Source organism: Odocoileus virginianus, chromosome 7, assembly GCF_023699985.2.
Source record: "Odocoileus virginianus isolate 20LAN1187 ecotype Illinois chromosome 7, Ovbor_1.2, whole genome shotgun sequence".
Taxonomy (NCBI): Eukaryota; Metazoa; Chordata; class Mammalia; order Artiodactyla; family Cervidae; genus Odocoileus; species Odocoileus virginianus.
Genome location: NC_069680.1, coordinates 67,766,256 through 68,280,373, shown reverse-complemented (window position 1 = coordinate 68,280,373; position 514,118 = coordinate 67,766,256). Strand labels below are relative to the sequence as shown.

General features: G+C 48.8%; 2 long non-coding RNA genes and 1 pseudogene across 8 annotated transcripts; all 3 read left to right on the top strand.

The window, feature by feature from the left end:
* The first annotated feature begins 46,643 nt into the window (after window positions 1–46,643).
* LOC139036074 (uncharacterized) lies at window positions 46,644–392,376 on the top strand. 4 transcript variants are annotated; one of them, XR_011488806.1, is made up of 7 exons: window positions 46,644–47,083; window positions 47,856–48,059; window positions 88,050–88,168; window positions 349,459–349,537; window positions 353,214–353,352; window positions 376,325–376,397; window positions 379,887–392,376. It is a non-coding gene; the product is annotated as an uncharacterized lncRNA (long non-coding RNA). The 4 variants fall into 4 exon arrangements; XR_011488805.1 differs by lacking the exon at window positions 379,887–392,376 and having other exon boundaries at window positions 376,325–376,923; XR_011488807.1 differs by lacking the exons at window positions 349,459–349,537; window positions 353,214–353,352; window positions 376,325–376,397; window positions 379,887–392,376 and adding an exon at window positions 172,781–173,110.
* Window positions 48,287–56,178, top strand: LOC110127753 (uncharacterized). Of its 4 annotated transcripts, none has more exons than XR_011488804.1 (3): window positions 48,287–52,210; window positions 54,595–54,704; window positions 55,480–56,178. It is a non-coding gene; the product is annotated as an uncharacterized lncRNA (long non-coding RNA). The 4 variants fall into 4 exon arrangements; XR_011488803.1 differs by having other exon boundaries at window positions 52,883–54,704; XR_011488802.1 differs by having other exon boundaries at window positions 48,287–53,402.
* Window positions 392,377–468,359: 75,983 nt separating the features above from the next.
* On the top strand, window positions 468,360–469,458 carry LOC110143801 (small ribosomal subunit protein uS2 pseudogene; annotated as a pseudogene).
* Window positions 469,459–514,118: the final 44,660 nt, after the last annotated feature.

The following is a 514,118-nucleotide window of genomic DNA, read 5'->3' as shown; positions in this document are numbered from 1 at the left end:
AGTTTCAGGGTGGTTTGGGGGCAGTAATAGATAACTGACAGTATGCTGTTGATATTGTAAGGATAATGTAATCAATATCCTTGAGGGCGAGCAGTGACTGGAATGGGGGGCTTCTAGGGGATCTGGAATGTTCTGTTTCTTGATCTATACGGTGATCACAGGAGGGTATTCCTTTTGCGAGAATTTGTTGAGCTATGCTTAGCATATACACACTTTTTCAGCATGGATGTAATACTTCAGCTGAAGCTAAAAACAAACAAACCTTCCATGGCTTTCTGCCCTGGCAGCCAAGATCCAGCCCCGCCCTGGCCTGCTGGCCTCACCTCACTCTCCTCTGCACATTCACAGTGCCACCTTACACCTCTGTGCTGGGAAGGCCCCTCCCTTCCTGCCCAGCTTCAAGATTGAGGGCAGGAAGCACCTCCTCCTGGAAGCCTTCCCTGACTGCCCTTGGCCTTGCCCAAGTATCCATATTCACACAACTATCTCTGTGGAGCTGGAATTTCCTGAGCACGGGTTTAAGTCTGTCCCTTCAGTCTCCCCAGCTCTTGGAAATCTCCAAGTCGGAGCCCTGTCAGGGTTAAGGGGTACCCCTCTTCCTCTTCCCCTAGGGTCACAACCTCCACAGTGGAGCTGTCATGGTCAACCAGGCTTTGGGGATGAAGGGGAACAGGGAGAACTGATGATCACAAGAAGGGTCATATGTCACCATCTCCTGGGAACCCGGTTTTTCCCAGGTAGACCAAGGGCAAGGCCAAATTTGGGTGTACAAAGAGGGTTTATAAAGAGGGGGAGGACTTAAGGAGCCACCCATTTTGTAGCCAGATGGTGACACCTGTGAAAGGGTACTGCTCCTTCCCTCTTAATTATATAGTGAAATAAAGTACATAGCAGGGCCAACTGGCAGTGAGCACTGCATCTCTGCTGAAACAATGGAAGAGTTGTAATGTCAGACACAAGGGCATCAGCTCTGCTAAAATCCTTCCATGTACTGACTCCGTGACTGTGACTCAGGTGAGCGCCAGGGCCTCAGTCCTGGATGCCCTTCTCTGGGCCTCCTATTCCATCTCTGAAGTTCCAGCCTTGTCCTCAATGGATGTGTGGCCCTGGGGTAGCCCCCTCCGGCCTCAGCCCCCTCCACTCTTATCCCAGAGATCGGCTTAGTCAACAATCTTTGATGAGTCACATTTTTTCTTTCCTGTGGGAGGGCTGGCCCCTGAAAGGCCTGGGAATCTTTCTGCCTCTCTCAGAATCCCTACAGTGCTAGCGATGGTGCCTGCCACGAGCAGGCTGGTGTGGCTACTGCAGGCCATCGATGGCAGGCCACAGCCCCTTGTCACCTACCTAGCCCTGGGAAGGGGGTGCTCAGGCCTGGAGGGTCTCCCCTCCAGTCCATCTCCACCCTCATGCTTTCCCTGGTACCCAGATTCCTTCACTAAGAAAGGAAGCTCCTTGCCCAACAAGGAGCCAAAGAGAAGCCAGCTTTGGGTTCCAGGAGACCCGGCTATTTGCTGGGCAGCTTCAGTCTGTCCTGTGGCAGGGGTAACTCGGTGTGAGGAGCCTGTGAGGGCAGCCGGCTGGGTCCAGACTGATGACAGAAGGAGCTCTGGACTGGGGTGCATCTTCCCCAAGTGGGTGCGCCGTCTCAGAGTGGTGAGGGCCCTGGCCGAGAGGCGGACGCAGTGGCCTAGTGCTGCTGCGGGCGCACAGGAGGCTCGGAACTGGAGCTGAACTCTGCAGGTCCCAAACCCCTCCGATGATGAGAATCCCCGGGGCTGCTCGTTAAACCCACAGCCTCCCAGGCCTCTCCCCTGAGAATGGAAGTCTGTGGGTCTGGAACGCAGCCCAGAAATTTAAATTTTTAACAAGTCCTCCCAGGTGATCCTGCGCATCTGGAAAGTTTGAGGGGAGCACCGGCAGATGACCTTCCAGGTCCCTCTGGGCCTTGAGATGAGTGATTCTGAGCCCCGCACGCCACACCTCCCCTACCCTATCTGGAAGATGCGGCTGGCAGGAGACTAACTGCATCATTAAAATAAAAATGATTTAACAGCTTTAGGAGGGGGCAGAGATGTCAGGGGGAGGGTGGTTCTAGCCCATGGTGGTACCGGCAGCCACTCCCTCCTAGCACCCCTTGGCCCCCCAGAGTTATCCAGAAAAGCTCAGCATTGGGGAGGGGGTGAGTTGACAGCTGTTCAGCTGCTGCTCAGCGAGACCCGGAAAAGCAATTATCTTGCTCTTAGCAGAAAGGCGCTGGCTTTTACCCGCCCCCTCCCTCCCACCTTCACACACACACACACACACACACACACACCCAGGCCGAGATGCTGCTGGCTGGCTCTGAACCCACCTCCCCCCAGCCCCATCAGCCCCCAGATTCCTCTGACTCTCAAACCTCCATCCTCAGAGAACATTTCCAACACTTAAATCATTTAGCCCGCTAAACCGGAGACGGCGAAATGGGTGCTATTTCTTAAAAACATACAGAGAGCGTATTAAATTATTGATAGCCATTAAACAGGGGGAAAAATTAAACAGCTCTCAGCTCTTATCAATCATTCATGCAGTTTCCACTGGGGTGTTTTCTGGAGAGTGATCACACGGGCAGCCCAGGGAGCTGACTCCTGCTGGTAAGGAAGGCGCTGGCTACGTGGAAGCGGGGAGGGGGCTGCTGCAGCCCCCAGCTACTACCCAGGCAGGCAGAGGCTGCAAAGGGGGTTGGGGGGGTGGGGGGGGCAGTCAGCCTCTCAATTGGCTGCCCCCACCATTTTCACCATGTTATTAACAAAGGGACACTCTGATACCACTTTCAGGAACCCCCTTCATTAAATCCAGCCTGCTTTTATTGAGCGTCTAGTATATACCATGCATGCAAGGTGCACAGGTAAATCAGCCTCAAAGTACTCGCGCAGGCAAAGGTGGGAGGGAGCCCTTCGAAAAAAAATGTGGTTACAGTACATTGTGATAGGAGCTGCCGTAGAGTCAACTCCGAGGGTGGTTCCAAGGGAAAGGGAACCACTTTGGCTACAGTGGGGCTGTTAAGGAAGGCTTTGCCACCGAAGTCATTCCTGGGTAAATTCTCGCCCAGAGCACAAGCCTGGGAAAGGCATCCCAGGAAAGCTGTACAGTCCCGGCAGAGGTCCGCAGCCTCGTCAAGCCTAAGTCAAACATTCCATCCTGTCAACAGCCCTGCAGGTACTGGCCGTGTGGGCTTAGGGGCTTGGCCACAGTGTGTGGAGCAGGGAGCCGGCCGTCACCTCAGCCTCTCTTCCAGGCCCTGGTCAAATCCAGGCCAGGCCAGGGGAGTGATGCATGAGGCCAGGCTCCCACTCAGCGCTGACGGGCAGGAGGTTGGGGTTCACCCCAGCTGCCCGGGGCAGCGGCACCTCCACCCCGGCATGGCAGATCCATTTCCTGGCTCTGACTCAGGATGCCTAAGCCAGCGCGTGACGCAGACCACGGAGGCTGCAGGGCCGGGGCACCGCAGCTCTCCCGACCACAGACAGGCCTGGCAGAGCCGTCCTCGGGCTCCCTCCTGTCGCTGAGCCGTGCCAAGGACCAGGGCACCAGGGCTGTGGGAGCCAGTGGACACCCGATACCGCCCCACCTCTCCGCTCGGGGACCGTCCACAACCAGGGGCCATCTGAGGCTCTGAGGCCAGGCCAGGCTGCTGGCCGCTGCAGGGAACAAAGAGGCCAGGCCCATGCCCGCCAGGACCCTGCGGTTCCAGCCCCCCAGGAGAGCACGGCATTCTTGAACGCCTTTCAGGAGCTCTCCTTGCTCAGGAGCCCAAGCCGGGAGCTGGGAGGAGGCCCTGCCAAGTGTTGATAGCACCCTCTCCAGAGAAAGCTGCTGTCGCGGGGAAACATTCTGGGGAGAGTGGTTGTTTACCACCAACGCCTGGGACTGTCAAGAAATAATCAGAAGAAACTAAATGTGCAAAGTTGAAAAGACATATAACGGAAGCCCCCTCCCCAAGCCTGGGACTTTTCAACCTGGAGGACCAGGCTGCCCTATATTTTGCCTGGTTTGGGGAAATATTCTTAAATTTGCAGCAGGGGTGGAGGAGGATGTGGGGGGTGATATGCGTACAGCCAGCTAAGGACTGGGAGACAGGGGCCCTGAGCGCTTTCAATAGCCTTGGCCTCTCTGGGCCTCGATCTGCACATGTGCAGAGTGACAGATACCCATTTGATCTTCAGGAAGACCATATGGTCTTAGGGGACAGGGTCAACCTCCAGGCTGTCTCTCCAGTCTGCTAGGAACACGCAGTTCCTTAAGACGACCTGAACACACCACCACGCTCACCTGAAGACTTGGGACCACGGGGCTCAGTGAGTCTGAAAACGTCAGCAGCCGTCGCCCAGCCTCTGCACAGACTGGTACATCTGCCAGCGGCACGTGGCTCTGCTGGGTCCCTGCCGCCCCACCTGGAGTGATGCACATGATCTGTTCCCTCTCATCCACCACCACACCTGTGTAGGGCTTGGGCCTGAGTGGGCACAGAGCAGGCTATCAAGCGGGGTCTGCCGACCGGCAGAATCAAGACACATATGGGCAAGTGGCCCCCCCAAATCCCAATCAAACACACCCATCCCTATTCAGGCAGCAGCTCTGACTCCCCACTGCCAGCACCTCCCACTGCCAAACCCCCAAGTCTGCTAAGCCCTTCACCTGGGAGTTGTGTCTGAACTTCCAGATGTTTCTTACAGCCCCTTTGCTCTAGCCAGATAAGAACGACTCAAACTCCCCTGTCCTTTCAGGCCCTGGGGCCTTTGCATATATTATTGCTTTCTCTCCTTCAGCCAAGTCCTACTCCAGGTCAAGGTCTATGTCCCCTTTTTTAACTGTTGTCACACTTTTCACATTACACCAGACTGGATTCTGTTTGCATCGGTTCTGCACTCAATGTGGAGCACCATGAATGCAAACAGGGCTCCTTCCATCAGCACCTTGCCCAGGGGGTCAGAGAGGGGCCTCTAACTTCACTACAGTTCAACAAGCACCGCAGAACCCACCCTGCAGGTTAGAATCAGTTCCTCCTAAGAGCTAACCAGCATCACTACAGCTGTAATTGTAAAAGCCATTCCCTGGATAGTGGGCGAGATGTCCTCCGCCAAGTGTAAATGAGACTGTACTCTTGGAGCTCCCGGAGCCAAGGGAAGGGGCAGGCTTGGGAATTTCCAGGCAAAGGCCAGCAGAAATTGGCCACAAATGAATCATTAACTCTCGAGTCGAGAGCTCCGAGTGGCCGGTGCCAAGGTCTCGGGCTCTGGCCTGTGTGGGCCACTTGGCCTCTCTTGGCTCAGGCCTGAGGGTGGCCCCCCCCTCGCTGGCCATCTGCTTCACCCCATGGCCACTGGTCGCTGACAGGCAAGGCCATCTGGACCAGAGCGGCCCAGATGTCTTATGGGAGAGGGCACGCCTTTCCCCAGGAATGACTCCAAAGCTTTGCCACACACTTCTGTCCTTCTGGACAGAAGTGCTGTCCCTTCAGTGAGCTAAGTCCCTTCGTCCTTCAAGGTCTGGCTCCAGCCTGGCCTGCTTCCTCTCCGCCCTGCCTATCTGGCCCATCTTGGCCTGCCACCTCTGAGTGCCTGTTGCCCTGGCTGTGCCTGCCCGCCCTGGCCTAGGTGCCGGGGCTCATTCCTTCAGCGCGATGGGGACTTGGCCCCTCTCCTGGACCCCGTCAGCCGGTATGAGGCGGAACACAGGTCAGGGAGCCCATATGTGATGGGGTTGCCCATGGGCTCAGTCTGCAGCCAGCAGAGTAAGCACCTGGCTGGCAGTGGGGTCTGAAGTCCTCACCCGGCTCAGGGACAACATCAAGTCCTGCTCCAGGCCTCTTTTCAGGGCTTCTGGCCAGCAAGGGTGCAGTTCAGGCAGGGCTAGACATGTCTGCTGGACTCCCACTGGAGAGCCAGGGAGTTGTGGGGGGCCTGGCACCCTGATTCCCAAGAGGAGCAGAGGTCAGCACTGACCACCTCCCACCTCAGGGCACCATCTTTCAGGTCTAGAGTGGAATTTCATCACAGCCCCTCCAAACTGCCCTGAAGAGGCACCGGAACTCTTCTTGCATAGGGACTGATGGATAAAAAATCTCGAAACACAGATTCCACTGTAATATGATGCCAGTACATCATTCATCAGTGTTTCTGAACTTTGTGTCCACTTGAGTGGCAATAAGGCTGGCAAAAATAAGAACAAATACTGCTGACTCCCAGCATTTACTTTGTGTTAAGCTCTGTGCTGAGCTCAACACACATTTCTCATGAGTCCTTCCATCCTGCCACAAGGTACCTACTATTAATATTAATATGACTGCTTGAAAGAGGAAGAATCCATGGTTCCTAGAGATGTGGATGAAGATGGGGTAATGCGCCCATGTCCCAAGGCTGAAGTGTGGCAGCCGGGGATTCAGATGGAGCATCTTACCTGGATCCCCACACAGCACCTAACCCCAAAGACCCTGAGCCCCTTGTCTTGTGATCAGAGATGGAAGACGCCCTGTGGTCACCACCCCACTCTCTTCACAAAGTTTTCTCATTTGATCCTAAAAGAAGCACTATGAGATGGCCAGTGAGGGTTACTATTACCATTACATATGTGTGTGTGTGTGTGTGTGTGTGTGAGATAGTCGCTCAGTCATGTCCAACTCTTTGCGACCCCATGGATTGGAGCCTGCCAGGCTCCTTGTACTTGGGATTTCCTAGGCAAGAATACTGGAGTGAGTAGCCATTCCTTTCTCCAGGGGACCTTCGCGACCCATGGACTGAACCCAGGCTTCCTGCACTGCAGGCAGATTCTTTACCGTCTGAGCCATCAGAGATGGGAAACTGAGGCTTCATGGGCAAGGCCTTGACTTATTATCAGCTTTTACACCCCGTTAATCCTTACAACAACCCCACTAGGTGGCTGTTGTTAAAACCATTTTGCAGATGGGAAAATGTTGAGGAGGAGAGAGGCAAAGGGAGTGTGTCCCACACACTGGGGATGAAGTCTGGGTTTGTGCCCTGATCTGCTTGACCCACGACATATGGCTGTCCCCAAGGCTTGGGACAGAGTAAGTGTAGGCTTGGAAGCATGGTGGAGAGAGGTGGGTGAGGAGCAGGATGTGAGGGCCTGGGGATGCGGGCTGTGTCCCTCTCTCCCAGCCTCACACTGTGGGGATGGCAGAAGCACAAGCTGCTCTGAGGCACACCCCACCTCCATTTCCCTACAGGACTCCTGGGTGGAGGCACTCTGGACTTGTTTACCATGGTGGTGTCTTACTGATGAGTCTAGTGATCAGGTTGAGACATCTCTGCCAGCCACATTGGTCACCGTGTGCAGGTGTTAAGGGTGGATGGCATCCATCCGAGGAAAACAGGATGAGGTGGTAGCTGCAAGTCCATAGGCATGCCCTATCACACCCTGACACAAGTCACACACGTGCATGTGCACTTCCCTTACTAGTGTCTGCAGGCACTCGGGCACACGTGCTCATCGGTGTACACACTCACATCCAGGACAGCACAGAGCTGCGCTCGGGGCACCTGGGGGGCCTAAGCAGGGACGTGGACAGCTCTGATGCACGGGCAGGGCCCCGGCAGCCCTGGGGCCCAGGAGAGCAGGTGCGGGGAGCAGGTGGGCGGGTGGCCATCTGCAGAACCATGCAGGAACCCGTGGCGGCCACTGCGCTCATGGGATTGGGCCTGTGCAGAGCAGGCCCATAAATCAGGAAGCAGCCTGCCGCCAGCGCTAAATCACTACTTCTAGGACATGGTGCTTAGAACGGAGAAGCAGCTGGCATCAGGCCCAGGCCCACCGTCAGGGTGAGGGCTGGAGGGGACCTGGTATGTGGCACCCCCTCCACCCTGTGCCGCTACCCCCCTTCTGCCCTGTGTCTGCCCGCCTTTGTCCTAAGGGCCGGGGCTCATTCCTCCCGCAGTCAGACCTCCTCTCCCACTAGATTCCTGAGTCCCCCCGGCCTTTCCTCCCATCCTGCCTTTCTCCCCCTGCTCCTGGCCCCAGACTCCTGAGCTCACCCCCTAGGCTGAGTGCTGCCTGCCTGCTCTGAGCACTGAAGGCTCCTCCCAGTGTCTAATGCCTTAGGACTTCGGAGGGCTGGGGCTGAGGGTCGTGGAGGGTCCACTTCTGGGCAGGAATACCGGGGTGCCATCACCACACCTGGGCTGTGAGCCCAGGGCCACTCCCAGTTGTACTCCCCAGAGTCACCTCCCTCCTCCTGGCCTCGTACTCTCCACTCTCCAGTCTGTAAAGTGAGGACCAACTGGAGAGAGACCTCCTGGGGCTGCCTGCCCTGAGGATCTGAAGCCCAGGGAAAAGAGCCTCTGTGGATGCTGATTAATTATGACTATTAATAATACAACCATCTGTATCTAGTGGTGGAGTGAGGATGATTAAAACTGGGCTCCATGTCCCAGCAGCAGAATACATGGGTTTCCAGGTGGGCTAGGGTGTCACCCCCAAGGATTGCAAGCAGATCTTTGGTGGCTGTATGTTGGGGAGGGGCTGTTTATACTACAGTGCACAGATGAATACAAAGAGGAGAGACATACAAGCAGGCAGACAGACAGACAGACGGTGGGGAGCTGGCTCATCAGCTGATAAACAGTAGACAATTACCTTGTGCCAAGGCTCTGGGCAGGACTCTCTCTGCCTACCACTAGGACAGACCATTTAGTCTTTCTATTTCTCTTCAACCTTCACCTTAGCCTGCAGCAGAGCCCAGAGGACTCGACGATTCTTCAGTGTCCAGCACAGCAGGGGAGCCCGTGCACTGCCCAAAGGGGTGAGCTGACCATGCTTGAGAAACTCACCCTGAGCCAGGCACCGCTACCCCATTAATCATCACAACAGCCCCATGTGATACTTATGCCCATTTCCTAGACGAGAAAACTGAGGCACAAAGAAAATGCATGTTAGTCACTCAGTTGTGGCCGACTCTTTGTGACCTGTGAATTGGAGCCCGCCAGGCTCCTCTGTCCATGGAATTCTCCAGGCAAGAATACCAAAGTGAGTTGCCATTTCCTTCTCCAGGGTATCTTCCTGACCCAGGGATCAAACCTGGGTCTCCCACATTGCAGGCAGATTCTTTACCATCTGAGCCACTGTGGAAGCCAAAGAAATAGAGGAATTTGCCAAAGGGCACATGGCCAGGAAGTGGTTGCAATGCAAAGCAGCCCATTTGGCTTCAGAGGTCTTATCTACCAGGCTACAAAGATTCCAAATGAATGAATGAATGGATAAAATTTAAACAGCAGGATACATAAAGGTCTTTGAACTATCTCTGTGAGTGGAAGGCAAAATGGCCAGAAAAAAAGTGTCATGGGTTCAGGCTAGGTCTCTGAATTATAGGCTGTGTGACTGCAAGCAAGTCACTTGCTAACTCTGGGCCTCAATTTCCTCACCTGTAAAATGGTGGATAATGGGGCTGCCTCATCTACCGGCCAGCTATGAAGGCAATGGCAGAGTGAGAGTTCTGAGGGTGATGACAGGACACGACTGTGATGTCTGAATACACAGTAGCCAGGATTTCAAACCAGAAACCTGTATATATGTTCTGTTAGGAACCCCAAGAACAAGGGACAAGGGATCCGAAACCTCGGCAGCACATGGATCTCTGTGTCTGGTCAAGGCACTTCCTGGCACCTACCATGGGCTGGCCTGGGTGGGGGTGTGGGAGGCACCCAGGCACACATCACGGTTGTGTCCCATCATCACCATCAGAACTCTCACTCTACCATTGCCTTCATAGCTGGCCAGTAGATGAGGCAGCCCCATTTACCACCATTTTACAGGTGAGGAAATTGAGGCCCAGAGGTAGCAAGTGACTTGCTGGCAGTCACACAGCCAATAATTCAGAGACCTAGCCTGAACCCATGACACGTATTTTCTGGCCATTTTGCCTTCCACTCACAGAGATAGTTTAAAGCAGATGAACTATCTGATGGAGCACACAACTATCAGACGGAGCACACAACAAGACTTAGAGTAACTCACATCTCTGTGAGGGGAGGGGCCACTATACCTGCTGGGGCTTGTCCGCACCTGGTGGAGGTCAGGCCTGGATCCCAGGAGAGAGGACGGCGACCCCTCCATGCTGTGGAGTTAGTGGTCACCTCCAAACCGTGTGTTGTTGCAAGAGATCTCATTCAAAGTTCTCCCAGCACCCTGCCACTCCTCTATGAGGAGACATAAGGGTAACGGAGATAAAAAGTTCACACAGGTGAACAGGAAAGAAAAGGGACACCCAGGGTGCAGACCCCCCCACCCCCCGCCACCCCGACCACGTTTCCTAATGTCTTTCTGGCTTCTGTCATTTCCTTCTGCCGTCTAGCCTGCCATTCGCTTAATATCTGTCTTGAAATCCACTCACAGTTTTTGAAAAAATACATTTCTTAAAAAAAAAAAAAAAACTTTGTAAGATTACTGTAAGTATGAAATTAGCCTCACTCACCACAAACAGAAGTTAAACAGAAAAACAAATGCAGAGAGAGGAAACACTGGCATTACTTTGCTGCCTGCCTGCTAGAGGCTGCAAACCTCACCAGCTCTCTCGTGGGGGAGAAAGAGAGAGCAGCAAGGGGCCTGGGACTTGGAGGCTGCCCTCCACACGGCCAGGGAGCTGGACAGGGCCGGGGGCTGAGGGGTTTTCTCAAGTTGTGATGAAAGCTGCAGCTGAATCCTGACGGTCACCAGTGGGTACCTCTGAGGAGCACCAGTGCCAGCTCTCAGAGGTGACGGGTGATATGTCTCTGTGACACAGATAAGGGCACAAGAGGCTCAGAGAGGTGAACCCACCAGCCTGAGGCCACACAGCAGTGAGTGGCCGAGCCAGGCCTCCTGGCTGAGCACAAGGTTTTTCCCTTTCTGCCGCCACCGCGGTCTCTGCACATGGAGTCACTTAGGCGGAGCAGAGTCAGCCTGACCCGCGGCTGGTGTGGCAACGGTTTTTACACCTGAGGTTAACAACAGTGACTTAAGAGGTGATTTGTCTTAATTTTCGGGGAATCAGTTTTCGGGGAGGAGATAACTAACACATCGGGCTCGGGAAGCTAGTCTTTTTAGAAAATATTTATAGCATTTCAAGACAGTTTGGTGGCAAATGGATACAGCATCTGCTATTTTCCTCACTTTCTACCACAGCTCTAAAACCCGGAGCAGTTACAACACACACACACACAACACAACAACAGCAACCACATCAATGCTGATAGGAAATCAAAACCCATCTCTTCTTTGAGAAATAAACACAAAACTGGAACAATTTCAGAACTTCTCCCCACCTTGGGTTAAAGCCCCAGCGTGCCTCTACTGACACTGAGAAAGCCATGGCCAGTGGGTTGGTCCCCAAGGCCACGGCGAGGTTCACTGCCTCCACAGTTAGGTTTGGCAGGACTCCCAAGCCCAGGATTGTGGCTCTCATAGGAAGCCCCAACAGCAAAAGTGCCCGCCCCTGAAATTTGGATTCTGGCTGCAAACTGGAGAGGCCAGGGAGAGGGCAGCCGCCAGAAACTGAGGATATTCCATGAGCAAGGGCTGAGCTGAGGTCTCTTCATGGTACCTCAGCAGTTATTCATCCCTCTGAGGTCAGTGATGTTTATCACTCCCATTTGGCAGATGGCAAAACCGAGGCTTTAAAAAGTCTAGAGAGTTTCCTGCAGGCACAACCGCTGGTATGGTAAGCTGGGCCCTTCGACCCTCCACAGACACCCGGGCGTTCTGGCTTCCGGTGGCCTCTGTGCCACACTCATCTACTCCCCAGGTTCTTATAAAGTGTTTCCACGGTGCAGCTGCCAGACCTTTGCTCACACCATGACCCTCAATATCAAACCTCTGCAATCAAAGCTGGAGGCATTGTTGCTATAGGAGCCTGAGGACCTTCTGCTCCATCCTGGTGTCTCAGATGGGAATTTCGAGGCCCAGAGAGGGGAGGGAAGGGGTCATGTTTGAGGTCTCACAGCTGACCGATGACAAAACGAAGGGGAACTGAGTTTGCTGTGAGAAATCCTAAGCATGTTGCTACTTCCACTGTCCTGGACATCCTGATCCAGATACAGGGGGGCCGCTGCTACTTCACAATAAGAAGTCAATCCAGGTGGGCACAAGGCATGGTAGTGACACCCAGGGCTCTGCCAAAGGCAAAGGTATGCCAATGTGCCCCAGAAGGGCGCTTTCTGGTCCGTCCAGCCCAGGCTTTGGGGCCGAGCCTTCAGGCCTGTCTGCACCGAGTGCAGGAGCTGCCCACTCCCACCCAAACCACTCAGCTGGAAGGGCTTTGTCCATGAGGCACAGAGATGAAACCCCAGGCCAGGCCCCAAGGGAGCACCCGCCCACACAGCCTGGCTCATGGCTGGCAGAGAGCTCCTGGGGGGGAGAGCTGTGCTAGCCTGGGGCCTGGGGCGCCCCCTTGCCCAAGTGACCTTCTCCAGTTGAGCTTGAATAGCTATCCCCAGTGCATGGTCTAGAAGAGCTTTCCGCCCCGCCCAGGTCTTCTTCTCCCTCCACTCTCCCTGCACCAGCCCCTTCTGACCAACTGCCCTCTCCTCCCCACAGTCCAGCCGTCAGGTCCCAAAGTCAGGGAGCCATCCTTGATTCTGAGGCTCCCTCTCAGAACCATCTGCCACCTCCACGGCTCACCTTCCCTGTGCTCTAATCCGCCCACCGCTTGCCGGCTCCTTTGCCTGGGCGAGGGCAACAGCCCCTCACTGACTTCCCATTCTCACTTCCTTCCTGCTTTTCCCTATAGCTGTAAAGCAAATCTTTTCCTGTTTTTAGTCCTCTCCAAGGCTTTCCCATGGACCACATACCCTGTTCATCTGGCCCCTGCCCGTTTTACCAAGTACACTGTTTTGCCCTCCAGCCACTTTTCCCTGCCCTAGAGCCTTTGAACCTGTTTTTCCCTCTAACCACCTCCTCTCCCCACTGTGACTGGCTCTGTTTTATTTGTTTCTCAGGAGTTCCTTTCTAATTGCTCTTGTTTAAATACGTGCCCCCTTCCCTCACCCCATGTGTGCATGCATGCTGAAATCACTTCAGTCATGTTCGACTCTTTGCGACCCTATGCCCTGCCAGGCTCCTCTGTCCATGGGATTCTCCAGGCAAGAATACTGGATTGGGTTGCCATGCCCTCCTCCAGGCTATCTTCCTGACCCAGGGATTGAACCCATGTCCTGGACTGGCAGGCATGTTCCTCACCACTAGTGCCACCTGGGAAGCCCACCTCCCTCACCTCCATCACTCCATAATACATCACTCTGTATTATTCATATATTGCACATTGTAAGTAGATTATTGTTTATGCTTATTTATTATCTATCTCTGACCCCCACCCTGATGATGTTAGCTCCAGGAGGGTCAGTAAGCACCATATCACCTTGGCTTCTTGTTTTATATCCAGTAGCCAGAAGAATGTCTGGCACAAAATCAATGCCTAGTGTTTGCTGAATGAATGAATGACCAGCCATGACCTTGTTAAGCTCACGCTCAACACCAGCCAGGCAGGTAGGGAATGATCCCACTTCAAGGATGAGGGCATGGATGAGACGCTGAGAGCTGTCACACCCGTCAGAGCACACCATGGTGAAAGTGGCAGCACATTCTTTTGGGACCAGGCCTCCTGACGCCCAGACTGGGGAAGGGACAAGGATTAGGGACTAAGAGCCCATGGAAAAAAGCATGAAATTGTGTGGCTCCAGTATCTCTCTTGTAACGTGAAATGTCGCCTCTCTGCAAACCACATCCTGCCCCCTTGTGAGCTGGTCTTGGCCTCAGCTCCTGGCTGTGGGCAGCCTCCCTGAGACTCCCCCACTCGGCTCAGTCTCTTGGGGGACCCTAGAATTCACTGGCCCAACCCTAAGGCTGGTGGGAGGGAGGGCAGAGGGGCAAAGAAGGCCCCTTCTGGTGGGTGGGGCAGCAGGAGGGGGCTGAGCCAAATGCAGGTCACGCTGCTGCACCCACAGCCCTCCCAAGGCTAAAAATAACCCTGTTTACACGCGTCCAGAACTGGGATTTCTGCCTCCCTGTCAGGAGGGGTTCAGGACTCTACTAGGTCCACGCTTCCCACTGTATGTCTTACACTCGGGCTGGATAACGCTGGCCCAGCACACGCAAGGATCGGAGCTTTTCTGGGTTTATTTCCCTGGCTTGTTTTAGGTTGGGGGGAATAAAGAAGCTGCACAAGCTGAATCCATCAGGAGAGTGCTTACTGTTGGCAGACAATCCCTCATCCCAGGGCTTAGAGACACGGCTAACGCAGGAGCTAAAGAGAAGGTGGCCAGATCCTGAGCCGTCTGGGGGTCCAATCAGTTCCTCCCAAAGCTTCGGGGCCATGGTGCCATGGTGGAGCCTGGGAGCCAACTGGTGGTCTAACCTGCAGTGTGACCTGCAGCGGGTCACCTCCCCTCTCTGGCCCTCAGTGACCTCTGTACGTTGTGGCAAAACTGGCAGTCAGTAATTGACACCTTCCTGGTTCCTCGTGTCATGTCCTCTGAGTGGGGAGGGCTGATGATGCACCTTCAGAGTGTGTGGGTGTCTTTGGGAGGACGGGAGAGTGTGGGGACAGTGCTGGCCCCTGGGTCCCCTGGTTTGTCTTCACGCAGGACGACAGGGCACACTTGCCAAGAAGGCTATCACTGGCCAGCCTCCCTCCCTGCCCTGGTGCCCTCAGATGGACTTCAGCACTGGAGGGGCAGGGGCCAGTCTCCCGCCTACAGGCGGCCTCTCCCTCTGGACAAACAGGCCCTTCTGACTCCGCAGCTCCCATGAATGTGCTCGTGCCAGAAAGAAACATGCAGGCTGTCAGAGGGCTGGTACATTGCTCTGTCATCTTTCTTGGGCAGGGAGAGCCCAGCAAGCGCTGATGACTCCCCCTCACCCTCAAACACCCACCAGGATAAGGACCTCAGGCCTTCCAAGATCTCACAGCCTCAGGCCTTTCTTCTCTGACTGAGAGGGTCTGGCTGACTTGCTGCCCCTAGATGGGAACTTAGTCTAGACCCACTAGCCTGAACTTAAGGGCTGTGTTCCTCTGACAACATTGCTCTGGTACTCCGAGTCTTTGCAAGTTCTGTTCCCTATGCCTCAGATGTTTTTCCCTCACTTCCTGACCTGGGAATTTCCCACTCATCCCAGATGACTGAGTCAGTTGCCTCCTTCTCCAGTAGTTTGAGCTCAGTATGTAGCTAGTACTGTGTGCCTGCCCTGGTTGGACAGTCAGGAGGGCTGCCCACCCCTGTCACCTGCAGGGCTGGCATAGGAAGGGCACTCTGTGCCTGTTTGCTGAGTTAGCTCTTCTTCTCTCCTCTGCCCAGCCCACTCCACCCCATGCAGCACCTCCCTGTATCCTTTTAGGTCTGCAATCAGCTCCACTCTTTTCCATCAGAGGCTCCTGTCCTATTGGGACCCCTTAGACACCCTGCCTCTGCGCTCCTCATCAGACCTGCAGTTCTCAACCCAGTTTCCAAATGGTGGGGTGAGGCCTGGCACCTGCACAATTAAGCAAGTGCCTGAGGGTTCTGTGTGCAGAAGCCCCAAGGACCAAGGGCACCCTCCCCAATCCCTTGGTGCTTGGAATTCACTCCCCATGAAGACCACCACCAACCACCATCCAGCCTTCATATAGCACTGCTGTAGCCAGGCCCAGCCAGTACTAGGCATCCCCTCCCCTAGGCAGCCAGAGCCCCTTAGGGCCCCTGTGAGGACACCCTCCAGGCAGCCCCCATGGTGATTATTCTATCAATCAGGTCTGGCTCCATCACTCTTCACCCCAAATCTTTTCTCACTGACCCTGCACCAAGGGTAAACTCTAGGGCATGAAGGGCATTTAAAGCCCTCCAGGGTGTGATCAGATCCCCGCTGAGCAACCTAGCCTTGCTTCCCACCCACCAAGCCCTGATGTCTCCACTGCTCCTTTTCTGCTGAACATTCCCTGGCTCATTCTTTGGGGTGCAGCTCAAAGGTCACCTCCTGTGGGAAGCCTTACCTGAATGCCCTTCCCCTGCAGCCTGACCTGAGCCACTCTCCACGGCGGGCCCCTCACGGTGGCCACGGGGCCTTCCTGCTGTAGGAACGCAGGCTGGTCTTGTTCTCTAGTGAGGCTCTGAGCTCCTGGGGTCAGGCCAGGACAGGTCACCCAGAGTCTGGGACAGGGTTGGCACTCAGGCACGAAGAGGTTCTGAGCATCACATGCATGCCCACCACACCTCCAATCAGGTGGGCATGAGGACCCCCATTTTGGTGAGAAAGAAAGTGATGCTCAGAGGAGCTGAGTGGTGCTCAGAGGGGCTGTAAAGGTCATATAAGCAGTAGTGGTGGGACTCGGTCAGGGTGGGACCAGCCAGCATTTGTGCTCTTCTGGGACTAGGCTCCCCAGGTAGTGAAAAGAGGGCTACCTGCTCCCTCTTCTAAAGCACTTATAACTGCTGCACCTTACAGCTTCCTCTCAGCGCCTTCCCCAACCAACCTCCTGCCCAGCTCCCACTCCTACAAGGGGACACTTCCTCTAAACCCAAGCCACAGGCAGGGGGGCGGGGAGAGTTATGGAGAGAGATTTTTCCAGGCAAGTTACCTGGTAAATGCAGAGCCAGCCTTCCTCCCCAACCGGACAAGCACCCGTACCCCAGACTCAGCAACAGGAGGACCCCCAGGGGTCATGGAGGCTCCGGCAGGGGCAGGGGGACCTGGGGCAGGCCTGGGCCCAGTTGCCACCTCCTCGCCTGTAGTGTGGTACAGGCCTCTCGGTCATCTGCACACTCCCATCTAACAAGACTGCTTCCTCTTTCCTGAGGCCCCAGGAGACCTCACCACCTGGCCTTCCTCTCAAAGCAAACAATGCAGAACCAGTGAGTAAGTCCTGGGGTGCCCATGAAGCCACAGGAGGGAGGAACATGATAAAGGCAGACTGGGGGACCCCTGTTCAGTGGAGTGAGGGGTCCTGAACCCAGGGGGCCTCAGGGAGCACCAGCCTCCGGGGAGTACAGGCACACCCAACTCCCAGGCCTTCAGTGTGGGTCCCTAGCAGGTCTGTGGCAGCATCAGAACACCCCCCGAATCCTTCCCACCACTTAGGGGTCCTCTCACTCTGGTTTCTGAGGCTGAGGCTCTGCGGTGGGTGTCAAGGAGTCTGTTGGCTCTCAGGTCCTGACCCCTGGCAGGAGGCACCCAGAAGCATCTAAATCCCAGCCTGCTGCTGGGATTTGTAAACAAAGTGGCTCATCTGGCAGATGCAGCCACCCTTCTCCAGCCAAATCTCGGGAGCCAACTCCAAAGCTCCACCCTCAGGTCCCAGAGGCCACTCGGAATCTCCCCAGGCTCCTGAGGCCACTAGCAAGCGAGACCTGAGCCCACCCACTGCCCACCTGCTAGTTAACCCCAAGGGCTAATGACCTCCCAGGCTCCGCACTCGGGGAGCTGCCGGCCCTGTCCCCACGCCACCACCTCCCCAGCTTCAGCAGCTGCTCTGCTCCCTGCCAGCTCTGTGAGATGGGATGCCCTGCTCTGCCTCTCTGAACCTCCGCTGTCAGGCTCTCAGTTACCCAAGGGTTAACTGATAACTGAGCCCAAGTAATGCCAGTGCTGGTCAGGTGCAAACAAGGTACCAGGCCCTGTTCTAGGCTCTGTCCTGGGATTAACTCATTATGCTTCCAAAATCCCCCCAGGTGGGTGGTTCTGCTACTACATCCCCCACTGTACACCCCTGATGGAGTCTCTTCTCTGCAGTTGCCCCATGGTAAGGGGGAGCTAAGATAAAACCTCAGAAGGCTGGCTCTGGAGAACATGCATTAATCGCCAAGCTACGCTGCCCCCAGGAAGGTTCCAACCTCTCCCTTGCTGCTGGGGCTTAGCCTCATCAAACTCCTCACTACCCCATCAACCCCAGGGTCCTGAGCATGCCGCCTCCCCACTTGTTTACTGGCAGACACTGCCACTGACCTAGGCATTCCCTCCACTTGCCTTCTGCCCCTCGATCTCAAGAAGAAATGACCACTTGACTATTCCCCGCTCCCCAAGCCACAGACTTCCATAGCAGCTCCTGCAGCCCCCCAGGGCAGGGCCCAGTGGTGCCATGGACCCAACAGGACTCAATAAATGCTTGTGGAGTGGCTGAGTGGCCCATGGAGTCAGGCCCAAAGGCCTCTGGCTTTGCCCATCCAGCCTGTCCTCGTCACCTGAGCAGCTCTCAGTAATTTCCGGGCCTGGATGTCAAGGCCCCTCCAGCAGCTGTTCTTCTTCACCCTGGTTGGGGGGCAGTTAGCATCCAGGCAGCTCACACAGAGGTGCCATGAAGACCACATATGTAGTGAGCACAAAAGCCCAAAGTGACAGAAATTGATAAAAACTTCACCACACGGCTGACACCCCATATATCAAAGGCCCCAAATCTCATTCTCTGCTTGCCTCCAATTTCTATCAGAGCTTGCCAGCTGCACATTTATTGAGAAGTTTGTGATCTGACAGGCACTGTATTACCAACATTAATGATGCATCAGCCTCTAGAATTACTGGGGAAACAGTCCAATTGATTTTATTATTATCTCGAGTTCTTCACATTTCATTCCAAGCAGCTTGCTACCAGAGTTCTGGAGCAAAGACCAAAGTAAATAAAGAAAGGTTTGTGGGCCAAGGTTGACCTCAGGTGGGAAAACTCAGCTTGTCTTGGGACCCTTGGTGACGGACCTCCCACCCCTCTGCCTTCTTCCTCTGTGAGAGCAGGGGGTCACTCAAATGACAGGTGACAGAGAGGGCCAAGCGTGGCTTCCTCATGGTGAGGAGAGCTGGGGGACAAGTTCAGGAACTGAAGTCAGGTCTCCCATTCAAAGATGGAGGCAACCGGCAGGAGGCAGAAATAGTCATTGATGTTACTGGTCACCTGCCCTTGGCTGGAGGAGGGAGCTGCCCTAAATGGAACCCACGCAGACACAGGCTCCTGTCCATATCTGGCCTGGCTGCTCTGCTGGCTCTCTGGGGGCAGGAGGGAGACCCAAGATAGGATGGAAGGTGGGAGGTGGTCCCTGCCTCGTCTCAGGCCACCAAGAGACTCCTCCAGCCACATGAGGTTCCTCTCCGTTCTAGAACATGCCACTTCTGGAGTCAGGGTCTGCTTGAGCACAAGCTGCTCCTCTACCCTCAGGTTCCCTCCACCCTACTCCCACCATTGCAGGGCCCTCCCCAGAAAGGTCCTCCCCCCTTGAGGCCTCTTACACCCACCCTTGGTGTCTTCATCCAGCACTTTCCTTGTTTCCGTGTTAGCACCTATCATCGTGTATGAAGGGGACATCTATCGGCTTCTTGACCTGTTTCCCCTCTGGCTCCCCACAGACAGGGATCTTATCTGTTCTGGTCACCAACCCCAGGGCCAGTAAGAAGCTGAGGGCTGGAGGTCCAGCCAGGAGCCAGAGCATGCATCAAATCAGAGCATGCATCAAGTTCTGCCCAATCACCTCCCCGGGACCTCAGGAGATGACAGTGTTTCCAAGTGACCATGAGGACTGAGGTGCAAGGACCCCAGGTGGCCATGAGACGTGGATCCCCCAAAGGCTTGGAACAATGAGGACTGGACTCTGAGGGAGAGAGACCCAGTGTACCGTGTAGAAGAAGTAGGTGCTTCATGGGGTGCAGGAGTCCTGGACAGTATCTCTTGGAGAACAGGTCCCAAGGGCCCTTGTTCACAGGGCAGGATTATTAGGTGCAGTCCAGCCCTGAGGCGACAGACAGGTGAAACACGAAGACAGGGCAGGCAGCACGGCAGGCCTCAGAGCAGTCAGCTAAGAAGCACACAGAGATCCTTATCTGAGCAGAGAGGCGAGCTAGACGTCCGAAGGCCGAAAGGCCAGATCAGAACTGGTTACGTTCAGCTGTGAACGAGGGTGATGGTGAAGGCTCTAGACGCTCACAGGGCCAACGGATGGGCCTTGTAGGGGTGGTCTTCTAAATACTGGTATTATGGTTATTGGCCTTGTTTAGTGTTTTCTGAGATTAAATCACAATGTTTGACTTGTTAGGTAGTGTTCTGTTTTGAAAATAGATTTTCTACTGAGATAAATATTTCAGATATAATTTATTTATGAGCACTTACCATGTGCCCAGCTCTACGCTAAGCACTAACCAGACATTATGTTTCATCCTAATAAGTCCCAGTCTCCCCACCTCATACCCAGCAAAACTGAGGTGCTCAGACCGGACATGGGAATACCTGAGGTTCCACTGGGTGGAAGAGACAGGGTATGAATCCTGGTATATCATAGAGTCAAGCTCCTGGGCCCCGTGTGGAGGGAGCAGCCTCTCTGGACCAAAGGTCCACCCCCTGAGCAGCTTCCAGGCCCCATCTAAAGGCTTGGATGTGCCCCAGATCACGCAGTTATCCCACGCAGGGCAGGGACAAGAGATAAATCCACTGTGAACCTTGTCTCAGTTAATTCTCAAAATAACCTGGGAGGAGAGTACTACCTATTTCGTGGCCGAAGAATTACGTCTCCAGAAAGAGAAAAGATTGCTGGGCAGAGCAAGGGTCTGGACCCAGATGGGAGGCTATCTGGTAACCCCGTGCCACCCAGCCAAATGCCTGGAAACTGGCCCTTGCACCTCCCTCTAGGCCGCCCGGCCCCACGCCCGCAGCCTTCTGGGCCGCCCAGTGTCACCGTCGGCGGGCTCTGCACCTGGCATGTGATGCCAGCAGCCTCGGTAAACAGGCCCGGCTGCAGCCGGCCTCCCCTGGCTGGCCTGTGCCTGGGGAAGCCAGGTCGGGGGACGGACTCCGTGGCGTTTCCAGCAGCGAGCTCTTACTCAATTAGGCCCTTTCTGTCCAAAGGGCAGCTGTGACGTGCGGAATGGTCTGTGGTGTCAATATGAGCCCAGCATTGTGCGACTGGGGACACACAATGCTCTCGGTCGACTGTTTATTTATAAATCCACCCGGCGCTCACCGCGGCCTTTACACTCAGCTCTTTCCCAAAATGCAAATTGGCTTCTTCCTGTAAGTCAAACCGGCTTGCTCAAGCTGATAAAAATCATCCCAAACGGGCTCTTTTATCTGCTCAATACAGAAAGTCCCACACCTCCTAGAAAGAGGAAGATGTCTTCTCTCGGCTTCACGGGGACTGGCCCGGGGACAGGCCGCGCAGAGGCTTTCAGGGTGGGCGAGGGGGGTCAATGAGAGCAGCGGGAGAGAAAGTTCTAGGCTCCGAGACCTGTATTCAAACTCTGCCCCGACACGTCCTAGCTCTGTGGCCTTAATCCCTCTGAGCATCACTCTGTATGCCCACGTGTGTGATGTTGTTCCTGTTCACTTGTGTCTGACTCTTTTGTGACCCCACGGACTATAGCCCAGGAGGCTCCTCTGTCCACAGGACTTCCCAGGAAAGGATACTAGAGTGGGTTGCCATTTTCTTCTCCAGGGGAATCTTCCTGACCCAGGGATTGAACCCACATCTCCCGCATTGGCAGGTAGATTATTTACCACTGATCTACCAGGGAAGCCTGTGTGTATGTTAAGTGGGGATAAAAAATAGTCTCTCCCTTATAGGGTTCTTTGGAGAATTAAATGAGATAACCTATACAAGCTGCTTGGCACAGTGCTGAACACTGGTAAATCTTCTGAATGAGGTGGTGGTGGTGGTGAAGAGGAATACAATTGTTACCATTACCTGAAGCTTGCGAGTACCACCTAGTTACACTGCTAGGTGACTTCAGGATGGTCCCTTTTGCCATCTCATCCTCAGTTTCCCCCACTGTAAAGTGAGCCTCCAGGAGCCTTTCTCCTGTTGGGTGGCTGCTCAGCCCTTTGACTGCCTGCATCATAGTCAAACAGCTTTGGGGTGCTCTTTCCACTACCCTATCTCTTCACTCTCTCAAGGGCTCTTTTATCAGAAAAACAAAATCTGTTCTTAAAAAAAACCTCTCCGTGTTTCATAGAAAAGTGAACTATCTGACCAGCTTGTGTCAGGATGTCCAAAGAGTCGTGAGCATCACTTAAAGGCACACACATTGTGCAAGGCTTGCTGAGGGATAACAGGGAACTGATAAGAACTCGTTACCTGCTAGACTAATAAGGGGCCTCCAGGGGGTGGACAGGAAGTGCAAGTGAACTCAATATGAACCTAGAAGTCACCAGAGATCAAGATGTGAACTGGAAGCTCTTGGTGGAGGTTCCAAGGCTTACAAGGAGGCGGCATGATGCTGTCGTGACAACTGGGCTTGGCAGGCAACGTGGGGCCCTGCCCACAGAGGGACACCTAGGTCTCAGTCTCCTAGCAGAGAACACCAGCAACCGTGCATGTGGCATGCATTCAATGCAACGTTTAGCATCTGGTGAGACAGGGGTTACCAGGACGGACCCTTTTATGGAGGAGAAAGCTGAGGCCTGGAGGAGGGCTGTGTCCGGCCCAAGGTCACACAGCTTGTTGGTAATGAAACCAGCAGCCGTGAAATGGCCATGCCACTGCAGCCACCGATCTTCCCGAATGGGATGAAACCTGATGGATGATGTCAGCTCCCAAAGACCTTCCCCTCCTTGCACCTCATTTACTCCTCATAGCAGCTGGGCAGACAGGCTGGGGTTGTTAAATCTCCCCAGTCTGCCAGCTGAGGACAGAGGCTCGGGGCCATGTTACCCCATGAGGGGACAACTGGGCCGAGCCTGGACTCGGACCCTCAGAAACCCCGCAGCTTTCACCTCCTTCTCAGGTGGAGCGCCTGGCTGAAGGAGGAGCCAGCCCCCTGCGCCCCGCCCCCACCAGCCCTCCCACCCAGCACAGGGGGGATGGCTCTGAGATGCACCTGAGGTACTCCACTCACCTGTGTAACAAACAGACTCCAGTCTCTCCCTCCAATCCAAGCAGTTCTCTGCCTCCCGATTACTCTCCTCAAATACTACCGTTCCCTGACCTCCCTTGCCTCTACAGTAAGGGTCTCTTCCCAACACTGCCTCCTCTCTGAGGTTCCAGCCATCCCTGGAGACCAGGCCTCAGTAACTCCCCTGAAGACACAGGCACTGGCTGGGCTTCCCCGAAACCCCGGACCCCTGGGGCGTGCACACCTGTCTCCCTCTCTTCACACCTTTCTGCCTCCCAGAAGTGCCCTTTCTCCCCCTGTCTTCCTCGCCTTGTTCTAGCTAAAGTCTCTGCATTTTCAACACTGCCTTTAAAAGCCCCTTCCCCGAAGAGCCCCTCCCTGACTGCTTTAGCCCATTCTCATTGCTCGTTTGTTCCAAGGTCTCTTTGCAACTTCTTGGATTTCTCTGGTACTTTGAGTAGGTTATCATTCCTATTCTGTCAAATAGCCAAGGCTTAGTTTTCCAATTAGACCATGAAACTCCCTGAAGTCAGGGTCTCAGAAATTCTGTTTGGCCATCTTTCCACTCAAGAAATACTGCCTTGGCCTGTGCCCCTTTGCCCACGCCATCTCCTTGCCCACTGTGCTAGGCGGACACAGGACATGGGATTCTGGCTTTCTGAAGGAGTTCATGTCTAGAAATGGGAACATAAACAAGCAGTTGCCACCTAGCATGGGGGGGGTGGGGGGCTGCTGTGACAGGGAAGCAGGAAGCTATGGGCCCAGTGCCCGGTTTAGGTCCTTGTTCTCCATCAGGAGCCCTCACTATGCCAAGCATCGGGCCCTACCCCGAGGAGATGCTCCAGCGGGTCTCCTGCTGGACTGAAATTACAGGTGAGTGATTCACCTGTCAGGTTACAAGTAAGACAAAGGAGGTCTGTGTGGGGGCGTGAGGGAAGCAGTGTGGGCGAATGCTGCCCGACAAGGCCGGGGCCTCTACCAGCACAAAGGCAGGAAGAAGAGCCGAACGCAAGTGATAAGAAGGAAGCCCCATGGCCTGGGCCTGGGGGGCGGTGGTGGGGAGGCCCATCCCCCCGGATGGAAAAGGCAGGAGGGGAGAGAGGGCTGAGTCTGACCTGGCAGGGCTCTTTGAGGCACGCACATCCCTCACCCCTCAAAGCCAGTGCCCCTGAAACCTCAGCTCCTGAAATGCATGTCAGCCTTGTGGGTGGGGCCTTTTTGTTTTCTGTTTTTCTGAGCAGGCCTCTCCAGATGGGCCGGTGATGGGAAGTGCACCACCACACACTGCTGGCTCTTGGCCTAGTGGGCCCTGGCCACTGTCTGCAGCTCTGAGCCTCTCAACGAATGGTTTCATTGTTCTTCCACCCTGAAGCCTTCTCTGGAGAAGCGCATGGGTTTCTAGAGAACTACATGGAATGCTACATACCAGTGTGGGGGCCTCAGACCATACCCCCATGTCCAGCTCCTCGTCACCCAAGCTTGTGTCCCTGCACCCCAGAAGGGGATAGAAGCTTCTCTGGCTCCAAGCAGAACCTGCTTCCTTCAAAAACCTGTTCCGAGCTTGTGCTCTCTGTGGGTCTCACAGCCAGGGTGGGGTGAGGGGGCTCCAAGCCCCTCGGGTGATGAGGAAAACCCTCCATTTGCAGTGTCGCAGGTTACCCCCAGCAGCCTCCCTCTCCACTGCTTCAGGGGCAGCAGAAACACCTGAGCATCCTGGACACTGGGCCTGGGAGTCCCTGTTCTTCCCGCTGAGCTTATTTTCCGGTCAGTGAAATGGGATTGCTAAAGTCGGCAATGGGCGAGCTGTCTCCCAGGCTTCCACTGTCGTTCGAACCAACCACGCCTGAAGAAACAGCGGTGGGACCAGTGCCCAGTGCAGCCAGGAGCGTTCAGAAGGCAGGATGGGGAAGGCGGGGGTTTGTCGATGGCTGCAGAAGCCCTAAAAGCTGGTAAAAGGCTTAATCCTGCATAATGATTTACAAAGTGACAAGTAAAATAGATTTACCGTGACAGCTTGAAAGGCGAACCACAGAAATAAAATTACACTCGGGCTCATCCTGTCTCTCTGCCACCTGTCCCCCCTCCCTTCTGAAAACCAGGAAGTCCTGTGTGTGCACACACAGACACAAGCACTTGGGAGAGGGATGAAGAAGGTGGCTGCTCTCGCCCCCGTGCTGGGAAGGGCTGGAGGGTGCACTGTGCCAAGGACAGTCCACAGAGGTGATGCTTACTGCAGGCCCCCAAAGGCAGGGGGTTGTCCCCACTGACAGGTGAAGGCACGCCCAACTGACATGCCCTGGTTCCACCTTCAAGAGCATGCAGCAAGCACCCCAAATGCCCTTGGGGCCCAGCACTGCCAATTTCTATCTAAGCCCCATCTGATCCAATATCGCAGTCCTCTTGGGTTTTCAGGGCTCAGGGAGAACAGTTCACTGCTTCCCCTGGCATGAAGCAGAACTCCAACAGCACTGGGCTGAAGCCAGCCAAGAGGAAATCAAGAAACACCTTCAACAAGTTCAAGAATGAAAGTGAGTGGACGCTCCCGCCTGCAGTGCTGGGTTCACGGGTGGCATCTGGGTTTCTCTGACAATGCTATGGCCCTCAGTCTGTGCTTACAGGAGTACCACAGGGTACATTTTCCTCCACTGGTGCGGGTTCATTCGGCATCCAGCTGTGTGGGGGAGAAGGATCCAGCACGCCAGTGTTCTACCCACAGGCCACAGAGATGCTCTCCTTGGTGGCAAAGAACTCTACCAGTGGCTCCAGGCTCTCTGGCCATCTGTCCACTTCCCCTAGAGAGGTGCCCACCTAGGAACCTTCCCAGGCTCCCTAGTTAGAAGCTGGTAACCATGCCTATCGGTTTACTCAGCAGGGTTACTCACCCCAGCAGGGATGGATTTGACAAGAAATTCTAGAAGTGGCCATCTGTAGGGAAAAAGAGACCAGCATCCCCTTGGTATTAATAGATTCAGACAGTAAAGAATCTAACTGCAATGCAGGAGACTCCAGTTTGATTCCTGGGTCAGGAAGATCCACTGGAGAAGGGATAAGCTACCCACTCCAGTATTCTTGAACTTCCATCGTGGCTCAGCTGGTAAAGAATCTGCCTGCAATGCAGGAGACCTGGGTTCGATCCCTGGGTCAGGAAGATCCCCTGGAGAAGGAAATGGCAATCCACTCCAGTATTTTTGTCTGGATAATTCCATGAACAGAACAGCCTAGTGGGCTAAAGTCCATGGGGTCACAAAGAGTTGGACACGACAGAGACTAACACTTTCACTTTCATATGTAGGGAGAAAGAGACCAGCATTGCCTTGGTATTAATAGCCATGGGGCCTGGAGCAACTTCACCCCTTTGAGCTCCAGCTTCTGCCTGGTTAAAATGGGGAGAACACCACCCACTCTAGAGGGTTGTTGTAACAACTGTGAGGTCCCAAATAACCACGCCTGGTGCACAGTGTTTCCAAGGATATGAGCTTTGCCTCAACTGAGTGCAGATTTAAACATATTGGGATTGCCAAAAAGTTCGTTCGGGTTTTTCTGTAACGTGTTCTCCCGAATGATTTTTTTGGCCAACTCAATATTTGCAATGGGGATAGCTAAAAAGAAATTTTGCTCTCAGTCTTGGCTTAGTGAAATCACCTGCCCGTGGCCCACCCAGCCTCCCTGGGACCCTAGGAGCTGCCCGAGCTGAGGTAGTGCAAATATCATCAGGGAAGGGACAGACAGCAGTCAGATGGGTCTGGGGATTCCAAACCTGCACCCTCCTCGAGTCCCAGGCAAGCTTCCCTCCCTGTCACTCTCTGGCTGACACCTGGTAACTCCCAGCTCAGCATCTCTAACCAATAGAGCACTGGGATGTGCCTCCGCAGGCCCGTGTTTACCCGACAGAGGATGTCCCTCCCTCCTGCCCGCCCCCAGCTCCGTGGCAAGCTGGAGCTCATTCGGCCGCAGACTGGCCTGGTGCGTAGGTTGCATGGATGAGGCTCCAGCCCCTGGCCCTGCCCAGGGAGTCTTGCCCAAGCAGCCCTGAGGCCTGGCCAGGCTGCTGCTGAGCCAATTCTCCCAGGAAGGCAAACCGAGGAGGGCGGCAACCCTGGGCAAAACCACTCAGGCCGGCTACCCCTCTGGCTTTAAGTGGAGTGTGGGGGGAGTGAAGAAGGAAGTGAAGTCACTTAGTCGTGTCCGACTCTTTGTGACCCCATGGATTGTAGCCTACCAGGCTCCTCGGTCCATGGGATTTTCCAGGCAAGAGTACTGGAGTGGGTTGCTGAGTGGGGGGCCCAAAAGAAGTGACTGAGGGGTCAGACCATGTACACAGGGCAGCTGGAACTCTGGGACTGAAGTTACTCAATTCCTTCTCAAGCAAAGCATGCAAGTCTCTTCTAAGGTACCCACCTAAAATGCAAATATATATATGTATATATATTTGTATATTTATGCATTTATATTTGGACTTCCCTGGTGGCTCAGGGGTAAAGAATCTGCTTGCCAATGCAGGAGACGCGGGTTCAATCCCCGGGTCGGGAAGATCCCTTGGAGAAGGAAATGGCAACCCATTCCAGTATTCTTGCCTGGAGAATTCCATGGACAGAGAAGCCTGGTGGGTTATAGTCCACGGGGTCGCAGAAGAGTTGGACATGACCGAGAGGTGAAAATGGCAACAACAATTTATATTTATCTCCAAACCACAAAACCTACCAACTCTGTGTCAAGTATAGCCATCATTTACTTATTTGCCTCTTTAACAAGCATTTTGGAATGTCTGCTAGATGCCAAGCTTGGTGCTGGGTATTAGGGAGTCAGAACCTGTATATGGATAGGGCACCTTGAAGGCAGCTGGGATCCTGCCAGATGAAGGCTGCAACAGTGCTGGGGATACTGGGGCAAAGGCAGGGGACCCACCTCCTTGATCTAGCTGGTGCATGAGGGCAAGCTCCACCCTGAGTAGAGCTTTGCAGGATGCCTAGGAGTTCACCAAGCAGACAGAGCACAGAATATGTAAAGCACACACAAGTGGAAGTTCAGCTGGGGCCAAAGAAGGGTCCTGAGCGCCAGGCTGCAGGTGCTAGAGAGCTACAAAGGAGTTTTCAGTAGAGCAGCAGCGGTGACAGCATCAGAGGGGCCTTATATTAAGGTCATGCTGGTGGCCAAGTGGAGGGAGGACAGGAGGGAAGCTGGAGGTAGACACTGGAGGGAAAGGCTGCTTCCTAAGAGTGGAAAGGAGAGGTGGCTTTGGAAACATTTGTAAGGTGGAGTCTGAGGTGTCAGTTCCCTGACTACATACTCCCACAGGCCAAGTTCTGGGCAGTGCAGCAGGGACATGGAAAACCAGTGTCATAGGCAGCAGTCCTAGGGAGGAGCCAAGGATGACTCCCAAGTTTCAGCTGGGGCAATGGGCCAGTGACAGTCCCTAGCTCCTAGTCCTGACAGTGGTTTTACACGAACTAGAACAAGGCTTCTCTTCTGTAAAACACTTCCCCACTATCCACCAGAACTTAATAAATGTGTAATCTGTGGGGACTACACCGTGAGTGCTCCTAAGTTGTGCAGTGCCCAACATGTATGATCAAACACGACGGTCCCAACAGACACAATGCACTGAGCAAATGCTGGAAAGACGGTGTGTTGGAGACCTGGAGTTCAGAAGGGAGGAACAGATAAAATCCAGTCCATGAAGGTAGGAACATAACAAAGAACAACCAAAGCAGAATGTTTACTAACCCTCCTTGCTTTTTTTGGCATGAGAAATGAGAGATGGGATTATTTATTCTATGTAATTCAAAAAAGAGATGATAGCTGCTCAAACAATGTAAATACATGCAAATATACAAGTCCGAAAGCACCAGTTTTGAAAGACAAGGATTCACCAAAACCCAGCACAGGGATCGAACCCGGGTTTCCTGCATGGCAGGCAGTTTCTTTACTGTCTGAGCCACCAGGAAAGCCCAATTCTGGCCTTGGAGCTTATTAAAAATTTGATTTTTTTTTAAAGGATCCTATATCCTGAGCAAAACTCCAGCAATTGAACATAGCTGAGTGAAACCCATAAGCTGAGAAAACTGGAAATATCTGGATAACTGAGGGTTTCTATTTCTTTATCCTTCTATCAGAGCTTTACTGAACACCTTGGCTGCTCCAGGCCATCTGGGGATACAGGAATGAGACACAGCTGGTACCCCCACAAAGGTGGCAGTCCAGTCAGAGGGAATGCAGAGGGCTAGGGGAGTAAAAGGGGGCACCTGAGAGACCCCCGGGAGGAGGCAATAAAACTGAGATGTGTTAGAAGGAGAAGCTGAGAGACTTATGCCACTCTCCACAACAATGTCCAAAGCCCTGTGGACAGATCCCCATTCTACAAACGTGAGAACTCTGGGAGCAGAGGTGAGATGATCACAGACAGTTTTGGTGGGGGTGGGGGGGCTTGTACAGACAGCCTTGCGTACCCAGGAGGTACAAATACTCAAACAGACTTCTGCAAGAGTCCCAGCTAGAAAAGGCCTCAATGCACACATGGGGAAACTGAGGGCAGAGAGTCAGAGCCACCAAGCGGCTCCCTCGTGGAGATGGGAATTGGGTCTCCTGACCCTGACCACAGCCACTTCCCAGGCCCCTTGCTGCCCCGAGGCTGCTAGTCAGATCCACATCAGAGCAGTGCTGGGCAGGGAATGCACGTCTGGTTGGCTACATGAGTTCCCAACCACTGGAAACCACGTAGACACAGAGGGGGAGGTATTTCCACACAGCACCAGATTCTCAATCTTAAAAAATTTCCGGCTTTCATTTCCTGAAAAAGATGTTTACAGGGGCATCCCTCTGGCTGAAGCCTGTTGGCAATCCAGTGAGTGCTTTTATTGGGTACAAACTACCTTCCTTGGCCTCCCCTCCTGGTGGCCCTGGGAGGCGGGTGCTCTCCACCCATTTTACAGATGAGCAAGCAGACCTGGAGAGCCCCAGAGGCCCTCCCATCCCAGGTTCCTCTTTATGGGCCTGATGGGAAAGACCAACGCCCTGCTAAGTGCCAGGCGGGAGTTGAGGTGGACTGGTACAGGCTGAGTCCTCTGCCTTCATGCAAGCTCAGGCGCTCATTCACGTCTGACTCTTTGCGACCTTCTAGACTGTAGCCCACTAGGCTCCTCTGTCCATGGGATTTCCCTGCAAGAATACTGGAACGGGTTGCCATTTCCTCCTCTAGGGGCTCTTCCCAACCCAGAGATTGAACCCACATCTCCTGCAATGGCAGGCAGGTTCTTTTACCACTAAGCCACCTGGGAAGCCCGAGCCCTCTGCCCACTGAGACCAATGGCAGGTGGGGACCTAGCTCTGGGCCAGGCCCTTATTGGGCATCTCAGATTCTTGGTCTCACTGGTCTGGGCCCTGCCTGATTGTCACCAAGCCCTGGAACCACCCCACTCAGACGCTGCAAGGCCATGAAGGGTGCCAGCAGCCAGGCTGCGGCTTTGTGTCTGGCTAACTCTTGGCTTCTAAGTAATGAAGTGGAGAGAAGACAGTCATAGCAAGAAGGCACTGTCCACCCACTCACCCTGCTGCGGGCAGTCTCTGGGGCCGCCCAGGACCAGCCCTGCTCAGCCCAGTACGCTGAGTGGCAGCCAGCAGAGACAAGGCCCACTCAACAAACACCAGCTGCGGCCACCTTCAAGGTGAGGGAAGAGGACCCAGGGGCCTGCACAGGCTCAGACCAGAGTGACACCCACCCCTTGCTGCCCCTGTTGCCATCAGGAGGCAGGACTTCCCTCCTGCTGCCTCTGTAAGTCACACGGATCCCAGTTTAGTTATCAAGGGCCTCCCGGCCGTGTACACCCTGGGATTCTGGAGGGGCCTGGCTCAGGCAGGTTATCCTCTTGGAGGAAAGAGAGGAACAGAACAGGGAAATGGAGGCCTAAAGAGGGCGAAGGGCCTGCCTGCGGTTACAAGGCAGAACTGGAGGTAGAGGGATAAGGGATATTAGGGTGGAAATGACCTTAGCGAGCCAAGCAGTCCCAGTGCCCCCATGTCACTGACAGGTAAACTGAGACCCGGGGATGGGAAAGGACCTGCTGAAGATGACTCTGAATCAGTAAGAATCCCAGGATGGTCATCATAGCTTGACCCTCGGGGCCAAGACAGAGCTGCCTGCTGTGACCCCAACCTCCAAAGTCAGGGAAGTTGCAACACTTCCTTGTTTCCATAGCGACCAGCTATTGCTCCAGGAATACACTGTAATGTTTGTGTTCCCTCCTCTGTGCCAGCCCTGGGCCAGGCTGTGAGGACACAGAGTGGAAAGAGGGGGCTTAAAGGGGGAGGCACTGACCCAGTACCCATTCTGGTGGATCACAGGCCATAGAGGGCAGAAGAGAGAGGAACAGGAGAATTTTCACTGGAGGAAGAAATCCTAGGGTCTGAAAGTGTCAGGGGAGGGAGGTCAGAGGTGGCAGCTCTGGAGCTGGGCTCTTAGGGACGCAGAGGAGTTCACCAGGTAGAATTGGGTAAGGACTGACATAGGCAAAGGTGCCAGGGATTGAGGGTGATGGCGTTAGAAAGTGACAGTGCAGAGCAGAGGGCATGAAAGTAGAAGGAGAATGTAAGAAAACCAAGATGGGAACAAGATGGTAAGTGACAAGTATAGACTAGGGTGTGAGAAACACCTCCCCATGCCTCTATTTTTCCAACTGCTCAATGGGTACTTTATGACAAATAGTTTATAGTTACATGGGAGGTGACAAGCACAAAAGAAAAAGTGCACATACCCACAGGACTTGGAGATCTGGGCCAGCTTTCCAGTCCCAACCCCTCAGCCTGCTTTGCAGAGGTAGGCAGGCATTCCCAGTGGGCTTCTAGGCATTTAAATATATCCACTAACATCCATCTTGCTAACTCCACTGACTACTCTGGTCAAAGTCACCAGCATTCTCATGTGGGTTACTGTAAAACCTGCCCAGTTGGTCTCCTTGTTTCCACCCTTGGCCCCGAGAATCTATACTCAGCTCACTAGGCAGAGGAATCTTTATAGAAGATATACCAGATAGTCTCAGTCCTTTAATTAAAATCCTCCAATGACTTCCAAATTACTGAGTGTGAGGTCAGAAGCCCTTACTGGGCTCCATAAGGCCCTCTGTGACCTGGTCCCTGACCACCTTGCTAACTTCCTCTCCTATCTTCCTCCTGATCCTACTCCATCCAGTTACACTGGCCTCCCTGCCTTTCTTGGAGAAGGAAATGGCAACCCACTCCAGTACTCTTGCCTGGAAAATCCCATGGACGGAGGAGCCTGTTGGGCTCACATGGGGTCCATGGGGTCACAAAGAGCCGGACACGATAGAGTGACTTCCCTTCCCTTCCCTGCCTTTCTTAGAGCATGACACAGGGTCTTTGCACATTCTGTTCCTTCTGTCTAGAGTGCTTTTCTCCCAAATGTTTATGGGATTCACTCCCTTATCTCCCTGAGATATCTACTCAAATGTAGGCCTCTTCAGAGAAGTCTTTCCTGATCACTCTATCTAAAGAAGCCCAATTCTCTCATCTCCTTGTATCACCTTATCCTCTGTTTTCTTCAAAACACTTACCCTAACTCAGCATGACATTGTACATTAAGTTGTAGACTTGTTGACTATCTCACCTCCAAGAATATAGCGGGCCTCTGTCAAGTTCACCACTATATCTCCAAGGTCTGGAACAGTTCCTGGCACATAGTAGGTGCTCAACAAACGTGACGAATGCATACGTAATCCATCTTTCTTTCTTATTTTTTGCTTTTCATTTAAAAAAAATTAATTTATTTTAATTGGAGGCTAACTGCTTTACAATATTGTAGTGGTTTATTGCCATATATTGACATGAATCAGCCGTGGGTGTACATGTGTCCCCCATCCTGAACCCCCCTCCCATCTCCCTCCCCATCCTATCCTTCAGGGTCGTCCCAGTGCACCAGCCCTGAGCATCCTGTCTCATGTATAAAACCTGGACTGGCGATCTATTTCACATAAGGTAATATACATGTTTCAATGCTATTCTCTCAAACCATCCCACCCTCGCCTTCTCCCACAGAGCCCAAAGTCTGTTCTTTATATCTGTGTCTCTTTTGCTGTCTCACATACAGGGTCATCGAGTAATCCGTCTTTCTTTTCTTTTTTTTTTTAAAGAGTAGGGCAAAGGGAGGCGCAGAAAGATCCCAGGCCCTGTCCCCTCAAGGACAGAACACTGGGGGCTCCCGACCAGTCAGGAAACCTTGTTCCCAGGTTGGCATGAGGATTCTGCTGGCAGCAGCAAACAGGTGCTGCCCTCCCCGTGCACAGGCTCCCAGGCCTGGAAGGGAAGCAGGGCCTGGCCTCAGGGTCTGGATGAGCCCTGAAGGAAAAGCAGCAGCTGCTATTTGTTACATGTCCCTGTTCCACACACATTAGACCTGGGCAGCCCAAGGAATTAGTCTCAGGGAGCAGGCTATGGAAGGAGGTCAGGCTGGCTCACACCGAGGATTTAGTACCTTGCTGGCTTTGTAGCTAGCTTCCTTCCCTCTCTGGGCCTCAGTCTCCTAATCTGGGAAATGGGGATGAGACAGGATAAGATAGGCTGGTTGCCCAGGTCCCAGCTTCCCCAACAGTCTGGGCATCTTTGCATCTTCACAGCCCTGGAAGGGACTGCACCAGGTTGAAACAAGGGTCACAAATTCAACCCATGGCCCCAGGCCTGGGTAACATTCTGCAGCCTGTTAGGCTAGATACCTGTGCAATGGGTCTGGGGTGACATCAGGGCTGCTGATGACAGTTTCCAGCCAAGGTGACAGCTAGCAGAGTGCGGGGCAGCCCTGTCTGAGTCAGGAAGTGAAGGGGAGAGCCTTGTTCTAGGGCAGCAGCCCTGGCAGGGGATGGGGGTGCTGCTCTGCTGGGGGAACCAGCTGGGTCTCTGGGTCATAGAGACACCATGGCCCAGAGGTTCTGGTACAGCCAGAGAGCCAAGGCCCAGGAGCTCTGTGAGATGAGGATGGTAAGTCCCAGGTGAATCAGGTGTCACTATCCATAGCCACAGCGGGGCTTCCCTCTGAGTCTCAATCAGCAAAAGGTTTCTGTCCAGTGACAAGGCGGAGGGTGGGCACTGGCTGATGGTCAGGATGCCTGGGTTTTAGCTCCAGTTCTGCCAAGGACTTGCTCTGTGACCTTGGGGAGGCCTCTGTCTCTTCTGAGGTCAGACTCAGCAGCTAAATGAGAGGGTTGGCCTGGATAATCTCCAAGGCTTTTCTGTGCTGACATTGTCATCACGGCACATGGTAATAAAACATTACCCTCCCCAATGCTGTGACACAGGACAGCATGCAGAGCACTGGCCCTCCCCTCTGACAGCCTAGGGGGACACTGTCAGTGGGAGGCAATGCCAGAAGTTCTGACTAAACCCAGCACTCTCTGTAGACACGCCGTGTCTCTGGGGCCTTGGAACGCTTAGGCAGGAGGTTCCGACAGGGAGACGGGACAGAGCAGGGCAGAGAGAGGCTTGGAAAGAGGCAGATGGAGACAGACAGGGAGGGGGCAGTACTCACAGCCCCTTGGCTATCTTCCTGGAAGGGGACCCCAGATCCATTGATAGGTGAGCATGCTGGGAGAAACTAGGAAGATATCCTTCTCAAAACACCAGGCACTGACACTTAAAGAGCAGGTGCCAGGCCACTTTCTCTCCTTTGGACCCTCATGAGCCACTGTTGGGACATCCCCAGACTGCTTCCATGTCTTAGACCATTTTCAGGTCAGGCCTGAGGTCTCCAAGCTGCCCAGGCTCTTACCAGAAGGCAGAGATAATAAGAAGGCCTGGAGAATTCAGGAAGGCCACCTCATCCAGGAAACCCATTCAGCCCACTCCAGCCTGAACTCAGCTAGAGAGGAGAAGTCTCTGGGGAAACACCCATGATATGGAAGGGAGTTCCCAAGAACGGACTTCACCCTATCTGCACAATCCTGAGAGATAGTGAGAGGCATTCTTCTAGGCACTGCACAAAGTGGAACTTCCTAGGAGGAAGCTTATGGTAGGCAGGGAGCAGCCTGTCCCTGGAGGTATGCAAGTCTATAACAGATGCTGCTCTGTGGGGATGTGGCAGAAGGACCAGAAGTCATCTGTGTGACAAGACATCAAATGAGGTGGCTGCCAAGCTCCCTTCCAGTCTTGAGAATCAAAGGCCCCATGAACACCCAGAATAGTAGTGTTTGGAGCCCCTGGAGGGGGAGATCTGGAGGACCATCTCCCCTGGCTGAACAACCACACCTCTAGGGAGCTGGCTGGGAGGACAGTTGTCCACAAGGCAGAAAACTCTGAGAATCCTGGGGCCCATGTGGATTCCAAGCTCCAAAGCAGCTCCACTCCTGTGCCTATAGAAATCAGCCCTGTACACAAAACACATGCAGAAATGAAGGTGTCAACTTGGACTGGGGTGGGAGGAATCACAAAGCGATCCTTTTGCAGGAAATAAATCAATGCTGAGTTCACAGCTTCAGGGAAGTTCCTTTCACAGTGAGGCCCCATCACCAAACACCAGGCAAGAAATCACACTTGAGGTTTCCTCTCCTTTTCCAGGATCGGAAGCACAAGGGGGTCCGAGAGCTTGGGGTGGGGTTGCGGGGGCGCTGAGCAAACCACGCAGAGGGGCTGAGTGCCCAGGAACTGCCTGACTTGCCCCCTGCCAACCACAACACCCACTCCCCAGAGTCCCACACAGTTAGGGACAGGTGGGGTGTGAGCCAGGGAAGGAAAGTGACACATCCGCAGGCCCAGAGCAGGCTTGCTGGCGTGAAAAACCAGCTGGGGCCCAGGGCTCTCCCCAGGGCCCCAGGCTGCCCCCACCCCCTTCCCCGACAGCACCACGACACCCCGGCTATCAGATCACAACTGACTGATGCCAGCCCAGCATCCAGAAGACACCGCGCACGCCTCTCTAGGTAAATGTGGTCAGGCCCCTCAGCCCGGGAAGAGGAGACATGAACCCAGGCAGGATAAACAGGCCGTGCAGCCAGCAGGGCTGAAACTGGCCTCCTGACCCACAGCAGGTAAGCCCTAAACCAGTCCTGCTCAGCCTTCCTAGAAGAGGGAGTGGGCGGGAACTTCCTCCCTTCACCCTAATCCTATCTCTTTCGGTCAACATTGAATCCCAGTGCTCACAGAAGATGAGGCAAAATGGTTTCAGTGGCAAGGTCAGCTGGCACAAGAGGTCACCCCCTGGGGCCACCCCAGCTGCCCCACTCCGAACCAGGCCTTGTGTCCCAGGGGACCTACTGTTCTTAGTGATCTTGGTCAGGTCCCTTCTCCTCCCTCGGCCTTGGCTTCCTCACCAGGCAAGCTGGTTTGGGAGCGGGGATTTAAATACAATGCCTCTGTGACTAAAGAGGTCACACACAAATGAGTGGGAATCAGAGGGTCTGGACAAGAGGAAGGGAAAGACGAACCATCAGTCACACTAACTCCAGTGTGCGTTCAGCCCCTCAGTCGTGTCCGACTCCCTAGCAGGGACTACGGCCCGCCAGGCTCCTCTGTCCATGGGATTCTCCAGGCAAGAATGCTGGAGTGAGTTGCCATTTCCTTCTCCAGGGGATCTTCCCAACCCAGGGATCGAACCTGTATCTCCTGCATTGGCAAGTAAATGGATTCTTTACTACTGTACCACCTGGGAAGTCCACTAAGTCCAGTTCATTTCAGTCGCTCAGTCATGTCTGACTCTTTGTGACCCCATGGACTGCAGCATGGCAGGCTTCCCTGTCCATCACCAAATCCTGGAGCTTACTCAAACTCACGTCCATTGAGTCGGGGATGCCATCCAACCATCTCATTCTCTGTTGTCCCCTTCTCCTCCCGCCTTCAATCTTTCCCAACATCAGGGTCTTTTCAAATGAGTTGGTTCTTTGCATCAGGTGGCCAAAGTATTGGAGTTTCAGCTTCAGCATCAGTCCTTTCAAGGAATATTCAGGATTGATTTCCTTTAGGATTGACTAGTTGGATCTCCTTGCTGTCCAAGGGACTCTCAAGAGTCCAGAGCCAGTGTAATTTTAGACCCTCGGATGAAGGCTGTGGTTCTTACACTGCTTTCAGCTGTTCAAACTCATTCAAGAATTGGAACAAAGCTGGGGACCACCTCTGCAGAAAAACACATTAATTGCCAAGGAGTGTAGGCAGGCTCACCACCCCTGCAGGTTGGGTACAGGGCCCCTCCTCTCACACAGCCAGCAGGTCTTCAAGGCCTATCTCCAGGGACACGGAAGGGGTCCCACCGCTCTGCCAAGCTGGCCTTGCTTTGGGGGCCTGCCCAACCACAAACGGATTTGTGGTCTGGTAACAATAAAAGAAAAGGGGGCCAGCAAAAGTGACAGACCTGCAGGTTTGAAGGGGGTGGAAATCAGGTAGAACTGCTGAGAAGACAGGCTGGCGGGGTTCTGTCCTCACGCTCCCCACCACGGACACCCCCTGGGGAAGGCAGTTCTTCAACAGGGAAACCATCCACTGGCTGAGATGTTAGATGTCCGAGCTGGAGCCACCTAGCCTCACCAGGTGGTTCCACTGGTGTCTTCACAAGTTATTCTGCATTAAAAAGGGAAGTGAGAGGTGTGTCCTATGGCTTAGAAAAGCCTGGGTGAGGCAAAGGGGCTGGTGGTTTCCCGGGAGAGGCTGTGCTCTGCCACGTCCTTCCTTTTGTGGACTGGTGTCCCTGAGGACCCACTTTGGGAACCTGGATGTGGTCTCAGCTCACAATTTTCAGGTGAGGAAACTGAGGCTCAGCAGAGCCCAGGACTGGCCTAGGGTCCCAGAGTCAGTGACCATCCCGCACAATTCTGCACAGAAGTTGACGGCTGACGAGACTCAGCCCCTCCTGCCTCTCCTTGTCTCCCCACCCCCGCCCCAGGAAGAGTCTGCAGGATATATGATCCAATCACTGGTAACCTCAATTTATAGGGAAGGAAGACGAAGTTCCGAGGCAGGAACCCAGATGTAAATCTCCACCTTCGGAACACCTCTCCCAGGGGAACAGGCTTCCCTGATAGGGTGAATGAGGTCCCATGGTTATCACCGGGGCCTCCCTGAGATGCCCCAGCAGTCCTGCCTGCTCCAGAGGGGAGACAGTAGACCACGGCAGGGGCCTGGTGTCAGGAAACCTGGATCCCAAGCCTGCCTTGGTTGGCCCTGAGGTACCAGGTAACCTTGGGCAACACCCCTGAGTCTCTTCGTAGTTCACTTTGTGGTGATGCACTGCTAACAGCTGGCCAGGTGTCATGGGAGCAACGGTCGTGACAATGACTGAGGCTGCCATGTCTTGGGCATGTACTATGTGCCAGACCCTGCCTGTGCTCCATCTTCTCAACCTAAGGCAAAGGCCACATGTTCTCTTTTTATATTGCTAGTGAGCCTGTTTTGCAGACATGGAGCTGCCCAAAGTCACAGACGTCACAGAGGATGGAGCTGAGAGTTGATCCCAGGCAGTGTAAGAGCCTAAAGCCAATGAGCTGCCCAGGAAATGCTGGGTATTAGGATGTTTATGCAAGACTTGGGTTAATTGTTTTAAAGACGTAAACAGCAGAAGCACCAAAACAATGACATCAATAAGGAAATTTCACCCCTCCCCACTCAGAACACTCAGCCGCACTCAGTTAGACACCTTGGTGCAGGGGATCCACCTCACGGTGTGACATGTGGCCAGCCCCTTCACCTCTCTGGACTTTGGGTTTCCCCACTGCAAAATGCGAAGGTGGGACAGGGACCCTGGGAGGTCCCCACCTGCAAATGCCAAAAGTGGGAGGGCCCTCCCCACCTGCAAATGCCAAAAGTTTCGGGACCCTTCCCCCAGAGGCTGCTATGCCCTAACTGTCCCTCAGTCGGAGTGCTGCTTGGGCCGAGCCGGGTGCCCTGCTTCCCAGCTTTGGCCACGGTCTACCAGGGAGCAGGATGGGAGTTTGGACAGGAACCTGTGCACAGGGTGACTTCCCGGCACCTGGGTCTGCTTCCTTGTCCCGAGGTGACACAGGTGACTCCCAGGGCGGAGTGAGCAGGCTCCCTCCCTGCTTCTCCATCCACAGAGGAAGTGTCAGCAGGAACAGGAGAGCAGACCATTAGTCCTTCAAAGAACAAAAGTCAGCCTGCAGAGGGCCGGGAGGGACTGGGGGACTGGAGGCAGAAGAAGTCACCCATCTCCTTGGCCTAAACAGGCCTGGGCAGACGAGAAGTCTTGTACTCTCCCTAAAGAGTTTCTGTTTTACTCCCTTCAAACCTCCAATGCAACCAACCTATTATTACCTTTCAAGAAATATGCTGCTGGGTTGGGGCTCACTGCCATATCCTTCCCTAGCTGTGTAGGATCTGAGGGTCAAGACAGAAAATGTCCTCCTTGGGTTCATCTGGCCCCTCCCAACTCAAAGATGGAACATCACTCATTTCTGAGCACCAAAGGGTGGCTAGCCGGACTGCACCAGGCCAACAACAGGTGCTCAATAAATGTTTAACGAACTAATGGGCTAGAGAGAGGGTTCCAAGCTTGGGTCTGCCATTAATTCGCTGTTGTCTTTGGATACAGACAATTGTTTCTTTCCATAGTTGGGTTTCCTGGGCCAGAAAAAAAGAACAGACAGACCAAGTAATCCTTACGGCCCCTCAATTCTACAACACATACTTAGGGGTGCAACACATGGGCAGGGAGATTGCAGAGTAGGAAGAGGTTTCAAATACCTCTCCCCACTCCACAGAGAAGAGAACAGGATGTAACTGCTGGGTGGGACCCTCCCAGGCAGGGGTTCTGAAAGCATCACTGCCAGCCACCGCCCCCTCCTCCGCAAGTGCCAACCTCTGTGGGTGAATGACTGGACCTGTCGGGCAAGGAAAATGGGGGCAGGGCAGGAGAAAGGACAGAAAGTGGGTGCAGTGTCCATTTAAGCCAGACATCAAAATAATTCCAAAATAATTTTAGAAGAGCCATTGAAAATACAAAGAGACTATATTTTAAATAACCCCCCTCCCTGACATTCAGATTAACTCTGCCACTTCCTGGCAAAGCTATAATCTGCATTGAGGTGGACCCTCCAAGAGATCAAGAATCCGGAATAGATGGGTGGGAGAAGAAGGAGAAAGGCCCTGTGGTCTGGGAGCCTGGGAAAGGCAGGCCTGAGTCCTCAGCAGAAATCCTGACCAGCGGAGGCAACGGCACTGTGTCTGTGTATAGGGAATGCCAACTAGGGAGTCAGCTTTGAGACAAAAAGTCCCAAATAAAGTAGACTTCTCCAGAGGGTTTACTAGCCCGTGGACAATTCCAGACCTGCCCTGAAGTCTGCAGGTACAAAGATTACACAGTCAGAGCAAAAGTCCCTGCCACCCTGACACTACCAGCCATCCAGGCACTGGGCCAGTCCCTACCCCTCTGTAGGCCTCAGTTTCCCTACTGGCATAGTGAAGACTTTTAGCGAGATGATATCTAAGGCCACAGCTGCTCTGACAGTCCACGATGCTCAGATTCTGTGGAAAAGCACATCACCTACATCACTCAGGCCCCCACCCTGGAGACCTGGGAAGGGAGGCCCCAGTCCCCAGCCGGCTGGCTAAGGCTGGGGGCTGGGGCTAAGTGGAGTCCCCACACCGTCTGTCCTCAACAGCCTGCCACGGCTGAAATCTTCGAGTGGTTACAATTACAGCCGGGCTAACAGGATTAGGGGAGCATTGAAATCTAAGAAATCTAATTAGCTCAGACACCCCGGCCTCCCCCAGCACGATCCACAGTAACCCCAGCAGCTGGGCCTGACAGGCGGGGCCTGGGGCCCTCCTGGGCCACAGTCATTACCTGTGCAGGTGTGCCAGGCTGGGCCAGGCTTCCTGGGGAGCCGCCAGCTCAGCTGCCCGACTGCTCCCTGCTCTGGACCCCTGCCACCTGCAGCCTGGTCCTGGGATGGCACTCAGATGGGCTCCAGAAAACTCAGTGCAGAGGCCTGGTCAGCAGGAGGGCAGTGCGAAGGGGCAGAAGGAATCCAAGGGCCCCCACAGGGCGGTTACCCCACACAGCTTGGGGACTGACTCAGCCAGAGGAGGGGCAGGCTGAGTCAATGTCTGTATCTATAGAAACCATCACAGCCCAGGGAAGAGCCTTGGTCCGCATGGGGATCTGGGGCCTGGAAACATCTCTGCTTCCTGCTCCAGGGCCAGGGATGGGGGTGAAGCCCCATGCACAGACATGTGTGCCCTGGGCAGCCATGGCAGGATCTGGGGCTCAGAGCAAGCTCTGGCTGTAAGACACTGTGCCCTAAGAAAAGGGTGTAGTTGCTCAGGGCGTGGGCCATGTGCTGCGAAAGTGGGGGGCCAGTGAGCCTCCACAACCCCTCCTGGGCACACCTCCTCCTACTTAACCTCAGTCCCCAGTTCCCCATACTGGAGGTCCACATGGATTTCTGCACCCTTGTCCCTGCCTGATTGGTACTCTGGGAAGGCACCAGCCCGCCTGGCATCTGTAAGGCCAGGACATTGAGTCCTGGCTGTGCAGGGGTCATTTCACCACCATGAACCTCGGTTTTCTTCTCTGCTAATGGGGCTGATTCTAAATAGCAGCTAGCTTCCGCCACTGCTCTTGGAGTTAGGCAAAGTTGGACAGCACTTCTTAATCCACCAAGTGCCGTACAAAGGCGAGGGGCTGTGGTTATTACTGTCATCATGCGCCCATGGCAGGCAGCCAGCCGGTGGTGGTTAATTATTTATTTGGACTGATCTTCCTGCCCTTGCTGGACTGGAAGCTCCTAAGGAACAGGAACTGTCTTACTCATTTCAGGGTCTCTCGCAGGCCACGGTCCTCATACTGGGGACTCTCAGGAAGTATCTTCAGCAGCAGTGCTGGGGCCCTGACCTGACCCCACTCCCTGCTACACATCTCCTTTCTTTTACCCGATCCAAGGCAAGTGCCAGGAGGCAGAGCTGGCATGCAGACAAGTGACAGTGAGCCCCTAAGACAGACTCTCCTCTGCTCCCCACAGGTCACTCCCAACAAGGGCTGAGGCAGCCAACTGAAAGGTGTCCTCTTGCCCCAGGGAAGTGTGGCCTACCTGGGCACTGGTATTGAATCTGGGATCATTCAGCAAAGTGTGAGTCTGTGGTCTGGAGAACCCCTAGTTCCTTAAGCCCAGCAAGGGTCAGGAGGGGTTGATTTCCAGCAGGCAAGCAGCTGAGCATGCCAACAGTCAGAGCTATCCATTAAAGGCAGAAGCTGCCCAGAGGTGGTGAACCCCCTGTCATGGGGAGCATGCAAGCCAAAGCTGGACAATAAGCTTCCAGGAGGCTTGGATGGGAGAGTAGTATCTGGCAAATGCGTCTAACACCTCCAATTTAATCCTTTGGTGCTCCATCCATTTTGCACCCGCAGCCTGCCAGGCCTTCAGAGGACACACGTCCAGGGATTTCACACCCATATCTGCCTCATCCTCACAGCAACCATGTGGGATCAGAGTTGGGGGTGGGGTGGTCCTGCCTTTGGACCCATTTTACAGATGTGGAAACTGAGGCCCAGCTGAGTAAGGCTATGAGCCTGAGGCAGCCAGCCAGCCAGCTACAGCGTCCTGACACCTCTCCCCTATCTCCTTAGGTGATAGGAAATGTTTGCATAATCCTGACAGGTTTCTGGACTCTTTCCTCAGAGCCTGTGCTTAGCACTGGTTTTCTCAGACTCTCATCTTCCCTGAGGCCACAGGGTCCAACCTCAGGATCACCCCTGGAGCTTCTAGCCTAGGCAGGCTTTGCCCCCCCCTGTCATCAGGGCAGAGCTCTAGGGATAAAGAGCCGCCCTCCACCTCCGCCCAAGGGCGTGGACAGAGGCCACTGTGTCCTGCTGAGAGGTCAGAGCAGTCACCAGGCAAGGCTGCAGCAGGGTTCAGGGTAATTACAGCAGCCCAGCCTTTGTTGTCCACACAAAACCCAAGGAGCCTCATAAAGATGAGGTGGTGATAGGAGCCAGGCTAGGGCCCTGGGGAGCGAAGTTATGAATGAAAACGTATGGGACTCAGTCAGAACCTGGCAGGCCCTGCTTCCTGGTTCTGTGACAGAGTGCCCAGAGAAGCTTCCGGAAATTAACTTGTTGGTGCCTGAATTCCTTAGAGCAACATCTCACGTGAGACGAGGGTCACGGCTGCCTGTTGGATGCTGGCCAATGCCAGAGAACTCAGAACTTCACACACACGGGGGCTCCGATGAAAAAACTCTCAGGACACAGCAGGCTGCCAAGTGTCTACCTTCTTTACCCACCCCCATCTCTGTCAATCAGGAAAAAAGTGGAGTCTGCTGCTCTTAGTGGGGTCCTCGTCTCTGCAATTTTCCATTGAAGGCGGACACCTGTCCTAGGCTGAGGCACGTCTCTGGGGATCAGGGATGGAGATAGTGCTGTCACTAGAGGAGTGAGGGGGGGTGGCAGGGGGGAGAACAGAGAGAGAGAGACAGATAGAGGAAAAGCCCAAGTCTCTGGACCTTTCTTTGCTCCTGGCTGAGAAGGGAATGAGGCTCCTCCTCCTCTCCCTTTCCTTAGGAGGAAAAAGGGACATTTTGTCCCCCATAAAGAAGCCAGCAATCCTTTTTAGCAGAGAGAGGACTAGTTATTAAAGTTTCCCGTAAGTCCAGCAATTACTTATTCCCAACTCTTCTCTGTGAGCCATACCCTGAATGACTGAAAATCCCAACCCCCAAACCATTTAAAACTCTTGAAAACTCCCTACTGCTCCCGCCCCCCTGCATCATCCCATCCAGGCCACCACTAGCACCAACTCCGAAGTCTAAAGTTCTAGGATTTACAGGTGAAAACAACATTTCATAACCTCCTGACTTGGGACCAAGAGATGTTTCTGTCCTGTTGGGTAAAGCAAAACCCAACCAAAAACATAAAACTCAGAAGAAAACACCCTCGCCCTCCAAATGCTTTCCCTTGGCCCCAAAGTCACACGTGCTCTGCGGCTTTCAATATGTCTTTTGTTTGATGCTGGTGCCTCAGTATCTTCAACCTGAAGACAGAAAGGTCAGCACAAGGCTCGGGGCATTCTTGAACCAGGCCACGAGGGCCAGGCAGCGAGCAAGTGAGAAACCAGGAATTTCCCCCAGTCTGGACTCCCTCAGAAAGCAGCCAGGACAGAGAAAGTTACTGGCTTACTCCCTCATCTAAACTTCCCTGAGAGCAACTTTTAAACTCCCGGGACCATACTACAAATGGCAGCAAAGGCCAGTCAGAATTCATCACTAGCCAGGCTGCCCATTCTCCAGCTATAGCGCCTGCCTCTTTATCTCTACCTTCAAGAAACAATAATAAGCAAACCCAGGCACCTCTGGGAACAGCCTCTGGCCTCCTGCCCTGCCCTGTGTAACCAGCCTGTCCTCACACCCACGAGGGAGGAGGGGACGGCACTGGTTAACCCTCTGGTCTACCAGGCCCTGTTCCCGGGGTTGCGGCAAGGAGACAAACTGTTGCTCAAGAAAATCCTCCAGAAAACCCTTGGCACCAGGAGGCAGCTCCAGGCAGCTCCTGCCCAACGCTAAGCCAGGGGCTTCCAGAAGCCGCTTTCCCCTGCCCTTCTAAATCAGTAAGGGTTGGGCCCTACTCTCTCATGCCCTGGGCTGTCCACCCAGGGGGCTTCAAATGGCCATGGCAGAGCAAGAAGGAAGAAAAAGGCTGGCCGAGCAGTGCCCTCACCCTGCCAGCCCAGCCGCCAGCTTCTTGGAGGACCTCTGAGAGAACATTTGTTTGGGCTGCCAAGTTAAATCTTCCTCCCTCATGTCAGGGCATTGGAAAAGCAGTCGGGGGGGAGGAGAAGGGGGAGAGCGGGGGAAGAAGCAGCGGGAGGGAGGCAGGCGGGCAGGCTTTCAGAGCCCCAGTTACTCCGGCACTGCCTGCCCAGGAAGCTTGCGGCTCTCAGGCAGCCAGCCGGGGCCCTGGACACCCAAGCAGGGGCCCGGCCGCCAGCCCTCCAGGGTCAGGCGCCGGGTGCCAGGCGCCCTGGGTCCTCGCCCGCGGAGAGGCCCTCACTCCGTGCCCTGCTGGAGGAGCGAGGTGGGAAGGGAAGGCAAGGGAGAAAAAAGTTTGTGGTAGGTAGAGGGGTCGGGCTGGGCGGCCCTGCCGTCGGGCTGTCCCCCGGGGAGGGGTGGGGGGCCCCGGCCGGCAGCCCTGGCGCGCCCCCGCCCGCCCGCCCTCGGGCTCGGGTTGTTTACATTCCTGGAGTGTCTTTTAAACCCGGGGCTGAGGCCGGCTCCCGGCCTTCTCCGGCGGCTCCGGGGCAGTCTCCCGTGAAAATCTGCTGGCGCACAATGGCCGGGAAGGCGGCTGCCCCTAGCCCGCGCCCCCGCTGCTCCGGGGCGGGGAGCCTGCCCTCCGCACCGCGCCCTCTCCTCGCCCGGCTGGCTTCCTGGACAGATGTCCCTGGCGAGGGGGCGACGCAAGCCCGCTGCCCGCGCCCTAGACGCCGAGGCTGCGCTCCCCACTGTTTTCCCCCCAGCCTAGACGCCAGGAATGTGAAACAAGCTTCCAGAGCCCGCCCTCCACCCCAGCTCCAGCCCCAGCCCCGGCCCGGCCCCCCAACCTCCGCCCCGGCCGGCCTCCCACTCCCCCGGGGCCGCCGCCGCCGGAGACGGAGAGGAAGAAAGAACACGGGGAAATTACTTTCGTATTTGCAACGCGCGCGCGCACACACACGCTCATCTTCCCCCTGGGCTCCCCTCCTGGTTGGGGCAGCCCCATCCAGGCTTTGGCCTGAAGGGCTCCCCGGGTTTCTAAAGATCTACCGGAAGACCCTTCACACACCCCTTGGTGTTCCCCGCTAGTACGGTGCACCGCGTCTCCCCGGGCAATTCGCACACAAACAACTTAACCGCGCCCCCCACTCCCATTTACAAAAGTGTGTGTTTCCCCTGGAAATTCAGATGCACAACTTAACACCACCACCCCTTGCCGCCCCGAAATCCGGCGCCTTCCCGGGCGGCTCTTCTACACACAGGCGCACAACTTCGCGTCTTTCCAAAGGAAAGGAGGGAGACCGAGGTGATCCTACCCCGGTCCTTCTCTCCCTCCCTTCCCGAATCCTGGTCCTGCCCGGCCCCCGGGTGTACGGAACCAGGGTTGCAGGCGCGCCGGCAGGAGGCGGGCACCAGGTCCGCGCGCGCACAACTGCACTCACGCCCCGCACACCCGAAGAGCCCCGAACCCCGCGCGCAGACCAAGCCGGCTCCGCGCAGCCGGGCATTCCCCGGTCGCTTGGGCCTCGGTCCCCGGTCGCCAAGAAGAGCGCAGCCGAGCTTGGCCGCCGGGCACTCGCCCGGCTCGCCAGGTCCCAGCGGACCCTAAAAGGGAAAAAGCCCCAGCACCAGGAGCTCCACGATCGCACCCCAGGAGTACACGGGGAGCGGGAGGAAGGCCTGGGACCAGCGGACGCCCGGGTCTGGCCCCAAACTTACCCGGTGCTGCGAGCGCCGCTGCTGCCGCTGGAGGACGCGCCTCTGCCACAGCCACCGCTGCCCGGCAGGGCCGGCTCCGGCCGGGAGGAGCTGCGAGGGCGCCGAGATGGGCTCCGCGCCGGCTTCTGCTCCGCGCCGACCGGGGCTGGGGTCACCGCGCTGCGCCGGCGCTGCTCGCTTGCTCGGCCGCCCGGTCGCTGCTCGCCGCCCGCCGCCTGGCCGATCGCTCTCCCGGGCGCCCGCCGCCGCTCGCTTTTTTAATGTCCACAGACAGTGAAAAGGAACTCGGCGTTAGGGGGTGAGTAAGTGAATCAACTCGCCCGGAGCCGAGCAAGTTGAAGTGTCAGATTACATTGGCTATTCTATTTCCAAAGGGCCCCGCGCCGCCGGCCGGCCGCAAAAGCCGGTGCGGAACTGCGGGAGGAGGGAGGAGCGGAGCGCCGAGCAGCCGCCGCCGCCGCCAGCGCTCAGCTCGGCTTGCCTAGCGCTCTCTGCGGTCTTGCCTTTCTCTCGGTCTCTTTTCGCCTTTCTCTTCCTTTCCTTTCCCTCTTTTTTTTCTCCCCTTTTCCCGAGCTTCTCCGTCTGGGCGCTCCCCAAGCTTTTTCCCCTCTAGGGCTCTGATAGGCTTCCTGCGTCACCCACTCCCCACTCCCACTCACCTCCTTCTCTCTCTTCCCTCCACGGCTCCCTGGACGCTCCCACCCACCCCCTCCCTAGCTGCGACCTCTCCCCCAGCTGCCCCAGCAAGTTTGGAGCAGGAGACAAATGCTGAGCCTAAGATGTGTTCACACTGGGAAGGAGGCTGAAATCACCAGTCTCACCGGTGTCCCCCGCTCTGCTCTCACGCCCCCGACAGGAGTGCGCTCGGGGCTGCGAAAGCTGTCAGGTACCAGTATTAGGGCTGAGCGAGTTGCTAACGAGATTGCCAAAGCCTTCCGCTGGAGAAGGCTTTGGGGTTGCTCCTAAAGCCCGAGGGCTGGCGGGTGGGGGGAGCAGAGGCTTCCGCCCCCTCCCACCAAGGGCAATGTTGGAGGAGGCTGGAGCGCTGGGCAGATGCGGCGCGCAAGGTCTGTCCTCCGCACTCTGTGCGGTCCAAAAGCGCTTGGATTCCCCAAGGCCCCGCGGGAAGCATCCCAGGCCCAAAGTGAGCGGGCAGTGGGCGGCGGGGGCTGGGGTGGGCGGGCGAGGAGGGAGAGGTGGCATAGGATTCCGGCTTAGGGCTGTGCACTGTCCCAGGAGTCGGGGAGAATGATGGCACTCACAAGGTGTAGTTGGATACAGCCGCTCGCGGGGTTCCCCGGGCAGACCCACCCTTGAGAGCATCTAAGTGTGCACCCACTTCAGCTCACGTCCGCTGCCTGCCCCTCACACGTAAACTCCTACCCAAACGACACACGTTGGCACCCACACTCAGTATTACTAACACGCTTCCACACGCACACGCACCCACACACACGTACACTTGCCCTCACAAATATGCCCGTGTACATGGCAAGCGCGCACACACCACTGTACAAACCCACATACACTCGAAAAACAAAACATCTCCCTGTGCACTAAATCCTCACATTCAGGTACACATACAAACACATCCTTCCACGTCCTCTTCCATACCCCTTCCCCTCAGCCCCCCTACTCATGATCTGCTGTACCCTCAGTCCCAGATCATAATCAGCGCCCGCGCAGCCGGGGTTGAACACAAACACGCGCGCACGCGCGCACTCCCCTCCCCGCGCCAGCTGGGGAGGCTTCGGCCAGGCGCCGGCTTCGGATTCCAGGTGTGGTGGCGGTTCCGCGCTCCGCGTTTTGCAATCCGCCGCGGTGTCGGAGGCGAGGCGAGGAAGGGAGCTGGAATAACAAAGGCAAGTTGGGGAGAGCGCAAGGGGGCGCAGCCCCGGCCGGGCCGCGGGGGGAGCCTTGCTCGGCCGGGGCTTTAGAGGCTGCTGGGTCTCGGGCGCCAGGAGCCGGAGACGGGGAGCCAGGATGGGGGTCGAGGGGCGGGGCCTCTGCGTGACGTCAGAGAACAATGACACCGCCGCTGGGGGGCGGGAGGGGGGGGGCGGGCACCCGGAGACAGCCGAGGCGGGGGTCTCCCCGGGGGCCTGAGACCAGCGGAAGACGTACTGGCCCGGCCAGGGCCGCTGCCTGATTGACGAGGCCCGCTTGGGAGAGCGGACGTGCCACGCAGATTCGAGGATGGCCCCAGGCCTCCTGAGCAGGGATCGGCACGGACCCTGGGCCAACGAGGGAGCAGGCCGGAGTACCATCCCCCTCAACCCTCTTTTTAGAACATCCTTCAGAGGGCTTCTCTGACCTCGTCTTGAACTCCTTAAGGGCCGGCGAGATCATTCCTTCCACCACCGGAGGGAGAAGAGGCAAAATGAATTTGCCAGCCCTGAATTCATTCTCAAGGCTACGCTATTCTGACAGCCAGCAAACAGCCTGGATTCCTGAGAGCTCTGAGGACGGCAGCTCAGGTCCACAGGGTTGTGGGTGGGAGGAGAAGGGAGAATGCCCGGAGCCTGCTTGATCTTCCCATGGGAAGTTCTGCCTCCCTAAGCCATTAGGTACTCCCTCTGGGCCTTAGTCTTTCCACCTGTCACATGGACTCTTATCAGGCAGTTACTTTGCTTCTGCTGTCACACAGGTGTCAGCAGCGCAGTCCTGGGGATGGTGGATGGTCTGAAAACCTTCCCAACCTCTAGGGACACCAGGGAGCACTTGTCCCAGCACATTCCTGTGGGAGGGCACCCCACCCCCTCATCACCACGGTGGCCTGGGTTCCTTAAGTTGGGAAATGGGCGTAAGGTGAGAAACCCTTGAAGGCCTAGCCCGGTGCTGAAAAGGTGATTAACTTGCTGAAAGGTGGTTGGAGCAACAGCTGCCTTCCCTTCCTCCACCACCCCCACCCTGCCCCCCAAAACCCATAGCATTGCAGCAGCCAGAAGGCCATCCCTACCCCATGTCCAAAACCTTAGGACAGAGTTTCTGGGCGTTTTAAGAACCTGGAGGGCAAGAATCGAGCCCCAGCTGAGTACTAGGCCAGTTCCTGTTGCTTCGATGACCATCTCAGGTTGTTCAGTCAGTTCTCTGAACATTTTGTCCAAATCTCTTAGCAAGTGACAAGGTATAGCTACTTCTAAAAGGTGGGGGATGCAGTTGACCTGGGGGGTGACCACTCATGTTCAAAAGCTCCTATCCAGAAGAACTCCCCCTCCCACCTCCCTTGCCAGTTCCTTTTACATCTGGAAACTAGAGAGTGACTGAAGAGGACAAGAGGAGCCAAGCTCAGCACACAAAGTGGGCCCAACTCTCTATAGTATGGATCCAGGGGTAATCTCAGCTCTTCCCAGCTGGGCAAGCATGGCATTTGATGGCAGCAACTTTAAGAAATCTCACCTCAGCCTTGAGTCTACCCTAGCCTCCTGAGCACCCTGGGCTCCAGTTCTTGAGACACAGACACTTGTTGTCCCTATTCCAATTTTGAGAAATAATAAGGCATGTTGGATCCATGTGGGCTCTTGGAAGATGCTGTGACTTAGTATGTGCCTACTGTGTGCTGGGTAGCATGATGAGGGCCTCTGAGGCATGAGTTCATTGAATTCTCACATTGCCTTGAGTTAGGTGCTGTTAAACTGCACTGTGAGGGTCTTGTCCAAAGTCAGCATGAGTTGAACTCAGGTCCTCATTAACAAAGTTTCCTGCTGGTCTCTCAGTCCCAGCTCTACATCCTCATCCCTAGACTCTCTGTATGACCCTGGGCAAGTAGCTAGCCCTCTCTGGGCCTCCGTAAACCAAGAGCAGGGTTTCCTGATGATAATCAGGCCTCTTTGGGGACTGTGTGTTCTGAACCCCCACCTTCATGGCCTTGGTCTCTGTGGGCCTGGAGGCCTGGGGTGAGGCAGAGAGGATGGTGCTTTCACTTTGCAGCCACTGGGAGCTGGAAGATGGATTCCACTCAGCCCATGCAGGCCTGTAAATCACCTGGCTTCACAGGCAGCTTCAGTGGCCAGCAGGACGGTGCAGGCTGCAGGAGGCTGGCCTGTGGGCGCCAGTGTGGGGCCCAGCCCACACCCACCTTCAGAACAGACTTAAGTGCTATTAATTTCCTCACCCTCCACCCTCCAGGGAGCCCCCAGCAGGAAAAGAAGCTCATTGCTTAGGCCTGAGTAAGGGGAGCCGGGAGCCCGGAGGAAGGCAGTGACTTAGGTCTTATGTAGGGTGTCCTAACTATGGTCCCCTTGGACAGGGGGCCTTCCATGGGCTGGGGGTGGGCAAGGGCCTGGCACCAGTGGGGATGAATTCCTGCCTCTGCAGGATTGCCTCCTTTGTCTCCACTCTTCACACCCCCGTCCCTAGAAGGGAGCCAGAGGGCTGAAGGCGCTGGAGGAAAGTCACAGTTATTGAGTGCTTACTGTTCACGGCACACTCTCATTACATCCTTTCCACAAGCCAGAAGGTGTAATTTGCCTCTGAGGAAAGAGGCTCAGAGAGATTTAAGTGACCCGCTCAGGACCTCACAGCTACTCAGTTGGTGAGGTCTGAGCTGGGCCTCAGGGTTGAGAATGGAGACTTGTCTTCATCTCCTCACCAGGCCCAGGCTATGGTGCAGACAGGTGCTTTGAGGTGTCACCTGCCGGGTGCTTTGAGGTGGAGTAAAGACTTGCTCACCTGGCAGTCGTGGGGCCCTCCGGGGGTGGTGGAGTAATGGGGAGGACCTTTCGTCTTCACACCTTGGTTGGATCCAGGCGGCATTTGGTCCCTACCCAACTCTGTGCCTCTAAGGCTGGGTGGCAATCAGGCCTGGCAGAGAGCAGACATGCACAGAAGGCTCCTCTGGCCTGCCTCCTTTCTGTATTCCAGTCAGATGGCCCGCTTCATTCTCTGAGGCCCTACCTTCCCAGCCTCCAGACCCTGGATCTCCCAGGCCCTTCCAAAAGGCTTGTTATCTTCTCAGTTGCCATCACGGTGTTCTGCCCCGTGGTTCCAATTCCACCACCATCCACTTCTTCCCATCGGGGGCCTCAGAGAATAAGCTGAGAGCCTCCCTCAGGAGCTGGGACATCCAGCCCAGCCCAACCCACGCACCCAACCTGCTGCCCAACTTACTTGGTGGCTTGAGCATGTCATAGACTCCGTGCCTCTGTTTCCCCATCTGTCATCAAGAGAGTGCGCAGCACATGGAGAACATTCAGTGGTACTTGTGCCTTGGAGCATCCTATAGTTCTGTAGGTCTGAGCCTTCCACTTTAGGGTTTGGGGTGGGGGCGGGGGTGGCTGCCTTGGGGAGTGTGCTCAGTGGCCCCCTTTTGGCGGGTGGGGACAGGCAAATTTCTGTATGTGGAGGGAGCTGTCCAGGACTGTGAATAGGTAACAGCCTTAACACCTCTTTTCATGGGATACCTCTCACCGTCTCAGCCTCGCAGCGGCCCTGCTATGGGTGACTAAACTGAGCCTCAGATGGAGGCGGTGGTTTTCCCATAGCCACACAGCTGGAAAGTGTCAGAGCTGGGACAGGAACCAGGGCTCCTAATTCTTCACCTGTACCAGTGCTGCCAGAGTGGGTGATGGAGGAGCTCGTGTGTCCTGCACTGTATGGGAACTCTGGGACAACCTACCGGAGGAAAGTCAAACCTCCTACCTCCTTCCTGACAGCTCCAGTGCCCTGAGGGGGCCCTCCTTTCTGGCACTGGAGGGGGTGGGAAAAGATCTCAGAGCCTCAACCACTGCCCTGCTCACCTGGCTAGCAGTTGCCTGGCATCTCATACCCCTTGCTCTGACCCTGTCTTATAGCCATGCTGGGTGGCTCCCAGAATTGTCTGTATTATACACATACTCTCCTTCTCCTGCTCTGCCTGCCTCCTGGGACGCACCCCTCCCAGCCTTTCAGGCTACATCTACAGCCACCTGCTGGAAAGCCTCTTCAGATAACTCTGGCGGATCTGCTATGTAGCTGGTCTCACCCCCATGTGCTTCTATGCCCACAGCATTGTCATCGTTATAGAAACGACTTGGTAAGTTGTTACTAGGTGTCAGGCACTGTGTATAAACTCTAGTCCTCACGTGGACTGATTATTAGTATTCAAGTCTCCATTCTACAGATGAGGAGACAGGCGCAGCGTTTTATTTGCCTGGTGTGACACTTCACTAGTCAGGGAGGTTATCTGGTGGGAACCCATGTCCCGTCCCTGGGGACTGCAGGCCGTAGGATGACTCACTGGTTTATCCTGGCACCCAACATTGCTGCTGAAAACTGATGGGTTATCAAGTGTCTCAGGAGATGCAGGGGCACACAAGGATGAACTGGACCCAACCCTCTGGGAGCTCACAGGCTATAAGGAAGGACTGCCTATACCAAATGCCTCTCTCATAGTTTGGGAGAAAGAGACTAATCGTCACCGTGTGAGGCCTGGTAAGCAAGCTTTGTTGGAGGCCTTGGGGAGACCATGGACCAAAGTGAAGCGTGGACCTGCCCAAGGTCACACGGCGAGTTTGAGGCAGCAGCCGGGTTGAGACCCGGGGCTGCCAGCCTGACGTGCTTTCTTGCACTTGCAGCCAGCTGTAGGGTCCCCGTGTCTGTGCTTTTTCAAGGACACATGGTCCCAGACGCCTCCACGATGCTGAGCTGTTCAGTGAGTGGCTCTGGTCCTTCTCTCCCCTCTATTAAAAATTTTTTTTAAAAAAAGGAAGGAAGAAAGAAAGAAATCCAGGCATTGTTCCTGACTGCAGCTGGTGCCAACTAGAATCCTGCCGAACAGAATGGAGCCGAGAGCGAGCCTGCCGCCCAGGGGCCAGGCTGCTGACACAGGGCCTTTCTCTTCTGCTTCCCACCGGGGGCCCAGGCTCACACTCTGCGGGCACCCTCTCCACCTGCCTCCCTGGCCCCAGCACTGAGCCTCCCACTGCCCTCATGCTCTTTGTGAAAATCCAATGCCACTTGGGAGGGCCGTAGGGGCACTGCCGCCCCCTGCCTGCTTTCCTCATCCCCGCCAACCGCCGCCCCCCCCCCCCCACCGGCCCCACACAGCTTGGGGTGAGCCGGGCCTCCCTCCCTGCCATCCTGGCCCCCCACCCTACCAGGAGGGGCCTGCGGATGCCTGTATGGGAGAATCACAGAAATCTTGCCTCCGTGGAATCATTTGGAACACTGGTTTGATTTCAGAACATGCCAGGATTTTCCATCCCACCCTCGACCTGATTTGTCAGGTACCAACCCTCAACTCATCCACTGAGGCAGTAAGGAAGGCCTAGGGTACCGGTGAGAAACAGTGCCGCAGTGATACATGTGCTTTTAAACTCACTGATTCTCCTGTTCCCTCTGCTCAAGAGACTAGGTCTTAGGAGAAAAAGCCTTCTCCTTCCCTTAATCTTCATTTCATCCACCCTCACTTTGCCACTTTAGAACTTTGAGCTCCGCTTTGCAACCTCGCACCCCACCCCCACCATGAGCTGGTCTGGCGCAGGTTTCCCCAGATGTCACCTGTGAGAGAGTGACAGCCTGGCCAGCACCCAATGTCCACTGTCCCAGTGCCCCTGGGCTTGACCCAGCCAGCAAAGCTAGCTTCCTGATCTCCCACCTTCCTCGAGCGGGTACGGGACTCCACAGTCTGTAAAGAGCATTTTTCTCTCTTGCCTGAATGCCAGAGCAGCCTCAGGAGGCCAGCAGAGGTTGTGCAACCCACTCAGCAGAGGAACAAACTGAGGCTTCAGGAGGCCCGGTGGTTGGGTCAAGGTCATACAGGAAGGGGCAGAGTTGGTCTGTTGGCTCCATGTCAACAAGAAAGAGTGGGGACCCAAGTGGTGATGGCCTCAGACGATAGTATTCCCAGCTCTCTAAATGCTGCCAGGAGAAAGAATCTCAGACATACTGATGCTTTCAACAAATATTTATTGAATACCTGCTAAGTGCCTGGCACAAAACTAGGCACTGGAAATCCAGCAGTGGCAAAATAGGTGTGATCTGTGCTGTCACAGAGCTTATATTCTGGTGGAGGAGGCAGACCCCAGACAAATTGTGCAAGAAGCTGTGCCTGTCCCCCTTGCCCACTGGCCCAGCCCATGTGCCACCACTGGCCCAGCCCATGTGCCCTGGAGGGAGGTCTGGCCGGGAGGTTGCAGACGTGGGTTCTGGTCCCAGTGTTGCCACTGACTCCCCGTGTGACGTTGGACAGGGCTTTCCGTCTGTGAAATCTGCAAGCTTGTGGCTCCTCATGCCCTACTCCCAGCCTCTGAGTCAAGTGGTTAATAATTTCCTGGCATGAATAATTACCCTGATTAAGTTTTTTTTTCTTAAACCTGACTCTTCATGGGCTCTGGAGCCAAAAAATAAGGTCTTTTGATGTCATCCAATCCGAGTCTCCTCACTAAGGATGAATCCCTTGGCCTCATTTCTCCCCAGGCAGTAACTGTCTCTGCTTGCATCCTTCTGGAAACAGGGAGCTTGCTCCCTTACATAGCAGACAATGCCCCGTGGTGCGCTGGTAAATGTTTAACAGCTGGCTCTCCAAGGTAAGGAAAACCGGATTTGTAGTACTTGCCGATTTCCCAGGGTATAAAATACTCCCACCATGGACAATTTTAAGCTGCCTTAATATCAACCAGGTCAGGCAGTTCCTGAAAATTTAACAATCGGCTCCTGTGAGCCAGTCAGAACCGGCTCCAACACACCACTGCCTCGCCCCACAGAGAAGCCCTGTCCAGCTTTACTTGCTGGGAAGTTCTTCCTGTTATTGAGCAAAACATCTAATTGTCAGGAACTCTAGCCTGGAAATGCTGAGCTACTTCTCTGGGGTTTCATAGAACAAGGGGTCCTTTGGTTCCCGAAAGCCCTTTAGAGAATTGGAGGAATTGACCCCGTCTCCCAGTGAGAGGGGTAGTTCCTGGGCCGAATGGGGTCAGGGTATACCCACCCTCCCCTTGGCCTCCCTCCCTCCCCCCATCCCCTGTTCCTCCATTCTAAATTACCCCCTCCCTTTCCTTTCCTCCTTCCATCCCCTTTCCCTTCCTTCTTCCCCCCTTTCCCTTCCTCAAATATTTATTGGGCCTCAATGACAAGACAGGACCTGCACTAGGTACCCAGTGACCCATGTCTGCTCACACTGCCCACCCACTTTGGAAAGTCTTGCTGCTCAGCCTGTCCACCTTGGAGGCTACACTCAGATGTCACCCACTCTCAGAAGCCTGCCCTGACCTCCACCCCTTCCCTTCCCTCCCAGAGCCCCGCCCTCCCAGAGCCTTTATCAGTCCCTGTTTGGCACTTATCACTTTCTACCTTGGATTACAGCTATTTGTGTACACGGCTTATCTCTCTGCCAGACTGAGAGGCAGCGCGGGCTTGTTGAAAGAGCGTGGACTTTGGAGCCGCACGTCCTGGCCCTGAATCCCAGCCCTGCCGCTTAGGGCTGTGAGCCTTTGGGAGCTTACACCACCTCTTGGAGCCTCAGTTTCCTTATCTGTAAAATGGGGCTGATGATAACTACTAAGGTGGTCTGATCATTAAATGAGCTTAGAAATGTAAACCACCTTTCCTGTTTCTGGACTGTCATCCTCTTTGGGACAAAGATTGTGTCCAGCATCTTTTTGTATTATCCTGGTTATAACGATAACAGTATAGTAGCAACAATGGCAAAAACTTAGTGGCCTTGGAACTATAACTATTATTATTCCTGTTAATAGATCTGAGGCTCAGAGAGGCTAGATAAAAGCCCAAAGTCACACAGCTGGTAAGTGGGAAAGTTGAGATTTGAATCCAGGAAAATCTGCCCCAGAGCCTTAGCTGTTAATGCTATGTCACAGGGCCACAGTTCAAGGACCCAGAGGGGCTTCTAGAGTGATGTGGGAGGGTATGAACCCACAGTCCACCACAGCTTGTGGACATCTTTGTCCTGACCTGTGGGGTGGGAGTGGGTGTGTACGGAAGATGCTCCTGGTCTGCCCTCTAGGACCTCCCAACAGGTAAGTGGTTAGTCCTGCTAAGAGGAATGTCTCTAGGTCCCTGGGGGGAAGAGGACCGAGAGACCACTAATGGACAAGGCAATCAGAAAAGGCTTCATGGAAGAGGTGGCATGTGCCTTGGGCCTTGACGGATTAAGAAGACTTGGACCAGGATGGACAAGATGAACAGCAGGAGCAAAAGTGGAGACGTGGGAGAGGTACAGGAGGATTCATTTAGGTGTCAGGCTAGACCATTTCCTCTCCTTCTTGAGGGTGGGATGGAGAAGACAAGGGGGACATCAGGGAAGCGGGTGTCTTTGCCCAGTCTGTGTTCAGGAATAGTTGAGGGGACTGTTTTAGGGGCATTGAAAGCCAGCACAGACCCTGAAGAGCTGAGAGCTGATTGGGCTGCTCTAGGGGCCAGGCTGGCATTTTATTTTTCTGTAATCTACTTGGAGGCTCCTGAGTCCAGCTCTGCTTCCTGCTGCTATTTCTCTGAGGCTCAGTTTTACCACCTGCTAAATGGGCATGAAGAATGGACCCTTTGAGTCAGTTGAAGGATGAAACCGGGCTGGTGGGAGGGATGTGCCTCACACTCCTGGGGCAGAATGTGGGTGGGAGGTGCAGGAGTCGGGGAGATGAGACGTTAGAAGAGGAGGGGGCAGGAGGAGCTCTGTGTGAACGGCCAGTGAGTGCCAAGCCTGCCAAGTTGGCCGAGGCTGTGCCTCGTGATTCCTCCAACACCGCATGCTCCATTTTCCCAGCACTGCCAGAGGCTGCCTGGCTCTGCTGGCTTAGAAGCAACCTTCCTTCCAGGCTTCAGGGAGGACGACAACTGGCAGACTCTGGGCTGACCCTGTCCCTCCGGCCAGCCTTGTTCAGCCCCACCATGCCCCCTCCAGGTAGCACTAATTGTACTGACACATCCCTGAGGGCATTCATTGTGTGCCCAGGGCCATTTTAACTGCTTCCCTTCTATTAACTAATTGAATTCTCACATGCACACTATGATTACCCACGTTTTAAGTGAGGAAACCAAGGCCCAGAAAGGTTAACCTAGTTTGTCCCACGACAGTTCCCTGGTAGGACAGGTAAAGCTGAGGAATGCAGACAGCCCATGGAACTTAGAGGCAGGGTCTGTGAGATGTCACTGGACACCTTCTAGCTGTTTCCCTGCAAGAAATACTCCAATTCGAGTCCTCTCACTTTTCCTTTCTGTTCATTTCAAAGCTCTGGGGCTCCTCTGTCCACACATGTGCCCATGTGTCCACACCTTTGACACCTTGAACACCCACACATGAGGCTCACCATCTCAGCATTGTAGATTCACACACACACGCGCGCACATGCACACGCACACACACACACACACACACACACTTTTATGTCTCAAATGACACAGGGGTCTGTGAACTCACATGGCACTCCCCTTTCCCCAAGTCCAGCCTCTGAGGATGTCCTTCCAGCCCAGGCATCTGAATTCTTGTCTGTTCAAACCACTGACTCTAGACGTGTGCACAGAGCGTCCCCTTTTTCACTGCAGGTCCCGCCCAAATCATTGCCCCTGCCCTGCTCCTTCTGTGAGAACTGGCCTGGGGGTGTGGTAGGGGCTTGAGGGTGGATGGTTACCCTTCCCCCAACTCCACAGGCTGCTGGAGAAACAGCAGGAAGAGGAGAATGAATTAATCCTGGCCTCCCCTCCCCCGGGCTCTCTGTGATGCTAATTCCCTCCGCCTTTGATCCAGCCCAGGCCCCTAACTCTGAGCGGGAGCTGGCGCTGGGCTGGCCTGAGATTAGGGCTGCCTGGGTGAAGCTCCGGGCATATCCCCCTCGCGGCAGACTGGGGTTTCTCCTCTGGGGAGGGGTCTTGGGGATTAGAGCTCTGGTTACTGACCCTGGTGTTCACAATGCACTCTCCTTTGCCAGAGCTTTCTCATTTTCTCTCCTCTCAGAGGGGGCCCTGGGGTTCCCATTTCACACAGGAGCAGAGTGAGGCCTGGGGTGAATGGCCTCTGGAGGCTTCTGGGCCAGTGAGTGGTGGGGTCCAGACCCAGAGCGCAGGTCTTCCAATCTCCTGTTTCCCCAGAGGGTCTTGGTTTATTCTGGTGATCGAAAAACAAAAGCAAGAAACCCTTGCTTTATGGAATACTGGCTGGTAAAGAATCTGCCTGCAATATAGGAGACCCTGATTCGGTTCCTGGGTTGGGAAGATCCCCTGGAGGAGGGCATGGCAACCCACTCCAGTATTCTTGCCTGGAGAATCCCCATGGACAGAGGACTCTGGAGGGCTACAGTCCATGGGGTCACAGAGAGTCGGACACGTCTGAGTAACTAAGGACAGCACAGTGCATGCCAGGAACTGTGTCTTCAAGCATCATTCTGCCCATTCTTTACGGCATCTTTGTCATGGGCCCACTTTCCAGGCAAGGAAACTGCTGCCTGCCGTTGTGCTGCAGTGCTGATGTCTGGGTTCAAACCTAGGACTGAGCTGTGCTGTTCCCTCACTGTCCAGAGGGGACACTGAGGCTCATAGAGGGGAAGGCTGAAGCCCATAGCTCTAGTTGGCTGGGCATTTATCGCCTTCCTTCCGAGCTGCACCTGGAATGACTGGAATATTCTATGGACTTAGTGGAGCTGGGACAAGAGTCCAGCCCCTACACTGCCCTAAGCTGGGGAGAGGGCATCTGTGAGGATGCCAAGCTCAGGTAATCATGTAGAGGCATCTCAGCCAACCTGGCCTTGGAACAACCTCATAAACGTGAGCATAAACACAATTAAACCTTTTATTACATTATATTTCATACATATAAAAGACTATTTGTAAGTCATGAAGCAGATTAAATGAATGCTCATGACCCCTGCACTTAAGAACTGGAGGATTAGGGACACCTGTGAAAATCCGCCCTGCCCAGTCCCTTGCTTCCCAGAGAGAAGCTGCCTGACGTTCGTTCATTGTTCCCTTCCTCTCTCTAACACAGGGTTTTAGCACACATGAGGGATCCCTGGGCTAACTGTACTTCTGAGACATTGAATTATATGTTGCAGTTCCCTGGGAAGTGACTTCTTTAAAGGGCAAGAGGGGGAGTTTTGAGGGCCAATTCACACCCCATATGTTAAGGTGTGACAGGAGCTGCCTCCTGCACTAGTCCCCTACTCAGGGTCCGTTTGCAGTGTGGTGCCCTGTTTTGCTCTCTCACTCCTGAGAGTGCTCTGAAAAGGACACTTCTTGCTGGTACAGCCAGCAGAAGCAGGGTGGGTACCCAGGCAGCTGGGCATTACCTGAATAAGGGTGTTGCCTAAGCTGTTCCCTCCACCTGGAATGCCCCATCCATCCATTCTGCTGGGGAAGCCCAGCTTCTTCTAGGTCCTGCTCCAAGGTTCTGTTTGCTGGGAGATGTTCCCTCTGACCCCTATCTCTTCACCCTCTGCAGCAGAGTTGAATGAGCTCTCCTTTACCCTGCCAGAGCCCTTGGGCATTCCTCCATCAGCCCTTATCCCAAGGCAGATGTTCTAGTAGCTCCCAACAGCAGCCTCTATTCCCAGACCCCAGGCACAGCTGGTCTCAGACCCAGGCAGATGTTCCCAGAGTGACCAAGATGGAATCTGGGTGAAGGTGACAGCAGATGGATTTCCCCGTTGGATCCCATGGGCCTGGACCTCCAAGGTCTTAGCTTGTTTGCTCCAAGACCCATCTTGATGGGGGATTTGAAGGCAAGGCAGGGAGGAAACTGTCTGAGGCTTGGGGATATTGTTTACCTGTTTATCCATCTGCTGTGTGTACAAGTCACATGTGCAGACCAGTGAGTACATAACTGAGTGTCTCCACTCTGACAGTTGTGTGGTCACAGGGACGCACAAGTTCATGCACATGCTTGCGCACACATGCATGCACGTGCCCTCAAGGCCACAGGTCTGTGGAGCAGGCACAGGCACTTCCTTTTCCTGCTTTCAACTCCCCCTCCTAGACAAGCCGATCTTTTCTCTGAGCATCACACACTGACATTTATGGAGTGCCTGCTATGTGCAAGACCTGAGGGGCTGGGCAGAGCGGAGTAGGGGGCACCTGGCCCTTGAGGGACAGAAATGACAGAGGAGTTGCCCCTGGTCCTGCTCTCCCCCGTGCACTGGCCCTAAAGCCAGGTGCCACTGCCTCCACTTCCTTTCAGCAGACCCTGAGGTTCAGAGATCAGAAAGAGGCACGGATGGAAACGGGGGGACAAGACTGGAAGCTCTGTGCTCAATTCCCCGTCTCGGGAGCTGGATGGTACAGGGGTTCTGGTTTGCCAGAAACCCCTCCTTCCAAGGGAAACCTCGATTGGGAGGGGCCACCCAGAATCTTCCCAATCACTTGGCTTCTCCTCCCGACTCCCAACAGGTGGAGAGCACACTTTTTTGGGCGATATTTCCCTGAGTGTCCTGTAGGAGGGCGCCATAACTGTTAGCAGCAGCAGGGCCTGAGGGCAACTCTGACCTGAGTCAGAACAGACAAAAGTGGAGCAGAGCCAAGCGTCTGAACTGGGGACTGGACACTGTCCCCACTCCAATAGTTACATGCACATGCATATGTGTGCACACATAAATACACGGGTGCACATACACACATGCATGATCAGAGAGGCCATGGGAGTTACCTAAGGTCATACACAGCCAGTGCTGGCCCTCTGCCTCCCAGCCTGGTTTGCTGCTTTAACTCAGGCTGCTCTAAAGGGAACCTCTGGCTGCCAGGGGTCCAGTTTGCCTCCATCTGAGAACTAGGACCCCGTGGCTGAGGAAGAGGATCTTAGGGGTGGTTAGGTGCTGCTTCTGGAGCACTGTTGGCCTGTGTTTCAGTAAGAGGGGGACATGGGTTACCCAGCATGAATGTGGGGGCCGGAGGAAGGAAAGATCCCTGTCTTTCTTCTCCCCAGCGCCCAAATGCAACCCGGAAGGCCATGGACAAAGGCCTCTTTTCTATGATGAGGATGCCCTCTAGCCTGGCAATCAATCAGGAACTGGCTCTGGATTCTGATGGCTTTGTCCACTCTGAGGATTCCTTGTTCTAGTTGCAGGGTGGTGCGCAGGCCACCTCACCTGGCAGGAGCTAAGTCCTGAACCTGTATCGAGAGGAGGAACACAGTCATTTCTTGGTATTCGGAGACTGTGGCCTAGGCCAGTGCGCAGGTTATAGCAGTCAGGTGATCAGCGCTTGTTCTTGTAAGTGGCCCTGCAAGGCCAGGCTGCTCTGTGTCCAGACTGCCCAATCCACAGGACTTGAACTTGCCTCCGGGCCTCTGGAGAACCACGTTTTGTCTCGGTCCCACCTCACAGCTGGGCGACCTCGTATGTGTCCCCTGTCTCCTCGGGGCTCACCATCTGCAGCCCCAAATGAGCATAGCAGTTTGAGGGGCAAGAATGACTAATCGGAAGGGAAGGGCCTTACTAAAGCCTATTTTGGGGATGCTGGGGAGTAGGGAACATGTGCTTGTTGCCCCTTGGAGGGAACCTCTTCTTTCTGGTCCCCGGCTGGGCTGAGAGCTAAACATCCCTTACAGAGGTGAGAGTGTGTTCATCTGGGAACCCTCTCTGAGCTCAGGTTGGAGAGCTGTCCCTTGGGGAGTCCTCAGACTGCCCTTTTGAAGCTGCAAAGGCAGCCTGGATTCAAAGCATCTCTCCTGGCCCTTAATTACCCTTCTTCACCCATAGGTGGAATTTCCACTCAAAGAGCTAAAGAAAGGCACCCGCGCTGCCCCTGGGGACTGGGTTTCCCTGCTGCTTTTGTGTGACAGCCGCCAGCATGGCAGTGGCGCGCAGCTCGGGTTTCTGATTTTAATGATTTCCTGAATTCATTCTGTTTCCTACCTCAGGGAAAGGAGGAGAGGTGATCCTCTTGAAAATTCACATAATTGCTTTTATTTGATTTTTATTAAAATGCATTCAGGAATAATGTGATTGCCCCCTTTATTACGTTGTTCATCAATCTGGCGTGGGGAAGCCGCCTGGAGAAAGAGGTGGGTGCAGGAGCCTGATGCGCAGGGGAGAGCGGACCCAGCCCACCCTGGCCGAGTGGCACTCAGGAAGCCCAGCCCCGGCTGCTCCCAACCTGGAAAGTGGGGTGGTGACCCTGCTGAGCCTACCGCGTGCAAGCTGGCGGCGTGGGAGAAAGCGCCATGCCTGGAGTGCTGTGAGCACACTCCAGCGGCCCTCCCCTCCCCACCCCCTCTGTTCTGGGCCTTCCCCTCCTGACTCTGAGTCCCCAGAGACTGAGAGCCACAGGGGTCTGCCCTCCCTGCATCCCTTGCCCCCACACTCCTCTCGGCTCCCTCAGTTGCCTGCACCTTTATCATAGCCTCCTTGCTGGTCTCACTGGCTCCAGACTCAAGGCCCTCAGGCCGACTTCCCACCACCCACAATCACGCCACTCCTCTGCTCAGGGCTTTTGGTGGCTCCCAAGGGCCCCTTTCCTGCCAAGGCCTTTTGCTTTGGGGACTTCACCTGCAGTGCCAGTGCCCGGATCTCTTGTCGGCCCTGGTTCTGAGAATGGTGTGCTTTACACTGGGCAAGTCCCTGCCTCTCTGAGCCTCAGCCAATGGATCAAGGAAATGGGAGCAGAGAGACATGGGAGCAGAGAGACCTTTGGGCTAGGGTCACTGAGAATAGAGAGAACCAGGGGGCATGTAACTCACACAGTGGGGGGGGGCGGGGCGCAGAATCATGCGACTTGACCTGGTGAGGGGTCAGAGTGTTTAGCAAGTGCTTGGGGAGAGAGGAGGGGTGGATTCAGCCTAGGACCCCACCCATGCCCCAGACCAGCCGAGGTGGCCGGAGGGACGGCGACAGCATTTACTTTTAGCTCTCCTGCCCTCCTGCCCTCATACCCTACGCGGCCCTTCCCCTCCTCCCAGTGGAGGACTGGGCCTAGCTTTCAGCCCAGCAGGTAATCGTGCGCAACCCCGCCCCCACCTGCCTCTCGTTGCCCTTCTTGGGGGTGGAGTTTGTGGTTTCCAGAGGAGGGTCAGAGATGCGTATACTGGCTTCTTAGAAGCCCACTCAGCCCTGAGCTTGGCACATGCACCAAACACCCATCCTCCCCCACACTGTCTTGTTGCCGTCTTTTAGCAGATGATGTAACTGAAGCTCAGAGAGAGCTCAAGTGACTTGTTCAGGGCAGCCTAGCTAGAAAGTATGAGGGCTCTTGGGCATAGGAAACTAGGATGGACTAATGACTCCCCTGCCATCCCTGAAACTGTCGGTGAGACGCTTCGAGGGAGTGGGTTTGACAGGTGGGCAAAGCCAGGTGGAGCCGCCCTGTGCCCTGGGGTATGAGTGGGTCCTTGGATGCTGGAGGCAGGCCTTCTCTGAGCAGCCTTCAGTCTCTCCTGGGGGATCTGCCTCTGCTGGAGTGGGCTGCACAGGGAGTCAGGAAAGCATGGGGATGTGGGCATATGCATTTAGAGCCCCACTGGGTGCTTTTAATTTCTGTGAAAAGCCCATCTTCTCTTAAAAAACAAAAAACAGACGAATCTTTGTTGTCTGTTATGGTTTTTTTTTTTTTAAGTGTTTGTTTTTTCATGCAAATCATTTGGCAGTGGATGCAACAGGGGGATTCAGAGAGTGTAGGCAGTACATTTAGAAATTCAACTGCAGGGCTCTTGAGGGCCAGCTGGGCCTGACCACCTCAACCAGTGCTCATTACAGGGCGTGGCACACTCTGCTGTCTGGCCTCTCAGCCTGGGTGAAGCTGTTCCTTCCCTGCTCCTCTGTGCTTGTAAGACTCCTCCGTGAAGCCCAGGTCACGCCAAGCCTGCCCGGATGTGCTTGCCCTCCGATTCCTGATAACTGCTCCCTCCACCTGTCTATCCTGGGGCCACCTGGGTTCCCTGGAACAGTGTCATATCCCATCTTCTCAAACAAGTGTGTGAGTTTGTCCAAGAGGACAGGCCCAATCCTCAGGCTTCAGGAAGGCCATGCAGGGAGCTGGAAGAGTCCTCTAGTCTCAGCAGAGGAAGTCCCAGCCCAGACGGGCAAAGGGGACCAACATTTTCCCCAGGACCAAAGAGTCCCCTGGGATGCAGAAGTGGGACATCTCAGTGCTGAACTGGGACATCTTCATCATGCCACCTAGGGCTACTTGCTCAGGGCCCCACGGCAAGCCCACGGTCCTGGGCTTGAACCTCCTAAACCTCCTGATTCCCAGGCTGACACCACGTCCTAATGCCGTCCTATAGACAGTCAGCACCTTCTTTGAGGGGAAGGGGACACTGAACCCCTTGGGTCTCCAAGAGACTGGCCCCAGACCAGGGATGCATGCCTATAAAGGGACCACCAACCTTTGCGCCTCTGGCTGGTTCCTGCATCCAGGGTAACGGCCTGCCCTAAGGCAGGCGAGGATGCTTGAGCTTTGTAATCCTGTGGCCCGAGTGCAGGTGGGGCTGAGTGCTACCTCGGGGGATCTCAGACCCCCATCCCCCAGCTCCCTGGTTGCAGGGGCTGAGCCTTCCTCTCCTGCTCCCCTTGAAGAGCAGAGCTCCTTATCAGATCTCTGTTTCTCTCCTCTCTGCTGCCTCGGTCTGTCCTCCGCCCCCGGTAGCTCCTTCCTCTCTGAAGCTCCTTTTCCCGTCACCAACACGCAGCCTACAGAGATGTTGGTTTCTGTTGCTTTTTAAAAAAGCTTTCCTTTTGGCGAGGGCGGTGAGGGGTTGTTTACTGGGCCTACAAAGCCTCCCTGTGGGCTGTGGCTGTAGGTGGGTTTGGGGCTGAAGGCTGCACCCCCAGCCCAGAGCCTCTGAATCCAATGCAGAGGCAGTGAGTGTGGAATAGATACCTGCTGCGCACCCAGCTCCAGGTCGGCTCAGCAGCACCTATGGGGTGTTCATACTACCTCAAGAACCTGTGTCTTGTAGGGAGTTTTATTCTCCATTTCCCACAGGAAGTGGCTGAGGCCCCGCACGGGTGGCTGGGCCCCAGACCCCTGGATTCATGGTCTGGGCTCTGCCCACCACTCTAGTCTGCCTTCAGAGTTCACCATTCAACCTCTTGCTCTTCCTTCCTCACCCGCCTTTCCCCAACCACACAGGGCCCAGGCTCTCCCCAGCTGAGGGACACAGCTTCCTGAAGCTTCCTTTCTGGCATCGTGGCCCCTCTGTAAGTAGGGCATGAACTCTAACTGTCCCTCCAGAGCTGAATTTGAGTTTCAAGTTACTTGACCTCTCTGAGCATCAGATGGCTTAGCCATCAGTTGAGAAATTCAGAGAAATCCCTGAGAGTGCTTCGTGGACCCTGAAGGCTGTTGAGCATGGGACTGGGGCCTCTGTCTGTTTAGCAGGGACCTCAGGAAGTTTCTGCTATCAGGCAGGTCAGGGGGACTGGCAGAGGTGGTGGGGAGCTTCTGAAGGCAGGTGAGGAAGGGCGCCACTATAGTCAAGACGGTGTTCCTGGAGGATCATGTAGGCTTCAGTGTGGGTGAAGACTGCAGGAAAGAAGCGGAGGCTGGGGAGCTGTTGAAGGGCTTTGAGTTCCTTTTCAAAAAAGAAAGGTGATGTTCTCCCCACCCTCCACCCCCACCCACATTCATGCTCCACAACCAGGAGCAAGGATCAGGGAGGCCAGGCCATGATGGTATACCAGGCTCCTGCCCCGGACAGAGTCCCCACCCTTGGCTCCTCCCAGCTTTGGCTGTCAAGTCCTGAGGAAGGAGGAACTGGAGGTTTTGAGGTCCTGAACCCCAGCCCCCACCCTGGTGACCAAGTGTGAGATGGTACGTCCTCTCCCTCACCATCCCAGTGTCCCTTGGGTTGTTGTTGTTCAGTCGCTAAGTCGTGTCTGACTCTTTGTGACCCTGTGAACTGCAGCACACCAGGTTTCTCTGTCCATCACTATCTCCCTGAGTTTGCTCAAGCTCAAGTCCTTTGAGTCAGTGATGCCATCTGACCATCTCATCTTCTCTCACCCTCTTCTCCACTTGCCCTCAATTTTTCCCAGCATCAGGGTCTTTTCCAATGAATCAGCTCTTCGCATCAGATGGCCAAAGTATTGGAGTTTCAGCTTCAGCATCAGTCCTTCCAATGAGTATTCAGGACTGATTTCCTTTGGGATTGACTGGTTTGATCTCCTTGCTCTCCAAGGGACTCTCAAGAGTCTTCTCCAGCACCACAGTTCAAAAGCATCAGTTCTTCGGTGCTCAGCCTTCTTTATGGTCCAACTCTCATATCTATACATGACCACTGGAAAAACCATAGCTTTGACTATCTGGATCTTTGTCAGTAAAGTAATGTCTCTGCTTTTTAATATACTGTCTAGGTTTGTTATAACTATTCTTCCAAGGAGCAAGTGTCTTTTAATTTTATTGTTGCAGTCAGTGTCCGCGTTGATTTTGGAGCCCAAGAAAATGAAATCTGAGACAGATTCCACATTTTCTCCATCTACTTGCCATAAAGTGATAAGACTAAATGCTGTGATCTCATTTTTTTGAATGCTGGGTTTTAAGCCAGCTTTTTTTCTCCTCTTTCACTTTCAATGCGAGGCTCTTTAGTTCTTAAGTCCAGGTCCATCTGAGAACCATGGATTCCATTTCTCACTGACCTCAGTTCACTGGCTTCCTAACCTTCTTGCTCCAAGTCTCCCCACACTAGCTGAGCCCTGGAGGGAACGCCCTCCGACTCCTTACCTTATACGTGAAGAAATCCCCCCAGAGCAAGGCAGCGGCTGTATCTGTGTGCACTTTCCCCACCACACCTCTGCAGCCCGGACAGGGAGGGAAGTTCATGATGCAGGGAAGGGGGGCGAAGGGGCTTCTTTTCTTGTGAATGGAGCGCCTTTTTTGTATTGTGAACCATTCCCCTGGCATGTGTCTCTCTACGACTCACACAGGCATTCTCGAAGATGAACAGTCCTGGGCCACCTGTGTCAGGTTTTCCTGGGGGTAAACCACCGCTTGGAGGAGCTGAGGAGGCTGGGACCCTTAAGGAGACTTTACTGTTTCCCCTTTCCTGAAATTTGTCAGCTGGAGAGGCGGAGCACCTTTCCCGGGGTCCATTCAGGTTGCTACAACAGAATACCATGGAACAGGGAGCTTATAAACCAGACGTTTACTTTACTTTTCACAGTTCTGGAGGGTGGGAAGCCTTCAAGGAGCTGGCAGATTCGCTGTCTGGTGAGAGCCTGTTTCCCGGTCCATAGACAGCTGTCTTCCTGCTGTGTCCTCACATGGTGGAAGGGATGAAGGAACTCTCTGTGGTGTCATTAATTCATGGGGGCTCCACACTCAGGACCTGATCACCTCCCCACAGTCTCACCTCCTAATACCATCACCTTGGGGGGTGGGACTTCAGCCTATAAATTTCCAGAGGAAGCATTCGGAGCATAGCAGTCTTATTCTGGCAGAGGTGCTTTAATGGCAGGAAAGTAGTGTTGGAGTCTCCGGCCTCGCTGTGGCCTTTGTACCCATTTTCAAGACAGGTAAACTAAGATCTGAAGGGAGAGCCCAGGTGTCCTTGGACTTCTGATCAAGAGGGAGATTCTCTCTCTGCTGGTTTCCAAAGCAGGGCTGCCAGTGTCTGGCCAGTACACAGTCTCCTGCACATGAGGAGGAGTGCAGTTCTTGCTGACCCTGTGCCTGTTCTTGTGATGCGGGGCTCTTCTGCTGCCCACATGCTCTTCCCAGTAATAAAAATACTTCTCCAGCTAATTCTAATTTTAACTCTCATCAAGATCTGCACTGCCTACAAGATCGGCAACCAGATACCCCGAGGAATGTACCTGCCTCACCCACCTCCTAGTGATGGAGGGCAGAGGAGGAGTGTTCACCCTGCTTTGCTGTGTGACCTTCCCCAAGGCTCTTACCCTCTCTGGGCCTCTCCTACATCACCTGCAGTGCCTGCCTTGTGGGATTGCAAGGATCAAAAGATATGGGTACAGGGAATTGGAAGCCCTTTCTGTGGGCCAACACTGGGCAGCCACGTTCCATATGTTTAATTTGCCTTTGCAGCAGCCTTAGACATCCAACATAGAGTGGGCTTCATGGACCACTTACTGTCCATCCATCGTCTGAGGGGGTACTGTGCAAGAGGATTTTTACAGATATTTTGTAGGTTGATGGCCAGGCCTTTGTATCCTTTTACCTGGGGGTTTGGTGGCTAAAGCAGAAACTGCTCCAGGACCAGAGCTCTCTCTTATCATTTTAGACAAGATGCTGTAAGATGACCTGGAAGGCCTTCAAGGGACAAGACACTGAGGAGGGTGGGACAGACTGGGAAGAAAGGTGGATAAAAGAGACACAGACCTGAGTGTGTGACAGAGCCTCAGTCTGCCTGGGAGGTCAGTCCTGCACCTGGTCCAGCAGAGCAGACTCCACAGGACATCAGAGGCACACAATCTCGGAGCACGAGAGCCTCCTCAGTGTCCAGGACAGAGTGGCCACGGCTCTTCCTACTTCCTGGGCGCCATGGAGCCTCCCACTTCCTGAGGCCGAGGGTAACAGCCCATTGATGATGGAGGTGAGATTGTCAGAATTTAGTTTCTTGAAAGAAAAATCCAGAATGTGCTATTTCTTGCAGCTGTACTTTTGGTATAGCATTGCATCCTAGTAATAGTTCTATCAGACCCACTGGAGAGATGAGGAAAGTGCAGCTCAAGAGACTTTACGATCGTTCAAAGACATCTTGCTTGGGGCTGGTGGGTCAGACCCCAGAACCTTGGTTTGTTGATGTGAAAGCCTCTGCAGCTTTTGCCTTCTCTCCTCCTTGACTGGCAAGACCACCCCACAGGGACAGATGGAACAATAAGGCCAACTTGGGCAAGTGACATAGCTAGGCAGGGAGTGAGGACTACCCATTCTGTACTTAGACACTAAGCTGCCCACCTCTGAGTCCAAGTTGCCCATGGCCCATCCAGTATCTCTTCTTCTTCAGCTTAGGGCCACCCACACCAGGGCTCCAGACCCTCTGTCCATCATGGAGAAGTTCTAGCCTCCTCACCTGCTTCCCCTTGCCCTTGCTTGCTGCACAGTCTGCCCCGGGCCCACTGAAGCCATGTCTCAATCCCAGAGGTGGCAGCAGGCACAGCCTTGACCCTGCCCAGGCCAGCCATGGGCTCTTCCTCCCCACAGGCGCTGGGCCTGGGGAGTGACATCCACCGGCTCAGTCTGACATTCGGTGGGTGGGGTCACATTTTTATCATCAGATCCAAGGTCAATGTTTTTGATTTCTAGCATTTCTTTGTGATTTTAGAATGTCCATTTGCTTGTATTCCCCATCTGTCCTTCCATGTGGCCTTTTCCCATTAGAGAACTTAGCATATTAATCATAGCTATTTTAAATTCCTGGTCTGGTAATTCCAATCTTTCTGCCATATCTGAATCAGGTTCTAATGCTTGCTCTCTCTTCAAACTATTTTTCCCCTTTTATTATGTTTTGTAATTTTCTTTTTTTCACTGAAAGCCTGACTTGATGTACTAGATAGAAGGAACATGGCATGGTTCCCACAGAGGTTTCTGCTCCATTAAGTTGTGATTCTCTCTATCTGCCTTATCTGCCTGTTTGTCTCTCCAAGTTTTTGAGGCAGTGGTTTGCCCTATGACCTCCGTTCTCTGACTGATGTAAGAAGGATTGCTGACTTCCAGTTAGTTTAGCCTTTTTCTTATTTTGTAGATGGGAATCAGGACTTTCAAGTTCATTACATGCCAGGCTGGAAGCTAGAGCTCTGATATCTCTTTGTCTTAACACATGTTCTTGCAAATAATCTTTGGTCCACTGAGTAACCTTGTCACTTTTGTAAAACAACAAAAAAAAATCAATTGGTCATGAGTATGTGAGACTGTTTTGAAACTTTATTCTGTTCTGTTGATCCACATGTTTTTTCCTACACCAGTACCACACTCTATCGATTACTGTAATTGTATAAATCAGCAGTGTAAGTCCTCCAGATTTGTCCTTTTTCAAATTTGTTTTTGACATTATAGGTTCTTTCCATTTTCATATAAGTTTTAGAATCAGTCTGCTAATTCTTATTTATAAGAAAGTCTGCTCTAATTTTTCATTTGTTGGTCTTTTGGTAATATTTTTGTCTGGTGTTGGTATCAGGATAATCCTGACCTTATGAAAATGTAGGGAAGGATTCCATCTTCATCTGAATTTTGAAAGACTTTATGTTTGATTGGTATTATTTCTTACTCAAATGTTTGATAAGATTCTCTGTGAAGCTATATTGGTCTGGAATTTCCTTTGTGGGAAGGTTTTATGAAATAAAACATCTATCACAGATATGGAACTATTTATGTTTTCTGTTTCTTCTTGTGTCAATTTTGGTGATTTTGCTTTTCAAGGAATTTGATTATTTCACTTAAGTGGCCAAAGTTATTATCTTAAAACTGTTTAAAATGTTTTTTACTGTATTTTTAACATCTGTAAGAGCTGTAGTGACAAATTCACTTTGATTACTAATGTTAATAATTTATGCTTTATTTATTTTTTCTTGATCAGTTGAGCAAGAAGTTTATGATTTTTAATTATCTTTTCAAAAGTATATACTATTGGTTTCATTGGGTTTCTTTAATATATGTCTGTTTCCTAGTTCACTGATTTTTTTTTTTTTTTTTTTTGCTCTTTATTATTTCCTTTTCCTACTTACTTTGGTTTTAGTTTAGTCCTCTATTTTCAAACTTCCTCAGGTGAGTCAATGGTGTGTTAGCAGTCCCCAAGACCACCCTCCAGTTCAGTGATTTTCTCAGAGGGCTTACAGGACTCAGCAAATGGTCATAATCACTGCTAAGACTTATTACAACAGATGATACAAAGCAATATTGTAAAGAGAAAAGGCACATGGTGTGAAGGTCAAAAGACACCAGGCACAAACTTCCAAGAATCTACAGTGGAGCCACACAGGCTGCACTTAATTCCCCCAGCAATGAGTTGTGATGACACAGGTGAAATGCTGTTTATGAGGAAGCTTGTTGGAGACCCAGTGCCTAGGATTTTTATTGGGGCTCATCATTCAGGTGAAACAGGAGAGTAAAAATCTGGCTTAAAACTCAACATTCAAAAAACCATAAGATCATGGCATCTGGCTCCATCACTTCGTGGCAAATAGATGGGTAAACAATGGAAACAGTGACAGACTTTATTTATTTGGGCTCCAAAATCATTGCAGACAGTGACTGCAGCCATGAAATTAAAAGACATTTGTTCCTAGGAAGAAAAACCTAGGAACAAACCTATGACAAACCTAGATAGTATATTAAAAAGCAGAGACATTATTTTTCCAACAAATGTCCTTATAGTCAAAGCTATGGTTTTTCCAGTAGTCATGTGTGGACGTGAGAGTTGGATCATGAAGAAGGCAGAATGCCAAAGAATTGATGTTTTTGAACTGTGGTGTTGGGGAAGACTCTTGAGGGTCCCTTGGACTGCAAGGAAATCAAACCAGTGAATCCTAAAGGAAATCAACCCTGTATATTTATTGGAAAAACTGATGGTGAAGCTGAAGCTACAGTACTTTGGCTACCTAATGCAAAGAGCTGACTCATTAGAAAAGACCCTGATGCTGGAAGAATTGAGGGCAAGAGGAGAAGAGGACGACAGGAGATGGTTGGATGGCATCACTGACTCAGTGGATATGAGTTTGTGCAAACTCAGGGAGATAGTGATGGACAGATAAGTCTGGTGTGCTGCAGTTCATTTTATGATTTTCATTCATGTTTGCTATTTTCTCTTAAATCCTTAAATATTTTTTATAATAATTATTTCAAGTCATCTAATTTCTGGCATCTAGATCTGTTTCCATTGAATAATTCTTCTGGTTGTGGATTGCATTTTTATGCTTTCTTGTGTGTCTATGATTTTTTGTTTGGATGCTGGACACTTTGATATTCTATTGCTGAGTGTTTGGAATTTATTGTCTTCTTTTAAAGAGCATTAAAGATAGTGCTTTGGCAGGCAGCTAGTTTGCTTAAGGATCAAGTTGCTCCTTCTAAGGCTTATTTTTAAGCTTTATTAAGCTGATCAATGAGGCCTTTCTGCTCTGCTCTGGCTGGTTGGAACTCAAAGTCTTTCAGCTTTGTGTGAGCTCTGAAAGTTGTTAAATCCTTCGGTCCCTGGAAGTAATATTTCTCTGATAGTTCTTGCCTGGCCTCATCACATCTCAGCCCAAACGCACACACAGTTTATAATTAATTCTAAGGCTCAGGAGGACTTATGTGCAGATTTCTGGAATTTTCTCTTCCTATCTGCCTTCTCTCTGGTACTCTGCTCATGAGTTCCTACAGCCTCAGCCTCCCTGCTCTCCAACCTTTGTCTATCAGCTCAGTGAGACTGCTGTGCTTTACTTGGATTCTCTCTCTATGTTCAGTGGCCTGGAATGTGTGCCCAATTTGAGAGAATCATAGAGCTTGCCTCAGCTGTTACCCTTCTCTTGGGAATCGCTGACCTGTGCCTCTATATGAAAATAAGTGTTTCTGTATTTCTTCAGTTTCCTTTTAAGTTTCTTTTTCTTTTTCATGTTGCTGGTGCTAGTCTGATTATTGGTTACTCTGTCTTGGTTAGGAGTGGAGAGCATTGACTCCCATCCAATGTTCATGATGAATAGAAACTCAGCAGGAAGAGATATGGAGGGGCATTCTTAGAAGTGGATGCATGCGGGAAAGCTGTGAGTGTGGGGCATGTTCAGGGATGGCATTTGTGGTATGTGTGTGGGGAGGGTTATCGGCAAGCAGAGGGATAGGCAGGAATGCCTTTGTAAAGGACCTGGAATAACATCTAGGAGTTTGCACATTATCCTGGAGGAAGTCTTCGGGAGGCTACAGCAAGTAATAATTATAAACTTAACAAACAATAACATGTAACTGATTTATCTTCATGTGCCAGCGAGGCACTGCTCTAAGCCTTTTCCATGGATCATTTCATTTACCCCTTTGCCAGCTCATGAAAGACTACAATGGTACTTGGAACTGCCCTGTGTTTTTCTTTACACAGTCACCTCATTTAGTCCTCAGAATAACACTATGTGGTAGGGGCTATAACTGTGCCTATTTTACAGATCAGGAAACCAAAGCCCAGAAAGCATAAATGACTAATGGCCATAAAGAGAATAAGTAGCGATTAGAGATGGTTTTCTTTTCTGCCAAAATACTCTCTTAACATTATTATAATAATATTCTTTTAAAAATAAATCTATTTTGTTTATTATTATTGGCTACACCTGTGGCTTGTAGGATCTTAGTTCCCCAGCCAGGAATTGAATCCATGCCCTTGGCAGTGAAAGCAAGGAGTCCTAACTGGACCATCAGAGGAATTTCCAATAATGTTCTTAAAGCTGCCTGTGGGCCATCTAGGTGTCTGTGGTACCCCATTCCCTGCAAAGACTGTGAAGGTTAGGGTGTGTGGCCACTGTGCCTGGTGGACAAGGCATTGCCATGTGGTACCTGTGATAACTTCAAATCACGTCTGCACATTCTTCAGCACCTTCCATGGGAAGGTGGACTCTAATTTCCCTCCACTTCTGGCTTAAGTGACTCACTTCTAATGAACAGAATGTGGCAGAAATGATGCCCAGTGACTTCTGAGGTTGGTTATAAAAAGAAAACTCTGTCTTCCTCACTCGTTCTCTATGACACGTGACTTGGGAGTCCCAATCTATTTTCTGTCCCTGAAGTTTTGCCTTTTCTAGAATGTTATATGAATGGAATCATCCAACATGTTATCTGTTGTCTGGCTTCCTTTATTTAGTATATTGCTTTTGAGGTACATCCATGTTGCTGTATATATTGGTAGTTTGGTCCTTTTTATTTTGGCGATGTTTTGTTAATCCACACATCTGACACTCATTTGTCCATCTCAGGGCTCTGTACCCTATGGTTGCCCAATAGATAGATGTTGAGTAGCCAAGGAGGTGAATGGAGGCCAAAGACAGGGACTTTGAAAATCTGTTAAAGCCAGTCTTTGATGGGGATTGGAGGAGGCAAGGTGGTGATGCTTTCCCAAGACTCATTTATCATTCATTAATTCACAGATGCTTATTGAGTGTCAACTCTGTGCCAACTGTTGTGCTAGGCTGTAATGAACAGTCCCTGCCCACTCCAGAGCTGACTGTTGAGCTGAGAGGACAAATAACTCACCAAGCATTTAATACCGAGGGAGATCAGTGCTGGGAGAAAGGAAGACAGAGAGCGGGTGGGAGATGGGGAGGGCAGAGCAAGGGTGTTGTGAGGTGGACAGCAGGGCAGGGTGGTTAGCAAGGTCTGAAGGAGGTGGTGCTTTCTGGATTGTGGAGGAAGGAAGGGTATGCTGGCAAAAGGACCGAGGCCAGTGTGAATGTGGAGAGTAGTCAGATTTGGAGATGGAGAGGTGGTCCCAGGGCCCATATATTGCATCAGTGCATTTGGTTTCTATTCTAAAGACAAAGGGGATCCATTGAAAGACTTTAAGTTGCAAAGTGGTATTAATTAGAGTCTCTACTTCAGAGTGGAGACTTTGTGCATAAGTGCAGAGGGGAAAACCATTGGAGGTGTTGTAAGTATTCCAGGTAAGTGGTGGTGGTGACCTGCAAGGGTAATGAGAAACAGAGAATTTTAGATAAATCTAGGGGTAGATTTTCCAGAATGTGGTGACTGATTTTATGTGGGGAGGAAGCAGAATGTATTAAGACTAGATCTGGGGCTTGGGCAGCTGGGTCCCTGGAAGCGGAATATGTAAGGAAGCGGCAGGAGGTATAGAGATGATGCCTGAAGGTGGGCACTGTTGAGGTTAAAGAAGTCCAAGTGGAAAGTCCAGGAGGCAGTGGCCTGGAGAGGGAATTGGCTGGACATGCAGAATTGGAAGGCATTGGCATGGACGAGGGAGCAGAGGAGTGTGCCTGTAAGTGCATGAAGAGTGTAGAGGGCCAAGAGCTCAAGACAGAGATCTGAGGAATGCCAGGATTTAAAGAGAAGGAAAAGAGGTGTCCACACGAGACCAAAGGAAACGTGGGAAATAAGAGTACAGACCAAGAAGGGTTGGAGGAGCCAGTGGGTGAGCGTTGAAAGGTGAGTTGGTGGGCACCAGAAGTCATGCTGCTCAAGGCCATCAGATAAAGGGCAGGACTCAAGCGTGGCCAGCCCCTGGTGACCTAAGAGATGACCCCCTTAAAGGAGTGGAAGGAGCAAAAGCCAGAGCACTGGAAATGGTGAGCGTGTGGCAGGGGTGGAAAGGGAGGCAGCTTGGAGCATGGCCTCTCTGTTTTTGCTTGCAGTTTGGTTGCAAAAGTGTAGGGGCCAGTGAGCCAACACTGGAGCTGGTGACAGACGTGGGATCCAGGGAGAATTTTAGATGAGAGCAGCCTGGATTTGTTTAAGCTCTGATGCAGAGCAGCTAGTAGAGGTGTTTCTGGTTGTCTATTGCTGTGTAACAAACCACCAAAGTTGTAATGCCTTAAAACAGCAACTATTTATTTTCTCTCACAGTTCTTGGGATGACTGGGCTCTGCTGACTCACGTGGGGCTGCAGTCACCTGCAGGTTTGACTAGAACATCAAGGTGGCCGATCACCTGGCTGGTGGCTGGTGCTGGTCATTGTTGAGGACTTGGGCTGAGACTGCTGACTGGAACATCATGGTTCTTTTCTGTGTGGTCTTTCCGTCTTGGTTGGGCTTCATATAGCATAACAGCTGCCTTCCAAGAGGAGTATTCCAAGTACTCCAATGAAGCTGTGGATACCTTAAGACCCAGTTGTGGAAGCTACCCCATGTCACTTCCACCATATTCTATAGGTCTAAGCAAGTCACAGGCCAGCCTCAATTCAAGAGGGTGGGGGCAATAGACTCTTCTTGATGGGAGGAGCTGTGAAACATTTGGGCGATCTTTAATGTAACTCAGGAAAGGGTGAAACTTTGAAGGAATAATTGATGGATCCATCAAGAAAATGGCAAAGCTGGAGCCCAGGGCACATGCAGTGAGATTGGCTTTAGAAAGAAGAAGGGGTGTTCCAAGAAAGTAGGGTCATCTTATACTTTATCAAGGTCTGAGCAGGTCAACCAACCACAAAGTTCCAGGTTATATAAACCACTTTGAATTTCTCCTTCCTGTGTAGGATAGCAGAGAGACTCTTATCTTAGTGTCTCAACACTAAGATAGCACAATTATTGAGGGTTAATATGTGGCCTTAATCAATTCTCAGTGGCCCTGTTTGGTTAAATGAGGGCAATATGGTGATGCCCATTTTACAGGTGGAGCAACTGAGGCTCAGCAAATCTCTCTCTGTCTTTGAGTGTGTGTGAATGTGTTGATTGCACATAAAATATATTTTCTCTGTTCTATCTAAGAAGCATGATAACCCCTTAGAAGAGGGACCCCATAATGGATGTGGAGTGAAATTCTCACCCAGCAGAGGGGATCAGGCAGTGGGGGACACCAGCTTAGACCCTGGCAGCCTGAGGGTCTCCTGGGCAGGAATGGAATATGGGGCTGTGAGGTTTGAGCCCCTCAGAACTAGAAGTCGGGGCTAAGGAAGAGAAGGTTGACTGCAGAAACCTGGACTAGTGACCCCCATTCCCGCCACCCTAATCATGCACTCGTGATATTAATAAAAATAATTTATGTCATGTGACTGCTTTTTAACTAGCTGCTTTCAAGACTTAAGACCAGGATTATAAAAGGCATGCATTTATAAATTATTAGCCCAGAGCTCATAAGCACATATACTTTGGGGAACACTTTGGTAGCACTTTAAATTAATTTATTGTCATTCATTCCAGCTGTCTGTGATGTAAACCTTCAGCTATAAATTTGTACCATCGTCTGACACACCATTAACTAAGGTGCTGCCCGAGCCAGAGCACATAATGAAACACTGGAGTACAATTTCTGTAGGGACATACAGCTCCCCTCTCCTTCCTCTCCTCTCTTCTTTTTCCCATCCCCTCTCTTCCCCTCTCCTCCCCTCTCCTTTTAATGACAAGCAACATGGAGAGAAGGCAGGTGCTTGAGAGTCATGTTGACAAGGGAATCAAGGCAGGTAAGACCCACTCTGCCCTGTGGCCAAGCACAGAGCTCATGGGGTTTCATCCCATTGTACAGACAGGACTTCAGAGGTCCCGAGAGAGCATGGGTTTGTCTAAGATCACCCAGCCAGCAGAGACCACAACCTTCATCCTCCCCTAATTCCTCCCTTGGCAGGAAGGCTGAGTCTCTGCTCTGGAGAATTTTGGCCTGAGCCTGAGTGAGCCCTGAGCTCAGAAGAAAGGTGGGAATGGGGAATAAGATTTCTTTGAGAGGAATTTCTGGTGGGGCAATCAGAAAAGCATTCTGGGGATGGGAGGCACAGAGAAGGAAAGAATTGGGGAGGGGGGAATTACTCCCATGAAAACTACTTTTAAGCATCAGAAAGGCAGAGAGTGGCTTGTTTTGAGGGGGCCCAGGAGGACAGAGTTGGCACAGTGGAAAGCAGTCCTGGGGGACATCTTGGGTCCCACGAGGAGGGATTTGGTAATGATGAGAGCTGGCTGAGGCTGCTGGGAGCTCCCTGTCACTGGAGGGATGCAACTGGAGGACTTTGGGGGACATAGACTATGTATTCGTTTCCTATTGCTGCTGTAACAAATGACCACGGAAGTCATGGCTTCAAAGGATACACGTTTATCATCTTATAGTTCTTTTGAGGTCAGAACTCCAAAGTGGAACTCACTGGGCTAAAATCAAGGTATCAGAAGGGCTACATGTCTTCTTGAGACTTCCAGGGGAGACTCCGAGTTTTTGTCTTTTCCAGGTTTTACAGGCTGTCTGTTTCCCTTGACTCATGACCCCTTTCTCCATCTTCAAATCCAATGACTTTAGGCTGTGTCCCTATCAAGCTTCCATCTCATCTCCCTGCTTCTCTCATCTGTCTCCCTCTTTCACTCTATGTACCTTTGTGACTACATCAGACCCACCTGGATGGTCCCGGAACATCTCCCCATCTCAAGGTCAGCTGATCAGCAACCTCAATTCCATCTGCAACCTTATTCCTTTTATCATGTAACCAACATATTCCTAGATTATGGGGACTAGGATGTGGGCATTTTGTTGTTACGTTGCCAAGTCATGTTCAACTTTTTGTGACCCCATAGACTACAGCATGCCAGGCCTCCCTGTCCCTCACCATGGGGGTGTGATCCATCTGTCACAGATGGGGGTAAGACCTCTGAGATTTCCCCTACCCAGAGAAATTTTCTAATCCGGAGCCAAAGGATATTGTGTTGTTTCTCTTGGGTAAGATAAGGTATGAGGTAGAAGAAAAAGGGAGAGGAAAAGGAAAAAGAAGAAAGAGGAGGCAGGGCTTGGAGGCAGGACAGGAGAGGAAAATGGGGCAGGAGAAGTAGCAGAAGAAAGAGGAAGAAGTTGAAAAATTGACTTTCATCCCATGTCACATGAACTCAGTCACTCAATATGTGGTCAGGCTGAGCATCAGGGAACTTGAACTCCAATTCTAGTCCTGCAATGTGACCAGAAGCCAGTCTGCTCCCTGCTCTCACTGGCTTCAGTTTCTCCCTTGGTCCTGGCCTTTGATGGTTCTCCAAATTACCCGTCTGAAGTGAGCCACACTGAGGAGGTGACAGGAAGGCTATACTGGGGCCAGGTCAGTGGGGATGTCTGGTGGGGATGTCCGAGAAGGGCTACCTGGCAGGGTGGAGGCAACATCCACCCCCAGCAGCCAAATGGCCATCACTGCCCCTTGAAGAGAGAACCATGACCCCTAATGGTCCATGAACTCCGTGTCCTAACTGCAGGGGGCTGTGAGTTTGCCCTCCTTCACCCGTCCAGCCCCCTTGCCTCCCCTGTCCCAACCAGGCCTCCTTGCCTTTATCCCGAGAGCCCCAACCTTCCTGAGGATCAGTCCTGGGAGGGTTCTGGGACAGCTTGTGGGGAGCCTGCTAGAAGTTGGGTGTTCCGGGCTGACAATCGTGGCATCATCTCTCTCTGGAGGGCAGGGGCTGGGTCTTTCTAAAACCTCATCTGTCCACCTCCCTCATTTCTCTCAAATACTACCGGTAAGGTCCTTAGCTTGGGTAATAACAGTACTTATCCCCAGGGCTTTGAACAAGGTGGAGTGACCGTCATTCTATTAATAAATGGCTCGGTGGGACAGAGTCTGGCATGTAACAAGAAGTAAGTGGTGGGTGGTGGCCTTCCCATCAGTGCTGCCCCTGGGTGAGCTGTGTCCCTTAATTTCTCCAACATGCCTTTCTGATTTGACGTCTCCCAGGGACCCCAGCTCAATAAACGCAGGTCTCAGCTCTGGGGCTTCTGCTGATGTGACCAGGCCTTTGGGGTTGATGTTTCTGTCTCCTCCCCGTCTTGCTAGTCTGGGGTGGCCATGTGGACTGTGACATCCCTGAGGCAGGGCCTGTCTCCTCGGCCTCCCTGGCCCCAGTCAGGCACTTAGTAGGTGCTGGGTCAGGTGTTGGAAGGTATGAATGGAGGCTGAGCTGAGAGCTGATTCACTCAGCAGCATTGCTCAGCCCGGCTTGGTGCCAGGCCTGGTGAGGGTCCGCCCTGCCCGTCCCCACCCTCCAGGCACCCACTGAGCCCCTTTGCCAGTCGCGTGCTCCTGCCCTGGGTGTGCGGGTCACTGGCCACAGAGAGAGGAGAGCAAAGGCTCCAATGGATGGCGGTGTCTGTGGTCCTTGAACCCTCAGCACCCATTCCGCGCTGGAACTCGCGTCTCCTCTTATCTCTGGTCAGGCCTTGAAGAGCCAAGAACCGATCCTATTCATCAATGATCTGCTCTCTGTGCCGAGAGCAGAGCTGCCTAACCAGATAAAGCCTGAAGGTAAGGGCAGGGGGCCAGGAAGCAGATGACATGCCAGACTGGAGCCCTCTTTAGCTGGTGGACACACACCGTGGTGGGCGTGCATCCTGACACTCTCACACACAATGTCTCTGGCACACCTACACATACATGAAGCCCCACAGTCTTGAAAGGCCCTCCTGCATACATGTCTAATGCACACAAACCCATGACTACGGCTAGATCACTCCCGCAGCTTGTCCCCTACACACCCTGCTTCCAACACCCACAGACGCACGTGCCTACATAGACACACCCTCCCCCAACATCTGCCGGTGGAGCCTGCTCCCACCTGCCCGCCACCTCTGCACACTCATCCCATGCCTTGACAATCACATGCAACTCCACATACCTCTGGCACACACATGTGCCCATACACAGGTTCTTCATGCACACGACTTGCCAGCGCCCATGCTCAGGGCTTCCTCCATGTTCTCTGAGGGGTAGAGCGGTGCCAGCATGGGCTGGCTTTATGGGGTCTCTGAGGACAGACGGATTACTGTCTGGAGCCGGTTGCTTTGGTCTGAAGTATTGGCTGTGGAATCAGGGGACCTGGATTTGAGTCAGAGTTCTAAACTCACTAACCATGCAGGAGCCTGGCAGAGTCCCTTTCTCGGTCCAGACCTCAGTTTCCTCATCTGTGAGATGGCAACAGTCCCAATCCCAGTGGCTGTTTTCAGGATCTAATCAAGTGCTGTCATGGAAGTGAGAATGTGAACACAGAGAGGGTCAGGGTGTATTATTATCGCTATTTGCTGCCATTGTTGTTGGTTAGTCAGGGTCCTTTGGAGGTGCTTGTGACCAGGAAAATGCAATTTGATCTTGATGAGGGTTCAACACCCTCCACCCTAAATCACTGGGTCCAGTGCCTCCCCCAGGCTGCCCTGCAGCAAGTCTGTCCCCGGCCACATCCTCAGCCAGCCCCCATAGTGGCCTCCCAACTACCCCCTCCATTGGCACCCAGGCCATTGGGGGTAGGTATCCACGCAAGACTTTCCCCCACCTGAGTCCCAGTGTCACAGCAGATGGGCGATAACTTTGTCCTTGGAGGCCGGGACTGTCTGAGGAGCCGTGGCTCACGGCAGCTCTGCGGGATGCCCAGATGACCATGCCAAGGTGGGAGACAGTGGTGCGAAAGCGCATGGAGGTGTGACTGTGGCACATGGGGGTCTGCAGGGGTGTGGGTCTGTGTGGTAGGAATGTAGCCTGTGGGGCTGTGAGGATGTTGGGTGTGTGGGCATGGCTGTGTATTCTGGGGGCACGGGAGAGTGTGAGTGAGTGTGCTGTGTGTGTACACATCCATTCTGGTGTCTGAGAGGGCCATGCAATATGTATGTGTGTGTTTGTGTGTGTGCGCACATGCACGTGTGGATGGGTAAGCCTGACCTGGTGGGTAGGTGATGGTACGTGTGCTAATGCTTCTGGAGTGCCGGAAAATGTGAGTGTGGAGATGTGTGAGCGCTATGGAAGTGTGTGTGTGTGTGTGTGTGTGTGTGTGTGTGTGGTGTGAGTCTGTGTGTCTGGGTGTGGGTATGTCTGTCTAGGAGGCTGGCTGCAGTGGGGGTGTTGGTGGGAGTGTGTGTGTGTGGTGTGGTGTGGTGTGGTGTGTGTCTGTCTGGCTGTCTGGCTGTGGGTGTGTCTGTCTGGGAGGATGGCTGCAGTTTGGGTGTGGGTGGAGTATATGTGTGTGTTGTGTTGTGGTGTGTCTGTCTGTCTGTCCGGGAGGGTGGCTGCAGGGCCGGCGGGTGTGGGTTTCTTTGTGCTTGTGTGGTGTGTGAGGTGAGTGTGCGGGGCGGTGTGATAGGGGAGGTGGCGGGTGGGGGGAGCAGCAGGCAGGCAGGCAGCCAGGGCGCGTCCCCGCTTCCCCGCACACAGTGGCTGGGCTGACAGCCGGGCGGAGAAGAAAACTAGACGTCAGGGAAATCAGTCAGAGACAAATCGATTCCCTTTAGAGGTGAGAAAAAGCAGATGCTGCGGCTGCTGGTGGCCTGTTAGGCTCTGAGCCACATCCCTCCCCAGCCCGAGCCCCTCCCCCACAGCTCTTGGCTGCCAACATCCCCCCACCCCTCCGCCTTTGTTAGGGGCCCTGCTGTGGGCCTGCTGTCTGTGCTGCCTGCATCCCTTCCCCGGCAGGCAGGAACTGGTGCTGGGTGTGTGTGTGTGTGTGTGTGTGTGTGTGTGAGTGTGTGACTGAGTGCATGTGTGTGTGAATGTGTATGTGTGTGTGTGCATGAATGTGCATGAGTGTGTGAGAGAGTGTGAGTGTGTGCATGCGTGCGTGTGAGTGTGTGTGTGTGTGTGTGTGTGTGTGTGTGTAGACCGAGTTGTTGGTCTTACCTGACGGCAGAGCCCTCTTAGGGACTTCAGAGATGTTGGGTCAGTGACTTAGCTAAGGACATCCAGGGAGCTGGAGGCGGCACTGGACCCAAACTCAAGCCTCCTGGGTGCCAACCAACAGGGATTTTGCCTGCCTCCTGCCTCCCAACCCTACCCCAGGGACTCTTTGAAGGAAGTCCCCTTTTCTTCCCTCCATCCTGTGTTTGGGGTTAGCCCAAGAGTTGCTGTCCCCAGGTAACACCAGGGCCTCATCCTTATTCCCTGTGTGCCTGTCGGCCCCGGGGGTCTGCGGCTGTGAGCAGGGCTGCAGTGGGGCCCTGACCCCCTGCCTGGGTCTTACTGGCGCCTGGCTGCCGGGTGGTCAGTTCCCCACTCCAGGCCCTCCTCTCTGCCATCCCTTTTTCCACTGGGCCTTAACACCCAGAACAAATCAGGAAACAAGGCTGAAGTCTCTTTGAAACAGAGCCTCCTGAAGTCAGGGCTTTGTTTTTGCCACCCCAGGCTCTCATGGTCAGCCCCTGCAGGTACCCACTCAGCAGACCTGCTGAGCTGCTGTTCTGGGCCAGGCCCTGGATTTGGAAGTAAGCAAGAGGACCCAGTCCTGCAGTCAGGTAGCCTCATGTCAGACTGGAAAGACACGGCTTGACTCCAGCTGGGATGAGAAGTATGGGGAGGGGAGAAAGAAGGGAAGGGTCCTAACCATGGGCAGCCCCCTCCCTGGCCTAGGCTCCGCTCTCCTTTCATGGGGCCTGTAGGCTCCCGGCTTCAGCTCAGCTGGTTCCTTGGCCACAGTACACCCATTCCCTGCAAACCGCCCACCCCCTCCCCAACGAGAGTTCCCCTAGACACCCTGCTTTCCTTCACACTCAACCCCTGGCTAGGATAGGTGGCTCTGCCAGGTCCACACTCCTCTTCATTCCTTTTCAGGACAGTCAGCTATGTCCAGCATGGATGCCCCACTATTTGAGTGTGAAGTCGCTCTGTTGAACAGAGGGTGGGAGACGTGGCGGTTCCAGGGGCTTGATTTCTGGGATGTCTGCACCAGTAGACTCTGCTGCCAGACCCTGTCCTCTGCCCATGAAGACCCTGCCCTCTGTGCACCCCTCTCTCAGGCATGTCCCGACCAGTGTCCATCTGCTTAAGTCCTCCACGCTCATCCCTGGCCACAGTCTGGAATCCAGAGCCTGTACTGAGAAGCCTGTGTTCCCTGGCTCTCCCAGACCTGGCTTTGTGTCCTGAGCCAGGCACTAGCCCTCTCTGGGCCTTGCGTTCTCCCTAGCTAAGGGGATGAGGAATCAGGCTGTTTTTTTTTTTTTTGTTTTTACCCAGAGTGTCCCAGAGTGGGATCTGCTCAAAGTAACAGCTGTGTTTTTGTTACTGGTGGTCGGGGGGATGGCTTAGGGAACCCTTCCCAAACTCCACCCCTGGCCTAGATTTCCAGTGGCCAGCCAGATGGGAGAGGCCACGAGTTGATCTACAAACATTGGTAGAACCAGTCTGGGGCCAAGCCCCATTGTGAGCAGACAACACCTGGCCTAGAGCCTGGCCCATGAGATGTGTCCAAAAATTAACTGTGTAGAGAAGCAAGGGATGGAGTCATGAGTGTAGACATGGCTGGTGTGTCCCTGGCCCCCAGGAGCTTTCTGTCTCACTGGGACACGTTGGGTTTCTGACTCCAGCTCTGCTGCTGACCACTCCTGGCCTTCCTGTTTGTCCCTCAGTAACATGGGGAGCTCTGTGACCTTGAAGCTCATTTCCTGCTGGGATATTAATACCACCACTAATAATAACAGTAGCCATTGAGGCAGGAGCAAGCATACTAATATTAGCTGCACCTGTTGAGGGCCCAGCACCTGCCAGGCCCCCACATGTGTTCTGATGTCAGTCCTCACGAGCCCTCCCCTGCGCCAGGAGCTGGACTCACCATCACCATGTTGACAGCGAGGGGATGGATGCTTTGCACTTGCCCGGGGTTTCAGGTCTAGGCTAGAACTCAAGGCTATTTTGGTTGGGCTCTGAGGATGGCAAAGAACAGAGGTACTCAGCTGACCTCAAGTAAGGGAGGGCTGAATGAAAAGAGGAAACTCATGGGGACCTGGGGTGAGCCAGTTCTCTGGGCTGCAGGCAGGGCTGGACCATGGTGCGGAGCAGCTGGGGCCAGGGGTATCGTGCAACAGTGAATCCCCTGGGGCTGTGGTGCTGGCATCACCCCTCTTAGATATTACTGAGGACACTAAAGAATCCTTGTTTATGGGGTTACATCTATCGATATTTACCGTGTTCTAAATGAAAATTGAGGAAATAAAAAATATTTATTCTTGAAGAACAATAAGAATAAATCATAACCTATTAACCATTAGCATATTTTTCAGGACAAATAACTATTTTTTAAAATGAAAACACTGAAGGGTGGTACCACTGCTTTTGTGGGTCTCTTGAACTGTCCACTTAGGAGAAGATGGTTGGGTTCTCATGTCATCTGTTGAAGCCACTGGAAAATTCTGCAGTATGTTTGCAAAAGGAAGAAAGTAAAAAAGGCAAATAACACCTTCTCACCTTGCAGAGCCTCCAGAAGCATTGGTGTCTTAGGTCATTCATGATATGACCCCTGCACGGACTCCTCAGCCTGACATATGCTGCAGGAACTCAGCAATCAGTGTAAGGCTGGACATCAGATCTGAGAGCTCAGTCACCCTGGGAGCTGGCAGCTGGAGCGGTGGGAACTGGGAGAGTGAATGGGGCTGAGAGCAGCTTCCTGGAGGAAGCAGGAGGTGAATGGAGCCACGGCAGACAGGCGTCTTTGCAGAGGCAGAGGGGAGAGGAGTTTTCAGGGAGAGGAGTCTTCCGGGCCCTGGGGAATGACTGGGCACATCTTCAAAGTGAGATAGAGAGGCATGGGGCCAAGGCTGGCTGAGACCTCAAGGGCCCTGAGCTCCGGGAAGATGCTCGCTCCCACCCAGTGTAACCCGGGATAAAGTTTGCTTTCCACAGTGATGCTAAGCTTCCTTGTATGTTGACATTAAATTAGCCCCTTTCTAGTTTCTGGGTTGCAAACTTGGTTAAGTGCACAGAAACACAACGTGTCTCAATTTTGGGTGCCCTGTTGGGTTTGTGCTGGCGCTGTGGGCTTGCTCTGCATCGTGGATCATGTGGACACTCATGAGTAGATGATGAGCAGGGTGGATGGGGGATGGGGGACTTAGAAGGATCTGCCAGTGCTCCCAGAGCACCCAGTAATCCCGGGCACCTACTGCTAAAGAGGGTCTGAGTGGCCTGGCCTGGAATTTGTGGAAGCAGGGCAGAGGTAGGGAGCCCTGGCTCAGCCTGGAATTCCCAAATCTGGGAACAGTCACCTTCATAGCTACTGATCTTTCCACTTCATTGTGAGGCAGTGGACCCTGCTGGGCAGAGGGAAGGGCAGCCAGGAAGGAAAGATTCCCACCCAGAAGAGAGCGGGAGGAAGTGGGGCTTGGTTAAGGCAGAGGTCTTCAGGCTGTGTGATGGTCTGGGGAACCCCAGCTCTGAACCCCAGCTCTGCCACTTCCTCTGGGCCACAGTTTCTTCATCTGTGAAGCAGGGATGAGGTCGTCCGGCTCCCGTGGTTGGGTGGAGGTGACCTGAGAAGGTGACAGTGAAATGAGATCAATGGGATGAAGCAGCTAGTACAAAGAACTGGGCCAGTTCCATGAGGCGTGAGCTTCCTTTCACTTCTGTTTGTGCTGTAGATCAGATCCTGGTTCATAGGAATTGCTTGGTACATATCTGTTGAATGAAAGAATTTAATAAATGAACACATCAGTGGCTCAGTTAATGCCAGTTCTTTCCTAGGTGAGGCTAGCCAACCTCCTCTGGCAGGGAAACTAAGACCCAGAGAGGGGAAGGGACTTGTCTACTGTGGTGCAGCAAGTTAGCTCCTGAACAGAGTCCTGGATGAAGGCTTTGCTGCCATCAGCCCTGGCCAGGAAGTGTGTCTGGGGTAAGGGGTGGGCCCTTCTCTGTGGCGGATGCTTGGTGAATGTGTGTGCTTGTGCCTGTGCGTATGTCTGGGAAGCCAGGAGACTCAATTCCGTTCTTTCCAGAGTTTTTCCCTCCTGCCGGAAGGCCTGTCATGGGCGGCTATTCTGTGTGGCCCCTGCACACCTTACCTATTTCATGGATTTTTGTGCAGTCTGAACTACCTGCAGGGAGGTATTCTCATTTGGGGTGTAAGCCCTATCTGAAACGAAACTGTCACAGCTTTGAAGAGAGCCCAGGGGAGCCTCTCCAAGCAAGTGGTGGAGATGGGAGCAGAAGATTTGAAGAGGTGGGGGGGTGAGAGTGGTGTCACATTTTCCTTCGCATCTAAGGGCTGAGAGGGAACTTTCCTCCTCCCTCCTGCAGGAGGGCCCCAGGCCAGGGACCCCACCCTGGACACGGGCTTATTAATCAAAGGGTGTTGAAGTCAGTGGCTCTGCTCTGTTCCAGCATTTCTCGAAGCGTGGCCTGAGGAGTAACAGCCACAGCGTCAGCTGGGAACTGGTTAGAAATGCAGACTCCAGACCCCATCCAGACCTACAGCCTCCAAATCAAATCTCTAGAAGTGGCACCCAGGAATCTGCATTTTACAAATCCTCCTCAGATGCTTATGAACATTTAAAAATGACTGCTTTACACTGTTTCTCAACAAAAATATGATATCCGGCAAGTATAGGATTAAAAGAGGATGGGTGTTTCCTGGTTAGACTTAGGAACCTATTGAAACTGTTTGGTTGTCTGTCTGTAGGTCCATCCATCCATCTGTCCTTTTTTATTTTGGTAGACATTTAATTCAGTTGCATCTAGAAGTTGAAATGGGAAAGCTCATCCCCACCCTGCCCTCTCCAGCTTATCATGAGGAGATGAGGAGGTGGGCTTCCACTGTCTTGAGGCTCCAGGTGGTCAAGTGCTTCTGCAGGGCAGTCATTCGTTTGAATCTGAGCCTAATGAAGCTACCCTAAGACAAACTGTACAAGAGGGAAAGGGGAGGAAATGACTTACTTGGTATCTATTGTGTGCTGGGCCTTTTCCCCTTCCAATCTCCCTTCCTACTGGGAAGTATTATTCTCATTTTACATAGAAGGAAACTGAGGCTCAAAGAGGTGAGGGGACATGACTAAAGCTGTAGAACCTGAGATGTGATAGAGTCAGAATGTGAACCCAGTTCCTCTTGCCCCCAGAAGCTGTGCCCTTTCTTCTGTTCCACATTGCCAGAATCTTGGGGGACCTGAGGATCAACAGCTGGAAGCTGCAGGGTAGTCTGATTTGAGACGTGCTTCTAACCATCTGTACTGTCTGGAGGTTAGCAGACTGTCTGTGAGGCAGTGAGCTCCCTGTCCCTGGAAGTGTGCAAGCAGAGACCAGGAAATCCCGGGGCCATGGGTGGGGTCATATGTGTGCACGGGGCAGGACTGAGAACAAGGATCTTTGAGGGCCTTCTGCCCTTCTTGGTGGGCCTGCTCAGGCCTGCTCTGGGGTCAGTGTCCCCGTGGTTGGAGGCTCTGCCGCCAGCTGCTCATTATCTGTGGCTCCTCTAAGAGGATCCTGCCAGCTCCCAAACAGGAAATGTGTCAAGAAAGCTGTAATTAGAGCTGGGAGCCACAGGCCCGAGAGGTGCCTGCTGCAGCTTCAAGTGCAGACATGCTGCCCTGGTGAAGTCCCTGGGCAAGAACCCAGTGAGTCAGGCCCTCAGATCCTCTTGCATGTGGCACCCGTGCCCCACCCCATTCTCCCTGGAAGAAAACCAGCATTCCCTGGGAGCCTACTGGGTTTCACGTATGTCCTCTCTTCTGTTCCTCCCCAGAAACCTGGAAGAGAGGAAGATTTTATCGTAATGCAGTGAGGAGCCCGAGGGCCTGAGAGGTCATATGACTCAATCAAGGTCATCCTGCCATGGCAGAGATGTGATGAAGCCCTGTCCTTGTGAGTACCTGGTCTAACTTTGTCATCATTCTAGGAGAGGCTTTGAGTCAAAGGAGGGGCTCAAGAGGCCAGCAGCACAGGTAGAGGAGGCCTAGGTGGGCCTGACTGGGTCCTGGGTCTGCCCTGACTGAATGTGACTTTCTTCAGCTTCTGTGAATCTTCCATAGAGGCATAGATTCCTCTTCTCTTCCCCTATCAGGCTGCTGGGCCACCCATAGCCATTGTGGTGGTTTAAAAGCATGGCCACAAATTCTTCAGCCCATTTTCTATGGAGAAATAACCTCTAGGGAGAAATAACCCTCTGTATTCTGGGCAGATTTGTGACTGCTCCACCCAACAGAGAGTGGCAGAAGTGATGCTAAATCATACCATATGACTTTCCTTTTGCTCAGCAGAACAATTTTTCCTGGAGCCCTGAGCCACCACGTAGGAAGTAAGAAGAATCGCTAGCCTGAGGTTGCCATCTTGTGAGGAAGCCCAAGCTACATGATTGGTCTGTGTCTGGGCTCCCTGTCTCATCTGAGCCCAGCCATCCTAGCCTCTCCAGCTGTTTGAGTTTTTCCAGCTGAGGCCTCAGATATCATGGAGCAGGGACAAATCACTCCTGGTATGGGCTGTCTGAACCCCTGGCCAGTAAAATCTCAGGATAAATTGTTTTGTGCCACTGTTTTTGGCTGATTTGTTATGCAGCCATAGATAACTGGCACAGCTATGCAGCTGGGATGTACCATATGGTCATCTCAGAGGTCCCATTCAGACCATCTTTCCCTCGTGGCCCCTGGGAAGCTGGCTGGGTTCATACGCTCTATGCAAAACGTTGCTCCAAGGGAAAGGTATGGGACTGCATGTTGGGGGAGGGGGAGACTCTTTATCGCCTAGGGGTTACATCTGCTCAGCTTCCTCTGCTCACTTCTTTCTCAGAAGTAAGCTCCCCAATCCAGATCTGCCTCAGGCCCTCTCATGTGTGATTAAGAGTCCTGATCCCTGCTTCACTGCTTCTTAGCTCTGAGATCTTGGGCAAGCTACTTAACACAGTTTCTTTAGTCTATTAGATGGGGATGATCAACATGTACATCAGAGCAGTGCCGTGCACATAGCAAGCACTCTGATGGGTGTGGCCCCTTATTATCCCTGAAGTTGCCCTCTTCCTGGCCCCTTGTACCATCTCCATGTGCACAGGGCTTTACAGTTTACAAGGTGCCTTCCCGTTCCCCCGGTAACCCTGTGGGCAGGTCAGTATCATCACCATCGAACAGATGAGTTAGATCTCAGATGTGGCTCGTGTTCATGGCCTCAGATGTGAGCGATTTCTCCGACGCTTGCTGAGCTTCTTCCAGAATCTTCCTTTGTGTCTGATCTCCTTTTTTTTTTATCTCCTTCTTACTTCTACTACTCTCTACTGCCTCTGGAATTCTGGAGTCTCAGCCTATGTGACTTTGGATGATTTCTGCTTTCTGAATCTCAATTTTCCCCTCCATGAGATGAGGAAGTTGGGCTAGCTGATGTCCAAGGGTGCTTTCAGCTCTGAGACAGTTGAGTTGGTTTTCACATCTGGGGGTGGCTTTCTCACAGGACTGCCTGCTGCTTCTCTGCAAGCTGTGTTTGGCCTGGCTGTGAACAAACCAAGAGAGCCTCACACCCTGGTTTCTGGGTGGCAGGGCCAAGCTCTGAGAATCAGGAAAGGTGCACCGCCACCCTACCCCAGAAGTTGGAAGGACCCAGAGGATGCTGAGGCATTTGCTCCCAGCTTGATACTTGTACTTCTGTCTGAGACTGATCCTAACAGTGGCCAGGTGAGGGACCCAACCCAACCAGGCTTGGCCTTGGGGCCACTCCTAAGGCCATTCCCAGTGGAATCTTTGGGCAGTTATGGGTTCTTCAGCATCCTGACTTCTTGTGGTCCAGCCACTGCAACTTTACCTTCCAGGTATTTCCCAGGCCCACCTCAGGCCTCACCTCTTCCAGGCAGTCTTCCCTGATGTGAAACATTAGGTCTTTTCTCTGTCCTCCCATAGTGACTTGGGCTTCCCATCAGGACCCTTGTTGAACTTTGATCTGTAGCTACCTATTTACTTACAGATTCTCTTCCAAGACCTTGAGTCACTGGAGGCCAGGGTCCATGTCGGTCCTGCTCTCTTCTTCTTCTCCAGTGCCCCACACAAGGATGGCACTACTTAGGGGCTCAGTAGATATCCTTGCATGAATGAATTTTAGATAAATAAGCAAGTGGCAACAATCTTATTAGCAGTAAATAGCAGTAATTTTCTCTGCTTAAACTATCCCAGCCTCATCTGCCTGTGCCTTAAGCCTGGCCAGGAGAGGATGACTTCCATAGAACATTGTTTTGGTTCCTGTAGGATCATTCCTTCTCTTGAATTGTCTGTTTGTATGATGTCACTCCCCAGAAAACATCTCCATGAAGTTTGTTTTATGTCTATTCTGAGAATTTTATAATGAAGATTGCCAGGAAAAATTCTTGCTTTACAGTCAGATGCAGTTACGATTTTCCTAAATATCAGGCTTTATTTATATACTTATATTTTATTTCATGGATGCTGTGCAATTGATCAGGTTTCCCCTGTTGCACTTGCTACCGGGAAGCCCAGATCAAAAAATCTGGATCCTTTGAAATAACGGTAAGAACTTAGTCATTTTCATTTTTGAACTACTCAGATTCATGTCTCGTCTAATGTCTTTTCCTCTGTATTTCAGGGACTTTGCCTGTGTACTTTCCTATAAGTTTCTAATTTCTGTCTTATTGTAAGACTTTAGTTATAAAGTCTTTACTTATAAATTCCATATGGGTTTGTGTATGCTTTAAATCATTTTTCTTGGGACAAGGCAAGATATAACCAAGTGCATACACATAGTACTTCTGAGCACATTCTTCCCAGGTTGACCCAGGATTTAATTACAGGCTGAAGAATGCTGGTGCTAGGTCTGCTCTTGGCCACACTGGCCTGTCTCCCTCCAGGCTCTGGCCCCAAAGGTAGCCTGGTCCATGTCCTGTGGGTGTGGCCTGCCAGGCCTCGTGCTGGGTGATTTTCCCTGACAAGAACAGGGTTTCTCCCTGAGCTGCTGGCCTCACTGCCCTGCTGCTGCTTCCTGACCAGCCTTATCTCTGTGGTTCCTCACCCCCTGCTTCATGTCCCTTCTGTGATGATGCTTAATGCTGCTCCCAATAAACTGACTTGGCTGCCTTCTCACCTAAGACTCAACCTTGTCCCTTGGTTGCAGCCTGATTCCAGTTGCCATGGGCAATTACACCCACCATCAGTCAGGCCAGGGCAACTGACCTCCAGGCTGTGAGAACACACCCTGGCCAGCTTGAGTCAGCATCAGGGGTGGGGGAGTAATAGGAAAGCAGGCATAAAGTTAAGTGTTATCATTTTATCTCTGGAGATGGACATTTACCCCCAGAGGTAATGAGGGAAGGTAGTATGAACATGTTTGACAAATGGAGACAACTGTTTGACAACTGTGGTTCCAAAAGATGTGATTGATCCAAGGTCACACAGGAAATTAAAGGACCAGAGGGCTTTGCCTTCTAGCCTGGGGTTGGTTCCTCTTTACTTTCTCCCATTGCCGAAGGCCTGACTCTCCAGTCACTCCCTGGCAAGAAGAACACTCTGAGGCACACAGTCCTCTGAGAATCCCATGCCCGACCAGAGTCATCAATTGACAAGAGGGCGTAGGGCCCCTGTTTCCTCTGCAGAGCTACGTGGTTATGGAGGTTCAGCCCATGTGATATGACGATCTGCCTGCTGGACATAGAAAAGAGGAAGAAAGGGAGGTGGGAGGAGGTGTGTGGGGTGTTGAGGCCTCTGCATCAGGAGGCTTCATTCTGGTCTCTGCTAGAGTTCAGAGCCCGGCCCTCTGATCAAGTAAGACCGCCATGTGTTTTCACTAGAGTCCTGCTCCCCATGCATTTTACGAGGCTGTGGTGTTCAGAGTCGGTCATTTTGGAAGTAGAGGAGTGGAGGAACTGTCAGTCTCCCGTTTGGGCATCAAGAACAGCGTGGGCCCTCGTTCTCTAAGGGACAGCAAACATGTCCCTTGACTCTGGGGGTCTGAGTTCTGTTGTCTGTTAAGTGGGACCCTGAGCCTTTGCCCACCTTTCTGGCAGGGGTGTTGTGATATGTTTTAGAATGTTTCCCCACCTCACTTCTGAGATGCTGTGAGAAACAATTCCCCAGGGGACTCTGTGTACCTCCTTGCCGCCTACTCGCGTTGCTGGAGGAAACAAAACCCCTCCAGAAAACAAAAGACATCAGTGCATCAGAATGCACCGAGCGGATGGTGGTGTTTGAATTGGAAATCAGTGAGGTGGTTTGGTTTCTATTCCGTATCAGAGCTTGATTCAGGCAACACGAATTTGTCAAGGTTTTGTTCAGTCTACAAATATTTGTCGAGTGCCTGCTTCGTGCTCAGCCTCCCCCTGCTCCGTGGTGGAGCTGCAGAAGTGATAACCCACTCTGGGGTGGGGGATGCGGGCAGAGTGGGACCCAGTTTGGAGTCCTGGCTCTGGTTCCCACCTCCTTGGTGACCTTGGGCAAGTCACGTCTCCTCTCTGGGCTTGTCCCTTAGCCACCTTCCTCATAGCGTTGTTGCAAGGATCAAGTGAGGAAATGCAATGCTTTTATTAGCAGTGACTGAAACACCAAGTGTGGTTATTGCTTTATCAGGAGTGATGAGAAGTCATGGGCTCTGCTCCCATAGCAGCGTGGTCGGGGAAGCTGTTAGTTATGGCAACGGGAGCTTTGGGCTGCGGGGAGTGGACATATGATGCTACGGATGCACAGGGGAGTCAGGGAGATTTGTGGCGTTCATGATGATTTCCTAGCGAGCAGCTGTGAGCCCTGCCAGGGACGGCGGATGGAAAGCATGCGTGGGATTTAGAACAGAACTTCCTCCATTCCTGGGGAGACAAATCTAGTATATGCCAGCTTTCTTACTCAGATACCACCTTCAAATCTCCTGTGGGCATTTTCAGGAAATTTACAGCCATGTGCATCTTGGGACAGGGTTCAGGGGAGGGGAAGGGCAGTCGTGGGGGTGGAAGTCTTAGTTAGGTTGGCTGCTGTAACAGACAACAGACTGGTGATGTCAACAACAAACACGTATCTCTCATGGTTCTAGAGGTTGGAAGGCCAACATCAAGGGTGGTGGCTGATTCTGTGTCTGGTGAGAGCCCCACTGGCCAGTTGGCAGATGGTGACTTCTTGCTCTGTCTTCATATGGCAGAGAGAAAGATCATTTATCTATTGTCTCTTCTTATCAGGGCACTAATTCTATCAAGAGGTCTCCATCCTCATGACCTAATTATCTTTCAAAGGCCTTACCTCCAAATGCCATCACTTTGGGGGTTAGGCCTTCAGCATATGAAGTTTTGGGGATCTTCCCAGGTGGCTCAGTGGTAAAGTGTCTGCCTGCCAAGTAGGAGATGGAGGTTTGATAAGGAAATGGCTACCCACTCCAGTATTCTTGCCTGGAGAATCCCATGGACAGAAGAGCCTTTTGGGCTACAGTCCATGGGGGTCCCAAAGAATTGGAGACTACTTAGCTACTAAACAAAAACGACAACAACAACAACATATGAAGTTTCAGTTCAGTTCAGTCGCTCAGTCGTGTCTAACTCTTTGCATCCCCATGAATCGCAGCATGCCAGGCCTCCCTGTCCATCACCAACTCCTGGAGTTTGCTCAATTAGAGGGACACAAACGTGCAGTCCATTGCAGAGGGTTACTTCATTGAAGGCGTTGTGTTACTGGTAGTATTGGCGTGGTAAGGAGAGAGATCCAGGTGAGGGGAGGGCAAGGGGTGTGCGGGTACCTGGTGTGTGTAGGGCAGAGTAAGGAGGCCGGTCCCTCCAGGCCCTCCTGCCACCCCCTTCTTTCCCCTCCCAGGCCAGAGCGTGCAGAGCTTCTGCTGGTCCAGAACAGAGTGCCCAGGTAGGAGGGGTGAGCTGGTTCTCTGGTAGTGTGGGAGGGCCAAGCTGGGGTGGGATAGGGAAGACAGGTGGGAGATGCAAAAGGCTATTTAGGTAGCTGGGGCAATAGTGCAGGTTAGTGGAACTGACCTTAGGTGTAAGAATGAGTTGGTAGATTCTATCTGGTTGGATTGGCCCTAAAACCCCTGCCCTGCATGTGCCATCCATGTTGCTGGTTTTTCTCCATTTCCCCTCACATTCTTTTACCCTTCTCCATCCTATTCTGTGTTCTGGGAGCACAACCCCTATGGACTGAAGGCAACAATTTACATAACTATCTACCCCAAACATTATGGCCTACAACACCCACCATTTGATTTTGTTTATTGATTCTATGCTTACCTGGTGGTACTAGTGGTAAAGAACCCACCTGCCAATGCAGGAGACGTAAGAGACGCGAGTTCGATCCCTGAGTCAGAAGATCCCCTGGAGGAGGGTATGGCAATTCACTCCAGTATTCTTGTCTGGAGAATCCCATGAACAGAGAAACCTGGTGGGCTACAGTCTGTAGGGTCATAAAGAGTTGAACACGACAGAAGTGACTTAGCACACACACACACATGCATGCACATATTGATTCTATGAGTTGGGATTTGGGATAATGTGCAGGAGGGACTGCTTGTCTCTGCCCCCACAGTGCCTGGAGCCTCAGTCTGGAAGCCTTGAAGGCTGGGGATGGGATCTTCTGAAATCCAAAGGTTTACTCACTTACCCGTGTGAGACTGATGCTGACCGTGGCCTGATACCTCCGTTGCGGTAGTCCACTGGAACCCCTGTACGTGGCCTCTCCACGCGGCTGCTTGGGCTTGCTCAAGGCAGGGTGGCTCACTTCAAGGCGTGAGCGTCCCAAAGAGAGACAGGTAGAAGCTTCATCGCCTTTTATGACCTAACAGATATCACAGTGTTTCTTCTGCTGTAATCACACCTGTGGCCAGATTCATAGAGTGTTAAGGTCCCACTAAGAAGAGTGTGTGGGAGGCGAGATATTGAAGCAGCCATTTGGAAAATGGGCTCTGCTGTAGGATAAATCAGCAGGAGATCAGATTCATTCATTCACTTATTCTCTGGTTCCATCAACAAACATTCCATGGCTTCCTCCCTGATGGACTGTGGGTCAGTACGGACTTGTGTTCCTGTAGCAAATGCCATAGCTCCTGTTGGTCTGACTTCTCCTTCCTGGCAGCTCCCACCCCCCACAAGGCAATTCTGGAATCACTCTAGAGGTGGCAGCAACTCCCACTGGGGTGCTTCACCAGTCCTTTCTGCTTTCCCTTAACCCTGCTCATGCCTATTAAAAAGTCCCTTCATAAAGATCTCCTCAGTCACCCTCTTGAGTGATCATTTCTGTCAGAACTGTCACTGATACACTGTATGTCATGGGAGGAAGCTGAGGCTCAGGGCACCTCCCACAGTGAATGTCTGGAGTGGGTTGGCTTTGAGCCCTCCACTCTGGTCTCTGGGTCCTGGGCCCTTTCCCGGGCACCACTGGTGATGTGTAGTCAGGGGGAGCTCATCAGAGAAGCAGGGCCAGCCAAGCCTGAAGTTCTGTTCTCCCAGGTCCTCTAGCACCCTGTCACTGCCTGCTGGGCTCAACTTGTGGCCTGTGTGGCCATGTTTGTCACACCCCCAGGCTGGGGAATCCCTAGCCCTCCCTAGGTTAACTAGCAACAGAGTGCCCTGAGGGGTGAGAGACGTGCCCTCCCACCTGCTCACAGGCACTGGGGCATCAGGGCCAGGAAGGATATTGCGTCACAGCCAGACACCTAAGCCCAGGTGTTGAAGGGGCTTGCCAGCAGTCACAGAGCGTGAATTCCCAGCCTAGTGCCAACCCTGCACGCCTACCAGACTAGGTCCCTAGAGTTCTTAAAAGAGCTTTCATTTCTCACTAGATGAGTGAGTGATATCCGCGATGTCAATGATGCTGATGACGATGGTGATGCTGCTGCTGCTGCTGCTGATAATGTTGATGATGATGACAACGGTGATGGTAATGACGATGGTGATGGTGGCAACAAGTTTGCTGAGTATTTTCCATGAACCGGACACTTAACCTACATCATGTCATCTAAAATTCCCCCTTCATAAGGGGACATGACATTTTTGGGGCCCCTTTTCTCAGGACCATGCTAGTTCAGTGCCTCCTTTGGTAATGTCCTGTCTCATGGCTGTCTGTGCCCTTGCCCACAATGTCTCTGCTAAGCAGGTCATGTTTCACAGGATGGCACCACACTGCAGGGTGAAGTGACTTGCTCTAGGCTCCACAATTAGTAGGAAGCAGGGCTGGGATTTGAACCAAGCTTTTTCTGACTCTAAGTCTGTGTTTTCATTGTGTCCTTCCCACCCAGGAATGAATAGATTTGAAAGGATCAGGCCACTTGCTTCTGGCCACAGGTGGTGTGAGGACAGGGAGGACCCTTGAGTCCAGGTCTTTCTCAGCGATGCCTCCGTGTGAACGAGTGTCTGAATTTTCTCTTCGCAGCCCTACCAGTGTCACATCAGGGTGGGGGGCACTCATGGGAAGATGAGGGGCCATTCAGGAAGGTGTCCATTCTTTGAGGACAGGGCTTTTCTGTCTTAATCCACCCCAACTCCCCAGCTCAGAGCCTGGGTACAGCCTAGGGCACTGACCATGGGACAGTGTTTGTTGATTGAGTCAGTTAAAGAAAGAATGAATGAGTGAACGAGTGAGCTCTGAGGATGAGGAGTGACCCAGGTAAGAGGCCAATGACTAAAGATTCCAGACGGCAGAGGACTACCTTTCACCTGGATGGCTACCTGTTTATTTATTCCGGGGGTGGGGTGGGAAATAAGAATATGAATCTGACAATGAAGCAAGGCTGTGTGCTAATTCTATTCCCAGATCAAATCACAGCGCAGGGAACACGTTATCATCAGCATGATTACCTTGGGGGAACAGAGACAGGGAGTTTTATTAAATGAGACAATCTCACTAAAAGGAAGCCTTACATTAGACTTTAGGCCTTAAATAATATTAGTCAAGAGCTGACAAACATTCTGCACATGATATTGGGGGGCAAACTGACTCAGAGTGGGTGATTTAGTAGAGGGCTGCTGGACGGAAGTGACCTGGCAGCGGCAGATGGAACGTCTTCTTGGCCCAAGTGGCTATTAGAAAAAGAGGCTCAGACCCCAGTTTTCTTCAGGCCAGCGGGTGCCTCCCTCCTTGTAACATGGCCGTGCAACCCTCCACAGCCCCACAAGGAGAGGGCTGTGCATTCCTGTGTAGGCACAATGACCCTGAAACTCAACAGACCCCAAGTGGAGGCAAACAACCAATGCTTAGATCAGATTCCCATTCCCCTCCCTGAAAATGCTGCCCTGGAAATTTGGGTCTATTCTTTTTGTTCCGTTTTCCCTACCCTGTCTCTCCTTCCCTGTGTCTCTCTCTTGCCTGGAGACCCAGTTAGTGCCACTCAGAAGCTCAGAGCAGGGTGCCATGAAGATCAGGAAGGTCTGGGTTCAAATCCTCCTTCACCAGCTCTGTGACCTTGGGCACATTATGTCGTTTCTTTGGATGTCAGTTTTCTTGTCTGTAAAATGGGTTAGCCTGTTCTGTCCTCATAGGCTTGTTCTGAGGACAGACTGCATTAGTCTGTGGACAGCTCCTAGGATGGTCCCTGGAATACAGGAAGTGCCCCATTCATGTTCTCTTTATTCTTGTCCCTGCTTCTCCTAATGCCTCACCCACACACCCAACCCCAGAAAAGGACTACAGGCTGCTGGAGAGCAAAAGTCTCCAAACCATGGTGGGAAAAGAACATCTTGTGGAGCCAGAGATCTTCTGTCCAGATGATAGATCCGTGTGTTCCCAGAGGTCACCTAGTCCAGCTCCTCCTGTAACACAAGGGGAAATGGAGGATGGAGCTGGGAGCCTGGGGCAGCAAGCTGGCTGCTGTCCTGAAAGCTGACTTGGTCTGTAGAAGACAGCCCTGGGATCTGCCTGGGACATACAGATTTGCCGATCCCCAGGCCAGTGCACCTGGAGTTCAATGCCTACCTCTCCTTTCCCCCTCAACTCTGGAATAATTTATAGAGTTAGAGTAACAATAGCTCCCATTTTCCAGAGACCGAAGTGTGCTGGGCTCCATGGTGAATTTGACATGATGGACTGTGCCATGTAACCAGTGAGGGCTTATTCCCAATTGCATATGAATAAACTGAGGTTTCTAGTGGCTACTTGACCTGTCCAAACCCTACAGCTAGTGAGAGATGGAGCCAGTCCTAAAAACCCAGATGGTCTGACTCCTGGTCTGGCTCAGGCACAAGTAGCAATTCTCAAGGCCACAGAGCAGAGCACTCCCTGTAGGACGCCTGGTGGCACAATGGCTAACTTGGACTCGGTTTTTCTCTGCTGACCTTGAAGAAGTCAATTACTCATTCTGAGCCTCAGTTCTATCAGCTATAAAGCGGAGGTGATAATTTGTAGGGTCATACCTGCAGTGATCATTGTGAAGCCCAGAATCCTGAAATTTCAGACTGGAGGGGACCTTAGGGACAATCCCATCTGGCCCCTCTTTCATGCCCAGAGAAATTCAGCAACTTGCCAGGTTGTGCAGCTGGAAGGGGCCAGAGCTGGGATCTGATGCTTGACTGCAGAATGTTGTGGCCGTGTGGGGATGCCTGGTTTCCAGTTCTTCCCAGGAGGGCTTATGCCGCCTGCCCCCAGCACTGTCCCTGCCCTATTTCTCTGTGCCCCGTCACTCTCTCTGCACCAGGCATTTCCCCTGTGACACTGCACCCTCTTCACGACCCCTGCCTGCAGCTCATCCCAGCTCAGAGAGGGAATGGGGCAGAGCAGTAGCATCTGAACTGGCATTTAGGGAGCTGTGGGCTCTGGTCTATCTCTGATATTGATGTGGTGTCTGGATTCTGCAAATCCCTTCCTCTTCCTGGTTTCCAGAGTCAAAAACAACCATGGTTTTATATATTCAAAACTAGACAAGTTTATCTTTCCCCAGAGTATATTTTGTGCACATCCCCAGTTCTCGTGGATGCTTCTAGGCGTTATACAAAACAACAATTCATCATCAAAAAAGTTTGGGAAATGCTGGGTTAAACAGCTTTCTTTCCCTAATGCTACTTTATTTAAATAATTGATTTAATTTCAAGAGAAATGCATACTCACTCTGATCAGTGGAGAGTGTAGAGCGATATAAAGCAGTTGCCAACAGCCACCACCCTCAACTCTCACTTTCTAGGGTGTCCGTGCGTGCTAAGTCTCTTTAGTCGTGTCCGACTCTTTGTGACCCCATGGACTGTAGCCTGCCACGCTCCTCTGTCCATGGGATTCTCCAGACAAGAATACTGGAGTGGGCTGCCATGCCCTCCTCCAGAGGCTCTTCCCGACCCAGGGATCGAACCTGTGCCTCTTATGTCTCCAGCATTGGCAGGCAGGTTCTTTACCACTAGCCCCACTTCCCAAAGCAAGCAATGCTCATGACTTGACCTGTGTCTTTCCACACGTCTCTGTGTTCATAAAACACTTGCACACACACTTGCATATACGTAGGGTGTTTAAGATCCTTGTCTCATTTTCTCCTGAAAGCCTTGTCTGTGCCTTTAACATGTGATGGGCTCTTGATCTCCAAGACCAGTGATGCTGCTTTTCTGAGTCCTGGGCCCTTTTCATCCCCGCAGAGCACCTCGGGGCAGGGCTTTGGGCCGGGCTGAACTAGCTGACCTGACGCTCGGACCCCAGTGACTCACAGGCCACCAGGGGAGGCTCAGTGGGGTGGGTGGGTGGGTGCTGGCTGCTGCCCTGGGAGGTGGCTCAGACCACAGAAGCAACGGGCCTGGGTGGGTGAGGGCCGGCCCCGGGGGCCTGGCGTTCACAGCCGCCCTGAGAATGCCCTGGGTAGCTGCTACCTGCCGGGAGGCGGGCAGGCTGGATGAGGAGGGGCAGTTCATGCGCTGGTGTCTGTGTCCAAGGAGGAACAAGAAGCCCACTCAGCCGCAGAACCCTCTCCCGCCCACATCTTCTGGCTTTAGGTTAGAGGGTTGCTTTGGCCTGGCTGCCCTACTCAGGCTTGCCTGTGCACCTCCAGATTTGTACTCTGTTCGTCATCTTCACCTTGAGGTCCAGGGGACTGGGGACATGCCTGGGATGACATAGAAAGTTGGGGTAGAGCCAGCCCACACCCTGCAGCCCAGGATCGTGTCCAGACTTCTCCAGGTGGCTCCCAGTGGGCCACCACACTTCCTGGGGAGCCAAGTCCAGGTGCCCGAAGACCTCGGTTTGAGTGTCAGTCTGTCACTCAAATTGCTGTCAGATGCCAAGGAAGCTCTAACGCCTGGCCCAGGTCTCCAGCTCCCAAGCTGCTGTGCACTGGGCCTTGGCCTCGTCTGGGCTCCAAGTCGATTTTAGGAGTCTGGGCCTGTTCCCCAGAGCCGCGTGCTCATGTCCATAGACACAGAGCATTATGTAGGGGCGAGGAGCGTGTTCTCTTGCAGCTTTAATACTTTGGTGTTATGGCGCATTTTCGAAGACCTGTTGGGTGTATGGTCCAGGGCTAGGTGTGGGGGAGTGGAGGAGCGGAGATTGGGTCGGATCCGTACCCTCTGGGAACATCTGGTTTGTCTGAGTGATCAAGGTGCAGCCACAGGATACATACATCTGGGTGAAGACCAGAGGGGGTGAGAGTCCTGATGGCCTGCAGTGGAGCAGCTCTGTACCAGAGTGGTCAGGGATGGCTTCCTGGAGGTGGTGGTGCCTTGGTGGTATTCTTGGTGAGTGGCACCTCACAGATAAAGGCATAGAGTAGGAATGGTTAGGTGTTAGGAGCCAGCCCTGGGTGGCTTTGTTGAGAAGATGGCTTGGTGAGCCAACACGACCCCCAGTGAGGGGCTGCACAGGTTGGCCTTTACCTCCACTGTTGGCACAGCTCTGATGGCAAGAACCGGGCAACCGCAGCCACCCACCTCCACTCTAGGGAGGGAAGTTGGCCTCTGTCCCCACAGCAGACTCCCACAGGCCAGAGCCAGCTGAGGGATAAACATCGCTAATCGTTAATTACCATGCGCAGTGTGATTTTATGACTTTCCAGATAAATGCTCTCCAAGGGAGTGTCAGCGTTAGAGACCTCCAGTTCAATGATCTGGGGTGATGGTTTAAGGAGTGGGGTGCCGGGGGGCTGGAGGAGGGTGGGGCCCCTCAGGAGTCAGGTCTAGAATTTCTGGCCTGGTGGGGGCAGGGGGCTTGCCCAAGCCTGAGCAACAGACTGGAGTGGAGCTGCCCACTCTTCCTGTTACTTTCCCGAACTGTCCACCTGCTGGCTGCCCCCTGTGACCCACAACCCTGGCTGGGCACTGTGGGACTTTTTGGAGAGGGAGATCCTGACGGTCCTTCCTGTTGTCTGTCTGCTGCCTTGGCCTTGTCTGATAGCCTCTACCCCCAGCTCTCACTCAGGTCCAGTGTCTCACCAGAATTGCGCTGCTCTCCCTTCCTAAGACACAGCTTCACCACCTCTGCTAAGAAGCCCCTGCACATTGGGGCCCTTGACCTGGCTTTAGCTCTGTCTTCTTTGAACCAGAGCCATTTCTTTTTTTTTTTCAGCTATGCTGCACAGCATGCAGGATCTTAGTTTCCTGACCAGGGATGGAACCTGTGCCTCCTGTAGTGGAAAAGCAGACTCTTAACCACTGGCCCACCAGGGAAGTCCCACCAGAGGCATTTCTGAGTCTGTCTAATGCCACACTCAGGCTGGGAGCCCCAGGAGACCTGGAGCTGCTGGGATCTTCTCTGAACCCTTCCAAAGTCTGGCTTGCATTTTGCATAGGGGGAGCATCCCCCAGTATTCACTGCATTTGGTTTCCTTTTTGGGCTTCCCAGATGGCCTAGTGGTAAAGAACCTGCCTGACAATGCAGGAGACATAAGAGACACAGGTTCGATCCCTGGGTCGGGAAAGATCCCTGGAGGAGGGCATGGCAACCCATTCCAGTACTCCTGTCTGGAGAATGCCATGGATGGAGAAACCTGGCGGGCTACAGTCCATAGGGTTGCAAAGAGTCGGAAATGACTGAAGCGACTTACATGCATGCTTGCATGCATAGGAAGGGCTGCTCCAGGGTAGAAAGGCCCCTTCGCTGAGCCTGCTCTGTGCCATGTGCTAGGCACTGGTGAGGCCCTTTCATGCCTTTGCAGAGGGTCAAGATAAGGACCTTTGAGCCAGACTGCCTGGGCTCCACTCCCATCTCTGTCACCCATGAGCCTCCGTTTCTCAGCTTCCTCATCTGTAAATGGAGGTTATACTGGGACCCATTTCATTTAGGGTTATTGTGAGGACTAAAGGAGTTCATCAGTTGGAAGTTCTGTCACTGTTTCAGCCCATAAATCTGTGTTGCTAGTTCACTGTTGTTAGTGTATTTCGTGACAAGAGGAAGAAAAGGGGAGTGGCCAAGGGTTTAGGTACGTGCAGGTGGCCCGCGTTTGAATCTTGGTGTGTAACTCAGAGTGGGACCTGTGAAAAGTCATTTCATCTTATGGGTCTGAGTTTCCTCATCTGTCAAATGCTGATAATAGTAGTAGTAGCTACCTCCTAGGATTATGGCTCTGATAAAATGAATTCATGCCCATAAGATTGGTAGCAAAGTGCCTGGAACATAGCTGGCTCTCTGTTAGTGGGGTTGTCATTTGTGTTTAACAGAAGAGGAAGCAGCCTTGGCGAGGGGAAAGGACTTGCCCCTGAACTTTGTTTAAACTCAGCTTCATCTGAGATGAAAGCCAAGGTGTAGTTTTCTCTAGCTCCATCTTCCTCCCATGGGCAAGGGTCAGGTCTGGTCCCTTAAGGCCCCCAAAGCTTTCTTTTCTCTCTTATAGTTGGAAAACCTCTGCCAGCCTCCTTCCACCCTAGCACAGCTTATTAGTTAATTGAACCTTGGTGAACTGAATCTCTGAGGGCACCCTTCCTCCAGGAAGCAGGGCCAGCCAAGGCCACTCTGCTGACCTCGGCAGGCACAATGGGTCCCAGGACAATCAGTCGCTTTTATGACCGAGGCCACCAACTCTCTTCCTCTTAGATCCCTCTGTGGAAGCCCGGTATGAACACTCAGCGCCAGGTCCACCTCCTTCCTTTCCTTCTGATTTCATTCTGCTGCTGCTAGGCCATGTAGAGAACTTGTCAAGCACAGGGTCTGCCTCTTGCTGGGCACGTGGGGAGCCTCCCCCCTTCACTGCACTCTGCAGAGTGCTGACCGGGTGGGCGAGCAGGATCTGCAGCTGAGCGCTGCAGACAGCACTCTCCCACGATAAGGGCCAGCGAGCACCCTTGAATGGGGAGTGCGCCATTCTTTACCAACCCTGGGCAGCTGGGCGGGAAAGGCCGCCTCTCAGACTCAGGGTGGGGGACAGGCCAGCAGACAGTGGGGGCGGCCCACAGCAGGCCTGGAGGAGGCAGATTTGTTTCCCTGGAGGTCTGGGCACAGCAGTGTTGGATTAACAGAGGCTCCTGCTTCTACCCTTGGAGAGAGAGCGGTGTGATTTCAGCCACATCGCCTGGGTGATTTCAGCCACATCGCCTGGGTGCACCATGAGAGTACTTAAGAGCAATGACTTCAGGCTCACCTCCATGCTTTCCGATGACCTCGAGGGGTGGGATGGGAGGGTGAGTGGGAGGGAGGGGATATACGTATACATATAAGCTGATCGACTTTATTGTACAGCAGAAACTAGCACAACATAGGTAATATGCTCCAATTAAAAATAAAAAGCTTTTTAATTTAAAAAAAAAAGCTAAGTGCATGTGCCACAACTACTGAGCTCACACGCCCGAGAGCACGTGCTCTACAACAAGAGAAGCCACCACAATGAAAAGCCCACACATTTCGAGGAAGAGTAGTCCCCACTCTCTGCACCTGGAGAAAGCTCAAGCGCAGTAACAAAGACCCAGGACAGCCAAAATAAATAAATAAATATCTTTAGAAAGAACTTCAAAAGAGGCCAGCTTGCACCCTCATCTAGCTGCCACCACAGCTAATGACAGCTAAATCAAATTTCATCACATATGGGTGCCAAAGGCACGGCTTTAAAATTATGCCCATTGCTTTTTGACTGTCCTTCCCTCACAAGTTGAGCCTCGTCGCCCTGCCCTTGAATGTGGGCTGGGTTGCCCCTGCCTTTTCCCCTGACCCAGGCCAGGGAGGGACCCCGAGCACCACAAACATTTTAACAGCAGTCCTTGTTGCAATTCCCTGAACACCCGCCGCAGGCCAGGTGCCAGGCTGAGCAGTTTCCTGGAGCCACTCATTTGATCCTAACACCCAACAGTGGGGTAGCAACTACTGCTCACATCCCCCACTCAGGGATGAGGACACTGAGGCACAGAGAGTTAAATCACTCACAGCACCATCCATAAGTCACAAAGCCAGGCTTGAAGTTCCTTCTTAGCCACCATGTTACCCACAAGGATGCAGCTGCAAAGAGAACCCTGGACCAGCTGCCTGGAGACCTGGGGGGTCCCTCTCTGTCTCCACCCCGAGCTGGCCCTCTTCTCTCTGGGTCAGGGAGATGGATGTGGTGTTCCTCGCAGGCGGCTGACCGCACAGCTGAGAGGACCCCTGAATGAGAAGGAACCTGGTTACCTTGGCAGCTCAGAACCCACAGCGGGCTGGGGAAAGGCAGGAGGAGAAGGGAAGTCAGCCTCCATCCTGAAGGATGAGGGAAGCCGGGACCTAGAGTCAGGTGAAATTTGGGGCTGTCATCAGAGGGACCTGGGGGGACAGGGGCTCTGGAAGCTGACTTGGGAATTCCTGGCTCAGCTTTGCAGACAGTGGAAATCTTTAACAAAATTCAAGAAAATACTGTTTGAGCAGGATGGCCTGATTTCCACGCAGTTTTCAGTGCCACCTCAGGGAGTTCTCACCTTGCCCTGCGTGTGCCAGCTTAGCGATGCCCTACTCCAAGTCCCCCAGGTGAGATCCTGTGGGGCCACTTGGACTCTTCCTGGCACCCAGCTACCCTCATCTTGTCAGCCGCTGGGGGGTCCTGCCTCCTCCGCCCTTGCTTCTGCCTGCTTCCCTCCCACGCCACTGTCCCTTCCCTACTGCCATCTGGCCTGCCGGGTCGCTGCCATCATCTCTGGCTGCTTCTCTCTACCTGGGAACTTCTTCCCTCCAGCTGCTTTTCTACCTTTCAGACTGAGGGGTCTTCCTAAGGCACAACTGAGCTAATACTCACTCTTTGCTTACAATTCCTCAGAGGCTTCTATGGCCCTCAAGAGAAGTCCGAATCCCTGAGCTTGTCTAATGGAGCCTTTTGTGCCTGGCCACTGCGGACACAAACTCTGAGTCCTGTCACTGAACTAGAAGTCTTCTCTGACTGGGAGGCAAGGTAGTAATCAGCGAAGACTTCCTGGAAGAAGTGAGTGCTAGGCTGGGGACTAAAGGCTGATTGAGAGTTCATGCCACCGACCACACAGGAGGGGTGCTCCAGGACACCCATGGCCAAAGACTTTTCTGGAGGTGCTCCCACCCTCTCAGTCCCCCCGTGCCTTGGGATTTCTAAGAGGAAGCAGAACTGTGGGGCCATGCCACCGGTCATGCGGTGTGGACATTCTGGGAAATACCGCTGGCCACCGGGTTGGCGTCTACACAGGAAGGGGGATTCAGGACTGGATTTGCTGAGCTCAGATAAGCAGCCCTGAAGTTCCCCAGAGCGGAAGGCCTCATGCAGGGGAGCCTTGTGTGTGTGTGTGATAGGCGTGTTTGGAATGGGCAGGTATTGATTGAAACTGTCATACACAAACAGGAGACAAACAGACTGGTGGAGAGCTGGCCTTGGGGAGCAAGAGAGCAACCTGTGTTGGTGAAGGGACCAAGATTCTTTCTGCAGGGTGTCCGGTGAGATCCCTGGCTGGGTTCACAGCTAGACAGGAGGGGTCACCATCTCCAGAGCAGGGCTAGGCAGGGAAAGTCTGGGCACCTAAGCTTTTCATTTGTTCAGATAATGTAATAATTTGAGATGAATCAGTTCCTCTGCAAAACCATTTGTGTCAAACCCAGCCCTTGACTCAAGGGGTACCAGGAGCCCCAGGAAAGAACCAAACTTGGCATTGAGGAAGACGTCCCTGTTCCAGCCCTCCAGTTGTCAGTGGCTGCTGACATGTGATACTGGGCAGCTGCTTCCCCTTTTGAGGACCTCTGTCTTCCCTTCTGTGAAATGGGCATCTCAATAATAATTTTTCTGCCCCCAAAACAGTTGGAAAATCACATAGGATAATGGAGATAAGGTTACACAGGCATCTGGTGAGTTATGTACAACCATTGTGGGTGTGGGAGATGAGAGGAAGGCTTGACCCTGCCCTCACACAGCTCATGGTCTGGTAGGCAGGCAGATAAATAGTCAGATTAGAAAATCTCATAGGAAAGGTACTGGTATAGGGAGGCATTCTGCAGAAGCATCTCATCCAAGGAAGGCTTCCTGGAGGAAGTGACATCTGAGCTGAGACTGAAGGAAGGAAGGAGGAACAGGCAAGTAGGAAGGGAGAGTGTTCACGGTGGAGGTCAGGGAGAAGGGGGAAGGAAGACACCTGACTGGTTCTTGCTAGTTCAGCATCTTTCAGGCATTGCTCTTCTAAGTCTGGTAGGAGGTAGTGAGAGCTTGTGACAAGTACTATGTATCTATACATGGTGGTGAGGAAAGTGTTCCGGCTTGGAAGGCTTTGCTGTGCTTCAAATCTTTTTTTTTAATTGAAGTATAGTTAATTTACAGTGTCAGTTTCAAGCGTATAGCAAAGTGATTCAGGTATACACACACACACTGTTGTTGTTTAGCCACTAAGTCTTGTCCGACTCTTTGTGACCCAAAGGGCTCAGCATGCTAGTTCTCCCTGTCTCTCACTGTCTCCCAGAGTTTGCCCAAGTTCATGTCTGTTGAGTCGCTGATGCTATCCAATAATCTCATCCCCTGTAATGTGGAAACACACACACACTCTCATACATATATATTCTTTTCAGATGCTTTGCCATTATAGGTTATTATAAGATATTTGGGCTTCCCACGTTGTGTAGTGGTAAAGAATCTTCCTGTCAATTCGGGAGACACAGGAAATGTGTGTTTGATCCCTGGGTCAAGAAGATCCCTGAGAGGAGGAAATGACAACCCACTTCAGTATGTTTTTGCCTGGAGAATCCCAAGGACAGAGGAGCCTGGTGGGCAACAGTCCATGGGGTCATGAAAGAGTTGGACATGATGAAGCACACGCACACTTGACTTGATAAAATATTGAGTATAGCTCCCTGTGCTATACAGTATACAGTGCATATCTGTTAATCCCGAACCCCAAATTATCTCCCCACCCCACTGCCCAAGCCGCCCTGCTCCCATTATCCCCTTTGGTAACCTTGAGCTTGTTTTCTATGTCTGTGAGTCTATTTCTGTTTTGTAAGTAAGTTCAATTGTGTCATTTTTTTTTCAGAATCCACATATAAGTGATATCACGTGGTGTTTGTCTTTCTCTGTCTGGCTTACTTCACTTAATGTGATAATCTCTATATCCATCCATGTTGCTGCAAATGGCATTATTTCATCCTTTTTTATGGCTGAGTAACATTCCATTGTATGTGTGTACTACATCTTCTTTATTCATTTATCAGTTGATGGACATTTAGGTTGCTTCCATGTTTTTACTATTGTAAATAGTGCTGCTATGAACATTGGGGTGCATGTATCTTTTCAAATTAGAGTTTTCTACAGATATTTGCCCAGGAGTGGATTGCTGGATCATATGGTAGCTCTATTTTTAGTTTTTAAAGGAAACTCCATACTGTTTTCCATAGTGGTTGCACCAATATACATTCCCACATTCCCACCAAGAGTGTAGGAGGGTTCCTTTTTCTCCACACCCTCTCTAGCACTTATTACTTGTAGACTTTTTGAGGATCACCATTCTGACTGGTGTGAGGTGATACCTCATTGTAATTTTGATTTGCGTTTCTGTAATAGTGATTTTGTTGTTCTTCAATCGCTCAGTTGCATATGACTCTTTGTGCCCCCATGGACTGCAGCATACCAGGCTTCCCTATGCTTCACCATTTCCCAGGGCTGGCTCAGACTCATGTCCATTGAGTTGGTGATGCCATCCAACTATCTCATCCTCTGTCATCTCCTTCTTCTCCTGCCTTCTATTTTCCCCAGCATCAGGGTCTTTTCTGATGAGTCAGCTCCTCACATCTGATGGCCAAAATATCGGAGCTTCAGCTTTATCATCAGTCCTTCCAATGAATATTCAGCGTTGATTTCCTTTAGGATTGACTTGTTTGATCTCCTTGCAGTCCAAGGGACTCTCAAGAGTCTTCTCCAACACCACAGTTCAAAAGCCTCAGCTCTTCAGTGCTCAACCTTCTTTATGGTCCAACTCTCATATCTATACATGACTACTGGAAAAGCATAGCTTTGATTATACGGGCCTTTGTTGGCAAAGTAATAGCTCTGCTTTTTAATACACTGTCTATGTTTGTCATAGCTTTCCTCCCAAGGAGCAAGCATCCTTTAATTTCATGGCTTCAGTCACTGCCTGCAGTGATTTTGGAGCCCAAGAAAATAAAGTCTGTCATTGTTTCCATTGTTTGCCCATCGATATGCCATAAAGTGCTGGAATTGGATGTCATGATCTTAGTTTTTTGAATGCTGAGTTTTAAGCCAGCTTTTTCACTCTTCTCTTCCACCTTCATCAAGAGGATTTTTAGTTCTTCTTCACTTTCTGCCATAAGGGAGGTGTCATCTGTATATCTGAGGTAACTGATATTTCTCCAGGCAATCTTGATTCCAGCTTGTGATTCATCCAGCCTGGCATTTTACATGATGTACTCTGCACATAAGTTAAATAAGCAGGGTGACAATATACAGCCTTGACAGGCTCCTTTCCCAATTTTGAACCAGTCTCTTGTTCCATGTTCGGTTCTAACTGTTGCTTCTTGACCTGCATACAGGTTTCTGAGGAGGCAGGTAAGGTGGTGTGGTATTCCCATATCTTTAAGAATTTTCCACAGTTTGTTATAATCCGCACAGTCAGTGATATTGTGCCCCAAATCTTAGATCCAATGATAAATCTTGCGAGGAATAAAGTGAAAATCGCTTAGTTGTGTCTGACTGTGACCCCATGGATGATACAGTTCATGGAATTCTCCAGGCCAGAATACTGGAATTGGCAGCCTTTCCCTTCTCCGGGAGATCTTCCCAACACAGGGATTGAACTCAGGTTTCCGCATTGCAGGTGGATTCTTTACCAGCTAAGCCACAAGGGAAGCCCAAGAATACTTGAGTGGGTAGCCTATCCCTTCTCCAGGGGATATTCCTGACCCAGGAATAGAAACAGGATCTCCTGCATTGCAGGCAGATTCTTTACCAACTGAGCTATCAGGGAAGCCCCTCGAGAGGAATACCAGAAATTAATACCACCATCAAAGAATGCAACAAATGAGGCTTCCATCACATCCCTATTCAGTTTACCAATCTTGTTCATACAAATACCAGGTGGAACAAGCATGATGTTGAATTACCACCTCCTCTGAGAAGCCTTCATGGACTTCCCCTGGGCAGAGTGAGTTATAACCTGCTGGGAACACCATAGTACCCAATATGGGCTCCCTTGTGGAGACACTTGTGTCGTCTGCCAGGTTAGCTCAGGGACACTTGGTCCCTCCTGCCTGTCCTTCCATGCCTAGTTGTTATCCTGAGCAACTAGCTGACAGTTGTTTGCCTGTGGTAGCCTGGTGACAAGGTCTAGTGCCTTCCAATCTGTTCTGTGTCTGGAGCCTGGAAAGGCAGGCTCCCGAAGGGGGGCTTTCAGAGACATCAGCCCACTTTGGGAAGATGAGAATTTCCACCTGCAGATATTAGCTAATGGAGACCCTCATTACTTGTCATAGCATTAATTTTAGGAGATAGTCCTGGTGCACATTAGAAGGCTATTTTAGTGCCACACAAATTAGACACCTTTATTAGCCATCGGAGGTCATGGAAGTAATGAAGTACTTGAGCTAGAAGAGAGAAATCACGCTTCACCTTGAGTCTGGTCATTTCCCCTGTGTTTCAACAGCGTCAGCTCATCCATCAGGTGCTGCCCACAGCCTGATAGAGTCTCAAGCATCCCTGAACCAGAGTGGGCAGGCAGAGGTGGGGTGTGCATGAGCGATCTGGGTGCACACTGGGGCCTGACTGGTGTGCACATTGTATGGGGATGTGTTGTTAAATTGTGTGTGTGTTAGGGTTTGCATTTAGTCCTAAGATGTTCACTTCTTTCATGTCTGTTTATACTATATTCCTATTTACTAAGTGGGAAGGGGGCTTCTTTATACAGTGCTTCATCTCTAATAAGTCAGTACCTGTTTTGTTTCTGGAATGATCTTTATGTGCATTAAAAAAAAACTTCAAAGTTTAAAAAAACCTCATCTGTGAGTGTGCCTGTGTGTGTCTGGGAGTAAACATGTATGTGTGTTTTGTGGAGCGTGACTGGATTTCCAGTCATATGTTCGTGTGTAGAGACCTTTCTACCTGAGCAGGAGGAAGGGAGATGGACTGCCTGTGCAGTGGTGAGCACCCCGTCATGTGAGGTGCTTGTTGAGACCTGGGCAGCTGACCTCTCTGGAGGGGCTCTTATCAGGGAGGAGGGGCACTGCGGAGGCCCTCGGGAATCCCAGGGTTCTGGATCTCTCTGGGCCCTGACTCCCACTGCAGGGGGCGTTTAGCCCAGTGACCTCCAGCTGCTTCCCAGGCAACATGGTAGCTTTGTCCAGGCCTTCTCTGTGGGGCTTGTGTGGGGCTAGCAGGCCCTGAGCTAGCTCCGGTTTCTTCCAGGGTGCCCTTTGGTGACACGGAACAAGAGCTCCTTCCAGCCACCCTGGTCTGTGGACCCCATAGTCGCCCTGGTTCTTATGAGCACAACACTGTACAGTCTACCAGAGAACTTCTCCCTCCTTGCCCAGGAACCCGCCGTCCCGGCAGCAGCCACTGCCCAGTGGCCAGCTGAAGAGAGGGTGGTCATCCCCTTAGCGGTACGCACGCAGCGAGCGAGCGGCCGAGCGGATCTGATCTAGAGCCCCCGTGCCTCCCAGGGGGACCACTCCCCCACTCCTCCGTCTCTGCTTTTCCTGCAGCCTCTGGGGACATCCCTGGGCAGAGGGGCAAGGGTCTGTGAGCAGAGCGGGCGTGGAGGGGCAGGGAGACTGCCCCTCGGGAGAGCTGTGGAGTCGCCCCTTCAGACCTGGCCTGGATTGGGAGGTCACTGCATCTTTCAGGGTCTTCCTTTCTTCACCCGTAAAAATCTCGTCAGGAGAAATGAGAAAGGCCCAGGTATGTTCCGGGGGCTTAGGAGGCGTGTCTCGTAGGTGGTTCTTGCCCTTCCCTTCCCCTTATAACTGAGTGGGTAGGTGCAGGATCAGGTCTGTGTAGCCAGGGAAGAAGGTAGGAGCCGGTGTGCCTTTGAGGGTTCTGGGGTGGTCTTCCCCATTGCCCTTCACTCTGTCACTTTGAGGCCAACCGTCCCCTTCCCGTCTGGGCCCCATGCCAGCCCAGGTGGCCCCTATTGTTCAGGGAGAGTTGGAGACTGGAGGCGCACCCCTTGCAGGAGGCTGAGCCTGGAGGAGCCGAGCTCTCTTGCCGCTCCCTGTCTGAATTTCTTAGAGGAGAGGCCCAGAGGAGACACTCAGCACGTTTTGCTCTGGTCCCATGTCCTATCTCCCTTCCCAGACGAGGGGCTGTTTGACTCATCACTTTCTCTCTCTGGACCCTGAGGAGTATCTGACATGTGGTGGCTGTTTACAGAATAAACAAAGCGAAATCACGCACAGTGAGTAAGGGTCTAGGGGCCCTTGTGGAGTCAGGGGGGTCAGTCCTGCCCCAGGACTCATCTGCCCTCCTGCCATCAGGGGACGACGAAATCGAGTCCTAGGAGCAGAAGTCTTAGGGATGGGGTGTGGACCGAGAACTCAGGGGACCAGAGTAAGGCTGCTGGGGAAGGGCTCAGAGCCGGGGGCTCAGGGCTCTGTGGGCGCCTGGCCTGGACTTGAGGACGCTGGAGATGGGAAGCAGCTGGCCCGAGGCGGGGTTGGGGTGGGGCAGGGCAGGTGTCTTCCAGGCTGAGAAGAAAGAGCATATGGCAGTCCTGATGTGACAGTGGGTACCTCTGGGACACGGTGGAGAGTTTAGTAGCGTCTGGAGCTGCCTAGGCCATGGCGTGAACTGTGGGCAGAGCCAGGTCTAGAACCCCACCTAGCCAGGCTCCTTGTTCAGTGCTCATTCAGCGTGCGCCCACCCAAGTCCAAAGGCCTGGACAGCCAGCAGAGGCAGTGACCAGAAACCTTTCTCCTGGCCTTGTCTGCCCACTGCACTCAGGAACGGATGCATAGGCTCCTCCAGCCCTGGGGCCTGCTGATGAGAGACCTGGTCTCCTGGACACAGCACGTGGGGTTGCAGCTGACCTCTGACCCCAGGCCTCCTCGAGCAGACCCTCTGTGTCCCCAGGCTTCGTTTTCTCAGGCGGTAGTGCTGAGGGGAGGAGGGAGGCATGGGCGGCCTCCACACACGGTGGCAAATTTGGGCCATCGATTTGCATTTATTTCCTGCTCAAATGATCCAGGCTGGCTGCTGCTGGGGGTGGGGGTGAGGGGGCTGCTCTTTAGCATTTTAAGTTTGCAGATAATTGGAGGAAAATAACTCCAATAATGAAATCACTGCTGGATCGCATTCTGATACGTGACAAATCAATTCATTTATGATACCTTCTTTGTCACACTGAGCCATTCTGGCGCTCAGTGGAAACCTCTTAAATTAATAAAACTGTTAAATCCATAAAACCCTCCGTTCCGAGTGGCACATCACAGCACAAGTTTGAATCATTAAAGGAATAAAACTGATAAATGTGAGCTGGGGAGTGTCTGTGTCTGCAAAGAGGGGCTGGCTTTTAAGACAGATACAATATAATAGTCATAAGCTCCGGTATTTCCTCCCTCTGTGTATGTAGGGGGGCATCTGCATATTTCAGCGGGTGGAGGTTGGTAGATACAGGTCTAGCCAGCATGGGGCAGGCTGCTTTAGTGGTGATTGGTGGGGCTTTAGCCTTTTAAATAAAATATGATTTAATAGCAAAAAGACAAAATATAAAGACTTTATTGGACCCCATCGAACCTGACTTAGCTCAACAGGGATTTTCCAAAATAGCTACACTTGTCTGCAAGGGGCAGGGTGGCAGGGTTCTCATCACGCACTGACTAGGGAGCAGGAGGCTTGGCATATGGGGGGAGAGAGGGTGGTTTCAGTCCTGTGGGCCTGTGCTCTGAAACGGATGGAGTATTCAGCCCCTATTCTAGAATGTAAGGGGTTCATCCTCTGTGATAGCTTTCAAACTTTATTTACCCAAAATAAGAAAGAATTTTTACATTGTGCCCCAGTACACACATCTACGTTATACATACATTGTTGTTGTTCGTTAGCTAAGTCATGTCTGACTCTTTGCGACCTCATGGATTGTAGCTTATCAGGCCTCTCTGTCCTTCACTATATCCTGGAATTTGGTCAAATTCATGTCCATTGTGTTGATGATGCCATCCAACCCTCTCATTCTCTGTTGCTCCCTTCTCCTGCCCTCAATCTTTTCCAGCATCAGGGTCTTTTCCTTTGAGTCGGCTCTTCATATCAGGTGGCCAAAGTATTGGAGCTTTAAATTCAGCATCAGTCCTACCAATGAATATTCAGGGTTGATTTCCTTTAGGATTCACTGTTTTGATCTCCTTGCTGTCCAAGGGACTCTCAAGAGTCATCTCCAGCACCACAATTGGAAAGCATCAAGTTGGAACAAAATTTCAGGAAACAATACTTACCCTTAATGAGTTTTGGGAATTCTGTTCTATTCTAATTTCATTCACTCTATTCCATCCCATATTCCATTCTAAGTTTTTAAAATGTCTTAATCCCTTAAATTACTTATATGATCCACTCATGGGTGTGATTAGCAGTTTGAATAATTCTGATCGGGTTCACCTTTTCAGTCTCTGACAAGGGACTTGTCACATGGGAATGACTATCCCCAGCCCTAGGCTAGAAGATACCCAAGGCCACAACCTCCCAGGCCGTCTGAACTTCATGGCTGCTCCCTGCTCTGACTCAACCTGAGCTCTGCCAGAACCCTCCTCACCAGTCACCCTGTGCAGGACTTAGGGACTCCAGAGGGGAAAGGGATGGGGGAGCTGTCACTGGTGGCCTTGGCCAACCTTCTTGAAAAGAGAGTGGGAGTGACAAGCCAGCTCACCTGTCCTCTCCACCCCACTGCGATCAAAGGGGTTTTTGAGAGCAGGGGACCCATGCCCCTGACATAATGAGCCACGTGGGCCTAGCAACCTGACAAGACTTCACTGCCTCCAAGCATCAGGAGTTCTTGACAGCCGGCAACTGGAGTGCTAATTGCCAGCCAGGGTGAGGGTGGCAGCCCCTGCAATCCATATCAATTATGGACTTTGGCCGTGGCTGTGAGACAAAAAGCTTCCTCCGAGGCTGTCAGACCCTGGTGTCATTACTTGGGGCTGCCGAAGGCTGGATGGGAACAATGGCCACCCGCTACCCCCCACCACCTTGGCGGCCTGGCCATGGGCACCGGTGGTCTGCCAGGCAGGCCCTGACAGGTGTAGGGCACACATGCAGCCCGCCTGGGCCGCTTTGGTGTTTTGTCATTGTGCTTGTCACCCTGGGACTGAGGGGCTGCCATCACCTGCCATCACCTCTCTTATAGAGGGAAAGCTTCAGGTCCAGTTTTTTTAGAACAATTTTTTTTTCTTTCCTTGTGGGGAAATCAAAATGTCCCCCCAAAGCATCATGATTGGCAGCTTTCAAACTAAGAGCTGCTGAGGGGGCCTGGGAGGCTCAGTGGGTGACATTCAGGACCCTCCATCCCATGCTCAGGTTAAAACTGTTTTTCAAGGCAGGCTTTCTAGGACAACAGTGGTTCTCAGACTTTTGCATGTTTTAACCTGGTGATTATGCTCAGTCACTCAGTCATGTATGACCCTTGGCAGTTTCACGGAATAGCCCACCAGGCTCCTCTGTCCATGGGGATTCTCCAGGCAAGAATACAGGAGTGGGTTGCCATTTCCTCCTCCAGGAGGATCTTCCTGACACAGGAATCAAACTCAGTCTCCTGCTTCTTGGCATTGGCAGGTAGATTCTTTACCCCTGAGCCACTGGAGAAGCATTTTAACCTGGAGATTTGGTTAAAATAGAGTTTGTGGGTCTCAGAGGGTTTGAGGTGGGGCCATTATCTGCGTTTCTTAAAAGTTCCCAGTAATGCTGATGTTGTTGGTACATGGATCACACTGTGAGACCCATTGCCCTAGAAAGTGCTTCTGAGTCTGTGTGTGTGCACTGCATATATCTGGGAACTTTTTCAAAATACATATATTAGAGCATCACCTCAAACCTAGCGTCTTAGTTTACAGACAACTGCTGGAGGCTGAAGAGTCAGATACACCTCAGTGCTCAGACCCCACGTTGCTGGAGGAAATCATAAGAGATGCCTGTCTCCCTCGAGGATAGAAAGTGCTTTTTGAACGTTTGGAGTTGTTTAGAGAGGCAAAGGTTGCCTAGAAAAGTAGTGAGCTCCCCAGGGCTAGAGGAGTCAAAGCCCAATTCGGGCCACCAGCCCTCTAAGCTGTGCTAGAAGAGACTTTGAATGAAATAGAGGTTGGATGGGGGCCTCTGAGTTTGCCTCCCTCACTGAGACATCTGTACACTGGGGAATTGGGAACAGAGTCTGGGCAAGACCTGGGTTTAGAAATCTCTCTCCCATTTTGCAGGATGCCTCGAGGCTCAGTGGTTTAATTTCTCACCATACTTACTCTGAGACCTGCCAGTTCTTCAGGTACTATCTTACCATTCCCCTAAATATAGCCTACTTCCCCACCCCCTACCGCTGAGAGAGGCAGGTGGCTGTACCACATTGGCAGATGAGGAAACTAAGGCCCAGGGAGGTGAAAAGACTTGTCCAGGGGTCTGTCACACATCTTTTTGGGGTCCTGGACACACAGCACTGGCAGTGAAGGTGGGGGACAGCATGTGAGGCCAGAATGACCCTGGCACAGCAGCCTGAACGATGGCACTGTTGACATGAATGGTGAGCCCCTAGGGAAGCTACTAAGAGGTCTCTGAGCTGTCCATGGCCTGGGAGTCTGGGGACCTGGGGCTCAGAGTCTGATCCAGGGTCTTCCTGGGACTCAAGTCGCTCTGTGTTCTGGGGGACTGAGTCTAGAGCACTTTTCCTCTGTATAGTCAGCCTTGCTCCTGCAAGTCTCCCATAGTCTCTTCCAGACTTGTGCCTTGCTACGGCTTTTTAGAAAAACCAGCTTTATTGAGGTATAATTTACATGCCATAAAGTCATCCATTGGAAGTGCACAGTTCAATGAGTTTTAATAAATTTATACAGTGTGCAGCCATTACAACAATCCAGTTTAGAACATTTCTATCACTCCAAAAAGTTCTCTCTTGCCTGCTTTCAGTCACTCCCATCCTCAGCCCTAGGAAGCTACTGATCCACTTTCTTCCTCTAGAGTTTTGCCTTTTCTAGAAATTTCATGTAAATGGAATCACACAACAAGGAATTTTTTGTATCTGGCTTTTTTAACCCAGCATAATGCTTTCTGGGTACATTTCTGTTGTTTCGGGTGTTGGTATTTCCTTCCCTTTTATTGCCAAGTAGTATTCTTGTGTGTGACTATCCGCGGTTTATTAATTCACTCACCAGATTATAGACATTAGGATCCCTTCTAAGTTTGGGAAATTTCAAATAATGCTGTTTTGAACAGTTGCAGATAAGTCTTTATGTCTGTATATATTTTCACTTCTCTTGGGTAGATACCTCAGTTCAGTTCAGTTGCTCAGTTGTGTCTGACTCTCTGCTACCCCATGGACTGCAACAAGCCAGGCCTCCCTGTTCATCACCAACTCCCAGAGTTTACTCAAACTCATGTCCATTGAGTCGGTGATGCCATCCAACCATCTCATCCTCTGTCGTCTCCTTTTCCTCCTGCCCTCAATCTTTCCTAGCATCAGGGTCTTTTCAAATGAGTCAGTTCTTCACATCAGGTGGCCAAAGTATTAGAGTTTCAGCTTCAACATCAGTCCTTCCAATGAACACCCAGGACTGATCTCCTTTAGGATGGGCTGGTTGGATCTCCTTGCAGTCCAAGGGACTCTCAAGAGTCTTCTCCAACACCCAGTCATATGCTAAGTACATGTTTAATATTTAAAGAAACTACTGTTTTCTAAAGTGGCTGCACCATTTCATATCTTCACCAGCAGCTTATAAAGGTTTCAGTTTCTTCTCTTCCTCTCCAACACTTATTCCCTTTCTTTTCATTAGAGCCATTCACCTGGGTCCATAAGAGTATCTGTAATTTGCATTAATATATCCTTAATGATGAGTGATGCTGAGTTTCTTTTATTGGCCTGTTAGTCATTTGTATATCTTTGGTGAAGTGTTTATTCAGATCTTTTTCTTTTAATTGGGTTGTTTTATTATTGAGTTGTAAAAGTTCTTCATATATTTTCCATACACATCCTTTATTAGATATATAATTCATCAGCATTTTCTCCCAGTCTGTTGCTTGTCTTCTCTTTTTCTTAATAGTCTTTTGAAGTGCAAAAGTCTTAAATTTTAATAAAGTCCAATTTTCTCTATCATGAATCATATTTTGGTGCCATATATAAGAAATATTTGCTTAATTCAAGTACTAAAGATGCAGAGTACATCATGAGAAGTGCTGGGCCAGATGAAGCACAAGCTGGAATCAAGATTGCCGGGAGAAATATCAATAACCTCAGATATGCGGATGACACCACCCTTATTGCAGAAAGTGAAGAAGAACTAAAGAGCCTCTTGATGAAAGTGAAAGAGAAGAGTGAAAAAGTGGGCTGAAAACACAGCATTCAGAAAACTAAGATTGTGGCATCCGGTCCCATCACTTCGTGGCAAATAGATGGGGAAACAATGGAAATAGTGAGAGACTATCTTTTGGGCTACAAAATCATTGCAGACAGTGACTGCAGCCATGAAATTAAAAGATGCTTGCTCCTTGGAAGAAAAGCTATGACCAACCTAGACAGCTTATTACAAAGTAGAGATATTACTTTGCCAACAAAGGTCTGTATAGTCAAAGCTATGGTTTTTACAGTAGTCATGTATGGATGTGAGAGTTGGACTATAAAGAGCGCTGAAGAACTGATGCTTTTGAACTGTGGTGTTGGAGAAGACTCTTGAGAGTCCCTTGGACTGCAAGGAGATCCAACCAGTCCATCCTAAAGGAGATCAGTCCTGGGTGTTCATTGGAAGGATTGATGCTGAAGCTGAAACTCCAATACTTGCCATCTGATGTGAAGAACTGACTCATTTGAAAAGACCCTGATGCTGGGAAAGATTGAGGGCAGGAGGAAAAGGAGACGACAGAGGATGAGATGGTTGGATGGCATCACTGACTTAATGGACATGAGTTTGAATAAGCTCTGGGAGTTGGTGACGGACAGGGAAGCCTGGTGTGCTGCAGTCCATGGGGTCGCAAAGAATCAAACCCAACTGAGCGACTGAACTGAACTGAAAGATGTTCTATGGTAAGTTGTGTAATTTTAGCCCTCATATTTAGATCTATCATCTATTAATATTTTGAGCTAATTTTGTGTGTGGTATAAGGTAAGAATCTAAGTTTTTATTTCTTTTGTATACAAATTGAATACAAATATCCAGTATCTCAGCATTATCTGTTGGAAAGACTATCCTTTCCTCATTGAATTGTCTTGGCACTTTGTTGCAAATCAATTGATCATACACACATGGGTTTATTTCAGATATTTTGTGCTGTTGCATTGATCTATTCTTTGGTCTTTTTAATATAATGCTTCATATTAAAATGTAGCTTTATAGTACAAAAGTACTATATAATGTAGCTTTATAGTAAAATTAGAAATCTAGCAGTTTGAGTTCTCCAACTTTGTTCTTGGTTTTAAAAACTGTTTTGGCTATTCTAGGTTATTTTCATTTTCATATACATTTTAGGATCAATTTCTACAAAAAAAGCCTGCTGAGATTTTGATAGAGACTTGATAGGAATTTTAATGGTAATTTGGGAAAACTCACCATTGTAACAATTTCTAGTGTTCCAATTCATGAGTGTTTACTTAGATCTTTTATTTAGGTCTTCTTTGATTTCTCTTGACAGTATTTTATAGTTTTCTGAGTACAATTTTTAAATTTCTTTTGTTAAACTTATTCCTAAATACTTCTTTCTTTTAGTGGTATTGTGAATGAATCGTCTTTCTAATTTTATTTTCAGGTTGTTCATTAGTAGTAGACAGAAAAACAACTGATTTTTGTATATCCATTTTCTATGGTGGTTTTAAAACCAAAGTGTCTTGACACTGCTCCCATTGAGGGATGGGATCTATGCTTCTAACCTTGAGTCTGGCTCTGGAAGTTCTTGACCAATAATACACTGCAGAAGTAACTCTGGGCCAGTTCCCAGGCCTTTAGAAGCTAGCCACCTCTGCTTCCTGTCCCTTGGGGTACTTGCTCTAGGACCCCAGACACCATGCTGTGAGGAAGTCCAAGCAACCTGGAGGGGCCCATGTGGGTGTCTGTGTGGAGAAACTGATGTCTCCAGTCCTTAGCAGCAGCGACTTGCCAGCTCTGGGTGGGAGCCGTCTGGGAAGTAGATCCTCTAGCCTCTGCGTATCCTCTTTTAGCTAGTGTAGTATGGAATAGAGATGAAACTTCCCTGCCTGGTCTTGTCTTACCTGCAGATTTGTGAGCAAGATAAGTGGCCATTGTTGATTTGAGCCACTAAGTTTTGGGGGTGGTTTGTTTCACAGAATTATTGGGTTGGCCAACAAGTCCATTTGGGTTTTCTATAGCATCTTAAGGAAACCCTGAACAAACTAAACCCAAACGAACTTTTCGGCTAACCCAATAGGTGACTGGAACATTTGTTTTCTTATTTTGATTAAGACTCAGGTGGGAAGGAAAGAAATAAGGGGGAAAGGCAGAGAGAAGGGAATGATGAAGAAAGGCAGGCGGTTGGGGGTGGGCAGGGAGAAGAAAGCAAGCAAGAGGTTAAAATGTATGATGATTTGAGTGCCTGCTCTCTGCTAGTCATGTATCTTGGTCATTAGAGTCAGACCAGCTTACAAACACCACAGCCCTGCCACAAGCACACTGTGTGTGCCTGATGTCAGGCAGGCCATTCCGCCCCTCAGGACCTCAGTCTCCCCATCTGTGGAATGGCACAGATGAGGAGAAAGGCTGAGCTGGACAAAGTGAGGGCAGTGTCTAGAACTGCTCAGGATTTGGGGCTGCTCTTAAGAGGCATCTGTGGCTGTGGACCCTTGGTCACTTTAAGGATCTATCTGCATCTTGGAAAACCCATACGTCTTGAGGGAAGGGGAAGAGGAGAGCGAAGACAAGGAAAAAAGCCAAGAAGAGCCATAATAATTACAATAATACTTTCTACGGTTATGCTTCTTTAATAAATTACTTTTGATTAAATCTTTTATTGTGAATTAATAGTAATGTACATGCACTTAAAGAAATAATACAGATGTCCTATGTACCTGTTACCCGAGTTCCTCCCATTGCTAACGTCTTGTAAAACCATAGCATACTGTCACAACCAAAGCTTTGATATTGATGGAGTCAAGACAGAGAACATTTCCATCACCACAAAGTATGCTTCTTTCTTGAGAGGAGGCTTTCACTAGAGTAGGAAGGTTGGCCCAGGGACCTGGGGAGCGGGGAGCAGGACACAGCAGAAGACAAGTGGCCCCCTGTGCTTCCACGCTCCCAGGGACTGGCCGGGAAGGGAGGAGTAACAGAACAGAGGCGAAGCCAGAAGCCAGCGAGACCCTGGCTGAGCCCAGTGGTTCTGTCTTAGGGGAGAGGGCTCTGGCAGGCAGTGGGGTCAGGCTGTTCTGAGCAGAGGGAGGCAGGAGGGGGAGATGGGGCCTCTTTGCCCCAGAGAACAGAACAGGAGGAGCTGATTCCAGGCTCAGGATGAAGCCACTTGAGTGCGTCACTGGAGGTGCGTGGGGGGGGGGGTGCTGCAGGCCCCTGCTGGAACCCCATCATGGAGCGCCTGGGACCCCATGAAGGCTGCACTAGGTGGTTCTCAGAGCTCCCTCCCCACCCTTATAGGCTGATGTGGGGACAGGGAGTCCAGATCAGAATTCCCCAGGCTCTGCCTTCAGGGATGCAGCTAGCCTGTCTGGGCTGCTCCAGGTGCCTCCTGCCCCAATCTCCTCTCTTGACACAGCCCTTCTCTCGCCTGGCGTGTCCCACAGAGCCCAGGGCTCATGTGCTGCCCACCCTGTGCTCCCAGGACCAACGAGTGATCACAAGGTCCAAGGTCAGACCTGCTCATGTGGAGCTGTCTGGAGGGCAAAGACTCGCATGAGAGGGGCAAGGTGGGGGGCAGGTAGGACGGACAGGTGGCAGCAGGGGCTGGCTTGCAGGAGCCATGGGGCAGTCCGGCTCCTTGGCCGCAGCTCCCTTCTTCGTGTGCTGCGCATTGTACACTGTCCCCATGGCCTAGATGCCCTCACCCTTTCGCTCTTTTCATGCCTGGTTCTTCTATGCCCTTCAGTTCTCAGCCAAAATGACACCTCCTCAAAGAAGCCCTCCCTGATTGCCACAAAAATACATCCGCTCTCTCTTCCCCGGCTTGTTGGCTCCCTGGCACCATCACGGTCTGTCGTCATCTGCTGGTTCACGAATTTTGGGTCTGGTCTGTCTGTCCTTCTGCTCTGTCGGTTCTGTGTGGTGGGGTCACTGTGGCCTTATTCTGAGCTGTGTTCCCAGTGCCCAGTGAAGCCCGTGCCTGATGAATGAACTACAGGAATAGCTAACACTTGGTAGTGTTTATAGGTACTCAGCCCTGTTCTAAAGTACCTATGTTAATGGAATAATGCCTCTTAACAACCTATAAAGTAGTGCTCTTATTATCCTCATTGTAAAACAAAAAGCTTGTGTCCTCCAGCTAGTAAGTGGTGAGGCCGGGACTTGAACCCAGGGAGTCTAGTGCCAGAGTCCGTGCTCTCAGCCCCTGAGGAGTGATGGCCCCCTGCCTCTGGCCCCGCCCCTGCTTCATGGGGCTCTGTGGGGCTCCCCAGGTGACGTTATGTGTAAAGCTTCCTCCCTGCCTCTCTTCATTCTCCTCTCCTGGCTGAACGCTTTGACTCCACTAGTCTCCGTGGGTCCTGGCAGGCCTCTCCCCTCACTGAGATCCCAAGAGGGAGGTCTCATCCTCTTAAGACAAAGGGGAAACTGAGGCCCTGCCAGGGAAGACAGTTGCGCCACCTTGCTTTCCAGTCCAGGGCTCCTTTCTCTGCCCTTCAGTTGCTTGAGCTCACAGGTAGGAGTGTTTCTGAAGACTGGGCGGGCCCCCAGATGGGGCTCTTCTTGTTTCCCTACAGCCCTAAGGGAAGGGCAGCAGGCATGCCTTTTATCCTCATTCTACTGATGGAAAAACTAAGGCCTAGGGAGCGGAAGCCTGTTGCCTGTGGTCATCTGTGTGAAGATGGCCCAGACGTCCAGGTTTCCACCCTGGGCTCCATCCAGGATACTCCTGACTCCAGCTCATGAGGAGCCTTTGCAGGTTCACCTGCGCCAGAATCTGGGCCTAGTGCCAGAGCAGGCACCTACAGGGGCTTTGTAAGAACCAGCTGTATACCAAATCCTCCAGAGTCAGCCTGTATGACCTAACAGCTCAGGCTGGAGAAAATGGTTCCTTATCTTAGGGAGAGGCAAGTCCAGATATGGAAGGTCAAGGAAGACTTCTTGGAGGAGGTGACCTTAGCACTTGACATGGGAATGGGAGGGACCCAAGGGATAGGAGACCTAACAGAACCCTAAATTCAGCTGAATTCCAACAGTAGGATGCAGGGGAGGGCAGGATAAAGAAGGGCTCAGGCCCTGGGGGTGGAGTGGGGTTCTGACCATTCTTTGTTCCAGGCCTGGAATAGCCAGGCTCAGGACAAGAGGGCTGTTCCTCTGGTCCCTCCATGTCTCAAAATCTGAGTCCCTGACAGTTTCCTCGAATCTCCCAACACCCTTTTCTGTCTGGAACCCATTACCTCCTTCACAGCGAACCCTGAGGACTCACTGGTTTTAGCTCTAAGCACATGTGGTCCCGCTTCAAATACTTCCAGGCTGAGAAAAATCCAAATTTCTAGGGGAAGGGAAATTTTGTTCCGTCTCAGGGAACTAGGCATTTACATACACTCATTTCTTCTCCCAAGAACCCATAAAGAAGTTACTGTTCTTTTATTTATTTTTTAACAGCTTCATTGTTTACAGTTCACTCATTTAAAGTGTACAGCTCATTGGTTTTCGGTATATTTGCAGAGTTGTGCAAGCATCATCATAATCTAATTTTAGGACATTCCATCATCCCCCAAAGAAACCTGTGCCCATTAGTAGTCATTCTCCATTCCCTTCCTCCCTCCCTCCCTCTCCTCCCCGTGTACCAAAAAAGTAGAGAGGGCACGAACTCCTTCCACCCTGCTCCCCAGCTTCATCATTGTCAGGTTCCATCCTGCTTCTCCCTTTTTTTTGCCCATGTGTTTGCTGCGGAATGTTAAACCTATGTCACTCCATGGACCAGCAGCACAGGGGTCACTTGGGGATTGGTTACAAATGCATAACCTCAGGTCCCACCCCAGACCTACTGAATTAGAATCTTTTAACGAGAGCCCCAGGGAATCTGCATGCAAGGAGCATCTGAGCAGCTGGGGATGAAGCAAACCCCAGACTCCACATGTGGCAACTTACCTTCTTGCAGTTCAACATGCAGCTCTGAAACAGGGACGCTGTCTTCCATAACCACAGGGTCATTCTCACAACTATTCAAAGAAGCAAGAATTCTCACTCCAAAATGTGGAAATGGACCCAGAGAGGTTATGCCCCTTGCTGCATGTCCCAGCTAGAGATGCAGAGCAGGATTTGAACACAGAAACACTTGGCTTCACACCTTTTCCCCCTCCAGCCTCACAATTCTGAGGGGCTTTAACTTTGTAACTTTGTAGATACCTAGACACACAGGCTGCTATTTCTATCTCCGGATGACTGGACTGGTAGCGGCAGTGCCTCGGACGATGACCAGAGGACCATGGCCAGCCTTTGGTCGGAACACTAACGATGTGAGAATGGAGGAAACTGCTGACCGCCAGGGAAGTGGCCTGGCTGCATCTAGACCCAACCGGTCTCTGACCTGCTGTGACCTGGGCCAGCTCCTCCCCATCTCAGAACTTCTGCCTCCTTCTGGGAGAGGCCAGGTAGGGTGACCTCGGCTGTTCCAAGACTGTGGGGGATTCATGTGTGTGCAATCACAATGCCCGGTGGCTGGACCACTCTGGGCGCTAGCACCCTGGTGTCCTCTGGGCAGCTCTCCCTCCTCCCCTGCCTGAACTCTAGTGGGGTGCCATGCAAGTGCATGGGCACTTGCTTGCTAAGAGCAAGAAATGGAGGATGAAATGGAGGATGTGTTCTATGACTTTGCTTTACCAATGCAGAATCAGGCCTAATGTCCCCGAGGCCCTGAAGGAGTCTGGCCCTCTCCTGGGTTCCTTGGAGGCTGGCCAGCTGAAACAGAGGGAGGACTTGGAGAAGGTCCTACACACCTTGGCATTGACTTGAGCTGTCCAGAGTCTTCATTGTACAGATGGGGAAACAGAAAATGATGGGATGCTATGTCCTGTCCAGATGAAAATCTGTGAGTGTGATAATGGGGCCCTTCCCCCAGCCCCTGATTTCAACCTGTCAGTAACAAGGCAGCTGGGTTGCCAGCTCTGGGGTCACGTGGCCTGAGCTGAAACCCCGAGTCTGTCTCTTACCAGGTGTGTGACCTTAGATGGAGTGTAGAGTAGCTTTGAGTCTTGGCTGCCTTTTATGGAAGCAGGGAGTGGTCATCACAGTACCTTTCATGTCAAAGCAAGGTCAAGAGCACTGACTATACAGCAGAAGTCTGACATATAGCACTTGGTCAATATAGGTTAGCTATTATTATTAACTAATATCATTGTCCTCTATGCATGTGAGCATGCTAAGTCACTTCATTTGTGTCCGACTCTTTGTGACCCCATGGACTGTAGCCTGCCACGCTTCTCTGTCCATGGGATTCTCCAGGCAAGAATACTGGAGTGGGTTTCCATGCCCACCTCCAGGTGATCTTCCTGACCCAGGGATGGAACCGGTCTCTCTTATGACTTCTATATTGGCAGGTGGGCTCTTTACTACTAGTGCCACCTGGGAAGCCTCATTGTCCTCTATGTCAGAGCCCAGTGTCTTATGGGATGTGGGAGGCCCTTCATTACTCGGCCTCTGGTTTCCTCTCCTGCCTTAACCCTCTCCCACTCTCTGTTTTATGTTTCAGACAAATATGTCTTTAAGTCATTTCCTGAACTGGTTTCTCACCTTCAGACTTGGGCCCATGCTGTTCCCGAAATCTGGACCACTTTTGCCAATTCCTATTTTCCTTCAGGTCTCCATTTGGATGTAGTTTCCCTGGCAACCTCTCCACACCCAAGTGGGGATAAGGGCTCCCTCCTGGGGGCACCCCTTACATTCACCGTCAGCCTCTGCATTGCCATCTCTTGCTTGCTTGTCTGTCTTTCTTGTCAGACAGTAAATGCCAGACAGCGAGGGAGGGTTCCCAGCACCTAGTGCACGCTGCTTAATGGAGGGTTGAATGATTGAAGGGGTGCTGTCCGTCTGTATAGAGTAAGCGTCCAATGAGGTCAGGCTGACTGCAATGGGAGGTCAGGACTGTATATCCTGCAGCACACATTTGAGGTAAGTAGTGGTTGGGAAAGGTTTTTCTATGGGAAGTGAAGCTTGATCATGGCCTTGGAAAATGCTGAATGGGCAGACAGAAGGGAGAGGCATTTTAATCGCTTTCCATAAATGTTTATGAATGTACTTGTGTTAGTGGTAGCCTGTCTCTAATCTCAGGAAGCCCTTTACCCATGCTGTGTATTTGGGGAGCTAGGACACGGGGAATTTACATTTGGGACCAATATATTTGATTGACATGGAAAAAGCTATGGGAATTGGGGCAGGAAAGCTCGGAAAAGGCTGCAGATAGGAGCAGACACTCAAGGAGGACTGTGAAAGATACAGAGGAGTTTACAAGGTAGGTAAGAGAGGAAAGACAGCTTGTACTGTGTTCCCAAAGGAATAGCCAACAAGAAGTCATGGAGAGGAGAAGTGTTTGCGGAAAGTCAAAAAGTCTTACAGGGCTATGTGTAGGGTGCCAAGCTGAGTGGGGGCATATAACAGAAGCTTAGGAATATCAAGCTTAGGAGTTTGGACGCTATCCTGTATCTCATTTTCTCAGGCATGTCTTTGACTAATGTTTACTGAGCACTAAGTCATGGGAACCCACCCCAGTATTCTTGCCTGGAGAATCCCATGGACAGAGCAGCCTGGTGGGCTACAGTCCATACGGTTGCACGGAGTTGGACACGACTGAAGTGACTTAGTAAGCATGCATGCACGCAAGCACAACTAAGTGTCAGGCTCTGTGCTAGGTGCTGGGCATAGCCTGGTGGAAAAAAATAACTTGGCCCTTACCTTTGCAGAGCTTAGAGTCTTTAACAGACCCACTGAACATTGCTTAAGCCATTAGTGACATAGTAAGAAAAGGACCTTGGAAAAATGAAGCATTGTGGTAGCTGAAATTGAGGATGGATGAGAAGTTAGAGGCAGGGGGAAGACGATCAGAAAGAGTACAGGCAAGAGTTGAGGGCCTGAACCTGGGGCTGTGTGAAGGGGATGGATTCAGCAATTAAACATACAGGATGTCCAGTTAAATATCAGGTAAACAGTAAATAAATGCTTAGTATAAACGTGTCCCAAGTATGCACAGGATATACTGATACCAAACATTAATCATTAATCTGAAACTCAGATCTAACTGATCTTCTGTATTTTCCCCCTGCTCTAAGCAGGGGGAATGGCCAGTGAAAGGATCTGGAGGTGGCGATCCAGAAAGACATCAGCCTGAGAGGTAGTGGCGAAGGGGCCCTGGGGTCAGATGAATGGGGCCTCCTGGGAGCCTGGCCAGGAGCCGGCTGCTGCACTGGGTGTGCGGAGCCTGTGCTGGGTCCCCCTGATGGAACTGGTGTACATTCTCGTGGCAGGTGTCTTGGCTGCAACGGGACATGGGGCCCCCCTGCTGGAGCCCTGGTCTCGTGTGCTGCATTCCTGGCCCCTGGAGGGCCCCTCCTTGCAGCACATGAGGAGTGAGCCTGGTAAGGGCTCCCTGTATGGCTGGGTGCCCAGGCCGCGGGATCAGTGGGCCCTGGGAGGTGCCTCCTCCCTGTCCTGCTGGCTCCTCCCGCAGACTGCTATCTCGGTAAATCCAGATTTCTCCGTGTCTTCAGAAGCGCTGATGCCCCGGCTCAGTCTGGGGTCTGTCTGCCTGCACGGGGGAAGCTTCTCCGAACAAGGCTGGGCCAAGACAGCAGGGACAACTTTTCCTTCCCGCTAGGGGGCTGGCGGGTTGGGGAACTCACAGGACCAGGGAATAGGGGGACCGGCTCCCCAGTCTTTCTCCCTCTCAGGAAGCCAAGTGTTTCCAGCCCTGGGCTGCCAGAAGGCCCTGGGAGGGATCCGTTTATGTCCCTGCTCTGGGGTCTGCCACGACGCCTGGCCTCTTCTCAGGAGCATGGACCCCGGCCCACATGAGGATCCTGGACCCCCCGATAACCATCTCTAAGGTCTCTCATCCTGGGAGGGAGCAGCCCCTCCTAAGATGAGTCCACACATGGGGCAGGTGCTGAGCTGGGGGTGGCGTGGGATCCGGTTTGTTTTGGGGGTCCCTCTTACAGTGATGGCTCTTTCCTACGGGTGCTGACTAGGAGGGCTTCAAAGCAGCCTGTCTCCACATCCCCCAGGGGCCCCCACTGCCTGCACACCTTCGTCAAGGGCCTGGCTGACTTTGCTGGCTACCCTGGTCCACCAGTTGCTCTTTCTCCCACTTGTCCCAGACATTCAGCCCTGGACAGCTTGCCGGGACCCCTTCTCCCAGCTGCCCTGCACCACTAAAATCCATCCCTTTGTCATGAAACCACTGGATCCGCTATGTGCTAAACACTGAGCTCTGTGCTCCAGGGGCCACCGTGAGACCTGAACAAGGTCACACCCTCAAGGAGCCAGGAGATCAACTAAGGAGACAGGGAGGGGTGGGAGAAAGTTGAGCAAACAGAGTCGGAACTGGGAGTCTCTTTTCCAGAATCTAGAATCTACAGCCAGCCTTGCATGGGGTGTTGCCAGTGAGTGACCACATAAATGTGGACAAGTCCCCGGAGGTTTCTGAGTCCCCGGTGCCTGCTTGTTGACTGTGGCCAGTGTTACTCTGTCTCCTCTCACCCCACAGGCCGTGAGAGCCAGCTGACAGGGCCATTGTGAAAGTGGGGTGGCAACACATCTCTTAGCTGGCAGGGATTATTTCCGTCTCTGTCGGAGCATGGCATCGTGTATTTGTTTTGAACCTAAAGTGCTGCTCTGCAGAACTGGAGGACAAATTGTTCGATTTCAGCTAGGAACTTGGAGAAGGCCCACGAGGAAGGGACAGCAGAGGTGGGCCTGAGAGTACAAGAAAGGATTTTCCAGGAAGATGAGAGAGGTGGGGCTGGGGAGGTGCAGGAAGAGTGTCTCAGGCACCAGGAATGGAATGTGCAAAGCCACTGCGGAGTGAGAGAGAACCGGGCACTTTTGTGGACCAGTGAGTGGCAGTCTAGGGGGCTGACACCCAGGATCTGTGATGGAGGGTGCGCGGGACAGGCAGCCCCAGGGAAGCCAGAGCAGAGGGGTCACCCCAGGGTCAGTGTGGGGAGGCCTTTGCATGCCAGCCTGGGGAGTCTGGACTTCATCCACTTGACGGCGAGGAGCCAAGGAAGGCTTTTAGCAGGAGAGAGGCACGATCAAAGACATGCCTTGGCTCTTCTTGACACTGTCTCCTCCTCACCCCATCTTCAAATCCTGCCTCCTCTATGGAGCTTTACCCAAATGTCCCAAGTCCCCCAACTTGGGGGGATTGCCCCTGGCGAGGTGGCTGTCCTCTTCCTCCCAGGTGCCCCATAGCTCCAGTAGGCTGTGCACTGCACATCCCCCACCGAACCTGGCTGAACAAGCGCACAGCATGCCCTGTGGCTCACTCTGTGATGTTGGTGTGAAACCCTCAAATGCCACCACGACAAGGGTTGACCTACATCTCTGGGGTCAGATCAGCTTGGATGGGCCAAGTCATGTCTCTGATTTTCCTGGATTACACTCAAGTTTAGTGACTGCAACCAAAATAGTCCCCACCTCCCTCGCGTTAGGAGAGTTGTCCCAGCTGGATCTGGTGGCTCTAGGTAATTTTTATTTTTAACAACTAGAGGTGTGTTGTGGTCGCAGGTGAGGCACAAGATGTATAACGAGGAGGGCAGAGAGGTGGCCTTTCTTTAAGGTTCCTGTGGATGGGGGCACAGACTTCTCATGAGTCCCTCGGTGACCTGTAGGTCCTAGCTTTATTCACAGCCTCCAGGAATTCTGCATGCAGAGCTGAAATGGGTCCTCTGTTCTATCCTTCACTCTATGAGAGGGAAATTGAGGCCTGAAGTAGGGAGGCACCAGCTAAGATTGCGTTTGGAGTCAGTAGCAGAACCAAGGGTAGAACCTCACTTCCTACTCCCATGGGGTGTTCTTCCAGACCCTGGGCTGGTTCTGGGCATGAGAACTAGACTGAGTTAGGGAGAGCTCGGAGGGGAGCTGCTGGGTCCAAGGACAGAGCTGGAAGAAAAGGAGAGACAGTGAGACACACCGTGGGGACACCAGGACTGAGTGTCAGATGGGAGATCTGGCTCAGATTTTGCCCCAGATTGTACATTGTTGTGGTGGTGCCACTCACACCCACTGTGCCCTGTCTCCCCAGTGCAAAGGATGCTCAATCTAAGAAAGACAATATAAGCCTGGGTGTTGAGGATACACAGGTGTCAAGAAAGACCCATAACTTATAGAAAAGAGGGCCAGTTAAACAAGTATTTCTGAAAGAATAATCCTACACCCAGAGCAGAACATCTAACTTCAAATAAAAGCAGGGTAGTCAGCAAAGGCTTCCTGGAAGAGGAGGCACCTGAGATGAGTCTTGAAAGAAGAAAGAGAACTAAGCAGACTGCAAATGGGCAAGAGGCTGTCAGCAGATCCAACAGCGTGAACAAAACCAGGCAGCCATGAAGCTGTGTAAAGTCATTACTGCTTTACACATGCCCCAGCTCGAGGAGGAAGGTAGGAGACCAGGGAGGGATTGGGGAAAGGACCAGGTCTTTAGCAGTTTGAGTTTATCCTGCAGGTGTTTTAAGTTGGAGGGCAGCTTGTTTGGATTTGTAATTTAAACGATGGCCCTGGCAGGAGCGTGGCAGTTGACTCAGAGGGAGCCAAGGCAAGAGGCAGCAGGGACTGCTGCAATTGCCCAGGAAGAGAGGACGAGGGCTTGACCTTGGGCAGTGGTCGCGGGGACTTGTGGAGAGGGATGAGTTGAGAAACATTTAGGAGGGCAGGTTGTCAGGACCTAATGACTGATTGGCCACGTGGGATGAGGGGGTGGACTCAAGGCTGGCCTTGTCAGGGCTGAGCAGTGATGCAACCCCAGCCACAAGGAATTCAAGGGGTGGAGCAAATTTAGAGACTCAAGGCTGATCTCAGGTTGAGGCTTAGGTGCCCGGGTGTGAAGTGGTAAGGGGGTAACAGAATCCCCGGAGGCAGCTGGAAACCCACGGACTGAAGGTCAGGAGAGAGGCCTGAACTAGCAATGTAGATTTGAAATGATGAGCATATGGCAGTGGTGGGGATCACAGAAGTGGTGAGATGGTGCAGGGAGACTGAGCATGAGAAGCTAGCTCCTCCCTGGGGACCCTGGCCTTTAGGGGGTGGGCAGAGAAAGCAAGGGCCGGCGGGCGACATGAAGCGATGATAGGAGGAAAGCAGAAAAAGTGACCTCATGCAGGCCAAGTGAGGAAGGGGGACATGAGTGAGGGTGGGTAACTGTGTTGATTGCAGCAGTCTCTGGTGAAAGAAGAACCAAAAAAACACCCACTGGGAAGAATGAGGATTGCAGAGGGCCTTGTAGGATGCGAAAGCCCTGAGTACGTTTGGAGGTTTGGTGGAAGAAGGAAGTCTTAAGAGAAGGGTATTCTGGAGGCCCAGGAGAGATGGAATAATTGATGGAGGGTCCAGAGTGGGTGGTCCAGCACACAATTGGAAGGGTGGCCTGTCAGAAACAAGAGGGACTGTCCTTTCCCTCTGAGTCTGGACAGAGGTGGCCATGACGGGTGTGGGGGTTGTGACTGGAGGTGGGGCGGGGCAGCAGGTCTCATTTGAAGGCCTTAATGGTTTTGATGAAGTGAGGCATCTCCAGGAACTGAGGTGGGCAGGGGTCATGAGAAGAGAGGTGAAGGTCAAACAGACAAAGAATCTGTGAGGGAAATGGGAATGGGAAGCTGGCCAACACAGGCCAGGGGACTTCGGGGGGTGACACTGAGGATTCAGCTGAGGCTGGAGACCTTACAACTGACATGGGTCCCAAAATTCCTGCTTTAGGTTCTCACCAGCCTGAGCATGAAGTTCACTGGAATTGGCCCTGGGTGTTAGGCTGGACAGATAAAGGGAAGAGTGGTATACAGAGGAATCCAGGGTGCTGGTGAGAGGATCATTCACATGACCAAAGCACTGGAGCAGCTGGAGAACATGGGCAAAGGGAAAGAGACTTTGAGGCTGAAATGGAAGAAGAGGAGCAGCTGTAGGGGATGGTCTTGGGGTGGGGGTGGGGGGGGGTCATGCAATTGAGGACTGGATTTCAATAGGTGAGACGGTCCCTGTGAAGGTCCCTGGGAAGGGGTGGCTGAGGCGCTGGAGAGTCCAGGTGTTGGATGGCATCCAAACAGATACTAAATACCACTGGGCTGATGGCAGGCCTTGGCAGGAGAGAGAGACCATGATCTGGGGCAGGTACGCAAGGAGGAACATAAAGGTGACTGGGAAGGTGGAGTCGAAAGGGAGGAGGAGAGGTGGTGGGGCTGGATGGCACTCCATCCACCTGAGGTTGATGGGATCTTGGAAATACCCCCCAGGATGTGAAGAGGGTGCAGGGACCTCGGGGGCCACTCAAGGAAGTGAGATGTAAAAACAGGAACAGCCTCCCCCAGGGAGGACTGAGGTTTCAGCATGGGAGTCCTAAGGTTTCCATCACGAGGCCAGAGACAGACAGAAGTGCTCTTGTGAATACTTTTTGTGTTCATAAGAAGAAGTAAACCTACTTTTTAAAGGAAGTGAGTTCCAGAAGGGCCAGTGGGGAGGTTTGGGAAGGAAGGTGAGTGAGGGCTGAGCAGTGAGAGGAAAGGAGATGCACTGTGGGCCATGACTAAGGATACAGGATGAGAGGCATGGTGCAAGGATTCAGAGAGGCAGGGACTTGGAGGATGAGTAGGAGTTTTCCTGGGGAACAGAGGGAGGAGGATAGGGGTGGGAAAGGGGGAAGAGAACTTAATAAGAGAGAATAGCTGGTGGAAAGGCTCATTCATTCATTCCACAAATAAATATTGAGTTTCTATGAGATGGGAATGGCTGGGGTACATCAGTGAACAAAAGGATGTTCCTTGCTCTTAGGGAGCTTACATTCTAGCTGGGATGGAGGGGAGATGGACAGAAAGAAAATGTGGCAAGAAAAATTTTAGAGTATGTGAGGAGGTGATGCAACTATGGGGGGAAAAAATGAAGCGAGGTAGTGTAAAATGGATCAGGAGTCCTGCAGGTGGAGCAGGGCAGGGGGCTGAGCGGAGTGTGTTGAAATGGAAAGTACGGTGGTCCAGGCAGGCCCATGTTAGCCCAGGATTCTCGGTCTGTGGAAAATTCTGCATTGTTTGACATGATGGATGGTAGCGGCTGAGGATATGGGAGAGGCACTCCTATGGTTACCCTGATGGACAGTTTTGGGGGGAGTTTTAGACAAGAAGAATTGGCTAGGTTGGTTGAGATGTGATGGGAAAAGGAAAGAGATGAAAATAAATTCATGGGCATCTGTTAAGGGCCAGGCTTCTCCAATGCCTCCTGAGAAGCCTAGGAGTTAGGAAGGAACTTTACTTATTTGTCCCTACTTTACATAAAAATGATGGCAGTCTTGAAAGGAGTTAGCACTCAATTTGGTCCTGAATTCATTGCCTGAATTTTCTTCATGCATCCTCAACCTGTCATGAGGTCAGGGTCATTATTTCCATTTCCTGATGAGCAGTGTGAGGTTCAAAAGAGTCACACAGTGACCAAGATCATGAACTTGAGAGCCAGTCTGCTCTCCCCCTACCTGCACCCACCTTACCAGCTTTGTGACATCAGGCAGTTCCTAAGTCTTCCTGGATTCAGCTTCCCCTTCTGGAAGTAGAGATAATAAAAGCACCTGCCTTTATATGGATGTGGTGAAGATTAAATGAGATAATATGACAGAAAACACAAAGAACAGAGCCCAGCACATAGTAGGTGTTATGGAGTGTTCCCTGTTACCAGTATTAATGTTCAAAGTGGTTCAGGTAGAAAGGGGGAAAAGCAGGGTTTCGGATAGCCCTTGGTGGGGTTGATCCCCCCTCCTCCCAGCTGACCCTGGCCCTGAGTGGGACTGGCCCTGCTGACCCAGGCTCAGGAAGGACTGTACATCCCCCACCAAGCCCAGTCCTCTGCAGCAGGCATGTGACATATTGTGGTGTGATGTGTTTTTCCCTCATGGTGCAAGATGTGACTCAGAGGGGCATGCTGGGGAAATGAGCTTCTTGGATTTGCCCACCTCATCGCCCCTGCGTTCTTTAGAATTTCTCTGAATCAGACTTTATATCTGGCGCTGCCTCTCTCACCCGCCTTATTTTATGCAGAAAACAGCCCCACGTTTTCCCACTTGCTCAACAGCCATCAAGATTCATCTTGGGTCTGAGGAGGGCAGCAAACGGTGGGGAGGGCCAAAAGGAAAAAGAAAGAAAGAAAAAGGAGGAAAGAAAGAAGGAAAGAGAGAGCCAGCAACAATCAAAACAAGCCTTTTCTCCCAGTATAGTCTGGGCAGCTTCCAGGAGGATAATGTCTTTCCACCGCGCATCGCCCCCCTCCCTCCCAGCCTGTTTTCACAGGAAGCAAATCCTGGAGCACTTTCAATGTGCCCCTCGAGGCAGAACAATGAGGCCCTTGAAGCCTCGGCCCCGCGCTTCCTCCAGTTATCCGGAGCCCCGGCCGAGCCCCTCTTGGAGCGGGGCGGGGAGGCGGCGGGCGCGGAGGGGCGAGGGGACCGGCTCTGGGAACTGGGGGAGGGGGAGCCTGCGGGGTGTTGCGGAGCCGCACGAGGGAAGCCCATTAGCCAAATAATAGGTTTGGATCCGACTGTTTTGCCAAGGTACCCGGCATTTATCCGGCTCCCCGATTGGGGGCGGGGAGCTGGGAGGAGGCGGCGCGGATCCAATTACGGCTGCTCCTGCCCGGTCGCCGGGAGGTGGTGGTGGCTGGCCGGGCTGGCCCGGCCGAGATGGGATGGACCGGGCGGAGCGGGAGGACAGGGGCTTCTGCGTGCAGAGCCTGGGCGGCGGGTCGGGGCGGGGGCGTGGAGTGGGGGCGCCTCTACCCCGGTCTCGGCCCGCGCCGCCTCCCCCGCCCGCCGGCTCAGCAGCCTCATTGTTTATTGTGGAGTCTGGCTCGCCCCCCTTCCCGTCCCCCTCCCTCGTTCCCGCCTCCCTCCCTCCCGCTCCTCTCTCCCCTCCCCCCGAAAGAAAGAAGAGCTAGTCTGTGGAGACGAATGAGTCATGAATAAACAAACAGCGTGGGGGAGCTGTCACTCCGGGCTGACTTCCTGGCCGCGCTCGGCTCCGCGACCTCCTGGCGGGCGCAGAAGTCGGGCTTGCTGGGGCCGCCTGGTCCCCGAGGGGGCGTGGGATGGGATGCCCCGGACCCCCGGTCACCAGGCTGGCCTTGAGTACAGCCCTTGCAAACATCCTGCCCATTAGGGAGAGCGAGTGTGGTCCCATGTCTCCAAACCTCTCTGGACACGTGTGCTGAGGGTTGCGAGTCTTATTTCCTTGGGTTTGACAAAAGCCATACGCCACAGACAGGCATGTGAGCATCTGCTGTGTGCGGTTGATTTGCCTGTGTGGGCTCACCCTCTGGGAATGCCTCCGTGTGTATGTCTGGTGTATGCTACAGACGCCCAGACACTGTGAGGACATCTATAGGGTGTGTGTGTGTGTGTGTGTGTGTGTGTGTGTGTATGGTGTATATCTGGAATGTGGGGTACGCAAGAGTGTGTGTCCACATCAGGGCTGGTGGCCTGTGTATTTGTTGTGTGATTTTTTTCTGACTCTGAATCTGCTTCTGCCACTTTAAGCTTTGAGATTCTTGCTTTGTGCTTAGATTTCTCTACTTGGGCCTTTTTCCTTTCCCTTGTGTGATCCTATGGGTCATTCGGGGCCATCTCTTCCCATTAGTGAGGCCCCAGGGCCCCAGCAGACCTCCAGGGCCTGGCCTGGCTGGCCTCAGCGTCCAGCCAGCTGTGGCCACACGCAGGCTCCCAGCGCTGACTCATGCCTGGCAAGAGCAGAGCAGAGCGGAGTCTGACCAAGGCCGGGGCAGGGTGAGCCCCCACTGTGGGGAGGGCCCTCTGGGCCTGGCCTGTGGGAGCTCTCATGAGCTCTTGAGTTTGGGGAAAGGGGCCTGAGCTAGCCCAGACCTTCTGGGGGCTTCGGTAGAGAGAAGAGCCTGCCCCCTGGGGTCAGAGTCAGGGACAGGAGTGGGGACATTTCTTCTGGCTTCCCTGGCAACCGCACAGCCTCACAGAGGTCCGTCCCAGGGCCAATGCTGATCACTAGGCCTTCGAAAAGAAGGTTGGTGAGATGAAGCATGGATGTGACTCAAGCCCAGGCCCTTGCTGTTTGTCGGGGTCCAGAACCCTGCCAGCCTTGGCCCTGCTCCCTCTCCACAGGCTGCCCCGGCCCCTGAGTTCTTCAGCTCCGGGCTGGAGATGGACTCAGGGCCAGACGCCCCCGAGGCTGAAGCAAGGTGTGGGTTTGCTGCCCTTCCTCCATCATCACCCCCTCCTGCAGCTCCACTGCCTGTGCTGGCTTGCTGGGTTGGGTTTCCTGGCACTGAAATCATGGCGTTGGTTGTGGCCTTGACTGGGGAGGCAGACTCTGGGGGTAGCAGGCCAACCCTGGTCATCTCCCAGCTTCCTCCTTCTCATCCCTTAGCTGGCAGGCAGTGTGAAAGGCTAGATCAGCATGGGTTGGGAAGCAGGTAAATGTGAGTTCATAGCCTGACTCCTTCACATTGTAGCTGGGTGACTTGGGCAAATCACTTAACCTCCCAGAACCTCTTTCTCCTCTTTTTTAAAATTATAGGGACTTCTGGTTGTCCAGTGGCTAAGATTCTGCGCTTCCAATGCAGGGGCTGGGGTTCAATCCCTGGTTGGGGAACTAGATCCCACATGCTGCAACGAAGGGTTTATATGCTGCATCTAAAAATTCCTGCATGCTGCAAGGAAAATCATAGATCCCACATGCTGTGACTCTAACATGGCACAAATTGAAAACAAACAAATAAGATAAAATATACAAACTGCCCCCTACCTTATGGTATAGTTGCAAATATTAATGGAAAAATGGCCATGAGTCTTTAGCGTGGAATAAAGACTCCAAAGAGGTCATGTTCTGTCCTCACCTCTGGCCTGCCCTGGAGCTAGATCGTCTGCGCCTGGCATTTTACCCGCCCAGTCTTGCTTATCCTCTGACCTAGAGAAGTGCTGAGCCCTTGGACCTTGTCTAAGAATGTGAGGCCTCAGAAGCAGCCCCACACAGTAGTTGGGCTTTCTGAGTCCCAGGGTGGTGTGTCCATTCAAGCAGAACAGCTTGGACCCACAGCATCCTTCTGGAGCTTCGTCTGTGGGGAGAAGTCTCCACCCTTCAGATCACACTCTGGTTGTGCCTGGGTTGGCCTCAACTTGTAGGTAAGTTGTTTGGTCTATGCGGGATTAAAAAAAAACCAGCCAATACTTGGAATGAAGTCATTTCCCATGAAAATGTGGATTTTCAACTTCCTTGTATAATTGGGAGATTTGGCCACCCTGGGCTCACATTCCTATGTGGCAACTGTGGTTTGGAGCTGAGAAGTGGGGGGCTGCTTTGGGGAGCACATGTGTTCTGTACTGCAGTCTCTATCATACCCTATTGCCCTGGTTCTCAAACTTGAGTGTGCGTGAGAATCACCTGCTTGTTAAAACACAGACTGCAAGGCTTCACCCCAGTTTCTATTTCAGTGGGTCTGGGGTGAGCCTGCGCTTTGCTTTTCCAACAAGTTCCTGGGTGATGCTGGTCCAGGGACATACTTTGAGTACTCCTGCACTGCACCATCCAGTGTTGCATCTGACTGTCTGTTACCATATATCAGCTCACTTGGCCTCTTGTCTTCCTGTGGGGTAGGACAATATTTCTCTGTACTCAAACTCTAGCAAAAGTAGGAAAATAAACAAGGAAAGCAAGTATCATTGGCTCTTGTAAAATGGAGAAGGATTTATTTCATTGTACAATTTACACGTATATCTAGTAGACACTCCTTAAAGTGCCACGGTGCTGCCTGTCCTGAGCATGACACGGTGGAGGAGCCAGGTAGGTGCTTTGTGTGCTGGAATTTTACACCTGTCCATTTCACTCACTTATGTTATTTACTTGGCCCTGTGGGTGTTTGAGTGTATGACTCTGCCCACAGTGGTTTATACACCAAACGACCCTAATCTGAAACAGTTCTATTGCTGTGCTGTGTTAGGATATGGAGACAGAGCGTCTTGTAGGACTCAGACCATTGGGACAGACAGACAGAATGAAATAAGCAGATATATAAAAGCAGGAATTACACATCGTGATAATTATTGGGGTGCAGAGATGTAGCTAATGGGATATGTTGGACCTCCTGTAGTTTGAGTGGTCCGGGAAGCCTCCTTGAGGTCTCCAGCCTATGTAGGGGAGAAGGAGGTTGGGGAGCAAACAGGATCCTATACCTCGTCAGCCTGAATCTCAGCCCTCAAAGATGGATTGCAGATGGCAGGTCAGGAGACCAGGGCTGTAATCCTCGCCCCAGGGTTTTCTCCGTCTACCCTTGTCATTTTATACCCCTTCAAAGTCCAGCCCTGGGTTCACCAGACCCAGCGAGCATTCCTGACTTTCGTGCATGTGTTTTGCCCTCTCTCTCTCCCCGTCTGTCTCGGTGTCTCCATCCTCTGACCTGTAGCTCTGCCTGCTGCCTCACTCTTTAGAGACTTCATCCCCTACACCTCTTGTTGTAACATAGACGCTTCAGGAAGCTGCCCCCATGTGTTCGGGAGGCTGCACCACCCCGGGGCAGATGACTTGGTCTCTCTGACCTCAGAACGTCCAGATCCACCTTGAGTGCTTCATGAGCCCCCGGTCCAGTACCTTTAGTGCTGTGCCCCCCACTTCTGAGTCCTTCTTCAACAACTTGGGTCAAGGGTAGAACCTTTCCTCCCTCTTGGCCTTCCTCCGAGTCCAGCTCAAGGCTAAGCGCATGTCACACCTGCCAGGGCATGAGACTGGGAGCTGGCACTTCCTTTTTACATCCCCTAAAATGGCTAAGCAACCTTGCCCAGTGTGGCAATCCACTGGCACATTCTGTCTATATTGTGTTCACAGCAGACATCTCTAATCAATCATGATGTGCTTTCCCATTGAGTGCCCTCGTAGTACCAGAATCCTTCTCAACACAGTCCTCCAGGAAGCTGATGATGCTGAGTTTGAGGTGCCTTGTGGGATGATATTTACTGGTCATTCGTGTTTTAGGAACAGCTCTCTTATCATGTAGGTGTCATGTGGCCTCTAGAATAAGTAGAAATGTGGGACATGGACTTAAGATGGAATTTTAAGGCACCTGAGCTGGGTATGAGTTGGGGGCTGGACTGATCTGTTAGCTAATGAAAAGACCTATGGGAAACTGACAGGCCGTGGCAGAGATGCGGTGGGATGCCAATCAACTTAGAGTGCCATCTGAGTGTCCATCTAAAGAAGGGAGCATGGAGTGTGAGGCGATGGGGCAGAAGTGAACACCCAGATAAATCTGGATTCCAGGAGCGAAGAGAGGCTCGTGGGTCCTGCCTGGGATCCGGGAAAACCAGCCAGGGGCTCCTTTGGCTCTCCTGAGAGTGAGGACAAGAGAGAGCAGTCATGACCTGAAACCCCCCTTCCTGCCCACCCAGGTTGAAGTGTCACCCCCTTGAAAGGACTAGAACCCCCTCCCCTCCAAATACAAGCAGTGGCAGCCCGGGGCACTCTGGAGGGTCCCTTTGTAAGCAAAGGAAGCTTTTATGGAAATTAAATGTGGATATCTGTGTTCCGGGAACATCAATATATCTGACAGAGCTGTGGTCATTAAGAGAATGCTCAGGGATGCTGATGTCTGTCAAATCTCCCATCGGCATTCTGAGGAATGATCTGGGTGTCCTGTAGCCTTGCTCTGACCAGATAGCTGGACTGTGGGCTGGGTCTGGCTCCCAGGGCTCTGGCCCACTGAGGTTGGAAGTCAGCAAAGGATGTGGCAAGGGTCTCCCTGCTCCCTCCATTCTTTGCTTATCCTCCTTCTCCTGGCCCCGTTCCCGGGCTCTGGGATGTGGCAGATTGTGGGAGCAATTTTGCAGACTATAAGCTCCATCATCTATTAGTTCACCACCCATGATTGGTGCCCAGCCCTTGGTGAAGGGAGGACTGATCAGTGGCACCTATCATCACTTCTTGAGGGCAGGAGCAAGGCTGGGAGGTCCACGGCGGGATCGGAGCCTAGCGCATTCTCCATGTATAGAGGAGTTAAAACGGGCGGGAGGGAAAACCACTTCTTCCTGCACCCTCAGCCTCTGCTGAGTTCTGGGTCTGGGATGTGAGGGGCTCTGGGCAGTTGTAGGGCTGGGGCCCTGGTGGTCCTGGAGAGCACTGAACACCCTAGTCTCTGGGCATTGCAGGCCATTCCCCTGATGCTGCAGTTACATCCGCTGCCAGGTCTTTGCTTCCATTTTCCCGGTCTGGAGCTCCCGTCTCTACTTCATTTTGCCTGTTTGAAATCCTCTCAGTTCTTAAGGCTCAATTCCAGGGCCAACAGCTCCAAGAAGCCTTGCCTGGAGAAAGCTGTTCTCTACACACCCTGGCCTCTCCTCACTGCTGTTGTAGTCATAGGATCCGTGAGTCTCTTCATGGTGTCTGTGAAGAGCTGAGGCCACCACTGTTGAAGCAGCATGGAAGGGTAGTGATGGGACCCACCCGCGGCTCAGGGATGAGGCCCTGCGGGACCTTGTGAGCAGCTGTAAGGCCATCTGGGGAGACACCTGGCCCTGTCACTGTGCCTGCCCCCATCCCCACTCTGGCAAGAGAGTACATCTGGGTCTTTATTTCTCCTGAAAGAAGAGCCCTCCATGCGTGTGGGCTGCAGGCATGAACAGAACTGGCCTCTCCTTCCACACCTTTGCTTCTTAGCCTCCGGGCTCAGGATCTGGGCTCTGGAAAGGCATGGCATGTGGTGTAGGGTCTGGGTCATGCACCCCAGCTGTATGTGTGGTGTCTGGGCCGGCTCAGCCTCTCAGTATTTCAGTTTCCTCAATTATAAAATGGGACACCCATTCCCATCTCATAAAGCTATTGTGGAAATTAGAGCCATCACTGTGCCTGCTCCCTCCTGCCTCAAGTTCTCTCTGCCTGAAGTGTTTTTCTCTTCTTCTTTGCCTGGCTATTCCTATTCATCCTTCAGAAAGTCTAGGTGCAATGTCACTTCCTCCAGGAAACCCTCCCTGGTCACTGGTTCTTATGTGAGTCTCTCTTTGGGGTTGGTCTTCCCCATTAAATGGTGAGCTCAGTGAGGATAGGGGCTGTGCCCCCCTGATACTCAACCAGGGCCTGACACTTCAAAGGTAGTGACTGTTCGATAAGTAAATAGCAGATTTAAAGTGCAGGCACATAGTAGGGATTCAATCAATTGCAACTTTTCTTATTAAGTGCAGCCCCCAGAGGTCTGTAATTGCTCCTCATTTCAGGCTTCCAGTGGAAAGTTCTACAGGCAGAAGTCTCCCCATCCAGCCTGCACCAGTCTGCCTTTGCTGGAGAAGTGCCCACCCACTGGGGGATTTACCATTGTCCTGACCCCTGATGCAGTGAGGGCAGGGAGGGATGGGTGAGGTGTCCCTGTGGCCTGAGACCTCAGTGTTCGTCTGCCTGAAAGAAAGCCCTGTGTGCCAGGGCCTCCCAAGATCCCTCCCAGGTACAGAGGGCATCTGCATACAGTCTGGTTGGTTTACTCAGCCTGATAACCGGGCCTTGACTGCCTCTAAGCCCACAGCTAAGAGGGAGTTTACTGCCCACCGTGGTTGTTGTGTTCAGCCTGGGATTCTGGGATCATTACCCACACCTCCCCAAAGTGTATCTGGCCCTTGAATCCACTTCTGATCACAAGCCTGGCACTCACATCCCCTTGTCAAGCCACCTGGGTCCTGGATCATCTATTTCATTCCTCTGGGTCTCAGTTTCTGCATCTGTTAAATGGGAATTAGAACCTTGTAAGGAGGGTGGTGTTTTGAGGAGCCAATGGAATAACTAATGGAAGCCCTCACAGCACTTTGTAGTTTGTGATAAATCATGTGTGTTTTCCGGACCACATAGAGACCTTTCTCTGGGGTCTCCAGGGTCTTAATGGGCACTGGGGAGATGAGATACCCACATGTGAAAGTTCAGGATGCCATGGGGTGGGTGCATCTCTGGGGGTGCTATTCATGTGGATACAATGTATATGCCCCTGGCAGTAGAGTGAGGTGGCTGTCCTGTGGTCTGGGACAGACAGGCTGCTGACAGCGAACTCTGCCTGATGCCTGGAGGAGAAGGTATCTGAGACAGCTGGTCTGCCTTGCAGAGCCACAGCTCATAGCTTACTTGAATTTCTCACGTCAGTCACGGGTGGCCAGAGGGGCCCTGAGCACTGAGGACAGTGGCCTTGGAAACCCTTTGCCCTGAGCCTTGCTCTGCCCTGGCCATGGCCTGGATGGCCAGAAGGTGGACACATTCATGGTGGGGACACACCTGCCTGTGCATTCACTTGTTTCACATGTGCACACATGCACGCACATACACAGAGGCACACGACACAGGCACACAGTGCTCTAGACTGATCCCCTTACTTGCACAGACCCAAACAAGTGTCTCGTGTCTTTCTGCACAGGACGCATGGGAAAATGATTGCCCAGCAACTTCCAGGAAGATTGTTCTATTTCCCTCTTGTCTCTTCCCAGAACTACTCTATCAACTGGGAAACTGAGGCCAGAGAGGGTAAGCAGTGTGCCCAGGATCCCACAGCAGGGTGGTGACAGGACCGGTCAGTTTCAGCAGGTCTGGCTCCAGGAGGCCCGCCCTTCCCTGTGAGTGAGACGCCCTTACCTGCGAGGCAGGTGCCAGACAGCTCTCTTCCTCAGTATTCTGCTTGACAGACAGGGAAAGGGACTTGGCCTTGGCCTCTTTCAAAGGGCTCCCACATCCCAGACCGTGCAGAGGGGAGACTCAGAGCCTTTGAGTTGGAGCCCGGGGCTGTGGGTTTGTTTTGCTCTGCACTGCTGGGAAATTCCAGGTCTGCAGTTGCTGCGAGGAGAGCAAGGCTCATTCACACTGTGACTTAAACATAAAGCAGGGAACTTCATACACACGGTATCGTGCCGAGGCAAGGGGAGGGGGCGGCCTCTCCCAGCGACCACCCAGTTGGGAGCACCTTGTCCCACTCTGCGTGGGCCATGTGGCCGAGGCCAGCAGCCCTTGCTGGGCAGCCCTGCATGGCTCTCCCCCACCCCTGTCCTGCTGACACAGGCTCCCTCCTGGCCTCTCACCTCTCCAGCCCTCCCGCTGGCAGGCTGCGGTAACAAGATGCCCTTTGTGTGTGCAGGGCGGGGGAGGGGGCTTCCTTCAGCGTCTTGCTGCTGAGTCACAGCTCCCTGCCAGGCTCTGGGGACAGAGAGTCGCAGGTGACTGGCCAGGAGGCAGGGAGCCCAAGACCTTGGCGGTGACCTCAGGCAATGCTTACCTTGCACTGATGGGGAAACCGAGGCCTGGTGGGGTGGGGTGGCCTCATGCTTTCCTGGGGGCAAATGTTAAGATGAGCCCCCCCCAACCCCTGTGGTCTTATGGGTACCCAGAATTGTCATGTGGTCATCACAGTGTCCTACTTGTCTTTAGAATGATTTGGTGTGTTTGTGTCTACGTGTGTGTGCATACATGCTCATGTCTGTGAGATCAGGTTCATGAGTGTTGGAGGGTGTAATTTTGTGTGTCCTTGTGTTTGCACAAGGGTCCCTTGTGCCTTCTGCCTGAGACACCGTGGCCTGACTTTCACAGCACTGTCCGTTTGATTTACCTCTTCAGGCTCACCTGGGCTTGTCCTGACACCACTGCTGGAGGATCCCTCTGCCTGCCTGGAGAACCCTGCCTGGGGATGTGGTTGGGGTTGGGTGCCTGTGACAGGCAGCTCATTATCTGGCAAGTCATCTCCCCTGAACCTAAGACAGAGGATCCCTCTGCCCCTCTGTGCTGTGTGGTGTAGGAACATGGGCTCCAGAGCTAGACTGCCTGGGTTTGAATCCTGACTTTGCCATTTCCTAGCTGTGTGATTTGGGCAAGTTATGTCTCCTCTTTGAGCCTCTATTTGCTCATCTGTAAAATGGGATCATAATAGCCTTGCCTCTTATAGTTCTTAACATGGTTGAATTTGTACTTGAAAAGCTTTTAGTGTGCAGTACATAGCATTCCCTCAAGTTCAGTTCAGTTTATTATTACTATTAGAATTATTCATTGTGACCCTCAGAGATCCTACTGGAGATGCAAAGGCCTTATGGGGACTCTTCAGCCTCTGGGCAGCATTTGATACCCAGTCTTTTGGTCATAGATAAAGAGGCAGTGAGGGGTGGGGGCCGAACCTGGGAGGAATTGCCTGTTCTGCACTGTGCCTCCTCTGAGCTGTGCCACCCCCAACAGTAGGGCCCAGGTCTACTGTATAGTGGACTTCTCTGGTAGCTCAGTCAGTAAAGAATCTGCTTGCAGTACACAGGACCAGTGTTCTCCCCCTGGGTTGGGAAGATCCCCTGGAGGAGGAAATGGCAACCCACTCCAGTATTCTTGCCTGGAAAAATCCCATGGACAGAGGAACCTGGCAGGCTACAGTCCATGGGGTTGCAAGAGATGGACACAACTGAGCAACTAAACCACCTACTGTACAGTGTGGGGGCCAACACTGCTTCTGTGCTTATGGCCTTTGGGGCCTCCGAGCAGTGCCAGGCCCCAGAAGGCAGGGCAGGGCAAGGCAGCCATGTGGCTGGAACTGGCACACCTCCCTTGACGATGGGCCTCCGGTGGCCTTGGCAGGCGGAGGGCTTCCTGTTGCTGCTGCTGCTGTGACTTCCCGCCTAGTGCCCAGGACCGCCATCTGGGCCCGAGGCCTGGGCCAGGGCCCCGCCAGCCATCTGCTTGCTTGGAGATGGCTGCTTCCGAAAGGCAGCAGGTCACCTGTGAGAGCTGGGGCTGCTGGAGGAGGCTTGGAGGTGGTTCTTGTGACCCCAGGCTGCTCTGGGGAGCCCTGGTCCTCATTGCTTCCTGCCCTACTTCTCCCTGCGCACACCAGCAGAGCCCAGGAGCCAGAAATCCCCACGTCATACCAGCCACTGCAAGGACTGGCCTGTGGTCTCAGGGGAGTTCCTGCCTTCCCTGGCTCCAGGTCTTCCATCTGTAAAGCGGGCAGGCTGGTTTCCAGTGTCCCAGACTTCTGTCCAGTTAGAGCTGCCTCTGGGCTCAGGTTTGACTGGGGGATATGCTCAGGGGTGGGATATCCTCAGGGATAAACTTTTTTCTAGCTTAGAACCTGAGGCCTGGCTTCCTGTTCAACTGTAGAATTACACAAAGCTAGGGTTCTTGCTCAGTCCCAGCCCAGTCCCAGTGCCTTGCAGGTGGACAAGACCCCAAGAAACAACTTTCCAGAGATTTGAAGATTGGCTAAGACCGAGGAGGCCAGTTCTCATTCAGTCACTCACTCACTAATTCATTCACTCATCTTCCTATCCATCCATTCATTCACTCATCCATCTGTCCACCCATCCATTCATCCATTCACTCATCCATCCATCTACTCACTCATCTATCCATTCATTCCCTCACTCATTCATCCATGCATTCACTCATTCATCTACCCATTGATTCATTTATTCATTCACTCTTCCATCCTTCCACCCACCCCTTCATCCGTCTTCTTGCTCATTAATCCATTCATTCATTCAGCAGTTTACTGAGCATCGGTGCTATGCTCAACATTGTGTCAGGCTCTGAGGATGTGATTGTGAACCCAGGAGTCAGAGTAGGAGAAGTGCCTGGGCTTGTTAGCTACCACACAGTGTGACAAACATGAAAATGGGGTGACCTAGCAGAGAACTCACTCCAGTCCAGGGAGCCAGAAAGAGCTTCTGAGATGTCATGAATGAAGGAAAAGTTGAAGTGAGCCAAGAGTGTTTAATCTCCGTAATAACTTTATGAGATAGTCAGTTACTATCCCCACTTCATGGGTGGGAAAAGTGATGCTAAATGAATAAATACACAGGCAACTTTCTTGCTGTCATGCCCCCAAGTAAATGGCAAAGCCAGGCAAGGAGCCCTTGTCCATCTGACTCCACACACCACTGCACCCCTATGTTCTTCAGGCTCCATGGTGTTCCTGCCAGCCGTGTGCTGCTGACGCTCTCTGGTGAGCAGGTCCTGAGCAGGAGGGGAGGGGACCGCAGAGGGCAGCTGTCTCACATGTCCTTTCCTTTCACTCAATGTACAGGGTCAGTGGGTGGCCTACGCTTCAGGCTCTTGCACGAGTTTGGAATGGAACCAGGCAGCCTTTTTCTGGGAACAGCAGTCACGCCTTGGCCACTTGGGGCTGGGGAGCTGCTGGCCTGAGGTGACAGCCAGCTGGGGGTTTCAGTCCTGGTTTCCTATGGACAACCCCCCCACTGGCTCAGCCACGGGCCATTGCTGGCCTAGCCCCTTTGGCTTCTTTTTCTGGGATAAATTCACTGGAAGGCATTGGGCAAGAGCACTTCAGACCCTTCCTCACAGGTTCAGTTCAGTTCAGTTCAATCACTCAGTCGTGTCCGACTCTTCGTGACCCCATGGACTGCAGCACACCAGGCTCCCCTGTCCATCACCAACTCCCGGAGCTTGCTCAAACTCATGTCCATCGAGTCAGTGGTGCCATCCAACCATCTCATCCTCTGTTGTCCCCTTCTCCTCCTGCCTTCAATCTTTCCCAGAATCAAGTTCTTTTCCAATGAGTTGGCCCTTCTCATCAGGTGGCCAAAGTATTGGAGCTTCAGCTTCAGCATCAGTCCTTCCAATGAATATTCAGGACTGATCTCTTTAGGATGGACTGGTTGGATCTCCTTGCTGTCCAAGGGACTCTCAAGAGTCTTTTCCAACACCACATTTCAAAAGCATCCATTCTTCGGTGTTCAGCTTTCTTTATGGTTCAACTCTCACATATATACATGGCTACTGGAAAAACCATAGCTTTGACTACATGGACCTTTGTTGGCAAAGCAATGTCTCTGCTTTTTAATATGCTGTCTAGGTTTGTCATAGCTTTTCTTCCAAGGAAAGTGTCCTTTAATTTCATGGCTGCAGTCACCATCTGCAGTGATTTTGGAGCCCAAGAAAATAAAGTCTGCCACTCCTTCCATTGTTTCCCCATCTATTTGCCATGAAGTGATGGGACCGGATGTCATGTTCTTAGTTATTTGAATGTTGAATTTTAAGTCAGCTTTTTCACTCTTCTCTTTCACCTTCATCAAGAGGCTCTTCATCTAGTTCCTCTTCACTTTCTGCCCTAAGGGTGGTGTCATCTGCATATATGAGGTTATTGATATTTCTCCAAGCAATCTTGATTCCAGCTTGTGCTTCATCCAGTCTGGCATTTTGCATGAGGTACTCTGCATATAAGTTAAATAAGCAAGGTGACTATATACAGCCTTGATGTACTGTAAAGTGGTCTGGTCTCACGGGTGGTCCTGGTCAAACTTGCCTGTTCTGAGTGTGTCAGCACTGGAGGGACTTCCTCTTCTAGATCTCTCCTCTAGAACTGTTGAATGAATGAATGAATGAACTAGGGAATAAATGAATGGGTGGATGGGTGGCTGGACAGATGAATGGATGGATGAGTGAATGAGATCCTTGAGAGGAGCTAGCCTTAAATCCCACACCTCTCCCGGACTTGGGGAGGGCATTTACTAACCCCAGGTGTCTGGGCAGACCCTCATTGGGTACCCTATCTGAAAGGATCATGGCTACACTGGTTCTTGATTTCTCCCCAGGCCAGTCTCTGGAGATGCCCCACATTGCTGTGAATCACTCTTGATTCCTTGCTTTCCTCTCCTTGCTGACAACCAACTCTATCAATTCCACCCAGATGCCAAACATCCTCATGTCTCCCCACCCCCACTGTCACCATCTTCATCCATCTGCCAGATGACCAAACTGGCTTCCGAATTGGTCTTTGAGAGTCTGTTTCTGCGCCCTTATGCTCTTTTCTCCACATAGCTGTCAGAAGGAGAGCATAGCACTGCCTGGTGGGACCTGGATCCTGGGGTGAATGATGATGGCCTCTGTGACCTGGTCCTGCCCTCCTCCCCTGCCCTTCCAGCCTGACTGTGCCTTGGGCCCCTCTCTCCTTTCTCATCCCTGGTCCTACCTCTTGGCCTTTGTGTATTATCCCTGCTGTCTGGAATTCCCTTCCCTTGGGTGTTGGTGTGGCCTGTCCTTTTCACCTGGGTCAAGCATGTTGCTCAAAGAGAACTTCCCTGATGGGATGCCTGGTATTGCCCGCCCCCACCCCCATTCCCCTGCTCTGCTTCTCCCGGGCTCTTGTTTTGTGGTCCTCCCACACCCCAACTAGAATGTAAGCTCCAAGACGAAGGGCACTTCCTGTCTCATCCATCCTGAGTCCAGAGCCTGTGCCAGAGCTGAGAGCATGCTCAAGGAACAGCTGTTGAATGAGTGAATTTCACGGTGCTATAGACACCCAGTGGGAAGGGATCTTGGTTGTTTCTTGGCTGGATCTTGAAAAGTTCTTTTCAGCCCCAGGAGACGGGGAGCTTGTTGGCCCTAAAGCAGCACTTTTCATCTCCTGATTGCTTGGACTGTTAGCCTCTGTGCTTATCCAGACCTCAAATCTGCTTCCAGTGGTTCCACTGGGCCTGGCTCAGTCACTGAACCTGACCCCTTCTCTGCAGGAACGTCTCTCCACTATTTAAGGGCGTGGCATAATAAGGACAGAATGGGGGACACAGCGTCACAGGTCACGAGTTTGTGTTCCCTTTCTTCTACTTCTCCAAGGTCACTTGGCAGTCACTGAGGTCTCTGACCCTTGACTTCTCTCCAGAAACGCTGGGCACCGGTCCCCTCAAGGCTGCACTTGAATCAGAGTAAATGCTTCCAGCATGTTCAGCCTGGTTCCTAGCATAGAGATGGTGCTTAGTAAGCATTTCTTGAGTTTGGAAAAGTCTCCGTGGTTCTTCATCGCTCCAGGGCATTTACCCCCACCCACCTGCTTCCTCTGCCTTGGGGGACATCCTACATATTAAAAAAAATGAGAATCCACAGGCCGGCCCTGCTCAGGTGGGCCCAGACCACAGGAGGGAGGTGGGATGTGGGTGGTGTGCCAAGCTCTCCCACCATGATTTATAGTGTTTTGCCTTTTGGAAAACATTGCAGCACAAGGTTGTCCAAGGTCACTGCCTCTGTTCTGCGGTCGTTTTATGAAAAGGGAGAAGAGAAAGTGGGCAACGTTTCCAATTTTTTAAGGAGTTGGCTCCGAGCCAGTCACTAGGCATCAGAGGAAGGCAGCTGGCTGCACTCGGCCACATCCGGAAAGTATCTGGAAGGGGAGGAAGGAAGCAGATGTTTCTTAAGGAACTACTGTGTGCCAGGGCCCATGCTAGGCAAGCTGTAATAGGGAACAATCACTCTGTGCTTGGGATGGGCCAGACATTCTTATAAGCACTTTATGTGGATTAACTCATTTAATGGATTTAATCCTCACTGCATCTCTACAAATAGGCATTATTGTTCCCATTTTAAAGATGGGTTAGTCGAGGCAATGAAAAGGAAAATAATACACTGAGGATCCTGCAGCCACCATGGGTGTTCTTTAATCCCAGTCTCACAAATACCCGGGAATGAGGATCCTGATTGCTGCTGGTTTTGTAAATGAGAGTTCCAAGGCTTGGGGAGGTAGGGGGTTTGTACGAGATCACACAGCAAGAAATTTGGCTGAGCTGGGGTTTGAACTCCGGGCTGGGTATCTGCAAGCAGTTCACTTGGCTGCTCTCTTCGTCTTTTTTCCCTTCCTCTGTCCCCTGAAATGAATGGGCCAGGGAGGGTGTGGGCTGGATAAGCGGCTGCTGACAGTCTTTGAGGACCAGGAGAGGGGATGGGCGCTGAGCCAGCCCCCAAGCTGCTGTGGGCCCCTCTGGTTTCCCTGCCAGGGGTGCCTTGGGCTCTATGGGAACATCCGTGTTTCCAACACAGACCTAGAGGAAGAAGCTGAAATCCTCCAGTAAACCTTCCGCTCCCTGTTAAGCTGCCTTCTTTGTTATCAGTGGGGTGTCAGGAAAGACTCAGATAACGAGTCCGTGTCTGGGCCCCACCATCCCGGAACAGACCCCCACACATCCCAGGATGAAGTCAGATGGGAGAACTTCCTGGGTTCGAGCCAGGGCCTACTTGGGGCCAAGGCATGAGTTGGCCCAGTGTGCTGGCCTGCATCCAGCCTGCAAAGCGCTCCCTGCCTGCTTCAGGGACTGTCCTTCTCGGGTCTCCCTGCCACCATCAGCACCTCCTCCCAGGAAAGGATGGGATGCCCCCCAGAACCCGGGAGCCCCTGGAAGTCAGGATCCTTGCCTTTGAGACTATCTCCAAGGGCATGCTATAGCTGAGCCGATGTAGGAAGAATCCAACTTTGAGGGTTTGGAGAATGGGCTCTTGTCTCAGCCTTAATAATGACTATTTCAGGAGACATGGCAATATCCAAGGCCTTACTTTTCTCTTCCATACAATGGGTATAATAACGTGGTTCCTCAGGCAACAGATGACAATCAGATGGGGTGATGGGTAAGGAAGCACTTTGAATGTGGTCAGGTCTTGGTAGCCTCCCACAATTACTCTCTTGTCCTGTGGTCCTGTGGCTTTCAAAGTTTGAGTCATGCTGGAACTACCTATGGATCCTAAACACACTGATACCTGATTCCTCCTCCATGCATTCCGGTTTCATTGGGAGTCCTTGCCGAGTCCTAGGAGATGCTAGAGCTTTCAGGGGTTTCTAACAAGTGGCCACGTGAGGGAACTGCTGTGTGGCCCTTCCGTTCTGTGGTTTCACTGACTTGTCAGATGACAGGGGAGCTTGGAGTCAATCTCAGGCCTGGATTTCTCTCTGTTCTTTTTCTATTCCTGTCCTAATGTGGCTTGTTGAGAATCCTACACACCTGCTTTTGGTGGAACTTGCCTCTGGCAAATGTCTGGGGAGCAGCAGCGCCCCGTGATTTTTGCTGACCTCCTTTCATGGGGGATCTCTGCATTGGGGAGCAGGGAGGAGAGGAGCTTCAGGCAGGTGGGTCTGCCCTCTATGTTCCCTGGGGGCATTCATCTTAAAGGTCCAGGGCAGGAAAGGGAAGGTGACGGAGCATCTTTGAGCACCTACCACCTGCTCTGTGCTTTCTTGTGGATTAGCTTAACCAACAGAGGAACGACCTTGCCATCCCCACCTGCAGAGGAGGAAGCCAAGGCTCTGATAGGTCCCAAACTTGCCTGAGGTCTCATGGAGCACAAACTGCAAAATTCAGTTGAGCCCTGACCACCCACTCAGCTCACGCTGCCACAGGGAAGGTACAGGGGCCAATGGAGGGGAGACATCATTCAGAAGAGTCAGGCAGGCTTGGGGCTTGGGGTCAGGATTTTGGGGGCATAATGGATCCCCCAGCAGGGTCCCCTCTGCTCTCTTTCTAGCCCTCCCCCTTCTTCCCCGCCTCTCTGGTTTCCCAGAGCAGAGAGCTCTGGATGTCTGTGGAAAAGGAGGATCATGAACAGCTGTTTCCTGTCTTAGAGTTCAGTACTGGGGATCCATGCATCTCCAGTTATCATCCTGCAGTGCTGACTTAACTTTCTTTGCTTTGGGAGTAATCAGATGGGAGCCAGTGCTCTGTAAGAGAGGGGACGACTTCATGAAGATCAACTTCAGGCTCAGTGGCTGGATCTGAGGAGGACCAGGAGGTCAGGGCAGTGTTAGGACCTGGGAGCGCCACTTGATAAAGTGGCCACAAGGCAGGCTCCCATCACTGTGGATGTCTTCAATGCCAAGCAACAGCGAGCCCACTTGAGGGGGGTAGTCAGGGATGATATTCCAGATCCTGCTTATCCAAATTTCCTCATTGAGTTGGAGATGGAGTCTCTATCTCCCCCAGACTCACTTTTCCCCACCTGTAGAACGGGAAATGCTGAAAACCATCACTTAGGCAAGTGCAGGGTAAAGCCTTGTAATGAAAGCACATGGAAACATCCAGCCAGCCCTACTTCCTTTCCTGCATCTCCCAAATCTTATGAGCTCCTTTGAGGAGTCAGCTCTGAGCAGATATTTGTACCCAGAGATGAATGAAAGTTATACCTGTTTCCTGGGCTCTCAGCCTCAGTGGGAAAGGCAGCACTGGGAGTGAAGGAGGCCATCGTTAGTCCAGTCTGGGCCACTGGGGCAGGTTTCACAGATGAGGCACCCTTTGAACTGGTTTGAGAGAGAGCTGAGTTTGCCAGGGGTGTGGGGAAAAAAGGGCTTCTTAAATATAGAGAATAGCCAAGACCAGTGTGGGGTGGGGTATTTAAGGGCCTCTTGGCTTTCTCCTTTCTGTAGCTAATATTTGGCAGTAGCCACAGATGAAGCTATTGGTGGGGGGGTCTCTGAGTCAAGGTCTAGTATGCTAACGGATTCCAGTTTAGAGAGCAGAATCTGCTTGATGCTGGTGGGCAGGGAGGGGCGCTGGTGTAACAGGGCAGGCTGAGGCAAGGATGGGCTACTGGGGAGGGGATGTGCTAGTCTGGCCTCCTGCTTCTGCCCACCTTCTATCTGTCTTATGCACTGTGTCAGGAGGCCTGTCCTACCCAGATGTGGACAGACAAGAGCTAGGAAGCACCAGCCTGGCCCTCATCATTCCCTGTTCAGCCCCAGTGGAAGGAAGGATGCTGTCATTTGCATTTCAAAACCTGTATCTCCCCACATCTTCCTTTAATAAGAGCCAATTACACCTCTGCCCCAAACCGCAGGTTGCCTGCCTGTCATTGGGACTTTTATCCTGTTTGGGGTGGGGAGAAACTTCTCCCTTAAATGTCATATTTAGCATATGCAAATGAAGATAATTGTCCTTAATGGAAGATGAACTCACCTGCTTGCTGAGCACTCCAGACAAAAGCAGGCATTGATGAAATGGGCACCAGGCTGGGTCCGGGGTCTGCTCATCCATTTCCCCCCTTAGCCAGGGGCTCAACTGGCCTTGCCCACCTCCCTCCACCTATCTGGAAGATGACAGTCCCAGAGTCTCTGCCAGTTAGAGGGAACCCCATGTTGAGCTTATTCTTCCATCTGACAAGTGTGGACACTGGGGCCTGGAGGTGGGGGGGACTTGCTCAAGGTCATAGGCTGAGTCACACCTCTTGGGGGAAATCAGAGTGGAAGTCTGCAGCAGCCCAGGTTTGGGGAAGTGAGGACTCTAGAGATCTGATGGTTCTCCAAGAAGGCAGAATGGAATGGAGAAACAGCCCTGGAATCTAGCACTATTTTCAGAGAGTATATAGTTAATGGTTAGGTCTTTAGGAGGGACTGTTTCCAGTCTGGTAGCTGTGCTGATCTGGAGAGGGCTGGAGAGGAGAGGGGCTCTGGAGACCATATCATCCATTTCCCAGTGGAGCCCAGTGCCGCACCCATCTCTACCATGTCTGCCTCAGACCAAGAATAGAGTCGGGATGCGCGCAGGGGCATGAGCCCTCTGTCACTGCAGTGTGCCAATAATGTGAGAGTGTCCTCCAAGTGTATATTCCCTGAAGGGTTGGGGTTCCCTCTGGGGACGAGCCTTGATTGATTGCCCTTTGTTCCCTGAGCTGACCACAATGTGAGGAATTTAAGGAGCTCCAGACTTGGGTTGGGACGATCCCCTGGAGAAGGGAATGGCAACCCACTCCAGTATTCTTCTCTGGAGAATTCCATGGACAGGAGAGCCTGGTGGGCTACAGTCCATGGGGTCACAAAGAGTCAGACATGACTGAGCGACTGACACTTTCACTTCACTTTCAGACTTGGGTGCAATGTGGAGATATGGCCTCTTGTGCCCCAAGAATCAAAGCTCTGGCCTTGTCTAATTTCATGGTCAAGGTTTGGGATGGTGCCTCATCCTTGGGTCCCATCCTGCTTCCTGTCTGGACTTTGGGTCTTGCCCCTGACCCCTAGGGAACTGTATTGTTGTCAAGTTTGAAAATCTGGATTCTAGCTCCAACGTGTCCACTTAGGCTGTGTGACCTTGAATACTGTCCTGTCCTCTCTGGGCCTTAGTGCCCTCCCTGTGGGGGGATGTGGTGTATCTAGCGCTTTGGAGTACGAGGCGGGAACACCAGGGGGCTCAGAATGATGGCTAGCACATGGGATGTACTCAGTAGAGATTTGCTTGAATCATCACTTGTTCTTTCCCCTTGCCCGTGGAGGGGCCTGAGTCCTGCTATGACTCCCCCGGGTGCCCCATGCTCTGCCCACTAGCCCTACCTGGCTGCCTGGGCTGTCTCCCTCCTGTTGCCTCTTGGTGGGTCTCCCAGATGATCAACTCAGCCCAGCCATCTCTCTGCTGGCTGACCCAGGAATGCTAGTGACCTTAGGGGAAAGGCACAGGGGATCTCCAGGCTCTCTTTTTACCAGGTGTCCCGACAGGTCTCAGAGAGAAACAGGGGTTTGCCCAAGGTCACATGATGAGGTCAGGGGTCAGCCAGCACATCTCCAACTTTGATGGTCTATGAGCTCCTATCACAGTGAGGTGCATCCCCATGGGCTGTGAAGGGCTCAAGTGTTCCAAGAGGAGTCCACAGCCCTTGACACCAAAAGGCAAAGGGAGGATGAGGGGAGACTGGGCTTGGTCTGAGCAGGGTGAGTGGAAGCCCAGCTCCTGGCAAATGTGTGTCTTTATTCCTGCCCCTGCTCCAGGCTCTCTTCTCTCCACCATGGCTTTCTCCAAGGCCCCGTTCCCTGGGGCTGCGTAGGTCACCTCCCACTGCCAAGCCTGCCTTGTGACTCAGATCAGGCCAACGACCACGGCTGACTTGCTCTTCTGTGGGTCTAGGGATGGAGGGCATGGGCCTCCGTACGTGCCCTCCCCACAGAATGATGACTAATTCTAGGCTGTGCACACAGGTAGAGTCGGAGCTCTTGCCTCATTTTGCAGAACCTAAGGTCACACGACCAGCGGATCGCCAAGCAAAGAACCAAGATTCCAACCCTCTGGCCTCAGAGGGTTTCTCTGATGCCTCACTGGGTGGAAGAAGGAAGGCGCGACGGCAGAGGACACACCCACCTTTCTCTCCTGATGTCTGGGCCACAAACAGGACCGGCAGTTCTCAGAGATTCCCAGGGCACTGGAAGGCAAGCCACTAGCTGATGGACTCAATGCTGGGTCGGAGCAGGAGCCCTGGCCTCCCCTGGGAACTTGTGGGGAGCTCCCTCCCAGCTCCGGTCTCCTCGGTCTGTCTTCGAGGCTGCCCGGAAGCCGTCTCCCTATGATTAACGAGCATATCCCCTCCCGTGGGTCCCATGCTGGGGGATGGATGGGATGTGGCTTTGGCTGGTGTGGGTAGTGCTGGTGTTTGGGGAGCCTTGGAGTGTGGGCTGCAGCTGTTTACTTGGCAGGGCCTTACTCACAGATGTGAGGCTGTGGGGGTGAGTGGGGACCTGAGGGGTGGGGTCAAACCCAGAGAGAAGCTGGTGCCATTGCCCCTCCTCAGAACGAGCCCATTCTTGGCCCCTGCACTCCTGGAGAGGACTCACCCCCACTGCTGGAAGTTCAGGACCATTGCTCTCAGAACCCACCCCTGATGGTGGCCCAGCTGTCTCCAGCTGTCCCCAGATGTTGGTCCAGTTTCTTCTGCCCCCGTACCTCCTAGATGCTGACCCCAAGGCTCCTCTTATTCTGGCCAGTGTGGTTTTGGTTTGGGGATTGAAGCAACATTGGACTCAGGCCCCAGTTCCATTATCCTGGGCAGTGGAACTTGGAGCTGGGAGAGGCCAGGCTTGGAAGAGTTCTTAGCTAATGGAAAGATGGGAGTGTGGGCTACTCCCTGCTTAGCTCATCTCAGGGGACAGGGCAGGCCCTGCATCTTCCTAGAGCACAGCCATAGGTTTCCAGGATGTGAGCTCAACACCAAGGGTGGGGGTCGTTTCCCACTCCATCTGGGACACTCTTTTGTTCCTTGCCCAGAGGGCCTGCCAGGTCTTTTTCAACCTGTAACAAGAGGTTGTAAGGGAGGTGAGCAGGGAAGCTTCTCGAGTTATTGGCTACTATTGTTGTTGTTCAGTCACTCAGTTGTGTCCGACTCTTTGGTACTCCATGGACTGCAGCATGGCAGGTTTCCCTGTCCCTCGCCAAATCCCGGAGCTTGCTCAAACTCATGTCCATTGAGTCAGTGATGCCATCCAAATGGAGAGTGGAGAGGGCACTCAGTATACTTCGTCAGTGCTGAATAGTTTTGTGCTTATTGGTATAATTCACCTGCTTCTTCTTCTTCCACCCTTCCATGCTCCACTCATTTCTCCATTAAATTATCTATTTGCCAATCAAGTCATCCATTCACCCATCTGTTACATTATTTCCACACATCTCTCCATCCGAGCATCCATCTATTCTTCCACCCATATACTCTGGTTGAATGCTCCTGTTAGGCCAGGCCTTGTGCAGGTTGCTAGGATACAGAGATAAACAGTTCACCCTCTCTGCTCTGAGAGTATCCCCAGTCTAGTGACCAGATATAAACATCCACGTCTTCTCAGCAATGTCAAGTTGTAATGAAGGTGAAAGTTGTTTCATGAATCCAGAGGATTAACTGACTCCAACTCAAATGACACCTCCTCGAGGAGGTGATCACACCATGTGGTCACACCGTATGACTTGGGAATTTGACAGGCAGAGAAGAGGGCTAAGGGCATTTCTGGCAGATGGACTAGGCTTTACCAAGCCCAGAGCCCTTCAAATACACAGCATGTTCAAGGGAACACAGTACTGTGACTGCAGGTGGCCAAGGAGTAGGGAGATAGGCTAGAGAAGAAGGAGCCACGCTCAGGGCCAGAGGGTGGACAGCCTTGGATATCAGGTTAAGGCTCTTGAATTTCCCTGTGGTGCTTGAGGCACCAGGGAGCAGCGGGAAGCAGAGATATGGCCTGGTCAGACATATATATTAAGAAGATAATCCCAGCTGCATTAAATATTTCTGAGGCATGTGTATCTGGGTTTGGATCCTTCTATTAAGACGTTGGGCAAATAAATGAATTGCTCTGTTTCTGCTCCAAAATGGAGGGGATGCTCTCTACCTCACTGATTTGTGTGTTATAAATGAGAGGTTACTGAGAAGTGCCTGGCATAGTTCCTGATACATAGTAGATGCCCCCTGAAAAGTGAAAAAATGAAAGTGAAAGTCACTCAGTCATGTCCAACTCTGTGACCCCCATGGACTATACAGTCCTTGGAATTATCCAGGCCAGAATGCTGGAGGGGATAGCCTTTCCCATCTCCAGGGCATCTTCCCAACCCAGGGATCGAACCCAGGTCTCCCACATTGCAGGCAGATTCTTTACCAGCTGAGCCACAAGATGCCCCCTAACCACCTTATTCTGGATTCTGCCTAGACCCAGCTGGAATGAGAGCTTGGGTCTTCTGCCAGTCATTTAATCTCCGAGGACCTCAATTTTCTCATCTACAGAATGGGCACAAGAATAACAACCATGTAGGATTGCTGTGAGGAGTGGACCGGGTGATGGAGTGTGTTGGATGTCACCATAGGGGCATAAGACTCAGAGAACCAGTGATGTCCCAGCTTGGGACTTGGGGACTGGACCAGTGACCCTGGGTGCTCTGGCACAGGGCCACCCGAAACTCCTCCTGCCCATGAGTAGCTCCCTCATCCCCGCCCTGCCTCGCCCTGCCCAGCTGCTCCGAGGAGATGGCTCCCTGGCCCCATGACTGGAGCTGCTAATCTCCAGCAGCAGCGGTTGGAGGCGAGACCCGACATGTCCGTGGCACTCAGCAGCCTGGTTTACCCAATGCTGTGGTTTCGTGAAAGAAAGTGTTAGTTGCTCAGTCGTGTCCGACTCTGCTACCCCATGGACTGTAACCCACCAGACTCCTCTGTCCATGGGGATTCTCCAGGCAAGAATACTGGAGGGGGTTGCCATGCCCTCCTCCAGGGGATCTTCCCAACCCAGGGGTTGAACCCAGGTCTTCTGCGCTGCAGGCAGATTCTTTACTGTCTGAGTCACCGGGGAAGCCTGGGACTGCTACCCACCACCCCTGCCAGGTTCTCCACACTGACCGTGGCTCCTGCCTGATGGGCCAGGAAGAAGTCAGAGAGAGATGTGTCCAAGAAAAAATCCATGTCTGTAAAGGGCCCACCCTACCTACCTTCTGCAGTGACTGGAAATGTGGAGAAGGAACATCTCATACCCATGTCCTCTCCCTTGTCACTTGTCCTCTGAGGAAGCCTCAGTTAGCTCATCTGAAAAATGGGAATGATGGTACTAACCTCACAAATTCTATCTTGGAGTCAAGAAAAAATATGGAAGAGAAAGACCTTTGTAAAATGTCATGTGTGTTCCGTGCCTAGTGGCGGGGTCACCTAGTTCCTGGACTTGTTCTCAAGGACAATAATGCCCTTCTATGGGAGCAAACGACAGGCCAGGCTGATGGCTAAAGCGGAACACCTTCCAGAAAGAAAGTGTTCTGGGGAACTAGGAACCAGGAAGTCCTTGAATTCCATCCTTCTTACCTGGCCTTGCTGTGCTGCACATGTACACATTTGCACACACAAATGCACACGCATGCATCCATACCTCATACATACACATATGACACCAATTCACAAATTCGTACATGTCTGCTTACACAAGCACACACAGCACCACACCCCAAGTCCACATGTACCTGCACTTCTCCAGGATATGTGCATGTGTTCACTCACAAATGCACAAACCCTGTTACACACCCTACAACCCCTTCACAAATGATAGCTTTTCAGCAGTAGAAATACCCACACTTAACTGTGCTGACTTTGATGCCCTGGAGCAGAAAGTACCAGAATAAACATCACACTATAAAATGTCAGCTCTGTAGATCTAGAAAATAAGGGAGAGATTATAGTGAGCACCTTGGCCTCTCTCATTTGCTACTTGCTGACTTACATCTAAGGAAAATGAAGCTCAGAGAGGTGGGGAGCAGGCCACAGACAACTCTGTGACCTTGGCAAAAACAGGAGTCTCATTATGGTCATGGGCAGCCTTTCTGACAGCCCACGCCCCTTCTTCTTGTTGCTTTTCTGCTCTGAACATGGCATCTGGCAGCCCCCATGGTCACCTAGCCCCACACTGTTCTCTCGGCTCCTCATTTGGGGCAGGACAGGGATAAAATCCCTGACGGGAACACAAGCAGCCCCTGCCACGGATGACACAGACAGTGGCTCACTTCCCAGTTGGGTCTTCTGAGAGGACAAAAGAGCTTGGCTCTTCACCCCAGAAAGGGTGGTGTCCAGGGGCTGGTTTATCTACGGGTACCCCAAGTCCAAGGCCAACTGATTACTATTTTTCCAGGAATATTTGATACTTGAAAAAAAATGATCGACTTCGAAAAATGACTGCAAAATCAAAATTAATTGATGTTTAATTGAATATGTGCATAATGTAACATCATGTCAACTTGTTAAATTTAAGTCATCTCAGCTCCTATGAAGTTATATGTAAATGATATTTGAAGTGGGATGTAGATGCATTCTGATGTGTTTATTATGATGTGGTCTGACACTCTAGAGTGAAAGGGTTGCAAAGGGGGCTATGAAGATTTAAAAACAGCTCTACTGGGGCGAGGCAGAACGGTGGTGCTGCCCATAATGGTTGAACTCCTTTCTGACAGCTCTGTCAGCACCTGCTGGGGACTCCCTGGAAGAGTCGAGGATTTTCGGTATCTGCCAAGGATAGGCTAAGCTTTGGACAACCATTTGAACTCTGAAATTCTAGAATCCTCCTGGACACTCCAGCAGGTTCATGCAGGAGCTGAATCTGGTCTGTTTGCCCTGGCTGTCTGACTGGGGCAGATGGGGTAAGGCAGGACAACCTGAAGACGCAGAGATTATCCTCAGCTTCGGGGACCAGGGACCGCCAGATTTCAGGTGTCTGAAGAAAGAATGACGGGGCAGCTCTGCTGAAAAGAATGACAACGGGGCTCAGTTCCTCACAGCCTGGGGCTGTTCACACAGCTGCTGTAGGCTCTTGATCTTGCTTTCTCTTTGAGATCACATTGGGTGATCAGGATGAGTTTACGAAGCTGGGCAATGGGGCCAGGGAGCTTCAGGAGGGTTGAAGAAGTCTCTCAGGTTCTCACCGCTGAGAAAGCACAGCTCTGGGAACAGAGCCTTGCCCTCTTGGCTCTGGGCTAGGCAGAGCTCCCCTGCCCTACCTCTTGACTCCCAGATCCCTGCATTTGCCTCCGGCTTCCTCTTGCCTGCAATGTCCAGGCCTCTATCACCCAGCTGCCCGAGCCCAGCACGCTTTTGGAGCAGGTTCCTACTCACCAGGAGCCAGGCGCTCCCTTACACCTCCCAGGCTCCTGTGCTGAGATTGACCTTTGTCCTAGTTCTGGCTACTGGATTGTCAGCAACAGGGGTGTGTCCCCTCCAGCCTGCAGATCTGATTTATCCTGAGGTTAATGGAGTGTGGGGCTCCAGGCTCCTGTCTTGTCCTGGCCACTCTCTCTGGGGGCCTTGGGTATGTTGTTTTATAATTTCTGGGTACAGTGGTGTTGGAGCAGCAGTAAAAAATATAGATATAAAATACATGTAAAAATATTTTACATGTATTATAATTTTATATAAATTGTCTTAGAGCCCCTATATTGTGTAAGTTTCAGGCCCAGGAAACGTGGGTGTGCCCCTGTGATGGAGGCAATTAATGAATGTGTATCTCTACCATCTGCCGTCCTCTCTTCTGCAGTGGCCTTGGAGGCCAAAGCGACAAGATGAAGGAATGATGCTTGCCTGGTGTAGGCCTTTATGTGAGCAAGAGTAAAGCTATATATGAAGTCACGGAAACTTGGGGATTTGTTACACAGCTTAACCTACAATGCTGACCCATGCATACACTTTCATCTCCATTTCACAGAAGCAGAGACTGAGGCTTTGTCTTTGGTGGGTAATGCTGGTGTTCTCAGAGTTGCAGTGGAGGAGCAGGGACTTGGAGCTTGCTTCCCACAGAGACCAGGGCTGTAGGAACCATGGTCTGTGGACTCCAAATCCAGAGCTCTGAATGCGGGAGACTTGGGCTAAGGCCAGGTGTTTTAGAAGCTTCATGGAGACCAGCCCATTTCCCAAGGGACCACAGAGTGAGGGGTAGCTGGTGTAGGGTTAAGCTCTGAGCCTGGAGCAACTCTAGGAGTATTTGAAGGTGTTGGGTGCTCTCTGGGACACCTGGGTCCCTGCAGCTCAGCACCTCGGATGCTGACTTCACAGAAGGAGGTCAAGGTCATGTGCAGTCTGTTTCTACCAGTGTGGATGGAACAAGCAGACCTGACTCCTGGCACAGCTGTTCCCTGATATGACTTTAGAAATAGGCTTGACACCTTCGCTTGGAAGAGAGGAGAGGCCACAGGTTTGAAGATCTGAGGGATTAGGGTATGAGGGGCTGTGAACTGGTGGCCAGCTCTGCCTGCTCTGGGCTGAGGGCAGTGGCTGCTGGAGTGTGGGGGACCCCAAGGGCCCATGAGCCAGAGCTCCAAGAGCATCAGAGATTCATGTTGCCGTCTTAAGGGCAGTTTCCTTAATAAACTGTTCTATGCATAGTGCTGAATTTATTCTTCAATTGCTAATCAAACCAGTGGGTATCATGTGGGGCTGTATATGGTCTGTACATGTATATTTTCCCAACTATATGTGCTACACAAGTAGGCATGTCCACCATTTTATCTGAATGAAGAGTGTAATACTCACCTAGTGTGGTTCAGTTCAGTTCAGTCGCTCACCATGTCTGACTCTTTGTGACCCCATGAACTGCAGCACGCCAGGCCTCCCTGTCCATCACCAACTCCCAGAGCCTACCCAAACCTATGTCCATCGAGTTGGTGATGCCATCCAACCACCTCATCCTCTGTCATCCCCTTCTCCTCCTGCCCCCAATCTTTCCCAGCATCAGGGTCTTTTCAAACGAGTCAGCTCTTCGCATCAGGTACCAAAGTATTGGAGCTTCAGCTTCAACATCAGAACTTCCAATGATCACCCAGGACTGATCTCCTTTAGGATGGACTGGTTGTATCTCCTTGCAGTCCAAGGGACTCTCAAGAGTCTTCTCCAGCACCACAATTCAAAAGCATCAATTCTTCAGCGCTCTACTTTCTTTATAGTCCAACTCTCACATCCATACATGACCACTGGAAAAACCATAGCCTTGACTAGACAGACCTTTGTGGACAAAGTAATATCTCTGCTTTTTAATATGTTGTCTAGGTTGGTCATAACTTTCCTTCCAAGGAGTAAGCATCTTTTAATTTCATGGCTGCAATCACCATCTGCAGTGATTTTGGAGCCCAGAAAAATAAAGTCAGCCACTGTTTCCACTGTTTCCCTATCTATTTGCCATGAAGTGATGGGACCGGATGCCGTGATCTTAGTTTTCTGAATGTTGAACTTTAACCAACTTTTTCATTCTCCTCTTTCACTTTTATCAAGAGGCTCTTTCGTTCTTCACTTTCTGCCATAAGGGTGGTGTCATCTGCACATCTGAGGTTGTTGATATTTCTCCCGGCATTCTTGATTCCAGCTTGTGCTTCCTTCAGCCCAGCGTTTCTCATGATATACTCTGCATATAAGTTAAATAAGTAGGGTCACCTAGTGTGGTAAGAGGATTAAATAAAATAATTGGACGCAGTGGGTTAGCAGGTGCTTGACCCAGAGCAGCACTTAATTCAGTATGCACTCCATCCTAAGTTGCGTCAGTCGTGTCCAACTCTTAAACCCCATGAACTGTAGTCTGCCAGGCTCCTCTGTCCATGGGATTCTCCAGGCAGGAATACTGAAGTAGGTTGCCATGCTCTCCTCCAGGGAATCTTACTGACCCAGGGATCGAATCTGAGTCTCTTATGTCTCCTGTATTGGCAGGTGCATTCTTTACCACTAATTCAGTATATATGTATATTTAATAATCACTATTATTGTTGCTCTTGCCTTGGTTATAAATATTTGCACAGTTCAGGAGCTCTGGTGCCACCAAAGGAAGGGCTCTGTGGTATTGGTATAGTCCTCAGACCTGTCGGAGCCCAGCTTTTTTTGCCTTGTGATGGTCTGGGTGGTCTACAGCCTCCTGTCCTCTGTGTTGGTCTCTAGCTGACTCTTTTAACTGGTCAGCAGAGCTAGAGCCGCAGTGAGTCTGGGCAGCCTTGGGTGGCCTCAGAGGCTTCTGCCAGCTGGGCTGTGCTCCGGTCCTGTCTGCTGCTGCTGCGGCTGAGCGTGTCAGCTCTCCCGGGCACAGAGAGCGGCCCCAGTCGGCTCTGACCCGGCCACATCCCAGCTGGGACGTGCCCTCTGTTCTCTCCGGCCGCCAAGTGAGCAGCTTGACAACTTGCTCTGCTTGAGATAGGAAAGACTCCTCCCTGAGCCGGGTCTTGTCTAGAAAACCATCATGCTAGGCCAGGTTCACTAGAAACAGAGGGTGAAATGGGGATTCCTGGGCAAGTGCCTTGTTGAGGGGTGTTCTCAGGAGAAGCCAGTGAAGCAGTCAGTGAGTGAAGCCGGGGAGGCCTCCTACAAAGCAGAGATGTAACGGTCTCTTACCCTGATCCCACTGGAAATTCTAGAGTATGAATTGCACCAAAGATTTGTCCCAACTTGAAGCAAAGGGGCTGGGATTTATTTATTTTTAAAGCAATTTTTTTTTTAATTGGAAGAGAATTGCTTTACAATGTTGTGTTGGTTTTTGCCACGTGACAACATGAATCAGGAGCTGAGATTTAAACTCTGGCATCTGTAAGTCAAGGATCGAGTGCTCAGTCATTCAGTCCTATCTGACCTTTTTCGACCCCATGGACTGTAGCCCACCAGGCTCCTCTGTCCATGGGATTCTCCATGCAAGAATACTGGAGTGGGTTGCCATTTCCTCTTCCACGGTATCTTCTCAACCTGGGGATTGAACCTGTATCTCTTGCACCTCCTGCATTGGCAGATGGATTTTTTTTTTTTTTTTTTTACCACTAGTGCCACCTGGGAAGCCCAAGAAATTCCTGCATCGTCTGGAGAGATGGCTCCTATCAGCCAAGGGCAGTTCTGTGGGGAAGGGTACAGTGTGTGCTGTTAGTAACCCACCATCACCCCACCCCTTGCCCAACAGCTAGGGGATGGAGCTGTGGGCCGGCAATGGGTCCAGGTGGGGCACGGATCACACCAACCACGCCCTACATTGCCATTTGTTCTCTTCAAGGATGAACTTGTATTCTGCCTGGATTCAGTTCTCCTTGGCTTAAGAAACACCCATTATCTGGACCTACTGTCCACCTGGCCCCAGGGTGGACTGCCTGTCCGGGTCTGTGGTACCTTCTGTTCTACTCCCACCCACTCTGACCCCCTGGGCCTTGCTCGTTCACTCATGACCTGCTCAAGGTCATGTTCACAAGGCCGTGTGAGAGTATTTGCTCCAAAGCAGAGGGGTTTGACCTGGAGAATGTATTTTCTGTTAAGAAAGGCACTAGAAAGGACCCATTTTCTTTGGAATTGGTGCTGGGAGGTGGAGGAAAGGTCTAACGCATGCATGTTTTTTTCCTTTCTGCAAACTTTCCAGCCAAGCAGAGGAGGCTGCACAGAGAAGCGCTCTCTCTCCTGCCCTCCTCCCCACCCTCTCCCTCCTGTTGGGCTGTCTCAACTGCAGCCCAGCCTTGTAGCTACTGCTGGGGAAAACAGAAAACCACAGCTATGTGGCACCAAACAGGGCTGCATCATGTTTACGCAATGACAGAGGCCTGGGCCTGACTCCAAAGAGGCGGGGGCCTCTGCAGAAGTTCAGACAGCCCTTCCACGTCCAAGGCTGTGCTTTGGAGGCCGAGAGGGCTGAAAAGCCTTTGGCGGTCACTGCCTCCAAGTCTCTCATTTCACCAGGAGGCCTAGAGACAGGGAGTCAGTTGGCCAAGGTTGCGCAGAGAACTGAATTCTGGTTTGGGGAACGTGGGAGGGAGGACTAGGCTGAGGTTCCTGGAGGACCGGGTTGGGGGGTGGTGTGGGTGGGACTGGGAGGGACTTGTTCCGGCTCCTGTGTGGCTGCTCTCAGCTCCTGCCCCGTCCTCCCCTCCGTCTTTCACTCTGCGTTGGCAGGTGGATTCTTTACCACTGAGCCACCTGGGAAGCCCACCCTCTACATACAATTCAGCTCAGTCCCTGAGCCTGCCATCTCAACTCTCTCACTGTTTCCACTCTTCCACAAAATGTGTGGCCGCCATACTTTAGACCTCTCAAATCTGACCACTTGTTTCTGCTCCAATGTCTTTGAGGTCACCAATGAGGTGTCAAAACCTAGTCCTACCTTATTTGTTCTGTATTTGGAGGTCTTTGTTCTGTATCTGACACTGTGATCCCCACACCACCCCACCTTATCATATAGCCCACTTCCATTTTGTCTTTTTAAAGTCTTTATTGAATTTCTTGTAACATTGCTTCTGTTTTTTTGGTTTAGTTTTGGTTTGGATTTTTGGCTGCCAGACATGTGGGATCTCAGCTCCCTGACCAGGGATGGAACCCACATCCCCTGCATTGGAAGGCAAGGTCTTAAGCCCTGAGCAAGTCCCCCACTCCCCTTTCTTGAATCAACAGTCTGATCCCTCTGCAGTTCCCAGCAAGGCTTCCTCTTCTGTCTAATGTCCCAAACTGGTTCCTCCCCTGCTTTCTGTTTTTAGTCTCAGCACTTTTTGCCTAGGAAATGAGTGAGGAATAAGAAAACTTCCTTTATTCCTAGGGATACAGCTGTGGCCATGCTGTTGAAGACTTGAAAGTGACACTCTTAGATTACCCATCCTCTGCTCTGAATCTCCATAGATCATTATTACCTATCAGGACGCCCTTCCTGGATATCTACCAAGTTCTAATTAGAACCAGCCCTCCTACATCAAGTTGATCATTTTTTTTTTCATTTTTAAAGATATTTATTTCTTTGGCTGAGCCAGTTCTTAGTTGCAGCTCAAGAGATCTTTGATCTGTAGTTGCAGCATGTGAGATTTAGTTCCCTGACCAGGGGTTGAACCCTAGGCATTGGGAGCTCAGAGTCTTAGCCACTGGACCACAAGGAAGTTCCAAGCTCATCATCTTCTCTAGAACTGTCCTTCATTCTTGGTTAAAAACTCCACTCAGTTGCCAGCATCAGAAATCTGGGTTTCATTCTTGAGGTGGCTTCCTGCCCCAAGATGTTGACATCCTAATTCCTTTGCAGATGTGATTAAGTTGAGGATTTTGAGATGGGAAGATTATTCTGGATTATCTGGGAGAGCCTGGTATAATCACAACAGACCTGACAGGAGGGAAACAGGAGGGAGACAGGAGGCTCAGAATGAGTAGTAGGCAATGTGACAGTGGAAGCAATAGGTTGGAGTGATGTGGCCACAGGCCAAAGATTGCTGACAGTCCCTGGAAGAGGTGAGGAAGCCAGAAACTGGAAGAGGCCAGAAATGATTTTTCCTCTGGAGCCTCTGGAATGACTAGTCCTGCTGATACCTTGAGTTTAGCCCTGTGAGATTCATTTTGGATTTATGGCCTTCAGAACTGTAAGAGAATAAATGTATGTGTTTTCTCAATAAGTTTGTGGCATTCTGTTAGAATAGCCATGGAAAACTGATAGCACTTTCATATTCTCCATCACTGATTATACTCCTTTGGTCTCAAATCCTATCAAATTTCTCTCTATAATATCTTTTTGATTTGCTCCCTCCTCCATTCTATCCTCAAGCCCATGCCATCCTCATTTCTCCCAAGAGCTTTAACTAATCACCCTATGTTTCTAAACCATCCCTTCTGTTGCTTCTAGAGTTAGACTCTGACTTGTGTTTCGTAGAAAAGATGGTGCCCTCATCCACAACCTTGACTTCCAGGCTAGGCCAGAAGATCAATGTGTTTAGACTTTGGGGAGCCATGGGATGTGTGCCGTGATCAGTCCCTAACCTCTCTTTCTTGCCCATATCCCTACCCTGCCATTGAGTTACATGGGATCAGCCACAGGCACCCTGCTGCATCATCCTTATCCAGAAGTACTCCTCTATGACTTCTACTAAATCATAAAGAATCTGGGCCTTCTTTGAGTCTCAGCTTTCTCATCTCTCCCATTAAGGGGCTTGTCCAGATGAGCTCCACAGCTGTATGGAACTCTTTACCCTGAATAACTGAACCAAGTCAACTTTGTTGACCACCCAGTGTTCAAAAGGTCTCTCAGTGGCCACTAACCCACGCTGTCTTGGAAATATATGGTGTGTAATGGGCTGTGTTTCCACTGATGCCCTCTCAGAGTCAGTGGGCTGTGCATACATGTGTAGCATATGTGGGCTTGTACGTGTGTGTTTTGAGGGGGAACAACAGAATTCGAAACAGTTTATTAAAGAGCCACTAAAGGCGCCTTGGCTATGAAATTTCTCCAGGAAGAAAAAAATCTCTATTTTGACGATTTTAAGTGTTAATGATTCAAAACCATATGGATCACATTTCCCTCCCATCCTTATGGTTTTTAAAAAGTATCAGTGAGACTGCTTAGGGCAAAATGCATTTATGATTCTATCGATCCGGCAGCTTTGTGAAGGCCATTCAACAGATCTGAGAGCCTGGCGGGCCAGGATGCAGGTCCTTCCCTGGGCGCTTGCCTCGTAGTCTCCAAGGAAAATTGCTCTTGGCAGCTAGGGAGAGTTTTCGACCTGCAGCTTGGTGGGAAAGGAATGCTGTATCCCGGTGGGGTTTTTTGCAAAACCTCCAGAACTAATTTTAAAATGACTTAGTCTTTGGCAGACTGAAGAGGTGTTAACTCAAACCCGGGTGTATTTCAAGGGAAATGTAATTAGAAAAATGCTCTCCTAGTTAGCTGGGAGACTGTGCCGAGCAATAAAGATTCTTGTTGGGTAGCTGTTTGGTGAGATAAAAACGTGCTGCATCAGGGTCAAAGTGTAGGCATTCATGCGGGCTTCCCACCTCCCTCCCTGCCCAGGTACAGGGGCCATGAAACCCATCTATGCTGCAAGGACACAGCAGAAATCCTGCTTCCACTGTGCAAGGACAAATTCTGGGAGTTTATCTTCCTTTCACTTTGTCCCTTCAGCATAGTGGACACACACTCATGACCACTATCTGCAGCACTATGTACTCTCTCCACATTGGAGAGAGCTGACTCTCCGCCCCAGCTTTGCGATCCTGTGGGAAAGTGACTTGTCAGTATCCTATATCCACCATAGTCAAGGACTAGCATGTGGCTTGATGTGTAGTCAAGTGGAATGAATGAGGAGGGAACAGGGTAAAATTTGAGAAGTTCTAGCAGTGTTTCATTCATCCATTCATTTGATCCAACCACTCATCAATCCCCCCATCCATTTTCCTTTCCAACCACCCACTGGCCACCCATCTATGCATCCTTCCATCCACACAGCCATCCATCCTCCACCATCATCTATTCATTCTTCCCTGACTTATCTACCTACCCATCAGGCACTCATTCAATAGAGTAGATGCTTTTCTTTAATAACACTGCATTTAATATAAAATGATCTTGGAAATTTTTCAAACCCTTTGACTCTACCAGCATATTATAACAACAAGGAATACCCACCTCAATATATCTTAATATTATGCAATATGTACTTAAATTTTTTCTTATTAATCAAAATACTATAGAAATGGTTAAAGGTGTATATGTGAACCTCCACAATTCTGTCTTCTTATCTCCCCAAAGATGGTGTTTCTCATTCTCATGCATGTTTTAATTTTTTTCTTACCATGTATTTATGTATGTGTTCAGAAACAATGCAAAGTTTGGTTTTTCGGGTTTTAAAGCTCTATGGAAATGATGTCCCACTGCAGGTGTCATTTTATAACTTGATTTATTTTTGCTTATGGTCCTTATGATCCTGTTGCACTTTTTATGTCTATATCTATTAAAGCAATTATTAGCTTGTCGTATGCTCATCTTGGTCTCTCTTTTAGATTGCAAGCACAGTCCAGAGGGCAGAGAGCTCATCTTCACATTACCATTTCCCCAGAGCCTGGCAAAGTCCAGCTGACTGACTGCGTTGATAATGGGCAAAGCTCTACTGAGTGCCAACCCTGTACCAAGTGCCAGGCTCTGGGGTGGGTACCCAGATGTGGCTCAGCCTCGAACTCAGCTCCAGGGTTCAAAGACAGTCCAGATCTAGAACCAGGCTACAGGTGGGAGGGAGTCTACAGAAATGCGAAGGAAGACTGAAAAGTCTGATGATGGGGGAGAGGGTCAGGAAAGGCTTGACTTATTGACAAGTGATAGGAGTCAAACATTGAATGATAAGAAGTTTCACAGTCAGGTGAAGAGGGAGCAGGACTTTTATAGTGGAAGAAACTGCACAGCTGAGACTTGGCATCCAATGCCAATGATTCCTGTTTCCTTGCCTAGGAGATGCCTCCATTTAAATAGTTTCTTCACTTAAGGCCTTAGGTCCCTTTGTCTGGTAAACCTTTGCATGCAGCATGGAATTTTTGAGGCTTTATCTCATATACCCATTCATCTCTTCATTCATTCAGTCAGCAAATATTTACTGAGCACCTACTGTGTCAGGCCTATGCTAGGGAGCCAGAAGGGTGTTTCTTGCCCTCAGTCTTGTGGGGAACAACAGAGACAACAAAACAAACAGATAGGAAAAATGTCTATTTTTTGGCAAGAGTCCGATGGGCTATTGAGTCCCAGATGGGGTACTTACTTGGGCGGTGAGGACTCCTCTCTGAGATTTGAATGATAAGAAGGAAGAGCTATTGGAAGACCATGGGAAGAACATGCAGGAAGGAGAGAACTGGCTTGCTCCAGGCAAGGAGAATGTCCTATGTGTCTGGGACAAGACTGAAGAGAGAAGCAAGAGATAAGAGCAGTCATAAGATTGCCTGTGGGGTAGGTAAGAGGTTTGTGCTTTATTTCAACCAGATGAGGAGACTTAAGAGGGTTTTTAAGCAGAGAAATGATGTGATCAGTTACTTCTAAATGAATTAAAGTAGGGGCCTGAGGGCTGGAGTCGGAAAAGAAGTCAGGAGGCTCTTGTACAGTCCCGGTCGAAGTGGCTGCAGCTGACTCTGGTGGTTGGCAGTGGCGATGGAGAGAGGTAGCTCTGGGGTGTGTTTCAAGGCAGAGTTCATAGGCTTTGCTGAAAGGGTGGATGTAGGAGAAGAGTGAAAGGGCAAGTTTGTGACCTTGAACCTCCGGTGGATGGTGGGAGTCATGGTCACTGAGAGGAGCAGATTTGGAGGTTGGAGCAGGAATAGAGAGTTTTGTTTTGGCTCCATTGATCTCGAGATGCCTCTGAGACAGCCAAGTGGAGTTGCCCATCAGGTGACTCAAGTTGGGGTCCTAGGGAGAGGCCATACCTGGAGATGCTGCTCTGGCTGTCTGGAAATGACATCTAGTAACTGGCAGGTGCCTTGTCCTATCCACCTGCCGGAAGGGGCAGCTCACAGCCTCCCTCCCCGTTCACTGTGTCCTTTCTGAGGACTAGGCAGGACAGGGATTAATGTACCCATTTTATAGCTGGGGAAACAGAGGCCCAACAAGGGCAGAGTTGTCTGACCACCCAGGCAGAGTCTAGTCCCCGCTCCCTGCCCCAGGCCTGGGTTATCCCCAGACCTCCCCTACATCGCTGGGTGAGTGAAGGCAGCTTCAGCCTTCCCTGAGGATCTGATCGTCAGACCTTGATCTTCCTCTGTAAACTCTCTTTGTGGTTTTCATGGTGCATCCAAGTTCAAAGATGTCAGAACCAGGGCTTGTATCCAGGATTTCCCTGCATGGGCCTGTGTATGTTCTGGTGACCTGTGCCTGCCAGGGGCTGATGGTCACTCAGTGAGAAGCACTATGATGGGCTACTACACTCCACATTGTAAGGGAAGGGCAACCAGATACAAGGTCGTGATGGGCAGGGAAAGGACTTATAAAAATCAAAACTTGCATCCCTAAGTGCTTACATTCTATAGACATGAGGCATGATTCTAAATACATGCATGGTACTATACACTTGAAAAGTAAGTACAAGAATGATAGCCATTTTATAGAGAAGAAGCCAGGCATGCCTTGATGGTCAGGGTCCCACAATAAGGAGCAGAACTGGGACCAGACCCAGGTGGCTCAGCTCTCAGCCATATCACTCCAAGTGGTGTTAAATCAGTATGTTGCTGTCACCTGTTACATTAGAGGTGGGGAAACTGAGGCCCTGTGTGTGAGCCATTTCCATCAGGACCATATGGAAGTTGCAGGTCCCTGTGGCCCACACCTTGTGCTGGTAGGAGGATCCGGGGACAAGGTTCCCTTGGATACGGGTTTTTGCCTGCCTGTTTGTGATAAGCCCTTGACAACGTAAACAGCCGTGGCCTGGGGAAACAGGAAAGGCAGACAGAGGGGCCTAGCACACAGGCCATGGCCGGATGAGCTAATGGCTGGAAGGAGAAGCTCACATGCTTGGGTTGTGCTTCCCGCCCACGGGAGCTGGTGACCAGGATGGGGATGGTGCTGGGACTCTTTCAGGGACAGGGAGGCCTGGCTTCCTTCTCCTCCACCGACTAAGCGACTGTGTGACCTGGGGCTAGGCCTGGTCCTCCGCTGGGCTACATCAACTTTGTCTGTAAAGTCAGGGCTGGGTTAGAGTCAGAGCTGCCATTCTACTAGTAAATATAGTTAGCCCTCCATATCCACGGGTTCCACACCCACAGACTCTACATCCATAGATGGACAATATTTGGGGAAAAAATTTTCAGAAAATTCCAAAAAACTGAACTTGATTTGCTGCACTCCAGTGACAATTTATGTAGCATTTACATTTGTTTATAATTATTTACAGGGCACTTGCATTGGATTCTCCGGTGGCTCAGTGGTAAAGAATCTTCCTGCAATGCAGGAGATGAGGGAGACAAGGGTTCAATCCCTGGGTTGGGAAGATCCCCTGAAGGAGGGCACGGCAACACACTCCAGTATTCTTGCTGGGAAATTCCATGGACAGAGGAACCTGGCAGGCTACTGTCCATGGGCTCATAAACAGTCAGACACAACTGAGCGACTGAACACACAACATACATTGTATTAGGTCTTATACATAATCTAGAGATGATTTATAGTGTATGAGATGATGCGTGTAGGTTAAATGCAAATATTTCACCCTTTTATATAAGGCACTTAAGCATGCATGGAGTTTGGTATCTGTGCGGGATCCTGGAACCCATCTATTGTGAATACTGGGCTCCAACTAAACTGAGTGCTTGCTGTGTGCCCAGTGAGGGGTGTCTGTGATTGGGAACCACCCCCTTCCCCATATTTTATTGTGGTACCAGCAGGTGGGGCCTGAACATCTGATAGTGTCCCCTCCTGGGGGTAAGGGGAGGACATGGTATTAGGGGACACCTCCTTGAGAGGTCAGCAGAGGAGCCCTGGAGGAAATGATTTCTCATTGGAACCCTGAAATGTGAGTAGGTGCTCAGTGAACAGAGGGAAGCAGCCTCGGACACTGCTAGACATAACACATTTAAGATGAAAAGGAGATCGATTTATTGTTTTGTATTGAGGTAAAATTCACGTAAGATAAAATCAGCCAATTTGTGAGCATTTCATGCATCCAGTCCCTTCCGCCCAGTTCCATCAGCTGTTTTTCACCCTGACCTTGGTGGTTTCCTGCTCTAAACACTATGATTCTGTGATTCAAACAGCAGAGCAGTTTCAAGACAAAACACACATTGGTCACACAGGATGACATCATTTTTACAAAAACCATTTTGCAATAGATATGACATCCCCATTTTCCACTTGGGGACACCGAGAGAAACTGCAGAGCTCGTGGTCCAAGGCCACAGCATTGGGCCAGGGCCAGGATTCTCACGCAGACATCTGAGCTCATGTCTCCGGCCCTGGTGGTTCCCAGGTGTTGGTCTTCAGACCAGCTGGGCACCTGGTTAGGAATTCAGATTTAGGGGCAGGGGCCCAGGCATTTGTATTTCTTATTCTTCTGTCCCTGCAGAATGTGGAAGGACCTGATCCCAGCGCCTCAGGGAAGAGACAGCCGGGACCTGCAGTGGCTCAGGCCTGGGCAAAGGGATCTGATGTCACAGAAGCCTCAAGGTGGGCCCTTTTCAGCGGTGGCAGCTGGTGGGCTGGCAACTCGACAGTGGTGGGCGTCTGGGGGAAGTGGGGAGGGCAGGTGGAGCAAGGAATGGGGCCCGGGCAGCTCTGGGACAAAGCCCTCTTTGCCAGCATCCCCGGGCGTTGGCCCCGCTGACAAATGGGCCACGGCTTCTCTCATTAATTTGCGGAGTGGCATGTAATAATAAAACGCTCCTTAAAGCTGGGATGTGGCATGAGCGACTGCTTTCTCAGGTCCTAATAAGGATCATTAACTGCATATGAAAAGGTTTTATAAACATTTGTTAAACTCCCTGAGCTTACCGTGCCCATGGCTCGGGGCGCCCCGAGACGGCTCAGTCGGTCAGAACCAGCTGGAGAGGGAATGATCCGGGGCCCAGGCCCCTGCTGGCTCCTTGGGCGCCCTCCCCACCAGCACCCTGCTCCAACTCCCAAGCTTCTCCTGCTTGGCTGTGAAGTGACTCGGGGCTTCCCAAGCTCTTGCTTCTGAGCAGGCCAATCCAAGGTGTTGAATGAATGGCTGGCTAAGTGGGTGGAAAGCCAACCCCACCATCTCCTAAATCTAGACCTGTGGGCAACCCCTTTTACCTCTCAGAGCCTCACACTCCTCACCTGTCGAGAGGTTATTTGCTCCCTGGGTTTCTGGGAAAAGATTGGGTGCAGTGGAACGCAGATAATGGCTTCTGATTACCCTCCTTTTCTCTCTCCCTCCCATCCTCTTCCTTTCCTCTCTGTAGTTAGAACTCTCACCCCTGGAAACTGAGGACTGGGGCTGTAGGGATTCCAAGAACAGGGAAGGTGGACGGACCCTCTTCTGAGAGGGGAAGAAGGGCCTGGGAGTCAGTCTCCTGCTACCTGTCAGATTATCCATTTTGTTTCCCGTCATGCTCTGCACTTGGAGAGGGAAAAGGCAGCCCACTCCAGGACTCTTGCCTGGAGACTCCCATGGACGGAGGACCCTGGCAGACTACAGTCCATGAGGTCGCAAAGAGACACAACTGAAGCAACTTAGCACATGCTCTGTGTTATACTCACTTCCCACAACTTCCAAATGTTCAGAAAAATTATGTCATGCATAATCATCTGCTGTTAATGGCCTTTGGGGCCATGGAAGATGTTGGGCCTGACTGGACTGAGCAGGGTGGGAGGACAGCAGGATTTGGCCAGTCTGGACCAGTCCTGGGTGGCTGAGCCGCCTCCCCACAGTGGGTAGGGACCACAACAGCAGGAGTGGCCTCAGGGGGCTTGCTGCTGGGCCTCCAGCGAGGGCAAGAAGGCAGGAGGCCATGGGGCTGGCTGGGCCCCACCTCGCTCTTACCTGCAAGGTGGCCCGGCAGTCCTTGGAAGGACTCTTCCTTGGCTGAGCAATCCTGTACCTCTTCCTGTGTTCCACACGTGGTTTCAGTGGAGGCTTGGGGCACACCCCCGAGCTGGCTGGTGCCCAAGATCCATCTCCCCCACAGCAGTCCCCTCCCTTCCCCTGCTCCCACCCCTTTCTCACCCCTCAGCCCTCCGTTCCCGAGGAAACTTGATTATAAAACCACAAACAACACTGGCCTGCTTATTTAAGCTCATTGCACGTGTGGCCCACTCCCCCCAGGCCGAGCAAGAGTTTCCAACAGGACGGCCAGGGAGGAAGGGTGTGGTGGGGGCCAGGGTGGGGGGAACAGCGCAGAGACAGGTCCATGAACTGGGAACGTTTGCAGAGAAAAATCTTTATCAGGCGTGACCCTGCTGAAGCTGGAGTTGGGGCCTGTGTGCATGTGTGTGCCTGTGTGTATATACGTATATGCACCATGCCCACTTGGTGACTCCTGGATGTAGGAGTTGGGAGTTGGTAAACAAATCTAGATTCACTGGCCATATTCCCAAGACAATTGTATATCAGAAACTGTGCCAGGCACATTTACATCCATTTGACCACAGCTCTTTATCCCAGTCACTCTAAGAGGAGCACATTCTTTTTATTCCCACTTTGTACACAGGGAGATTGAAGCTTCGGAGGTTAGTGTCTTGCTCAACATCACACTGCTGGACACCTCCACTGGAAATCCTCCCTCTGTGCTCCCACCTTGACCTGACTCCACACTGGTTCTTGTCACACTGCATTCGAGGGGCCCAGCTGTGTGCCCAAGTCTGCCTCTTGCTCCTCACACTCAGGGGCGTGTCTTCTTTGTCTTTGTTGTGCTAGTATGTGGCTCAGGCCCTGAAATGTGGGGAGGAGTCAAAACAATCTGATGGATCCATAAGCGATTGTGCTCAGTCATCCCGGAGCAGAGAAGGGTGCTCTGCAGGGAGGGGGACTTGGAGCAATGGCACAGCTGCAGCAAAAGCTGGTCCCAGCATTCTTCATGGTTCTAGACTGGGCAGCACATCAGAACAAGCTGCACAGTTCCACTTGCTCATCTGCCCTGGGGTCCTGGGATGCATTTGTACATGAGCCCTTCCAGGGGATTATGACACCAGGCTGGCTGGGGGACTGTTGTGCATGCTTTGCTCTGCTTTCTCCAGGAGTGCTGAGTATAGGGTGAGAGAAGGCCCTCTATGACTTGGTCTCACAAGAGAGGGAGAAAAATCAACCAGCACCACTCACTATCTGCTGGGAAACTCACAGCCATGACTCATGGACAGATGGGGGAACCTAGGCTCAGAGAGGGAACGAGCTCACACAGTGGGTGGGGCAGAGCCGGGGCTAAGCCTCAATTTCTGGTCACCTGGACTCTCAGCCCAGTCTTGCAGTTTGAACCAAAGCCTGAAGAGTAAGCGTGCGCATGGCATGGAGGAAGGGAAGGGATGGGGCGATGTGGGTGTGAGACTACATAATGCTGTCAGCTTTTGCCATGAAACCCACGAGCTGCCTCACTTAGTTAAATTTATTTCGTGTTTTCCTTTTTCAGTCAGCCAAGCACGTTCAACCTCAGGCATCTCTCATGAAGCCAGAAAGAAGGGCAGGAGAGAGTTATAAGATTTCCCTTTCAAAAGGAAAAGAAAAAAAAATTCCTCCTATCTCTTTAGCTCTCTCTCCTTCCCTTAAGGGAAAAATATGGATCGGAGATGTTTTTAGTTGCAGCACTTCCTTGCAGCTCCTATGAATGTTTGTCTAGCTCCTCGCGGGTACTGCGAATTTATAGCTCGGCATCTCTGAAAGTAGCTTCAGGGAGAAAGATGGTGGAATTTTATTTCTGCTAATTTAAAACAATAATAATTGTTCACGCGTTAGGAAGCATTTCTATTAAATCAATCCAATCTTTCGGAACAACTGGAACAGAATGAAGCCAAATTTCCCGACTGGGCTTCTATTGGCTTTGTGACATTCATTGATTCATCCTGCCTTTTGTTTCAGCAAACAGTGGTTGACAGCTGAAACCGGCCAGCTCTCTGCTTAGGCACCTTGGGTGAGGAAAGGGGAGACAGTGAAGAACAAAGTGGTGATCCTAGACATGGGTGTGATTTTTCTTGTGGGGCATAAGAGGACATGGGTGTCAATCACTACAACATGGCTATGGTTTTGCAGACCATGGCTCCCCTGGGTGGCTGGACACCTAGTGGTGGCTTCTACTAACATCAGCATCCAGGAAGAAGATGAGTTCTGGGGAGAGAGAGGCTGTGGGTTCACTTGGCCAGGTCTGTGTTTGGTGAGCAGTGAATGTGGGGTGAATGTGATGGAATAGAGCCCAGGATGGGGGCTGGCGCTGGTTTAAGTTGAACCAAGTCCTGAGTCAGACAGAGGCTTGGCTCCTCAGAGAAGTCAGGGCAGGGAAACTGAGATCTAAATTCAGAATCAAGTTGAAAGGGGAGAATTAAGTAGGGAATGGGCATCCATCTCCGATTAGAGAACAAATCCCATGAATCTGGCAGAAAGGAGGAGTGCAGCCGGAACTGCTGTGTCAAAGAGTGAGGCTGAGCTCAAGGCTGTGTCTGTGCTGAGAACTGGTCTTTATTATGATTCCTTGTACATGCTGTGGGGTAGATCAGATGCCTGCTTGTAACCAGAACACTCACAAGTCTGCATTTTTGGGCCTGTGAGTCATCCAGGAGGAGGTGTTAGGAGGGTGATTGGGCAGAACAATCTGCATCCTAATGGGAAGGTCTGAGTTACGATGGAGGAACTCTATGGCATCCTTAGAGATGCCACTGTATAATGGGTGTTGCCCAGAGAAGGAAATGGCAACCCACTCCAGTATTCTTGCCTGGAAATTTCCATGGATGGAGGAGCCTGGTAGGCTATAGTCTATGGGGTTGCAGGGAGTCAGACACGACTGAGTGACTTCACTTTTCTTTCTAAAGTTCCTTTTGGAGAAGGAAATGGCCACCCACTCCAGTGTTTTTGCCTGGAGAATCCCATGGACGGAGGGGCCTGGTGGGCTACAGTCTATGGGGTTGCAAAGAGTTGGACACGACTAAGCAACTAACATACACACGCACACAATGGGTGTTGCTGGGCTCTCTGAGGTGAATGTGGTAGAGCAGAAGAGGGTGGCTGGGGGACCTGGAACTGGACACCTCTGTGGTAGGAGGACCATATGCCCTGATTTGCCAGGGAGGGACCTGGTTTGTATTTACGTCTTTGTAAACATGAACTCAGTTCCGTGCCCCCTCACAGTCCCAAAGATTGGGTTTGGATGAGCACTAATAATGTTTGATTATCACAACATCTAAAACAAACCCAGTACTTTGTGGGCCTGCCCATCTGACTGTCAACAAGCCCCTGTCTTGAAGAATGTTTCTGCCTCTTCTTCCAGTGCCAACCTTCATTAGCTTGGTAATCTCTGGCTTGCTGAACCTCAGTTTTGTAAAATGGTCATCACACAAATAAATCAAGTGTCTGTTTCGCGCAGTTGTTGTGACACTAAAATGGATGAAAAAGATGTTTGTAAGCTCTTAAGGGCTTCACAGGAGACTATGCCATCTTTCTGTCTTTCTCCTCCTCCAGAAATCAGGCCACCCCATCCTTGAGGCAGGGAAAGCATGCTGACTACTCTGGGACCAAGAGGATAATGACTTCTTTTTCTCTTCTCTGCCCCCTTTATTCTTTGTCCTGAGGATTCCTGAGGTTCTGCGAAGCCGCAGAATGAAGACTCTTGGGGCTCAGCTTAAGGTGCCTGGGTGGGGAGGACAGGTGACTGAGCTTCAGGGGAGGGAGTAGCAGTGATTATACCTGTGCCCTCTGAGACCTTCTGGAAGAAGGTCCAGAGCCATATCTGCCCAAAAACACCACATAGGCTCCATGCACAGAGAGGAAGTTCTTTCGGAAGGAGGGAGGTGGAAGCTCTGCTTGCTCTGGGTGTTCACACCACAGGGGGAGGTTGCATTTATTTAGGATTATAATGAGACTCAAAGCCATATCAACCTCAGTGTGTTGAAGAAAGAGGAATATTTGTCCTGGAGAAGACTTAGAGGCCAAGGGTTTATTGATCTTATAGAAAATAGCTGTTCTCCTTTCTAGAGTTGATGTTCAATGAGACAGGTGCCCCAATAAGGTAGTGAGTCCCCCATCCCTGGAGGAATGGGAGTAGAAATTGCCTAACTACTTGGAAGGGATGTGGAGAAGCAGCAAAGCATGGGCCTCAAGTTGGACAGTTGATTTTCAACCTCCCTTCTAGGGCTGGGACTATCCCAACACTAGCCTCTGCTTTTGGCAGCCAGCTGCCTTCTGAATGAGTTGCAAGCCCCATCAGCTCTGGCCTCCTCACTGGGGTGGGGCTCCAAGGGAGCGCCCCCAGCCTCCCACTCCCACCATGCAGGGCCACTGCATGCACAGCCTCTGGGGTGCCTCTTGCAGCTACCACCTTCCTGGAGTCAAGAATTGGATACATTGGTTTAACAAGAAAAAGGCAAAAATTATACACACACACACACACACACACACACACACACACAGAGGGAGATTTAGTCTGAAATAAGAAATGCCGTCTTGCTTTGGCCTTTTATCATAAGCCCATGGAGATGAATATTCTGACCTAATAATCAAAACAGGCTGTAATTGCAAACAGACTCTCAAGGCTGCACGGCCAAGGAGAGAGCAGATGAGATACCCGCTGAGCACAGCAGGCCTGGCCCCGCCAGCCCTCCTCCCACCCATGGTGGATCGATGCGGCCAGCCAGCCGCGCACCATTTTGCTGGCCTGGCTTGATGGAGCCCTGCTCACATTCTGCCTTCCTCCGGGGACCCAGGGCTCCCTTTGCAGGAGAACCTGCTCAGAGGAAGCCAGCTCCTGCTCCTGTCCTGAGAAAAACATGACTAACTACCCTGCAGCATCCTGAAAAGCACAAGGAGGAGGGATGGAGGTTGTGCTCCCAGCCCTCCTGACCTCCACCTCCTCCTGGCCCTGGAAGATGTTCTCCCGGGTGTGCTACCAAAGCTGGAAGGTCTTTGTGTCCCCTCCCTGCTCCCACCTCCTTTTTGTTTTGTTTCAGACACACCCTCAGCTCAAATTTTCTTTGAAGGTCAGTAATTTCCACTCCTTTTCAAAACAGCTGCACAGGTCTTTTGGGAACCAAATGTTGATTCTCTGTACTGAGGAATGAGTCTCCCTCAACAACAAGTACATTCCAGAAATATCCATCCAGCATCTTCAATGGGCAAGACATCCAGAGGGACCAAACATGAGCCAGGCATGGGCCTCATCCCCAGGACACTCCCAGTAGCAAGGATTCAACCGCTGGTAGAAGACCAGGAGCCCTCTTAGGAGCTGTGGGAATTCTGAGAGTTGGGTGTTGAGGTAGTAAAGGGTTTTGAGCTAAGTATTCAGGAAGAGGAGGATTGATATAATGAGTTGAATAGGAAGGGGTCTACCAGGTGGGGCTTCCCAGGTAGTGTTAGTGGTAAAGAACCTGCCTACCGGTGCAGGTGATATAAGACACTTGGATTTAATTCGTGGGTTGGGAAGATCCCCTCGTGGAAGGCATGGCAACCCACTCCAGTATTCTTGCCTGGAGAATCCCATGGACAGAGGAGACTGGCAGGCTACGGTTCACAGGGTTGCAAAGAGTCAGACACAACTGAAGTAATTAACACACACACACACACACACACACACACACACACACACACTACCAGGTGGATGAAGCTACCTAAGCAAGGAAGAGGCTGGGCAAATTAGTGGTGAGTTTGAAGATGGTCTGGTGGTCTCTTGAGACTGGTGTCTGGGGTCTGGGGTTTGATGATGGTGGAGCCTGTGTGGGGAGATGAAGCTGGAAAGGTATGTGGATGGAGATCACATTGTAATGGGCTTTAGAGAACTTGCTGAGGAGCTTAACTTCAACCCCAAAGGATTAGGGTTCCCTGAAGGGTGAGAAGTAGAGCTGAGATTCAGAGATGATCTTCTGATAGTGATGTAGGGGATGGATATTAGAGGGGAAGGTGGAGACAGGAGGTAGAGGAAGGGGTCAGGAGGCCAGGTGGAGGAAATGCAAGTCTGGCTCAGAGCAGCGCTGTGGGAAGGAGGAGGGACAGAGTCTGGGCACAGTTTCTTCTTGAAAATGTCCTAACAGGTCAAAGTCTTTGCTTGGATGCTGGGTGGCATTGTCAAAGGATCATCAGGTTGGTGGCATCAGGGGCTGAAGACCAATGTCATGACTCCAAGTTTTGTATCTTTTCATTTTGGAATAATTTTAGTTTCACAGAAAGTTGCAAAGATAGTACAGAGTGGTCTCTTCTCCTGGCTTCCCCTGGTGGTTACATCTTACAGAATTATAGTATGATATCAAATGAGACCACACTTGACACTGGGACTTCGGACCAACCCCATCCTCGACAGCACAGTCATGATGGGACGCCAGCCATGCTCCAACCCAGACTGTCTGTGATCAAGGCAAATCCTTGCTGTGGCTGCCCCTCCTCCTGCATGGCTTGCTTGCTCTTTGTGTACAGTGTTTTTCCTTTTTTCTGGAGACAATGCGAAGACCTAAGAGGACTGCCTCCTGATTCTTCTCCAAACACGCAATGGAGTCCTTGTCTGTACAGTCCTGCTGGAATTCTAGACCTTCAGATGGGGAGGGTCCCGGCTCTCCTGCCTCAAGTGCACCCTCCATCCTGGATGGTCCCAAGGCCTCGAGCTTCTCTACTGCTCTGGTCTTGCCCCTGCTTTTCTGTCTGACCTTGGGTTGGCACTTCCCCTGTTCCAGAGGCTTCCATGATGCCCTCATGCCTGTTGATTTTAGTCAGACTCTTCAGCCAACATCTCAGCTCTCCTCAGGTTACACCCTCTGTATTTCCCACTGCCTCACTCCTCCCTGCTTGCGCTGTGGACCCCCTGTAGGTCTTGTGGGCACTGTGGTTACTCTCTGCTCAGCAGGAGTCTTTTCCCAGGGTCTGAGGTCCAGGCTGGGCTTGATTCCTCCCTCATCTCTGCCTGGACCCGCGTTGGGTTCCTGGATCCATCCTTTCCTGACAGCTGTGCACTCTGCCTGGTGGGAGGTTGCCAAGCTCCTTGGATGGGGGAGAGAAATGAGATTCCCTAGTACTAGAATCCAACCAGGCAGAGCCTTAGGCTGTGGCTACGTTTTACTGATTTCTGTCTCTCTAAAAATGCTATTTTCCTACTGGGAGAAGTGTTTCATAACTAAGGCAGCCACCTCAGCCAGAAGCTTGCTAGAGGGGGTCCCAAGAGGGCAGTGTGACCTGGGGCCCGAGGTGGGGTGGACGGAGAGGTCATGCTCTTAGAACATCACCTGCAGAGCTGAAGGCCCCACTAAGGGCATTCGACTTTTCTTTATCAAGTGCCTCCCGGGGTGCCAGGCTTGGATGTCCCTGAGGGTCTGTGTAGCACTCTGAGAGGCCCGAGAGAAAACAGTGATTGCTTTGTTTCTTCAGGGAGCTCCATTTCCTCCATCTCACTATTTTCAGAAACAAGACTCGAGAGGTTTCTCTTTTAAAGGGAAACCGAGGGAGGCCCCGAAGAAAAGTGCTGCTACTTCAACACATGGGGAGGTGTTGCACAGCCGTCCTTGGTTCACGTGTTTCCTTGCTCGCGGACTCATGAACTCACTCAGTGGTTTGGCAAGTCTGCAGCGAGTGCTCGCCGAATGCCAGGAGCCTCCAGAGCTCTGGGTGAGCAATGTGGGGCCGAGCGGAGGCTCGGCTCTCCGGGAGCTCCACGTCCGCCTCCTTAGGATGCAGTGGACTGGCCTCCCGGCCGCCCCACCGGCAGCTCTGCAGGAGTCCCTCCTGTCTCCCCAGGGTGAGACCCAGCCTGCCTCCTTCAGTGACCCCCAGGAACCCTGGCTCTCCATGTCTCCACCTCCTTGGCCAGCTCCTGACCTGGCTCAGCTTCGGGGCAGGGCTCCATCCTCCCCTGGGCTTTGGCAGCACCAGCAGCCAGACCTGTTGCCCAGGTTGGGGTGACATTTCTCATGGCACCACATGGGATCAGCCTGCAGCTGCATTCACCAGCTCCCAGCAGGAGGGCCTCCCAGCTTCCCTGTGTCCCGGGTGAATTGCTCATCCGTCCCTGGAGCCTCCCTTCTTTCTACCAGCGCTGAGGAATGCCCGCCACATGCTGGAAGCTGCATTGGGGACTTCTGCCCCACTGGGCTGGTAACATTTTCTGGTTTCCAAATGACCTCTCAGTGTCTCTGTGTTGCCCTCACTATTGATTTCTGTATCATTGACACCTGAGCCCAAGGACCCACAACAAATATTTGTGAATGAGTGAATAGGGACATTTGGGAAAGGATCCCTGAAGGATGAACATTTGAGGACACAGTATGTACAGAGGTTTTGGGATGTCAGAGGAAGAACTTGGGTCTCGGGGGCCTGGGAGGAGGGTCCATGTGGTTATAGGTGACAAGAGCACACCTGGGGAGCAGAGTTGCTGGTAAGACTGATGGTAAAGGAGGGCAGGTTGAAGAATCTGAGAAGCCTTGACAGACACTAGGGGTTTGGACTTGAACCTGATAGAGGTCAGTAGTGATTTGTTTTTGACCACAGCATGCAGCATGTGGGATCTTAGTTCCCTGACCCGAAATGAATCCCTGCTGCTTACAGTGGAAGCACAGAGTCTTAACCACTGGACTGCCAGGAAAGTCCCCAGGGATGGTTTTTGAGAAAGGGAATGACGGCAGTTTATTTTTAAGTCACTTACTGTGAGTGTGGATAGAATGTGTGGATAGAATTCCCCGTTTGAGTAAACGGGGAATAATTGAGAAACAGAATATTTAGAATATTTGGGAGACTCTTGTGACAGCCTCTTTAAAATATATGTATTTAATGTAGCTCCAAATAGTGAAAAGGGATAAACTAAACTAAAAAGACAACGTGATGGGGAGAACAATAGGTTTTCCAATTATTCTGTCGTCTACCTAGAATCGAAGAGGCTATTTTCTCGGAAGGGCTCACCTATAATTCGAGTGGTAATACTCGTGAGTCTTTAACTCGACTTTTCTTTTTGCTGTATAAAAATAATCTGATTTTCTCATGGTCTGTCCGTGCAGCCATCAGAATATAATTATTGAGAAAAATGGTTCGTCTCAGCCTTGTTTATCAGGTGGTACATCAGACTTCCTAGGTAAATGAGGCACTAGATTTTTGTTAAGGAAAGCTGGATACAATTTTTGTCACACAATTATGTGGACACATTTAGCATACCTGCCAGGATGAAAAACACCTTCGGGGCTCAGAAGCTTGCCAGGCGTATTTATGCATGTTAGAGGTGTCATGCTTTTCCCAGAACTCTTATCTGTTTCGAAGGTAGCAGCGGCTAGAAATGAAGTCTCTATGGTCTGTGTTTATTGTTAACCTCTGATGTGAGGCATTAATGATCAAGTTCAAGTACACTGAAAACATGCACACATGCACGCTGAGCCTGTATGCATAAGCACGCAGACATGCACACACGCATGCATGCAAACACCACACATATGTGCACACACATGCACACACCACAGTCTGGAACTAAACATCAGGCTAATGATTTACCTCTAGGATGTTATTGCTGGAAAGGGTTTTGAAATCACCTAGGCCAACCCCTCGTCTTACATAGAAGGAGCTCACTGCAGCCTAGAGACGGCAACTCAGCAAAGGGAATCCCATTAGGGGAATTGATGGCTGAATCCAGTCCCAACAAGCCTGCAACCAAGACAGTTGTCTATAGCAAAGTGTTCCTGCCAGGCTCTGCTGATCCTCAAAAGGGCTGTGTTGTCGGCTGCAGTGTCCCAATCTCCATCGAGGATACCCACTTTAGACAATGATGGCTGTACCACAATTCATGTTTAATGAAAGGAGCTGAACATGTCCTCAGAATTGGTCTCTATACAGGCTAAATTCCATTCCGTCCATCTGGTTCCTCCAGGTTGGCAAAACATGTGGATTAAAACTGCCTCAGAGAACGGTGTCCTCATACCCTGAGCTGCTTCTGGTTTAACACCCTTGCCAGGTGGACGATTGATTTCTTGGAGTTTGGTCCTTGGGGGAGTCTGCTTCCATTTTACTCCATAAGCATCCCTTCCTCTTTCTCCGTTTCCCTTCTTAGTTAATTGTGGGGAGGAATTATTGTTCTCTGTAGTGTGTAACCAATAAGACTTCAACCCATACCTGCCAAGTACAAGCTTGTCTGGGTGGACGGTGGCAGGGATGCAGAGGAGGCCACTGTGGGCTCAGCACGGGGCGGGTCCTTGTTAACAAATATCCTAATTTCCTGTGAATCAGGGAATGCCTCTTATCATTTGTTCATCCATTTATTGATTATTTTTTAAACTTTTTATTTTGTATTCGGGTATAGCTGATTTATTTTTTGGGCTCCAAAATCACTGTAGATGGTGACTGTAGCCATGAAATTAAAAGATGCTTGCTCCTTGGAAGAAAAGCTATGACAAATCTAGACAGCATATTAAAGAGGAGAGATATTACTTTGCTGACAAAGGTCCACATGGTCAAAGCTATGGTTTTTCCAGTAGTCATGTATAGATGTGAGAGTTGGACCATAAAGAAAGTTGAAAGCCGAAAAGTTGATACTTTTGAACTGTGGTGTTGGAGAAGACTCTTGAGAGTCCTTGGGACTGCAAGGAGATCAAAACAGTCAATCCTCAAGGAAATCAGTCCTGAATATTCATTGGAAGGACTGATGCTGAAACTGAAACTCCAATACTTTGGTCGCCTGATGCAAAGAACCGACTCATTTGAAAAGACCCTGATGCTGGGAAAGATTGAAGGCGTGAGGAGAAGGGGATGACAGAGAATGAGATGGTTGGATGGCATCACCAACCTGATGGTCATGAGTTTGAGCAAGCTCTGTGGGTTGGTGATGGACAGGGAAGCCAGGTGTGCTGCAGTCCATGGGGTCCCAAAGAGTAGGGCACGACTCAGGGGCTGGACTGAACTAATAGCTGATTAACAAACAATGCTGTGATAGTTTCAGGTGAACATCTAAGGGACTCAGCTGTATGTATACATGTATCCAAGGGCCCTAGTGGCTCAGATGATAAAAGAATCTGCAATGCAGGAGACCCAGGTTTAATCTCTGGGTTGGGAAGGTCCCCTGGAGAAAGGACTGTCTACCCACTCCAGTATTCTTGCCTGGAGAATTCCATGGGCAGAGGAGCCTGGTGGGCTATAGTCCATGGGGTTGCAAAGAGTCAGACACGACTGAGCAACTAACACATCATCATCATCATCCATGTATCTATTCTCCCCCAAACTCCCCTCCCATCTGGCCTGCCACACCACATTGAGCAGGGTTCCATGTGCTATACAGTAGGTCCTTGTTGGTTATCCATTTAAAGTATAACAGTGTGTACATGTTCATTCCAAACCAGACTTGTAGTACATGGTATTTCTTGCACTGAAATGCAGTGGTTCATTTTCTTATGTGATAGGGTCATGCTTTCCCATCTATGTGCATGTTGCTTAATTATTTTAATATTTTCAGATAAACATCTATGGAAATCTCCTCATATGGCAGATAAATGATCCCATAGATGTTTTTCTCCTATATAAAGTCATTTTGTTCCTACCACAGTCCTAGGAGATGGTTACTATCATTACTGCCATTTTTCAGATGTGATGCCTGCATGTATTTTGCTTCAGGAAATGGCAAGGACGCAGCTCACTGCCAAAGACACAATGTTATGCGGTCAGAGAAGGTATCCTGGAGTAGGTGGCCTTTGAGTTGGACATGACAGGATTGGAAAAGAGGATTGGGCCTTCTAGAAGACAAAGAGGGGAGACTTGGAAACACAGGCAAGGGGAAGAGAGTGTTTGTTGTGACTCTACGTTGCAAGCAATAGGATGACACTCGAACTAATTCAAATTTAAAAAAGAACTGAGAACTGAGTGTAGAAGCTAGGCTGACCTGTCATTGAGAGGCTCATCCTGAACAAACTACCTGAGACCCGACAGCTCATGGTCCACTGCGAGGTGCCCACGACCCAGAAGGCTGGTCTCCCTGGAGCAGCGGCAGAGCCTGGGCTCTGCAAGAGTGGGGGTCCCATCTATGAGTCTAGCCTGTGTGCTGGGCCGAGCTGGTCTTGTCATTGGGAACTAGCCCTTGGTGGGCTAATTGGGCTTGACCAGCATTGACTGGGCTCCATCAGCGGGAGACCTGGGCTTATGGTGATGGGGCCCTGGCCAGGCCTGAAACCTTTTCTGATGGGGGAGACTTGAGCTAAGGTGAGCCTGAAAGAGTGAAGAATATTCCAGGGAAAGAGGCTCGATGGGAAGGGCATTCAGGCAGACTGAGGTCCTTGCGCATGGAGGATGGAAAAACAATGTTGCAGGTTGGCTGAGCAGTTGCTTATGCTCCTCACTTCCTGTCACAGCCTCTCTGTGCCTCATTTTCCCTATTGATAAAGTGAGACTAGTAGGGGTATTTGCTGATGGAGTAATTGTGAAGTGTAAATAAAAGATTACTTACAATGGTGAGAAAGTCCCCAGGGAGCCAAGGGTCTTAACATATATCAGCTGTTAGGAGTATTACTATCTCTAGAATGGCTCAAAAATCAGCCGTGTGATGTGTGTGTGCATGTGCGTGTGTGTGTGTGTGCACACAGGGTGCAAGGTGAGGACTGTCCCTGTGGCCTCCCAGGGTTTGGATTTAACTCTGAGACACTGAGAAACCACAGACCCTTCGCCTGAAGGTAGAGACTTGACCAAGTTTGTCGCTTTAGAAAGTTCTCTGTGGTGAAGGTCTGGATGGGAGACTGGAAGGGGGATGCCAAGAGCTGGGGAGACAGTGTCAGGCAGGCCCTCACCAGCCTGCGGCAGGAAAACTGGGGAGCAGGAACAGTTTTGGGGTAGAATCTACTGGTCTTGACTGATTGGAGAATGTGAGCAGAAGTGAGTAGAAATGACCAGCTTTCTACTAGAACAACAGTGGCTCCAGGGTCTCTCCACTAGGAGAAGAGGAGGAGGATCAGGTTCTGTGGGCAGGTGGGGGACAGTCGGGAGTGGTTAGGGCAGTGACAGGATTTCCTGGAGGGGGTCACCATGCCTCTAGTAATGGGACTTACTCATTTGAGCAGCCATCCAGGGAGCAATGCCAGGAGGCAGGTGGCCCTATGGGAGAGTAAGCAGCTTAGTAGGTGTACCTGGGGCTGGAGAGAGAGCTGGGACATCTTTAGGTGATTTAGATCCCAGAGAGCATGTGTGCAATAAGCCTCAATCAGGAGACAGTTGGCAATGTTTAGAGGCATTTTGGGGTTTCCCTGGTGATTCAATTGATAAAGAATCTGCCTGCAATGCGGGAGACCTGGGTTTGATCCCTGGGTCGGGAGGATCACCTGGAGGTGGAATGGCAACCCACTCCAGTATTCTTGCCTAGGAGATCCCATGGACAGAGGAGCCTAGTGGGCTACAATCCGCGGGGTCACAGAGAGCCAGACATGACTGACTGAGTGACTAAACCACCAGCAGAGAAATTTTTGGTTGTCTTGACTGGTGGGTGTTACTGGCATCTAGTAAGTAGGGACCAGGGAAGCTGTTAAGGATCTTACTACAGCCAGGAGAGTTTCACAATATATATCCAGCCCCAAATGTCCTTTGTGCCTTGGTAGAGAACCCTAAACCTGAGTGTAAAGAGAAAAGCCCCAAAGATGAAGACCAGAGAAACACCCACATTTTGGGGATATAGTTGGGGATTTAGTTCAGTTATTCAGTTGTGTCTGATTCTTCGCAACCCCATGAACTGCAGCATGCCAGGCCTCCCTGTCCATCACCAACTCCCGGAGTCCACCCAAACCCATGTCCATCGAGTTGGTGATGCCATCCAACCATCTCATCCTCCATCATCCCCTTCTCCTCCTGCCCCCAATCTTTCCCAGCATCAGGGTCTTTTCAAATGAGTCAGCTCTTCACATCAGGTAGCCGAAGTATTGGAGTTTCAGCTTCAACATCAGTCCTTCCAATGAACACCCAGGACTGAACTCCTTTGGGATGGACTGGTTGGATCTCCTTGCTGTCCAAGGGACTCTCAAGAGTCCTTCTCCAACACCACAGTTCAAAAACATCATTTCTTCGGTGCTCTGCTTTCTTTATAGTCCAACTCTCACATCTGTACATGACCACTGGAAAAAACATAGCCTTGACTAGACGGACCTTTGTGGACAAAGTAATATCTCTGCTTTTTAATATGCTGTCTAGGTTGGTCATAACTTTCCTTCCAAGGAGTAAGCGTCTTTTAATTTCATGGCTGCAGTCACCATCGGCAGTGATTTTGGAGTCCCCAAAAATAAAGTCAGCCACTGTTTCCACTATTTCCCCATCTATTTGCCATGAAGTGATGGGACCGGATGCCATGATCTTAGTTTTCTGAATGTTGAACTTTAAGCTAACTTTTTTACTCTCCTCTTTCACTTTCATCAAGAGGCTCTTTAGTTCTTCTTCACTTTCTGCCATAAGGGTGGTGTCATCTGCATATCTGAGGTTATTGATATTTCTCCTGGCAATCTTAATTCCAGCTTGTGCTTCATCTAGCCCAGTGTTTCTCATGAGGTACTCTGCATATAGTTAAATAAGCTGGGTGACAATATACAGCCTTTACGTACTCTTTTTCCTATTTGGAACCAGTCTTTTGTTCCATGTCCAGGTCTAACTGTTGCTTCCTGACCTGCATACAGGTTTCTCAAGAGTCAGGTCAGGTGGTCTGGTATTCCCATTTCTTTCAGAATTTTCCACAGTTTATTGTGATCCACACAGTCGAAGGCTTTGGCGTAGTCAATAAAGCAGAAATAGATGTTTTTCTGAAACTCTCTTGCTTATTCGATGATCCAGCAGATGTTGGCAATTTGATCTCTGGTTCCTCTGCCTTTTCTAAAACCAGCTTGAACATCTGGAAGTTTACGGTTCACGTATTGCTGAAGCCTGGCTTGGAGAATTTTGAGCATTACTTTACTAGCGGGGATATAGTGGTCTTGAATGTTTCCTCATCTCAGGGAGCTTCTCTGACACCTGGAGGCTGTCACCACAGGCTGACCCCCCCCCCCCCAGATTGTCATAATTCCAGTTCCACAGGCTAGTATTGTAGTCTTCATTGTTTGCCTCTAACAAGGCAACCAAGACACTTTCTCTTTAACCTGAGTAAAAAATTTTCCAAGTCAGGAAGTTTGTGTATTTGTAGGTATGTATTTCATTCATTCATTCACTGGGTGCTTGACTGAGCACAGAGATGCTGGGCTACTCATGTCCGTCACCAGCCCTGCTTCATGCCTGAGGCTATCCTCTCTCCTCTCTTTACCTCTCTATCTCCTCCAAGCTGTGTAGGCACGTCCTGATTCCAGTGACCTTTGGTGCCTTTTCTCCATCCACACCCCAATTTATTGCCAAACTCATAAAAAGCAAAACTTGGGAGAGAGAGATTGAGTTTGCATCTCACAGCAGAATTTGATTTAGAGCCAAGAAGGAGGCAATTGCTGCAAAGAGGAGATGGGCTATTTCGGGAGTGTGGTGAATGATTTTTTTTTTCCATCTCCAAATGACCTTACATATATTCTGTCTCCAGCCCGCCCCTGTGTTGGGATTGATGTGGGGGGTGGGTGGCGGGGCTCCCCTGGGCCCTGATGCTGCTTCTAATAAATCTGTCTGATGGGCAGGAGAAGCATGCGCACCTGGGCAGCTGGTGGACTGGCTGCCTGGCTGGGCCCGCAGTTTAACACGTGGGGTTTGGGTGGACACAGCAGGCTCTGTGGTCACAAGTGCATGCTGGCTTGATTGGATGGGGGCTGTCCACTGGCACTAGAGGCTCTGTCTGCTAGGAGAGGTGATGGGCACATTTGTCAGTGATTTCTGAGTCCCTTGGGGTCTTCCTTCTCGTGCTCCCTGGTTCTCTGCGTTCCTTGTCCTCACCCGTGTCAACTTTTCAGGTTTTCCTATGTATCATGGCCATACCTGCTTCAGGATACCAGAAAAGTGCTTTCATCCTGAGTCAGGAGTCCAGAGACTTGGGTTTGGAGCTCCTCCATTACCAGTGAAGAGGGCCACTTTCAGTGGATTTCTTTTAGTCTCCAAGCCTCCACTTTCTAAGCTGTAAAATGGGGTTGACACTAGCGTAGCAGTATAACTCTCCTGGGAGTATCAGGAGGATCAAAAGAATTTGGGATGTGGCTTCAGGGGACTCAGGCTTCATTCTCAGCTCCCCTAGGAATGTTGTGGATGTTTTCTAGCCTCAGCTTCTCCATCATTGATGAAGACCAAGTAAAATTGGGGAATGTGTGGAGTTTTGTGATTCATAAACACCTCATGGGAAGGACTGATGCTGAAGCTAAAGCTCCAGTACTTTCGCCACCTGATGTGGAGAGCCGATTCATTATAAAAGACTGATGCTGAGAAGGATTGAAGGCAAAAGGAGAAGGATTTCCCAGGTGGCTCGGTGATAAAGAATCCTCCTGCCAAAGCAGGAGACACAAGATACATGGGTCCGATCCCTGGGTCTCCGATCCTGGAGAAGGAGATGGCAACCCACTGCAGTATTCTTGCCTGGAAAATTCCATGGATATAGAGCATCCTGGTGGGATATAGGCCATGGGGTTGCAAAGAGTCGTGCATGACTAAGTGACTGAGTACATACACAAAAGAAGAAGGTGAGACCAAGGGTGAGATGGTTAGATAGCATTACCAACTCAATGGACGTGAATCTGAGCAAATTCTGGAAGATAACGGAGGACATGAGAGCCTGGAGTACTCTAGTTTGTGGGGTCTCAGAGAATCAGACACAATTTAGCGACTAAAAAGCTACAACAACAAGTACTTCAAGGAAGGCTTCTGAGAGATTCTGCTTAGCGGTTCTGGGGCCCAGCCACTGCCTGTTATCCCCCTCCCTGGGCAGCTAGGCTGCAACTCTGCCAGAAATTTAGGGGTTGCGTCTCCTGGAAGGCACAGAGGAGGATGTTTTGTTAAGCGGAGCATTTTGATTTGGCTGTATCAAAGGCCCCAGGCCTTCCCTGGTGGCTCTGCTGGTAAAGAACCTGCCTGCAATGTGGGAGACCTGAGTTTGATCCCTGGGTTGGGAAGATCCCCTGGAGAAGGGAAAGGCTACACACTCCAGTATTCTGGCCTGGAGAATTCCATGGACTATATAGTCTGTGGGGTCGCACAGAGTCAGACACGACTGATCGACTTTTAGTTAACTTAAGGCCCCATGTGGAAGTAAATATAGTCATCCTTTATTTCCAAGAATGTGCTTAGAAGACATCCTTGCCCCCCTCCCTTGACTCTTTACCATCCTGCACGTCTCTCCTCGCCTTATCTCATCCCAGCTTCATGCCCTTTGCTGGTCCTCACCCAAGAGTGGGGCCAGGTGATGGCTGCAGAAAAATGAGGATGGAGGGAGTTGGCAATGGTCATTTCCACATCTTACTTGACAACAAGAAAATGAGAGCTGAAACTCAAATCTTACGTTTTTAGGCAGAATTAACACGTCTCCTGTCCTATCACTTCATGGCAAATAGATGGGGAAATGATGGAAACAGTGAGAGACTTTATTTTTTGTGGCTCCAAAATCGCTGCAGATGGTGACTGCAGCCATTACATTAAAAGACACTTGTTCCTTGGAAGAAAAGCTATGACAAAACTAGATTACATATTAAAAAGCAGAGATGTTACTTTGCCAACAAAGGTCTGTCTAGTTAAGGCTATGGTTTTTCCAGTAGTCATGTATGGATGTGAGAGTTGGACTGTAAAGAAAGCTGAGCACCAAAGAATTGATGCTTTTGAATTGTGGTGTTGGAGAAGACTCTTGAGAGTCCCTTGGACTGCAAGGAGATCAAACCAGTCAATCCTCAAGGAAATCAGTCCTGATTCTTCATTGGGAGCACTGATGCTAAAGCTGAAACTCCAATACTTTGGCCACTTGATGCGAGGAACCGACTCATTTGAAAAGACCCTGATGCTGGGAAAGATTGAAGGTGGCAGGAGAAGGGGATGACAGAGGTGAGATGGTTGGATGGCATCACTGACTCGATGGACATGGGTTTGAGTAGGCTCTGGGAGTTGGTGATGGACAGGGAAGCCAGGCGTACTGCAGTTCATGGGGTCGCAGAGTCAGATCTGACTGAGCTACTGAGCTGAACTGAAGTGAACGCGTCTTCACATTAACATGGCTGCGTTAAAACAGGAACTCAAAAGCAGTCATAACGTTGGAGACCTACAGGATATGCAGAGGTGGAGGTGCCACCTTGGTGGAGATTTGGGTTCGTGGGAGCTCAGACTTCTGGAGTCCTGAGCCTGCTGCCCCTGCAACAGCATGGTGGGTCAGATACTCACCTGAGGAAGAGGCGGCAGATGGGTGGGGCAGAAGCGACAATCCTGATTCTGTCATCAGTTGCATCCCCTCTGAGAGAACATGGTGCTCTCCACTCGCAAGATCAGGTGGAAGCCTGGATTCTAGGGAGCACGGGGAGCTTTTCAGGGGACATCTCGCTAAAGCAAATCAGCTAGAGATCCTGAGATGGACGGGCTCACCTCCCTCTTATGACAGAGCAGAAGTCAAGAGGCTGACTTTCTCAGTGAAGCCAGTGAGGGGCCAAGGCAGAGGGGACCTGAGTCCCCTTGCTGGGCATTCACTGCTTCCCACCATAGCACACCCTTCCCCTCATTGTAGGGGGTAAGTTCTCTCTCATCAAGCTCAAAACATATCCATTTTCATATTAAAAAAATCTTGATTCTGTAGGTCTTTACCTATGAACAGGGTAAAACAAGGCCTGGTACATTAAGAAGAGAGGGAGGAGGAAATAGCATTTATGGAGCACCTGCTGCATGCCTGGAGCTATGTGTTGTGTTTCCCAGGATTTCTTTCTCTCGCTCCTTCTTATCTTAAAATCCTAACCACTTCCCTGGTGGCTCAGTTGGTAAAGAATCTTCATGCAGTGCAGGAGACCCAGGTTCAATCCCTGAGTCAGGAAGATCCCCTGGAGTAGGAAATGGCAACCCACTTCAGTACTCTTGCCTGGAGAATCCCATGGACAGAGGACCTGGCAGGCTACAGTCCATGAGGTCACAAAGAGTCAGACATGACTGAGCGACTAAATCACCAACCACTGGACTGCCAGGGAATTCCCTCCCATGATTTCTGATACGATCTTACTAACACACACTTGCAGAGTCTGCCCTTGTTCCCATTTACCGATGAAGAAACGAAAGCTTTAAAAAAGTCAGTTCCTTCTCAAAGTGACTCAGAAAGTAAGAACAGAGCTGGATCTGTTGCTTCAAGTCAGAAATCTTGAGTGAAAGATCTCTGTCTTTTGGGAGCTTCCTTGTTGAGGAAGGGAGACTAAAGAGGAGCTCTGCCCCAAGTCTCTTGTGCGTTCATTCATTCTTTCTATAAATACTTACTGATGCCCATTACCAGGCACTGTTCCAGACACTGGGAATGTAGCAATGAACAAAAGAATGATTAAAGTCCTTTACTTCATGGAAGAAGGGTGGGGGAGAAAGTGGAGGATGAACAACAAATAAAATATTTCAAAACTATTTAGGCTTGTTAATATTTCACTATCCTGACCCACAAAAAGAGCCATTTCATACAGTTTAACCAAATGGTGTTAAGTGCTATGGAGCAAAATAAAGCCAAAAGTGGGTGGACTCGGGAGCCTAGCGTTAGCAGGCATTGCTTTTCCTGTCCTGCTGTGAAAGAAGTTGTTCTTGCATCCTCACCTGACCATATATACCTTTCGTCTCTATCGAGAAGCTCAACTCCTTCCTGAGTACTTGAGGCTCTTCATGGTCTGGATCCCACCACCTCTGTCTGTCCATCAGACCCGCGACTCCTGAAATACGGCCCCTTCTGTCTGCCCAGGCAGCTGGCCCTCCGTGGAACCATCCTTCCTGCCATTGTCTGCCAGCCCTTCAGGCCCAGCTGGAGTGTCAGGGCCTCAGAAGTGCCTTCCCAAGCCTTGGCCTCCTTCTCCCAGACAGTTTTAATTGCTCCCTCCTCTGCACTCACACGCCACTTTATTAGAGCACTTAGAGCTGCTCTTCTCTTTAGAAGACGCCGTGATTTATTCATGCGCCTTATTAATGGTCCTATTCCCAGTGGCTGGTGCAGGCTCGGTAGGCAACAAGGCTCACCACGGGCGTGATGAGAGAAAGAAGGCAGGAAGAAATGCTGACTGGGAGCTGCAGCGAGTAGAGAATCGGGAAAGGTGAGCTTTATGGAGAGGGTCAGCCGAGGCAGATCTTGAGGGTTGGAGCACTGCCCAAGGGAGGGAAGAGTGGAGGGCCATGCTTGACCAGCCCATGCCTGCCCGCTCCGGCCCACACTGACCTGCTCACACCTGCTTACTCCCGTGACCGCCGCCCCCACCACCTGGCCTGACTTCACACCGTCTGTCCACCCTGGGCTTGCTTTTCCTACTGCTCCTGTCCTTACCTCTCTGCCTGCTCTGCCCAGAGATCCCCCTCAGCATCCTCTGGATGGAGGAGCTTGCCCCATGAGTACCCACAGTGCCCAACTCTGCCCCACCTAACGCTCCTTGCAACTGTAATGCCTGCTGGGCAGCAGGGCTCAGGGGCTGAGCTGGTGACTTTTGGATCAAACTGCCTGTGTTTGAATCCTAGCTGTGACCTTGGGCAAGCTGGCTGTCTTTTCTGTCATTCCTTGGCCATTTCTTCTGGGAGGCATGGGTGATAACTGTCCTGACCCACTGGGGTACTGAGAGATTCACGGAACTAACCCACTAACTCTGGGCTGAAGCCAGCCCAGAGCCCGGCTTGCATTAGGTGCCCATGAGCAGCAATCCTCCGTGGCAGCTGTGTCTTTCCTGCGGGGGATGGGAGGAGGCGTTCTTTGAGGCCAGGGGCCCCCTTGGCCTTGTTCTTTGCTTAGCGCATGTGGAGGAGCCTGGTGGTGACAGGTGGGTGAGCGCATCTAGCGGGGGAGCCGAGTGGACAGCCCTGGAGCTAGGCTGAGCAGAGAGGGGACAGTGCTGGGGCCTGGGGAGGACTGCAGCCTGGACACCTGAGTGCGGGGCAGAGGCAGAGCCCTTCCTTGTTTTCTGTGTGATGAAGACCCGTCTCTCTAACACACACATTGATGAGAACTCTCCGTGTATCCGGGAACAAGGTTGTCTGGAAACCAGAGAGATGCCCGGACCGTCCGTTTGGCCTTTTGCCAAAACGCTTCTCTCCGTGAGATTATACATTCTAGGCCACATCCCCTCCATTGACACTTCCTCCCTCACTTCACTCCTTTTCTTACTCCTCCATCATAAAAATCTCCAGAAACAGGTTTTGTTCAAAGTGAATGAGGTAATAAATTCTCTGTTTCTGACAGGCTGACAAGAGAGATAAATTCTGTAGTGGGAGATGCAGGCCTACTCGCTTGGCCTGTGGAGCTTTGGCTGATGTTAAGGTCTGTCCAGGGAAGAGGGTACTGGGTGGGAGGCGGGAGGAGGCAGAGGAAGCTCCAGGAGGAGCCCTCTGGGCCCACCCTGCGTTCAGGTGGCCAGCTGCTCAGGCCAGGTAGGATCTTAGTAATTTATCAACTTGCTCATGGCCAGGGCCAGGTCTTGGCTGACAACGAGCGAGGTGGAAGGAGCCACAGTCATCCATTCACTCATTCACTTATTCATTCAATCTCCTCTCCATCAGTTCATTCAGCAAGTCACCTAGCATGGATGAGAGGGACGGAATTCCCCTGGAGTATGACCTTTTAGAGGAAGCCTTCCCACAAAGGATCCCAAATATTTGCAATTCAAGTCCGAGCAAAAGATTGATTTTCCTGGTAAATAAAGAGCTCCTACAAATCATTAAGGAAAATAAACAATCCAATAGGAATCCAGGCAAACATATGAACGAACAGCTCACAAAAAGGAGTACAAAGGGCTCTGAGACCAATGACGTGTGAAAAAGGCTGACTCTCACTCATCATGGGAGCCATGTACATAAAATGTCACTGCAACGCAACCCCACCCTCAGATTGCTCAAGACTGCCGATGCGGGTGTGCAGCGGGCACATACTGCTGCATCGTGAGCACGGAGTGCAGTGGTACACATACCACAGAGATCGCTTTGACCCTGAGCTTCTGAAAGGTGACCTGGCAATATTTCAGCACTGTCTCTACTCAGCAAGTCATCCCATCTCTACATGGACAAGGCTATTCCACACGTACCAGATTGTTCCTGAAACATTTTCAGTATCACCAAAGATTTGAAACAGCCCAAGTGTCCTTCACTAGAGGATTGGCTAAATAATTTATGGCAGATTGGTACAACTGAACACTATGCAATCGTGAAGAAGAGAGGAGGGGAAAGGGTAATAGGAAGTACCTTTATGCACTGATGTGCATTGAGCACCAAGATACATTTTTAAGTGAAAGTGCAAGGCATTCTGTAGAATGGAATACAGATGACACTTTTATTTGTATAAAGGAGAAAAAACATGAATATATGTGTACACACATATATATATACACAAAACATACATATATGTATATGATGTACAAATTTGTATTTAATGTACATACATGTTCATTTTCTTCATTTTAATATGAACAGTGGCATAATCTGTATTAAGTACACACAATATGAGTAGCACCTGAGGTGAATAGTTGCCTCTTTGAGTCTCAGTTTTCACATTTATAAAATAGGAGTTGTAAGAAAAATGCAGGCAAAGAAATGATAGGAAAAAGCAATGAAAGTAGCACCTTATATATGTGCCTTATATATTCAAATGCACATATATGTAAAAATGGTTCTGTACATTTACCTCTGGAAGCACAAAGATGCAGTGGTTGCTTCTGGGGAGCAGAGCCAAGAACTTGGAGGCAGAGGCCCATGGTAGGAGGGAGACTTTTCACCGTAGTGCATCGTTTGTGCCTTTCAGGCTTTGGTTGTGAATATATTACCTATTCAAAAAGTAGCTATCGCTAACTTTTTCAAAAAGAGAGATGCAAAGGATATTTTCTTCTTGAGTTTCTTAGCTGGGGTGGAGGTCTGGGAGTGGGTCAGGTGGAGAATGAAGGCAAGGCCTGCAAGGGCAGGTGCCTGGAAACACTGAGGCACAATCTGGGGATCAGGTAACTGGCTATGGTTGGAGCACAGTTTGGGGGAGTCTTGATAAGAACACGCCTGGAGAGAAACAGGATGGATGAAGACAGATTTATATATCACGGTAAAGAGTCAGGCTTTTATTGCAGTGAGAGGCTCTTGAGGGGTTTAACAGGGGCCAGACATGGGTTATATTTTGGGAAGAACCTCCTGGAGGTAGGATGGGGAGGGTTCTGGGGAGAGTGAACACACCTGATTTCCCTTCAACTTTCTCAGCCTTTGCTCATCTTTAGTGATGCTGACAAGTGGGTGGAGTGAACTCTGTTGCACATAGGGAACTGAGGCTGAGGAAAACTGAGTCCTAAGTTCTCACTTAAAGTCAGGATTCAAACTCAGGTTCCCATGACTCTGGAGCCTGAGCTCTGATTTTGGCTCTGTGTTGCTGGGTGAGAATTGCAAAGTGGTGGTCAAGCATCAGATCCAAACATGTGTCTGACGAAGTCAGGATGCAATGGCAAGAACTTATCTTCAAGTTTCCACCAACTCGCTGGTCCCTCTCCCACCCCCCAGTCACCGTCCAAGTGACTGAAGTCCCCGGTCTTATTCATGGAAGAAAAGCAGTGCATTTCCTAACAACAATCAATTTTCTTCTTCTGCAGGTGTAGTGAAAGTCAGACTTCTTACAGCTGTAACAGGACAGCCTGGAAGGAGGTTCCCTCCAGATGCAGTCTGGGGGAGATTCATTTGGCTCCAGTTAAGCTGAGCCTTCTACATTTTCTGGTCATTTGGTTTGCATTTTCCTATCAGTTCTTTGCTGCATTTTCCTTACGACTCCCATTTTATAAATGTGAAAGCTGAGACTCAAAGAGGCAACTATTCACCTAAGGTCACCTGGTTTGTCAACTGGGGAATCAGGCCTTAAACCCTTGCCTTGGGACACCAGATTGTTTTTTTTTTTTTTTTTTAAATAGGGGTTTATTTGAGTCTCATGATACAAACTCAGAAAGAAGTGTCTTGTGATTTCTTTCAGAGATATTCAGTAAAGAGAAATCTAGGTTCTCCTTGTTGTGAGGCTGGTGTTTTCACTGTTTGTGGCCAGGAGTCGGGCCTATCAGATGCTGGGCCCTGGGGCAAAATGTGTGCCTGCAGGAGGCTGGATCCGCTGGCTGGGGAGACAATGGCGGCTCAGGATGCAGGAGCTTTCTGGTTGGGCCTCTGCTGTGAAGACTACCACTGGCTAGTTTAATTAAGAGCTGGGGGAAGAAGGGTGCATTGTGGTCTGGGAGCTGATGAGGTCAGCTGAGGGGGGTTAGGAGGGGCCTGGGAACCAGAAGATGTTCTGTCTGTTCTGTCTACCTCTGGGGACAGCCCAGGCTCCCAGAACAAGCAGGTCTGTGCAGGGTGCTGATGGGCAAGTGCTGCAGTGGGTCTGATTAAGTTGGCTACCTCCTCCGATGCTGAGACCCTCCCTGGCTATGAATAGAAGGTCTCAGTTTCCCTCTGGGCTCCCTGGGGCTCCCTCCTGACTTTTCTCAAAGCCTAACCCCAGGTCTTGAATCTCTGTTCAGCCACTCACCCAAGCTGTGACCTTGGGTATGTCTTATCAACTGAGTCTCAATTTTTTCGTATGCAGAATGAGATAATGCAGGATAAGACTTGCTTTTCCTGCCTCCACAGCATCTTGGGCAAGAATAACTGGATAAGTGGATGAGCTACAGTCACTGCACAGTGCATGCAGGGACACTGATGAAAACAGAGCTGTCCCCACCATCAGAACATCTTCAGCATCCCAGCTTTACTCAGACTGCCCCATGCCTTCCTTTCTTTAGGTAATAGTAGGGTCATCTTGATTTTGTTTAACTTTTCAACTGATAATACCGTATTATTTTTCCAGTTCCAAAAGTAGTACAGATGCACTGTAAAACATCTCTTTTAAAGAAAAAAATTTTTTTCCAGCTTTCACATTGTCACCATGTGACTTGGGAGAAGCCATTCTCTGGGTTTGATTTCCTCATGTAGCCACTAGATCACAGATGACGAATGTACCAAACGTACACGGCCCCTCTTCTGGCCAGTGCTCCGGGCAAACCTCTCTAGTGGATTGCAGCATTGTTTCCTGCTGTCCCTGGAGGCTGCTTCAGAATCTTGCTCAACACAGCCTACCATCCATCAGAGAAGGAATCTATTGTCCGCTGATGACCAGATGAGCTTTGATGTTTTCTGGAGGAGCAAGTCCCAGGGTTCAGGCCCTGGGAGAGAAGTTTGGAGAGTCCCTCAGGTTGTCCATCTCATAGGGAGTTTCCTTTTATCTGGTTTGGGAATCTCAAGTATTGTGCAGCAGATAATGGCTTCCAATGGGGAGTTCCCTGAAAATTTTTAAGAATTTAAAAAAAAAAAAAAAGGAATGACTCTAGCGAAGTCAGTGGAATGCGAGCAAGTGACTTAATAAATTCACACCCACGCAAATGCTTATGCTCCTTCAGCTCAACATGAAACTGGGTGGGGTAGAATATTTTGGAAGCACTGGCTTCCAAAAAGCACACAGCGTGGGGAAGCAAGCTGATGCTACTAGGATCTACTCTCTGGAGGCCTTATACTCAAGTCTCACATCCCTAGAACTTGAATGATCCTAGTCGCCCCTTTAACAAATGAGGAAATGGACCTAGAGAACAGAAGTGAGCTGTCCACAGTCATCTGGCTTGTGAGTAATAAAGCAGGCACCTGAACCCAGCTGCTAGGTCCCCACTTTTTTTGGGGAAACTACAAAATGCATCAAGGGAAAGTCCCCAGTGTTCGGAATATTACAACGAAGGAAAGTTTTCCTCATCGTTAATGTGGGGGAAAACACCATCTTGGTGTCATTACCCAGTCCACCCCCACCATTGGTGTCACCGCCCCCCCAACAGTCGGACATGAGTGCTCTCTGCCTTTGACATGTTTGTGGCTGCAGAGATAAAAACCAGGCAGCACAGGGAGCCAGGACCACTGGGTTCCTGTCTAGCCAGCAGGCAGTTCTGAGCCCTCTCTGGACCGCATGCCTTTGTTAAACAGCGAGGGGCTCCTCCTGGCAACTCCAGCACAGAGGCTAAGGGGGTGGCTTCTGGAGTCAGCCTGCTGGGTTCTCTCCGTAGTTTTGACTCATATTAGCTGTGCCACCTTGAACCTCTCTGGGCCTCAATGTCGTCATCTGTTAAATGAGAATAATAACATTCCCTACCTCGTAGGTTGCTGTGAAGACGGGATGAGTTACTCCATGTGTAAGAGTACCAGCCAGTGTTAGCTGTGGCAGCAAGGACCCTGACTCTCAGGGCCTGGGCCCATGCAGAGAGAGGCGAGGGGTGGCTTGGGGGCCTGGCAGGTTTCACAAGGTGCACCGACTGGTGGGCTAGCACCCTTATTCTGGGCCTCTCTTCAAAGAAGCTGCAAAGCTGCCTTCAGATACTTGGCCAAAGTTCAGTGACATCAGTTCCTCCTCCAGGAAGCCCTCCTGGATGGGTGGGCTGACCCACTCTCTCTCCCTGCAGTGAGGTCCCAGCCCCCCCTGCCAATGCCACCCCTTGGTCTCAGACAAAGCGGGCACCAGCAGAGGCAGCAGCCGGACCGGCTCAGTGGCTTTCATGAAGCTGGAGCTCCCCGGAGCCTGTGCTGGGCTGGTCTGCTTTGAATGTTATTTGCATTGCAATAGGCAAGCCTAGCCTTCAATACAGGCCCCTTCTCTTTTGACAGAACAGCCTCACAATTGCCTATTGACCGGGCACCTGTTCCTGCCCCAGACATTATGCAAATGCCGGCCAGGAGCGAAGCCGCCAGCCCCCGGGCCATTGTGCATTGAACCCTGATGGCGCCCTGCCAGCTCCCAGCCGGCCTTTGTTCTCGGCTGTGCAGCGCCACCCCCGCCCGCCCGAGGTGCCCTGCCGAGGAGCCGCCCGCTGTCAGCTACTTGGGTCCTTGCACCTGAAGAAAGACCCGGCGAGCTGGAGGCTGGCTCACGCTGAGCCCGGGGTTGGGGCCCTGGAGGCGGCCAGGGAGCGGCGGGCCCTTCAGTCCCCAGGGACCACAGAGAGCGGGCCTGGCAGGCGGAGGTGGGGGCAACCCGGCCCGTGCCATCTGGGGGAGGGGGATTATAATAATCACTCTCACATCTGCTGAGGGCCTTCCAGTTTGCAATCCCCTCTCAAGGCCATCGCCCCACGAGGCACACCTGCCCCTTGAGGAGGTGGGCGGCAGGGGGATGTGTGCCTTTCAACAGGAGGGGACTTGGGACCCCTGGGGGGAGCTGGCTGAAGACGCACAGAGTCGGGGCAGAGAGGGCCCAGGCCCAGCACTGTCAGGGGAGACTCTGACCCCCAGAGTCTTTTCTTGCTCCTCCGGGGCCCCACCTTTACACATGTAACTGTAACAAACCCCCCCGACCCACGGTGGAAGGTCCCGCATGGCGTGGCTCCAGCCCACCTCCTCTTTTTGGTTTCCTCATCTTCTTCTATACCCTCGGCTTCACCTTCACTCAACCCAGAAGGGTTTTCAAAGCATGGTCCCAGGACCAACAGCTTTAGTACCGCTGGAACCTGTTAGAAAATTCCGGTTCCCAGGCCCCAGCTGTAACATGCTGCCTCATAAGCTCTGGTGCAAGGCCCGGCTCCAGGTGCTCTAATGCGCGGACGACTCTGAAGACCACAGGCCCAGACTGTGCTTCGCAAAGGTATCACGAAAGGAGCCATCAGCTGCCACGGGGCCACCAATCTGAAGCTGTAGCAACAGATGCTCTTGGTCGGGGGAAGCCCAGGTCTTCGTCCCACCCTTGGTGCCCAGCTGGGCCACCTCTGGCCCGTTTCCTTGCTTCAGAAAAGCCATCAGGATGGGGAGTAAGAGCAAGAGCAGGGCAAAGCACAGGAGTGACCCTGGGTGCCATCCAAGCCGCCCCCCGCCAGCCCTCTGGCCCCGAAAACCTTTCACCCAATGCCAGGATGCTTTAAAGAGTTTGGCCCAAAGCAAGGAAATCTGATCTCTTGAGAGGCCAGGGCAAGGTTCTCAGAGCCAAGTGTTGGTCAGGTCTCACAATTTGTCTTTCTCAAGTGCTGTCAGAGTGCTCTTTGCCTAAAAGGCAAATCTAAAAGAGGAGTAAATAAAGCCAACTCTCCCCAAACCACGTTGGTGTGGCATTCAATGCTTTTTAGCATCTGGCCCCACGGCTGCTCCTACCTCAGTGCCTCAACACTCTATCACCCTTCCAAATCTCTGCTAGGAGGGCCCAGGGGTCTGGGGGGACACAAGTGGAGGGTGTCATTTAAACACTTCTTCTTTGGGGGACCATCAGATTAACTTCTGCTCATGTTTATAGACTTCTTGTTGTCTCTGCCATTAGGAAGTCTTCCTAATCTATTTTTTTTTTCTATTCAGAATTATTTATTGAAGACCTATTCAGTAGGTCTGAGTGTTCTGTGTTCTGGCAGACGGCGGGTAGCATGTTGCGTGAAGTCACCCACCTCTCCAGGAATTCCCAATCTAGTAGAGGAAACAGACTACCACTGTGTGACCAGGCCTGAAAGGAGGTTTCAGTGGGTGTGGAGAAGCAGGGCTTAAGGGAAGTTGGATGGATCCTAGTTGGGGACTAGTTAAGTTGGGAGAGGAAGAGCTCTGTGTGATGGTCAGGTTTCCTGATGTGCGTGTGGATGGTGGGATTATCCCTGGCGGGGGAGGGGAAGGTTGGGGATCAGATGAGAGGGTGGGGGGTTGAGTTTTGGCTGAAGTGTGTTTTGAATTGTCCATAGCACAGGCAGAAAGGGATGCTCACTTGTAGCTGGCCTTCAGGGAGGGTCTGAGCTGAGATTGAAGGCACCAGAGTATTCAGGTGGCAGCGGGGTCTTGGGCTGACTCTCCTGGCCCCTCCAGATAAAAGTCACGGCAGGGCCTGCTCTGCCTTTTGGGTCCCCGTTGGACATTGCCTCCTTCCTCATAGTGCTGCTCTCTCCTGGTCTGTGGGCCCCTCTGGTCTTAGGAGCACCTGAGAAGTAGAGGTGAAAATGGTCAAATCACTAGGATCTAATGGGGCTAGTGGTAAAGAATCCGCCTGTAGATAGACGTAAGAGACACAGGTTCGATCCCTGGGTCAGGAAGATCCTTTGGAGAAGGAAACGGCAACCCATTCCAGTATTCTTGCCTGGAGAATCCCATGGACAGAGGAGCCTGGCAGGCTATAGTCCATAGGGTCATACAGAGTCGTTCATGACTAAAGTGACTTAGCATGAATTCCATGAGGATCTAATGGCTTGGGGAGGCCTTGGTTTTTTGCAGCCTCCCCTGTGTGACTCACATCTCTTTGCTTATATCTTTATAAGAGCATCACATAGAAGGAAAAGGCCCCTAACAAGCCTTTGCTGCCAGAGACACACACCCCTCCCCCAGGGAATCAGTAGTAGCTTAGGGCCAGAACTGAGAGGAAAGTGAGGCTGCCCCATCTCACAGAGGGGGAAACTGAGGTGCAGGAAAGAGCAGTGATGTTTCCTGATTTGACTGTGATGTTAGCAGCAGCAGCAGCACATTGAGAGGGTCAAAGACTAAGATCTAATTTTGCAGATGAGGAAACAGAATCCCACAGAGGGGAAGCCATGGACCCAGGCTCCCTGGATGGAAACCGTGTCCTGACTCCTGTTCCACTGCGCCATCCCATCCTGCGGGATGGGTGACATCCTTGGGAGGCTGACGCTTCTGACCTTCCAGAGAAAGTGCTCTGTCAAGCCTCGGCAGACACCAAGCCCAGATATTTAGTCAGCCCAAACACTCCATAGGATGCTCTGGTCCCCACAAAGTGTTTGGGACTTCACAAACATCAGCTGAGGACCTGCTGAGTGCCAGGCATGGGATGTGCTTTGGTACAAGTTATTTGAGTGAATCTTCCCAGAAACTTTTGGAAGCAAAAAAGCCTCCTTCCCTTTGTGTGAAAGTGGAGGGCAGAGGGCTTCAGCTATGGCTCAGCCCTGTCAGTGGTAGGGGAGAAAGCAGTGTTTGAGCTGGGTACCCTAAAGCCTCCTTCAGCTCTCCACCACAGAGCACAGTCTCCTTCTTGCTGGTCCCCGCAGCTCCGAGCTTTGAGAAGGGGACTCACGGCACCCTGTCAACTCATAGACATTCTGAACTCCGCTGCAGGGTCCTCCCCAACCCTGGACTTAACTCCACCTGACCCAGGGGAGATTCTAGACCCAGTTCTGCTAGCAGGGCACCCAGGGCCAGGTCCTTTCCCCTACTGTGGTCCCCTCCCCTTGTGTGTGCTATGGTGAGCGCGGGGCCACTCTATGTTTACAACAGTCACTTCCATCTCTGGCCCCGCCTTCTCTGCGGGCCAGCTGTCCAGGGCTGGGGAGAATGATTTCTCTCCATGGGCCCTGGAAAATGTTCCTTGGGAATAGTGGTTCAGACTTTCTCTCTCCCCAGTCACCAGCCCTGATTTACAAACCAGATAAAATATACTTTCTCTGTGAATCAAGAGTGGGTGGAGAGTAACCGAGCGGGAGCCCCTTCCGTTGTTGTCATGGGATAAAACTGCTCAGCTGAATGGGCTCTCGGACGATCCTTGGAAGGTGGCTTAAAGCCAAGAGGAGAACTGTGGGCCTTTTCCCCTCGAGGGGTGTCTTCCCTTCCACAGCTTGCACGTTTCCTCACGGGCTCCACACTGCTCCCTATCCCCGTGGATGCCTGTCAGCCCTTGTCTGTTCTGAAGGCACCAGCCCCTCCTTGGTGCGAAGGGCTCAGGCTGTGTTTACTTTTGCTTTCAGATCTGGATTTACGCATATCAGTCAAGGGCCCACTATGTGCCAGGCCTTGAACCAAGCACTTCCTACCTTCTCTTTTTTCAACCTGAGGCTGAATGCAGGTTGTTAAACGAACGTAGCTCGTTTAACAAGGGAAGACCCGAGAGTCAGTGGGATGAGATGCACGGCTGGGGCTGTGAACTGGTGGGAGACGGAGTCGAGGCTAGGACCAGATCGACTGCTTTCTTTTCTCATCATTCTTGTAACTTCCTCATAATCCTTTTGTTCCATTTTACCCCAGCGTGGCTTCCACTGGTGTCTGTTGGCCTGTAAACTCCTTTTCAACCTCTCGTGTCTGAAATACCATTTTTCAGTTCTTAGACCCTAGGAAGGTGATGATCCCAAAGGCAGGCTGCAGAGAAAACCATCCAGGACTAGGACATCAAAGTGCTCGTTGCCCAAGTTTGAAGGACGCAGCATTGTGTGTGGCCTTTAATTTTGGCTATATTGCTCAAAGAATATTCTGAAAGCTGTTGAGTCTGAATCTAGCCTGCTTGCCTCTCTGGGTTTAAATCCTGGCCCTGTACATATAACTGTGGGACTCTAGACAAGTAAACCGCTCTGTGCTTTGGTTTCCTCATCTGCCAGTAAGGCTAATGGTAGCGCCTCTATAGGGTTGTTGTAAGGATTAAATAAATTTATGCATGTAAGATGCACAGAACGTAGTGGTGATTAGTGGAAGTAAGCACTAATTCGTGGTAGCTGTGGTAGAAATGGATGCATTGGGTCTGAGGAGGGGACTGGGCCATTATTCCAGCTTTTTTTTTTTTTTGCTCCTGCCAAGATATCCAGGGCTGGGGTCCAGATGGGGAGCTGTGGTCTGAGGGTCCTGTCTGTCCCGTCCTCTCTTTCCTGTCTGGCTGCCCTGGTGGGTACATGGAGAGCAAGAGGTGGGGGATGGGGTGGGCATGCATTTCTGTGTCCTTGGTTCCTGGGAACCAGCTGGGGATTATATATGAGACCCTGAAAATTCCAAGATAATGTTAGCCAGATCCGGGGCTCAACACAGCTCTGGCTGTGATGAACTCCAAATGGTGTGGAGGCCTCGGTGCCCAGGAGCAGCTGGGGAAGCTGTGGCCCTTTCTGGACCCAGGGGACTGTTACTTGAGCCAACATGAAACATGGCCTGAGACCCCGAGGAGCTCTCCGGGCTCCTCTCAGCCTGGTCTCTGACAGGTGGTTCCATGGTGCCCCCTGGGCAGCCAGCGGCCCAAGTGGCAGTACAGAAATTTATTCTGGGGCCCCTAACTTAGTGACAAGGCTTCCCTCTCTGTGTGTTCATAACTAAGCTCTAGAAAACCAGGTTGGGCCAGGACCTTAAGGGCAGAGTCCAGTCTGCTTGCCTGGCCTCCTGCACCATGCTCACCTCACCCTCATTCCTTTCTGCCTTAAACCAGCCACTTCTGAGCTGATCCAGGCTGGCCGGCAGGCATGGGCAGGGCCATTGTGGTGAAGCCTGCATGACCTCTGACCTTGAGCTCTTCTTGAAGGGAAAGGTATGAGTCACAGATGATGCAGTGTGACATGGGCTGTGAGCTTCTATAGGAGCCTAGCCCAGGCCGGTTGTGTGTACGGGGTACCTAGGAGGGTTTGCCAAGGCAAGGTGGAAGCTCAGGTTTGGATAGTAGGAGTCAGTCAGACAGAGGGGGAACATGTAATAGAGAGTGTTGCAGGCAAAGATCGTGGTGTCTGCAAAGCCAGAGAACTGGACGGTGGCTTCTGGGGAGAGAGGAGGAGGGGGCGTGCGGCAACAGCAGGCGGCATGTAGTTCCCCTGGCTGGGCATCACACGTGTCAGTGTGGGTGTTGACAGTACACTGGAAAGGTGGTCAGGAAGAGGTGAGGAGGCCTTGATAGCCATGCTATAGAATTTTTTTTGATGTGAACCATCTTTAAAGTCTTTATGGAATTTGTTACAATATTGCTTCTGTTTTATGTTTTGTTTTTATGGCCAGGAGGGAGGGATATGGGATCTCAGCTCCCCAACCCAGGATTGAACCCACACCCCCTGCACTGGAAGGCCAAGTCTTTACCATTGGACCACCAGGCAAGTCCCCATGCTATGGAAATTTGATTCTCCACCAAGGGCAGTGGGGACCTGCGGGTGGGGTTGTGGTAAGTGAATTGAATGAGTTTACTCCTACTTTAGGAAGATCACAGCAGGAAAGGATGAAAGGGAGAAGACCAGCGTGGATGCATGGGATCATCCTAGAGCTGCTGTTTCATCTAGGAAGAAGGAAATGGTGACTTGACCCAGGGTAGTGTCTGGAGATAGAGGGGGACAGACAGATTTAACAGTCATTTAGTGCTTCGAGACTGAGTGAATGTGTTAGTAATTGAAAGGAAGAGGGCAGGCTCAAGAATGACAGCTCTCTGCAACATTCCCGCCAATGTTTGCCCGGCCTCTTCTTGCATACCTCCAGTTATGGGCAGCTCACCACATAGTTGTTTAGCATTTAGTAGTTACCTACTGTAGTTTAAATCTGTCCAGATGTGCATCTTAAAGCTGCAAAGGCAAACATAAACCTTATTCGCTAGTAGCTTTCCAGGCATTTGAAGGCAGTGTAGTTGACACATACTCATCTTTTTACTGCCTTCATCATTTTTGTTGTGGTTGTTAGTGTGAATGTTCTCAGATTTCTCCATCTAATGTCGACATTACATCCTCTTCTATTTTTGGCAAACAAGAATATTGAATAATAAATTTACAAAAAGAGCTACAGTTGTCATGTTGAGTAGAATAGCCTCATCCCTTAGTTTAGCGTACTCTTTTCTGGTAGATGATTCTAGCAGGAAGTCAAATTATAATTAGCAGGTCACTTGGTAAGCATGAGAACAGAGTCAAGGGAGTTACCTCACTGATGTCAAGATGCTCAGAAAGTAAGTAATTTGTCCAAAGTCAAACAAATAGAAGTAGCACAAGAACTCAAGTCAGGTCTGTCTGGCTACAGAACATAAGCACAGGCATCATCTAGGTGGGAGGCTGTTGTGGGCAGTGGGAGGCTGTTGTGGGCAGTAGGAGGCAGGGTGGGGTGGGGGAAAGGAAGGGGGCAGAAGCCCAGGCAGGAGGCAGTGTAGAATTACAGAACAGAGCCACATGGCAGGAGTGGGGAGAGAGAGGCCCAGAGGAGGCCAGTTTGGGAGTGGCTTTCATGGGGGAGTGAGGGATTTTGAGGATCTGTTGATGTTCCCGGAGGGTGGAGGGTGGTGTTCTTGTTTCCTAAAGGCATGTCCAAAAGGGGTGGGTCAGCAGTGGTGGTGACAGGGGATGTTGAGCCCAGATGTGACGTGGTGTGTTGAAGCTGCCTGGGAGACCCCTAGGACAGGTCCAGCCGGCAGCAGCTCCTTGTGGGGAAGCATCACTGTTCTGCCCACCTCCCCTGTGACTTCGAGTGCAGAGTCCTCCTCCAGTCCCAGGATAAAGGATCCCTATCCACTCCAGCCCAGGGCTGTTCTCTGCGGGGGCCCCTCTCTAACACAGCTGAGGATCCACTTGTCCCACCCGGGACCTGCTGCCTCCTACCACTGAAGGGCCAGGCCATGGTCTCCAGAGAGTTGCTTCCAGGAATCACTGTGCGGACAGTCATTGGCATGTCCCAGGGCCTCTGGGGTCATCTAGGGACGGCAGAGCCGTCCTTCTGGAGTCAGGCTGGCTGATCTGGAAGAATATGGGTCAGAACAAGCCCAGAAAGCTTCAGGGCTCCAGTAACTTCTTGCAGCGGCTGTAAGGAGGTGGGTGGGCATCGCTGTGAGCTCAATGAGGCCAGAACACACCTGCACAGACACTCTCACTGGTTTTTGGCTGATGCTCCTATCCGGAGGCGGCCCTGAAAGCTATGTGGCCTTAGAAGTCTCTTGAGCTCTCTGAGCCTCTGCCATCCCCCTGGGCACAGAGAGAAGTGATCTCTCTGCCTTTCCTCCCTGCTTTCTTTACGGAGTTGTTATCAAGAGGAGATGAGGTAACAAATGGAAAAGTGTGTTCTCAACTGTATTAAAACGCCATGTGAGAGGTAAACAAATCCAGTGTACATGCGTGAACATGTGCGCACGTGCACACACACAAGACAGAGAGGCACAGAGAGACAGAGATGCTGAGACAGAGAGACACAGAGAGAAAAAAAAGGAGAAATAAGGAATGAGAGGGAAACAGAGTTAGAAAGACAGAGAGAAGAGACTGGGGGTGAGGAAAAGAGGAGGAATAGGAAAATTCAAAAGGAGTAGAAAAAGAGGGCAACAGCATGAGCAGAGGTGGGTGAGTGAGGTCTGGGCCTGGGGACAGAGGGACAGAATGGGGGGTATAGCGAGGGAGCGGGAGGCAGGAAAGGGGCCTGGACTGGGGGCCTGGCTGGCCCTCACTCCTGAGTGAGGTGCTGCAGCCTCTGGCTGGCGTCCCCTTGATTGGCATGCTCAGAGCATGGAGCCAGGTGTCCCCAGGCTACCTGAGGGCCTGGAAGTCTTGCGGTGCCCCTGAGCCTACCAAGGCCAGTGGATGCACCCAAATTCTGCTCCCAAGAGGCCCCGCAAGGAACACTGAGTTGCAAAGTGAGGCGCCAGGCTGCCCAGCATGGGTGGCCTTGCTCAGAAGTGAATGCATCAGTGGGGGTCTGGGTGCCGGCTGGCCCTGCAGCATGCCCACTGAATGCCCCTTTCTAGGCCTCAGTTTCCCTTCTGGAAGATGATGCTCCCACAGGGTCCTGATTCTGAGTTCAGAAACCCAAGCAGCCTGGCATCAGGCCCCCTCCCCTTGAACAAGGGTGGCCACAACCTTTTTCTACTTTGGGATGATTATTTTAAAGCTGAGTTTACCTGTCTCTCCATTTCCTCTTCTCTGTGTGCGTGGCCTTCGCCCACCAGTCCCTCCAACCCCTAGACTGGCTCTCTCCTCCCCATATAGGGCCCGGGTTAAACCCGGCCACTTGATGACCCCCTATGGGGTGGGATTACATTGTTAGGAGCTGAATCAGGCCCAAGACAGCTAAATGCCATTGTCTGGGCCCCAAGATTCTGGAGAGAGGAGTTTGGGGCGTTAGGAGACCTACACAAAACATTTTCTTTTCTAGGGAGGCCCCTGTTCAGTGAAGAATCCGCATCAAGAATCCACAATGGGCTGGCACTCTGGGCAAAGGTTGGGGGCGGGGGCGCCTTGGGTGGAGGAGAGAAGGGTGAAGTCACCTTGCCCTCTCTTCCCTCAGCAGGAGTCCCCCTCCCTGCTCAGTGCTGTGGCCAGAGTCCCGTGGGCAGGGCTGTGGAGGGATGTGCCAGCTGCTCTCACCCATCTCTGCCCAGGATCCAGAACCTCCCCAGATGTGCCAGCAGCAGCGCCACTGGCTGGAGTCACCCACTGCCTCTTGTGGGTAAGAGTCAAGTTACACAACTGGCTTTTGAGGCAGGAGGGCCTCCTCTTTTACGGAGAGTACAGAGGTCTCCTGTCCAAGGTCAGGCTGCTAGGCAGTCTTTTCTAGGACCAGGGCAGAAATGCTGGTCTCCTGACTTCAGAGTGTCAGGGACAAGTGGCTCATTCCCAGGGTCTGCTCCAACAAGATGGTACGCCTTTTCTGAGGAATGACCTATGGAGGTACTGAGAGCAGCAAGTCATTCAAGTGGCACTGGAGGGGGTGATGGTGATGATTGTGGTGATGATAGTGATATGGTGATGATAATGATACTGACAGTGATGATGGTGGAGATAGTGACAGGTCTTCAGCCTCAAATCCAATTCAAAAAAAAAAAAAAAAGCAGGATGAGTCTGAGTTGACCTCTGCTGAATTCTTCTCCCCAGTACAAGGCCTGGCATTTATCAAGTGCATAGTAAATGTCTGTGGACGGATGAATGAATTCACCCACTGCACTGAGAGTCAACGTGTGAAGAACTTGGGAAGCGCAGGTGGTTGGAGCCAGTACCGTGGCGTGGGCTTCAGGGTGTGAGCCCTTTGCTGCCCCTAGGCATGACTTGGGAGGGAGGTAGGATGGCTGTGTTTGAGGAGGACCCGGGAGAGAGGAGAGACCTCTTGTCTCCACGGAATTACCTCCCATCCTCTGAAGACTGGCACCAGAGAAGAGGCTGATTCGGACCTGGGCTGAGCTCCGGGTCTGTTACAGACACAGTTAGAATTCCTTCCTCACTTCTCTTGTGTGCATTTTTGCCAACTCTCTTACTTATCACTCTCTTTCTCAAACTTCCTTCAGGCTCCTGCCCGGTCCCAGACCACTGCTGGGGTGGAAATGTGACAAGGCTGATACCAAGGAGAGAAACGCAGTCATGGGTCACAGGGACTCACTGTCTGGCAGGGAGGTGACCATAATCTTAGAATTGTCAGGTGACTGGATACTCAGGTGGGAGTTGGGACCAGGCATCGGACCCAGGTGGGGAGGCTGATCCTTTCTTCCTAGAGGTGGGGATTTGAAAGGTTCTTAGGATCAGGAGTCAGAGAAAGGAATGTGGATTTCAGGCTGAGGGAGGCACATGTATTGAGAAGACAAGGTGCAGTATGCTCACATAAGTGGTGGGGCTGAGCCTTGCGTTGCTGGGGTACAGGGTGGGCTTGGTAGAAGTGGGGCTGGGACACCAGGTTGGAGTCAGACTATGAATGGACAAATGCCAAGGTACTTGAAATTTTTCTGAGGACAGTGAGCAGTCACAAACCATTGATGATCATGATTTTATCAGTGATTTAGGAAGAACGTCCATGCCAGATAGAAGGTTGATTAGCAAAGGCATATGGAGAGGATGAGAGACATGGGAGGAGGTGAGGATAATGATGTTACTGATGGAGATAGTGATGAGGATGGTGAAAACAGTGGGTGATGATGACAATGGAGATGATGATGATGAGATGGTGATGATTTGATGGTGGTGGCCGTGTGATGATTTCAGATCCCTGACACTAGCTTAGGCTCTGCAGTGTGACATCCTACCTCCCATCCTTGGGGTATGGGTGTGGGGGTTGAAAGAACTTACCAGGTCCCTTCTCTTTTCTCTCTCAGCAAGCCCTGCACAGCCCTCAAAGCTGTTCAGAGCAAGGGGTCTCAGTTGGGCAAACTCCAAGGAGTGAATATGAAGTGGGGGTTGGGAAAACCCCGCCAACATCCCATACTGCCTGAAACTGGGTGTCCGATCCCATCCAGACTCATTTAGCATGTGGCCTTGGTCCCAGGTGGGACCCAGCTGCAAATGGCAGCCTGGCCTGCTCTGCCCTCTCCTGCTGCAGGCCCTCGCATGCACCAGGCCAGAATGTCCTCAGGAAATGGGTTACCTCTCTCCTGGGGGGTGCGTCTGGATTCCCGTTTGCAGCTCCAGCCAGGATGTTTTGCAATGAATTTGGAGAAAGCATTCATTCCGGGAAGAATCCTGGAGTGGAATGCTTCCTGCCAGCAGGGGTGTGGGTGAGAGGGCGCAGGGCTGCCGGCTGGGCTGGGGCTGGCTGGGGTGGGGGTGAGATGGGCAGGGGACAGTGCTGGCTGCCTGACTGGCCCAGTCCTCAGCCCTCAGGGACTTTGGCGGCCTTTGAGCTGTTTTTCTGTCTGTCTGCTTGTCCATCTGGCTTAGAAAAGCTGGCTGGTTCAGGCTAGTCTCCCAAACTCTCTGCCTACTATTAGGTACCTTGAGCTTTGTTTCATTTTATTTTTGAATGTTTTTGAATACTACTCCAAAGTGATTACTGAATGAAAAGATACACACCTCCAACCCTGTGCTTCTGACCATGCCCTCAAGATCCCAGTAAATAAACTGCCCCCAGCCCCTGTTTGTTGTTTATTAACCTGGTGTTTCTATTTCCAAAATAAGCAGCTACATGGCTACATTTGGATCTTCTCCATTTCTTACTCCAGCAGAAGCATTCTGTGTGCCTTGCTTTGCACCCTGTTTTTTTCCACTGAACAGTGTTACCTGGAGATCTGGCCACACAGGTAACAGGGAGACCTGTGGGGTCCTCCGGGAGGAGGGGTTGAGCCATAATTATTTCAGGCTTTTGAGTTTTAAAACCCAGATGCCTACAAGAGTGATCTGACTCCCCAGCTGGGCTTTTAAAAACTGTTTTCCAGGACCCCAACCAAAGGTGGCCGAGTCTTCCCTCCCCTGTACAGCCCACTGTGTCCTGTCTCTCCTTCCCAGGTGGGCGATATTACTGTTCACGCTTCGCAAGGGAGGAATCTAAGGAATTGAAAAATCAAGTAGCACACCCAAAGGGATAGCTAGTAAGTGATGAAGTCTGGGATTTGAACCCTGAGCAGTCTGGGTTTAGAATTCTTCCTCTAGGTGATGTCACACTGCTGGGGAAGATAGAGTTCCCTGGTCCTACATCTTCAAGTACCAGATGGAGCCCAGAGAGTGGTGGGGACTTGGTCAAGGTCACACAGTCATGCACCATCAGCTCTTGGAGGGGAAGCATCCCTTGGTCACTACTGGGTACATGATGCTCCCCTACATGTCCGTGGGGGCTCCCCATAGGACTTCTCTCCTCTGCACTCCTAGGCTTCAAGTTCTTGGTGGCCCCTCTGCCCACTTATCAGGCTTAATGTCAGTCTCACAGAAGTTCGCCGCTAAACAACTTAGCAGAGTCATTGCCTGGATGGACAGAGGGAGGCAGGAGGGAGAAGGGGGAAGGTCACACAGTCCAACTGCAGCAGAACTGGGGTGGATTCCAGGTCCCAGGACTAGTAGTCTGGGCCTCTGTCCAGACCCCACCTTGCCCCCATCCAGCACCCTTGCGACCTGGCAATGTCTATGCACCTCCCCTCCCAAGCTTCCTTCTGGCTTCCTTCAAGATGACCGTTTCTTGCCTTCTCTCAGTCCTCGTCCATGTGTCAGGAGACCCCATTTCCAGTAGTGATCATTGGCTAAGGCGGCCTCCACTAGCAAAGGGGCTTGTGCATGAAATCTGGGCAAAGCTGGCAGCTGAAGTGACATCCTAGTCAGTGTAAAACACAAGGGCTAACTGTGCCTGTATGTATTGTATCTGAGTGTGCATGTGTGTATTATGTGTCTATATGTGTATGGTGCATACATGTGTGCACACATGTATGCATGCATGTACATGTGCATGTATGTGTATACATGTGTATTGCATGTGTGTATCAATATGTGTGCTTGCATGGATTGTGTATAGTGCATATGTGTGTATGCATTTGTATATTGTGCATGTGTGCATGTATATCTGTACATGTGTGTATGTGTGTATGTATGCATGTGTGTGTGTTGTGCATAGTACATGTATGTGTGTGGGCATGTGTTTATTGTGTACGTGTATATGTATTATGCATATGTGTGTATATGTGCATATTTGGTACATGTTTGTGTGTATTGTATATTTTGTATGTGTGTGCACGCACACATGTGCACCATGTATGCATGTATGCACACACACATGTGCACATGCGTTTATATGCACACATGTGTGTATGCATGTGTGTATGGCAGTCAAGGCTCAAGCACATAGACCTACGGCCTTCACTCCATGATGTTGAGCCTTCTGTGTTCTCCAAAGAGATGAGTTTGTAAAATCCACAGGTCCTGAGTGGCCTTGAAATTCCTTTGGCACTTGGAGGCAGGGACAGCCTGTAGCAGGCAGCCATCTTTGCTGGTGCTCTGGGTGTGGGTTCAGGACCCAGGGAAACTTAAGAGCACACCAAATTCCTGCTGGGTCACTTCTAGCAAACATGAGATCTTAGAGGAATCACTTCCTCCTTCTGGTCTCAGCTTGCCCACCCATAAAGTGGGGCTATAAGGCCTGCTTCGTTTTACTCTCAGGACATTATGAGGAGGAGATGAACTTCTCGTTATGGAAACCGTACCATGTTCTTCCCAATTCTGTGATTTCCAAGTTTTGCAGGCACAAGAAATCTCACTACAGTGTTGTCTTATATATGTAGATGTATACTTGCATATGAATGCAAACCTGAATTTAATTTTGCAAAGAAGTGTTTGAAGGCTAGGGTCATGTACTTGAGTGTGCAGGTGCTTCTGTGTGTTGATTAGTATTTCCTTACCTAACTTTGCGTGCCCTCTGCACAGGATCTGATGGGTCAGCTTGGCTTTGAAAATTGGCTTGAATAAGCCAGATAACCTGGGTGGGCTTTAGTTTCTTCATCTGTGAAATGGGTCTGTGAGAGTGACCACTGTGAGAGTGACCACTGTGGAGTTTTGATGGACTAAGCTCAGACGCTCTTGACACAATGGGAAACTCACAGATCATAGTAATAGTTCTTAGTTCAACAAGAACTGGAGGAGAAAGAGTATGAATGCCATCACCTCTAAGGAGAATTATTATAGAAAGGAGGTTTGTATCCTCCAGCTCCCACTCTCTGATCCTTTGCCTTGTCCAAAAGCCTGGATTTGACGGTCTTAACTATTTGATACTTGGGGTGGGTTTTTCTGCTTGAGTGCGAGAGTGCTGGAAGCAATTGATGGGAGAAAGAAGATTTTGGATAGAGCCACAGAGGCCCTTGCTTTCCTTTCCTGGATGTTACCTTTGTTGCAGAGAAGGAGCCCTGTGGCTGGGATCAGAGAATCACACATGTCTTACAGAATGTTCCTCTGTCCCTGGTTGCTCTTGAAAACTGAGGTGCTCCCCGCTCACCAGGAGGGGTTCTATCCTCAACTGAGTTTGGGAAACATCGCAAACAGACCCCCTGGGCGACAGCATGCTTACTCGTATTATAAAGATGCTGTAAAATGTGCAGTAAACAAGTAATTTCAATTTAGTTTAACCTAGCATTTCCCAAATGCACTTTTCTTTTTGCATAATCCTTGCTATAAATCTCTGTGGAATGCACCCTGACAAGCACAGATTCGAATCAATAGTATGGAAATCCACAAAGCCACGTGGCTCTAGGTCACCCTTCCAGTCAGGCAAATGATATGTCATAAAGCAGTGCTTCTCATATGTCAGGGCGCACACATGTCATCTGGGAGCTTAGGAAAAGGCAGATTCCAAGTGGCAGGTCTGGATGGGGCCCAAGGTTCTGTATTTGTAACAAGCTGGCAGGTGATGCCCCTGCCGCTGGGCCCAGGACCACACTTTTGTAAGATTATAAAGAGGCCTCTGCTACCATGGAATTTCACCTGTGTCCATCCTTTCAACGGTATTTGGAAACAGGTGGCTGCCAAAGAAGTCCCCAAATCAGGCCATTAGATGCAATCACCAAGGATGTGTCCTTTCTCTGCTGGACAAGCAGTCCTGTGAGGGGGAGCCTAGGCTGGGTTAGCAGCTGCAGGGAATGCAAAGACCAAGGTTTCGAGGGTAGTAAAGTCCTTCGGAGCTATGAAATCTTGGCTGAGTCTGAAAAGAAGGCAATCGAGTCACACTCGTGCCTTCTCTCCTGTCTGGGCAAATAAGGCTGGGATTGTTAGTGTTTTAATTAATTTATTTATTAATTTTTAAAGAGACATTTCCCCTTTCTTTTTCTTGGGTCTAGAGTCATTAAACAGGGATTAGCTGGATAAATAGAGGAAGTGATTTTTAAACTGTTTGCAAACTTAATGTGAAGAGCCCAGCCTTGCAAATTATCACGTCTAATCAGAGGCCCTCGCTTCACTGCTCCAGTAATTGTACTGGTATTAGTCAAATTCTTGTTGTCTCCTCATTAGCCGTGAAAAGGAGACTCAAGATGTACTTCATTAGAGTGTCCTGGAAATATATTGCTAATGTGGAGATGGAGGCGAGGGAGGGAGGGAGGTGGGGGAGGGGTGTGGGGGGCGGAGCAGGAGTGTGTAGGTCCACACCTGACATCGGGCTGGTCTCACCTCTCTCAGTCCAGTCTCTCGCCTGCCTTTGGGTTCAATTCCTCTCTGGGCCGCAAGGAGGGTGAGCCAGCTGAGATCTGAGGGCCCTTTCTGTCTGACACTCGTGAGTTTATGGTTCTAAGTTTTGAGGCTTTGGAGGGTGATCAATACTGGATGTTCTTTCAATCCAGAAACTTAAGCTTTGTCGGGAGCTTCACCAAGGGTGAAGAGAGCTTTGGGTGGGCAAGGCTGGCCTATGCGTCTCCTTTACTCTAAGGCAAACTGGCTAAGTGCTCAAATGTCAGCCAGACACCTGCAGCTTCCCTTGATATTGTCTGATAGGAGTTGTAATCAACATTTTCTCCTCCTTCCCTCTGTCTCTGCCCCCAGCCCCTGCTCCCCCTCTTCCCCCTTCCTCTCTCTCTTCTGTCCCACTCTGGCTCTAGCCGGGAACTCTGGGCTGCCCTTCTCTTTGGCAGAAGCCCTTGGTCTCTCCAGCCTTCTGGATGCCGACCTGCTATCCTCTGTGGCTTGGAATCCAATTTCTCTACCTCTGAGAGGATAAACAGCTGAGTCAGCTCCACAGGGAATCACTTTCGAGGTTCCAAGGAGTCTGGGGGCCTTAGTGCCAGCACTCAGGCTGCTAATGGACTCAGAATGGATTCAGGGCTGATGACACAGCCCCGAAATGTGGCGTGGCGTTCGCTGGAGGAGTCACGGTGGCTTTTTTTTTTTTTAAAAAAACTTCCACACAATAGGTTTCCTTTTCATCAGGAACTGGTTGTCTGCATTTCTGGCTTCTGGTAACTTCCTCCTTGGCCCTAAAAGACCACAGGAGGATCAATTAGATGCCCTGGGTGCTGAGGGCTGGCAAGGGGCCACAGCGGCAGCCCTGGTCCTCTGCCCCACTGTTCTGGGTGGTGTGGAGAGCATGAAACAACCAGGAAAGCCCGCTTCACTGGGTTCTCAGACACTCTGGGCACTGCAGACTCAGACTTGCAGGTGCATGGAAGTTAGAGGGGGGAAGAGGATGAGAACTTTGGGCAAGATGACCTGAGAAGCCCAGAGAGGTTAATTGACTTGCCAAGGGTCACAGATCAGGTCAGGTGACCCAGGCTAGACTCTTCTTCCCAGGGTCCCTTCCACAGTGACCCTTAATCAATCAATCGCCTGTGCCCACGCACCACTTGGGAGACATTGTGGGGCTCCCAGCATGTGTATTTCACTGTATGAGTCTGTTTCCAGAAGAAACATGTTGCTTTTTTGCGACACTTGCCTTTCCAGCCCGACTGCCAGCCCAGGGCTGTGGGAGACGATCTGGACCCCACAACCTCCACTGTGCTGCTCCTTCTCCAAGAGCCAGCTTCCTCTTCTGGAAGGTAAGGGTGCTGGTGATGCTACCGTCTTGGATTCCCCGCTAGAAGGCAGAAAGGAAGTACCTTGTCAGTGTTCGACAAACTCCTGACTCAAAATAACTTTTTTTTTTTTTAAGGAAATGTGGTGGTGAATTCTATAGGGCTGATGGACTCAACCTGAGCTTCTCAAAGTGTGGTCCCTGGACCAACAGCAACAACATCACCTGGGAATTTGTTAAAATACAAATTTGCAAGCCTCAACCAAAATTCTGAGGGTGGGGCTCAACAATTTGTATTTTAACAAGCACTCCAGGCAATTCTCATGCCGCTTAAGTTTGAGACCCTCTGCTCTAGACTTTTCAATTTCTATGGGCCCGGAGGAGAGAGAGATCATTGTGTATGGGGATGTGTGCTTATGGACCATCTCCAAAGAAGGCATTAGAAGTGGACATTGAAGGGTGAGGAGTTGCTGGGTGCTGGGGGGCATTGAGGTGCTAGAATGGTGATCAGGAGCAGGAATGTTGAAGACAGATCTGCCAAAGCCTGACCTGCTCCTACTAATGCCCACAAGACTGGGAGAGTGAGCATTGAGGTCATGACCAGGATTCAGATTTGACCCTGACTGAATTATCACAAATGCTGTGTCTGTATTGGCTAAGAGAAATCAGGATGCCCACCCATCCATCATCCATCCTTTCTTTCAATTCAAAGTTTATTTATTTGAATTAATGTTATATGAACTTTTATTCTGTGCCAAGCATTCAACTATGCCCTTGGCTTGCATACACGAGACAATCAGGGATACTAACTTGTGTTCTCTGACTAATTTTATAAGTCGTGATTTAACATCTACTTTAATGAAAACAAGTTCCCACCAAACATCACTATCTGAAATATAAGATGAAATATTTCTGTGTGGCATGAGACAGGAACAACATTTAAATTTAAGGTTCATTCCCATCTTTGAAGAGCTTGGAAGTCTAGGTGTAGGAATTAGAGGAGTGATGGTGAAATATCACCCAGGGGAGGGTTGTGAATAAGCTCATTAATTGTTTAGCTTTCAGAGTTTCCCACCTCTCCTTCTTATTCTTTTTCTGATTTAATCCTGAAAACAATACTGTGAAGTCTGAGGAAATTCAGACTCAGAATTTAAATGACTTGCCCCAAGTTAAAAAGGAAATAAGCCACAAAGGACCATGAGGAAATGGAATCTTCAGATTCTCCCAAACCCAGAACTCACTATGTGGACTTCTATTCATAATAGTAGATCAGGCACTGTGTTACCCGAGTCCTGTTTTAGGGAAGGTGGTACCCTTCCAGGATGTCCAGGCGGCCCATGCCACCCATGTGTAGGGGCAAGTATGGAGCTGCATTTAACCCAGGAAGATGCTCAGAAAACCCAAGAGCCGTTTCCAAAGAAAGGTCATCTGTTTTCCAGCACGTGCCATTCCTCAGAGTCACTGTTCTCACCACTAAGCATGGCTATCTGAGATCTGGATAAGAAACCTGTAGCCGCTTAACACCTGGTGGTTCCCAAGAATTTAACACCTGACCCATGCCTACAGGTCACTGTGGGGAAAAAAAAATCGAAATACGCACTGGTAGTAAAATCATGCTCTTTGAATAATATTAAAACACTTCAGCAACCTTTCATATAGAATTAATTAACATAAACCCCAGCATCCTCAATGCTACAGAGCCCTAAAGTGGTTGCCAGAATTTAATTAGACTTAACCTTTTTTTTCCTACACCAGTACCACTTTATAATAACTGCAAATCATTATTAATTCCTTTGGTGTTCACTGTAATAACATTAATCATGATGAACTTCTTTCTGTAGTAATATGTATGTAATATGTAATTCCATAGCAATTTAGTATTAGTTAAGGCTAAATTGAAATTAATTTCACAAAAAGATACTATTTGTTATTGGATACTGTATATTCATAAAATAATATTTTAGCACAACTTATACTGAGGTGGCCAGATCAGGAGACATTTGGCAAACTGCTAAAAGTTCAGAGACAGAACAATTTGCTGCTGATTACTGGAGCGTACCTGATTGCTGATGTCTTGCATCCCAAAGTACTTGAAATAACAAATCAGAAAATGGGTAAGCTGTGATGAGATGGCCCTTTGAGATTTTAGTACCTTATCAATCTGAAGGCATCGTGTGGGACAAAAATGTATCTTGGAGTGCTTTCCAGAACTAAGCCTGTGATTGATTATCTCAGAACTCAAGATTAAAGCCACGTTCTTGGCTCTCCCAGGTTCAGTCTTCTCCTCTGTAAAATGGTTACATCATTCCCTCACAGCGGTCTTCAGGGATTGCAAGGATGTGATAGATTTGAGTGATTTGGAAAATTGCAATGCTGAGAACGAACGTGTGTGGCACTAGGAAGAAAAATTATGGTCTATGTGTGCTTTATTTTGTTGTTTAATTTCATTCATTTTTGTGATAGAATATTTGGAAGTGGAGATGCTGAGAAGGAAAAAGAAGGGCTTTTTAATTTTTATTTTTCATGAAAAAGAAACTTTATATTTTTACTTTTGATTTTGATATAGAATTCAGACTTTACTGAATATTTGCAAGACTAGTACAAAGAATTCCCAAATACCCTTCACCCCAATTCCCCAGAATGTCAACATCTTATTTGCTTGATCCCTTTGTCTGTGTTATATACTGGCATTTTGTTTTTCAGTTGTTACAGACAAAAGCCCTTTACTGCTAGATACTAAATAGTGTACTTTTCCTAAAAACAGCATTTTCATAAACACTCATGGTTTAAGGACCCAAATCAAGAAGTTAGTGCTTATTCAGCACTAAGGAAGGCCTTTTTCAGATACCAGCTCTACTTGTCACTCATTTTTAGGCATAATCTTGTCTGAACCTTTGCTCTCTGCTGGGCCTATCCAGACCCTCTTACGTTGGCAAGCCTCTGGGAACTTTTCTCTGTTCATTCATCCGTTCATGTGGGAGTGGAAGACAAAAATGAATAAGACATAATTCTGCCTTCAGGAAGCTGGCAGTCTAGGAGACATAACTACAAATGGATATTTAAAGTATATTCTAATGAGGGTAGTAGATATGTGTTCAGATCACAAGTGATATTATCAATAAAAATAAGTAACAGCATATACCTTCTAAGGCTTCCCTGGCGGCTCAGCTGTAAAGAATCCTCCTGCTAATGAAGGAGAGGCAGGTTCGATCCTTGGGTCAGGAAGATCTTCTGGAGAAGGAAATGGCAACCCATTCCCGTATTCTTGCCTGGGAAATCCCATGGACAGAGGCGCCTGGCCAGCTACAGTCTATGGGCTTTCAGAAAATTGGACACAACTGAGCAACTAAACAACAACAACAAGGCCTAAGCCCTGATCAGCCAACATGGAGGCCGGCAGGTGGGCGTCCAGACGGCGTCCAAGTGTGCGGTAGGTGGACACTGCCTGGGCTCAGGGCATGACGGCACCCCAGAAGGGAGTTCTCTAGGCTGGTGGACAGGAAGGGGAAATTCAGGGAAACCTCCCTAGGCAAGGAGAGAGTCCTGGAGGAAAGTGGGCTTTGGCTGGGAGTGGGGAAGAGCAGAGGAATATTTTAGAGACAGGAGACTCCTTGAGGTGTCTTAGTTACTGTAACTAAGGGCAGTTGTGCTTAAGAAGGACACAGTCTCCTAAGAATGATGGGGCAGACCCACTGGACCAGCACATAGGACCCTCATGGAGGGCTCTGTAACTGCCCTGGAGGAACTTGGATTTCAAAGGCTAAGAGTGGGAGCTGGGAGTGATGCAACGGGCAGAAGCATTGCTTTCGTTTTGTTTTGAGCATTTAAAAAAATGACCTCACTGCTACGGTAAAAGTGATATATGCCACATAAAAATTAAGCATACATGTCTGGAAATAGATACCACCAACAAAAGACATATGATAAATGTTGGAAGAAAAGATTTACAGGATGTTTTACAAAAAATTAATAGCCTTCATCTAAAAGGAGCTTTTTCCAAGTGGATAAGAAAAAGACAAATAACATGATAGATAAATGAACAAGAAAAAGCCACAAATAACATAGGAAAAAAAAAGCTTGCCCTAACAAAGAATCAAGGAGATGAAAATGAAAATAACAATGAAAGGCCAATTTTTACAACAAATTGACACAAATTGAAAGTATCCAATACTGGAGAGGGAAAATGGGCACTCTTATAATTTGTGGGAATGTAATTAGGGTATAATCTTTTCACTATTAAGGTTTAACATATGCATATTATTTTGATCAGAGCCCCCAGTTTTGGAAAATGAGGCTACAGAAAAATGAGGTGAGAAGGTGGGGTGAGATATATAAAAAAATCTCAAATGTTCATATATAAAGAAATGTTTGAATAAATTAATGTATATCCATGTTATAGGATATTAATCACTGACTTGGAGGGATGCCCCTGATAACTATTATGTGACTACGACAGAAAGTACGTTATCAATTCATTGATGTTTAAAAAAAGTAATAATACAGGCTCATTATAAAGAATTTAAGAAATTAAGAAAACTACTAAGGAAAAAATAAATAACCCCCCAAATGTAATCCCTAGAAATCAAGAGATATCTTGATAGAAGTCTACATAGACAGAAATAAAAAGGTGGAATCATATACCACACAAGCTAATTTTTAATAAAAGTATTAAATTTAATTTTATTTTAGTTTAAAAGAAGAAAAAGAATATAAAGTGAAATGGAAGGAATTGCTCCATTTAGACAAATATTTCTTCAGCATAAGAGATACTATTTTCTAACAGATCCCCTCTGAGGGGTTATAAAAAGCGTTAGGAGGTGGGAGTCAATTTAAAAATGACATCTTTTAAATTTACACAGTATTGATTGATTTCCTGCTGAAAGGGGTGAAGGAATGTGCACTATTCCACTTTCCTCACCTCCCTTTTCTCACTGCCTGATATTGTTAGTTCTATTACTTTTCAAAAAAAGATTTTAAGCTTTACAACATTTCTATTCTATTCTGTAGGCATAATTTTATCAGTTTTTAAGTCTCAGAAACAGATTTAGTGAGCTCTGTGTGTAAAACCATAGCTTCTCCATATCTAAGTTCTTTATGTAGATATATCTCTTAGTTAACTTGTACATGAGAATTTGGTTCTACATTATATAACAACCATAAAGCAACAACAAAAAATGATGGTTTAAGCAAAATGAAAGTTTACTTTTTTTCCACATACAATAAACCTGAAGCAGCAGTCCAGAGAAGGTTTGGCAGAGCCACAAATTCACTAGGCAGCCAAGTTCTTTCTAGCTGATTTCATTAGGTTTAGTCTTTGTCCTCATGGTTTAAGATGGCTGCCTGGACTTCACCCATCACATCTCTCTTTTAGGCAGCAGGGTGGATGAAGGCAGAAGATAGATGTCTTCCTTCCCTTTAATTAGACTTCCTGAAAGTTGCACACATCACATTTGATTTTATGCTGTTGGTTAAACTTTGTGACTTGACCATAACTAGCTGTAAGGAAGGCTAGAGGATGTAGTCCTGTAGGTGGGTGACAGTGCCTTCAGGGAAATATCAAGATTCTTATGACCAAAGATGGTGGCGAAGTAGATATTGGGAGCTAATAATAAGTGTCCACCACTGGGTTTCTACCACTACTGGCTAGATTTCAAAATCAAATAGCTTTTCAACAAGGAATCAAGAGTTCTGAAATTCTTTCATTTCTTTGCTAGTTAGAAATATCTTCCTGTGGTCCTAATTCTTGATTGACATCTTGGCTGAATGTAATACTCTCGACTTATATTTTCTTTACATCAAAATATTGAATATATTCCTCCATTTTCTCCTGGAATTAAGTATTGTTACCAAAGATTCTGAGGTCAATCTGTCTCATTATAGCTTACTGATGATTGAACTTTTTTTCTACCTGGACATGTGAAACTTTCTTTGTCCTTAAATTTCAACAGATTGCCAGGTTATATCTGGATGTTGATGTTTCAATATCATCTCCCTGCCTCCCACTGAAACGTCTTTGGGAACAGTGTGCTTTTTAATCAGCAATTCCATAATTTTTCTTTTTAGGAATTTTTAATCTGCATTATTGCATTTTTATTTCATTTATGATGGTTTCCATTAAGAAAGCATCAGTTATTCTAACATAAATTTGTTCTCTAAGTCCACTAAAATCTCATTATGTTCTTTGATCTTCTTGTATTTTTCCTGAGCATTCATTGTATCATCTCAAGCAAAAGGGTGGCTTGGGGTTGCAAGAGCTATGGCTACAGGACTCCAGGGGGCCCCATTCATATCATTGACTAAGGCATGGAAGCTCCCTGGAGTTGTACCGCTTGGCAGCACATCCATAACTCTTTACTTAATATCAGGAATTAATTTTTCTCTGCATTTATTCTGTTCTTCATTTTATGATTTATTTATTAGTTCTGTAATTGCATTGTGATGGTTCTTCTTTTGTTTCATTGGCTCTGCAACTCCCTTCTCTATTGTTCTAGAGCTTTTTAAAACAGTTTGGCAGTAATATGATAGACACACAACAAGTTGTAAATATTTAGAGGAGTGACAGTTTGGTAAGTTTGGGCATATGAATTCACCATGAGAGCATTAACAGAAATCACTATAGTGAATATACACTCCACTCCCAAAGTTTCCTTGTACCCCTTGGTGTTCTTTTTATCTCCTTTTTGAATTATTAACTGTACCTCTTTATTTAGTTATTTTAGTCTTGCTTTTAGGGTATGTAGAACACATCTTCAACTTACCACAGTCCACCTTTAGTTGGTATTTTATCACTTCATGTGTGGTGTAAGAATCTTAAAACAATATACCCCTTTTCTCCTCTCCAGGCCTTGGAGTTATTGTTTCTCTACATTTTACTTCTATATGTGTTATATGTCCTTAGATGCATTGTGGTTAGAATTGTTTTAAATGGCCTATGGTCTTATAAATAGATTTAAATAATAAGAAAACACCTTTTATGTTTATTCACATAGTGATCCTTTCCAGCACTCTTTATTTCTTTGTTGTGTAGATTTCCATTTCCTTATGGTATCATTTCTTTTCTGCCTGAATGCTTTTCTTTCCCATATTTTGTATGATAGGCTTAGTTCTGATGAATCCATTCAGCTTTTACTTGTCTGAAAAAACCTTTCCTTTGCCTTCGTTTTGGAAGACTAGTTTTGCTGGGTATAGTGTTACAGGCTGGCAGGTTATTTCTTTCAGTACTTTAAGGCACATGCACAACGATGTGCATTGCAGCACTGTTTACAAAAGCCAGGACATGGAAACAGTCTAGATATCCATTGACAAATGAATGGATAAAGATGTGGCACATATACACAATGAAATATCACTCAACCATAAAAAGGAATAAAACTGGGTTATTTGTAGAGATGTGGATGGACTGAAAGTCTGTCATGCAGAGTGATATAAGTCAGAAAGGAAAACAAGTATCATATTAATATATTAAAACATATTTGTGGAATGTAGGAAAATGGTACTGATGAACCTATTTGCAGGGCAAGGATAGAGATGCCGGTGTAGAGGACGAACTTGTAGACATGGTAGAGGAAGGAGAGGGAAGGACAGATTGAGGGACTGGCATTGATATATATATATACACTACCGCGTGTGAAGTAGATAGCTAGTGGGAAGTTGCTGCCGAGTAATGGGGCTCAGCTTGGTGCTCGTTGATGACCTAGAAAGGCGCGATGGGGGAGGGGAAGGGGGGAGGATCAAGTGGGATGGAATATATGTATACATATGGCTGATTCATGCTGTTGTACAGCAGAAGCTAACACAACATTGTAAAGCAATTAATTATATTCCATTTAAAGAAATAAAGATATTGCTCCTTGTCTTTTGTTTCCCATTGGTTCTGATAAGAAATCTGTTGTTATCTGAGACCAACACAGTATACTAACGCATATATATGGAATTTAGAAAGATGGTAACGATAACCCTATATGCAAAACAGAAAAAGAGACACAGATGTACAGAACAGAGTTTTGGACTCTGTGGGAGAAGGCGAAGGTGGGATGTTTAGAGAGAACAGCATCGAAACATGTATATTATCAAGGATGAAACAGATCACTAGCCCAGGTTGGATGCATGAGACAAGTGCTCGGGGCTGGTGCACTGGGAAGACCCAGAGGGATCGGGTAGAGAGGGAGGTGGGAGAGGGGATCGGGATGGGGAGTACATGTAAATCCATGGCTGATTCATGTCAATGTATGGCAAAAACCACTACAATATTGTAAAGTATTTAGCCTCCAACTAATAAAAATAAATGGAAAAAAAAAAGAAATCTGTTGTTATCTGTATTTCTGTAAACATCATGCATCTTTGTCCTACCTCTGGCTGCTTTCAGAATTTCTCTTTATCACCAGTTTAAAGCAATCTTTTGATTGTATGGCTTGGTGTACTGCTCTTCATGTTTTTTAGTGCTTAGGCTTTGTTGAACTTCTTGGGTCTTTGTGTTTACAGCTTTTATCAAATTTGGAAAAGTTTCAACATTATTTCCTTCAGATATTGTCCTGCTATTTCCTTATGACTCCAGTTACACATCTATTAGGTTACTTGAGATTGTCCCACACTTAGGCAGATTTTAATCTTTAAATTTTATTTCTTCATATTTAATTTTAGGTAGTTTCTGCTGCTTTATTCAAAGCTTATGAATCTTATTTTTCTATGATGGTTTATTGACTGTTAATCTCATCTAGTTTACTTTTCATTTTAGACATTGCAGTTTTCATCTCTAGGATTTTGATTTTGGTCTTTATATCATCAGTCTCCATATCTCTTTCCCTCAGTTTCTTGAACATAGGGAAAAGAATAATAATTACTGTTTTAATGTCTTTGTGTACTAACTATGTTAACTGTGTCATTTCTAGGTCAGTTTTGATCAATCATATTTTCTCGTTATGGATTAGTTTTTCTTGCTTCTCTTATAATCTGTTATTGCATGTCGGTGATGTTGAATTTTATCTTATTGGGCGCTAGATAGTTTTACATTCCTTATATATTGTGTATTTTACTTTCCTATATATATATATGAATATATATTCTTGTTTAATATATGAATATGATACTTTTATACATATATATATATACATATACATGTACATACAGGCTTCCCGGGTGGCATGGTGGTAAAGAATCTGCCTGCCAGTGCAGGAGATGTTAAGAGACTCAGGTTCAGTTCCTGGGTCAGGAAGATGCCCTGGAGGAGGGCAAGGCAACCCACTCCAGTATTCTTGCCTGGAGAATCCCATGGACAGAGGAGCCTGGCGGGCTACTGTCCATAGGGTCGCAAAAAGTTGGACAGAACTGGGGAAACTTAGCACACACACACATACTTACATACATGCATTCATATATGTATATGTATATATATTTTGTATGTAATTTGTATGTATGTATATACTGAGCTTTGTTCTAGGATGTGCTTAATATTTCTTAAAAACTTAATCTTTTCATGTTTGCTTTTAAGCTTTGCTAAGTCTGACTAGAGCAACATTTAGTCTTGAGCCAGTTTTGCTCCACTTCCTAAAGAAAAGGTTTAAGTGCTCTGTCTCTTGCCTGTGGATTCTATCTGTTCCTGTGGGGACAGCAACCCTTCCTACCCTGCATGGTCACCTGCACATTTGATGCCTAGAAGCCCCAGGCCATATGCTGAGACAATTATAAGGCTCATCTCTTTTGTTTCCCATCTCTAAGGGATCATCGTTCTTTGTGGCCCGTCTTCGTCTTGAGAACTGTTGTTTCAAATGTTTTGTCCATTTTCTTGCTTGTTTCAGGTGATAAGGTAAATCTAGTGCCCATCTCTTCATTTTGGCTGCAAGTGAAAATTTTTCTGTCTTATCATCTATGCTTTATCTTCCTATTTTGATACATTCATTTATTTATTTAAGCTTTATTATAATGGAGACATGTCCTTCTGTTATTTGGAGTTTTTTTTTCCAGACTGGATTCTTTACCTGCTTCTTACTTTTCATTTCCTTTCTTTTTTCCCTGAACAACGTTTGCATGGTTGCCATACTGATTATTTTAATCTTGTTTGTACTTAACATAGAGACTGCTGTTCAGTTCTTGACTATGAAATTTTGAGTGGATTTGCTTAATGTTTCCACTTAAACTGAAACATATTTCTCTTTCTCTCTGAACTTCACATTAAGGTTTAGGTGTTTTTATTGTATGGAGCCTTCTGTAGTTGAGAAAGCAAGGGGAAGAGGACAGATTTAAGGAAGAAAAAACTTTCAGTTTTAACCACACACAGGGTCATCTGATTTCCAGAAAATATTCAGAGAACTAGGTTATAAACACCATAAAGTCAGAGATTTTGGGGGGGAGGGGTCAGTTTTGTTCACTGTTGTATCCATAGCCCCTAGAATGGTGTTGGCATAGTAGATTCTCAGTAACTAAGATTTGAAGGAGTAATTGATTCCATTTATTGACTCCTTGCTATCATTTTTGGGGCTTCCCTTGTAGCTAAGTTGGTAAAGAATCTGCCTGCAGTGCAGGAGACCTGGGTTCGATTCCTGGGTTGGGAAGATCCCCTGGAGAAGGAAATGGCAATCCACTCCAGTATTCTTGCCTGGAGAACCCCATGGACGGAGGAGCCTGGAGGGTTACAGTCCATGGGGTTGCAAGAGTTGGACACGACTTATCAAATAAAGACTTTTTTTTATATGGGCCATTCTTGAAGTCTTTACTTAATTTATTACAATATTATTTCTGTTTTGTTTGTCTGTTTGTTTTGTTTTAGTTTCATGGCCACGAGGCGCGTGAGATCACAGCTCTCTGATTGGGGGTCAAACCCTCACTCCCTGCACTGGGAGGCAAAGTCTTAACCACTAGACTGCCAGGGAAGTCCCTAACTCCTTGTTTTATTCTAACTACTCCCCTCTAGGAGGGTCCAACTTTCTAGAGCAATCAGGTAGATAAAGAATCTAGGTACCAAACTGATACAAGTGCTCTGCAACCAAACTGACTGACAAGCATCCCTTGGGCCAAAGTTCTTTCAGGCAACAGTACCCATCAATAGAATGGGTAGGACCATGCGGACATGTGGTCACATGACATAATTTAGGCTGATTTCACCCCAAGCCAGTGGGAGAAATCATGCTGTCTTGAGGGCAAAGACCTCATTTAAACTGGCATAGCTCTCAAATGCTCCCCACCCCTTTCCCCCTAGCACAGACCTAGGGGCTTCATTTTCCCTAGCATAAACCTCTCCCAAGCTCCTACCGTCGAACTTAATTAGATCATGTGCTGGTCCACATCCAAGTTCCAATAACCACACTTATTAATAGACATTGCTTTTCTCTTTCTGTTTCTCCCTTCTGAGACAGAGAGGAGCTCGTGCACAGACCAGCCTCTGTGGGAATCCCTGCTTCATTTGGTCAAGCTCCAGTAGGTTCTCAGCTCACCTCCCTCTTGAGATGGCAAGGATATAAACAGTCTGCAGCAATTCCACGCCTTGCTTTGTCTGTACTTCCTCAAGTTCCTAGTGACCTGTATATTTTCCACTGAGTTCACTGACTTCAGACAGTCTGTGTTTATTAACCATTGTGATATATTACACCTTCAGTAGAATTCATTTCCTTTTGATCACTATTGCCCACTCATCAGCATTTTATGCATCATAAATATCACAGAGCCTCTTGACTGCAGGGTGGCATTTGCTCCAATGTGTTAGAGCCCTTCAACCTCTTTCTGGGCGCTGGGGCTCAGGATGGTCCTCAACATCATTGCCCAGTCTCAACCATGGTTTCTGGGATCCCCAGAGATGTGCTGCCTCGTGGGAATGAGGAAGAAGGAAGAACAGGCATTGTGAGGTCCTGAGAGACTCCTAGTTAATAATAGAGATGCAACCTGCACTGCCTTTTTTTGGGGTGTCTGCCAAAAGTTATGATATGGGAAGATAATTGGCCAGAGAAACCTCACAGTGCAAAGGTACACAGACATTGGCAGGTCTCTAATGAGATGTATCTGGTTAGAGGGCTGTGAGTTCCAAGCTTGCCAATATCTGAAATGGAGAGGAATGACAGGATGCTAACAGAGAGCAGTAAAAATGATCGAGCTTCCATAGAGACTGATTTATGACCAAGGCTCTAGGAGCTACATCCATTTTACTGTGGCCCCACAGAGCAAGGGAGGGAAGGGGATGGTGGTGGGATTCTTTGTAAAACTGAGCACGGGAGACTGGTGGGAATGGAGATGGACTTTAAAGTGAGGTAAAATTACTCAAAAGGAATCTGGAGAAAAGGAGGGGAAAATGTAGAGAAGGAGAGGGAGAACTTTGGGGGTGGACTATTAATACAGAGACTCCTATGCAGCTGCAGGGGCCCTAGGATTACAGGGGCAGCTGGGAAAGGATTGAGGTTACCAGGGTCAGTGGTATTGTTAAAATGCATGTCATCTCTCTGTCAAGGTCAGAGCTGGAGCTCTTCCCCACCTACCCACCCTGCCTCCTCCCCCCCCCCGCCCCAGCCCCGCCAAAAAAAAAATAGTTGCTCAGTCATGTCCAACTCTTTGCAGCTCTTTGTAGTCCGCCATGCTCTTCCATTCATGGAATTTTCCAGGCAAGAATATTGGAGTGGGTAGCCATTTCCTTCTCCAGGAGATTTTCCTGACCCAGGGGTGGAACCTGGGTCTCCTGCATTGGCAGGCAGATTCTTTAGTGTCTGAGTCACAGAAGCCCATTCTTCCTCAAACACCTTCCCAGTTCTCCATCCTGGGGACCTCTGTGTCTTTCTTTACTTTCTGCAAACACAGTTAGAGGGATACACTGCCTCCCCCAGGCTGTGGGCTGCCTGGGACTCCAGCATCCAGCACAGGGCTTAGCAAAGAGCTAGGTGCTCCAGGAAGATTGTGAAACCAAATCCCCAAATTGGGGCTAGAGAGAGCGGGTGTAGGGTAGTTTAGAGACGGTTCAATGTGCCTCGGTGCCTCCTTTTATTTCCGTCCAGGGAGGTCTCTGGCTGTGGAAACCTTTATGTTGCATTTAATAGAAGCAATAGGCTGGTGGGAAACGTTGCTCTGAGACCCGGACTGAGACTTCGAGGAGAAGTATGAGGTTGAACTGTTAGAGAGGTGTCTCCAATTCCACTTCCAAAATTACAGTGTAAAGCTCTTCAAAGAAGAGATGAAATAAGGATAATCATAATAGTCATGGTGAGGTCCTACATTTCTGTACCACTTACAGGTCACAGAAAGCTTTCACATCCATTAACCGTTTGCCCTCGTAACATCCTCGCCTATCTCAGTGGGTTGTCAGGAAAATCAAAGGTTTCCCCCAGGAACTGAGATTACAGGCATGCCCCACTTTAAGCAAAGCCTGCTGTGAGCATTTAGGTGAAGAAAGCCAGCTTCGTAGAGGAATTTAACTGTATTATTTTAAATGGTGGGTTCCCCAGCATGTGAAGAAATAAGAGGCAATTTACTAGAATGCGTGATTGATTGACACATATCTGTTTCTGAATGAGCCTCATGCCTTTAGCATGTAATGTGTGCTGAGCGTGGCTATTTGTGTTGGGAGATATGGGAATGAATCTGATGTGGTCAATCCCAAGAGAGGAGAAATCTCTGAATCTTGGGGTTCATTTTCCAACCTTCACACACACAGGAGGGACTATCAGGAGTTGCCTTACCTGCCTGAGATGGCCAAGGTGGTGTTTAAAGGGAACCTCCTCCCCAAATGGACCAGAACCCTTCTCTGACACCTTTGATTTAGATCTGGCAAAGAGCAGCAGTTCCCCCACAGCATGGGGGAGGTTGTTGGTGGCCATGCTTGCTGCCCAGTGAAGAGAGGGGGAAAGATCCAGACACAAGGAAGGACAAACAGGGGAGGTGGAGAGAGATCAGGTGCCATCTGGTTCTGAGGGTCCTGACCCCACTGTTCCCGCCGTTTGATTGCTCAGTCCTGCCATCTGTGATCCAATCACTTCCATCTCTTTCAAATTAAAATAGTTTTAGGTTTCTTTCACTTATAATCAAAAGAATCACTCATAGAATCCTTTGCTGAAAGACATGGGATGTATGTGCCCAGGGCGTTTAATACTCGCAAAAGCATTTAAATATGGTGGCTGAGAGTTTGTGGCTTAAATAACTGAAATACAAAGATCGGAGATACCAATCAGAAAGGGATCGTTAAATCAATTTTAGTGAATATCTGTAAGGATGTATATAACAAAGGAAGTAGGATGCAGCTGCAGAAAGAAAAAGAAATAAGGAGCTTTCTATTTTGATACAGAAAGAGAGTCAAGCTCTTCAGAGTTGAAAAAATAAGATGTACTATGAGGTACCACCACACACCTATTAGAATGCCTAAAATAAAAATATTGACAATATTGCATGCTAGTGAAGATGCAGCGCGAAAGAACTATCATGTAGGAAGGAAAAATAGAACACCCGATCCGGAACATAGTTTGGCAGTTTCTTACAAAGTCAAACATGCACGAACCTTATGACCCAGCTGTTCTACTCCTACGTATTCACCCAAGAAAAATGAAAATTTACTCTCATATAGAAACCTATACACGAATGTGCAAACAGCCTTAATTGTAATAGTTACAAGTAAAAACAACCCAAAGATCTTCCAACAAGTGAATGGATAATCTGTGTTGCATTCACCCAATGAACTACTACTCGGCAAGGGAAAAGAGTGAACTATTAATACATGCAACATGCTGGATGCTTTATCTTGAATTTTAAAAAGTCAAATTCAAAAGTCACACACTATGGATTTAATTTATTAACTATTCTTTTTAAACAACTTTTATTAAGGTATAGTTGATTTATAATTGCCAGTTGATCAAATTGCCCACATTAGTTGGATCATAGAAAAAGCAAGAGAGTTCCAGAAAAACATCTACTTCTGCTTATTGATTACACCAAAGCCTTTGACTGTGTGGATCACAACAAACTGTGGAAAATTCTTCAAGAGATGGGAATGCCAGATCACCTTACCTGCCTCCTGAGAAATCTGTGTGCAGATCAAAAAGCAACAGTCAGAAGTGAACATGGGACAACAGACTGGTTCCAAATCAGGAAAGGAGTACGTCAAGGCTGTATATTGTCACCCTGCTTATTTAACTTATATACAGAGTACATCATGTGAAATGCTGGCTGAAGCATGATGAAGCACAAGCTGGAATCAAGATTGCCAGGAGAAATATCAATAACCTCAGATATGCAGATGACACCACCCTTATGGCAGAAAGTGAAGAACTAAAGAGCCTCATGAGGAAAGTGAAAGAGGAAAGTGAAAATGTTGGCTTAAAACTCAACTTCAGAAAACTAAGATCATGGCATGCGGTCCCATCACTTCAAATAGATGGGGCAAATAGGTGGGGGAAACAATGGAAACAGTGAGAGACTATTTTCTTGGGCTCCAAAATCACTTCAGATGGTGACTGCAGTCATGAAATTAAAAGATGCTTGGTCCTTGGAAGAAAAGCTATGACAAACCTAGACAGCATATTAAAAAGCAGAGACACTACTTTGCCAACAAAGGTCCATCTAGTCAGAGCTATGGTTTTTCCAGTAGTCATGTATGGATGTGAGAATTGGGCCATAAAGAAAGCTGACCAGTGAAGAACTGATGCTTTTGAACAGTGGTGTTGGAGAAAACTTTTGAGAGTCCCTTAGACTGCAAGGAGATCAAACCTGTCAACCCTCAAGGAAATCAGTCCTGAATATTCATTGGAACTGATGCTGAAGCTGAAACTCCAATATTTTGGCCACCTGAGTGAAGAACTGACTCTTTGGAAAAGTCCCTGATGTTGGGAAAGATTGAGGGCAGGAGGAGAAGGGGATTACAGAAGATGAGATTGTTGGATGGCATCACTGACTTGATGGGCATGAGTTTGAGTAAACTCTGGGAGTTGGTGATGGACAGGAAAGCCTGGCGTGCTGCAATCCATGGGGTTGCAAAGAGTCGGACACAAGTGAGTGTGTGAACTGACTGACTGACTGACTGACTTACAATGTAAGTTTCAGGTGTAAAAAATAGTGATTCACCATTTTTAAACATCAAACCCCATTTTTAGTTATTATAAAATGTTGGCTATAATCCCTGTGTATTATTTATTATTACTGAAGTGACAAAACATAGTGACCAAGAACAGCTCAGTGGTTGCCAGCAGCTAGGGTTGGGAGGCATGTGTAAATATAAACCAGTATTTTGTGGAACTTGTTTGTGGTGGTGAAACAGTTCTGAATGCTAACTGAGGTGCTGGTCACACAGATCTACATGTGTGATAAAACCCCATAGAGCTATTTACCAAGACATAAAAAATATGGCACCTAAACCTAGGGAGACCCCAACAGGTTTAATTGTATTGTGTCACTGCCAATTTCCTGGTTTGATAGCTGTACTATGGTTATTTAAAATATTATCATTGGGAGAAGCTGGGCGAAGGGTACATTAGAATTCTCTGTACTATTTTGGAATTTCTACATGAGTCTTAATTATTTAAAAATAAAAATAACAAGGTGCAGGATAACATGTATGAGGGAGGGGTAAGATTTGTGATCCTATTTCTTGTACATGCCTAAAGAAGCTCTTTAAGTTAAGAGTCGTAGAAAACTAGTTTTGAAGCAGAGGATGGTTGAAGGCACAGGATAATGAGGAGGGGATGCTTTTGTCTATCTTTGATGCAAACCTTTTTCTGAGATTTGCATCATGTTTATGTTTTCTTAAGTTTCTTAATGACTGGGGGATTTTGCAGAAACTAATGCCTGTGGCTGGCAACTTTTTATAGGTGAATATTAAAACATCTCCAGTCAATAACATTTGCATAACAGAAGATGTATTAATATGTCTCTGACCAACAAGCTGTTAAAAGTTAAGAAAAGGTGAACATGGGTTTTAGAGTTATGTGTAGCTATGTCTGAATAACAGCCCCAGCATTTACTGGCTGTGTCACTTTGTATAACCCAGTTTGCCTCTCTGTGACTTAGTTTCCAAATCAGTAGAATAGAGACTATTATTATTATAGTCTATAGTCTATTAGTGTACATATCTCATAGAGTTGTTATGAGGATTAAATGATCTAAAGTGTGGGAGATCTTTCAATGAGCACCGGGAACTTGGTTTATATTCTTCTCACATATTCCCATTTTGTAGTGAAGGAAGCCAAAGCAGAGAGAGATAAAAAGGCTGTTACAAGGTCACACATTAGTAAACACCAGAGCCTGAACTCTAACCCAGGTCTGTCTTACTCCAAAGCCCACATTCTTGACCTTCATACTCGCCTGCCTCCATTTCCCACTGGGTTTGCACCCTGAAGAAGGAGGGAAGAAGGAAAACTAGTTAGCCCTCAGCACAAATGTGCTCTTCCTTTGAATCTCTTTCTTGTATCCAGGTGGCAGCCTGACTGTCACCACGTCAGCAAGCAGTGGCCTTGGAATGGGGTGGGTCACAGCCCTGGCCTCAGCCAAGCACTGGGCTACAAGGATCAGTGTTCCTCAAGTGGGCCCAACAGCAGAGATAGGACAGCCATGAAACCTGGCTCCAAAAGACATTTTAATAAGATCCATTAACTTCTTATTCTAAATCATAATTTCTGTTTCATATTACGTAAATGGCTTTCCTGGTGCATCTTGAGCCAAGATGCATGTTGGGGTGATGGTGGCTGTCAGGTCTTCTGCTGAGGAAGTGGGATTTGGGCTACTTGTATTGCTTGAGGCCTGTCCCCAGAGTGGGATGCAGGAGGGAGAGTTGGTTTCCAGAGCACAGGCAGTGCGCTGGGAGAGGTAGGGAGGGCAGGAGGGCCCAGCATGGACATGTCAGGGGTGTCCACATCACCCTGCCCCACTCTCGACTGAAGGTTCAGCTCGGATCATGGTTTGGCCTTGTGAAAATCCTTTCTTCTTGCTAGACTCTGCTTCCCGCCTCTGAACCATGGCTGCCACAGACTCTGTGTCCCTTCCATTTCTAACCCTCCTTGGTGTTGCTCTGTTTTGAAAGCTGTAGATGTGGTGAAGGGAATGGAGGGGACAAAAGTTTGGAGTATATGCATGTGTCTAGTTTTGAATTAGGGACTGTTGAGTTAGGGGAAGAGAAAGGGCAAAAGCAGACAGGTTTTAAAGTTCAAGATGTTTATTTGTTTATTCAACAATCATTGTTTGAGCCCCTTCTTTTGGGGCCTTTCCTTAGTTGCTCTGGATTCAGTGGTGTATTATCCATGCTTGTTTAATAAGGAGTTTAAATGCAAAGTTTTAATAAGGAGTTTAAATCCATGCAAAGTTTAATAAGGAGATAAGGAGACAGATGAGAAGATGCGGATGGTGCCTGTGGCAAGGGTTGTGGAGAGAAACGCAGTGGGAGGGAAGAAACCAGGAGGCAGATGGTTGGAAAGTTCTCCTCTCTCCAGGAAGAGAGAGGTCCAGATCTCCCATTTGCCAGAGGGAAGTAACTGGTTGCTGAGGTAGAGGTTTCAAGATGGTGGTCCACAGACCAGATTCTAGCATGGATATGTTTTATTTGGCCCTGTCAAGTATGTTAAAATGTTAATAAGCTTCCAAATATAAAAAGAGAGAGATTTTATATAGAAACCTGTAATTCTGCTCTTAAAGACCCAGCTTTCCCAGGTAAGAGTGGCGGGCTGGAGTTGACGTGAGGTTGCCCCTGAGATAACGGGCTCTTCAGCTCCCGGCATCCACCTCTGCCTGCTGTGTCCCGTCTGCAAGCGCTGCTCGGTGACTTTACCTTCCTGACTCGCTGCCATCTGAGTTGTGACTGCTGGTCTCGTGAGCCCTGAGGAGACTGACCGGCCTGGGAGTTGGATCCATTCTGGCCAGGGGGACTGGAGACCAACCATCGGCCCCCATGTCCTGGGAGCCACTTTGTGACTCTGACCATCATAAACACAATCCGCGGCCAGGCTGGAAAGATGGGAAGCATAGTTCCAGGCCCAAAGGGTCCCCCTTGTGAGGTACAGAAGCCAATTCAAGTTGTTTTCCTTTTCTTATTTGCTCATCAGAGAAGTCCTCCCAGATCCTCCTTCTTATTAACAATCTGCATGTCACGCTGTGCTTAAAGTTCAGGGCACCATAGGATACGGAGCCGTAATTAATCTCCATCCCCGAGTTCTAGAACACTTAGAGCAATTATAATTTACTGTCGGAAAGCCAATTTGGGGAAGCGGCAGTGTTCTCACCCCTGATCAGGGAGCCGCCAAATGCCACTTCCTGTCCACCTGCTGCCTGCTGGAGACCCAGGCCTTTAGTCCATGCCCCTCTGGGAGGTGACACCGGGTGGAGAAGGCAGGGGCAAGAGGAGTGAGTGGGCAAAAGGAGGGAGTGCCCCCCACCCTTGGGGGCTCAGCCTGCAGGACACTGCCAGCACTGCCTCTGAGTTGGTTTTGCCTCCCCGTGGCAGGCACCTCTTATTCTTTAACTTGCTCCAATTTCACAGCCACCTTCCAGGTCCCTTCCAGGTCCCAGCACTGTTTGGTCAAGCAGATGCCGTGGCCCGTTTCCTCTCTTCTGCCCCCACCACTTTCTCAACCATTGTTCCTGCTTCCCTGGGCTCCACTCAAGCTTTCAACTCCACCAACAGAAGTTCCCTTTTTCTTCCTCATTTCTTTTTTGCTCAAGGCCAGATTGTCATATCATCAAAATCACTCTCAGATGACTGGGTTCGATGGACTCACCAGGCACGTTTCCAATTATCTTTCGGGGGATAAGAGTGAAACCGCATGGCTCAAGTGGAAATGCATATTTGCACAGGTCAGGGGCAGCCCTGACTGGATGCGGCCATGTATTTATGGGCCTGCCTGCCCTGCCACCCATGCCGTCTGCAGTCAGGAGCCATGTCCCAGTCCCATTTGTCCCCTTGCCCTAGGGCCTAGTGAGAAGCACCACACCCATCAGGCAGGTAGTAAGTGTCCACAAAGATGGTTAGCATAACAGAAACATGCATATACTCTAGTGTGTGTGCAAACAGAAATAGCCACAGGAAAACAAGCTGATAATGGTCTGCCTTCATTCATTCATTCATTCACTCACTGATTTATTCAACCCATCCTGACAAGTACCAGGTCCTGTGCTCTGTCTTGGGGATATTGAAATGAATATACCTCTGTCTCTGATTCCTCTTAAAAGTATCCATAATAAAATACATGATAAGAGCCTTGTTGTTGTTTAGTCACTAAGCCATGTCCGCCTCTTTGTGACCCCATGGACTATAGCCTGCTAGGCTCTTCTGTCCGCAGGATTTCCCAGGCAAGAATACTGGCGTGGGTTGCCATTTCCTCCTCCAGGGGATCTTCCCTACCCAGAGGTCGACCTGCATCTCCTGCTTTGGCAGGTAGATTCTTTACCACTGAGCCACCGGAAGCCTGATAAGAGCACGCTAGAAGCACATTTAGGGTGTTATGGGGCCGCACAGGAGGGCCCCGGCTCTCTGATGCTAGCAAGGAATTATGGACGAGGTGATAATCAAGCGAGACCTGAATGGTACTGTGATTGTCTCCTGCACTGCATTTAACATTTAACCATTTATGTATCTGTGTCCCCAGGGAGGTTGGGGACCCTGTCTTAGCAACCCTTGAATTCTCACCACCTAGAACAGTGCCTGGCCCATGGGGTGATATATTTGGTAGATGCTCATTGAATGAGAGAGTGAATGAGCATTTTCCAGGTAAGGAAGGGCACATGGGGTGGAAGGACCATGGATCTGAAAAGAAGGATGCAGGGCTGGGAGGTTAGTATAGTGCTGAGAGCCCAGAAAACAGGGTTGGAAGGAAGGGTTGGGAGAACCAATGGAGTCAAGGGGCAGAAGCATAAAGAGCAGCTTCCAGGGGTTGACCTTGGTTGGAATTTTCACCAACACCTCAGCACAACTCACAGCCAGACACAAAGACCCCATCTCCCACTGAGGTCTGAACTCAGGCCCTCTCCCATGTGTGTGCTGCCTGGTCCTCACTGGGGCCTTGGTGGGGGTGGCTAGCACAGCCCAGGACTGCTTGTGCCTTGGCCAAGGAGAGCCAAGAATCCTGGGAGGTGGCTATGCCCAGGCCTCTCACGTTCTGGTCCAGAGAGAGAGCAAGGGACTTGCCCAGGGTCTGCTATCTCCTTCGATTGGAATCCTGCAGTCCTTGGCTGTGTCAGTGCTCCTTCTTTAATTTCCAAGTGTCCAGGAATCAAGAAATCAGAGGGTCTCAGGGCTGAAAGGGAAGTTAAAGTTCACGGATTCTACCTCTGATTCCCCTGAAGATCTGCCTTCTCTTTTTCCCATGGTCTAAGACTCCCCACTGTCCAGCTCCACAAAGCCTGGAGGCCCCCTACCCACCGGAGGGCATCTATAGCTTGTGTCCTATTGAGTTTAGCAGATTCACTCTAACGCTTAACATGTACAATACTTTAGCTTGCTGTGTAGCAAAGTAGTGGTAGTACTGATGAAGATGCTAATGGTGACAGCAAATGCTACATAGTGTCTCCTGACTTAACCTCTATGGAGGTTATCTTCATTTTACAGAAAAGTGGGACTGAGAGAGGTTAGGCAAGCTACCTAAGGTCAAAGAGCAGACAAGTGGCAGAGCTGGGATCTAAACCCAACCAGTCCAGCTCCAGAGCCCATATTCTAAAACATGACAGCCTCCCCGAGGCATAATGCCCTTGTTCGGTGTCCTTCGATACTGCCTGGACTTAAAATCAGAGGTTGGTGGCTCCGCTGCAGGTGCTTTTCCACTTTGCTCTTATTGGAAATTGATGGTAGAAAGCCAGCTTGCACCTGGAGCCTGGTTTATCCCCCAGCCTCTGCCCGGAGGCAGTTCTGCTTCGTGGTATGCGATGCCAACACTTGTCTATCTCCTGGTCCCCAGAGCATCTCTCCCTGGGTGGCAGAGGCTGAGCTGAGGGTGGGCTCTGGAGCCAGAGACCGGAGTAGCAGCCCGACAAGAGTGATGTCCAAGCTGTGCTGATTTGCAGATGGAAATTTACATACATAATGTAATTTGGACCAATTGAATTGTCGATTAAGATGGAATCACTTGACAAGCAACGCATACTCTGGCGGGTGACTGAGGAGACAAGAGGCCCTTGAGATGCCTGTAGTGAAAACACGCTTTTGTTTTTTAAGGAGATGGCTGTTTCCAAGTTCCACATTTTAACAACCTCCTCTCCTAAGCCCCCCATGTCCCTCCAGGTCACAGCTGGGATCTGTTGAGATGAAAAACTTTATGGGCAATTAGTGTTTGAATCTGAGGCCAGTAAGCATGTCCGTGGGTACAGCTGGTGAGATGAGATGAGAGGCCAGGAACTTCTGTGGCCTGGGGAGGCTATGGACCCGGGTGGTGGGTCTGAGCTGTACAACCTCAGACCTACAATGAGTGAGGACGTGGTGCTGGGCACGTACTGGAGCCGTGGGGAGGGAAGCAAAGAGGCTCCTTTGGGGTTCCATGGATCTAGGTTTGAATCCTCATACCCACTTCCTGCTCTGTGACTTTGAGCTCCTGCCTCTACCTCTCTGAGCCTCAATTTTATCATCTGTAAAGTGGGGAGATTGTTCCACCATAACCTGTGATGACTAAGTTGGGAAAGAAATGTGATAACATTAAAACCTCTAAAGTCCCTAAACAATATTAATTGTCAATAATAATGAAGTTTAACTAAAGCACTGCCACAGTGCAAGAAATGTGATAACATTAGAACCTCTAAAATACCTGAACAATATTATTTGTAGTCAATAATAATGAAGGGTAACTAATGCACTGCCACAATGGGCAAAACTCTCTTATTTCTCATTTTCAGATTTATTCAAGTAGTAAATTCCTTGCTGTCTCAGGGCCTTTGCACAGGTCATTCTGCCTGTAATTCTGTTCCTCCTGGCTGCATTTCCCTATGCCTGGCAGACCTCTACCTTCTCTTCCCTTGAGCTTCAGCCTAAACTGACCTTCCCAGGGACTTCTGTCTCCATCTTCAGACCAGCCTGTCTTCCTACTTTGCATTTTGAATGCCTTGACCTTTTCTTCTTACACAGTTGCAATTCAGTGTTGTAATTATTCATGTTACATCAGTGTCCACATCAGGCTCTAAGCTCCATCAAAGCAAGGAGTGTGTTTGCCTTATTCACTGCTGATCCCAAGTGTCTGGTGCAAAGTAGACATTTAAAAAATAGGTGTTGTTTATTGGAAAAACACGCTCTTTCCCTTTTATTTCACCTGGCTAATTCCTGCTAATCCTTTAGATTTCAGAGTACATGTCCCTTCCTCCAGGAAGCCTTCTTGGATGCCCCTGATGTGAGTTAGGTGCCCTTGCCACATGGTACTACTGCAGGCCCTAGGGTTTGTCTTCTTGCAGCATGGCCCCTGAATTGTCATTTACTGGTCTCTGTCCTGTACTAGATGATAAGTTTCTAAAATCAGTGCTGGTGTCTTGTTTACTGGGGTGTCCCTAACACCTAGCTCAGGGTTTGGCATACGGCTTGTTATGGAATAAACAAATTACAGAACACCCAGCCTGGACAGAGAGAGCCCACACTGCCTCACATTTTACCTGAGGACAGCAAAGATCTGACCCAGATGCTTAAAGAAAGGGAGTGATTAAAACTGCCAGGGGACGGGGCAGGACTCTCTAAACTTGTACGGGATCTCTGAGTGTGGTTACCAGGTACGAGGAAAACCCATACCAGATGTATCAGGGCTACTTGAGTCTAGGGAGAGCAGAGTATTGGGTTTCTGCAGGCTTCCTGGAGGAGGCAGACTGAACTGAAGGCTGGGTGGGTGGTGGTGCTCAGGACAGAATGGTCAGGTGGAGATAGGGGCCTGGTACCTAGAGGGTTAAAGAGGAGCATCTGGCTGTGGTGGGTGAGAGATCAGGACCAGCCTCTAGGAGGGCACCTCCAGGTACCTTCTGGGTATCCTTTTCCCACTGGGTCACCAGGCCTGCAAAATGAGTGGCAGCAGCTGGTGATGGTGCAGCTCCTTCCCATCCCTCCCTCTCATCCCCAGGTCAGCAGCCACAAAGAGTCTGGCTTCAGTGTTGCCTCTTAGCAACAGGTACCTGCAGTGTCTGCGCCATCATGCTGGAGTAGTGGGGTTGCTCATAGGAAAGGGAGGCAGGTGCCAGTTTACGGGTAACACTCAACTGCTCTCAACCTTTCTGCCCTTCTCCTGTATGGACCCCCACCTGAGGGGGGTCTGGGTGGCAGTGTGGAGCCCTGGGGTTCCTTTCAGGCTTCTAGGTCCCCATAACCCCTGGACTGAAGCTGCAACGCCAGGGGCTCTTCTTGCCTCTGTTATCCCACTTTATTCTTTCCTCAGTCTCCTCAGGCTAAAGTCATCATGAGACCAGGGGACAGAAGAATGTTGCACAGACTAGGCACTTAATAAACAATACAAGAACTGTGAACTTCCAGATGTTCAAGCTGGTTTTAGAAAAGGCAGAGGAACCAGAGATCAAATTGCCAACATCCACTGGATCATCGAAAAAGCAAGAGAGTTCCAGAAAAACATCTATTTCTGCTTTATTGACTATGCCAAAGCCTTTAACTATGTGGATCACAATAAACTGTGGAAAATTCTGAAAGAGATGGGAATAGCAGACCACCTGACCTGCCTCTTGAGACCCCTGCATGCAGGTCAGGAAGCAACAGTTGGAACTGGACATGGAACAACAGACTGGTTCCAAATAGGAAAAGGAGTATGTCAAGGCTATATATTGTCACCCTGCTTATTTAACTATATGCAGAGTACCTCATGAGAAACACTGGGCTAGATGAAGCACAAGCTGGAATCAAGATTGCTGGGAGAAACATCAATAACCTCAGATATGCAGATGACACCACCCTTATGGCAGAAAGTGAAGAAGAACTAAAGAGCCTCTTGATGAAAATGAAAGAGGAGAGTGAAAAAGTTGGCTTAAAGCTCAACATTCAGAAAACTAAGATCATGGCATCTGGTCCCATCACTTCATGATAAATAGATGTTTCCTCATCTATTTATGAGGAAATAGATGGTTGACTTTATTTTTCTGGGCTCCAAAATCACTGCAGATGGTGATTGCAGCCATGAAATTAAAAGACACTTACTCCTTGGAAGGAAAGTTATGACCAACCTAGATAGCATATTAAAAAGCAGAGACATTACTTTGTCCACAAATGTCCGTCTAGTCAAGGCAATGGTTTTTCCAGTGGTCATGTGTGGATGTGAGAGTTGGACTATAAAGAAAGCTGAGCACTGAAGAATTGATGCTTTTGAACTGTGGTGTTGGAGAAGCCTCTTGAAAGTCCCTTGTACTGCAAGGAAATCCAGCCAGTCCATCCTAAAGGAGATCAGTCCTGGGTGTTCATTGGAAGTTCTGATGTTAAAGCTGAAACTCCAATACTTTGGCCATCTGATGTGAAGAGCTGACTCATTTGAAAAGAACCTGATGCTGGGAAAGATTGGGGGCAGGAGGAGAAGGGGATGACAGAGGATGAGATGGTTGGATGGCATCACCAACTCGATGGACATGGGTTTGTGTGGACTCCGGGAGTTTATGATGGACAGGGAGGCCTGGCATGCTGCAGTTCATGGGGCTGCAAAGAGTCAGACATGACTGAGAGACTGAACTGAACTGAGGCACTTAAATGCTTATTGAAACCCTGTTTGGGATCCTGAAGTTGTTATCCCTCACACTTGCTTTTCTACCCATCTGGGTTTGCAGAGAGTTCATGCATGAACATGGGACTTCCCAGGTCATGCCAGTGGTAAAGAACCCATCTGACAATGCAGGAGACCTAAGAGATGAGGGTTCAGTCCCTGAGTTGGGAAGATCTCCTGGAGGAGAGCAGGGCTATACACTCTACTATTCTTGCCTGGAGAATACCATGGACAGAGGAGCCTGGCAGGCTACAGTCCATAAGGTTGCAATGAATCAGACATGACTGAAGCAACTTAGCATGCACGCATGTCATGTATGAACCTAATTAAAATTGTTAGCTGTCAAGTGTAGAGGACAGAGTTCTATGGCACTCCACTAGACACTTTCTTCTACTTGTCACTGTGAACCCACATTCAGCAAGGTTCTGGAGTTTCATAGGTTCTTGGATGATGAATTGTGCCTAACCCTGTGGCTATAGAGCTCACATCTTTCTGATTTTTCTAGAATAAAATGTGGGGTAATGAGGACAGCACCACTTGGGAAATCTTTTTTGTTGCTGTTGTTTAGTTGCTGAGACGTGTCTGATTCTTTTGCGACACCATGGACTGTAGTTCACCAGTCTCCTCTCTCCATGAGATTTCCTAGGCAAGATTACTGAAGTGGGTTGCCATTTCCTTGGCCAGGGCATCTTCCCAACCCAGGGATCAAACCTGCGTCTCCTGGATTGGGAGGCAGATTTTTTTTTAAATCAGGAGCCACCAGGGAAGACCCCAGGAAATCTTTGGGTCCCATGGATTTTCTCCTCTCCCCCAGAGCTCCCTGCTACCTTCCCGGTGTCACAGTGCGGGACTCCTCCTAGAACTGATCACATGTCCACCCACCTCTGTGTAGACCGGGTACGTCCTGGCCTTGGCCAGATACCCTGGCCCATTTCTGGGGAGTGTATCCAGGAAAGGAAGGTTGCTGGGCTGTTCTGGCCTGTCTGTTGTCCATGCTGCTTCTGTCCTTCCCAAACTAGCCTCTCCTCTCCCTGTCCATGCCCCCTCCTCTCCTGAGGCCATGGGGTACCCCCTACCCCACTCAAGTAGGGCAATCTGTGGATCAGGTTTCCACTAACCTGTGTGACAGTGAGTGCTGCCATCCTACTCCCCCATGGACCTGACATGTCCCCTCTCCTGTCTGAGCTTCTGCCCACATTATGCTTTTTAAAAAAAAATTTTTTTTGGCCACACTGCACAGCATGTGGGATCTTAGTACCTCAACCAGGGACCGTACCCAGATCCCCTGCATTAGAAGCACAGAGTCTTAACCTCTGGACCACCAGGGAAGCCCTGCCCAATGTTGTAAAATGAAATGCTCTGAGGTTGATGAAATCTAAAAGGGTGTTCAGGTGTAACTTGTCCTGCACACATTAAAACGTGCCTTCCCAGCCCAACTCAGCCACAAACAGTGGACATCAGGAAAGTCCCCTCTTCTATGGCCTATAGTGTCTTCAACTCTAGAGTTATGGGGCGGGTGGGTAGGTGGGTGGGTGAGGAAGTGGGTACAATAAGCTTCAAGGACACTTCTCATTGTTCCTTTCCTGGATTCTATGAATCCTAATATGAGTGATTTTTAAAAAAAAAACAAAAACTACTTAAAGAAGAATCCCTGAAAATTACTATGCTGTAAGATTTGATTTCTCAGAAATGATCAGGAAGGGAGAATGTGGGACGCCTCAAGGTGGTGTGTGTGTGGTTTTTTCTTTTTTTTCTTTTTTTACACTCCAGTGAATCAATCTTTGCAGAGAGTATGAAATGAAAATCTGGCACCTTGCAGTAAAATTAGAGCTGGCATCGCTGTCCTAAAAAAATAAAAAAAAGACAAAAAGGCAGCCTCAGAAAAATTATGACCAGCTGCCTGCTGGATTCACCCTGCCGAGGAGGAGCCTTGTGACACAGTTTACAACCCCGAGGATTACGGCGGTCCCGATGCTATCATCTTAATTGCAGGAGCAGGACTGCCGCTGGCGGGCTCCCCCGAGCCCCCATACTCCAGCCCACATGACATGCCTGGCTCTCAATTTGACGAATTTTTTTTCTCTCACTCTACCTGCTCCAAATTGCTTTGTGGAAACGGCAGGCTTCCTGGCTACTACCGTTTTGCTGTTGTTGTTTTTCCCCTTCATTCCTAAATGGGGTTGTGGAAACCCAAAGAGGTGGCAGGGAGGAGAAGGCAATTTATTCTTCAACTCAGAGTCTACTCTCCAGGTTGCAGGAGAGAATTGGAGAGGGGAACCCTGTCTTTCTGGGCCATGAGCTGGTGAAACACATGATGGCATCTGAGTGTTTGGGAATCATTAGCAACGCCAGAATTTGGACTCAGCCTTGAGACCAAGGGAGCCCCCCAGCATCTCAGGAAAACAGCATCCTCGGGTGGGGAGGAGTGCTTCTGGCCCAAGACATCACTGGGCGCATGTGCTGGGTGTAGGGTGTGCTCCCAGAGACATTGCTTGGAGAGGAACTGAGGAGAGGAGGATGCCTGAAGCTCTGATCTTGAAACTTGACCTCCAGATCTGAGCCCCCACATGCCTTACTTGCTCTATATCCTTGAGAGATTTACCTTCCCTCCTTGGGTCTTCCCTGGTAGCTCAGTCAGTAAAGATTCTGCCTCTAATGCAGGAGACTGGGTTTGATCGCTGGATTGGGAAGATCCCCTGGAGAAGGAAATGGCAACCCAATCCAGTATTCTCGTCTATTAAATCCCACAGACAAAGGAGCTTGGTGAGCTACAGTCCATGAGGTCACAAGAGTCAGACATGACTTAGCAACTAAACCACTACCACTACTACCCTGGGTCTCAGTTCCCCATTTGTAAATTTTGGACTTGGAATTTCAGCTGGGGTTGCAAACTAGTAGGCCTGAGATTTAACCTGCAAGAATTGCTTTGTTTGGCCTGAATTGTGCTTTTAAACCAAGAAATTTGATATTTTAAAAAAATCAAAATTTTTAACTTCTGTTGAAAAACCCAAAAACTTACATAGAAAATGTTTGTGTCATCCTATGGCAAAAAGGAGTCTAGACCTAGAAATTTTCTAACTGATCCTAAATTCATCTGGGTCAAGAGGCCCCAAATTGGCAAAGCAATCCTGAAGGAGAACAAAATCATAGGATACACTTCCTGATTTCAAAAGTTACTACAAAGCTACTATAATCAAAAGAGTGTGATAGTGGCACAAAGATAGACATAGAGATCAAAGGGATAGACCTGAGAGTCTAGAAATATATCCTCACATCCATAGTCAAGTTTGCCATTTTCAACTAGGGTACCAAGATAGCAAGATAGGGAAAGAGTAGTCTTTTCAGCAAGTGGTGATGGGACAACTGGATAGTCACGTGAAAAAAATGAATTTGGATCTCTCACATTGCATGTAAAAAATACTTCAAAATAGGTCAAAGACCAGAAAAGTAGGTAGAAACCTCCATGACCACGGGTTTGGCAATGGTTTCTTAGATATGACACCGAAAGCATAAGTGACTCCCCATTAGATAAGTTGTATTTCAAGAAAATTAAAAACTGCTGTGCTGCAAATGATGCCATCAAGAATGTGAAAAGACAACTTACAAAATGTGGGAGATATTTGCGGATTGTGTATCTGATAAGAGACTTGTAATAAGAGTATATAAGCTAGTGTCACAAGTCAATAATAAGACAATTCAATTTAAAAACAGGCAAAGAATCTAAATGGACATTTCTCCAAAGAGGATATACAAATAGCCATGAAGATGTTCACTATTTTTAGTCATTAGGGAAATGCAAACCAAATCCTAATGAGATACTACTTCATACCCATCAGGATGGTGATAATAAAAAGACAGATAAAATAATAAATTTTGAGGCTGTGGAAAAATTGGAACTCTTCTACATTGCTGGTGGAATGTAAAATAGGCAGCCACTTTGGAAAATAATCTATCTCCACACCCATGTTTATGCTCTCTCTCTCCACTTCCTTGGAGTGTCTTTACTTCCCCATACTCCCTAGTGAGACATTGTAAGCACAGGCTCAGCAGTTGGGTGTATGGGTTCCACTGCACCACCAATGAGTTCAGAGTCAGTCTGTGTGTGTATGTGGGATCTGGGAACAAATGAGAGAGGCAATGGGTGGGAGGAGTGATCTCTGATTTAGGAGCTAAGAAAGTCTCCCAAACTTCCTCTAGACCACAAGCCTAAATACCTAAAGGCAGGTTTGGGTCATTAGTGAAGCAAAGAGATGGTTGATGGGCAACAAGGAGTAGAAAAGTCTGTGGCAAACTAGGGAGCATAGACTCTGTCTAAGAGGAAGTTGCCATTATATCCTCCCCACTGATGCCTTGTTAGAAAATGCCTCCAGAAAGGCTTGATCTTTTAATTTTTCAGGAGGAACTGGAAATCTTTATTTGTATATAAAATGTACTGATTTTAAAAAGCATTGCACAGGACAAATAGAGTTGAGTGATGCTTTTAAAATTTTAATGTGCTAGACTAGACTATTTGAGGCCTTTTCTCTAGGTGAGGCCATGAGGCACAAGAGGGTCTGAGAACTGGCCTGAACCTAAAGGCACCAGCCTGGCACCCTGGGCATCTCCTGAGTTTCCCTCCTGGACCCTCCTTGTCGAGTAGAAATGATCAGAAGGATGATAGGCAAGAGGGAAGCCAGGAGAAGATTCTCAGATGATATGGGTCTTGAGAAAGGGGTGGGGTGGGGAGAGAGAGAGGAAGAGAGAGAGAGGAGGGTGTAGGGATGTGGCAATGGAATGGAATGACGTGAAGCTGATCAGCGTGTGGTAGAAAGAGCACTGACTGCAAGAGAGGTCAAGGGCCCTGAGACTCCCCATTGCTTAAACTCTAGGTGTTGAGACACAGAAGTAGGTAAGTCATACTTCCTATCTGACAGTAGGCTTAGTGTCTTATGGTAGAATTGGATGGAAACCAACACTTATGTGTCTGTGTAGTATCCTGATTGTCACACCATAGTCAAGGCTTGCCTGCCGAGGAGGGAGCCACTTCTGCTGCCTAGGACCTGTTTGGAGGAGGCTCACCGTGGAGGAAGGAGGGGACACTGGAGCTGGGTGTAGAAGAATCGGTAGGATCCTGTTATCCAGATAAAGGTGAGTAGGAGGAATATTTTAGGCCTGAAGCTATCAAGGCATGGGAAGGCAGGATCTTCTGAAGTTGAGTTTTGTTCAGAGCCCAGTAGTGGATGAGCTGGTAACATGGACGGAGAGCATCCTGGTAGAAGATGAGACCAGAAAGGAGCATGGATCAGATCATAAATGCAGTAGTGGGTAAAGGGCTTACCAGTGAAATCATAGCGGTAGGGAAGAGTTATGGCAGGCTTTGAAGTCAGAAAGAGCCTTGATCTATTCATTGATTCATTCATTCATCAGACATATTTTGAGCACAGAGGACCCTGATATGAACAAAGCATTCCAACTCCTGCCCTCTTGGAGTTTGTAGTCTAGGGCAGGGGGAGACAAAAATCGATTGAAGAATCATCCAGATAAGTTTTGTCTCTTAAGACTGAAAAAAGCAGTGAAGAAAGAGATGACTAAGACGCTGTGACTAAGACCTGGGAATGAGGAGGAAGGGGGAGCAGAGGAGGCTGGAAACCCAGGCTGCAGGGACTCGGCAGACATACAGAGGAGTTGGATTTTATTCCAAGTGCCCAACACCTTTGACTGCTTTCCCAGGGCAAGACTCAGCCACAAGCTTATTGCAAACACTGGGCATGCCCTTCACCCCCACCCCCCAACCTCCTCTTTCTTGCCTCTCAGTCTTGGATTTCATAACTGTATTATAAACAGGCAGGACAAGTCTACCTCCCAGGCCTCATGCAATCTCTCTAATTTTTTTTTTCTCCCTGATGCTGACACCCAGCTCACTGTCTTAGAAGATGCATCAAAGTCAATGATAATTTCAAGTGCTGGCTCCTCCCCCTTGTCTCCCTGCCTTCTATTTTGGTAGCTCCCACCGTTCTCCTGGCTGCTTCTACCCTTCATCAGGGCAGCCTGGAGGGTCACACTGAGGTGTCCTCCAGATTCCTGAGACTCAGATCCTGCCTCAGGAAAGCCCCCTCCCCAAGGGCTGAGGAGAGCTTATGTGCTTGGGGGGCCCAGAGAGGCTGGGACCTGGCTGTGAGCCTGGACACCTGCCTAGTACTGAGGGGCAAGCTGGATGAACCTGACAGGTTGTGGGTCACTAGGCGGGGTGGCCAGAATATTGGCCTAGAGCCTGGGTCCTGGGTTCTAGCCTTGGCCTCATCCTTGATTCATCATGTGCCCTGGGTAGTCATGGTCCTCTCAGCCTCAGTTTCCTCAACTGGTAAGATGAAGTAGTTGCTCCAGAGAAGTAGTTTTATTAATAATCTGGAAGTCTCTTTTCTTCAAGGAAAATTTTATGTCCTATCCTAATGTATAAGCCAGATAGAAGAAAAGTTACTCAGTTTTTTGTGATGGGTAAGGGTCTAGGTTACCACCGTCACAACTGGTCTGACCCTAGGGAGCCCTGAGATAGGAAACATGGGTTGGGTGGTCTCCAGGCATGTTGTCATGCTTGTGCTGGTGGGTGTGTGCTGTGCTAAGTCGCTTCAGTTGTGTCCGACTCTTTGTGACCTTATGGATTATAGCCCGCCAGGCTCCTCTGTCCACAGGATTCTCCAGGCAAGAGTACTGGAGTGGGTTGTCATGCCCTCCTCCAGGGGATCTTCCCGACCCAGGGATCGAACCAGCATCTCTTACATCTCCTGCATTGGTGGGCAGGTTCTTTACCACTAGTGCCACCCAGGAAGGAAATACTTGCTACTGTTTCAGAGTTGAAAATGATGGGGCCACATGCTCTGACTGGGTGGGTAAGGCGGGGAAGGTCCAGGAGGAGACTAGCCCCCCATGCTGCTCCCTGGCAACCTGCTCTTGGTATGGAGCACACAGACTGGAGAGGTCTCTGGGATTTAAGAAAAGGCTCTCTCCATTCACATGTCCTCCAGGCTCTGGAGGGAATGTTCTGGTGTGTCTGGGCCTAGTCTTGCTTATTTGCTTCCTGGGGCCTTCTTTTGCAGAGACACCAGCATCCTGCTCCCCACCCCCATTGGTTTGATGGAATGTGGAGGGGAGAACAGCCTAGGCTAAGGCAATGCCTTGAATTATTTTGCAAACACTTTGGGTTCACCAGAGCCCCACATACGTCTTGTCCCCAGCACCCGCTCCCTGGATGTGTGAGCCCATATGTTCCTGGGCAAATGTGCTCCGTCTGCTTGGGCTGCATTTGCAATTAGCTCATCAGGATGCTGTTCTCTAATAGCCCTTTGATGTCCAAGGAGCCTCCTAAGCCTGTGTGTTTCCTTTCCTTTGAAGCAGGACATGGTGTTTTGCCAGAAGTCAATGAAACGCCCTAGTAGAACAGAACGGTTTAATTCCCTCCTCAGATACATGGCTGAGGAAGTTCAAATAGGCTTCTGCCCATGCCTACTCCCCACATCAGCCTGTCGGATGCCCATCTTGGAGGCCTGGTGGAGGCTGCAGCCCTTGGAGGCTGGACCTTCCAAGGAGGCTCTGACCACATCTAACAGGTAGTAGCAGCCCAAAGCGCGTGGCAGCCTTGGCCTGCCCTTGAGCCCTTCCCTGACTGCATTTGGACTTGCCCTGACCCTGACTCCTCAGCTGACTCTCACCTTGGTTGACTGTTTCCTCTGACTTGGATCTGGCCCAGCCTGGGCTCCCCTCTTGGGCTCTGGTGCTCTCTCTACCTCGGTTGGGCCACTTTTGGCTCCAGAACTCCTGTCTCAGCCCTGACAGCTTATGGTGACCCCATCCAGTAAAGGTCTAAGGGAACATCCTCCCAGGGCTGGCTGGGGCTTCAGAGTCAGGCCTGACCCTGAGTGGTCTTCCCGTGCTGGTTCTCACATGGGCGTGACCACCTGCATTTCACATGCTAAGTTCATCTGCATCGTGGGGATTTCAGAGTCCTGCAAACGTCCCTTCCTTGGTGTTTTGGGAGTTTCTAAGGATGTGGTTCCTTTCTGCATTTTTGATACAGCCATCACTGCTGCTCACTAGGTCTGCTAATCCAGCTGACACTGGGGACTTCCAGCCAGACCAGAGCCTGCTAAGCTGGACCAGACCAGTTCTCCCGGCAAAGCGCTGCTTCCTCAGAGCTGAACATGCCCAAGCCTGATGCTGGGAGCTGTCCCAGGACCACTAGAAGAGATCCCAGTTTTTCTGCTGCCTGGCTCAGAGCTGGGAGGTGTGGACACAGACCCCTGCATGTTCCTTGTAAAGTTAGTTGGAGCATATTCCTTGCTTTGGAGTCATATTGACTTAGGGATGGAGAATTCCATGCAGCGTTATTTGAATCCCAGTGAGTTATTTATTGATAACTCATTGATTCATTCACTCATCAAAACTTGGTTGAGCTCCTATTAGGTGTCTCACCCCATCTGCCCTCATGGAACTTATACTCTAGTGCTGGGTACACTCTGTTACACAAATAAATAGAAAGTATTTATTGCTGGACAGGAGAGAGCAAAGCTAGGATGAAAACATGACAGGGAATGACTGGAGGCCAGTGTAGGTGGTATGGTCAAGGACTTCTTTGAGGAAGTGACATTGAAGCTGAGACTTAGACAATGAACAAGGGTCAGCCATGCAAAGCTCTAGAGAGACAGCATTTCCAGAGGAGTCGGCAGCAGTGCAGAGGCTGGGACTGAAGAAAAGACTGGTAGATTCAGGACGAGAATAGGGCTGGTGTGGCTGAAACCTGGTGAGAGCAAGGGGCAAGCAAGGTGGGAGATGGTGAGGAGAGCTTGGGGTTGCTGATCACAGACGGTCTCATGGACCAAGGTAAGAGGTCAGATTTTATTCCAGTGGGAAGGAAAATCCTAGGAGGGCTTGGTGACCAGAGAGACGGGGTTAGATACAACCAGGGCATTATTATTTTACTTCTTGAAGCCTCAGTTTTCTCATTTGTGAAATGGACACAATAATACCTCCTCCGCAGGCTGGAATAATGTGTGAGGAGAGAGTAGAACTATAAAACTATATCATGAATTGTGTCCTGAGATGAATAATAGCTGAGGGTAGCTCTTCCTTTTCAGTTTCCAGGAAACCAAAGTAAAAACAATATAGGTTGCCCAGTGGTAGTAATCACCCAGCTCAATAGGGGAGACCATTTCTAGCCCTGAATTTAGAAAGGCTTTTATCCCTTGGATGCCCTGTTCTTTATTTTCCACATTATTCCTACGTTCCTGTGACATCTTGATTATCTTTAGCCACTGGCTGGTTTAGGACTGACCTGGGGAAACAGGATCCCTGGCTTAGCTGTAAACTGAAGATTTACCTGTAGATTTGAAATACGTGCCAGTGAGATATAGCCCTCAGCTTTATCTCCTATGGCCCAAGCCCTGGTCAGAAACTGGCAAGAGGGGCTGCTAATAACCCAGAGGGTCTGAACTGAACCTGGTTCCAGGCATGGGTGTTTACTTCCTGCAAATTTCCTCACTTGAAACACAGTACTTACAAATAATCTATGTGTGTTGTTGGTAAAGATGGAGCAACTGATGATGGTTCAGAGTTGTTGTTGGGCAGTAGCCTGACTCCTGCCATGGTTTGCCCTTTGTGAGCGGTGTGATTGGGGAAAATCTCACTTACCTCCTAGAATAGTTTCCCAGATGGTCACAGGGATCAGGATCTCTTTCTGGAGGGCTGTGGTGAAATTAAAGTGAAAGTTCCATCAGGCCTGGCCATGGAAGGGCTCCTCACCCTGTTCTTTTTATTCACAAACGTAGCTGCAGTTGCAGAACCACAGCCGAATTATGAATTAGTGATGCACAGCCTTGTTCCCAGGATAATCAATTGTTGAGTAAGTCTAGATCTTGACTGGGCAGGTGGCATTTGAACACCCTGGCAAATGACTTGAAAACATGAATGGAATGGCTTTAAGGCCACTCTAGATTGCTTTCCCAGATTCTCCCAGCAGAAGCAGGGGTGGTGGAAGAGAGGACACCCTGTATCTGTGGCTGAGAACTGAGCAGGGAGCCCAGGGGGCAGGCACGTGGTTGGCTCCTCTCCAGGCCGCTCACAGCCCAGGGCACAGGGCCCAGCACAAGTTGATGCAAGTCAAACATGAGTCCGTTTACGACTAGACTCCAACAGTTTGTAGCATGGCGTGTAATAAACAAATCACATGTGCGGATACACTTTGACTGTCACCTCATTCATGCCTTTTGCCTCGTCCTGTTCTACTGAACCGATCCACTGCTTAGATCCTGCCTGCTCCCCTAACCCTCTCAGGTACTCATGCACACTCTTGCACCCCCCACTCACACACACCCTGTACACACACTAAGAGAACAGCACTGCAGCTCCACTGGGGCAACTGGAGCTTGATCCTGACTCTAGCATGCCATTCCTGTGGGACCTTGGGCACTTAACCACTTTAAGCCCCATCTGCAAAATGGAGAGAAAAGTACCCTGCATACCTATTGTTGAGAAGAAAGGTGTCTAAAACAGTCATATGGCACCTGGTAGGCAGGAAGTCTCACTAAACACTGGCTCTTCATCCTGCAGTCTCCCCACGTGCACTTATACATCAGCATTCATGGAAAAGTCATCGAAACACACAAGTAAGAATTAGGGCTTCTGCCCTTCGTGAGCCACTGGGCCAGGGGACAGAGGGTCTGGAACTGATTGTGGCTGGATAGTGCCGGGCCTTGCTTTTATTTGGGTTGGGGCGCGGCCTGCTGGGGCCATGTTGGTCAGGGAGCAGCAAAAGTCTGTGTCTGGAAAGAAATGGATAGAAGCCAACAATGGCCCCTCATCCTCTTGTCAGAAAGCTGTGGAATAAAAGCCGGCTGGCTTTTGTCTCTATCAAGCGGTCTTTTATTTGGAGAGATAACAAAGGACAATTAATATAGCAATTGGGAGCAAACTTTGATGCTCTGGTAATTTCTCTGCTTTATAATTATTGAACAACCAGGGTTTTCCAGGCTCCGCATTAAGTCACATTAGAACCAGAAACAGGAAGAAAGTGGACACTGCAACTAGAGGCCTTGCTGACCCAAGGAAGGACAGCAATCTGTGATCCCCCATGCAGATGACTGGGGTGGGCGTGGCACCATAAAGAAAGGCCCAGTTTGGAAAAGGAGCGTCCCACCTGGGTGACCAGCCTGAGAGGAGAGCAGATGCTGTTGCTGATGGAAGGTCTGAGAGGAGCATCTGGCCTCTGATGCTGGCACACACTTCAGAGAAGCAGGCTCTTGGCATGCCTGCTTACCCAGCCTGGTGCACCCTGAGGTCAGAAGCTGGCCCTGCTCCATCCAGGGGAATTGGCATTAGTGGAGGCTGGTCTGCTTAACTCACTGAGGGTCACCTCTGCGTTCATGCGAGCATCAGCCTATTGCTTCTCTGAGCTTCCTTCAAGGGCAACACACTTGATGATTTAGGTTTAAGTAGCATCAGGGAGGGAAGGCCAGTTCCCTGCCTGGAGCACCCATTGTGATGGCCCTCCCCAGCTTCTCTACATCAGGACAGCTCTTCAGGCTGTTCACAGCTAGGTGCACCTGCTCTGGCTTTAGTATCCCATTTTGAAAACTGCTTTTCAAAAGTCTCCTCTTCCTCCTTCATCACTTACACAGCCCCTCAGAGGCGCCAGGCTAGGAACACCACCCACGTTATCTTATAAGATCCCCACAACAACTCTTATGGAGTACTTACTATTGTGTCTGCCTAATAAAGAAGAGACTAGTATTCCCTAAGGTGATGTCACTTACCTATGGCCATGTTGCCCATGAGTTGCACAAACAGGAAGACATATATCTACCCGACTGCAAAGCTATATTCCTAAGCACTGGGCCTCATGGCTTTCTCCTGATTGTTGCAAAATGGACGGGAACCAAGTTGGCAGCACAGACTGCAGCCAGCTCACATGGGAGGAAGCACCGGTGTTTGGAATTCTGGCCCAGCCACTGCCTGCCACCTGTCACCAGGCCATACCGGAGTATTGGACAGCACTGCTGCAGCCACCTTTAGAAACTTTTAACAATGCCTGTGTCTTTGTGTCACCTGCTCACACTCAGAGTCCTGAATGGGACCATCCTGCTGGCCAATTCTAAACCCCATTCTCCTGTCCTGGAAGCCCGGAAAAGAAATTTCCACTTCCTGGACAATATGTGGGGTGTTGAAACCCTGCACCCCACATTCTTTGGGATTCTCTCAAAGAGAAATAATGTTTGGATGCTGGGAACCATAAACAAAAGTCCATGTGTCTAGTTCAGATTGTGAAGAAACATCTTCTCCACCCCCACATTCTAACACATGGGAAACATGCTCAGATTGATTTGAGATATTTGTAGCCTTGTAGGGGGAGACGGAAGCACATGCTGCATTAGCCTCCATCTGAGATCCCATTTTGCTACTTTCCTTCATGGATGGAGACGTTAGAGCTCAGAGAGGTTCCTACACCTGCAGAAAGACAAACAGCTTCTTAGTTGCACTATAATTATAAATAAAAATTTCATTCATGTATACCAGCTTGGGGTGGCTGGTCTGAATCAGTGAATATTGGATGAAAGGTCTTTCCCTCCTTCCTCCATTCCTTTCTTTGTAGTTACGTTTTAATTAGCAAGCCCCATGATAAATGCTCTGGGGATACAGATAAGCATGAAACCTCAGATCAGTATGCGATCTCAGAGTCACCCAGGGACTCCCAGGACTTTGGCGTGGTGAGCAGAGGGCACTGAAAGCTCTGCCAGTTTAGACAATGACGTGTGTCCCCTCATCCTCTGGCTTGAGGCCAAGGGGCCTCTGAGCCATAAGAGGACCTCATCAAGTTGTAAGGAAGAAAGCTGGCAATTTCTCAAGGGTGATTAGGGGCAGTGTTTCTGGCAGAAGGGCATGAATGGCATGTGGTCCTTCTTTGGGCCATGCTGGTGACACACCAGTCCTTGTGCCGCAAAGAATGTCTCTGTTTCCATGTCTGTGAAGACTATGGTCAGACTTACTATATAGTGTTTTTTCCTGAGGGTTATGCGGTGTATGGTGATTAGAGTGCTTTGTAAACTATGAAATGTGTGCATTCTTATTACTAACATTTTGGGAAGCTAGAGGTTTAAGGATGCCAGTTCCTCTGAGACTCAGGAAGGTTTGAAGAGCCTGGAGCTCTGAGAAGACCTGGATTTCCGTCCTAAATCTGCATGGTTTTGCTGCTCTAAGGCAAGAAACTTGCAGAAAGCAAGTGACATCATGGAGCCATGGAAGGAGCCTTGGATGGGAGCCTGTGATCTGGGCCTCATTCTAGGCTGTGTGGTTATGGAAACTTGGGCCAATCTCTGCTGATTCTTGGATCTCAATGTCATCTGTAAAGTGAGGCAGGAGATGGAGAGACCACAGGCATAGTTGAAACAATAGAGCAGTCATGAGTTCAGGGTCTGAACTGAGGCCTGAGTTCAAATTTCAGGGTCTCCACATGGGAGTCATGAAAGTTACTTAACCTCCTACTCCTCCCTCCCGGGCCTCAGTTTCCTCATCTTTATAATGGTACAACAACCTCTCTTGAGGTTACCGTGGACATCCAGAGAGCCAGTAGGTGGCAAATGCTGAGAATGGTTCTGGCTGTGAGTGCTGAATACTTGAGCAATTTTGTCGTTGACACTGATTTCTTCTTCCTAGGACACGCTCTGGTTCTGTGGGTAGGGATAGAATGTTTTATAGGGGAGCAAATTGCCCTGGAGTAAATGAGCCGGGGCATGGCACCCAGGGGAGGAGGGCAGCGGAGGGTAACGTGCTTGTTTACTTGGCATTAGCACAGTGACACTCCCCTCCCCCCAAATCCAGACAGAACCTCTAAGCTTACACACCTTCAGAGGGCGTGGGAGGCTCACACTTACATTTCTGAATTCCTCCCTCCTGGGAAAGCTCCCCAGCGAGCCTCCATGCCAAAGCCACTCTTGGTGATTAGGGGTGACTAGGGGTGAGTGATAGCTGTGGGGGTTAATGGTGCCTGATCAATGTGGGGTGGGGTGCATGCTCACTGGTGCAGAGATAGCAGGTGAAGGGTACTTTATTACCATGTATGACTGGTTCCTTGTCTGCTTCATCATCTGCCCTTGCGCACGCAGAAACTAATAAGCGATTCCCTCTATTTTGCCCCTGGGGGTGCCTCTCAAGAGGGAAACTATTGATTTTTAACACCGGACACAGAAACTCTAAGCTATTCCCTGTATTCCTTGGTCCACAGTGGTGCCCTGATGAGCAGAGTTGGCCATTTCAGACATCAGACGCATATGCAGCCAGGCGAGTCATCACCTCGCCATGGGGGAGTGGAGGGACCTAGATTTCTTCTGTGCTGGTCCCGCTGATTGGGTTGCCGTCCCTCTAGACCCACGCTTGCTCCAATCCACTGCCTTTCCAGAGCTCGTGTGGAATGGCCTGCTGAGCGATTGAAGGGAGTGAGATCCAGGTCTGGGAGAGAGGGTTCTGGCTTTGGGAGGTAGAGAGAGCACTGGACTTGGATTCTGACCTCTGAGGACAGATCTGGGGCTACAGCCTTTACTTTATTTCCTCCAAATACAGTTCACATTAGAAAAGTGAGGGATCACTGCCCACCATGCATGAACCCATAAAAGATGGTTGGATGGGCTTCTTGCATATTAGCCATGGCTCTCACTGTGATCCAGGGCCTCTATAGTGTGTGTATTAACATGCTATAGCATTGAGCATCCCTGGGCTATCAGGTTGGGTGGAGACTTCCCTAGCTGCAGGCCCACCTGCTCATTTTATAGGGGGGAAGTCTGAGGCCCAGGTAAGGTGAGTTACAATGAATCTTCCTGTTTCCTGCCTCAATCCCTGTCTGCCATTTCTGAAACACCAGCCCTCAGAGCAAACACTCAAAGTGTTTTCTTCTCTTTGCTTCTGCTTTCTAAAGTGTCTAAATATATTTCACTTTTATAATTAGAAAAAGAGCTATTACAATAATGCCAATCCCTGGCCAATTTTTTCTTTTCAAGGAAATGCAGAAAAGTAAGTGTTTCAAGGGCTTTTGAAGAAAGGCACAAAATTTAGCAAATAATAATTACATCAAGCTTATGATCTATATGATTTTAAAGAAATTTTAGTGATCTTTCCCCATGGACTGTGGGAGAAACCTAAACTCCTCAACCCAACATCTAAAACCTTTTCCTGTGTTTTCTCAACCACCCATTTCCCAGTGCCATCAGTATTCACACATCCTCTGCTCAAAGCAGCCCTCTACCAGCTTTTTCTCCCTCCAACCCTGTATGCCATTCTTCTAATTTCCAGTTACCACCTCTGAACTTTCTTCTTTTAATTAAAACAAAAATTAACAATAAAGTCATTTCCTCATCTCACTTAAAAAGTCTGAAGGTGGGCAGGGGTTTAATGATGGTGTCAAGGTCCAGGCTCTTTCTGCTTCAACATCCCCAGCATGCTACATGTATACACTCATATTTATTGCCTCATGGTCACAAAATGTCAGCCACAGCCTCAAGCATCAGCTCTGTGTTCAAGGCAAAAAAAAGGAGGAAAGAAGCACTAACAAATCTGTGTCATCAGAAAGGTGAAAGCTCTCACAGAAGCCCCAAGCTGACTTTCTGAGATGGTCAGAACTCCTAGCTGCAAGGCAGTCTGGAAAAGTAAACATCAGCCTAAAGGGAATGTGATTGCTTGATTGACCCAGACAAATCATGATTCATCTCTAAGGGGTAGGGTGCACTGTCATTCTGAACAAAATCAAAGTTTTGATAGCCAAGAATTGCAGAGTAGCTTTTGGGGAGGCATTTTCAGGTGACTTCCTGGGCACTGTGTTTTGTGTAAAAACCTCCTTGTTCTTGATCTTACGCACATCCACATGGGTGATTCCATCTAATGACTCACCAATCCATTGATTCTCAATGTATCATGAGAGGCCAGTACTTCCTGGGTCGGTTTCCTGAGTTCCAAAGCCCTCATCCTGCCTTGGCCATAGGTACCCACTCCCCCTTGCCCACCACTTGGCACAATTCCACCAGCAGATCCCTCGTCCCTAGTCTTACTCTCTGACTTCAGCCCTGCATCTTTCCAGATCTTTTCGCTCTTTATGCCTGTGTTCATTTTGGTTGTGCGTGCGTGCTAAGTTGCCTCAGTTGTGTCCAACTCTTTGCCACCCTTTGGACCGTAGCCCTCCAGGCTCTTCTGTCCATGGGATTCTCCAGGCAAGAGTACTGGAGTGGGTTGCCATGCCCTCCTCCAGGAGATCTCAACCCAGAAGTGGAACCTGCTCCTCATACATCTACCTGCACTGGCAGGCAAGTTCTTTACCACTAGTGCTGCCTAGTTAGTTTGACTCTAACCAACTCGTCTATCCTGTAACACAGAGTTGCAAAATTTTTCTTAAAGGGCCAGATAGTAAATATTTTGGGCTTCCCTGGTGGCTCAGATGGTAAAGAATCTGCCTCCAACGTGGGAGAGCTGGGTTCGATCCCTGGGTCTTTGTGGGCTATACAGTCTCTGTTGTAACTAGTCAGCTCTGCCTTTGTAACAGAAAAGCAGCCAGAGACACTGCATAAAGAATGGGCATGGCTGTGTCTAAGAACACTTTATTGATCAAGCAGGCAGTACATTGCATTTGGTCTCAGGGCATAATTTTCTGATCCTTGCCCATCCCTTCCTGCTGTCTTCACTTGAGTAGCTCATCTAGGTTTCTTGGAATTTTGCTTCCACCCTCCTCTTCAGACCCCTTGGCATCTTTACCACCATACTTAATCACATCCATTGTGATCTAGCTGATCTTTAATGAGACTTCTGGATGTCAGGTTCTAGGATAAGTGGTTTATCTATGAGGTGGAAAACATTAATCCCATTTGTCTGATGGAGCGCAAATGAAAGAGAGGAACTTGCCCACCCAAAGTTGCACCATAGGGAATGTCCTCCAAATCCATACCATAGGCCAACAAACTCCCCTGCTCCTTCCCACGGGTGGCCTCCTCCTGCCAGAAATGACTCAGGGTCTGTAGGAGTCCTCGGTCTGCTGATGGAGAGGTCTAGACTTTCACCTGAGCCCCTGGACCCTGACGTGTTCATGGTACAGTCTCAGCTGAACCCTCGGCAAAACCAGCCATCTTTCCTGGACTCAATCCCTCCTGCTCTACTTACTTACCCTTTGCTCTCTCCTATCTTCGTCATCACCCGAGGATGTCACAGAAGACAGCAAAGCCACCATGCACTCTGCGTCTGCCTCCCTCCACACCCTCTCATTACTGTGTCAGACCCCCTTCCTCTCCATCTCAGGGCAGATCTCCTGATCAGGTCTTAACTTCGATCACAGAGCCCATCTTTCCCTGCCTCGCTTTGTTAATTACTCCTGGTTTCCTGAGCAGTCCTTCACCGCTGTCTGTAATCCTGCCCTGTCTCCCTCATCTTAAAGCAATAAACAAACATAAAATACAACAGCCCTCAGCTCAGTCTGCCCTCTAGACACCGCTCCTTTTGTCTCCTTCCTCTCACAGCCGAGTGTCCAGACATAAGAGCCTCCCCTCATGATCTCCACTGTCTCATCTCCCATTAACCCTCAAACCTGCTGAAATCATGTGTTCCCTTTCTGTACTTCCCTGAAATTGCTCCCACTGAGGTCACCACATGACCTCCTAATTGCTGAGTGCCAAGGGCTTTTCAGTGCCCCATCTCACCTGGCCCCTCTGTGCCACGTGACCTTGTACCACATTTCTTGTTTCTTAAGACCGCTTGCTCCCTGGTCCTTCTCCCCTGTGCTCCCTCCTCCACGCTCATCCTCAGTGTCCTTGCTGGTTCCCCTTCCTCGGCCTTTTGCATTAGCTTTATCCTCTCAGGGGCTCTGTCCCTGGCACACCTTCTCTCTGGGTGAGTGTGACAGTTCTCTCAGCCTTGGGACTACTCATCTCCGGTTATCTCTCCAGTGGATCTCTCTAGTGCAGTTCTCCCTGCTGAGCTTCAGACCCAAATAGCTGAAGGCTTCTAGAAACTTCCAGCTGGATCAACATGTCAACATTGAACTTAAGATCTTTCCTCCACCCCATCCTGCTCCTCCTGGAAGCCTTGTTAAACCAATGGCTGCAGTATCAATTCAGTCATACAAGCCAAGAGTTGAAAGATATCCTAAGATTGTCTCTGTCTCTCAGTCCCCACATAAGATTGGCGGCCAGGTTCTGTAGATTCTGCCTTTTTTGTCTCTCCAAATCCAATCCATCCCTTCCTACTCAGTTCTTCTGTTTACATGTCTCTTGGGAATAATGTAATTGTTTGACTCAGTGTCTACACTTGGGCTGCTGGCGACAATCATTCCGATGAATGCTTCCATGGATGCTGGCTTCCAGGGGCAGCAGGATGCTCCCCATGGCTCAGGATTCCTTCATTTGGGGTTAGTTGACCCCTTTTCTTAACCTCTGACCCAAACAACTGACTCACTCCAGGAGCTGGATTGGCCACAAACTCTGCCTACCTTCTCCCAGGCTACTCTGAAAAAAACCTTATGCTCACTCAAGATCTTTCTACCCCTCCTTTTTGAACTTTCATGAATTAGTCCAATATGAAATGGGTCACTACACACGTGGTAAACCACTCAGATATTAAACATATAAATAGTCAAAGAACTCTTCTTTTCCCCAGAAACATCTGACCATCCCAGTTTTCCTTGGCAGGGGAAATGACTGTTACCACTTCTATAGTTTTTTAGAAATGCCACTTTGTTCACATGCACAGACGTGAGCGTTTCCAGACTGCATTATGCAGCTCCAGAGTCACATGTGATTATTTAAATTTAGATTGATATTAATTAAAATTGAAATTAGAAATTCAGTGCCGTATTCACACTGGCTGCATGAACAGCTTCACTAGCTGAAAGTGGCTCGTGGCTACCCTCCTGGACTGTCCCAGTCCATCAGCACAGAAAGTTCTAGTGGATAGCATCTAGTTCATACAGTACTGTGCATCTTGATTTTGTAAGAAAAAAAAAAAGGAATTTATTTTAATACCTCTACCTCATTCTTTAACTTTATTGCATGTCACTAGCTATTTAATCAAGGTCCTCAGTGATGGACATTTAGGTTGTTTTCAGGCCTTTGCTGTTACAAACATTGTTACCACAGGCTTTATTATACATACGTATTTATGTCCATGCACGAATGCGTCTACAGGACGCAGTCCTACAAGTAGACTTGAAGGTTCAAAAGGTTTGCAAACTTTTACAAGTTTATTGGAAAATTTTTCCTCATATGACAGTTGCTCCATACCAGTAATTCTTCTTCAATTTCTTCAACAGTGCACATTATTGAGTTTTTTGGTTTTCAATGTAATAGGTGAAACATTATACCACATTATTGTTTTACTTTACATATTTAAAAATATGACAGATTATAACATTATTATCATTTATGTTTGTATTTTTTCTCTGAAAAGCCCTTGCCCTTCCTTTACATTGGATAGCTATTGTTGTTGTTTTTCTTATTGGTTTACAAGATCTCTCTCCATATATTAGCTCATTGTTGGATGGGTTAATTACAATTCTTGTAATCTGGGTTTTTTTCCACTCTTTCTCTTTGCCAGGAAAGAATTGTTTCATGCTAATGTGACTAGCTTATCGGTATTTTAGTGGCTTCTGAATTTTGTCTTAGAAAAGATTTCTTTAATGTTACAAAACATACTCCTATTTTCTTTTATTTATTTATATATTTTTTCATTTATTTTTATTAGTTGGAGGCTAATTTCTTTACAATATTGTAATGGTTTTTGTCATACATTGACATGAATCAGCCATGGGTTTACATGTATTCCCCATCCCGATCCCCCCTCCCACCTCCCTCTCTACCCGATCCCTCTGGGTCTTCCCAGTGCACCAGGTTGGAGCACTTGTCTCATGTACCCAACCTGGGCTGGTGATCTGTTTCACCATAGATAATATACATGTTTCGATGCTGTTCTCTTGAAACATCCCACCCTCGCCTTCTCCCACAGAGAAACAACAGACAAAGGATTAATATCAAAAATATACAAGCAACTCCTGCAGCTCAATTCCAGAAAAATAAATGACCCAATCAAAAAATGGGTCAAAGAACTAAACAGACATTTCTCCAAAGAAGACATACAGATGGCTAACAAACACATGAAAAGATGCTCAACATCACTCATCAGAGAAATGCAAATCAAAACCACAATGAGGTACCATTACATGCCAGTCAGGATGGCTGCTATCCAAAAGCCTACAAGCAATAAATGCTGGAGAGGGTGTGGAGAAAAGGGAACCCTCTTACACTGTTGGTGGGAATGCAAACTAGTACAGCCGCTATGGAGAACAGTGTGGAGATTCCTTAAAAAACTGGAATTAGAACTGCCATATGACCTAGCAATCCCACTTCTGGGCATACACACCAAGGAAACCAGATCTGAAAGAGACACATGCACCCCAATGTTCATCACAGCACTGTTTATAATAGCCAGGACATGGAAACAACCTAGATGCCCATTAGCAGACGAATGGATAAGGAAGCTGTGGTACATATACACCATGGAATATTACTCAGCCATTAAAAAGAATTCATTTGAATCAGTTCTAATGACATGGATGAAACTGGAGCCCATTATACAGAGTGAAGTAAGCCAGAAAGATAAAGACCATTACAGTATACTAACACATATATATGGAATTTAGAAAGATGGTAATGATAACCCTATATGCAAAACAGAAAAAGAGACACAGATGTACAGAACAGGCTTTTGGACTCTTTTATTTATTTTATTGCTTAACTCTTTTCTTTCCAACTTATCAATGTAGTGGTGGCATATTATCTTTTAGAAATATATTTGTGTTCTTGCTCACATTTTCCTTAAGGTTTTGGATTTATATTGTCTGAAAGATGGGACTATAGTTTTTTGGTGGTGGTGTTCTTTTTTTTTTAGATTTTGTTTTTACCATTATATTGAATTTTTAGATTCATTTTATATACTTAAAAAATAATTTGATTTATTTATTTGTTTTTGGCTGCATTGGGTCTTCGTTACTGTGCGGGCTTTCTCTAGTTGTAGAGAGTGGGCCTCCTTTCTACTCACAATGCACAGGGTTCTCACTGGGGCGGCTTCTCTTGTTGCAGAGCAGAATCTCTAGGGTGCTTGGGCTTCAGTAGTTGCAGCTCACAGGCTCTAGAGCACAGGCTCAATAGTTGAGGTGCATGGGTCTAACTATTTCACGGTATGTGGGATCTTCTTGGATCAGGGATCGAATCTGTGTCTCAAGTGTTGGCAGGTGGATTCTTTACCAGTGAGCTACCAGGGAAGCCCTTTAGATTCATTTTAGATTTTCTTTTTTCCTCCCTGCAGTGTTCAGGAACACTTTCAATAGCACTGTAGTCATCTGCTTCTTGAACTTGCGATGGACTTTTACCTGTGAAGCTGTCTGTGTCTAGTACTTTAATGGCTAGCAGCTCTTTGAATACTTTCTCAGTTTCTTCTTTGGTGGTTGGACTATTTAGATTCCCTATCTTTTCCGAAGGTACTTTGCATCATTTGTATTTCTAGAAAATCACTGGTTTTGTTCAAGTGTTCAGATCTATTTTCAAAACTGAGAAATGCTATCATTCTTTTCCTCTTTATGCAGTTATTTTCCCATTTTCATTTCTAATTATATGTGTTTGTGCTTTTTGCCTTGATTCATTTAGCTAGTAATGTATCTATTTCATTTCTTCACAATATCCAAGCAGACACAGGTTCAAGGTCCAGTTCTGGTTTTGCTTCCTCTATGACCTGTGTCTATCACAACAAACTGTGGAAAATTCTTAAACAGATGGGATTATCAGACCACCTTACCTGCCTTCTGAGAAATCTGTATGCAAGTCAAGAGGCAACAGTTAGAACTGGAGATGGAACAACAGGCTGGTTCCAAATTGGGAAAGGAGTATGTCAAGACTGTATATTGTCACCCTGCTTATTTAACTTATATGCAGAGTATATCATGTGAAATGCTGGGCTGGATGAAGCACAAGATGGAATCAAGATTGCTGGGAGAAATATCAATAATCTCAGATATGCAGATGACACCACCCTTATGGCAGAAAGCGAAGAGGAACTGAAGAGCTTCTTGATGAAAGTGAAAGAGGAGAGTGAAAAAGTTCACTTAAAACTCAACATTCAGAAAACTAAGATCATGGCATCTGGTCCCACCACTTCATGGTAAATAGATGGGGAAACAATGGAAGCAGTGAGAGACTTGATTCTTTTGGGGCTCCAAAATCACTGCAGATGATGACTGCAGCCATGAAATTAAAAGATGCTTGGTCCTTGGAAGAAAAGCTATGACCAACCTAGACAGCATATTAAAAAGCAGAGGCATTACTTTGCCAACAAAGTCCGTCTAGTCAGAGCTATGGTTTTTCCAGTAGTCATGTGTGTATGTGAGAGTTGGACTATAAGGAAAGCTGAGTGCTGAAGAAATGATGCTTTTGAACTGTGGTGTTGGAGAAGACTCTTGAGAATCCCTTGGACTGCAGGGAGATCCAACCAGTCCATTCTAAAGGAAATCAGTCCTTTATATTCATTGGAAGGAGTGATGCTAAAGCTGATACTCCAACACTTTGGCCATCTGATGTGAAGAATATACTCATTGGAAAAGACCCTGATGCTGGGAAAGATGGAAGGCAGGAGGAGAAGGGGACAACAGAGGATGAGATGGTTGGATGGCATCACCGACTTGATGGACATGAGTTTGAGTAGGCTCCGGGAACTGCTGATGGACAGGGAAGCCCAGCGTGCTGCAATCCATGGAGTTGCAAAGAGTCAGACACAACTGAGTGACTGAAATGAACTGAACTGAACTGAACTGATGACCTGTGTCTACATTGCCCTCTTGGAACCTCAGAGCAATGTCCAGACCCCTGATCTCTGCATACAGACTTTCCATCTCTCCCCCTGGCTTTGGCCTTGATTTCTTTGGCTGCAGATGTTCCCATACTTCACAGCGTTCTCTGGCCCCCAGATCTATGGCCACACTGCTGGTGCCTGAAATGTCTTTCTGTCCTTTCTCTTAACCTCCACTCAGTGAACTCCTACTCATTCTTATGAACTTGGCCACCATGCCCCTTCTAGAAACTTGAATTTCTGATGGCCCACCTTGGCAGAGCCCTCCTTCTGTGCATTCTCATCCCAGCCTGGCCAACCTCTCCTGGCCCCTGATCACGTCTGCTTGCACATCTGACTTCCCCACTAGAGTGTGAGAGCTCTAGACACAGAGGGCTGTATTCTCCATCTTTGCATCCCCAGTTCCTAACACAGGGCCTGGCCAAGAGTCGGCAAGCAGCAGGGTTTGTGGAAGAAAGACAGGAAGGCTGTAGATAAACACAAACTATACAACAAACGCATCCGGGGATTCTCACAGGGATTTTCCCTGCTGGCATGTTCTCTGCTCCCAGCTCTCCTGGGAACAGCTGAAATCCAGGCCTGTAATTCTTACACCAGTTATATTGAAATATTCAATGTCTAGAGAACAGCATTTGTTCAGCACTGGGCTTAGGGGCTGTCAGCACCCCTGCTTACATGCTTCCGTGTTTCCAAGGCTGGATTTGTCAGCTCCAGTTCGCATGCCTGGCTGATACGCAGGGAGCCTCACTCGCTGCTAGAGCAGACTTTCCTGATGGTCCCGGGAGCTGCCGCATTTCCTGGCCTTCCACTAAATCCAGTGCATATTTTTAAAACACCTATTTTGCACCCAGCTCTCTGCTCTGACTTGGTGGTGTCCTCTCTGTCTGAAGAGACAACAAAGATATTGAAATGAGAGAGGAGGAGACTGGAGGGCAGAGTAAGGATGAGTGAGAGAAGAGGTTGATACGGCTGCAGGTCCTAGGCCTTCTGCTCAGGCTCATTTTGAGCTCATCCTCAAAGCTTGGCCTTGGTGGCTGTTTTCCTCTTTCTCTTCTTTCTTTTCTTGGCCACTCCGTGGAGCTTGCAGGATCTCAGTTCCCCCACCAGGGATTGAACCCAAGCTACAGCAATGAAAGCCTGGAATACTAATCACTAGGCCACCAGGGAAGTTCGTTCTTGCATTTCTTCTGATGGGCAATGGCCAGGCCTCACTGGTCGCTCAGTATTCTGAGTACTGCTCCTTCCCTTCATGCACAGAGGGTAGGTTGGCCTTCAACCCAAAAGAAATGGAGAAGCATGAAAGGGTTCCTAGGAGGGAGTGAGGTGATCAGATTTAGGTTTAGAAAGATGGAGTTGGCTGCCTCTGGAGAGTGGGTTGGAGGTGGAGTGAAGGAGACAGGGAGAACATGGGAGGCTATCCAGTCTTCTGGGGATAGATGTGGGCAGCCCACAGCACAGTAGAGCTACAGAAATGGAGAAGGGAAAAGATTCAAAGGGTGTCTGGGATGAACTTCCCTTTCTTTCCTGGTAGGACTGAGTGCAGAGGGAGAGGTAGCCATCAAGGCAGACATTGGAAGGGTTTTTTGGGGGAGGTAGTTGGCCCCCACAGAAGAAAGGAACACTTTAGCAAAGATTCTTCAGAAGAACCCTGGCCACCTCTGAGAATGCTAGACTGCTTGTGTTTGTTTTTTTTTTTTTTTTTAAGCCATAGCTACCAAATGCATAGTGGTTTTCCTAGATACTGGGGAAGATAAAGGGAAAATCTTTCCCATATCTGAGCTATGAATGTCCCATCATCTATGCTGTAGCTCCATGGAGGGCAGGCCATTTGTGAGCACAGACCCTAAATTTTCTTTGCACAGTGACTCAACATGCATCTACTGAGTCCCTCCTAGTGACTGGGCCAGGCAGAACTGTTACTCTGAATCACCCTATGTGTGAACTTCCCTGGGGGTATCACATTCTATGATATCTAGAGAGAGATATTCAGAGAGAAATGTCCTGAGACCACAGAGGACAGCATATCCAGACCTGAGGGAGATGAGGAAGGCTTTATAGAGGTCTTGAGGTATGAGTAGGAGTTTGCCAAAGAGATAGGGGATGAAGAACATTCCAGGGGAGTGGAAAGCAGGAGTAGAGGCAAGGAGTGGGGACTAGAGAACATAGTGAAGTTGGAAAGGGAATGACTAGAGAAGAGATTGAACCAGAGGCTGGGGAAAGTTCCTAAAGGGCTTAGAATACCATATTCCAGAGGTTGAACTTATCTTTGAAGCATAAATAGGTTTCCTTTTGTGCATCATGATCATCTAACTGATAATGGTTGCCTGGAACATGTGTTAAGAAGGAATCCGAGGTGGAGTCAGGGGAAAGGAGGACAGGATTATTTGTGATGCCTGCTTGGCTGCAGGAGTGGAGTTGGCTGTCTGGGTGTAGGGTTTTGCCATCTCTGCTGTAAGAGGTGAAGCGCCACTGAAGGAAGGTAGAGAGGGTGGGGCTGAGGAGTGAGGAGAGCTTAGAATGTGCACTGGAGAAGATCAGCTGGAAGCCCTGGGGAGCACGAGTTACTGGCAGGCCAGACTAAGGCCATGTTGCCAATGAGCCAGCAGCAAGTGTAAAAATATCCAAGGAGCAAATGAACTACCAAGTGTCTGCAAGGCGAAGGGTAGACCTTATTGTAGCTGTTTCTATAATGAGGGCGTGCAGCAAGAATAAAGAATTTCAGCACAAACACTGTCAGTCTCCCTCTCCCCTTCAACAAAAATACCCAGGGTAAAAAAAGCCACAGATACACACACACACACACACACACACACACACACACACACACAATGACCCCATGGGGGGGCACTTTCTACCTCCCTTTCTCTGCTCCCTGTGAAGTCAGTGCATAATTACCGGAAAGCATTTTTGACTGAATTTTAGACGAGCATTTTGACAAAATATAATATTGGAAACAATCTTTATCAAACATTCATGTGTCGTGTGAGAGATAAAGCCCGGAATCCATAATTCATACGGCGTGTGTATTACCAAGTGTGCATGAGAGGCTGAATTTCAATGAGGCAGCCTGAACAATATTTTCTGCCAGACGCGGGCTTTCATCATTTACATTATTCACTAGGTTTTCCAGAACAGTAAATCTTAAATATATATTTGTGTTGGGAAGAGCTCGTGTGCGTGTCTGTGTACATACAGAGGGATGCACACCCGTTTGGGCGCAGAATCGGCGGCCGCACGTTCCAGCTGGAGGGGCACACAGTGACAGCCGGGAGGCTCGGCACGCAGGGTTCCTCCTGGAGCAGAGCCCACGTCACCATGGACTCACGCTCGCTGCACAGGCATTAAATCCACCCACCCGCTGTCTCCCCCTTCAGATCCATCCAGCATCTCTCTTGGAACCCTGGAAGGACCCACAGTAGGTGCCTAAGAGCAGAGCTACTCTAAGTTGATCTTCTGGGACTAGTCAGGCAGAAACTGTTCGTGTCTCCAAAGCTGAGGATAAGAATGAATGATGCTTACATCATCTTTAAATCTTTAACAAGAGCTTCACAGTTGGTGGGACAGTCTCTGCTTATACAGGGAATGCCATCTTTCTGGAGTTTGTCCGCATCTGTCTCCTAAGAGTCAGAAGGCTCAGAGGTCCTCCCTTGTTTGAAGTGAGATTTGTATTATAATTATCACCCACTGTAGCTGGGCTAGCCCATGAGATCCTACAGAACAAGTATGATTCCCGGAGCACCCAGCACAGTTTCAGATCCCTGGAACCTTCTCTTTCCTGGCCTTTTTCCTTTGACTTCTACTCACCTGGCTTGTGTGGTGGGTGCAGAGGTGCACCCATAAACTCTCCACAAGAGTTGCTGATTCTCCTGTTGGCAAGAGTGCTGCCTGTCAATGGCTCAGGCCGTCTTCCTGAGAGGTTGGGGCTCTCCCATTCAGCCAAGGGCCTGTAGGTCCCCCACCAGAGAAGCCATAAACAATGATTTCCCAACTGACCTCCACTCCTGAAGGAAAATAGTGCTGATGATTTCTGAATCCTAAACGATGCTAAGATTTGTCCAGGTAAATCACTACTCCCTTTGACCTAAAAAGAAAAGCTCTGTTAAATTTTTCGTCTGTCTCCTTTCTCAGGATTAAGGAAACTCTTCCTTTGGCCTCACAGGATGTGAAGTCTAATACCTAACCTTGTAAAGGCTAAGGTTAATTATTGTAAAAGAAAAAAATTCTTGCTCAGGAATTGCCCTCAACAGAAGGGATTGGCTAGCCCAAGGTTTGGCCCCTCCCTGGTGGCAGTCACAGCCAATGATAGGTAGAAGCACCTCTGAAAAGTCATTCTCAATTCTCGAATTCCTGTGAGGTGGCTGAGGCTCTGTTGCAAACGCACTGCAATTCAACAATGCCCAGCCCTGCCTTTCTCAGTTCCCACAGGAGTTGATGCAAAGATATGTGTTGGTAACTTCCTCCATGCCAAGCTTCAGGGCAGAGTCTTGGGGGTCCCATGGACACTGAAACTGGCAGTGGACTGAGGAAGTGGACCCCAAATGGGACTGTGGAACTGGATCCTTTGCTGGTCAACAGGCAATGAAAGAGAACGTGTTTGTCGCTCAGTTGTGTCTGACTCTTTTCCATCCCATGGCCTGACCCCTCCAGGCTCCTCTGTCCATGGAATTCTCCAGGCAGAATATTAGAGTGGGTTGCCATTCCCTTCTCCAAGGGATCTTCCTGACCCAGGGATTGAACCCAGGTCTCCACAATGCAGGCAGATTCTTTGCCGTCTGAGTCACCAGGGAAGCAATGACGGCTTCACAATTTGTGGTGGGTGCAGGACTGGCCTGTGCAATTGTTAGACTTTTTCCTGCTGGACAAACTGGAACGGCATGGTGGTGGAAGGGAATGCAGGGCAGGGTGCCTATTTCAGGAGGTTGCAAGGATTGGGGAAATTAGTAATTATAAGGACAATGTAGTTGTATGGCTCTTGCTGAGTCTGATTGATGGATTGGAGAAAGGAAAATGGAAGCCTGTAGATGACTGGGCTTGTTTGGCTACAGATACAGAGAAAGATTCACTTGCCCAGCAGCTGGAGAGAAGAGAATGCTGAGGTTCAGGACCCAGACTTAATCCTAAGCGCAGAGCTCAGAAAAGACTACCTTCTGAATCCTTGTCTGGCGTAAGCTGGCGATGCCAAGGTCAGAGCCCTTATTTGAAAGGAGCATAACTGTGAGGCACCGGGTCAATGAACTTGAGAATTTGGAAATCCCAGACCAGCTGAGCTCACTTCCTGCCATGAAAGTCTAGTGCCCCCACCCCCATCCCCCGCCTTGTTTGAAGATGATGCAGAGGCTTCCACCTCACACAACAACATCAGTCTGCTCAGGAACCACCCCCATTCTCCTCTGGAACATTCTCCATTGACCCAACCACCAGGTCACTACACAAGCTAGCAGAGGAGGGGCGACCTGCTAGGGGAGGAAAGAAAGTCAGGACGGGAGGACGTGTGGGGCCCACCATGCATACTGGCAAGACCCCAGGGTGTACACATGGCACACGGAGGGCGCTGAATCGGGCTGATGTAATGGAAAGCCGGATGAGTGAGTTTATCAGTGTGGAAGCCTCTCCCTTGATAACAGGATTTCACACCCGGAGGAGGACCCTGGGAAATGATGCTAACATGCTGCTTGGGAAGCTCTTGGAAACTGGGAAGAAGATATGGCCCACACTATGTGCAGTAGAAATGCCAGAATTACCATGGCAGATGGCAGGAAAGGGAATCAAAAAACCCGTAACTTGTGCTGGAGAGGATATTCTATGTAAGGCCGGAAACTCCACCAACTGACGGTTCGGCAGAAAGGCCTGGACCACACTCCATTCATTAAAGCGACGGGAGACGCACGGGGGCGGGGAGGAGGTGCCAGCGCCGGGGAGGAGTTCACTGGGGGTGTGGTCTGCAGACCAGGCGTGGCCGTAGGAGAAATCCATACAGGCTCACTCTCCCGTCAATCGGGATCCCAAGGAAGAACAGAGGCCAGTAGGTGGGGCTTATCTGTCGCAAGCAGGGTGAACACAATGATTGCAGTGACCAGTCAGATCAGAGTGGCTGCCAGGTAGACCTGACCTGCAGATAGATGGGTGTGACTGGAGAGGATGGTGTCCCTAGGCCAGGGTAACCGAAGGTAACCGACTGTGCTTTTTTTTTTCTTCAGGACTTAGGGGGCTTCCGGGCACAGGTCTTCCAGAGCTAAAACCAAGGAAACCTTCCTCGAACTGGATGACGTGGTCACCCTCTGTCCTGACAGAGGCATTGCTGAAATCTACAAAATCAAAGCTAAAAGCAGTTTCAGCAAAAACTCTATGACCCCTTTGCCCAGTTTCTGGATCTGAGTCAATTTTCAGGCTAGGAACCCACTGACTGAAGGAGAAGCTTGGTGCCCGTAAGGAAGGCCTCCGCATCACCATGGATACTGGGTTCAGTGATGACTACCCTAGTTGTTTGGGCATTTATATACTGAGGAATGACAAATACTCAAATTTGACGTTGATAAACAGTGACCCAGTGTCACCATTGCCATTAACCATTAGAGTGGGTGCTCATGAGGTCAGGTTATAAATACACTCTGGGCACAGATCTGACTAATGTGGATCCACAGCTTTCACTGAGCCACTCTGGGGACATTTCCCTGGTCCCTGAATGCACAGTTGTAATGGACCGACCTGGCAGCTGGCAGATCCCCTGCACTGATTCCTTCGACTCTGGGGTATAAGGTATCCTAGTGGGAAAGGTTGAGTGGAAGGCTCTGAAACTCCTCCACTCCCCCACCCCAGTGAAAATGGAAAGGAAAATGGCAGAGATTGGTGCCCTTGTCCTTAAGAATGCAGAGTGGTGGTCCCCATCATTTTATCATTTAATTCTCCAGTGGGAGCCTACAAAATTGAGATGGATCATGAAGGATGAGCATGTACTACCACAATTTGACCAAGTAGTTGCCCTGATGGCAGCTGCTGTGATTCTGCTAGAGCAGATAAAGACATCTCTGAGACGTGGTGATGCTCACTTGACTATACCAGAAAGGGCAAGGCAATTTGCATTATCATGGGGGTGGTAAATAGGACACATTTAACAGGGTTTCCTGGTGGCTCAGATGGTAAAGAACCTGCCTACAGGTTTGATCCCTGGGTCGGGAAGATTCCCTGGAGAAGGAAATGGCAACCCACTCCAGTATTCTTGCCTGGGAAATCTCAGGGATAGAAGAGCCTGGTGGGCTACAGTCCAAGGGGTCACAAAGAGTCAGAGACGACTGAGCAACTAAGGCACAATGACTTTTACCAGGATTACTTAACTTTTTTATCCTCTTTCATCATAGAGTCCCAAAGGTCTAGAACTGTATAGACAATCTGTAGAAACCTCATTGGTCTGTGGAATTGATGACATCATGTCAATAAACCTGGCAAAACAGGAAGTTGCAAGAATGTTGAGGTCTCTTGGTAGGACACATGTGCTCCATGGAATGGGAGATCAACCTACAAAGATTTAGGGAGCCAACTCATCAGTGATGTTGTTAGGGATTGGTGTTCTGGGACGTGCCAGGACGTCCCTTCCAAAATAAAGGACAAATGATCACATCTGAAACCTTCCATCACTAAGAAGGAAGCAAAACATCTAGTGGGTCAACTTTGGGTTCCAACACCTAGGAAAACTGTTCCAAACTGTATATCAAGTGACATGGAAGATCCCTAACTTTATGGGAAAGATTCTTGTGGCAACCACACCACACTATTGACTTTTCTAAACTCACTCTTGGTTAAAACTCCATGTATTTTCGAAGCCTGGCTGCTGTTAAATCTTGTGTCCCTTATCAAGAATGTGCAGTCAGCTTTGGGGGATCAAGCACAGGACTTAGATCCTTCTGTTCAGTTCTATCTGGTTGACTACCACTTATCATTTCTACCTGTTGAAAGATTTTTGGATCAGACTTCCATTCGATTCATTTATCTTTCCTTTCAAATTCATGTCAGACTCAAATTTGATAATCTGGCTTTCCATGTCCTTATTCAGGCCATTAATGGAAATGCTCAGAGGCTCTTCCAAGCCTTCCTAGGGGTTGGCCATCTCCTGGTGCTGGTGGAACAGAGAGCTCAGCCATGCTGGAGGATCATACTTTTATTCTCTTCTCTGCTGTGGGTCTTTGTAGGAGTTTATTATCACCATTGTTGACACATGCATGCATCCTAAGTCGCTTCAGTCATGTCTGAATCTTTGGGACCCCATGGACTATAGCCTGCCAGGCTCCTCTGTCCTTGGGATTTTCTAGGCAAGAATACTGGAGTGGGTTGCCGTGTCCTCCTCCAGGGGATCTTCCCGATCCAGGGCTCAAATCTACAGCTCCTTCATTGCAGGTGGTTTCTTTATAGCTGAGCCACCGGGGAAGCCCCATTGCTGACACACATGTTGCCTCTTTTCACTGTGTCCCCATCCTAAGTACCCTTTCTCATCCTCCCACTTTATCCTCACTGCAGCCCTGTGATGTAGCCACTGTTAATTAGCATTCCAGAGCAGCTGAGTAACTGGCTTGAGGTCACACAGCTATGAGGTAGCAGAGCCTACATTCATACCTGGCTACGGTGACCCCAGAGCAGGCTTGTCACTCAAGGGGCCATCATGCTCCTTACAGGAAGCAAGGCTGGCAGCTTCCTGCTGCAGAGTGTGTGAAGAGGTGTGTGGAGCAACAGGTGAGTGGGTCAGGTGAACAGAGAAAAAGAGATGCTGAGACCTGGAGAAGTACCCATCGCATCTCTTCTCTCTGGAGAGAAGTAAGCGTTTCCAGGGTAAGACAACAGAGGGAGGAGTTAAACTCACTGGATTCTGTTCTTTGTATAATAGTAACCCTTGCTGAGTGACCCCTGTTTGCTGGGTACCTGCAAAGCCAGCGACCTGTACTAACTTGATTGCTTCCCTGACACTCCTATGAAGCATCATTGACACAGAGAGGTTAAGGAACTTGCCTTTAGTCATAAAGCTAGTCAAAGGACGCAGCATAGATGGGAAACTGCAGATATCTTCTCAAGAGAATGCTGGCTTCTATCTCGGTTCACAGATGAGCCAACTGAAGCCTAGAAGAGGGGCAATGACATTGCAAGTCACGTGGTAAACTGTGGCAGAGTCCTTGAAGCAATTTTATAAATGCTGCAGTTGGCGTTGTTACTGTTCACCCTCAATCTGTTAGATTACAAGCTCAAAAAGAAAAAAAAGAAAAAAAGAAAAATCTAAGAAAGAATACAAGGTCCATGAAGGCAGGAAATGCTGGCTATTTTATTTACTGATTTCCCATTGCATCTTAACTCCTATAACAGTCCCCAGCACAGAATGGGTTCTCAATCTGCTATTGAGTCACCTCAAAAGCGTTTACAATCTCTAGGGTCCTGTTCAAGAACTCAACAGCCCTGCATTGATGTGTGACCCATGTGCAGAGGGTCAGCCATAACAAATGCTTTGCCTGCGATCTCACCCCAGTGTGGTTGATGCTTGTGAACTGGCTGGTCCACTGCAGGATGTTTGCCACCCTCATGCGCACCCTCCTCCCCCCAGGCCTGGTACCATCAGTTTTCAGCTCTTTGCTGAAACTGCAGCCCGAGTGTTGCTCAGGTAAGAATGTACGGGAAAAACCGGCACTGTTCTCTGAGCGGGCCTTGGTTGCTGCTCTGTCTGCTCCACCATCCGCACAGCACCTGAGCTGGGGCTGGGTACCCCATAGCTGACTCGGGGAGGCCTTGCAGCTTCAGGCCAAGAACATCTGGCAGCTTTGCTGGGAAGGATGTGCTGTCATTGAGATGTGTTTCTTTCTTCTTCTTCTTCTTTTTTGACAGACAATAGGAACACACGATTCTAACACAACCTGAAGAATCTGTCTCAACATGCCCTTTCTGGAGTTAGCAGTAAACATGACAAGAAACCCACAGAGGTTTTAATTACGCAGGGGGTCCAGCCTGTAGGGAGTGACAGTGGGGACCTGGCTTCTTTGGGGAACTCCGTGGAGAGCAGTGCAGAGGAGGGCGCTCCTAGGCCTTCAAAGGGTCTGGAATCTAAGTCACTGTTTGATTCCAGGACAGATTCTGAACAAATATTTACAGTAACAAAATATTTATATCAAACTATTAAGCAATACTTAAATTCACTGGGCAAAAAGACATTTTCAGTGGTCAAACTGCAGTTTTCTTTGCTCTGACTCTGGATTCAGAGATGGTGGCCGCGCTCATTACCTTGAGGTCAGTTAAGAGACCATCAACCCTTGGCATCACAACACAATGGCAGCTGTGCGCCTCCCCGCAGCATCCCAACAGCCCCCACAAGGGATTGTGCTCACCCCCTCTGAGCTTTCTATCCAGTTAAGGCTCCAGTAACTTGAGTGGGTCAAGAACTCCCTTCCTGTGATAGGAATCAGCCACATCAGCGGAGACACCTTCCAGCTCTGCTCCAAATGTGCCTGTATTTTGCATCCTCTGCCACAGGGCTGCTTCCTTGGAGTCCTGTTAGGACGGTCCTTGTAGCTTGCAAAAGGCCTCTCTGGCTGTATCTTAAAGGTGTGTGCCTTTGACCTGTGGGATATTAGAGCTGGGAGTGCAGAGCTAGGATTCGAGGCCAGACACGTGGTCTCCCACTGCCTGCTCTCCACTACTTGTGTAGCGTGCTTGTGATCTAGTGACCTGCTCAACATTCAGCAGGGAGAAAACCAAATTAGAACCTCGATGCATTTTTATAGGGCTGTCGTAACAAAACACGACAAACAGGGTGGCTTAAACACCGGGAGGTATTCTCTTATAGTTCTGGAAGTTAGAAATTCAAGATCAAGGTGAGGGCAGGGTTGGTTCCTTCTGAGGGTGAATCAGTTCCATGCCTCTATGCTAACTTCTCCTGGTTTGCTGGCAAACTTTGGCTTTCCTTGACTTGTAGATGCCTCACCCCAATTTCTGTCTTTATCTTTGCCTGGAGTTCTCCATGTGCCCAGCTTTGTATCTAAATTTCCTCTTTTAAAAAGGACATCTACTATATATAGAATAGATAACTAAAAAAGACATACTGTGTAGTACAGGGAATTCTACTTAATACTCTGTAAAGGCCTATATGGGGACAAGAACCTAAAAAAAGAGTGAGTATATGTGTAACTGATTCACTTTGCTGCACACCTTAAAATAACACAAAATTATGAATCAGCTGTACTCCAATAAAAATTTAAAAAAGGAAAAACACCAGTCATATTGGCTTACTCCAGTATCACGTCAACTTAACTAATAACAGGTGCAATGACCCTATTTCAGATAAGCTTCGGGTGGAGGGGTTAAGACTTCAACATATAAATTTGGGAGGACACAATTCAATCCATAACAAACCCCCATCTTCTACTACTTAAGTTATCCTCTTGTCATCCAGAACTACTTTTAATTTAACAAATCATAATCAAATTGAATAAAATATGAGTTCTTAGCAGCCTGGAAGGAAATATTCCAGCTTTAAATAATTAAATAATATGACACTATGTGTCTGAACTATTGCCACGTGAATTGGTTTTGACTCAGGTCCACTCCCGCTGGAGCGACCAACTATCATATCTGCAATTGTGTGAAAGGGATGGATAGTCAAAGAATCCAGAGGGAGAGGATGAAGGTTTTAGACTCAAGATTCCATGTCTGACATATTATTTACTCAGAGGTTTATTTGCATTGTCCATCTCCATGCTAGGTGTCGGCTCCATGGGGCAGAACTGGAAATATTTGGTGACCATCCCTCGTGATGTCACAGTAAGGCTCAGAGAGGCCAGGTCCCCCACCCAGAGGTGGGGTTGGACCACATGGTTTTAACCACATTGCAGTAGTGCTGCCTGGTTTATGCATTTCAGACTTATTTTCTCAGCTGAACTGCAAGCCATTTGAGGGCAAAGATGCCCTGTCCCACTGCCGTCTCAGAATGCATCTTGATTGGAAGCCACGGGGTTCTGGGGTAGGCTTCATAATGGCCCATAGCTTCCACCTCTTTCCCCAGCAATGAACTCTCAGGGTAGCCTATGCAGGCTTCATGTGGTACAATTGCTTTGGAAGCACAATGTTTTACCTTGGCCCCTCACCCTCGATTCTCTGCATCCCTGCATCTCGCACCCCCCCACCCATTTCTCCTTGTGTAATTAAAGGGAAAATGTTCTGCATTCATTTACTTTATACTTTATCAAATAATGGAGAGATGAATTAAGGGGTCCATATTTCTATTTCAAGGTTCATGTGCTTTCACAAACTGTGCAAAGCTGCGCTCTTAAAACCTGCTGCATCAGCAGGAAGTCTCCGCTCAGAGCACTGGCCGTCTCCCCCTTCCTCTTTTCATTCCCCCGTGCGATGTCTAAATAGATGTGATGGCTGGGAATTCTGCAGAGACAGTTGTGAGAGAATCCTTAGAGCCTTCGGGATTCTCTCTCCCTTTCCCTCACATATTGCCAGGGAAGCCTTCTGGGGGAGGGCTGCTAGGCCCTGGGCTCAGTCAATCCTACTGCCTAAACATTTGCTCAATGCCTGCTGTGTACAGAGGACTGCAGTAGGCACTGCTGGGGAAGCGGAAATGTTCATATCTTACATTTCTATAGTTCTTTCTATTTAACAAAGCATTTCTATATTCATAGTTATGTTGAATTCTTATAAGAACTCTTTGACATGGGTATTATTCTTATTTACTTTTGCCACTGCCACGAGGAAACTAAAGCTGAGTGAGAGTAAATAATAGGGGGTTCTTCATTTCCAGTGGGTCAATGATCCCCTTGGTTAGACCTGTGAAGTCACAGATGCCAACTCAGAATAATTTTTTTAAATGCATGAAACTAAATACACAGGCTCATAAGGACAACCAATGATACTGAAATACAGATTTCAAAATACTAAAAAAAGTCTGATGTATTAATTTCTGTGATTCTTTATTAAGACACTAAATAACAGGATTCTAATAATTATTTTTGATTATTAAAATTAAAATATTTTAAAAGTATTTTAAATTTAAAATGTATTACAATTAAAATGTATTTTTTCCATTTATTTTTATTAGTTGGTGGCTAATTACTTTACAATTAAAGTAATGACTTGGATATATCAGGAATCAACAAATTACAATCTGGATCACCACTTGTTTTTGTAAATAAAACTTTATTGGAACAGAGCCACTCCACTCATTTTCCTATGGTCTATGGTTGCTCTAGGGCTTCCCATGTGGCTCAGTGATAAAGAATCCACTTACCGATGCAGAATGCAGGACCAATGCAGAAGATGTGTGTTCAACCCCTGGGTCAGGAAGATCCCCTCGAGTAGGAAATGGCAACCCACTACAGTATTCTTGCCTGGTAAAGTCCATGGACAGAGAAGCCTGGTGGGTTAAAGTTCATGGGGTTGCAAAGAGTTGGACACAACTGATCGCCTGAGCACGCACACACACATGTGGCTGCTTTAGAGCTACCACAACAGAGCTGAGTAGTTGCAACAGAGAATGCATGGTCTGCAATGCCTAAAATATTTACTATCTGGACCTCTACCAAAAACTTTGTTGGCTCCTGTTGTGTTCAATGCTTTGAAATAACTGCAACAACTTTAATTGCAGAATACTGCAATTTCTACTAGTGACAAAAATCTCAGCTTCTGCAAATACTACTGTAGTTTGTTGCCTCCATTTGTAATTGAAGCTTATCATTCTTCCTATCCAGGTACTTGGGTCCCCAGAATTCTATCCACAATGCTGGTGAGGGTTAGAATTCAAACTCAAGTTTGTTTTGTTCAGAAACCAACATTTGCCATACAACCCTTGATATCTGGTACTTGAGAATGTCACAGTCTAGAACACAGACACACACACACACACACACACACACACACACAGACACACACACACACACACACACACACACCTCTAGGCAGGCAGTCCTTGCCCCTGCCTGATGCTATCATGAAGAGTGAGAGTAACATTGGACTCTGGGGAGGCAGCAGTGCTCAATCTTTTAGCATCCTTTAGCTTTTGCTGAATCTAGGGCCACCATATGTGGTTGTATGGGTTGGTAACTGGTCACAAGGGTGAAGTGAACTCTTGCTCAACTACCAAGCCTGCTTGGGGTAGGATTCCTTTCTAAATTTCTCACAAAGGGGCTCTGGGTATGTCTTCCCTTGAGCAACATGGATGGACTGATGTTTGGGCTTAGACTCAGGGAGTGTTTATCAATATGTGGCCAGTAACAAACAAAGTTTTAATGATGGATTGACTCTTGGATAGGTAGTAATAGAGAGGGACGGTCATCATTATACTGAGGGATTTTAACGACTTCATTCTGCAAAGTTTTTCATTCACTCATCCCTTTGTTCACATGTTTCTTCCTTCCTCTTTCCTAATAGACACTCATTAATTATCCACTATATGCCAATCTCTTGGCTAGGTGCTTCATGGGTATATACGAGCTAGGGGGAAGTTTAGTCCTGGCTCTGTAGTTTCTTAGCTATGTTACCTTGAGTAGCTTTTACTCTTTGATCTCTATTAGCTTATCTATAAAATGGGAACCGTAAATATACCTGCCACCTACCTTACAGATCTGAGATGAGTTCCAGGAGATAATAGGTAAAAAGAGTGATGGGAAAAAGTTGTTTCAGAAATTGAAAGGAGGGAGAGAGCTTTATAGTTCAAGTTGACTGGGCTGATTCATAGCAGTGGCCTTGAGTAAGACCTTGAAAGGTGGACAGGATTTGAAGAGGCCAAAAGTTAGCAGAATCCAGTAGTAGAAACCAAAATGGCACCACAAGTAAAGGCTGGGAGGCTGTGAAGAAGCTGTGTAATCTGGCTGTTTCCCTGAGGATCTGACACTCAGCACACTCCCTGCTGTGACTTTAGAACCAGCCAGGAGGCATTGTTATGAGAATATGTTTATTATTACCCTCATCAACATTATTATCATTATTAATAATATGATATTTGGAGCATTTATGCACATTAATTTTAAACAAGTCTGTGCAGTGGCAGGCTCTGATGCTGCTACCAATAAACAGCTATAACGTGGCTCTTTAATTTACATAAAATCATTTATGCTAATTTAATTAGTCCTTTGTTTACAACTGAGGCTTACTCACCACTGGGTTGTGAGATATGCTGAGAACTGCAGCACACTGCAGAGCTGGAAGTTAGGTTCACGCATCCCTTGAACAGAGATGCTCCTCCTACAGAGAGGAAAGACACACCTGCTCTTGTGTGGGAGGACACATTCAGATTCAATAACTTCTTATATACAACTTTCTTCCTACACGGAACTGTGCTGGCTGCCATCCTGTCTTTAACTGATTCAGTCCTGACAATCACCTGAAGAGAATCAGAGAATTTTCATATCCAACTCAATACCACACAGCTACTGAGTGGTGAGACAGATACGAAGCCCATGTGTATCTATTTCTAGTTCTCAGCCTCTTTCTACTTTCTTATAGCAACTCTTAAATAAAAAGTGCTAACACGGCTTAGTTAGTACATATGAACACGGTATGTACTCAAATAGTGCTGGTTGAATAAATGAACAGCACTTTTTCAATTAAAAGTGCTTTCAAGTGCATTTTCTCCCTGAGACTCTGCCGCAGCTCTGAGAGACAGTCTGGCCAGCTCCCTTTTGTAGAGGAAACTGAGCAGTTGGGGTAAGGGAGTGGGCATTGCGCTGTGAACTCAGGATTCTGCTTCCTGCTGACTGTGTCATGGATTTATGCCCTCACCTTGGCCTGACCTTGACTCTGGTCAAAATGCTCCCCTCTTGCCAGTTCTTCCATTCCCCAGATGTGAGATGGAAAGAAGACTTGCTTGTCCTTCTAATCTGACGGGCAGAAATGAAAAAAATGAGAGTGTGGAAGAGACTGTGCAGGGTGCCTGAGAATTATAAGGTGGTATTTGTCAGACTTGCCTTGGGAAACCTTGAAAAATTGAATGGAAACCACTGGGCTCATTCATCTCCTTTTAACAGCCCCATGTCATCCAGCCTGGTCTTTTCCATTCCTGCTCTGTCCAATCCTGACAACATAATTTAGTTCCAGGGAACTTGAATAGAACACAGTGGACTGATATTTCTGCGCGCTCTGGCCTTGATTAATACCATCAGGGCAGCTGCTGATGAGAATGACGAGCCAGGTAGGATGCTGCTCAGCAGCACCCCAGCTTTAGGTACTCACCCCGCTCTCTTTGGTCCCTGCAGGCCCTGCTCCCTCCTCCTGCCTAGGCTCTGCTCTGAGTCCCTTACCTGATCTATTTGTTCTTCCCACTGTTCAGCCACCCATTCCACAAACATGCTGAGTATTTACCAGGGCCAGGCAATGGGGACTCAGAATTAGGTAAGGAGCAACCCTTTTCTTTCAAACATGCAACCCCGGAAAAATGAAGACCAATGGACATATGAGCAAAAATGGCACAAGGGAGGAAGCAAGAGCCAGAATAGGGATGGAGAGAAATGGCAGAGGGATATGGGGGTAGATAAAAGGATATGGGGTAGATGGAGAGATACAGGGGTAACTAGAGGGATATGGGGGTAACTGGAGGGATATGGGAATAGGCAGAGGGATATGGGGATAGAAGGAGATATATGGGGTAGCTGGAGGGATATGGGGGTAACTAGAGGGATATGGGGGTAACTGGAGGGATATGGGGATAGGCAGAGGGATATGGGGATAGATGGAGGGATATGGGGGTAGATGGAGGGAGGAGGCTGCTCTACCTGGGTAGAGAGGGCTTTATCAAGGAGATAGTGTCAAATGAGAAGTTTCAGGGTTAGTGAAATTTTCCCAAGAGGAGGTTTACAGAGAGAAGGATGGAAGGAGAAGAAAAGATTTCTGGCAGTGGCCACAGCACGAGCAAACTCATGAGGATCTAAAATATCCAACTGGGCAGGGATGGTAAGCAGTCTGGGTGGCCCTACTGTGAAGTGGAAGAAAGAGGTGAGGTCAGGGCCCAGAGTAGAAACTGGAAAGAGAGGAGAGTGTAGCGAGTCCCTTCTTTAAGGCAGATACTGATGGATCAGCTGTAATTTCCATGGCACACCTTTCTGTGAGAATGCACCCAACTCTGCATGGGGAGATGAAGACACTGAAGGATTGGTGAGTAGAGAGCTGGAAAGCAGATAAAGGGAAATTCCATCCACATTCCAAATTAGCGAAGGTAGAGATAAATCTCAGATACTGGCAGGCCGAGGGGAGCAGGCAGTGGGGACAGGGTGCAGGGTGGGTATTTTCCCTCCATCTGTGTGAACAGTGACAAAAATGGCAGCCCTCTGAAAACAGTGTCTGCTTCTCTTTTTCCCAGGCTTTCTTTAAAACATGCACCCACCCGGAGCTACCTAGAAACTGCTAAACACACACAGGCCTCCTTCCCATTATTCCACACAAGAGAGCCCTTCACCCACCACAGAGGAGGCAGGAGCCCCCTGCCATGAAGGAGTCCCTGTCTTGCACAATAGCACCTGTATTGAAGGCTTCTTTCCATGAATATCAAGATTTATTGTTCCTCAAAATCAAATATGACCTTGGCTTTTTGTCCATCAATATATGACCTTTCAAGTCAATAAACCTGGATATGCTAGTCAGTGGTTACTTATTATTTCCCCTCTCTTGAAATGGAAATCTCAGTCCCCAACGCATGGGGGGAACCACAGTGATGATCTGTTTATAGCCCCCTGCACTTGGCATTTGTGATTAAAGAGTTTGTTGATAAGCTACCTGGTTTCCGGGGAGCCCCCTTTCTTCCTCGTGCCATCAGAAGCCACATGGTGGATTTGCAATCCTGTAGCTCCTGCTTCCCTTCCTCGTTGATAAACACTTTGGTCTGTTCACTTGTCTTCTACACAGGCTACCGATGATTCCAGGTCACAAGGGAGCATGACATCCCTCTCCCAATTTATCTAATGCCTTAAGGACACGGGTTCCTTCATTGGGCTAATTGAAGGGCAGCACTCTGACAGTAGTGGATTGACTATTCCTAAAGTACCACTGACCTCTGAGAGTCTGGGAGGAAGTAGAGTGAGGGTTAAGCCCCCAGACCATTTGAGTTTGATGCATTCGTCTTCCACTACCAGCTGTGTGACTTGGATAGGTTCTTTCCATTCATTCTTTCTGTGTCTCTGTTTCCTTATATGCAAGGAGAAATGATCTCTGGAAGGTGACAATCAATGCCCTTGACGTTGAGTGGACCAAATGCCATGTTCAGGCCTATGAAATGTGAGCAGCAGTGACAGGTGTCAATTCTGAATTGGGATCGTGAGAAGCCAGTGCCTCATTCTCCTGTCTCTCATGCTGCAGTCCTGACTCAGGTCATATGGGACAGCTTTGGGTGATGAAGAGCTTGTCAGCCGTGTGGCTGAGTCACTGCATGGAGATCACCCATCCTGGAGAGTTGCTAGAATCTGCAGTGAATGTTGTGTAAGCAGGAAACAAACGTTTGTTGTATGTAGGCACTGAGAACTTAGAGCTACTTATTGCTTCAGCATCCTCAGACTCTCCTGTCTGGTACGGTGCTCAATAAATATTATCGATCATTATAATAGACGAGTAGAATGCCTTGGTAATTCTTCTTCCTCCATGGCAGACACTTGACCGTGATCATCAGGGGCTCTTTTTCAAATCCAGCTTGGCTATGTGTTCTGCCCTGATCTTCTGCCTCTGTCTGATGACTCGGCTCCTGCCTGCCCTCTTAGCCTCTGTCTCTGCAGCTCCACTTACCTCCTGAGGCTCTATCATTGAATGGCCATTTTATTGATGCCCCAATTCAATTTACCTGATGCAGGTAGGGTTGAGGGAAAGCTTGGCACTGGCTGCCAAGAGTTCTGGGTTTAAATACCAACCTGGTCTCTGCCTTATTCTGAGCTTCTGCCCAAGCAGGGCAGGAAACCCTCCTGTGACTCTTGGCACCTGGTTACCTAGGCACTGGCCCTGGGCACCTCTTCCACTAGCCAATGTACTCCTCCAGGGCAGGGACCTGTCTGGATCCTTGACATTCAGCTCACAGCATGATGTGTGCTCCGTGAATGCAGAATGACTTAAGAGTGATGCTAAAGAAGAGCTTGTCACAATCATCTGTGCTGTCACAGCCTCAAATACTGTCTCCCAACAGCTACCTGCTGGGAAACCAGTGTTTATCTTCAGGGACTGATGGGAGTGATGGCCCAGCACCCACCCAGGGCAGCTCCAAAGCGCCTCTGTGGAAGCCCAGGGCTCTAAGGAACACAGTTGGACAACCACTGTCCAAGTTCCTCCTCTTGTAAAATGGGGTCGTTGAGGCCTGAAGTCATCATGGGAGCTGTTGAGATGCAATTCCAGGTTCATTACCCTTCAGTCCTCTGCAAAACATTTTATGCAGTTTTGTATCATTCAAATCGACTCTCTCTTAGGTGACTTTAAAGTGTGCTTGATCCTTCTCTACACGGAAAAGGTGACCCCTCTTGAAGACAGTGTCACAGGTGGGGGCCTCAGCCTAGGGACAGTAGAGGTCACATTGTCCAGGCCTGGATCCTGGCTCTCTCCTTTATTAACTCTGTGACCCTACTTAGGTGACAAGTGACTTATCCTTTTTGAGCTCTAGCTTTCTCATCTGTTAAATGGGGATAACATTTAACAGCAGCCTATTGTGGGTATCTGATGAGATAGTGCATGGGGCATATTTGGCTGGGCTGGCACACCACCAGGCCTTGGCGATGCCATGCCTCTACTTATGTGCCCCCTGGCAAACCCACTGAGCTTGTTTGGATTCTGTGCAGAGCAGCTGTCAAATCAATCATGTTTATTTACTTCCAAAAAGAGCTGTCTCGAGGAGAGGAGGAGGCCCCTGAAAGGCAGAAATCAGACCAGAAACTACTGTGTTCTCTTGGCAAGTCCTGCTCTACCTCCAGGTCCCTGGGGGATGTCTCACCCCCTCTGAGATGCTGTCCCTCACCCCCTCAGATGCTTACTTGAGCATGTCCCCTGTTCTCCATGCCAGGCCACTCTGCCCTCTGTAGGACCAGTCACTGCTGCCACTAAATACATGTTTATGAATTGTCTTTCATCTCATCCTATCTGTCTTCCCCTATGAAGGCAAAGGACTGAGCCTATTTTGTCTTACCATCACAGAGTACAGTGCCCGGCACATAGTAGGGTTTCAATAAATATTTGTTGACTGACTGAGTGATTCAGTGATTCCAGGCATTCTTGCTTAGATTCCTGTCATAGACCGGGTTCCAGCCTTACATATGCAAGATTTACAGGTTACCTTGCTCCTAAAACGGAGAAGGCAAAGGCACCCCACTCCAGTACTCTTGTCTGGAAAATCCCATGGACAGAGGAGCCTGGTGGGCTGCAGTCCATGGGGTCGCTAAGAGTCGGGCACGACTGAACGATTTCACGTTCACTTTTCACTGTCATGCATTGGAGAAGGAAATGGCAACCCACTCCAGTGTTCTTGCCTGGAGAATCCCAGGGATGGGGGAGCCTGGTGGGCTGCCATCTATGGGGTCGCACAGAGTCGGACACGACTGAAGTGACTTGGCAGCAGCAGCAGCAGCTCCTAAAAGGACTCTTAGAGCCACTATAGACCAAAAATATTTATGAGAGCAAAGTGAGACTCAGAGAGGGTTAGGAATTCCCTGGCTTGCTGCAAGTCACAGCTTGAGCTCAGTTCTGAGTAACACTACAAACTACTCTCTTTCTCTTTCGTCACCACACTTCCAATAGACTCTGAACTTTAGTGAGCATCTGAATTCCTTGGGGGCATTTGTAAAAATGCAGTTTCCTGGGCTTCCTCCTCATTGCTACTATTTTAGTCTGTCTCAAGGCAGGGCTTCCCCTAGAGTGTACAGGGCATCAAGCCAGTTTTTTTTTTTTTTTTTCTGTTTTGAAGGCAAGGCAAAATACTTTAAGTCACTCAAAGTCATGTGAGCACCATTCTACAGGCCCAAACTCATGTGATCCTGAGAAAGAAATACTTGGCTGACTAGTGGGAGCAATTCACTTGCCAAGCTGTCTGCCTGGTACAGGAAGGGCCTGACCCTGAAGTCCTGGATTCACCAATATATATATGAGCACTAGGAGCTCTATGGGGCATCTGGCCGACCCCTAGAGGCTGTGAGGTTGTGGTAGAGGGGGCATACCATCTCAGAGGAAGAGAAACAAACGGGGATTAGGATTCAAATAGGACCAGGTCCAGCCATGGGAATCTCATACGGATGGCCCTATGAAACTGGCCAGTCCTGGGCACAGGGAAGGTCCTCAAAAACAGGGATCCCCCTGAGGTATGAACCACCTGGCAGAGGATTTCTGTCTAGAGGAGACCAGGGAGCCTGAATTTACACCAGCACCCTAGGGGATTCTGATGTGAAGGTGCTGTGTGTCATCTCTGAGAAGCCTTGCTCTAGGAGACTGGAGTCTGATCAAGGTAGGAAGAGCTACTGAGAGCCAAAAGTAGGCAGGGATGGAGGGGTTACTGGGTCACCAGTGAGCTCTGGAGTAGGTTCACAGACCCAGGACTCTCTGCCCAGCCTGGTGGCTGCCACTCCCCAGGTCCCTCTAACGGGAGGAGGGTGGCAGGCGTTGGATGGCGACTCTGCCTCCTGAGGGGATTTCTGATCAGACGGGCCCTTGGCAGGCTCCTAATTTGTCTCCTCCTCACAGTGCCAGTATCAGCTTTCTGATGCAGAGGGACCCCAGTAATGAGTTTCTATTAAAAGAGCTGAATCCCGGCTCTTGGAACTCAATGTTCAGAATAAACAATGGGGCAGAATCCTATTAAAAAAGGCTTCCAACACGGACAAATTAAGCCCTTGGGAATGCCTTACAAAGAATACATTTTTCCAGTGTCGAACTGAGATCAATAGAGAAAAACAAATAATTTCAAGTGGGAGTCATGATAATGATACCCAGGTAGAGGCAGGGGCTGGGTGCGTTATTTTGGCCCGAGGACACCCTGGCAGAGATAATGAGGGAGCTGTGGAGGGAAGCTCGTAATGGGCGTGAGGGGTGTCTGTGTCTCTCAGGCGGCTGAGCCGGGAGGATGTCGCGTCTCATTTGTCTCTGTCGAGGGGAGACACCCTCTTTCTCCAGGGGCTGGGTAAGCCCACAGAGCTGCTCTCAGCCCACTGAGGGCTGGCAAGCCTGGGAGGGGGTGGGAGGCCGGGGCTTTGTTTGCCAGGGGCATAGGTCGTATCTTTGCTTAGGCAGGGCAGGGAAGTTGTGTCTGCCTCAATCCTGAGCAGAGTGCAGGTCCCCAGACGTCTATACAGAAGCCTGGGTTGTCACCATGAAGGCTCAGCCCGCTCCTATGTTCTCTCCACTTGTGACTACTCTGTCAATAGTACTCTTGCAGTACCCAACCTTACTCCCTGGAGCCAAATGAAATCCTATCCATCATTCCAGGCTGATCTCGAGTTCCTCCCTCTTCATGAAACCTTTCTTGAATTCCTCCCCGCTCTCCTAGATTCCTCATGAGCTGAGTAACACTTCCCAGTGTTTCGGGAATGCAAGGAGTCTCCCTGCCGGGCACATCTCCCCCACAGCTCCCTGCTTAGAGCCTGTCCCAGCACTGTGTCTTGTTGATGCATTAAGTCAGTGCTTCCTACTCCTTCCAGGGACCCGTGTATTCAGCCCAGCTCACCCCACTCTCACTGATCAGTGCTCCATCGTAGTTTCCATGTCGGGCTCTGGGAATGCCAGGTTGACTAAGACAAAGGCTGGGAGCCTCTGAAGGTAGAGACTCACCTAGCCTTCCAATGTGGTCCAGCTGCCTCCGTTAACAAATGAGGGAGCAGAGATGCTGAGGAAGAGGGTGATGTGGTCAGGAACAAACAGACAGTGGGCAATGGGGAGATCTGGAACCCAGTTCTCCTGCCTCCCTGCTAGCAGAGTTTCACTGAAGCCCTACTCCATGCAAATCACTTTTCTGTTTGCTCTCTCTTTATTAACACACTTTAATTGCAAAATATTACCCCAGATAACTATTGAATTTCCTCCCATTTTAAAGGTGAGGAAACTGAGGCATAGTGAGGTTGAGTAACTGGCCCAAGGTCTTGAACTTCAGGTGACCAGGTCTTCTGTCCCTAGCCAACTCTCTTTCCTCTGCATTACATGGGGAAGACTGGAGAGGGTGGAGCATGGTACACGAAAACCTAGAAAGAAGACAGGGGCCTGTGGGCAATGGAGCCACAGTGGAGAGCGAGAGGGAGGCCTTGAGCTGCTGGTGTTCCTGGCTGGCTCAGGGTACCCTCCTGTTGGCTGTCATGGAGCCAGTTGGGGCGGCTCCTCTGCGGTGTTCTGAGTTCAGCAGAGATGGCAGCTACAGTTTGGATCACTCCATAAAGACCCTGAGAAGTCCTGCCACAACTCTAATTCTCCTGGTGTCTATCAGACTTCCTTGATAGTGGATACCCTTTCTTGAGATGCCCTTTTAATATCCCTTGCCACTCCCTTTGGGAGGTTAACCTCTAGACAATATGAATGCCAGGCCAGAAGTGAGGAGTCAGTGACCAGGATTTGAAATGTAGAGTGGCAGAATTGAGGCTGTGGATTTATTGGGTGAGAGAGGGAGGAGAGGAGGTCAGTGGTGCTAACGCCTCAGATGCCAAGGAGGGTGAGGGGTGAGCCAGTCTGCAGATCTGGGTAGAAATCATAGGCAGGTGCCCACACTCATTCTGGGGTATATGTTTGTCCAGTCTGCTGTCCACTCCTCCACCAGGAGAGATATGGAATGTTCACCGAGAGGGTGGGGGAGTGACTTCACTCTGAGCATCTTTCACGTACCTTCTAATGCACCGATTCTACTTCTTTCTGTCTGCCCAACAGAAACACTTACATGTGTGCTCATGGAGGCCCATTGGAGGCTGTTTATTGCAGGCTCGTTAGGCAAAGTCAGAAATGGCAACAATCTTAATGCCTATCAGTGCAAGAAGGGCTAGAGGCCTTACGGGTGGCTATTTCAACAGTTAGAAAGAATGGGGGAGAAACCTGTGTACTGAGACAGGAGTCTCCAGGAGAGTACTGAATGAACAAAGCACAGTGCAGGGTGTACATTTAATATGATCCTTCTGAAGCGAAAAAATACATGTGTAGGTGCACTAGCACACATATAAACTCAGGCTCACGTGCACACAGGGACACACATGGGCACATGATGCAGATATATGCACACAGAGACAGATGTACAGGACACACACACAATGTACACACACACACAGGCACGCACAGACAGGCACACACAATGTACACACGCGCACAGATGCACTCATGCACAGAACCCTGGGCATCGGTGGTGAGGAGAGCCATCTTTAAATCCAGAATTTCTCTGAACCCTCGTTCCGCCACTTAGTAGATTTGTAACCTTGGGCAATAGTCTAACTTTTCTGTACCTCGGTTTGCTCATCTGTAAAATATAGATTATTATATTTCATCCTCAATAAATTATTGAATAGAATGATTACTTGAGCTAACATGAGCAAAATACTTGGAGAATACCTGGCCCATGGTAGAGAGCTTCCCAGGTAGCGGTAGTGGTAAAGAATCTGCCTGCCAATGCAGGAGATGCAGGTTTCATCCCTGGTTCAGGAAGATCTCCCTGGAGAAGGAAATGGCAACTCACTCCAGTGTTCTTGCCTGGGAAATTCCATGGGTAGAGAAGCCTGGCAGGCTATAGTCCTTGGGATTGCAAAAGAATCTAATACGACTGAGCACATGGCCCGTAGTAAGGGCTAAATAAGTTAGCCATTGCTATGACGGTATTTCATCTATTCTAACACATACATCTTTTTTTCTATGTCTTACACCAGCAATTGAGATGTGACTTATAATTGATACATCTTAACATCGAGTCATGGTTTCATTGGCCGCTTTTTCTTCCTTCTTGGTAGCACAAAAAACAATGGCATATCTCACAGTTGGAGACATCTTAGGCACAATGAGATAGAATATTATTTCCAGGAAATGTTTACTAGGGCTACTCACGTTTGTAAAGAAGCATGACCAGTAAGCTCTGGGACACACTCACTAGTGGTTCCCTCAGGGAAGAATGCTGGCTAGGGGGGTTGTCAGGAGGCCTGTGGTCTTATCAGGGCTGCCTTAGTGTTTTACAAGCAGTGTGGACTCATGTTTACATGTGGTTTCACTTAGCGTTGCTTGGCTGCAGCCAGCAGACACTAACACTGGTTAACTTAAGCAAAAAGGAATTTATTGGCAGGATGTCGGGAGCTCACAGAAGTGACAGGAGCCCAGAGAAGCAGACTCAGGGAGGGGCGGGGGCCCAGGCCTCTCCCGAGGGCTTAGATTAAGAACCACAGCCACCACCTGGTAGTGGGAAACATCTGGTCTGCAAGCTGCCATGGCTGAGAGGAACGACCCACAATCCTGCCCTCTGTCTCTGGGCTCAGTGGCTTTCTCCATTCTCTTTGGTTGGCTGTCATCTGATGACCCATTGTTCCTAGGCTTGAGAAATTCTCTCTCCTATAAGTCTTGGGGGGAAGCAGCAGAATCAGCCTTCCATTGTGGACTGGAGTGATGGATTCTCATGGTCCAGCATCCCTTGCAGCTAGGGCACAGTCGTCTGCCCAGACTGATCAACCTCCAAGTCTCCCATCCATACAGCAAGCCAGGAGCAAGTGAGGCCATGGAACAGGGACAAGGCACATCACTGTTCATGGCAGGAGGTTGGGGACAGCAATTGCAGCAGCAAAATCCACTTTCTAGGGGACCAGTGGTCAGTGCCCAAGCAAGCTGTGGAGCAGCAGCAGTGTCCTTACTGTGCTCACTCCTTGAGGCTGGTTTGGCCATGGCCAGCTGTGACCTGGCCATTTTTGTTTGCTTGTTCCCATCCTTCCCAGTGAGTCTGTGGGCCACCTCACCTTGATTTGGATAAATTCCCCTTTCTGTTTCTAGCTGACCAGATTTGATCCTACTGCCAGCAACCAATAAGCCTGACTGACACCCTGCATCACTCACTCCCAGATGCAAAGTCCCAGAAGAGATGTCGGGACACGTGTCTCCTCTCTAGGGTAGACCAGGAGATGTAGGGAGCTGGCTTTTGTAATGGGAGGCAGAAGACTAGGATTTCTCTCCACCAGGACCACACACAATGGGAAGAAGCAAGTTCCAGAAGGAAATCAGGCCACTGTCAGTGGGAGAGTGTCAGGAAAGGGGCAGGGGACAGCCAGTGAAACGTGATGAATGGTCACCACTGTTCGTTTTTCTTTTTCGTTCTTTTTGTTCTTTTTTTTAAATTTTATTTTTCTTGAAATACAGTGGATTTATAAAGTTATGTTAGTTTTTTATATACAGCAAAATGACTCAGATAAACACACATACACACACACATATATATATTCTTTTTCATTAAGGTTTACTACAGGCTATTAAATATAATTTCCTGTGCTATACAGTAAGACCTTGTTATTTATCCATTCTGTATATAATAGTTGGGATCTGCTAGTCCCAAACTCCTAATCCTTCCCTCTCCCACCAACCCTCCCTCCTTTGTAGCCACAATTCTGTTCTCTATGTCTGTGAATCTGTTTCTGTTTTGTAAATAAGTTCATCTGTTTCATATTTTAGAGTCCACATGTAAGTTTTATCATATATTTATCTTTCACTGTCACTTAGTATAATTTCTAGGTCTATCCATGTTGCTGCAGATAGCATTATTTCATTCTTTTTGATGGCTGAGTAGTATTTCATTATATATATATATATATATATATATATATATATATCTTTTTTATCCATTCATCTGTCAATGGATCTGTAGTTTGCTTCTGTGTCTTGGCTATTGTAAATACTGTTGATGTGAACAAAGGGGTGCTTGTATCTTTCTGAATTATAGATTTGTCAGGGTATATGCCAAGGAGTGGGATTGCTGGCTCATATGGCAACTGTATTTTTAGCTTTTTGAGGAACCTCCATACTGTTTTTCAGAGTGGCTGTACCAATTTACATTCCCACCAACAATTGTTTAAAATAATACATACCCTACTTGGAGGAAACTGAATCATTGATTGATTGGTTCATTCATTCACTCAACAACTGACTATAAGCCAACTATGTGTAGACATGATCATCCATGGGGACATAATGATGATAGCCCTTCCAGAGCCTGGGTCTGGTACTGGTACCAGATAAGTAAATAGACAGGGAAAGGCAGTGGGCCAGTGCTGAAGCACCAGATGGCCCAGGTATTGTGTCCTAGGGGAGGAGGCAGTTAAGGAAGGCTTCACAGAGGAGGTGACAAAAGAGCTGGGCCTTAAAAGAGAAGCACTGTGGTCAGGGGTTTCCAGACAAGAGCATGTTACTTTCCTTCCAGGCTACAGTAATTTTCAGTAGTGCCTGGCGGAATCTCCAGGGCTTTCCCAGAGCAGTCCCATTCAGCTCTGCTTTATACACTGGAATTGAACCTAAGATTTTGTCCTACAAATGGTTCTGCTACTAAGAGTCCATGCTACTGGAGTGGCTTCCCAATTTCCTGCGAGGCTCTGATATCTTAAGGTGACAACCTCATTCTGGTTTGCCTTGGACATTCCCCATAGTAACCTGGAAAGTCCTGAGCTGAAACTCTGCAGTGCCAAACAAACTAGAGGGCTGTCATCTTATATCCAAGATCCATGAATCTAACACCCTTGTTTTGCCTGAAGAGACAGGATCTTGGTTTGGAGGATGTGCTAGAGGTGAGATGGAACACATGGCTGAAGGTCTCAGATGGGGAAGGAATTGGATGGACTGAGGCCTCAGTAGCTGCAGAGATAACTTCTCATGGGAGATCCCATGGCAGCTGGAGAGGATGTTGAAGTCCAGGCGGAGAGGGTAGCAAATCTTGTGAGTTTGTACGTTGCTGGGGCTGGCAATCTTGGTATGGAATTTGCTTTTGATTGTGTCATGGAGAATCCAAAGAACACCTAATTAATCAAAGAGTGATACATTTTTCTCATTAAACATTTTGTCCCAAGGGCCAAATTTCCAAGGTGAGGTGTTTCCATGGAGTCATTGAGATCTGGGCTTCTCCATCTTGTCCACCATGTTTGGCACTTAGGATCATATTCATATTCCTGGAAGTTAAGAAAGTGGCAATGAGGAAGGGGCAGTGCTTGTAGGAGACAAGCAAGATTTCCAGGCATCCCTTGCAGGCGCTTGTGGCTCTCATTGGTCAGATCAGCCACAGAATTTCCCTGGTTGAAATTGAACCTGGGAAATGTAGTCTTTCAGCTGAACAAATTCAGGGGTTCCATATGCAAGAAAGAAAGGAGGGATGGATATTGTTTAGGCAGCTAGCTGAGCTCACCTCGCCAGGTCTCATAAGATTCTGTGTAACACCAAGGCATCCTAACTCACACCACAGGACCCCAGTCCCTGCCATTGCTGCCAGTGGTGATGAGATGGGCACCCTTAAGCTGCGGCCTGAGCTCATTTCTCTTCCCAGCAAAGCCAGGTGGCAGGCGGCATGGCCCCATCTCCTGGCGAAGTCCAGGGGACCTTGACTCCCTCCTGGGGAAGGCTCTATCCCCACTGGGTGGGCTCCTTGTGGCCCAAAGCCTGGCCTCATCCAAATGGGATTTGCCCTTCCTCCTCCGGTGCACAGCCTGGAGTCAGCGCGCCCATCTGGTTCTGTTTCACTCCGTGTTACTCATCAGGATGTGTTTGCCAGAAGTTATTTGATGTTCAGAAAGAATTCCAAAGCTTTGGGAAAGAAGTAAATAAAAGCTTTTATCCCCCCAAAGAGTTATGAAATTGTGTTTTGCTGAGGAGATGTGGGCTCCCTCAGGCAGTGGACTCACTGACCCCACGGGACACAGGTAGGCTGATGCCCCAAGTTTGCCTTCACCCCAGGTTTGCGTCTCACCACATCTCTGGGCTCAACTGGGTCTCCTGGAACTCACTTGAGCCCGTCTCATTCCTCTAGTGATGCCCAAATTTGGGAACAGAAGAAGGCTACCAGTGGGGGACACTCTGGCTTGTCTCTTGCTCTCCAGCCAAAAAAGCTTTTAAGGAGAGCTCCTCCCCACCCATGGCCTGGTTCACAGCCTCCCTGTCAAGAAAGTGTGAGCTCCAAAGGAAACAGGCCTGGACCTGGGACTCAGGCCCATGTTTTCTGCTGCAGTGGCAGCCTGCAAGAGTGGACAGTCCTGGGAAGACTTATTCCAGATTTGCTGGGGTCTGCAAGGGGAGGTGGTCTTTCTCTTCCTCTTTTCTGAGCTATTTGAATAACTGACAGAAGTCACATGATGTTAGGCTATCTAGAAGGGAAAGGAAAACCAGTGTATCTTGCAAACTTACCTGCAGGTTGAGGAGCCACCTCTACCCCAGCAAAACTGTCTCTGGAACCCACACTGCCTCCTGCCTCGACACAGAGATGACACACACCTCTTTTCTTGGTGCCTTGTGACAAAGCTAGACTTTTCCAGAGGAGTTTTAGTGAAAAATTAAATAGATTTGTCCTAGCCAGTGCTAGATCTATAGGTTCTTTTGGCCACGTGGACCTCAATCTGTACCTAGTTACCTTGAAAGCATCCGCTAGATGAATGGACCAGTGCAGGAAGGTGTGCTCCTGGGGCATAAGGAGGCTGTATCTGCACCCTTCTTCCCTAATCCTGCCCACGTCCTGGTCAAGCCTCTAAGACAAGTCTGGGGATGGTGGGGGTGTGGGCCCCACATCAGAGCTCTAGCTCGGAGACTCTGGAGGGCTAGATCCTCCCCCCAGATATTGCATCGCAAACCCTGATATTCATGCTGAATCCCTCCTGGAGCATCACTCATGACAGCTTACAACTCTGACTATTAAACATTGATCACTCAAAATTTAACATCCCATCTTCCCTTTGATATCCTCAACTGCTCTCTGCATAAGACAACAAGCACTTTCCGCAGCTCAGCATGAGGGAAGACTTCAAAGCTGCCTTCCCCGCTCACCCACTCCCAGCAGCAAAACCACCACGTGCAAGGGATGGGGTTCCCCTGCAAGCCCTTTCTATGGGACTCAGACCAGTGGGGAAGCCTCCCAGATTAATTCTGGGGTGACTCTGGGGTCACAGACTGGAATCAGGAGCATCCTGGCTCTCTCTAGAAGCAGCAGTGGGTCACAGGAAGTGATTTGGATGGAGAATCAGGCAGAATTGGGTCTGTGTGCCTGGCTGCCCCGTGCCAGGTCTGGAGCCCCAGGGATAGTTCTCTGTCCTCACCAGGAAAACAGAGATGATAACACTTCCCTACCAGCCCTTGAGAGGATTAATAAGGGGCTGGAAGGGAGAGTGCCTGGTCCAGAGCGGGTAACCAGGAGATGGAGTACTGCCTCCCACTCTGGAGAGAAGCTGGGTTAAGTCAAAGAGTGCCAGCATGTTTGTAGGAAGAATGTCACAACAGCTCCGTGAAATAGGTGACTTGAAACTCTTCAGAAGGTAGCCACTTGCCTAGACACTGCTGACAGGCTGATTACAAATTATTACCATCCTTCCACTCAATCAGGCTCCCAGGGGATTGCATTTTATTAAAACTATATTAATTAGTGTAGCGACCATTTGTTTAGCCTGACATGAGCCAGGCCCTGGGCAAAGCGATTTCCCTGTGTCACCTCGTGTAATCGCCACATCAACCTGTTACAGGCAGCTCTTTCACTGGACTCTGTGACGGATGAGAGTCTCGAGGGCAACAGAGGGCACACGTCCAGGATATGCAAAACTGGGACTTAAAACTAGGTCCTTCAGATGTTAGAGAGCACGTTTTTCCTCTGTCTTCTAATTATGCCAGCCTGGTCTAAAGGCGCTATTCTTCATGTGCGTGCGTGCTAAATCGCTTCAGTCATGTCCGACACTATGCGACCCTATGGATTGTAGCTCACCAGGCTCCTCTGTCCAGAGGATTCTCCAAGTGAGAATACTAGAGTGGGTTGCCACACCCGTCTCCATGGAATCTTCCCAACTCAATCCAACCCACATCTCTTACGTCTCCTGCATTGGCAGTCCGGTTCTTTACCGCTAGCACCACCTGGGAAGCCCGTTCTTCATGTGCCTAAAGTCAACTGGCACGAATAAACTGCATTCAGATCCTTCCAGGGAGCCTGTGAGTGTTCATCTCCAGTTGGATGACAGCACAGTCGTATACACACATGTGGGATTTACATCCTCCCGAGTGGCTGGAGATCATGTAACCTAACCCCCTGCAGGCTCCAGTTTGCTCCCAACCCACCTGCAGTAGAGGGGTCTCAGGGCCCCAGCAGCTTGCATCAGAAGACATCCTAATACAGGGGAATGCAGCTCAGCACATCCAAGGCAACACCATTCCATTTCAAGCACCATTTTTGAGACTCTCCAGTGCAAAGAGCAATGCCAGGCCAGAAATTACCGATGTCCAGCACAGGTGCCCCTTACATGCCCAGCCCTTGTGAATGGATCACAGAGCTCCTTTTCTCCAAACCCTGATGTGGCCTCTGTCCTCCCTGAGACCTCCCTCCAAGCTGCTGGGTTTCATGGGAAAGTTACTGCCGTCCCTGTGCTGGGGGATTTTCAGAGGCAGAAAGAAAGCCCAGGGCAATGGGGCAGTCTTGGTGCTGTGTGGGGGGACTTGAAATCCCCGTATCATCCTAGCACAACTTCCACCACATCCCCGATGCTTGACCCAAAGATCACAGAGAGTCAGTTTGCCCTTTTGTCAGAGATTTGAGAGTGGCATTACGCATCCTCGAGCCATCTCTTTTGCAGGCCAAATGACTCCAGGTTCATTTTTCAAAAATTTCTCATGTCACATGTTTCTGCATCCTCTGACTTTGCAGGGGAGAGTGGGAGAAAAGGAGGCTGGGAGAGAAACTAGGTGGACGGCTGCAACCTTCCAGGAGGGCTCCACAGGGACCAGAACCGGGCACAGTCCTACATCTCGACTCCCAAACCCCAATTCTCTGTGCTCAGGGAACCCTCCCATGCCCCTCAGAAGGAGCACAAAGGGACTGGGCGGGGCCTTTCCCACTCAGCTTCCATGGCCTATTACAGCCCAGGATGAGTGGTCAGGTCCTCATCCAGCAGCTCACCTAGTGCCATGGGGAAACTGCTGATTTCTCCTGAAATTGCAGGGTTGGGCTCCAGGACTTGATGATACCATTTTTAAGGTGTCACTTACACTCATCAAGAGCAACAGATATTGTCTTTTCTGGAGAGGATCTCTCCTGCCGTGATGGTTCACACTTCCTGAGCAGCTTTCAAAGCCCTCCACATGGTGAGTCTGGGCAACAGCACTGGAGAGGTCTGTTCATTGCCATCAGTATCCAACATCTCATTAGCCACAGCCCACGCCTTCTCTTCCTAAAGCTCTTGAACTTTTAGCTTGTCATCCTTGCAGGTTTTCTTTACTTTCTGTGCCATCAAGAGCGGTAAGTTGAAGAGGGGGAGGAAATGAATTTTGAGCCTAGATAACATACCTCACCATCACCTCATCTGGGGCAATTTATTATTTCCAAAACTCAATGCTTTGTTTGTGAAGTGAGGTTGATGGTGTATGTAGAACTCAGTGTCTCTGGAAGGTTTGAATGTAATGGCATTTGGGAAATTACTGAGCAAGGATACATAGTAGGATCTCAATAAATGATAATGGAAAAGGGAGTCACTTCCAGATGTGGGCAAGATGGGTAACAGACTGATAATAACTTGTAAAGGATCTGTTGGTGAGAGGTTCCAGCTGGGGCTAGGGGTGAAGTGAAGTGAAGTGAAGTCGCTCAGTCGTGTTCGACTCTTTGTGACCCCGTGGACTGTAGCCCACCAGGCTCCTCCATCCATGGGATTCTCCAGGCAAGAATACTGGAGTGGGTTGCCATTTCCTTCTCCAGGGGCTAGGGGTAGAGAGCTGTAAAATCAAAGAGGAAGTTCTTTGGGCCTGAGAGTCTGCCATGCCCTCTGTGAGTTCTCTGTCCCTGAGCTTGCTGTGAACTACAAGCACCAACATGTCTAAGACGGCTGCACCGAGGGTCGTGGTGAAAAAGAAAGGATCGTGGTCAATCTTGTCCCGACGGCCCCAAGAGATGGGTCACCATTAAGTACCCGTCATGCCAGTGCCTTGACAGGATCCTAGCAGAGCCATTAGTGATTTGCTCAGTTCTAAATTTGATCCCAGGAGAGGTAACAGATTAACCCAGTATCCCCTATTAACACCCCTGCACAGCTTCATTTGTCATAACGAGCTGCTCCTTGGAAGAAGAAGGAGCTGGAATCTGGGGCCAGCTCCCACCGGCAGTGTTGCGAGGATCCTGGTTCTGAGCTCAAGCTGCCGCGGGATTCCCTAGGAAGAGTGAATGGGGGAGAGTTGTGGCCTGCTCTGGTACCACGAGAGGTGCTTTAGTTCCAGCCTGAGTGGCATTATTTCCATTTAGGAATAAAGGGACTTCAGAGAAGAAATAGCTGACCTGGTGACCAAATGAAGACTAAAACCTGTGTCCGACTGCAGAGCTGACCTTGTTCACCCACATCTGACGTTTGCTGAGGGCAGGTTTTACGTGGAGAACTCTGCACATGTTACTTCATGGAACCCTCACCACAGTTTTATGAATAGATGTTACTATCATCCCTATTTTTGAGATGAAGAAACTGCATCTCAAATGGCTTGAAGGGGCTTGTTTAAGATCACATGGGCAGGCTGTGTGAAGATGGGTTTTGAGCCCAATTTGCCCATTCTCAGGGCCCCCATGCTAAACATCCCATTAGGCTTCTTTCTTAAAATTAATCCATCTATCTACCAAACTTTACCAGGCAGATGTTATAGGCAAGGCTCCACTTTACATACTTGATGGGCTGCCCTTAGGAGTCTGATCTGTCTTTTCACCCTCAGCTGGATCTTCTCCATCCTCTGTTGGGAGGCACCTTGGGCCACCCTGGATTTATTTTCTTTTTTTCTGAGTTCATGTGGTGGCCAGAGCCTTTGTGAGACCCCTCGAGAGACAGGGCAGCCTTGTGGGAGCTGGGTCCGTGGAGGAACCTGGAGTCCAGGGCTCCTGTATCTGTTTCTCCTCACTGGCCACTTCACTGTCCTGCATTGGAATTGATACCAGACAGATATCTGGGTCATGCTGGGCTGACAAAGACCTCAAAATCTCAGTAGCTGACCACAACAAGGTCCTCTCATGATACACATGCAAAGGCTGTCAGTAAGGGAGATCTACTCCTCATGGTCACTCAGAGATGCAGGCTGAAGCCAGTCCCATGGGCTACCTGTTCCCACTTCCATGGAGGAGAGGAAGGCCCTATTGTAAACCACTCACTGTCTCTTTAAGACTTGCCTGGGAGGGGCACCTGCCACCTCCAGTCCCATCTCATTGGCCAAAGCAAGTCGCTTGGCCTGGTGACCTTCAAAATGTGCTGGGGAGTGACATCATACCACATGCCTCTAGGGAGAGGAGTGTTGGACCAAGACCAGCTATGTGGTGAGCAGGCCTGGGTCACCATGACAAGTGACCATCATCAATACAACGAAACCAAAGCAAGGTGATTAAATCCTTGCCGTGGAAGATTCTGAGCCTGAGCACTCCTGTCTCTTTGTTTGAAAGGGAGATTAACAAGTGTTAGAGGTTGTTAGAGATACACTAACCCCCAAATGAAATTTCCTGTTTCATTCAGTCACATTTAACAACTGTTTATTGAGAGCCTTCTATGTGCCAAGCATTCCTAAGACACAGGACACACCAGTGAATAAAATCAGCAGAAATTGCTGCCTTCAAGGAGTTTGTTTTAGAGGAACAGGCACTGATCAGTAGGAATAAAACATAAGTCAATGACATGCAGACAACATGGAGTTACAGAAGAGCCCAGGAAGACTAAAACACAGTGCTTTTCTCCATGTGGGACTGAGTGTCCCTGGAAACACCAGCCATGCCCATCTATGCAGATGGGAGCCTCTCCCCGAGCCCTTGTTGGTTTGGTCCCCACCTTTATTTTAAATGAAACGTTCAGTAAGAGTCACAAGACATGAGTTTTCTCACTCCACCATCAACTCCTTCTATCTTCATGAGCTTGTTTCTTCTTCACTTACTCATATGGTCATTTTAGGACCCTGAGCTGTTTTCCTGCTGGGGGACCTCATCATCTCAGGATATTCAGCGCCCCTACACCCTGTAGTTATATATATATATATATATATATATATATATATATATATATATATATATTGTAATTATATATATACACCCTGTAGTTATAAATATATATATATACACATATATACATATATATGGTGTGTGTGTGTATAAGACTCATAAATAATGGCGAGATGAATTGTGGGTATCTTCCTGACATAGGACGTTAATATGCGACATGACTGGGGACCTCATGTATCAGGCATGCTTCTAGGTAATCCTCAGAAGGATCCCACATGGTACGACTTGCCTCTGTCTCCATCTTACAGAGGAAGCAGTTTCAGGCTCATGCCACCTAGGTGGCTTGCCCAGGTCACACAGTGCAGGGCCGAGGACAGCAGGGCAGCCCCAGGCTATCACAGCCTTTGTTCTTTGTCTCACTGCAGGACTCCTCTCTATTTGGGGGCCATTGAATTAAATATTTATTCATTTTGAGTTCGCAGTGTTCTTTCCTTAATTTGGAGTGTATGTATGTATGTTTCTACATCTCTAAGATTTTCATAGACTTTATGGTGCCAGATGTAAAAAACAGCCCTGCTTAACTTCTTAAACAGATATCTATCACATGGGAAGCTGGCACCATCTTTCCAGGCTCCCAAGCAGAGTCAGGAAGGTGCCATGTCATTGGGGACAATTTGAAGGAGTGGGTGTCTAAATGAATACTCATGTGCTTTTGAGCACAATGAACTATGTCTAGACCAGACCCACTTTCTTGTGTGCTTAAAGATGCAAGTACTGGGATGTTCGCTGCAGTGTTTTTTATATTAACAGCAGTAAGCATTACCCCTTGCTCAGTAGTAGGGGACTGCTTGAATAAATGATGGTGTGTGTGTGTGCAATGGAATGCTACATAAGCATTCTGATGAGGGAATGTGTGTGGCCTGGATGGGAACAGTCATTGAAGAGAACTTGTGTATACACTCATTTGTGTAAAAATGTATACGTACATATATTACAAATAAATGCTTGTAAGAGCCTAGGACATTTCCAGAATTATTATTATATGTCTAGTGCTCTACCCAGCACTTTATAAATTCATGTATTTAATCCATACAGCAATGGTACAGACTGTAGTCCTATTCCCACCTTACAGATGATACGACTGAGGCACAGAGAAGTTAAGTAACTCATCCAAGGTCACCCACTCCAGTATTCTTGCCTGGGAAATCCCATGGACAGAGGAGCCTGGTGGGCTACAGTCCATGGGGTCACAAAAGAGTTGGACATGACTTAGCAACTAAACGAAAACAAAAGTTAAGGGAGCATTTTCATCTGGAAAGTCTGGCCCTAGAGTCTGAGCTCTTAATCTCCATGCATGTATGCTGCTGAGATGGTCGGAGACCTTCTCCTTCTTCTGATCTCAGATGGAATCTTACTGTCCTCCGGCCAGAGCCCTTCACCAGGCCTCATCTGTCCTCTTCTGTCTTCGTAACTCCCTCTCCACCAGTTCTTTTCCCTCTGTCTATATACTAGTCAAATCCTCCTTCAGTCTAGAAAGCTTTTGTGTGGCAGAGGCAATGCTGTGTTTTTATGGATTTACTTCTCTTTTTAGGGCACCTAACATATAGTGTTGGAGAAGACTCTTGAGAGTCCCTTGGACTACAAGGAGGTCCAACCAGTCCATCCTAAAGGAGATCAGTCCTGGGTGTTCATTGGAAGGACTGATGCTGAAGCTGAAACTCCAGTACTTTGGCTACCTCATGCGAAGAACTGACTTATTGGAAAAGACCCTGATGCTGGGAGGGATTGGGGGCAGGAGGAGAACGGGACAACAGAGGATGAGATGGTGGATGGCATCACCGACTCGATGGGCATGGGTTTAGGTAGACTCCGCGAGTTGGTGATGGACAGGGAGGCCTGGCGTGCTGTGATTCATGGGGTTGCAAAGAGTTGGACACGACTGAGTGACTGAACTGAACTGAACTGAACTGAACATATCATCAGACCCCATGCCTCTAGGAGAAATCATAGCCTTCATTCTTGCAGATGGGAAGTGAGCAGACGTGAGATGCCACCTGTGGTCAGAGGCAGTTAAGAACAGGAGAACCTTCCCACTCGTGTTCTTTTCTTTTCTTCTGTGTAGCTGGGAGTTCAGGTCTCTGAGATTCAGGGGTTGAAAGGTAGACTCAGCCTCGGTCCCTGCACCACTAGGTGTAGGAGGACCATGCAGGACAGCTGACACAGCTGTCATCAGTCTATGAAGGAAGCAAGACATACTTCTGTTGCATTGAGCCGCTAAGACTTAGGGGTTCTCCTGCTGCACTAGCCAGTGTTGGTTACCTGCTCCTGGAGCCCTATCTGTTCTTTCAATACTAAATTCTCAGAGAAGACATAAACCCCAGAGACATAGACTTTCTCATTTCATTTTCCTGGGGATTGACATGCCTCTGCTGGGCCTGGTCATCTATAGTGACCTCCAATGGGCAGAGCAAATGGTCACTTCTCTGCTTGAAGCCCTCTGATTTTTATTGACTTTTAGGACTCATGTTTACAGTCTTTTGGATCCTATCTTTTCCTTATCCTCTCCTCTGTCTTCAGGAGCACGTTCTGCTCCTTAAGAGAACCCCCATTGAGAGTCAGCCTGATCTGTCTCCTGAACAAGTCACATGATCTCTTAACTAAGCCTCAGTCTATCCCTCTTCCTTGGGGAACAAAGCCCTGTGCCTGGTGCTGGAGACCAAAGAATGAACAAATGCAGACACATTCTCTGTCTGGTGGGGCTTATAGTCTAGTTAACCAAATAATCTTGCAAATGAATGTACATTTGGGATTTTGACAAGCGTCTTAAAGGAGAGATACATGATTCTTTGATTTCCAATCATGGATTCTTTGACTTAGTGAGGATGTTTCCTATGGAGGTAACAGTTAAGCTGAGTTCTGATGGGTGACTAGGAGTGAATTAGGAGAAGTGAGAAAGGAGAGAGGTAACAAGGTAGACAGGCATCTCAGGTCACTAAGTAGCAAGACAGGAAGGAGTTGGTGAGTGGAGGAGAAACTGAAGGGAGCATGGTTGTATGGGGTGAAGAGAAAGAGTGGAAAGGACTGCCTTTGCCCCCTAAAATATAGTCTCCCTTTATTTCTGACTAGAGAGCCTTTTATTTAAAATGAGCCCAAGACAAGCTAGAACAAACACTGCATTTCCCAGCCTCTCTTGCAGCTAGGCATGTACATGTGACTACGTTCCGGACAGTGGTCACCTCCTGGGAAGCGTTCTTAAAGGGAAAGGCACAAGCTTCTTTGGCCTTTGCTCTTTCTGACCAGGTGAAACCCAAATATCATGTCTGCAGCCAGAGCTGTCACTGTGGTCCATGCCATAACATCATGAGTTAGGGATGGCAGAGTGACAAAAAGGAAAAAGTCTGGGTCTCTGATGTCCAAGGACCTGCACTCCCTGTCCTCCACCATTTGTCTCTGTGTTCAGGAGAAGGTAATACACATCTCCCGTACCTAAGCTACAGCTATTTAGGAGTTACTATGATTCACACCTGAAAGTAAGCCTAATTCATACAGAAAGGTAGAAGCCAGACTGTGCACAGTTTGGTAGACCCCAGTAAGAACTTAGCTCTCAGTCTAAGAGCGTCAGTAACAGTAACAGAAGGGGTGGAAAGCTGTGCCCAGTCAGTAGCACAGGGTTCAAAGCAAACTGCTTTCTTTATACATTCACCTGCTCAGATCTTTGAGCAGCATTCACGATCCCTGACATGCCAGGTGCTGCTGTGGGTCCTTGAGGATTCAAAAATAAATATGATACAGTCTTTGTGTCATAGGCAGTTTAATGAGAATTATAAATGCATAAGCAATAGAGTTCGATCAACAATGTTTATTGAACACTAAGCGAATATTCAGTGGTGGCATTGGCATGGGCAACTGGGAAGAGAGTTAAGACCCCATGGACATCCAAACAGTGTGGCTACCCAGCTATGTGTAACATCCAGTTGTTAGAAGCAGTGTGGGAACGGCCGTGGCTGAGGAGATGAAAGCTGCTCTCAGGGAGCTTATAGCCTTCTCCTCTCCAGGAAAGAAAAGGGTCATGGATGTGTTAGAAGTGAAGCTCTGTGGGTCCTGTGAGAGGTATAAGATAGTGAGGTGAGGGATGGAGTGACCAGTGTTACCTGAAGGCTCAAGAAAGGCTGCTCAGAGAAGATGGGGCTATGTTGGGAAGGATAGTAGGAGCTACTGTGGAGTAAGGTGTGGGTTTTAGGAGTGCTGAGGATGAACTCAGTGGCCTGGCTGTGTGTGTGTGTGTGTGTGTGTGTGTGTGTGTGTGTGTGTGTGTGTGGAGTGTGTATTTTTAAGGAGGTGAAGGGGGCTATGGGAAGGCTTCACAGAAGAGGTGATTGCTGAGCAGAGTTCTGAGGGAGAAGTCAGAGTTCTCCAGTTGGACAAGACAGAGCAGAGATTTAAGGTAATCAGGACTGCATCTAAAAGACACATGGGGTACAGAGGGACTTACAAGAAGTTTGAGGTGGTGGGTCAGAGGCCCAAGGTGAGATATAGCTTGAGATGAGGTTCAGCAGGAAAGGTGGCCATGCTGTGAAGACTTCACTAGTCAGAACCAGGGCTTTCGATTGTGTTTTGTGAGTAGTGAGGAGCCAGGGAGAATTTTAAATAGAAGATAAACACAGTCAGCTCTGTGCTTAAGAAGAAAAATTAATTGGGACAAATTCCCAAAGTGTTTCTCTACAGAAGTTGGGTGAAAAATGATAGTACATCATTCAGTGGAACCCCCAAATAACCATTAAAAACAACAAGGCGGATCTATATGTGCTCATATGGCACCATTTCCAAGATAAATCTTTGAGGTTAAAATAATCAAGGTGCTGTATGGTGTTTGTAATATGGTTCTATTTGTTTGAAAGATGTGTGTGAATGTGCATGCATGAAGGCATCTATCTATCTATGCTTGTACACAACTAAAACAATTCTGTAAAGATACACAAAAAACTATTACAAGTGCTGCTTCCATGGAGGAGAATCGGGAGTAGAAATTGTGAGGCAGAGATGCTTTTCATTGTAAACCTTTTTGTACCAGTTGAATATTTTTTTATCTTGTGCATGCATTATTTTTCCACTATATAAAATAAATATGTATTAAAATTCTTATTCTGCCTGAAATGTGAGTGATGGATTGAAGAGAGGAGACTCAGGATGGAGCAAGCCCTCCCCCACCTCCATTTTCTTGATTAATGGCATCACCATCCATCCAATTGCTCAGACTCAAACCTTGAAGTCATCTTCAACTCCCCCTACGTCTAATCAGTTATCAAGTCTTGCCTGTTCTACCCCAGAAATCTCTTTCCCCTCAGCCCCAGAATAGACAAAGAGATCAATGGGACAGAACCACAAACCCACGGGCAGCTGGAGTATGTAGAAATATTCAGTATGTGATAATGGTGACATTTCAAATCCTTGTGGAAAGGATGGATTATTTAATAAATGATGTTGGAAAAAAATTAAACCCCAATCCTTAGCTCAGTCATAAAATAAAATAAATCCCAAGTGAATTAAAGATATGTATATAAAAATAAAGTCACAAAGTACTAGAAGAAAATGTAGGTCACTATAAAATACAGGCTGAAGAGAGTCTTTTTAAGGAAGATATTGAAAGAAGATATTATAGAGACAAATCCAATAGGTTGAATGATATAAAATATGTGCTAGTGTTAGTCACTCAGTCTTGTCTGACTCTTTGCCACCCCATCGACTGTATCTTGCCAGGCTCCTCTATCCATGGAATTCTCTAGGCAAGAATACTGGAGTGGGTAGCCATTCCCTTCTCCAGGGGATCTTCCTGACCCTCATTGTAGGCAGGTTCTTCATCATCTGAGCCACAAGGGAAGCCCAAACTCCGCAACATAAACCACTAGTATATATCAAAATTCTCAAAAATGTACATACATCATCAACACACTGATTTCACATCGAGAACGTATACCAAGATAATAATTAAAGGTATCACAATGATGTTCACTACTATGCTGTAGATAGCTTCAGGAATATGGAAAACAAAACCTTGAAATTTCCTGTAAAGATATACTGGCTAAATATATTACATTATGGAGCATCCAAACAGTATAATATTATATGACCAGTAAAAGTATTTTATTTTAAAATTATGTTTGCAATGAAAAAGATATTTATAATATAGCAAATAATTGCATTGAGAAGACAGTACATTCAAGATAATTCCTGTTCTGTTTATACAAACATCATGCACAGATGAAAAGGTATAGTGGGAAATCTAATATTTTCAACAGTAGCTGTTTCTGGGTGGGAAAATTAAGGACGACTCCCACTTCCTTTAAAATCACTATATTTTAAAAATTGGTTTACTATTAATTAGATATTAATTACCAGAAAAATAGTGAAAAACTGAAAATGTACTTGCTCTTTGTCTCAGAAATTAAAGGAATTCATTATAAAGAAATAGAGGGACTCTCTCGGCAGTCCAGTGGTTAAGATTCTTCACTTCCACTGTAGAGGTCATGGATTTGAACCCTGGTCAGAGAACTGAGATCTTGCATGCCAAAAAGTAACACAAACAAGCAAACAATGAAAACTATTAAAAAAAAGAAACAATTGGAGATGTGAGAATGGATGGTGATAAGAAGGTACTCAACATAGCACCAACAATAAAAATTGGAAACAATCTGAATATTCAAAACCAGGGAATGGTAGGGTACAATGGAAAGCTATATAGTCACAAAAATCGAGTTGTAGAAGAATATTTGTTAAAATGGAAAAATAATTCACAATATAAGGGAATGCAAAACAGGCTTTGAAACCATATAACAAATGACATACCCTTGTTTGAAAAAAGCAGAAAGTATTAACCATTCTACACTAAAATAGTGGTGTGGCTATCTTTGGGTGGCTGAGTTACAAATAAGCTCTTTTGTTTGATATTCTTCTGTGTTTTTAAGTGTTTCATATTCTGCATGTATTACATATTTCACTTTTAAAATTCAGGGAATCATTCAAACATCATCAATAACTTTAAGTCAAATGACAAAAATAGGAAAATATTACAACATATACTCAAAGTATTTTAATATACTTAATCCATAAGGGCTCTTACAAGTCAAGAGAAAAAATATGAACATCTTAATAAAAAGATTTACATGGGAAATATAAAGACACTTAGAAAGAAATATAATCATTCAGTTAGCATATTAAAAAAAGGTTGACTATCACTAGTAATAAAGAGAATGTGAGTCAGAGAGAGATGGAAATTTTTGCTCTTCAAATTAGAATTCATTCTTCAAACACTGATAATACCCAGTGTTGCTACTGGGTGGGAAATAACCCTTCTCTCACACAATGATGCTGGCAGTGTAAATTGTTCAGCTTTCTGGAGAGCAGTTTGGCAGATATATCGAGAACCTTGAAAATGTTAATTCCTTGTGACCCAGGAGTTCAATTTCTAGGAATATATTCTGAGGAAGCAACTATGAATGTGCACAAAAAATTTATGGGCAAGAAGGCTTTTTACAGCCTTACTTATAATAATGAAAATTCAGAAACAACCCACGTAAGTCAACAATGATGCTTTGGCTCAGTGGGCAATCACAGTGTAAGCCTACAAGTCAATATGTGCAATTTTTGAATCCACCAAACTCTTTCAACTGACAGATTTTCGTTAAGTTTGTTGCAAGTTCATTAGTGGCAAAGATCTGACCTAAACTGAAGGAGGCTTTTTCACAGCTGTTGTATATCTCCCTTCATGTGATTATCCAAATGTTTTCTTGCTCATATACTGTGTTTGAGTCTAGGCTGCTGCTAATGTTCTATTGAAGGTGCTTCATAAGATACCATTTTTACCAAGTCTTACCTTTCTCAAATCTAAACTATTCTGATTTCTGAAACATTTGGGCCAGAAGGCTTCAGAGCATATTCACATGATGTAATCCAGTAGCATCATTTAAATTCGCATTTACAGAGTATTGTTGGATATTTGGGTTAATCACAGTTTTTCTTAATGTTAAAACCAAAAAAAAAAAAAAAAGCAGAATATAAAACTATGAGTATTTTAAGGTGTTTTGCTTTTTTAAAGACAAAAGTATGTGTCTACAGATTCTTTTAATAGATGAAAGAGATTGAAGGAATATATCAAAATTTTGACAGTGGTTATCTCTAGATGATGGAATTATGAGTAATTTTAATTTTCTTCTATACATTTTTTATTTTCTCCAAATTCTTTGTAATGAACCTATATTATCTGCAACAAATAAATGTATTTTAAAAATGTAAGCAGTAACCCCACAAGAAACTGACCCAGACATGCCCATGAGTGTCCAGGAGGCTCTGGCAGATGCCTGGGTCGGCAGTGGCCTGCTGCAGGGTTGGAGGCACTGACCACAGCTATGCTGTGCAGGAGACCTAAGTAACAGGGAGGGACCACAGCCCCGCCCACAACAGAACACTGGCTTAAAGATTTACTGAACATCGCCCTGCCCATCAGAATAAGACCCAGTTTCCTCCTCAGCCAGTCTCTCCATCAGGAAGTTTTTATAAGTCTTTTATCCTTATCCATCAGATGGCAGACAAAATGAAAACCACAATCACAGAAAACTAACCAATCTGCTCACACAGACCACAGCCTTGTCTAGCTCAATGAAACTGAGTCCTGCCGTGTAGGGCCACCCAAGATGGATGGGTCATGGACAGCTCTGACAAAAGGCAGTCCACTGGAGAAGGGAATGGCAAACCACTTCAGTATTCTCAGCTTGAGAACCCCATGAACAGTATGAAAAGGCAAAAAGGTATGGCACTGAAAGATGAATTCCCCAGGTTTGTAGGTGCCCAATATGCTACTGGAGAAGAGTGGAGAAATAACTCCAGAAAGAATGAAGAGACAGAGTCAAAGCAAAAACAACACCCAGTTGTGGATGTGACTGGTGATGGAAGTAAAGTCTGATGCTGCAAAGAGCAATACTGCATAGGTTACCTGGAATGTTAGGTCCATGAATCAAGGCAATTTGGAAGTGGTCAGACAGGAGATGGCAAGAATGAACATCGACATTTTAGGAATCAGTGAACTAAAATGGACTGAAATGGGTGAATTTAACTCAGATGACCATTATATCTACTACTGTGGGCAAGAATCCCTTAGAAGAAATGGAGTAGCCATCATAGTCAATAAAAGAGTCTGAAATGCAGTACTTGGATGCAATCTCAAAAACAACAGATCTCTGTTTGTTTCCAAGGCAAACCATTCAATATCACAGTAATCCAAGTTTATGCCCCGACCAGTAATGTTGAATAAGCTGAAGTTGAACGATCCTATGAAGACCTACAAGACCTTCTAGAACTAACACCCAAAAGATGTCCTCTTCATTATAGGGGACTGGAATGCAAAAGTAGGAAGTCAAGAAATAACTGGAGTAACAGGCAAATTTGGCCTTGGAGTACAAAATGAAGCAGGTCAAAGGCTAAGGTAATTTTGCCAAGAGAATGCACTGGTCATAGTAAAACCCTCTTCGGCAACACAAGAGAAGACTCTACACATGGACATCACCAGATGGTCAATACTGAAATCAGATTGATTATATTCTTTGCAGTCAAAGATGGAGAAGCTCTATACAGTCAGCAAAAACAAGACCAGGAGCTGACTGTGGCTCAGATCATGAACTCCTTATTGCCAAATTCAGACTTAAATTAAAGAAAGTAGGGAAAACCACTAGACCATTCAGGTATGACCTAAATCAAATCCCTTATGATTATACAGTGGAAGTGAGAAATAGATTTAAGGGACTAGATCTGATAGAGTGCATGATGAACTATGGACGGAGGTTCATGACATTGTACAGGAGGCAGCAATCAAGATCATCCCCAAGGAAAAAAAATGCAAAAAGGCAAAATGGTTGTCTGAGGAGGCCTTACAAATAGCTGAGAAAAGAAGAGAGGCTAAAGGCAAAGGAGAAAAGGAAAGATATTCCCATTTGAATGCGGTGTGTCAAAGGATAGCAAGGAGAGATAAGAAAGCCTTCCTCAGTAATCATTGCAAAGAAATAGAGGAAAACCATAGAATGGGAAAGACTAGAGATCTCTTCAAGTAAATTAGAGATACCAAGGGAACATTTCATGCAAAGATGGGCCCAATAAAGGACAGAAATGGTATGGACCGAATAGAATCAGAAGATATTAAGAAGAGGTGGGAGGAATACACAGAAGAACTATACAAAAAAGATCTTCATGACGCAGATAATCTTGATGGTGTAATCACTCACCTAGAGTCAGACATTCTGGAAGGTGAAGTCAAGTGAGCCTTAGGAAGCATCACTATGAAGAAAGCTAGAGGAAGTGATAGAATTCCAGTTGAGTTATTTCAAATCCTAAAAGATGATGCTGTGAAAGTGCTGCAATCAATATGCCAGCAAATTTGGAAAACTCAACAGTGGCCACAGGACTGGAAAAGGTCAGTTTTCACTCCAATCCCAAAGAAAGGCAATCCCAAAGAGTGTTTAAACTACCACACAATTGCACGCATCTCACACGCTAGCAAAGTAATGCTCAACGTTCTCCAAGCCAGGCTTCAACAGTACATGAACCGTGAACTTCCAGATGTTCAAGTTGGATTTAGAAAAGGCAGAGGAACCAGAGATCAAATTGCCAGCATTTGCTGGATCATCGAAAAAGCAAGAGAACTCCAGATAAAATCGACTATGCCAAGGCCTTTGACTGTGTGGATCACAATAAACTGTGGAAAATTCTTCAAGAGATGGGAATACCAGACAACCTAACCTGTCTCCTGAGAAATCTGTATGCACGTCCAGAAACAACAGTTAGAACTGGACATGGAACAGCAGATTGGTTCCAAATCAGGAAAGGAGTAGGTTAAGGCTATATATTATCATCCTGCTTATTTAACTTATATGCAGAGTAATCATGTGAAATGCTGGGCTGGATGAAGCACAAACTAGAGTCAAGATTGCCAGGAGAAATATCAATAACCTCAGATACGCAGATGACACCACCCTTATGGCAGAAACTGAAGACGAACTAAAGAACCCCTTGATGAAAGTGAAAGAGGAGAGTGAAAAAGTTGGCTTAAAACTCAACATTCAGAAAACTAAGATCGTGGCATCCGGTCCCATCTCTTCATGGCAAATTGATGGGGAAACAATGGAAACTGTGTCAGACTTTATTTTTTTGAGTTCCAAAATCACTACAGATGGTGACTGCAGTCATGAAACTAAAGTACACTTGCTCCTTGGAAGAAAAGCTATGACTAACCTAGACAGCGTATTAAAAAGCAGAGACATTACTTTGCCAACAAAGGTCTGTTAGTCAAAGCTATGGTTTTTTCAGTAGTCACGTATCGATGTGAGAGTTGGACTGTAAAGAAAGTTGAGTGCCAAAGAATTGATGCTTTTGAACTGTGGTGCTGGAGAAGACTCTAGAACGTCCTTTGGACTTCAAGGAGATCTAGCCAGTCCATCCTAAAGGAAATCAGTCCTTTATATTCACTGCAAGGACTGATGCTGAAGCTGAAATTCCAATACTTTGGCTACCTGATTCGAAGAACCGACTGATTGGAAAAGACCCTGATGCTGGGAAAGATTGAAGGTGGGAGGAGAAGGGGACAACAGAGCATGAGATGGTTGGATGGCATCACTGATGTGACGGACATGAGTTTGAGTAGGCTCTGGGAGTTGGTGATGGACAGGGAAGCCTTGGCATTCTACAGTCCATGGGGTTGCAACATGAGTCGGACACAACTGAGTGACTGGACTTAGCTGAACTGAAAAACATAAACCAAGTCTAGATGATTTTCTAATACTTAGAAATGTAAGTATAAGCTCCTCAGAATAAAATGTCAAAGACAAGTAATTAGGAATCAAATTTAGCTTTTCCAAATCTGACTCTTTCCATCTTTCCCTTTTAGTGTGCTATAGTTAAACTGGTGTTTTTGAAAGAAGGCCCAACAGATTTTTAATAAATGCTATACGCAAACAGATTTCTGTAGACAAATGTGTCTTGAAAAATATAACATACAGGACTTTATTGCAGGACTTCTCAGAGCCTTTAATATCCCCGAAGATGCAATATGTGTTTTGATTAGAGAGATATTATACGCTTAGTTCCTCCAATGTATTTGGCTGTAAGTCTTTTCCATCTTATTTTATTTGTGATTTTGTTTTGTGTTATCTTATGAAAGATAGCATAAATGATATGCCCAGAACATCTTCAGAATATGCTTCTCATAAAATACTTTGGAAATGCTGATCTAATGGAAAACTTCACTCTTTGACTGAGGAAAAAAATGTACAAGAAGTATTTCTAGAGTGGTAACAATCTCCTGTGGGAATGCTGACCTTTCTTAGCTAATAGCTCTTTCCTTTTAAGAGTGATCTTTATACGCATGTGAAAGATCACATTGCCAGGATGGAGATACTCATTTCTTTTTGGTAGCCATTTTGACCTAACGTGATTCTGTGGAGAATGATGACCTGCCTATTGCATAGATACTCATGGACAGTAGGTGGAGGCAGGAAATCTAAGTTCCCAGATTTATTCTCTGAATCCTCTTTTAGGTATTCAGAATTTCTCACCTCTGTGAAGGGACCTGAGCGATATCCAGGAAATGGGGAGTTTAGAGAAATACAGCTTAATCTGGGGGGAGCAGGACATTCTGTGTAACCTCTGTCAGCTTCCTCTCTCTGTGTCTCAAGCACTTGAAAATGTAAAATGGAGGAGTAAATTAGTACAAAAAAGTAACCTTGTTTTGTCTTATGTGCCAACTCTCATCAATTGGTAGAGGTTTCCTAAAGTCTTGACTCTATATCCCTGCCTGGTGAGAAAGAATGCTGTGATTGTTCTCTAATGTCTGCCCTGGGCATAGATCAAAGGAATGGCATCACTTCTGCCCTTCCTTTGCCATCTCAGGTTATCTAAGTATTCTTGAACACAGTACTGTACACAGTATCTAAGTATTCTTTGTACACAGAAGAATTCTACAAAAAAGGTCTTGATGACCTGAATAATCACTATTGCTTGGTGACTAATCTAGAGCCAGACATCCTGGAATGTGAAGTCAAGTGGGCCTTAGGAAGTGTTACTACCAATAAAGTTAGTAGAAGTGATGAATTCCAGTTGAGATATTTAAAATACTTAAAAATGATGGTGTTAAAGTGCTGCACTCAATATGTCAGCAAATTTGGAAAACCCAGCAATGGCCACAGGACAGGAAAAGTTCAGTTTTCATCCCAATTCCAAAGAAAGTCAATGCCAAAGAATGTTCAAACCACTGAAATTGCACTCACTTCCCATGCTAGTAAGATTATGCTCAAATCCTTCAAGTTAGGCTTCAGCAGTACTTGAATCAAGAACTTCCAGATGTACAAGCTGGGTTTAGTAAAGGCAGAGGAACTAGAGATCAAATTGCCAGCATTTGTTGGATCATTAAAGAAAGCAAGAGAGTTCCAGAAAAAACATCTACTTCTGCTTCATTGACTACACTAAAACCTTTGACTGTGTGGATCGCAACAAACTGTGGAAAATTCTTAAAGAGATGGGAATACCAGAGCATCTTACCTATCTCCTGAAAATACTGTATGTGGGTCAAGAAGCAGTGGTTAGAACCTTACATGGAACAACTGACTGGTTCAAAATTGGGAAAGTAATACGACAATGCTGTATATTGTAACTGTGTTTATTTAACTTATATGCAAAGTATATCATGTGAAATACTGGGCTGGATGAGTTACAAGCTGGAATCAAGATTGCTGGGAAAAAATCAACAGTCTCAGATATACAGATGACACCACTCTAATGGCAGAAAGCTAAGAGGAATGAAAGAACCTCTTGATGAGGGTGAAAGAAGAGAATGAAAGAGCTGGCTTAAAAGTCAGCATTCAAAAAACTAAGATCATGGCATCTGATCCCATCACTTCATGGCAAATAGATGGGGAAAAAGTAGAAGCAGTGACAGATTTTCTTTTCTTGGACCTCAAAATCATGGCGGATGGTGACTGCAGTTGTGAAATTAGAAGATGCTTGCTTCTTGGAAGGAAGGTTATGACCAACCTAAACAGTGTATTGTAAAGCAAAGACATCAATTTGCCAGCAAAGATGCATAGAGTCAAAGCTCTGGTCATTTCAGTAGTCATGTATGGATGTGAGAATTGGACCATAAAGAAGGCTGAATGTCAAAAAATTGATGCTTTCCAATTGTGGTGCTGGGGAAGACTCTAGAGAGTCCCTTGGATGGCAAAGAGATGAAACCAGTCAATCCTAAGGGAAATCAGTCCTTAATATTCATTGGAAGGATTGATGCTGAAACTGAAGCTTCAATACTTTGGCCATTTGATGGGAACAGCTGACTCATTGGAAAGGACCTGATGCTGAGAAAGATTGATGGCAAAAAAGGGGGCGGCAGAGACTGAGATGGTTGGATGGCAACACCGATTCAATGGACATGAACTTGGGTGAACTCTGGTAGATGGTGAAGAACAGGGGAGCCTGGTGTGCTGCAGTCCATGAAGTCCCAAAGAGTAGGACACGACCTAGTGACTGAACAACAAGGACAAGTATTCTTGAAGACCCAGACTACTTCAGAATGGACAGGTGGGAGCCAGCACCCAAATCTACCTCTTGTTCATAAACTCTGGTGATCTTTCGCCTCACTCTCTCCCCTCCCCCTTTCTTTTTAAAAATTTCCTTTTATCCATGAAGATTCCAGACTCTTGGCTCTCAGTCTCTGTAATAGCAAAGTAATGATTTTTCTATAGTAATATTCGTATACTCCCTTTCTTTCACCCTCTTGCCAAAGATGAATCTGTTTTTACTAAAAGAAAAAAAAAAAGGAAAAAAATACATATGTAAAAATCACACATCCTCACCATGTGCAAAAATCATGTGTTTGGCAGCAAGAACATCTTTCTGAGGCCAAATGGCATTTTTCTTTCCTTGCAAAACGAGCAAAATTTAAAAAGTCTTACTTTCCCAGCAACTGGCACTGAATTATTGGCCCTTGTCAGCTGCTGCCACTAAGGGCCTCTCATCCGGGAAACCCGTGATGCTGGGAGACCAAGAAGTCCTGGGGGAATCTGGCTGCAATTGCTTTTCCTGCTCTGCACAGGGACTGAAACACACAGAACATGGTTGACAGAACCACAGTCAGGGGTGTAAAAGGGAGCATGGTATGGAGCACAGACAAACCAGACTGTCAGTAACTGCTTTATGACTTACCAGCGGTGGGATCTTGGATAGCATTCTTAACTTCTCTGAGCATCAGACTGATCAATTAAATGGTAGTGCTGTCCCCGTGTCCCTGGAATTAGTCAGTCACTGTGTGCAAGGAATACTCCAGAGAACAAAACAGACAGTAGTTCCTAGCCCTTGGGAAGCTGATATTTTGATAGCGAGGGGCAGAGTGGAAGGGGGTGGGAGGGAAAGACAGTTAATATGCACACTAATATATTAGTTAGTGTATACTTTAATATATATTAATTCAGAAGGCCCGAATACTCAGAAAAAAAATTCTGTCTGGGCAGGGAAGTAGGAAATGCCTGGGGTGGGCTGCCATTTCTGATAAGGTGTCCAAAGAAGGGGCCATTAAGATGCCATTTGGGTAGACATGGAATTGGTGTGGCAGCAGGTGTGGGAGGGTGAAGTTAGGGAGACCCCTCAGGGGGGCTGCTGCCAGACTCTGGGGGAGCAATAAGGATGGCCTGGACCAGGGCTAGTTGCAGAGGAGGTGGTGGGGAGGGGGAGAGATCTGAGCACATTTGGAAAGGCTGCTCGACTCAGTTGCTGTGGCACAATGTGAAGAGCCCCAGCCCAGTGCCCCGAGCGCTGTAGGTGCTCAGGTAAGGTAAGGCCGCTCTCCCCAGTCATCTGACCAGTGCTCTTGGTCCCTTGGGAGCAGGAAGAACATGCGGGTAGGCGGCTCACCCAAGAGTACCCTCATTTACTCAGGCATCTCAACAGACGTTCCCTGGCCAAGCACCGTGGGACTGGCGGCATGGCTTACGACAGGTGGTGGTGCTTCAGGAAAGCAGGACAGGGGACCCTCCTTGGCCAGAGAGAAGGTACAGAGAGAGGTGAAGAAGGGAAGAGCCACCCAGGGGGGTTTGTTTCCCAAACAGATCGTAAAAGCTTGCCAAGATTTATCGTGGAGGAATCTAGTTAGTGGAGAGAACTCTGGAGCTAGTGTTTGAGCTGCTTTAGGGAGAACATATTTCAGTCAGGTGAAACAGGGCTCTTGAGAAAGCTTGTGGAGGATGAACCCCTGAATGCACCCCAGCGATCGAGTGCGGCTCTGTGGGGAGCCAGGGGCAGTACGTGGCCAGGTGCCCCCTCCTACCCCTCACCGGCTGGGGCTCTGCCTGTCACAACAAGAGCGCACCTTCCACAGTGGAACTTGGCTGGTGCTGAAGACGTTCCTGGGGAGCAGCAGTGGCGCAGAGGGCACGGGAGCCTCTGGGCCAGGACTCACAGGTCCGAAGGGGCCTCAAACTGTGTGAGCAGTGCCCCTTGAGAGGGTATCAGAGCCACGAAGCAGCGAACATGGCGGAGGGTTGGGTGAACAGGGAGGGAAGAGCCGGAGCAGCGTCCCATGGTGAACCAGGCGATCTGGGCTGGTACACAGGAAACGGTTTCAAACCTTTTAATAGAGAGCTATTTTAATGGTTTAGAAAAACACCCATTTCCCTTTTTATGAGAGTGATATGAAACGGTCTTTTAAAATGCACTTATGGAAGCTTAAAATAAGTTGACCTAATGAAAATGAATCAGCCAATAACAGTCTTGGTGGTAAAAGGTGAGGGTGAGCCAAGGGAGCCTGCAGGATTGGGAACCGGTGGACTCGAGGGCGCCTGGGTCCATTGGGCAGATTCAGGAGAGGCTGTCAGGGTTGGCAAGGCCATGGATGGAGGCAGGGGGTGTTCCTGTTGTCATAACTGAAAATTTCCTGGACATGGGTCTCCTACATGTCACAGAATATTTTTTTTTCTCCCTTTCAGATGCTTCTATCTCATCATAAGAGCAGGTATAAAGGGAACAGGATGAGGGAGAGAAAGTCCTGGGACCCTTTCTTTTTATGTAAGAACCCAAAGACCTTTAGGCAGCCACTCCGGACTTGCTCTCAAGGCTGACTTTCTTGCCAGCACTTTACTCACCTCCTGAGCCCACTGGCCTCCGGGCTCTACAGGATGTCTTCTGTCCACAGTTTGTAAAATACAGACCTTTAGAAAGTGGAGCTAAACAGTGACCTATTTCCCCTCTGTCAGGGCAGGGGAAGGGGCGAAGGCAGGAGTAAACCTGTCCCATCCTTGCCACCCAAGCCTGCTTTCTTTCCCTGACCCTCCCCACTACAGGACCTGTGTCCTTGAGAGCTTGTAGGACCACAGGCCCTATATCCTTGTAGTGGCCTTGGGCAGGCAGAGAGGCAGGCCCCCTGAAGGCCATTCAAAAGCCTTAAGAATGTGGCCCATGGGTCTCAGGGGGCCCGTGCACCAGCAGCAGGGTGGGCAGCAGTGACAAGTTCCTGACATACTTAGTGAGCAACCTCACGGCAGGCGTCAGACCCACATGCTGGACAAGAGTGTCTGCTGCTGCCTGGCATCCAGGCTTCAGGGCTGGTCCCCAAGTGGGCTGTGAGAACCTGACGCGCTCCTGCCCTCATGGTGGCTCAGGGTCCCCATCTATTAAGGAGTCATGCCAGCACTTCTCTCTGACACTAGAATGGAAATTAGAAGCCACCTGCATGTACAGGGTTTGTGCCCAGTCCCGGATCCAATCTCAGCAAATGAGAGCTATGATTATTGTCACTGTCATCGTTGTCATGGTTGATGCCAATTCCTGTGTCTAGCCTGGAAATAGCTTCCATCCTCACCACTGACCAGAAGTGTGTGACATTCCGCTGCTTGTCTGATGACGGCCTCTCCAAATCCTCAGAGCCTCCCCACCACACAGTTGAGGTACACTTGGCAGCCCAGGCCTCTGGCTTCCTGATGCTCCACACCCTCATCCTTAGGTGTGCTCAGCATGGGGGGAGGAGAGGGCTTCTCCTGTCCTTGGGTTTGAGGGCACTCTTGCTAGAACATTGATCCCCAAGGGCAGGGACTACCTGGGGACGGAGAAGGAGAGGAAACACAAACTCCTGAGTCAGATGGACTAGGCTGGAACCCAGACTGTGCCATTTTAAAAATGTGTGATCCTTCTTTATAATTTTGAGTTGGTTTCCCCATCTATAAAATGGGCACGATGCCTGCCTCACAAGGCTAGAGAGAGGAAGATCAGGCATAAAATCCACTGCCTGAGCCTGGGATGATGTTTTCTCAGTGCATCCTGTGTCCACCAGCCCCTCCCCGCCACACCAGGCTGGGGCCAGGCTGGACAAAGCCAGCCCTGAGCCAAGGCTGCTAGGTGGACCAGTCATTTCTTCTATCCTCAAGAACATGCTGTGTGTGTCCTTGTCTGGGTTCATCTGCACCTGTCTCCCTCAGCTGTGTGACTTCAGGTTGGTCCCTTTCCCTCTCTGGGCCTAAATGTTCTTTCCAAGTAGGGAATGTAAGTTCCCTCAGTCTTCCCAGTTTGAATATCCCGTGCCAAGCTGCAGAGGATAGCCACCACGGCTGGTCTGGCTGTGGGCAGAGGGCTGAGGCCCTTTCCCAAGCCCTTTTTGGTCCAGGTGACCAGCCAAGTGGCTAATTAGCACTCTGGCAACCAGGTAATCAAGGTCAGCAGGTCAGAAGTTAATCATTCCTTCAAAACACCAGCAAACACCCCATTTCCACATACTTGGGAATAATAAAAATCACACAACCAGAGCAAGTTTCAGAGGCCCCTCTTCTGATCCGGATTGACCCCAATTAGCCGGGTGACCTTGGGGAGTTACCTTCTCCAACTATGGCCTCAGCTTACTCATCTGTGAAATAAGAGTTTGGGATTCAGGGGGAGTTGCAGAGGGCAATGTTCCTTGATGGATTCAAAGGTGGGAAAGTGGTCTGGGGCCAGGCGCTCTCACGTGTCACTTCTTCCCTTTCTGGCCCTGTCTTCTCACGCGCTTTCCCTAGAACACATGTGCCTGGGACTTTCTTGCTGCGGTGCTGCTCAGGAGCCCGTCTGCCCAGCCGGCTTCGCCCTCCAGCTCTGATCCTTGGAATCCAATTGATCTCATCCTCCCACCTGGCCTACATCCCTCCTCTTGGGAAGGGAAGCCTTCCGTGCCCTCTGTCTCTCTCACCTGACCCTTCTTTCTTCTGATTGTGATTGTGGTAACAGTGAAAGTCTATCTGGGGTGCCTGGTACAGGTGATCAAAGGGTGCTGGGGTGGGACAGGGAGGAGAGTCTTCAACTTGTGCCCAAACTGTGTGCTTCCTTGGGGTAGGAGAGATGTCTCTTCCAGCACCGGACACTTAACAGTGTCTGGTGGTTGCCAGAAGGCAGGCTGCAGGGGTGCCGTTTAGAGCTGGGGTCTGGGAAAGACCTTTGTCTGATGGGTTTGTAAACACATGTGAATTTAATTCCAGAGATAGCTGGACACACAATTTCTAGGAGAATGCAATTGTTAAGACTCCTCATGAAGGTATATCCATACCCAAAGAGCAAACAAACCAAAACACCTCTAACGGAGAAGGGTCCAGCCCTGGTTCTGCCAAGATCCCCCAATCCCACCCTTGTGAGTGACCTGGCTCTTCCCTGGGGTGGAATGAAAGGTGTCATCCCCAAAGCCACAGCTGGCTCTCCTCTCCCAGCACATGGGCCTCAGAGTCCTCCCAGCAGCCGCTACGCCTACGGGACAGACGCTCCTTCTACAGGACATGCATCTGGGCTGGGCTGGCTTCCCACCTGACCCCGATTGTCCCCCTGGCTTCCCTGAGGCTTTCCTGGGTGCAAAGCCCAGAGACCTCTGCCTCTCCACCCGACTCCCGCCATGAGCCCAGGGGCTCAGCTTCCAAAAGATGAATCATGTACGCATTCCCACCAGCGGGTCTCCTGTTATCCTATCCCCAGGGTGAGCAGCAGAGGGGAAAAATGAAAGAGAGAAGAGAAAAGTTAGATGTCAGAAGCAAGAGCAAAGAGCTTATAGGGAGAGTGCTGTTAGTGTGCACTTTGTCTCTTTTGGTTTGGGGTGGGCGGTGGAGAGGCAGGGTGGAGCTGACTACAGCTACCTGGGGTCTGGCTGCTGTCTGTCCCAGCTCTGTCTCTTTAAGAGAACCTGGGGCCAAGATTTATTGGCTGCTAGGGCCCTGCTGTGTGTGTGGCTTGGTGTTTACAGGCCTGGGGAAGGCTGAGGTCTCCCTTCCCAGGCTGCGGGGTGGTGGTGACCTGGAGTTGGGGTAAAGAATGGCTGCCATTCACGGTGGGGTTCACAGCAGGACTTGGTGTGCTGCCCAGGGGAGCGGGTGGCCTTGTCCCTGTAATAGCCAGGCCCGGGACACAAATCCCACCCCACCGGCTTCAGACAGGGAGGGCAGGGGGGCAATGGCTTGTCCCGTTCGAGTGCCTAAGCAACCTTGCCGGGGCCTGGAGAGCAGGCAAGAGCCCCGGACTCTGTGTCTACCTGGAGTTTGCAGGCACCCCGCGTGGCCCAGAGCTGGGCAGGCAGGACGCACCACCGGGAGCTGAGACCAGCATTTGAGCCCTGACCAAACCAGGCCACACATTAAACAATGCAGAGGAGGGGCTGGGTGAAGAGAGCAGCTGCCCCCTATGGACTGGGTATGTCCAGCAACAGACTGTGGCCACAGCCTAGGCACTCCACCAACCTGAGTTCTTCATTTACTCATTTGCTCACGGGAAATGGGAAGGATGACCTCTGCCTCATAGGATTTGGGGGGATTTAAATAATGTAACATATGTAAAAGGCCTGGCAAAGCCTGTCCCCAGAAGTGGTTATTATTTTTAGCACTGTCTCTACTGCTGATTGTTTCAGAGCGCAAGCTAACCCTGCTTTTCCAGTTGTGTGGTCCTGTGGGCTAAACACTCGGAGGCCTGGTTTCAAATCTCTACCTTGCTCCTGTCAATAATGGGACCCTGGGCACATCACTCAGGGTTGGGGGACATGCCTGGTGGCCCCTGAGTACCACCTTCATGGCCAGAGCCTGGCCCATCTTGAAGGAAAAGGAGCTGACGTTCCCTGTGCACTTACTATGAGTCAGGAGCCAAGCCAAGCAAGTTACCTACTTCTTCACTTTCTAATTTATTATTGTCAACCTTTGATTGTGGAAATATTCAAGGGTGGACAAAGACAGACAGGATGGTCATGAACACCTTGGGGCCCATCACCCAGCTTCAGTAATGATTGACTTTTGTCATTCTTTTTTTATCCATCCCTTCTGTTACCTTTTCCTCCTCCTCCTTTTCTGTCTTCTCCCTCTCTGCTAAAATATCTAAAGCAAATCCTAGACATTGTATCATTTCACTCATAAATACCTCAGGAAGTACTGATACAGGATACAAAATTTTAAAAAAGAAAGTAAAAACATTATGATACCTAAAAAAGTAAACCACCATTTTGAACACCATCTAATGTCCAGTCTGTGAATCATCTCATTTAATCCTCAAAATAACCCTCTGGGATTATGAATACAGTTGCTCTCACCCTTCAGATGAAAAAAGAAGTGAGTGAGACAGTCAGTCACTTGTGCACTGTTGCTCGGTTCGCAGCTTCATCTCTTGGGTCCACTTGCCTAGTGGGTGCTGGAGGCAGGATTCAGAATCGGGCTGTCAAATCACAGAACCCTAGCCCTTCCTTCCCCACTGTTATCCTTGATCTCTGGAACCCATGGTCACTCAGCTACCAACCTTACGTGCAGGCCAGCCCCTCCCCAAGCCTGTTTTCCTTATGGCTTTGCATCGACCTCAACTTTCTTGTGCACAAAATGACAACCATGCAACATCTGCATTCAGAGCTGTTCATTCTTTTCTGCCTTTGACAGATATTTATTCGTCTATTTTGTCCCAGCGCTGCTAGTGGTGCTCGGGTTCCAGCAATGAGCCAGTGAGAGTCCCGTTGTGCTCTTGTCAGGCTGCACACTTGCTATTCAAAGTGTGGCCCAAAGACGAGCAACTCAAGCATCCTTTGGAGCTGCAGAGAAATACAGACACTTCGCTGTGCTCCAGCCCAGTGGAACCGAATCTATGTTTCAATAAGATCCATGCAATTCATTTGCATGAAGGTTGACGTTTGAGAAGCACTGCCTTAGGCCATGGTTCTCACCCTGGGTTGCACATTAGAAGGTTCTGCAGGGTTTTACAAAATATATCCACCCTCAGAACCATTATATCAGAACCGCTGATGATATTTAAAAACTCTCAGATGGATTTGAGAATGCAATCACCTTAAGTTTAAATTTGATCATTTTAAGGATAAAGGAGCTGAAACAAAATCTCCAGCAGAGTACCTAGAACACAGTAGGTGCTAAATTAATGGTCTATTTTACCCCTTGTCATCTCAAACTTGTTCCTAAGATGCCCCCCACAACTACCCCCCTTCCCCTACCTCCCAAAATCTCCCTGTGTTCTTGGGTGGTTTATTGCCTTTCCTGCTCCAAAGACATTCTCTGGCCTCACAAGCATCTGATTGCAGTGCTGTTCTTTGCTGGGAAGCCCCAGAGCTGTAACCCGGGTGGGGTAGTGGAGGGAAGCTTTTCCTGGGAAGTCAGGCTGCAGGAGACACTTGAGCTACTCCCTGCCATGACCTGGTTTGCCGAGCTGGGCCGAGAGCCGCAAACAAAAATAAATAAATAAGTGCAGGCTCAGCCACATGTGCAAAGAGCTTTTCTTTCACCACGGCCGGATCCCAGTCCAGACGTTATCTCATCCCACTCTCTCCCGCCAGGTGATGGGGAGCGGGGCAGGTGCCACCAGCCGCTGTGGCTTACCCGGCGGGAGCTGCGGTTTGAGTCGCTGGGCATGCAGGAGAGGCGCTGACCCCAGATCCTGGGCTACAGCAGCAGCTCAGCCTGGCCTCGCTGGGTGGCCTGAGGGGCAGAAATGTTTTCCTGCTGGTGGCGGCCTTGGCAGCATCCCAAGGTGGTGGGGGTGGGCCTGTGGGAGGTTCCTGCTCGCCTCCCCTTCTGCAGGCCACCAGGACACTGCTCCGAGGGCTGTTTACAGGTCTGTAAATGAGCCACAGCTATGGGGAAGGCTGGAGATGGGTCAGAGGCCCTTCTCCGAGAGCTGGCAGGGGTCAGGTCTGCTGGAGACGGGAAGGGAAGACACACAGAGAGGGGAGAGCTGCGAGCTCTTTCCTGGGAAGCCAGAACTTTATGCTCATTCTCCATGGCCATGCATTCTGGAGGAGTCACTGTTCCCCACGCTATATATATGGGGAGACTGAGGCCTGAGGCCTGGAAATGGGGAGGCCCTTCCCAGGGAGACACAGGCTGGTCTGGAGATCTCAAAGCCTGTTTTCACTCTGAGATATGTGTAGACAGGCTTAGAGAGTCAGAACCCAAGTCTGCGGCTGACGAGGGATCTCCCCCTGACCCCGTATCTTGACCAGTCTAGAAGGGGGAGAAATGAGGTCAAAAGGCAAGGTATGGGAAGTGGGCTCAGGGAAAACTAGGCCCTAGTTCTGGCTTTGGGGCTTGCTGGGGACTTGGAGCAAAGCACGTCACCTCCTTCTGTCTCTGGTCCTCTGATCTATCACATGATGGTGCTACTACTGACCTCACAGAATGGCTTTGAGGAGTCATTGGAGTAAGACCGTGGATTATGATGAGCTATCAGAAGACCTGCCTGGAAGACATGTTTGCGCCACAAAAGATGGTATATGGCTCGTGCCATCACGCTCCACTTCTGAGCCCACAGCAGACATCACTAATTGATCACAGCACTCCCCGCTCCCCAGCCCCACCCCAGGATACCCTAGCATGCGGACCTGACTCAGCACTCCTCTCAGGCCACAGTGCCCCAGGCAGTCACTTCCAGTCTGGTGAAGCTTGGCTTTGAGCTCCCATCCTTACATGGTCTGTTGAGAAGCTGCTGCTCTGGAGCCAGGCATCTCCAGGAAAAGTCAGAGCTTGAGCAAAACACAAAGCAGGAAATCAGGAGAAGGGAGGAGAGGAGCCTCAGCCCGGGTAAAGGGCTCTTAGCATCAAATGGACCATAGTCAGTGTCGGCAGGACTTAAGAGCCCATGGCAGTGGGCAAGGTATGTAAAGCAGCAATCAAGAGGAGCCGGCAGGAGAGGCTGAGCCACTGCTCTGGATGAAGGAATGCCCCCTGCTTCTCATTTATATTCCATTAATATTTCCACTTTACACAAAAGGGAACTGAGGCTGGGCGAGGTTACAGCCAAGAGTGCCTGAAATGGGCCTTAGTATCCAAGTTTGCCAGATCATAAAGCTCACATTGTCCATACTGCCTTTCAGACAGTGCTTTTGGTCCTTCAGGCCCCTCTCCTGGTTGGGGCTGGGGCTGGGACTGGAAGTGACCCATTCTGGCCCCAGCATTCGGGAGCATGAAGGCTGGGTCCCTGCCACACACAGTGTACAAGGCAGACAGACCCAGGGATCTGCTTTTCCAATCCCTGAGGCACTGGAGTGTGTGAACACTGCAACTGCAGGCAGAACAGTGGAAATCCATCTCAGCCCCCTCTCGTTCATGGTGCGACCTCAGGCAACTCTTTACTCCTTTCTGGGCCTCAGTTTAACTAATCTATGACCAAGAGCCTTGTGACTCCAGGTGGGGTCCGCCAAGTGTCAGCATGGTGGCCCTTGCTGGAAGGGCTGGTTCTCAGGCCGCTGGATCAGGATCTGTGCTTTTCTAGGGCACCAGGTGATTCACACGTTCACACAGATTGTAGAACAATGGAGCTCTCGAGAGCTCCTGAGTCTCTTGCACACACAACAGCTTAGGCATTCTACGATTCACTCTCAGCACCAGAGGCCAAAGCCCAGCCTTGAAACTTGAAGCTCAGCTTGGTTGTTCCAGCCAAGAAGGATGAGCTGGGAATAGCCAGCAAGTCCCCTGCTGGGAGAGAAGGGAGAGTTTCTACAGGAGCAGCAGTGGGCAGGCCAGGATGGCTGGGAGAACCCAGCAAGCTGCTGGGATCTTCCTGGCTGGGGCAGAAGGCCAGGCACACAGACTCAGCATATCAAGTTGGGTGTTGGGGAGGGCAGGGATAGAAGCTGCAGGAGGCCAGAGGAGGGTGTGGTCAGGGTGGGACTGGAGCCAGAGGCTGAGAAGGAATCACTCCGGTACGCTGGAGTGCTAGAAACAAACTTTTCTCTCCACTGCTCTGCTGGTAACCCCAAGGCCCCATAGGTGATATCTCAAGGCCCCATCACAGAGCAGCGGGGGCCCACAATTAAATTTAAATGCTCATCCATTTTCCCCACAAGCACCAGCATTTTCCAACCCTTTTATGGATTTCTGAGGAATGATAAAATGCAGCTGTTTTGGCTCCTGAGCCAAGGAAATAATGTAAGGTGGCTTGAGTCCCCTCCAGGGAAATCAGTGGCTTATTTATTTATTTTGACTCCAGGACTTCTATCCAGGTCTCATAATGAACTTGAGCTTCTAAACCTGCCCTTTCATCCTCCGGGCTCTCACCTCAAACCACTTTTCGGTGACTTCTTTGTAGACACTCAACAGCCTTCTGGCGATGTGACCTTGGTCAGTTTTTATGCTCCATTTTCCTCTTGTGAAAAAACACGAGATAGGTTTCCTGGGACTTCCCGGCTGTCCAGTGGTTAAGACTCCACCTTCCAATGCAGTGGGTGTGGGTTCAATCCCTGGTTGGGGAGCTAAGATCCCACATTCCTCATGGCCAAAAGAGAAGAAAAACAGAAACGGAACAAAAAACATGGGCTTTCTAAGCCCTGTGCCAAGCACAACACTTGGCACAGTTAAACAAGACCCTGCAGGCCGTGGCCTCACAGAATGCCTGGCACGTAGTAGGTGTACAGTAATGCCATGAGCCTGCCTGTTTTCTTGCCTTTCAGCTCTCCCGGAGCTAAGGAACTCATATAAAGCAGGCAGCCTGCTAGTGTTCCTGCTGGGCCCCAGATGTTGTAATTTCCTTTACCATGAACACAGCCCTGGCCTTCACAGGGACACGGTGGCTCAGATCCACAGGTTGGTGGGTCTCAGAGTGACCTTGAGACAAGTAGGGCCAGCACTGGTGACTCCACCACACAGGTGATGCCCAGGGAGTCTCCCTCAGGGCTGTGTGTAAGCGCGGATTAGCACAGAGACCTGTAAGCAAGGCTCTGCCCTCATGCCATTCCCGCTCATGTCCTGGGGAGGGCCCTGCTCCAGAAGACCTGGGAGGGCTTGTTCCCTTTTATTTCCTGAGCTATTCTTCTTCACCTTGCTAGGATCCACTCTTTGCTGTCCAAAAAGCACAAGAGCCTTGTGTATTTAGGAAAGTGGGAGGAGTCTTGAGTGCAAGACCATCCTTCCTATCCATGGTCCCTGACAACTGTGCCACTCACTCGGGTTCCTTGCCCAGCTGTCAGGCCCCGTAGGTGATATTCTTCTGGTCCCTGTGGGTATTTCAGCCAACAGGGAGACCCTGTGGGGCACTCTTGGCCAGGTGTGTTAGGTCACCTCTAACCCAGATAGTCTTCAGGTCTCTGTTACTCGTTATCATCAACTGTTTAGGCCAAACAGCTATTTTTGAGTTTCTAGCCTGATAAGTCCATGAAGTGAGTTGCATTGTGTCTCCCCCAAAAGATGTGCCCAAGTCCTAATCCCCAGTACCTGTGAATGTGGAGGATTCCCTTATTTGGAACTAGGGCCTTTGCAGAGGTAATTAAGTTAAGAATCTTGAGATGAGATCATCTTAGGGTGGGCCCTAAATCCACTGACTGGTGTCCTTATAAGGAGCTAGAGATCTGAGACACAGAGAGACACAGGGAGAAAGCCCCGTGAAGGTGGATGCGGAGATTGGAGTGACGTGTCTACAAGCCAAGGGACGTCAAAGATTGCTAGCGACCACCAGAAGCTGGAGGAGGAAAGAAAGGATTCTCCGAGAAGCTTCTGGAAGGATTGCGGCCCTGCTGATAACTTGGTTTTGGACTTTTTGCTTTCAGAAATATGTGAGGATACATTCCTGCCCAAGCCACCCAATTTGTGGTAATTTGTTAGCCCAGCCCTAGGAGACTAACTGCACTCCATAAAAAATTTTAAAATGTAAGATAGAGACTCTGAATGTGTTTGAGATGATGTGGGACAAAGGGGGCCCCCTGACGGAGTCTGAGGGCCCTGAGGGCTGCCTCACTGTTCAATGGAGGCCCTGGGGGTGGTGAGGCCAGCAGCCCAGGTGGCCAGCAATGGTGTAGGGAGGTGGCCTGTACGTGGGCTTTAAGGATGCTGAGCATCGGTGCAGTCCTGTGGGAATCTGGAGGTGAGCGGTGGAATGCTGTGTTTGGGGGAGGGTGGGCAATGATATATTAAAGGAGACAGCGAACATAGTGACTGTCAGGGAATCCTGGGAAATCAAGTCCCCCAGCTTCTTTATCTTCCTAAAAGGCCCTGGGAGTGATCCGTTTGTCCAGGGGCAGGTATGGTGGAGATTACTGAGTTCCAAGCAGTGGACCCAGTGGTGGGAAACCAGAGTTGAATAATGCCCTGTCACTTCCTGTCTACAGGGAGAGAGGAGTCAGTAAGTGGACAACTCCAGCCCAAGGGATGACAGTGACAGAGGCTTGCAGGCAAAATGCAAGGGGGTCAGGGCAAGGAGGCTTCTCCCTGGGCTGGGGAGTCCAGGGAGACTTCCTGGCAGAAGTGGCAAGTTTAGGTCCTTGAAGTCTGACCTTCAGGGAGTTGCCTGGATTGTCATTGAGCAGGGAGCCGTGAGATCCTCCAGGGGGTGAAATGTGGGTGTAGAGGACTGGAGGGTAGGGGCCAGGCAGAGCAGTGGGCTATGGGGGAGAGCAAAGATCCAGCGGGGGCCGGAGGGGAGAGGCTGACTCAGCTGGAGGATGTATTCTGAAATGCCTTGTGACTAAATGGGGGTAGAGGCCAGGACGGGAGGGAGGGCCACGACCCAGGCTGCAGAGCCCAGAGAAGCCAAGTATAGCTTCAGGGCACTACCTCTTCGTGGTAGGGCTGAAGGCAAGGCTTGGCCTGCGAGGACTCTTTCCTTGCCAGACAGCCACACACACGCATGCACACACACATACACATTCAGATCCGCACAGACTCACAGAGGAGCCTGTTCCCCTGTCTCCTTCCCACCCACCCCAGCCTCTTACTTAGTCTTTCTCCTTTCTCCTTACTGTAGACCACCTACTCACAGGGAGGGTGAGGGCCGGCCCCAGCCTGAGGGTGGTAAGGAAGGGACAAGAGCAGAAGTCCAGAGTCCCAGAGAGAGTCATCTTTTTGCAAAGGCAAAGCCAGAGAGGGGCAAGTACATAGGCAGGCCCTCGTGACCCACCGTCACACCAAGAAATGGAGAGACACAGACTCCAGTCACACCGTGATGCAGACAAAGAAAGATGCTCAGATACACATACACACGCACACAGATCCTTACAGAGACTCACACACGCAGATACAACACACACACACACAGGCGCACACTCACGGACACACATCCACACCCAGACACACACTGGCACGTTCACAGATGCTCATTTCCACTCTCAGCAGAAAGATACGCACACAAGGAGATACTCAGACACACATACAAAGACACACAGATGCAGAGCCAGATCGACAGAGGCAGAGCCATGCAGACAAAGAGGCTTTGAGCGAGGCCAGCCCGCCCCCAGAACCCAGACATCCCAGCTTTGCAGTCCCCCTAGGAACCCTCCGAAACGCCAGGAGAAATTCCTGGGATATTAGCTAAATTTCAGACACAAACATTCCGGTCTCTTTCTCCAGATGTAGTGCTGGTGGAAACCTGCACAGCCCTCCCTCTGCTGGCCCCCCGGTCCCGACTCCCTGGCTTCTAGGAATGCAGCCACGGAGAGATGGAGGCAGCCCCAAGGAAGAGGGTGGTCCTGGAGAGGTGAAGAGACCACACCGGGCAGGGAGCAGGGGGCCAGCCACAGTGGTGGGTCTCTCAGCACCCTGGGGGGTGTGATACTCTCATCACACCGACTGATGAGGGGGGCAGGCAGGGTGGGGGGCTTCCTTGCAGCAGAGGGCATGGCTCAAGAGCTCTAGACTGAAATCAGAGACCCATCAGAAGGCGTGGCTTATCACTGGGACACTTGCAAGTCCCTTACTCACCTTCCCATGGACACCCTGGCGGCCTCTCAGCTCCAGGCACATGGCAGGTCCTTCGAATCTCAGGCCTTTTGCACATGCCCATCCCTGTCTGTTATAGCCAATGCTTAGTGCATAGCAAGTGCTCCACAAATATGGGTCATGTCTCCTGGACCATACATGTTACTTTAAAAGCCTTCAGCCTCGCTTTCCACAACTATAAAATGGGCTGAAATTGCATTTCTTTCACAATGTTCTTATGAGAAGAAAATGAGATGATGAATGCAAATGGGCTTTGGCAAACAACTTCTCATCTCATGTGAGGGCTGCATGATCTTCCTCCTTAACCCTCCAGCGAGAATTGGCAGTGATTCTGATTTTGACACAGGCAGGGCTCTGGAAATATGTGCCCAGCAGTCTTTGGCTGCCTAAGTGTGCTTTCAGAAGTGCTATGATGTGCCCTGACTCTGCTGATGCCTGAAATTCCACTGTTCTTATCACAAATCTGTGTCAACTCAAAAAACCCATTAAAGTAATCAGTCATTCACCATCAAAGTCAAGAGGTGGTGAGACAGACCTTTCCCTGAGACACAGACAGCCTGGAAGTCTGGGTGTTTCACAGCCAGATCAGCCTCACGTCCAGCTCTCCCATCACCTGGGAAATTAGGGCCACAGCAGGGCATCATTCTGCGGGACATCACAGGGCAAGCCAAATCTCACCCTCCCCACCTACTGGGTCACACCACGTCCATCTTGTGTGCTGGCTTCTTGCACTGGACACCAGCTGCCCCCAGGAGCTTTGACTCTTTCAAGGTGGTTGACTCTGGGTAAGTTACTTAACATCTTTGAGTCTTGGTTTCTGCATAGCTCCCTTACCCCACATTTTTCTCTTGGAAAAAAAAAAAGTGGTCTAGCCTATGAGCTAGTCTGTGAGAGTGCTCCGGGCACAGAGTAGTAACTCAGTAAATGGGGACTGCAGTGATTGTGCTGATGAAGGAAGAGGAGCTCCCCAAATGGTGATGGAATGTGAATTTGTTGCCCTTCTCAGAGGCTGCTGGCTCTGAGACACGGGCCTGCCTGCCTCCCGCCTGGACAATGCTTGCTTTTGCAAGAGGCAGCTTGTTATGTGGGAGATATATGTCTTGTCGTAAAGCATTTAATATTTTATCTCCTAATTGCGTTACCAGAGACAGACAGCTGTTTATCCTCATCACTCTCCCACTGCTGTCTTTGGCAGGACCCACTGGGCCGCTCCAGGTGTTTCCTTGCCTCCTTTTCTGAAAGTCCTGGATGGCCAAACAGGCAGCTCCAGGCAGTTCCATGTGGTCAGGCAGTGATGGTGCCAGCAGGAGGGTGCCTGTGCTTGGCATCATGGTGTTTCAAGGCAGCTCATGTACCCTGTCTGCCTTCTCCTCTCTGCCCACAGCCTTCCCATGTATTAAGCACCATGGCTGCCATCAGCTCATCTGATTCTCACAGCCCTGTAAGATAAGAACCACCTTCCTGATCCCATGATACAGAGGAGGGAAAAAATGCAAGGGGAGATTGTGAATTTCACTCACTCACTCGTTCATTCTTTCACTCATTCAGCCGTCCTTCCTTTTTGTAGGAGCAGCGTTGTGGAAGGCGCTAAGGACTGTGACATAAATAAGATGCAGTCCCTACCTTCAGGGACTTGTGCAGATGGAAAGTGACAATGACACAGCCATCCTCGGGGTGTCTCTATCCCCCTAGGTAGTGCTGGCTACTGATAGAGTGCCAAACTCAGGTTCAGAACTCTTGGATGGACTGATCTTAGTGTAAAGTCCCAGACTCTATAAACTTTCTATTCGTATTCTCGTACAACCAACCCCCTCTCTCACCATCTTCACCATGGAACTTCACACTTTCCAACATATGACACATGTGAAAGCCCCGCCTGCTGCCACCAAACAGCCCCTCGTCCCTTCCAACCACCTGTGTTCCCCGTTAGCAGAGCTCTGATGCTGTGGGAGTGGTGCGCAGAGATTCTAGTACCCAGCTCCTCAGCAACCCCAGTGTAAACACAGCAAGGATATCCAAATCCCTTTTGCCAAGCATTTCCCCAGTCTTCCTCACAGATGGTGGTGACCAGCCAAGTGACAAAGTCAATGAGAATAGGGGACTGCGATGGACCAAATGTTTTGTCCACCTCAGTTTTATATGTTGAAACCCTAACTTAATACCCCTGTTGGTATTTGGAAGTGGGGGTCTTTGCTTTGGGAGGTGATTTGGTCATGAGCGTAGAGCCTCCTTAGTGGTCCTTATAAAAGGGACCCCAGAGAACTCTCTCTCCCTCTTTCCTCCTTGTAAGGATATAATGAGAAGCTGGCCATCTGTAACTGGAAGAAGGCTCTCACCAGAGCCTTACGGTGCTGGCATCCAGATCTTGGACTTTCACCATCTCCAGAAATGTGAGAAATAAACTTCTGTAGTTATAAGCCACCCAGTCTATGATACTTTGTTACAGCAGCCTGAACAGGCTTAGACAGGCATATATGTAAGAGAGCTTCAGGAGAGAAGGTGGAAGCATTCCCTTGAGTCTTTCCATCCAGTGGTGAGTGGATATGATGTCTGGAGCCTTAGCAGCCATCTTTTGATCATGAGATAACATATAAAGAGCAAAAAACCAGTACATCAAAGAGGGCTGAGCCAAAATGTGAGTCTCGGTTTTTGTGGGCATTGTTGGGCCTCCATGTAACCCAGGGACCAGGCTGCTTTTAGGTAGTGAGGGCTGGTATCACCGCTCTTGGGGTCTCCCTAGTTTGTACCAAGTACACAGGGCCCACTGTGGAAAGTCTTTTTCTCTGCTTTTGTTTTGAAAACTGTTTCTCATCTCTTAAGACCCAGTTTAAGAGTCCCTTTTTGAGAAATTTTCACTCCATCCTGACTGTGGTTGAGCGCCCACTCATCAGAGCCCCCGCAATACTTAGTTCGGCCTCTCTGTCGCCTCTTCCGGCCGTGGTGGGCGCTGCCTGTGATCGGGCCGTTCACGGGGTGGGTGACACAAGGCCTGCTTGTCCGGGCACAGCTGCCTGCGGAAGGGGTCAGGACCATTCTCCCTAAGCAGCTAAGGCTGGGGCCCGGCGCAAACTAAGCCCCAAGCACGACCTGTCGGGGGATGAAGTCATGTGGAAAAACACTCAAGTCAGAACAAAACTGTCTTTCTGCAAATGACTTCAGCACGTTGCCCGAAGGCTGGGATCACTCCGCCTCTCACCTCCTCCAGCCCGCCCAAGGGAGCGGGGAAGACCAGTTCCTCGGGTCCTGTTACATCACTCAGCCACAAGTAAATGTTACAGAGACCCACCCACGAGTTACCCGGGAGCCGAAGCGACGCCTCCACCTCCCTTCACAGGCGGTGTTACGGGGAACCCTCAGGCCGGGAAGGCCTGAAGGGCAAGTGGGGGCTTTCTCTCCTTTTGTGTTCTCAGTACTCAGCTTGGAGGCCTGCAAAAATATAAAATAGAATAATAATAATAATAAACCCCACTCACTAAACGCCTATGTTCATGAATTCTACAAATACTCAGCAGTTCTCCTCTTTCTATCAGGCATTGTGGGAGCACTGGGGTTATACTTGCAGAAGGGAAAAAAAGGAGGGAAAGAGGGCAGGCAGGCAGGACTAAATTCCTTGCTAGAGTGATAGAGCCCAGAAAGCAGGACGGGCCCTGAGAGATATGTAAAGAAAGCAGAGTTCTATTTCTTATTCCAGCAATACATTGCTATTCAACAGCTTTCTTGAGCAGAGCCTCTATTCCCAGCTGCATGGTGGGCACCTATGGATCTAGGAAACCATTCGAGTTCTATGGCATTGACAGTCATGCACGGGGATGGACAAGGTCAGTGACACCAGTCACGGCCTATGATGGACGTGTGGACAGGGTGGTGTGGGGCACACAGGAGGTAGTGCTGGGTGAGCTGGCCAAGGAGGTGAGCCTTGAAAGATGAACAGAGCAGGCTGTCCAGGAGAGAGTGGAAAGGTCTTTGAGGCTGCAAGGTACTTAGGAAATGAGAAGCAATTCCCTGTTTTGGGAGCAGAGGTTACATAAAATAAGCAGCAATAGATGGGGTTGGTGAGGCAGGTTCAGGATCAGACTGTTGAGGAGTGAAGTTCACTCTGCTGGGAGCAAGGAGCCATTGAAGGGCTGAAGAGAAAGAAAGAAAGAAACGGCTGAAGAAACTGGACACCGATCCAGTTTGGGTGTGCATTTCAGGAAAAGTGCTTTGGACTGGATGGCAGAATGGCTATAACACAGAAGCTGACCAGGAAGTACCTGGAGTGGTATAGGGGTGAGATGGAGATGGCCTGGATCAGCGCAGTGGCAAAGGGTGGAGAAGAAAAGGAAGGAGAGATGGTAATGTGATAGGACTTGGGAACCACTGGGATGAGGAGGGATGTAGGATCTATGGATGTTCTGGTCTCTTAGATTATAAGTTAAACTTTGGATTCTAATGCTACGGTAGAGAAACTCAAAATAACAGTCAGTCCCAGGCTGGTATGGTGGTTCCATGATCCTCAGAGACCCAGACTCCATCCATCTTATTGCTCTGCCATCTTCAATACCCAGCCTTGATCATGTGGCCCAGAATGGCTGCTCCAACTCCCTCTGTCACATCTGTATTCCACCTGGTGGGACGGGGAAAAAGAGGAATAGGGTGCACCCATGTTTTTCATATATATGACTTAGAAGTTTGCTAAAATTCCATTGGCCAAACTTAGAAGAAAAACCATACAGCTGAAAGGTATGCTGGGAATTGTAGGTGTCCATGTACCCATCTAAAACTTCTTCCACTATGGAGGAAGGAGAGAAGTAATCTATGGAGGAAAAACTAGTGATGCTGTGCAAACCCACAGGCTTCTCTGAGTTTGATATTTCTTATTTGCAAAACACATTCTGTGAATTGACATACTTATTTTTTAACCAAATAAATATTAAATATGATCAAATCTCTGCCAGCAACATGCTGTTTCCCTGGGTTGTCCTATTTAGCCTTTGTTTTCCCAGCCATTGAAGGAGGCATTGAAAAATATTCTTAACATGAACTCCAGGGGGCTAGCTGAGGGGGGCTTTCAGGATCTGTGAATACCATACACTTATATGCTCAATTTGGGGGGGTATACATTTTTCTTGGTAGAGAGTCTATGGCTTTCAAGGTTTATGAGAGGTTTTGTGACCCTAAAAAGTTGAGAAACAGAGTGAAAGAATTATTCAGGGCCCCCCATACACATATCGTATGCTTCCTGGTACCCATCTGGTAGTGTACACTGGGAGAGGAGGCCAGAGAAAAGAAATAGGCAATTGAAGGACACAGGGGCAGTTGAAGCACATGGCCCCATCCTCATCCTGACAGTGACCACACGGTGCGGGTGTGGTCCGCCATCCAGGGGCCTTCCTCTCTAGTCTCTGCCTGGCTGAGCTGAGACTTGGCTGGGTGCACACCTGGCACACTCTGCCTGAAGTCTCCCAAGCAGTTCCCAGAGCTCCCAGCCAGGAGCCAGCTAGGATTTCAGAGGCACAAGTGAGCCGCTGTGCTTGGCCTGCCAGGTGAAAAGAACAGAGCCCGTATTAACAAGACGCTCCTCTCTCGGTATCGGCTTTCGCTTTGCAGGCAATGTCCTGGACCAGGAGCAGAGCTGTCTCTCTGTCCGGAGCCAGGGATTTGATATTGTCCTGAATGGAGGTTTTCATCTCCCAGCTAGTCGTCTGCCCTCCATGGCGCCTGCCGCCGATGCCAGGCTTGGCATGTGAGCCCCCAGCTGTACCAGGAGTGGGTGGAAGGGGCAGAGCTGGGCTCACCAGCTCCCCACTCCACCTAGACATGGTGGAAGAAGAAGAGGCATCATGCCCTGGGAGAAGGAGCAGTGGAATTCTGGCTGCACGGAGCAATCACGAGGCAGAAAGTGTCCTACCGTAAGGTTGGTGTGAACCTCGTGGTGGTTCTCCAGGGCCCTCTGAGGAGCCAGGCTCATCAGAGCAGAACCACCATCCACAGTCAGGATGACATAAAGCTAGAAGCAGGGATTTTATCAAAGGGGAATGGACAAAGAGAAAAGCATTGTGGCACCACAGAAACTTAGAGCAGGGATGAGCATCTCCAAACACAGAGGGTGTGGAGGGAGAGAAGTGGGAGGTTGAGGGACCACCCCCATGTGGGTCTGGGAGCTGGATCGGGGAGAAAGCCATGAGGAGCTGGGGGCGGGCATGGGCTGCCAGGGAAGCCCCCGCTCAGGGCTCTGGCTGCTGGAAAATGGCACAGTTGCCCCAGAAGAGCTAGGCTAGCAAGCGAGGTTAGGGCTGAGTGTCAGGGCGCGGTCCCGCGGCAGTCAGGGAGCTGGAGGCAGGCCTAACATCCTGACAGCTGGCCTGCCGCAGCCTCTTCCCCCTGCCCTGAGCTCTCACTCAGCAAAGGCTGGGGACTTTGTTCTGGCAGCCTTTGACTGCAGGTGTAGGACTGAGGAGGGTGGCCAAAGAAAAACAAAGGGGAAGAAGTGAACAGCCATGCTTTCAAAGAGCTGCACACATAGGCCAGAGTCCTGGCTGCAAAACACTCACTTGTCCATTCTCTGGTTGAGGCCTGTGTGTTAGGGCAAGTCCTTATAAATACCACTGAACTGAGGACAATTCAACAGCACTGCCACTTACCATGTATCCATGCAGGACTAAGTCCTGGGATGGGTGTGGCCGAGACAGAGGCAAATAAACCCTCTTCCCTGCCCTGAGAAATCTCACAGTCTGATCGGGGTGGAACCCATACCTACTAGGGCTTTCTGTCAGTCAGGCTAGAGATCCAACCTGCATCTCTCAAATCCCAGCCTCCTAGCATCCCTGGGAGGGAGGCAGAATCCCCACTGGAGGACACAAAGGATCAGAGACGCTGGTACACTGCTCAGGACCACACAGCCGGATGGTGTGGGAGTGAAGTTTAAACCCAGGTTCATCAGACTCAAGTGCTTGTCTGTTTCCATTGGGGCAGACCCACACTCTCCTCTTCGAGACAGGTGGTGTGAAAGGCTGTTGTAGTGGGATTGAAGCCCAAGAGTGGAGCTACTTACAGGCCCTTTCAATAGATGTTGGCTAAGGCACAGTAATTCCTGGTTGGATAGATAATCAAAGAGATGAAAAGACCTCCACTTGATAGCCACCCACGGCGGACAAGGCTCCAGGCTCCGTGGGGAGTTTGGAGGGGGTGTGGGTCAGCCCGGACCCACCAAAGCTCACAGAACAGTAGGAAGTAGATGGCAAGTGTGTTAAGAGGCACTCCACTGACACTGGCTGAGACAGATCTCTGTCCCTTCTGGGCAGAGTGACCTGAGGTGAGAAGCAGTACATCTCAGATCCTCAGTTTCTCTGTTAAACGCAGGTAGTTGTACTTAATTTATTGCATTGTTGTGGAAATTACATAAAATAATGTGTGCTAAGCACAAAGCCTGACACAAAGTAGAAGCTCCAAAATAGTGACAATGATTCTTTTATTCCCATTCCAGATAGAATTTAACAGTTAGGAGTAGCTGCATTTAAAAACTATCTGAGAGGCACAAATAAAGGACTATCGGGATGCACGGGCGGGAAGAGGAAAGTCGGGGTGGGGAAGACTCAAGAAGGCTTCCTGTTTGCTTTCATTATCATGTTTATAATCCTCTTGTTTGAAGCACTTTCCATCTTATTCACATCCAACTTCCTGACTTCAGCAGCAAGAGTGTATTCATGCACGGGGCACCTGGGTCCAGAGCTTCAGGAGCCTCACATATGGCCTTCTTCCCCTACTCTGAAAGCTTCCATGGGGGACTCACAGCCTAAGGGGGCTGAGCACTCCCTGCCCCACATAGGGCCAGTGGGGAATCCCTGCTCCCCTCGGAGAGGACAACCTGAAGAGTTTCCACCAGCATTTGGGAACCAGGGAGGATGCTGAGGGCAACCGAGAGGGTCCTGGGGCCTGGATTAGCACCTACCAACCGGAGATGTGGCCCAGGCTACCTGCCCCTCTGGGGGACGGCACAGCCCTACGCCCTGCCCTCCCCGGCTCCACAGCAGAGGGTGCTAGTTTTGCCCGTGGTGCCGCCAACCCTGGACTGAAGAGGTAAGAGTTGGTGGGTATTCACCTGAATCCCTCAGCCTCACAGCCCCTGAAGAATGGGCCAGAGACATACTCATTCATTAATACCTGCCTAATTTGCTTGTCTATATTCATGATCTTGTCCCTGTGTCCACACCATGCTCCTGGGCCAGGGTCACCTTCAAGATACACTGCTGCTGCTCTTGCTGCTGCTGCTGCTAAGTCGCTTCAGTCGTGTCCGACTGTGCGACCCCATAGACGGCAGCCCACCAGGCTCCCCCGTCCCTGGGATTCTCCAGGCAAGAACACTGGAGTGGCTTGCCATTTCCTTCTCCAATGCATGAAAGTGCAAAGTGAAAGGGAAGTCGCTCAGTCGTGCCTGACTCTTAGCGACACCTTAGACTACAGCCTACCAGGCTCCTCCATCCACGGGATTTTCCAGGCAAGAGTACTGGAGTGGGGTGCCATTGCCTTCTCTGCCCAGATACACTACTGCTGCTGCTGCTAAGTCGCTTCAGTCATGTCCGACTGTGCGACCCCATAGACGGCAGCCTACCAGGCTCCCCCGTCCCTGGGATTCTCCAGGCAAGAATACTGGAGTGGCTTGCCATTTCCTTCTCCAATGCATGAAAGTGAAAAGTGAAAGTGAAGTCGCTCAGTTGTGTCCAACTCTTAGCGACCCCATGGACAGCAGCCTACGAGGCTCCTCCATCCATGGGATTTTCCAGGCAAGAGTACTGGAGTGGGATGCCACTGCCTTCTCTGCCAAGATACACTACTGGCACCCAAATCCTAGTCTTAGAGCCTGCTTCTGGGAGCATCACCAACTTGGTGGACATGAGTTTGAGCTAGCTCTGGAAGTTGGTGATGGACAGGAAAGCCTGGTGTCCTCCAGTCCATGGGGCCTCGAAGAATCAGACACGACTGAGCGACTGAACTGGACTTGGAGCCCAGCCAAAGAGCAGTGCTTGGTGGGGCTACCACCGCTGAGGGCTGGAGGGCCCTGTGGCTGGGAGATGCAGTCTCCATGGCCTCCTGGCTACAGTGTTGCCTGGCTCTTCCTTAACGTGGCTGCCTCACCCACATGCCAGGGTGTGAGAGAAGTCAGGACCTTCTGCTGGTCATCTGGGTCATACAGTTACCTTCTACTCCCAGGACATAGCAGCTTCTTCCATGGGAAGACCAGGCAGCTGGGAAAAACGCAGCTGCTTTGGGTTGGCTGTAGGAGGGAGCTCCCTCACGCCTCCGGTGAAATGGGTGTGCCAGCTTTGTGTTTAGAGAGAACACTGTCAGGGGACAGAGGAAAGGGGGCTGACTCATCAGTTCCTAATGACACTAACAAGCAGCATCTGTGAGTCCTCCTGGGGATTTGTCTCCAGAGGAAGGGGTGATTGGCTTGCTCAGGCTCCAATATCAGCGCCTCCATCTCCACCTCCCTGAAGTGTGTCATGCTCTGGCTTTTCACAGGAAAACTGCCTAATGTCATGGCAAAAGCAAGGTAATAAAATATTCATCTGCTGAGGCTAGAGGATGGAAGCCATCACGTTCTCCAGGAGAAGCAGAGTCCTAAATTAAAGACACACACAGACCCAGACAGAAGCACGTGCCCGACCAGCAGACATTCCCAGGCATGTGTCGGAACAACAGAGCCTCACACACACACGGAAGCACATGGCTAAATACACACACACACACACACACACACACAGGCATTGGCCACACAGCTATGCAGCCTACAGACCTGCATCGAGGACACGTGGATGCCATGTGTGAATGCATGCACACATGCATGCACGTTGCACATACTGGAGAATCCCTACCTCACATGCACACCCACCCATATGTCTGGTCCCCCAGTGAAACGTGACATCTTAGCGGGTGTACTGGGGGCAAAAGAGCCCATCCCTGGGCCTGGCTTTGGAACAATAGTTGCCTGTCTGTCCTGGGGAAACTGGGCTCTGTCAGGCAGAAAACAAGTGCTGCACTGGGGGAAGTGACTCAGAGGTGAGTTACACAACTCCATTCTGCCTGAGTGCTCTGCCCAGGAGGGGGAGGAGGAGGAAGGCTTACAAACGTGGAAGCAGAAAGGACTGCTACATTTATGGAAGCTTCCACATACCATGTCACTTGTCTAAGCTAGTGGAGGCAGAGGCCCCCTGAGGACAGGGTGAGGAGCTGATGCACTTCATGACCTCAGAGGGGTGGCTGGGCAGTGTCACCTTCCCACTAGAGCCAGACCAGAACCTCGGAATGTGAACTTCTTTGGAAATAGGGTCCTTGCAGGTGTAAATCCAATGGTCAGCAGTTACTCAGAAGGGAAGGGACTTATCTGCAGAGAATGGCAGGTGCCAATCTTTCTCTTGCTCTGAGACCCACTCAAAACAGGCAGGTTTTCAGGTCACTTGGGCCTGAAAGTAAATGAGCCCACTGACCCACTCTTGCCCGTCTGGGCTGCCACCCAGGGCTCCAGCACACTTGCAAAGAGAATATGTTAGCCCCCAAGCTACCCAGTTATGTGTGTTGGTCCAGGTCTGCAAAGGTGGTTCTGCCTTCTGATTGTTCTAGAAGCCCTGATGGAGCAGGTCACAATGAAAGATTGATGTCAAGCCTCAAAGTTTTGAAAAACACCCGAGTTCACAGACCTCCTGAGAGAATGTCCATATCCCAGTTCTCCACGATGCTGTGTCCTCCCCTACTCATTCTGCAAACATCCACTGAACTTCTACCAGGACCTAGAGCTTAGGGTAACAGAGCCGACTGCCCTAAGGGTCTCAGGCTGTAAGGGAAGTAGATAAAGGCCACAGGATTATTGCTATTTGCTTTTGGAGGAGGGGACTCTGATTCTAGAAGTTTTAACAAGTTGGCCAGATAAAGAAGTAGGTATGTGTTTGAGTGGGTGAGAGGTGGGCAGTGCAGGAGGTGGAGGATGGAGAGGAAGGAGATGTAAAGTCTGAGAAGAAAAGCAGCATTCACAAAAAGAGCACAGCTTTCTACAAAGGCAATTGTAGGACAGGGGCTGGCAAGCTACAGCTCATGGGCCAATTCCAGCTCACTTCCTGTTTTTGTTAGTAAAGTTTTATTGGCACACAGACACAGCCATACATTGACTGCTTTCAAGCAACAGTGACAGAGTCGACTAGTTATAGCACAGCTCTCAAAGCCCCAAATATTTACCGTTTGACCCTTTACAGAAAAAAATTGGCCAACCCTTGTTCTAGATCTATCAGTTGATTCTGGAACCTACTGTAGAATCCTCAGACCAACCTTAGGATGCAGTTCTAGAACCCACTACATAAGTCTAGAATCCAGCATGCTTTTCCAAAACTCCCTGTACGAGTAACATTTGTGTAGGGATTTAGACGTTTACAGTGAGCTTTTGCATCAATTATCCCATTTAATCCTTCAACAAGCCTGTGTGAGGTTAATGGTAATTTTATCCCAATTTTGCAGATGAAAAAACTAAGACAAAAGGAAATAAAGAGACTTGCTGAAGACCACATGGCTGGGAGATAGCCGAGTCCCGGGCAGCCTGATTCTAACATTCCACGGTCTTTCCACCACATTAACCTACAGATGTTTCTCTGTCACACATTCCACCACTGAGCTGCCCTCCCGGACAAGCCATCTCCCTCCTCCTCACTAACATCTCTGTTGCAACCGAGGAAGCCTTTTGTCCATTGTGCTGCCTTAGTGGGAGAGAGGGTTTGGAGGAGAATTGAATTTCCTTTTTGCATCTGTTTGCTGGCGCCCAATGCACCCTGGGATGCTAACGAACAGTGACAGATGAGCTTCAGTTGCCTGGCGTGCGTGGAGAACCACTGGACCAGGTAATTCTGATCCACTTCCTCAGAACTCCATCCAGGAGGGAGCCAGGGGTGGCAACGAAGAGAGAAGGCTGTGAGGGACCTGACTGTGTCCCTCCAGAAGGAGTGGGCACCATGAAAGACTCCCTCAGAGCCCAAGACTGCAGAACTGTTGCTCAATTATTTCCATGGGAGCTGCTCTTAATGGAGTTAGATTCCACTTATTAGATACAAAGACCTACGATGTGGCTGTGTTATATCAGGCAAATTTGGAAGGTCTGTCCCTGCCACACACCATACATACCACACACATATCACACACACACATACACACACCCCACATTTCCTGCAGGTCTGCACTGCTGCTAACTGGGGTTCTGCATGCTGTGGGTAACACATTTAGCTCGATAAAATATAATATACGATGGGATCGTATTTAACAAGGAAAACAGGCCCGAATGGACAGAGGAGCAGTGTGGCTGGGTTGCCATGGAAACCTGGGGTTCGGAATTTCCTGACTCCTAGGAGATTACATTTTCAACCTTAATGCTGTATTAACATAAGCTTTGGCACTTAATGTCTCTGTTTTTCACCTCCCCTCTCTCCCTTGCTTACGGGCAAAAGAAAGCATCATTGAAGATGAGCCAGGGAGGGGGAGAGAGGCTTCACTTTGTGAAAACCTGAACAGCATCCTACTGAAACCAGCCACTGCACCCTAACGAAGAGGGGCTCTGCAGTTTTCTGAGTGCCTCACATCCATTATCTTCCACGACCCACAGACAGGCTTGAGCAGCAGGCTGATATGAGGTCACCAGGCCCTGCGCCTGCGCCCCTGAAATGCCTCTTGTGTCCATTCCGTCTTCTCTGTCACACCGCCACTGCCATTTTTATCTTTCTTGGGGATGTTGCAATAGCGTCTCACGGTCTCCTGCTCTCAGCCTGTGCCCTCTCGTCCCCTCCTGCTGTCTGAGTGATCTTTCTGCACCGCAAGTTTGCTCATCCTGCAGTTGGTGTCACAGCCTCCAACAGCCCCAACAGATATAGATTAAGGTCCCAATTCCCCTTCATTCAAGGACTGCTGCTTCCCTCCGCTTCCTCTCTCTACAAGGCCCTTTTCTTGTAGTTTCCACCGTATCTTCCACTGGCCAGTCCCTTGGAGGTGATGCTGTGCTTTCTGAGAACCCCACGCTCTTCTAGGGATGGTGCCTCTGCTTGTGCCAAAAACTGAGGCTGGACCTCTGGATTCTCCCATCCTTCAGTTCTCATGCTTCTTTAAGACCAGTTTGGCATCGCTTACTCTAAGGGTCCCCTGCCCACCTGCCAGCATTCCCGTGGAGCTTGCACTGAAGGCTCTTACATTCCTCACCCCCTGACGGTCCCCTTGGTCCGTCCTGCGCCTGCCTCCTTCACAACGCTGGGAACTTGTCAAACCTAAGGTCACGCTTCCTCACTGCCGTGTCCCCTCCATCCAGTGTGGTCGAAGTGAGCGCTTCGTAGGTGCTCAGTTGGCCTTGGTGACCCTGGGTTTATGGGTGAGAACATTGAGGCTCAACATAGACAGAGGGGTTGAATGCCGCCTGTCTGGAAAGAAGCCCAGTGGGTGGCCTTCTCTCACCACGCTGCGCTGCCTCTCTGCGTGCTCTGGGGTCTCAGCATCATCCACAACCCACAAGCCACCTCTCCATTGCTGGGGCTACATGTGTCTTTCCTCTGCTAAACCCTTTCTTCCTTCCTCATGTTTTCTCCACCAGCTGCCCAACAGCCTTGGACCAGCAGGGCCATTGGAAAGCCAAGGTCTGGAAGAGCGAGGCTCAGAGACCACTAGGGACACTTCGACTCATGGGAAAAAGCATGACTCTTCCTTCCCAGGAGACTCATTATTCTCCTAAAAAACAAAGTTCTCGAGGTTTCAAGTTTTACAGTAAGGATCTAAGGAGCCACAGTGAAGACCAGAATCTTTGTTCCTACCACCCGGGACGTTACTTGGAATCAGGATCTCGGCAGATGTAACTGGTTATAAGGATCTTGAGATGAGCTCAGCCGGGATGAGGGGCCCCTCAGTGTGATGGCATGTGTCCCTACCACGTGAAGACTCCAGTGAAGATGAAGACAGAGGTGGGAGTGATGAGTCCCCAAGCCAAGGAATGCAGGGATTACTGATAATCGTGGAAGCTAGGAGAGGGGCCTAGGACAGATTTTTCTCTCAGAGCTTTCAAAAAGAAACAATCGCGTTGCACCTTGATCACAGACTTTTGGCCACTGGAACTGTCAGAGAATAAATTTCCATCACTTCAAGCCACCCAACTGTGGTCATTTGTTACTTAGGCAGCCCTAAAAAAATGAGTATAACTGGGCAGTGTAACGATACAAGGGAAGCCCAGCCAGGCCATAGAGTTTAGGAGGTCAGGGGGCTCCTTAGCCCTCACCATCACATGTGGAGTCCCCACTCTGCTTCTCACCCTGGCAATGCTATGCCCTGACTTCAACTACCACCAGCCAACCCACTCCCCCTCCTCCATCCCAGGCCCCCACGTGGTGGTTTCCCTCTGCTAGAGGCTCTGCAGCCTGAGCTGCCCATTGTCCATCTGCTTGGTGGTCTTTCTGTGTCTGTTACATGTGCTGACCAGCCAACTCTCTCAGTACATTCAAACTGTCCATGAGAGGTGAGCTGATGATTTAGCTCACCGCCACCATCATCCTCAAAGGACAAAGCATTCACCGCAGGCCAACTCACAGGCAGTAGCCCTCAGGCCTGCTCCTCTAGCTGTGGCCAGGGACGCTGGATATGTGTTCCCATCCACATAGGGAGACTCTGGGAGGGATGCACCTTCACTGCTGAGACTAAATTTCCTGTATGTGTGTATTAAAGTCACTCAGTTGCGTCCAACTCTTTGTAATGCCAAGGACTGTAGCCCACCAGGCTTCTCTCTCCATGGGATTCTCCAGGCAAGAATACTGGAGAGGGTAGCCATTCCTTTGTCCAGGGGCTCTTTCTGACGCAGGGATCAAACCCGGGTTTCCTGCATTGCAGGCAGATTCTTTACCATTGGAGCCACGAGGGGAGCCCAAACCTCCTATAGAGTACTATGAATAGGAACAGGACAAGGAAGAAGCACTTTTTCCAAGTGCAAGAAAGAAAATGTAATCATAGATGCTTTTGAAATATCAACATTGCACTCTGCTTGCCTTTCTTGTTGGAGGACACATTGCTCAGAAGAGCTCAGTGCTCTGGGTCAGTGTGAGAGGCATTGGTGATGGAAGCAGAGGGCAGGGAGAGGCTGGACAGAAGGAGGGGGCTGCCAGGGCCCTGGCCCAGCAGGAGTGCCTGTGCACTCTGGGTGTTTGCAGAGGGTCTGCAGCGAGGGCCCTGGTACATTGGGCTGCTTTTACTATAATTCTGCTCCCTGAATGCTCCCTGTGTGCAGCTGTGTGCCGAAGACACAGTCCAGACCTCCTCTCTCCCGCAGACCCTTGGTTGGGTGTCAAGGTTGAGCTTGTTCAGTTCAGGATGCAGGTGTGAACGCCCAAGATCACAGGACGAGTAAGTGATGGAGTCAGGATTCCAGCTCAGGTCAGAGGGGGCTGCACAGAATGTGTGATTCTGGGGTGGAACCTGGGGAACGGGAAAGACAGTTCTAAAGGATATTATGGAGACAACTGGTGACATTTGAATAGAGAATCCAGATAATAGTTTTGTGTGAAAGTTAAATTTCCTGATTTTGATAACTATACTATAGAAATGTAGATAAGTTCTTGTTCTAAAGAAAGACACATGGGAGTGTTTAAGAATAATAGGGAAACATGTCCCCAGTGTACTCTTAAAGAGATGAGGGGGCTGTGGAGGGAGAGAATGGGGGAGGAAATGATAAAGTGAATGAGACAAAATGTGGCAATTGGAGACTGGTGAAAGATGTGCAGGGGATCCTTAACAATTCTTACCACCACTCTGTGCATTTAAAACTAGTTCAAGATTAAAATTGTCAAGAACACTCCAAAGTCTTGGCTAAAGCTGCTTTAGTCATGCAGTAGTGTCCAACTCTTTGTGACCCCAAGAACTGTAGCCCACCAGTCTCCTCTGCCCAAGGGATTCTCCATGTACCTGAGTGGGTTGCCAGTTCCTCCTCCAGGGGATCTTCCCAACCTAAGGATTGAATCTGAGTCTCCCGTATTGCAGGCAGATTCTTTACTGTCTGAGCCACCAAGGAAGCTGCTTTATTGAGCTATAATTTCCATATGATGAACTACTACGATAAATTGTACATATGTATGCACCCATGAAACCATCACCACCACCGTGAAAGTGAATATACCCATCACCCAAAAAGTCCCCTCCTGTTCCTTTGTAACAATTCCCTACCAACCCTTCTCACCCCACCCAACCTCAGGCACCTGTTTACTATAGGTTGGTTTCCATTTCCTAAATTTTACATGAATGTTATTATATAGAATGTACTCCTTTTTTGCCCAGCTTCCTTCACTCACAATTGTTTTGCAATTCATCCATGTTATAAGCATGCATCAAAGGTTCATTCCTTTTTATGGCTGAGTTGTATTTCATCTGATGAACATACTAGTTTATCTGTTCTTTTGCTGATGGACACTTGGATTGTTACCAGTTTTGAACAATCACGAGTCAAGCTGCCATGATTTGTGTACAGGTCTTTGTGTGGACATTGTTTTCATTTCAACAGGAGGCCTAGATCATATAGTGGGAGTATGTCAACTGTTTAAGAAACTACCCAACTGTTTTCCAAAGCAGCTCTACCCCTGGTGGAATGTAAGGCTTCCAGTTTCTCCACATTCTCTCCTTGGTATGGACTGGCTTGGTGCTGCCAGTCTATTTGATTAGAACCCTTCCAGTGGACTTGTAGTGATGTCTCATTGTGGTTTTCACACGCATTGTCCTAGTGATCAGTGGTGTTGATATTATTTGCCTGTTGTTCCCTTTCCTAATTATCTAGGGGCATTGTGCCCTTCTGGGTGAAGAAGTAGATGCAATGAGCCTAAGAAACTCCCTGCAGCCCAGAGATGGATGCTCAATTTCCCAACAGACAGCAGGCAAGTGGATGGACCCAGGATGAAGACTGAAAGTCCACGGGAGAGCCCAGGGCACTTGCAGACCAAAGTATCGGTCCTGTGGCTCTGACTGGCAGAGACCACCCCTCAGATGGGGTAGTCACATGCTCAGGAGCCAGTCCTAGAGCTTTCCCACAGGTAATCAGTGTGCAGGACGCATCAGCTCCTAACCCTCAGACTTGATTTGTTTGCTCAACAACCTAAGTTCCTCCCCAGAGTTCAGTTCTGTGACCAGCATTAAGTCTTTAATGGGTATTGTTTGTTGGCAACTTTCAGAGTGAAGTCAAAACTCTTAAGGATGATCTTCTAAGCCATTCTCGATCAAGTTCCTAAATTTAGTTTCTCCCACAGCATCCTTCTACATCCACCCAGCCCATACTCCAGATCTAACAAAGGCCTCCGTGTCCCGGACTTGTCAGCTCCTTCCTGTCTCCCTGCCCTAATCTTCCTTTATGCTTCTCCCTCACTTGGCCATTGGAGACCTTCTCAGCCACATCCCCCAAGCCTCTTTCAGAGCCCTCCTCATCCCCACAGGAAGGATTTACTGGGGGCAGTGCATTCTGAACTTGGATCCATATGCAGTTTATAGGGACTGTGGAGGGCTAAGAGCTTCTGAAGGGCGGGAGGCTGTTACACACCACCTTCGCACACAGAAGGCTTCTAGTCAGCTAGTCCCTGGAGGAGTCCAGTGCCTCTCTGTACCACGCCTTCCCCTCCTGAGTGTGGGGACTAGGACCCTTCTCTGCCACCAACACACGTGGCTCACAAATCACTACAAATGCCAGAAGCGGCACCTGCCACCTCCTGAAAAGTTAAGTGCCTCTGCCACCTTGCCCACCATTACCTGGAACAGCCATTACCCTTGTGTGAACACATGGCTCAGAAGTTTAAACACTAAAACCAATTAGTTTCTCAGGGTGCATCATCTTAAACACGCCAAAGTCAACGAGACACAAGCAGATCCTAGAAGCCTTCTGTCCTCCTGCCTTCATTTTCTCTTTTTCTGGTTACGGGCAGCACTTACCCATCTGTACTTCCACTACAGAGTTATTCCCTCTAGAAATGCCGTGAAACCTTTCAAATAAAATATTTAACGTGTGGATCCGGTAATTTTATGTTGTGAGTTATGAAACCTTTATTTAGGTCCCACCTTTTATTAAACCTCAGGGTTCTCCTTTGGTCTCTAATGACATTATGTTGCATCAGAATTAGACAGTTTTTTTTTTTAACCGGGGTTTGTATTATTTGTTGTGACTTGGTAATGCTAATGTTTAAATTTTGAGTCCTTTTACTGCTGATTAAACCTCTAAAGACTACAGCAGAATTTCCGCTTGGCTGCTAGAAGAAAAGAAAACAGCGCGGTTTGTACCGAGGAGATCACTTGAAGAATGTGCGGGAAGGTTGCTGCATTTATGAATAAAGTGAGGCATTATCATTTTTAATAGGAATTAAACAGCTAGAGGGAGAAGTCGGGCAATGCTGTGATCAGTGCAAAGGAAAACAATCTAACAATTTTAATTAACTGTATTTTAATAGCTTTAGTTATAATTGAATAATTTAAATACCAAGGGAAACAGTTAAATCTCCTAAAAGCCTTTTTTTATTTACATTTTAAATACAGTTCACGGTGAAGAGATGACAGTACGTGTGCTGGGGGAAATCACCGGGATGACTCCAGCAGCCGGGCAGGACTGCAAGAGGTAGGATGGAGGCCGAGTGATCCGAGGCCAGGGGGCTGGCATGCTCGGCCGCCTCAGGGTCGAGATATCCCTCCAGAAAGGACCGGAGGGCAGACGTGGGCATCGAGGTCTCTCCTACCTGCCCAAGACCTGACACACATCTGGCATCACATTCCCCTGGCTAGTGGGGCCTGGGGTGACTCTTGATATTCATTCAATGTTCAAGTGATATTTATTGCAGGCCTACAGTAACAAGCACCCCGGCAGTAATAAAATATTAGAAATAACAGCTGACACTTACTGAGGGCTTCCTGAATGTTTGAGGCTGGCAGTAATGGCCAGTGAGAGAAAGGTAGGGGGGTTCCCTACTGTCCTGAAGTCTTTCAACTGGAGGGAGAGACAGATAATAAATAAATGAATTCCCAAATAAACCAGATAACTATAAACTTCTTCTGCTAAGAAGCTTAAAGGAAACATAACAGGATGCTAAAATAGAGGCTAAAGGGATGGTGCGGGTGTTTTAGATAAGGTGGGCAGAGATGGTCCTTCCCTGGACTTGATACTGAAGTGAAGGCTTTGAGAAGGTCGGGGAGGGGGTTGGTGTCAAAGCCCAAGGCAATTAGATAGAGCAGATAGAGCAGCACATGTAAAGGCCCTGGGGTAGGGAAAGGCTTTTAGAGTGTTTCAGATGAATTTGGGCTTCCCTGGTGACTCAGATGGTAAAGAATCTGCCTGCAACTCAGGAGACCCAGGTTCAATTCCTGGGCTGGGAAGATCCCCTGGAGAAGGGCAGGGCAACCCAGTCCAGTATTCTTGCCTGGAGAATTCCAAGGGCAGAGGCAGCTGGCGGAGTACTGTCCATGGGGTCTCAAAGAGTTGGACATGACTGAGGAGCTAATGCTAACAAAGAGGAATTTAGAGGAACTGCCAGGGGTTAGACCACAGGGAGGAGAAGAAGGTGATGCAAGGTGGTGTGAAGAGTCTGGCAGGGCACATGACACAGGCGGCCACTGGAAGGTTTAGGCAATGGGATGCTGAACTTTGACTAGTGATTCTAGAAGATCTCACTGGTGTTTTCCTAAGCCTGTGCTGGAGTGTGACCTCCACCCTCCTTCAATGCCCTTCCCTGGGCCATGGCTGGACAGAGCACCCCCAAACTTCTACACTGTGCCTGAACTATGTGTGCATCCCTGCCCCTCAGTCGGCCCCTCTGCCAGCATTCCTCACACCCTAGTTCCCATACATGCCCCATTGGAGAGCTGTCTTTCTCCACATCTCTTGCTGACGGGGGCCCAGTTTGGAACCAAATAGACTCCTCCCAACTCCTGCCAACACCCAAATCATGGAGCTGTGCCCCTCTAAACTCCCCATATCATCATTAGCTGAAGATTTCCACTACTGTATGGCCACCCTTGGCTGGGACCACTGTGTATTGATCAATAGCTACTCCTTAGGAAGACCAGCCACTGCCCACTCAGTGTCTCTTTCTTCTCACCACCCTGCTGAGAAACCCCCCCACACGCCCTGCAGCCAAGTCCTTCTGGGGCACGAGCATCTCCATCAGTGCTAACGAGGAGTCCTGGACCAGGAAAACATCCTCTATCTGCAAAGACGGAACACCAGGAGACCGTATGATGTGCTCTGTGGGGAGCGACTGGGGTCACAGCAGATGTTGCTAATGGACAGTGTTTGGGGTTGCCATCCCCTTCCATTAAGAGCTGGGCACTCTCGCAGCTACAGGCTATCCTGCAATGCCAGTGTTCTCTCCTGCTGGGGGAAGTCTGAGCTGGTTCACTAATGGGACCCCCAGCCAGCACAGAGAACAGCAGAGGAAAGCCCCTGGCGGAGCAATCCATTTCTTCCTCCCGGGAACCACACCGGCTTCTCTGAGGGCTCAGTGCAGGAGTGACCAGCTCAGACTCCAAGAGAAAGCAGTGGGCTGCCCTGCTCAGCCTGGGTCACCAGTTTATTCATGAAATGATGCAGAGAATATTCATGCCAGAGGGCAGGAGGCAGACGTGTGGGGGCAATGGAGAACTCTGTGGACATAGAGTCAAGCAGGATGGAGCACAATAGTAAGAGCAAAATCACCCATGTTGCTGAGTGTGGATGGTGTTCTTTATGCTCTCATTCCAGGCTTGGGGAGTAGCACCCCTTGAACTGAGCCCCATCACCTCTGCTTTTGAATATCAGAAGGTGTGGCAAATTGTGGAAGTCACCTGGCTAGTATGTGATGGATGGAGGACCTGGTGGCACCCTTATTCTTAACCACATACAGTGGGCTCGCTCCAATCCTGGCCCTGGTAGGACACTCGCTGGCTGATGTCCCACTCCAGCCCCCCATGCAAGGGTTGCCCCTTGGAGGAGCCCCTGTCCTGCACAAAGGAAAACTGAAGGAGGGAAGGAGACAGCTGGCCTGGGCAGAGGGGCCAGGAGGAGAAGGAAGGTCCAGATTGGCCAGGAGGCAAAACTGGGGTTGGGGTCAGTGGTATGGGACTGCTCTGCTCTGTCCTGGGTGTCCAGGTCTCCCCTGCAGGATCAGGGGAGTTTCTCCTCCAGCTGCTGGGAATGCTCTCAGCTGACAGTGCTCCACGGTCAGTCCTCTTTAGGAGGATTTTAGGAGCTGGCTGGCTAAAGAGAGCTGCAATGTCAAGGGTACACCTCCTCCCCAGGGCAGCCCACATTCACTGACAGGCCACATCGAGGTTCAGAGGTCCAGCCCTGTGAAAGGCCACCAGCTCCAGCGCTCTCCCATGGGGCCAGTTGAGGCCTCGCCGTGATCACCTCGCAGCCTGATTCTCCCTCAGCTGTCATCTGCTTTCTGCCCTGCTCCCACAGACAGGATCCTAAGCACATCCCACACTAATCTCTGGCTCAGAGCCTGCTTCTCAAGGAACGTGACGTGTAACAGTCACCGATCTAAATCTAGCACATAGTCAATAAACCTGCATCCAGTCCTGTTGTGGGACAGGGGTCTGCAGGCCCCGGGGGGCAGATCCATGGATGGAACATCTTGCATGGGTTACTGTCTGTCTGTGGAGTGCAGTGGGTACCATCCCAGGGGTTTGCTCCTGGAGGGTCTATCCAGGGTGGCTCAAGTTCCTCCGAGGGAATTCCCAGTACCCTAGAACCAAAAGGTAGGAAGGGGCTAGCCTCCCTCTAAGACTAGACTCCCCAGTAGGCAGTCCACCCATCCTTGCACACGCACCTTCGGTGACAGGAGCTTCCACAGTCCTGAGCATCTCTGCATAAGTGCAATGTGCTGATGAAGAGTCTGTCCCTGCTTCCTTACAGCCAAACACTGGTCTTGTTCTTGCTCTGAGGACTGACAGGAAAGGTTCGTTCTGGAGATGCTGCGTGAATCAGGGACTTCCTGGCAGAGTAGGAGATGCCCAGAGCGTGAAGTAGGGGGAGGGGTTCCAGCTTGCACATGTCCAGAGAGGAGGGGTCTCCTGCTGACGGGTGGGCATGTGAGCAACTGGAGGGAGGCCTCTCCTGCCTGAACCTGGTTTCCCCTCTGAGTCGTGGAGGGTGTTCTCCCTTTCAGAGCAAGCGTGCCTAGAATAAAGCGTAATTTGGGAAATTCTGCAGACCTTCTCGGTGCCTGCATCACTCCAGTGTGCCCTGGGAACTGCAAGAGCAGGACACAGTCCACAGCATCTTCCAAAATTTCTTCTTTTGTTTTTTTTTTTGGCAGGACATCTCTCAAGACTAAGATTTTAGAGAACATGCTTTGAAAAGAACACTGCTTTCAGAAATGTCCAGGGCTTCTCCTGTTCTTGCTCAAAGTGGGAAGAGGAATTCCATCCCAGTGGAGACTCGCAGCACAATTGGAGGTGGGGGAAGCAGTGTATCAGAGAGTGGAGAGGATGGTGGGCAGGGGGTCAGGAAGCAGGGTACTCTCTCTATCACCTTCCCCAGAGCTGTGGGTGGTGGTACTGTGCTGGCTGGCTGGCCATGGCAAGAAACCTGGGGAGGCTTGGGTGGCATCCACGAGTCCCTGTCTCTGACAAATGCCATGCTGTGGGCTGACAACACAAACACGAGTGTGGACCAGGCTGTCCTACGCTCTGCCAGTTCAGATGCGCAGACGCTAGGCTCTGGCTTCCATCCTCCCCAACATCTGAATCACAGCAAGGCAGGAGGCAGGGCCCGGCCGTCTCCAGATCAGGGAAATGATAAACAGATGTCTGAGGACAAAGGGGCAGGATGTGCTGGGAGGTTTGTGGCACATCAGGCCTGCCTGCAGCAGCTCCTTCTCCCTGGAGAGCTAAGAGGGCGGCAAGGCCATGGCAAAGAGAAACCGGAGGCAGAGGGGTTAAGCCATGGGTTTTGAAGTCTCACAGGCTGGGCACGATCCTGGCTCCACCACTTGCTCATTGTGTGACCTTGGATGAGTTATTTAACCTCACGTGTCAAGTAGGGAAAATCATCATTCTTTACTCAGAGCGTGGCTTTGGGTGGATTAAATAAGATGATGCATGAAAAGGACTTAGCACGGTGCCTGGCAAACCACCCTCAACAAATTTAGTTGTTTACGCTCCTGCTGCTGCTGCTTGGGGAATGAGGCCTGCAAAGTGAAATGTTTATTTGCCCGGTAAAAACAGACTGTGCTCTGCTTGGGGCCAGGTGCCAGGACACAACACCAGACAGTCCCTGACCCTGGCCTTACGGGGCTGACAGTCAGGGAGAGGCTGTGCCAAGAAGCCACTGTTGATCACAAAGTGACATCTAGACCCAGAACCCTCTGGGCCCTTCCTAAAATGAGCAGGCTGTGAAAACAGCAGTGTTCTGGAAGCACTGAACCGTGTCAGGGCCTGGCATCACCATCAGCTAGTGACAGTCTCCTCCTCTAGTTGCCTCTGCCAGGCAGACTCTTAGTCAGCCTTCAAAGCCCAGTCCAAAGGGCCCTTTTTCCAGGCAGCCTTTCCCAAACAGCCAGAGCTCTCCTAGCACTTGATACATGTCTTGATTGTGGCACTTGCCAACTTCTGGTAGTGAAAATGTTTATTCTTTATTTGACTTGTATCTCTTTTTGGGACTAGAGGGTGTGTATATGGGTAGGAAATGTTTGGGGAGCAGTATGCAGTGATGTTTAGTGATGTGGATGCACCAGATTTTGTGACCTGAAGTAGATTCGTTAACATCTCTAAGCATTAGTCCCTTTTATCTATGAAGCCAAGCAAAACACATAGATCTCCTGTTAATGAGGTTAAGAAAGAGACCTAGCCACAAAGGGCTCAGCACAGAGCCTGACATACAGGAATCCCTGGGGCCACTCACTAGCATGCTAGGATTTCTATCTTCTGTGTCCATCTAGTCTTACCCTGGTACTTGGTTCTCTACAAGCAGTTATCAGTTGAATAAAATCAATTCCCCACCCCAGGACTTGGGGTCAAATCTGTCCAATGAGGCAACTTCAATTCTATGCATCCAAAGGAACTTTGAGAGCAGTCCAAACCCACCCGTTCGACTAGCAGATGGGGAACCGAGGCCCGTGCACTCGTGTGGGGCCAGTGCACGCAAGCCAAGGCATTCAGCTTCTCCTTGGTGAGCTGGAATGTTGTTTTGGTTAGTTCTGCAGAGCGCAGCTTCTCAATAGCCAGTTTCTTTCCCATCTGAGCTGTTTTTGTGTAGAGGAAATATCAAGGTGTATGATGTCAAGGCAGTTAAGTAATCCAGCCAGCTGTGTAAACATCTGGAAGTAGTAGAGACACAGCCCCAGAGTGAAAGCAGGGATCAGGGCGTCCAGACGTCTCGGTGAGCCCTCTAAACTCTAACCTGCGAGGAACCAGCTAGCAAGGCAAGCATAGCTCCGATCAGAAACTTGGGGGTGCATTCTTTCCTCTTCAGACTCTGAGTCCTGGAGGGCCGAGGAGGACAAGAAGGCCACTGTGCCTGGTGTGACTTTGGAAAGTAGATGTGAGGTTTAGGAAAATCCTGCTAATGACATGTTAGCAGCAGCTGGAAACAACTTGTCAGATTCACAGGGAATTGCTCCTCTCATTCTTTCCCCACGGCAGGGAGTAGACGTGGCCATGTCCTGAGTCTAGATTCCCAAAAGCAAAGGGGTGGGTTTGGAAGTCTGGAGACTGGAGCTTCATACTGGGAATCCCTGATCTGCTTTGTCCTTAGAAGTGACTATTCATGACCCAGAGAGACCATTGGGGAAAGGTTCTACAGGAGCTTCTAGCCCACTGCTTGAGTTCTCAATGAGGGAACTGAAGCCCAGAGAGGGATCCTGCATGGCCAAGCTCACACAGCTGGGAAAGGAAAGAGTCAGGACTAGGAGCGAAGCTTCCAGACTCCAAATCCATGTTTGTTTCCTTATAACCCAATTACCCTCTCTCATTATTTAAAATTATTTTAATAGCTCCTATTGTTTCTTTTTTCTATATCTAATTACAAAAGTAACATTGTAAGAAATGTGAAAAACACTCAGAAGCACAAAATAAACAAAATCTCTAGTTGGATCTAATCACTGATTCTATATAACACCCACACACACACACACACACACACACACACACAAATGATGTTTAGCTCCTTTGGTAAACTCTCTTTTCTTTACAGTTCCTTGACAGATGGGACAAACACCATTTGTCTATGATTTCCTGGGACCAGATTTTGTCATTTCCACGTAGAGAATCCAAGGCAAAGGGAGACTTGGATTCTGTTCTTGCCTCACAAACTATGAAGTCTGCTCCAAACCTCACTTTTCTCATCTGTAAAACAGGTTATCACATATAGTAAATCAGATAAGAGCAAGGATATATGCAATATACAATTGCTTTATAAAATGTAAGGCACATTGTTCAAAGAATGAATGAACAGTGATTGTGGCAAAGGTTGGTGCTTGGGGAGGGCAGGCCACCTGGGGATCATTTCCCAGTTCCACTGCAGGGCATCTTCCTTCTTCCCCCCGCCGAGTCCAATCCCAGCTCTCAGGCCAGCTCCTCCCCATTTCACCCCGACGACAGCCCCCTAAATGAGGCCCCTGCTCCAGAACCCTCCCAGGCTGGGTGGCCACTGGAGTTAGCCATAGCAGAGCAGGATGGCCCTGCAGGGGAGACAGGCAGCTGTCCCATCGCGGCTGCCCTTCCGTTGCTGGACCCCTAAGGCCACCACGTGTTTCTCTCAGATTCATGAATCCTGAACGTCTGCTGCCCCAACCAATATGCCAGCAATTTTTCCTACAGCTTCCTAGAGTCTCTTTTTCCTAAGTGGGAAGGATTTTCATATCTGTTTTATAGCTGGGGAAATGGAGGCCTTCAGCACTCTTTACAAAAATGTTTGCCTTTGAAAACGAAGATCTCAAGAACCCAGGGGAACAGAGGTGGAGCTTTGGCTGCCATGTCTGTGCTGTTGTTGGTTAGGGGGCTGCAGGGTCCTGAGGAGGTCTCATCTTCCTCAATTTTGTTCAGGCACATCGGGGCTAGAACTGGCCTTTATTGCCAATCGCCTCTCCTCCATGTCTGCTGGGCCAGGACAGGGAGGGATGACATGTGGTCATTCCCCTGGACACCAGCAGAGAGACCAGGAGCAGAGGCTGGTCTGGTTCATACCAGCTGAGCACAAAGGTGGTCCAGCACCGGGATTCCATGGGAGCCATCCCTGGGCGTCACCACACTGACCCTCGGCTGGCAGGCTGGCATGGGTGCCTGAACCAGCAACCTGTGGTCTACCCGGGGAGAGTCCTGGCGGGTGCTGACCACATCTCATTAATCATCTCGGCTAAATCTGGACTTCTAGGGACAGAGGCGAATGGGTGTGGGCACCACTAGGAGAGGAACTCTTCTCCCAAAAGTTCCCTTGCCTTAGGGACAGCCTCCTCCTTGGATGTTAGACAGACAGATCCCAGTTTCAGTTTTATCCCCTTAGACTCTGACAGAGAGCTTGGACAGATGTCTGAACCCTCTTTGTACCCCAATTTGCTTATCTGCAAAGTGGGCACAATAATACGGCCTACTTTGTCTCCCCTGAGGAAACAAACAGAGGACAATTCAAAACTCTGATTATACCGAGATTTAACTGTGGAACAGACAGGAGATGCCTTTGGCTGAAACAGTAGGGGACCCAAGGACCCAGGGAGAAGAAGAAGTGAACACTCCTCCCTCTACTTCTGGCCCATGGATGGTAGTCTTGACTTTACCCAAGAGAGACCCAGAACTGGCAGTGTCAGGGAGCCAGGTACAAACCCTTGTCCTGCTGCTCCATCTTTTTGAGAGCATCGCTGCCAAGAGTACGTGTTCCCTGTTGCAGCTCCTACTTCAGGCACAACATGCTGTGCCCCTGGGCTTCCTGGCTCTGCTCCACGGGGCCCATCAGCTTTGGGCTCAGGGAGTGGGCAAAGCTCTACCTCCTCATGAGGACCTCTGCCTAGTGTCTTTATCCCCTTGAGGAAGGTGCCTTTGAACTTGATCAGCCTGCATGTGCCAAGTTGGGAGTTCTGCAGGTGACCAGGGGTCTTGGGACCCACCTTCAGTGCAAACTTCTTAGCTCAGGCAGCCTAGGAAAGAATCCTCTGGCCCAGGCCTTTTTATCTTCTCTGTCAGAAAGCAGATGGTTCTAAACACCTGGCCCTGGGGCACCAATGGAATCCAAGTCCAGTCTCTTTAATGGGCCTTGTTGAGCAGGGTCTGATCCAGCGGTGATAAGGAGGCCTCGCTGCCGGGGACAGCACCGGACCCAGCCAAGAGCTCCTATCTTCTGTCCTCACGGCATTCGCTGGAGTTCAGTGGCTTCCATTTATCAGGCAGATGTAATCTCCTCAAATACCTGCCAGGTCCTGCTCTTCCTGGAGTTCCCTAAGATAACTGTTTCTCCAGGAGGTGAAGGGGCCTTTCCTTCCCTGGGAAGAGATGCCATATGCATGCAGTTTTGCACAAAGCCACTCACTTCTAGTGACAGAGGTTGCTGGTTGCTTTCCACAATATCCGTTCTCCCCATTCTCCTTGATAACAGCTTGGACTCAAAGCAGCAAAGGCTCCAGCTAAAGGACTATTTTTGGCTTTCCTTGGGGCTGAAGTGGACTATGTAATTAGGTTCTAGCCAGTGAGGTATAAACAGAAGTTGTATGGTAACTTTAGGAAGTCTCTTAAAAACGATAGTGTGGATTCTACTCCTTCTTGTTCTGCTTCTAGCTACCTGGAATGGGGATGCAATGGTTGGAGCTCTAGCACCTTTTTTGGGTGTCAAGGTAAACTACACACTAGGAGCCACATTCTAGAATCATGGGTCAGCAATATTAAAGATTTAGTTCTTTACTTTTTGGAAACTAAACCAATTCCCGACTGTCTGCCTATGGGCTTCTTTATAGAAAATCTAATAAATTGCCATTTTGCTTAAAGCACTATGGGGCTTTCTGTCACATATTGCTAAATCTAATCCTAATAAGTATAGTTTGACTTCAAAGTCTAACAACGCCACATTGCTTTATTCATTCACTAACTCCCTGAGGTACTTTTTAGTCACTCAGCAAACATTCTCTGTACTAGGCAATGTGCTGGGTGTAAAAAAGCCTAGAGATGAATGAAATCCTACTTCAGGCTTTCTGAGAGCCCCAGTATAGAAGTGACCCTCTTCCACTCAGTAGAGGAGAGTCAGTGGCTCCCTCCCCTTTGCCTTGGGCATCATGCCCTCCCCTTCTCTCCCACGCCTCCCTGCTCCATGATGGACCGCTTGGTGGCTGGCGGTACAGCCCGGAAGTGAGAGCAAGGACCGTGGAGCCAGCCATTCCCGGGATGAGATTAGATGCTGCCCTATGCTAGCTGTGCAACCTGATATGTTCCTAGAAACTGCTCACCTGTTTCCTCATCACCCTCATATAAGACTAGAGAATTCAGTGAAATAGCGCATGTACAGCATGTAACACAGTTCTCTATACAGGTGACTCCCACTATCCAAAAGCAGAGCATTCCTACAGCCTACAAAACCTTTTATAAGTCAAAATGGCATAAAATGAAGAAACAGTTACTTTAGGACACCTCTTGCTAATGGATGCACAAAATAGACGGAGATGAAGCACAGATGCTCGCAGACACAGTTCAAAGCGGTGGCGGCTTGATGCTGAGACAGAGTGCAGTTTTGCAGAAGGAGCTTGGCGGTGCCCTCTCACTGCCCAGGATGCCTGCCGCCTCTATAATGGCTCAGCCCGCTGCAATGCAATCACTGAGCACTGTGTGCGCTTGCCTTTTCTCGTAAAGGTGGAAATCCTCTTTGGATTTCTTTTGTGAAAATAGGTACTAGTGTAAGTCTTTTGCAAATTGAAGTGGCATAAAGTGAACTTTCAAAAAATGGGGGATACCTGTAATGCATAACGTTTTAATCACTATTCATTTAATTCACCCTGCCACTTTGACTGTTTTTGAAGCAACCACTTTGTGTCACTAATATATTCTCCCCAGTGTTCACTCCTCTCACTCTTTCATTAGAGGTCCATATCCCCTCCTCCGCTGATGTCTAGGCTCTCAGAACCCTGAGCCCACCTGCCCGGGAGGAGCTTCCTAAAGCTCATAGAAGGCTGAGGTCAGTGTCTCCCTTGGCCAGCCTGTTCTTGCTTACTCCCATGTGCCCCGCTTCATGGATATTGCTTTTTATGGGCTGAGGTCCACAGGAGCCAAGTCCATACCCTTTTTTGTTTCTTCCTCTCCAGTAGTAACTGGTACCTAGAAAATGCTTGCTGACTAGATGGATGGATGGATGGATGGATGGATGGATGGACGGACGGATGGATGGATGGATGGATAGATGGATGAATGGATGAGTGGATAAATGCACTAAAAGCTATCCACAGTCAGATGAAAGTACAAAGTGCCATGAGAGGAAGAGGGAGTTCTAACTCATTAGGTAAGGGAGAGGGGATGGGGAGGACATTGGTGCTGAATGTCAATGGGTGGGTGGGGGTCTCCAGGGTGAGTGGGAGTCTTTAGGTGGGCATTTAGCTGTACAAGGGCTTCCCTGGGTTCTCAGGTGGTAAAGAATCTGCCTGCAATGCAGGAGGCCCAAGTTCAATCCCTGGGTCGGGAAGATCCCCTGGAGGAAGGCATGGCAATCCCCTCCAGCATGCTTGCTTGGAGAATCCCCATGGACAGAGGAGCCTAGTGGGCTACAGTCCATGAGGTCACAAAGAGTCAGACACAAAGAGTGACTAACACTTTCACTTTTACCTGTACAAAGTCTTACAGTGAATGGGGTGATCTGTTTCTTGCTGCACTGATTCCAAGTGCTGGGTACTTTCCACAGAAATCAAGCCTAAAAGTCCCAATGTCCCTTCTTGAGACACTAAAGCAAAGGACTAGGACATACCCTGGTCCTTCCTCTTGGATAAACAATCATGAAACATCAGCAAGAGGCTGAAGGTTGGTTTCACGGCCACTGAAGAGGAGGAGGGGACCATCATGAACATGCCACATGTCCTGGGGTCAGACATGCATGATCTCTGAGCCCCTCCCAATGACCAAAGGAAAACAGTAGTCTAGTCCTCTGAAGTAGGCATGAAAATAGGAGCTAGGAGTCAATAGTCACTTCCTCCCTACCAACCAGCTGGTGCTTGGTAGACCAGAGCCTGAAACCTCAGATTTAGGGGAGCCAAGAGTCCCCCTCCTTCAGGTTCCCCTGGCTGCCTGTAGCATTACACAGACAGCCAAGGAGACTTACTCGAGAGCCAGCTGGGTGGGAGAGGGTCTTGGCAGTAGAACTGATGGGGTAGCAGGCAGGGCTGCAGCAAGGAAAACCGAACATGGGCTGGTGAGCATAAGGATAAGGTGTTCCATTCACTCATTCACTTATTCACTTACCCACCCACCATCCAGTCATTCAAACACATTTCTTGATCACCTTTTAGGCATTAGGCACGGTTCTAGATGCCATGGGGAACAAAACAGGCTGGATCTCTATGTTGTTGTTGTTGTTTAGTTGCTAAGTCATGTCCAACTCTTTAGTGACCCTATTGCCTATAGCCTGCCAGGCTCCTCTCTGTCCATGGGGTTCTTTCCCCAGGCAAGAACACTGGAGTGGGTTGCCATTTCCTTCTCCAGGGGATCTTCCTCACCCAGGGATCAAACCCGCATCTCCCACTTCACAGGCAGATTCTTTACCACTGAGCCAGAATCTCTATATGCTGGAGTTTATGTTACAGAGTGGGGAGACGGAGAATGAATCAGATGAGCCAAATGACAGTAAGGGGAGACCAGGAGAGGGAGAAGACAAAAGGTTGATGAGGATGACGAAATGTAGACCGGGCCAGGGAAGGCTCAAGAGGACAAGATTGTTGAGCTGGAAAGGTTTGGGGGAGGAATTCCAGGCAGAGGGCCCAGAGGGGTGGACTGGTATCAGAGTTGGGCTCCTGGAGTGCTCAAGAGAGCCACAGCCCAGGGCCAGAGGAACACAGGGTTCAGAGAGCTGCCTTAGAGACTCCTGGCGAGAAAGCGCTTGCCACCAACACTGGCCTCTACAGAGAGGCTGAGAGCATGTGGCTGAGATATGGGGGTCTGAGTGGGGCCTCCTATTCCTGTCACCCTGGCAACCAAAGTTTGGTACCAACATTTGCTCCACTGTGCCCAGGGAGAGAAAAATTTGGCAGGCTTGGTAGGGGGAGACCCTGGCTCAAGCCACTCATCATGGCAAAGCCCATATTCAATCTCCTAATACACTTTCTCTTCCTTTTCTTGATAATATGACTCCTAACTTCTATCTGGGCACTTGGCCACCAAATGAAAGGCCAAATTCCCCAGCCTCCCTTGATGCTTAACCAAGATTTCATCAAGGAGATAAAAGTGGAGGTGTGGTATTGTCACTTCCAGGACCCTCCTGGAAAGATGTCATGCTTCTGGAAGGCCCTTCGCTTCCTATTTGACATGGTCTTCTCTCCTCCCTTACTGTGAGCTGGCATCTGGGCATGTCGGCTGGTGCCGTACCAGCCTTCTGGAACCTTGATGTGGTCTTAGAAGTGGAGACTACTCATGGTTGGGCAACAGGACAGGAAGGGCCTTGATGGAAAGAAACCTGTGGTAGGAACTCTGGATTTCCCTCATTCCTGCCATGACTCACAAGAGAAACGTCTATCTTATGAAGAGGGCTACTATTGTATCTAACAACAGCAATGCAAATTAATTAGGCAAACCTATGCAGCTACCAGGGAGGAGAGACATGTCAATTCATGCCCGCCCTGAGGACACAGGGCACGGGGTGCCCAGGATGAAGGGATGGCTGGTCTCGAGGGACCACAGCCTGCCCAAGGGGCCCAAGAGGCCAGGCGGAGATGAGGATCCTTTATCATGGCGAACACATGGACGTACACAGAGCCCATGGAAGTCTAAGAAGGCATGCTGCCATGGCAGGATGCTCAGCTATTTTGGTAGCTTCTGGGTATCGACAAGGATACGCTCCTCCACCAAACCTCAGCCAGCCTCCTCTGAGCCCTCTTGTGCAATAGGCCTTACCCTTGGCCTATAAAGACCTCAACAGACACTAACATAGTTTCTAACAGCTTAGGACCACATCCTTAGGATGATGGTAGACCCCTCTCAAAGTGCCGACATGGGAAAACTCAAGGCTGCCAAAAGAACTGGCTGTCCCAAGCATCACCTGAATAAATGGTACACCTCCCAGCCTAACCTCCATAAGGCCAGTTAGCCAGCCCTGGGGGTTTCACATGTACCAACATTTCCTTCCTGTGTTTTGTAATGCTTCCCTTCCCTGACTCTCCTGAGCCTCTTGCTCACTGCCCCCCCACCACCCCCACCCTTCATTCCCTGGTTCTCCCTTTAAAACACCCAGCCACCTCAGTATAGAAACGAGCTTGTTCACCCTGGACTTTACTCCCTCTTGCAATAGTTATTACTGATTAAAATCTATCCTGATCCTATTCCTGATCACATTCACTAGTATCTGGCTCTGTTTATCTTTAGTAGTGCCAAACAGAGACTAGAGGATCATGAGTTTGTCTGTTGGACCTGGGACTCTGGGACTGTGGCTGTATATACCCTGGATTGTTGGTGTGGCTGCTGGACTGTGGCTGAGCAGGTGGGTGGTGTGGTGGGTGTGGCCAGGCTCCCTGCAGAGTCCAGACATTCCCAGGTGCAGTCACAGAGCAGGGGCTTGGCCCGGAGGACGGGTGTTCTAGGAAGGTCAGGCTCGCTTGCCCTTGTCACACCATGTGCCCTGATACTGCCGCTCCATGAAAGTGAAAGGCTGAGGCACTGGGCGGGTATCCTCCTGTTACCAGAGGAAATGTTTCTTGCAGGAGAGATGGTGGGGCTCCCGCAGCTCCTTCTCGCAGAGGGCCTGACCCCCATCCCCCAGCTCCTGTTTGCTCTGTCTGGTCTAACACTCTGCAACTCCCACTCCAGGCTCTGTTTTTCTTTACTTTGCTGTAAATGTCAAAAATGTCAGTTTCATGAAAAAGTCAATTGGTTTCAATTGGAGGTCTTTCCGACCTCTAGAGCGGGAAGCCAGCACCAGCATCTAACCCTCCAGATCTGGGTTTTACTGCCTTGGTGACCCCCACAGTGGAATTTTCAGGGTAGTTTTGATCCCCTAATTCAGAAAGCCAATTCCACACAGCTCTGGGAGGCCTGAAAGGCTCTCCCACCTGCCAGAGACATGCAGGATCCACAGAGGACGCTTTCATCCATCAGTGTGTCTCTCTTACGGAATCTCTGGAGGTGGTAAACTCAGTGACAGGGAGTCCCCCGCCGCCCCCCCCCCCGCCCCGCCCCGACCAGCATTAGGGGTATGAAAGCATCAAGCAGTACTGTGTGCCCTGGATGGGGGGCGCCTTCCTGTCCCCCTCGCCTCTTCCTGTGGTCCCAACCTCCCACCATCACTCAGCTGTCATCCGATTGGGAGGAGAGGAGGCAGAGAGAGGAGCTGGGCACAGTCCTCCTCCACAAGACAGACATTTCGGCCTGGATGACTCTTGGGTGTTGTACATGGGGTGCTGTCCTGTGTGCTGTGGGGGGTGGGGTTAGTGCTGTCCTGTGTTGTGTGGGGGCGGGGTTAGCAGCACCCGCAACCTCTGATCACTAGAGGCCTGCAGCACCCTCCTCCACTAGTTGTACTCAAAACGTCTTCAGACTTCGCCAAACATTCCCTGGAAGCAACGCTGCCTGAGGTTGAGAACCCCTGATCAAGGGAAAGAAAACAGAGGAAGAGAAGGTGGGGCCAGCCCAAACCTCACCTCTTCTCTTCAGCTGAAGGAGGCAGCGCACGCTGGTGGTGAACAGCATGGCCTCTGGAGCCCTTGGCCCTTGTTTACGACCTGTCTCCACCATGTATTAGCTGCGTGTGTCCATCGCTGTGTGTGCATAACATGACTTCATTTCTCTGTGCCTCGGTTTCTTCATCGAGAGCTGGGAAAACCCTGGTAGCAGCCCCAGGGAGCTCTGTGACAGTGGGGGTGCTTGGTGGGCACTGTACCCTAGGAATAGGGAGGCTGTGCCTTCTCTTCTTATACTCTGTGCCCACAGATCAGGGTCCCCAGCTTCACAATCTAGCCCTTGTCGCTCCACCCCCACCACATCCCCTCTCACCAGCCTTCATCCCCCAGGTGAACCACTCACAGCTCAAGGAAGCAAGCACTCAGTTCTCTCTTGCAGCTGCAGCCTTGCCCTTGGGGTTCCCCCCTCGACCAGGATTGTGGAGCCCCTTTCATCTCCTTCCTCACCCAGCCTCCCCCTACTCTGGTTTCAGGAGTCACTTCCTCCAGGACCTCCTCCTGCCCTCTCAAGAAAGGGTTAATTGCCGCTCTTAGCTTGTACCCCTACCCCCTCATTCCCTCAACTAGCTCCTAGGTCAAGGTCTTGCAGGCAGGTTTTTACTGGGGGGAATAATCTCAGTGTGGGGTGGGGGAGAGGGGCTGGAAAGAGTAGAACAGGAAAGGAGAAGCCATGAATGTGTTGCTGAGCTACTAACAGCTCTGAGCAGGCTGCTGAAAAGTGCCTGAGAATTTTGTGCCCTGATAGAACAAAGGAGTGTTTCTCCAGTACCTCATGTCCCCAACTGGTGGCGTTGCCCCAGGCAGAGTGTTGACCCCTCTTGTATGTGGGCCAGTGTGGCTGAGCGGCTCACAGGTCAGTGGCAGAGGCTCTGGGAAAAGCTCTGGATACAAGAGTCCATGGAACAGCTGAAATTTGGAGTTGTCAGGGAAGCAGCTGAGTGTTGCAGTAGTGGCCGAAGCAGTCAGTGAGCCAAGGTGTGCCACGGGCATGAAAACCCATGACACATGCGCCTCTTCTGGTTTTCCTCACTCCCCATCTCTCCCCTGTTCTCTTAACTCAGTCCTCCCCTCACCATCATGTACTACGGTACTCCGTTTGTCTGCCTCGGCCCCGAGGAGATGGTGACTTCTGTGAGCAAAATCTATCTTCTTTACTGTATACCCAGAGCTCAGAGAGTAGTTACAAGAAACTAGGTCTTTCAATAAAAGCTAGGTGACTAAGTGAATGGGTGAATGAACGAAAGAATGAGTCAGAGGTAGGGATGTGATGCCTGCCCCTAAAGCATCTATTATGTGCCTGGGATCAGATATGAGCTTCACGGTCCATGCAAGACTTTTTACTAGGATCGCTCTAGTTGGACCCGGTGGATTGTTCTGGGTTCCTCACCTAGGCTTTGGCCATCTGGTGTCACAAACACTCCAGCATTGTATGATGTTGGGGCCTGTCTGCTGTGTCATGCTGCTCTCTAATCAAAGCTGCCTGCATGCTCTGAGTCTGAGAGGGGCCAACAGCCTGAGAGCTTTGGACACAAGCAGTGAAAAACAGTTTCAGGATAACCCAGCCAACAGCAGATTTGCTAGAAGGATTTCGAGGATTTGGAATTACCAGGAAAGCTGGAAATGGGTCAGAACTAAGAAAGGTGGGCTTTGTCTGGGTCAGTACTTGCCCATTGAATGGATCAGTAGAGCCTTAGTTACTAGCCCATGAGACTCTAGATAGTAGAAAAGAACTAGTTCCTCAAAAAGAAATTGGCAAGGTTAAACTACATGACTCAGCAATTCCACTCCAAATTCTCTTGGTATAAAACCAAGAGAAATGTAGGTATATACCCACAAAGAAACTTGTATAATTGATCACAGTCATAGCAGCATAATTCACAACAGCCAAAATGTGAAAACAACCCAAATGGGAAGCTGATAAGTGGAAAAATAAAATGGGATATATCCAGGCCAAGGAATATTGTTTGGCCATAAAAAGGAATGAAGTACTGATACATGTTACAATATGGCTGAACCTTGAGAATGTGCTAAAAGAAGGAAGCCAAACACAAAATACCACATGCTGTATGATTCCATTCCTGTGAAAGTTCAAAGTAGGCAAATCTATAGAGAGAAAGTAGATTGGTGGTTTCCAAAAGCTAAAAGGAATGGTGGGAATGAAGGGGTCACATCTAAAGGATTCAGTGTTTCCTTTTGGGGGTGATGAAAAGTTTCTTAAATGGATTATACTGATGTTACAGCCCTCTAAATATGCCAGAAATCATTGAGTTGTACGTTTGAAGTGGGTAAATTATCTGGCTGGTGAATTGTACCTCAATCAAGCTGTTTAAAAATGAATGGAGTCCGAGCTTCTTGTGTGAGTGTGACACTTGTGCTCATTCACAGCTCTGCTCACTTTTCTGAGTGGTTTTTATACTGAAATAAAAGGAAATCAGAGTGGGAGGGATTGCTAGATGCCAAAAGACCACAAATGGTATTTCTTTTTCCTTGGGTCTATTTGTATGATGCATATATTTCTATGTATTTATAAATAAATATACCTATTGTTCTGGGCGTGGGAGAAGACCCCCCAAGACCCAGATCTTCGATAAAGCCCTCCCTCCATCCCTTATGGATTGAAGTCACAAGGTGCCAAAATCCAGGAGGAAGTCACAACTCTCTCCCAGGACAAAGGGCCCGAGTGTCTTGATCATGTGTCATTAACCCCTGTCCTGTCCTCATGTGTAGGTTGCAGCGCCTGGCAGGGGCCAACTTTGGGGGACCGGTGCCACGTTGGCCTACGGGGAGGAGTTGGATGTCTTGGTCAACAGGTCCAGGAAGGATGATGAGTGTGAGTTGACTCTGCGGCTTTCAAGTGCAGCAGCCTCACAAAGTCTCCCCAGTTACTGCACCCCACCCCAGAGACCTCTGTCATCTTACGTTTCAGTTCAGTACTGTCAAGGATGGTGGCTGGTCAGTTTGTTCAAAGAAATACCCAAGGCCCAGAGCAACTCAGTGCCTTCTCTTAAAGCTATCCCTGTGGGCATCCAACTTCAGATGACTTATTCCGGAAAGGGTGTTATTGGGCGCTTTGCCATGCATGGGATGGCCCACAGCAGGGCTCATCAGCCCTCCCCTTGTCCTCCCTGGGGGTGGGGCAGTAGCCAGGGTTCTGGCATGGACTCCCCGGGTGTCTCTGGGGTTGGCTTTCTCCTTGTTGCCCTCCTTGCTTGATCTGAGTCAACCAGACCAGCTGCGCACAGGAAAGACTTCTATGTGGACGGGGGCCTGTGTGGGGAAGCAAGAACTTATTTGGCAGTGACAGTACCATTGAGGCAGGTAGCTCCCAGCTGGAGACTTGTGCCCTTGATGTCTTTTAGAGCTTGACCTTCCTGTCTGCAGAGCTGGGGATTCATCTGGCCGTGTGCCCAGAGCCTGAGAGTCAGCTTTGGTGCCTCCCAGTGTCTGGTAAACACACCTTGATTTCCTTTTTCACAGAGTGGGCACTTCCTTTGCCTTGGGCTTGGAGGGTCACAACAGGTGGACTCGAAACTGGAGAGTTTGTTAGGCAGCCGGGCGGGGAAGGGAGATGGGCGGGCGGTAGCCAAACACAGCAGCGACGCCCTGGGGGACTCCTGGTGAGAAAATGTCTCTGCTTTGTATTGTCATTTGCTAATCGCCACAGAGGGTTGTTTACCCTTTTGAATTTCACAGCCCCTGTGTAGGTGGGTTTGTGGGAGGCCTGTCAAAGGGGGAATGGGAGAGATGTAAGAAGAGAGAATGGCAAGCCACTTATGCTCTGTTAAAAATAATTGGAGGACTATACAGGGGTCGCTGTGAATTCTCAACCCAATGTGTCCAGCAGAGGAAGCTGGAGAAAGCCACCAAGGCAAATTGCATGCCTGTTATGTGTGGACGTTGTTCTAGGTTCTTTGCAAACACAAACTCATTTAGTCCTTGTCGCATGCCTGTGAGGTGACTGGCATTATCTTCCTTCCATAAATGGTCCAGAGAGGTTAAGAAAGGTGTTTGAGAATCATCTGTAATAGGTGATCTGTGGGTAGTAATCTGTACTAAGCGAAGGGACCAGAGTGAAGCTTGGGTGCAGCTGAGCTCCGGACCAGGCAATTCTGAAGCAGCTCAGGCTCTAGAACACGGAAGGGGCTGTACCTACTGCGTGCTCTTTGCCCACACACCCCGGCCCACTAGTTTACCTGTGGAGCCCCTTCCTCCTCAGAAGACTCTGAAAGGAGGCTGCTACAGCCCCCACTTTATAGGTGAAAAGACTAAGGTTCAGAGAGGTGCCTGAGGTAGGTAGTCGGCATTCTTTCCAAGGAATCCAGCCTGTCTGTTTGGGGCCACTTGTGTGAGCTGCTAAGTCTCATTTTCAGAAACCTTCTTTTCTCTCTCTCGCTTTCTTTTTCTTGTTCCAGGAAACCACTTGAAAGCTTTGCTGCCCTTGACGAAGAGTGTTCCAGGTCAGCTCACATTCTAGAAGCATCTGTGACTGAGGGTATTTTAAGAGCGAGTGAGCCTGGCAGGGAAATTTGGAAGGCAGCCAGTTCCCTGATCTGTGTCTTCCAGGGGATGGTGGTGGCCAATAGAGAGGATGGAGGTTTTTCTTTTTTTTCTATTTGCTTTCTTTAGAGGGAGCATCACTGCTTCTGCAAATACTGATTTGGGGTGAGAACAAGAAAAAAAATTAATAACTAAAAAATTGCTCATACATGGCTGTGTTCTACATTCTTGCTCCTCCAAGTGCAGTCTCCAAACCATCACCATCAAGGACACTCTTTAGAAATACCGATTCCTACAAGACACCAAGACACCTCCTAAGTCAGAATCTGTATTTTAACAAGGTTTCCAGGTGACAGAGCCAGGCACATGCACTTCAGCTGGAGAAACCCCAATCTCTGCCATCTCTGCAAAGCCCACATCTGGACTTTGTCTTCCCACTCTCCCAGAGATGCCATCACAGCAGCTCCAACAGGTTCTGCCCAACATCGAACTCACATCCTCCCCCAAACCTTCTCCTCCTCTGTGTACCTATTTCCAAGGCTCTACCTCCCATGGCCCAGGACCATACCCAAGCCTAGGAGACCTCACGCTCTAAACACCTCTTGTGCAGGCGCCCTGAGTCTTTCCTCATTGTCACTCCCCATTCCACAAACACCTCATCTAGGCTTGCTGACAGTCCTCGCGATGAGCCAGAGTGCCCTTCCCCGAGCCCAGATCTGAAGGTGTCATCCCCATGGTAAGCCCTCCCCGGCTTCCCACTGCCTACTGAACAAGGCGCGAGGCTCTCTGAACTGGGATCTGGTCTTGCACACCTCCAGCCTCTCTTTCCTGTGCACCTGCGTGCTCACTCGTATCCGACTCCACGACTCTACGGACTGCGGCCCACCAGGCTCCTCTGTGCGTGGGATTCTCTCTACTTACTCCTCCAAAAGGGTGGCGAATTTTTGTTCTTCTGTGTATGACATGCCCCCCACTCCCCCACCCCCAGCTGCTTTGCAGTTTTTCCTTTATCTTCGTCAGCTATTTGATTATAATGTATTGTGGTTTCATTTTCTTTGTATTTTTTCTGCCTAGGGTTTGCTGAGTTTTTCTGGGTCTGTGGGTTTATAAACTACTTCAAATTTGGAAGTGTTTAGCCAGTGTTTTTTTTTTTTTTTTTTTGCCAAATATTGTATTGCCTCCCATCCTTTCATGGTTGTGTTTGGCTGTCTGATATTATCTCCCAGCACACCAAGGTTCTGCTATTTTTGAATATCTGTGCTTCACCATGGACAACTTCATTTGCTAAGTCTTCAAGTTCACTGATCTCTCTCCCTACAGCATCTAATCTGTTATCAATCTCATCTGGTGGAATATGCATTTCAGATATTGTATTTTTTTTTAATCTAGAAGTTCCATTTTCTCCTTCTTTATAGCTTCTACTTCTCTCCTTGTTCTGTTCCTACTTTCCTTTAAATGTTTGAACAGGATAATCGTTTTAACCATCCTTGTCTGCAAGTTTCACCACCTCTGCTATTTTTCCTCCCTTTTGTATTGACAGGCTTTTCCTTTTTCATAGTCTGCTTCTCTTCCTGCTTCTTGGTGCATCCGGTGAGTTTTAGTGGATGATGGACATGGTGAATTTTATGTTGTTGATTGTCTGGATTTTATCGTCTTCCTTTAAAGGGAGTTGGTTTTTGTCCTGGAGAGCGGCTAAGCTGCTTACAGATTGTTTGATCACGTTCAGTCTGTTTCTGAGATTTGCTAGGGCAGATCTAGAGTAGCCTTCACTGTAGGGATAGTTCAGCCTGAATAGTCAGACATGAACCCTCTGACATCCCACTGAAAGTCCATGTGACTGCTGAGGACTCATCATTCTTGTCGTCAGTGTTCAAACATTACCCTGCCCTGTGTAAATACCAGGAATGATACAGCTTCCAATCCCCTATTCACTGTTTACATGATTTTGTGGAATTTCACGCTATGCAATAAGGCCCCATGCTTACTAAGACCCATGGAGACTCCTCTTCAGTTTTCTGGAGCTCTTTTACTCTTTCAGAAATATGTCCAGCAACTTCCTGCTGTGTCAACCTTCCCATCTTCCTTCTCCACCCCTTGAATTCAGCAAGACGGTGAGTCTGTTGGACCTCTCCTCCCTGTGTTGTCGTCAGAACTTGCCTCTAGGCAGAGAGCTGAGGTGACCACAGGTAGAAATCTGAGGTGCCTGTAGGACTCCCCTTATATATTCTCTCAGAGATCCTGTGCTGCCTGTTGCCCCACGTTTGGGAAGAACGGTTTCATGTATTCGCTCCATTTTTCTGCTTGTGCCGAGCAGGAAGATATGTCCGGCCCACAATATTTCATCCTGTCTCAATTTCAAGATTTTGATGATATTCCCTCTGGCTAGAGAACTTTCCTATTGGACTCTTCCATCACCCCCAGAATCTCTCTAGTGTCCATTTGCCATCAGCCTCTGCTTCACCCCCAGCCCCAGGCAAATGCTGATCTGCTTTCAGTCTCTTTTCTAGAAATTTCTCATGAATGGTATCCTGTGACATATAGTCTATAGTGTCTGGTATCTGCCGTCTTTCACTTAGCACAACACTTCTGAGGTCCCCTGCGTTGTCATGTGTGTCAGGCATTCATTCTTTTTTATTGCTTAGAGTATTCTCTGTCTGAATGTGTTAGTGTGTTTACCCCTTGGCTGGTTGATGGACTTTTAAGTTGTTTGCAATTTTGAGCTATTATATGTCACATTGCTATGAACAGTCTTGTACAAGTCTTTGTTTGGACATATGTTTCCATTTCATTTAGGAAGATATTTAGGAGTAGAATTGTTGGTCTGTGTGGTACGTGTCTGACTTGATTAGGAAACTATCAAACTGTACCATTTTATATTCTGACAATCTAAGAAGCTTCCAGTTTCTCTATATTCTTTTCAACACTTGGCATTGCCAGTCTTTTTGATTAGAGTCATTCTAGTAGATGTGAAGTGATATCTCATGCATGTGTGTGTGCTCAGTCACTAAGCTGTGTCTGACTCTTGGCGACCCCATGGACAGTAGCCTGCCGGTCTCCTCTGTCCATGGGATTTTCCAGGCAAGAATACTGGAGGGGGTTGCCATTTCCTTCTCCAAAATATGATATCTCACTTTGATTTTAATTTTAATTTTCTTAATACTAATGGTGGTGGGTGAGCCTGTTTTTTCATGTGCTTATTGGCTATTTGTATATCTTCTTTGGTGAGAGTTCTGTTCAAATATTTTATCTTCTTTTTTTTTCATAGTGTTGTTTACCTTCTTATTGAGCTATAAGAGTTTTATATATATATATATATATATATATATATATATATATCCTGGAGAAGGGAAAGGCTACCCACTCCAGTATTCTGGCTTGGAGAATTCCATGGACTGTATAGTCCATGGGGTTGCAAAGAGTCAGACATGACTGAACAACTTTCACTGTATATATATATTCTGTATATACATCCTTATCAGATGCAGGACTTTCAGTCAATCTGTGGTTCATCTTTTCATTATCTCAATGCTTTTACTAAACAGTAATAGGTTTTTATTTCTCTTTTTTGGTTTGTTTTGATGAAATTCAATTTAGTAATTTTTATTTTCAGAATTTTTATATAACTGTATTTTAACAAGATAGTAAAGGTGCAATTATGTTTTATTATTTTTAACTTGATAAATTGTGTTGATTGATTTTTAAACTTACCATACCCAGATTATACCTACATAATCATGGTTCATTATTCTGTTAATATATTTCTGAAATTTGATATACATGCATACTTTACTTAAAATCTTTATGTGTAAATTCACTGGTAATTTTATTTTGTAGATTTGGGATTTTTTTGTATCTTTGTCAAACAAGGTTATTAGGAATATTCTAGCTTGGAAGATGAACTGGGTATTGCTTCATCTTTATTTTTAGCATTCTAAAACACTTTATATAGCTTGGTAATGACTTATTCCTTGAATTTTTTAGGAAAAAAAAATAGCCTGTGAAACTAATTTAGTCTGTTACTTTGATTATGTAGTTGCAAACTGGTTAGAAATATAATTCATTGACTTCTGTTCACTTTTTCCAAGGGATTTTCCCTGATGAAATTTTCATTTTTAAACTTAATTATATATTTTCACAGAAAAGCATGCATTTAATTGTGACTTCAACATATTTCACACAGTTGGTACATACATCCTCATATTTGTTTTCTAATGCTGTCCATACAATACCAAGGGTCCCATTCCTTTCCCCAATCCTAATTTTGAGTATTGTTTTGTCTCTTTTACTTTTCTTAACTAGACTGACTGGTTGTTTCCCTATGTTGTTGGTTTCCATAATTTCCATGCCCCTTGACCCCTCCTCTGGTTTTAACCAATCTCATTTGATTTCTGAGATGTGGCAGTTGATAGATTTTTTTACACCAATTTCTGGAAGTCACAGCCATCCTTTTAAGGAGTTGTCGTTCTATAGGTGAAGATACTGAGGTTCAGAGAATTCACAAGATATGTGACAGAGCTGGGATTGGATACAGAGGCAGTCCTTTTTCCCGTGATCACGTCCAACCTCTTCCAACAGACACACATGCCATCAGGAAACTGCCATGAGTAGGGTGCAAGGGCAATGACCCCTCCCTTACCCACGCACGGTCTCTGTGGTCATTCCAGCCCTTCTCTGTGAGACTGCAGGGCCAGAACTACTAAGTCTCTTAGCTACACATTTGCATATTGAGCCCCAGAAGCATCAGGCCCCCTCTCTCCCCTTGCTGTCAAAGAGATGAATGGGTGTGATGTGGATGTGTGTTGGGGTGTGTATATGAGAGCAAGGCAGAAGGCCAAGCATATGTTGTTCCCCATCAGCACTGCCCAGAGAAAAGAGGCTGACCAAATATTTGGCAAGATCCAGTATTATGGTATTTGGAAAGATGTTCTTTCAAAGGAGGAGAGGGGGTGTGGTATGAAGGTCTGCCATAGCCTGTGGCCATCTATCCCTCTTTCCCAATCCTTCTCCCAACAATTCACACTAAGATTCCAGGCACAACTGGAAATCTACTAATCACTACTATGTTTCCCAAGTTTATCGACACTCAGCTAATGTACAAACAGCCTGGTTGCAGGACTCTTTCCCCACTTGTGAATTAATAAGTAGTCCTCAAACTTCTAAATGAGGCAGGAGGATACCTTGCAATGCTTTTGTGATTTCCTACAGAAATACTGCTCTGAGTATTTTTTTCATAAAGGTGTTTGCACATGAGACCATATACGTGTTAAGAGGCTGAAGGCACTAGAAGCCTGGACTCAGCTGGAACCTATGGAAGAGTTCCTTGGTTTCTGAGCATAATGCTCCCATCTCCTGATTTCTCTGAACAGAAAATGAAAAAAAAGAATGAGGGAAAATCCTATTTATTTGTATTCACGAACTTGGCTGTAATCAATTATGCCAAATAGGATGTCATACAATACCACTTGTTAAAAAGGCCTATTTTTCAAATTAAAAAACAAAACAAAACCTCTCTGCTATAGCCTGAGAGTCCCCAAAGCTCCAATGCCCCCTCCTCCATGAAGCCATCCCAGATCCCCCAGGTGGACATAGTACTCTCTCCTCGGACCTCCTGGGGCTGCTTGATTTTACCTTTCTGTTCGCTCTTCTTGGTGCCTGCCTCATGTTCAGTTATTCGTTCATTCAGTATTTATTAAGATGCAACTGTGCCATGTGATCAAAGAAATCTTCAGCTATTGAGGTATGAGAATGTCATTCTGGCTTATATACGAGTTAAGTTGAATTTTATACTAACTAAAACAACCTCTTTGTGGCCTATCAAACATACGTTGTGCATCTGCTTTAACAATTTTAAAAAGAGGTGCACTGACCAGAAGTAAAGAATGTTCATGTTGAAAATAAAGATCAAACGCCTCCCTTCCTGCGACAGCAGTGCTAGTCCTCCTCTGATGATAAGACTCCCTTCCCAGGCGCCCAGGCCATACTGACTTGCTGTGGAAGTGTTCATCTGTTTTTCTTGAAGCCTTGAAGGAATGCATCCTTGACTTGTTTGATATTCTTTGTTCTGACAGGACATAAAACTGTGCTGAAAACCCTGCTTCTCTGGAGCAGTTCCTCAGAGTTATTTTCCAGGCTATAGTCCTCAGTTTTGTGCAAGGAAAGCTACTTTCTATTCTTAGTATGGGCTGTTTATGGAATGTTTTCATTGACAGACATGATAGGCCACCATGATACATGAATCAGGTGTGCTGTGAGTTCCTCAGGGAACTTGCAGCCTGGTGATAGAGAGAGAGCATGAATAAGAACCTTTTACAAATCGTGATGGGGGCTCTGGAGGACAGAAGTCAAATAGGAGCTTGTTTAGATGAGAGGATCAGAGGATGAAAAAAGCCAGACATGTGCCCAGCTGTAGGAGCACACACACTGGGCAGACTGTCCAGGGGACAGGCACCCACCTGCCATTGTGGCTGAAGCTCAATGAAAGAGAGCGGGATGAACTGATGAACAGAGAACCATGCTCCTCACAGGTCTTCTTCATCCCTCATCACAGCCCTGTCACCACAGAGACCTTATTGGGTGTCTTCCTCCAACTCAAGAGCAGAAGCTCCCTTAGCACAAGAACTGGATCTGAGTCATCTCCAGGATCCTTATCCTCAGCACTGGGTCTGGCTCTGAATCAGACCACAATTAACAAATGAGCAGAGTTGGGGTGAACATCCTCCTTGATGAAATAATAGATACAGGAATTATTTGCCCACCAGATTAGGGACTATTTCAAGCCCAGCCAGAAACAGGAAACCTACCCTCACCCTGAGCCTCATCTATAGATTCCTCATCTATCACAAGAGCAGCTTCGTTTGCCCATCTGCATCCCAGGGACCTTTGTAAGTGCACAGTTCAGCGAGAACATGAGTGGAAAGCACTGTTGAGCCCTAGAGACACACTGGTTCAACAGAGGATGGTCCATGACCCCATTCATGTTCCAGAGAGAAGTTCCTAAAGCAACTTACCGCTCCCTTGTCCCACTTAGCCTCGGCACCGGGCTCCCTAGAGACTACAGACCAGCAGTGCCTCATCTTTTCTCTCTTTCCCAGGAGCGGTGTCGGGATGCCTGCTCAGAGGCGACCAGACAGGAAGTGCCCCTAACATGAGAAGCCAGCCTGCAAGGTGTGTTGGGGAAATGCATAATTGATGGGCAGTCCATCGGAGAACCTCTCAGAGGACCAAATTGTAATCAGCAGTGGCACTCGGTCACGACAGGAACTCCTTTCACATCCCGGTGCTGTCATAAACATGGCGAGCAAGTCCCCCTGGTCCTTAAGAAGCATCCTGACTTCAGTAGGTCGCCTTGGGTCACTGCAGCCGCCTACACTCTGGCTACTGGATTTGCGGTAGGCGTTGGGCTGCACCCAGGGCTCTGATGTCCTCGGGGGTAGACCACTGAGCGCTCGGTCCTATCTGCACTTGGGCAGGTTAAGGGGGGATGCCATCGCTCCCACAGCAAGAGCAGGAGAGGGTGTGCACTCCAAAACGTGAAAATGTGACACGGCTCCTGCCACAATGAATTATTCACACGCCAGGATGAATTAATAACCTGAGCTTGGAATTAATTTTATTGGGTTTTCAAAAAGGTGAGTATTTCAGAGGCAGGAGGGAGGTGGCTTACACCCCTCCCCCCGCCACCTAAATCATTATGGGCGGGGGCACAGAGACTCACCCACACCAAGTCACCCAGAAATTCCATTTTTTACTGTGTTGGCAGGTGACTCGTGGGCTCTACCTGTAATTTCTTTTTGACCTTAATAAGAAATTACAATATCCCTAATTGCCCCAGAATCTTCCCCTGTGGCAGACGTAAAAATTTCAAATTAAACGACTTCTCCTCTTCCCTGAGGTTGGCGAAGACAGCCTTGTAGACACAAATCCCTTTGCACTTGGACACGGAGCAAGGAATTAAGATGGATGGCGCCAGCCCCCCTCGCCTGCCGCACACCTGCCGGCCTCGCTCCCGGCCCTTCACCACCTCCCTTCTGGCTGGTTTCTTGACAAGTTCATTGCTGTTCACCAGAAAGCGATCAGCAGAGTCTTGCTTCTGGAGGAGTTAAGTGCAGGCCAGCAATCCCAGAGGGGTTCAGCGGATGAAAGCCTGCGAAAGAGGGTTTGGAAGCGCTTCACAGAGGGGCCTGCATCTCCACACACGTCAAGAGAGCTATTGTTTGGGGGAAACTAAGCTGTATTGGAGACTTTGGGAATTTCAGGGAGGTTTTGCAAGAATTCAAAGAAGCGAGTGGGAGCCCAAAGACACAACCCACATTTACTAAGTGCGTACTATGTGGTCAGTTTCCTGTCAGGCTTTCTCAAGCCATTGTCTTGTGGAATCCCCAGAACACTAGTGGACTAGTTATTGCTATTAACCCACAGAGGTTAAATGATTCTCCCAAAGTCACTGAATGGGTGGGAGGGCTCAGCCTGCAGGGACATAATAGCCAATTTTCATCTCTGTACATGCATGCCAATCGAGGTTTGCAGTGGGGGGAAGAAAGCAGGCACACACAGACACAGGGTTCCAATGACCACAGCAGAGAAGAAAGAACGAAAAGGCCAGGAGCCCTGCACTGGCAGCCTAATGCCATCAGCAGCTCCCAGGGACACTTTGGAAACATCCCTTCGATGCTCTGCACCTTGTTCTCCTTGCTTCCCTGCTGGCTCAGACGGTAAAGAATCTTCCTGCAAATGTAGGAGACCTGGGTTTGATCCCCTGAAGGAGGGCGTGGCAACCCACTTCAGTATTCTTGCCTGGAGAATCCCATGGACAGAGAAGCCTGGCGGGCTACAGTCCATGGGGTCACAAAGAGTCAGACACGACTGAGTGATTAAGCACACCTTACTCTCCTCGCTGGTGAGAGGCAGGTTTGAAGTCCAAGATCCCTCAGGCCCAGTTCTGCAAGCCTCTCCTCTCACAGGTCCACAGATGAGGACAGTGTGACTCAAGCAAGAAGCAGGGTTACAGAATTTTCTGGTCAATCTGGCCCAACCAGTTGCAAGGGCCTTGAAGCCCCTTGACAACATGCTCAGGGACTCTGGGCCTGGCTGTCAAATCCTCCAAGATAGAAATGAATGAGGCCCAAGGCTGTTTATGCTACCTTTAGAGAGGGCTGAGCAAAGTCTCCCACCTGCCAGTTTGAAGTACTGTCGAGATTCAATACCTGTTTATAGAGCAGATGGAGTATTTTCAGCAAGACTCCCCTATATGCTTTCTACATGTTGGCATTGTATCCCTCATCTGCCTTGAATTCCTACCACCCAGGGTCACCATGATACTCTGTGACAGCCAGGCACTTGACCATCTCTGTCTCAGGGGATGGTGGGGGGATTCAGGGCAAGTCTTGACTACATTTGATAGCGTAAAACTCATTTCTGGCAGTAAGAAGTTAGAAGAAGGGTAGAGTGTCTGGTAGAATAAAGAGTACGCACTATCGTGTCCAGTGGGCTTGCTTTGAAATGTTTCAGACACTTACTAGCTGTGTGATTCCAGACAAAACCCCTCCATCCATATATCTTGGTTTTATTCTCTGAATCAAGAGATGTAGAAACACAGCCTTTTGAAATCAAAGCACAAGAAATGAAGGGTTTGTGTGCTTTCAGGGATGCTCACAGCACTGTGGTCTCTAGTGGATCTGGACCCAAGAGGTCAAGGTGAGTGGCCAGCAAGAGAGGAGTGGCTCTAAGTTCTGCTGCATCTCTGCTCCCCAGGGTGGAATGTGAGGCAGCCTTTCAAAAAAGCATGTACCAGTGACAAAACCACATACAAGTGGTTAATAACCTGCTTGCCAATGCAAGGGACACAGCTTCGATTCCTGGTCTGGGAACTAAGATCCCACATGCCACAGGGCAACTAAGCCTGCCTGCTACAACTCTGAGCCTGCACCCTAGGTCCACATGCTCCACAACAAGAGAAGCCACTACAGTGAGAAGCCCGCGCACCCCAACTAGAAAAAAGGAAAGCCCGGGCGGCAGCAAAGACCCAGGGCAGCCATAAAAAAATAATTAACATATTTTAAAAAATCATGTACCAGTCTACTGGAAGGGCCTTTAAATGTAGAGAAGCATGTAGAATATGATCCCAGTTGTAATGTCAAGAGTAACAGAATGAATATTTATATATAATTATGTGAGCTGGCTCCTCTGGTGGCTCAGAAGGTAAAGGACCCACCTGCCAATGCAGGAAACCCAGGTTTGATACCTGAGTTGGGAAGATCCCCTGGAGAAGGGAATGGAAACCCATTCCAGTATTCTTGCCTGGAGAATCCCATGGACAGAGGAGCCTGGTGAGCATACAGTTCCAGGGGTGACAAAGAGTGGGACGGAACTGGGCTGCTAACACTTTCACTTTCATATGAACGTTGAGCAAGGTGTGGGGGACACACTTCAGATTATTAACACTGGTTGCCTGAGGTTTGGAGAGATGGATTGAAAGGTGAAGTTAGGAAGATGGAGAAAAAGAGAGGAATGGGAAAGAAAATGGTAAGTCAAAGGGGAAAAAGTGAATGAAGGTATCCGTAAACTACACAGCTTGTCTGCTAGGATATCTGCCTGTGTATATGCACAGAGGAATGGATGGAAATATTTTCAGTAAAATGTGACTCTCTTCAACAGAGTGCTGATTCTGTCTAGAGGGCTGTCCTGGGAGTCAGAAGATGCCATTATGTGTCAAGATGAGAGAACTGCCCGAAGCTCCATCTCAAGTGGAGCTCCAAGTTCTGACAGTCTGCCAACACCCAGGCCAGTGTTTTTCCTTCACCTCACAACTGCCTCACTGAGTCATCGTGAACCAGACATATTCCAGTGATTGACTTGTTGAATGTGGGACACTGACTCTAAGTCATTCTCTCAAACTAAGAGCGTGAATCAAAATAGATGACAATCCTCTCACTTTAGGTGGGAGAGTTTCACCCAGTCAGCCATGAATGAGTACTGTAATCATGATGTCAAAACAGCAATCACATTGCAGTTTAAAAATAACTAGAAATGCCCACTTGAACTAAGAACTACGTGACAAGCATGAGGCTAACGGGTAGGACCAGTGGATGATTTCTGACATGAACCCATGTTCAGACACAGGAACTCATGTCACTGAGAACCGTTTTCTGGGTACATGGTCTGTGCAAAGCATTTTGCAAGCATTCTTTGAATTAACATTGCCAAGAACCCCCCACATAAACTTCCTCTTCCGCTTATCAGGAATCTGAGGCTCATTGTGGTTAGGCAACTTGCTCAAGGTTTCATAGCTGGTGTACGGTAGGACCAGAATTTAAATCCAGAGCAGCTTGACTCCAGAACCCACCCTTTTAATCCTCCAATACAATGATATGACTCCAACCTGGGAGATTTTTCAAGTTTTAGTCATCTAGATTGCTATGTGTGTCCATAGTGATCTAGGGCAGCTTTTCAAGCTGCCAGTGGTAGCTTAATTATGGTGTGCTCTTGATATTGTTGGAATGTGACATTAATCAGTGTACTCGTCTGCACTGGGATATGACTCGCAGGTGTAATTTATGTGTCCTTTGGTGTGTTATTAATGTGTGCTCTCAATGGAGGTTTAATTTTGGAAGTGCTTTTCTGTATCATTGTGGAGACGAGAGATAATTGGAGAAGCAGGAAAGAAAGGCGACCTGCTGCTCTCTCAAAGGTCACCAGTGACCACCAAGACGCCCTTTTCTGCTTGTCCCCTACTTTGCTTCCTCCTCCACAGGATGGTTGTCCCCTTCCACTACGGGTCCTCCTATCATCAAGGAGAGCCAGATGTGTAGAGGTGGAGATCTTGGTAGAGTCATCATTTCCCATGGCTCAGTCAATTCCAAAACCTTCTTCCCCAGACTCCTCTAAGCTGACGTGCAGCACCTGCTGAGGTGTCTCTCATGCTGGGGAACTCCCTTCCTAACAATACCATATTTTCAACTTTGGGCAGCTGTGCTGTTCTCCCATTCAATGTAGGGAAGGACTCAATATACAGAGGATCTCTGCTTATTGCTGCTAATTCCAACCTTTAAACACAAGACATTGTGTCTTTCAGTTGGCAGACCCTTAAGGAGTTGAACATGGGGAATATTCACCTTCTGAATTTTTTTCAGGCTCAGTATTTATACTCCCTTATATTCTTATGCTTCCCTGGTAGCTCAGATGGTAAAGAATCCATCTGCAATGTGGGAGACCTGGGTTCGATCCCTGGGTTGGGAAGATCCTCTGGAGGAGGGCATGGCAACCCACTCCAGTATTCTTGCCTGAAGAATCCTCACGAACAGAGGAGCCTTTTGGGCTACAGTCCATGGAGTCACAAAGAGTCAGACACGACTGAGCAACTAAGCACCACACAGCATATTCATGATGAGATTTGAACATGATCAAGTTTATCCATTTCGATCCTCAATCTAGGTGCTGAGAACTGAATATGACTCAGGCGAGGCCTGACTAGGAAAGCCTTGAATTGGAAACTTTGACCTTCTTTGTTCTACACACTCTACTCCTATTAATGCAACCCTAAATTGCTTCTCTCCAATGAGAGCTAGAGCACAATATGGATCCCTAGGAAGTGGCTGAAGCTCACTCAGGCTGCTTTCAAGACAGAGCTCACTCACCCTGTGCTGACAGAGTAGAGCTTCTTGGGGGAAGCTTACTTGGCCCATTATGTTTTTTGCCTTGTAAGTTGCATTGCATCACCATAACCCACTGAGAGCTTTTTGGATAGAATTCTCCCATCTAATTCGTTTGTCACCCCCTCCCGGTTCAATGGTATCTACAGATTTGATAAGGAGTTTTCTATGCCTTCATTCAAGTATTCACAAAATTTGTTTTAGCAGGAGAGAGTCAAGGACAAAAACCTTATCTCAGGGCTCTGGAGAGCTCCTGAAGTGACAAGCTGAACAGGAATGAATTAATCAGCAAGCCCTGGGCACAGTTCTTGAAGTGGTTACAAGTCCACCTTCCTAACTGTGTTATTACCTTAGCTAGAGTTTTTCATGTTACCTAAAAGGATATCATAAAAACTTTATTACACACCATGTGGAAATTCAAATACACTGTGCCCGATTGCATTTCCCTGATCTAACCATCTAATAATTACAAACACCCTCAGAAAAAAAAGGAAGGGAGGGAGGGAAGGAGGAAAGAGAAGCAGAGTGCTTCAAAAGGATTCATTATTAAATGATTACCCTGATTTTAGGAATCAAATCAACATTAGTTCCCAGACTATCTTTTCTTGAAAACCATCCCTGTTGCTGCTAGATGACTGGGCAGAAACAACATCGGCCTGGGCCTTTGAATGCTGCCCTCATCTTATTTTTGAAAACTGAAATAGCCTTGCCCATCTTCGCTTATCCTTCGAACTTTGTCAAGGGCCTGCTCTCTATCTGGCACTGGGCTAGCTGCCAGGGGTCAGAGTATGGGAAATTCGTGGGCCTGCATTGAGACAATCAGCATCTTCCCTTCTCCCTTCTTCCTCAACTCCTTCCGTATCTCCAGCCAAGGATGAGTGACCCCAGGTTCAAGTTCTCTTTTGCCCAATGGCCAGGGGTTCTTGAATTAAAAACTGTCAGGTAGGTTCTTCTTCTCTCTCCAGAACCTTCTGCTCTCCCTTTCAGTCCAAAGGACATTATCTTTTCTGAGCTGGAAAGGCATGGTCCATTTCCATCATCACAGCTGTGTTATCTTATTGGGCCTGAGCAGCAGGTTAATTTCTTCCTCATCCTTCTTGCTTTGAGTATAAACTTAAATGCTCATTTCCCCAAGATCTCAGTCTCCTCTGGGCTGTGGCCCTTCTGACACTGGTGTATCAGGACTATTTTATTTGCAGTGATCACAAACCAAATGCAAACCAGCTAAAGCAAAACAAGTAATACATCAGCTCACATAATTGAAAAGTCTGAGGATGAACCATGCTTCAGGAAGGGTCATGTTCAGGGTTGCAAACAATGTCATCGGCCAATCACTCTCTCTGTCTCTCAGTTCTCCTTGGCTTCATTCTCAAAGGACATGTTTGACCCCCCAGAAGCTCTAGGTTTTATCTTCACTACTGCAGAGCACAAAAAGAAAAGTATACTTCCCATACTGTAGTTTAAAGCACTGGATGAGCAGTGATTGGACCTTGGCTTGAGTCACATGCCTACCCTGACCAATCACCATGGTAAGATGACGCTGTGCTTTGATAAGGTCACAGGTCCACTGCAGAGCTGGGGTTAGAGACTGTTCCACCTGATACTTGAACTGGGTCTAGGCAGGTCCCCAGAGGAAAGTTTGGGTACTGTCATTGAAAGAAAGGGGAATAAATGTTGAATTATTATTTTTTTAAAAGAATGCCTAGAAGAGTTCTTCCATGTTTATAAGGTACTTGGCACAGAGTACCTACTCAGTACATTTTTTAAAAACAACTTTAAAAACTGTGGCATCCATTATACTCTTGCATGTCCATCTTTTTCTGATGTGCTTACCAATGGTAAGCTGATCCTTGTGGTTGTCTACATAACAACCATTCTCCCTTTCTCCCTTGTGAGTAAAACTTGATTTGGTGAAGGAATCCATACCTCAGGGAAGATAATTTGAGACAGTCCCTGACTGATCTAGACTAATGAGTCTCAAACTTCAGGCTGTTACTCAGAAACACCTCAAGGGCTCCTTCAAACCCAGGTTGCTGGCCATTGCAGGGGCCATGTTTTGAGAGCCACGTTCTAGCAAAATCACCCCAGCATAGGATGCAAGTGAAGTCTAGGAACCTTTGCTGCTAAAGACAATCAAGTGAAGAACAAACAGAAAAAAATCCAGATTGGATAGTGTTGGTAATGCCTTTATTAAAGAAAAGCTCAGCCAGAGCCCTCCCATGTTTATAAAATAAAACCCAGCCGTCCCAATCAGGACTTTCTTGGCCATAGTTTGTCTTTCAACTGCAGCCCCACTCCTGGCATGAGCCTTGTCCCTGACCATATGCAACATGGTCTTTCATGGATTGATTCTCTTCCTTGAGTTCTTGCTCACATGGTTTATCCAATCATCCTCCAAGGTGAATCTCTCTCAAGAAGCCCACTATGATTCTCCTTCCTTAGCCTATGAAGCCCTTAAATGGACAAATCACTCACTGCAGGACCACAGTGTGTTTCACTGCCTTTTATTCAGCTTCTGGAGGGCAGATGCCTGTCTCTTCTTCTGATAATCCAGTGCCCAGCACCGCGCTGGCCCACCCTGAAGATTAGTTGAATCAACGAAGTTCCCCAGCAAAAATACTGTCTATCACCTGGGCACCCTTCACCCTGCTGAGCACAGAAGGCCGTATATAAATAATGGCTAAATAATAAGGCATCCAAAACGCACACCTAATGCCATGCCAGGAAGCACAAAGCCAAGAGCTCCAGTGCAAACATCAGACAACACAATGCTTTATCCTGGCTCTGCAACCTTGAACAAATTATCTAAGCTTTCTAAGTCTCATTGTCCTTATCTGTAAAATGGGAGTTATTACAGCATCAAAATTATTATTATTAAGGTAACGTGAGTTGAGGCACATAATGTACTAGGCATTGCACTGGGCACTTTGTAAGACTATGTAAATGCCAGCTCTTGTTATTAGTTTATGACAATCATTCAAACATCATGACCAAAACAGATACACCAGATTGATTAATGTTTGCTTCGGTGACCTCGTTTCTAGGAGAAAATCCAGCATAGGATGCTAAGGTACTCAGATAACTTGACCTAAGGCTCTTAAAGTTGCCTGTCACAACCAGTTGGACTCAAATTCAACAAGAAGTTATGTGCATTCAAACTTGTTCTGGGCAATCTCCATGTGTGCTGGGGAAGAGAGGCAACAGTTCATCAGAAATGAAGACACGGCTCTACAGGAGCATTCTCCCCACCCAGCCGTCTGGGCAGCGAACTCTCCTCCATCCCTCAGTGTAATCCAGGTGTTCTTTGTCCTTATGCCGGAGTGGCCACCCAGCTTCGATGTCACGTCTGTCCTGGTTCTTACACCTACTCTGGCCTCGTTCCCATTGTGTGATGCTTAGTTGCTGGTGTATATGTCCTCAGCAGGAGTGTGGGAGCACCTTGACCCTAGCCCAGGGTCTGGCACAAAGTGGGGAGCAAAGCGGGTGGTCTCCCTCCTTCTCTGGGGAGCTCCGTGTCTCTTTGAGGGAGACTCCACTGAGCCACAAGATGACCCACTGAGCTTTACGTGGTGTGGTGCTGACGACAGCCTGGGCCCCAGGGCCCATCAATCCTGTCATCATGCTCAGTGAAAGACGGAGGAGGCCTGGGTGGTCGGGGGAGTCAAATAGCCACAGGATGAATGGATTTATAGAGAAGGAGGGGATGGGAGGACAGTCAGGAAGAGAGGACAGCCCTGGAGTAGGAGGGAGGGGACTCCAGGGACACTGAGGGCCTCAGCCCTCTGCATCTGGTGAGGCTACCCTAGGCCCTGTCCCAGCCCCTGGGTACTCAGGGCAGCTGAGCCTCTGACTCCACTGATGGAGGGTGGGGCCCAAGTCCTAGTTAAAATTGCCCTGGGAATTTGTTTACTGGCTTCAAGTCCTGGCTTTGCTGTCTACGAGGCGAGTAGCTTAGGGCAGAGATTTTGCCATCTCTGGTTGTCAGTTTCCTTGTGATTTTGTCCTTCATCACTTGGTAGCAGTTAGTTATTGGGCACATTGATCTTCATCCTATAGGTATGGAGAGGGAAGAAGGGACATAGAAGGCAGAAAGACTAGAGCTGAGGTTCTTATCCCAGCAGATCGTAGCAGGGTACTCACCTGAGCTTTTCCATAATCCTTTGTATCCTACCTTTTGCCTTATTTCAATCTCTAATACTCAAAGGCAGTGAAAGTGTTAACCACTCAATCTTGTCTGACTCTTTGCAACCCCATGGACTGTAGTACACCAGGCTCCTCTGTCCATGGGATTTCCCAGGAAAGAACACTGGAGTGGGTTGCCATTTCCTTCTCCAGGGGATCTTCTTGGCCCAGGGAATGAACCCAGGTCTCTTGCATTGCAGGCAGATTCTTGTACTGTCTGAACCACCAGGGAACCTCATGAGTTACCAAAAAATGCCAGAAACTAGCACTGCCTGAAAAACCAAGGAAAGGAAACAGAAAAACTGGTTATTTCTCCTTTCTTGTTAACTCAACAATCTCCTGATCTGCTGTCTGTGTTTTTGGAAGAGGGATCATAGAGGCCAACCCATGCATCAGCGATCCTGATGTTTCTATCAAATGAATCATTTGAAACAGGATCTTCAGTTTACTTGAGCAGAACCACGTCAGGGCTGCTCAAAATGAAAGATGTCCAGGCCCCGCATATGGAAGTGGACAAGTTTTCATCACAGCAAAGGTAGAAAGCTTGCATTACAGCCTGGCGCTTCCTGAAGCCTCGAGCTTTCAGCTTGGTTGGAATTGACTTTCTTTAAAAACAAAAGAAACCTATGTATACCAAGGTTAGTAAGGAATGAATGAAGCCCAGGCCAGCTTCCATGCTGGTAAAGTACCACCACCCACAAGCCACAAAACCCCAGTCTGAGGGAAAAATGAGACTGACTTTTTGCCCATTGTGTCTTTTATTCTTTCCTTTCCTCCCTGCCTTCTTTCTCACACACCAGGGTGGTTAAAGACATGGTGTCATTTGTACAGATCAGGCTCTCTTCTTGTAAGTTTCCAGTTAAACATTCTTTTGTAGCTGACACCTATTAATAATTTAAAATGCCTGCTCTTTTGAACAATGATCAAAATTAAGCTATTACCCACAGGGGGATATTTACATACAGTTAGTTGGCAGCTGTTTAACAGCCTTTTCCACTCAAGATTTCTCGCGACCCTCACATATCATTTGCAAGCAGAAGAATATTTGGTTACTGTACGATTTTTTTTCTTTCTTGTATTTGACAAATGGCCACTGGGAATCACTTAGGAAGTAAATAAGGTAATTCTTTGTGATTTCTGCTGGCTGCTGAAGTTACAGGAGAAGGGCAATTACTTTTAGATCCCTCTACATGCAATTTACTAATAAACTACAGAATGCAGAAACATGTAATTAGTAATTACTATAGTATGTAGCGGTGCAGTGCTTACTCCGTCAGTCTGTGGGCCTATAATCTAGTGGCAGAAAATGAATTGAGCTTGGTTCATCCAAGCAAGCCCCAGCATATTTAGAGAGACTTGTGATGATAGACTTAATGGCTGTTTATAGAGACTGTGGAGACACAGCAAGCATTGTTACATCCAGCCTTTACCTGACCCCATGGTGAGGCTGATACACAATTGCCTCCTTGCTTCCACTTTTAGTGACAAGCCAGATTCAACAATGATGAGGATCTGTCTAAAATCACAGGCTAAAGAGCAGTGGACTCAGGTCCGAATCCTGAACTTCAGGCTTCAGGCTCATCCCTGTGAATCCCACCAGGGCATTCCTATTCATACTATTGGATGAGTGATGCCATCTCCCAGGGCTCGGACATGGACAGTACTCAGGATCCAAAGACGTATTTTCATGGCAGAGTTATGGGCTCTGAAGAGAAGAATGAAGGAAAAGAAATAAAACAAGTATCTTATTTTGGCGGGGAGGGCTGGCAGTGCACACTTGATGTCTATTACCTTATTATTATGCCCATTTCATAGGAGAGATAACAGACTCAATGGAGGGTCAGTCAAGGTTAGATAGGATCACTCAGTGTTAAGTGACAGAGCTGGAGTGTGACTCCAGGTAAGTTTGACCTCAATGACAAGGCTTTTCCCAACCCAGGGATCAGACCCATGTCTCCTGCGGCTCCTGCATTGGCAAGTAGATTCTTTACCACCCAGGAAGCCCTCTCTCCCTCACACCGGGAAGTTATTCTGATGAAGTGATTCTTTAGATCAGTGAACAGAGTGGATCTGCATGAAATATCTCAAAATACTTAGGGCAAAAGAGGGGAGTTCACAGATGCAGGATTTTAAAACTGATGGCTATCATCCAGTAATCTCAATTCAGAAATTTATCCTAAAAAAAAGATAATCCAAAAACTGCAGATAAGAATTAATGCACAAATATGACAAAAATGTTCTTTATGATAGCAAAATCTGGGGAAAGAACATAAGCAAAACACAGTAATAGAGAAGATAGTTGTAGTTATAGCTATATGGTAGTATACTAGGCAACCATGAAAAATAATATTTTCAATAAAATTTTCAATGAAGAATTTTTAATAACATAGGAAAGGCCTTAAAACCCAATGAAGAGTGAGGCAAAATGATATGTAGAGTAAGAATTCATATAGACAAAATAATATTTATGGAGAAACATAAGCCAAAATCAGGGAAGGCAATGGCACTCCACTCCAGTACTCTTGCCTGAAAAATCCCATGGACGCGGGGAGCCTGGTAGGCTGCAGTCCATGGGGTCGCTAAGAGTCGCACAAGACTGACCAACCTCACTTTCACTTTTCACTTTCATGCATTGGAGAAGGAAATGGCAACCCACTCCAATGTTCTTGCCTGGAGAATCCCAGGGACGTGGGAGCCTGGTGGGCTGCCATCTATGGGGTTGCGCAGAGTCGGACACGACTGAAGCAACTTAGCAGCAGCAGCAACATAAGCCAAAATTGTGTGTGATAATTTAAGAGGTGACTTTATTTATTAAGTAACAGTTTAATTGAGATATAATTCATGTATCAAAAAATTCACCTTTTTATATGTGTAATATTTATGGATATTGGACTTCCCTGGCTGCTCAGCTGGTAAAGAATCTGCCTGCAATGCAGGAGACCTGGGTTAGATTCCTGGGTACGGAAGATCCCTTGGAGAAGGAAGGGAATGGCTACCCACTCCAGTATTCTGGCCTGGAGAATTCCATGGACTGTAATTCCATGGGATTGCAAAGAATTACATGACTGAGCAACTTTCACTTTCACTACGGGTATTAGTTTATCCTCAGAGTTGTACAACCATTACCATTGTCTAATTTTAGAAAAATTTCATTATACCATACTCATTAACTGTACTCTCTCATTACCCTCACCCTCCCAAGCCCCTGCTGGACAAGAGAACATTTTCTGTATCTATAAATTTGCCAATTCTGGATACTTTTTATGAATGGAATCATACATATGTGATCATTTGTAACTAACAATTCTCTTAGCATAATGTTTTCAAGGTTCATTCATGTTGTAGCCTTTACTGGTACTTAATTCCTTTTCAAGGCTGAATAATATTTCATTGTATGCATGTATCACATTTTGTTCATTTATAACTTGATAGATATTTGGGTCATTTCCATATTTTGGCTATCATAACTTTTGCTGATATACACGGCAATCCACAACATGCTTACAATTCTCTTGGTATTGTACTGGGAAGCAGAATCACTGATAACTCCATGCTTAACATTTTGAGGAACTGCCAAACTGTTTTTCAATGTGGTTGCACCATTGTATATTCCCACTAGCAATCACTGAAGTCTCCAACTTCTTCACATCCCTGAAAATGCATATTGTTGTCTGTCTTTTTAATTTTAACCATACTAGTGGGTGTAAAGAAGTATATAATTATGGTTTTGATTTACATTTCCTATTGACTAACCATGTTGGTCATCTTTTAATGTGTTCATATCTTCTTTCAAGAAATGTCTATTGAAATTCTTGGCCAATTTTTAAGTTGAGTTCTTTGTTATTTTGTTTTTGAGTTGTAAGCATTCTTTATATGTTCTGAATCATAGCCCCTTGTATTATTTGCAAATACTTTCTCCTATTCTATAAGTTGTCTTCCCATTTTCTTGATGATATCGTTGACAACACAAAATTTTTGAATCTTATGGAAGTCCAAATTTTCTATTTTTTCTTTTGTCATTTGTGCCTAAGCCAAGGTCATGAAGATTTACTTGTAGGTTTTCTTCTAAGAGTTTAACAGTTTTAGATCTTGCATTTAGAATTATAGTCTATTTGTATATGTTGCAAGGTAAGAATCATTCTTTTGCATGTGGACATCAGTTGTCCTATACCCTTTCTTGAAACAGCTCTTCTTTCTCTAATGAACTGTCTTGACACAAAAATCAATTACCTATAGATGTAGGAATTTTATTTCTGGACTTTCGATCCCATCCCATTTACCTACATGTCTATTCTTATGCCAGGACCATGCTGTCTTGATTATTACAGCTTCCTAATTGAAGCTTTGAAACTGGGAAGCTAGGGTTCTCCATTTCCCTAATGGGATGGATGATGGTGAGAGTTGCCCAACCATATGAATGTACTTAATGCCACTGAACTGTACAGTTAAATATGGTTAATATAGTATGTTTTATATTATGTGACGTTTACCACAGTTAAAAAAAAAACATTAAAAAATTCTAAAAGAGGATGGCTTTCAACTCAGGGGGGTGGGAAAAAAGAGTTCTCCAACTTTGTTCTTCTTTTGAAAGGTCTTTTTGGCAATTTTGAGACCCTGGCAACCCCACATGAACTTTGGAATTGCCTTGTCAATTTCCCCAGAAAAGGCAACGGGGATTTTAGCAGGGATCGTGTTGAATCTGCAGATTTGTTCACAGGGGCTGCCTCTTCATTGACAAAATGACGGCTGTGCCCACTTTAAATCCTATGGCTTATCCCCGCAAGCTGAGAGTGAATGCATCTTTCCCTGCCAAGAGTGGTGCAGCTCCAGGGAATGAAGGCCGGCTGGGAAATTACATCTACACAAGACGGCCTATTAGGGCAAGGCGGCTGCTCCCCGGAGGCCAGTCCTCGGCCACTCCATACACCATGCGGCTTCTATTACTTAGGCCAGAAAGGCTTTAAATACCTCCGGGCACCCCTCCCCTATTTCCTGTGGAATACTATTTCACAGTCTAATAGACCTTCCTGCGGGGAATTTCTCCTGTTACTTAGCCCACATTTCCTTTCTCATTTTCGTCTGCTGCTTCCTCAGGACCATGCCATTGCAGATGGATTTGCCTACATGGGATTCCCATGTTTCATAGCCTCAGAACCCATACTCCTTCCCTGTTACTGGGTAAATTTTACAGACAAGGGCTCAGGAAGGAGGTCTCTCCTGAGTTGAAGGTTGACAGCAGGCCTCCTTGGCTTGTAAAGCCTAGAGCAAATGTGGCCCATTCAAGGACACCAAGGAACCAAAGTCCTCCTCATCAAGAACTGGGGGACCCCTTGTTACAATCTGGGGAAGGATGGCTCACTTTTCTGGGCTCCTCCATTTGTAGTATGAAGCCAGGGCTCTACTTTCCTTGCAAAAAGGGCGGGGTGTTGGGTGCCTGCCAAGTGCCTGCTTGGTAAGCTCACAGGAGAACTGGGCCTAGTGGGGCTCACTCATCATTCTGGAGGGAGAATGGAGGGGCTCAGGAGACTCTGGGGGGAAAGAGAGAAGCTGGGAAGAAGAAAGACTCAGAACCATCTTTGTAAACTCAGGGTCGCCGTCATTGCTTTGCCCGCGTTATCTATTTGATCTTGAACCAGACTGCAAGGCAAGAGGTGAAGTCATCAGCCTGAGGCAAGGGGCAAGCTAGGGAGCAGGGTGGGGGCTCAGACCCACACTGGATTTTCTCCCAAACCTATGCTCTTTTTGATGCGTTGCCGGGTCTCAGTGTTCTCATCTATGGGATGGAGCTAATGCCATATCACAGGGCTGCTGAGAGAGACGAGGGGGAGAATCTAGGTGAAAAAAAAAATTGGGCTCAATAAATGTTATATTACTTCCTGCCTTTCTCCCTCTGGATGGCTGATCAGGGCCATTTCTCCAAGTAATTTAGCAAGGCGAGTGTCTGCGGTCCCTCTCCACCCAGACTCCTGCCCTGCACTGATAAGTTTTATTAGCAAAGAGGGAAGGGATTTTCTACGACCAAATTTCTTCTGGGCTTTCCAGGAGAAATTGATGGAGCTGCCCGGCTCCTTGGCCAACACTTCATCCTGACGGGATTGCCTGGCCTGTATGGGGACTGCACGCTGAAGAAACGTTTCCAGCCCAGGGAGGGAGGGCATGGCAATGTTATTCTTCTGAAGGGGAAAATCATCATTTGGCTTCTTGGGTTTATGTACCCAGGGCACCGGGGAAGCAGCTGGAATTTGCCTGGAAACCACAGTGCTGTCTGCTTGCTTCTCAATAGGTGACTGGGGACAAGACTGCATTTGACAGTGCATCACCTGCCGTTCTGTTCTGCATAATAAAAACCAATTTTGGGAGCATCTCATTGGTTCCGTGTTGCTTCATTTCCTGTAAAGGTGTGTGTGTGTACGTGTGTGTATGACTTTGTGTATGAATGTATATGTATGTGAGTATGTAGGTGGAATATATGTATGTGACAGTGTGCAGGTATTCATGTATGAAAGCATGAGTGTGTGTATTTATGTGTATGAATATGTATGTGTGCATGCGTATTTGTGTGTGTGTGTGTGTGTGGCGGGGAAGGGGAGACTTACGTACCTGTCTGTGTGTGTGAATGGATGGGTATGTGTGTGTGTGGATATATCATGTTTAGGGCACAAGTATGTGTGTGTGAGTGCATTTATCTGATGTGTTCATGTGGATATATGTGTTTCTGTTTTCATTGGATGCTCGGTTCCGGTCCCTGAGACGTCCTGCGGTGTTAAAGTTTCAGGAGACATAGAGACCCATGTGCAGACGTCCCCTCAATCTACCTGAGAAACAGTGGAGAGCAAGGGAGTGCCCACCCAAACTGAAGCCTGGGTCTGCCCTGAGCAAGCTGGACATCTCAGGCAAGACTTCCTGTTCCTTGACTCCTGATGGCAACAAAGGTTACTTCTTACCTGCTCTACCCTCTGCTTCCTCCTGGAGGCCCTCTGACTGACTCCCATTCCACACCTGGGTTGAACTCCTGTCTCTGAGCTGCACTGACGTCAGCACGATAAATTCCTTGCTGAATTGACTCGGGCTGTACCTACACATCTGCTCCCCACTCTGGGCTGCAGAGTTGTCCTGTATCCCAGGACCTTGGACTCGTAAGGCACCTCTTAAATGTACAACTCATGATGTGGAATGAGTAAACAAATGAGCGGATATTCTAGGTGTCTCAGTGTTCTTTCTCTTCTGTAAATTGTGAGTAAAAATACTTTATGTAGATTACCTGAGATGAACTATATGAACACATGTTTAGAAGTGCCAAGAGTTAACAAAGCAATACAGTCCTTTGTGATCTGGGGCACCCCAACAGTTGAATGCAACAGGTATGGTAGAAGGAAAACAGGCCTTGGAGTTAGAAGGTTTTAGTTCAAATTCTGGTTCCACTGCTCAGCAATTGACTGACCTTCAGTGATGCACTTTGCTCTCAGCCTTCACATCCTCAATTATAGAAGGCAGTCATGAGCATTTTCCTTACAGGTGTAAAGAAAAGCCTTTGCAAGGTGCAAGACACACAGAAATATCCAGTAAAGGTTGGTTAAACAGAGGAATATAGGCGAAAACATGGGTATTGACAAGACACTTGGTGTATATTCAAAGAAGTACCAGGAATCTAGAGCAGAGGGGAGCAGTATGCCCTAGAGAAGAGGGGTCTGGAGTGAGGCTTTGGAAAAGCAGGAGGGGAGGTATCTTGGGTGGATGGTCCAGAATGAGCATATGGGTGGAAGGTGAAAGTGGCCATGTGAGGTTGGAGTTTGTATTAGTTTTCTATTGCTGTGTAACAAGTTAACAGAACCTTAGTGGGTTAAGACAGCATCCATTTGTTATCTCACACTGTCTGTAGGTCAGAAGCTCACACACCACTTTTCTGAGTTCTCTGCTCAGGGTCTCACAAGGCTGAAATCAAGGTGTCCCCTAAGCTATGATCTCATCTGAAAGCTAGACTGGGGAAGGATTTGCTTCCTAAGGTAGTTGTAAGAATTTTCTTTGAAATTCTGGATAAGTTGTTACCATTTTCTTGCCAACCAATGGCTGGGGGTCTCTCTCAGGTCCTTAAAGCTGCCATTATATTCTAGTCACATGCCCCTTTCATAACAGAGCTGACTCTTTCCTTAACTCTTGCTTACTTCCTCCTCTGGAAGCACCAAGTCCTTCTAGTAAGTGCTTTCAAGTCAGACTCACCAAGGAAATCTCTCTTTTGAAGAGCCCAAAGTCAATGGGCATGGGGCTTTAATCATATCTGCAAAGTGCTGTCATCTTTGCCAAATGTAGCCTAATCATGAGAGTGAGATGGCATCATACTCACAGGTCCCACCCAGATGCAAAATAAGGAGATTACATAGGATCTGTGCACTGAGGGTGGGAGGATGGGCATCTTAGAATTCTGCCCACCAGAGGGTTATTAAGCAGTCTCGTCTGGCTGTACTATGAGGATAGAATCCCATAAAGAAGCTACTTTGCTATTTGTCCTATACCAAGCATAGCTGAAAAAAATCTATAATGGAAGGGTGACCATGTATTACCATTGGCTTAGACAGTCCTGGTTCATTTCTGTCTTTTGGGTGCTATTATTAACAGTACCTCCTTTCACTCTCCAAAGTGACTCAGATTGGAGGAAAATGCATATTGTGACTCAGGCTAAAGGAAGACTCTCCCCTTCAGAGTCTTCCAGGCTCTTCAGGAAGAAGGTTGGAGGCATGTGAGTTGTCTTCCTGGGAAACATGAGTGAAACTGCTTATCCATGGACAGACTTTAAAATGAAAAAGTAAAAGAGGAGCATGTACAGAGGCCTTGCTAAACACCAAGTGATTTTGACAAGACGTCTCTTTGATTTCTCGTGACAACCCTAAAAACAGCATCATCCCAAAGTTATGGCTGAGAAAACTTAGACTAAGAAGGTGAAACCAGGAAGGGGGGATTTGAACTGCCTGAACCTCACCTCATGTTTGCTGTACCTGCCCCTTCCTAGGCCTCCCAGGTCTTCCAATAACTCACCCTGGGCTGAATTCTGAGATGAAATGAGCTCAAACCATACATTCCAGGAGCTGTTCTTCTACAGGGAAGGTCAACCAACTCTTAAGCATGGGATTTCCTCCTGAGGGTGAAGTAAACAGACTCTTTCTACCCTAGCACGGAGCTCAAATGTCAGTTCCACGGGAGAGGCAGCTACATCTTCATTGCTATATCCCCAAAGTCTAGCAGTGCTCTCCTAGACTACATGGAACCCGTTAAATATTTGTTCAAAGGATGAGTGAATAAACCCTTGACTCAAGGGAAACTCAACTTTAATATCAAAGTCAACTTATCTCTTTGAAAATGCATTCCCATAAAGAATCCACCATGCCCGGCAATTCTTCTACCTGTCTGGCTGAACCTTCCTTTCATAAGACCCGGTGTCATGAGAATGAAATAACCCACATTTTTAAATAACATCTAAGACCATCGATTTACATGAATTCTCCAAGGCTGAAAGCAAATTAACCAATCAACGGCCACTTTCATCAACTCATAGGTGGTAACGAGAGAGATCTGCATGGTGTTCTGAGTAACACACGTGGACGTGCTGCATTCGTTCTGACTCAGAGGCTTCACGATTTGTGTGGATGGAGCTGGACAGATCTAAAACCCGATGGGGGAGCCTTTGTATGGGAGGAAGTGATGAGGCTGATTACTCGAGTCACCTTTGTATCCTCACAGGTAGTCCTGATTGCAGGGTGACGCCAGTCAGAGCAGGGCTTCCCTCCTACTGCAAGGGGATGACGGGGCCTCTGATAGCATTTGCACAGAATCCCTCCTGATTAATCAGGCTGTTCCAATCTGTGAGTCAGAATTTCTCAGGGAGAGAAATCTGCCTTGAATAGAATTATCTTGAACTCTGACGCCAATGCAAGTAAGCACTTCAAAAAGAGGAGGCAGCTCTCGGGAAGCCAGGCTTCTTGGCACTGGGACACAAACTTTGTGAGAAAATGGCTCACAAAAAAAATGAAAAAGAAAGGCTGAGGGATTAACACTTCCATTTCTCAGGAACTGGGGTAGCCATAGAAAGGACACTGTATTTTTCCATTCGAGGAAATTTTATGTAGGGCAGATGCATAATCATTGGGGTCTTTTAGACTCAAGTTTGACACCATTTTTTACCACTTATTAGCTGTGTAACCTGTTAAAGAGGAAAAAACAACTACCCCAATTCCCAGGGTTTTGTAGACTGACACACCACAGAAAGAACTTTATATCTCTTGGTGGGTTTTCAATGAATGCTAGGGTCTTTCTACATCATTCAAACCAAAATAGCAGTAACAAAAGGTAGATGTAGTCTGATGATTTTTTTATAAATACGTTTGTAGAAAAAGCCTTAAAGAGAGGTTAACTCACATTGAACATGTCATTTTTACCAAAAATAATAGAATCACCCCCAAAATTAAAAAACTCAGGACATAGAGGGCTGCCCTCCGCGTAAGGACGGGTGCTCTTCCAGCATCATGGTCATGGGCTCTCAGGTCTGTGTTTGCAGATGTTAAGTGAGTCGCCTGCAGTCTGCAGTGGTGCATAGTCAGACCCCATGCTTCTGTACTAGACAACTATGCCTGGCCCCATGGCGGAGGTGACAATCAGAATAGGGACAGGTCTCTTGGCTGGGCTCCCAGTCTGCCGTTTGAAGTGACTTCTTTCCTGCTGCCTGGCCCTTCTGTCTTCCTGACCAATGGCTGTTCTCATCCATTGATGACCCTATGCCTTCTCACCTTGAATTTAGTCTTTCTTCCCTCCACTCCTGCTTAGACCTGCCCCTTTGAATACTGCTGTCTCTGGTTCTTTTGGGAACTCTGCCCACTCCATTCAAGGAGAGGAATCAGATAATCAAGGGTGTGTGTCTCCCTGGAAAAAACGGATGCTGTTTTTTTTTTTTTTTTCCCATTGATTACAGGTCATCACCTTCTCTTTTTTCAGAAGATGGATGAAGTTAAGATCCAAAACCAAGGGAGCCTGGAGAGGCAACAGGGTCTGTGAAAGGTCCTGGTAGCTACAGCGTAGCTACCCAGAAGCCTGCCAAGCAACTGAGTATTTTTTAATCATTATTACTCTCTTCTAGGGGGGAAAAGGAGTCATTTGTAGCCTGGCAACAGAGATCTGCATGTTCTTCCTTCATGCCAAGCCATAAACACAACCTTCCCTCTGCTAAACCTAATGATGCTAACAGGCTAGTGACCAGGAGGAATTAGGACCATAGCATCAACATCTACAGTCTCTGGTGATGTGAACAGGCCAGGAGGAAGTGATGCAGAAACTGGCCCTGTGAATGATGGGCACTCAGTAAGAACCCAAACACTCATTGGAAAGGGAGTTCCTACCATATTCAAGGCTTCCTGAGCTTTCATTTCCCCATCTGCAAAATGGGATTACTAATCCACCTCTTAAGCTTACCAAGAGTCTTTAACAAGATTATAGCTCAAAGCCATCTACTCTCATTCAACAAATACTTGGGGGCCACTCCATGTGCCAGGCCCCCAGTCAGAAGCACAGCAGGTGCCTAACTGATCATCCTTCCCCTTTGTTCAGATGGACTGCAGACACTGCAGGGAGGACCTGGTATATACGATGGCCCTATCTTCTCCTCTTCTGGGCTGTGCTGGAAGGAAATGGTGCAGGGCATAACTTTGGTGCCACTGCCTGAGGACAAGTGCACAGGGCAAAGTCTCTGGGTCTGGGGGTCACAGGGCCTGTGCTGCTAGGCAAATGGGGCCTCCCTTGGGTGGCCTGGGCCTCTGCTCTCAGCCTGGATGGTAAGGGCCATGGGTGAGGAGACCTGTGGGCCAGCTGTTGCTGCTGCTGCTAAGTCACTTCAGTCGTGTCCGACTCTGTGCGACCCCATAGACGGCAGCCCACCAGGCTCCCCCTGTCCCTGGGATTCTCCAGGCAAGAACACTGGAGTGGGTTGCCATTTCCTTCTCCAATGCATGAAAGTGAAAAGTGAAAGTGAAGTCGCTCAGTCGTGTCCGACTCTTAGTGACTCCATGGACTGTAGCCTACCAGGCTCCTCCGTCCATGGGATTTTCCAGGCAAGAGTGCTGGAGTGGGGTGCCATTGCCTTCTCCATGTGGGCCAGCTACTGGGCAGCAATAAAGACAGGAAAAACAGCTGCGGATTCCTTGAAAGTCAACCCTCAGCCAACACTTCACCAGCAGGTTAAGGTCTGGCCCAGGTTCAGAATGGAAAGTACAAGCAGGCTCCAGGCCTTAAGGGCTTAAGGGCGGGGCCTAGGGGAGCAGAAGGAAGGGGAGCAAGGATGCAGGGCAGAGAAAATTCGGCCCAATGCATAGGGTTTCTAACCAGCCCTAGGGCTCAGTCTTTGAGCAGTGAGAACATTCACTGTGATCAGCACTTTCTACATACTATTTCAGCCAATCCTCAATGAGCCCATTTTACAGATAAGGAAACTAAGGGTGAGCTGGCGTCAATGGCTTGTGTGACATCACCTTAAATGACAGAGATGTGATGAGAATGCAAGTCGGAGAGACTCTTTATGCTACTCAAGACTTACCTGGACCATGGGGGAATATTTCATAACCACCTTAAGAGAAACTGGACCCTGAGCCAAAATCTAGAACAACCCATCTATAGTAAAACTTAAGGGGAAGAGAACTGGTTCCCTTGTCACTGACTTTAAACACCTAATTCATATATGCAGACCAGGACCACACCACATCTTTTATAATTTAACTGGAGCTTAAGTATAATTAAAGGGTTTCCCTGGTGACTCAGATGGTAAAGAATCTGCCTGCCAGTGTAGGAGACCCAGGTTCAATCCCTGGGTCAGGAAGATCCCCTGGAGAAGAGAATCGGAACCCACTCCAGTGTTCCTGCCTGGAGAATTCCATGGACAGAGGAGCCTGGTGGGCTACAGTGCATGGGGTTGCAAAGACTTGGACATGACTGAGCAACTAACACTTTCACTTTCTAAGTATAATTAAAGGTGCTGTGCTGGGCTTAGAGGAGAAATACAAGGAATACAAATACATACTTCCCAAGGAGTATGCATGTGCAGGAGAAAGATGAGGGCACACAGAAAGAGGAAAGTGGGGGCTGGGCAGGCAGTGCAGAGCTCAGAACAAAATAGCTCCTGGTTGTAAACTGGAACCTGGTCACCAGCACGTTGAAACCTCCATGGTCCCAGCCTCGTGTGCCAAACCCGGCACCAGTATTCTCGTGAAACAGATCACTAGCACTGGGCACTCTCCAAACGTACCCCTCAAGGCATAGTCAGTCTATCGGAGGGCCAGCCTTGGCCTTCACACCTGGGCTGCACAGCCCTGCCCCTCCCATCTTCCATTGGAGGTGTTGGCACTGACCCCGGCTGGCAGCAGCTCTAGAACTGGAAATCCCAGGTGGATCCAGGATCTGCAGCCTGAAGACAAAACGTTCCTGGTGTTCCCTAGCAACCCAAGCCACTTGCAGCCTACAGTTCCATAGCTGACACCCTTTCATCCATTTGCACCGAGGTGTTTGGTATTTGGTGCTCCAGAATGCTTCCTAATGTCCCTTCAATGATCCACGAAGCCATTTGCTTATAAAATCTCCCTCCCTCCTCCTCCGCCCCTACCCCTTCCACTGGCTTTTAGTGCAGTGAACCCTCTGTGGCAGACGCAGCGAACAGGAGCCCTGGGTGGCTTGTTGAACAAAGCCCTCGTTCCAGAGTGGCAGCCGCGTGGGGGTGACCCTCCTGGTGGTGACGCTGCCCGCTGTGGGCTGTGCTGGGGGCTGGGGGACTGGTGGGAGGAGATGGATGGGATTCAGAGACAGGAGGAAAACAAGCTCAGCTCCAGACAGAGGGGGAGGCAGAAGGGACAAGGAGGGGGAAGAAGGGGTTGAAGGGATTAGAGGAGGAGGAATTGGGGTGCAGGAGGAGGGAGAGACAAAGCAGAGGAGGGAAAGGACGGGGAAGGAGGAGGGAGGGAGGGGAAGAGAGGGAGAAAGCAGAGGAGAGGCCACTTCGTTTATTTATTATGATGCCAGTTGCAGTGTCGGTCTCATGTGTGGGGAGCAGACTGTATTTTATGTTTTAATCCTCCAAGCTGTGTGTGTGGGCTGGGGATAATTACATTGAAAAATGTGTATAATATGCAGAAGGTTCTTTTTGTGGGGAACGGGAATGCTCCGGTGGAATATCTTCCTCATGGCAACCAATGCCTTTTCCATGAGCCGCTCGGGAGGTGCCAGTAATTGGGAGCAGAGTGGAAGCCCGGGGCTGCCCCCACCCGGAGACAGTCAAGCCCTCCTCTATTTTAAGGGTGGCTTCAGCGTGGAGGACCAGGGCCGGAACCTCCTCACCCCGCCTGCCCGCGGGGCCCGCAAATGACAGGCAGGATACAAATGGGAGCCTCATTGCTTTTTTGGCGCAGCCTTGGGGCCGCTGCTGAAGAATGCAGGAGGGAGCTGACAGGCAGGCTGCTAGGAAACGGTGTCCACAGTCTGTGCATGGCACAGATGCACACAATTGTGTGCACAAGTCTTCACACCTTCACCCATCCACACACAATATACCTGTGCATGTGCACACACACACACTCACAGTGTATGTACACATGCATACGCACACTCACCCCTGTTCCTACACACACAAACACATGGGCATACACACACTCATTCATCCACACCTCCAGACACACACACACACACAGTCATACATGATACATGCACACGTGCACACAATGCCCACAGGCTTAAATGCATGATCACACACACTCAAATGTCCATAAACTCATGTTAATGGGCATACACATTTTCACGAATTCACAGTCTTACCCATGGCCATACATGGGTCCATGTACATCTTCCATTCTCTTACTTGCTCTCATACACACACCCTCATATGGATTTGCACATACACAAGTACACACACCACTGCTGACCATTGTGAAGTGGAAATCCAAAATATTGCAGTGAGATTCTTATTTAGAATTTAAAAGAAATGGACATCTGCCTTCCCTGAAAGGCCACAAAAAAATATCTTCCACCCCAACATTCGGAATGTTTCTTTTTTGGTGCACGTGCTTTAGTGACAGCACCGCTCACTTAATTTGAGCCGCCTGGTGGGTTTGCAAACTTTCCTTCGGCTTATGCCAACTGCTGATTTGATGCCTGTTTACCCAGAAATTGCAGATCCGGTGGAAAAAACACCCCAACCTATAGAGGTGCCAGTAAGTTGCGCTTTGCACAGCGGGCCAGCATCCCACAGAAGGAAATCTACACGCGCAACAGTGTGGTCCCCAGAAAGTCCCGTGATGATGAATAGGGCTTCTGGCTCCCTTGGGACGGCTGGTTATTTTGTAGGAAATTGAATTTCTTGGTACATTAGGGGATGTGCTAATGAACACTAATGTGGGGCCAGGAGGGCTGGGGGTGGGCTCTGACCCAGTCGGCTCCCACTTCTGCCTCTGGTAACCTTGGCTCCCCCCTCCCCATCCCCCTCTCCTGCTGGACTGGCCCAATGCCACCCTCATGTGCTCTCTCCTGGCCCTGTCCAGGCCCTCTTGAGAGTCCGTGTTGAGTTCAAACAGCCCACCAGCCTTGGGTTACTCCCAAGCCTGCCATGGGCAGAAGCCCTTAGGACAACTTAGGGCCTATGGAATTCAGCCTGATTTTCTCAGCCTTTTAAGGCTGCTTCTCTGGGATCAGCTACCTTGGCTAGGCTCCTCTTCTACTAGTTCTCCACTCCTGCACCCTTAGGTAGCCAGACAGCATTGCTTGTGGTTCCCTGAACTTGTCCTGTCCCACACCTTGACCAGCTCTTGCAGGCAACTAGATTCATTCTCTGTTAGTTGCCATCACAGTGAAAGAAGAGGTCAACCAGGGAAGTGGGGATCTGCAAAGCCAAGAGCACCTGGCCCCTGCAGCAGCCAGGCTCCCCCCCCCGGTCACGTTCCCTTTTGTCTACTCAGTCCCAGCACACTGGCTGCCCTCAAACGCTGGGGCACACCCCCACTGCAGGGCCTTTGCACAGCTCTTTTTGCTGAAACGTGTCCACCCAGACATGCACACCGTTCACTCTTCATCTGCTAGGTCATCCCTGGAACATCACCTGGTAACCCTGTCTGAAGTGGTGACCTCAACCCACTCTGCCCCTCTGTACCCTCTTCTCTACTCGTACCATCCGCTGCAGCCTTTGCCACTGGACACACTGCTTGTTACCGGGAAGTGAGCATCTGAAAGCCACACAACTGGACTGTTTTGGTTACTGCCATATCTCTGTACCCAGTATAGGAGCAGGTAATTAGTTGATTCACAGTGGTCTGTTGAGAAAAAAAAAAATGATGAAACCCATTCCATCACCAGTGCCCCCCTGTCCTTCCCAGCCCATCTTCAAGATGGCCCATTCTGGGTTCATGTTAAGTTGGCAAAACGTGCTGCACTTTTCTTTCTACTCCAAATCTGTATTCAGGTTTCTCGCTGTGTATTGACCCAGATCACAGACCCATACTTTTTCTATTGAAAATATACTGAGTTGGTCAGTTTTATAAAAGTATTTTGCATGTGTTACTTGATTTACTATTCACAAAATGCAAATGACAGAGGTGGTTTTACTATACCGTTTAACAGATGAGCAAACTGAGGCTCAGAGAGGTAAAGTGGCCCAGGTCACACAGCTTCCACCTTCCTGTGCTCTTTCTGCTAGACTCCATCGCCAGGACTATTCACACCTCTCTCCCTGATGGGCAGTGAGCTGTTCCTAGTTAGTGGTTAGATCTCCATAATTGAGGCTTCCCTGGTAGCTTGGCTAGTAAAGAATCTGCCTGCAATGCAGGAGACCCCAGTTCAATTCCTGGGTTGGGAAGATCCCTTGGAGAAGTGAAAGGCTACTCACTTCAGTATTCATGGGTTCCCCTGGTGACTCAGATGGTAAAGAATCTACCTGCAATGGAGGGTTTGATCCCTGAGTTGGGAAGATCCCCTGAAGGAGGACAAAGCAATCCACTCCAGTATTCCTGCCTGGAGATTTCCATGGACAGGTGAGCCTGGCGGGCTACAGTCCATGGGGTCAGAATGAGCTGGACACAACTGAGCGACTAAGCACCAGCACAACACTCCGTAATCAATCTGGGCCTTGTCTGATGGGTGAACCACAGCAAGACCCTGTTTTTCAGCCAGGAGAGCTTCATCGCACCTGAGACCCAAGGAGCGTATTTGTTCCCACTGAAAAGTGGATTCCTTTTGAGGGTCTCTAACCTGGCACTTCCTGGCCATACGACCCTAGGCATTAAGTGGGTATATACCTGCCTCCAGGGAGTCATGAAAAGGCACAGTTAATGTATTTAGAAGGGCCTTAGTAAAGTTTAGACTCGTTCCAGCCTCCAAGTAATCTTTCTATAAGTGACTTGAGAATTCCTGACTCAGGGAAGTCCACTCACCAGTTGACCCATTTGTCATTGCTCCAGATCACTTTTGCTTTTCGGGGGCAGCCACCCTGTCCTGCAGACCCACGGGGCTTAGCAGGAAAACAAAGTACAACGCCTTTTCCTAGAAGCTGCCTTACAGCACCATTCCCCACCCTTGAAGCAGCTCTGCATGCCAGGACGCCCAGGGAGGATTCCACCAGCATCCTCAAAAGAGAGGTGTGCAGGTGGTGTGGGATAAAATCCAAAAAGGAGGGTTGCCCAGAGCCCAACCAAGGCCAGGGTGGGAAGGACAGAGAGGCAGCCACAGGGACAGATGGCCTGGGGGTGGGGTGGGGCTCCAGGATGAAGCTCAGGGCGCAAGGAAGCGAGCTGGTGGGAGGTGCATGCTTTTGCAGCCCAGCTCCTGGGGACATTTCCCTGCCGCAGCTTCTCAGCCACTGAGGAGCAAACAAAGCCAGAGGTGCCGCTGCAGACACTGCACGCGGCTGGGAAATAGGGGCCGTCTGTACCTTTCAATGCTCTCATCTCATTAATCTTGCACCTCTGCAGTCCTTCTGAAGAGCGCACTCACAGCGGCTCATTCATTACGGCTCTAATAACAGCGGCAGGCATTAAAGCACCGGGCTGCGGAGGAACTGGCCTTTGCAGCTGCAGAAAGCCAATACCTTTTTAAATACATTTACACAGCAATAAATAAAAGCGGTCTCAGTTTACCTCTTTATTAAACTCTATTTGCTCGTCGGAGTTAAGGGCCGCATTTGTGTCTTGCTATTCAAATTTATTCGTGCGCGTCTCCTAGGCTGGCCACATTTATTCCATCACGCAATAATGGTGGCTGAAGCTTAACGGGGCCTTTCATCACCAAGCAGACCTCATTAAGGGCTCTGCTCCAGGCTCCTGGGCTCAATTTGGCCACCATGAAGACCACCCCCATTATCCAGAGGGGAAAAGGAAGGCAGAGAACGAGCACGCCTTGATTAGTCTCGCCCAGCAACCAGCTAGCTGATGACCCGCAGCTGATGAGATCAGCATCCCCCAGGCTCTAGTCCAGAGATGGTCCCCCTGAGGGGGCCGCTACCATTTATGTCACCCTACTCCCACGGTGTTAGGGAGTCACGGCGAGGGAGCACGGCTCAGGTTCCGAGGAAGCACGCACCTGTTCAAACCGGTTTTGACTTTGAATCTCTCTCTCTCTCTCTCAATACCTGCTCTTGTTCCAAGGAACTAACATTCTGTGTACATTTGTGAGATATGCAGGATTTACCAGTCCGGAAGATGTCCCCCATCTGGGGTCTCTTGACTGTGCCCAGTGTAGACAATTTCTCCCTTCGACAGGCTGTTTAAAGGGTTTTGGGAGAGTCTCACTGCCTCCCCTACAGGTTCCTGACTTCTTTGAGAATCCTGGATTCTCTGTAAAAGACACCCAGTGCATGGCTGAGCATATTCACCAGCCGTAAACCCCTTTCCCAAGCTCCTGGGATGCTGCCATTCATCTGATTATAACGCTCCAAGGCCTTGGGGCCCGGGCCCTGGGCTACTGTGCAGAATCAGGCCAAAGTGAGTGGGCACCAGTGTGCTGGCTGATGGTGACCTGAAGACCTAGGTGAGGTGGGACTTCCTGGGCAGGCGCTAAACACTGGGTTTTGCAGCTGCAAGATGAGGAGAGCCCTAGGAGGGTCCCGTGAGAGTGCCTAGGAGTCTGGACCTGGCTTTTGGTGGAGTCGAGCAGTGGCTTATCCCTCTAACAAGGTCCAGCCATGAATAAACTGCTCCTCAGCTTACCTGGGGAGTTCCCCTTCTCCGTGATCGCTGCAGTGGCTCATCTCTGCTGACCGGGAGGGACACAACAGGAACACACTGCTGCCTTCAGCGAGACAGCAGATTCGGGAGGCAGGAAGAAGACTGTCCCCATCTCATGGAGGGAGAAAGTGGGCACAGAGAGGCTGTGTGCCTTGCTCAAGGTCACACAGCAAGAAAGTGAAAGTGAAGTTGCTCAGTCGTGTCCGACTCTGCGACCCCATGGACTCTAGCCCGCCAGGCTCCTCTGTCCAAGGGATTTTCCAGGCAAGAGTACTGGAGTGGGTTGCCATTTCCTTCTCCAGGGGTTCTTCCCAAACCAGGGATCGAACCCGGCTCTCCCGCATTGTCAGCAAATGCTTTACCATCTGAGCTACGTAGCTAGGATCCCAATGCAGGAAATCCGTTCTCATTCCTAACCTTGTACTGTTGCTACTGCAGAAGTATCAGGAATCATTTCAGCACCAATGGGCCCTGGAAAGGTGCTGAGGGATCCCTGAATCAGAGATTGAGTAAGGCTCTGCATTGTCGGAGTGCTGAAGGGTCCCCAGAGTCCAGTAGCCAGTCCATAGCTCCAAGTCACTCAGAATCCTTCCCTGGAGTCCTCCTTCCCCAGGATTTTCTACTTCTTCCTGCCTTTTCCTCTCCATTCTCCCCCATCACACACCCAAGAGCAACCTGGCCCGTGCACAGTAGAATAAACAATGATCAGGAGACCAGTAGACGGGAGTCAGAACATGAATCCTCATCTTACCCATGACTCCAGGCCTGGTGTGGACATTTCTTTTAAAAGAAAGAATACAAGGAATGGCTTCAGGCTGGCGTTGGATCCTGGCTTGCTGATTTCCAAGCTGCGCCATTTCAGGCAACACTTGCCATTCCTCCAGGTCTCAAGGTCCACATTCAGAAAAAGGAGAAAGAAAGAACACTTCCTATACCGTGTACACAAGATTGTTACCAGCATTGAGCACAGGGGAGATGCACAATTGATGCGAATTTAGTCCCCTTTCTTTATCTGAGCATCCAGGCAGCTGTGGCAGAGGAGGAAGTCAGTTCTTCTAAGTTCAAGTTCAGGGAGAAAATAAGAGAGCAGTCAACCTATATATTGATAGCATTGGAACACAGCCATAACCAGAGCATGCCAACTGTGTGGCCAAGAGAGCCAATCACCAGCTGCAAGACAAGAGGGACTGTGGGTTCTGCTCACCCTCTTTCCCCAGATTCTGAGCTGTGGGCTAGAAACACTGTTCATTAGCTGGTCCGACATCCACACTCAACCCCTTTCTCCCTGGTCTGCTGGAAATAAAAGTAGCGACTTTCCCATTTGCCCTTACAGTTAGGAATGGCCAACGACACAGAAATAAGAAATTTAAAACTCTTCAGTGGGTTTGTCATATTTGTTGAAGAGCTGGTTTGGTGGTGCTGAATTCTCTCAGCTTTTGCTTGTCTGTAAAGCTTTTAAGTTCTCCTTCATATCTGAATGAGATCCTTGCTGGGTAGAGTAATCTAGATTGTAGGTTATTCTCTTTCATTACTTTAAGTATGTCCTACCATTCCCTTCTGGCCTGAAGTGTTTCTGTTGATAGATCAGCTGTTATCCTTATGGGAATCCCTTTGTGTGTTATTTGTTGTTTCTCCCTTGCTGCTTTTAATATTTGTTCTTTGTGTTTGATCTTTGTTAATTTGATTAATATGTGTCTTGGGGTGTTTCGCCTTGGGTTTATCCTGTTTGGGGCTCTCTGGGTTTCTTGGACTTGGGTGGCCATTTCCTTCCCCATTTTAGGGAAGTTTTCAGCTATTATCTCCTCGAGTAACTTCTCATGGCCTTTGGGAATGCAAATTAGTACAGCCATTATAGAAAACAGTGTGGAGATTTCTTAAAAAGCTGGAAATAGAACTACCATATGACCCAGCAATCCCACTTCTGGGCATACACACCGAGGAAACCAGATCTGAAAGAGACACGTGCACCCCAATGTTCATCGCAGCACTGTTTATAATAGCCAGGACATGGAAGCAACCTATATGCCCATTAGCAGACGAATGGATGAGGAAGCTGTGGTACATATACACCATGGAATATTACTCAGCCATTAAAAAGAATTCATTTGAATCAGTTCTAATGAGATGGATGAAACTGGAGCCCATTATACAGAGTGAAGTAAGCCAGAAAGATAAAGACCATTACAGTATACTAACACATATATATGGAATTTAGAAAGATGGTAACGATAACCCTATATGCAAAACAAAAAAAGAGACTCAGATGTATAGAACAGACTTGTGGACTCTGGGAGAAGGCAAGGGTGGGATGTTTCAAGAGAACAGCATCGAAACATGTATATTATCTAGGGTGAAACAGATCACCAGCCCGGGTTCGGTGCATGAGACAAGTGCTCGGGCCTGGCGCACTGGGAAGACCCAGAGGGATCGGGTGGAGAGGGAGGTGGGAGGGGGGACCGGGATGGGGAATACATGTAAATCCATGGCTAATTCATTTCAATGTATGACAAAAACCACTGCAATGATGTAAAGTAATTAGCCTCCATCTAATAAAAATAAATGGAAAAAATAAAAATAAATAAATAAATAAATAAACAAAACTCTTCAGAGTGGAGAGTTGGCTTCCAGAAAAGATTTTGTGAGGTAGAAGGATACATTCCCCATCTTAATGGTGGTGATGGTTTCATGTGTACACATGTATCATAACCAATCATGGTTAACAGGGCTGTATCGTATGCTTGAAAATTGCTGAGAAAATTGACCTGAAAGTTCTCATTAAGAAAACAGATGGTAACTATGGGTACTGATGGATGCATATATCAAATCATTATGTTTCACACCTAAAACTTAATACGATATTACAGTCAATTATATCTCATTTTTTAAAAAATGATCAAACTATATACTTTACATATGTGGAGTTGGCTGTATGTCAATCATACCTCATTAAAGCTGTTTTAAAAAACCCTGCTGGACATGGATGGACCTAGAAAGTGTCATACTGAGTAAAGCAAGTCAGACAGAGGAGAAATATTTTATGACATCCCTTTTATGTGGAATCTAAAAAGAAATGATACAAATGAACTTACTTACAAAACAGAAATAGACTCACAGACTTCAAGAATGAGCTTACAGTTTCTGGGGGTGGGTGGGGAGAGGATGGGGGGCAAGGGATAGTTAGGGAGTTTGGGATGGACGTGTACACACTGCTATATTTAAAACTGACAACCGACAAGGACCTACTGCATAGCACATGGAACTGTTCAGTGTGATGTGGCAGTTTGGATGGCAGGGGACTTTGGGAGAGAATGGATACATGTACAGGTATAGCTGAGTCCCTTACCTGTTCAAGGGAAACTATCACAACATTGCTAATTGGCTATACCCCAATACAAAAAGTAAAAAAAAAAAAAACTTAAAAAAGATATGAAATAGAACCAACTATTGTTAAAAAGATATGATTCTTTGTTTTAAATTTGTGTTAGAGCTGAGTTAACTAAATGAAGATCTTGCTTTATAAACAAACAAAACTCCGCTGGGGTTCTGAGAAAGACTGACACTCCTAATCAGAAGGATTGTCATGGATGAAGCCTCTGCCCTTACCTCCTCCTGCTTCAAATGCTGATTGGATGCCTGACCCTCAGGTTGGCCGTCCAATATCCAGAGTGAGCAATATGCTGGGGAGGCCAAGAGAGTTCCTAAGAGGGTGATGCAAACCGATCCAGAGGTACCTCATTATTAAACAAGGAAAATTAACATCACCTTGTTTAAACCCCTGAAAGGGAGGTCTTGGGTTCCTTGCAGCCCAAAACCTTCCTACATATACTTAGCTGGTCAATCAATATCTGATGGATAAATGCATTCAGGATTGGGTAAACCAATAATTTTAGGTGAAGAAGAAGCTCCTACAATCATCCAGGCCTGAGATTAGAGCTGGTACTGGGAGAATGGGGAGGATTTGATGAGGATGAGAAAGCACGGGGCACAGAGATGGGAATGAACAAGGCCCCCTCCTCCCAAATAAACCCCCTTTCCGGCAGAGGCAGCTAGCTTTGCCCCTGCCCCTGCATCCTGGCTAATAAGCCATCCATATTTGGTCTCCTCCCTGCATTACTTTTTTCAGTGGCAGAAAATTACAGCTGACAAGTGGCAATTGATCTCGTCACATTATTTTGAAGCAATTATATTGAAATGGGAAACAATGTTTCCAGGAAGGAGCCCGTTAACAAAGTCCAATACAAAGCTCCCTCCATGACAGATAGGGGAGGCCAATTTGATCTGTGTAGAAAGTCACCAAATTTCCTTCTCCTGAAATTATGGTTAATTATTGTCTGGAAATCTTCAAAGATAACTTCCACTTCAATCCTAGGGCCAGAGAATGGGCTAGAGTCAGCCAGATACCCCCAAGAGAGACTGCCTAGCCTTGGGCCTGCCAGGAACCCCCAACAGGGACCCTCAAACCTCTCTGTACCTGGAGGGGTTCTGTGGGCCCAAGTCTGGGTCCTCTACAGAAAACAGAATGCTGTCATTCCCCAAACTTACTACAGCCTAGGACCCCTAAGAAAAGCAGGAAAGATTCCCACTGACTCCCCAGTATTGAATTAGATTATTACATTTGAAAGTTACTTAAATCTGTACAAACCAAAGCTAGGAGTTAACTTTCTTGGCTTGTAGTTTATATATGATGATAAACAAAAACATCATTACAGATGAAAACAAGATATAAAACCAGCAAAAGTGAGTTAACAATATCAATTTAATGTGGAGGTCATGTTGCCTCCGCTATGCCTGAATTCACATCTGAGACCTGTGTCTGATGACGCTGAACCAGCCGGGCCAATACCTGTGAGATTTCCATGGCCCTGTTTCTGGGAGACATGAGATGAGGCAAGTTCCTGCCATTTCTCTCCACTGGAACTTCTGTACAGTGGTAACTCGCAGTGTGGCCAAGGAGTAACTTGGCCCGCATCTGGTGAAAGATGTACCCCTGGGGTTGCCTTTGACCTTTCCTCATTAGTCTGCAACAATTAATACAGTGCCATCTCGACTGTCACACATTTAGGACATCTAATAATATAAGGGACACTTTGGTGTAAGGTGGTCTTCTAGATTGGAAGTTCTCAACCATGGCTGCAGATTAGAGTTGCCTGGGGAGACTGTAAACATGGTAATACCCAGGCTGAATCTCAAACCAACTGGAACCTTTTCATAGTTCCCTGGGCAACTCCAATAAGCAGCCACGTTGGGAACCAACGATCTAGATCAGGCTCTCAAACTTGAGTGTGAACTTGTACACAGAGAACTTGCAAAAATCCCAACTGTTTGGTCCCATTTTTAGAGTTTCTAATTCAGTATTTGTTGGGTGGGGCAGAGTAACTAGCCTTTCTGACCCGTTTCCAGGTGATCCTGATGCTTCTGGTCAGGGGACAATATTTTAAGAAGCAACAGCTTCGATGATCTGAGTAAGCTTAATATTCACTTGTTCTGGATTATCCTGGAATAAATGCATTTTCACTAAGAACTTATGAGTCCCAGAGAGTGCATCTGAGAACCTGTTTGAGAAGTATCCATGCAGTGACATAGCACTGGACTTGGGAGTCAAAAGCAGGCCTCATATCCTACTTCTACCTCCTACTCAGGTAAACCACTCACCTCTCGGAATCCCAGTCTCTGGAAATAATGTCCATCTCAGACAATGACTTGCATGCTCAACATCACTGATCTTGTTAGGGAAATGTAAATCAAAACCTCAAGAGATCCTACCGCACACCCATTAAGATGGATGCTATTTTTTTCTTTTAAGTAGAAAATAAAAATTGGAATAAGAAAATAAGAATAATTGAAATAAGAATTGGAATGCATGTGCACTGTTTTTAGGAATGTAAAATGGTACAGCTGCTATGGTTCATTAAATAATTAAAATTAGAATTATCATATGATCTAGCAAATGCACATCTGGATATATACCCAAAGAATTAAAAGTAGGATCTTGAAGAGATGTATGTTCACCCATGTTCACAGCAGCCAAAATGTATAAGTAATCCAGTGTCCATTGACAGACAAATGGATAAACAAAAAGTGGTCTATACATATCATGGAATTCAGCCTTAAAAAGCAATGCCATTCTGACACACACTACAATACAGATAAACCTCGGGGACCCTGTGCTGGGTGAAATAAGCCAGTCACAAAGTAACAAATACTGTGTGATTACACTTACATGAGCTACCTAGAGTAGTCAAATTCACAGACCAGAAGAAAGGTGGCTGCCAGGTGCAAAGTGGAGGGAGAAAGGCAAAGCAGCTGTTTAAAAAGAAAGAGAAAGTGACTTGTAGAATGTGCTCAGGGGCTGCCCAGAAGTCAGGCTGTGTTAGTGGTGAGAAGACTCAGGTTCTTCTCAAATGTACAGGGAGACACTTGTTAAATTGCAAAGCACTGAATGGCTTATTTTGTAAATTAAAACCTATTTCAAAGTTTTTGGGGACACCTGCGAGACAGTTTCCGAAGGCCACACTAATTCATCTATTCTGTCCATGTTCGGGGTGGTTTTCCTAAAGGGAAGCCTCTTGGGAGTTTGTTGAGACGTCTCTCATGTTTGCAAAGCTGGCAAAATCATCTGAATCCCAGAGATGGTTGCTGGCGGGTGGTCCATACAATGGGACCTGTTCAACATCCTGGCATTTACAGTCGAGGAAACCATTAGAATTAGCTCCTCTTCATTATCCGCCTTATGTATAACTGATGCTCAAAGCCAACTGAATGAATGAATGAAACAAACAAAAGATCTTAAAGACATATCTGAATAGCACAGAGCTCAAAAATGTGCTGATGCCTCAACATTCGTAAGACAGCAAAGAGGAGGGTATTTTATAAGGAAACCAGGAAGGCTCTTGGAACACCAAGTAATTGATTAATATGACAGTGCATGAATTTCATTTAAGGGAACAATTTAGAGTGTTCGCACAGGCTGATGGACTTGGAATTAGTTGTGACCTTTGAGAAAAAAAGGAAAAGATCTTGGTGTCACTTTGGACTCAGAGAAGAAGTCAGAACATAATGGAAGACTTCACAATTAAGATGTTCAGTCTGACTGGGGAGGGGAGAGAGGAGATGGAAATGAAAATTATTTTAATATCTGCAAGAGAAACCCATTGAGAGAGAAGCCTGGATCATCTCCTTGCAAAGATACCTGGACCCCAAACCAGAAGGAAGAGAATCAAGTTTCAGGTTTGTCAATAGCAGCAGTTCTAAAAAGCGCTCTCTTTTTTGGAAGACTGAAAAATAGCAGCTGGGAGCAGGATGAGGGCAGTTCAAATTAGGAGTTCGCATTTATCTTATTCCATTTGGCAGAAGCCAACAGTCACTCAGAATGAAAAGCCCCAAATTCAAGGCAGAAGAAGGAAATCGCTTTTTCTGGGCCATGTCTAATTAACCCTTGGAGCAACATGACAATTTTGTTTTGCTACGACTTCTCACTTAGGAAGACTCAAAAATAAAGATTAAATATGGAGTGTCTGTGAGTGGTTATACTTACCAGGATATAAGTTGCAGAGGTCATTAATCCTTAAGCTCAGAGGAGCAACGGGGGCTACTAGAACATTTCTGCTCCTGCCATATCCAACATGGAGAATTAGATGCATTAAGGGAATGAGTTTGCCTTCTGGATGGAGTCTTTGTTGATGGTTATAGTTGAAAAAATGAAAAATGGAAAAAAATGAGAAAAAAAATCAAAATCAACTGTGTAATTTTTGCTACTGGTTCTTCAAGGCAAGTAAGAGCTTTCTTTGTCTCGTGTATCCTGATGGTGACTGACTCTCCTGAAACAAGATTTTGCAAATAGACACATCCTTTCTTAAGGTCGTCTCATTCTCTTGAGGTTTGGGGAAGGATTTCTTAAATTGTTGGAAAAGCTATTTGAAGGGAAAAAAAAAGAAAAGAAAGAAACCCTTGGCCCACAGGTGATCAATTACTCTGGGCAAAATCCATTTGAAAATCTTCTCAAATAAGCTGCAGAGCTGGTCTGAATGCTTAAACAGACATGACAGTCCAACTTTCGGGTGAAAGATCTGCTTTGGCTTCTGGTATAAATAGCTGCATTAGCACCCCAGGCAGAGAATAACACAATCTCCACCTTGAATATGCTAAATGTCCTCATTATTCAAAAGGCATGCAAACTGGCCAGGTGCTCTGTTTAAATGAAGAGACAGCGGGTACGCCAGCTGCACATGAGTCAACCACAGACACTCTTCAGTTTAAGCAGATTAGTCCAACTGAACATCTAATCTCCAGATATGATAGAGGAGGGAACGATGTATGATGCCTGTTTGGACAAAACAAGACCTCTTCTACTTTTAGGATTCCATGATTTTTTGGTTATCTTCAGGTTGTGTGTCTACCGTGCATCAGAAATTGGCTTCTACTGGTGAGGTGTGATATTGCAGCCCAGCTCAAGTAGTCATGGTAACAGGTAACCAGCATATTTAAGGAGTGCTTCCTATATCAAATGCTTATCTGGAAATTCTTGGTTGAGAAGAATATAGGTTCAAATGGAGATTATGGAACTATCCTCAAATGAGAGCTAGGCTAAGGAGTCTCCCATCTGTGGAGTGCAAAACAAACAGCACTCAACCACCACAATCTCCTGCACACCAGAGGGACACAACTCTTTCTTTACAGAGTATCTTCGATTCAGTATTTTGAGATACTAATTTTGCAATGGAAGGCAATGGAAAAGTGATCTATTTCATTATCTCTTCAGAGCCAATCAAAAAGTTTTCTACCGCATGTGACAGTTCCACTATGAGAATCTTCTGAGTTAAGCACATACAGTTGGTCCCCAGAGACCAAAGGTGGCTCTGTCAAGACAGTTTAAAGCCTCAGGTCAGAAGGATGGGGCGTGCACAGAAACACAGCACACCCAAGTTGGAAGGATCCCAGAAGGCCACTGTATCCAGTTTTCTCTTAGTGCAGATAGAGAAAATGAGGTTCAAAGAGGGGTGGTGATGGCCCAAGGTCCTTTCAGGAAGAGGCCAGTCTAGTCAAGGACAGGTTGCGGCTTATCGCTACCCAGCCCAGGGCTCCTTATAATGTGATAGCCCAGCTCCTGAACTTTTTTAGTGAGAAAGTGAAAATGATAGTCGCTCAGTTGTGTCTGACTCTTTGCAGCACCATGGACTGTAGCCTGCCAGGTTACTCTGTCCAGGGGATTCTCCAGGCAAGAATACTGGAGTGGGTAGCCATCTCCTTCTCCAGGGGACCTCCCCAACCCAGGGATCGAACCCGGGTCTCCTGTACTGCAGGCAGATTCTTTATCATCTGAGCCACCAGGAAAGCCCATAGGTCAGCCCACAGAGTTGGCCAGGAAGTTCCCCTTTAAATAGGGTTTGTAGTGAAGTTCCCATTTAAACAGGTGATGTCCTATAATTTTCCCCTCAAATATGATTTCCTACTGGCAATTCTAGGAATTCTACATGCAACTGTATTTCCCAGACTGTCTCTCCCTCCCCAGGAAGTGATCCTGACTTTGACATAGAAATTATGGTTATGTTAACATCACACCCCTCTAATCATATTAACTTCGATGACTATGTCAGTATGTAAGATGCGCCTTGAAGGCTAGCCACGCAAAAGCACAAGAAAGAGGAACCCACCCCAGCCCACCTTGAAACCTCTTCCTCCAGAAAAATCAGCTCCAGTCGTCCAGTTCCAAGGACCTCTTGTAGGAGAGGGGAACTTCTGTGCCCTTCAAGAGACAATTAGAGTCATCTTAAAGGAAGCGGAATTAGATAGAACGAGCCTCTATGGATTCAAGAGCTTCTTCCCTCCCAACATCCCTTATGTTCCTCATAATGGATCCTTTCTTTAAACATTACACCCCTCAATTAGCTCATAATTGCTGTCCATGCCATATGAATTATGCATCATGCAATGCAAATCCAGGTTCCCTGGCACTGGACAAATCACAAGCTGTTGAAGAAGCTGGAGTAATTACCAAAACAATCCCAGGAGACCTGGAGAAAATGAGCATTATCTGGTCCACAGGCCGTTCTGCCCTGCCTTCCCCACATGCAGTCCAGATCACCCCCACTCCACTCAGCTTTAATGAACAGTTGCTGGGTTTTGAGCAGGTTCCGTGTGCCAAGCAATGTGCTAACATATACTGTGCTTCAACATCTTTATTCCTCACAATCCTGGGAGGCTGGGCCTACCATTTTATACATTATACACCTTAGCTTGGAATACCTTCTCTTTCTGGAGTTTCTGGGTTTCCCAGGCTGGGGCTTGAGTGAGGTTCACCTTTGCGATATAAATGGAAGAAAGGGCTTGTTCATGCAAGTAACAAATGTCATGACAAAGGATGGCTTAAAGCTATTAAAAAAGGACAAAGAGAGCTCTTCAGAAGCACTCAATGCATTAATTACTAGTCAAATTACATTTATGGAAACTACTTCTTGAGAACCACTAAGAGAGAGTTATTGTGTATATTTAAAAGCTTTAAAATCACACTTCTTCCCATATATTCAAACTCATGCATGTGGATTCTCAACAGTCTATGCTTTCATACAATTATCTCAAATCATTTAGCTAATACTATATATATATGTGTGTATATACACATATATATTATGTGTGTACATGTGTATATGCACACATATGTGTGTGTGCATGTTCATTATGTCACATTTGATAGTAAGAAGAGGACACATCCCCCTCAGTGGTTCCTACCTTTCTTCTACCACCATCTCTAGATTCTAATTTGGAGAACAACGTATCATTGCAATTATACCCATATTCAGCTTGCTTCAATAAGATATATAAAGATTTTATATCCAAATCAGTTGCAATAAAATAAATTATACTCTAGAAGTTCATTCAGCTTAAGGAGGTAAATGTCTATCTTCAGCGTCTATCCATTTTTTTTTTTTTTTTAGATAAACGTTAATAGCCTTCTTTTCCCTACCCTATCCATCTTTCATGGAAATAATATTGAAGTAACTGCTGCTTCAAGCTTTTAATTATTCACTCATTTTCTCAAACATTTATTCATTTTTTAAACATTTATTTAGGATCTATTATATGCCAACATATTGAGCTAGGAACTGATGTTGCCAAAGATAAATAAGACGTGATCTCTCTTTCTAAGCGGCATCGTTGAGTGGAGGACAGAGAAGGCATAGTCTGAAACCGTTCCCTGTGTCTGGGGCTCAAAAGAGAGAAGAACAAAGGACTCGGAGGCAGACAGACCCAGAAGCACCACTTACTAATTGCACGATCATTACAATGCTCAGTTTCTTTATCTGTAAAATGGGGGTGAGTATTACTACACACTTGAAGTGTTATAACAGTCTCTAAGTAGCACTTTATAATCCATCTTTACTTTTCAAATGTCAGGCATGTATCAGAATTTTCACTTAAAAAAAAGTAGCAGACACAGCTTTGAAATTAATGCTGACACAGAATGGATTCCTGGAGGCATACCCAGAGACATCTTTTCATCCTGCTCTCTGCCCAAGGACAATTCACCTATCTTGTCTGATTGCTACTTTCTTCACAGGACAAAAGATGAACAAATGGCCTTAAAGGTAGCTTTGATGTTTAAAAGTCAATGATTTTATTTATAGGTAACAAATCATAAACCCCTCTGGTGGTCTTCCCCTCCATGGGAAATATGATTGGGGTCAGGCCCAACAGGGTGGATGGAGGATGGGTCGTGGTCGTTGTGATGGGTGGGCGTTACCTAGTGGTTTGTCAGTGGCCAAGAGTGGCAGCAGGGAGCTGAGGTCAGGAGATGAGAGACGCCAGAGCATGCATCAAACTTGAAGGGGGAGATAGAGTTTAAATAGAAAAACGACATCAAAGTTGATAGCAAAGGAGCTCAAGGGATTGATGTAGAGCCCAGACAGACGAGGCCTACTTTTTAGCATAGAAGTTCGTTCATTCATTCACCCACCCAACAAATATTTCTGTGGCTCCTACTTCTTGCTAGTCTGTGTTGGATGTTGAATGTGCCGTAAGAGCAAGACAGGCATGAACCCTGTCCTCAAGAGGTTTACAGTCCAGTGGGAGAAGCAGTCATTAAGAAAATAATTACTTAAATATATAATTATCAGCCCTAAAAACTGCTCTCATAGATTAGCCAGGTTGTCATAGAAGCAGGAAAAGCAGACCAGATAATTCTACAGTCAGGGAAGCCATTCTGGAGGAAGTGACATTTAAACTGTGGTATGAAAGATACACAGGAACTAGGTAGGAGAAGTTGAGGGAACAATTTCCATAAATGACAGGCTCTTTGGAGATGCCATTTTATATGGACATTAAAGAGGGTGACAAGAGGGAGATTCCTTAGAAGGGCTGATTAAAACAGATTGGCGATCATATCATCTTCACCTATAAATGGGTTTATATATACATATAGAGAGAGAGTCAAAGTGTTTCTTGTGTCAAAGTTTCAGAAACTATTGTAGCAATATCTGCTTCTTGTGGGAGAGCTTAGATTTGAGTTCACCTTCTTGCTTTTCATGAATGAACTCTCTGGGCACTTTAAGAGCTGTGAGTTACTCTTCCATGGAGAAGCTGAACATGGGTCCCCAGTTAGCCTTAAACAAACTCTTTCCTTCCACTCCCACTCCCTGCCCCTGACCCTTCCTGAAACCCACGGAGAGAAGGATGGAAGGCAAGACATGGAGGAAGTAAGAATCTATGAACTTTACAGGTATTCAAGTTTTGCCAAAGTGTGTTAAATAGCCAAGTAGATTCACCAAATGTTAACATGGGAAGTAAAAAGGACCTAGAATTGAATATGTCCAGAAAATAAATTAAACAGATATTCTGGCTTTTGTTGCAGGACTTATCAGAGCCTTTATAATGAACACTAGTAATATTTCCCAAACATATTTGACCATGAAATGTGCTTTTGGGGACTGTTTCTTGAGGGGTGTTGTGATTCAGAATGCATTTTGGTAAATGCTGTTTAAGTAACTCAAATTCGGGCTTTAAAAGGGAAATGGGTCTTACAGACATCCTTGTTCGAACCTCCCGCTTTACAGAGGACTATGAGTAAAAACGGCTGATTTAAATCCACTTCTTTTATACATATAGCTGATTCACTTCACTGTACAGCAGAAACTAACACACAATTATGGAGCAACTATATCCCAACAAAAAAATAAATCCACTTGTTTGACATTATTGTATGCATTTCTTCTATACTATGGATGCCCATTCTATTAACTTACAGGAGGGTAAAGTGCCATAAAGGGATGAGGAAATCTCTGCATGTTACCCTGGAACTTTGAGCAACTGCTCTGGACCTCAGTTTGTTTAAGTGTTCAATGAATACGATGCAACCTTGAGCTGTTGAAAAGGCAATGTTGTATGTAGAGTACCTGGTATAGGGGAGGCACTTAAGTTATCAGCTCTCCGCACTTTCTACCACGAGAAATAAGCATCATGCTTTACATAAATACTGTATGCAAATATTCAAGGCTTAAAAATATATATATATGTTGTGTTTTATCCAGGTCCCAAAATAGAAACACATTAACACAAAGTAAAATATGCTGCTCAGTTCTGTTAGTTTAGACACTGCCTCTTTCTTCCCAAAAGTGTTTCCACTTTATAACCTGGTGCTAAACTTCATTTAATACGAACACATTGGAGTTTATCGACCATTATCAGAATTTATGTTTCAGAATTAGAGCATTTCAAAAACTGGACTCCCTTACATTTTAGTAAAGTGGAAATAGACTCCAAAAAGGGAAGTGACTGGCCCAAGGTCACTGCATGCTTTCAAAGCAATCTTAGCTCCAGCGAGCTAATACTGTCTAGCCTGGGGCCTTTACTCCAAATCAGCAACTGCTCATTTATTGCCTTGGAACTTAAGGTGAACTATTTGCTCTTTACCTCTGTAAACCCAGGAAACTTTGAGGGATTTTTGTTTCCTTACTGAGGTGGGAAGATGCAGTTTGAAAAGAGAAAAGCTTCCACCATCAGAGTTCAGTGTTTGGGGCTGAACAGAGGATTCAGCAGGTTTAAGCAGGGTTTCAGCTAGAGTCCAAGCTGGACACAGACTTTTCTTTCTTCAATTAACTGGAAAAAAGTGTTCCAAGGGAAAGCCTCTTTTCTGATGTACACACAGCAGAGCAGGCGCCAGGCTACAGCTCCAACAGTTAGGCAAATCAGTTGTGCAGACTTTAAAAACTAAAACAAAAGTAAACTGAATATCCCAGAACATAATTTCTATGCATTGCCAGTGTAAGTAACAAAAGTATCAATTCCTGCTCTCTCGTCCTTACCTAGCTGATGCCTTGGGCAGTGATGCAGACATGCAACTTGTGGGTCTGAGTTCTAATGCTGCTCCTTTCACTCACTGCCTGGTGACCTTGGACAAGGCATGCCCCCTTCCTTTCTGATCCCTCATCTGACCTCTGGGGATGATAGCTGTTCGCCTCTTTATAAGAATGAAATGAAAGACTGAAATCAAACATCTACTCCCAATCCTTACTGCCTACTTCAGGGCAGGCATCACACTTGGTGCTATAGAAGGAAGAAGATTGTCTTTTGCCCTCAAGGTTACCCCTCTTCTGGGGCACTTTCACCCCAGATTCTGTGACAAATACTCTAATAAAGAATCCCCATGGTGTTCCCACAAAACAGTAAGGAAGTGTAAGGCAGACCTTAGTGATTCACCGAGATGCTGTGTTTGCTTATTCCTGGTGCATGTCAGAGACCTAGCTTTTGTAATCATTGTGTTTTTGAACCCATGAGCTGATGAAGGGATTCTGTGAGTGCCAGTCTGGTCTGTCTGGGCAAAATCTGAGAATCTGCCTTGGAAATATTAATAGGAAGCAGAGCAGACAGATCCTTGAAATTAATTTTAAAAAGGAGGCTCTTGTGCACTTAATGCTCAGTGGGTGTATCTCCCTGTTCGTAGGTTGTGGGTCCAATCTCCAAGTGCGACATGGGGCCCAGGCAGCAGGCACTGTGTCTTGTTTAACTTGGAACAGGGCAGGAAGGTGCCCAGTGAGGGGGATCAAGCCCTCAGGAGATGGGAAATCAGACTAATCCCAACATGTTTGTTCTGTATGGACCCCAGCCTATTTGAGGATCTTGGAAAGGCCCTAGTGCTTGTTGGAAACAGAACTGGAAGGGACCAGAGAAGGCAACCAGATTAGTTTCCTCGCAGAGATCAAATAATCCTAAAGTCATGGGAAGAATACTCTTAGAAAGTTTTCTTCCCACTTGGAAAATAGAAACCTCAGTCCAGGGGAGACTCTTGCCAAGGCAACAGAACACGCTTGGGGTGTGCGATGGATGTCACCTGGCTCATCTCTAATGTGACAGATTGGGAAACTGAGGCAGGGAGGACTTGCCAGGGGACACATAGTGAGTCAGGGGCAGGGCTGGTTCTCAAAACCTTGTTCTTGACCCTGGGAGCAAACTGGGCGTGGAGGTGGGGGTGGGCCCTGGGGCTGAGCTCTGTCAGCCAGGACGGTGAACTACATCATGTGGGTGGTATTGAGAACACGCCCTAGTAGAAGATACACATCACCTGGGTTAGAAGTGGATTGAAAGCTCATGTGTAAAGCCCAGGGCTTCCTGCGTAGGCCCTGCCCTCCTGATTGTGTTTTGTCGTGGTCCCTGTCCACCCTCTCCCAACCAAGTACTCCTGAGTCCCTTGGAGCCATGAAAACAACCCTATGCCAAATGAGGACATGTGAGTTCCCCTTAAAACTTGTACACAAGTTGGCTAATCCTGGCTGGAGTGATGACTTGTCTCAGTACTTCTCAGAGTGTACTGGCCAAGAGGCCCCTAGGAGGGGGCAGGGATATGGAACTGGTAGAGGAGATGGGAGATTTTTTAACCCAACAAACACATCCATTTACCTTTGCAGACATTTATTGAGGGTCTACTATGTGCTAGGCACAGAATGCTCCGGATCCCAGACGTCTAATCAGCACTCTGGGCGGGTGCGCCCTTCTTTCTGAACGTCAGCCGTCCAATCCTGGGCTCTGTGCTGCCTCTCTTTCTTCTTTACTCTCTTTCTTTCTTTTCTTAAGCCACCAACAAAACTCTGACCTCTCCCTGAGCACACAATGCAGGCAGTCACTCATGCATTAACAACCACCGGGCCCCAAAGGTCGTTTCTATGACAACCCTGGGGTCCTTAATGACCCTGGCAGGCCAATGATTTTGTTTTGTTTGAGAGTGAAGGAATAATAAGTCAGGCCGGCTCAGCTCCGGCGCGCACCCCCTCCCCCGCACCCCCTCCCCACTCCGCCGGCGCTGATATACTGTTCATTATCTGGCACTGCATCAGCCCCAGAGACAGGGCGGCAGCCGGCAGTGAAAGACAAGAGCCTGGCTGCAGACAAAGAGCTGTGAAGGACCAGAGTGTGCCCTGCATACAGGGCTGCTGGGCTTCATTAATTCCATCGCTGGCCAGGGAGTGGGAACAAGTGCCCTGGGGTCCCCAGCTCCTGGAGTCTGGAGTCGAATATACCCACGTGAACCCCACACCACCGCTGGGCTCTTTAGAATGAGCCATGTTTGGGGCCCAGTTGGGAAGTCTCAGTCCAGGAGGTTCACCAGATTCACAGCCAGGCAGCACCACTCCCAGCAGCGAGACCTATCATTTTAATGATGGGATGAACAAGGCAATTAACGTGCAGCCCCACCAGCCTCCAATAGTAACTTCAGAAGCTGGGCCCTTTTGCCCAGAAAAAGGAGGGTGGTGAGATTCCAGATCATTGTCCCTGGGTAGGGCGCTGTCCCTCTGGACTCTCCAGTGGGGTTTTCTGGTTCTACGCCGAGAAACTTGCTGGGGAGGAAGCTCTCACTGTCTCCTGATCTTGGGGCAAAATGGGCCTCCAGCTTGTCACATTAATTTTCTGATGTGCTCTTCGGCAGCATGGGATTTTGCTAGCAGACACTTGGAATTATTTTTGTTGTGTGTGCAGTGTGTGTGTGCATGGCTGAAATCCCCTAGAATAAGTCATTATCCCTCTAAAAAAAAAAAATTCGGCTCCTACTGGCTGCCTGGTGGCCCAATCAGCTGACTCATTTTCCAAGCTTTCCCTCAAGTAATTAGCGTTTTCATTTTTCCCAACCTGCTTATTAGATAAACTCCAGGATCTCAGTTTGGTTGAAGCACATTTTTGTGAGTTGACTCGGCCCAGCCTCTCCCTAAGAAACAAAAAGGAGAGATCTGGAGAAGGGCACAAAGAGATGAGTGATTTCTGCCCATGCTCTCTCTCTCCTGGACTGTTCACTAATGAAGGGCAGCATACCACTGTCGGAGATCTGGGCAAAGGGCATGGCGGGGGGATTCCAGCCTCTGCTCTCGGACCCTGGCATGATGTTGGGCAAGTATGCTTGGTCATTCTACAACAGCAACCAAGTCCCTTTCAGTGCTCACATTTTCAAACGTGCAGAGACAAGATGCTGCTGACTCCTGGGAGAACCCCGGTCATCTCTCGCCCTTCCCTGGCCTGGGTTTCCCTGCCATCAAATGAGGGGCTTGCTCTGGGTCAGGAATGGAAAACCAAGGAGGTGTGAAGCAGGCCTGGTGGGGAGATCTCAGGAGACTAGAGCTTCCATGTGGGCATGCAGGCCCAGTGTTGCCAGAGCTCCTGAGGGTTATAGGAGAAGACAGAACCTGGCTTTTGAAAAATGAAATCTTGAGATTTTTCACTGTTGTCAATTAATTCTAATTTTCTAGGACTTTATGCTGATCAAGGAAGACACATGGGCATATAATGCATGGTCCCAGGGCCACCACCTTCTGCTCTAGACCTCTGCAGCTACAAATGTTGTCAGGTAACCAGGCGCATTAACGTTGGGGGGTCACAAAGAGTTGGATATAACTTAGCAATTGAACAACAACAGTAACAACAAACTAGGCACATCAGCATTACTTGGAAGCTCTTGGAAATGAACAGTTTCAGGCCTCACCCCAGATCTCCTGCATTATAAACCCATGATCCATTAGTACATTAAGTTTAGGAACCAATGTATAGGATCTTCGACGTCTCTGAAATTGGCTGTCTGACTTTCTGTAACCAGGACATTCTCCAGCCCCTTCCCCAAGTACAAATGGTGCTCCCCTCTTGTTCACCCAGTAGAAGAATGGTCAGGAGAAGAATGGTCTATGAGGAGTACAGGAGACCAAGGCGTGCGGGCTCATTCTCAGGGCTCTGTGTTCATCTGGTCCAAAACCTTCCCTTAGGCAGGGAACAGTTAAGCTATCCGGGAAGTTGGCTGTCTATTCTCCTCCCAAGGGAATGGAGTGGCAGAGTGGCTCGATTTCATCGTGTGTATGTATGTATGTGTATATATATATGCCTATATAATATATATCTATATACCTATATAGTATATAGGTATATACTATATACCTATATATATGTATATGTATATAGGTGTATATATATATATGTATATAGGTGTGTATATATATATATATGTATGTATATATAGGCATATATACATACATATAGGTTTCTCAGGTGGAGCTAGTGATAAAGAACACACCTGCCAATACAGGAGACATAAGGGGCACAGGTTCGATCCCTGGGTCAGGAAGATTCCCTGGAGGAGGGCATGACAATCTGCTCCAGTATTCTTGCCTGGAGAATCCCATGGAGGGAGGAGCCTGGTGGGCTACAGTCCATAGGGTTGCAAAGAGTCAGACAAGAATGAAGTGACAACACACACACACACACACACACACACACACGCACACGGCTGGGTTGGGTCTGCATTGTGGCACATGAGATCTTCTTTGTGGCCTGCAGGCTCTGTAGTTGAGCAGTGCTGGCTCGGTAGTTGTGGCTTAGTTGCTCCATAGCATAGGATATCTTAGTTCTCCAACCAGGGATACAACCTGCATCTCCTGCATTGGAAGATGGATTCTTAAGCACTGGACCACCAGGGAAGTCCCATAAATGTGTATCTTAAAGTCCACGTTTTCTAGAATTGACAGCTATTGATCAAGTTCTTTCATGAAATGATAAAAGATGGCTGCTGATCAGACATTATACTGGTTTGCTTCCTGATTATCCTAAAGCCTTTTCTTGGGTTTCTCCTTCCTTCCCTAACCTTCCAAATGTGGGCTGACCCCAGGGCTATGTCTTCTGCTGCCTCCCTACAAGGGTGTTCCTCTGAATCCACTGTCTCAGCTTCCACCTCTCAGAGAGGTAGCGGTAGTGCCTTCTCAATGGCTTGGTGCACCTTCAGGCCCCAGTGGCTAGAAGGAAAGGATTACACTGCCCCAAAGTTCATTCTAGTCTTGGTCACACGGTCACTTTTAGTGGCCTCATCACTCAGGTTTGAAACGGGGTGGTGGCAGGAAGAGCCAATGCCCTGAGTCCTGATGTTAACCATTCCACTTAAGTTTTTTCATCCTCAAGATGTTCTAGGAGCAAGCAATCTGGAAACTGACAAGTCAGCAAGATGATTTTATGAACATGTTTTCGACTCTCTGTGATAATGACTATTTCTTTCTCACTCTCCTCTCGTCCGTATCCAACAGATGCAAGATGTGGTTGTTGCCACCTCCTGGCTCTCCCTCCCAAGGCTGCTGCCCTGGGCTGAACCCTCATTAACTAGGTCTGAGATCTCGAGATTACTCTGCTGAAGACACAGTACAAAACGGAACTCCACTTGTCTCAATTGGCAGCGTGTCCTCAGGGCTTCCTCAAGGAAGCCCACGGTCTTCACTTGGCTTTCAGAGCCCCTTTTACAACATGACCCAGCATGTCCCACACTCTTCATATCACACACACCAGACTCTCCAGGTAAATGGAAGGAATGTGTTTTCCTCTTGCTAGCCTAACCTGTAACATTTCCTTTAGCAGGAATGTCCTTCCACTATCAGTTTCACCTAAATCTAAGTGCTTCCAAGTGTTTAAGGCTCAGTTCAAGGTCACCTCCCCCAGCCAGTCCTGCTCCCCCAGCCAGTACTTATCTTCTCTCCTCCCAGTTCTGGCTGGCCTTCTCTGTTCCTCCCCCTCATGGCACACCATGGATCTTAGTCTGTTCGGGTTGTCAGAATAACATATCACAGACTTCGGTGACTTAAACAACAGAAACATATTTTCTCCCAGTTTGAGTGGCTAGAAGCCCGAGATCAAGGTTCTGGCTAATTTGGTTTCTCGTGAGGGCCTGCATTCTACTTCACAGATGCTACGTTCTCATTCTGTCCTCATGTGGCTTTCCTTGCAGCATGCATTGAGAGATGGAGAGTGAAGAAGAGAGCTCTGTGCCCTCCCTTCTTACGAGGACATGAGTCCTAGAGGATCAGAGCCCCTGTTACGATCTCATTCTAAGTTACTTCGATAGAGGTCCCACCTCTAAATACAGCTACACCGGCGTTAGCACTGCAATTTATGAATTTTGAGAGGACACGAACTTTCAGTCCATAAGAGGTAACTTGTCTTGGTTATTTGTGTGCATATCTTATTTCCTTTTCTAAGCTTTCCAAGGACAGTCTGTGTCTTGTGTATAAATAGTATTTAGTGGTGCCATCCATGTATTAGGTGCTTAGCAAATATTTGGTGGATGGATTTGCAAATAAGGTCTCCATCACTTTTCAAGTCATAAGAACCCAACAGAACCTGGATGACTCTGGGGCTGTTTATTTCAGTGCCTTTGTCCACATGTCATCCTCTACCTAGATCTGGCCCCCATCTCCTTCCACCTGGGATGCAGGGGTTAGCTCATCCATCACTTCTTTTAGAAACTCTCTCTGACTCCACCAAGTATAGGGAAGGTTTCTTATCAACCAGGGAAGTCCTTCCATCTCTGTCTCTATTGCACAGTGATGGACATTTCTTGGGGCTTGCCAGGTTGCTCAGTGGCAAAGAATCCACCCACCAATGCAGGAGACACAGGTTCAATCCCTTTGTTAGGAAGATACCCTGGAGTAGGAAATGGCTACTCCAGTATTCTTGCCTGGAAAATTCCATAGATAGAAAAGCCTGGTGGGCTAGAGCCCATGGGGTCACAAAGAGTCTGACACAACTGAGCGACTGAGCACACACATGAACATTTCTTATATGCCCATCTCCCTAGGTGAAATCCTTATGGGCTGGGACTGGAGCCCTTCAGTCTGTGTATCCAGCATCTAGCATGTTGCTTGACAACTAACAATAGCACAATTAAATATCTATTGAAAGAAGGAATGAGTAAAAACAGGAACATTAAGAAAAAATTCCCTGTCATTCCTTTCTGAATTTGCCTTTTAAAAACAAATTTATTATAACGTTTCAGACAATTGTTTTACATGACTATTCACAGGATAGTGTCATTTCAGATCCCATGACAATGAAAAGGAAAAAAAGATTAGTTTACAGAGAAGGTAAAAGGGGGAAATTAGAGACTTATATTAAATTTGAAAAGAAAATTCCTCAACAACAGTAGCTCTCTGCCATTCATGGAAGCATATTATGAACCATCACAGTCAGTTTCACATTTTCCAGGACAGCATGCAGTTGCTGTCCAGAAAAAGGCAGGTAAAATGAATGTGAATCCATCAAATCCAGGACTGTTATAACAGCAGTAATAATAAATGATAATATTAACACTTGCAGAACCAAGTGCTCTGCTAGACTCTCTTAACGCATCCCCATTTAACTGTCACAACAGTCATAATAGATCAGAATTACTATTTGCATTTTACAGTTAAAGAAACTGAGATTCAAAGAGATCAAGTGATTTGCCCAAGGACACAAAATCTATAAGTAGCTGGGGTTCCCAGGATGTGGGCCTTTCAGTGCTAAAGTGGGAGGTCCCAGGCAAAGCAGGATGAGTGGATCAGCCAATAAGTGACAGACGTAGGGTTGAAAGCCATTGTCTGATGCCAGAACTTGAGCTATCAGACACATTCAACACTTTCTTGGTAAAGAGTTCAGATACCTTGTTTACAAGCTGAGATGCCATTTTTGCAGCAGTGAGTTCAAGTTATCAGGCATCATGGATGTGTGAGTTTACATTCCCAGACTGGAAGCTCTCTGAGGGCAGGGGCTCTATTTTATTTCTCTTCCTTCATCCCAAGGTCCCAGTAGGAGACCTGCATACAGCTTGTGTTCAGGAAAAGCTTGTTCCATGTGCAGGTCTTTTCCCACCACTGAAAGACAAAACGTCCCAACCATTGATTTGATCCTTGACTCCTCAAATGCCATCCCCCACTTCAGTCACCTCTTACTTTTATTTCCTTTTTCTGTCAATGCAGACTCTCAAATGGCTGCTTGTTTCCTCATCATGGTCCTGAGTTCTAGGAGAGAACATGTGCCCCGAACACAATTTTTCACTTGCTTTCCCTTTCTAACATCATCCTGTGACTCTCTCTGAAGTCCTACAACTTCCCCGTTTGCCTTCCTGGAATGTTTCTACTGGAGAATTATGTCCACCTAGAAAAGTGTGCCCTCTCTGGATACCAGAAACCACAACTACCCATTGCAATGTCTCTACTTTCCCCCTAATTTATGACTTTGTAAAGGATTGGCCAATGTGGCAGATGAAGTAAAAGTGTTAGTCGCAGTCATGTCTGACTCTCTTCAACCCCATGGACTGTAGCCCATTGGGCTCCTGGTCAATGGGATAGAATGCTGGAGTGGGTGCCATTCCCTTCTCCAGGAGATCTACTGGACCAGGGATTGAACCTGGGTCTCCTGCATTGCAGGCTGATTGTTTACCATCTGAGCCACCAGGGAAGCCCCAAGTGGCAGATATTGTCACCCCAAATCCTTGTCCCGTTCTCCCATAGGAATGAGTGTTTAAGAGGGTACCTTGCATGGCTGCCTTGAACCAGGACGACACCTCTCAGCCTCCATTGCACAGCCATGTGACAAGCCCTGACCAATGGGACAGCAGTAGCAACGTTGTGTGATAACTTCCAGGATCTTTGCTAAGGAGGAGAGCCAGTGTGCATACTTCATCCCTTCTTCTCCATCATTTTCTCTCTCCTGGAACAAAAATGCCACCTTGGACTATCAGGGCAAGGGCCACATTGAAAGGATGGCAAGGTGGTGATCTAAAAGGTTCTTGGGTCTCTGACACAGTAGGGTGCTATATTGGCCTGCCCTACTCTCATATAAAAAATAAATAAGCTTCTATCTTGTGTAAGTCACTGTTACACTTTACTTTTTTTTTTTTCAGTGCAGTTTTAATCCTAAATAAGACAGTTGCCATGAATGAGGCTGTTGCTTGAGATGAAGTATGTGTTAACGCTCAGTGATACAGACGAAGCACAGAGATACAGCTCAGCTTTGGTGCGCACTCTACAGAGACAGAAGACAAAAGACTTCACGTAGCCATGGCATTGTCGGCTTCTCATCTTGCTCTGACATCGTTTCCTCTTCTCTCTACCCCTCGCTGTCCTGGAGTCCCTGTTGCTCCATGTTGGAGCAGTCGTGGCCGGGCTTTGATTCCAAATGCGGAGGACATCTTCATTGGTGATCATACACGGTTTACAGTTGAGATGGAAATTCTCCACCAACTCGGCATCTCTCACTCTGGCTGTCCTCATCCCTCCTGTCAGCATGCTGACCATCAGATGCTGGAGCAGATTCCACTGAGCATCCAAGGAGTGACTTCTTTCTCTGAGCACCAATCTGCTCTGTCATTCTCACCATTCCCACTATCATGACTCTGAGCTATATTACAGTGGAAGAAAAGATTTTGGAAACCCCTGATTTTTAATGTTTTAAATGAAGCAACTTCCAGAGTAAATAATCACATGAAAAGGGCTCCCCTAAGGTGTTGCAATAAAAAAAAAAAAGCACATTCCCCATGACCTAAATCAGGATGGACTGGAGGCTTCCATGCCAAGTTCACGTGTAAGCTCCAGGGGATGCCTGGCCTAGAGCAGCACAGGGAACTCAGCGAAGTGAGCTGATCTGAGTCATGGCTTGGATCCCAAGTGTTATATCTTCTCTCATTTCATCTCTCTTGAGCACATGCTGTCCCTTACCCTTTATAATATAAAGCTTATATTAGCTTTAACCAGTAGTTTGTTATGTAAAATGTTCCACATGACAGCTCAGCTTTGCCCTAATTCTCCCATTTCCTGTAACCTCTTAAAGATCTTTCTTAATGTCCTTGCTCTGTAATCCATTAATTTCTATTTTATGAGTAGAGACTTCCCTTGATATTTCTTTACTACTAATCTTTTTTTTTTTTCTTCTTTTTTCTCTGTCTTGTTTCCCTCCTCTTGATATCCTCTCTGGTCAAGCTCTTCTCCACATTTGACATAAACCTTTCCTGTTTTAAGTTGTCTGTTGCCCAATATTTCATTCTCTGCTCAGAGGAAAAAACAAATGGCCAAGATGGCCTTTTCAGAAACAAAAGCAAGAAATGTTTTCTCTGTGTATTATAGTTCAGGGCATGACCCAGTTCAAAATGCCCACTCCACCCTCTTGTATCTTTTTTCCTTCTCTTTTTTCCTATGAATTCCATTATCTTCTTTGTTCCTCTCTGCAGCACTGATAACACCTACCTAATATTATAAGCACTCATTTCCACTCCCCTGCTAAGCTCTGAGCACTCAGAAACTGACTCAGAACCTGGCCTCATGAGGCCATATGGCCCATATGGCACACAGTAGGCTCCACATAAATACTAAATGATTGGATCTTGTAAACCATTCAGCTTTCCTTGTTTGTTTATTTTTGACTTCACCATGCAGAATGAGAGATCTTAATTCCCTGACCAGGGATCGAACCCTCGCCCCCTGAATTGGAAGGATGGATTCTTGACCACTGGGCTGCCAGAAAAGTCCCAACCTTCCTTGTTTTAAATGAATAACTTTATGATCATGAAATAACAAGTTGACAAGCCAGATCTCATCAAAATTAAAAATGTCTGCTTTTCGAAAAGCACTGTCAATAGAGTGAAAAGTAAGCCACAGACTGAGAATATATAAAGCTTGTGTAGCTTGATCGTTAAAGAATTTCAGAAATCAGTAATAGAACAACCCAAGAAAAAGTGGGCAAGATATCTGAATAGATGCTTTATGAAAGGAGATATATGGATGGAAAGTAAGCACATGACAAGGTGCTCATCTTTGTTAGCCTTGTTGCTGTTTAGTCACTAAGTCATGTCTGACTCTTTGCGACCCCATGGACTGTAGGCTGCCAGTCTCCTCTGTCCATGGGATTTATCAGAAAAGAAGACTGGAGTGGGTTGCCATTTCCTTCTCCAGGGAATCTTCTTGACTCAGGGATTGAACCCCGGCAGGCGGAATCTTTACCACTGAGCCGCCAGGGAAGCCTTAGGGAAATGCAAATAAAACTATAATAAGGTACCATTCTCCATCAGAATGGCAAGGATTCAGTGCTTTGAGCACTGGAGCATGGATGGAAGGGGGTCAGGAACAGGAACCATGGCAAACAGGCAGGAGGCTGGTCCAGATGGGGATGTGCAAGAGTGTGCTGGCAGACCCAACCTTTGCTCACCAAATAACTCATCAACTAACTAACTGATTGAATGAGTCAGTCAGTGAGCAATTGAATGAGTCAGTCAGTGAGCAAATGAATGAAACTTGGCAAACCCAACTCTGGAGGCCCCTGAAGACTACTGACATGGATCTTGGGTTCCCCAAAGATATGTCCATCTGGAGCCTGTGCATGTGACCTGATTTGGAACAAGCAACTCGATGGATGTAATTAAATTACAATCTTGAGACGAGACCATCTAGAATTCTGGTATGAATCTAAGTCCAATGACAAGTGTTCTCGTAAGAAAAGAAACAGGAAGGATCCAGACAGTAGGCCAAGCGAAGACAGGTAGAAACCAGGGTGATGCACCTATAAGCCAAGGAGTGCCAGGGCCTGCTGGCAGCCACCAGAATCTACGTGAGAGGTATGGAACCGTTCTCCCTCAGAACTTCCAGAAGGAAATTCCCCTGTTGACACCTTGACTTCAGACTTCTAGCCTCTGGAACTATGAGATAATACATATATGTTGTTTTAAGCCACCAAGTTTATGGTGATTTGTTATGGCAGCCCTAGAAAAGTAGTACAAAGACCCTTTGGCGCCACTGAGATTTTCTTTTGGAAAGAAGGGAGCCACTGAAAGTGTTGGCGCTCCAAGATGGTGGAAGAATATCCTGAAGGTATATGTATATTCCATGATGCTGGGAAAGATTGACAGTAAAAAGGATAAAGAGGCTGCAGAGGATGAGATGGTTAGATAGCTTCACCGACTCAATGGAGGTGAATTTCAGCAAACTCCTGGAGATAGTGGAGGATGGAGGAGCCTGTCAAGTTGCAATCCATGAGGTTGCAAAAAGTCGGACACAACTTAGTGACTGAACAACAGCAACAAATATGTAGCGTGGGCTATTCTCGGGACCTGAGCAAACCAGGAAAAACTGGAGGCCAGGCTCTGGGTCACCTCTCAGAGCCACAAAGCTTTATTGCTTACATTCCAAGTATGACCCCCTTCTATATCTCCCCAGCCCCGGATCAAGGGTCTGCTACAGTCTTCTCATGTGCTGTGCTTAGTCGCTCAGTGGTGTCCAGCTGTTTTTGACCCCATGGACTGTAGCCTGCCAGGCTCCTCTGTCCATGGGGATTCTCCAGGCAAGAATACTGGAGTGGGTTCCATGCCCTCCAGGAGATCTTCCCGATCCAGGAATCAAACCAGGGTCTCCTGCATTGCAGGCGGATTCTTTACCAGCTGAGCTATGGCTAAAAGCAGCCCAAAGTCACAGCAGCAGACTTAAAAGAGATCAGGGAGTGCATTTTCCTTTCCTTTTGCCCCAGCCCTTCTATTGCTAAAATGACCTCCCTGACAGCAGGCCCAGCTCTCAGGGAATGGGTATGAGAAAAGGTAATAAGAGTGTCCAAGGGGATAACTGGGAGGGGGCCAGACCCAGCCCAGCTGAGGCCTGAGCCCAACAGGAGGCATCCCCCTGCCCCCATCACCTGTTTGGTTTTATTTTCCTCTGGCTTTCTGAATGCCTTGCAAATGTGTAGATGTCTTCCCCCCTCTCTTGTAGCTTCCTCTTTCCTGCCGACTCTCTCCATGGCCCCTGTGCTGATGCTGCCTGTCTCAGAATGATGCTCCCAGGAGGTAGGTGTCATGACCACGGCAGTGTGGATCTGTGCAGGCAAGCTTAGCTGGGTCCCAGAGACACATGGTCAAGCAGAGCCAATCAGACTGGCATGGGGAGGAGGCGGGGGAGGGACCACATGAGCCAAGGCCTTTTTCTGTCCCTCCAGATGCTTATCTGATCATCCTTTCTCATCCCTATTTTTCTGGAGTATGTGGAAAGTTAATGATGTATGGCAGTAGTTTCTAACCAGGAGGGATATTTGTCTGGGATAAATGTCTGGAGATGCTTTGGGTTGTCATGATTTCGAGTTAACTGCTGGGATCTAGTGGGTAGACGACAGAGATGATGCTAAGCATCATACCCTGCACAGAGCAGTGCCCACAACAAGAAATTCTCCAGCCCCAAATGGCAGCAGTGCTAAGGCTGAGAAACCCTGACACACAATGAGGCTCCATTTACCAGAAGGTGAGAAACGGCTGTGATAAAGCCCATGCGTGTGACCTCAGAGAAGAGATGCTTCTTCCTTCAGGGAGCCTCAGACACATAATTATTGTGAAATAACAAAAGATAAGAGCTCTGAGGATTTAGCTGAAGTGACAGCTGAGAGCAGGAAAGAAAAAAAAAAGGCTGTTTGTAAACAGGACTGAGAAGGAATTAATTGTGGCGAGTGTCTCAGAATAGAATATCTTCTAGAAATAACTAACATGTGTACAGTACTTACTAGTTTTTATGAAGTGCTTTTTAAAATCTTATCAAAGATATCAAAAACACTTTTAAACCAAAATAGCAATACCAACAAGACCCACAGGCTCTGGCAGGTAAAAGTTTAGTTAAATTTCTTTGGAACATAACTCAGACAAAGGACTTGCTGCCAAATATATTTTGGAGGTTTCTGAATTTTTAGGTGACAGAAATTACTATATAAAATTTTTGTTTACCTGAAGATCTTTTATTTGTTTATTGCTTTTTCAGCATATAATCTTTGGCGCAAGATTTTCGTTGGCACCAGATCTTAATGGCAATATTATATAGTGCATGCCAGTAAAAGGAAGTCAAACAACATGTAATTCCAATATCTAGAGATGAATGCTGTTAACACCTTTAGTTCAGTTCAGTTCAGTCACTAAGTCATGTCCAACTCTTGGTGACCCCATGGACTGCAGCACACCAGGCTTCCCTGTCCATCACCAACTCCCAGAGCTTGCTCAAACTCATGTCCATTGAGTCAGTGATGCCCATCTAACCATCTCATCCTCTGTCATCCACTTCTCCTCCTGCCTTCAATCTTTCCCAGCATCAGGGTCTTTTCTAGTGAGTCGGTTCTTCACATCAGATAGCCAAAGTAATTGGAGCTTCAGCTTCAGGATCAGTCCTTCCAATGAATATGCAGGACTGATTTCCTTTAGGAGGGACTGGTCGGATCTCCTTGCAGTCCAAGGGACTCTCAAGAGTCTTCTCCAACACCCCAGTTCAAAAGCATCAATTCATCAGCACTCAGCTTTCTTTCTGATCCAACTCTCACATCCATACAGGACAACTGGAAAAACCATAGCTTTGACTAGATGGACCTTTGTTGGCAAAGTAATGTCTCTGCTTTTTAATATGCTATCTAGGTTTGTCATAACTTTTCTTCCAAGGAGCAAGCGTCTTTTAATTTCATGGCTGCAGTCACTATCTGCAGTGATTTTGGAGCCCAGGAAAATAAAGCCTCTCACTCTTTCCATTATTTCCCCATTTATTTGCCATGAAGTGATGGAACCAGATGCCATGATCTTGGTTTTTTTGAATGTTGAGTTTTAAGCCAGCTTTTCCACTCTTGTCTTTCACTTTAATCAAGAGTCTCTTTAGTTCATCTTCACTTTTGCCATAAGGGTGGTGTCATTTGTGTATCTGCACCTTACCAAATACAACCTATATCTTTACTGGAAATCATTATTACATTATACAAACTACGTTATAACTTTTGAAAAATGTATGTATTATTATGAACATCTTCCCAACGAAGTAGTCATATACAGGACATCAGTTTTGATGGCTGGATGGCTGTGCTACATTTTGTAACCATTTTCATTTTTCAGTCCTGCTGTGAGTCAGGCATTGTTTTTAGTTCATGTAAATGTGAGAAACTCCCTGAGGTTTGAGGAATAATTTTTTTCCTTTAAAAAAAAAATCCCAGCCAAGCAGGACTGCATCCCAAGTCCCTCTTGCTTTCTATGTGCCCTATCCTTGGATGGGAGGCTAGCTGGATGGGATGGTTGGTTTTATGTGTCAACTTGGCTGGGCCAGGGTACCCAGTTATGTGGTCAAATATTATTCTGGATGTTTCTGTTGAGAGTGTTTCTGGGTGAGATGTACATTGAAAAAGGCAGACATTGAGTATAGTAGATTCCCCTCATCATGTGGGTGGGCCTTGTCCAATCAGGTGAAGGCCTCAATAGAACTAAAAATCTGTCTCCTCTATTTAAGAAGGGATTCTCCAGTGGGTTGACTTTGGACTTCATTTGAAATACTAGCTCTTCCTAGTTCTTCAAAAGATTGCCTTTGGATCCAAACTACAACTCTCTCCTATGTTGGCAGGCCTCCCCCCCATCAGATTTTGGACTTGCCAACTCCCTACAATCATATGTGCCAACTCCTTATAATAAATCAATCTTTATTAACATCTGTCTACATATCTATCTATCTACTTATCTTCTATCTAGGTTTCCCTGGCTCAGTGGTAAAAACTCTGCCTGCTAATACAAGAGACCAGGATTCAATCTTTGGATTGGGAAGATCCTCTGAAGGAGGAAATGGTAACCCACTCCAGCATTCTTGCCTAGAAAATCCCATGGACAGAGGACTCTGGAGGGCTACAATCCATGGAGTCACGGAAGAGTCAGACACAACTTAGCGACTAAACAACAATCTTCTATCCATCTATCTACTTGTCTATCTAATCTTCTATCTATCTACCTATCTATCTATATATGTTTCTATATACATCTGTCTCCTATTGGTTCTATTTCTCTGGAGAACCCTGACTATGACACTTGGCAAAGGCCCCTCCTCTGGATTTTGGCTCACTCAGTTGTATCTATCTACAGGATGAATCACAGCTAACTCTTAGAAGGAGCAGATATCAAGACTGATTCCTCCCAGCCCTACAGCCTTGGCAATGTTACCAAAAGGATGGCCCTTCTTTGTCAACTCTAGTGATGGAATGCTGATATCAATGCACTAACATTGACACTGTGACTTACATAGTCACAATGAGGGTCTACACTCACTCCCATGTCAGTAATCTCACTGGATTTACACATTTATGCCTTTTACAGCACCTGGATCATCCCATGTTCCAGGAGAGTGGACAGGTCTAAGAGAACAGAGACCTGTTATAATAGAGAGTGTAAGCATCAATCTAGCTGGTCCACTTCCTTGTCTAATGCTCTAGCTGCCACACCAGTCTTGGTTATTGGACCAAGTCTCTTGGACACCAGAGAGAGGTTATTTCCTCTTGAAACATCTGTAGAAGGGAGCCTAGGGTATAACAAGCCAAAAAGCTGGCTGTACAAGGACTGTGCAGACAGTACAGAGGGGAGCTGGGGCCATTGGCCTTGAAGAAGAGAATACAGGAGGGCTGTGATTTGTGTCTTCACCTTTGAGCTCGTTATGGAAGCAGGACTTGATTAATGTGATTGTAGGAGACAGAGCGGGGATCGGTGGGTGGAAGCCGCAGGGAGGCAATGTCAAATCATTGTAAGATGTTTGGTGCAGGTAATGAGATTCCTTTGATCGGAGGAATGTAAGAGAGATAGGCTGTAGACAAAATATTCAGCCTATATTGCATGGAATGATCTTTCACATCCTTTCCAGCCCTGAATTTTGTGATATCTAACAAGACTCAGACCAGGCATGAGAAGGGGCCACCGCCCCAGCATCACCCCTTAAGCTGGATAGCGGATAACAAAACAGCCACCACAAAAGAGGCATGAAGTCAAGATGTGTTTCTAGGGCAGGCAGGCCTGCTTCAGCCAGGGCAGTCTCTCAGGTTCCTGGTTTTACCAGACCCCTGGAACAGGGCCTCGGACTCGCCCAGGACACTGAAAATTGTTTTCTGTAAATAAGGCTGCACTTTCACTTGCGGTCCAAATGGTGTATGCTTTGCAACGCACCAACCTCCAGGCGCCCAGGGTCTGCACGTGCTCACAGTGCTGCCGGACTCCAGCCAAGGGCCTGAGTAGTTGTTGATGAAGTCTTGGATGTCAGAGATTGCACTGAAAAATCTTTGTGAAATTGGTTCCTGCTTACCTCAGCCTACCTCCCTGGCCCCAGCAGGTCCTAAGAGGGTGCTTATCCACCAGTCCAGGGGTGGAGAGACTCTGAGATGAACTGGGTGTTACTGACCTGAGAGAGCCTGGTCTGCCTCCCATTTCTCAGGAACGAGGGGCTCCTAAGAATGCGGGAGCTCAGTCTTCGCTGCCTGCTGCAGGGCTGGCTTGCAAGACTTCCCTGCTTCTGGAAACACAGCCAGCAAGCACAGTAAAAAGAGCATTGATACCTTTCTTTCAAATGCCTTGAAACAACTGAAAATCCATGGTTTCAGGAGGGCAGGGGCCTGGCATGGCCCTGTACATGTGAGAATGACTTGGGCTTGTCCGAGGCTGGGTGGGGCTGGGGCCACATCCGTGTTCTGTGGCTGCCACTCCTGCCACTTGAGGGGCGTCAGCAGTGTCAGGAGGAGGGCGGTGATGGCCCTGGGCCTCTCTGCTTTGATCAGAGCTGCCAGTGTCTGTTTTTCTCTGGGCACATGAAGCAGGGAGAAAGGCAGAGCTGCCCCAGGTTAGTGAAGCTGCAGGAATGACAGAAGGCTAGCTGGAAGGTTGAATGGGGGCAAGAGGCAGCAGAAGACAGTGGGGCTAGGATGTTAAAGAAGCAGCAAAGACTGAGGAGGCCGTGAGAGTACAGTTCACACCTCTAAGCAGCTGTTGGGAACAAAGAAGATGGATCTATCCTGTGTGGTCCTGAGCGTCAACAGGTGGAAGTTAAAAGAGAGGCTCTGACTCATGATAGAGATATTCAGCCACTGCATATTTCTAAATGTGACATGGGCTGCCACAGGATAGATCGAGTTCCCCAACCTCACAGTGTGTAAAATGCAAGAGAAGAGAGGTCACATGTTGGATTGGTGATGGTGGGTGAAGTATTGACAAGATCGCCACACAATCCATCCAGAGATCAGGTCTGCTTCTTTCTAAGAGTCTGCTTCAGTTAACTGTGGCCACAATAAATGCAGAGTAACACACAGTCAGAGGGTCTCAGAAGCTAATAACAAAATTCTGATTTAGCTCCTGTGTCTGCAAAGTAGCTGGAAGCAGGTGGTCCAGGCAGGGTTGGCTGGGAGGAGCTTATTGTCACTTGATTCTCATCATCTCCTGGGGCCAGTGGGCCACTTGAGCTTATTTGTCTCACTGAGATGGCAGAGGGGCCAAAATACAATCAGAAGAATGCAAGGCCTCTGGAAGCCCAGGCCCGGGTGCTGTCACCCTGCCGCCCAAAGCCAGTCAATGAAGATGATGAGTATGAGTATATCCTGTCTGTGGAAATGGGGAGCAGAGAAGAATCGGGGCCAATAGTGCAGTCTACTGCAGTGGGCATTGTGTTGGTTTGGGTGGAGACAAAGTAGGTGTGTAGACATTAAGTCAATCAGTGAGAAGCTTCCTAGCTCAAAGAGTTGTTCCAAAAGCAGATTCACAAGGAAATCAGTGCTCTAGGCAGAATGCAAAACTTCTTAGTCATGCAAAGCCTTGTGGGCAGAGTCAGGCCTTTGGCTTTGATGCTGCACTTAATAATCTATGACCTGCAATGGAAGGAGACCCAGGAAGCATCTAGCCCAAACATCTTACTTCTCAGACCAGGAATACCAGAGCCAGAAAGGGGAAGTGACTTGCCAAACTCATCGGCGCTCGGAGCCAGCTCTCAGTCTAGCGTTCCCCCTCCTCCCCTGCATTGCTAGGGCTCAGGTGAACTCGCTGTACTCTGAAGGGAAGCTACAGGGGCCCAAGTGTGAGTGTAAATTCAGAGCAGACCCACCACTACAGCTGCTCAGAGAATTCAATCAGATGACAGTATTAATCAATAATGTACCTTGGGCCTTCAGAGGCAGGAGGGGAGGCTTTCCAGGGAGACTGAAGTTAGAAAGCCTTTCTCCAGGAGCTGAGATGTGGGCATGGTGGTAGCCAGGAGGGCACACAGTTTCCTCTGACCTCTTTCAGACTCGCCCTCGTTGGATGCACTGGCCAGGAACAACATGGTGCTGGAGAAAAGGAGGCCGATTCTGACCAAGTAGAAGGACTGCCAGCTGAGTGTTGCTAGGCCGCTTGACAGAGAGATCAAATGGCTAGGGAGGCCCTCCCCATGGCCCTGCTCACCGCTGCTCCCTCCCTGGAGAAGCCGAACCCCCGGGGCCACATCTGGAGAAGTGGCCGCTGCAAAACCACTTGCTTGCTCACTTCATGTTTCCCAAGCTTTTCCAGTGTTTCCCCAGCACATCGCATATCCTTAGAATTACATAAGCTGCCAGGGGGATAGAGAGGTAGAGATACCATGGGATGGAGAGAAAACTGCCAGCAATGAAGTCAAACCAATGCCCACTGGGCCGCGAAGACACAGAAAATGGGCCTGTTGATTCCATCTCCCTGTTTCCTAAGTTCTGTCCTAGCAGGGACCCTGTCTTTCCCCAGTACCTAGAAGACGGGCTGGCATACAGATGGTGCTAAATAAGTGCTGATGGAATGAATGAGTGTCAGATTAGTCTGAGAGGTTATTAAAGTCTTGTTGGTGGAGATGAATGGGAACTGGGTCCTGAAGGGTGGATGGGATTAGAATCTATGATAGTCAGTTACTCTGAGTAAAGATTTGCCTCCCCTGCCTGCATTGCTTCTGCCTAAATTGCTCTTCAAGGATTTACAGAAGGCATTGTCCTCCATCAAGAGGACTTGCTTCCAGCAAGAAACTCACCTCCAGGCCAGGTGAAGTGCAGCAGAGGGCCTGTGCTCCTGGATATTCCTCATCTACCTGAAAGCAGCTGCCTTGATAGGGCTGCAGAATAGTTTGGAAACAATGCCTTGCAGGGTGGGGCAATGCCCTTGGGATGCTGTCTCTGTTCTAAATCAGCATCCAATAGGCGGTGCTGTTTATCTCGCCACTGGGATTCTAGCCCAACAATCAAGTCAAGGAATGGGAAGGGGGCCACTCACTATCACAGCTAGTGATTTTCTAGCAAAAATTTTGCTTCCTGATGCTGTGATATTATCTCCATTGACTTAGAGGTCTAATTTCCGAAGAGAAGAATACTTCCATCAAAAGACAAAACAATAGGGCTTCCCTGGTGGTCCAGAGGATAAGAATCTGCCTGCCAATGCAGGGGACATGTGTTCGATTCCTGGTCTGGGAAAATCCCACATGCCTTGGAGCAACTAAGCCCGAGTGCCACAGCTATTGGAGCCTGAGCACCCTGGAACCTGTGCCTTACAACCTGAAAAGACACGGCAATGAGAAGCCCATACACTGCAATGAAGAGTGGCCCCCACTCGCACTAGAGAAAGCCCATGCACAGCAACAAAGACTCAGCACAGCCAAAAATAAATAATAATAAATCTTTAAAAATAAAAGAAAGAGACACAGCAATGATTACATTGAACTGGGAGTGAAGAGGACGAGATTCCAGCCATTTTGGGTTCCTCATACCTCTGAATCAGCAGGCAAAGAAGGAGTGTATATCCATGCATGCATGCTAAGTTGCTTCAGTTGTGTCCGGCTCTTTGCAACCCTATGGACTGTAGCCCACCAGGCTCCTCTGTTAATGGGGATTCTCCAGGCAAGAATACTGGAGTGGGTTGCCATGCCCTCCTCCAGGGGATCTTCTCGACCCAGGGACAGAACCCCCATCTTTTATGTCTCCTGCATTGGAGGCAGGGTCTTTACCAATAGAGCCACCTGGGAAACCCTGTATAGACCCACATCCGCCACTAATCCTCTGAGTTACCTTTGACTGATGATGTCCCCTCTCTTCATTTCAAAACCTATAAATGTGGTGGTCACATAAGCATCTCTTGGTCTAACTCTGTGTCCAGTTCTAATATCAGAGTCTATAGTGTGTCAAGCATCTGTGCTAGGTAGTGTAATATTCCTAATCAGAATTCCTTTCCAACAGCAGGTCAAAAAGTTTGGTCTCACTTCAAACACTCAAGGCATTGGTAAGGGCTGCCTAGAGCTTCTTTGAGAAAGAAGCTTAGGCTGTACCCAAGTTTAGCAAGAAAGAGTTCCATGGTTGACACCCATGGAAATTAGGAAGTGATGACTTAATGATTTGCCACTGCAGAGGTACCTGCTCCAACCCAGGAGAGGTGTATGCAGTGGGATGTAACAGTGATGCTCATGGGCTACCTGTTCAACAGGTAGGCCTGTGGAATCAGAGCAGAAGCTGTTGGATGTTCCTGGCACTGAGAGCTTTCTGCCTGCTGCTCAGAAGCAGATCCTCTGATACTTTGAAGCAAAAAGAACATGCTCCCTTGGGCTTCTTGAAGACATATAGGAACCAGGCTGTGTACAGAGCTCACGTCTGGTCTCCTGTGGCTGCCCATGGAGCCCCTATGCTACCATTGACTGCTGTGCCTTCCTGAGCCCTGTTGCTGTGATGTAATGTGAGTGCCTGGGCTTCCTAGGTGGCACTAGTGGTAAAGAACCCAGCTGCCAATGCAGGAGATGTAAGAGACATGGATTCGATCCCTGGGTTGGGAAGATCCCTGGAGGAGGGCATGACAACCCACTCCAGTATCCTTGCCTGGAAAACCACAGACAGAGGAGCCTGGTGGGTGTGGGATTGCAGAGTCGGATGTGACTGAAGTGACTTAGCATACACACACACACACACACACGCAAGGGCATGGAAGGCATGCACAGCCCTGTTGTGGGAGATACCAAGGCCCAGGTCCATCCACAGCTCGCTGTGTGGTCTCATGAGAATTGTCAGGCCCAAAGTCTCAGGATGCTCATCTCTAGATTGCAACTGTGCAACAGAGGTAAGAGCCAGGAGGCTGGACTTGGACTCCAGGACCCCTTACAGCTTCTATAGATAGACAGGTAGGTAGATACTCAGTTTCTATAGAAAAGGGAGAAGTTTTAGGAGACTGGAAGGTTTGAGTCTAGAGTCTTTGAATAATAAGTGACCAAAAAAACCTAAGCCAAGCTAGATTGAGGGAAAAAAGCATTTTGCTCAAATAACTAAAAGCACAGGGGTAGGATTTGATTGTAGGCTTGGTTGGGTTCAAGGTTCTTGCACCGCCATAACACTAACACATCCAACACTCCCTGAATGTCTTAAGCCTGTTGTTTCCTATAATGGCTCCGCTTCAGGCAGGATTCCTCCATGTGGTAGCTGTTGTCCATTCAGAATCCCTCATCCCTTAAAAACAAAAGATCAGCAGAGAAACACAGTTGTTTCCCCTTTCTTTCTTCTCGCAGAAGTTCTAGGATTGTATCTCGTTGGCTGGCTCAGGTCCTAGGTCCATCCTTGACTCAATCACTGTGACCAGGGATGGGGCCCCAGTCCTAAACCAGGTTGACCCCACTTCTAAGTACACGGCAAGATAATGGGAAAGGTTATGAAAAGAGGGGAAATGGATGCTGGAAAGACAAAAACAATTGGTGTGAATGTCATGACATGGATCAAGGTCTCCGTGTTTATAGTTGACACCTGACCCAGCCAGGAGACATTCCTGAGGCTAGGAAAACCAACTAGCAAGAAAAAACAAAAACAAAACAACAATCCTGTCACTCACTAGCAGGTAGAAAAACACCAGCATACATGTGGGTGACTCAGCACCATGCTAGGAAACTTTTACAACAAAAAGAGGTAGATTATGTGATCCAGTCATTAGAGACATGCAATGTAGACAAAATTTAACACAGAACAGTAAACGAAGGTCTCAGGTATTTGATGTACACAGTACTGTGGGAAGTGAGAGCAAGAGGGAGGGGGGTGAGAGTCACTGTGACCAGACAGTGAGGACAAGGGCCCCTATGGAGAGACAGTGGATGGGTGACTGCAGGAGAAAGGCAGGTATTCTGGGTAGGATAACTTGGGAGCCCCACAGAGGCAGAATGAAGAAAGTTGACAGGAAAAGGCAGGCTAGGACCCAGACATCAGATAGGGGATGAGATTTCCTCTAGCGGCAGCAGGGAGCCATGGGAGGCTTTACAGCCGGGACAGGGCTTGCTCTTACCCCCAGCTCTGCAAATCCACCTAGCATAGCAAGAGTTCCTGTGGCAAGTCCCCAAGGATGCAAGAATGCTTGTGTGAAAAGTGCATATCTTAAAGTGTCAATTAAAAAGGAAAAAAAAATACAACACTGTATATATCGTATGATACCAATTTGGATGTACATACAGGCATTATGCTGCCAGCTACCAAGAAGTGAGTATCTGTACTTACTGAGCACTCCCTGGCATGGGCAACGGAGCCCTCTCGGTTCATTAGGCCTCATCCTGTGATGTAGGTATTATCTTTCCCTTTCCACAGTTCAAGAAGTAAGTTTCACACAGACTGAGGAAGTGAGTGGTAGAGTCGGGGTGTGACGCCAGGCGCGTCTAAATCCACACCAGCTCCTGTGTTGAAATGTTAACCATGATTATGACACTGTGGGCAGATTAAGAGGGATTTCCATTTTTCTTTTTATATTTTTCAATAGTTTGCAAACTGTCCATGGTGAATAGATGTTTCTTTTGTCAGTAGAAAACAAATACTTTCTTTCAGAAAGTCATCTAGTTCCCATGCCGGAGAACCGCAGACCTCCAGAGAAATTACTACCAAAACTACCACTTAATTTCCCGGTGCCTCAGCGGTAAGAAAGGCTGCTTACAAGCCATCAGGGAGAGGTTTTACTTGCAGACTTGCTGTCCCTCATATTGCCACAGAACCCATTTTATTTTTTGTAGCTCCTTCATTTTAAAATTAATTTTCATTATGTAAATGATATCAGATCCCCTGTTCCTTGTAGGAAATTAAAAATATTATAGAGAAGATTAAAATATCATTTGACCATCACCACTCCTATGCAATGACCTCCTTTGAGAGGTCACTGAGTTTCTTCCTTTTTTCCTTCCTCTCTTTCTGGCTGCATCGAGTCTTAGTTGTGGGATCTTTTGTTGTGTTGTGCAAGCTTACTTGCCCCCCATCCCACCCCCACCCCCTCATGTAAGATCTTACTTCCCCGACCAGGGATCTAACCCACATTCCCTGCATTGGAAGGCAGATTCTTAACCACTGGACCACCAGGGAAGTCTTTATTGGTGGGGTGTGTCCTTCTAGGCTTTTCTTTACGTCTTCCCATATAGAACCAGAAAAAATGTAGTGTTATTGCATGTGTGTTTAATATCACATTCTATTTTGTGTACTCCTCTGCTACTTGCTTTTCTCACTCACTAGTGGAATAGGGAACTCTGTAAGAGTCAGCCACAGCTGTCCTCTGGAATTGTGACGAACTAAGAAATATCATTCAAGCAATGCAGGTGGGTGGGTGCTTAGAGGGAAGAGGCTGTTCACCGTGGACTCTCTTGCCAGTCCTGAGCTCTGGCACTGCTTCTGTAGGGGGAATAGTGTCTGTGAGGGGTCAGCAGATAGCGTGCCTTGAGTGGGTGGCAGTCATGATCATGGGCCATCATCAGTGATATGATGTCTTCGGTGACCAAGGAGGGAGTCATGTCACCTTCATGAAAATCATAGGCCATTATTCCTCTTTGCTAGCCAGGGGCCCAGTTTCAGGGACCTGGCCTAGAAATACAGAACCAGAGATGTAAGGGAAGGCCCTTGGATGTCTGTTTTACCCAGGAAGTCAGGAAATGGGGGGTATGTGGGGAGGGGGCTGCCAGCAGGTCTAGCCTTTCTGAGAGGACTCTGTGGGTGTGGTAGCATCCATCACAGAGATAACAATAAATTCACATGGACCAGGAGCTGGAACTATGCCCATCTGCTTTTATTTGCATGGTGTGAGGATCTAACAGGAATCAGCAGATTGGGGAAAGTCCTCTACCCAATAGAAGACACCAGACTTCTCAAGGGCCCCATGAGTGGTTGCAGACTCCATCTGGATTCATGTGATGGAGACAAAAATGCAGACGCCCTGTCCTGTGTCCTCAGTGTCATGGCCGCGCCCATAATCCCTTTTCACATCCCCGGGAAAGGGTCCAGAAAACCTGAGAAGGTAACACGTGAGCAGAGGGAGGCCTGGAGCTGATCCCCAGGCCAAGGGAGTGGAGCCTGGGGGCACCACGTGACGCAACCCCCACGCCGAGGGATGCCCCGGCTGGAGAGGACTCTTGAGAGTCCCACGGACTACAGGAGATCAAACCAGTCAATCCTAGAGGAGGGCAACCCTGAATATTCACTGGAAGGACTGATGCTAAAGCTGAAGCTCCTATACTTTGGCCATCTGAAGCAAAGACCTGACTCACTGGAAAAGACCCTGATGCTGGGAAAGATGGCAGGAGGAGAAGGGGACAATAGAGGATGAGATGATGCTTGGATGGCACCACTGTCTCAATGGACATGAGTTTGCGCAAAGAGATAGTGAAGGACCGGGAATCCTGGATTGCTGCAGTCTATGGGGGACACAAATGAGCAACTGAACAACAACCTACACTTGCATGACCCCTTGGGGGAGGGTCTCCTTCAGGTCTGCACCCTCGGGCCACTGCCCCTGCCTCACCTCTGACCAAACTCATGAGTGACATCAGGACATGTGCATCCATGGAGGGAAGTCTAGCTGAGGGTTCAAACACATGCAGGCTCAATTTCCAACTGTGGTTCCTCCCAGCTGGTGGCATCAAATGTCTCAGTCCTCCCTGAGGTTCAGTTTCCTCTTCTGCAGGTGGACAGTGATAAATCCAACTCAAGTGCCCTGACAAACAGGCCTAACTCACGCGCTCCAGGAACACTGGTTTCCCTTCACTCAAGTCCTCATTCCCACTTTCCGGTAACAAGAGACCATCAACAGCCCATGCCTGAGGTCCCGAAAGGAGGCAGAGGGTTTAGGGGGTTTGGACCAGCCCCCAGGAGCTCTCAGGCTGCCATCTCAGCGCTGGCCGCCCACCCCCCCAGCCCACTCCCTGCAGTCCTGGACAAGAGACCTCAGGGGGACCAACAGGAGGTGAAGGCTGCTTCCCAAAGGAAGGAAACCCCTCTCTTCTGAACAGCCTTCTTTCCTGCTAGTCTGTCCCGACTCTGTCCCCCCAGCTTGGGCGTGGTTATTTATGGTACAACTGCGTTGAGATGGGGGGTCTGGAGGAATCACGTAGGGGGATTCTGTTTACTCGCTCAGCGGTTCCTGTTACTGAGCCATGCACCCAGAGGAGTGCAGCGCTTTCCCGAGCTACTGGTTGGGGCCATTCTCGCCGGAGGTGGGAGACGTCGCTCAAAGGGACACAGGCCCCTCTGCGGGCCTGCTAGGTTCCCAGAATAACTACTCATACGCAGTCACTCCACCTGTATGTTTATACAGCTGGGGAAGATGAGTGTCAGAGAGGAAGATCAGAAACCACAACTGTTGAGAGACTCATTTCGGAAAGTAGACGGGAAACTCCATTAAACCAAGGACAGGGAACGTGGGGTGTGTCTAAGTTACCGACCTCGCTGGGCTGGTGAGAGACACCCATTATTTGGTGGGACGCCTTTTCTGAAATCCTTTCCAGAACCTCAGAGGGGCCCGTGTGTGTTCCCACAAGGTCCTGGGCTCACTTGGTGGGCTTTATCTTGCTCCGTCATCCTTGTATCTTACTTTAGTTTTTGGAATACTTCTCCTAGGACACCAGCTTTTAGGGCCTGTAATTAGGTCCACATCTGATTCATATCTTTACCTCGGGTGTCAAGCACAGGGCCTGAAACAGAGTCTATGGTCAGTAATAGTTTGTTGAATTAAAAATAAAATCAAAGAGCCAGAGAGCCCTGAATGGAAAGTTCAACCCCCAGGGCAGCTCACCCAGTTTTGTGTGGACATCAGCAGGGCAACCTGGGGCCAGAGCCACGGTGCCCAGGGACCTGCAGCCTGGTCCCTGCTTCTGCTGAGGCACTTCAGTCCCCACTGTGCCCCCATCCCATGGTTACCATTCCTGTGCCATCAGTGTCAATCCAGATCAGAAACACTGACATTCCCTTGACCTCTAAGTAAACATGTTCTCTCACAAGGCGTGTGTGTGTGTGTGTGTGTGTGTTCTCTCACAGGTGTGTGTGTGTGTGTGTGTGTCTAGCTGAGTGTCTGCAGAGCACGGGGTATGTCAACCTCAGACGTTGGTACTACTGGGGCAATGCCCCCTCCAGTTGCCCTATCAGAGGCTCCTCCCAGCCCCAGGTCCACGCTCCCCTCTCTTCAACTTCAAAGGCTCCACATTTCATCTCCTCTCAGATCACCAGACTACATATTCTTACAGCCCTCCCTCTTCAAACTCAAAAAAGCCTCCTCCAGGGACTGGAAAATTCCACCATCATGCTCTAAAACATCAAAAAAAAAAAAAGGAGAAAAAAAAAAAGAATCCCCTAAGGACAAAGGATGCCAAACTTTGAGAAACACCCTGCTGTTTTCTCCTAGGTGAGAACAGAGAAAAGAAAAGACTCTCCCTGGCAAGACTAATCACCACCAACAAAGGAGACACCAAGTATTATACCTTCCTAGTACATTGCTCTGCAAGGAATGTTCAAACACCATTTTTGATAGTGCATCAGAGCCAAGCCCTGGAACAGGAGTTGACCTTTGGATGGTGGTCAGTGGGGGTAGTGCCTGGGGCTCACCTGATCCGGTCAGGGATTGCAAGCTCATGTGTCACCAAGGAATCAGGAATCCCTTCTGATGCCCACTTACTGTCAGGATTATTTGTAGAAATTTCCAGGCCTATTACTCAAATAACTTTGTGTTACGGTAACAGCCTTCTTGGCTTTAACTTGACTAAGGATGCTTCCTTGGGAAGAAGTGAGAGAGAAGCCACCGGGTATATTTGGTGGCAGCTGATAGACACTGCAACTACATTCACCCTGGTTAGCTCAGAAAAAGAAGAAGCTCCTGTCTCCTCTCTTGGGCACGTAGGAAGCCTGCCAGCTCTGCTGCTGCTGCTTCTGCTGGGCCCCTGGTAGAGACTGCGCTCTCCATGGACCAGAAGCAGCTGCCGGGTAATTCCAGCCAAGGGCAGGCCTGCCCCCTGCTGCCTCTGCAGGCCTGGCAGGGTGGGTGCGATCGGGCGTGCCCTGGCCTCCTCTCTGCACCCTCTGTGCCAAGGGGTGGTGGGAGGGAACAGGGGAGCACGGGTGTTTCCCTCGGACACTTGGGCGTGGGTTGTGTTTTGGCTCCACCAGAAGAGAACCGGAGAGAAGTTTATGACTTGGTGACAACACAAGACTCGGCTAAGGGTGCAGAGCTTCAGGACTGCAGATGCTGAATGAGATGGGCAGGGAGAGATGGGCTGGGCTGGACAGCAGTACTTCAGAGGGCCCAGGACACGCAGCGTGTGGAGGGTAGAGGAGGAACGGGCAGGAAGAGAGAGGCGTGACACCGTGGGGCACGCAGACCCTGCCCTGGGACTGCACCATGCCCCAGGGAGAAAGGCCAGGGCACCGTGCCATGCTGGACAGCAAACAGGATGGGCTGTCAGGGGACTCTGGTCTCTGCTCTTTGCCCTGGGGTCTTTGGTAAGTCTCCTGTCTCTCTGAGCCTCAGTTTCCCCATCTATGATATGCTCTTAGGAATCTTTAGGAGGCCTTCTGGAGGAAGGAAGGAAGCAGAGCAGGAAAGCGAGTCATGAGAAGCCAGAAGCCCCACACCAGCACACCTTGCCTCCTCCTCTAACCTTCGATCCAGGCTGGCAGATGACTAGAAGGGTCCCTGCAGGGGTCCCATCACCAGAGCCACCACAGAGCCCTGGGCTTGCAGAGCTGTGGACACTGGGAATGGACGGGCAGGCAGAAGGCTGAGGAGCAGGCTGGCAGACAGATGGCCACCGAGACAAGCAGCTCAAGCTGATGACTGTCAGCCCCCATCGCCCGGGTCCCCCCAGGGAAACTCAGGTCCTGGTGGATGACCTGAGGAGTGGGGTTCTCAGCCTGTTCCTGGCTAACCTGGTTGTAGCAGCCCCCCGTCTAGTGGATTTAGAGCCTCTTTCTCCTGAGTAGCAGCGCCCCGTGGCCTGCGGAGCCATGAGAGCCAGAGTCAGGGGCCTTCCTGTAGAGCCCAGCTTCAGCCCCTCATTCAGCCTGCCCACGGCAGGGTCGCTGCCCAGTACCTCGTTCAGCCTGCCCGTGACAGGGTCGCTGCCCAGCACCTCAGCCCCTCGTTCAGCCTGCCCGCGGCAGGGTCGCTGCCCAGCCCCTCAGCCCCTCGTTCAGCCTGCCCACGGCAGGGTCACTGCCCAGTACCTCGTTCAGCCTGCCCGTGACAGGGTCGCTGCCCAGCACCTCAGCCCCTTGTTCAGCCTGCCCGCAGCAGGGTCACTGCCCAGCACCTCAGCCCCTCGTTCAGCCTGCCCACGGCAGGGTCACTGCCCAGCACCTCAGCCCCTCATTCAGCCTGCCCACAGCAGGGTCGCTGCCCAGCACCTCAGCCCCTCGTTCAGCCTGCCCGCGGCAGGGTCGCTGCCCAGCACCTCAGCCCCTCATTCAGCCTGCCCACGGCAGGGTTGCTGCCCAGCACCTCGAGAGGCTGGAGGATGCAGGCCTGCTGAAGGCAGGCAACAGTATAAAAACACAGCAAAGAATCACTCACATCTGCCCCCTTTGACCAAGAAGCTCAGCTTTCTAAATAGGGTCTCCTTCTCAGTCTCCTTCTAGTTAGGGAGGGGGGCATGACATGGGAATGCACCCACAGGGGACCTTTGGGATGCTGCCTTGCTGACTCAGAGCTACTCTCATATCAGCCTGAATTCACCACTCGTTTCCTCAACATTTAAGTCCTATTCATCCTTTAGGTCAATGTTGCACCTCCACTAGGAAGCCTTCCTTGTCTATACTGACTCACAGGAGTGTCTCTGACACTCATCATACTCCTGTTACCAAACCTTGCACTTAATTTTTCTCCCATCATCTTATGCTTGTTCTATTTTTCTCTGCACCTCACATGGGCTATAACCCAACACTAATTATAGGCCACTATCAATGGGGTTGAAAGCCACCAACATTTAAGAAGAAGAATCCTATTTTTCCCATGTTAGAAAAGGCTCACAACTGCCCATTTATAGTCGAACATCCTCATTTACAGTTGGAGACACTGAGGCTCAAAGAGAGAACGTGATCTACCTGAGGTCGCTCAGTGAGTCAGTGGTGGGGCTGGGCTTGGAATCCTATCACTGCAAGTTCAATCTCACAGCCATTTCTGAGTCTTTTCTGGAACCTCCTTGACAGATGGTCTTCCTCTGCATGGATGCCTCTAGTTCCTGGGAGCTCAGCCCTGCATTTCTTCTACTCGGAAAAAATCTGTTTCAGTGTAACATCCTCCCATTGATCCACCTTTGCCACTCATTCATTTGTTTGATCTCTCATCCATTCATTCAAACACTTCTTGATCACCTGTCTTATGCCAGGTGAATTAAACAAGTGTGACTTGCCCCCCAGAAACAGGGAACAGCTGCGGAGGGCATTAAATGCTTGGTATAAAACGCTGAGTTCCAGAAGGGTGAGACAACTATGTGTTCTCTCCCTGCATCTCTAGGGCCAATCAAAGTGAGAAGCACTGCAAGGGGTCAATAAGCATTTACGGAATAGAAAAGAAAGGGCAGATGACACTGATATGAAACAGAAAAAGGTCTGTTCTGGGTAGGATGGTAACAGAAAGAATCCAGTTCTGCTTGTGTTGGGGGAAGGAGCTGTCAAGGTGGGCTTAGCACGAGGCCAGAGAAAGGATGGCGTTTCAACAGACAGGGGAGGTGGGGAGGGACCAGCAGGAACATCTCTGTACAATACCGCAGAGAGCAGGCTACATCTGGTCCCGCTAGACCTTCTCGTAGAGCCATCATAGGGCATGAATGGGGAGTAGGAAGAGCTGGGGCAAATACAGATGGCTGGACCTGGAAGGGCCTTGAACTCTAAGCGAAGGGGCCTGGACTTGGCCCTGAGGTGAAAGGGAGGCAGCGGTGGTTTCTCCAAGGTGAGGGCCAGCATCGAAGCAGTGCTTTGGAAAGATCACTCCAGTGACTGACACTGCGGGGAACACATTCCCTGGCTCACATGAGGACCCGTCAGGAAGCCATTGTGACTGTCTAGGTGAGAGATGATTACAGAGCAACCAAAAGACCCATCAGTTCCCAGCTGAATGGTAATTGGGCATTCCTAACACAATCCCTGGAGAAGGAAATGGCAACCCACTCCAGTATTCTTGCCTAGAGAATCCCGTGGACAGAGGAGCCTGGTGGGCTGCTGTCCACGGGGTCGCACAGACGCGGACATGACTGAAGCGACTTAGTAGCAGCAGCAGCAACACAATCCCAGGAGTGTCAGTGCCCCCCACCATAATTTCTACCCTACGATGCTGGCTTGCCCTGCGTGAGTAGCTTAAGCAGCTTACAGCTAATCCTCTGCTGGCCCCGGCCCCTCCTCACCACACCACCACGGTCAGCCCCTGGGTGGGCAGATCTGTGCTTCTGCTTGAGGACTCTCATACATCCTTTCTTGTCTCCTTTCGGGGCCATCATCAGGATCCTGAGCTTTCTCAACACCGAAATGGCCTCCATGGCTCTCAGGCCCAAATTGATTAATCATCACTTTATTTCAGCTATCAGCTCTGCGGCAATTGGCATATTTATTCCTAATCAGCTCTTAAAAATGGCATCATTCAAAGGTGCTTAACCACATTACTTAATTCTCAGCCCGTATTGCTATTGATTTCAAATATTCTCCTCAAGATATGGCTCATCATTCAATGCAGAAGTCTGTTTATATAATAATCTTATCTGGTTACTAAAATCTGTGAAATCTCTTCAATTGCCTCTAATGCAAGATCGGAGGCTTGTTGCTAATGAGTCAATTTTACTTTAATTTGGTTTATTTACAGTACATGTTTTAATGCTCCGCATTCCCGTCTTTTGCAGCGACACTGCAAATAAAGGCAAATATAGGCAGAGAGAGAGGTCTGTGCTTTTCTCAGTCTGCGGGAGTCGAGGCAGCCAGACTGAGCACCCTGAAATGGAGCTGTCTGTCTCTGCTGGCCCATGGAGAACCTGCAGTGGTCCTCAAGTGCCAACAGCGGCCGTGGACTGCAAGGCTCTCAACTTGGACTGGATTCAAGCCCCTGCTCTTGGTCACTAAAGATCAGCAGGTTGCCTGACATCAGGAAGCTTCAGTTTCTCATCTCTGAAATGGGGATAATGTAACATGTCTCCAGGTGCCCTGGAAGAACCATCAGAAGTTTTTGATGGTTAAATTAAAATTTACACGGTAGGTATTACATACAGAAGATTTCCCTGTGAGTCCCAGCACCAGTCTCCCATCTGTGTGCATCAGCTCCCTCCCTGTGTTGATTTGCTCCTGGACCAAACAGTTGCCTCAAGTCTATGTCGCAGTACTTCTCCCTTTTCCCTTTGCTTTGTACCCACTGCTGAATGACAAGCACTTTCTGGGTCTCTCTGACAAAATGCCAAGGGAGAAAATGTGATTAAGCCCTTGTGTCACTAGTTGCTGGCAGCCTGATCCCTGGTCCTGTGGCCGGAGAGCAACAGCCAGGATCAGTGGCAGAGGACCTGGCCATGCCTCCTCTGCAGAGCCTGGAATATGCCAGATGCTTGACTGTGCAGCCCTGGGCCTCCCCACCTTGCTTTAGAGACACAGGCATGAGCAAATGCAGGTGACACAGCCCTGCAAGGTGATGCTGTCGGGCTGCAGGAGGAGGCGTGGGATGGTCAATGAACCCAATGCTCGTGTCTATGTTTTTGTTTGCTAAGGGTGTGAGAGGAATGGGTGCCCGGGGCCATCCCAGGGCCTCTCCTTCACCAGGGCGGAGCTCAGGGACCCTTCTGCTTGTAGCAGGTGGTTCCCATTTTGCCCTAGGACGTGGCAGCTCTCTCTTGGTCAGGTGTGAAAGCTGCCATTTCACGCTCATCTTGCCCAATTAACAACAGCTGGTCCCCTATAAAACCAACTGGTGAGGTGGTTTGTTATTGGAAGACAATGCAACATCATTAGGCATTAATGGCCCCAGCCTCGTTTCCTGGCCCAGGTTCACAGGGTTAATGTGGCGAGATGTTGGGACTCACCAGGCAGAGCTACTCACTCCAGTTTGTAGGCATCTTGTTCAAGCTTCCTTTTCAGAATCAGGAACTGGGAGGGTCTATATTTTCTGGAAGGGGCACTTTGCAGGAGGTGGTGGATCTGTCACTTACAGGAAAGAGACCCTCAGTGCTCCTGGCTTGAGAATTGAGGGGAATCATGGACTGTGTTGAGACAAGAGCCCTTTCACTGGCAATTTAAAGGCTTGACTGGGAGAGATGATGTTGGGCAGGCTGGGACTTAGAAATCATGCATCATGAATAATTTCACTACATGTAATTCAAACCAGCCTCCTATTGTGGAAATGTCATCATGGGCTTGTACATTTCCTGTGACTTAAAACCAAAGCCTTGGTCTACATATCCCCCTCAATCTTACTAATAGTGACCAACACGGTTTCACAAGGAAATTTCCCTTTCAGTGAGCAAATCACAAATCTCCACAATAATCATTCATTCAATCATTCATTTACTCAACAAATATTAAGTGACCATTTATTTTGTCTATTGATTTTCCAGACTGTGCTGACAAAAACATCTGCCACTCCCAACAAATGTAGTTTGACCAGATGCATCTCATGGATTTTGTTAAAATGAACAATTTTTATTTATCCTTTACGCCTTCCTTCCTTCCACAAAAAATTTCCCAGTTATACTTAACACATACTTAAGATTCAGTTTCTATGCTGAAGGACCAGGGAACGTAAATGCTTACAGTGACAACATGGGACCCCTACCAAGAGAAGGCCCAAAGCCCAGTCAAAGGGCGCTTGGTCCTGCCAGCAGCTGGCTATTCCAGCATGAGATTTGGACAGAGCCTTGGGGGTGATCCAACAGTGGTGGGTCAGAGCCTTGGGCTGAGTTCACACATCCCACTCAGTTTATGTTTGCCCCTGCAGCTGTCTTCCCTTGATGTTCAAATAAATGGAGCCTATCTCAACTCTGCTAAGGGAAACCAGCATGTAGACATGGACTCCATCCCCAGACAGAGCTTAATTTGGAGAGGAGCATCCCAATCCAGTATTCTTGCCTGGATAATTCCATGGACACAGGAGCTTGGCAGGTTACAGTCCAGAGAGTCGGACACGACTGAAGTGACTTAGCATGCACGTAATCCTTAGGGCCAGTCTAGTGTAGCAATACCGTCCCACCCCAAACAGAAGAGAAAACTTGGGAAACCACACCATGGCCACTGGATCCATCTCCTGGAAAGTGCCTGGTGTGAAGTCTCAGTCCATCAGGATTTTCAGTTAACAAAGAAGAACCATCTGTGCTCACACACACCCTGGATAAGAGGTAGATTAAAAGGACTCACTGTCTGTTCCATTCCTATGGTCCTTAATCACCTAGTGCCCTGAGCACTCACTTTCATTTCCATCTCGTGTCGTTCTCGAATTTTTCTTAGGAAGAAGTCAGCCTCTACAGACTTGCTGCCAGGGGAAAGATACAGAAACTTATCTACATTCACTTTGTTTTGAAACCAAAATTAGGGCACAAGTTCTGGCAAACGATTATTGCACCTCTTCTGGGAATTTCCTTGCTGAAATTCTGAAGCAATCTGAAGAATTCAGTAGTCTAAATGCCACAATTTGGGGTATTTAGAAAAGTCAAGTGACTTAATGGTGGCTGAGGACATGTTTGCCCAGTTTTACTGCTTAAGAGCCTACTGTGTGACCACGGGCAAGTCTCCACCCATCTCTGGTCATCAAGTCCAGTCTATTATGGAGACTAGAAGGCAGATGGTTGCCAGAGTCATAGTTCACTGCCCCTCTCCACCTCCAACATCTCACACACAAGGCCAAGCCCAGTAGACAGCTGGGCATCCAGAATCCCTCAGCAAGGTGGTCTTGAATGAAGGAAAAACATTTTACAAGTGGGAGATGTGCTCTGAATGGGCCACCCCCAGGTTCTCTGCAGTAGGACTTTTGGAAAAATCTCTCTAGATGCGGCTTTATCTGGATGTTGATTTCCTGCACAACAGCTGACCTGTATTTACAGTATCCACGTTTGTTTTGGAAAATATCCAAATGTCCACTTAACTGGGCTGGAGGCCAGCATAATCTGCCTATATTGTTGTAACCACGAGATTAATGGCGGGCCTCGCTCTGAACCTTCTGGTTACATCATTCACCTGGGGCTGTCTCTTTGGTACAGATAGCAATAATGGATTGTTCTTCACTGTGGTCATCCTCCTGCTGTTTTAGGAGCCTCAGCCTTGCTGGGAGGCAGTGTGGGCATCACTTTGGAGATAGACTGGGATAAGTGCCAAGAGGAGTTCCAAATCCTCAATCCCTATCTATCTATCTATCATGTACCAGCTGCATCACCTAACCTCTCTGAAACCTTAGTTTCCTCACACATAAAGGCCATATCGTCTACTTCATACTATTACAGTGAGGACTAAACAAAAGAAGTGTTTTCATAAATGTTGGTGTTCTGTCCACTGATACTCACATTCACTCACACAAAGTTCTGCTACCAATGGAAAGACAGTTCAGCAGTTCATCTGATGTTGAAATAGAACATAAATTAGAACTCAACAACAACTAAAACAAACCCATTACAGAATAGGCAAAGGAATTGAATAGACATTTCTCCAAAGAAGATATACATACAAATGGACAATAAGTATATTAAAAAAAACCAAACACTTGCCATCACTACTCTTTAGGGAAATGCAAATCAAAAGTACAGTGAGACACCACTTCATACCCATTAGGATGGTGATAATGAAAAACCAAACAGAATAGAAATAATAAGTGTGGATGAGGATGTGAAGAGATGGGAACCCTAATGGACTGCTTATGGGAATGTAATATGGTGCAGCTGCTTTGAATATGCCGGTTCCTCAAAAAAAAAAAAAAAAAATTAACAGAATTACCATATGATCCAGCAAGTCCATTTATGGATATTGTTGTTGCTCCATTGCCAAGTCATGTCCAACTATTTGCAACCCCATGAACAGTCTCCCCCATCCTTCACTATCTCTGGGAGTTTGCTCAGATTCATGTCCATTGAATCAGTGATACTATGTAACCATCTCATCCTCTGCCACCCCTTCTCCTTTTGCCTTCAATCTTTCTCAGGATCAGGGTCTTTTCCAATGAGCTGGTTCTTCACATCAGGTAGTCAAAGTATTGGAGCTACAGTTTCAGCACTAGTCCTTCCAATGAATATTCAGGGTTGATTTCCTTTAGGATTGACTGGTTTGATCTCTTTGTTGTCCAGGGGCCTCTCGATAATCTTCTCCAGTACCACAGTTCAAAAGCACCATTCTTTGGCACTCAGCCTTCTTTACGGTCCAACTCTCAAATCCGTACATGATCACTGGAAAAACCATAGCTTTGACTATACAGATCTATACATCCAAAATAAGTAAAAGGAGAGATTCTAATTGCTATTTATATACTTATGTTCAAAGCAGCATTATGAAAAATAGCTAAAAGGTAGAAGTAATCCAAGTGTTCATTGACAGATGAATGGATAAAAAAATGCAGTACAGACATATACTGGCATATTATTCAGGTTTTATGAAAAAGAAAATCCTGACACATGCTAGAACGGGGACAAAACTTAAAGACATTATGTTCAGTGAAACAAATCAGTAAGAAAAGGATGCTGCATGATTCCACTTATATGAAGTACTTAGAGAAATCAACTTCGTAAAGATAGAAAGTAGAGTGTGATTGTCAGAGATTGGGGGAAGGGAGAAATATAGAATTATTGTTTAATGGGGATAGAGTTTCAGTGGATTTTGGAAAGTGGATGGTAGTGATGGGTGTACTCCAGTATGAATGTACTTAATGCTGGAACTGAACTGCACTCTTAAAAATAATTAAAATGCTAAGTTTTAGGTTAGAAATAGTCTGCCACGATATAAAAATTCTAAAACAAATAGGACATGGGCTATGATGTTATTTCTAGCACAGAAATTAACTTCCTCGGGGATTTTAATTTCCAACGGGACTTCAACATTCTCTGAATTATCTTCATTATCTATGATGAATGGTGATGATCTTAACCATAACAATTTTTACAGTTTTTTATGAACCGTTAGATCCAATCTCATTTCTTACTCACAATGGAAACACCCTTATTTTTAATGGATCAGGAACTCAAGGCTTGGAAAGGGCTCACTTCAGAGTTAGGACCTCAGGGTCACCCAGCTGGTTGCTTGGCAGAGCCAGAACTATGAGCCCAGCTGGAGGGATGCAAGCTAATGGCCATGTATGTGGGCAGAGCAGGAGAGCAGGGAGAGTCTTGTCTACTCAAGGCACATCTGCTTTATGGAGGGGTTATGTGGGCTCTGCGTGAGGCCTGAAGTCAGGCAGCTTCTGGTAGGCTGGAGGAGCTCCAACCAGAAACACTTGACCTCTGCCAGCGCAGTCCTCTACCAGATGTGAGTCAAGGAGGGGTGTGGAGGTGGTGCAGTCTCCCTCCAGGGAGTCATCAGTTCCTTACAGAAGATTGTTCCTAAGTGAACTGGGGAATCTGGGAAATAGCAGTGGCCTGGGCGCCCCAGACCTGGGTACCAGTCTTATCTCCATCTATATCTTTCTGTGTGACCTGGGATAGAGTGTTAACTTCTCTGGGCCACCAGCTTCTCTCTGCACTTGTACCTCTCAGGAGGTCATTCTCAAAGACTGGGAGTGGATGAAAAGGGCTGTGTAAGTGACTAAGTCTGTGAATGTGAGGGGCAGCGCCCCACCCAGCGAGCACAATTAAAAACTCACATTCAACTAGCGTTTATGGAACACGTGCCTGGCTACCTGGCGAATGTGTTTACAAGGGATATTCTGCTTACTCCTCACACAGCGTGGTAAGAGGGCACATGGCTAGCCCCATTATCCAGGTAAACCTTGGAGAGGTTAAGAAATGTGCTCAGGGTCACAAAGGTACTGAACCATGGAACCAAGATGCCAAGGCAGGTTGGCCTCCTTCAGAATCACTGAGTCACATGTCCTTCCTCGAGATGGCTTCAGGCCAGTAATGGATGCTGGGTGCTGCATGCACAGATGAAGAAGATATGGTCCTGCATTTGGGGGAGTGTATCTGATTAGTAAATAATGCCAATGTACTTTGGTGAGTGCTGAGCATTCGGGTGCCCAGAGCAAGGGGTGTGTACCTGAATTTAGAGGTTAGAGGAGGGATTTCTGGAAGACTTGTATACGAGATAGGCTGTGAAGTGTGCCTGAGAGTTGGCCAGGGGAGGAAGGGTAGAAAGGTGTCCCAGACAGAGGTCCATGCATGAGCAACCACAGGGAGGCATGGAGCAGCATGCCATGTTTAGAGAAACAGAAAATGACCAGTCCATCAAAAGCTTAGAGCTCAAAAAGGACAGAAAATAGAGTTGAAGAAAGAGGCAGAGCCTTGGGTATAGCCCAAGGGCTTGGGCTGTATCCTGTAGGTGTTAGGGAGCCATGGAAAGGTTAAAAAAAGCCAGGCAATCCAGAGTCAGGTTTGCACCCACAGTCATGCACATGCTCAGACTAGGAGAAGATGTCAACTCTGGCACTGAGGATGGGGTAGTGGTGGGCAGTCATACGGGAGTAGAGTCTGGAACCCTTGTGGAATAGTCTCGGCCAGAGCTCAGCTGGTCAAGGACGCAGCCTGAATCCCAGGTTCCCAGCACTGGACCAGGCAGCCATAAGAGATGGTCCAGATGGGAGGGTGGGTTCCTGAGTCAGGCTGCCTTATCCCGGCTCCAATAGCCACCAGCGGTGCAGGCTGGGGCACTTATTTCACCTTTCTGCACCTTGGATTCTTCTGCTGGCTAACAGATAACACTGGCATCGTCTGGGACTGCAATGAGGACCAGGGAGCAGTGAGCACGAAAAGGGTGGAGCACAGAGCCTTGTGGGGCTTGCCCATGAGAAAGGAGACCCTCTTCCCATCACTGTGAAGGCTTTACCGCCTCCTTCCTTGGTGCCCCCTCCCCAACCAAGCCGCAAAGGAGGGGCGGGCAGTTTAGTATTAAATGGCCTGGATGAAATGCATTCTGCTGGCAATTGCCTTCACTGCCTGCCGTAAAAATACATCTATGTTTAAATATGCTGGGATAATTCTTAAGTTTTATTAGTACTTAAATATTTTGGCATGTTTATTTCTCCTGGAACAATTATGGATTTCATTGTTTTACTCGCAAAAAAAAAAAAAAAAAAGAGAGACTAAATCTCCTTTGACAATAAACCCCCGACAGATGAATATGGTGCTGTCTCCAGTGTGGGTCCCGTTATAGTCTAGTCAGCTCTCGGGATGTGGAGGCAGAGTCAGGGAGGAGGGGACCAACGTCAGTGAGGCCCCAGACATCTCCCATTTGACCCTCCCTCTCTGTACTGAGGCTGACTGGGTGGACCACGTGTTCTCTGGCTCCCCACTGAGTTCAGCCAGTGGGCAGTTCCGTCCAGCAGGAGACCCCAGGGAGGGGAAAAAGGTAAGTTGGAGAGCTGGACCTCTGGTTTCCTCCCTTTGGGGTCTGAGGGGCTCCTGTCCCGGCTCTCCCAGCCTCCCTATTATCATAACTGCTCCCTCCTCCTGGTGTTCAGACCTGCTTAGAGCACTCCTGGTCCGCGGTTCGCTGTGCTGTGTCCACGCCTCTCCTCCATTCTGGCCCCACTCTTGTCAACAGCCCCTTATCAGCTCCTCCTCAGTCACCCATCAGAGTGAGCCAGCTGTCTCCTGCGGGGACCCTGGTGGACACCAAGCCCTAGGTAGGCCTTTGCCATTGAGGAAGCACTTTCCATCCCACAGTTTGGTTAATGTTCCAAGAGATCCTGTAAATAGAGAAGACAGAGTCGTGCTCCCCACAGTTTTCTGATGAAGCTATCAAGGCCCAGAGAGGTTGCCCACCCTTCCCAAAGTCATACAATTTGCAAGCAAAGGAAGCAGGGCTAGTTACCAAGACCACTGCACACAAACTCCAGATTCTTCCCACTTCTTCACAGCTGCTGGTGCTGGACGGTGAGATGGAGTGATGGAAAAAAACAGAGGCTGATCCTTCTTCAACTTTGGACAAGACACTGCTCTCACTTGCTGTCTGAACTGCCTGCAGTCCCCTTCCTAGGACAGGTGTGGGTACGGGAGAAGGGAAGTGCAGTTCAGCGACAAGGGGGAGACTGAGAACCATCCCAGTCTTTCTTTTAGCTGTGTGACCTTCAGCAAGTCACTTAAAATCTCTGAGCTTCCATTTTTCGTTTGCATCAGAGAGATAATACTTACTGGGTAAGTAAGGCTCAGAGCCAAAATGACCTCTTTAGCCTTAAAGCAGTCTAACAATGAAGGGTTACTGAGCAAGCACTGTGTGACTTGGAATGTTCTAAGTATCTTATGTGTAATGTCCAACTGAGGCACCCATTTGACAGATGTGGATACCAAGGCACAGAAAAGTTAGGGGGACCATTTCTACCCCCTACCCCCATCCCATAGCTGACATCTGAACACACGCAATTAGGCCCCAGGGCCCACTTCCAATCCTTGCCAAGGAGGAGCCGGAGGGGCCTTAGGCTGCACCCAGCCCAGGTGGCCTGACAGCTGGGGAGGTCAGGTTGGGCAGAGCAAGCACCCTGGCCAGAATCACGCAGTGATGGGGAGCAGGGCCTCTTGGCCCCAAATCCATGGTTTGTCCCTGTGGATTTAACAAAATACCACTGACTAAAGATTAGCATTTGCAAACAAATGGTTGGTCTCTCCTTCACTCCTCTTCCATGTGAAATGAGGGCCCACTGTTGTGGCATTCAGGGGAGCCCTAAGCCCTCCTGCCCACCGGCACTGATGCAGGTATCTGTCCTCCGAGCACCAGGATCCAGCAGGAACATTTTTCTCTTGAATAGATGGGCTGAGCTGCCTGAAGGTCAGCACTGCAGGTGAATTAGCCTCACCCCCACCCCCTGCAGACACAGACCCCAGGCCTGTTGAGCGTGGAGATGCCCTGACCTAGGAAAGGGAGTGAGCTGGGCTTTGAAGCTGACCAGTGTACTGGTGTGTGCCACAAACACTCCAGGCTTCAATGCCCAGCTCTGCCGAAGCCTAGCTCTGTAGCTTTGGGTAATTTATTTCTCCCCTCTGAGCCTCGGTTTCCTCATCTGTAAAATGGGCATCTGTAACAGCACAAGACTTATGGCTGGTGTGACATTATAATATCTAACAAGGGGTACACAGGGGCATTGATCAATCAGACCTGGGGCCAGTCACAAACACCAGCACAGTTACCCTGGAGTCACCTGAACTGATTATCAACAATCAGAGAGAAATGCTCGAAAGGGTCCCACAGCAGATGCTCCATAAACAGAAGCCATTGTTTTATTTGTAAATTTCAAGTGCTCTGATCTCCTCCAGGTTGTGACACTTTTGACACTTCAATCCTTTATAGCACATGACAGAAATTTCATTACCGCAACGCCAGGTGCAGGGAGAATGCCAAGCACTAGCGGAGAGATTCTGTCCAGTCCTTCACATATTGACGGAGCGGGCCCTCTGCACGGCGCTGGGCGGGAGCGGGGACGAACACAGCAGACTGTTCACAGGGGGACTCAGAGCAGGGGGAGAGTTACAGAAACAAGCTGGGACAGAAAGTCAGGAAGAAAGAAAGGCTGAGTGCAAGGCAGCAGGCTGACCAGTACAGTGAGACAGAACACAGGCTGTGAGTGCAGACTCTTTAGTTTCCCAGCTGTGAGATCCTGGGCAAGTCGGTGAACCACCCACTTTGCCCATTTCCACACAGTTCCTGATCTGTTGCATGGGGATGCTAATATTTATCCCAACACCTTGCTGTGGGGATTGACAGCTCTGTTGAAGCAGCTTCACAGGTCTTGGCATTGTATTCTCCCCTTTCCCAACACACAGGTGGGCTTACACAGGGAGGAAACCCTCACTCTGGTCAGAGTGGTCTGGAAAAGCTTCATAGAGGAGGCAGTGGGGAGCTGTCTTGATGGGTGAGAGGGGCTTTAAGGGGTGGAGAAGGCCGAGGGAACAGAGGCAGGAGGAAGGGAGGGCGAATAGGACCCCAGAAAGAAACCCCAGGCAGCAGGGATGGGCGATGTTGCTCCAGAGTTTTTGCTGATCATCCTCTGGAATCATCGCAATTTGGAGCAGGAGTAACAGCTTCCATCTAAAGAGGCCAGATTCGCATCATCTGACTCAAGAAGCAAACCCCAATGGAAGCTACCAGAAGGCTTCTAGCCATGAGGCATCAAGGTTGGGAGCTCTGAGTGGGGCTGAGAGGGTAGGGGAAAGGGGAGGCCCCAGGTGGGCTGACCACAGGCTGGTACATGGACCCAGACAGCCATCCTGTCCTGGGTAGCCCACTCAGGCATGCCAGGCCCTGGGGAAAGGACCCTTTTCCTTAGCCTAGAAGTTACTCGGAGAAGAAGAGGAGGGCAGGGGTGGGTTAGAGAGGGAAGAAAGCCCAGGCTTGGGGGTGAAACCTCCTTGTTCTTGCTCAGATGCAGCAGTGGGTGCCCCAAGCTCTCCAGACCAGGTACAGGGCATCTGCCCCAGGCCCGGCCAAGTGGGAATGAGCCAGGTCAGAGCTTGTCTAGGCCTCAGTTCCTCCTCTTGAAGATTAGGCTGTGACCCTCTCCCGGCTTTCTGTCAACCCCACTTTAAAAAAAGTCTAAAAAGGAAGCCAGTAGCGGGGCCTCCATGGCCAAGGGAAATCCCAACTCTCATTACACAGCCAGTTTAGACAGACCTGGGGAACGAGACAGAGGGAGTCTGAATACTTCTTGTCTCCAGGAGAGTCATTTCATTTCCACCCAACTAGTGAGTCTTCTGCCAGAAAGAAACTGGATTTACTGCTAGAGAAAAAGTGGGTTCTGAAGGCCTATGAGTTGCCCCCACCCCACCCCAGCTTTCACACTACTTTCTTCTCATCTCAGTCATTAGGAGAGTGGCCTCTATACCCCACAGCTGCTCTCAGAGGGTGTGCTTGTGATAACCAAATTCTAGGATGAAATCTATGAAGGATTCCTCTTCCAGGTCATCCATGTTACAGATGGCAAGACTGAGGCATCCAAGGCAGCAAAGGTACAGCCAGATGGAGCAGAGCTTAGATGAGTAGTTAGGACCCAGGACTCCTGCCTGCCCTTTCTCTTTGCCTGGATGGGTTTGTTATTGGGGTCCCAGAGCTCAGACATGTACTTTAAGGAGTCCATCCCCCTTTCTTGGATCAGATGCAGAATGTCAGATGTCTGTGCATTTTTCTGAAGAGAGGATATCCACAGCATTTGTTGGATTTCTCGACAGTTTGTATCTTCTTGCCCCAAAATGTTTTAAGAAAAACATACTAACAGCAGGAACTCATTGCTGTGTTCACCTTGTCTCCACCCCTCCACCTGGAGGCAGGGAGCCCCTGCAGTCCCCTCCCCACTGGGAGGCAGGTCCTATCTTTAGTCTGGAAGTCTGCTGTCTCCATAGAGAAGGCAGGTCCCCTTCTGTGTCTCTGACACGTTTTCCTATGCCCCAAGCAGGGGTGCTAACTCATGCTTACTCACATCTCCTCCTCAAAGCTCATCCCACACAACCACCCTGATCCCGAGAATCCTGGGAACTTGGGATGGAACTGCCAAGTGAAAATACTAGGATGCCATTGCCACTTCTGCCTCCCTCCTCATCTTTGCCTGAAATGCTGGCAAAGCTTTGGGATCATCTTGGGTAGCCTTCTCATTTCATAGAGGGGAAGACGAGCCCAGTAAAGGGAAGGACCATTCTCACATTCACACCTGTTCTAAAGGTAGGGCCACTGGCTTCAGCAAAGGTCCCTCTTCCACCTGGAGGCCCCACATGGTTTAACTGTGAGGTTGAACATTTTGACAAGGAGCCTGTGTGCAGCAATGAGCTGCTGGCTTGAGCATCTCCTGTGGGCCTCAGGCTATGAGCTCTCATGGTCATGGGTACGGCTGACCCTGAGAACCATGAGAACCACACACAGATAGGCTCAGTAAACCAGGACTTTATAAAGAACATAAAAGGCCCAGTTCATTCACTGTTCATTCATTCATTCAACCAATTTGTATTAAGCTGTTACATACCAGGTACTAGTGAAGAAAGTAAGGAAAACCACTAGACCATTCAGATATGACCCAAATCAAATCCCTTATGATTATACAGTGGAAGTGACAAATAGATTCAAGGGATTAGATCTGATAGACAGAGTGCCTGAAGAACTATGGACAGAGGTTCATGACATTGTACAGGAGGCAGTGATTAAGACTATCCCCAAGAAAAAGAAATGCAAAAAGGCAAAACGGTTGTCTGAGAAAAGAAGAGAAGTGAAAGGTAAAGGAGAAAAAGAAAGATATACCTATTTGAATGCAGAGTTCCAAAGAATAGCAAGGAGAGATAAGAAAGCCTTCCTCAGTGATCAGTGCAAAGAAATAGAGGAAAACAATAGAATGGGAAAGACTAGAGATCTCTTCAAGAAAATTAGAGATACCAAAGGAACATTTCATGCAAAGATGAGCACAATAAAGGACAGAAATGGTATGGACCTAACAGAAGCAGAAAATACTAAGAAGAGGTGGCAAGAATACACAGAAGAACTGTACAAAAAAGATCTTCATGACCCAGATAACCATGATGGTGTGATCACTCACCTAAAACCAGACATCCTGGAGTGTGAAGTCAAGTGGGCCTTAGGAAGCATCACTATGAACAAACCTAGTGGAGGTGATGGAATTCCAGTTGAGCTATTTCAAATCCTAAAAGATGGTGGTGTGAAAGTGATGCACTCAATATGCCAGCAAATTTGGAAAACTCAGCAGTGGCCACAGGACTGGAAAAGGTCGGTTTTCATTCCAATCCCAAAGAAAGGTGATGCCAAATAATGCTCAAACTACTACACAATTGCACTCATATCACAAGCTAGCAAAGTACTGCTCAAAATTCTCCAAGCCAGGATAACAGTACATGAACTGAGAACTTCCAGATGTTGAAGCTGGATTTAGAAAAGGCAGAGGAACCAGAGGTCAAGCTGCCAACATCCGCTGGATCATCAAAAAAGCAAGAGAATTCCAGGAAAACATCTACTTCTGCTTTATTGACTACGCCAAACCCTTTGGCTGTGTGGATCAGAACAAACTGTGGAAAATTCTTAAAGAGATGGGAACACCAGATCACCTGACCTGCCTCCTGAGAAATTTGTATGCAGGTGAAGAAGCAACAGTTAGAACCAGACATGGAACAACAGATTGGTTCTAAATTGGGAAAGGAGTACATCAAAGCTATATATTATCACCCTGTTTATTTAACTTACACGCAGAGTATATCATGCGAAATGCCGCACTGGATGAAGCATAAACTGGAATCAAGATTGTTGGGAGAAATATCAATAACCTCAGATATGCAGATGACACCACCCTTATTGCAGAAAGCGAAGAACTACAGAGCTTCTTCTCTTGATGAAAGTGAAAGAGGAAAGTGAAAAAGTTGACTTAAAACTCAACATTTGGAAAACTAAGATCATGGCATCCAGTTTCATCACTTCATGGCAAATAATGGGGAAACAATGGAAACAGTGACAGACTTTATTTTTGGAGGGGGGGCTCCAAAATCACAGCAAATGGTGACTGTAGCCATGAAATTAAAAGATGCTTACTCCTTGGAAGAATAGCAATGCCCAACTTGGACAGCATATTGAAAACCAGAGACATTACTTTGTCCACAAAGGTCTGTCTAGTCAAGGCTATGGTTTTTCCAGTAGTCAGGTATGGATGTGAGAATTGGACTATAAAGAAAGCTGAATGCTGAAGAATTGATGCTTTTGAACTGTGGTGTTGGAAAAGACTCTTGAGAGTCCTTTGGACTGCAAGGAGATCCACACTGTCAATCTGAAAGGAGATTAGTCCTGAGTGTTCGTTGGAAGGACTGATGCTGAAGCTGAAGCTCCAATACTTTGGCCACCTGATGCGAAGAGCTGACTCATTAGAAAAGACCCTGATTCTGGCAAAGATTGAAGGCAGGAGGAGAAGGGCATGACAGAGGATGAGATGATTGGATGGCATCACCAATTCAATGAGGATGAGCTTGAGCAAGCTCCAGGAGTTGGTGATGGACAGGGAAGCCTGGCATGCTGCAGTCCATGGTGTGGCAAAGAGTCAGACACAACTGAGTGACTGAACTGAACTGAGTGAAACATTGATGACCAAGAAAGACTGATATCTTGAGACACATTCTGGCAGAATAACAACATGACCAAGCTTCCACTATAGGAGAACTGCGTGTGATTCTTTGTGGAGTTTACAGCAGCATAATTATATCCAGCATCCTTGAGATGATGTACAGTGAGGCCTCCTATTAACTCCCAATTTCTTCTCCTCTTTCAGTTATTGTGAAACCCTTAGCCCCAAGTAGCTGATGAAATCCTTCTTCCCTCCCGTCCATCTCTACTTCCTTTAGGGTTTAATATGTAGCATATGCTCGAGGAGATGCTGGGAATGCAAAAGGGGTTCTAGGAAGGAAGCAGACTGGAAATCAGATTGTTATAAGGCAATGTGACTGTGTTTTGGTGATGTGCAAGCCTGGGGTATCATGGGAGCTCAGAAGAGGGGGCCCTAGCTCACACTGGGGCATCTTTAGTTTTTTTTTTGTTTTCGAACTTCACATTTTTTATTTTGTATTGGGTTACAGCTGATCAACAATGTCGTGGTAGTTTCAGGTGAACAGTGAAGGGACTCAGCCATACATACACATGTATCCATTCTCCCCCCAAGCACCCCTCCCATCCAGGCTGGCATATCACATTGAGCAGAGTTAAATGTGCTGTCCAGTAGGTCCTTGTTGGCATTCTGGAGCATCTTAGTCAGCTTCTGCAGGAAGTGAAGCTGGAGCGCCTTCTTTCTCTTTGCTGAGCATCTGCTGAGTCCTAGACACTGCTGGGGGCTGGGCATAATGCAGTGAGGGCACCCAGACCCTTCTCACATGCACCTCTCCTCCTAGGAGGCCAGCCTTGAGCACCCGGTCCCCGTGGATATTTCTGCTTGTGCTGTATAGCTCCTGGTCCCTCTTCTCTACACCTACTGTTTGCCTGTCTGGCCTATTTGATCTGCGATAGACTGTCTCATTCACCTTCAAAAGGCCTCCTCACTCATGGAAGAGGATGCTCATTTTCTGCCCTCAGAACTACTTGGAATTCTGGTCTTCACCTACCACGTTTCTGGTGTTCCACTACCTCTTCGAGCACAGAGCTGACGAGAACTGTCTGCCTGCCATGGCACATACCCTGCAGAGGGTCTGGCCCACTCACCCACTGCACAAGGAATCCTACAGAGCCCACCCTGTCCCACTCAGGGCCACCTCTGTTGCTGCCATACTGCAAGGGCAGGTGGAGACCACGTGTGAACACAAGAAGAGTAACTTATAGCTCGAATCCAAAGGAAGCCGTTCCTCCACTGTACAGACACGTGTTTCCTATGCCCTCCCTGTGTCAGCTCTGTGCCCTGGGCTGGTGGTGCTGGGGTCTTAAATCTTGTGGGCTCTACATGCTATTGTGTGCATGTGTATTCAATTGCTTAGTCGTATCCAGTTCTTTGTGACCCCATGGACTGTAGCCCACCAGGCTCCTCTGTCCATGGGATTTTCCGGGCAAGGCTACTGGAGTGGGTTGCCATTTCCTCCCCCAGGAGATCTTCTCCACCTAGAGATCAAACCTGAGTCTCCTGTGTCTCCTGCCTTAGCTGGCGGATTCTTTACCACTGAGTCGCCCATTAGGGCAATTCAAAAGTAAAATTAATTGAAACTGTTAAATATAATTCAGGTACGCAGAGGTTTAAATAACATAAGCAATATAGCCACTGTACTTAGCAAAAAGTATTTGATATTTTTTATATAAGCCTTTTTATTCCAAACCAAATTTCAATGGGAAAAAAAAAAGATCTATTTCTCACTTGTGGGTCTCCATATTGTTCAAGTTGAGCAACAGAATCAAAATTAAAATTTGGGTTTGTGCCCACAGAGAAAGAGTCTGGTGGTCAAAGCACAAACACTATTTGCTGTAAATCTGCTCTGCAACCCTGGGCAAGTCATTTCGCCTCTCTGTTCCAGTCTCCTCATCTGTAAAAATCAAGATAATACCCGACTTGTGGGAATGGCAAGTGGAAAAAGAAAAGTGAGGGTGCTTTTACATGGTTACCATTGATCACTTGTTTGTTTTTTTCTTTATTGGTTGCCTTCCTTGAATCACTCGGTATTGGAGGCTGGGATTAAAAAGCAGAATAGTGCATACATGCGAGGGGTCCCTTCTCATTGTCTTAATCTCATAGGGACACCTAGTTTCCAAGAACTGAGAGATGGTGTCCCTATAGGGGGCCCACTGGGAGGTAGAGTGTCTACACATCAGGCTTAAGATGTCTACACTTCAGTAGAAATGCAATTTTCAAGGGCCCTGGAGTTTGTTCCTAGGTTTGGGATGAAAGGGACAATAGGCAGGTTTACCTTCAAAAGGCAGTGCTGGCTTCTGTAGCTTCCTCACTCCATCCGGAGCCACCGCTTTGAATTATACATGAGGCGCTTGCAGGAGCTGTGATGATTTTTCAAATATTTCTCTAATTGATGAGAAGGGCTTTGATAAATTGCTGTGGAACCAGGAGCATCTGATCACAAGGAATTCTGTCTTGTTCCTCCTTGACAGATGTTTATTTGACTTAAAGGGAGAGCAGGGTCCAAAGGAACTACTTTTCTCTCCTGGAACTTTTATTCTATTGAGGGAAAATAATTCTATGAAATGCCATGGTTTTGTTTTTAAATCCAAACATGGGGAGTTCTCCAAGGTCTGCGGTCTTGTGCCTGCCACGTTCAGATGAAGGACTTGAGAGCTCACAGTGGAAGGGCAAGATCCCTGAGCAGCATGAATTCTTGCTTCCCCATCACATCCTCATGGCTGTGAAGGTGGAGAGGCACAAAACCTAAGAATCACCTTTCCGCACTACCCAGATAACAGTCCATATGACATTGTTCTGGATTCTCACTGGAACTTAAAAGGAAACTTTCACAGTGTCCGGAGCCCTCTGTGTCCTGCAAATGAAGGAGGAGGACATCCTCAAACTCCTTGCATCAGGAACCCAGTGAGGTAGCACCAGCCTTGACTTCCAAGTGGAATAGAACATCTACAAAAGGAAGAGGGATGGTGTCTCCGTCATAAATCTGAAGGAGACCTGGCCGGAGCTTCTGCTGATGGTTTGTGCCATTGCTGCCACTGAAAACCCAGCTGATGATCCAGTGTCATATCCTCTGGGAACACTGGCCAATGAATTTGCTGCTGCCCCTGGAGCCCCTCCTACTGCTGGCCGCCTCACTCCTGGAATCTTCACTAACCTGATCCAGGCAGCCTTCTGGGAGCCAAGACTTCTGGTGGTTACTGATCCCAGGGTTGACCACCAGCGACTCACAGAAGCCCCTGACACTAACCTGCCAACCACTGGTCTGTGTAACACAGACACTCCTCTGTGCTCTGTGGACACTGCCATCCTGTGCAATGATGAGGGAGCTCACTCAATGGATCTGATGTGGTGGCTGTTTGCCCAGGAAGTTCTGCACATGCATGGCATCTCCAGTGAACCCCCATGGAAGGTCCTGCCTCATCGCTGCTTCCACAGGGATCCTGAAAAGACTACAAAGGAAGAGCAGGCAACAGTTGGCAAGATTGTGACCAAGGAGGAATTTCAGGGTGGATGGACTGCTCCGGTTCTGCAGTTCATGTCTGCTCCACCTGACTTGGGGGTTTGAAGGCATGCAGGTGCCCCCTGAGACTATTCAATTAGACTGGAGTGCTCAGCCTGCTGCTGAAGACTGGTCTGCAGCTCCCACTGCTCAGACCACCGAATGGGTAAGAACAACCATTGAGTGGTCTTAAGCTGTTGTTCCTCAAACTCTTAAAATGGAAATGGGTTGATGGCAAAGAGGTTTTTTTGAAAAAACTCACCTAAGAGCCAGGATACATGGGCACCAACCCACCAGAATATCAGAATGGACCTCAGCCACAGACAAAAACAGTGGCCTGCAGAACCAGGCATTAATTTCTGCTTGCTGGCTTGTGATGGGGTCCAAGGGTACCAGTGAGGAGCATCAGAGAGGTGGAGTGGAGGAGGGCAGGATGCGGGAAGATGAGTACTAACCTGGGGCCTTGAGCAGTGACTTTTGCTAATGCTATGCAGATGTTTCACTACCTTCCCAGACGTGTCTCCCCCAGCGCGGTTCTTAATGAACACCTCCCTAGCTCCTCTCCCTAAAAGAGTACCTCTGACTCTTAGCATGGCATTTCAAACCCTTCTCCATCCCATTCCAACCCACTTCTCCCACCTTATTCCCCCAATTCCTCCCCATTCACCATTCCCCTGAGTTCTAGCCCCTTCCCATCCATTACTTATGTAAGTCATAGTCCTTCTGTGAAGTCTGGCCTGACTCTACTCTGATTCTGGGCTCTGCACTTGGTCATCACCTCCTCCATATTATCACAACACTGTCACAAAGGTCTGATCTAGAATTTAATGTATCCCATTGTGATTTTTGTAACCTGTGTTAGACATTAACCTGCATATGACATTACTCTAACCAGGGGGATTTCTTTGGCTCTTGTTCCCACCAGTTATTGTAGGACCTGAGGTCACCTCCCCTCCCCAACTTCTCCAGTTAGTTCCACCATGATTAGAGTACAATTCTTGTGAGTTATTTAAGGGGAATCTCCTTGCCCCTGGCTCCTGCTTCAGTGCTGAGGAACCTCTGCTAGCCTCACACTCTCCACCCACCTTGTCTGGTGAGTGTGTGGGAAGGAAATGGATGTGCAGGGCATCTTAGTCCATTTAGGCTGCTATAACAAAGACACCCGAGACTGGGTGGCTTAACATCAAACATTATTTATCACAGTTCTGAAGCCTGGAAAGTCCAAGATCAAGCTACCAGCAGATTCAGAGCCTGGTGAGAACCTGCTTCCCAGTTCACAGAAGGCCATCTTCTTACTGTGTCCTCACATGGTAGAAAGGGGTCTCCTTTACAAGGACACTAATCCCCATTCATGATGACTCCATCTCAGACCCAATCACCTCTCAAAGGCCCCACTTCCAAATAGCATCCCACTGGGAATTCGGTTTTAACAAATGCCTTTCGGGGAGACACAAACATTCAATCTCTAGCACAGGGACTTCTTTCCTTCTTGCTACATCTATCACCTGCAGAGAGCACATCTCTACAAGCCACAGGTTTTTCAGAGGGTGGCTAATTTAACAGAGCCTGTGTTTTTCAAAACTACTATGATTAGATGGTTGAGTATCATCCCAGGTGCGTTAGCAAGCCTCCCATCTAAAGCAAAGTAATATTCACCAAGTTGGCTTTATCAGGATCAAAGGCTACTGCCTGATCCCTTCCTGAGCAATGGGTGAAAATATGGGGTGTTAGTTTTAAGTCTCCTCAAACCCCCAAAGTCATAGATCCCATAGTTACTGAAAGGGTAAAAAGAAAATGCTATAAATGAGTTTATGCACATAAATTCAATAACTTAAATGAGATGGACTTATTACTTGAAAGCAATAAATGACTAAAAGTCACCTAGGAAGAAATAGATAATGTGAATAGTCCTAAATTTATTAAAGAAAAAGAGTTTGTCATTGAAACTCCAAGCCAAGATAGTTTTATTACCATATTCTGCCAAATATTTAAAGAAAAATTATACTGATTGTATATAATAATTTCGAAAAAATAGAAGGAATAACCTTTTGACTCATTTTATAAGGCCATCACTACTCTGAAGTCAAAATCATACAAAAGCAACACACGAACAAAAAACTATACACCAATACCCCACTTGAACACGCAAACATATTCAAGAAAATACTAGCAAAATATATTAAAAAATAATACATGACAACAGAATTGGATTTATTTCATGAATGGAAATTAGTTAAATGTTTTAAAACTAATGAACACAAGCTATAGTATTAATAGGTTAATAAAATAAGAAAAGCCACACAATCATATCAATCGGTGCAGAAAAAAATTAACAAAATTCAACATACATTTGTGACAAAAATTTCAGCAAACTATGATTAGAGGAGAACTTGCTTAACTTGATTTAGAGTATCTACAAAAATGTCATGGCTAACATCAAACTCAATAATGAAGGATTGAATGCTTGCCTTCCCAAAATAGAGAACAAGGCAATGTTGTTCACTCTCCCAGCTGCTATGCAGTATCATACGAGAAGCCCCAGCACAATAAGGCAAGAAAGACAGAGAAAAGGCATACAGATTTTAAAGGAAGAGCTAAAACTATCCCTATTCACAGGCAACGTGACCGAAAAAACCCCACAAAGAATCTACAAAAAACAAAATAAAAATACTTATTATTTAGTTTAGCAAGGTTGCACGATATAAGGTCAACATGAAAAAAATCTATCATATTTTTATATGCTGGCAATAAACAACTGGAAGCCAGAATTTCAAAAATCGATACCATGTACAAAATCAAATTACTTATATACAAAATTCCCCCAAATTAAATAAATCTAAGAAAACATCTTCAGGACTTGCATGATAAACATGACAAAATGCTTATTAAAGGAATAACATCTAAATAAGTGGAGAGACATACTGTGTTTCTGGATTGAAAGACTCAATATAGTTAAGACGTCAGTTTTCCCTCAAATTATTCTATAGATTTAAGGCACTCCCAATCAAAATCCCAGCAGAATGTTTTGTAGATATGGACAAGCTGATTCTAAAATTTACAGAAAAAGGAACTAGAATAGCCATAACAAATTTGGGGGAAAAAAAAAAAGATTTAGAGACGTGACACTACTCCATTTTAAAGCTCCAGGAATCAAGAGAAGACTGTTTAAAGTCCCTTGGACTGGAAGGAGATTAAACCAGTTAATACTAAAAGAAATCAACCTTGAATATTCATTGGAAGGACTGATGCCAAAGATGAAGCTCCAATACTATGGCCACCTGATGCAAAGAACTGACTCATTGGAAAAGACTCTAATGCTGGGAAAGATTGAGGGCAGGAGGAGAAGGGGGTGACAGAGGATGAGATGGTTAGATAGCATTACTGATTCAATGGACATGAGTTTGAGCAAACTCTGGGAGATAGTGAAGCGTGGGGAAGCCTGGCGTGCTGTAGTCCAAGGGTTGCAAAGAGTCAGACATGCCTTAGACACTGAACAACAACAGCAAAATCAAGACTGCAGGGCTTGGTAAACAAGTAAATTGATAAAACGTAATAAATAACCCAGAAATAGGTACAAATATGACCAACTGATTTTTGACAAATTCAATAGAGATGAGATTATCTTTTTAAGAAGTAGCAATGGAACAATTGAATATCCATTGCAAAACAAAACAAAAAAAAACCAAGGTCACACATTCTTTACACAAAATGGATTATAGATCTAAATTAAAACGATTAAACTTTTAGAAGAAAACATCAGGGAACATCTTCAGGACCTTGAGTCAGGCAGAGTTCTTAGAAGTGACATTAAAAGCATCATTCATTAAAGAAACAAATTGATGAATGGGCCTTCATTAAAACTTTTTTCCCTATGAAAGACACTGCTAAGAAAATGAAAAGACGAACTACAGACTGAGAGACAATATTTGTAAACCACATACCCGACAAAGGACTTGTATCCAGAATACACAAATAACTCTCAAAGCTCAACAGAAGGAACATAAACGACCCAATAAAAAAATTGGGCAAGCAATTGAGACACTTCCCCAAAGAAGACACACAGATGGCAAATAAGTTCATGAAATTCAAAATAAAATAAACATCCAAGATACCATTAGAATCTATCAGAATGGCAACAACAAAAAACAAACAAAATCCCACAAATGCTGGTGAGTATATGGAGCAACTGGAACTCTATACATTGCTGGAGAGAATGCAGAAAAGAAGTCATTCTGGAAAACAGTTCAGTAGTTTCTTTTAAAGTTAAACATACACATACCGTGTGACCTAATGATCCATTACTGGGCATTTACTCAAGAGAAATAAAAACATGTTCATGCAAATAGCACTCCATTTATAATTGCCCAAAATGGAAACAGCCTAAATGTCCTTCAGTGGGTGAATGGATAAACACACTGTGGTCCATTTAAACACTGGAATACTAACTACTCAGCAATAAAAAAGAAGGGGTTTTTAATGCATGTCACAACATGAGTGCATCTCAAAGGCATTAGGCCGAGCAAAAAGCTACCTCATAAGTTTACATATTGTCTGATTCCACTTACATGACATTCTGGAAAAGGCAAACTGTGGAGATAGAGAATAGGTCAGTGGTTGCATGGGATACAGGTAGGGGGGTTGACAACAGTACGAGGAATTTTGTGGGGGGATGAATGATGGAACTGTTCTGTATCTTAATTGTGATGGTGATTACAGAAATCTATACTCATATAACTATAGTCACACACGCACATACGATCCCAGCAGTATTCTCCACCAGCCTATGATGGTCACATTAGCTCCATTTTTATCCCGCCCTCCCAAGAAGGTCTGCCTCCAATGGACTCCTTGTTTCAAAGGTTCCATGAAGACCTCTAAGCACAGCCCCTGCTCCCAAGGCCCACCTAGCAAAGCTCCCCAGGAGGTGGTCTTCCTTTGCTGGCCCAGAATCTGGTGCTACCTCCGGCCCTCGGTACTGCCACCAGCACCACCAAGCACCCAGCCATCAGGCAAGTCTGCCAGTGCTGAGGTGCTGCACTGGGAGATGCCCCTTATAAGCCTCTCGGCAGCAGGAGAAACTACATTTTGCACTAATGGGAAAAAGAGATATGCCCCATTTTCTGCATCACACTTTCACAGAGACGTTGCAAAGTGCTCCCAACTTACGAACATTTTTGTAGAAACAGCTCATTCATTTTTACTTCCACTAACAGCTGAGCCCTTACCCCCATTTTTTTTCATCCTTTGCCCCAAGACGCTGGGCTGAGATGAGTGGGAGACGCCAAACTGTAACTCAGACACAGATCTCCCTCCAACCCCTGAGGCTTCCTCTTCCTTTAGGATCACTGGGGTCCCAGGAAACAGAGGATCTCCCAAAGGCATGCATACCCTAATCACTTGAACCTTAGAATGGGTTATGTTACATGGCAAAAATGACTTAGCAGGCATAATTAAGGTTATGGGCTTAAAACATGGAGAGCATCTGAATTAGTTGGGTGGGCCTGGCTCTAATCGTGTGAGCCTTAAAAAGCAGAGAACTTTCTCAAGTGGAGACATAAGAACTGAGGCAGAAGCAGCCGAAGAGATCGAAGCATGAGGAGGTGCTGTGTCATTGCTGGCTGTGAAGACAGAGGAGGCAATGGGATGAGAAAAGTCGGGGGTCTTACCAGGCTGACGGAGATCTCCCACAACACCCAGGAGGGAATAGGAGCTCAGTGGGGCAGCCGCAAAGGACAGAACTGGGTGAGGCTGGGAGCAGAGTCTCCCCTAGCACCTCCAGAGAAGAGTCCTGGCCAGTCAACACTCTGACCTTGGCTTCGTGAGACCTGGATTGGAGAAACCTGCCCAGCTCACCCAGACTTCTGACACACAGAACTGTGAACTGATAAACTCAAGTGGTTTTTGAGCCCCTAAGCTTGCAATTGTTTTTATGACAGCGATAGAAAACAGCTGCAGTCATCATGCAAATAAACTCCCAGCAGGCCCTTCCAACACACCCAGACATGACTGAACCCCCACTCTGGAGTCAACCTGGGGCCCCTCTGGAATGTCTGTTGTCTCTTCTGTATGCTTCATCTCCTGGTCCAGCAGCCTTGTCCCCAACAAAGGGGTGGGGGCAGCAGGAGCTGGTAGATGTGTCCCTGAATCAGCCACAAAGGGACCCTCGCAGAGCCCGAGAATTATTTAATTTGAACAAATACATTCTAACTCCTCCTTCACAAGCCCACCCCAGATGGTTCATGGCTTCAAATTGAGGCAACCATTCAAGTTCCCTATCAGCCTCCTGTAAGTCCCTTCTAGGATGCAGGCAGATTGTAAACAGTGACCAAGGAGAAATGGGGCAGGCTTAACCTACCTCCTCTGAGACCCAGAGCCAGCCCTGTGTCCCTTCCTTGGTTCAGTTTTCCTCTGCTGGAACATGAGGGGGAGGCCCAGATGGGCCCCAAATTCCTTCCAGCCTTAGGGATCTAGAAATAGAAGACGCCCCAACCCCCACCTTCACCACCACCAGGCTGTGCTGGCTCCTGAAAAGGAAACACTGGCTCAGCCGGGAAGTGGCAAGGAGCCCACTCCAGCAGGAGCCCTTCCGAAACAGAAGTCAGGAATGGAACATCCCAGGACGTGTTTGAGTATCTATTCAGTGTTGCAGCGGAATCATGTCCCCCCAAAGATGTAATGAAGTACCAACTCCTAGAATCTGTCAATGTGATCTTATTTGGAAAAAAGGTCTTTGCAGAGGGAATCAGTTACGATAAGGTTATTGGGGTGGGCCCAAATCCAGTGTGGTTTGTGTCCTTATAAGAAAGGAAAAGACAGAGACACAGGAGGCAGATGACCATGTGAGCCAGAGGTAGAAACTGAAGTGATGCATCTACGATCCAAGGGACCCCAAGGCCACCACCCCTGGAAGTTAGCAAGAAGCAAGGAAGGATTTTCCCCTACAGGTGTCAGAAGGAGCATGGTCCTGTCGGCATTTGGATTTTGGATGTCTCCCCTCCAGAACTGTCAGAGTGACTTCTTATGGTTTTAAAGCCAGCTAGTTTGTTGTCCTTTGTTACAGCATCCTTAATAAACTAATGAATCCAGTTGGCCAGTAAATGTTTTTCGAACCATGTGTCAGGCGGTGGCCTGGGCACTGCAGATAAAGGAGGAACCCAAACAGATGAAAGTTTCTATCCTTGGGACATTTTCATTGAACTACTGTTCCGAGGGAACGAGGAATTTGTTGACAAGGTATGGTTAGGAATTTAGAGAGTGTCCATAGCCTCCTTGATTTATTTGGAATGAGATGTGCAGTGCTATTTTCTGGTCACTTTCCAAATAGAATCACAGAATTTTAGAGCTGGAAAGGACCTTTGCTATTTCTCTGGGCCAAAGTCATGATTTCTCCAGTCTGGGAACTTATGTTTAGAGAGAGGAGATGCTGGGACCAAACTAACTCTTCAAGCTGGGGTGATGCATGCCCAGGGCTCCAGTCTGTGGATCTTGGGCTGGAAATGAGGTCCATGTGGACCATGGAATGGCGGGGCTGGGGAATGGGGTTTTCTGGGACCCAATGTTGGGGACTCCCAGGGTGCTGGGAGTTCGGGGCTTGCTGAGACAACCAGGAGGCTCTTCAGTGGTGAGAGGACACCCACCGCTCCATCCCGGGCATTTCACTGTTTAGGACTGCTAAAGGGACACGGGGCAGAAGAGAATGAGTTAGGGTGACATTGGTCTGAGTCCTAAGAGTGGCTGAGAGTGAATGAGTTGAACTGAGAGCCTGCTGCCTGCCAGGTATCTCCTGTGCCAGACAACTCTGCCCTACTATGGGAGGCGAAAGGCACCAGGGGGAAGGAATCTCTGGAAGGTAGAGGCATGGGGAATAGTCTCACTCCCCAGCTGAGGCCCAGCCTAGCTGTCGGGCTGAGGACCCAGCAGGGACAAGCAGGTAGGGATTAGTGGTGAAGCCTGGCCTTTGGACTCAGACAGACCAGAGGTCCATTGCCAGTGGCATGACCTTGGGCAAATTAAGTCATCTCTCTGGGCTTCCACTTTCTTCATTTGCAAAATGGATATGCAGATGACTAGTACCTTCCTCCAGGAGCTGCTGGGAGGATTAAGTGGGATGGTCAATATAACTCGTTTGCCACAGTGTGGAGTTGGGGGGGACCGCCATAGGAATTGCCCACAGTGCAGTGCAAGGAGAAGCAGGAAGAGACTGAGGAGGGAGGGAATAGGGACACTGTCCAAACTGAGGACAAAGAGTGTGCAGCCAACGCCCTCCCCTCCCAGTGGGCATCACCATGTGGGGCCTGGGCCAGAGCAAGAAGACAGGAGTGTGGAGCAGGATGGCTAAAGCTCTGCTTGTCTTCCAGTGCCACTGTGCCCTGGCTTCAATCCTGGCTTGTATTCTGTATATTATTCTGGTCCCATCTCTTTCTCAACCAGCTGTGATCTTTGGTCCTCCTATAATTTCCTGGGAAGTAGCATCCACAATAAAAAAACACAGAAGAAGGGTGACCATGACCACTCTTTCTTATTCCCATTAATAGTACTGGGGTCAGTACTATATCAGCCTGGATATTTCCTATTCCCTCATCCCTCCCAATAAGATCCTTCACCAGGTCAATGCAACTAGAGATTATCATGTTAAGAGAAGTAAGTCAGAGAGAGAAAACCAAATGCCATATAATATCACTTATATGTAGAATCTAAAACATGACACAAATGAACTCATCTATGAAACAGAGACGGAATCACAGATATAGAGACTAGACTGGTGGTTGTCAAGGCGGAAGGCTGGGCTGGAGAGGCATGGGTTGGGAGTTTGGGTTTAGCAGATGCCAACTGGTATATATAGAAAGGAAAAACAACAAGGTCCTACTGTATAGCACGTGCGTACGTGCCGTGCTAAGTCACTTCAGCCGTGTCCAACTTTTTGCGACCCTATGGACTCCTCTAGGAGTCCTGCTAGACTCCTCTGTCCATGGGATTCTCCAGGCAAGAATACTGAAGTGGGTTATCGTGCCTTCCTCCAGGGGATCTTCCTGATCCAGGGATTGAACCCGTGTATAACACTGGGAATATGCTGTGATAAACCACCATGGAAAAGGATATGAAAAAGAATGTGTGTATGTATATAGTTGAGTCACTTTGCCCTACAGCAGTGATTAACACAGCACTGTAAATCAACTATACTTCAACTTTGAAAAATGAAAAAAATCCTTCACCAGGTCATGCTGATTTGACCCCTTAAGCATCTCTTGAATTTGTCTATCTCTCTCCAGCTCCCTCATCATCACTCTTAACAAAGTGCCTAACATCTCCCTGCTGTATGGATAACCAGAACTCCTCCTAAACCGTTGTCTTTTCTTATCTGCCTGTCCCTGTTCCCTACCCCTCATCCACCAAAGCTGTCAGAAGGGCCGTTCTACATACAGATCTGAGGAACACTCTCAGCTTCACACTATTTGATGGCTTTGCATTACTTTTATGAGGAAGAACCACGCCTAGCCTGTCCTACAGTGTCCTCCATCCTCTCCACGCTCACTCTCCACTCACCCCACACTCATTGAGCTTCAGTGACCTTGGTCTTCTTTCAGCTCATCCATTGTGCTATGCTTCTCCCTGCCACAGGGCCTTTGTACAACATTTCTTACCCTTTCTCCTCTTCTCCTATTTACCTTCTCATCCTTTAGGGTTTAGTTCAGAGTTCACTTTCTCATGGAATCCTCTTCTCCAGATTAGTTCAGTTTTGTCTCTTCACATTTGTCTCACATCAGCCTGTATTGTCCTTTCTAGTATTTTCTCATCTTATTATGTAGTCATGTGTGTAGTTGTCTGCCTACTAATCAGGCTTTAAGAGTTGAGAGAGCAAGGATGTTTCTCCTTTGCTTAACATTTATTCCAGCCCCTAGCACAGACTAGAACATGGCAGGAACTAGTGAAGATGTTGCTGAATGAATGAATGACTCCCTCCCCCACTCCCTGCCAGAGAAGGCAGCTTTTCCTGTGTGCTATCTGTGTAGCTACCAAAATACCTTTGGTTATTATCCCGAACTAGGGCTTCCCTGGTGGCTCAGAGGTTAAAGTGTCTGCCTGCAATGCAGGAGACCTGGGTTCGATCCTTGGGTCGGGAAGGTCCCCGGGAGAAGGAAATGGCAATCCACTCCAGTATTCTTGCCTGGAGAATCCCATGGATGGAGGAGCCTGCTGGACAATAGTCCACAGGTTTGCAAAGAGTCAGCACGACTGAGCGACTTCACATGGTTCACATTTTCAAGATATCACATTTGTACCCAGGCTCGTACAAACACACATCCCTTAGAAGCAGTCATTGCTCACAATGCTTTTGATTGACCTTTTCATCAGAGACTCACACGTTGCCCAGGGTGAGTCTCTGAACTGCCCAGGGTGGTGGGAAGGAATCAGTGGAGAAAGAGACTGGAAATGTGCTTGGGGCTCCCAGTGCTTTATCCTAGTGCTAGAGGAGTCTTGCTGGTATTTAGCAGGAGAATACTGTGCTTTGACGGCTCCCAAGATGCTCAGACACGCATGCACATGAAGCTCTTTCTGGAGCTCAACGTTCCTGTTTGAACTGAGTCCCTGCATGAACACTGGGGTGGACGAGGAAGGGGCCTGGAATGGGGATGTGTTGGCTGGGAAAGACCCACCAGCACTTAAGTGGCAGAGCTGAGGCCAAGCTCTCAGTATTTGAGTGAGATGCCTCTTTCAATCATCAGCTAACTTGTCTCCCCTGGGACGTCTTAAATCACTTCTCTCTTTATGGTATGTAAAGAAGAGAGAGTGAGGACTCAACCATATGTCACTGAAAAGACAGGGAGGAATAGTTCAGGCAGCTTTGACACACAGCTGCAAGGCAAGGATCCACAGGCAAAGGTCAGGTGGGGGCACTGCACAGGAGTGGGACCGAATGGCCCCAGGCATAGACCCACCCCTGCTATCCTGTGGATCAGCTTCTCTGGGGCCCTGGAGGGCAGGGCCCAGGCTTCCTGCTGTCCGCAGACTGCCCCAGCTGTGCCTTGGAGAGGACTCAGCTTCCAATGTGCTTATAGAGGGTGTGTGGGCCCTTAGAGAGCCAATTTGGCTGTGATATTGAACAATCCTTCCCCAGTACTTGGCTTCAGTTCTCCCATCCCCAAGAGAAGACATGGAACTCAACAACCACACCCAAGCCTCCCAGCAATGAGTTCCTAGGGCTGAAGACAGGGCTTCTGGGCCCCTCCCCTGGCTCTGTGTTTACAAGATGGGAAGTCGGATCACTTCTCTCCAATGGCCATCAGAGCAGGGAGAACTGGTGGATACTGATGCCACGCCCTGAGTTCAACATCCACCTGTGCCCCTTCCAAGTCACATGACCGTGACTACATCACTTAACTACAGCTCTGTCTCTGAAATAGCGAAACTAGCATCCTTGTCCTGTGGTTATTTGAGGGTGAGCAAGGCAGTGCATGTCACATAATGTGCCAAGCCCAAAGGACCACACAGAGGGTGCTTCCCTTTCTGGATGGGAAGCACTGCCCGTTCTACAGGCTTTGGGTTTCTGTGGGCATTGTGGCTAGCCTGGGCATGCTTCACCCAGGTAGCAAGACTGCAAGCACGCAGAACCCTGCAGAAATGCCTGGTGCAGAGGCTGCCCTCAGGCAGTATGGAGAATCACTTATTATCAGGTGGCCAGTGAGTAACAACACTGCTCAAAGTTCAGGTGCTCTGATCCAAGTTCATAGCTCCATGGACCAGAGGAGCCACAGGAAACCTTATCTGAACCCCACCTAGAGGGCACACAGGCCCAGCTACAAAAGGAAGGGCTGAAAGAGAAAACTTGTTCCAAGGGTTTGCCAACAAATCTGTTCATGAAAGCTTTACCCAGGAACTAGTGTCTAGAAAATTAGTTGGAGCTTTTCCCTGGCAAACGTGTGGCTCTCTTTGCCTGACACTGTCCAGAAGAAGAAACAGTGCTCAGATCAGCAACCAGATTGGCCCCAAACTGGCAAAGTGACCCAGGTTAGTAACCAGCTTTGCTGACCCCTGTTTCTCCATCTGAGAATGGGTACAATTCCGGTTCTGGGGATCTCCCAGGGCCATCATGAGAGCCAAGTTGTCAGGTCATGAATCTTCATTTCAAATGGGCAGAATGAGAGAATTGGGGGAACAACCAGAAGGTTCAAGTCCTAAAGGGCTGACTCAGGGACTAGACACCAGGTGAAAAGACCTGGGTGTGCATCTCAGCCTGGCCCGCTCCCAGCTGCACCACACTAGGCAACACACGGAATCGCCCACAGTTTGGGTTTCCTGATTTTCAAAAGAACAAACAACGGTATGCTAATATCCACCCAAGAGGCACCCTGAGATTAACTCCCAACCAGCTGATGAAAGTGCAACTGATCAGAAGGCTTTGGAAAATGTCACCTGGACAAATAGTGGGCGTCAGGAGGTGGGAGGCACACAGACTGTGTCTGTTTATTTTCTCCGAGGAGGCATGTCTTTGACCAAAATGGCTGCCAGGAGCATCGCACAGGGACACGGCTGCTTTTGCGAAATTAGACACCCGCTCCCTGTCCCTCGGGCCAGGCATGATTTAATGAAATCCTGTTTACCTCTGGCTGGAGCTGCCGTTTTCAAGATTTCCTTGAAAACACATCCCAGATGGCCCCGGGCGGCTCACTTCCTGTACCAGGAACACAACACACGTCCCTCTTGGGCGGGCTGGTCCCTGTGGCAGGGACATGCCTTAATTGACAGTAAGCTTGCATCTCTGGGATCTTCTCCCCCTCTTCTCTGCTGTCTTGGCCACGCCATCAGCCTCTGATCCTGCAGCGCCCGCGATGGACCCTGGCAGCTAGAAAGAGGCTTGATGGAGCAGTGGAGTGCGGTATTCAGGTTTAGGGAGGCCAGCCGTGGGGACCCTGCTGCAGACCCCAGACCCATACGAGCAGCTCTGCTTCTAGAATCACAGGGCCAGTACACACCCCAGGCAGATGTTGCAGACTGGGCTCTGTGCAGCTGCCCAGCAGATGGAGTTCCTATGGACTGAGCCTTGCCCGCAACAAACACCTCAGGTCTGCAGGCTGTTCTCACCTCTGCATCCTTCGCATACCTCACCTTGTGTTCCCAGGGCAGCCCGCCTAGGTGCTGAGCTAGGATTACCTGGCATTCACCTCTGATTTTATGAACGGGCAAAGTGAGACAGAGAGAAAATGAAACTAACTTACCCATGATGGTACAGCCAGCGAGAGAGAAAGAAAATTCAAGAACAACTGTATAGGACTCGGAAATCAAGGGTCTCTTTACTAAAGCACAAATCCTTTAGGGAATCAAAGAAATGGTGCATCTTTAATTCTACGGATGGGAAAACTGAGGTTCAGCAATGGGAAGAAGCTGCTAGGGGCAGGAGGAGGTCAGAGCAAAGGCTTTTCCAGGCTCCCAAAGCATCTTCTTGCTCGTCACATCGCAGGGACTGAAGGGGAAGGCAGCCGAGCAGAAAATGGGGCTGTGTGCTTAGTGGCTGGGTCGGTGGCCCTTTCTGAGCCCTTCATTTGAGTCTCCAACGTAGTGTTGAGGCTCATCCTCCCAACTGGAGCCACACTGCGAGTGCCTGGGAGAGTGAGGTCAGGCTGGTCATTGGGGGAAGGGCTGGTCATTGAGGTCTCTGAGTCCAGCAATGGCACCTCGCTACACTGCACCCCTCGAAACATCTTAAGCAAGGGTAGCATGCTGTGACTTGTACTTTCAACAGAAATTGTGTGCATGTGAATTCCCTTGGATCCTGAAGTAATCCAGGTGCTGGCATGGCTTGATTCAGACAGAGAGACCAGAAACCTTCAGATGTCATCACAGCTGGTCATCACCTTGCCCACTAGCCTGTTTTGTCAGCTTAGATGGGCAGTGATCAGGCCTTGTTCACCTTTGTGTCCCCAGGCCTGTGGCTTAACTACCAAGGTCACCTTGGACAAGATAATCCCTCTCAGAATTTCTGTTTTATTCTTCTCATTCATTCATTTACTCATTCATGCACTCAATATGGACTGTTTACTTACTATGTGTCTAAGAGAGGAGCTACAGCAGTGACCAAAAGGGACAAAAATTCCTGATCACATGGAGCTTAAACTCCAGTTGGGAGTGGGGGAGGGATGGAAAAACATATTAGAAACATTGATGGTATTTAGATGGTGATAATATGGGGAAAAAGTGAGGAAGGAGAGGATGCCAAAGAGAACCAAGAGTGGGAGGAGGAGGAGGAGTTTCTATTTTAAATAGGCTGGGCTGGGCATCCCTGGGAAGGGAGCGACAAAGTAAGACAGGACCGAGGCAAGGGAGCGAGCCACAGGGCTGGCTGAGCTAAGAATGGTCCAGGTGGACGGGAACGCAGAGCTCAGGTCAGAGCATCTTTCCCAAGAGCTGCACGACAGGGTGTTCTCAATGAGAACACGAGTGACTGGCTCCATAAGGCTGTGATTCAGGCTAGGTGTTCACGAACTGTCACATTTCCTTCCACTTTTCTTCTCAGATTTGTTACCAAAATGAAGCTTTATTTTATTTAAAGCCTTAAAAAAAAAAAACAAGCTGTTTTCAAAGGCAGTTAAAGAAATGTAATCAATCGTGTGGTGTCAAGTGACAGATGGAAAAGGAAACCAAGAAAGAACAGACATTGGAAACGTTCACAGGAAAATGTCACCACTGGAAGGAAGATAAACAATCACCTTCTCCAAAGCTTCTAGTCATTAAAAGGAAACTGAAGTCCAGGGAAGGGAAGGGACTTGACCGAGGTCAGCCCAAGAATAAGTATTACGGTCAACTTCCTCTCATTTGGAAATAAACAGGTGTTCTGACGGTAAAGGGCACATGGACCTGCTGCCAAAGGGCAGGGAAGTGCTCCAGGCAGATGTGTTCTGGAATGATACAGACTCGGGTTTGAGTCCTGGGAATATCAAGTGTTTGTGAGAGGCAGTACAACTGGGACTCTCACATAAAATGGTCCAGCCGGCTTGGAAAAAGATCTGGCAGTTCCTTATAAAACTAAACACACCCCTGTCCCATAGCCCAATATTTCCACTTTTAGACGTTTACCTAAGAGAAATAAAAACATGTTTGTACAAATCTTTGTACAAGGATGTTCAAAGCAGCTTTATTCATAATTGTCCTCAAACTGGAAAAACCCAGGGCCCATCAATCTAAAAAAAACAAACAAAAAAACCCCAAACAAACCCAAAAACAATTATGGTATATTCATATAATGAAATTATACTCACCAATAAAAATTAACCCACAGATACATAGAAAATATGGATGAATTTAAGAAACCCATCATTCGGGTAAATGAAACCAAAAGGAAGAGATGAAAGCAGCAAACCTGAAGAAATAAAGGTGATCCAAAAATTCTAACAGCTACTTGTTATGTTTTCTAGCCACTCAGAAGCTTCTGAATACCCTTGCTATGTTTCATAAGTATACTGCATTATGAGTTCTGTCTTCTCAAGGGAGAAGTCAGAATACTTTCTTGTGTGTGTCTGTGCGTGCTAGGTTGCTTTAGTCGTGTCCTACTCTTTCCGACCCTCTGGACTGTAGCCTGCCAGTCTCCTCTGTCCATGGGATTCTCCAGGCAAGAATATTGGAGTGGGTGGCCATGCCCTCCTCCAGGGGGATCGTCCCAACCCAGGGATTGAACCTGCGTCCCCTGCAGCTTCTGCATTGTGGACGGATTACTTTACCGCTGAGCCACAGGGGAGACCCCTGAATACTTGTTTACTCAGCCTCTTTAGCAGCTAGCACAAGTGTCTGACCCCTCCAATCAGAGACACCTGCTGGAGAGTTGGATTTAGAGGTGAGCAACTGGAGGACAGGAACTCAGCAGAGGATCTGTGTTTGCTGGTGAGGGTGGAGGCTGAGGTCTCAACAGGTTGTCGTAGAAGCAGTGACTACATGGGTGCATTTGGATAAGGAAGTGGCGTGGAGCTGATAGCGACTGTGACAGAAGACAGCAAATAGCAAGCAGCACATAGGAAATCCTGTCATATCTAGGATACAGTGATGATGGGGCAGCAGTGGCATGGCAGGTCCCTCCCTCATCAGACCATTTCTGGAGTCAGGTTTCAGGCAGTGTTTATAGACGCTTAAGCTCTCGAGACAGGTCCTCAAGTCCTTACAATAAGCTCATTAGATCCCCAGCATGCTGAGAGAGAGGCTACCTGGAGAAGGGAGAGGCTACCCACACCAGTATTCTTGGGCTTCACTGGTGGCTCAGATGGTAAAGAATCCGCTGGCAATGCAGGAGAGCTGAGTTTGATCCCTGGGTTAGGAAGATCCCCTGGAAAAGAGAATGGCAACCCACTACAGTGTTCTTGCCCAGAGAATCCCCGTGGACAGAGGAGCCGGGTGGGCTACAAAAAGTTAGACCTGACTGAGCCACTAAACACGCAGCACTCATGCTCGGTCAACAACTGCAGTAACCACCCTGCTCCTCTGTACCCCACCTTCTGCTATCCATGCCTTGTTCTCCACCGCATTTAACGGCGACTCTGTCCTTTGAGTCGTTCAGGTCAACAACCTGACTTCTTTCACTCCTCTCAGATGTAACACTCAGTCTAGCGAACATCCTGTTTAAAGGTCTGACTCTAAAACAGACCCAGCATCCAACCTCCTCAACTCCTGAGGTGTTGCCACCCTTCTCCAAACCATCATTTCGTATTCAGATTTGAAAAAACAATAGGCTAATTAACTTTCTCCCTTCTTCCATCCTTGTGTGCTATCCTTAAGTTTTAAAACTGCAAACAAAATGACCCTTCTAAAAACATTAATCAGATCTTGTCATTCCCCCACTGAAAAACCTATGGTGATTCTTCATCTCACTCAGAGTGAACACCAAAACCTGCACAGTGGTCCAAATGGATGCAAAACTCCTAAATACATTTTTAGAAAACTGAATTTAATGGTATATGGATTAAAAAATACATTATGATTAAGTGTCTTGGTTTACCAGACATCAAGACTCATTACAAAGTCACGGTAGTTAAAATAGTTGCTACTGACATAAAAAGAAAAAAAAAAGACAAATACACTAATTTAAAAAGTACACAGAGTTCCAAATACATGAGAGTCTGGTATTGTTGAGAACTGTTAAAAAAAAGTCTGAGGTTTTATGCTACTTGCAAGTTCACAAGTTAGCCTGCCACAATTGCAAGATTGCTGGCAGAACTTGAGATCTCTAGTTCAGAAATAAAGGACACTTTATTGCTCATACTGATAGCAAGAGCTAGATAATCTGCATTTGTGCTGGTTTCCTGGGTCCCAATTCCTATAGACTGACATGTAGAAATCTGGATGATGCCTGCATACACAGTGAGTTAAGTGACAAGAGAGGAACTCCTGGCTTAAGAAAACCAGATCTTCATAATGGTCAATAAGCCTACTGTCCATTGCCCCAGAGGGAGATATCTTTATTATACTGGATTGTATATGTATATGTATAATATATGTATATATATATGGGTTTCCCTGGTGGCTCAGATGGTAAAGAATCTGCCTGCAATGTGGGAGACTTGGGTTCGATCCCCGGGTTGGAAAGATCCCCTGGAGGAGGGCATGGCAACCCATTTTAGTATTCTTGCCTGGAGAATCCCCATGGAGAGAGGAGCCTGGTGGGCTACAGTCCATGGGGTAGCAAAGAGTTGGACAGGACTGAGCGACTAAGCACACACACACATGTGTGTGTGTGTATGTATAAAACAAATCTATTCTTTGCTCTGCATGGAGTTACCATCTTGATTTCTGATGATTCCTATTCAAATATCCTCAAAAAAATAATTGCAAACAAAATCTATCATAGCCTCTGATCACAAGATGTGAAGAAATGCAAGAGCCACATGAAGAACTGTCTACCAACAGTTTATGGTAGTAAGGATCACAAATTATTGGAGAACAGGATAAATTATTTAGTAAATTATCTTAGGAATAGTAACTTCCTGTGCAGAAAAAAAAAAATAGAGTTCTTACCTCATCTTTCTGTAAAAATAAATTCCAGTGATTTAAAAACCTAGGTGTGAAAATTCAGGCTAAAAACTAATAGAAAGAAAGGTAGTTTTTTGTTTTCATTTTTGTTTTACTTTGGCATCATAAATTATTTCTTAAGTAAGACCCCAGAAGCCTAAACCATAAGGGGAGAAACAAACGGATCTATATCAGGATTGTGTTCATCAAAGTATACCATTAAGATCCTTAGCAGATGCATAACAATTTGGGGGGAAAGACTTTCGCAAACTCTAAAACCAGCAAATGATTAATGAGTAGATTGTTCAAGTAATTCCTGTAAATTAGCCAGAAAAAGAAAAGAAAACAAACTAGAAAATGAGCAAAGGCTATGAACAGGGGATTCACCAGAGAAACCCAAAAGGCTAATGAATTTCTGAAGAGATGCTCAAAGTGATAAGAAAGCACAGAAATGCCCACTGGAGTGACATACCACTTTATATCTGGCAAACATGAGAAAGTTCTGTGCAAATGTAGGGGAACGGATACCCTCATGCACAGCTGTAGGAATTTTGCTGTTTGGAGAGTAATACAGATATTCTAAGAGAAATTTAGGTATTTACACCCTGTGATCCTACAATCCTGCTTCTGGGTATAGATCTTGGAGAAAACCACATACATGTCCACAAAGAAACATGTCCTGCAACTCCACATGTCACCTCTCTCTGCTCGTCTTCCTCTCAGTGATTGTAAGATGCTGCTCAAGCCTGATCCCCTCAAAGCTTTCTCCACTACCATGATGGAACCTGAACCCCTCCCCCATGATTCCACCCCACTCTTGGCTGCATTCTGGCTACATCCTCACCACACTGTATATTTGCGGTTGCACTAGGTGCCATCTGGGCTTCCCTGGGGACTCAGATGGTAAAGAATCTCCCACAGAGAGACCTGGGTTCGATCCCTGGGTTGGGAAGATTCCCTGGAAAAGAGAATAGCAACCCACTCCAGTATTCTTGCCTGGAGAATGCCATGGACAGAGGAGCCTGGCAAGCTTTGGTCCATGGGGTCACAGAGTCAGACAAAACCGAGCAGCTAACACACACACACACACAGGAGCCATCTGCATCTTCCATTAGGCTGGGAGTTCCCTCAACAGTACTGACTGTATTTTATCCACCCTGTGTCTACAGCACCTAGCACTATTCCTGGCACAGAATAAGCAGTCAGCTGGGTGGAATGAGGAAATTCATAAAGCACAGGGCCTGGATCTGGTTCCCGGTATTCGTAAGGCAGAACTCCATCCTGGTGTTCAGATTCCACCCTGAGTACAGTTATCTCGGCTCTTCTGATAAGGGCGGGGGAGGACTGATTCAATCCGGGGATTCCTGGATATCAGCAGGAACTTCATGTGCCACTCCGGGTGTATCCTTCTGGGGCAGGTCTGCTAATGGCCTGTGTCGTTTTGAAGGAGAAGACGGCTGCCACGCCAGGATGTGATATGTACTCAGCACAGCTGGTGTTTGTCAGCCACAGGCCTCTTGGTCTCACTCAACTTCAACCCTCCCCTCTCCCCTCCTCCCCACTCCGTGCTCAAGAATGTGAGGCCTGGCTCCCTCTGGGCTCCAAAAATGCCTCAGGCTGGGTCCCGTGAAATCTTAACCTTTCCTCCCACCTCTATTCCCTCAGCATCACCACCTTCATCGTAAAATAATTTTTGCAAGTAGAAAGGGAAAAAAAAATCTGGTGCAGAAATACCACATGCAGAACAACACCACGAAAGCTCTGTAATGCCCTGAATGCTGTGCTGGGGCCATTTGGAAGATACATTAGCTAGATAAGTATTAACAGAAGGACCAATCACAGAAACGTTACCCAAACCACCACCTTTTATTAAGCCTCCAGGAGAACTTAAAACCAGTCCATTACTCTGACGTCTGGGATGGGTCTGGTTGTTTTTTTCCCCCGGCCAAAGCAAAAAAAGGGACACCGATTAACCAGAGCTACAAGTGAGGGCCATCACCTTCATGTCGGAACCTGGGGTGCAGGGGAGCTTGACTGCCAGCTGATACTCAGTCGAGCCTTGTGTCAGTCACCTTCTAAGGATCCAGAAGGGAGAGGAGACTGTTTAATATTACCTTTGCCCACATCTTGTCTTTCTTCAGCAACCAGGACACTCAACAGATAGTAAGACTTGAATGTTAACCCTGCTCCTAATTTGCTGAGTGACCTTAGCTGGTCACTGAAACTCTTTGGATCTCAGGCTTTTTATCTACAAAAAGGGAAGTGTGCCTGGATCCCTGAAAAGTCTTTCAGGAAAGATGGTCCAGATCACCAAGTGTGGGCTTCAGGGAGGCAGACTGACAGGCCCGTAGCGCTCCCTGCTTCTAGCTGGGTGGTTTGGGGGAATTAGGTCTCAGTTTTTTCATCTGTAAGATGAGGATCGTAGAACAAACCTCCCGAGTTGTCTGTAGATCAAATAAGACTTTAATGGAAAGGATGCAAAACAATCCCCAGAGCACAATAAAAGTTCAAAAAATATTAGTAGTTATTATTATTATTTTTAGCATTTACTTTTTTGGCCATGCCAAGTGGCATGCAGGGATCTTAGTTCCCCAACCAGGGATTAAACTGGTGCCCCTGCTCATAGTCCTAACCACTGGACCACCAGGGAACTCCCATAGTAGTTATTATTATTCTCACTTAGCTTCTGTGGTAGGGAGCCTATAAAATGGACCCCAGAGATCCTCACTTCCTGGTGTTCACACCTTATGTAATGCTAGCCCCTTGAGTATGGGCTGGACTTCACAAATTTTTCTTAATGGAGAGAAGACAGCAGAAGTCAAGGGATGTCACACCCAAGACAAGGTTATAAAAAGACTACATTTTCCATCTCGCACATCTTTTCTTGCTCTCTCACTCACGCCCTCTGAAGGGCCTCTCTGTGGCGAAGCCCATGCAGCAAGACATTGAGGGCAGCCTTGAGCCCAGGGCCAGCGAAGAGACTGAGCGCTCCCATCCAACAACCCCCAAGGAAATGGACCTTCCCAACAGCCACTGGAGTGTTTCCACAAGAGGGGCCTCCTCAGTCAAGCCTTGAGATGATGGAGACCCTAGCCTCCGGTGAGAAGCCCTGAGTAGAAGACATGGTGAAGCCATGTCTGGATTCCAGACCCACAGAAACTGCAGGACAACCTAGTTTATTGTTTTAAGCCACTCAATTTGGGATAATTTATGACACAGCAGTGGGTACCTAAATGCAAGCTCCTTACAGCTGTAACACAAAGGTTCTCTGAAGCAAGTCCAAAACTGAGCTTATTTCTAAGACATCTGTGGACATCCAATGAGAACTGTGGTCCATCAGTAAGGAAGGCACCCACAGAGCTCCTCCTACATGCAAAGGCAAGGCACCTGAAAGGCAAGGATATGTCTTCACCCTTATGTCTGTAAGGCAGAAACACTATGTAACTCTACAACACTTACTGTATCTCTATGGTGGAAAAGCTACATAATTGTACAGCACCTATTTTATCTATAGGGCAGAAATGCTATGTAACACTGTAACATCTGTAGATTCTGTACAGAAGGACTGTCTACTCTGCTTTCACACTGGTAACCTGAAATCAGCTATGGTTAGAGGATGACACCACTGCCTTCTCCAACAGAAATCAGCAAATGCTACAAATCAAGACATTGCTGGTGGAGGGGAGGTATTGTTTGTTTGACTGCTGTTTTGTTTTGTTTTGTTTTTCTTTTGAAAGCAATGTTAAACATTTACCAGCACACCACTGAAGTCAACCCTTTGTGGTTATCATTCTAAGAATTCCAAGGGAACTCAAAATAATCTTTCCAACTTGATGAAGCCAGAAAGCTTGGGACATGGGCTGCAGGCAATGAGGTCTCTCTAAGTTCTTTCTACCTCTATATTCCACAGTGCTATAGAAATTTCAGAACTTGGATGCAAGTGAGAACCCTGTCTTTGGAGTAACATAGATCTGGGTTCAGATTCTGCTCTGACTCTCCCTAGCTGATGGCTGGGTCTGGGGCATCTCTTAGACCTCAGATTCTGGTCACATTTCAGACGACATGAGAATAACGAGGCATGTTTCAAATGCAGCAGACCAGAGAGAACTTTCAGGCTGGTTTTTAAATTTTTTATTTTGGTTTTATTTTTTTAACACCGAGGAAGCACCGTGGCAGTTGCAGGAATGACCCCATACAAAATGGAGTTAGGGGCACACGGGGCAGTGGGGTGAGGAATCTTTCAAAGTTGAAAACCTGCTGGTCCTTGTTAAAAAGAACAGAACAGCATTCTCCCTTCCCCCAGGGCCCTGTGGGTTTGACCCTCCTCCTCCAGAACCCCTGGTTTTATTTTATAATCTAACTCGGCTGCAAACTCTCTAGCTATGAGGCTGACTTTTTACAGCCACGACTGGGGAATGACTTCATCTCAATGAATTTATGGGTCACAGCAGAGGATGGAGCAGAGGTATGTGAAGGGGGAAATCGCAGCCAAACCCGCCACCCGCCCCGGCCCCCACCACCCCGTCGTGATGGTTTTCCCAGCCGTGGCCTTACAAAGCCCGATCGTGCCCTGCTCCACTACGAGCAGTAGCGCTGGGCAGGAACCTCTGCCACCTCCTGGCATGTTCCATGGAATCTCAGCAGGAGAACAAGGTGCGTGGCTGACTGAACTTGTTTAAAAAACTAGAGGGGATGAGCACGGGCCCTCCAAGACCGCTTCTGACACTGAAGGATGGAGCCTGACTGAGGTGAGGATGATAGTTTGGGAAATGGCTGGTGCTTGAGACGTGACTTGCCGGCACCATCTGCCCTTAGCCAGAGCCCTTCATCCAGGACATCCAGCCTTGTGGCTTCAGAGATACCAACTGTGTCCTCTGGATGCAATGCCGATGCATGGGCCTGGCCACACTGCAGGTGCCAGGCTACCTTCTGATCTTTTTCCAGCCATCTCCCTAGAACGGGGCTCCCAGAACCAGCCTCTGCAGTCTGGCTTTTGTGTCTTCCCGTCTAGGAAGCTAGTTCCTGTGTCAGGAGCCCCCTCACTCCTCCGGACCTCCTGGTGAGAAGCAGATTTCACGTTCATTTCTCTGCAGCGCCCTCCTCCCCTCTGCCTCTAGTGCCTGGCACAGAGCTGGAGCTCAGAGAGCCTCATCACACAAATCAGCAAAAACACAGTCAATCCTGAAATCTGACACAGCTGATGGAGTCCCGAGCAGGGCTGAGACCAGGGGGAGGTAAGCAAGGCAACAAAATTTAGGGAGTCTCTCATCTTTGGGGATGAGTGCAATACCTGAAACGGAGAAGGCAATGGCACCCCACTCCAGTACTCTTGCCTGGAAAATCCCATGGACGGAGGAGCCTGGTAGGCTGCAGTCCATGGGGTCGCTAGGAGTCGGACACGACTGAGCGACTTCACTTTCACTTTTCACTTTCATGCATTGGAGAAGGAAATGGCAACCCACTCCAGTGTTCTTGCCTGGAGAATCCCAGGGATGGGGGAGCCTGGTGGGCTGCTGTCTATGGGGTCGCACAGAGTCGGACACGACTGAAGTGACTTAGCAGCAGCAGCAGCAGTCCCTGAACTTGGACTTACTCTGAAGAGCTGCAGGACTGTGGGAAAGTCTGGGCTCAGGAAGACCAAGCTCAAAACCCTGCTGGAACTCTGGGATTTGGGAGTGAATGAAAGTCATGCAGTCATGTCCGACTCCTCACGATCCCATGGACTGTATAGTCCATGGAATTCTACAGGCCAGAATACCGGAATGGGTAGTCTTTCCCTTCTCCAGGGGATCTTCCTAACCCAGGGATTGAATCCAGGTCTCCTGCATTGCAGGCATATTCTTTACCAGCTGAGCCACAAGGGAAGCATGATAATCCTTATGAGCTTGGTTCTCTCTCTGTTCAATGACATATAAACCCATCCTTCCCTTCCCTGGGAGGGCAAGTAAGTGAACACGCCCTGTGTGAGAGGGGAACTTAGAAAGGTTTTACTGTGGGATATGACCTTTGTCAGGAGCCAGGAGCTGTGACTGGCCTTGGTGGGCCAAATATTAGGAAGCCAGAGTCTTCATCCTCCAAGGTGTCCACAAGAAGGGCAGTCAGGTGGGCAGAACTGTTGTTCTCACCCTACGTAATGGGGGCTTCAAGATGTGTACATAGCCGGCAGAGAGGGAGAGGGTGGGGTCCTGCTGGAAAAGGGGGTGAATTGTCATAAGAAGATTTGATTAAGGCCATTCCCCTGCCGGAATGACTGCTGAGCTGGGGGTTGAACTTTAAGGGGGAGGTTTTCAGATGGACAAGGAGAAACACAGTCGCAGGTAGGGACCAACACATGCAAAAGGGTGTGGACATGAAAGTTTTGTGTTGACCTGAAAGGTGGACTGTTTAGGGGAGGAGGTGAAGATAGATGGAGGAGCTGATGAATTAGATAAAGGATTGTGCAACTTCCTCCTTTAAAATTTACACTCAGCAGTGACTGTGTAAACACGTGGGTGTCTGAGCACATGGTGGGGAGGTTGCTTGGGGCAGTAAAGAGAGTCTGACTTTGTTAAGAACTGGGTGGGGTACCACGTGGAAAGGGAGCTGTGGGCTGCACAGGGGAGTCCTGGGGGTTCTTCTGCTGGTGTGGCTTGGGTAAAAACTTGCTCACTGGGACCAATGGGTCCGAAGTCCTCAGGCTCACTCTCAAGGGGATTAGAGTAAGAATTTCCCCAGGTCTGCGTTCCCCAGAGGCTTGGGCTAGCTGCGAGGCAGGGCTTGAGGGTTCTCTTGGCGTGGGATTGAGTCACTGCTAATTCAAGTTCAGAGCTCCATTCCCCACTGCAGGCCGGCGCCTTTGGGGGCTCAATGAGCCTTGAAGGTCAGGCTCTGGTTACTTTGCTACATCCCCCCACATCCTTCACCCACTTCCGATCAGCCTGCCATCTCGTCAGCAGCACCAACAGAGAACCTCACCCCTGCAGGCAGTCCCTCTGCTTAGGCTGGAGACCGCTTTCCAGTTCCCCTGACTGCTCACCCCGGGAACCTGCTTCTCCCTCTCAAAGCACCTCACACGCCTTCTCCGCCTTCCCTATCCCTTCGGAATAATCATTTTAAGAAAACCACACTGCTTTCTTTCTTTAGTCCCGTTGAGATCTGAGCACTCCTCGCCCCTGGCGGGTTTGATGAGTCTTCCTCCCCTCCCACCTAGCGTCAGGGAAATTGGAATCACACTCTAACCTGTAACGAGATTAATGTTCTAAAGACAAGCGTGTATCTCAGAGTGGGACTGGGGCTGCTGGTCTTTGATAATCTATTCAACTCATTTGGTTCCATCGCTAATAGTCAGCCGTGGATTCTGTGATGACTACAATATACATTAATCAAAGGCACGTTATGCTCAGAGTTGAAAATAACACTTCCCTTTCTTCTCCGTTGCAGAAAAATATATATTAAAATAATAAAATAAAAAATGTCTCTCTATTCGACAACCAGGAGAAAGGTATTTAGATCCACAGAAAGCAAGCAATGAGTCTCTTTTTGAGAGCCGCTTCTAGAAACAATGAGAAATTATCATAAAAATGCCGTGGTGGTCAGATAAGAACAAGGCTGGGGATCAGGGTGACCCGGATTTGGAAGACAGTGTCCATAACAAACATCAGATTCTCAGAAGAGATTCTGATGCCTCCCCTCAAGCTGTCAGAAATTCCTGGATCAACAATCTTCAAGGTTTTTCCCAGCATTAACAAGGTCTGATCTTATATTTAACCAGCCCTAGAGGATCTCCTGGAGAAGGAAATGGCAACCCACTCCTGTGTTCTTGCCTGGAGAATCCAGGGATGGGGAGCCTGATGGGCTGCCGTCTATGGGGTTACACAGAGTCGGACACGACTGAAGCGACTTAGCAGCAGCAGCAGCAGCAACAGAGGATCTCCACTCACATATCCAAAAAAGGTCAACTGGACATTTGGCCAGTTAGTCATCAAATGAAAGATACCAAGTACTGATTCTGTCCACTCCCCTTTCAGGCCTGGAGCCATTCACAATGACAGGCAAACATGTGCTAAGAGGGAAGGAAGGAGTCAGGTCATAAGGGAAGATGCCCTTTAAGATTTGGGTTCAGAGGACTTGAGTTGGGTACCAGCTTGGCTACTGATGCACAGAATCCCATCACCTTTCTGAGGATCAGTGTTGCCATCTCAGTGTTGGGAATAAGAGTATTTACTAACAAAGGTGATGGCAGCAACGGGTGTAAAGTAATCCATAGAGTAGAACATGCCATATAAACATGAGGTATTGTTCCACCCGGAGGCGAGCAGTGTGGGTACAAGGTTTCAGCACGGCGCCTGCAGTCAGAGGGCTGAGCTCTGGCGGCTAACTCTGTCCCCTGTTGCCACTTTGACCTTGAGCCAGTTATTTCACTCATTTTTTTCATATTTAGACTGAGATAATAATAGTACCCACCTCTTAAGTTTATGAGGGCCATTAAATCAGTGAAATACCTAAGCCAGTTAGATGATGCCTGGACACAGCAAGCTCTATATAAGTATTTGGGGGTTCCCAGGTGGCACCAGTGGTAAAGAATATGCCTGCCAATGAAGGAGATGTAAGAGATGTGGGTTCAGTCCTCGGGTCAGGAAGATTCCCTGGAGGAGGTCATGGCAATCCACTCCAGTATTCTTGCCTGGAGAATCCCATGGACAGAAGAGCCTGGCAGGCTATGGTTCACAGGGTTGCAAAGAGTCGGACATGATTGAAGTGACTTATCACCCATGTATATGTGTTTGCTATCATCACTGCTTAAAATTTGCAGTAGAATAAAAAAAATTAGCACATACGCACACCTGGGGGCCATAAAGCCATTTTGTCACAGCAGGAACTGCATCTGCCTGGCTCAGTGTCTATCCCCAGTGCTTAGCATGATGTTAGAATACAGGTGCTGAATAAAAACCAAGGAATACATGAATATCACATGTGACTCAGACCTTCCTGGCAGCCAGGGCAAGGAGGGAAACATCCTGAGTCACATAATTCCCACTTACTGAGAAGAGGAAAGACCTACATCTCATCTTCAGTGAATATTAACTCTTTCCTAGTACCGATTTTTAAAAAGGATGTATTGAATAGGTCTTGGGTTAAGGACTGCCAAGCACTCCAATAGATCAAGACTTCCATCACAGTTAACCAAAAGATACAGAAATGTCCTTTATCTGCCCTTGGCTGACAGCTGAACCACAATATTAAAGTATATCTTGGAGCAAGACCTAAATAAGTAAGGTTGGGAGAGGCAGCTTCTTTGGCCATCTTCTTCACACAAGAAGCAAAATTAAGCATTCTTAGAGTCTTATACCTTTTAAGAATATGATTAAAAACAGCAACAACTAAGACTCTCTCCCTAGCAAAAAGTACCTGTACCCAGCTGTGGGCTGGTTCCCAGATCTCCTAGATCTCTCTATTAACCCTCTAGGCATCTATGAAGTGTAGACAAGAATCACATAGAAGAGTGGGTGGAGAGACTGCCCTGGAGATACCATGTGTGAAAACGGCCTTTCAGCCGCACGGCAATTAGAAGTGCAGGCCATTGTTCTCATTGTTTCAGTTGGGCTCAGAGCCAGGAGTTGGCTCCTGCCTGATCTCCTTGGCAAGAGGCTAGAGTGTGGATAGCTTCTATTGTTGATTGAAGGACAATCCAAATAGTTTTGGTCTAAATAGGGAAGTAGTTCAGTCGCCTTCTTTTTACTGCTTCTCAGGGAGTTAAGTCAGGGGGATAACCACATGATGCACCTGCGTTCTCAAGAAGCAGTGATGGGTGGTTTTCACCAGCTGTTGGCACCAGGAAGCAAGGCAAAGCCTCTTTAAGAGCAAGACGATACCTCATGGTCACGGGCCTCGGCCCCAAGAGCCATGCCCTAGGGTCACCAGGCCCTTTCTGGCAACAGTGACGTCTTTTTTCTTTTTTAAAATTTGTTTGGATTATAGTTGATTTATAATGTTATGTTATTTTCTACTGTGCAACAAAATGAATCAGTTATCCATATACATATATCCACTCTTTTTAAGATTCTTTTCCCATACGGGTCGTTACAGAGTGTTGAGTAGAGTTCCCTGTGTGATACAGTAGGTCCTTATTAGTTATCTATATTATATATGGTAGTGTGTGTATGTAATTCCCAACCTCCAAGTCTTTCCTCACCCTCTTTCCCCCACTAGTAACTATAAGATTGTTTTATACATCCGTGACTCTATTTCTGTTTTGTAAATAAGTTCATTTGTACCATCTTTTTACTTTCTACATATAAGTGATACCATATAATATTTGTCCTTCTCTGTCTGACTTACTTCAAGCAGTATGACAATCTCTATGACCATCGATGTTGCTGCAAATGGCATTATTTTGTTCTTTTATATGGCTGAGTTACATTCCACCGTATGTGGTACATATATTGTTGTTGTTATTATTCTGTTGCTAAGTCATGTCCAACTCTTTCAACTCCTGGTGGACTGCAGTCCACCAGGCTTCTCTGTCCATGGAATTCTTCAGGCAAGAATATTGGAGTGGATTTCCATGCCTTTCTCCAGGGAATCTTCCCAACCCAGGGATGGAATCCAAGTCTCCTGCATTGCAGGTGGATCCTTTGCTGTCTGAGCCACCAGGAAAGCCATATGTGTGTGTGTGTGTGTGTGTGTATACACACACATATATATATACTGTACATGTTTTTATATACATATACAGTGTATGTGTGTGGATATATATATATATATGTATGTGTATATGTATATATATTTACACAGTGGAATATTACTCAGCAGTGACTCCTGATATCCTCACCAGAGAAAGGGATGAAGCTGCCTCCACGTCCCTGGGTAGATTTTCCTGATGAGAAAACTGCTACCTCTCACGGGGATGTAGGGCTTTGAGCAACCAAAAATGAAGAGCAGCCTGGATATGGGGTACCTTTCCTGCCACTCTTTTTGACCAACATGAGACAGTACGGGGAAACTGCTTTGGATCCTTTGCAGAGCACTGAAGGATATTGGCTACCAGAAGCAAAGTGCCCACGTGAAGGTGCAGAATGCCCTCTGCCCAACATGGACACAAACACTCTCCTCCTGCGTTCCAATGTTACACTCACCCACACGGCCACTTTGTGCCTTTGAATGTGACGTTGCTCCCACCATGTGCCCTCCCCTTTCTCAGACAGATGGCATTGTTCTCACTCTTTGCAGCCCCCTCACATTTGATCTAAGGGGGTATCCCAGCATAGAGTCCCATAACACATCCTGCATTGCTGACCAAGGAGGACCATGCTATTGTTGGAGCCGGTTCTTCATCTAGGACATAGGGACACAGGGCGGCCCCGTGAGGAGTTCTCCTGAGGACGGTACTCATCAGCACAGGCTAGTGCTCAGGGCCATGTCCTGCACCGACTCCAGCAGCAGCGTTCATATGAGCCCCGCTGATTCAGAGTCTCGCAGCACTTTCCCATCCTTTAACTTTGTTCATCGTCATCTCAGTTTGTGAGAATGACATTTGTGTGATGCTGAAGCCGAGTCATCTAAAGGGAAGCACCTTGTCCAAGGCCACAGGGAGAGAAGCAGCAGTAGGATCCAAGCCCTCAGCCCGCTGCTCACACGGGCCCCCATATGCTCTGTTACCCTAGAGCACCGAGTCCTGGACCCTGAACCCAGGACCCTGAAGAAGGACTACATGAGGAGAGGCGGGTTCCCAAGGGGGATAGTTTGCATTTTCCAACTGCCTGCATGTTACCAGAGGGAGATTTTGTGACAGCCTCATTAACACCCTTCCTCCTCACAAACAGTGTTGCTGCAGCAAATCTCAAATGCATATACAATGATCAGCCCTACCAGGGAGGTGTGATTGGGCCAACCAGCCAGCGACAGTGTTATGACATGACTCCCCTCACAGGAGACATCCCCTTTCACCATGAGCGGCTGAAGACAGTGGAGCCCACTGGAGGAACCTGGGAATATCCTCCAGAGAAGAGAAACCATGGAGCAGGCTGGGACGCACTTGTCTTACAGAATGAATGGGCCAGCGGATGGAGGACTACTCAGACCTCTGTGCCTATTAAAAAATCCCAAACTCAATTTGGAAAAGCCAGAGCAAACTTGTATGGCCACCTACAGAGGTCTCTGCTCTGCAGAGAGGCTGTTGGTTTCTTTACGAACCTGAGCAGATTGATTTTGGCATCAGTGTCTGGAGGAACGGGAACTCAGCTTTGGGTTGGAGGGTCAATGTTTATCTATCAACCTATATTGGGTTCAGCGTGAAATTTTTTATTACCTACCACCTTGGCTGATATTTAACAAGGCATGTGTTGAATCTGGGAACCAAGTTAAACCACCTCTAATGTTTTGGCCCAGACCCGTATTTAAAGAACTCTGATGGGCTAAACATTACATTACAATCCCTTATATGTGTTAGGAGATTTCAAGCCTACAAATCATTTTCCTATCCATGCTCTCTTTTGATTCTGAAGGCAACCCTGTGTGTTAATCAGAGCATGGGTTTTACATACCAACAGGATGAGAAAACAAAGATGCAGAAAGAGAAATGACGTGTTGAAAGTCACAGAGTAACTGGAAGAAATAACAGAACTTGCACATCCAGGACTTCTTTTGCAAATCGTCTTTCTACTGGAAGTCTATCCAGTGATAAATGACATTGAGAGTCAAGCTGCAACAGGACAGTTCCAGGGGATGTGTGGAGGGATGAGGGTGATTGTGTCTAGCCTGGCCCTGACTACCAGGTCCTGGAAATGCTGGGGAGATGAGCACCCCTCATATCTCCTAGTCCCAGCGAGTGGTCCAGTGCCGTCTTGCCCCCCTTAGACTCTCTGCCCAGCCTAGAGCCTGGGTTGGGCTGGGGGAGGCCGTGTGCGGTGCTGACCGGTGCTGCCCCCTTGGGAGGTCTATCTCTTACAGCAAAGGTTTGCAGACCTCTTGCATAGGTCAGAGTCTGCCAACTGTCTAATATCATCCCAGTTATCTTTCATACACAACTACACTGTGCTTCCTAGTGTTTCAAATATTACCTGTGTATTCTTTATGGAGCTGCACAATTACCTTGGGAAGGCAGCAATGTAGGGATTCTAATTCCCACTGGAGCAAGTCACAGATAGTCAGGGTGCAAATAGCCAAATAGCCAGGTCTTCCCTGAAATCCCCTGCTGGTCACAGTTTGGATTTGGCCAGCTGCTTTCCTGCCCGCCCCTTTATCTAGCAAGCATTTACTTTCAAATGTAACTAACCACCTGTGATCACCAGGAGAAAAGACAGAAGCTGGTAATGAGGCTTCCTGTTTTCTGATATAATATATGCCTCATCCTACCATCCTCCCTCTCACTCCCCTTCCTAGGGGCTATGACAGGCTGTACATATGCAGGACACAGGAGGGCCAGCATCAGGCCTTGGGGGTGGAAATCTCCTTTATGTGGACAGACAAGCCGTCCCCACTCCACTAGCCACCTTCCGTGTCACTTTTCTCTAACAACTTGGCTGGACTATGCTGCTTAGACCAGAGGGCCAGCGTGAGGCATCCTACCTCCTTCCCCCTGAACCAAAGATGGATACATCTGCAGCTTATCATCCCATCTGACTTCCTGGCATCCAGCCATGGGCTGGAAGGCAAGAACAGAGAACAAGGCTAGGTACTGGGACTGCTCTGTGCTGACACTGTGTCAGTGAGCAAAGCAGCTACTCTTTGGGGCCAGAGAGGAAAAGATGGCATTCCCCACAAGGTGCAAACTGCTAATACACATGACCCTGCCCATTAGGAAACACAACCAGTGACAGCTGTGGACTGTAGCCAACTATAGTCAGAACAACCCTCCCATCCATCATCATTATGCCTCCCTCACCACCTGTGAGACTTTTGAAGGAGAAAGTGAATGCAGAAGTTCCGCTCTCTACCAGCTGAGACACCAGAGTACATACAATTAAATATGGACGGAACCTACCAGTTATCTAGAGAACCTAAAGTTTCCTGGGGCAGGAGCCAGTATCATTAGCCGAGTCCAAAGGAATATGGAGCACGAAGGTTATAAAGTGCTGGTCAATTGTTCCTGGCAGGTACAGCCTATTGACTTGTCTTTCTTGTTTATCACATCTGGGTTTGGAGAAATAACAGCCAGATGTTCAGAAAGAAGTTTTCCTCATTCTTTATAAAGTAAAACTATATACTGTGGTCAGGGGTGAATTTGTGTGCGTTTAAAAGCTTATGCTGTTGGTTCCATAAATGTGGAAAACATGTTATGTCCTATACGATTACACTCAGGACCATTAACAAAGTCCAAAGCAGTAAAGGGTGGAAGAGGACTTGCATTCCCCACCCAGCACTTTGCTTTTCCTCCTTACTCTTTTCTTCTCTCCCCCTGCCTTTCCCATCTTGGTCCCCATATTGTCTCTGCCTGTCTTCCCAAGCTGCATTATGTGAAATCTTTCAACAAAGATTACTTGAGTTTCAGTCTCAGCTCAGCCATCAAGCAGCTGGGTGACCCTGGACAAGTACTGGCCACCATCAGATTCTCCTTCATTTCCAAAGTAAAAAGCAAAACGTTGTCTGTCCACAGCACTGGCTTTCCAGGTCATTCCAAAGACATCATATTCCAAAGGTCTACTCATCAGTGGGAGATTCCATACATTGCTTCAGTGGCTCAACAAGCATTTATCAAGCATTTATTTGCAGTGGGCATTATTCTAAGATGAAAGGGACATCATCCAAGAATCATGGTCATGAGAAAAGTTAATTGTTTCTTTTTCCAGAAATAAAGTCTCTCTGGGAATGTCATTCTTCTGCCTAAGATCCTGAAGGCTTCCCACTGCCCAAGGACTAGAAATGGAGACAGGAACAAGTTCCAGGAAGTCACCTGCTTCCTCTCACTTCTGCCTTGAGCCAGGTTTTTGCTCACCAGGTGTCCCAGGAGGACCTCTTCCGGGTGCCATGCTTCTCTGTGCCTGTACTTTGGGCTCTTCGTGCTGGCCACTCCTCTGCTGTCGGCTTACACATCAGGCCTTCTCCTCTACTCGCTGAGAGCACCTGATGGCAGAGTTTATACACCAGTGGGAGAGGAGCCACGTCTGTCCTGCCTGCCTCCACTTCCCCCACGCCTGGAACATACCTACTGGTCCTCATGCAACCTTTCATGGAATGATACCTGGGGGTTGATCTGTTATTGCTGCTCAGTTGGTAAGTCATGCCCAACTCTTTGCAACCCCATGGACTGTAGCTGCCAGGCTCCTCTGTCCATGGGATTCTCCAGGCAAGAATACTGGAGTTGGTTGCCATTTCCTCCTCCAGGGGATCTTCCCTATGCTACAGATGATCAAGGCCATGTCATCGGCATTGCAGGTAGATTCTTTATCACTGAGCCACCGGGAAGGTGGTTGATCTAGAGGTCCCTTATTATCTCCTTTAGGTCTTCTTCATTTGGGGGAGAGAGTTTCATGCACAGGGCCCTAGAGCAAGAAGGGCCATGTGAACCCCAGCCTAGGGGAAAGAGTCATCCCCTGTGGCTTAGAGAAGGGCCCGCACCACCGCCCGAGCACAATCCTTGAACTCAGGCTGAACCCTGCTCAGGAGCATCATCCTGGGAAAAGAAACTGCATTTGCATCGATTCTCTGCACAGCCATTCTCTTTAGGGCTATACATTGTTCCTTCTTGACACGGGGCCTGGGGAGCCGCGGAGCCCCCCTTATTCTCTATGTAAATACCGGCTCCTTGAAAGATATTTATTGGCCTGCAGAAAAGATGCGGGGGAATTTTGCTCTCTAGGTGAGTGATAAAAAAGAGCAGCGAGCGGATATGTTCGCCAGCTTATTTACCACAAATCTCTTATTTATGGCCTCATAACCTCCTGATGGCCTGGTACTCTCCCCCCACACCTGGTTTTCTTCCCAGATGGAGAAAGTGCTGAGCTGAGGACTATTTGTCCATGGCTCCTCTCTGCTGCTAGTTTCAACAGCTGGAGCTGGACCAATTGATCTCCCCGTGATTGCATGGTTGATGAGGTCTGCAGGATGAATCCCGTGCTGTGAAGCGTGTTGCGTTTGTGATGGCTGCAAACCCGGTGACTGGGGTCCAGCCCACAGTTCTACTCGATGAGCACTCACTGAACACCTACTGTGCCCTGCTCAGTGCGTGACGCCAGGGACGGGAAGGAAAATGGCCTCGGTTTCCTTTCCCTGGGGCCCTGTCTCCAGTCTTCTCCCAGCCAGGCACTGCACTGGGTGCTCTGCATGTGTTATACTCAGTCAATCCTCTGAGCAACCCTGCAGGGATGCAGTGTGTCTCCCATCCAAACATCACAGCCTCCAGAGGCCAGTCCCACTCCATCTCTCAGAATGACAGCATCTCCAAGGCCCCTAATAGGGTGTCCTCCCACCTAGGCAGCCCAGGCTTTGGAGACGGTGCCCCCTCCCAATGGGTCTTCCCATTTCCGGGCTCCGCAACTGCCCTGCCTCTGCCCTGGTCCAGCTCCCACCATGCCAGGCTGGCATTGCTGCCACACAGGCCCCCTGGCTTGGATGCTCAGCTCCTGGTTGGCCCTTCCTTTTGGGTCCCTAGGTGGTCTTTTCAAAAAGCACTGACCAGGTCACTCCGCTGCTAAAATCCTTAGATGAATCCTTGTGACCCACAGGACAATATCCAAGCCCTTGAGGTGAATCCAAGCAAACTTCGGACGAGCAGACCCACCTCTGGCAAGGGCTCTCACTGGTTCTCCAGCTCCGGGCCTTCTGGATCATTTGGGTTCTCTGACCCGGCCTCACTTCTTCTCACCTCTGTGCCTGTGCTGTGTTAAGCCTTCATCCTGAATGCCTCTCTTCTCTCCTCCTCCCCAGCTAGCCACCTTCCACTCAAACTTCAGGACTCATTTCCAAGCCACCTCCTTTGGAAGCCATAACCTTCCTGCAGATGGTCACATGTCCATGTTAGTTTCCTGGGGCTGCTGTAACAAAGTGCCACAAGCCAGGTGGCTTAAGACAACAGAAATGTCTTCTTTCACACTCCAGGAGCCCAGAAGCTCAGTATCAAAGTATGAACAGGATTGGATCCTGCTGGAGGCTCTGAAGAAGCATCTGTCCCTTGCCTCTGTTCTAGTCCCTTCTAGTGGCTGCCAGCAATCCATGGCATTCCTCGACTTGCAGGCGTGTCACTCCAGTCTCTGCCTCTGTTATCACATGGCCTCCTTCTCTGTTCCTGTGTCTTTCCTTCAGGACATGTGTCATGAGATTTAGGGTGTACCCAGATAGTCCAGGGTGCTCTGATAGCAAGGCTTCTAAGTTAATTACAGGTGCAAACACCCTCTTTCCAAAAGATCACATTCATAGTACAGGGGTTAGTATCTGGTCATGTCTTCTGCGGGCCACTATTCAACCCACTGGGCTTCCCTGGTGGTTCAGTGGTAAAGAGTCTGCCTGACAATGCCCAAAACACAGGTTTGATCTATGGGTCAGGAAGATACCCTGGAGAAGGAAATGGCAACCAACTCCAGTATTCTTGCCTGGAGAATCCCATGGACAGAGGAGCCTGGCAGACTACAGTACATGGGGTCTCAAAGAGTTGGACATGACTCAGCAGCTGAGCAAGGGCACGTTCAATCTATTATAGGTCCCTTCCTCTGCATTCCCTTCATGCCTGAGCAAGACTCCTACCAGGCGTTCGCCTCACTTGGGTATGTGTTTGTAGCTTAGTTCCCCAGCATCTGTGAGCTGTCCTGTGGGCAGAGACCTTCCTTTCTGCATCTCCAGCACCTGGCTCCTGGCTTGACCCAAGGATACACATAAACACCGAATGGATGAATTGGGTATTGTCTCCCTATTGTACTGATGACAGGAACAGAGCCTTGTGGCAAGGAATAATATGGGCCTTAGGCCATGGAATGAGTGACGGCAGAGCTGGAAATATGTTACCAGGATCTTGGTCTGGAACTCTTTCCTTGGCACCAACTACTCTGCCCCAGCTGGGAGCAGAGCCACCCTTAGAAAATCTCTTGTCCCCATTGCTTAGGGAAAGAAAAAGATCTCCATCTCCACCTCCTGTCAAAAGGCTTCCTCCCATGTCCCTGCCCCTTTGATCTCCCCCTCCCCCACTTCATGTGCCCACTCCTCCTTAATCAGAAACACATGCTCATTGGACCTTGACTGTTTGTGAAGGAAAGTATTTCCCCAGTTGGTGGATTTCCTGAAGATCTTCGGGTCCCCCAGATCCAGAGTCCAGTGGGAATAGGTTCTAGGGTTCAGGCTGTGCCTAGACTAGCAAGCTGGGAGGCCAGTATTCTGCAGGCCAGAGTCTCCAATGGAAAAAGCTCCTGGAAGGATAGGAGACCCTCACAGGAGTTGAATCTCCACTATGTGCCTCTAAATCCCAAACAGAGGGACTTTCTTCACTGCACATGAGCTCTGCAAATAGTGAGGATGACTGCATTTCACAGACAAGAAGCCTAGGGAGCAGAAATGCAGGCAAGGATAAGACAGAAGCAGGTTAGGTCCCTAGGTGGACCCACTCAGACAACCCCACCCTCTTCCCACTGGGCCCCGCAACTACCCCCTGCCCACCCAGGAGCCCTTCTGATGGGAAGAAGCAGGTCTTTTCCAGAGGCACTGGCTAGGTCACCGGCTCAGACATCACCCCCATAGGGAGAAAAGATCCCCCAAATACACTCACTACAGCTTTCCTTTCTGACCCATTATGGCCCAGCAAAGTCCCCCATCTGCTCTGCAAACACAAGAAAATTTGCCCATGGGACAGTGAGTGCTGGTCCTTCCCCAGCCCGCTCCCTCCACAGGGTTTTCTCTGGTTTGCTGGAAGCTGTCTCTTTCAGATTCCATGAAGGTCCTCCCTTGCTCTCTAGGAAGCGAGTGAGCTCCCTGGAGTCAGGTCGAGGAGCAGCAAAGATGCACCCTGAGCAGCATGGCCCCTGGGGAGACCACTCAACTTCTTTCAACAGTTTCCTTAACAGGGAACAACAGGAAAATAACACCTACTTCTCAAGAGTGTTATGACAAGTAAATGGAATAATGTATGTAAATAGACAGGTCCTACTGTGTGCCAGCTGACCCTGGAAGCACTCAGCACACACTATCCCAGTTAATCCTCCAGTGACCCTCTGCCAAGATGCTTTGCTAACACCCCATTTTACAGGTGATGAAACAGAGGTACAGAGAGGTACAGGACTTGTCCAAGCATGTGCAGCCCTTAAGTAGCAAGGCAGGAACCATGCTATCCTGCCTCCCTCTCAATATACATTTGTTACTTTCCTCTTAGCCAGGTGCCTAGCACTGTCCTTTTGAGCAAAAACCGCTTTTCAAGTGCACAGTCTGGGTCAAGTACAGAGGATGCGAAAATGAATATGACATGGCTGCATATTCCCCTGACAGAGAGGGGGATAGGCACGAATGGATAATTACAATCTTGTGTAGGATATGTGGGGGGCAGGGCGGGCATGAAGGGGTGAGCACAACAGGGAGCACTGTCTCCATATCGGTGGGTCGCATGCAGCAGGGGGAGGAGGTGCTTGGAGCTGCTAATCCTGATTTGAGAGAAGAACTAGGAGAGATGAGCTGGGTGATAGGCTTGGCAGACCAAGTTAGGATATTCCAGGCAGAGGGCCCTGAGTAAGCAAAGGAACTGAGCCATTAAACAGCCTGCTGAGTGCCCAGAATGACAAGGAGCTAGGTGTGCCCGGAATACTGAGTGCCAGGCAGAGACTGAGGAGGGAGTGGATGGATGGAGATGCAGGCGGGCGCTGGTGATGGAGGGGCTGTAGCACAGGTCTAAGAGTGTCAACCACGTGCTGCAGGCAAGGAGGAATGAAAGAAAGGCTTAAGGCAGAGAGGGACGTGGTCCAATTTGCATCTCCAAAGGATTATTCTGGCAGTTCTGTGTGGATCAGAGACCATCCTGGATCTGGGAGACCTGATAGAGGAGGGAAACCTGGGCTCAGTGATGGAAATGGAGGAATGAGCTTGGAAGTTAGTGAGGAGGTAAAAGTGAGCAGGAACTGCTAGATTAAGGAAGGGAAGCCAGGGAGGGAGACGACTCTAGGATGGTGTCCAGCTTCCTTGCTAGGGGTCCTGGTAGAACATTTGTGAGCTGGGACCCCAGGAGAGCTGCTGATCTGGACAATAAGGTGGTGAGTTTCAGATGCACTGACTCTGGAGGTCTGGAGCTGCCCAAGGTTGGAGATGTCTGGGGGCACTGGTTCTGAGGACAGGAGTTGGTTGTAGGTGTGGACTGCGGGTTCACTAGCTTGTAGACAGAGGCTGTGGTCTTGGGTGTGTTGCTGAACAACACGAGGGGCCAAAGGAAAGGGAAGACCCTGAGGAAGGCAAGCTTTTAAGAGGAAGTGTGTGAAAAAAAGAATCCAGGAAGAGGGCTAGACTGGAGGAGAGAGATGAGGAGAGGATGGCAGCAGGTAGATTCTGCAGAGATCCTGCAGGTAAGGACCAGGACGTGTTCACTGGACTTCACCACAGAGTCCCTGGATTGAGGCCACAAATGGATTCACTGGAGGCTGGGAGCAGGTGTCAGAGCAGGGAAAACAGCAGATACGGAAGGCAGGTAAGTAGAGACCCACATTGCAAGTACTTTCTCACCATTGTGGGGAGGCTGAAAAGAGAGCACCTGAAGAGGGGCATGAGATCAAGGAGGGGCTGTTTTTATCAGAACAGGATTTTTCATTGGCATGCCCACTGGGTTAACAGGAAGAAGCCCACCTAAGAGACAGGTTGATTATATGTAGGACAGACAAGAGATAATCAACAAGACAAAGTTTGGAGGAGATAGGAGAGGCCAGACTCCACAGGAGAGAAAAAAAAATATTGGTACCTCCCCTGCTCAGAGCACCTCCCTGGAGATGCCTCCCTGGCCATGCTTGGCAAGCTGGAACACCTGTCACCAAGGCTTCCCAGGTGGCATGAGTGGTAAAGAACCCCGCCTGCCAATGCAGAAGACATATGAGAGGCAGACTTGATCCCTGGGTAGGGAAGATCCCCTGGAGTAAGAAATGGCAACTCATTCTAGTATTCTGGCCTGGAGAATCCCATGGACACAGGAATTTGACAGGCCATAGTTCATGAGGTCTCAAGGAGTCAGACATGACTGAGTGACTAACACTTGACCCCTGTCACCACCTCTGTGCTTTCGTTTTTCCCAATCACTTTTGCTCTATAGCATTTGCACTTATATTCATTTGATGATTGCTTTCTACCAGACATCAGATGCAGGAGGAACGGGATGCTGCCTGCCTTTTCCAAAGCTGTATCCTCAGCACACGGAACAGGATATGGGCATAGCAGGAGCTCAGCTAAAGTCTGCTGTTGGGTGGAAATGTGAAGAGATCCCACACACAGCTGACTCTGGATCAAGGAGAAATGGGTCTAAAGTTTGACAGGTGGAGAAAGTGTCAGGAGGGCAGAGCAAGAAACCATGGAGGAAGTGGTGAGCATGACCTGTTGGGGAAAGACAGACGGTCCAGTATCAGTCCATTCCTTCTTCCTTCCATATTTGAATAGCATGTACAATGGACCAAGAACTGCAGGTGCAAAGATGAGGCACAGACCACCACCCCCCCCCCCCCCCCCACCATAAGGAACTTGCAGTCCAGTGAGGGGAGAACAACAGATAGGGACGGTCAGGTGGAGGAATGAATTATATTCTATGGTCATGCATTTGATTGAAACAAATAGAGTGAGGCCAAGTTGAAAAGACCTTGAATGCTGCACCACAGACTTTGAATTTTATAAACAATGGGGAGCCACTGATGGTTTATAACCAGGAAAGCACTACAGTCATTCCTGTATTTCAGAAGAACTCTCAGGAACAGAAAAGGGTTAAGAACGAGGGAAGAGCGGTCCAAGGAAACGATCCTCAGTGGTTTGCTGCAGCCCCTTTCTATCAGAACTGACAGAGCTGAATATCGCTCACCAACTCCTCCCTCGGGGACATTACTACTGACACCCTGAAATGGCCACAGTGGGAGGATTTACACCATGGAAACTGGTGAACAATATATGCAGAGCTTTCTTCCTTGGAGTCCCTGTTTATCCATACATCCCAGATGCTGGGGATGAAAGCTGGATGCACTACAGAACACAAAGGACTTCCTGACAAGCTGGGGTTCTCCGTTCAAATCCTTCCAGAACTTCACCAACTCTGGCTTTCATCTCATTTCCCATCCTTTTTCTTCAGAAACAGACTACGTCGAGCGTTTCCAACTTGGACTATCACCTCCGGTTGCTGTCCTCTGGGTGGAACTGACAAAATCAAGGCAAACTAAGAGGTTGAAAGAACTCGGCAGCCCGGAGATGGGCTGTGTTTTGCTCTGTTTTCATAACTTAGAGACCTCTGGAGCCTGAGGGATGGGCCACTGAGCAGTGAGGGAACAACACGTTTCATCTTTGTGTGGTGTTTGTGGCCAAATTACCTGACCCAGAAGCAAGAGAACTGGAAGGGATAAAGCTGCCGCATCAAATTGCCTCCCCCAGCCTCCCAGAGCTCCGGTCCTCCTGCATCCGAGATGGAGGGGAACCCCGCGCCAGCTAAGCTGCAGGCTGTGCTCTAGCTGGGAGGTGGGTCCCCAGCAAGAGGGCTCAGAGAGAGATTATCTCCCAGCTCTCTCCTCACAAGCCTACCCTGGGGGCGCGGCTGCTTTGTTTCTAGGTAAAACATGACTGTGTCTCTTCAGGGTGGCAGGAAGAGGGAAGGGATTTACAGGGATTCCATAAAGCTAGTGACTTACGATGTCAGTTACAATCTGAGGGCGGAAACAGGCACAAGGGTTGAATGATCACAAGTTTGAGGAAATGCTGACCGCCGACCACTATAAGCAGGAGATCCCATGCCTGAGTTCACAATGCCCCGACAAAAATTGCCTGTTACTGCATGTGTGGTGTGTCAGAACCTTGTCCAGGTGTCGACATCAAAAAATAAAGTGCTTCCTGCTTTGACATATTCTCTCCCATTTCACTCTCCCATCCACGCTGCAAGGGAAGCTGATTTCTACTTTGTAGGCTCTAGAAATTAACCAATAGATGCATGCACATCCATTATCCCATCTTCTTTCATGTCCCTCCTTACTTTTTATTCTCTTTTGCTCACCTTTCCTCCCTTCTAATTTTTACCAACTTGTCTTCTTTGCTTGAGAAATCTCTCTTCTTGTCCTGCGTCTGCCCGTCTCCTCCTCCTCACTGCCCCCACTCCATCTCCTTTCCTTCCTCTCCCTTTTCCTTTGTGGCTTTTGCACCCTTTTCTGACTCTTCTTTCTCCTCTTTTCTCTTTTTTCGCTTCTCTCTCATTCAGCAGTCCTCCCAAGGTCAACAAGCAACTCTGTGGAGATTCTCACTCAAAAGAGCTCACTTGGCTTTAATTAGGATCCTTTCAGAAACCCTGACCTCGGAGAAAACCCTGCACTCAAGCTGCCGAGTGCTCCATCTTATCACCTCCCTTCTCCATGCCTTTAAGAGCAAAAAATCCAATAAAAGAGATTTAGAATCGACATCTGGAGGAGCAAAGGCATCCCAGCTTCTCTTCCTCAGCTGTATTGAGGAGAAAACTGAGGCTCCGAGAGAGACCACAACACTCCAAGTCACGTAGGCAGTTAGAGACAGAGCTAGCGTCTGAACCCCGGCTCCCCAGGCCCCACGCCCATCAACTTCCCCCCCTGGACCTGGCCGCAGAGGGACTCCAGAGAGCATTAAAAGGGAACATCTCCCAGGACCAGAATCTGCTTAGCAACAAGTGCTGACATTTTTCCAGACATGCCTCAAGGCATCCTGGGAAGAAGCTACAAAGTTAAACAAAAACAAACGGTGAACTTGGTAATTGCACACACTCTTATTTTCTTAACAGACCGACTGGATCTCGTTAAGGGAGGCTTCTGAACATAGACAGAAAGAACCTTGTCGTCACCCGTTAAATATGTCTAATTTCACACACTGTCATGTAGCTCTCCAGCCAGCTGGCTTTCTGCTAAAAAGGAGTAAAGGATTGCGTCTTGGCCCATTTCTTAGCACGTAGGTATCTTTCACAGGGAATATGAGGGACCCTGCTGTAATTGTCTAGCATCGGTAATCTTGCATATTTGGCATCCTCAGCAGACTTTTAACGTCTCTGAAACAAAGACATGGCTATTTCAGATGCTGTCACCTGGCTGATCATCTGTCATGTGTCATCACGACCTGGCAGCTTACCGTACCTGAGTCCTGTACCCATCTCCTATTCTCAGTTTCCCCCAATGTAACATGAGAATGAACTAGAGTCTCCAAGGGCCCTTCCAGTGTGAAGCTTTGTTGTTACCCAGATTCACTCTACATTTGCCAAGACCTTAACTGCATAAAAATGTGGAACAGTCTGGTTTTTGTTACAGCCTTTGCTTACGGAACCCGTCTTCAAAATCGAGGAACTTCCTGATGCCTCTTAACAAGCCTATACCTTAAAGAAAAATGGAAATTAAAATATTGAACCTCTGGGTGCACTCTGCTCCCTGTAATGAAATGTGTGTGGAGGACATGCATCCGGTTCAAGGACTTCATACAAAGTTATAATAACTTAACAGTAATAAGCTAATAGTCAAAAGGAATTAATAACAGCAATGTGGCCATTTAAGCAGTGAGATGGCCCCGTGTCGTGGAATTTTTGAAGCTAAACCCTCTTGAGTTTCTATAAGCTAATAGCAATTAGCTCCTGAGTTAATGGCAGCTGCGGTCATAATGAGATTGGAATTGATCATTTAGAAGCGGGATCCCAGAAGCTGGTCTTCTGAGGCATTTCAGTCGGAAAGCACTGCCTTGACCCCTTCTTCTCATACCTTTCATCATAACCCCATCTTCTTTAAGGCTTTCCGGACTCGGCACACTCCTTTCCCCATGTGGTACACAGTTCACTAGGGCTCCCAGAAGCGAAGCTTCAAGGTGGATTGTGCAGCATGCAGACCAAAAATATTGAGCCTTCAAAGGACAGAATTCACTCCTGCTATACAAACCCTTTTCTTGGCAGGTACCCTCTTAGCTTAGGGCTTCCCTGGTAGCTCAGCTGGTAAAGAATTCGCCTACAATGCAGGAGACCCTGGTTAAATTCCTGGGTCAGGAAGATCCACTGGAGAAAACATAGGCTACCCATTCCAGAATTCTTGGCTTTTCTGGTGGCTCAGCTGGTAAAGAATCTGCCCGCAATGCGGGAGACCTGGGTTTGATCTCTGGGTTGGGAAGACCCCCTGGAGAAGGGAAAGGCTACCCACTCCAGTATTCTGGCCTGGAGAATTCCATGGACTATATAGTCCATGGGGTCGTAAAGAGTCAGACACGACTGAGCGACTTTCACACCCTCTTAGCAGGTTAAATCCATCTTAGCTTCAGATTCTATTCCTGACTCTACTACTTCTCTGAACTGGCCAGTGGATGAACTTCTCTGAGCCTCAGTTTCCTCCACAGTAAGGGGGAGGCATAGTATCAACCTCATGGAGTCATAGTAATAATGTAAAAAGGAAATCTATGCAAAAGGTATTGTGTCATACCTTTCATACAGTCTCAATGAATGTCTTCTTTTCTGCATTGGTTAGCTTTTGCTGTGTAACGAATCATCCCCCAAATTAATGGCTTACTATAACAATTATTTTATATAGCTCATGATTGGATGGGTCTGCTGGGTACTTTTTCTGGTTTGGGTTGACACAGCTTATCTCCTCTGGACTTTATCATGTGACTGTGGTCAGCTGATGGGCTGGTTGATGGCTGGATGGTCCACACATAGTGGTGGTTGACAGGCTGTAAGTGTGGATTGGAGGGGTAACTGGGCCACATGAATCTCACCCTCCAGCATGACATGCTGAGCTTATACACATGGTGGTGTCAAGGATCCAGTCATAGAAAGACAGTAAAAGTCCCAATGTACACGTGCTTTAGAAGTCTTTGCTTATGTCATAGTTATTACTATTCCACTGGTCAAAGTCTCATGACCAAACACAGAAACACTGTACCTCTTGACATAAAGGAAATCTACTCAGAGTTGGAAAGAATCTATGGTCATTTTTCTAGTCTGCTATACTTTATTTTCCTTTCACTAGTATTGTTCATCTACATACTGTGGCTATTATGTGGTAGGTGTTTAATAAGTGGTTACTGAATGAATGAAAGAATGAGTAGTTGAAACCGGCCTTCTGACAGTAAAGCTGAGACTCCAAGACACGACATGACTTGTACAAGGCATCTCTACAATTTGATGGTGGCAGCAGTACTCAGAACCTACTCTCCTGACCCCCAGGAGAAGACTGCTTTCTTTATACGGGTGAGGAAATCAGTTAAAATAAAAGATATGAGCATGCTTTATAAAACATAAAGTGCTTCAGCACTTCAAGACATTTTTGGTATGTGCTTTTTCTGAGCATCAATTTTCCTCATATATTCATAGGCATGGGTTGGTATCAGTGATCTTCCCACTCTGTTGTCTGGGGTGATGTGGAAGGTGTTGTGGTCCAGAAGCAACTCTCTGCCTCATGCTTCTCCAAAGAGGGGAAGGGGGAGTGGCAATAAAGCTATGTCTCTTCTGTCTTCAGATATTTCTGGAAATTTAGTACATGAGCCAATACATAGATCCTCCTTGAGCTAGCTTTGAAGAGTCTGAACAAAAGGTGATTAAATCACAAAGGAATCATTTCCAAAGCTGTTTCCCTTTCCTATTTAAACAGCACAAATTATTTTCTCCTGAGGCTGAAAATCAGCATTTGAGTAAAAATTGGGCCTTATACCATCCCTATAAGAGATTCTAAGTTTATGGCTGGGGGAGATATGGAGAATTTGAGGCAAATACTGACCTTACCTTCCCACTTTAAGTCTGTTAAGGCTGCAGAGGGAAGATGGGGGAATAAAGCA